General features: G+C 45.4%; 3 protein-coding genes, 3 long non-coding RNA genes and 1 pseudogene across 8 annotated transcripts in view; 6 read left to right on the top strand and 1 right to left on the bottom strand.

Moving 5' to 3' along the window:
- The first annotated feature begins 9,701 nt into the window (after positions 1-9,701).
- On the top strand, positions 9,702-287,891 carry LOC126516509 (endoplasmic reticulum transmembrane helix translocase). 2 transcript variants are annotated; one of them, XM_050166639.3, is made up of 25 exons: positions 9,702-10,031; positions 14,415-14,504; positions 23,545-23,735; positions 34,126-34,354; positions 58,705-58,774; positions 86,383-86,489; positions 113,326-113,455; positions 128,630-128,812; positions 133,243-133,380; positions 143,655-143,775; positions 146,801-146,955; positions 157,359-157,534; positions 159,876-159,986; positions 169,767-169,892; positions 185,640-185,751; positions 197,818-197,921; positions 216,681-216,773; positions 227,031-227,127; positions 229,334-229,542; positions 240,422-240,539; positions 248,570-248,766; positions 258,991-259,133; positions 264,617-264,728; positions 275,850-275,993; positions 287,734-287,891. In XM_050166639.3, the coding sequence occupies exons 1-25, from the start codon at positions 9,768-9,770 to the stop codon at positions 287,839-287,841; spliced, it is 3,528 nt and encodes a 1,175-aa protein (XP_050022596.2). In that variant the 5' UTR covers positions 9,702-9,767; the 3' UTR covers positions 287,842-287,891. The 2 variants fall into 2 exon arrangements, with proteins under 2 accessions (XP_050022596.2, XP_054919917.2); XM_055063942.2 differs by lacking the exon at positions 9,702-10,031 and adding an exon at positions 10,065-10,157.
- A 60,067-nt stretch (positions 287,892-347,958) lies between these two features.
- Positions 347,959-352,616, top strand: LOC140215404 (uncharacterized). 2 transcript variants are annotated; one of them, XR_011892358.1, is made up of 4 exons: positions 347,959-348,059; positions 350,303-350,445; positions 351,413-351,481; positions 352,536-352,616. It is a non-coding gene; the product is annotated as an uncharacterized lncRNA (long non-coding RNA). The 2 variants fall into 2 exon arrangements; XR_011892357.1 differs by having other exon boundaries at positions 350,303-351,481.
- Positions 352,617-386,035: 33,419 nt separating this feature from the next.
- The window catches only part of LOC126516510 (cytochrome P450 4V2-like), a 236,330-nt gene continuing 45,649 nt past the window's right edge, over positions 386,036-576,716 (top strand). Inside the window, exons 1-6 of the mRNA XM_050166640.3 lie at positions 386,036-386,346; positions 453,023-453,135; positions 491,944-492,029; positions 524,744-524,934; positions 566,946-567,015; positions 571,184-571,310. Of these exons, the coding sequence (XP_050022597.2) occupies positions 386,037-386,346; positions 453,023-453,135; positions 491,944-492,029; positions 524,744-524,934; positions 566,946-567,015; positions 571,184-571,310 (897 nt within the window). The 5' untranslated portion in view covers position 386,036. The remainder of the gene's footprint in view (positions 386,347-453,022; positions 453,136-491,943; positions 492,030-524,743; positions 524,935-566,945; positions 567,016-571,183; positions 571,311-576,716) is intronic.
- LOC129381206 (uncharacterized) lies at positions 422,497-424,316 on the top strand. Its single transcript, XR_011892087.1, has 3 exons — positions 422,497-422,509; positions 422,666-422,743; positions 423,727-424,316. It is a non-coding gene; the product is annotated as an uncharacterized lncRNA (long non-coding RNA).
- On the top strand, positions 425,482-431,393 carry LOC140215164 (uncharacterized). Its single transcript, XR_011892088.1, has 3 exons — positions 425,482-425,726; positions 430,715-430,752; positions 431,352-431,393. It is a non-coding gene; the product is annotated as an uncharacterized lncRNA (long non-coding RNA).
- Positions 436,983-442,183, top strand: LOC126524035 (uncharacterized). The gene is made up of 5 exons (XM_072285862.1): positions 436,983-437,763; positions 439,022-439,242; positions 439,312-439,471; positions 439,825-439,921; positions 440,292-442,183. Exons 2-5 carry the CDS (start codon positions 439,024-439,026, stop codon positions 440,317-440,319), a joined length of 504 nt encoding a protein of 167 aa, XP_072141963.1. The 5' UTR covers positions 436,983-437,763; positions 439,022-439,023; the 3' UTR covers positions 440,320-442,183.
- On the bottom strand, positions 471,015-479,371 carry LOC140215511 (uncharacterized; annotated as a pseudogene).

Raw genomic sequence — 576,716 nt, forward strand, 5'->3', positions numbered from 1 at the left:
ACATGCTTGCTCAACTATAGCATGTAAATGACCTCCATATCTTTGTTTAGAAACTGGATCATCTGCGCAATGATCACAGTTATCGTGCACCATAATCATTCAACGATTCTCCACTTATATCAGTCTTCCTCCTTATAGACTGCAAGAACTGTTTTCCCTTACAGTATTTGAGCAAAACACATGTACTATTCGACAACTTGAAATAGTGAATTCTGGAATCGAATACGAATTGAATAGCAAAGACTATTTGATTCATATTCAAAATTTTGAATATTCGCACACTCCTATTGTTAAATTGTAAGATTGGTTTGTAATCGAAATATATGTGGCACATTTTCTGTTACAAAAATGTGGGTTAGCCCCCGCATGCACCTAATTTCACAGCCAGTCAGCCATCACTTAATTTCCTTGCGTTGCTGCTATTCACTCTGTCCTTTATACATTGCCACATTTGCACTGATAATACTTGCTACTGGACAGGACAATTTGATGTGCAGCATGACCTATAATATCCTATATATTAACGAGGAATATATGTTACTAGAAATTATCAGTTATCATATATAATATGCAAAACTGTTAACTGATAATCTATAAGAGTACCAAAATGGGTGCTAGAGGAAAGGAGGGCAGTAATGTGCAGCAGAGGACTGGGAGGTGTAATTCGATATAGCATAATTCACTGGCATAGAATGGAGTTAGCTAATGCAAGGCAAGGATATGACTGAAGCTTTCCATCGTGCAGCAGACATAAATTGGTTAATGAAGTTAATGATGGCCATTTATGCACTTAACAAAACATGGGAGCTTGCGCATAACAATTAAATGTACCCAGCAGCTTATATTGGATTCAGATTGTACTTAGGCACAGAGGATGGCCTGTCTGTCATGCCAGATGGTGTCCTGCTTATCTCCCCTCACAGCCACTAGTTGTGGATGGTGGTGGCAACTGATACAACCAATGCATACAATAATGTGGAACATAATCTAGGTAATTTTTGAAACATGGAAGACTTTGTCTACCACAGCAGGTAACAAAAGTGGTACTCACATTTTTGTGTCTGAGAAGAATTACTATGCATGTAAACTGTTTTCATATTGGATCCTAGCTGTACTTCAAACCACGGTGTGCCACGTGGCTCTGTTCTGGCCCCCTTGCTGTTCATCATTCGTCCTGCATGGAGGCTACAAGACATCACAAGCATTGAGTTCTTGATCTATGCTGATGACATGACGATTTGATCAACGTATGGGAATCATGATATGCAATGTAAACAGCTGCTAAGTGCTCTTGATGTACTCACTGAATATGCATAGACTGTTGGTCCCCAACTATCTGTTGGAAAGTCCTGCTACATTCATGTTACTAACAAGTATAAGGAAAAGTAAGGTCAGTCTTTGAAACTGACTTTGAGCTAGGAATATAGCCGTCAGTCATGCTAAAAATGAACGAACTACCTCTCCTTAGCCTTGGAATACATCTTTCGGGTTAAGGCTCAAACTAGCCTAAGCCAGCCTTCAAGTCATCGACCTTGACTTTGGACTTGGTATTGTCCAAGGTATTGTCCAAGGTATTGTCCAAGGGCATAGCGAGAGGGTCACGCGATAGGGTCGACACATAGTGGTTGTACTGCCGTGTTCGCTGCTGCAGTGCCTTTTCCATTGATATGGCTTCCGCGAGAAACTCTACAACGGTCTTTGGTGGGTTGCGTATTAGGCCACCGAATAACTCTTGCTTGACATCGCGCATCAAGTTCCTTAGCTTCTTTTCTTCCGGCATGGACGGATCCGCACGTCGGAAAAGTCGGCACATATCTTCGACAAACATTGCGACGCTTTCGTTCGGCCTTTGTACTCTTGCCTGAATTGCAGATTCAGCTCGCTCCTTGCCATGGAGGCTGGCGTATGTGCCGATTAGCTGCCGTCGGAATTCGTCACATGTGGATAGGGCCGCCTCACGGTTCTCAAACCATGTCCGTGCATAGTCCTCGAGGGCAAAGTAGGCGTTGCGTAGCTTGCGCTCTGGAGTCCAGCCGTTGTATTCTGCGACACGCTCAAAGTGATCGAGCCGGTCCTCTACAACCTCGAAGGTGTCCCCATGGAAGGACGTGGGGATTCGCGGCTGGTTGAGAACGACATCGGTCGGCGCGGTCGAGGAAGAAGATGGAACCGACGTACTCTTCCTTCTGACTTGGTTGGGTAGCGGCTCGTGCTCAAGTGGCAGTCCTTGAGGTCGGCGGCTTGTCCGTGCGTGCAAAGGAGTCAGCTCGACCGGACTTCGTACTAGGCTTGTAGACGGTGTTCGATCTGGGAGTGGTAGCATATACCCCGCACCTCTACCAGAATAATGTAACGTAGATTGGAGACGGAGTGTTACAAAATAGACGTTTCTCTTTAATGGCGGGCCAGAAGAAGAGCGTGCAGCTTACGCACTTCGTCTTTCATGGCGCCGACCTTTGCGCGCGCCGTCCTGCGGTGCGGGAGCCCCACATCTTTGTGTCAGTATACAGAACTCAACCAAGTGCTGGTGGAGCTCGCATTGAAGTGACACACCAACTTGCAAGTTTGGAATTTGACTATGTATCACCTATCAAGCACAGTTTCGTCGACCAAGTGCTCAGCAGTGGGCTATACTTCATTTCACCATCCGAGAAGTGAAGGCAACAATGGTACTGAATCATGCCTTATCTCAATCCAAATGCTTAAATTGCATGCCCAGCTTAACACAATTATGAAACTTGTCATTCTGTGCAAGCATGCAAGACAGCTACGATAACAGATCTCTCTATTAGTTGCAGCTCTCTCTTCTCATTTATACAGAGATCTTCCCATGAACATGACATTTTCTGACGTCTTGCTGTATGGCACCGTACTTATATTAGCACTAATAAAAGAATAATGTTTAGGAGAAGTAATTATGCAGCTATTTCTTACATGAGATATTAGGATCCCTAGAGGACACTGTGCAATTTACCCAGACTGAATTTCAGGGCAACAGAGGATGGATTGCCATTATCATCCCATTTACAGCATTAAAAATTATTTTTCCTTTATATGCATATACCTGTTCATTTGAGACAAAATAAAGGCTCATTGGAAAACTGTGAGACACTAATTATGCACGCTGTGAGATCCTGCCACACTAACTCATCTAGAAAAATTGGCGAAGGTTCCAGACAGCATCGAAGAGAAGAAAAATTGAGACCTGGAAACTATGGGCAGGCTGTTGTGTACTTTTGTGCTCTCATTTATTACTATGAGGATATTCTAGGTTCATTGTGATGTCTTTGTGATGAGAAAAGTAAGAAGTTAGGCAAGGATGTCAGCTGCTATGACATGTGCTTTATTAGAAAGTATAGGCAGCATTAGTACCTGTGTGGGTAAACTACCATGTTCCCTGAGCAGTGAAGCCATTTTAGCTTACAAAAGCTGCCTTGAGCCTACTTCTTTTGCTTCAATTGTTGGCAAAAAGTGTCTTGCTCTCTTAAAACAATTTTCACAGGAAAGTGCTGCAAACTTATAAGATGAACATAATATCTAAGGCGTGTAAAGCTTTATTTCGATAGCTAGTAAAGCCTTGGCCATCACTAACATCTATGCAGTGTACTGATATGGCAGCCCCACGCTTACACATTTAGACATCTTTTGCAGCTGAGCATGCAGGAATGCAGACAATTTTTTCTTTCTTTGAAAATCTTGGTCACAAACCTGTCTCGTACTGATGTTTAAATTGTATCAGCGCCCATCGTCTCCATGCCGACTGCTTAATTTGCTACAATTTTCGAAAGTTGCTATATCTACCATTTTTTATCAACTAAACCAATCCGTGGAGCCTTTTGAGATTTGGTGGACTGTGAGACCTTAACCTATTCAACAACTGTGCGCAATATTGTTGCTGTATCACAAATTATAATTTTTACAATTCACCTCAAATGTGAAGTTTTGATGAAAATGAACGCGATATAAATATCAAAATAAAAAAAATTATCGTAATTTTTTCTCAAGATCTCATAAACAGCTGTTCACAGGTACTTGAAAAATAATATTAAAAACGTTGCATTAGTTTGTTTGTAATGACAATATAGGTGGTAGAAATGACACCTTCGCCAGGATGCAGCAAGGTACTAAGAAAAAGGGACATCGGGGTAAAAAGAACGTGCATAAGGCTCTGACTTGCCTAAACTTGACCATGATTGCGACAGAAAGGCAGTTTCGACCTTATGGTTAATACATATACATAAAAGTGTGTTTAGTACGATACTCATTCGCTTTAATGGAAATAAAGAAGCGTCAACATAATACTTACATGGCTCTTTTATTTAACAGCATGTGTGTGCAGCTTACGGCTTAGATCATTTGTTCCTTCTGTTAACGAAGATTTCTATTTCTTTGAGTGCTACAGATTAACGGTTAACTCTCTGTGAATGTGCACAAGTAACAGAATGTACGGCAGGTGAATGAATACAAAATTGGCCGTTTCAAAACCGCTGAAAGCGAAAAGAAAACGCTTCCTCTACTCCGCCACATCCAAACGTTAATCGATTCCCTTAGTAAGATGGCGGCGGAAGACGTGAAAGCACTTTCGTCGCTCTAGAAGGAATCGTTATTTTTCAGATGTTCCTTGACCAAAGTGACAATTATGTTTCATTTATATTTTTATAAATTACATACTACTCAACGTAGATTAACGGTTAACTCTCTGTGAATGTGCACAAGTAACAGAATGTACGGCAGGTGAATGCCTCTAAGAATGTCGCACTGATCATTATATTACCTAAGATGGGGTGGTGGGAGTGGCGGTGGTGCTAATTAGGGCAGTGTTAGCCGGCACATAGTTCCAGCTGCCAGACGCCTAGAACTGCCGAAACTACCTTTCTGTAGCAATCATGGTCAAGTTTAGGCAAGTCGGAGCCTTATGCATATTCTTTTCACTTTGATGTCCCTTTTTCTTAGCACCTTGCTGCATTCTGGCAAAGCTCTCATTTCTACCACCTATGTTTTCATTATAAACTAAATAATGCAACATGTTTTTATATTCTTTTTCAAGTGCCTGTGAACAGCTGTTTACAAGATATTGAGAAAGATTTGTTTGTTTTCTTTATTTTTATTTTTAATTAGCATTCATTTTCGTCAAAACATCACATTTGAGGCTCACAGTTAAGGTCCCACTGTCCACCAAATTTCAAAAGGCTACACGGATTGGTTTAGTTGATAAATCTTAAATATAGCAACTTTTGAAAATTGTATCAAATTAAGCAGTTATTCTAAAACACTTCCGTTTCGCATGGAAGCCTCAAACAGTGCTAGCTGACCCTTGTTTACATCTATGTTTACAGACAAAAATATATTCTTTGTAGCTGTAATATAATGTATTTCACATTGTTGTGAATTTGTGAGAATGCCTTGTGCCTCCTCCAGACTGAAAATTTTGCAATTTTTTTCCTCCTAAAATATTCATTTGGCAAAGAAGCCACATTCACTTTCCTGCATGCCGAGTGATATGCACATAAATTATCTATAAAATATTCAATGGAATCTAAAATATAAATTTTTTTTACCCGTGTTGATCCGTCGTGGAATCACCCTGGCACTGCTTAATCTGAAAACTAAGACATCAGCTCCATGTGCCAGGTGGCATGTGTAGTGCCTGAGCACTGAAGGGAAACTCAGGGCTGCCTTTATTATCACCCAAAATCTCTTGCATATCCTTCCAGTAAACTACTCAAACCTTAGGTTATCTTCACATACTTTTCCATAGCTTTCGACAGACGACAATATTCCTTCTCCTTTACAGCATGGTTTCAGGAAAGGCCTTTCGGCTATCACACAACCAGCCACGGAACTTCACAGCTTTGAAAAATTGCTAATAAGTCGGGGTTGTTATGTCTGATGTTTAATAGTACAAGGGCCTGGAATGACTAAAGAATGCCATGAATGTTACATGATACATTCAAAAATTAAAATTGGATTGCTGTAAATAATAAATATTGGCTGTATACAGGCTTAAAATTACTAGCTGTATACACCCTCCCCAGGTGCATATATACTGTTAAAATTACAAGCCTATAAGTGATGTTTGTCTTTGCTAAAATGCGTGAGGAGATGAGAAGATAAAGCATTTCAACTGGTGTGGTCTTTTACCATGCACTCTGGGCCTTTCCATAGCCCTTGCGCACAATGGTTCGGAAGCTGGCACTCCATGTGCACTGTAGCATTGCAGCTTAAGCCTTCAACTGGAGGCAATGCTATGATTTAAGACTTTGAAGACACTGTATATATCCAGCATATCTACATCGCTGAAAAAAGTACCTGGCAGTTTTGTTATTGAAAAGTAGATTGTTGCCAAGGAAAAGGGCTGTACTGAAAGGTACACAGGTGCACATTATATCGCACTTCCTGTCACAGCCTATGCAAGGCTGACAGTATTTGTCAAATAAATAAATAAAAATATAATGTCTGTAATGAAATACTAAATTGTTGTTATGCTGTTTTATGGATAGACCTGTTTTATAGACGTTTTATGGCTAGACTACCTGTTCTCCATAAAGACACGAACAGGTGGACCCCCCAAACTTGTTGCATGTTGATGGCTCCCTGCTCATCAGAAGGTAAGAATGTGTACATGCCACCCATTTTTAATCTCCATATTCCAAATTCCAGCCACCTTGCTTGTCTTTCAATTGGGATCAGGCTGCACTAAGCGTAAAAAGGTAAAAACAAAAAAGGAAAATCTGGCTGCCAAACAAAATCTGGTTGCCAAGTGTGTATGCTGCTAACTAGACTTGGTATACCTGATACAGTTACCTTGTGACGAGTTGTAACACGAGAGTGCAGAAGCACCACCATCCATGCATTCACTTCGTCTCGACTGACTGTCTTACCATTTGGCCAGTCACTGTCACTCATGTAGATGTAACCCCATGCTCAATCACGCAGTTATGCTTTCCCATCATTGTAACAAATTAATGAGTGAAATAATTGAAACATTTTGTATCAACAGATTACAAGACAAATGTCTTAGCCAGGCTTATTTTGCGACCTTCGTGACCAAGAAATGCGATTATCTAGATGTATGTGCTAGAGTGAAATGAATTATTGTTACATTTTTATTTTTGTCCCTCTTTTGATATTTACACATGTCTACTCTGCCCTTCTCTGTCATTGTGTTGTTATCACGTGGCTTTGTGAATCTACTTTTGTGATTTATTTTTCTTGTTGTGTATACTGTTGCTTCGGGATATATATATATAAGAAAGTAAAGACTTTGCACTGTATTCACAAGAAATTTATTTGTTTAAGGAAAATGCTAATATATATATATATATATATATATATATATATATATATATATATATATATATATATATATATATATATATATATATATGTATATATATATATATATATTAGCATTTTCCTTAAACAAATAAATTTCTTGTGAATACAGTGCCAAGTCTTTACTTTCTTCACCTCTCTTTAGTCTGTGTTGCATCGTGCTGCCAAGGCATCGCTATGAATCTGCACCAACTTGCCCACCTTTCAGTTATTCTGCACTATGTGTAATTCATTACTGACCTTTATGTATTCCATGTATCTTGCAAATAGCTTCTGAACATTTTACGCAAGAAAAGCTTTAGGTCCATGAATGAAACGTGAGCTCCACTTTCAGGGCCTCTATATGTGATGGATGCTATTTCCTAATCCGCGAGCCTAGATGGATCCTGGGCAGCCTCTACAGGGGGGCCCTCATAAATATATGCAGAAGAGAAGTGGGAGCTCATTACACACTATGAGCGCTAAAATGCCAGCATTCTCAGGAGAAGCCTGGGCCCTCAGGACTCGGAATCTGCCGGTGCTGCAAGCTCATTTCATTCTAAGCCACGGCGAGCAGGCACCATATATGCACTGCAGGTACTTGTGTAACTAGCTTAGCACCACGTTTTTGTGGTTTTTATATGTTTTCATTACTTTCACTGCGCTAAGGCAGTCAATGTGTGGTAATACAGCTTTATGAATGCTTGTGCCTATTATATATTTTATGACGAAAATAACTGTTAGTGCTTTGCTTGTAAGGATGCTTGTTTGCAGATTAACAGAATCACATGCATTAAAAGAGGGTCCCAGTGCTGCAAACAATACTCTTGCTTGTGGTTTTGAGACGTCATTGATGAATTCTGAACATGTATACTTATATTTCAGTTCTAGGTATTGCAGGTACGTGTTTATATATACACACCTAGCACATGCTTGGAAGTTTAAGGAATGAGGTGTCGCACTCTTTGCATTGCCACAGTTGAGGTAATCTTAATAATGTGCATCATTATAGGAAACAGGTTCGAAATGTGAAGCTTTCACCCTCCTCAGGTGCATTCTTTCCCTGCCCTCATAATGTATTCCCTTAATTGATAATTGACCAATGGCAAAGCATGGGTTTGCTTCTGTTTTAGCCTTCCAAGCCCAACAAGTAAGGCCCACGACTGGGTCACCTTTCATTATGCATAGTCTTGAATACATTTTCAAGATATTCGGGACCGGCCCAGTTTACTATTACTCTTTCAAGGATCCGCTCATTTTACTGGACGATGCGCACGAGGACGCGGCTAATCCCGGGAACGCAGGAAAACAAAGCTTCTGTTTATAATACTGAGCACAACGGTGGTGGCCGCATCGGTTTCTCTGCGATCTGAGTCAGTAATATTTGCGCAGCTACGATGACATTAAGACGCACGGCGCTGCAGCAAATGGGGTGTCAAAACTGGTTCACTGGTTGCTTCGATCTCGAAAACGAATCGCAGTGACAGACTTTTGTATGGTGGACAACTAGCAAAGAACTCGTGTGGGCCCAACTTTTTGACGAAACATTCGAGTGACAGTGCGAAGACTGCAGTTTCACGTATCCGTCACACTGTATATAAATCCATATTGCGGCGTTCGGAGATGGCTGTAAACACAGCGTGTGGCGACGTAAATGTGGGCATGTGCTGTACGCTTGCAGCGCTTGTCTGCTGCACACACGCTCGCCATGTGATGGCGCCCAGAGAGGAAACGGGGAAGAAGCGTGCGTGTGCTTGCGGCACATTCCCTCGCGGGCTCTCGGCTGACGCACGGGGGATGCTGCGCGCGAGACGCTAAAAAAATGGCTTTCTATCTCTGCAGGTTCCTGATAGATCGTATATTTTTCTGCTTGTAATATTGAACGCTGACTATTATTATAGAGAAACCCATGACAGTATAGTTCAAACTATTTTGCGATGATGTCTTCAATCAAAATGTGTACATTAATTAACGCATAAGACGACTTTCTTTCATATAGTTGCAAGTTCAACGCATTGTTTAGTAAGATTTGATATATTTCAATTGTCTTTAGTTTAATTTATTAAAGTGACGTCACTTTCGTGCGTCGCAGGAGTCGATTCTGTGTAGTCGTCTGAGGTGTTACTCGTCGCACGAGACGCTGTCTAGGACTTTACACAGTATAATAGCAAGAGATTGGTGGCGCAACCCACCGCTCCGTTCCAAAGCGGCCGCTTATAACATCTACCCATCCATCCGTGCACCCAGCGCCGGCCTTCTGAAAAATCCCTAAACGATTCTGTCCTTAGGTACCTAGGAGCTGATCACGTGAGGGATTTTTAGGCGCACGCCTCTTGTAGTACCTAGGAGGATGTTCCGGGGCACTGTTGTTATTACGCTTCCGGGCAAGGAAGGGGAAATATCGGTCGTCGTCTCGCCAGTTGTGCGGTTTCGCGGTGGTCGCCGTTGCCAATATGGCGCCGCCGGCAACGAGTGTCGATGAGCTGGTGCAACATATTTCGTTACACACGCGAAAACCTTTCCTCTTGGATGGCTGCGTGAGCCCGTTCTTGACTTTATACGCAGCGTGGCTGTACCTGTGGACGTGCGTGTATGGTGTGTCTGAGTACTATGAAGCTGGACTAATCGCGCTCGCCTGCCTAGGCGTCGTGCACATACTGACGTGCTTGTTTTGTCACTGGTCGGTGCACGTTCGCTGCCTTCTGTCCTGCAGCAGGGTAAGCTGCTTATGTGCCCGGTGATGCGCACCCGCTACTACTGGTACTTCCTCAGGCGTTTTCGACGGCTGGCATGCGAGCAATCTGTTGCGGCATCGCACATCTGACACGCTTCTCGTTATCATGGTAACCGATGGAGTTAAAACGAGCCGCATTGACCGGCCCCTTTTAACTGATTACAATCCTATGGAGAAATAGTTGGCCGTTGTTGACGGCAGTGGTTAACCTTTTCCCCGTCTCGCCATTTGGCCAGTGTGTGTAACGGGACTTTTTATAAGCTCGAGAGGACGTTTGCCGAGATCGTGTAACATATAGGTTTTAAGATGACGTCGACACGGCATGACTGCGCTCGCACCTGTTGAGGGCGACTGTCGCCTGAAGCCGTAGTAGTCGCTTAGAGCTGCACTGTACTCGAAGCGCCAGTGGGTCTCGGAATGCAACGCATAACGCGCATACCGCGACCCATTGCCGTCCAGTAAGGCGCTAGGGCAGCCCTAGGGAGCCACGTGAGTCGGGCGACCATTGTTCGCCTATTTGATTGCTCACATTCTGCAAATGTCTTGCGATTAGGGAAAACAACTTAAAGACTGTCCGTCATTGGATAGCAAGACGTCCAACGTTGCCGTCTTATGAATAATAACGCTACACATGTTGCATAACCTATGGTTATGATGAAATGGCCGTTGGGGTTTAGCAGACGTGTGACTACAGTATATGAATGAAAACCGTGGGATAGCCTATACTTCTTTGGCAGCACACCCTGCGGGAGAACACGGGCGTGGGCTATAAGTTTAGCGTGACTGCCCTTTTCTAGATAGTATGGAGGAGGCTTTCCTGGGGCATTCCTTCCTGTAACACTCGCAGAAGCAGTTGTATGGACACTGTGGGACTTATATTGCTGGGGTCTCGATTATAACGGTCACCTGCATGAATGCTGCTTGGCAAATGCAGCATTTATATTCCTGTTACAGAACTCAAGTGAGCCAACAAAAAGTTTTTTTTTCCATTATTGTCTCCCCGCACCCTGGCGAACTTTCCGAATATCGGGATCACCAGGTTGGCAGGTATGCATCTGACATGTACTTTGACAATTCGGTCATTCCAACGACGCAGGCGGCACCACATGGCCCTCCTCTGAAGCAGTCACCCAGTAATAGAAATCTGTGCTACAGTTCGGCAGTTCGGTCTGCAGTATGCATGGACGCGCTGATGAGGAAAAAAGGGAATAGTAATTGCATGTGCAGTGTGCCGCAGTGCTCAAACCATGCCGTAGTGAGTGTTCACTGCTAAAGTATCTTTGAAATGTACTTCAAGACAGGCGTAACTACCTGAGGCACAGGAACCAGTTGCGAAGCCCGTACTACATTTGCATGACACTGAATCACCTACAGAGGTGATCTTGCTTGTCTACAGTGATCGAGCCGAGCTCTGCGCAAGGAAGAAACAAATTTTAAGGGAGGTAACGAGTTACGAAGAAACAGCTCCAAACGCAAGTGGAAAAACTTGAAACCCATTCAGGCACAAGCACATTTGCTCTGCAGTACGCTGCTCGAGGCTCTAGACGAGCCTGTTCACCCCTGTACGTTAAGAGTTTTGTAAATTATTGTACTATACAGCCTTTTTTTTTAGCTTACATTTCAAAATGCACTAAAGTTTGTGTCTTACTGCACAGGATTAATTTGTTAAAAACAGGAGCACTTGAAAAACAACGAACGTCTGTTACCGGTATGCGCTTGTGTTTACTAAGTGTTTGCAAAAACACAAATATATGGCTTCATGCCCGTGAGAATTTTCAAAGCTAGTAATGACATGCTGACTGTTACAGAGCCTGTACCTTCACGTACTGCGGCGTTAACGCAGTGCAGCGGGCCCTTGATTGCACTTGTCTGTAGGCAGAGCAATTTGACGCTGACCTTGGTGTCCCTAATGGAATAGTAAGCTGTTGGGCTAGTTGGTTTGACATGATTTTTGCAAAGGGGAGTGCAGAAACGCCGTGGAAAAAGGAGACGTGGACAGCAAAGACGCTCACTTGCAACTAAGTATATATTCAGAGACAAAACGATTTCACGCAACATAAAAATTATCGGGGAAAAACATGACGTTGACCTCGTCTTCACAGCTCCTCGCAAGCTTTCTCGGTTGTGCGCCCTTGCAAAATGGCCATAAGAAGAACAAGACCTGTGAAAAGAAACACGAAACCGCTCACTTCCTGTGCTACCAAAGTGGTATACAAGATACCACTCGACTGTGGGATAGTTTACATTGGGCAGATGGGGTGCTGTCTAAATGACAGGCTAAGAGAACATTCTTCATTTTTAAAGGCCCTGAGCAACTCCGCGTACCTTCCTGCACACTGCAAGGGTTGTGGCTGTAAGCCCCTTTTCGATAAAACCGAGATTATAGGCAGGTCTAAGGGCAGACTCGAAAGGGAAATTCTCTAGACAGGTCAGATTCATGCTCATGCTAACCTTTATATTAGTGCCCCGTCAGTGCATCTGATGGATAAGGAATTTCCGTTCCTTGCCCTTGGCTGAATTTTCTATGCCACCTCCTCTGTCACGTTCCCCCTGAAGGTTTTTTTGACTTCTGTCAGGCCACTTGCACGTGCCGTTGCTATCACCTACACTATAGCTGTTATTATTGATGTAGTGATGCTTGCTCCGTTGCTGGCGAATTTTATATATATAAAGAATGTAAACATTTTTTTTACAATTGTCAATGACAGTGCATGTGCAGTAACGTTCCTGGTGGTTTGTCTTTGAAAATATATTTAATCGCAAGTGCGCGTCTTTCCTGTCCACGACTCCTTTTTCTGAAATGCTTCTGTGCTGCCCTTAGAAAAAATCATCTCTAATGGACTTGATGCCGCAGCATAAGATGTGACCGGCGTTGAACGTAGCTTCGCTTTCATTTACACACCTTTGTGTCTCTTTAATGAAAGAGAAAGTATGGTTTGCAGTGAAACTAGGCGGCCTGACGTGCTTTGCTGCTCGAAATGCACATGCTTGAGAGATCGCCATATCACCGTCTCGGCAGTCATTTTGACCTACCGTCGCACTGCCTATAGTCGCTAGGATGACCGAATACATGATATGTCTGATGGATTACTGTGCAATTCTAAAATTAACAAATTCGTACTGTCATGTTCGTGTGCTTTGAAGGGGCCCCATGAGGCAAATTATGCATGCTGTTTTTATTGCACTTTTGCTTGCTTACTATAGGACTTGACCATGCTTCAATGGCAGTGAGAATGGCAAGATCAGAGCACTAAATTTTTTAATGTGCTTCAGATATGCCTGCACTGCCTGCGGAGTCCTAGATGAACGATTTTTGGCAGCAGATGCGAGGTAGAAGGCGCACGACACACAGGTCTCATGCTGTTCGCTTTGATCGCTTGGACATGAAGATAGTGCACATGTTTTAATGCTGTGCATGTAATCACAACTGTAAACAGAAGTGGGTTTTAGGCTTTTTAGAGAGGTCTCGGCTGTATGCGAAATAAATGTAAAATGTTTAGAACTGTTTGCAATGGTTTATATAAAGGTTTATGGTTTATATAAATGGTTTATATAAAGTTCATTTCACCTCTCATTGCATAAGGCTTTATGGCAAATCATTCTTACAAATGTACATATGGGATAGTGCAGAGCGCCTCACATTTTTGCAGGATATTGCATTCCAATTCTATTTAATAAGAGGAACTCATTAGAGCGCTTTGACTTGTGCATAAACATATTGCACTTTACTGAATAATGGTACACCAGACAGACATTCACAGTAGCACTGGTGGCGCTGTTTTGACACTGACAATAACCACTATAATTACAAGGAACACGTTCTACCTATTTGTCCTGGTGTAAAGGCGGCGGCAGCAACAATCATTAGCGTATACTAGTTACCCTTCCACGAGATCAATGACACACAAATTGTTCAGGCATGGTGGTTTAAGAAAGCATTACAAAATGTAACTACCAGCACTTTGCTAATGTGTGACTGGTGGTGATTGTAACCATAGTAATGACATTTGCCTTTGAGTTGTGGGAAGGCCATAATGGGGCAACAGCTTCTGCTAAGTGAACTAGCAAGTAACATTGATTGGAAGCAGCTTAAGTCCTCGGAGTCAGTGAAATGCAAAACGCCTCAATTTTTCGTGTGCTTTTGATTTGAAGCTGCACAACTTTGGTTTGCCGCATCAATTTTCATAGTTTTTTTTCACCCTCTGTACAAAGAACCTGTTTTTGTGTGCAATACTTGACCAATAAATGTCATTGCAAGGCCCCATTGATAAGTTCTGGATGCAAAAAACTGTACTTACTATTATTTCTGAAAAACTTTGAATCTTTGCTTTCTTTTGTTCTCTTGCATGTCTTCCTGGCACTGTAGGAAACAAACCCAACGAAGGCAGTGCTTGCAAAAGTCGTGCCCACACCCAACAATGGCTCAGCTGAGCTGGTCTACCTTCATGTGGACACGGTACGAATTGTTTGCTTAGTGTTGACTTTGAACAAGTGCATATCTTCAGAGAATGGGGTGTAAAGTGATGCATCTGTCTCTTGATGCTGGGGTTGTCATTTTGCTAACAGGTGTGGCAAAAGTACCTATGCAACTTTTACAACGAAGCTGTGTACCTCTACCGTGCAAGGAAATTTTCGAGTCGTTGGCGTGGTAAGCAAAAAACTCCTCCCACGTGGGTCGATCCCGGAGATGGTGCAATGCCGGGCCGACCCACGGCGGAGGTACAGCTCGCCATTAAGGAGCCCACATACGCAGCATCGCTGGTCATCCATCTTCACAGAGTGGAAGGGCATTGAGTTTTTTTTATGTTTAGATGTTGCCTGTAAAACTGTTTGTGTAATGTAAATGGTTGGAACCAATGACAGTGTGGCTCAACAGACACATTCTGCAGTCCTGCCTGTGCATTTTTTTTTCATATTCACTTTGTTTCGACATCAGAGGAGACAACACAGTAGTGATGCTGTGGGGTGAAAGCAAAAAGCCATTAAGGCTTTAAGAAGGCTTTCATCCCATTCAACACACAGCAACAGGGGCATTCATGAAATCATGAGTCATACAAATTCAAACATGTCAGTGAGTTTCATATCGAGTGCATTTTAAACACATTTCATGGTACACAGAAAAGAAGAAAACAAGAAGGATGTTTGTAGAAAAGAACAATATTATGGATTTATTGTGAAACATTGTTTAGCTTTGGCTGTACATAGCTCATCATTTGGCTATCATTGTTGGTACATGAGTAAGGGATTTTTCAAGCACCAGTGGCTTCCGTGTTGTATGGGCAGGTGTATGGTGTTAAAGTGATAGCTCAATCAGAAAAGAATCGGGATTTTTTTCGGCAAGTATGATATCGCATCAGTAAAACAGAATTATCAATTTCAGCCATTGGTTGTAAATTAAGGGAATCGAAAAGGGGTTTAGTGTGTACATTGCATGGAACACCTGTAATGATAAGCACAGCTTTTTTTTGTTTATATTTTAGTTAAATTATTTTCTATTGTGGTTCCCCATACCAGATAAGTGTAGATAAAAAGAGATAAGGAGTTTAATTCTTTGCGGCATGAGAAAATGCGATAAGACACCTACGGTACGAGAAAGTTTAGTGTGAACATTTAACCTGGTTGTTCTACAGCATGTTCTTGTGAAAAATTACCCCCAAGGTTTTCACAAGAGGTTCAATTTTAATATCTTGTGAGCCGATCGTTATGAGCAGATTGCCATTCATAGGCTTACCTTTGGGACGAAAGAGTACAAGGTTTGTTTTGGGGGTGTTTTAATTAACAAATTGTTTATGCTCCATGCATTCAGTAACAATAGCAACGAGCACAGTTCACAGACACCACCACCGAAAAAATGGCAGGAGGGCCCGATGTATTTCCTGCAAACTGCACCAGATGTTTTGTGAGCATTGGCCCCCGAGGGACTGCCTTGTCATGGCTCAGATGATAAGGACATCAAACAGGGAGAAGGAATCATACAATGTAGGGTTGGCAAGTGTCCAGTGGAGAAAGCCAGTACGACCAACCCTCTCAGTGCCAAGAGACTCCAGTCTGTACGTGAGTTATTGTTAGTCCTTCCCTGTGTGACCATCTACAAGGAAGGCTGCCTGGTCAATACGGCTATATTGGGAACGGTTAAGGCCTACAACAGAACAAAAACCATGACAAAATCAAAACTGCCTTTATGTTTATGACAGTGCGACAGAAGATAAAAGAGAAGAACAAGCAAACAAACTGTCAGACATTGTAAAAAGAAAGTTTGGTTTATATATTGTCATGCATGAGAAAAACAAGTCGGGACATTTGGATGTCCCGACTGGGTCAAGACAAGAAGTCGGGACTCGGCAGATTTGTGGCACCGTCCTGGTAGAGCCAATGTATAACAGCATCTTCAGCATGTGAATATTGCATTAATAAGCTTCACAAACTCTGTGGCACAGATGGTTGTTGTTGCTGCCATTGTACAGAGTAGAGTGCCTGTTCACAGCATCCCGACAGAACAAAGGCTGCAAATCTACAGACAATAAACAGCAGATTGCAGACTCCTGACTCACTGAGTCTCGGGTCGCGCAGAAGATCCGATATGACAGCCGACATCGGGAAGTTCAATTTTCACCTGGCTCCGTTGTCTTCCAATGGACACAATGTCACCCTGTCGGCTTGTCTGGAAAGCTGCTGCCGTGCTACACAGGGCCCTACACGATATTACGTCAGCTTGGCGATGTGAACTGCGAGGTTGCTCTGCTGGACTCGCATGTCCCCGCAGACGTTGTGCATGTGTCTCGGCTGAAGCCTTGCTTTGCCGCGAGTTCACCTCTCTTATAGTTAGCTCCAAGACGGTGCCTTTACAGGCGGGGTTTACGTTATGGCACAGCCAAGAGTGGCGCCAGTCAGAAGACTATTTGACGTGTAGAGGTGGAATCGCTCTCAACAGCCATCTTGTTTATGCGTCGTCGTCTCTCGTGTAAGTATTGTAAATGCATCTCTATATGTGACTTCTGCAATGTAACAATATTAAATGTTCACATAATTTGTAGTATTTTTCAACAAATTTGGTATTTTTGGCCCTCCACCGTAGCACTTTTTGAATTCTGAGGTTGGCAGGTCTGAAAATTAATAGCTTGATCACATGGCATGAGGATCTACACACAACAGCTCCTCCATGCATGTGGACAACTAGTCTATTTCTCCATTTTTTTTTTCAATTTTTGTTTCAGGTAAAATCTAGTTAACTTCATTTGCAGGTTTAACCCTGGCTGTTCATTGCCTTCACTTAGATTGCCAATTAATCTCATGCAGTTCTAAATTCTAAACACTTTCATTTTCTTGTCGTTGCTGAGGATGTAGCAGTAAGTCAACTACAATATTTACGGAACATGAGGTCTGTGAAGAAGCTGAATGTCTGTGAAGCCTTATAACGCAGCCTAGTATTCACATTTGCAGCCTCTACTGGTATATGCGAACAACAATGTGATGTTTCCTTTTAATGACTACAGTTACAGCCTGCTCGGAAATTGCATGTTTTCCGAGATCCCATGGTCCATATACTTTTGTAGCTGACTGTACATATACGAAGTATACATTTTCTCAAAGAGCGATAGCAATAAAATGTTGAAACATTTGATATATACTGCCACCTGCACCTAAGTTTAAGTTCTGCCTAATTTTTTATCTTATCCTTCCTGGTTTAAGTTTGGAAATAATGAAAGTAGATGTCTACCAGGATAGACATAGGTTTGGCGAGGGTATGGCAGTTTTGTAGGTAGTCCACGCCCATTTTTTCAGGATCACACCTTATTTGGTATACAGTCGAACCTCGATAATTCGAACTCGGGGCCCGAAAACTTGTTCTAATTAAAAGAAGTTCGAAATAAAGGACGCTAATTGAATGGAGGATTTACCTGCAGTGGCACATGTGCACTGAGATAACACATGAGTGGGAAGTTCTACAAGATTTACTCACACATAGGTATTTACAAATTGCAGTCAATATCCGATTTTTCGGACTCCATAGCTGCTGCGAAAACGTCCCGAGAAATTTGGCGGTCCGAAAAAAATGAATGCGTGCCTTTTAACACGATAGCGTTAAGGAGCTCGTGTCGCAGAAAAGCCGGTGTCGGCGGCGTTGGCCGTGAGTGATAAATCCCAGAATGCAGTTCATAAATAAAAAACAACTTGCAAGATGGGCTGGGTGGGAATCGAACCAGGGTCTCCGGAGTGTGAGACTAAGACGCTACCACTCAGCCACGAGTTCGATGGTTCAAAGTAGGACAAAAGTGCCTCTAGTGAATGCGGTGTTGCCTTAGAAAGGTGCCGTTAAAAGTTATACTGCGGTGTATATCGGTAATGATGAGCATGTAAATTGCAGAAGTCGCAGTTACATGAGTAGCAAAGTACGTTTCCGCTACATTTCTTCTGCGCTCTGCGCACACGCAGAGCCATCTTGCGGCAAACACAGAAGACCCCCTCCTCACAATGTACGGCGCTGCCCCGACAGGTGGCATGCCACTCGCGCACTCGACGCAGCTCCTCTTTCTGCTCACAGCGCGATTCCTAGGTGCAGCGTTCAATGTGGGACGCCTCTGATGTGATCGCTGCGCCGTAGTGCGTCTGGTGGGAAAGCGTTCCCTGCGATATGTGCCATGCTGCTGGCGAGGAGCCATGCGTCTGTGTGGTGCTCCCAAGAGAGATAGAGGATGATTCCACCGAGGCGTCAGCCCTATGATCGCGTCCGCCTTCGTGGCACGTCACGGCCCGGCTGTCCGTGCCGATTACGACGTTTGGCTCGCGTAGATCGTTTCTCCCTCCAAGACGCCGAGTTCTTTGGTTCATTCCGCTTGCTGAGGCACACGTTTCATCAATGTGTGACTCAAGAGCATGCCGAGCGAATGAGTGGGCGGTGCGAACGGGGTGCGATAACGCTATCGCGTTCCACTCTTGAAAGCGAAACTTAAGCGTCCTCCAATTTTTTCTACCCCCAAAGGCTCAAATTGCCGCAAGCACATCCGAAATAGCTCTAAAGGCCTACCAGTATGCTTAATAGGCATATTGGTGTTCGTACTGTGATAGGAGACGGCGGGTGCATGCATGTATAATTAAAGGGCCCCTGAAACGGTTCGGACAAATTTTGTAGACGCGTAGGGTACAGCTTAAGTAGAACATTCGCACCACAGTTTAAGTGAAGCGTTACGTATTAATGGAGCTACAAGCGATTAGAAGTTACCCTCCTCCCTAGCCATGCTTTTCCTCCTCAACTCGTTCGCCGAGCGAGCGGTGCTAAGCTCCGCCTTCAATGGCTTGCGTCATGATGCGACGTCACATCGTCCACTTCCGGTTGTTTTGGAGCTCGCCCCCGCCCGCGCGAGACCTCGCCGCTAGCCGCTTGGCCGTCGACCCCAAGCGAGAGCTATCGAAGCAGCGTGCGTTGCGAGCATTCTGTCGTAGCGCCGAACGTGTCTTGTATTCCGGTAACCACAGGCAAGCTGGTCATTTCGGCAAATGACTTTAGGCATAAACTCAAGCTGATGAAGGAACTTTAGCGTAGACGTACGTGAGCGGCCTGATTGGTCTGCACGGTCCATACACTTGTTGGCGCGGCGCTTAACCAGCCAAACAAAGCGCTAATATTGCTCTAACCAAGTGTAAAACATTTCAAACATTTATAAAAAACAACGTGTTGATGATTACGCCCCTGTGAAAAATACACACCAGCAGCAAAGAAAAATACATTTCGTTGCTGCTACTGTGTATGGTTGAGCTCTGTGCCACCAGGTGGCTGCACCGTGCAGACCATTCACATTTGCCCTTCTCATCTCATGGCTCATCCCGTTACGGCACAGTCAAGCGGCCAGACTCTGTCCCCTTGCGCTTGCGTTTGCCCTAATACCGGACTCGCGAAACGCCATTGCGTTAGTAATCTTCCGGTGTAAAGTGACAGCCACAAATGCGTAAATCCTGGCGCCGATCGGATAGCGGCAGTCCGATACGCAGCAGCCAGTTCGCTCGTACGCTGCCTTGCAGAGGGACACGATGTCGCAGCTTGACATATTGCCAGTCGCTACGTTTGCAGTCCACAAGGCAACAAAGTCGAACCATAGTGCTCGCGAAAAGACTAAGACCGACTCTGACCGCGGAGCTCTCGTCAAAAAGGAGTACGTTGTAACACAAGCAGACGACACTTGCTGTGTGCCGGAAGTGCTTAAGTGTACTGAAATATTGTTCTTGTGCATTCACTTTATGTTACTTTCTTTTCATAAAAACAAATTAACTAACATTCCAACTATTACGAAGATCATTTATTTACCATAAAGTTGGAAAAATTATCGATCACGCGCCTTGGTCAGCCAATCGGATAGCTCGCCCCAATGACATCGTATGGGTGATTTCGGTCATATGGGTAGGGGTGGCTTAAAATTCCGCCGAGCAGTGCGCTGCGATCGGCAGCGATGTGCATTTTTAAAACCTTATGATAAATTACCCGCTTTACGCGGGGCACTTAGATGTGTCAATTAATGATCAGAAGGACCTACTCTAACGACTCAGTATGTTTTTAGAAAATTGTCAAAAGCGTTTCAGGGTCCCTTTAAAGGAAACGCCATGTCCTGTGACAATCAACCCTTCCATCTTTTGGTATGCTTCACCACGTTACACTTCTATATTAGGGCGAAGCTGACTTTCGAGAACCATTATTATGCAACGTGCCATACTCTGCGCTCTGAAGCCATTGGCGAGTATTATAAAGACGGAATCGGTGCCACTGCTAACAGTGGCGAATTGTTTCAATGAAAAATGCGGCACCGAACAGCAAGAAGCTTGCTAACGAATGTCGAAATAGCTAGGACTAGCGTTGTCGCGATGCGGCTACAGCTACCAACAGGTCGGCTGGTCGGAGGCGCCGCCGCATGATCTGGCGCACTGCTGAGGGCATTGTTGGAGCGCAGTATGTTTTGAATGAACGGTTGCAAATGCTTGTGTGTTCGAATTACCGGGCATTTTCACCCGTTGGAATACACATAACTTTGACGGGACCACAGCATCAGTTTGAATAAACCAAAAGTTCGAATTTAGCATGTTCAAATTAACGAGATACGACTGTATTTATAATCGAATTTCAGCACTCAATCCAAACGATATTGAAACCGAGCATGTCTAGAGCACAAAAAAGGCAGCCCCGTTGCGATATCGGACAGAGACGCCCCTTGACGAAAAGTCAGCGACTGAGCATCACGTCCAGTTGCGACAGATGCCGATGTTTTGCCTGAAAGGTGATGGTTTGGGCTAGTTGGTTTTCCAGTTTAGATTGTGTGGAACAGCGTGACGCAGGGACAAGGGATGCAAGAAAAAAACGAGAACGAGCACTTGACAAGGATCTTGCCTGAAAAGCGTCTGCCACAACATGCTATCGTTCAGACTTTGTCACACATTTCATCACAAGGCGTTTCTATCTCAAGTAACAATGGGGCTGCCTTTTCTTCTCTCAGTTCTGATATTGCCTAAATTGATTGTTGATGATGAATACTTCAAATGAGGTTAAAGATGGAGGTGCAGTGAAATGCCTCCAACTGCCCCCAATTTTCTCATAAAGAATCAGTTTTTGTTTTTTTGCCTTGCCTTACAACTCCACTGTAAAAATGCCAGCTGTATAAGCCTGTAAAAGTATGTCTACTCACTAAATTAACAAGCATAGTGTCACACGCACAGGCAAACATCAAGCTCGATTACTGCAGACACTTTATTATTATATTTTTAACAATGCTACTAATCTCACAGAAGATTATAGCTGGGAGGACACATACATGAGTACAGTGTAAAGGAGACATAGGATGGGTATGTGAAACACACTTCAATACAGTGTTACAGTAATTATGCATCAAGTCAATGGTAACAAATATAAAGAACGTAAGTATATCAGACATAGTATCAAAAGTAAGCAAAAGCAAACTAAGTCAACAGAAAGGTAGCACAATTTTTGAGATGCAAGTGTGCAATCGGAATACAGAGAAACATAATACAATTAAAAAACGTAGAAGATAAGATGTAAAATTAGTGATTAACAGCTGTGCACATAATACTTCCTCTACCAACCCTAGAAAATTTTCTAAAGTCGGAGTGCTTGTGACTGAACGGTCCAGTTGGCTCCACTCTCTGATTGCACAATTAAAATAGGAGTATTTGAAGCAGTTTAAGTTGTGACTGTGTTCAACAAGGGTATGAGGATGTTTATGACATATAGGTCTTGTACGTGATAAAGAGATAACTTTAGATGTGTCAGTGTTTATTTCGCCATGGATTAATTGATACAAAAACTTCAGTCAGGCTAGTTTAGCTCGATATTGTAATTTGTAAGCTTAGCATACCAGCTTGCTTTAGTAGACCAGTTAGTGAGTCTGTTAGCTTGTATTTATTAAAGATAAACCTTAATGCCTTTCTCTGCACTTCCTCCAGTCTGTCAATAAATTTGTAAGTGAAAGGAAACGAAACAATGTTAGCGGATTCAAACATTGGTTGAACAATCGTGCGATAAGCCAACAGCTTTGTGGCAGGTGGCGTCTGGCGAAGGAGTCTTCTCAGGGAAAAAAAGTTGCTTTGGTGCAGTCGATGTATTGTTTTCAATGTGCGCATTCAATCACAGATCATGGGATAACGTTAAATCCACGCACGCAGGCAAACCCGTGTCACACACAAGCAGGCCAACATGAACATATCTCACTCGATGACTGCGGACAGTTGCTGTCAAAATGCTGGCATGAGGAAGTGCCGTAGCAGCAGCAAAGGAATTGACCTTCATGCCGCCTCTTGCTTCAACACGAACAAAGCGGCAAGAACATGGCGCACACGAACCTAACAGTCCTCAGCGTGCCTAGACTTCGACTCTGTACCTACCGTGTGGCCGTGCTGTGCCATGCCAACGGTTGGCAACGGTTGCCATGTGCAGCCTTTGCCAAAGTATAATTGCTATTGCAATAAAAATAAACTGGATTTAATATTAAACATGTCTCTTGAGTTCTAATTATTTCTAGTTCCTCTTGACAGAGATCTCCACGCGGGGAAGAGTGGCTGCCTGCCAGTTCATATAAACTACTTGCAAGTAATGTTCTCTGGAATTTTGGTACATGATGTAACCATTTTTGAAGGAGCTGTGATGCAACATATTTGTGATATTTTTATTTGCTCCTTCAGATATATGTCGACCCATGGTATGGGGTGAACTTTTTGAATCAATACTAATTGTCTTTTAATGTGATGTTTCATATATTAATTGCCTCAGTGCCTTAATCTTCACCACCTAAACTGCGCTTGGTCCCTCGTAGCAGTTCCTTGAAAATGGGCCCTCCTGATATAACGCCATTCCCTTGAATGCCAGGAATATGCACTGTCTCGATCACCACCTAGGTCAAGACAATCTAATTGATTTGCATCCCAGCATTTTCCAGGCTTTCCTTCTAGGTAGTGCTGTATGAAACTGGCCTGTTGATGCTAAGTGTGTCTTTCTGTTGCAGGTGCCAGGTGAAGAGGAACCGTCCGTGTGGTTTCTCTTCCAGAAGACCAAGTACCTGTACAGCTTTGAGCGCAAGGCCTTTCGTGGGATCGAGTTCCCCACAGAGATGCCCCTGCGGAACTACCAGGAGTGCAAGGGCTACGTGGATGATGCCGACCTGGCAGCGGCTGAACGCCAATACGGCAAGAATGAGTGCGGCCTTTGCGACTGTTACTTGTGCATTTGCAGTGCATGTGATTCCTTGAATAAGCATGTTAGCTCCAAACACGGGACAAGCAGAAACTGCTTCCTCCCTGTCTATGCTGTGTCCCACGATTTCTTGGCAGTGCAGCCAAGGCATGGTGTTCAAAGCTGCACTTTAACATTGTTGCTATGGCAATCTCCGTGGTACTGTGTGGTTCTTGCCGTATATACGTGAGTAATACCCCTGTCACACGGGAAGATTAAAGGGATACAGAATAAAAATCGAAGAATATAGAGGAAGCCCCACAATTGCATTCCTAAGACACGATTGCTACAGTATATAGTCATTAGTCGGGTTACTTTTGAGCGGATGGCTTTATTTTTGACTCTCTATGAGCGGCCACCGCGTCACTCGCAAAGCGCTCCCGACAACAAGCCGGCGGATCTGACGTCACACCTACCCTCAGCAGCCGCGGAGCGAGCTGGCCGGCTGCGCAGTTTTGTTTTCCTCGCGCTGCGCAGTGCAAAATGCAAAGTTCTGGTGAGAGCGATAGCATGATCGGAACTTTGCGACTTGGATGAGCGGCCAACTGAACAACCACGAACGATAAAGGCGTATGCCTACGATCCGTCCGCGTCGTCAAGCGAAATTGACGACGACCCACCGCAGCAGTCCCCCTCCGCGGTGCCAAGAGAGTCTGGACCAGCAAAGTGGTGTTTACACTGTGCATTCCATGTACACGCGTTCGCCTCGAGAGATCAGAGGCGGCATCATAGGTGGAAACCAGATATAAACATGAAAGCCACCAATGCACAATACAGGTGCCGTGAGTACACACTGTACAAAAAAAAAACATAGAAATCGTTGAAGATATTGACGCGTGTAGACCTCCCTGTACAGTAAACCCTCGTTAACTCGAAGTTGTAAAATCCGGGAAAAATTTCGAGATAAGCAGAGTTTCGAGTTAAGCAAAATGCCGAAAATTTCATTGACCGGGTCACTTAAAGAGCCAGTGATAACCAGCACTGCTAACAAGCGCTCCACAGCACGAGGGGAGCTTTTGCAATAAACGCAGAATTTCCAGGAAAAACTGAATTTTATTGTTTTTGAAAGAACTTGGTGATGCTTGCCTGCTTGGCGTTGGCATTCGGCGCGAGAAAAGCGTCCTCGAGCTGCTGAACGCACCGCATGAGCCGTTGCTCGCCGCCGCTGCATTCAACTTTGTTGCGGAGCAAACGTAGCAAGTTCCTTGTTTCTGCAGTTGTCGGCACTTCTCTAGGTGGTTCTTCGTCAGCGTGATCACCGTCGTTCACTGCCATTTGAACAATGTCGGCGTCGGACAACATTCCGGTAATGGGCACGTCAGACTCGTAGAGCGCGTACTCTTCAAATCCGATTTCGCCGTCTTCGGCATCGCTGGCGCAGCCGGCAGCTTTGCGGACTTCGTCGCAAAGTTCATCGCAATCACTGAACTCGTCAGTGTCTGGCTCGAGCGATTTCTCGGCGCGCGAAAATCCTGCGTGCGCGAAGCAATTGGCAATCGTCAATGGACGTACTTGTCGCCAGGCTTCGGCGATCAGGTGGACTGCACCCAGCAAATCTATTTCGTACTTCTTACCACTGTCGTATGAGCACAAAATGCGGTGCAGGAGACTCTTCCGATAGAACTTGCGAGCAACCTCAATGACTCCTTGGTCCATCGGCTGGAGCACGGACGTCATATTAGCAGGCAGGAACTCCAGCGTGACTGCCTCGAAGTTGTTGATTTTTCCGTGGCCGGGGCAGTTGTCCACAACGAACAACACTTTCCGGCCGTCCCTTGCCATTTTGCGGTCAAGAGCACGCACATACTCTTCAAAGAGCGCTGCAGTCATCCAGGCCGTTTTATTGGCGCGGTAAGTCGCATCTCTCGGGAGCCGTGCATTTCGGAAGCACCTTGGATTGAGCGACTTACCGATAACAAGCAGCGGCAGTTTTTCATCGCCGGTGGAGTTGGCTCCGAAAAGTATCGTCATTCGGTCTTTGCGCTGCTTAGCGCCTGAGCACGCTTCTCCCTTCGGCATGTATGTGCGGCTAGGCAGCATCTTATAGAACAGTGCTGCTTCGTCGAGGTTGAAAATGTCCTTGTCCGCATAAGCCTTTTGCAGCTCAGCGAGGCGGTGGTTGCGCCAGGTGTCTGCAGCCCCTTCATCAACAGTACCGCTTTCGCCGTGGATAGGCTTCGAGGCCACGTTATTTATTTTTTTAAATCGTTCAAACCAGCCATTACTGCAACTGAAGTCTGTGTGGCCCATCTGCAACGCCAGAGCGTCTGCCTTCTCCATCATCATTTGGGTTGTCACGGGAAGGTTGGCTGCCCTGACATTCCGGAGCCACAGCATGAGTGCTGCTTCGACTTCTGGGAATTTCGAGGCCCGAATCCGCTTCCGCTCGCTGGAAAAACTTTGCTCGAAGCCATCGAAGACCTTCTGCCGATTTTTTAAAACTGTCGAAAGCGTCGACAAGGGGATGCCGAATTCTTTGGCGATGCTTGTTTTCGATCTTCCCGCCTTCTCCACTTCCTTGATTAACGTGACTTTTTTCTCCAGCATCAGAGACTTACACTGCTTGGGGCGGGACATCGTCGTCGTCCGTTGACCACACACCACACTCACAACAAAAAAAAATTGCAGTCAACGCGTCGTGCGCACAGCGCGACGAAACAAAGAACAGAATCGCACACGCATAATAATGTCCGCATGTGCGAAATGCGGTGGCGCGACTACCCGATAAAACCCATGAGCCCCTGCGCGCAAGCGGTGCACACCACGTGACTGCTTCCAAGGTTACTTGACGTGGTTGACGGAAAACGGCTGCATCCGCGGGAATTTTGTATTCGCCCTTCGATCGTGACCGCGTTCGGCACTTTAATAGGAACCAAGCGCTCGCTCGGAGCCTGTATCACCTTTTGGTAACGGCCTTTGCCTTCAGCCGTCCCGGTCGAAATTTCGAGATATCTGTATTACGCCCGAAAAATGCTTCGAGATAAACGGGTGCGAATACATAACACCTATGGGTGGGGAAGGCGCGGCGTGGAAAACTTTCGACTTAACCGATATTTCGACATATGCGAGTTCGTGTTAACGAGGGTTTACTGTACCTACGCCATCGGAGCAGGTGTGGCCGGCGGCGTGAGCATAACAGTCGGCTGCCGACTCTCGCGCGGCAGGTGCTTGATGCGCGCAAGTAGCTGTTTTGAGAATAGATGCGATGAAGCAACGGGTGAGGATTGAATCCAGGCATGTGCAGTGACTGAAATGCACCTCTGTGAGCAGGGAACCTTTTGTTATTCACGGAGTGAACGAGTACATGCGCAGCGGTTTCAGCGTGCCGTTGTTTCATCGCAGCCGAGCACTCCTTCCCTTGGTGCACACGAGATGGCGCCACCAATCTCATGTCGGCGAATTTTTTTTCGTCAGCCGTCGCTTCAGACGATGCGGATTTCGATTCATTCTGGCAGAATTGGCCAAACATCTGGCTCAGAACGTCGTACAAACGACAAATTATGGTCAAACGGCACCTGTGCGCAAAACTACAGCGTGAACAAGTACGCGAGAAAAAGACTACCGCTGCCTGCCGTTTTCACATGTGCACAGCAGACCCTCGGCATTTTGCGGCGTTGACACGGCTGCTCCACACATCAAACCACAAATCCACGAGATGAAAGACGAGGTTTTCGAACAGCTCACACGAGGAAGCGGTACGAATAGGATGGTCGAACAACGAAAGCGCGTTGCTACAAACGTCAACTGGCCCCTTCGCGCGCTCAGTGTGGACGATCGCTCGCAATGGGCCTCGAGGTGGGTAAGCGTGACGTGATATCCGGTTTTGCCAGAGCTTTCGGAGGAGGCCGGTAGGTGCTGTGATTTGAGAAATATTCACTAAAATAATTACTTTTCGCTCACTTCTCCTCAGAAAGAGTATTGTTTTGGTCACTCTCGGTGCGACAGCTATCACTGGAGACAGAAATCTCGGCGACAAATTTTTTATTCACTATCCCTTTAAATGTCATTCAAATCGATTCGCGTAAATCCCACTTATCGGGATTTACATGGGAAATTTTAATGTCAATCGAATGGAATCACATTTGCCATCGAATGAGTTAGGGGAACTTATTCGCATTCGATTTCGAACCGAATGTATACTCTTGACCCCACATCAACGTTACTAGACTAGCTTCAGTTTTGAAACTCGGCGCCGTTGCGCGGAACCGCTACCCGCCCGCGCGTTCGTGGCGCTGCAGTCGCAACCGGCTTCACTTCCTCACTGGCCGGCTACACGGGCGGGCTGGACTAAGTACGCGGTTGTGACGACCCCTAATATGGGGGCAAAGGTTCGTGTTCTCAATGTTTTAATGGTTCTCTTAGGCGGAGCCTCCGAGAACCCAATTGAGGACAAAGCCGTTGGTTTGAACACACACACAAATACTTTTAATCAAAAAAATAAAAAAGGCATAACGCAAATAGAACGAAACGGAAAGCATGCATAAAATAAACATTCAAGAAAACATTGCGGTAAGGAGCACACTTAGGGCTTTAACAAGGGTGCGAGTCCGGGCTTGCCACGAGGGCGGGGACGCGTCGCAGTCTCGACGCGGCAACGCGGCGATGAGCTGGCAGAAGGAGTGGCGCCGGTCTCACCAAAGGTCGTGGCGTAGGTTGACCGACCGGGCGCCGGGAGCGCGCCAGCTCTGGCGAGGCGAGGTAACGCTGGCGGCTGGGTGGACGGCGGCGGCGTTCTGGCCGGGCAGAGAGCTCGGGCCCGTAGCCCGACTGCTCCCCTCTCGCCCACGGCGCGGAAGCTCGAACGCCGGCCTCGGGCAGCAGGCGGCACGGCAGACGGGGGTGGCGTTCTGGCCGGGCAGCCGTCGTAGAACTCGGGCCCGAAGCCCGACTGTTCTCGTCCTGCCCACTGGCACGAAAGCTCACAGGCCTCGAGGAGCTGACGGCACGCTCAGGTAGACGGGCGACGCACAGGAACAGGTTGGCAGGAGGCCCCGGGCGGGTGAAGTCCTGGTGGGCTCGGGTCCGGAACCCGACGGCCCGTCTTCAACGCCCGCTCCGGTGGTTGACCTCCTCCTGCCGTCGCTTCCTGGGACTCTCCTGGCGTCTCCCCGGCATCTCCCTGCTTGTCCTCTTGCGTGTCGCCCCCGTTCTGCCAGCGCACCACGCTTTTCTTGTGGTATGGCCGATTTGGCATTTACTGATTGGCTGCCCGACGCCCCGTGGTCTTTTCTAATTGGTTGCTTTTTTCTTTTTGTTGTCTTTCCTGCGCCGCGCGTTCACGTGCCGGGCGCTCTTCGGCGTCGTTTTCCTCCTTCCAGCTCGGCGCGCGTGCACTCAGCGTCGTCTGCTCTCGGCTGTCCCGATCACGGCACTATGTCGCGCACCACACATCACAGCGGTGCAGCGTTGGTGTATTGTGTGGTTCGTTGTTGACGGCGAATTTCAGCAAGCATGTCATCCATGGAACTGTAGCCTTCGCCGAGTTTCTTAAGAATATCAGCAGACGATGCCGACGTGCTGCGTACCTGGCTGCATAGGCCACTATCGGAACGATGTCGACAGTTCGGCGCACCACTTTTTCTGTGCTCCCAGCAATGCGACTCTTCGCTCAGCGTGAAACGGAGCGATTCCTCGTGCCGACCGGGAACTCTCTGCGAAATCAACGGCACGCGTTCGTCGTCATCTTCCACAGCTGGCTGCGTGGCCGTTCATCTTTCCAGCGTAGAATTTCACTTCACTTCTGTCGTCGTAATGGGGAGGTCGCGTTTACGGGGGTATGAGCCATTGCTTAAGGGAGTATGAGCCACTCACGGTCTTATGTAACGGAAAGATTTCATTTTGAAGAAATTTAATTTCGAAGAATCACAAGCGGCAAATCGCAGGCGAAGGCTGCTAACCACGCCGCCGAGCAAACTCGAGACATCGAACGCAAGCGACAACTGCGGACTGCGGGCATACCGTCAGTGATGTCGGGCTCTCCGTCGCAGCCGATTGTGTGTGTAACCTCATAACTGAGAAATACTTTAATGAACCCTCGGGATTAACCCAGTGATAAACACAGGGGCCGCACGTTTCAGCTTCGCTGATTAATTATCTTCACGGAATGAAAAATCCGACTTCTTTCTTTCTTTTCTTTTTTTTTGTGGCTTGTGTGTAGAAAGACCAACCTCATCTTTCTTTTTGTAGCGCTTCTTTGGCATGGTGAGAAGCTTCGGTGGGGATAAACATATCCTCCAATCACGCACTTTGGCCAGATATTCAGGCTCGTGAGCCTAAACTGAGCGAAACGCTAAGACGACAGGAAGAAACACACAACATTTAGAAACGCAGCTTCTGCGCTTCGCTGTATGCGTTTCTTCCTTTCGTGCAGTTTACCCTTCTTTCGGTATTAACGAACTGGCGCGATCAATCTTATTGCTGTAGGTGGATACCGCTTTCTCGTGGTATCACTAATTCGGACAAGGGAGCTCGCCAGCGAGCGTGAAACACGAGCAAACTGCCCGTCCGCACAAGCTCAAGGCTGTGACGAGGCGTCTGCAGTAGAGCTCGATGGAACAGCGCTGCCATCTGGCGGCTGTCACAGAAGTGGCGACAGCGGCTGTAAGCACGCGGGCGGGGAGTTTTACAACTGAAGCTAGTCTAGTAACGTTGACCCCACATGGACAACAGCGACACGCGACACGAAAAAATAATGCATGCATCAGCAAAGTCACAAGATATTTTTTTAGACTTATAAAAAGGAATAATTATTTTTGCCACGATGATATTTTCATCACGGACTGTGCTCAAGCGCTATTACTCTTCGCATCAGGAGTCTGTTGCGGTGGTCGGCCATCTTGGATGTGTTGATTGAAGTGCTTTTAGTTGTGAATAATTGGCCTCGAAATGTTTTCGTCCATCTTAAAGTGGAGTGGAGCGAAAATAGTAGAAGGGTGTTCGTTGGCTCTGGGATTGGCGACAGCACACACAGACTGTAAACCAATGTTTTCAAGTTCCTGGTGAACGATGGCTTGTACGAGGGGAACTGAAATTGTGGTGGCATCAGGGCTACGCGAACAGAAAGCTGCGGGCACCATCGCATCCAGTTCAAGTCTAACGATTCGCACCACGTCCTCTGATGGCGATGCATGCTGCTGTGTGGGTTGACCTTCACACGTGGACGTTGCGGCAATAGTGGGAAGTCTGGCGAATGGTTGCAAGATGCGTCGGGTTTTGGCCTGCTTGAATTGTTGGCACTCTTTAATGGTTGCGTCAATTGTAGAGCAGCTCTTGCACGAGCAGATTAAACGCGTCGTCAGCAATGCCCTTAAGCAAGTGCCCGACCTTCTCCGCTTCTGCCATATCGTGATTGACTTTACAACAAAGTGCCAGCACGTCCTGGATGTACGAGACATAGGACTCCGTGGGGGATTGGGCACGGGAGGCCATTTCCTACTTTGTGGCAATTTTACGGCCGGCTGGTTTGCCAAACAACTCTGTCAATTTCTCTTTGCATTATTCCCAGCTGGTTAGCTCCTCTTCGTGGTTTTCGTACCACACCTTTGCCGTGCCTCTTAGGTAGAATAACAGGTTAGCTAGCATAAGCGTAGGGTCCCATCTGTTGATTCCACTCACGCGTTCGTGCATGGCCACCCACTCTTCAACGTCGGCGCCATTGGTCCCGCAGAAAGTTCTAGGATCCTTGGGTTGTACAACGACAACCGACGGTGACAGCGATGTAGCTGGTGATGATGATGTTGAAGGCGGCAACGACGTTGATCCCGCCTGCTCACCGTCATTCATGGTGCGGATGGTGATGCGGCATCCACTGCGGAGTGCCATTTCCAGCCGTGGTACCCCGCCCCTTCGCCAATATGTTACGGGGATTTTGCGAGTATATAAAAACTGTATTTACAATATAGTATATACAGGATGAGTCAGAATAGTAAGATGGCTGACCACCAACAACACACAGCAGCCAGCATCTCCTATCTTCTTCTTCCTTTCTCTTCTTTCATCATTCCGTAACAATATCTTGGTAGGAAGCCTTTCAGTGGTCAACATACTGTTATTAACAATTTGAAATTTGCACCACACAAAGCTGCTCATTGTGTTTGAGTTTTGTGCCATGCGGAAGGAATGCCGTGACATGCAGCATTAAGAATGTTTGATGATTTGCTAGATAGCACAAGATATGGGACATTTGAAATTAGTAGCTGTATGGCAGCACCATTGAAAGTGTGTGCATGTCATGAAATGTCTGGCTACTTTTTCATATGAAAAAAAAAAAAAAGGTTACCCGCTGTGGTCGCTTAGTGGCTTTGGCGTTGCGCTGCTTAGAATGAGGTCGTGGGAACAAATCCAGGCCGAATTTTGATAGGGATGAAATGCGAAAACACCGGTGTACTTTAATTTAATTTTAAAAAATTGTTCTGTATATACCTAGTGAAGAAGCTTTGCTTTTTTGAGGCACAATTTCATTTCGTACATCTGTTGGATAGGGAGCAAAACTTAACTTGGATCATTATGTTCATTATTTCATTATAGCCTGGTTTGTCACAGTGAGGTTCAACTGTATACACTAGGCTTTTGTAAATTCAGCACCGTTTCATTCAACTCTGTTTAATTCAATTTTTCTATTAATTCGAACCCTACCGAAGGTCCCAACCAGCACTTATGCATTTATATGGGTGCAAACTTTCGTTATTTCAATTACAAAATTGGCCTTCGCCAGATAATTCAAGCTTGACCAGTCAGCACGCATATGCCTGACCCCTATGGTGACCCCAATAGCAATCCCTTTAGTGGCAGCGTCTTGTCTCGACAGGTATAGGAGAAAGTGAATGCGTTGCACAGACATCAAAATGATCTCCGGTCGAACACTAGTATTTTCGGCTTGTCCTTGAAAGAATTTCAAGCAGTAACCTAGCTCACAATGCCTGATTACGGTATTTCCCGATTTAAAGGCATGCCTTTTTTGTCAAGAAAATTTGCAATCAGATACGAAAGCAGAATTGCCTTTGCAGCTTTTGTTTTACCGCATAACACAAGTGTGCGGCGGCGAAGCTGACTTTAGGAAATCGGTTGCCAGTGTGCCATTACCATTGTACAACACACATTAGACTGCAAATTCCAAATACAGCGCAAAAAATATGCACACATATAAAAAAGACACGAAAGATGTGGTCAAGCGCTTTCGTGTCTTCTTTATGTGTATGTGTATTTTTTTCGCTGTATTTGGAATTTACAACGTTTGACCAACTAGCCCAACAGACTGAAACATATTAGACCCTTGCACAATTTATTTTGCTCAGAAAATCTGTTGTGTATCAGATTTATACTTTGTTTATGAGCTTTAATGTCATTTAGTCTCTGTGTCGACTGATAAATAGGCGTGTTTTTCTGAGAGGAAACTTTAGTTTGAAGTAGCGCTTGTCCTGTCTGGCTTTCCTTGTGTCCTAGCTTTTTGCTCTTTAAGTCAAGTATGAATTGTTACAGACTCGCCCAAGTTTCAGTTCTTGTAGTAATTTCTGCGTTAGCTTTGGGCACATAAAAAATGGGTGCGTGATTGATTCAGGGGCGTGTTCGTATCGCGCAAATACCATCAAATGAATCAGTGGTGTGTTTTGCCATTTTTTGTGCATCGTGTTTAATTCGAACCACCGGATAATGCCATAAATTTTGTTGGTCCTGTCACGGTCGAATTAACGCAGGTGGACTGTGTACTACTAACATAGAAATAAGTCGAGTCATATTGGTGAACCAAGGAGCAAAAGTGATGGGCAACTTCGATCGCTGTCATTCTCACACACTGTTCCAAGTCAGACATTTTTAACGGTGCACACTAGCCCTTTCCCTACCATAGGGTTTAAAATGGCCGTTTTTCGGCAGGTTATACTAGATTTTTTTTCGAAAGAAACGATTGCACTCGGAATTTTATGGAATAGATGAAAACAAAGCAGAATTAATTCAGTTTTCAGACATAAACTTTTATTAACGAGATGTATGTAACAAAAAATATAGATTTCCAATCACAAGATTGTGGAGCAAAATTGACAAAATTTTGATGCACTTGTGTCTAAAAAGATACGCTAAAAATTTTACATAGCAGAGTGTGGCTGTAGGCCAGTTGGTTATTCATAAATTTAAAAACATTTTAAGATTTTAGAAAAATTTTAGAAACATTTTCTCCTTTTTTTTGTGTGGTAAGGCCTGTCTATTCTTCTGAAAGCACATTTTTCCAGTCTAGCCTAACTCAATTGCCCCACAATAAAAATGTTTTAGTGCCTGTGTTGCATTGGGACCGCCATCAATCATTGAACCTTTGGTGATGATGTCTATTGAGAAACAATGTTGTTCTTTGCATGTCTCACAGCTTGGAGCTGGAGGTGCCAGAGTTTGGTGCCCTGTTCAAGGAGCGTGCCACGGCGCCCTTCTTTGTGTTCCAAGTGTTCTGCGTGGCACTGTGGTGCCTGGATGAGTTCTGGTACTACAGTGTGTTCACCCTGTTCATGCTGGTTGCATTTGAGTGCACCCTAGTGCAGCAGCAACTGCGCAACCTTTCCCTAATCCGCAAGATGGGCAACAAGCCATACATGATCCAGGTATGCTTAACACTTTGGCTGTTCAAAGCTTGGTGCAATGCATGTTTAATCCTTTAAGTGCCACGGTTAAAATTTGTTTGGCAAGAAGTGCCGAGGACGAGTCTATCTCTTTCTAAGTTGCGGTAACAGGCCGGGCTCATCCATTTGGCGGTCTTCCCTTTTTAGCCGCTAAGGCGCACTATGGACTGCGCTTGTTCGGCAGAGATCTTAAAGATGGTGACTGCCATTTGCATGTTGCTGCGACCTCAGGTGTGCACGTTCTTCAGAAGCAGGTCTTGCTTGTCTGACGATGCAGCACTTAGTCGACTTTATCCCATCTACAGCAGGCAAATAATGTCCAAGAGGGCTGTGCATTGTCCGGTGTGAGGGTCGAAGCAACACTGGCAATAAATTAAAAGTGAAAAATTGGCGAACTGGTATGGAAGCATGGCTAAATTCAAAGCGCAAACTACTGGGACACAAGGTAAGGCACAAGAATAGACACGGCGCTCACAGGGAAGGCGGACACGACGTCAGGCAATGAGAGAAAGCTGGGTGAGGTTTCTCTCCGGCATTAATTCATACACGCACCGACCAAGGGACTACCTTGGTCGGTGAGTGCGAACACTTCGAACATATGTCAAGCTCCACACATTACACAAAATCATTCCTCAAATATAAACAATTAGCTGAACTTAAGGCGCTAGATCGTAATTGCTGTCCGGATGAACCATATAACCGTCCTTTTAATATTGCCGAGCTTAAACCTGCATTGAGCACATGTAGGAGCTCTGCACCGAGAGCTGATAGAATCGTGCATGACATGATTAAGAACTTACACGAAGACACACAAATGACACTTCTGGCACTTTTCAACTCTATCTGGGCTGCCGGAAACCTCCCATCTTCATGGAGGGATGCTATTGTTATTCCTGTCTTGAAGCGGGGTAAAGACCCTTCTTTGGTGGCAAGTTATCGCCTGATAGCTCTTACAAGTTGCCTGTGTAAACTATTCTAAAAAATGATTAATTGTCGACTCATACATTTCCTTGAACTAAACAAGATGCTTGATCCCTATCAGTGGCTTCAGAGAAGGGCGGTCCACGACTGATCATCTTGTGCGCATTGAAGAAGCTATCCGTGATGCATTTGTGCATAAACGGTTCTTATCGATATTCCTCTATATAGAGAAGGCGTATGATATAATGTGGCGATACGGGACCTTGCGAGACTTGTTCGAAATGGGCATTCGTGGAAATATGTTCAACATGCTAGAAAGCTATTTGGCCAAACGTACCTTCCGTGTGAAAATCGGTAATGTATTGTCGCGGCCTTTTATACATGAAACTGGTGCACCCCAAGGAGGTGTGCGTAGCTGCACGCTCTTTAGCGTGAAGATGAACACGCTTCGGCCTTCATTACCGCCAGCCATTTCTTATTCTGTTTACATAAATGACATACAAATAGGTTTCAAATCCTGCAACCTTGCAGTGTGTGAGAGGCAAGTACAACAGGGATTGAACAAAGTGTCCAAATGGGCAGACAAAAATGGATTTAAAGTGAACCCCAACAAAACTTCTTGCGTGCTTTTCATAAGAAACGAAGGGCTCATTGCGGATCCCAATATCGAAATGTATGGTCAACAAATCTCTGTGAACAAAGAGCACAAGTTCTAAGGCATCATACTTGACTCTAAACTAACTTTTCTTCCACACATAAAGTATCTCAAGGTTAAATGCTTAAAAACAATGAACTTGCTGAAAATTTTATCCCACACTACATGGGGCAGCGATAGGAAGTGTTCAGTGAATCATTAAAGAGCCTGATTCGATCACAATTGGACTATAGTGCCGTGATCTACCATTCTGTCGCCCCGAGCGTGCTAAAAATGCTAGATCTTGTCCACCATCTAGGGATCCGACTAGCCACTGGCGCTTTCAGAACAAGTCCTATTGAAAGTTTATATGTAGAATCAAATGAATGGTCACTCCATCTGCAGAGAACATACATCAGCCAAACATATTTTCTAAAAGTTCAATCTAATCCTCAACATCCGTGTTTTAATACCATTAACGATATTACATATGTTACACTCTTTCGTAATCGTCCCTCTGTAAGACAGCCCTTTTCACTGCGTGTGAGGGGGCTTAGCGTTGAAATGGATGTCCCACTCCTCAACCATCGCTTAATGCCTCCAGCTAAGCTGCTACCTCCTTGGGAGTGGCAGCTGATACAATGTGATATAGCTTTCCTTCAAGTTACAAAGCACGCTCCAGAGATTGAAATCCAAATGCATTTCCTGGAACTCCAGTACAAGCACTCCTGCATGGAGTTCTACACAGACGCATCGAAGTCACACGACGGAGCTGCCTATGCAACCGTTGGTCCATCTTTCTCGGAATCCGGTGTATTGCACCCTGAAACATGTATCTTTACGGCTGAGGCCTACGCACTATTGTCGGCTGTGAAGCATATAAGGAAATCAAAACTCCAAAAATCGGTTATATATATTGACTCCCGAAGTGTTGTGAAGGCCTTGATGTCATTCTGTAAGCACGAAAATCCAGTAATTAATCAACTCTATTCTGTCCTGTGTAAGGCATATATATCTAACCAGCATGTGATTATATGCTGGGTGCCTGGCCATAGGGGCATCGAGGGTAACGTTCTAGCGGACCAGATGGCCTCAATTCCATCGCTTGCTGTTAATCCTACCGCTCCAGTCCCTGTCACTGACCTGAAGACCTTCTTACGAAGGAAACTGCGAAACTACTGGCAACGCTTCTGGGACTTGGAAACAAATGATAAGCTGCACGTAATAAAGCCACAATTAGGTTTTTGGCCTTCTGCAACAAAATCATGCGGAACAGATGTCCTATTTTGTCGTCTTAGGATAGGACACACATTTGGCACCCATAACTTTTTACTCACTGGAAACGAGCCTCCAACCTGTGGTAGATGCGGGGAGAGGCTGACCATCCTCCACGTCCTCCTGGAGTGTTGGGAAGCTGAACCTGAGAGAAAGAAACATTTTCCTTTAGCATACCGGCAGCACGTCCCCCTTCATCCTGTAATGTTACTTGGCCCAGAACCACTCTTTGACACCAACGCAGTCCTAGGTTTCCTGAAGGATGTTGTGTTACATGTTATTATCCCCCATTCATTCGTAGCGCCTCCTCCCTTCAGAGGATACCGCTGTGATGTTTCGTATAGCACATACCTCTAGGCCTTTGTGTTTCAAGGGCTCTGGCGAGGCAGCAGTGCTCTAGGCAAGTTTAGCATTTCACATATTTTGTATATTGCATCATTTCCCAATGCGTTTTTGTGTTCATAGTACACATCAATAATCATTGCCATAATTTTATTACGCACAGATTTTATGCAATTTGCACCAACATATTTAGGCCCCTTTACAGCCACGTCACATTAACTTCACAGCACCCATCAGTCCACTGCGAACTCGTTAATACTAGCATGGCGCTCTTTGGCCATACCTGGCCCTTGCACCATTAAACATCAAACATTCATTCAAAAGACATGGCGCTACTTGCAGCTGAAAGTTTATTGGAAAGGTTATAGACTTTATAAACCCGACATGACCTACATCATCAAAGGTCATCAAACAACATAAAAAGAGCAGGTAAAACAACCACAACTATTAATCTGTGTTAGCACACCAAAAACTGCTACGTCTTAAGTCGCATCAAGAAAAGATATTTCAGTGTCATGAAGCACTATAGAAGCATGACTGACAAACCCTGTCCCCTTTTTCTTTATGTCGTGGGCCTCTACAATTCCTCTTGTTCTTTGTGCTTATACAGGACTGTTGTATTTCCAACCTGGGGTGTGCATTTACCTTGTGAATTGCAAGATGTATGTGCGCAGTCGCTTTTGTGGAATTCGAATGCTCCTTCCGCCTAGTGTTAAAATATCGGCCAGTTTGTCCCACATATGTTTTTCGACTTGAGAAAGGCACATAATACACCATTGAATTTGAGCATGAAACAAAATTGTTTGCATTATTAAGGGGGGACGCGGTTTTCGCATTGTGAAAAATTGCCAAAAAAAACAATTTTTTGAAAATCACATTTTCAGTTTCTATAACCCTTTTTCTATCCGATACCCAAATATCATTACTGTAAACCACTTAGAAGTGCTAAAAAAAATCGTTTTATAAGCCAAGGCGGCGAAAAATCTCGTGGAAATCAAGAAAGAACAGCGTTTTTCAAGCCACAATATCTCCGTAATGGCGTGACCGAGCGCCGCCGTCTTGGTCTTGTTGGAAAGCGCATTTCTCCGTCTTCGAATTTGCCACTTTAGCTATCTCCTCCATACAGAAACAAGTGCACAAAAAGCAAATTATTGAAGGTCGTGCCAGAGTCTGCGATTGGCCGCGCCCGCCACACGGCTCCAGCGCGGTTCGCCATTGGTCCGGCGCTCGCGTTGTCTGCTCAGCTCTTTGCACCTCGCGAATCTGGATGTCTCCGGTCACCGTAATCTCATTGTGTCAAAACGGGCGCAACGCGGACATTGCAGTAGCGTGGCCGATCCCTATGCTTGTGGACGTTTCAGACTCTTGGCTAAGCATTCGGAGCATCGGCGAAGCAGACTTCGCGACCAAGATTCACGTGCAAAATCCTCGGACATGCGGCTAAGCCTTTCAGCGCTCGGTGTTTCGGAATTCGTGATAAGCACATCGCACACACAATCCTAGGACACGCGGCTAAGCATTTCGCGCATAGGGAGTCTCCGACTTGGTGATCACGCACATCGCGCACGGAATTCTCGGACCCTCACCTAAGCATTTTGTGCATCGGTGTCTCCGACTGCGCGATAAGTACATTGAGTGTCGACTCCGCGAGCCCGCGTCTAGGCATTTTGCGCGGCGACACCTCGGACTGCGCGAATAAGCGCATTGAGCGTCGACTCCTCGTGCCCGCGACTAGGCATTTCGCGCATCGGCACCTCGGACTGCGCGGCTAGGTACTTCACGCGTCGGCACCTCAAACTACGTGACTAAGCACATCGCGCGTCGACTCCTTGTATCTGCGGCTAGGCATTTCATACATTGGCACCTAGAACCCGCAACCAAGCATATTGCGCGTTCACTCTATTATCATATTGACACAATAGCTTGTAACAATATCTATCATACCACCCCTTCATAAAGAGAACCTCATCATGAGCTCTGTTCACTAAGCCACTTTGGCTGGCACAGACACCTGGCTGCAGAAGTGATCGAGGCATCATACAAAAGTACAATTCCGGTAAGCACCTAGCAGCTGCAAATCTATCACTGGCTCTCTGATCCCAAGTTCTACAGCCATTGTCAAGTAAAGATTACTTGGGAGTCTGCTGATACTCGGAGCCTTCATTCAGTAACATGGTCAATTCTACCAAAAGAACAAAAAGAAAACATGCCTCACTGATTGTATGGAGATTGTTATCATTCGGGCAGCTTGTGGGTACAGGCTGCCTGAATGTACACTGAAACTATATTCATGCCCACACAGAGTTCTGCACCTCACTTGGTTTGAAACCTAGGCGCCGGGCTCTTTGTAGAGCAGCAGCAGCAGCAAGGAATGCCCTATAAAAAGAAAAGGGGGGTAAAGCACACCAGACCAGAGGCCACATGTACAAGAAGCTCCACATCACAAAACACCCCAAAGACTACAAATTTGGTGCCTTTTAGAGAAATGAAGAGAAGGTGAAAATTTCAAAGCCGTTTTCTCAAAACTGTTTTTCTGCCTTGCTGCTCAGTTTCTGGAGCTGATTTCTTTGTTACCATTTAACATATTGTTACGTGTAGCTGAAGCTGAATGCTATTTACAATTTATTTACAAGGAAGCTAATGGAGGCCAAAATGGCAACGCTATATCAAGCCGGCACACACGTTGTCTTCTTTCTCCTCAGTGCAGCCACACTGTGGCGCTGTTCTGTAGCATCACCCCCGGCTGTAGAAGCACAGTCCCGGGGCTTAATCTACACATCCGCGGTGAAAGGTGTGTGGTATGGCTTTAGTCTCGCCACGTGAACGATGTCACTTGCAGCTGATGATGACGCTGAGAGGTCGACGGGGATGATTTCATACGTGACATCGGTCACTTGTCGCACCACGTGGTAAGGGCCAGTGTAGCGCGACAGCAGCTTTTCGGAAAGGCCCACACGTCGAATGGGTGACCAGAGAAGCACCAGAGAACCCGGAGAAAAGTGCACGTCGCGATGGTGGCCATCATAGAGGCGTCTCTGATGCTCCTGTGAAGCCTTGAGACGGGTGCGGGCGAGCTGGTGCGCGTGGTCGGCGTGTGCGATCGTGTTGCGGGCGTATTCAGTGGCTGAACGTGTGGCCGAGGGCAGCAAAGTGTCCAAGGGCAACGCGGGCTCTCGGCCATATAGGAGATATAATGGTGAATAGCCGGTGGTGTCGTGACGCGATGAATTATACGCGAACGTCACATATGGTAAGTGAAGATCCCAGTCGTGGTGATCGGTCGCAACATACTTCGAAAGCATGTCGGTGATGGTCCGGTTGAGGCGCTCCGCGAGGCCGTTTGTCTGTGGGTGGTAGGACGTACTGAACTTGTGCTTTGTCGAGCAGAAGCGGAGGATGTCCTCGACGACTGCCGCGAGAGAAAGCTGCGGCCACGGTCAGTGAGTAATTGGCGCGGAGCACCGTGCACTAAAATGATGTCATACAGAAGAAAGTCAGCAACGTCAGTAGCACAACTTGTCGGGAGGGCTCTGGTGATTGCGTACCGCGTAGCATAAGCAGTAGCAACGGCGACCCATTTATTTCCGGAGCCCGAGAGAGGAAATGGTCCTAGAAGGTCTAGACCAACACGGAAAAAGGGTTCGGGTGGGATATCGATTGGCTGGAGGCATCCAGCTGGAGGTGTGGAGGGCTTCTTCCGGCACTGACAGGGCTCACAAGCGGCAACGTAGCACCGCACGGATCGGGTGAGACCTGGCCAAAAGAATCGACGGCGTACACGGTCATATGTGCGAGAGACGCCCAAGTGTCCAGCCAAGGGAGTGTCGTGAAGTTGCTGGAGCACAGTCAAACGCAGGTGCGATGGAATGACGAGCAGAAGGTCAAGGCCGTGTGGATCAAAATTTCGGCGGTATAATGCCCCCTCAAGGAGAAACATCCGGAGAGAGGCGTCACCAGGAGTTGACTCCAGACGGTCGATGAGGGCTCGTAATGAAGGATCGCGGCGTTGCTCGTTGCCGATTTGAAGCAACTGGGACACAGAGAAAACGCAAGCGATGGCTTTCGCATCAGCCGGTTCATCGACGGGGTAGCGGGACAAACAATCGGCATCCAGGTGCAAGCGTCCCGTCTTATATACCACGGTGAAGGTATGTTCTTGCAGGCGTAATGCCCAGCGAGCGAGTGGTCCCGTTGGGTCCTTGAGCGAGGATAGCCAGCAGAGAGCGCGGTGATCAGTGATGACACAGAAGGGGCGTCCGTACAAGTATGGACGAAACTTCGCAACAGCCCACACAAGAGCGAGGCGCTCGCGCTCTGTGATTGAATAATTGCGCTCGGCGGGTGATAGAAGTCTGCTGGCGTAGGCTATAACGCGATCATGTCCGCGCTGGTGTTGTGCTAACACTGCTCCTATGCCGTGACGAATGGCATCAGTTCGAACTTCCGTTGAGGAAGACGGGTCAAAGTGGGCCAAAATTGGAGGCGTAGTAAGGAGAGTAGTCAGCTGCGAAAAAGATGCGGCATGGTCAGGACCCCAAGAAAAAGGGGCGTCTTTCTTCAAGAGGTTGGTAAAGGGACGTGCGATGGTCGCAAAATCCTTCACAAAGCGTCGGAAATGAGAGCAAAGCCCTACGAAACTACGAATGTCCTTAGTAGACTTCGGAACAGGAAAATTCGTAACGGTGCGAATTTTGTCCGGATCAGGTCGCACGCCTCTGGCATGTACGAGGTGTCCAAGGATGGCGATTTGGCGGCGAGCGAAGTGACATTTTGATGAGTTCAAGTGGAGACCAGCGCGGCGGAACACGTTAAGAATCGCTGAAAGACGACCTAGATGCGTGTCGAATGTGGGTGAATAAACGATGACGTCGTCCAGATAGCACAAACAGGTGGACCACTTGAACCCCTGAAGCAAAGAGTCCATCATTTGTTCGAAGGTGGCGGGCGCGTTACAGAGACCGAAAGGCATCACCTTGAACTGATAAAGGCCATCAGGGGTAACAAATGCAGTCTTCTCTCGGTCCATGTCGTCGACGGATATCTGTCAGTAGCCGGACCGCAAGTCGGTAGAAGAAAAATTGGTGGCACCGTACAGGCAGTCTAGAGCGTCATCAATACGTGGCAAAGGGTACACGTCCTTTTTTGTGATTTTCTTCAGGTGGCGATAATCTACGCAAAAGCGCCACATTCCATCCTTCTTTTTGACAAGTACGACGGGAGACGCCCAGGGACTACAGGAAGGCTCCATAATGTCCTTTGCAAGCATCTTTTTGACTTCCTCTTGGATAACAGCTCGTTCCGACACAGAAACACGATATGGACGTCGGTGAATAGGGTTCGCATCGCCAGTATTTATGCGATGGGTCACGACGGACGTTTGACCTAAGAGTCGATTGTCAAAGTAAAAAATGTCGCGATAACCTTCAAGAACACAGCAAAGAGCTTCAGCTTGAGCAGGTGTAAGGTCAGAGGAAACCATCTCCTCAATGTCGACGTCGGTACCGTGCGATGACGTCACGGTATGGGCTGAGCTGTAACGATCTTCCACTGTGAATGGCTCGACCTCATCATCCTGCATGGCGCTAATTATAGCCAAGGAGATCCCCTGAGGCAGAACTTGCGCGGTTAGCGCAAAATTGACAAGTGGAAGGCAGGTGCGGTTGCCAGTAATTTTAGCACAGTGTGCGGCACGGTAACACCATGTGTAAGCATAACGGCCGGAATTGGTGTGGCCACGTAATTGTCGTCAGGTACAGCTGGTGAGGACAACAAGTCGACGTGTGTCGCAGAGTGAGGCAGTAGGCGAATAAAATCCATGCAGCTCAAATGGCGTGGAGGCGGGTCCACAGGGTCGGCAAGAAGAGGCAAGTCAAGGCAAAGTGAGCTGGCCGAACAGTCAATGAGGGCAGAATGATTGGCAAGAAAATCCAGACCGAGAATGATTTCGTGAGGGCAGTGCTCGATGACAGTGAAGAGAACGACAGTGTGTCGCTCAGCAATGGTGATTCGGGCAGAGCACATGCCAACAATAGCGACAGTCCCTCCGTCGGCGACTTGTACAACTCGGTTCGGGGCGGGTGTCAGAACTTTCTTGAGCCGACGGCGAAGAGCAGCACTCATAATGGACACGGACGCCCCGGTGTCAATCAATGCGCACACAGGAACATTGTCGACGAGAACGTCCAAAAGATTCTTGTTCGTGAGTAAGGTGAAGCGAGGATTTCGTGCCAATATCGTCATTGCAGCTTCGCCTCCAGAAGCTGCACTGTCTAGTTTTCCGGTCAGGGGTGCGCCAAGTAGGTCGGAGAAGGAGCACGGCGTGACAGGGGCGAGCGAGATTGGCGGCGGGAGGGAGAAGGCGAGCGGGAGTAGCGGGGTCTTGTCAAAGATGTCGCAGGGTCAGATGATAGAGCGGGCATAGCAGGAGCGAAGGAAAAGGACGCGCTAGAGGGGTGAGGGTGGCAATCAGGAGAACAGTGCGCCGGAGAAGTCCAGCGGCTGCGGCAGTGGCGAGCGACATGTCCAATGCGTCAGCAGTTAAAACAGATCGGCTTGTCGTCCACGGTTCGTCATTCGGAGGGGTTGCGATGTCCATAAAAGGAGTGAGAAGAGCGGGGTGGGGACGAGCATGGAGAAAGAGGTTCTGAGTGTACGCAACGAATGGATTGCAGGCCGACGTTGGACAACTCTTCACGGACGACGGCCTGGATCAAGGAGATTGTCACCGGAGAATGATCAGGTAACGGGAATGAAGGGGCCGCCGGTTGTGCCGCTTCGACCTCACGACGAATGATGCGGGTCAGGTTATCACATCGCGACGGCTGGTGAAAGAGGTCGTCACAGGATGACGTAGCGGCTGTGTTGGGAAGTCACGTGATGTGCTGGGATACCCGGCGGCTTTTAGCATGCTCGAGACAGCGGCACTCCTTGAGGATGGTATCGATGCTGGTGACGTTCGTAAACACAAGTAAATTGAAGGCGTCATCAAGAATGCCTTTGAGGAATGTGATTAACCTTATCATCCTCAGACATGTTCGGTTCAGCCTTGGCACAAAGGGCCAAGACGTCGATAATGTACGACACGTGGGACTCGGTCAACGTCTGTACACGTGTGGCAAGGGCTTTCTTGGCATTGACTTGTCGACCAAATGGATTGCCAAAAAGGTCGCGGAGCTTGTCTTTGAAGAGATCCCAGCTCGAGATCTCCTCTTCGTGAGTCTGGAACCACGCCAGTGGAGCTCCGTCGAGGTAGAAAAGAATGTTGGCAAGCATAATAGTCGGATCCCACCTGTGACTGGTGCTGACACATTCATATAAGCGTAGCCAGTCGTCAACATCAGGACTGCCGACTCCGTTGAAAACACCAGGATCCTGAGGTGGGGAAACGGCGACGTAGGTCGGGTCTGCAGGCGGAGACGCTTGCGTAGATGAAGTGCCGCCAGCAGGAGCCAAAGTTGCATTATCGCCGTTGCCACCACTGCGAAGCTTCATGACGGGTACAGGGAACGTCCACCTCCACCAAATTAATGTTACGTGTTGCTGAAGCTGAATGCTATTTACAATTTATTTACAAGGAAGCTAACGGAGGCCAAAATGGCGACTCTATATCAAGCCGGCACACTCGTCGTCTTCTTTCTCCTCAGGCAGCCACACTGTGGCGGCTGTTCCGTAGCAATATTTTGACTCCGTTTTTTTTGTCACGTTCTTTGAGCTACAGTGCAGGTCGTGACATTCTCACTTTCTTATCTTGACCCTTTGTAAGTTTACAATATGGCTATTCGTCTACCCCGAAAGTGTGCTTGATGTGAAGGTAACATAAAATATGGCACTCCAAAAAATTAGTGTTGCGAAAAAAAAAAAAAAAAAATGCAAGAATGTCATGACCTTCAGTCTGCATTTAGCTATGCAGTCAGTACTTAAGAAGCCTTCTATCACATTTTTTAAATTCCCCAGGCTCTCCAGAAAGTTAGAGGGAGAAAAATTCTGCTCAATAATATTGAATAAAATGTTCTCAAGATATCGGTCTGAAACTTTTATGGAAGCATCAGGGAGACATTCTAAACATTTGTGCCAATTTTTATCAAAATCCATGAAGAAATAAGGAATTTGATTTTCAAAGCCACGTCCATCCTTAACACTGCAACCGGACATTGCTTGCATCTGCAGTGTAGCTGCTGAATCTTTCGCTATGCCTGCGCACGGCTGAACAAATGGTAGCGAGCTTGTTCTTTTCCGAGAAAACGACATTTGCGTCATAGTGACATGCTATCTTCTTCAACCTATGCAACAGGCAGTGGACAGTTGCAGTAGCACTGTGTCCTGTCTTTTTTTGTGCCTTACCTAGTGTCCCAGCAGTTCGTGCTCTGAATTTAGCCAGACTGGCAATAAAATCCGCAAAGTCGCTTACTTATGGGGTGTAGTGCCGGACTTTGCCTTGTACCGTATTTTGAGATCTAAGTACGAAAGCAGCATTCTAATCCTCCACAGTTACTTTTCGAGAACTATGACTTTTTGCATTTGAAAGTCTTTCTCAACCAATGCTTGCTCTAAAATGTACCTGTAGCATCGAGCATTTGTGACAAGTGAACCACCATCAACTCTCCGACATTTCTAGTCCACGTACCGTATGTTACTGTGCATAACTCACACCCCCAATACACCGATCTCTATGGTGCATGTGCGCACATTGCGGAAGTGCCGCCACATTACATCTAGTCCTTGGGAGGTATTTTAACACGGCTGGAAGGCCCTGCGCATTGTTCATCTGCTTTGCCTTTTCGCCATGTAAAGCTTCCTGGAAGCAGTGGGGGACAGTTCATAAGGGTGCATATTCAGCAGTTGAAAAGTGTTTACCTGGTGGCTCAACCATGCAGGCCGCTCGTGTTTATGGACCCACTCACCCACTATTCCGCCTGATTTTCTTGCGTGCAGGGGAATACCAGATGCGTTAAAACTGTCATGGAAAGGGTGGGCGGCCGTTTTGCTTTCTCTCTCTCTGGACGCGTACTGAGCATGATTGCAGGTGATGCAGACGCGAAGCAGCTCATCTTGTGGCGCACTGCGCCAACTCGTGAAGCTCTCTGTGGCCTTCACAATCGGCGTGCGGGCATGACGTGCTGCGCAATAATGGCAGCAGATACGAACGCATGTAGGCAAACTTTTCGCCCCGTATCGGCATCGTTCGTTTAGGGGAACTTAGCAACACAAATGTTGAGCTCAGTCTGCGTGGAAAACGGTGTCCAGAATGCAAAATTTTGATTGTTGAATCCGACAATCGGTCATGACGTATTGTTATATACGTGTTTTTTTTTTGCTGATAGCATAATGCGTAAGTTTATACTCTTAAGGGAGGGGGACATGGGTGTTAAAAAATGAAAATCGCAAAAAAGGAAAAGATTTTTGGGAACTACTTGTTTCGGCATTTGTAATGCCTAATCTACACCATATGAAAACGATTTGCCAAAAAACTTCTTAAGTGTCAGAAAAAAATTTTGTCGGTGCGGACGGCGAGGAACGACCCTAAAATCGCGCTGAAACACCAGAGTTCACAGAGCTGTTTCTTGTCTTTCCCACCGCTGAGCGCTGCAATCTTGGCAACGCTCGAAAGCTCAAAGTTCCGCTGTTCAGTTCCCTGCACCCTCGCCGACGATGGACGCATACAAAAAGCACGAACTTAAAACAATCAGGGGCCGGTCTGACGAAGCTCGCGATGCACGCAGCCCTCCTATTGGCTCAGTGCACCAGCGTACTGAGTGGTGCCTTTTGAGTGGCTGTGGCTATGGCAACTAGGCCTAGCAGACGAGTTCATCTGTTAGGCCTGGCAGTGGGTCACTTTGAAAACTGCTGATATGCCGTTTCTTTGTTCATCGTATTGCAAACATATGCGACAAATTGACCCTCTCTAAAGAAAGAAAACAGTTTTAAACCAAACACACGTCCACGAAAAGCGAAGTACAAGCAGTCTCTGCTTCCTACGGCAAGTAAGAGGAGGCAGTCATCCCAAGGTTCAGACAAGCCGACAAGATTGCGCCAGAGATAAGTCACTGCGTTGCGTAATCTCGTATTGCATTGGCAATAACGCAGCAGTGAAGCTAACCATTGCGTTTTGTCACCGGGTGTAGGTCTACTTTGGAGACTGCAGACGATGTGCCGATGCCTATCGTGCTTCTCGCGTGTACGCGGGTTCGTGTTGGTGCATTCCAAATTCTGTTACGAGCCTATACATGTGCCTAATGTCTACATCAGTGGAATAATTTTGTGTTTTTGAATATATTGTAATTACTATTTCCCAGTTTTGAAGCTTGAAATTAATATTTTCCCCAGTTTTTTTTTTTTCTCTTAAGTATAGCCTTTTTAAAGTCTCAAATGTTAAGATCAGCATTGTGTCCTTTCTATTCATTCGTGTCATTTTTTTTCTTAATACAGGCTAGTCAGAGAGTGAACAAAAACTATGATATAGTATTTTAGGACACCGAAATATTTTGAAATCCTGTTGAAAGTAGAAATCGCTAACAAGAATTCGCATTTGTAGAGCTGCAAGTTTAGAATATCATAACTTTGACTAAAGTACAGATACAAGCATCCAAGTGCTAGCTCGCACTATATGAACATGCAGGACCACACCTGCTTAATTTCAGCTATGTTGTTGCAGTACATTTTTTGCAAATTACATCTGAAATTTTTAACACAAGAATTGTAACTACATTTCTTTTTTTCGTTGACCTCAGCAAAAATCGAATTGCATATTTATAAGCAGCACACAAGATTGGATGTGTCCTGAAAGTTTCATGTCTCTAGAGCGAGTATCAAAAATGGTTGTTCTGGATGCCATGTCCCCTCTTATTTAATGCTGTTTGTTTTTTGGACTTTTCTCAAAACACAAATTTCGGGCTCCATGTGATATTCAGGCCTCGATATCTCGACACCAAGAACAGATAGAAATAATTTTTTTTTGCAGAATGGAGCCTTATGTATACTCTCTGAAGTATAGCAAGCAATTTTTTTTGTTTTCACTTTGGAAATTATTTTGCTACAATTTCTGCCACATGGTTGCCATATTTTGTGGGCTTGTATTCAATGGGCTGTAAAATATCTGTGAAGCATCAGATATAAAATGTGCTTACTGTCCATCATTCCTTACACTTTATGCTACCTAAACATGTCTTACGAATAATTTTTTATTCTGCCATTAATTTTCCATTCTGGTTGTAAACAGTGGAAGTGAGATGATATTTATTGTAGGAACTAATTGACCTACAACAAAACTAATTACGTATTTGAAATCTGCACAAAAATCGTAATAAGATTGGACAGTCAATAATATTGATCAAAAAGATGAACATTACCGCATTTACTCGCATAATCATACTTTTTTGTAAAAAAATTGATGCAAATTCAGGGGTGCGATCATTACGCGGGCTAAGTTTTCCGGGGAAAAAATTTTGCACACCGAACACACAAAAAGGCAAGTTCTGGGTCAGAATTCTTACGGTAGCTATCTTAAACATAAGCAAACATAAAAGTTGAGTAAGGCTTACCTCTGTAATAAATGCACACGTTATGTAGGTACTACATGAATTGCGCATTGCCCTTTTATTTTCTTTTTCTAATTGTATAAAGGGTGCCTCACTTTATTCCGAGTATGAATCTTCACAGTCATCGCTGCAAGCTTCATTGTCAGAACCGGCAGTGTCGTCGCTGGGGGCATCTTCACAGTCCCACAGAAAGTCGTCTTCTGTCCCGACCAGCGCGTTGGATATGCCGGTCTTCTTAAAACTCTTTGCCACTATCTCGTCAGAGATACCACTCCACGCTTCGATGATCCAGGAGCAAAGCACCTCCATGGACAGTCTTCGGATTTTGCCACTCAGCGTCAAATCATGTTTGCCACTCTGCACACAGTTTTCAAATATTGTCCTTGAACGGTTTGTTCAGTGACATGTCAAGAGGCTGTAGCAGCGACGTCAGGTCCCCAGGGATGACTGCAGTGTCCATGCATAGCTCCTTAAGCTCAGCTCGAACGTTATCGACAAGATGGCCTTGGAAACTGCCCAACATAAGAAGGGAGGGAAGCAGAAGCGCTCCTGGTCTTCGTCCCCAAACAGTCTTGATCCAATCGACCATGAGTTCTGCCGTCATCCACCCTTTTACTTGAGCGCGGATGTGGATGCCACGGGGAAAGTTTCCCTTCAGAATAGTCTTCGGTTTCAGTATGACGTATGGTGGAAGCCTTCGCCCTTCTGCTGTCAGTGCAAGCATTACGGTGCTTCACAGCTTCTCAGCACCAGATGTCTTCGCGAAGACACTCCGAGCACCTATCTCGTTGACTGTTGTGTTTCGGGGCATGTCGAAGGTCGACGAAGTTTGGTCGGCGTTCCCTATTTGCGACAAGAGGAAGCCATTCTTCTTGTGGATCCTCGCGATGAAGCGATGAAAGTCTATCACTTTGTCTTCATACGCGGATGGGAGCCGCTGGCACAATGACGTCCGCTGCCTCAGTGACAGTCCATTTCGTCGCATGAAGCAAGTTGTCCAACTGGAGCTAGTGCGGAAGTCCTTTGTGATCATTCCCAGCTTCCTGGCAATCGCACACGCCTGTGTCTGTATCATTTCCAGTGATACTGCACAACCATCTTTTTGCAGGTCCTTCACGTATTTAATTAATTAAATTATGGGGTTTTACATGCCAAAACCACTTTCTGATTATGAGGCACGCTGTAGTGGAGGACTCCGGAAATTTCGACCACCTGGGGTTCTTTAACGTGCACCTAAATCTAAGTACACGGGTGTTTTCGCATTTCGCCCCCATGGTAATGCGGCCTCCGTGGCCGGGATTCGATCCTGCAACCTCGTGCTCAGCAGCCTAACACCATAGCCACTGAGCAACCACGGTGGGTCATTCTCTTTCCATGAAAACAGTTTCTTAAATGGACTACTTGCTTAGTTTAAGGACTGCCTCCTCAACGTGAGGGAACTTGCCTGTTTTGGGTTCGTGGAAAGCCCAGCGCATCCTATCAGTAGCCATCAGCTGCTCGCGCTGATTTTTCCAGTACCGTATTCGGATTTAATGGATGCCGAAATGCCTACGGCAGCACGGTTGCCGTGCTCCAGTGCATAGTCAACAGCCTTAAGCTTAAACGTGGCCGTAAAAGTCGCATACTGTTCCTTGGTGAAACGGCAACAACACAGACAAACAATCGCAAAGCACACTGCCGCCTTGAAAAGTGGCGAAAACGCGGTGTCCGGGGAAACAGGTCGAAACGCACTTGCTGCGGGATGTGAATATGTCAACCAACAGGCGGCTGCTGCTGTAACAGTGCGGGACATCAAAAAAAGAAGGCCGGCTGACGGAGCTAGCCGAATACGATTTCTTTTTTTCGTGAATACACTACGTTCATTGAAACAGCTGCTTCCGTATCAGTAATGAATAAGATTGTTCAATTGGCAACCATGCTAAAGCGAACAAATAATAAACCCAAGGCAAGTTTAGTTGTAGATCTTTTTTTCATTCATGAAGTACAGAAAATGATGGAGGGAATGAAATGGGGCATCTGCTTAAGAATCTGCTTGGTGCTTGGAGTCTGCTTGGCAAGTTTTGAAGAGTTGTTTTCGCAGCATTCGACAGATGGTAAGCATGATCATCAACTAGGCTTTGCAAATGACATATCGCTGTGGCAAATTCAAGGGTGCGATCATTCTGCAAGTGCGATCATTATGCGAGTAAAGGCGGTACTTCAATAGCAGTGTCTTCCCTTAAGTCGACTGCACTGTAGCAGTAAAGCTTTGTCAATTTGTTAAATGATCCTAAAGTACGCAAGAATGCTCTTAAAAGTGACCACTTGAATATGTGATGTATAGGAATGTTGGATTTATATGCCTGCTCTGACCATGTGAAGCAGTGGTTATGCTTTCTTCTAAACAGTTCTTTTGCTACAGAAAGCATAGAAATGCAAGTCAACTAAATCATTCCTTCAGTAATACACGAGCCCAAAGTTGCTATATCCACTCTGTTGGAGTAGTTGCGATTTGTTTATGCTGCCGAGTAGGCTTGTGCGAATATTCGATATTCGATATAAATAGTGGAACGAATAATGCGCTATTCGATATTTGCTTCAATTCGAATTTTGTTATTAGGAAATTTCGAAGTATTCGGCTCGAACCAATAGCCACACGCGGCAGGGAGAAGGCATTTTCGGAAGTTTCGGTTTTGGATTCAGTAATACTTTTCCCAATCCAATCCAAACCAAGCAAGGAAAACAGAACTATACTCGGAACAAAAGTGTACAAAAACGCATCTCGTCGGCGTGGTGGTGTAGTCGCTTGCGTTTAATGGGCGACTCTCTCTGCCGCGGCGGCATTTGATCAATCCCAGCTGCCTTGGACCACTCTAGAGAGCATCATGGGGGACTTGCATGTGGCCAGCAATTCGATTTGGAATTTTTTTTTAAAGATTCCACCGGGAGCCGAAGCTCGATGTCTTAAATGCAATCATAGCAACACATTTAAGGAGACACCCACACTTGCACAAGGACTACCAAGAGAAGCGGGACGCACGCGAAAGGCCATTCAAGCTGAAAGGGGCAAGCAAGGCAAGGGGTCAACAGCCATCGATAGCCGACAGTTTCAAGCGGAAAATGAAAGCTTTGGCCCCAAAAGCCTAACAGATGACAAAAATGATAGCTCGCTTCGTAGCTCATGGTATGCACCCCTACAACATTGTCGAAGAACCGGGTTTCCTCGACATGATGTTCGCTATGCCGGATTATTCCGTGTCGTCTCGGACAACATTCTCGAGAGCCATTATTTCAGACCTCTATGCATCAAGCAAAGAGAAGGTGAAAAAGACTCTCGGGGACATTTTTGCAAGCGGAGTGGAGTCGCTTTTAATCACAACTGATGGTTGGACATGGCGGGCAAATGAAAGCTACGTTTGTGTAACTTGTCACGTCGTGGACAGTGACTTCGTGCAACACGTGCATGCATTGGCTTGCACTGAGAAGACACTCTCACACTGGAGAAAACCTGGAGCTATTTATCGCAGGTGTCGTCGAGGGGTGGGAACTTCCAGCCCACGATACTGTGCCGATCTTAGTCGTTACAGATAATGGAAGGAACTTTACTTCTGAAGTAGCGTGGTCGTCCTGGAGTGGTGTGCAGTGTTTTGGACACACCATTCAGTTGTGTGTCAGTGATGCCAAAAGAGAAGTGTTTGGGTTTTTGCATCTCTGTGCTAAGGCCAGAGCAATTGTGGCTAGATGCCGAGGCCCGAGGACGGCTTCAGGAAATTCAGAGAAACATGCAGCTGGACCCTCTCGAAGTTATACAAGACGTCCCGACGCGATGGAACAGTGAGCATGCCATGATGACCAGGCTCGTGAAGCTCTGTACAGTCATCACTGTAGAACTTTCAGAATCTGACGCAGTTCCAAACTTGGAACGCAAGTGAGTGGAAGCTTATGAATGCAGCAGTGCAAGTCTTGAAGCCACTAAGTAAAACGGAAAGGGGCAGACAGCTCTCAGCTTGGGGCAGCGAGGCACCTCTCTTGCAGAGGTGTCCGCCAATAGACATTTCAGAAGCATCTAGAGGAGACCTTGAGGGAGCCAGAGGCCCAGTGCTTGGAGAAGTTTTATGCTGATTCTGATGCTGCAGTGATGACAGGCTATAAGGAGATGGACCCGAGCTTTTGTAAAGGTATTACCATGGTGTACAATGGCACATGGGGGTGCAGGCGTAGATACACATCAGAGTAGCATCAGTCATTGAGTACCATGCAGGCCTCATATTAGATGCCGTAGTTCTATCCAACCACTGCCTTGGATGCCAGACAGGACCTAATGCTGGAGATGCAGCATATGACAACTGGTACCAGCATCACATCTGCCAGAATGCAGACACAAAATCTGTAAGTAAGGAGGTGGAAGCAAGCCTGGCTCTTTTCAAGCGATCTATATCCAAGCGCAACCTGCTTTGCACTGCCCTTGTGTCTGATGGGGACAGCCATACCTTCTCTGCGCTCACAGAAGAGAATGTACAGTGAAACCTCGTTAAACCGTAGTTGATCGGAGCTCGGAAAAAGTATGTACTAAACGGTAGTACTATCCGAAATAGCATGAGATACACCAATTACCTGTCAGAAATGGAACTCGGAGAGAGTGCGATGAAAGGGAAAAAGAACATGCAGTATATTCACTTCATACACCAAAAGTGTTATTTTCGTTTGATGCCGCGGTGGCCTAGCAGCGACGACAGCGGCCTCAAACCTACTGAAGCTGCCAGGCAGCTTTTCAGCCAGCCCTCCTCTTCTCGGCAAACACTCGCATGGCAGATTTCTCGTTGGCGTTACGTATTTTCCGTGCACGCACGCGGTAGCGTTGCAGAAGTCGCGGGGTGCCTTTTTTATTGCTGGGTGCTGTTCTCGGCACGACGATTGCATTCATGAGGCTGACGTAATGCGCAGCTTCTGCCACTGTCGGGCCTGAATCGCCCGTGCTGTCGCCTTCCGTGCCATCCTCATCACTGTCGCTAGTTGACACTTCGGCAACAACAGAGGCAATGATGACAAAGAGTGCAACCTCTTAGCCGACATCTCTATGCAGTCACAGCAGTACTGCCGAGCAACTTCTTCGCTTTCCAAATGCCACACACCGTAGTCAACAGTAGATCCATGTCGCAATCAAGCTTCGGCGTGACGCCACAACGCTCTCTGTTTCCATCCAGGCATTTACATTTGAGCACGATGGGCAAGCACCTAAACAAGTACACAGCTGGGTGTAAATGGAAGGTGGTCGAGTTTGCTCTCGAACATGGGAAGCGTGCAGCCGGCAGAAAATTTGACGTGGATGAGAAGTGCATTCGACAGGGGTGTAGTCAGAAAGAAGCTTTGAAAAACACAAGCAGCAAAAAGCGTGCTTTCCGTGACAAGCCATGCAAGTTTCCTGAATTGGAAGAATAGCTACTCTGCTATGTGATGGATCTGCAAACAATGGCTACGCGTTGACAAGGGACATGTGCATAAAGGCTCAAACCATGGCATGTGCAAAAACCATACCGTGCGAGGATTTCAAAGCTAGTGCCAGCTGGGTGTGAAGATTTTTGAAGAGGAAGGGCCGCTGCTATCGGCAAAGAACTACGCTCTGCCAGTGGCTTACGGACGACTACATTGACAAGGTGCTTAGCTTTCAGAAGCATGTTATCGGCCTGCGCCCTGAACACAATTGTATGTTGTCCTAAATCGGGAATGCTGACCAGACCCCTGTGTGGTTTGACTGTCCTGAAAACTATACAGGCGACATTAAAGGTAAGAAGACCATCGCCATGCGTACAACTAGCGCTGAGTGCCAACGCTGCAGAGTGATGCTTTGCATTCAGTGATGCTTTGCATTACTGTGGATGGGGGGAAGCTACCCCCCTAAGTAGTATTGAAAAGGAAAAGAATTCCCAATAAAGTTTCCCCAAGGTGTAGTTAGAGTCCAAGAGAAGGGCTGGATAAACGATGACCTCATGCTCGACTGGGTAAAAACTGTTTGGCAGAACCGCCCAGGCGTCTTGTTGACCAAACAGTCGCTTTTGGTCTTGAACACCTTCCGTGGTCACTTGACAGATAAGGTCAAGGAACAGCTGTGCTGTGTTGTCACAGACATGGCTGGTATTCTGGGCGGCCTCACAGGCATGCTGCAACCACTGGACGTCAGCGTGAATCGGCCTTTTAAGGCTGAATTCTGCAGGCACTACACTTAACGGATGGCAAGTGGCGGCCACAAGCAGACGCCGACCGGACGGCTCAAGAGGGACTGTACTTGGTTAGATCCTGTCCGTGTCGAGCTTGGTGACGACGGACATCGTATAGCGAACTTTTAAGTTCACCGGGATCTCGAAAAGCTTGGGTGATGCCAAAGATGACTTCTTGTGGGACGAGTGCCTACCGCAACACAGAACGAACTCGGAGTCTGAGGAGTTGACAACAATTGAGTGTTCTGGCGACTGTGTCACGTCATATACTGCAATAAATTTTCTTTGTTCGCCGATTGGTATGTAGCTTTTACTCAAAAAAGAACATTTTTTTACATGTCATATGTATGGGCTGCACCCTCAAAATTGGCTCTCATATTTAAAAAAAAGAAAGTGTGGCCCTAACATGCGTTTATACGGTAATAGCATTCAAGAAGATAGGTAGACAAGAAGACAGACCATCCCGCATTTGTCATAAGTCTATAGATAATTTCTTCTAAGTACATGGAATATGGCGTGACCAGCTGCGACACCCCCTCCGCCATTTTTAATCTTCTCCATGTAATTGCAGTCCCTTCTGAAGTCTCAAGTGTTAGAAAACAGACTAACTTGAACAAAAAGCATTTAATGCATTCTTGTCCGCACCTACAGTGCAGTCCACTTATAACGATATCAAGTAGAACGAAAAATTTGATCATTGCTATATCTGGACTGCTGTAAAAAAAAGAAAAAGAAAAAAAAAACTGCCGAACATACTTTTGTAGCTCCGAAACCAAATTTGCCACTTACGGTAAAGAATTAACATTGTAGAACAAAGGCTGTGAAAAGATGCTTATTTCTACCTCTAAACAGTGTGTCAAGCGGTAGGCATGCTGAAATAGTAAGAAATCTGCACTTGCTTTAGCGGAAGTTTCAGCTTCACAACCATGGTGTACATTGCGTCCAGCGGCTGCACGAACAGTGGCGGCTATAATTGCTATCGACGACAGTGCACTTAGCATGAACATTGGTGTCTGCGTCAAAGACGGGCCACTGTCAATCTCGTTGCTTCCGTCGCACAACGCCGCCGTCTGTCGCAACAACGATCGCCCTGTCGGAGATTCTTCGCTGAACGAGGCAGCGCTATCTGCACTCAGAAACTCCTCCATCGAAGCACCACCTATTTTATCGCCAGTAGCGATGTGCTCGCAGAGTTCGGCAATGTCAGCGGTTGCCACCGTGTTTTCACACATGGGGGTTTCGCCGTAGCGCACAAAGCCCACCGTTTCCATTCATTGGCACAGTCACTGCTTCATGAACACCCCGGGGTGCTCACAGTTTTCAGAATCGTCTATATCATCGACTGTGCGAGTCTTGCAAAATTTGCAGCTTTATCCCACGCAACACTGCTTTGAGCTTTGTCGACGCACCGACCGCTGCTTCTATGGCGCATTCCACACTCCCTGAGGAAGAGAGGGAGATTGTAGAAAGGGAGCGCAGACATGATTTTCTTCTCATTTTTTTTTCTCTCTCTGGACGCTCGCCGGCGATGTGGACGAAAGCAGTTGGCGCCATCTTGTGGCACGCCATATAACATATAATAACATATTTTTATATATGCTTTTTTTCTTATAGCCCTAATGCATAAATTGATACTCTGAAGTCGACTCATTGTTATAATCAATATATTGTTATATGCGGTATTGTTATAAGTAGACTGCGCTTTATTCCCATCGATAGCAGACTATCGATGTTATTTGCTGCTTTCTGAGCTCTCTTGGATAATTAGCGCCATTTATTGAGTTATTTAGAAACTATTTAGTCAGTTTTAATTTTATTTTTCAGTTGCGCACAGATATTTAAAGCTTCTCTGGAGAGGGGGCGGGGTCGGCACGATGATCGCTCATAGTTTCCAAGATGGCGTCAGCGTTGCTAGATCTTGGCAGCGGGTAGAGTTGGATAGCCAGGCGGCCTCGGACCTTGCATGTGCTCAGCAGTGCCAGGCTGGTTGCCTAGAAGTCCCCAGTGATGTCCGTGGCTGCTGGCCGCCTGTCCCCGGCCTATGTTTTCTGCCTGTTCACCTACACCTCTTTTTGGGCCCATGTTCCACACACGTGGTCCAATGCTAACACAAAGTGCCGTCGAAGCACCACGAAGCCCTCCTTGATTGGACCATTCTATGTATGCAGGCACGTGGCCCAATCACGATGCACTGTACTCATCGTCGCTTCCCTCATTAGACAATGTATGCACACGTGTGGCCCAATCGCGAAAGTGCACATGGACGCTTCATTGTCATCCTCCTTGTGATGCTGTTCTCTTCTTTGTTCCGTGTCCACACACTGTAGTCTCGACATTTTCTTTTTTCACTCTACAATAATCAACACTTAATTATCGAATCATTTGAGCAACCATGTACGTCGACTTTGTCTTCTTTAGCGTTGACACTTGGTTGACACTGTCCTTTTCTCATGGAAAAACCTTAGCAGAAGATTTGTGCAAGGCAACTTCTGTGCAGGTCTTGTGGAAGGGAATTGCACAGAACCATCTCTTGTGGGAACTTTTTTTTTAAGAATGCACAAAATTAGACTTGTCTGAAACAAGCAGTGTGGTCAAGTGGCTTAAAGGGACACTAAAGGCAAACACTAAGTCGACATGGACTATTTAAGTACCTTTCCAGAAACCTCGCAATGCTTGTTTCATGCCAAGAAAAGACATAGTTTAAGAGAAAATTGTATCTGAAGGGTCCGAATACCTCTTTCGAAATTGAAATCTCCCGCCACACATAGAGGAGGGGTGACGTTACATGTGCCATCACTGCCCTTTTGCTGTCGTCGGTGAGTAAAACGGAGCCCGACAGATGGTGGCACCGAGCCAAGACAGAGCGGTGGATTCGCCACTGCAACTGCTTTTTGGTCAAGTGGCGTAGACCGTTCGGGCATCCTGTGACATCACATGGAAGTTCAATTCTCTGCTTCTTGCAGTTTTCGCATGCCAGGAAAACCAGCGCAGAGTCGATCGAAAACAAGACCTTTTGACCGCCTGCGTCATTGTCAACATTGAGTTTTTTTCTAAACATGAAATGGAACTGGACAAGTAGCATTTTATTTCATATTATAATACAATACGAGGATGTTTTTGCTACGAGTAGTTGAGTACTAGTGACAGAACTTAACTGAGGAGTGCTTTTGGCATCGGGCAAGTGCTTGAATGTCCCGGGGGAGTCTCTAATCATGTCCTGCTTTTACCTCAATTTCTCGATTATTAAGGCTCTGTTTGTTATAATATTGATGCCTTAGAGATTCTGAAGCACTAATCTGTCACTTGAGCTTGACTTAGTATTTGCCTTTAGTGTCCCTTTAAGTTTCTGCATCTATGTTAGGGGCAAGGAAGGGGCTTTCTTGAGCATTGTGATGAATGCCATGTAGGTGACCATCAATTTACTTTTGCCAGGTCTACAGAAACAGGAAGTGGAGGCCTATTCTAAGCTGCGATCTGATTCCTGGTGACATTGTGTCTATAGGTGAGTCTCTAAACCAAATTCCACGTTGTTGCATACTCAATGTTTTCACTGTAACTTTGTTTTGAGTGGTGCATAGCAATGGCCGACTGTGGCATGCTCTTGTGGCTGCTTCACTTGTGTGGTGTGGCATTGAGCTGGGCCTAGTGCCATGTTACAGAGCCACATGCACCATATGGGGCGTTAATAGGGACAACACGTTTTCTGGCCAGGCACTGGCTTATTTGCTCTTGCACAGAGGTGGCATTTTGCAGTGCGTACAGTTAGATACCACAGCCTTACTGGGCCGTCTAAATCGCCATGTGTACATTTTCCAGGAATGGAATGGTGGTGCCATCTGACAGTCAACAATGACAGATGGCGTCACCGTTTCCCATTCCTGAGGAAAAAAATCTACATTTCCCATCTTGGCTTATTGCAGATGACCCTGATCAAACGTTCTGATCAAACGTAAATGTTCTTTGTTGTCGAAACTTGAGTGTGTTTATTTGCATATGAGAACAACCTCAGCATTGTCGTGCATTTATTCCATTTTTAACTTTCTCATGGATTGAGCTGCATATTGTATTTAATATTAATATTTGCGGAGTTAAATGTGCAAGAGATGACTTGTTACTTGTTTATGCTGCTACGGTTGCATGCAATACAAATACAGCTGTCTGCTCATTTTGTAGGTATTGATTGTTCAAAAGAGCAATGAATTGGGCTGTTTGGTGGCTGGTAATAGTTTCTTCTTGCACTTGCAAATGACGACGACAACAGTTGGTGTGCAAGCTCACAACTGGTTTATTTGTGTCTTGGGACATGTCACATAAAGGTTAAGAATAGACAAAGGGAATGGGAAAGGCTGAAAGAACATGGAAAAGAGCAAAGGAAAAAAACCCAAGGAAACCAAGATAAACCACGACTACCGATGCTTCCGTGAGCCAGTTATACATAATACAGATAAGCGTGGATCATCCTGTAGGAATGCGACTTCTGCTTGCGTGAACTGTAATGAGGGCGTGCTGATACATTTGTCTTTTTCTTTTTTTTTTTCGATAATGAAAAGTGCTTCTTTGATCTCCCGGATACCCTTGTTACCACCACATGCAAGTAACTCATTTTCACGGAAAACCGATGCGCATAAACATCGTTTGCAGTGTTTATTTATTTATTTATCAATACTGTTGGCCAAAGGCCATTACAGGGCAGTTGCAAGACAAACGAAATAAGATAGTAGTGCTGCCGCAGTCTAGAAGAGACCAAATGAGGCGTATACACGAGAAAAGGCACAATACAAAGCAAGAAGCAAAAGACAAATTACATCATGGTGACATCAAATGTACCACAGCCGATGGATTAAACATGTATTACAACCAGAAACATGGTTTTTTTAAAGTTTTTAATTAAAGTAGTAGCTGTGTACTTCTAGCCGAGGTAAAAAAAATTTGTTAGTGTGGTTTCAAATTTATTTACACTGTCTACTGTTAGTCATTCATGTGGCAGCGCGTTCCATTCCTCTTTGTTCTGGGGAAAAACGAGTACTTACTGTATTTACTCGAATCTAGGCCGGTCCCAATTCTAAGCCGACCCCCAATGTCCGAAGCCAGAAAAAATAAGAAAACTTACCTCGAATGTAGGCCGAACGAAAAAGTGAGGACAGCGTTCACAAAATGAAAACAGTATTTAGTTAATGCGAACATGCCGAGCTCACTCTACGTTATCATCGCTGCTAGCCACACGCGGACTTACGGATGCGCGCAAGCTCGCGTCCGCAAGTGCAGACAGTGTGGCATGGCTCGCACGCATCAAAATGTGGTGCGATCTCGATGAACAACTCCTCTCTGTTATCGCGCGCTTATTTTCCTGATCGTTGTGCAACCTCGTAGCCGACATCTCTATGTGGTCACAGCAGTACTGCTGAGCAACTTCTATGCTTTCCAAATGCCACACACCGTAGTCAACAGTAGACCCATGTCGCATGCCAGCACCGACTTCTTCGTGTCACATTCGATAGCACGAACGATGTCTAATTTTTCTTCTATGCTGAGCACCTGGTGTCTTTTTTTATCCGAGTTTCGGCATGACACGAGTTCTCGCTTGCATGACGCCACAACGCCACAATGCCATAGAATAAAGAACCAACTGACAACGCTCTCTGGCACGGCGCCCAAATCATCTTGATGTTGACATAGCTTCACATGCAAATACACAGGGTGCTTGGAGGCCGTTGTGGGGATCTCTAAAGCTTGTTATGCCGGGCCACCCGATGGAGACGATGCACCGCCGTGTTTGCGTGACGAAAAGAGGAAACACTACGTGTTAACCGATACGTATGCAATAAGCTGGTACGGTTTATGCGGATACAAAACACATTATGTTCAATGGCCGCTGAGTCGGGGATTTGACTTTACTACTTTTAAAACGAAACTACTGTTTAAGCGGGTACGGTTTAACAAGGTTTTACTGTATTTGAAAAAGACGATCGGCCTAGATTTGAATAAGTACGGTATGTACATCTATTCATGCTGAAATGGGTTGAATTTGCTCTTGGTGGCTGTTTCTTACTGTTCGAGACTGGCGCTGTTTTATGTACTGCTGCGTGTTAAGGTTAAACCAGTTATGGCGAATCGGATAAAGAAATTTTAGTCTAGCTATCCTTTCGCATTCTGAAAGTGGAGGTAGGTAAAGCTTCCTGAGCATTTAGTTATGGAGTCGGTTGAACAATATTTTGACAAGATGAACCTTGCCGCTCTTGTTTGATTTTTTTCAATTATATCTACCAGCATTTTTATAAAACTGTTCTCACATGACACTCGCATACTCTAATGTGGGACGAACAAGCGTTAAATATGCAGCTAATGTAGTTTATTGAGGAACAAGTTTTAACTTTCGCCTCAAGTACCATAGATTTTTTCCAGCTGATGAGATTGTGTTGTTTGTTTGTTTTTGTTTTTCAGTTGATGTCACTTGATATGGTAATTTCAAGGTACTTAATGTGATTTTCAAGGCTTATGACCTTACCATCTACCTCATAATCAAAGGAGTGTATATTTTTAATCTTGGTGGTTACCTTTATATACATAGTCTCGCTGTAGTTTTTCATTTTCCACTTATTGCTCCAGTCACTAATAAATTTGATGGGGAATTTAAGGCGATCTGGTCGTTGCGGCTGGCTACTGTGGTACACATTAGCCAGTTGTCTGCAAAAAGTAGAATTTTGATAACGGGGCTAGGTAATCTTGTCTGCAATGTCATTTATATAACTGAGAAAAAGGACAGGGCCTAGCACCGATCCCTGAGGGACTCCTGAAGTTACAGGTAACAGTCCGGATTTCCTGCCATTCACTTCTACAAACTGTGTTCTTACTAAATATGATTGAATCCATTTGGTAATATTAATGCTAATGCCTAGACTAAGCAGTTTATCAAGGAGTTCTGGGTGTGGAACGCAGTCGAACGCTTTTGAGAAATCTAGGCAGACAGCATCTGACCTTTCTCATTAAGTAAGCTTGAAAAATCATATATGGTTTTGATAAGTTGGGTAACCATTGACAATTTTTGCCTAAAACCATGTTGGTTAGGAAGATATTAGCATTTTCGAAGTAATTGAACAAGCTTTTTGGAATAACATGCTCCATAATCTTGCAGCATGTGGAGGTAATTGAAATAGGCCTATAATTTTCAATGCTGTGTCTGTTGCTGGATTTATAGATAAGGACAACTCAGGCAGTCAGCCAATCAGATGGCAATTTGTGCTGCTCTAAAGACGCCTTCAAAATGATACACAGATACTTAGATACCTATTCTGCATATTGTTCTAAAATTTCATTTGGGATACCATCTGGACCAGCTGTTTTTTTTTTTTTTGTGTCTATGTTAAGGAGTAGTGCAAATATTCCCTCCTCTGGGAAAACGATGTCTGGCATAAGCAACATATCCTCGGTGCGATTCTCGTTGAGGTCAGTGGAAGATAGCTCCGGTGGAGTGAACTCAGCATGAAAATATTCATTATATTTTTCAGCCATTTGTGCAGTTATTAATTATATTGCCATCAATACAGACATTGTATTTGTTCGTGCAACAGGGCAAGGTGACGCCAAAAACGTTGTGAATCTCATGAAATTGGGCAATGTCTGCGAGTAAAAGGTGGGCGGGTGTTCCTTTGCCATCACGAGCATATGCTTAAGGGTTTGGGAAAGCTGCGGTATCTCTATTTTGTTCCTCACTTTATTCCTACTTCTGCTTCTTATTCTTTGTTTAAACTGAATTATATTGCAGTTAAGCCAAGGATTACGCTTTTTTACTCCCTTGATTCGTTTTGGCACAAACATTTCCAGACAGTAGTTCACTGTATTCTTAAATTTATTCCACAGGATGTTGACGTCGGTCGCCCCATCGAACGAGTACAATGACATTTCAAGACAGTCCAAGATGCTAACATCGCCGGCGTTACTATAATCTCTTATACAGATAGTTGATCTCTTTGAATTCTTCGTCAGGAGGGCTTTTTTTACATAAAGCAAAACCAGTTTATGATCACAAAGAAAGACTACAATCTGGTACATTGCTTGAAATGAGCACAAGATCAAGTAAGGATTCCGAAATGTGTGTAACTCTAGTGCTTTCAGGAACTATTTGCGTTGGGTCATAACTGAAAGTGAAGTTTAACAAAGCTTCACAATGTGCAACATCTGTTGTGCCCACTGCAATTTATTCCCGGTAAATTGAAATCTCCTGCAATAATGACACGGGTGTATGAGAGGAATATTGTTGCACATATAAGCTTGAAGGCATTATAAATATGAAAGAGGAGCATCTGGAGGTCGATAGACAGCTGCAATAATAAAAGGAACGCCTGAAAACGCTGTTCTGCACTAAATGCTTTCAATATTAGGGCAGTCATCCAAAACGATCAGCTCAATGTCTTCTTTACAAACAACTGCTATGCCTCCACCATGCGTTTCGCAGTCCTTGCGGATCATGATATAACCCTAGAGGATTAATTCACTTTTATTTCGAGGCATAGCCAAGTTGCTGTGACAACGAGATCTGGCTTGTACTGCAAAAGAAGGTGTTCAATTTCGACAATCTTATTTGCCAGGCTACAAACGTTGATATTGATCAAATTGAAATCCCTGGGTTTGTTCTCCCTTTGTCACTCTGGTGTACGTGAACCTGACCCTCCCTTACCCACCTTCGTTCGGCACTTTTTTTCTTTGTCCCAGATAAACGTGTCATTATCGATCAAAATCTTATCACGCACGAGGCGAACCTTCATTCCATTGTCTTTTTCAGCTTTCACACTTCCCCAACGATTTTTATGCTTTCGTAATGTCACCTCAAAAAAATCATCTGCAACCGCGGCACTGCTGCCCTGGTACTACTGTGTGCAGCAAGATGGTCTGCTCTCTGCAATTGTTGGCATGCATATCGATGTTCGTGGAGACGTTCATTGATACAGTGTCCTGTCTGACCGTTGTATTGTTTGCAGCAAGATAGAGGGATCCGATACACAACCTTTTCAGTCTTTGTGCTTTACATACCTTCTCCACCCCATCATAGTTGGCTGCTTCGCATAATTCCTTAAGCTTCTGTGGCGCAGAAAACAGAGCACTAGCATTTCGCACCAAATTAAAAACATGGTGCCACTGTTTGTGGGTTGCATTACGAGTCCACGAACTGAGCACACTGTGGCTCGCTGAAGATAACCGTGTTAGGCGCATTGTAGGCTCCAAAATCGGAAATAGTGATGTCTACGTGAACATCCAAAATTAAATTTGAACTGCGCTGCATGGTGACATTCAGTAGGCAGAGCCTTGTGGGCATGCCTCGCTCCACTGTAGCCTTCGCAGTGCAAGGCATTGAAGAAGGAGTAGGAGCACTGCGAACGGAATCTTTTATGGCCAATAACTCGGCTTCTGCAGAACGCATTGAAGTATTTTTTGCAGCAAGGTATTTCTGAAATAATCAATTTTAACTTCAACTTCATTTCTTGATTTCGATAAAAAGTGGTTCAGGGCCCCTTTAAATGACAGATACAGTATTTTGTGACAGTTGCTCATTTCAACTCTTGGTATGCTTCACAGCAATATTTTGCATATACTTCATTGCATAACACAGCTTTATTGCAGGGAAGCTGACTAATGAGAACTGGTGATTATGTAGTGCAAATAAGACCCTTGTAGGCTTTCATATACAGTGGAACCCCGATTATATGACTTTCTAGGGACCGCGAAAAAGCATCGTAAAATGCGGGCGTCGTAAAATCCGAACATAAATTATGCCTAAAAATACAACTTATTTCGCGCGGCGCATTTACGAGAAACTTCAATGTAAACTACTAACATACTCTGCAGGGCTTGGAAACCCAAATTACCAAAAAAGTAAATGCGATAAGAATTAATGCTGCAGTACAGGTACCAATCATGCTTTATTCAAACAGACCTTTATGGCACTCCACTGCCCACTGCCGCGATTCCTGCCAGCCGGCGCGAACATTAAAAAAAGTCGGTAAGTTTCTTTTGGACCTTGTTTGGTCCGTGAACCAAGAGCTTTCGCTCGAGTTGGGCAACATCCAAAAGGAGGCCTTCTGCGGCATCGCGTGAACAGATGAAGTTCCGGATGCCATCTATGTGCCGTAGCACCTCGGCAAACGTGGTAGGCACAGGCACAGCATCTGTAGCGTCGTCATTGTCCTCGTCCGATGTCGCAGCGGTGTCAGTACTAGGCAAAGCCTCCTCAATGGTGTCATCCAGCGACACCTCGCCGCAGATCGCAACGTTGTCGTTGGCCTCCACGTACTCGGCGAAGGCCGTGGTGAGGTTTAAACCCTCGAAATCGTCGTCGGCGAAGCATGCATCGGCCTCGAGCGGCATCGAGGTTGTTTCATCCCCAGCAGAGGAGGCAGTCTCTCGCTTAAAGCCACAGTGCTTGAACGAGTTAGCGATTGTGCTTCGCAACACTGTGTTCTACGAACTGGCAATAAAATGCATGGCGTCGAGCACAGTGATCTTTTTTCTGACTCGCTGCGCTCCATAGCTGCCAACCGACGCTGCACTAACTGCTTCCGGTACCCTTGCTTGACGCACTTAATGATGTCGGCATCCAGCGGCTGCAGCCGGCTTGTGCAGTTGGGCGGAACAAAAACAACCTTTATGTTCCTCAGGCTGGATGTATCAGGTGGGTGGCACTGTGCGTTGTCCACGAAGAGCAATATATTCCTCGCCTTAGCACCCATTTTGTTATCCAGCCGGAAAAAAATTGCTGAAGAGCGAAGACGTCATCCACGCCTTCTTGTTGAAGTTGTAGCTGCACGGCAGCGTCTTCAATTTCTTAAAGCACCGTGGCTTTGCAAGCTTTCCAACAACGAGCACGGGTAGCCTCTTAGAACCGTCCTCATTAGCACAGAATAGTGCCTTCACACGCTCTTTACTACGCTTGCCATCATGACAGCTGTCACCCTTAAACGCAAGGGTTTGTTCGGGCTGCATATGGTAAAAAATACCGCTCTCATTGGCGTTGAATACGTCGCAGGGCTTGTATGCAGCAATCATCTCCGGCAGCGACTCCATCCACTCGTTCACTGTCGAAATGTCCACGGAAGTGCTTTCTCCAAAGGAGCTGCTGCACACAATCCTGTTTCGTTATTTAAATCAATCCAGTCACCCGTTCGATGCCCAGACGCAATGCCACAAGGTCCGCCTTTTCTTTTAGAATGGCGCCGTCAATGTTGATCGCAGAGCTCAATGCTTGATGCAGCTACTTGACGAGAACTTTTTCTAACTTCTCATGCGGTCCTTCTTTTGCCGCTTTCCGCTTGAGCCGGAACTTGTTGGCATTCTGCAATATCAACGCTTTGTTTGCCAGGATCGTCTTAAGCGAAGATTCGGGTATCTTAAGGTCCCGGGCAATGCTGGCTTTTGTGGCTCCATGCCGCTTTTCCACTTCCTCAATAATATTCAGCTTATCGCCGAGTGACAGAACTATCCACTTTCGGGACATTGTGCGTTGCGTTGCTCCCCACAACTCAAAACCTCCGCTGAACGCTGGTCGCTAGGATTACGACGAAGAACACGTGCGATAAACCTAGGCCTCGTCGCGCTACCTAGTCGGCGATCTGCTGCTGGGAAACTGGAAGGAGAGAAACGCTTCCCCAATGCGACGAGAGGTGACACCGCCGAGAAGAGAGGGAGAAAGTGATTGTGGAGAAGAAAAGGCGCTACTATTTCAGCACAGCGGGCATCGCGGGCGGCGGCTGGTAGGGGGGAGAGAAACGCTTCCCCAACGCAATGAGAGGCGACGCCACCGAGAAGAGAGGGAGAAAGTGATTGTGGAGAAGAAAAGGCTCTATTTCAGCACAGCGAGCGTGGCGGGCGGCTACTGGTGGGGGAGAGAGAAATGAACGATGAGACAAGGCAGGGAAGAAAGCTGCGCCGGAGCGAACCGGTCTAGCAGTGTCAAGCGCTCTGCATTCAGAGAGACGAAGCGAGGAAAGAGACCTGCAGCACTTTTCTTTCGTCCGCCGTTCCGTCCCGCGCTTCGCGAGGGTCGTCGTATAACGCGGGTCAGGCGTAAAATTGCATCGTATAACCAGGGTTTTTAATGCATTGCTTCTATGGGGACTTCGCCGGGACTGCGCTAATCCGTCGTAAAACCCGGGTCGTCGCAAAACCGGGGGACGTATAACCGGGGTTCCACTGTAAATGTAGTCCTGCGCTCGGTGGGCTTGAACCAGTGTACATGGTTCCCGGTAAGTTTTAACCAATGCGCTCTTATTCAGGTGCTTCACCAACTGGTCTGTGCAGCGCCTTGTTTGTGCAACTTCTGCCGTTTGTTGCAGTGCATGGGTCGCTTGTCACAACAAACCGGTTGCTTGTTGGAATGAATCAGACACTTGTTGCAACATGCAAGAGCGAAATTCCCTCTGCACCATATAATTTGTAACTGCTGCGTTCAAACAAAACGTAATATCTGGGAACATTGCAGAATGGCGACATATCAAATGAGAACATAATACATGTGGGTCAACAGGATTGAGGTCGGGACCGCCAAAACGAGACGTAGCAGCTCGGAAAACACAACAGCGAGGAACGTATCTGAGGGGTTCCACTGTACTACATATCAAACAGCAGGACCTCGTTCATACATTTTTGAAAAAATTTACTAACTCGGAAAATGCACAACCCAAAGTCACTAAAAAATTTGGCAGACCCAAATGTAACTGACATCTACGTAATGCGAAGTGTTTAGTGGATCCTTGCAGCATGAGAACGTTGACGCATGCCATACTGGTAAAGCCCAAGCTTGAGAAGTGCATTGTCATTTTTGCGGCTTCTGCAAACTTATGTTTGCGCTTCTCAAATTCGGCCTGGATTAGCAGCACATTTGGGGGGGGGGGGGGGGGGCATTTTGGTGAAAATTGCGAGAATCATTGGTGCACGAGACGCTGATGGGAGGGGTGTGGCCTGGGCAGCGTATGACACGCTTTGTTGTTTTCCTATTATTCCCAAGCTGAAGATGTAGCTCGGGGCTCCTGTCTGAATACATGGGAAACGAGGAGAACATTTTTAATGCTGCACCAAATTAGATGAGGCTTGTTGCATTTAATAGAAGAAATTTTAAATCTAGTGACTGTTGGTAGCGAAATTTTAATTCAGGCCGTCAATTCTTTAGTAAGAATTGTTTAAAATTGAAAATTTTCAGAAGATGAAACTATTAAGCTTACAGCATTATTACTTGGCAATGAAAAATGGTATTACGATTCTGTAAATTGCATCTAGTAGTATATTTAAAGTGTACAAAATTGACGTATTATACATGGCTCTCAATATGTCACTAATATGTCAGTCGCACTTTTGCAAAACCCTTGTAAACAATGTAACAAGCTTACGTAATATATAAATTGATATCTGTTCTTGGTTCAGAGCTGCGAATTTGTAAATGTCTTACTGCTATTTTTTCAAACTTACCAATTTTTGAAAATTCGTTTAAGAACTTCACACCTTAAATCAAAGTTCCACATCCAACAGTCACTAGAATCTAACTTTTTCTCTCAAATGCAACACATTTCATTAAAATTGACCCAGTAGTTATCTTAGAAAAGTGTTTCTGCGTTTTACATGTATTTCAGTAAGTGCCATTGCAGTTGGGCCTCAGCTAAGGCTAAGGCGACGGGAATCCAAAATGAAATTGAGCTGGTGGGCGATGTCGAAGACGTTGCCACCAAAGTGAAACCTGGCACTCGCTTCGAACCGCCTACAACGGGGAGTGGCTGCTGATTTGGGTTAACGCCTGTTGCGAGTGTGAAGTGTGCTTTTAACGACAGCATGCCACAGATGCTGTGAAACAGATATGTGAATATGCTTATTGCAATACAGTTAGCGGCGATAGCTGTAAATGCAACATGCAGCAACCTGAGAGGATATTTGCCGGTACTGGAATAGGAAACTGAGTGCGTGGTGGCATTTTCACATGAGACGGGCAGGCGAGTTCTGCGGGGAAGCGGGCGTTGTGGGCACCTACTGCTCTTGATCGCATGTGCCTCTGGCCTTTTCTTGTTCGCATGAGGCCTAGACAATTGGATGTTGTGATATCACATGATTGCAGTTTCACAATGTACTAAATGTTGGTTCCAAAATATTGTGTTTTCAGGAAACAAATTAACCGGTAAAAAAGAAGCATAACTGCATTGGGTCATGTTTTCTGTTCTCTATTGCGAACATTGGCACTGGGAAATCATATGAAATGGGATCTTATCAATGAGGCTCGATATGATTTTAACAATCACTCACCTGAATGGCCCATGTTATTTCTTTGATGAGAGTTTGTACTAAAGATGGAATGTACATGAACTTTGTAATCATTCATGTTATTCTCTGCCAAAGTAAAACATTAGAATTTGTATTTTGCTATAATTTTTTTTATTCAACAAGAAAGCAGGTAATGTTTCTAGGTTATCACAGGCATAGCTGCACCTGTTTTCTCTCTTCAGTAAAAACTTTATCTGAAGTCACAAAATCTCTGGTCAGAACTGAGCTTGTTCTTTAGCACAGCAGCTGGTGCTCCAGGATGCCTCCCGGAAGTATGTCACAATACCGACAACTTTGGGGCTCTTCCAGTACACGCGCTTACCGTTTGGCGTGGCCTTAGCCCCAGCCATATTTCGGAGGGAGATGGGCAACCTCTTCAGGGGCATGAGGCACGTTACGGTGTACTTGGATGACATCCTGGTTACTGGCAGTGACGACAGGGACCACCTGCAAAACCTGAACAACGTCCTGGCACGGTTGCAGGACGCTGGCCTCAAGCTCAAGCTGGAAAAGTGCATTTTCCTAGCCCCTAGTGTTGAGTACTTTGGACATGTCACTTCCCAGGCTGGCCTAGCCCCCGCTCCCCGCAAAGTTGATGCTATGCTCAAGGCGCCTAAGCCCCAGAACAAGAAGGAGCTTCAGAGCTACCTCGGCCTCATCAACTTCTACAGGAGTTTTCTGCCAAACCTGTCGGAGCATCTACAGCCGCTCCATCTTCTGCTTCGAGATGGTCGGCCATGGGTCTGGAAGAAGGAGCAGGACCGGGCCTTCCAGCGCAGCAAGGAGCTAATCACCAAGGCTCCAGTGCTGGTATACTTCGATCATGCCAAGCCTGTCTTCCTGACCATAGATGCGTCGTCGTACAGCGTGGGAGCCGTCCTGGCACACGGGACAGGGATGGCCAGGAATGCCCTGTGTTGTTTGCTTCTCGTCAACTTCATGCTGCAGGGCAACGCCACAGCCAGCTGGAAAGGAAGGCCTGGCCCTCACGTTCGGTGTCTAACGCTTCCACGGTACCTGTGGGGCCAGAAGTTCGAGGCGGTCACGGACCACAAGCCTCTGTTGGGGCAGGTGGGGCCTGACAAGGCAGTTCCCATGCAGGCATCACCTTGAGTGGTTCGGTGGGCCTTGAGGCTGGCAGCTTACAGTTACCAGCTGGTTTACCATCCGGGAAAGTACCTGTGACCTGCTGATGCCCTGAGCTGCCTGCTCCTGCCTGAGGTGCCTGATGCCCTTCCAGAATCTGTGAAAGTGTTCATGCTGGAGCATGTGTACCCAGAGGTACTCTCCAGATCTGCGGTATCGCAAGCGGACCAGCTGGGACTCAATCCTGTCTCAGGTGGTCGAGGCGGTGTCCCGTGGGGTTGAATTGATTCAGCAGGCCTATCGCCACAAGGCCGCTGAGCTTACCTTGCAGCAGGGCTGCCTACTGTGGGGTTCCGGGGTAATGATCCCATAAAGTCTCCGCTCCAGGGTCCTGCAGTTGCTGCAAGCGGGTCATCCTGGCGTGGAAAAGACCAAGATGGTGGCCCGGTCCCATGTTTGGTGGCCTTGCCTGGACCAGGACATCGCTCACATGTTGCAGAGCTACCAAATCTGCCAGGATCATCAGCAGGCCTCATGTCATGTGGAATCACCCCCTGGCCGTTCCCACAGAGACCCTGGTCGGCCCCTGCATGTGGATTTTGGGGTGCCCTTCAAGAGCCATTACTTTCTGGTAGTGATGGACGCCTTTTCGAAGTGGGTGGAGGTTCTACCTGTCACCACTCCATCCGCAGGCGTGACCATTGCAGCGCTACGACAGGTCTTCGCTGCCCAGGGGTTGCCGGACGTCATTGTGTCCGACAATGGTCCTGCTTTTGCCAGCACAGAATACCTGGCCTGGCTGACGAAGAACGGAATACGCCGGATGATGGTTCCGCTGTACCACCCTGCTTCAAATGGTGCAGTCGAGTGGGTGGTGCAAATCATCAAAGACAAGTTCAAGAAGAGCCAGACTGGGGATTTCCGGACTCAGATTGCCTGGATACTGTTTCAGTATTGGACCACGCCCCATGATGTCACTGGCCGTGCCCCCTGTGAGCTCCTGCTGGATCGGATGGTCAAGACACCCTTGGACATCTTGCATCCGGACCTTCGATCCAGCGTTCCTGAAGCAACTGAAGCAGAAGCTGGCTGCTGACCGAGGGTGCCGTCCCGGGCCTTTGCCGCAGTCGGGAGCTCCAGTTTTCGCCAGGAACTTCCGTTCTGGCCCACCCTGGTCCACCGGACAAGTCTCCTGCCAGCACCTCATCGCTGCTCGTCCGCATGCCAGACAGGGCCACATGGCAAAGACGCGCCGACCATGTTAGGCCTCGCCTCAGGACCTGGCCAGCACCCTCGACTGCCACTTCAGAGTTCCAGCCCGCAGGAGGACTAGCGGCAACACCAGTCACTTCCAGTGGAGCACCGCCCACCTCGGAGGTGGCAAGTGTTGCCAGTGGAGCAACGCCCGTTAGGCCGGTGTCGAGCCCGGCACTACTCAGAAGGCCGACCACTGCGGACCCTCCGGATGGAGCGAGGCTGGCTCAGGCAGCACCCGGCGTTGCCACGCCCGGCCCGTCAACACCAGTGCCCAGGCGGAGTACTCGACGGTGAACGCCACCGGACCGTTACTCACCTGGCTAGCAGGCACCGCCAACTTGGCTAGGACGGAGGCAGAGCCTTATGCTCTGAATTCAGATGTTTGTTTCTTTTAATTAACAAACAAACTGGGGGTAAGGAGGTGTGACAAGCATGTGATGCCCCCTCGGGCATAATCTTCGTTGGCCCGCCAGGCTCGGTCGCCTGCCAGGCTCACTAGGCAACATTAGTCACCGCACCGCAATAAACACCGACGAGCAAAGCTGCTCGTTATTTAGTACACCACAGTGTCAAAATTCATCCAGAGTCCACCACTACGGCAGGCCTCATAACCCGATTGTGATTTTGCCTTGTGCAGCCCCATAATCCAATTCAAGTTTAATACTTCTGCCACGATGCGATGTGCCATGTGAGGCAATAATAATGCTCAGGCCTCTCGGAGGTTATGAAATGTGGCGCACAACAACACCTCAAGCAAACAGCTCTCCGTGTGTGTTCTGTGTACTATGCAGACAAACAGCAGTGGTGCACGCAAGGTAACATTTAACATCAACTCAGCACTCTCGTGTTAGACTAAACGTTGAAGAAATTAAACTTTTGCCATCAAAATCATCGCTAATTATCGTCAATCAAAGCAACCAGCACAGAAAGCTTTGCTTACATTTATTCCCACAGTGCGTGGGATCTGCATAATTTTTTTGTAATGTTAATCATGTGCTATAATTCTGTGCCTGTCGTGCCCCAGATCAACACACAGTAACTAAGCCGCGAATGGAATAGTGTATAACGCTTTCTTTATCCAAAGTGGTAATAACAGACTTAATTTGTACATGCATCCAACACTTTTACTTAATTATACTGCTAATTTATTTGTGTTAATTCCAGGACAGGGAAAACACGGGTAAGGTGGGAGATGTAAATTCAAGACGATGAGCAAACCAAGAACAAGGTAAAAGCGGGAGCCAACATTTTGACAAGTGGACTTGTCTTTTTCAAGGCTTTTCTTGAAAAGGACAAGTCCACTAGTCGAGATGTTGGCTCCCGCTTTTACCTTATTCTCGTTTTACTCATCAATTCCAGGACAGGACTTTCTGGAACTGTGCGCCAAAAAATTTCTGAATCTTAACTTGCTGTAGTGTCTGGCCCTGAAATTAAGCTTATATTCTGTGGCTTATTGATAGGTGCAAATAATGTGTATTTAGTTTTACTTGCATGTAACCACAACTGGTTTATTTTAAGCCAATAAGACAGCTTTTTTTGATACACTTAGATCTTGTTACAACGAAGTCAGAATGACACAGAATTTTTTTCGTTATAACCATTAGTTCGGTATAGCCACTGACTAATTATTATATGGCCAATCATTGTATGCGAGGGTGTACTCACTACAGGCAAGTCATCGCGGAGGTATTGGCTCCCGTCGCAGCAGAGAACTGATTTTATTGCGCTCGACGCTAGCCGCATAGCGTTTCATGTAGATGGCGCAAAAAAATCTGTGATGCTTTGTGGCCTTCTCAGCCGCAGCTGTTATCTTGAGACCATCTTCGCCGTCTTTGTGCCCGCCGAAGTAGCGGCACAGCAGGTCCACCGCATCGAGCACTTGGGAGGATGTCGGTATGTTTGCACACGGCGGAGTCTTGTCTTCCTCGACACATTCGTCATCACTTCCTTCGTGTGCCCGGGCAGCGCCATGCACAAATTCATTGTCTAACTCCTCTGTTGCCACAATGTCGACATCCACGCTTACGTAATCGCAGAAGGTTTCTTCTTAACTCGCTACGACAGCGTCATTGAGTACCTTCCATGACGCTAGTACAGCTTCTTCTGATGTGGCGGTATCATCAGGTGCGGCTACTGGTTCAGTTGACTTGTCGGTGCTCGCTTTCGCTCGCTTTCACTTATTACTCGCTTTCGATATCCAGCCTTGAAAGTCATTATCACGCCTTGATGTAGCGGCTGTATGAGTGACATGCAATTCAGGGGCAAGAACCGAAGTTCAATGTTCTCAAGCGCCACAGTTGTGTGGTTGGCAGCGCAGTTATCTAAGAAAAGGCACATCTTATGATTTTGCCTCTAACTTTTCGTCTCACTCATGCGGCCATCCAGGAAAAACTTTTCTCGTCATCCAGGCCTTCCTGTTAGATATGTACTGCAGTTGAAGTTTCCTCTTTAGAGTATCGTGGAGATGCGCTTTTCCCTATCAGCAAAGGTGGAAGCTTCTCAGACCTGTCCATGTTCATTCAAAGCAACACTGTGACACAGACCTTGCTGTGTTTCCCGCCATGACAAAGCTCGCCTTTTAATGATAGGGTCCTTTGCGGCGAAATTTGGTAGAAGAGAGCTGCCTCATCAGCATTGAATGCATGTTTCTCTTCATACTTCTGTAGGAGGGATCCAACGTTGGCTTTCACCCACGACGTTGCCATTTCTTCGGCGACGGACTGAGACTCGCCAGTGACGACCCTGCCAACGATATTGCATCGCTCCTTAAATCGATGTAGCCAGCCATCGCTTGCTACAAAGATGTCACAGCCCATAATGCAAGCGGTCTCTGGCTTTTTGCTGGAGTAGTGCCTCACTCACGGGGCAAATTGGCAGCCCTTGCATCCTAAAACCTCTTGAACAGCGCCTCTTCCACTGCTTCAAAGGCAGGAGACTGCAGCTTCTGCGTACCCATTACACCGCGTGCAACAGTGCCAGTGATGACTTCCTTGCTGCTGAAAATTGTAGAATGCACTCGGCGCGATGCTGAAGTCCTTGGCCACTTGCGTTTTCTTTGTCCCTGATGCAACAGCTCTGATTATGGCTGCCTTTTGATCCAGTGCGATAAGTTTCTGTTTTCGTTTCGAGCAGCTGCTGCCGTCATTAATTTTTTTTGTCGTGGGTAACCGGCAACACGGTGTAAAAAGCAAACTGACCGACCTACGCCCGCTTATAAAACAAAGCAAACAGGTTTGCACAGTACGCTAATAGAAGTTAGACTTGGCCAGCTTGGCTTGGCTAGCTTGGTCAGCTTGGCTTCGCTTGGGGCGTTGCCAATGCAGGGCAGCTGCGGGAAATTTAAACTGCCACATTGGAGGCCCGCAAAGCGCCGCTCATTTTAACAAATTCGTATGTTGTGTGCCGGGCGTGTAATTGTCATTTCCGATCGAAAATTTTTCATTGCATCCCTTGATCAGTATAAAACTTTCTTGTTAAAACAAAATTTTACACATGTGGGTTTCTATGGGGACTTTCAAGGGGAATTAAAATTCTTTTGTTATATCCATTATTTCATTATAAACCGTTCATTATAACAAGATTTAAGTTTGTCTTTACACTCACTTAGGTCAGAAATTGAAGCATCAGCCAGTGGTGGAACAGCCGCACCAATTGCACGAAACTGCGCCGAGAATGGCCTTGTGCGTCATCCTATGCCGAAATGGCATTTTAATGGAAAATTGCGCCAAGCTTGTGCCAAAGCGTGCTTTAGAGTGGAACTCTCCTTTCGTCGATGCTTCGCAGCTAGCAAAACTGAAATCAAAACCAACAGCATGCTATCATCATCATCATAGAAAAAAGTGGATATCTGTTCATAGTTTCTCACTATGTAGTGAGGAACTCTATGGGCCTATTTGAGTCATCCGGTTTGTTATTCATGCATTTTTCTCTGCCGGACGAACAATGTAGTCACTCTACTGTCTTGCTGGCACTTTCTCTGTTCATCGAACCCGCGTGGTACTGCAGAGTTTTCCGAAAAAGGATGTCGCATTCTAGGATTAAATGTAAGCTTTATCAATGTGTATGGGTGATAGTGGGGTTTGGAAAAGAGCATAGTATTAGCAAATTGTATTAGTGAATAATATTAGTGAATGAGGTCAAATGTGGTGCATGGCGAGAGCCGTCACTTCAATGGGTTCCGCCATGTTTGTTGACGTAAAACTTTTGCATTGAGTTTGGGTCGCTGCGCTATTTCTATAGAGTAGTGTCTTTGATGAAAAAACAAAACCCTATTTGCGTATCCCGCATGTGCAGTAATGCTGATGCTATTTTTTGGTGGCCACAAATCTCAGTGGCCTCTATTCGACAACTCCCTTATGGGCATAGCATGACATGAGCATATTGCATGATGTCGTGTTCAGTGCAGATGCGCGTACTCTATCGGTCTTGCGGTGAGCCTTTGCCCACAAGCCTTGACTGTCACACTGTGTTGCATCCTGGGTTAATAAACACACATTTGTTGATAATCTGTTGCGGGTGCCTTCTCTGTGAAGTATCTAGGAACCCGGCTGTACAGAGCTCGTTTGGCACTGCAACTTTGAGCTGAACAAGTGGCGCCGCTTGTGACGTGGCGTGCTACTAATCAGTCGTTGCTGAGCGCTAGTGTGTGTGGGTGAAAGCATGGCACCTCGAAAGAACAATGCAGAGTCGCGATCGAAAATGAATGGAACTGTGTACTGTTGCATGTACGGTTGGCACAACTACAGAAACACTGCCCGTAAGCTCCCAAAGATAAAATTTGATGGATTTCTTGGGAGGTCTTAAACGAGTCGTGTGACAGGAGAGGTAAACAAAGGCACCTTCATTTATTTAGCTTTTTTTTTTGCTATCATTGGAAATCGTTGCCTCCAGCATTGGACGCAACGATGGCCGCAGCCAGGTGCACGAGAGGTCTGTGCAGGACGTGTGCTCAGACTTCTTGACAAGCACAGCCAGGGCCGTGGCGTACTGGCATCATCCTCGGCATCTAGCCCTACATGTGCAGCTTGCTCCCACAATGTGCCTTGGGTGTGAAGACAACTGTGTACTAAAAAATGAAAGAATGAGAGCGAGGGAACGAAATAATAATTGTTTTGCTTGCCTTAAGCCGCACGTCATAGTCAACGCTTTTCATTTGCACGGCACATCGGCCAACAACGTCAGAGGTGTCCGCTGCACTCATATCTTCTGTAATGTCGTAAACATGGCTGCTGGCGTAAAGATCATTGTTGCAGTGCAGACTGCTTCCTTTGAAATACTGTTCCACATTTTCAATTCTGCAAAATCCGCATAGTAAAATGTGCTGCAGGTTTCGCACGGCCATTTCTCCTGTAGATCGGTGTTGAACGCGACACAAGCGGGGAGAGCGCCTGCAACAAGCGATGGCATGATTGTAGAATGGTTGCTACTGGCTGCGCTGGTTTTTCTAGCGCAGCAACGCTTCCATACCAGCTCTCCAGCCCTGCAACGCCCTTAGTACGTCGCGGTGTGTAGGAGTGTTGCGTCCTTTCCTGGCCACGCTTGCAAGGTACGCCTCGTGCAAAGCCGTCTCCACAACATATTAACTATATCAGTTAAAATTTTCCTGGTATGTGGTATGCATACATGTGTTAGAGCCTGCACCATAAACGCTTGCTACTGCACCAAATCGGCTTTTTGCTTGTACCAGGACCTGTGCCAAAAGGTGAAATGGCTGTTCCACCATTGATTTAAAAAAAAAGTATCATCGGCATGCGTAATTAATTTAGAATAATCCAGAATGAGACATGGGTCATTTGTGTAAATTAGGAATAACAGTGGACCAAGTGTAGATCCTTGTGGGACACCTTTGTTAACCTTAGCATGCGAGGATGCCCCCTGATTAATATCTACATGTTGGTAACGGTCTGTCAAGTAATATTGTGGTAACCTATTGACAATGCCACAGAGGGCGTAGTTAAGTTTTTCTAGAAGGACGCCGTGATGCACGGTATTGAACGCTTTGCAGAAATCTGCAAACAGTTCGACCATGTATAGTTTTACCTCAGAATTATTTAGTATGTCATTTTTTATATTTAGTAATCCAGGCTCGGCAGATTTGCCTTTTTGAATATCAAACTGGGCCTCACTTACGATATTGTACTTATTGAAAGAATTTTGTAATCTGATTTTAATAGCGCTTTCAAACACTTCTGATGGAATCGGAAGTGCAGTCGAACCCGGTTGTATCGAACTTGCAAAAAAAGAAGCCTCTCAATTCGATATAGGGCATGATTCGATATAAGCATGCAAAAGAATTGGATGTCATAAAAAAAACACCATTTATAAAGGTACCTTGTTGATGAAACACTTGAAATAGTTCTGTATATTCTTCTGCTTGAGCAACTTCGCAGCTTGCGACAGAACGCTGCACTCATTGTCTAAAGAGTCTTCACATTCATGCAGAAGCGCCGGACTAGTGCGAGTGCACCAATCACCTCGGAGGGTGTAGGCAAAAGGTTCTGCGTGACACTGCAATGTTGCAGCGTGCAGATTTGCTGCATAGGGAGATTAATGCCTCAAAAAAAGCTTCATGTTCTTGCTTCAACCCCAGCAGCAAAGCAGAAGCTGGATTTCCTCACTCGCGCTGACGTCGTCGTGGCCGCACCAGTCGACGCCGAGGCAGGCTTTGCTATCATCAGTTTGGACTCCGTGAACGCACTGATGCTGTTTGTCAAGTGCAAGTGTATGGCGGTATACTCATGGATAACTTTCTGTGGCTATGAAGGGAAAGCTACATAGGTAAAGTGCACACAAGTGAGCACTTCTGAAAAGAGTCCCGTGTTTTCATCCACGTTAGTTTAGGCTGGGGAAGAGAAAACATAAACACCTTATTAGTAACAGTCAAATAAGGGGAAACACACCACTGATTCTATAAGTTTACTTATTTTGCGGCTTTTCCCTTCTGTGTCTGGACAAATGTGAAACAGTTGCACGTGGAAGCTGCGTCGAGTCAGCACCCATTCGGAGCAACCAAGAGCACTGTCAAAGGCTGGCGGACTACTTGGTGCGGTAACACATGTGCAGAAGCTCCACCCCCATAGCTTTCCCTTCATAGCCACAGAAAGTTGTCCAGGAGTATAGTGCCACAGTAAGCAAAAGCAAATGAGAATATGGCCTCGTCATAAAGATTGTTATCACATGTGCGTGCTGCGGTGATGCCACATAGGCGTAGAGCTCGCCTCATGTGAACGGCAATCAGAACAGAAGAGCAACCCGTTCGTTGTGAACGTTCTTGCCGCGCACATGATGCAAGCCACCAGGAATCTGCGAATGGTGCTAAACGATGTTTTTGCCACATTTGGGTGGCCATGGTCAGAGCAACTACATTCCTGGTGGCTAAAAGCCACCAGGAATGTAGTTTTACTGCAAAATATTGCAAAAATTTTCTGCACTTTTGATTGATTAAAAGTGAACATATTTCTTTTTTCTCCCTTTCTCAAAACACCGATTTTTTACTTCTTGCTGATTTGTGGCAGTGATATCTTTGCCTTCAAGACAGGTAGAGCCATAACTCTTGTTCTTTCTCGTAGCTGAGTGTGCAAAGCATGCAATGGTAGGAACAGATCTTGGAATTTATGCTTGGAATTCTGCTTTAGATCAGACAGTAGGGCACCCACATTTGGAACAGTGAAGATTGAATTTATATAGAATTAGTAATATTTGTTATATCAAAAAAGTGTTCCTACCATTGTGTTCCTTATGTTTTCTAGTACCTAGGCATGTGCCAATATGAATTTTTTAAGCGCGGTTATTTTTCTATTGTTTCTGCAAATAATGAACTTTGAATTTCATTTATCTTCAGAACGAAATGGCCTATTGGAAAAACAATTACATATTTGAAATCAGCAGAAAAGTCTTCACAAGACTGGAAAGTCATTAATATTCATGAAAAAAGTGATGAATAGCAGTTTGCCCCCCTTAAAGGGCCCCACACCAGGTCTGGCCATTTTGAGTTGACAAGTGCAGAGCATACATTGCGGGATAACGATCGTGTCTGCAAAGTATTACATCGCTAAGTGCCATGGAAAGGTCTGAAATTTCATACTGAACGACGTTTTTCCTTCTTGTGGCCACCGCGCTCCAAGCCGGAGGATGACGTACACATGCTAGTGTGCCTACGTACACGTGTTCGCACTGTGACGTCGTTCGTGGTGACACGTGACTTCAAGAATTATTCAAGGGTGCATCTGTTATTTGTGTAATATGTACTTGAATAGATGACTTAAAGCTTAGAGAATAAAACACACAAACCGAATGTCTGCATATTTTTGTTTTATTTTGCACCGCAGCAAGAGACATGTACTTCTGTTTCGTCTCCGTGTTCCCATGTCGTGCAGTCGCACACGCAGACACCAAAATGATGTCATTTTTAATTGTTTTTCAGCGCGGGATCAAGCTCTGTGATCCACTTGTGTCTGCCTTAGTATTCGTGTAGCACTGACTTATCACGCTAGTCAGGTGTCCTTGTGCACAGCGTGCAAAATCGTGTGCTGCACGAAGCGAGACAATCGCAACAGCTCGCGTGCAATGCCGTCGGCGGAAGTGCGCTGCACTGCAAACATGACATGTGCATCATGCATTCCTATGAGCTCCGGTAGGGGAGAACGCATGGAAGGAATTTAGCTTGCGGAGGCTAGACGGGGCAAGTGGAGAGAGTGTCTGTGTTTGCGGTGAAGCTCACCTCCTGAAATCGGGTTCACTGCACTGAAATATTTCTATCTCGGCTATTAAAGGGAACCTGAAACACTTTTAGAAAAAAATGAGTTTTCTGCGGCATTCTACAGTTTTGAGTCCCCTGAACACGAATATCTGGTTCAAAAAGGGCGGAAACAAATGCAAGCGGCTGTTTTTCCAAGAAAACGCGCACCAGCGCCTCAGGGCATCGCGCGAACGCCGCTGTTGCCCGTGATTGGTCGGGGCCGCTGTGACGTCTTTCGCGGCAGTCTCCAGTCGGCGCCGCCGTTTCAGAGCGTAGCACGCTGTTCTGTTCTGGCTTCATAGCTGAGTTGTAAGCATTATGGAACGTTCTCGCTGTCTCGGACAGCTTGTATTTTCGCCGTACATGTTCGAACCGACAGCCGATACTGAAAACGATGGAGGCAACGGCGGCAGCGGCGGCAACGACGATGTAGAGTGTGCCAACAGCGAGAGCGATGTGTGCACCTTCTCGCGCATTGGAAATCTTAGCTGGTACTTATGTTTTTTTTTTTTCCATGTAGCTGCAGGTTCCAATTCTGGGAGAAAAAATGCGCTAGAGTGTCACTGGGAACTTGCTGCTGGAAGAATGCCGAAGCACTAACTTCTCATTAGATTGTAAACACGGGTGCAATTCCGCGATGACAAGCACCTTGCCGCTGCTTGTCTAAAGTAGTCCCGTGGTTTTTTTAGTGTTGATACACGATTGCGAACATAAGTGCCGCGTTTCAAAGCGCGCACATGCAGTGCTGCGGGGTACATTCATGGAAGTTGCTTATCATACAAATCCAGAGATGGAGGTATTGTATGTGCAATATTCATACTATGGTTCGACGACTTTGCGATTGTGGCTCGATCAAGAATCGGTATGCGTGCTCCATGCTAGTGTTGACATAAAGATATTAGGCAGTTTTAGCTCCGCCATGTGGTAAACACGATAACTGCAACCGTACGTCGAATGTCACTAGGCAAGCCTATACTCCATTTCATACCTCAGGTGCAACGCTGTGGAAGCTACGCATGAAGTCCGGTCACCAAAATTTATTACTGCGCGCGTTTCCGTCTATGCTTCGCAGCGTGCCAGCGGCGTTTGTTCGCGCGAGCATGCTGCATGCTGACAGGCTGCAATTAAAAAACACTGAAAAGAAAATTGATTTAAAAGAACGTGTTAGCAGCCATATAAGTACACGGATTGTTTCTATGGGTAAATTCTTTCTTTTTTTCATTCAGAACTGAGCTTATATATGGAAAATTTTCTCAAAAATTGGGTCAAGCAACACCGAACTTTTTCTAAGTGCGAACGCAGCCACTGCAAGAAGTATCTCAAGCCTCCACAGCATTGCACCTGATGTATGAAACGGAGTATAGCAACGCTAGCAACAACGCGTTTCCGCATTTGTCGTAAGGCTATCCGGCTACGCTAAAACTGTGTTACCAGATGTTAATGGCTGCGAATGTTCACATTTCTCGAGTGCATCAATGTGGGTCTAATCAGGCTTTCATTAAACTAGGTGCACCTGCATGTGCTGCGTATTGATGGAAGATGAAGAGCACAGCACAGTTGATTTCATCGGCACGAACTTATCTCTTCTCACCGCACAGACCCACTGCACTGCAAGCTTCTTGTCCTTCGGGAACCTGTGAAACACCACATCGTCTCGCCCGCCTGTGTTCGCGCAGCCGAATGCTGCACAGAACGAGGGCATGTTGGGCGCCCTTGGCTGTAGGCACTCACGCAGCACAGAAGGAAAGATCAGTTTACGAAAATCAAAAAAGAAAACAAACGTGAGCGGCGGCGGCAGATCTCTCATAGCGTCGTTCAGTAAAGCGCAGGACGGAAAGAGGCATGCCAGCACATGCCAGCACGCCGGTCCGGCAGCTCGGTCCCCGCCAGTGACGTCACTCTCGCCGGTTCTCTCCTCTGGCAACCACTTCACCCGGCGCTCCGGGAAGAGACGGGGGCGTGTTCGCGGGGGTGATTAAGAAAGCGATTTCCGCCCCTTATATTAATAAAACGAAGAAAAAAATTACGGAGCCGTAAATTATTAGGTCTGTTCTTCCCAATCCCAGCAATTCATGGAAATTGAAAACCGTTTCAGCTTCCCTTTAATGAGCCGATTAAAAAAATTTTTGCGGCAGAACGCTTCCTAGAGCACACGTAACAACTTCCAGCATACAACCGAAGTTTGCTGTCTGGCCCGATGAGGGTCCCTTTAAGCAATAAAAAATAAAAAAAAAAAGACAAAGAAAAGAACATGTGCACGGGTGCAACAGCGCATTGACCAGCTTTTTCTGGCTGCTTGCGGAATAAACACTTATTTTCTGGCAGATTCGATATTTCCAGCTCACTTTCAGGTGTCTCTGCCACTTCCAATACAACGAGTTCGGCACATGCATGGTCGCACTGTACCATGCATGATATTGAGTATGGCAGTCAAAGGGCCATCTTTGTTGTTCATACTCCATTTTGTTCCAAGCAATTTTACGGTCCCCTTGGAGTTTGAATTAACAACTGCAGTTGTGATATTGAGCTTGATGTGCACAAGTGCACACTCAGCGCCTCAGAGGTGCACACAAAGCACTCACTCTTTCATTACCGCTAGAAATGTGCTCATTTTCGGGGTTGTTGAACATTTTATTTAAATTAGTAATAGTCACAGCATATACTGCGATACATAAAATTGTAGCCTGATCACTGGTGTTCTGAATGGATATACAGCAGTAATTCCTCAGACAGTTTTCGAGAATTCTTATGTGACACTTCAAAGCACCACCTCAAAGAACATGAATAAAAGTAATAATTAGCTATATTTAGTATAAGTACTTAGAGTCCAAAAAAATCTGAGTATACAAATTATGCATCAGGCTGCAAAAAAATTGTTATGCAGATTTGTTGGTGTGAATACTAGCCATAGTAATGCTCATGCTAGCAGGAAAGCAGTAGCTTTGCAAATGTGAAAATGGGTAAGATTCTGTTGTATGGGAACATTCATTTTTACTCATTGTAACAGGCACCTGGTTCCTTTCTTACTGCATTCTTTAGGCTCACAAAGCAATAGCTGTCAGGTCTGGGAAGCATGCAGAAGCCTCCTCATGCTTGGTAATTGCGTTCTATGAGCTTTTCTGTGCAAGCAAGGTGGTCTAGTGTGCTTTCAACTGGCGCTGGAGCCGCCAGATGCTTTTGTTCCTGTACTGTAATGTGGAGTGTTGCACAATATTGTACAGTAATGAATAAGGGCACTTGCACAGGCGGTGGTCAAAACGTAAGAGATTACATATTGACTAGTCAAGCTAGTGAATAGCCACTGGTTAAGCTTAAATCAAAGGTCGGTCTGAAAGCTACTGCCTGCTCTGGGGTGAGTGAAAACCCCATACGATGGGAAAGACTGTTCGTAATAATTTGTACATACGCTGTTCAAACAATGTTCATGGATAAAAGCAACCCACAGCGGGAAAAATAAAGTTTCATTGATATTTGCCGAACACAATTATCAAAACAACACACACTCGTGAGCATCTACAGTTGTTGGAGACATCGTTAAAACAGCCTAAACATTGGCTCAGATAGTTAACCAACCCGACAGAAGCTTCTACGTTTTCACTGCGGTGGCAATTTAAAGATACCGTATGCACTAATGTAAGGGCTGCACTTTTTTTTTTTTCTAGAATCTTGGCTGGGCGTAGCCCTTACACTGATCAGGCTGATGATGGCCCACTAAAGGTTCATACTGTTTCTGCAACTGTAGCAGTGGGTAAGAGAGGCACAAATGACATAACGCTGCAGTAAACAGCCTCAAATGCTGGCCCATTGTCCCTGACCAGCGCTGATCCAAACAGGGCTCCTTTTTCTAGAGGTGCACTTCCTTCCCGCTCTCCTCCCTTTCACGTGGGCTAGAATGAGCCATGATCTTCGGCTCCCCTTGCATGCTTTCACTCACACATACAGCATAGGGCGCTTGGCGACGATGTTATCGCCCTTTAGACGGAACATTACATTGATGCCAACGGCGGAAATGTGCCTGGAGTGTCCATATAATTGCTATCGCAATAAAAGTAATAACTGCGTTGAGAAACGGCTTATATTAAAATCAGCTGCATGCACACTTGATGCCGCATTTAGGTCGTCAGCCAGGAATTGTCTTCCTCTGGCGGTGTCAATCAGTGTGCCTTCTACTTCACCAGCTGTCCGATGCCAGGCTGATCAAAGCACCGCCGCATTTTCTCTTATTGCTGTCTATCACTTCAAACCATTCTTTCCGCAATGCTGCTTTGGGATTGAGTGCAACTGGCGGCAGAGACATGCTGGACATCTCAAACCTCCTCGGCTACTTCGTAGGTCTTCTACTGCGAGGCTCAATCAGACCTAGCTGAGTTGCAACAGTGCTTGTGTGGTTCTACAACTCCTGAAACGTGGTTTCAGACCTCAGGTGGGACATTGCCTCGTCTCTGCAGCTTCTTTCACACCTGCAGCATGAAACATTGTGCGTTGGCAGACCCTTGCTAGTTCCTCGCATGGACTAAACAGAGCTTTGGAGATATTTATTTCCAGCAACGTTTAAAGCTTTCCCAGGAGTGCTTGGTATCCCTTCATAACAGCTTTGCTGTTGTCTGTGATCGAGCCTGTTCCTGGCAAGATCTTGTTTAATGTTCCTTTATCCCTGGCATAGTATTCAGTGAACCTTTTCATCGACTTTACCCTGACTGTCCACCTTGTCGGGCACAGTGGCAGGAGGCTATATGGCATTGACTCTGACTCATCTGGTGGATGGATCCCTTACTGAGGGAAGAACAGTAGACGAATAAACACATTTCCACTTTGATTCAAGAATGAATTTGGTAAGATCTCTTAGGATACTCTATGCGTAGCCAATTTTGTTGCAGCTATTACTATTTCCTGCAATACAAGATCTAGGCCATGATTACTAGAATGTATATACAGAGACCCCGGCTCAGAATTACTTCGCATTGGCCATGAATGTTGTAAAAATCAAGGCCTAGGCTCAATATCATATTTTTGATGACATGTACAGCGTGTCAGCCCTGCTATCTGGTACGTTGTACTGGCCGAAGGGCCGCATGTTTTTGTTTTACTTCGCACCGCAGCAAGAGAGATGTACTTCCGTTTTGTCTGCTTGTTCCCACATCGTGCAGTCGTGCGTGCTGATACTGAAAAGATGTAATTTTCTGCCGTCTTCCAGCGCAGGATCATGCTCTGTGATCCGCTTGTGTCTGCCTCAGTATTCGTGTAGTACTGACTTACACTACTAGTCAGGTGTCCTTGTGCACAGCGTGCAAAATCGTGGGCTGCGCGAAACGAGACAATCGCAACAGCTCGCACGCGATGCTGTCAGTGGAAGTGTGCCATGCTGCAATAAAGCGAGGAGAAAAAAAAAAGGCTGGGTCCATGACGTACGCGTCACGCGATCATCGAGCTCAGGTAGGGGAGACTGCAGGGGAGGAATTTAGCTTGCAGAGGCTAGATGGGGGCAAGGGGAGATGTCTGTGTTTGCGGTGAAGCTCGCCTTCTGAAATCAGGTTCACAGCACTAAAATATTTCTATCTCGGCTATTAATGAGGCAATGTGAAAAATTTTTGCGGCAGAACGCTCCCTAGAGGACACCTAACAACTTCCAGCGTAAAACCGAAGTTTGCTGTATGGCCTGGTGAGCGGCCCTTTAAGGAGTGAATTCTTTGTCCTTTTTGAACAGTTGGAGCAATTATCAATTTTGTTTAATGGTGCAGGCCGGTCCCAAAATGAGAACCTTGTCCCATGCGACATGCTGCTTCTGCGTGGGCCATGCATTGTGGATGAGTCCATGCTTACCGGAGAGTCAGTGCCACAGATGAAGGTGAGTATGTTGCACCATATTACAGCATCAGATGTGATAAAAACTTGCGGTAAAGAAAGTTTTATTTTGGTAGATATAACTTACTCTCTATACATATCATTGCATGCAAGGTTCATAGTGGTTGAATAATAAACTGCCATTTTCAAGGCCTTGAGAGGCCTTGCTTGAATACAGTCAACGACCGATTTTCTGGACGCCCGATTTTTCGGGCATGATCAATAATTCAGACGCCTTCGCAGCAATGCCACAGTACCCCATAGAGTCAGTGTATAAAAACGTCTGAAATTTCGGATGTAAAAACCCTTTGCTGTCGGATTTTCCTGACTTTTTGCCATGACTGCAGGTCCAAAACGGCATTGATCGGAGCTACCACCGCCGCCATTTTGATGATCTCGCTGCCTCGAACAGGCGCTCTCGCATGCAGATCCGCTGCAGCCATAGCCATCACCGCGGCAATGCTAAGCCTAGCTAATTTGACATTCACTACCAAGCTTCCTGCTGTTTGGTACCGTGTTTTTCATTAAAACAATTCGCCGCAGTTAGCAGTGACTTCGGAGCTCTGAAAGTGCGACAGGTTGCATAATGTCGACTCCCTAAAGTCAGCTTTGCCTCAATACAGCAGTGTTACGCGGTGAAGCATATGCGAAATATTGCCAGGAAGCGTACCAAGAGTGCGAAGAATCAATTGTCACGGGACACAATATGTATTCCTTAATTATACACGCATGCACCCGCCATCTCCTGTCACAGTGGGCATCGATACACCTAATAAGGGTAGTGGTAGGCCTTCTGACCTATTTTGGACGTGCCTGTGGCGATTTGAGCCATTGAGGGCAGTAAAAGGCATGCTTTAGTTATTTCGGACGTTTTTGCGGCCCCTAGGGTGTCTGAAAAATTGGATGTTGACTGTATACTTGAATTTTACATTCAGCTAAGCTTAATAGACTTTGTTTATCTAAAAACAAGGTTTATGAAAGACGATAGTCAAGCCAGTACAATCTGGTCGGCACCTTGTGTTTGGGAGCCATCTACTTTGTATTAGCTGGTAATGTTTTGTGCATGAAAGAGTAAACAAGCATCCATGCTTAATTAATAAATGTTTGCTCATTTATGATGGTGTTTTGTTTTCACTATCTCGGGTGTCATGGTGCTTTAACTCTTGAACATGCTTTGTCAGTTTCTTGGAAGTCCTTAAGAACACGTTACTGCAGATGTGGGTACACACGTTTAAAAACAATATTTTATGGGGCCTTCATTCACATTCAATAAACAATCATATATACATTATACAGTATACATTCATGCAATACAATACAATTCATATACAATATACAATACAATTAATATACAATATACATTCATATATATAAAAAAAACAATATTTTTATGGGCCCTTCAACACATTCTGCGCTTTGTTTACACAGTGCACCTAATTTAGGTGCCTTTTTAGATTAATTAGAAGCTACAATAATGAAAATGCATTTTTAGTACTTTTATCCCTCTTAATGCTTTTGTTACTGTGCCTATAGAATTCAGTCAGATTGACAATTTTTCTGCATATTGTTTAACATTTCCGTTTTAATCCTTTGCTAACAATGCCCCGCACTATCTGAAATGACGACTGAACTTTGACTATTAGTCTTATTTGACAATTTTTGGCTGATTGGGCAGTCTGGAAATATAAAACTTGGACTAGTTTATCGTTAAAACTAGCCTCCAGTGCTCCTGGCACTTCTTCAATAAAGTGACAAAATTTGAGCTTTGGGCCACTCGGCAACATACTGTATATACTCTTGTAGGGGCTGCACCCCCACTCTGGAGGGCAAAATATTGTAAAGAAATTTGAAACGACCTGCTGAAAAGAGAAGTTAGGTCCGTTGCTGCTAGATGACGCTAGCTGTTTTTCCGTTGATGCCGCTCAGGCCGGTGCCACCAGGCCATTATTTCATTATGTGGTGTGTTATCTTGGCTGCGTTGATAGTGTTTCGGGTCAGATCGGTGGCATTTCGCCTCTAGAAAAGGGAGCCCTATTTGGGCCAGCGCTGGTCAGGGACAATGAGCCGGCATCTGAGGTCATTTACTGCAGTGTTGTGTCATTTGCACTCTTACCCTTTGCTACAGTTAAAGAAATAGTATGAACCTTTAGTGGGCCATCATCAGCCCGATTCATGTAAGGGCTGCAACCAGCCAAGATTCTAGAAAAAAAACGTTCAGCCTTTACATCAGTGTACAGTCGAACCCCATTGATATGTTTTTCACTGGACCAGGAAGAAAAAAATGTACCAGCTGGGAAAACACAACAGGGAAGAAAGCTCAGTGCAGTGCAGCTTTGACTTGAAACAACTTATTTCCGCAAAGTGAGCTTAGGAATGAAAAAAAATCAAGAATGGATGATTGCCGTTTTTTTCGCTTGCTGGAAAGCACCACGCGTTTCTCAATAGCCTGAAAGGCCGCATTGCTGTCAGCGCCGCTTTGAGGTGTGATGTACATGCGGAGGAGGTCCAGAGCTGTGACAGCTTCTCCAAAGCTTGGGTCTGCCAACTCCCCGGAATCTTGTGGCTCGTCATCATTATCGCATTCAGGCGCTTCACTCGCGACTGAATTCGCAACGATCTCGGCAATGCTTTTGCAGTCCGACGTCACGACGGCAGCATTCACGGTGACGTAGTCGTCGTATGTGACTCCTGTGGCATCCATGGCATTCATAGCCTCAGTTAGCTTTTGATCACAAGAGGCTGCTTCTGACTCGTCATGTTCCATGGCAGTTTCCACTTTCCCATCCATGCGGAAGCCACACCTTGCGAAGCAGTGCTGTACAGTTGACGGGCTCACTGCCGTCCATGCTGAAGTGACGTAGTGCATAGCATCAAGTGTAGAAATGGTCGTAGGCTGCTGTCTGAAATCAGTATGCACGAGACAGTGCTTCACGATACACTTCCTATAGAAATGCTTCAAGTTCTTTATGACGCGGGCATCTGACAGTTGCAAGTGGCTTGTAGTACACGGAGGGAAAAACACAAGCTTGACGTTCCGAAGAAATGGCGGGTCTCTCGAGTGGACAGCCCAATTGTTCAGAAGAACACTTCTGCACTGGGAACTCATCTTGTTATCAAACTACCGAAGAAATTCTCCTAACAAATAACAAGTCATCCATGCACCACTGTTGCTTCTGTAGCCACATTGCAGTAGGCGAATGTTCTTCAAGCACCGTGGGTTCTGATATTTGCCGATCACCCATGGCTTTAGCTTGTCAAAGCCATCCATGTTACAGCTGCATTTTGCCTCCGTGGCACGCTTTGCCCTTCAGGCTTAATGAGTTTGGTGGCTGCACCCAAAAGAAGAGGCCCGTTTTGTCGGCATTATAAATGTCACGAGGCTCATATCCTTCAATTATAGCAGATAGTGTGGCCTTCCAATCACTGGCTGTTTCCAAGTTGACACTTACTGCTTCTCCGCTTACCATATTATAAGCGATACCATGCCTCTTCTGGAAACAGTCGATCCAGCCATTTGACGCCGCAGAGTCAGTGATGCCCACTCTGTTAGCCATCTCCATCGCCTTTTCTTGTCAAATGCTGTCGTCGAAGTAAACACCGGCAGTGCAAGCTTGTTTAAACCAGGTAAGAAGAGCCTCATCGAGTTCCCGTCCTTGGTGCCATGAGCCTGCTTAGCTTTTGGGCTGAAGAATGCGGCATTCTCTTCTATCTTGGCACACTTCGGGACAATGCTGTTAAGTGTTGAGGGTGGCAGTTCAAGGTCTTTGATAATGTCGACCCTTTTCCGCTCTGGCTGCTTGTCGACTACGTTTAGTACGTCCAGCTTTTCCTCAAGGGAATGTGCCTTCCGCTTGTGCGACGCCATCATGGCACGACTAAGATCGCAGTTGGCGTGCGATGTCAGCACCCTGAACCATAACCTCCTAGGTAACTTCTGTGCCTGCCGGATGATCGGTGAACCAATGAGAAGTGGCCGCCGTTGAGACTATGGTGGTGGTGCCACTTACGTAGGGTGGTCTCGAGCACACTTTTACTTTTTTGGTGCTCACTACTGACAAAAAAAAAAAAAAAAAAGCATATGCATCACTAAAGGGCAGCAGCATACTTCTACTTGCCAAATTAGCGTAGCTATAGCGAAACAATAAAAAGCAGCTGCTGTTGGAACTTCTGCTGGGGGGTACCACTTACCTTGAGGTCTCCGGCGAGATCACTTTGCTTGGGCGCGCTGTTTTAACTGCCCACAACTGCCACTCAAAACCATTATTATCTGAAGAGTCCAAACATCTTTGGTCGTCTGCTGCCGCTACTCTGTGGCAATGCCGTACCATTATTGCCTAGTGCCTGGTGAGGGTTGTCGCTACCCTTAATATGCTCACTCTCACCCTATCAAAGTGGCGCCTCCATAGATGATGGCTGTGTTGTGGTCATCCGGCAAGCACAGAAGTTATCTAGGACGCTGTGCCTGAACCCGCCCGGGCAACGTGGCCATGTTGCCACGCATTGCCTGGGTGGGTTTGGAGTACCACGTGTAATGTATGATGCAGGAACATTTTCACAGCTACAACATAACAGCGGCGATTTTAATACATGAGATTGTATGCGAGCTGCGCCGGGACTGGGCAAAAACGATGTAGCAGCTGGGAAAACGCACCATCGAGGAATGTAAGAGCAGGGTTCTACTGTATACAGTATTTTGAACTTGCAGCTGCTTTGAAGACACTGAAGCGTCTTTCTGATCCAATGTTTAGGCTGTTTTAACGATGTCTCCAACAACTGTAGATGCTCATGAGTGTGTTTTGTTTTGATAGTTGTGTTCGGCAAATATCAATGAAACTTTATTTTTCCCGCTGTGGGTTGCTTTTATCCATGAACATTGTTTGAACAGCGTATGTACAAATTATTACGAACAGTCTTTCCCATCGTATGGGGTTTTCACTCACCCCATAGCAGGCAGTAGCTTTCAGACCAATCTTTGATTTAAAGGGAAGCTGAAGAGTCTGTCGAATTCAATAAGACGCTCATATACGGATGCGGGAACCTTATAAACCACGTAGGTAAAATTTGGGTTTTTTTTTTCAATTAGGAGCGACGTAATCGTCGGTTGAAATTGCGCTGTAGCTCCGCCCCCCGTTGAATGCCGCGCGCTGCTGCTGACGCTGACGATGCGAGCGGAGACCGGAAACCGCAGTGTTGTGACGTCAACGCTAGTGTTTCGTTCCTTCGCAGCGTCCGCGACCATGCCTGACCGCGCTTGTTTCTGCGTGCGTGCCATCGTAATCTGCTTCGATCGACCCTGCATTCCTTTGTTGGTGCGTCTGCATGAATGCAGAGTGGTAGTCAACGTACGTGGTAGTCAACGTGAGTGGTAATCAACTTGAGTGGTAGTCAACGTGGTAGTCAACAGATGAAGGTCACTACACGTACTGCATGAACCGGGAAGCTTTTCATGCGTTTAAACCGTCTTTGTAGATTGCCGACAGCTTTGGACAGCGCACAAATGCCGACGATCGCATCCCCGCTTACGTTCCACGAGGAGGCATGCAGGAACACAACACTACAGTTGTTTGACCGGAAACGAGCTCACTAGATCGGCGAACGATCGGCGAGATCACTAGATCGCTTTGCAAAAAACATACTCACCAAGAGCATTTCCAACACGAGGAGATCCCAAGACTTTGCTTTCGTTCGCGTCGAAAGCACTGCTCGCACCAGCATCGTTTGCTTCTTCGAGAGGCCGGCTCTTCGCAATCGGCTCGTGCATGTAGGGAGTAACGCCGAACTCCTCAGAAAAACGCAGTCTCTCTAAATTTTCCATTACCGTCTCAGAAAAACAGCACCAAACTACCTGGCACCGCGCTTCATGTGTAGCGGCAGCGGTCGGTTACTAGAGTTGACGTCACGAGGCGCCCGACCAATCGCAGGCGGAAACGAGACGCGCGAGCTGGGTGTGTCCGCTGCTGCACTTTTCGTCGAAATAAAATATATTTGCGCTTTCTTTCGCTCAATTTCGATACGATATTCGAATTCGGAGGGTTGAAAACCATTATGTACAGATGTTCACTCATTTTTTCTGGAAAACCTTTCAGCTTCCCTTTAAGCTTAACCATTGGCTATTCACTAGCTTGAGTAGTCAATATGTAATCTCTTACGTTTTGACCACCGCCTGTGCAAGTGCCCTTATTCATTACTGTACAATATTGTGCAACACTCCACATTACAGTACAGGAACAGAACAAAGCATGTGGCGGCTCCAGCGCCAGTTGAAAGCACACTAGACCACCTTGCTTGCACAGAAAAGCTCATAGAACGCAATTACAAAGCATGAGGAGGCTTCTGCATGCTTCCCAGACGTGACAGCTATTGCTTTGCGAGCCTTAAGAATGTAGTCAGAAAGGAACCAGGTGCAGTGATGTGATAGCTGTGCCAATTGCGCCAAAGTGTGCCAAAAGGCAAATCCTGCTACATCCTGCTACATGTTTGCTATTCTGCGCCAAAGCTACGCCAAACGCGTATTTTCACATTCCGAAAGCGAAACTAATATATCAAGGTCGAAACATCCATGCGCCCCACAATTGCGAGCGTCATCAATCCTCACGTCGTCAAATGGTAATCCTCAAATGTATGGCCAAGGACATCAGGGAGTTAGCTATGAAATGGGAGATAATCATCCTAGGGGACATGAATGCACATTTGGAATACTTTGACGGGCCACAGATGCAACAGGGCAGATGTTAGTTGATTTTTGTGAGGCTCATGATTTTGTAATAGGTAATACTGAAATTAAATGCGACGGGAAGATAACATGGGAAAGAAATAACACCCACTCGACAATCGACTACTGCCTAATGTCCCACAAGCTGTATGAACGGTTGGGATGTATGGAAAATTGATGAGGAAGGTACAAAAAGCCTGGGGAGTGATCACAAACGAATCAAAATCAGTTTTGGAAGGACAGTACCACTGGTAGAAACTAAAGAAAGGGAAGGTATGAGCAAATTGAATGACAGGCAGCTACAAGAAGTGGCGAAAAACATTGAAAGCATGGTATCCAAGAAAGCGCAAAGGGCATGGACATACGACGAGTTAATAGGTATTTTTAAACGAGAGCTAGAGAAGGGACAGATTAGGAAACTAGGAAGTAAGCAGGGAAAACATAAACCGAAAAGCTAGTGGGACCGAGAAGTTAAGGAGGCCATAGAGCAACGCAAAGATGCGTGCAGAAAACACAGAGCAGCAAAGAAAAGGTGAGCCACACCAGAAGAGGTGAAGACAAAATGGGAGGATTACCTTGCAATGAAAAGAGAAGCATTGGCATTAATTCAAGCCAAGATAGCAAAAGTTGGGGTACAGTGGTTGTTAGAGATACGAAAAAAAGACAGAAATGCCTCTAAAAAATTTTGGGAACACATAAGGCAACAGAGTAAGAAGACAGAGGTGGTTCAGCACTCACTGACCACACCAGAAGGAACAAGGGTAGAGGGAGAGGAAGCTCAGGAATATATTAGGTTAACAATAGAGGCAGCATTTGCAGAGCCAGTGGGTAGCGAAATAGAGAACAATGACAACAGCAGGACAGAATTAGAGGAGGAGAACAGAGGGATGACAAGTAAGGAATGGGACAGAATTGAACACAAGGTCCCCGTGGGAACAGCGACAGGACCTGATGACATACCTATGAAATTGATAAGCATATTAGACCAGAAAAGTAAATTAAAATTACGAAAACTTATTGAACAAATAGTAGTAGGGGGAGATGTTCCACAGGACTGGAAATCAAGCAGAATGATATTAGTTTACAAAGGTAAGGGAAGCAAGGAGAACATTAAATCCTACAGGCCAATAACTGTCACATCAGTCATATACAGAGTAGCAATGCAGATTGTGAAAATGAGAATGGAGGAATGGGCAGAATGTGAAGAGATTTGGGAGAACTGCAGAATGGATTTCGAAGGAACAGAAGGCTAGATGATAATTTATTTGTTATAACACAGTGCATAGAGATAGCGGCAGCCAGGCAGAAACCGCTATGGCTGGCTTTTTTTAGACATTAGAGGAGCCTATGATAATGTAAACCGAGAAAAGTTATGGAGCCAGTTGAGGGAATGTGGTCTAGATAGAAAGGTGATTGGGTTCCTACAACAAATTTATACAGATAATGAGGCAGAGATAACATGGGAGGGGGAAACTACAAAGCCAGCTAAAATAAGAAGAGGTCTCAGGCAGGGCTGTCCATTGTCGCCCCTGCTTTTTATGATTTACATGAGCCAAATGGAAAAGAGACTAGAACAGAGCACAATAGGAACCGACATAAGCTATATGCTGGAAGGGCAGAAGGTAGCTCAAGTACTAGCCGGACTGATATATGCAGATGATATTGTACTGCTTGCTGACACCCGAGTAGGGCTACAGGAACTAATGAGCATATGTGGAGAGGAGGGAGAAAAATTGGGACTGCAATTCAGTAGAGAGAAGTCTGGGATAATAGTATACAATGAAGAAAAGGGGGAACCATTGGAAATACAAAGCACTAAGATTGATCATGTTGAAAAATACAAGTATTTGGGCATATGGCTAAATGAGGGCAGAAAGTACTTGGAAGAACATGAAAAAATTATGATTGAAAAAGTGAAAAGGAACTCAGCTGTAATGAAACACAAGGCACTATGGAACATTAATAGGTACGAGGTGGTTAGGGGCGTATGGAAAGGGGTTATGGTACCTGGCCTCACATTCGGAAATTCAGTAGTGTGCATGAAATCGGAAGTTCAGGCATGCATGGAAACAAGACAGAGAAATGTAGGCAGGTTGGCCTTAGGAGCACACAGGAACACCCCTAATGAGGGAGTGCAGGGGGACATGGGATGGACGTCATTCGAACGTAGAGGCAATAAGTAAGCTAAGATATGAACAGAGACTCCCAGCACTGGAGGAAAAAAGGTGGGCAGGAAAAGTGTACAAATATCTATACATGAAAAGTTTGAACATAAAGTGGACACTCAGAACGAGGAAGCTGAGGAATAGATACCTACAGCGGAGGGTGGGGGTCCAACATGGTTCTAGTGTGGGAAAAAAGGTGAAGGAGACGGAAAGAAAAATGTGAGAAGAAAGAATGCTCGGAAAGCCAGCGCTATCTATGTATAGGTCCCAAAAACGGGAGATTAAGAGAAAGCTCTTATTTGATAACTCGCGGGGCAGCTCACTATTATTCGAAGCTAGGACGGGGGTTTTGAGAACGAAAACATACAGGGCTAAATTTGAAGACGTGGACCTTTTGTGCACAGCTTGCGGAGCCGAAATGGAGACCACAGAGCATATAGTGCTGAGATGCACAGACCTTCGCCCGACTCTGGCAGAGGGAACAGTGGCAGATATGGAAGGGGCATTAGGTTTTCCTGGGGAACGAGGGCAAATAGACGAGAAAAGAGTGGCAGTAACGAAGGGGAGCCTAGAGGATTGGTGGAGGAAGTCAAGGGAGAGATAATACTCTAAATCGGGGAGATAATGTTTTCTATACTTTTTTAGATAGTTATTTTAGGGGGAGGAGGGGAGTGAAAACTAGTTTAAGGAGAAAGGGGTATGAAGAAAGGAAAAAAAAAATAGGAGGGGGAGCAAAAGGCTAGGTGGCGCCAGCCGCCGCCCATTAGAAAGGGTGTAGCCGCCATCCATCCATCTGACATCGATCTTCGTCGCCATTGCGCACTTCGCGCATAAAGCAAAGAAAACGTGAGCGCGTGTGTCGGGCAAGTCGAACTACCGGACAATGACATGCTTGGAATGCTGTAGCACAACTCATCATTGAAATGGCGCCTTCGAATCTTAAAGGTGAGTTCACAGAATTTTCTTAATAAAGCGTTATGAAAAAACACTGCACTGGTATAGTGATGCCTTATGGCGATGCCAGTTTGCCATTGTTGCATTGAGTAGATGTTAGCCCTCCTGTCAAGTCAGTTCAATTGTTATTTAATATTTGGTTTCATCCTTGATAAGGACGAAACCAACTACAATCGCAAATATCTATTTGGCGTTATATTTCGTTGACCTATTGCAGAGGCTCAGTGTCTGTGCCTTTTGTGAGAGAGAGAGAACAACTTTATTGAAAATGCCTGCAGAATCGGTTAAGCTCCCTCCACGCACGGAGGACAAGCTTTTACCGCCTTTTGTATTGCATTTTCACGTAGGTGGCCGGCTGGCGGCATCGCGTCACATTGTAGTTTGCTGGCACGCGGCGTTATCTGCTTGGTCGTGCTTATCATTTGGCATGATCTAACGTTAGAAATCAGTACTCTGGACCCTTTGCTAACTTTCGATTTGTGTTTGCATAGCGGCGATACTAGCAGGTGTGTTTTACGATCTTATTTTCTCGTGCGGTACACTAATACCGGTGTCAAACGGGTACCTTTGATCGCAGCCAGGGCCAACCTGGATTGGGCTCGATCCGGATCAGGTGTAGCTGCACGGTCTCTCTTGATCGCAATCAGGCCCGATCGGGATCAGGACAACCGCAATCTGGCTCCGAGATCGCGATTTGGTTGACGTGTGCGCCATGTGACCTCCGGATTAGTTTGGACCGTGTAGCAGCGACCACTGCTGATCGCAATCAAATGTGCCCATGGGACTCCGGTATACGACCGGGCTGCTTCCCGATAGTGTCATTTGTTCGGTCTGTTTGCTTCGACGCTTCGTTTCGTTGCTGGTCTGTTCAATATACATTTGAGCTGCAGTGAAAAATGTGATACAATCGCTTCTAAAACATTTTTGGGGAGTTGTTTTGCCTGGAGTCTCTAAAACTGATTCTTCTAGCATGCCAAATGCATGTATGTGCCGCGATACTAAACTAAAAACTTTGTTGTTCCTCAGGTCATTCCACCAAGTTCAACATCGACATCCTCAGCCAAAAGGATGAAAATGGTGACACCATGTCATCTTGGTGTCGCCAAGGCATTGATGGTAGTGGATTCTGCATTGTTTGCAATCACACCATTAAATGTGCACAGCACGGTGTTGCAGCGATAAAGCGACACGCTACAAGCAAGCGGCACATTGAGGCCACGAAGAACCATTGTGATTCTGCAGGTGTACTGAAAACGCCGAAGACCTGTCAGACACATTTGGACTTCTCGCAGAGTTCAGCGACACTCTCAGGTGACCGCATGGTTCGTGCAGAGACTCTCTTCATTCTGGGGATTACTGTCAAAGAAGTTCCCTTCTCCTGGGTGGATACAGCGACGTCTCTGTTTCCGAGGATGTTCCCCGATTCCGAAATTGCTAAACAGTTTTCCTGCAAACGACCTAAAGCCTCCTACAATGGTGTCTGATGGTCTTGGACCCTACTTTAGAAAACTTGTAATTGATGAACTAAACAGACCAAATGTTTTCTACCCAATTGCAATTGATTGTACGCCATTGCCGGAGCAACGTTGCCAGCAACTAGACGTGATGGTGAGGTACTTTTCATGCATTACTAAACATGTGGTTGTGGAACATCTTCAGTCTTTCAGGTTAGGCTCAGCTACGGCTGATATCCTTCTCAGTGAAACAAGGAAGGCAACACAGGATCTTCCACAGAACAACTTCATTTGTTTCTTTAGTGATGGGCCTAATGTAATGAAAGCTGTGAAAAAGAAACTGAAGGAACTGCACCCAAACCTCATAGATGTAGGCGAATGCTGCCTCCACAAAGTTCATAATGCATTCAGCCTTGGCATAGATGCTTTTGGTTCAGAAGTTGAGGCAGCAGTCGTGGATGTATATAACTTTTTCAAAAGTGCTGTACAAAGTGCTTCGATTAAGGCCCAGCAAGAAGTGCTTCAATTGCCAAGCAATGTTTTATTATGTCACTTGAGCTCCAGGTGGCTTACGTTAGGGCCTGCAGTAGATCACCTCATTGAGCAGTTTCCAGCGATCAGAAGCGTTGTCATGTCTGATTCAGCTTGTCGTTTGGGAGGACAACTGCATCAACGCCTGAGGAAAGCGTTTTCAGACGGAACATTTTATGCAAAGCTGCTGTTCATGAAGAATGCTACAGATATATTTACCGATTTTTTGTGTCTGTTTCAAAAGAGCGATCCTTTGGCTCATCTGCTTTATAGTGAAATGGTGGCTTTAATTTTTAAGCTGTGTGGACGTTTTATGACTAAAGAGTCCTATAGCTCTAAGAAGGGCACAGAGCTGCCACTACTGCAGGCCGGGTCTCCTGCCAACTGGAAAGCTAAAGTGGAGATTGGAGGGGACACTGAGCGGGAAATATCATCTTGGGAAGCAGCGGACAAAAGAGCATTTAGGCTGGGTGCCAGAAAGTTTTATATCAAGTGCATAGAGTACCTCATGTCACGACTGCCATTCGGTTATTGCTGAAGAGTCTACGCTTCCTGAAGCCAGAGTCCAGGGAAACGGAATCCTCACGCAGTGATCTCAGACAACTAGCTTCGGGGCTTCCACAAGTTATACAGCCGCGCGACATTTCTGCTTTGATGGACGAATACAACCTCCTCCAGCTGCGGCACATTGAATCAGATGCATCCATCTCTGTTGAAAAGCACTGGCAGACCATTTTTGATGAAAAGAAGCCTGATAATGGAGCCAAGTACCCGCTGTTGAGCAAGATTGTCAAAGCGTTGCTCTGCATTCCACACGGAAATGCAGATGTGAAAAGGGGGTTTAGTGTGAACCGCCATCAACTTAATGAAAGGTCTAGATTCACTATTCAGACCGTAAATGGCATAAGAAACATTGTTTCATATGCCAAACACTTTGGTAGTGATCCATCTAGCTTTGATGTTATGCCTGATGTCGTCAAAGCAGTGCGAGGGGCAAGCAAAAGGTACAGAGAACGTTTGGCAGCTGAAGAAGAGCAGGCTGCCAAACGGCAGCGTGCCAATGTTCCCAAGATGATGCCGAGTGATGCTGACAAAAACCTCCAGCTGGAAGTAGAAACAGCAAAGAAAATGTTGGTGAATGCAGAGCTCCTCATCAACAACGGCATAAAGACGAAAAATTTTGGTGATATTGAAAGTGGACAGGCCTTGCTTGCTGAAGGGAAAACAAGGCTTTCAGCTGCTCTTGACAAAATGTTGCCTAAGGCAGCCAACTAGACAGTATTTTGCAGTTAAAGAGTAAATGATGTTGCTTACACAAAAAGGCACAGAACAAGTCCACTGCTTTTTGATAGGCCAAGAAGCCGAGAAATTTTGCTGTCGTTACATGTACATAATTATTATTCAGTTCATATGTGTTTAGAACCGTTGATGGTGTTTTTTCATTGTTTTTCTGTAAGCTTGTGATCTGCATTTTAGTCATTTTTGTTTTTTCATCGTTTTTCTGTAAGCTTGTCATGTGCATTCTAGCCATTTTTAAATAAAAGTTCCAGTGACTTGCTTGTTGTCCATTTATAACTGCTGTCCTATAGGGGCTTGGTGGCTATAACACAGCACTGATCTATACTTGGTCACACAACAAATTAAATGAAGCTGAAATTCTAAAACTAGTTATTTGGGCCTACATATGATGTTGCACAGTTGCCTCTAATTTATTTAAATTATGGGGTCTTAAGTGCCAAAACCACGATCTAATTATGAGGCACACCGTAGTGGGGGACTCCGGAATAATTTGGACCACCTGGGGTTCCTTAATGTGCACCTAAATCTAAGTATACATGGGTGTTTTTGCATTTTGCATGCCCGCATTGAAATGCACCCAACACCCTTTTTATGGCACAAAAGGTTTTGTTCCCAAAGGCTTCCTCCGTATTTGACTATTTTACTTCTCGCGAAGTCAAGTTTTAACGCGAGAGCATTAAGGAGCTCGTGTCACAGAAAAGCCGGTGTCGTCAGCGTCAGCGGCGTTGGCCGTGAGCGATAAATCCCAGAAGGCACTTCATAAATAAAAAACATCTTGCAAGATGGGCTGGTGGGAATCGAACCAGGGTCTCCGGAGTGTGAGACGGAGACGCTACCACTCAGCCACGAGTTCGTTCCTTCAAAACGGGACAAAATCGCCTCTAGTGAATGCGATGTTGCCTTAGAAACGTGCCGTAGAAAGTTATACTGCAGTGTATATCGGTAATTATGACTATGTAACTTGCAGAAGTCTCAGTTTCACGAGTAGCGAAGTACGTTTCCGCTACATTTCATCTGCGCTCTGCGCACAAGCAGAGCCATCTTGCGGCAAACACAGAAGACCCCCTCCTCGCAATGTACGGTGCTGCCCCGACACGTGGCGCGCCACTCGCCCCATGATCGCGTCCGCCTTCATGGCGCGTCGGGGCCCGGCTATCTGTGCCGATCGCGACGTTTGGCTGCCGTGGGGCGTTTGAGTAGGCAGTGCGAACGGGGTGCGATAACGCTATCGCGTTCCACTCTTGAAGGCGAAGCTTAAGCGTCCTCCAATTTTTCCACTTGGCAATGAGCCTTGAGCTGCTCCAAAAGCCTGTTTCTCTGCTCCAAAATGCCCTTTTAGCTGCTCCAAAAAGCTGCTCCAAAACAGCTTCAGCCAATCGCATCACTGCAGGTGCCTGTTACAATGAGAAAAAGTGAATGTTCCCGTACAACAGAATCTTACCCATTTTTACATTTGAAAGCTATTGCTTTCCTGCATGGCATGAGCATTACTATGGCTAGTATTCACACCAATAAATCTGCATAACAATTTTCTTGCAGCCTGATGCATAATTTGTATACTCAAATTTTTTTGGACTCTCAGTACTTATACTAAAAATAGCTAATTATTACTTTTATTCATGTTCTTTGAGGTGGTGCTTTGAAGTGTCACATAAGAATTCTCGAAAACTGTCTGAGGAATTACTGCTGTACATCCATTCAGAACACCAGTGATCAGGCTACAATTTTATGTATCGCATTATATGCTGTGACTACTACTAATTTAAATAAAATGTTCAAACATTACAACCTCGAAAATGAGCTCATTTCTAGCGGTAATGAAAGAGTGAGTGCTTTGTGTGTACCTTTGAGGTGCTGAGTGTGCACTTGTGCACATCAAGCTCAGTTGTGAGTTTTAACTGTTGCATGTGTCGTAACTACAGTTGCGACACATGCAACAGTTGTTTGACGAAACAACAAACACTCTAGACGGAGCATTGCTCTGAGAACATTTTTTTACAAAAGCTACTTTCAACTGTCCGCATGGTTGTTGCTGTGTCAGAGCAGAAAGATCAACCTGCGGTCGCCGAGCTTGCCGACCGGCTGGTAGCGATCACCCCACCCACATCACTGGCTGCCCTGCAAGCCAATGCGTGATGAGATTTCAAGACCCACCAAGACACCGTCAGCTTTTCGCACAAGCTGAAGGGTGCAAACATTAAAGGGACCCTGAAACGATTTTGACGATTTTCTACAAACATACTGAGTCGTTAGAGTAGGTCCTTCTGATCATTAATTGGTGCATCTAAGTGCTCTGCATAAAGCGTGTAATTTATTATAAGGTTTTAAAACGTACATCGCTGCCGATTGCAGCACACTGCTCGGCGGGATTTTCAGCCGCCCCTACCCATACGACGTAAATCACCCAATTGATGTCATGTGGGTGAGCTCTCCGATTGACTGCCAGGGCACATCATCAATAATTTTTCCACCTTTATGGTGGACAAATGATGTTCGTAATAGTTGGAATGTTAGTTAATTTGTTACTATAAAAAGAAAGTAACAGAAAGAGAATGCACAAGAACAATTTCTCACTACACTTAAGCACTTCAGGCACACAGCAAGCGTCGTCTGCTTGTGTAACAACGTGCTCCATTTTGACAAGAGCTTCGCGGTCAGAGTCAGTTTCAGTCTTTTCGCAAGCGCTATGATTAGACTTTGTTGCGTTGTGGACTGCAAACATAGCGACTGGCAATATGTCAAGCTGCGACGTGTCCCTTTGCAAGGCAGCAGATGAGCGGACTGGCTGCAGTGCATCAGACTGCCGCTATCTGATTGGCGCCATGATTTGCGTGTTTGTGGCCATCACTTTACACCAGAAGATTACTAACGCAATAGCGTTTCGCGGTATTAGGGTAAACGCAAGCACAAGGGAACAGGGCCTGGTCGTTTGACTGTGTCGTTCACGGGATGAGCAGAAGTGCCAGTGTGAATGGTCTGCACGGTGCAGCCACCTGGTGGCACAGAGCTAAACCACACACAGTAGCAGTAACAAAATGTATTCTTCTTTGCTGCTGGTGTAAATGTTTCACAGGAGTGTAATCGTTAAGATATTGTTTTTGTAAATGTTTAAAATGTTTTACACTTGGTTAGAGCAATATTAGCTCTTTGTTTGGCTGGTTAAGCTCTGCGTCAATGGGTGGCGGGACCGTGCTGACCGATCAGGCTGCTCACGTATGTCTATGCTAAAGTTCCTTCATCAGCTGGAGTTTATGCCTTCACTGTTACGTCGAAACGTTCCGCTAGTTTGTGATTACCGGAATACCAGACACGTTCGGCGCTGCGACAGAATGCTTGCAACGCATGCTGCTTTGATGGCTCTCGCTTGGGGTCGTCTGCCAAGCAGCCATAGAAGCAGCTGGCGGAGAGTTTGGAGAGGCTTTGCGCACTCGCTCATAGAGAACGGAAATCGACGACATGACGTGCCATCATAACGCAGAGCCAGTGAAGGCGGACCTTAGCCCCGACCACTCGGCGAACGAGTTGAGGCGAAAATGCATGACTATGGAGGAGGGTAACTTGTAATCGTTCGTAGCTCTCTTAATATGAGACGTTTGACACTAATTCTGGTGCGAATGATTGATTTTAGCTGTACCCTACATGTCTACAAAAGTTTTCTGAACCATTTCAGGGGCCCTTTAAGTGAGCCAAACACGTTGTTATCACAACCTCAGCATCAGAATATATGCTCATATCATAGGCGGTTCAGAAATGCTGCTCACACTTTGGAGACGGCCGCGGCAAGCACTGAGGGCGACCTGCGCTCCTACGTGTCCTTCAAGTCGTCCCTCGGTATTCTTTATTACCTACTGCAACAATGCAGTTCATTTCTTAGTTGACAAAGGTGCCGAGATGAGCAGGATACCGGAGTCACAAACCGAAAGAAAGTACCCTAAGGCATCACCACTGGAAGCCGTCAATAATAAAGCTATACCAAAATATAGACATTGTTCACTCATGCTGAACTTCGGTTTCAGTAGAACCATTAACTGGGCGTTCATAACTGCTGATGTCAAGTTCGCCATATTAGGCGCAGACTTTCTGCAATACTTCAGTCTGTTGGTCGACATCCGTAACATGCAGCTTCAGGATCCTGTTTGTCGTGGAGCGGTACAAGACAAGCTGTGTTGGCACCGTATTCTCAGCCCGACCTTGCTCAGTCCATCCGGAGAACCGTACTTCACTGCCATAATACAAGAGTTCCCTGAGCTGACGTGACAGCCACAGGCATTCGCCAAAGTGAAACACAGGGTTCAGCATCACATAGAAAGTGATCCCACCGGTCTATGTGCGACCAAGGCGCCTTTCACCCGAGTAGCTGTTTCTAACACGACAGGTGTTTGCCCACATGATGGAACTCGGGATAGTACGTCCTTCGTCCAGCCCATATGCGTCACCTTTTCACATGGTCCCTAAATCAACAAACGGTGATTGGCGCCCTTGTGGGGATTACTGAGCACTGAACCGAGTGACCGTATAGGACCGTTACCCAGGGCAGCATGTTCACAACATGACCTCCTGCCTGCATAGTGCTAACATATTCTCAAAAATAGATCTGGTATGAGCATATCGTCAGGTACCCATAGCACCAGAGGATGTTCCCAAGACCGCAATAACAACACCATTTGGAATGTTCTAACTTCGTGTGCCTTTCGGCTTATGGAACGCAGGTCAAACTTTTCAACTGTTCATGGATGGTGTGGTTCGAGGTCTTGACTTTTTTAAGGCATACCTGGATGACCTACTGATTGCTAGCCTCACTCCCAAAAAGCATGAGATGCATCTACGCTGCATGCTGCAGCGACTGACAAAAGCACGAGATTGTTATTAATGTGGCAAAGTGCATGCTTGTGGTACCGTCGCTATAATTTCAGCAGGACAAAGTTGAAGCTCTACGATGGTTTCCACAGCTGAAAAACATCTGCCAGCTTCGAGAGTTCCTGGGACTTGTAAACTTCTACTATAGGTTTCTCCTGAAATGCACCAACATTCTTCACCCTCTCCACAGTCTACTTCCGGCATCAGGAACTAATGCAAGTGCCATTCATTGGAAGGACCCAGCCATGCAAGCATTCCAGCAGAATAAAGAGGCTCTCGCAAATGCCGCTCTGCTCGCATACCCACAGGAGAGTGTTCCTCAATGCGTAATGGTGGATGCATCTGATGCAGCTATTGGAGCCATATTGCAGCAGAAGTTGAGCGGAATGTGGTGATCAAGTTCCTTCTTCTCCAGAAAATTGAGCCCGTTCGAACGACGGTACAGCACCTTTGGTAGGGAACTCCTGACCATATACACTGCTATACGACATTTCCGCCTATATGTATAAGGGCGAGAAGTCTTTGTACTCACAGACCACAAGCCGCTGACCTACGCATTAAGTGCTATAAACTTAGATACTGGTGCACACGTGGCACAGGAGCTCCGCCAGATGTCTTACTTTGCAGACAGATATACACCATGTCAGCGGGGTGGACAATGCTGCTGCAGACGCCCTTTCGCACAACCCAGTGAATGCCGTCAGTCTGCTGAGCAGCATTGACTTCACTACACTGACGGCTCAACGTAGTGACAGTGAGTTGAATCATCTACTGAAGTTTGCAACCACCGCCTTGAAGCTGCAATGGGCGACTGAACCCACAGGATCCGTATGCTGTGACATGTCCAGAGGCAGAGCCAGACCAGTCGGGCCCACCAATCTTCGCCGCAACATATATGACTTGCTGCACAGCCTGTTGCATCCAGGGATTTGAGCCATTCAACAGCTGTGCACAGCGAGGTTCGTGTGGCCGGGAATAAACTGGGATGCCCGATACTGCATGTTGACATTGTGGGACCATTGCCTGCTTGTCAGGGGGGGGGGGGGGCAAAGCTATTCGCTAACTTGCATTGATCGCTTCACGCGGTGGCCGAAGGCCGTCCCCATTCCAGACATGACTACTGATACTATTGCCCATGCTTTTATCTATCACTGGGTAGCCCGGTTCGGAGTACCATCAATAGTGACTGTGGATCGTGGAACATAATTAGAATCTGTCGTATTCACAAACATCACACGGCTCCTCGGAACCTCTAGCATCAGAACAACTGCCTACCATCCCATCAGCAACAGTATAGTGGAAAAGTTCCATCGGCAGCTGAAGACTAGCCTGACGGCAACTGCGAGCCACAGTTGGGTGGGGGCACTGCCTTTTTTTCTGTTGGGAATCCGCCTCTTTCATGTTCCTGTGCTGCCCTCTGACGCACGCCACTGGAAATGTTTTGGAAGGGTGCCGGTTATTTCGCCGGTTGATTAGTATACCTGTGCCCATTTTGAGTGTGTGTCGGTTGTGTGTTTCGTAGATCGCGAATAATTATTAATGGTTTCTCCGGGGCAGCTTGTCGACTATAGTGAGTGAACTGGTCTGAGTACGCTGTTGTGGTAACAGCGTGGCCGAGAACGGCACGCCGAGTTTCGTCGGCCGATGTGGCTGCCTTAAAGTTCGCTGTCGCTGATGTCTGCGATTGCACATCGCTTTTTGTATTCATTTTACACATTCACTAAACGTTTCGCATATTGAAGAAGCCTTCGACCGCAGCCTTCCACGTGGGATTTGCCAAAGCGGTGAATTTGTTTACATCTACATCTACAGCTTCAGATCGCTCTTAGCTCTTCGAATATTGTAGAAATGGCACATCGCTAATGTGAAATAATCTCAAAAGTGTAGCAAAACGTACATATCTGCGCATCTGAGCTGCGTTGTTCCTCTCCGAGACGATTCAATATGAGCGGCCGAGTGACTTAAACTGCAACTGTGATTCAGACACATTACAGGCTGTTACTACTGATTCTCGCGTTTGTTTAACTTCATCATACTTACAGTTTGCGCATGCCATAAAGTATTATTAGAGAAAACTGTGCTAGGCATATGCTCCCACTTATAGGCCGTGTAGTTCACTCGCAAAAACACGGATGCCATTGCTGACACCGTTGGTAATGAGCAAGTTTATGCTGCTGTACCGAATGATTATTCTCTTCTTTCCTGTTTGACGCAGAGGTAAACAGTGCTTCTCTGGAATTAAGCAATGTGTCAGCATAACAACAGACAAAAACCCACCATCAATGAGAATGCAACTGGCAGCGTTCGGGAACGGTGACCAAAGTACAAGATGTTGGCACAACGCTGTGTCGCCGCTTGCCACTTGTTGTGTATGTGCCGTGCGAAGCGAACAGTAGTTATCAAATCTCTATAGGGTCACAACTGAACTATAAGAGCGATTTCCTTCGTCCTGATCGGTTATTTTTTTAAAGTTCAGGTGCATCGGTAGCGGGTGCACGAGCACGACGGGGTCAGGCGTAACCCAACCTTCGCTAAACTGGGTTAACATTGACTCAAACTTCACGTGTACGGCTTGAGAGGACTGAAGATCGTGCATTTCAACTTCGAAGGCATGTCGACGCATTTTGACCACAAATAATTATATTTACAAGTGAATGAGCTGCAGCTATCGCGTTGTTGGTTCAACGGCTGATCTCGTAGGGTTCGGTCAAGCTATCATGGTCGGCACACTGATATTGTCGGTGCCGTTGACAAGAAAACCCGTCGTGCTATATGACAACTCGCACCCGTCGGTTGCATCGTTCCTGGCCTATTATGATCAGATGGTCTCAGTGACACAGTGCTGAATCGTCGATGTCAGCGTCTTGTCGGTCTCTTATCGACCCAGTGTTACCACGCCTTAAACGAGTACATGAAGTCAGGCACGCCCTGCCACCACCAGCAACAGTGGGCCGACGCTGCAAAAAGACTGCGTCAGCAACATGTTTTTGAAGTGTCACCCAAGTGTAACGCAGGGGTTTATTGATAAATTTGACAGCCGTCAATGCAAGGTGGCAACTATGTGGTTCATAGTGCAGTCTGGACGAAGCGCGGGCCCTTTTCTGTTTTAAAATGGAGTTGCAGCCTTACACTATGCACGTGTTTGGCACCGCACCGACGTTGAGCTACCAGTAGAGTTTCAACGCGGTACACAGCACAAGTGTTCGTTGCAGTGAACGTCCGTGCGCTTTTTTCCGGGGTGGTTTCCACCGATATCATGCCGTGCAACCGCGCACGTCCCTTTCAAAACGTTTTGCGACTAATCCTCTAGGGCAGGGCGCATGCGCTGGCGTGCCATGAAAAAGGCGGATTAGGACGGCTCTGAAAGCAGTGGGATGCTGCTTGGCGGAACTGGTATACAGAACAACACTTTGCCTTTCAGGGGAGTTTTTTGCTGACCGTAAAGATGCAAATGTCTAGGCAAACAGCGACTGTGGCGATGCATAACAACGCTTTAGGGGTAGTGCCAAGAGCGCACGCGCGTGGAACAATCTGAGTTATCTTTGAGGGGATCGCAGCTGTTAAAAGTTCAGTTGTTGTTTGGGACGTGTGATGCTGACTAGCCCTGCTCTGCCAAGAAGCACGTTCCAACATCGGCAAGATGCTTTACATGTCATGGTGCGTGGCACAGATGACGTTTAAAGAAAGCCACTGTCTTGTTAGCTGCTGAGATGATGTTAGTCACATGTGCATTTCACAACAGATCATTATATGATGTAACACTAAGGAATTTGTGAGTACGTACAGATTCAAGGTGTGTGTCAGCGATGGTGTGTGTGAAGCAAAATGGGTTAATGCAGCGACTGAAGGACATAACTTTGCATTCAGTAGGTTCAAGGTCATTAGCCAGTCCTCGTACCAATTCTGGATGCGGTCGAGGTCTTGGTTAAAGACAATATGGTCTGATAAGTTAGTAATGGTCTTGTAAGCCACACAATTGTCGGCGACATGCGAATATTGAAAGATACATGCACGGGCATGTCATTTACATGTACGGTCGAGTCCGACTACATCGAACCAGTTTACATAGAATTATCCAGTATATCAAACAATTTCTGAACACGATATAGTTACAATGAAAATATATAGCAAAAATTACACTTCCATCGAACAGAAATAGCAGTTACACCTGATATATTGAACGTCAAGCAGCGCAAAAGTGCTCCCAGAAATTGGCTTTTTCTCACGCCGGCGGGGAAACTCGCTGACACACTCCAAAAGTAATTTAGCCCGGCAGCGCAGCTCTTTCCACCCGCTTCACTGTGACGACACCGCATCAGGAGAGCAGTCGACACCCCCGTGCAGAAATTGATCCTGGCCCGCCCGGAGCGCTTGCTTAGAGAACCAATCAGAGGCTCTTGGGCTCTCTTTAGGCCCGTTCACACTACTAAAAAAATTCGGCGAACGAAGCGGATTCGCTCGCCGGAAAAAAGAGAGCGTGTTCTCATATGTTGACGCGCGCATCGGCGGATCCACCGCCGCTTCTCGTTTTTCCGCGACGACAGCGAGATCTCGAGGCAGTTTCTTTTTTGGTTTCGTGACTTCGCGAACGAGACGAGAGTTCAGGTGAGTGCCTTTCGTTCGTGGGCTTTTGTTGCGCCTGCTTGTATTGTGCCGTTGCTGGGCTTCCAGCTGCGAGATACTGAGCACAGCACGATTGCGAGCTTTTAAGAAGACCAGGAAATGTCGGAAGAAGCAGAAATTGTCACGATTCTCCTCTGCAACTCAATGATGGCTATGCTTCAAGAGCTGCGACGGGCTGAGCAACCAAGATCGCGGCGGCGACGGTGGTGGGTGCACCCGTCCTTGCTGGAGCGGGATAGGTTGGGACAGGCTGGACAGGTTGTCAAGTAGAATGAAGCCAATTGATGGACTGTTCGCTTTAAATCACGCTCTTTCGAGCCGTTCAGCATAGCACCTCCGATAATTTTTAACGGCTATTTACTGTGCTCTGCTGCAATACTCATCCGCCGTTATTTCTACACAACCGCCGTTGCCCGCGGCAATAATTGCCGGGCATCGGCTGTCGCCGCAGATCATGAATCGTTAGAAACACTTTACGCTCACCGTTGTAGCGCAGAAAAGTTTCTATTGTAACACTGCGCTACTATCGCGGTGCCATCAGTGTCGCGAGTGCATGCCTGCGCAGCCATTCGAACGGCGCACGAGCTCAGCATGCACGTCAAAAACGCAACTTCCGGCGGCGGCGAAAGCGGAAAAAATGGGTCCTGGACCGATTGCCTTCACTGCGCCGCTTTCCGCCCTCCTCATCGTCAAAAGCGGCGGAATCCGCTTCGCTCGCCGGATATTTCGTGTAGTGTGAACGGGCCTTTTGGGCAAGTGCAAGTCGTTTCGCTGCTTTTCTCGTTCATTGTGTTTGTGCCTTGTGTGCCTTTTCCTGCAGTGTTGCCGTGATGGCTAGCTCGAAGCGGCAGAATTTGCCTTTCACCGTGAAGCTTGAAATCATAAATTAAGTCGAATGCGGTGAGAAGTCGGATGTTGCTACAACGTACAATATTCTGAGGAACACTCAGCATGATCTTGAAGAACAAGGGGGAGATTAGGACCAAAGCGAACAAAAGACCTGGTGCCCGTGGAGCCCAACGTATATAAGTGGCCGTGTACAAGTTGTTCGGTCGCGCAACATCCTCGTGTCCGGCCCCATGATCTACCAAAAAGCCAAGCACATGGCTTTCCTCCTTGGCCGGGAGGATTTTTGAGCTGGCTCCGGTTGGCTGCAGCGGTTTAAAGGGACATAAAGGCAAATATTAAGTCAGGCTGAAGTGATAGAATAGTGCTCGAAAATCTCTAAGGCGTTGATGAAACACAGGCATCTGCAGAGCAAAAAATAATAAAGTAATGCACAGAAACCCTGGGAGTAGTGATTGAACCATCTCAAATAGAGCGTGCACACCGCCTCGGGAAGTACCATGAAGATAAATGCAGGCTTATCATTGTGAAATTCATGCTTTTCTAGGACAAACAGCACATTTTGGAAAAGGGGCAAAAATTGAAGTGCACTGCTTACGCTGTATGTGAAAATGTTTCATTTAAAACTCGGGTAGCTGGAAAACACCTGCTTGAGTATGCCAAGTCTTAGACTGCCACTTATAAACTAAATGTGGACAAACTGCGCATGGGTGATATTACCTACGTGTTTGATGCGGCATCAGGGACAGTGATTCGATCGTCACGATAGCTCAATTCTAAGCGGCAGCTGGTACAAACAAAAATTCTAACGCTGCACACAGTAAACGTGCACCATTACGATTATGTTTTTCATGCACTAACATCCGTAGTAAACTGCCAAAATGTGTTGAACTCTGCTCATACCTTGATAATTGTGATTTCGACATATTAGCACTCACAGAAACGTGGCTAAACCCTGATATTACTGACCCTGAAGTCCTGCCCAATGCTAACGACTATGTCATCTACCGCAGAGATAGAGAACACAAAAGAGGAGGCGGTGTCCTAATAACCGTCAGAAAACGTATAGCTTCCCATCTTGTTGACATACCCTGTGATTTAGAAATAATCTGGATCTGCATTAAGTCATCTTCAGCTATTTCATTAGAAGTTGTTCGTTACAGACCTCCAGAAAACTCTGATGTCTTCATCTCTCATTTGCACGATAACCTCAGTGCCATTAGGGCCAAATTTCCAAAAGCTATAATATTTTTGATGAGCGGCTTCAACTATCTGGATATTGACTGGTCGAACCTCACATATAGCTCTTGCTGCTCCAAAGAAATAATCGATCTAACTTTGGATTTCTTGTTCACGCAGTTAGTAAACCAACCAACCCGTGGAACTTGTTCTTGACCTTGTTGTGACATCAAGCCCCGAGACCTTAAGCACCATTTTTACTAGCGAGGCATTCACTGAACATCAGCTCCTTAATCTTACAGTCAACATCCCATCACATACATGGCACCTTGCATCCAAGCTTATCTTCAACTATAAAAGAGCTGATTGGAATGCCATTAACATTGGTCTTCAGGAATTTTCCTCTTCATTCATTCCTACTTTCTCTTCCCGAACGGTGAGTGAAAACTGGACCTCGTTTAAAGTAAAGCTTCTGGAACTAATACATGATAACATACCTCAAATTTCATTTCGGGTGAACATATCTAAGCCATAGTACCATAGGTAACTACACTCACTAAAGAATAAAAAGAAATGTTTGTTCAAAGCAGTGCTAAAATCGAGCTCCCACTCGTTCAAATTGAAGAAAAAAATGCTGTGAAAAACAATACTGCCGCGCCATACGTAAAGCAAAGCATCAGTTTTTATCGCATGACCTTCAATCACTTATAACAACCCGAAAAAATTCTGGTGCACAATCTCCCCACATAATCCGCAGGCCCGTATAGATCTAGAAGATGACGGCGGAAATTTAGTTTCTGACGAAAAAAGTGCTACTATTTTAAATAATTATTCACTTCAGTGTTCACTTCAGGGCTAAACTCTTTTGTTTAGGTGTACTTTAACACAATTATTTCTTTAAAACAATCAGTCAATATAGACGTGCCCGACGTCGAGATGGCTCTTGTCTCACCCGCGCGTTCATCTCGCCCACTGAGCTGACCCGCAATGCATGGCGCGGTGAAAAATGGTGCCCATGCTGCTTCACTGACGGTTGCAGACAGCTGTTCAAAGCAGCGCGTGTGTTGGGGATTGTTCTGCGCATGCTCCGAAGAGAGCAGCCGACGGCGCGCGCTGAAGTATAGAGGGGACGGCATTTCAGCTAGCTCACTGCAAGTGGCCTAGCGTGACGGTTCGCAGGCGACACACACCGAAAACATAGGACTATAAATGCGCCTTTGCTCCGCGAAGAGAGAAGTGGTTCGCGTGGCAAGGTTAGTGCTATTTTCTGCAGCCCTTGTGGGAACACGGCTCAGCGCTAAAAGGGAGGTGAAAACGGGAGAAAAGGAGGTAGGAGAGGAGAAGTGCCATCGACGCTCACCACAGGAACTAGAGCTGCGCTCTAAAATGTGCTCGCGAAATGCACCAAAACCTTCTGCGACGTTGGTCTCCATTCTACTCTGGTAGCTGCACCAGCTGCACGCTGCTGAGTTGTACATATAGGTGGCGTCGACACACGTATCCCAGCGATGCTTTCCTTTTAGTAATAGCCACGAATCTCAAAGGCTATGCTTTTTGATACTGCATGCACTGATAAACTTAACGGCTGCCATGTTTTAGACATTACCTGGTGCCACTTCTCGGCAGAACACCTCGTAGAGAAAGTGTGTAGCCTCCAATATGCAACATGAAAAAAGAAGGAAAAAAAAAAAAAAAAGAAACACTGAGCACCGTGCCCGCGTTTTTATATTGAAGGTCTTGAGAGAGGGAGAGAATAGACCTGCAACAGAGGTGTTGGGCTGTGCCTGGCCAGGCGCAAATGCGTCTCTCCCTCTAGTCAGGCCTAAACAAAGGGCCGCAGATGGAAAGAGCAAAGCTGCGCGGTCCGCGTGGTGACACTTGCATCACCAATGTGCTCCTGTGCCCTAGCACTCTTGCCATCCATGATGTCGTGAAGTTGGAATTATCGGTGGCTGTGCAGATTTTAGTGTAAATTAGCTGGACGCGTTACATACTGCTTTCTATATATTGTTGGACGGACCGCGGTGGCTACTTAGAATTATCTAAAATTACGAATTAACGAGTTGTGAATTAACGAGCTTTTATTGTAGTGGACTCTCTTTAGTTTTTTAATAATTTAAATTGGGAAACATTTTGAAGCAGCTGGCTATGTTCCGAGTGCATGCCTTTACCTGGAAGTGTGTGTGCATTGAGTTCCGTGTGCCCTTGTATGTGTTGTAGGAGCCCGTGGAGGAGCTGGATCCGGAACAGCTGCTGGACATGGAGGTGGACGGCCGGCTGCACGTGCTCTTTGGAGGCACCAAGGTGCTTCAGCACACCCCCCCTGCCAAGGCCAGCACAGGACTCAGGCGTGAGTTCACTTGATCGCAACAATTACTGTTTTGCATAAGGGTGGTTTCATCCTTTTTCAAAAAATTTTAAAGAAAGTGATTGATTCCAGATTTGTAAATCACCTCTCAAAGTTGTGGCGGTCTACTAGTACCAACCACCCCTGTTTTTTTTACCTTAGCCAGCCACAGGGCAGTGTCAGCTGTCATCTCTCGTAGTCTAGCGGGCTGCTGTGTGCACGCTCAGGCTGCAAAAGGTCAGCCAAGGAGCACTACACGCGCAAGGAAATTCAGTATTGCTCTAAACTAGCGGGGACAGGTTATTTGTCTCCGGCGGCACCCAGCGCTGCACAAATGCCCAGTCCCGGGCCAGTGCAAGAATCAAAGGGCTCCCACACTAAAGGCGAAAATACAGAAAGGGCGCCGCTAGCATGTTGCCGCAAAAGGATGGCTCCCTGCCACACGACACTAGGAAAAGTCCCTGTGGCTATGCTGCTGGTCCTCAATAAAACTAATGGGCCCACTTGCAAGAGCTCGGGCAATCTCCGTCGGCTTGGGCCTTCAATAAGTGTGGCTCGGCGCAGTATGACCATGCGGGAGCACTAGGCACTGTGCTCTTCGGCTTAGTGTTCGGAAAAGAGTCAACACAAGGTATGCACTCGCCATAGGTGCAAAGGCACTCTAGACAAGCTCAAGTCTGAGAGCCTAACAAAGGGGGCTGGCGGACGAGAGGGAAATTGTGTACGTACCCAGTGCTGTCCTGGACAGATCTCCCATGCGCTCGCTTTGCCGACTGTGGTGGCAGCGGTCGGCAGCGTGAGCACCACTGCCGCAAACCGGTCTGTGGCAAAGGCCACTCCGACAACCGTCGCAAGTGAAAAGGGCGAGGGACGACAGGACAGGTGAATGCACGCACAAAGGTGCCGAGGCATACCTTAGTCCTCCTCTCCTTAATCACCCCACTACCACACTGTCGAAGCAGCCGGTAGTCGCTTATGCGCCAAAGACAATTGAGCCTTTCATGCACTGACCACTGCTAGCACCGCTTTCTGACACACATGCTAAAGAAACTCATGCATTACACACAAAAAGCATAAGGATAGTAGCAACTTAAGAAATAACATGCTCTATAGTTTGAGAAAATGTCACCATGAAATGGGGGGACAATAGAAACAAGTCTGCTGCACAACGAGAGGCATTATCCAGGGGGCGGAGAGATAAAGACGCATAAAGTTCTGTGGCTAGGGTTTTAGTCGAAGACGAGTTGCCAGGGAAGGCTTGATTGCAGGCCACTTAATACAGAAACGGGCTCACCTTAGGTACATGGGAGTTGTTGGCGAACCCGACGAGTGCTGCTTTCGTGGTGGTTTGGTGGTCCCGGCTGGAGCAGGTAAGACACTGCCAGGTCAGCTGGCCGTAGCCAGGATTGAATGAATAGCCAAATCAATGGCTGCAAGGCTTTGCTCAGTGATGACAGAGAACTTCCATATCTTTTCTGGTCGCGAAACTGCCGCCTCAGTTTCATATAGAGCCAACGCCCGCTGCTAGAAGCATAACTGTGCATCAGAGGGCGTGCAAATGTCGCAACCATCGTGGTTGTCTGTGGGGCAGCCTCAGTATTTTAGCTTTCTAAATTTCCGTAACCGCTGCTTTACTTTTATGTAACTACTTTTAACATTCCATATGCATCAATAACTGCCTGAGCGCGTCTTCTGCCATGAAATGAGTGCTTGGGGGGAAAAAAAATAAAAATAAAACCTTTCAAAACATGCAGCTTGCCATGGCCTGTCACTAATATATATATATATATATACACATTCTGGGGTTTTACTTGCTAAAACTACAATGTAATGATGAGGCTCGCCGTAGTCGGGGACTCCGGATTAATTTTGACCACGTGGGGTCCGTTAACGTGCATCTAAATCTGAATAAACGGGTGTTTTTGCTTTTTGCCGCCATTGAAATGCAGCTGCCGGAGCCGGGCGGTCTCGGTCGAGGTTTCTTTCTCAGCACCGTTGATCTGAATGCTTTAAGGGGTTCGGCTTTTTAATATTTGCCTGAAGTTAAACACCACACATTCGCAACAAAGCGCCAGTGGTGCCGCTTGTAAACAGAGGCAAACATCTGGGCTGTTGCACCCCCACTCACCCTTAAGTAAGCGCCAACTCTTGGTTGTGCATAGTGCCAGGTTGTCCACCGAGCACAGCTGTTCACTTGTTCACAAACGTGAGCAGTATCTTATCAGGAGATCAAAACAATGAAATCGTTATTGCAAAGGCTGCTTCCATAATGATGACTTCGTTTAATGACAAAGAAAAGGAAACTGAGTTGCTCCGTGCGCTTAAGATTTCTCAGCAAAGCGACGCCATTTCTGAACAAGATTTAGGTAGGATAAATGTAAGACAAACCTCACAATCAAATGTTTTCAGTGCGGCTTTTAGTATAACATTAAGGCGAATGGGAAGTGTTAGGACCTGTACAGTTGAAGCTGCATTATAATTAGGCAATTGTTTTGCAAGCAGTCGTTAAGAAGCGTCAGTAAGCCCAGCACTTATTCACGTTGCTTGTGGTTTTAACGTAGAAAGTATGAGACTAGGTAATTTGGTTCTTAATGCCCAACTATTTGCAAGAGGTTAGAATATTCTAATCACCGGTCCTGATATTTTTGTCATGGTTGAAAAATGAAAAAAAGAAAAAGAAACTTAAATACTTGTATTTATATTTATAACTTATATAAGCCGCCCCCCCATGTATAGGCCGCACCCCCCACTTTTGGACGCAAAAGTATGAAGAAAAAAAAAAAAAGCGCCAAAAATTCACTTAGTCCCCCAAAGTGCTACAAGATCGTGTCAGCTAGTTTTTCCCACTCACTGCATACCATTATCGTCATTGTTGCACATCGAACCTATAACAGACAGAGTGAAGGCTCGGCTAGCCGACTGCCGAATGGACTTGGCCATGATTCGTGGTGGCTTGACATGCGTGCTGCAACCCCGCTCGACGTTTGTGTAAACCGGCTATTCAAAGGTGAATTTCGGCGGTGCTACACCGAGTGGATGGCCGCGGGCAACCACGAAACGGCTTCAACAGGACGACTGAAGCGAGCGTCTTTTCAACAAGTGTGCAGTTGGATTCTGGACGCATGGTGTTCCGTGCCAGTGGATACCATCACAAACAGCTTTAGAGTCACGGTGACATTTTAGTCACAGATTGTTCGTCCGACTGGTGAGAGTGCCGATGAGCTGTGCTCGTTTGAGAGTGATCAGCTTGAAAGCGGCGATAAATAGTGAAATAAAGTGGTGATATCTGTCACCAGTTTTTTAATTATCTGACAGTAGTTGCAGTGGCACTACAGTGTGTTAACAACCCTTCGCTGCACAATTTTTTGTTTCCTCAAAATATTATTCAAGGAGTTGTAGGGAAGCATAAAAGTAGCTGCACTGCCTTGGAAACCAACTTTAGCGAATTTCTGTGGTTTGAATTTGCAGAAAAATGATATGTTGCATATTTGCAACAACGTGCAAATAAAGAAGAAGTTGAAAATGAAAGATAGGGCTTTGTGCGATTCATACTCAGATGTTTATTTGCACGTGACGATCATTGGTGCACTTATGTTTTAGTGCGGAACAAAAAGAAGCAATTGATTTTGTTTGTACAGCACAGGTGGTTCCCACACTTCGTGTAGTACGTCATGCAGATCCCCGTGCAGCCAGGAAACAATGCAGTGTTTTCGTGTTATTGTCAAAATTAACAACATAGAAGCACAGATGTAAGGTTTGGCCCTTGACGACAGTACACGGCAGTGTGCGGATGCACCGCATCCTTTTGAAAAAGAAAAGGAAATTGGACCAGAAAACATCTTGTGCACATATTGAATCGAAACGGACTTACACTCTTGGTTATCGTCACTCCTGGAACGGTCGCTGCCTTCACTGTCAGGAGGAATTGCTCGGCCATAAAAGTGTTTGGGAGACATTTCACTTTTCCGAAGAAAGTAAACCATGTACACGTTGTTGCATTTGCGCAACACAGCAACGTTCCGTCGCCAGGAACAAACTATTCCGAGAAAACAATGTTTTTTGTATCTACAGAGTCAGGAGGATTTGGAGCTTAGCATAAGAATTTTTTTCTGTGCGCTTTGTATTATGGAGAAATACATTTACAATTGGCAACCTACAATCTATCACTGCTCGCGGGCGCGTGCAGCTTCCGCCACGTTTGTTTTGCTAGAAGATGCGAAGAATGAGCACAGATGGCAGCACAGGCGCCGTTCTTTAGACGAATGTTGCGGAAATGCAACAGTGTGTACAGGCAGCTCCAAACGGACTTTGCTTCTGTTTTTAACGCCGTTCATTGGAATGTTGCGTAAATGCAACAAGGTGCAGTAAAGGGTTAATGTGTAGCTATAGGCCTGATTCATGTATAACCTGCACCTGAGAAAATTTGATGAAAAAAAGTGCGGTTTATACACGGGCATATACAGTACAGTTTTATAATTCAATGAGAAAAAGAAATGAAACGTGTTGCTGTAGAAACATCATACAAGTGCAATCATTTATTTGTTATGTAAAATAAGTGACATACAGACAATACGAAGGGGCATCCAGTCACGAATGCTCCACTATTCACAATGCAAGAAGTTTGTTAAAAGCGTGGTACTGACATAAGAAGCATAAAGAAACAAGATAAAAACTTGGGAGATATGCATTGGGGTGCAGCAAACACCAGCAGACTAATGGCAATAAATACAGAATGTATAATCGATTGTTTCTAATCTCAAGAAAGCATAAAGCATAAGCATTTCATAACGTAAGCAAATAAACTCTTAAATAAACACACGTAGCCATACCACCAATACCTCAGATTTTCTTACTCAGACAATTTCTAAAAAATAAAAAATCGGCACTCTCCAATCACACGTGATGACTCATGTGATCGTCTGCATCGTGTTCGAACTGTTGATGAGCGGGACTGAGGTTTGGGCTTTATGAGATGCGCTGCAAGGCCTTCAAAAATCTTTGTGATGGTGTTAGGCTTCAGCTTTGGCTTTTTGCGCTCCAGGGATATGGCGCCGCAGTTTATATTGAAATTGTAGGCAGTGATGATGTCCGAGGTGTCGGAAGTATTTCGAGCACAAAAGCTTATATTTGCATTTAAAGTTAAAACCACTACTTTCCTGCCACGGTACGGCCCACTTCCATTTCTAGCGCTGCTCTTTGTCACTCAGTAAACCAAACCATGACACCTTTTTGGTCATTCCCTTATAGCCAGAACGGCACCCAGGCATGCAACACACATTTGGCATCGTCGTCCCACCCCACCACTTCATCTAAACAGTCCAGAACTCAAAAAATAGTGCAGCACATGCACAGAACACACCATATCAATCAGCTCATCACGCACCGTGCAAGCGTTTCGGTGCACTAACGGTGCCCTCCAGGCACAGTGGCACCGCGTCGCGGTAGCTTTGAGCAGCATATGAACCTTTCTAACGGCATGACGGCGGAGTTTTGTGACCAGAAAACATGGAAGGAATCTGGCAGTGGCGACTGCAGAGAGCTAAGCTCTCGGTCTGATGTCGGAGGGTCAGTGACCCCGTCCACCTTCACTGTCTACGGCGATCCGATGAAGCAGTCAGTGCAGCTTCTTTTGGTTGCTTGAATGAGCAAGAGACCCCCCCCCCCACACACACACACACTCCTCGAGGTATTCGCCATGGCTGCGCAATGTTAGCACAGTCTGCAAGAATGCTGACTGCCATTTACAATACGCCGTGCGATGGAAGGCGTAAAGCATCTTTTGCTTCCGTCCACCTACTAGTAAAAGGACCATTGTCCTATCGCGAAACTTAAGCATTGCCCGTTGTCGTCGAAGAAAAACAAAAACAAAGAACAAATGATGAAGAAAAACAAAACAAAAGTGTTCAGTCTACTTAAAAGTGAGGGGAAAAAAGAAAATGTAATGAATTTAACTATACAGAACTGCATGCGAAAATTAAACTCACTTCCAAATGTTAAAACATAATTACACTCAGCATGCGCACTCAAGCAAAAAGGGAAAAACATGCACACTGCTTACATTATAATGCCTTATTATTTATGCAGGTGCTGAATAAATAAATAAATAAATAAATAAATAAATAAATAAAATACAGAAACAAGACTAGTGAAAAGCTAGGCCAGGGCCGGCTCCTTTTCGTGCACTGACCGTAGAAGCTATACCTCGTGCCAACTTTCTGCGGCAGCATGGCCAAGGCTACGTGGGCGGAGCCTATGCACGTGTGTTACTACCCCATGTAGTCTGACCGTTTCGCTTGGGGTTTCGGTTTTGATTTCACCGGCTCATTCCGCAAAAGCGCGTTGTTCATAACGTTGCCATCTGAGTATGTGGTGAGTATGTCTGATCCATGTGAAAGTAGCATCATCAAACGTAATAACATTTATCCATTTATCGAAAGGATATTGTGGTGAAACACAACGACGACGACAGTGACTACCTGTGCGGCGCGTTGTTTACGAAAGAGAGCACGAGGTGGAGGTGCCAGGGAAAGAAAAGGAAAAGAGGAGGTGGCAGTCTCGAGCGCAGCGGACACAGGCAAAAGAAGGCTGGTTCGACACGGCATTTGAGGAGCCGGGGTGCGAGAGGGCTACCCAGGTGACCCTCTGGGCGGCCTCCTGACCGTTCACGCTCCTGCGGATGCCGGTGTCCAGTGTGGCTACCACCTGCCCGTAACTGTTCCCAGCCAGTACTGTTCCTGGTTGACTTGATCTGTCGTCGTCCTAAACGTTCAGGCCGCCACTACCGCTCCCCCAGCACTTCGGCAAGTCGACAGGCTACGTCCTGATCAGCGATCAAATCGTCCCGTCACGGGCGCGACCTGCTGAAGACGACGAGGACTTGAGCACGAGCAAGGACTTGTAGTATAGGGACAGCCCGAATGTGTAACATGTATTTTAGTTAACTTGTGACATGTGCCTCATTCTGTTTATATAGTGTAAGATATAGTACTTGGCCATAGTATATGTTATCTACCAACCAAAACGTCCACGGCTCCATCCTTCGCCACACCGCACGTCAACAAACATGACGGTCTGCAGTCTCTACACTACATTTCTGTCGTCCGCGCGACAGGACGAAACACTCCTTAAGACCTTTTGAGAGTCTCACCTTGTTTATGTACAGTGGTTGACGATGGATGCCGAAAAGCTGATAGGCCTTGGTAAAGAGTTGGGACTGACAGGAAAGGTACTCCAGCAGTGGCTAGAGAAAGAGTGGGAGAGAAAAAGTGAGAGATTTGCACTAGAGCATGAAGCTGCTAAGGAGGATCATGACAGAGAGTTAGAGCGGCAAGGCGGAAAACGCCAGTTGCTTGAGTTACGGCTACGCGTGCAAGAATCACAACAACCTAGTCAAGCAGTCGCTGCTAAACCAAGGGATCGCTACGCGAGCAGTTAAAGGTTTTTGGAGTCCGCACAAGCTAATACCAGCTTTCAGTGAATCCCGGGACGAGCTTGACACTTATATTGTGTCAAAAAACTTGCAGTATTTATTCACTTTGCGTGACAAAAGTGTTATTTTCGTTTGGTGCCGCGGTGGCCTAGTACAGCAGTCTGAAACTTACTGAAGCTGTGAGCCAGCATTTCAGCGAGTCACCTCGGTAAACACTCGCATGGCAGATTTCTTGTTGGCGTTGCATATTCTCTGTGCACCGGCGTGATAGCATTGCAGAAGTTGCGGGGCGCCTTTTTCATTGCGGGGTGTTGTTCTCGTCGCGACGATTGCATTCATGAGGCTGACTTAACGCGCAGCTTCTGCCACTGTTGGGCCTGAATCGCCCATGCTGTCGCTTTCCGTGTCGTCCTCATCACTGTCGCTAGGCGACACTTCGGCAACAACAGAGGCAACGGTGGCGAAAAGTCGAACCTCGTAGCTGACATCTCTTCGCGGTCGCAGCAGCGCTTCCGAGCAACTTCTTCGCATACCAAATGCCATACATCGTAGTCAACAGTAGATCTCTGTCGCGTGCCAGCGCCGACTTCTTCATGTCACGTTCGATAGCACGAATGATGTCTAATTTTTCTCCTATGCTAAGCACCTGCCGTCATTTTTATCCGAGCTTTGGCAATGACGCGAGTCCTTGCTTGCACGACGGCAAAACGCTCTCTGGCATGGCGCCGGAATGATGTTGATGTGGCTTCTACTACGCACAGGGCGCTTGGAAGCCGTTGTTCCGATCTCTGAGGCTTGTTGTTCTACTGGGTCACCTGATGGAGACAACGCACCGCCGTGTTTGCGCGATGAAAAGGGGAAACACTACGTTTTAACCGATGCGTACGCAATAAGCTGGTACGGTTTATGTGGATACAAAACACATTATGTTCAATGGCCGCTGAGTTGGGGATTTGACTTTACTACTTTTAAAACAAACCTACTGTTTAAGCGGGTACGGTTTAACAAGGTTTTACTGTATACAGTGGAACCCCGTTCATACGTTTTTCACCGGACCGAGGAAAAAAAACGTAACAGCCGGGAAAACGCAACAGTGAGGAAAGCTCCGAAAATGAATGAAAAAAGTGCAGCTTCAACTATAGACAATTTATTTGCACAGAGTGCGCTTAGAACTTAAAAAAAAGTCTAGAATGGTGGCTTGCCGTTTCTTTCGCTCGCTAGAAATCACCACACGTTTCTCAATAGCCTGGAAGGCGGCATTGCTGTCAGCGTCGCTGCGAGGTGCGACGTACCTGCGGAGGAGGTCCAGAGCCGCGACGGCTTCTCCAAAGCTAGGATTTGGCAACTCCCCGGCATCATGCGGCTCGTGCTCCTCATCATCACCGCACCACGGCAATGGCAACGGACGAAGGAATATCCGCTGGAAATGTTGCCCTCTTTGGCGTAATCATGCTAACGTGCTAATGATTGTTTAGTATTGCTGCGGAGCGCGCGCGTCCGAGCAGCCCGGTTGCGCGCAGCTCGGCGTGGTTTCGCGAGAAATGTAAACAAGAGAGGAGAGCTGGCCCGATAGGCGGAGCAACGCCATGAGCACCGCCAACTTCCGGCTTCCCTTTAGCTGCACAAAGAGTGACGTCAGGGCCTCTCCCGAGTTTCCTTCCTCCGTGAGTCGACCCGTCCAACAAACCATGCGGTGACCGTAATCACAGTGATGATAGTGAGAGCATTTTTCACGAATGGCCACCTAGTGGCGGGCTCTCGAACTGGCGTGCGGCTTTTTGCAGCCAGTTCCATAGCCAAGCCCGGCCAAGCCCGGTCAAAACTCGTCAAAAGTCAAAATGGTGGTTGGAGCGCGTTGCCTACTTTAGCCCAGGCGGGTTTGGGTTGCGACGCATCATGCGGGAACGTTTTCACAGCTACTACGTAACAGCGGGGTTCCTTATACATTGGATCCTATGGAAGCTATGCCGGGACCGGATGAAAACGACGTAGCAGCCGGGAAAACGCAGCAGCGCGGAACGTAACAGCGGGGTTCTACTGTATATATACAGACATATATGCGGGGACGACATATTCTACATCATTTTATTCACGACGATAGACATGCCAACACATTCCATTGCTGTTTACACCAGCAGGTACAGGAAAGCTCCAACAAACGATGCATAATTTCTCTTTCCATCAGACCGCGTTGTTACATTAGATGGGACAAAGAGCTAATTCCTGCATGGAGAAAGGTGTAGAAGAAATCATGCAAGGTTTTTGATGTACAGTTCCAGGAAGGTGGCATAATCAAGCCATATGTTACACGTCACATGTCGCAAGCGGTGAGGTTGTCAGAAGTGGTCGCAGTGCAAAGGCATGCGTAAAGAAATGCACACTTCTTTGTTCATTGCCAAGTGTTCCTGTCAGCTTTTGCTTCCACTGCAAAAGTCGAAGGTATCCAACATAAAGGGAACTTGCGCATGAGCAAGTACTACCATCACGTTGCAGCTCGTCCAGAAAATCTTTGCAAGAGTCGCCTCTTTTTTTGGACATACGCATTGGTGGGAGAAAAAAAAAGGGTCAAAATGAGTGCTGCACTCTGGGTTCCCTGAAATTTGAGATCGGTGAATTGGAGATATATTCCATTTTGTAACACGCATGCACTTTTCACACGATTGATATACGGGTGAACCCACTTATAACAGTATTCAAGTGCCACGAAAATTCCATTGTTATAACTGGGTTGCATGAAAAAATATCAAAATGAGGGATGGAGAACTGTTGTGAGAAAACTGTTTCGACAGGAAGGCCACTGCCCCTCCCCACCACCTTCCTCCATCCGGCTGCTGATTGTGTTGACTCATTCAACTGTTTAACTCTGCTTCCTGTGTGCTATGATTACGTGTAACAAGCCGCTGCTTTCGGCGTTCAAGAATGGCACTGTTATAACTGCAAAGCAGGGCCACGGGCGGCAAGTGACATGCAAGCTCCACCGAGGCATCCTTTGGTGGCTTCAAAAGGGGCGTTTTAAAAAATCCAAGAAGGTTGCCGTGGCAGCCTTTCAGCTTGAGAAATTAATAAGAAATGCTGGGGCAAGATTGCCGCAAGCATCGCCACATTTTTCTCACTGCCTTGCACCAGAAAACCCATATCCATCAGCTTTGCTTGCTTTACGCGAAGCTTGCCGACATCCTTCTCCAAGGCATCCAGGTGCTCCACATAGTGCAGTGGAAGGTCCCTCACAGAAACGAAGTCCTGGGGAACTGAATGATCTGCAAGGACAATGTTGAGGCAGCCTGCCCTACCGCGTCATCGCTGCCGTTGTCATTGTCGCCATCGTTATCCAATGTAAGCAGGTTCGCAACGATCGCCTTATCGGTTAGAAGCATTTCGTTTCCAAATCAGTGGCTCTGTGCTTTCTTTTCATTGACAACATTGTGCATTGCTGATGATCAGCAATGCACTCTTCCGTTTTGGTGGTGAGTCAAACGAGGCTGAGAAACCACGGTCAGGAACGACTTTGACGCAACCAACAAAGACAAGCATGAGCTGCTTAATCCGTTGGCAGAACTGCGCAGCATGAGGGACCAACGAGCAATCTGGGAGGAGCGCCCAGTGCTGTCAGCGAGGTTTACACAGTCCATTTCAGTTTCGGAGGGTGCTGTGACATAAAGCTATGGGCGCAGCCCATTCATGTTTGGAGGGGTGGAAGGGCAACGGGAGAGAGGCGCATGAGGCTGGTGATGCGGAGAGGGCTGGAAAACACTGTGTGCAGTGGCATGCAGCCGCTCGAATTTCTTTTCCTTTCTTTCTTTTAAGGATTTCACATTACGTTACCTTTCGGCACCGACTTCCAGTAGCCAGACTTCGTTATAACCGATTATGCGGCACAGGGGCATTGTATAAGCGGCTTTTCACCATAGAAAACATACGGAAGTTGATGGTGCTGCAGCTTCTCATTGTTATAACAAATATGTATATTGTCAAAACTGCTATAGTTATAAGTGGGTTTGACTGATTCCACTATATTGTAAGGGTGCGAGAATAGTAGATTTCAAATTAAATATTGAATGGAATCAAGAAGAAAAAGTCGAATATCGGATTGAATATTGAATATCGGAAAATTTTTCATAAAATTGAATGCAGTGCAATTTTTGGGCAAGAAAATAGAATGCTGCACATGCTCGGGAGTCTCCTTGCATTGCATAACAAGAATGAATCAATCAATCAGTCATTTTATTTTCGTCTTTTGTATACACGACAGAACGAAAAAGGTGGCAAGAGAAAAAGCTGCTTTGTCGCAGCTTCACTGAGCTCCTGCCATCCGTACATAGGCAACCTTATAGCAAAATACATAGGCAAGAAATAAGCATACAAAGAAGTATTTTTCTTCTTTTACAGTTTCAGAAATACACAGAATATGTATGCAACATCCACAAACTAATGGTCTCACAGAGCGTCTGAATCGCACCCTAACAGACATGCTTGCAAAGTATGTCTCGTCTGACCATGCTGATTGGGACCTTGCCCTACCCTATGTGACTTTTGCGTATAATTCTTCGCATCACGACACTGCCGGTTATTCCCCGTTCTTTTCGTTGTTCAGCCAAGAACCCACATTGCCACTGGACACATCCCTTCCATATGCCGCAGCAGAGACCAGCGAGTATGCACTTGATGCCACCACCAGGGCAGCCCAAGCACGCGAAATTGCCCGCGCTCGCCTCCTGACCTCGCAAGAGAAGCAATGGCGTTTGTATGATCACCAACACAGAGACGTCCACTTTTCGCCTGGATCTCTGGTACTCCTGTGGTCCCCGACTTGTCACCTTGGCCTGTCAGAAAAACTCCTGTCACAGTACACAAGCCCATATCGAGTGCGGCGTGCCGTGACTCCAGTTACGTACGAAATCGCCCTAGTCAGTACCAGCACCTCATCTGCCCTGAATTCCACTAACGTTGTGCATGTCGCACGCCTCAAACCATATTGCTCTCCTGTTATCACCTATATTTAGACGCACCGGCACGATGCTTCCACCACCGGGGATAATGATACATGTACATGCATAAGCGTGTTTCTTGTGGCCGATGCACGCGGGCGCCTCGACGAAGATGACGAACGCTCTCTGGCTCTCGAGCTGTCGGCTGAACTGGCCAGTGCTGCATTATCCTTCGTAAATACTTTGTAAATAATTTCCAGTTCTTAATCTTTCGTATGCGTAACAATATGAAACATTTAAGCAATAAATGCAAACAATACAAAAAGGAACTGCATCAAGACACGTATTAGCTAAGTACCGTAAGCACTAATCCAACATTTTAGCATAATACCATAAGTACTAATCAAACATCTTAGCATAACTAGATCAAGTGGATCCATTTTAGGGTACAAAGTTTTTCTTTAGGCTATACAGAGATCGAACATTTCTTTCTTCATTAGTGTTAGTATATCTATATCTCTTGCATAGCATGCGTTTAAGTGGCATGTGTGTTGAACCCTTTCTGTACCATAATGTGTGCGAGAGAAGGAAATTTCAAATGGCGGTTGGTACCTAAAGGGATACAACGCTATGGTTTCCTTTAAACTTGCTAGGTCTAAACACTTTTCAAGTTTGCCAAGTTGAGTGTTTTTATACATTGTTAGTAATTTATGGGCGTAAATTTTGTCTGATTTTATGATTTTATGCTTACGAAAAAGTAGATCCGTATGTTCTGGAAATGGGGCGCTGTCAATAGACTGTAGTGCTTTTTTCAGTATTAATGTAAGTTTATTTAGGTGTATAAGTTTGGTGTTTCCCCATACTGACGTGCAGTAATAAAAGTGGGAATTCAACAAAGCACAGAGTCTTTTTAACATTAGCTGGAAGAATGTGGTGACAACTACATAGCACATCGGCAGCTTTACTTAGTAGGTTTATTTGGGCTCATTCCAAGATGTGCTCCATAAAAACGACTCCAAGTAATTTTACTGATCTTTTAATGGTGATTTGGTTAGGACCTATGTTCATGCACCCAGTTGCTGTTTCCATAGATCCCTGTGGACAAAACAGGACACACTTTGTTTTAGATTCATTTAGGTTAAACCTATTTCTTTTGCACTATAAATATAGTTGCCGACAAAAGGCCGTAGCTTTAGGTACTTTTTCTTTCATATTTACACCATCTATAAGGACTGAGCAATCGTCTGCATACATAAGGTACTGGCATTGATCAATAATTTGTACGATATTGTTTATGTAGAAAAGGAAAATATTGGGCCCAATATGCTTCCCTGAGGAACTCCGGATTCAATGGATGTCAGCCTGGATTTATCTTTAATTCGACATATTGTAGGCAGGAGTTTAAATAGCTTTTAATTAGTTGCAAAGCCATTCCTCTAAAACCATAGCATTCTAATTTATCGAGTAGTATTAAATAGTTGACTTGATCGAATGCCTTGCTGAAGTCTAAGAATATACCTAATTTCATGTTCTTATTTTCGAAGTTCTGCAGAATAGCTTTCTTTTGAACGAGGAGTGCAGTTTCAGTACTTCATATTTTTCTGAAACCATGTTGACCATCAGTAAGCAGGTTGTGCTTTTAGATAAATTTTCTTTGCGAGCGTTAATCACCATTTCTAGTCCTGTTGAAAAAATAGGCAGTACAGATACAGGTAGATAATTGCCCAACTTGTTTTTATTGCCATTCTTATAAATCTGTTACTTTTGCTATTTGCATTCTACACGAAAAAACACCTGACGTGAGGGACAAATTGTATATGTAAATTGATATCAGCACAAGTAAATAAATCACATACCTAATTGGCTTAATTGGAAGATCATCAGTGTCTTGTCTGCAGCTGTTTCTTAGTCCCTGAAAAATGCAAATTATTTTGTTCACACTCATTGCGTGAAAAAATACTTATTGTGGTATTCTTGAAATATTATTTTTGTTTCTGCACAGTATGTACTAGTACTGATTGCTGATTCCGGCGGAAAGGTCGTTGAAACAATTGCAAGGTCTGTTCCTGTCACTGCCGAATCTCCAATTGTCAGGTTATCAACTGTTGCTTTACTTCTTTTGCCATTCAAAAGTTAGTTAAGGTTCTTCCATAAGATGTCACTGTTTCAAAAACAATTTTTGTCGAACATATGGTTGTAATAATTCTCTTAGGCTTTCTTTAGAATTTTATTAAGCTTATTTCGAAACATTTTATAGTCTTTAAATTGTTCAATCCTTCGGGATGAAAGAAAAGTATCAAAAAGTTTTTTGTTTTGTTTGATTAGCTTCATGTGGTCGCACGTTATCCATGGTTTGCGCCGCTTTTTTTGCTTGTGATGCATGTGTAAAGGAAAAGAACATGTGTAATGCTTTTTTAGAATGCTCAAGAAGGCACTATTGCTCTTGTTGCTATCCCCTGCTGCGTATATTTGGTTCCAGTCAACCTGGGCAATTTTTCGCCTAAATATGTCTAATGTATGTGGCGATATTTTACAATATGTTGTCTTCGGCCATACATGGGTCTGCAACTCTTTGTGTCGCTTAAGTGTGCAGAAAATTGGCAAGTGATCAATAATGTCACAGTTTACAACAGCAGATGCGATTTTTTCACTAACAAAATTAGTAATGAAAAGGTATAGTAGAGATGCTGTTAATTTAGTTACATGCATTGGAGTGACCATTCTGTAATATCCGCCCATCATGTAGGACTGTAGTGGTGTGTCTCCATGATATATCAAACTCCCCAGTGGTTTGAAGTCACGATGGTGTTTGTACATTTCCAGCCTCGGACAATGGTTGTGTGGCATACGTGCTGAAGACGAGCTTTGGCACGGCCCAGGGCAAGCTGCTGCGCACCATCTTGTTTGGAGTCAAGCGGGTGACAGCCAACAACCTCGAGACCTTTGCTTTCATCCTGTTCTTGCTTCTGTTCGCTGTTGCTGCCGCCTCCTATGTCTGGATCAAAGGTGCTTTTTATTTTATTTTACTTTTATTGTGATAGCAACTATATGGGCCCCCCAGGTGCATTTCAGCCGCTGCTGTCGCCATGATGTACCGTATAAAGTACGTGTGTGATAACATTGTGGCCGTGCGCAGTATGCTGTGGGTGCGAGTGAGAGGGTGAGCCAAGGATGGTGGTCCGAGCTTGCTTGTGCAAGGGCGGAAGGCGGAGAGGAAGTACACGTCTTGCATCATGTGCAAGGCACCTGAGGGGCGTTCTACTCTGGCGGCGGCTCCATGTGGCGTTGCTGAGTGCGGCTACATGGGTGCTTTCTTGAAACTTCATAAAGCAATCTTCATGTGCAAGAAAAATCTATCGGTGCCTCTACTTATGTGCATAAAATATAGAATGTCATTGTCACGAAATTTTGATATAACGAAGACAATTGCCAATGTTAGCTTTCGTCATACAGTTGACTCATTACAACGGACTTTGATAATCTGACAAAAAAAACATCCGTTTTATCTGATGTCTGTAATATCCGAGACGCTTTACTTCCGAAACTTTCATCACGATGTCTAACAACTTCATTGCAAAGAGTGAGCGAGGAACGTCCAAAGTAAACAACAAACAGAAAAAGTTGCAGTTCCGCTAGAAAGGTGAAGCATCGATTGTGATAGCAAAGTAAGCAAGATAAGCGCAGCAGCAGCAACGAGCGAATTGACCTTTGTACTGTGTGTCGCTTCAACGTGAACTAAACGTCGAAAGCACAGCATATATGAAGCTACCTACACTGGGGGGTGCACTTTGTGCACATCGCAGATCGCTTTGAAGATGAGGCCCGCCGGGCATGCACTTTGTCCACATTGCAGATCGCTTTCAAGATATGGCGGCCACGCCATTAGCAGCAGCCACCGGAGTAGAACCCCCTTTTCCCCTCGCCTCCCCCTTGTGCCTCGCGTGCGAAAAACAGCGTGCTTCCGCCCCGCTTTTCTCCCTCTCTCGAGCGCAAGATATTGAACCCTTGCAAGTCAGTTGCCAGCTCATTTTGACGTGGCAAAAGTCCTTTTTATATGCCCAATTTGGACAAAAATTGCTGCTAATTTCGTCCACTGTAGCCGATAGTTCGTTGTAGCACGGTCCGTTAAAAGTGAACTTCGTTGCATTAATAAAATAGGCAGACCAAACTAAGGTTGAAATATGGTCCGTTACATTCAAAAGTCTGTTCTACGTGGGTCCATTGTAACGAGCGTAGTCTAAATTGATGTTTGACTGTCATACCTACTTGAAATTTCAGGATAGTTGATTCTGTAGCTGTGTTTTGCATTCGCTCGTCCCACAGCGTAATTCACGTCACGAAGTTCAGATATCACGCGTACCACCTTGAATCTACAATGCTGTCACCTTAGGCTACCATATAATCTCGAGTAACGGCTGCACTGTTGTATTGGCTGCACCCCCTACTTGGCAGCCCAAAACTTGGAGAGAAAAAAATAAAAAAAATAAATTCCAACCCAGAAGGAATTGTGTTCGGTGCTCTGATGCTGTGCATGCATCAGTGAATCTATGCAAACAGCAGATGTGCAGTGAAAGCTGCACATCTCATCGCTGTGAAAATGCGTGGAAAACTTGTGTTCATTCAAATATGCGTCAGCCGATAGAGGGCTTTCTGTATGCGTGTAGCAGCAGTAACGAATCACATTGCTAGTTTTTTCATTTTTCATTCATCTCTTTTTCTTTACTTCTGCACTGCAAAATGCAGTGTTATAGCTATTTGATGTTGAGATCGCTCCTCTTTACAATGGTATGAAAATGGTGGCATTGCGTCAACGGAAAGTAGTGCGCTCGACGGTGGGAATGCAACTCCCGAGGCTCTATTTCCTACCTGATTTTTGTCAACAGCACACCAGAAAACTGTGATTTTCTTAACTTCTATGTGACCTTTCTTTCTAAGATTTCCCCACACCTGAGGACCATTAAAAAAAAGAAAGAAAGAAAAAAGAAAAGCTGATTTTTCATTTGTCTACTGCCGCCCACCTGGGGGAGAACATTGCTGGTGTATAGGGGAAAATTGTCTAATAAAGAAAGCCACTTGAAGTGTTGGTATCTTAAATGTCAAGAAAGCATTTTATTCTATCATACACGAAATATTGTATTTACTCGTGTAACGCTCACAATACGACACGACGCGAGCTTGTGCACCTCCGCAAGTGTGCGAGGCTAGCTGCGATAATGCCGTAGAGTGAGCTCAGCATGTTCATATTAAATAAATGCTGTTTGCATTTTGTGAACGCTGTCCTCACTTTCTTGTATGGCCTACATTTTATGAAAGTTCTTTTATTTTTTCTGGCTTCGGACATTCGGGGGTCAGCTTAGAATCGGGGCCAGCCTAGATTCGAGTAAATATGGTATAAAACAAAAATATAGTTGTCCTCCTTCACGTCCGATGGTGCAGGGTATCCATGAGCGGCATGCAAGGTCTTGAAAGCGGCATTTCAAAACATTGATACCGGGCAGCCATTTTTGCTTTCCACTTTGACAATCGCAAAAACTTCGGAGCATGTTCAAAAACCACTGCCTGGCAAAAAAAAAAGCGAACTGCTTAGGAAGCAAAAATATAGTTCTCCTTTTTCACGTCTGATAACTCAGTGTTTCCATGAGCGGTACGAAAGGTCTTGAAAGCGGCTTTTCAAACCATCAATAGTGCGCTAACAATGGGCGCAGTAGGGAAAGAGTTTAGCAGTGTTCTGTAAATTTAATTTGGAGCTTTTAGGCTTCATGTCCACATGCGAGCTTCTACCGTTCCTACCAATAACCACACACAAAACTTGGTAGGCATTCGCAGTAGTTGCCATGGCTGATCACCAGAGAAACCTTACTCCACTTCACATTCGCTGCTTTCAGTGGCCCATACTCACGATCGCATGTTCAAAATCTATGTCATCTTTTATGTGTGGATGAACATATAGAGAGATAGCTTCTAGCAACAGCATGGCACCAGGCATTCCGTGGGCAACCAGCATGTCTCAGCAGGTGACTAAAATTGTGGTTTGGTACCAAGTCAACGAAACGCATTGCAGTGACTGTACGGCACTTTGAAAGCAGTGGAACCACCTCGACCATGAAAGTGGGGCCACAGGAAATGCTCGAATGGTGGCAACCTGGTTCAAGGTTGCCATGTTTTCGACATTGCGGGCTCACGGATCAGGCCAAGAAATTGAACAATTCGCTGTATGGCACTGGAAATTTCAGTCGCCATTCTACACTACTGCTGTGCAGTTTATGGCAGCACCGGGGAAATTTAAAACAATCGACCAGATCTGAAAATTTAGTTGGCAACTTACCGTAGTTACCTGATTGTAGGCTGGCCCCAATTTTAAGCTGACTCTGGAAAGTCGGAAGCCAGAGAAAAAAAAGAAAATCTTCCCTCGAACGTAGGTCGAACCAAAAAGCAAGGACAGTGTTCACAAAGTAAAAACAGCATTTATTGAATAATGAACATGCCGAGCTCATTCTACGTCATTGTTGCTGCTAGCCTCATTTCTATCTTCCTTATCGCTGTCATCTTCAAATAGTGCACTATCTTCAAACAGTAAATGCTATCCTCGTTGCGGTGCACGCAAAAAAACATCTCCCATTGCCCCCTCCAACGACGGACATCTTTTCTCATCGATGCCGAAGTCATGCCCGGCTTGAATGCTTGACGATGCTTCTACGGCTAGCACAACTTTTCGTTTGAAAATGGCACTGTAGTGGCATCGCCTGTTTGGTGCCATTATGATAATGCCCCACTGCACACCGATACCATAGAATAAAGAACCAGCTCTGATACGACACAGGTCAAAATGGTGACGTCGCTCGTGTACTTCAGTTGCCTTCTGGCATGGTTAGTAGAGGCTGCGATTCTCACTTGTCTAGATGGCGCTAGCTATGCATCATATTTATCAATTTCATATAAAAACTGGTGCATTTCTTAAAAACATCGAATCTAAGCTGATCCTGGAGTTTGGTACGTGATTATTTGAAAGAAAAAAAAAAAAAAACCTATTGACCTAGGTTCGAATAAATATGTTACTTTCCTCTGTATTTTTTTTTCTGTGTTACTTTGCCTGCTTCATGCACAGACCACGGATCCTGGGACACTAACTTTTCAGAATTTGTAAATTTAAACAGATGCGAAAATTCCGGTCATATACTTCGGTTCTCGTATAGGCACGACTGCTTGTTCTCAATGTTTTGCACGTGTGCAGCCTTTGAAAAATGTTTTGATTATAGTGAGGATATTTGCGACTTGCGCTATAAACGGGCTATGCTGTATATGTGCATGAGCATAGTTGAGAGTTCTGTGCACTCCTGCTGTCCTTGTTTCTTTGTGAGCAGTGCAAGAGCTACAAGATCTCTACCATGCCAGCCATGTGAACTGATTGGTGGCATGCCTTCCTTCTCGCTGTGCAGGCACTGAGGACCCCACACGCAACCGCTACAAGCTGTTCCTGGAGTGTGCACTGATCCTAACTTCTGTGGTGCCGCCTGAGCTGCCCATTGAGCTCTCCCTGGCTGTGCACACCTCATTGCTTGCATTGACACGACTCGGTCAGTGTCCTTCATTAATTCAATGGGGCAGGCACAATGGTCGCAGGCTAGCAACGGTTCAGAACTAGAAACACGACCAGAAAGAGTTGAAAAAAAGAATTCATTGGGTGAGCCCAGGAAGCCAAGTAACACTTGTCAGATCAAATCCCACTGCTCAAGCATCTATTTATGTGTGTGTTGTGCATGCGACAGCTTTCAGCTATTCTCAAATAGATAGGAGAACATACTGCATTGTTTGCATTGCGCTTACAATATGATTAGACAGGCCTGTCTCACCATGTAATTGGCACAGCCTTCATCAAGTTTATGATACAACAAGCGCATCTTGCACAAGCACAGTAACATGATAACAGTGATAATCCCGTCGAGACATCAGTAGCAAACACGTAAAATTATTCACATCCTTATGCTTAACTCTTTGAGTGTCACATTTTCTTGTGAAATGTGTTCCCTCATGGCTACATTTTTTATTATAGATATTCTTCAGATAACCATAAAAAATTTTAATGTGTGCAGTGTTATGCAAGGTTTATTGCTGAATACAGGGATAAGCTAGCATAACTAATTGTTTACAAATCTAATAAAATAGTCAAATTTAATAAACTGGCTGAAAAACACTGCTGCTTGCATACGCAGTTTGCAAGCAAAGCAAGTGGGTTACTGCTAGGTTTACCAACTGTCCTGAATTCAGCTGGCAGTCTTCTGAGTAAATGTCTCGACTTCCGACGTGGCCCAGTCGGAGATGGCCAAATGTCCCTACTTTTGCTTTTTTTTTCCTATGGTGAGTAACAATATATAAACCAGCTTTGTTTCTTATAATGCTTGACAGCTCGTTTGCACATTCTTCTCTTTTGCCTTGTCTTGCATTGTCATTAATATAAAGGCGGTCTTGTTTTTTGTCATGGTTTTAGTTCTGCTGTATGCCCTAAGCGTTGACAATGGCTCTCTCTTTGTATTGGTAGCTGTATTAGCCAGGCACCTTCCTTGTAACCCCACAGGGGCATCTGCATCAGCAGGCGTTTGGTGTGTTGCGACACCACTACCCGATCACGCAAGGGTTGGCTCCTCCCGCATGTAGTCATGCGTGGCTTAGCCGTGTCCGGGGAAAGGGGGATCCTGGGGGTTGAGCCAATGCTGGGTGTTTGGACCTCTATGGGCCCCCGGCAGAGGCAATACGTCCCTTTGGCCTCTGCTTCACATAGATGGCACCTCCAGACTAACACACCTGGAGAAAAACGGCAGTCACCTTTTTCTGTCCTCCTTCCTAATCTTTGCCTTTCTCTCTCTCAATCTTTCCTGTCTTCTACTCACTTCTTCTCACTTCTACATTTCCAGGTGGCAAGGGTTAACCTGGTGTAGTTATCCAACCTTGGGCATTTTATATTAGTAGTGGTAGTAGCTATGTACAGCAGGCGTCTTAGTTGCTTTCAGGCTTTGTAGCGTCCTCTTGTTGGGCTCTGTGGTGGGTGGCTAGCATAGCTACTGAAATGATAGTTATTTTTATGGCTTTCTCATCTTTATGGCTTTCCCAGCTCGCTGATCACCCTCTTTCCAAGAGAGGATGCACTGATGACTCCCTGAAACCTTTTGGCCAGACCAGAGAAATGTACCCGAAGTACCATGTCCTAAAGCTGCAAGAACTCTATCACCATTTGTTGTTGCAAAGTCTCTTACTGAGAAACTGGGTCGCAGTTACAGGGTCACGAGAATGGCCAGCGGTGATCTGTTGCTCGAAGTCAGTGACAAGAATCAGTTTGAGAAACTGTCCGGACTTTGTGAAATTGAAATTGGCAAAATCTTCGTCTCGATGAACTGAACTGTTTTCTGAACAGTACACGTGGAATCGTATCTGAGCAAGCTCTCCCAGACTTGAGTGAAACAGAGTTGCTTGAGGGCTGGAAGGAACAGCACGTGATGAATTTCCAAATAACGATCATGTGGGATGACAAAGAGATCGCCACAGAAGACCTAGTTTTGACCTTCTGCACAAGCACTTTACCGGAATATATTGAGACAGGCTATCTGAAAATCCAACTTATACCCTACATTCTGAACCTGCGCCACTGCTTTAAGGGGGGATGGGGCAATGAAACCTTTTTTTTTTATTTATGGGAATATATTGGTGAAATTTTGCATGCAGGTGTTATTTGTTATGCTATCATAACTGAAATTAGTTTTGTGCTATCTATTATAATTTTCGAGTTACAACAATTGACAGCCTTTAATGGTCATCCCCAAATTAATTAATAACACATAAGTTGACCAGGATTTTTGCATCCGCGTCTTTACAAAGGCCCATTCTGTGCAATAAAGCTATTGGTTTATTTTTTAAATGCCGAAATGAGCATAAAAATATTTTTTTAACTTTCCTATGCATATTGTCTTAATAACAACTTTTGCAAAAAACCCATTATAAAGTTTTTTTATGAGGCGCAGTTAAAAATGGACAGCTTTATTGCACTCGTCAATGTTTCAGGATCTAAGTGCAAAAGACAGTGATTTTGTCTTCATTCGTTGTGAAATGGCACTGGTATAACTGAAAGCAACTGCACAAAAATGAAAGCTGAGAAAACAGTGCTCAAAGTTTTATTTGTTGTAAACATTTAAATCTTTACTTTGAGTACCTAAAACCCGCCTGGGACGTAGTCTTTTGCGTGCGAGGACACATTTTCTTTACGTGTTGATATAGTTTTTCGCTTTCTTGCAGCAGTTTTGTGCACCTTAGTTGCCTTTTTGATCATCGTGCATCTATCAGTCGTGCAGAGGTAGATGACAGGACATTCAAAATGTCTGCTCTTGTCTCTCATTGCGCAGCCTCTTTTTTTAGTGAGAGTTGGAGCTGAAATCCGCAGTTGAATATTTGAAGCAGAAAACTTCTGCTTCGCCAGTGTCGTGTTGCCGTCACGACCACACGCGGACGCACTGTCACCATTGCTCGCAGACGTGTTTTCAGCATTGCTCAATGACACGCGCTCACCATCGCTCGCGGACGCGCCGTCATCATCGCTCGCAGACATGCCGTCACCATAGCCCACGGTCGCGTTGTCAGCACCGCGCACGGCCGCGCTTTCCCGGTCACCTACATGCGCCGGTCGTGCCTCGTCAACAAGCTCGGCGGCATCTGCTTCTACGAGTATTCTCCCTCTTTTCCACGCCTTTTGTGGTCTTCCGTACACGTGGGCCGTTCGGAACTTGATTCCTTTGGGGCTCATCACAGAAAACGTGCATGAGCTGCCACAATGGTCAATCACGTTGATCGGAATGCACAGCTCGCTGCTGCGCAAATGCACGTGAAAGAGGTTCGCCACCAATTCAAATCTACAACAGCCAATAGGAGCGTGCCCTGTGCTCCACGTGACTACTGCGCCCAATCGCAATGCCGCATTTGCCTTTTTTTTTTCGCCTGCATTTGCTGGTTCATTTCTTGGTGGAGAAATACGTCGCTCCGGCTATCTTGAGTTCCAATCTCCTCATTACGATGATGCCAAAATGGAGGCTGTGTCAACAGATAGCCAGGCAATCCGCGATTGGATGGGGCCTTCTGAAGCCAGATTTTTTCAAAATTTTTGATGACAGCTCTCTAGCAAAGTGCTGTTTTCTCCATTTCTACCATGTATTTTGTTATAATATTTCACCACATGGTAACCCGCCGTGGTTGCTCAGTGGCTATGGTGTTAGGCTGCTGAGCACGAGGTCGCGGGATCAAATCCCGGCCACGGCGGCCGCATTTCGATGGGGGCGAAATGCGAAAACACCCGCGTACTTAGATGTAGGTGCACGTTAAAGAACCCCAGGTGGTCAAAATTTCCGGAGTCCTCCACTACGGCGTGCCTCATAATCAGAAAGTGGTTCTGGCACGTAAAACCCCATAATTTAATTTTTCACCACATGGTAAATAAATGTCCATGGATCGCGAAAAAAAATAAATCTGAAAATAAAAATGTTGACAATTTAACCACTTCAATTGCCCCGTCCCCCCTTATGTGCCAGTGATTTGGTCACAGCTCTCGGAGCTGCCGGGGCTGCACCACACGTGCAAAGTGCGCGTCGCACGACCATCCTGCCGACCATCCGACAATTGTACTGAGACACACAACTGTGCAAACTGTGACGATGATCGCCCTGCATACTCCCGGTCATGTCCTTCTTGGAAGAGGCAAAAGGAAATAATTACGCTAATGATCAAGGAGAAAATTTCCTTTCAGGAAGCACGAAAGCATATTTCCTTCCTCCATACTGCAGGCGCGTAGGAGGGGTGACACGACAGCAGACTTCGGCATTGGCCTGGCCCACAAAGAGCGTGGCCGCAGCAATGCACCCCCCCCCCCCCCCTCCCCCGGCAACAGCAGCCAGTGCTGCTGCGCCGTCGTCTCTGAAGGAGGGCCTTCCGACCTCTGGGTTGGTGGCCTCCAAGGCCATCATTGATGGAGAAGTGATTACTTCCCCATTGTCCTAAATCTTGCAAAGCAAGATGAATGCTCTACACACGTTCCATCAGTATCTATTCCCCAAACAAATGGGTTGCCTTCGAAACGACGTATTTCATGGTGGAATGAGGAGGTAAGGAAGCCTGGAAAAAGCAAAACAAGGCTTGGAATCTCCTTCACAACTGCCTAACCATAGACAACCTAATTAACTCTGATATCCCTGCTGAAATATGGATCCATTTCCGTGTAGGTGGTTTTCACAGCAGAAGCAGGTTCTGCATAGAGCTTGTCTGTGCACTGTGTCTGCGGTTCCCTGAATTTCTTCAGGTGCATCTGAAAAGTCTTATGATGCAGGCCACGATGGGACACGTTCATCGCTGCCCAAAAGTCATTGAGGGCTGTTTGTCCTTTCCCTATCTGTTTTGTTGCCATAATGGCTCTTATATTCATGTCAAAGGCCATTGAGTCATCCTGATGGGCAGAACTCCACGAGCTTGCAACTACTCCACAATTTAAACATAGCAGCTCAAGCTTTGTTGCAAGTCCAAGTTGGGTGCCTCCTTGAACCTTCATCCCAGTCGCAAAGCACCGCTGGCATGGAGTCTCAGATAGCAGGTCGCCTAGGGCATCCATTTGCACAAGGAGAAATTTTTTGCCTTCACTTGTAGCGGTGGCAGCTTCGGGATCGCGCTCCATTGCTTGAAATTTTCGCTCCGTCGCTGACATAGCGGCAAGTCCTCGTTGCACAGCAGCGAATTTTTTATCCGCAGCCTCTTTCTCTCACACGTCAGGAAACGTGTTTTCAAGTGCACAGTGGACGACGTGATCGCACTGTCTGAGGCAGATGAAAGAGGATGTGGAAGCCGCTGTTGATGAGCACTAGACACCAGGCGCACTCGTCACGACAAATTCTTGCGCTGGTGTAGCAGGAGTCACGTTGCTAGAAGCGTCGACGCAACTATGCTCTTGCGTAGACGAAGCATAAGCTGCCCCACTGCAACCATCGGTGCGATCATCGTCGGTGCACGGAGCTTCGCCATGCGGGCGAGCTTCATAGAACGCTTCCTTGCACCGAACACGTCTAGCGTCTTGAGTTTCTTTGGGCACATCGGGGCCGACTGCACAACAATCGGCAAGCTAAGCGCAACAGCGGTCTCGTAAAGACAGTTGAAACTTGGAGAATATGCGAACGGCTGCAAAGATAGATGATGGCAAGCAGAACACACAAAGGGCGGTGGCGATGTAGGAGCCGAAGCAGATGATGGCTGGACGCACTATGCAGGAGACCACTACATCATCGCACGCAGCAGCCAATGGAAGTCGCGGGCTCCCCAGTGTCCTTGTGGAGCGCGCGCTTCGCCCCATCTCAGCTTCGCTTCTCTGCCGCGGCAAACTTGAAAGCTCTCGCGAGCCCTCCAATCATGAGCGATTTACGCCTCTCCCGCGCTGTCGCCGCCGCCACGAGAGGCGGGGAAAAAAAAGCACAAGAATGCACGAACAAAACAACACCGAAATGGCGGCGTTCAGGGGAGCAGTGGAGAAATGGCGTTCGCGCCAAGTAGGGGTATTTTGAGTACTCGTTCGTGTTCGAGAGCTGCCGCGGCTCGTTATAAACTTTATTTGAAATAGTTTCACGATGAATTAGACGTTGATATTTACAGAAATAGTAGTTTATAAGACATACTGCCCAAATATGTGGTTTTCCAAAAATAAACTTTTTCGCGATTTTTCGGTTTTCAAAGGCCGCGTCCCCCCTTAAATAAATTAAGTGGGCAGACAAGGATGGTTTTAAACTAAACCCTCAAAAAAAGTATGTGTGTCCGGCTCTCTAACAAAAGAGGTATACTCCCGGACCCCGTAGTAGATCTCAATGGAGGACGGCTGTCTGTGAGCAGTGCACACAATTTCAGGGATCCTTTTAGACAGCAAGTTAAGTTTTGTCCCACACATGAAGAATCTTAAGGCAAAATGCCTCAGGACTTATGAACTTGCTGAAACTCATGTCACGCACATCGTGGTGAACCAACAGGAAATGCCTAATAAGCTTGTAAAACAGTCGAATATTATCACGCCGTAACTACGAGCCATAGTCTATAATTATACTAAGCATAGTTCTTTGAAAAGGTTAGATCCTATTCACCACTTAGGCATCCGCCTTGCTACAGGTGCCTTCAGGACTTGTCCTGTGTACACTTGTACGTTAAATCTAACGAATGGTCTTTATACTTCCAAAGAACATATTTAAGCTTTTCCTATGCCTTGAAGGTAAAATCAGCTTTAGACCATCCATGTCATTCAATTATTTATGACCTGCACACGGCCAGGCTGTTTGGCAACCACGCAGCCACTAGGCCTCCTCTGTTTCTCTGGTTGGAAGCACTGTCCGAAGAAACAGGCGTCCCTCTTCTAGAGAATGTCTTAATGGCTCCTACTCGGCTTCCACCGCATTGACAGTGGCAGACCATCCACTGTGACATCTCTTTCTTAGAAATATCAGAATGGGCACCTGAGGCACATATACATTCGCGTTTTCTTGAACTTCTGGAGAAGTTTTCCTGTGCTGAATTGTACATAGATGCTTCTAAGTTTCTTCGTTCTGTTGCTTACACAGCTCTAGGACCAACATCTTTAATATCTGGTACATTGAATTCACGTACATGTATTTTTACAGCAGAAGGATATGCAATACGCAAACGAATCTCACTAGGGCTCAGGCATGTACTGAGGATTTTTTTTCGAGGGGGGGGGACCCAACCCAAGGTAACTTTTCTATGCAAGTGAGGGGGGTGGGGGGGTACCTTTACTAGTACAAATGTGAATAATGCCCACCATCCACCATTCGCCATAAAAACGCGTAAACCCAGAAAAGAGAAATGAAATAAGGCGTATTTTACAGGTACGCCTGTGCGATACAACTGTCCTTTACTTGGTAAACAAAGAGCCACGTCAAATGCACTCGTGCCGGAAGAACACTGACAAGAACAAGTAAAGAAGCTAAAGTGTAAAATAAAGATTACTTTAGTAGAATAGAACTTAAAAAAACACCGGTTGGCAACAAAGGCACATTGACCGCGTGGCATTGTGTTACTCTGCCAGCCAGTCACAGAAACAGATAAAATCGTCATCATGCGGCCTTTTCAAAATGGCGTCATACTTGATACCTCCGGAGCGTCTGCATTCTTGAAGAGTCTTTTTATCGGCGGAAGCAATGAGGTGTGCAACAGACATGGACTAAATGTATGGAGTCTGAGCATTCCACTCTTCAAAAGTCTGCGGTGCAGTTCATTTCACTGCTGAACCTATTTTACTCGTGAAACTTCACTGCCAACTGAAGTGAAACTTCACAACAAATGGTTGTAGCGAAGCAAGCATGTTATTTCACTTCAATAAAGAATTAGGCATTCGCCATTGCACTATAACAGGTGAGGGAAAAGATAAAATTACGTGCTAGTAATATTATTTTTGTAGTTACCGCCTTATTTCGGTAACAGAAAAAGCTTGAAGTACGAATTGTTTGCAGCCTCGTGGAGGAACAGTGGCTGGTGGTTATGAGGGCGTGGGCGGGGCTTCACTGCAGACTTAAGTTGTATCAGACTGTAGTAGCGTTTTTTGAATTAGCTCTGGAAGATTTATACAGAAATATATATTTGCGGAACAATCACAGTTCTTTTGGATCCCTTGTTTACTGCTCTAACAAGTTAAGCACCACAACCAACTCGTATTGTTATTTGGGAAGTTACGTAATGATGCGTGGCTGCCAGTCACGTACAACCGTGTATGGTGCAGGAAGCTGCGATTCTACACGTACTGCGCCCACCGTGGAAGGTTAGAAAAACACCTACATAAGCACAGCAGAGAAGTGGCTACGTTAGGCGGCTCGAATGATACCTGTATAGAAGCGTCATTCAGAACACACGGAATTGTCCTCCACTTCCGGCGGCGTTTTCTCTACTTCCTTATTAAATAAAAAGATGTTGATCCACAAATATTTTCATAAACAACGGTTAAATTTAATTTTCGCTTTTCCTTCCTGTTTGGCTGTTGCCTTGGCTCTCTCCCTTAGTACATTGCTTAATTTCTCAAATCTTGTTTCTTAATTCTTGGTTCTTAATCTTAATTTCTCAAATCTTTCTTGTTTCCAGTGGGCAATTTTGCACGAAAAGAGCTGTACAATTAGGGAAAAACCAAAGGAGTTAACGGGTGACAGTCATATTGCCTATGAGTTTAAGGGTTGTTGCAGGGTTTGATGATGGACGCTGTGTCGCATTATTTTATTTTCCACCTTAGCTAACCCATATCACGGGTATAATGTTCCGAGGATCTGTCAGCATCGCGGCGAGCCGTCACTCGAGGAAATAATGAAACAAGATGAAAAGTTAAACGCAACTGGCATTTTCTCTGGCCGCAACTCGTTCCACATGCATACAGACCAGCTGACCCCGAACTGAATCCCTTCCCTGGTCACTGGATCAGTCTAAATGAAAAAGGTTGAACTAACGAAGCAACAACAATGTGCGTGACCGTTGAATAGACGGTGACAACTAAAAGCATCTCAAGTTAATCGCGCGGGCACCGCATTGATGAGGAAACTGGCCTTCACGTCCCAGGAGACGCCAATAACTACAACCATCCAAAAGGAGTGAAAAAGGCAGCAAAATTTTGACCGCCGAATAGCTGTCAAGTCTCAACATTGATTTGGTGGCGTTTAGGAATGTGTGTGAGAAGTGTTGGCGTGGGCGGCAGGGAGAGGGTATGCGTCTTAATTTCGGGGGGCCCTGGCCCCACCTTGGGTCCATGCCTGCTAGGGCTATTGTGTTCACGAACTCATTGAGTGTAGTCCGAGTCCATTAAACAGCTCAGCTTATACTGGTAAGCAAGTCATCATCCTATGCTGGGTACCTAGCCACATTGGCATAAAAGACAATGAAGCTGCTGGTGAGAACGCTCTCTCAGTAGCCCTTACCGACAGCAACACAAGCATACCCATTCCAGTCACAGATCTTAAACCATACTTTCGTCATAAGCTTGAGAACCACTGGCAGAAACAGTGGGATACTCGAGTATCCAATAAATTGCACATTATCAAACCCAAATTGGGGCATTGGATATTGGAGAAAATATCACAATACAAGGAAGTGCTCCTTTGTTGGTTAAGAATGGGTCATACCTTCTGCACCCACTCTTACCTACTGACTGGAAGTGATCCTCCTACATGTCGAAGGTGTGGTGACAGCCTTACAGTTCTCCATGTCCTTGTCCAGTGCAGGGAAGTAAAAACTGAGTGTTTCTTCATAGTCACAAACTGCTTTTTAATCTGAGAACAGTTTTTAGCTTTTTAGGTGAAGTTAGCATCTTAGAAATAGTTTGGCCAGGTCATGTGTAGCACAGCCTCGCCTTTGAGGCTGTAGCTGCAGTGGCATCAGTTTTTACAGCACCGGCCTCTCAGCCCTTTACTTCAAGAGCCCTGTGGAGGCAGTAGGGCTTATATTGATATCGTTATACCACTTCTTCGTAGCAAAACCTTTATACAGTCTTTATCATGAGACGTGATCGTTATTTTGATGCTTATATATTTTGCACGGTGTATAGCTACTCGTTCTTAGGGCTCTTTACAGTCACATTACATCTCCATTTTCGACTCAGTTTAATGCATAGAAAATTCATACCATATGTCATGACGCTCTTTAGCCATAGCTGGCCCTTGCGCCATTAAACACCACACATCAGCTTCCTTGTTGTAAATCGCAGTCTGGTAGGGCTAATAAAAATTCTGAGCAAGCTGCACATAGTGACTCTTGGCACTGCTAGCCACCCTTCCTGCTGATTGTACCAGAACAATGTTTGCAGGGGTTTACTGCACGGAGCCCTTCCGGATCCCGTTTGCTGGCAAGGTTGAGATCTGCTGCTTTGACAAGACTGGGACACTCACCTCGGACAGTCTCGTTGTTGAGGGCATTGCAGGGCTCAAGTGAGTTGCTTGATTTCTTGTTTCTTTTGTGTCACGGCACTATTGAACCTGCCGAGACAAAGCACGACTATTGTGAGCTCTCCTTCAGTTCCTAAGCCAAAGTTTTGCCCATTCTATGAAGCATTGTACAAGCCATAGTATCTGTAAATGTTCACACAAAAAGACCAAATTGGGGCTTGATAGTGTAAATGGGGCCTCCAAACTTCAGTAAAGATGAATATTAACGTAAGCTGTTATGTATACAGTAGAACCTCGAGAACTTGCCATTATGTACGTTTTCCCGGCACCAACGTTCACAGTCTGGAACACAAGAAATGACCCAATAGAGTTACGCTAATTTTTTATCAGTTCATATGTTCCTGGAAAACATAATTTTTCGGCACTAAGTTCAGTATGTCACCAAACTGCAATCCTATGATACGTTTCCCGGCTGCTATATCCCATGTAAACAAGAAAATGCGTGAGGCATGCGTGATTGAGAACAGTGTATGGCTGCCCGCTGCAGTAGCTTCACCGCAATACTCGTCCGCCCATCTCATGCGAAAATGGAGGCGTGCACTCAGTTTCTCATTTCGGTGCAAGCAGATCACCTCCTGGGTGATTGCATGCTGCATTCACAGCTATTGCTGCCAAACCAATATATTGCGGTAACCGTCTTTACCTATCTGTTTTACAGCGCATAACGTGTAGTACCATTGATAGCATACTGCACGCTTTTAGTAGGTGTTCACTGCTGCAGGCGGCGCGATGTCGGCATCATGTGTCTCTTCGGCAGCATCTGGCATCTGGCGTCGCCAACCAGCTTGATTTCGTTTCAGTTTCCCGTCACCCTCCTAAAAAAACAACCAATAGGAAAACAACAAAACACGTCTCTGACCGCCGGAGCACCACCAGCTCGAGGCACATCGGCGTCGTCTCGTGTTTTGTGCCGCAATGATTCATGTGATACTTTGCATTATGTAGATGTCAACAATAGTTGAGTCTGTCAAATATTTTTCGTTACTTTGGATCATACGTTTTCCTAGTTAGTATGTTTTTACTCACGTTTTTCTTTTGTTTTCAAAACTTATGAATGAGGCTATACTATAATACATTTCTGCCATAGCAAAATCTTAAGAGCCTCGATAAGGCAGGAACAGTGCAGGCATTGATGCCATCTTCAAGTTACTGCATTCTGGTGTCATAGATTTTGACAGTTCTTTTAGCGCGATAGTGTTTAGCAGCTCGTGTCGCAGAAAATTCGGCGTCAGCGTTCAGCATCCGGCGTCGGACGTTGTTTCAGCAAAATGATTTTCCAACCACACGTACCAAGGCTGTTAATGTAACTCAAGGAATTTACTGAACTAATTGAATTTCTCAAGCTAAAATACGTGGAAAAAATCCTAAACTACGACTTACACACAACCTACCGACATGATAGCTCTCGGATTGTAATTTGAATATACGAGAAAACAATTCTGTTATGCGAAAACTCAACCAAACCCCTTTGCCAGCATTATTACAATGCACAGATCGGACACGGCATCCGCCATTTGCGCACGCTAACGCTTAAATACCTCGGAGTCCACGGAGCAGCATGTCCAGTTCCTTGAAACACTTTCAGATGCCGCTCGCCTCCGCCGCATCGCGGCCACTGCAAGAGGCTGCGTTTCGACCAGAAAGCCTGCCTTCGTGCATAGCGTTCACCACGAGCGTTTCCCGCTAAACATTATGGTTACATACGCTGCAGTTGCCGGGAAGTGTGAGAACCAGTGAGGGATCTTTGATTGCTATCGCATTCCACTTCTATAGGCGAAGCTTAAGCATCCTCCAAATTTTTGCTACATCTAAATTACCTAAAGGCCCTGCACTAGAATGGCCTAAATGTGGGAAAACGCTTTGGTATCTGTGATGTTACACTGACATACAGTTCTTGAACAAATCAAAAAACCTTTTTGTGCTTCAGTAATGTTTTTCTGCCAAATGAAGTACAGTAAAGCCTCGTTAATTCGGATTTCACGGGACTGAAAAAAATTTTCAAATCAACTGAATGCAGAATTATCGAGGGTATCAAAAAAAGCAAGCGAATGCACACTGCGTCAACATGCTTTTATTTATTAAATGAAGCAGCAATTCCTGTTTTCTATTTTGCGCAATATCAGTGAGGAAGCCGCAATTCTCGTTATCTAGTGACTGATTAGCGCTTGTAGTGGAGTAGGCCTCGTAACTTCCTTCCCAGCACGGCCGCGCCGCACTTCTTCCTGAGACAGGCTTTTTCATTATTGTGCGCACATTGAGATTATTTTTTCGGCAGTTAGCTGGTCGCTAACAGATTGTCCATGACGATGTAGCCGGTGCTCTTCATCCTCGACAGGTTTGCACTGAGTCAAAACGAAACTAGTGTTTGCTGCAAATTCTGCGGACGAAACCGTGGATAAAATCTCGGCTGCTATCGACGGAATCATGGATGGCTACCTTGCAGTTCTGAAGACGCACAGCCGAAGTGTGCACCGAGTCAAAGCGAAACTACCATTTACTATCACTACAACGGTGGACAAAATTGCAGTCGCTATCGGTGCGGTCATGGATGGCGACTACGCAGTTATGAAGGCATATGGCCGATGCGGTGTTAACAGCAGGGGTACACGCAAGAATAAAGGCTTGAAAGGCACATACAGGGACAATGCGTTCTGGCGTTGCCGTCATTCACGTGCGATTTCCGCTGATGACTATGGCGATGCAGACTCTGCAGCTTCATTTCAGTTGGACGCTAGCTCCTTTTTTGGTCATTTGCATCACACATTTCCGGTGCTCCGCAGTCGCTGAGCTTTCAGAGTTGTCCGAAATAATCGATGTGCGGCCAAATGAATGCAAATTAGCAAGAATTTGTATTAAACAATGCATACGCCTGCTCCAGGACCAGAGGACGAGTCCGAATTATCGGATTTTCTGAATTAATGCGGTTTTACTGTAGAGTGTCTTTCTTTTTTTTTTATATCAGATGTAGCATGCCTTCAAGCATCAAGGCTTTCATGTCGTGGTGCAGGGGGTTTCCCGAGATCTGTGCTGTCACGGAGGCACCTGCTGAGAGCATCCAGGTATTGGCCTCGTGTCAGTCCCTGGCCCAGCTGGATGATGGCCTGGTGGGCGACCCCTTGGAGAAGGCTACGCTCACTGCCATTGAGTGGAACCTCACAAAGGGTGGGTAGGGCTGTGCCAATACACACAAACCTCGTTATAACGAAACAGAATATAATGAAACAATGGATGTAACAAAGTAAATGAAATCCCCATTGAAATTTTCATAGAGATCCATGCATTTAAAGCCTTGTTTTAAGGAAGTGAAATTCCCCTGCCAATCAATATAACGAGCAATCGTATTTACTCGAATCTAGTCCGGCCCCAGTTCATCCAAAGCCGGGGGGGGGGGGGACTAAAAAACAAACAAACTCTTGCCTTGAAGGTAGGCCAAACCAAAAATGCGAGAACAGTGTTCACAAAATGAAAACAGCATTTATTGAATATGAACATGCCAAGCTCATTCTACGCCTCTATCTTCCTTATCATTGTCATCTCCTTGTTGTGGCCGGCACACGCAAAAAACGTCTCCTGTTGCCCTCTCCAACGACAGACATTTTTGTCATCAATGCCGAAATCCTGCCCGGCTTGAACATTTGACGATGCCTCTGTGGCTAGCACAACTTTTCATTTGAAAGCGGCAGCAAAGTGGCATCGCCTGTTCGGTGGCATTACGATAATGCCACGCTGCATGCTGGTACGACACAGGTCAAAATGGCAGCGTCGCTCGTGTACTACACTTAGCTACTGGCGCAGCGAGTAGCGGCTGCAATACTGACTTTTCTAGATGGGGGCGTGCTGGCTATGCATCATATTTATCGATTTCAATTAAAAACTGGCGCGTTTTGAAAAATTTTTGAATCTAAGCCGACCCTAGAGTTTGGTATATGATTATTTGAAAAAAAAAAAAAACTATCGGTCTAGATTCTATTAAATACGACAGGTTCATCTCCGAAGCCAAAAAGTATGTGACCATTGTGCTTCAAGTACATCGATTTTTTTTCGGGGTTCTGCACTCATTCGCCGCGGCGATTCGAAACTTTTGTGTCCCTGCGTCGAATACAGATTCGAGCAACACTGGTCTTTCTCACCGCTGTGTGTAGCTGCGTACCTGTGCACAAGCAACGACTATCACACTTCTCTGCCGACCCGTCTCCAGTGCTTGCCTGGCTGCATGAGCCACACCACACTGCGTGGCTAGGCAGGGTAATGCGAAAGGTTAGTGCATTTATATCTACTGCGCGGTGCGCCGTGCAGGCAGCTGGGCGTGGCCTCCAAGATCTCCCTGGCGCGATCTCGGAAATCACGCCCTGGCCGTGTATTCACTTCTGTCTCTCCCTGTGGTGCAACGCACAGTCTGGCAGCTGAGCGTGCCCTCCGAGATTGCATTGGCACTGGTCTCGGGGGCCACGAGCCATAGTTTGCTTGCTTCCTCGATCCCACGGTGGAGCACTCCGTTGAATGCCACGTGCTGCACGACCGCGACAAGTCAAGTGGAAGGTGGACGTGAAAGACCATCATAATTGAATAGTTGGCAGCTCTCTAAAGGCTGTCGCGTCAGGTGCTAAGTCACGTGTTGCACACGCCAAAGATTATTTATTTTTTTTATTCAAATTTCATCACATGCGTGGCCGTGTAGTGGTTCCGCAGGCCACAATGCTGTCTTGTTATTTCCATGTTTACAGTGATGCACCCCACTGGGCATATATCTTGCTGTTAGTGACAACAATGGATATAGTAGTAATGAAGTAATGGACATAACCAAGTGATTTCGACTCTCCCTTCAACTTCGTTAAAATGAGGTTCGAGTGCACTGGAATTGAATGGCAAACATTCAAATGATTCGATTTGCGAATCACATATCTACTACAGTCGATCCTGGATACATCCGACGGCTCGCGGCTGGTACGTCCCTTCGTTCTCGGCCCTTTCCCTCCGCCCTCCGGCCCCATTGTCGGTGATTGCCAACACTACACAGATGCTGTTAGTTTCGAAAGTGGCTTTCAGCTTTCAGCACGTCTGAGTCCATTCCTGAACATGTGTAACTGTGCGAGCATGGAGGAAATGCGTTCAGCGTGTACCCACGAATGGCAAGCGATGTAACATGCGTGCCTCTGCCGCAATGGTAATTCTGCGAAGTGTGGACATGGCACGTGGTGTTGTTTTCTTTAATTCAAACAGTAATGTGAAGTTCATTCAAGTGAAGGTTGGGATCAGATTCATTTGGGCCACTCGTGGAATCCTAAAATTGTGTTTGCAGAAAGCCCTTGTCCACAAGAAGACAAATTTTGTGGTGCAGCATCACCAGTTTAGCATCGAATGCCCGGCGCCTATCAGTGAAAAGATGGAATGTGTTCCAGGCTTTCTTGTGCAATGCATATCGGACCAGGTGGCCTTTCGGGTTCTTGAAACAGAGTGACGATCTGTGGTCGTACAATGAAACCTCGTTACTACGAACACCAGATCAGCAAACTTTTGAGAAATCCCCTGCCGGCTTCTTGTGGTTTCAATGTAAAAATATCTCAATACTGCGAACTTCACAATACCGAACTTTTCAGAATAACGATCGTTATTCAGTTCCCGTGTCATGTTAACATCACCTCAGTACTACAAACTAATATTCAGAAATCTGGTGACTCTTGGATTTCCATGTATCCTACGACAGCCAAACAGTAGGCTTGCAGGTGACACTGCGCAGAAAGTGGACACCGCGGTGCACAGATTTGGAAAACCTGAGACGGCGCTCATTAAAAAAAAAATGCAGGAGATAATTTTTTTAATCTATTGTGGAGGTGACGACTCATCGGGTTTTGTGAGCGCATGCTCTGCACAGGCAAGTGTTGCTTAGTAACAGAGGCGCATATCTTCCTTCTTCTGCCCTTCTTTCTGCTCACACCTCTTTCAATCGAGCTTCTTTCTACAGCCATACCAGCTATGCGCGCAGCAAAATGTAACTTCTGTACTCGCGGGGATGCCACATGGTCGCACTTTGGACTTTCTGGACGGTGTCATCTATGCGCACTTGCTCTTTGGAATAATTCAGGTGTTCACCTCGAGTGAGGCAGTTGCGTAGTGACCACGGCAAGGAACGTGAAAAACAATCAAACAACAAGAAACATTGCGCTTCGGAGGCAACATGGAGCTTCTTTTTTGTCGGTAGTTTTTCAGCATCAGCATCTTCTTTGCGCATGTTACTCTTATTATATGGTGCTTTGGTGGTGTGTGGCGGCGGAATCTATGGAAAATAGCAATAGCACGGGCCGAGAGCCAACAGCAACGTTTTCATGGGTAGCTCAAACGGTGACTACTTATGAACTGGTGGGTTGAGAAGCAGAATGGTTAATTTTGGCGCTTTCACTGTAACGACCTTTCAGAATAACGAACGATTTTCAGCGGTCCCCTGTGATTTGTTATATCTAGACTTGACTGTATTATGTAATGATTCGCTTTGGAACTGTTTTGCTCTCCCTAACTCCGTTGGACGGTGCTTGGCTGTTTTCGTCCCTGGTGAGCTAGATTACAAATTTCGCTGTCGTCACACGGGCTGTCAATCATCTGCAAAGCAAACCTGTCATCTGCTTCGAGCGGAAATCGGAGAATTTGTTCACTTGAGGGTCGTGGGTGTTTGCGAGCATAGTCTCGATTGTTGCTAAGCAAACCGTGGCCGCCAGCTAGTCTAGCGCTGGCTTGCAAGACACAAATGGCAGCTCCTTTGGTTGTGCTGTTGGCGAGTGTTGGCGAAAGACAACAGCAATGATGCGCCAAGAGGCAATGAAGTGATGTGTTCGACATGAGCGAGGAAGAGTTCCGAAGATGTTTTAGGCCCTCGAAAGGTGTAGCGCATTGGCTTTGCAATGAGCTAGAAGAATAGCTCAGACCACAAAGATTTAGTGGTGTTGACACTGCAATGAAAGTGCTGTACGGGCTGAATTTTTTTTTTGTCATGGGGAGTTCTTAGCAGCGCATCTGTAATGAATAAACGATTGGGTTATCTTAACTGTCACCGAGTCCCATCATTACAGCCATCACCAGGGGCATTACGGTTTTGCAATGCTTCGCCAGGGTGCAGAAGAAAGCCGCAATATAGGAACACTTTCTTGACCATAATAAGAATAGTGATCTGAGTGAGTTGGTTTAGGTCCAGACGGTGTAAAGTTTTTGCAGCGCGAAGCATGGAAGTGCGGATAAAAGAACAAAAATGAGCGAAGGAAGAAGGATTGCAAGAGGACAACATGAGCACTGACTACCAACTGAATTTATTGATCACAAAACACACACTTATATATACACAAGGTGATATATTTATCAAACACAGCCTGAGAGACACTGGCGACACTGGCGTGCTTGCGTGCTTTGAGTGCTTGCTCGCTGCTCGAGGGCTGCCGCGGCTCATTATAAGCTTTATTTGAAATAGTTTCGCGATGAATTAGACATTTATATTTACAGAAATGCTAGTTTATAAGCCGTACTGCCCGAATATGTGGTTTTCCAAAAATTGATTTTTACAAGATTTTTCGGTTTTCTATGGCTGCGTCCCCCCTTAAGTGCTTCGTGCTGCAATAATTTTACACCATGTTTCTTGACCATGGCAAGATTTCCGAAATTGTGAGATGTGTGGACGGATCTCTCATTGCAATTGTCCATCCTAAGAAGCTTAGCTAGTGACAAAAAAAAATGCAGCCATCCTACTCTGTGAATGTGGGATACCAGCAGAGCTGTAAAAAGAACAAAGCACACCGCTGAGTGTAAAAGTTTACTTTTTTGGAGCTTTTCCCTTTCGCATCTGTAGAATATGCTGCGAACATGCACAATCGCTACTAATAGCCACTCAACCTGTCGAGGTGTTCAAATTGAAACATGCCAAGCTTCTCAAGACCCTGGTTTGCCCGCAAGAAATTCATAAAGGCGTTCTATGCCGTTTGTTGATGCATGTGTCTGTGGCGTAATGATTTCAATGTTGAGCTTCTGTGCAAGAAGCTTTGTGTTTGAATCCTGCTAGCAGAAGATTTTATTATGTTTATTTAATTATTTATTACACAGTATTTTGTTGAAAATGACAAATTTACAAAGTCGAGGATATGTTTAAAGCCAGAAGGATGAAGTTTAGGCAAATCCATGTACTATACCCATCATTAATCCCATGCTGGCTGAACCGGCCCCATTGCAGCTCCCGTAGACACTAGCACCAGAGTTCCCTCTAGTAATTATTGTGTGAAACTATGTATTCGGTGTTTTCTTAGCTTTTCGCTTGCTACGCCAGGCACATGCCTTACTGGTTTGCTTTGCCTCCTCACAGGCAGGGACATTGCATAATGTATGGGAGGTTAGACATATACAGCTCCACTGTAAAAAATAAAACAACATAGTATAAAATTATACCACCAGCAGCTGTACGCGTCGCAAGCTTACAGTTATTACTAGAACGAAACATGCAAGTATACAAACCAAAAACAAAGGTTACGATGCTAAGCAGACAAGGACAAATTGAGACACAAATGACATATACGGGCTCCATATACAGGCGTCCATATATGGCATTTGTGTCTCGCTTCATCCTCGTCTGCTTAGCGCCGTAACCTCTGTTTTTAAGTCATGAACTAACTAGCTCAGCAACAAGTTTTGTTAAATAGAAACCCCTTTTTTTTTTTATTGAATTATAGTCATGTCTTGCTACAACAAAATTGACGGTGCACGAGAAAAAATTTGTTGAAGCTGAAATTTCGTTGTGAAATTCACAAAAATATATCTAGCCTGAACCGGCAGACAACACAAACTTTTATTTCCAAAATTCAACTATTGTCGACCGCTTCCTTTCACTTCTCAGGAGCATCATGACGCAATTTTCACATTCGGTGAGTATTTGCATGGCGACGTTGTCATCATGCACAGCCACTCGGTTTCTCACAACATCGAATGCATCCACTACACGTGCTGTGGCCGGCGGAAGCTACAGGTCTGGCACTTCATCTGACTGCCCCTCGTCGCGGACACCTTTTATAATGTCCTCATCACTCAGTTTTTCATGGGCAATCACATTAGTGTCAGCTTCGATGAAATCTTCCAGCTCGACACAAGATGGCACTTTTGCGGTATCTTGAAGGGCCACCCAATTGCCTCTGCCAGCAAATGCACTGCTTAAACGCAGTTGGTGGCACGATCTTCACCAGAGTCGGCATCCTGGTCTCCAAGCTTGAAACCCACATGTGTGGAACAGTTGGCGGTGACTGGGCGTCCGGTTGCAGCCCATGCAGCAGCCATCATCTGCTATGTCATGTCCAACTTTGTGTCTTGACCGGTCTCCACGTTCAATAGGAGAGGCTGCATCATTCACTGGCGGTTGGCGCACTGCAGGCTTCTTAATATGCCTTGGTCGAGTGGTTGAATTATAGAAGTGCAGTTGGGCGAAAAGTACCTGAGCTCCACATTTGTGAGCTCTGTATCTGGAATATGATGGGCGGAGCAATTATCTAGCAACAAGGAAATGTGCCGGCCCTGCCTCCTCATGTTGCAGTCAATTGCAAGGACCCATTCCAATAAAATGGCCTGTGTCTTTCAAGGTCGGCTGTTGGCCACATATTTTATGGGAAGTGTGGTGAAATGGGCTTGTTGGTATATCTTGAATGGCAGCAGTTGAATGCTTAGTAAAGACGAGGACAAAAATGGAGACACAAACACACGGGCACCACTAAAAAAAAATGAAGTATAATATTTTGATAAAGCCGAATACAGGCGCCTACAAATAGATGTCACCGACCACATTGCTACCGGGGAGCAAGATGACAGGACAGAGCGTACAAACAAGAATGAAGTTTAGTTACACGTGGGCTAAAAATTCAGTTCTTTGTCGGACAGTGCTAAGGATGTCTTGCTGAAACAGGAACCACTGTAATAGTCAATCTGCTCACTCTTATTTATTAAACGGGTGATTTCACACTAGCTGCTTCCTATTATCTGTTTTATAAAAGAAGGGGACACACCCATAAACATGGCAATGAATAGCTTGAAAACCATCTGAAGGCATTTTGTTAGCATTGTAGTCATGCTCCTTAAGCTGTTCATTCACTCACCATCCCGTTTGCTGGACGTAACAATGGTTGCAGCGCAACGGAATGTAATAAACGACTCCAGATTTGCAATCAACTAACTTATTCTTGTGCATCTTTTTTGCAACTTTTCCTTACTTTCTTAGTCGGATTAGTTGTCCTACACAAACTACCCAGTTTGCTAGGGGCTGAGAACCCAACGTCTACATTGTCCTTTTTTCTTCAGATTGTGCGAAACTTGGTGGACACAGTCGCCGACCGATAAATCGGACACCAATAATCTGGACATGCTCGGTAATTTGGACAGCTTCGCGGCACCGCCAGTGGGCCCCGTAGATTTAATGTGTAAAGACGACTACTATCTCGGGACAGCCGCCAGCTCTACATTCGATTATCAGGACTCCGTGGCTCTAGCGTACGCCGACTCTGCTGCCATTATCTCCTCTGGCAACCTCGATGAGACATAAAGTATGGCCTCAGTGATACGAGATATCAAATATGGCCTCAAAGATGGTAATCCCTGAGGCCTTGCCTTGGTCGCAGCACTATGCCTCAGAGATTTAACTGCTAATGCCAATCTGGGAGGGTTTGCCTGAATTGTGAGGTCGCATCAACATCGCGATCATCCCATCCATTCCGGCACCGCCGCGCATGGCCCACTCTTGTTTGTTGAATTTGCCTTCCGGACAGCGTTCCACCATTGGGCCTCTTCGATTTTCCACTTCTGGCTACCCTCTGGTTTCCAAAGCCAGCCAGATTGCCTTTGTTTCCCTCGGGTTGCTCCGCCCACCGTGCCACGCACTTCTGCCGGGCATTTGTTTTACTCGGGCTGGACGGTTCTGGCTACCTGTGGGCTGCCAGGACCAGCCAGGATGATATTGGTCTGGCTGCTCTCTGGAAGTTCTCTGGCTAGCACACGACTAGAAGAAGCAATGAGTGCTCGCTGCCATCTTTGTGTGGAGTTGGCGGATTGCAACGCGGGCACTTGAGGACTTGAGCCAGCATGAAGGTGATCTCAGAAGGTGGTTCCTCACTGCTGCCACTGCGATGGTTGTCTGTACTTTTATCGCACAAATGTTATTCACAAACATCATAACTAGGCTATCCCGCTTGCGGAAGAAGGTATTCATTATCTGCATATTATTCCGTTCTGCAAACTCTACTAATAACTCTCCCCTGCTATTCCTAGAACCTATGCCATATTCCCCCACTGACTTGTCTCCAGCCTGCTTCTTGCCTACCCTGGCATTGAAGTCACCCGTCAGTATAGTGTATTTTGTTTTGACTTTACCCATCGTACCCATCGCCGATTCCACGTCTTCATAGAAGCTTTCGACTTCCTGTTCATCGTGACTGGATGTAGGGGCATAGACCTGTACGACCGTCGATTTGTACCTCTTATTAAGTTTCACAACAAGACCTGCCACCCTCTCGTTAATGCTATAGAATTCCTGTATGTTACCAGCTATATCCTTATTAATCAGGAATCCCACTCCTAGTTCTCGTCTCTCCGCTAAGCCCCGGTAGCACAGCACGTGCCCGCTTTTCAGCACTGTATATGCTTCTTTCATCCTCCTAACTTCACTGAGCCCTATTATGTCCCATTTACTGCCCGCTAATTCCTCCAATAGCACTTGCTAGACTCGCCTCACTAGATAACGTTCTAGCGTTAAACGTTGCCAGGTTCAGATTCCAAAGGCGACCTGTCTGGACCCAGAGATTCTTAGCACCCCCTGCTGCGTCCCAGGTCTGACCACCGCCTTGGTCAGTTGCTTCGCAGCTGCTGGGGACTGAGGGCCGGGGTTTGATTGTTGTAGTCATATAGGAAGTTGTGGCCAAGTACTGCACCAGGGTGGCCAATCCTGCTCTGGTGAGGGAGTGCATCACCGGTTCTGGTCACCGGGATCAGGCTGCACTCCAGGCCTGTTTATGCAATTTTATCAACATGCGAATTTTTTTTTAATCCGGTGGAAAATTGTGTGGCACCGGAATTCGAACCACAGTCCTCTTGCATGCGAGGCGGATGCTATACCTCTACGCCACCGCTGCAGTGGATCTACCAGCTCATCTTGCTCACCTTCCCTGGCCCCCATGCCGTGGAGGAGTCCAATTGGTTCATGGGAGTCCGACTGTTTAGTGGCAGTTTAGTGGTGACAAGGACACAGGGCACCTGAAGAATATCAGCCATGAGTGTCCCCAACATTCTTGTCTTGGGACATTTGTGTGCCTTGGCAACTGAGCTGACCTACGTGCTGTCCTTGCAGTTTCTCACAGGTGTTCAGTGTGCCACATTTGTTGGGTCGTCACTGACCATAGCTGGGCAGCTAACGCAGAGAGTGCTCTGTGCCTTAAAGGGCAGCATTGTACAGTTGAGTGCCTCTGCAATGAAAGAATAATTATGTCCCAGTGTTTTCGTCAGCTTTCCGACATGCCACCTTTACTACAAAGTGACCTGTATAACGTATGATTTTGGAAGCCCTAACTACTTCGTTAGAAAGGCATTTGACTGTATTTCGTTGGATGGTGTGTTACCCAATAAATGCAGCTACTGTCTTGGATGTCCCACTTCTCTGGGAGGGAGCGCATATGGGCAGCAAGAACCGTCTGGCCATTTGTCTTGGTGCGCGGTTGGTCTCTCTCCACTTGCTGTCATGTTGTGAAACCCGCCTTTGAGTGATTTACCAACACCATGCATGAAGATTTACAGTAATCCTACAGCGTGTACAGTCGAACACCTCTACAACGAAGTGCTCAGGGCCTCCGAGATCGGTTATTTATACAGGCCAGTTCGGTGTAATGTTAGTGCACCGCACAGCTCATATTAGAAACTGAACAGAATTATTTCTTCGTTATACAGGTCACTTCGTTATAAAGGCGTTCATTGTACAGGCAGTCAACTGTATTTGTTACACACCGATACTGGCGATGTACATTTGCTTTGTTATATCCATGTTTGTTTATAGAGATTGGACTGTACTTTCTTTCACATGATTAGGAGACCTTTTATACAACTTTTTCTTTAGTGGGGTGCTATGTTGGGCCAGTTTATGCATAGCTAGTAAAAGTAGGCACATACGGAAGAAAATAGGAGATGACAGAAAGGGTGCTAGGTGTCGTCTCCTTCCGTATGTTATTTTACATTGCGCCACATTAGCTTTATTCTTTTTTTCCTGTTTGGAAGCTCCCCATCTGCAAAAATGTCCTTAAAATGGCTAGAGTGCCAGGATAGGCCTAGCCAGCTTGAAGGTGATCTCAGAAGGTGGTTTCTCACTGCTGCCACTGCGGTGGTTGTCTGTAATTTTATTGCACAAAGGTTATTCACAAACATCATAACTAGGCATATTATGCAAGGGCCTGTGAAAGCTGTTGCTTGGGCTGGCGCAGTCCAGTATAGCAGTGGTGTGTACAAGTGTAAGTGATAACTGAAACCTACCTACAAGCTCGGTGTGCACCAACCAGCAGATTGTGATGCTCTATTTGCAGGGGACTGTGTGGTTCCCAGGCGGGGCCGTGCCCCTGGCCTGAAGATCTTCAGCCGCTTTCACTTCAGCAGTGCCCTCAAGCGCATGTCGGTGGTGGCAGGCTTTGCGGCCCCTGGGGCAATGGAGACCACCTACATTGTGGCTGTCAAGGGTGCTCCCGAGACCCTGAAGGGCATGGTGAGTGTGTGGGTGTCAAGCTCAACTTTTTGTTTCCTGCAACAGTCCCAAGTATTATACTGGATCTCTCTCTCTCTCTCTCTCTTGGAAGTCCAAAGTGTTTAAAGATTGCCTCTGGCAGCAGATAGCACAAGTCTAACGTGATCTGGATTACTCGATGAGGCAGCCATTACTTCTATGAGGAATCAAAATGCCAAATAAATAATTAACATCATTACCCTAACCTTTTATTTCATTATTTTACGACACATACATAAATCTACAAATTATAGCCGGTGAGTTCACAAGTCATATCAACTTGGAACGAACTCTTTGGACTGCACCAGTTTCAAGATATTAATTTTCAGAGTGTCCGATGAAATGCTGGTGCTCCAGTTACTTGTGTGCTTCAAAACATAAAACATCCTTTTCTTAAAGTAACTGGAACGCCAATGCATTTTGTCTAACACTTTGAAAATTTGAATGTCTCGAAACTGGTAGCAGCACTTGGCGCTGCTGGACCTTCTAAAAAGAAAAAAAAAAAGAATGGTATATTCAACAATGGGAACCATAAAACACAATCTGGCTACTAGATACCTGCTAAGTTCCTGACCTGAGAATTAGGGAGAAGCATAAGGAAACAAAAAGCTTCCAGTCAATTTAAGAACTCATGTGGTATCAGGCATTTACCGCAGACATTATATCATAGCATAATGAATAATACAAAGCAAGTAACACAGGATGGCATCGTGAGGTTTATCATGAAACCATGCTACAGTCGAACCCACTTATAACGATCTATCGATTATAATGACCACATTTCAGTGCATTTACGACTTTCCGATTCTGCCTATTGAAACTGCTTCCTGATTTAACTAACATTTTTATTGCGATAGCAATTATCGCCTGTGCTGTCGCTTTCCGTGTCGTCCTCATCACTGTCACTAGTCGACACTTTGGCAGCAGAGACAAGGATGGCGAAAAGTCTAACCTCGTAGCCGACATCTCTTCGCGGTTGCAGCAGCGCTGCCGAGCAACTTCTTCGCTTTCCAAATGCCACACACCGTAGTCAACAGTAGATCCATGTCGCATGCCAGCGCTGACTTCTTCGTGTTACGTTCTATAGCATGAACGATTTTTCTTCTATGCTGAGCACCCGGCGCCTTTTTTATCCGAGCTTTGGCATGACGCGAGTCCTTGATGGCACGACGCCACAACACTATGGCACCGTGCTGAAATGATGTTTATGTTGATGTGGCTTCACACGCAAACGCACAGGGCACTGGGAGTCCATTGTTCCGATCTCTGAGGCTTGTTGTTCTGCCGGGCCGCCCGATGGAGAAGACGCACCACCGTGTATGCGCGAGAAAAAGCGGGAACACTACGAGTTAACTGATACGTATGCAGTTAGCTGGTATGGTTTATGCAGATACAAAACACATTATGTTCAATGGCCGCTGAGTCGGGAATTTGACTTTACTACTTTTAAAACGAAACTGCTGTTTAAGCAGGTACGGTTTAATGAGGTTTTACTGTACTCTCAATTGTTGTTGCCAATTCTACCTGTTGTCGCTGAACCTGGTAATCAGATTGCATTTTCAATGCGAATAGTGTTGTACATTCTTGAAGGCACTTGAGCACCAGCAATTATGCTGGAACCTTCGATGAGTCATCTATAAATAGCCTGTGCGCTTGACCCGCAGATCAGATTTCAACGGTTGACGCATGTGCTCTCTACCATGGTTCTGTCCGAGTGTCACTTGTTTTTTCGGGCACTCCCGGTAAACAGTTAGTTTACGTCACTCGCTGTTGTGCCACATTCAGATTTGTTACCATCACTGCAACTTGACACTGTGGTGATTTTAGTGGGGCAAATGCATTCATTTTTTGGAAAAACGTTATGGGCACTGTTTTTTACTTTGGTGTCCATATGCAATCTTTCACATCACTGAGCAATCTTGACCATCTCAGACTGCAATGTTGTCATAATCAGCTATAATATTAATTGCCCAGTGCAGTACAAAATTATCTGCAAACAGTCTCACAGAAGAATATTATCATAAATATTAACATATTGTGAAAACGGGAGCACTAAAGTAGTATGTCATGGCAGCTAGAGAAGATCACTGAAAAGATGCTCACTTGCAACATTGCTTTACTGGAAAAGTGATTGCACCATGAGCATTGTTATGCATGTGCCGACAACATAAAGGTTAGAAAATGAGGGCATGAACTCCTGTGGCCGCAGTGTTGTACCAACTAGGCCAGCCATTTAGTACTAGTGATAGTGTACACAACTCACACCCAGAAGTTAACTTCCTAACTGTAGCATGAGCCTTGTGCCTCCTCCGCCTCTCTGCAGTTTGCCCACATTCCCGAGGACTATGACGAGGTGTACCTGCGCATGTCGCGTCGTGGTGCCCGTGTGCTGGCCATGGGACGCTGTGTGTTGGGACAGTTGAGTCACCAGCAGGTGAGGTGCTCACACCTTTTGCAGTAACTGGCCCTTAGTTTACTTCTTTCAAACAAAAAGCAGCTTGTGATGTTTGCAGTATTCTAAAGCCATAATTTTTCTTTGTGCACATTTAGTTATTTATTTATTTATTTATTTATTTATTTATGGCGATAACCTTAAGGGCCTAGCAGGCATTACATAGGGGGGGATTTCAGGTGAGTACATAAATCTCATTTATAAACAATGCAGATCCAAGACAAGAATACTGACAACAAAACAGGGAGGAAACAGCCAGTAATGTGAACCAGGTGTCCAGAATATCATGGCTAAAAAGAAAAAAGAACTAAAGTAAATTCAACCAAACACATTGACGATGAGTAAAGAACATTTTGTAAATAGCCATCAAAACACAGATGTTAAATATTACATTGGAAAGAATGCTGCAAAGATATCCTGTACAAAGACCATAAATAAAACGAAGACGGGCAGATACAAGTTAGCAATGTTTATCACTTTCTAAATAGCCCAGCAGTGCTGAGTGAAATAAGGATCTCATATCTTGATGTTAGACGGGAAGAAGTTCCACTCGTTTATATGCAATGCTAAAGGCGAATTTTGGTACTACTTCGTCTGAGTGAAAATTGGCATTGCTTTGTGTGCGTGATGGAGACGGGTTGAAGTATGAATGGCTGGAAAAATATGTGATTGTGCAAACGATTTGTTGCTGTGGTAAAGTGAGTGAAAGAACGATAGTCTAGTATGTTGCCTGCGCATGACAAGTGTAGCAAGGCTAAGTTCTGCTTTCAGTGATGAAACCTTTATGAAATGTAAATAGGATGGCGTGACAAACTGCACAGCTTTATCCTGTCCCATTTCGAGCATGTAAGTAAGACCTATCAGGTGAGCATGCCACATGATAGAAGCATATTCTTTAGAGAGCCGAATAAATAAATTGAAAGCATGCAGTCTTGTATCTTTTCTAGCAAAATGCAAGTGTTGTTTAAGGAGGCCGAGCTTCTTGAAAGCCTTATTAGTAATGTGCTCGACATGAGCAGCCCAGCTTAAATCAGAAGTACGACGCCCAGGTACTTAAATGATGTGACTTTTTTCTATTACTGTGTTATTTATTCTATAAGAGTTAGAGCATGCAGAAGAACTGTTAGTAATTATAAGTGCTTGGTTTTGTCTACATTAATTTCCATTTTCCAATTACTGCACCATTCCTTTAACCTTGACAGATCAGACTGTAGTTCTGTGATGTAGGCTATGCAAGTTATTTTCTTATAAATTACACAATTGTCTGCAAGAAGACGCATTGATGAACTTATGTTAGATGCTATGTCAGTAACGTAAACTAAAGAAAGAAGAGGGCCCTGCACGCTCCCTTGTGGCACCCCAGATGTTACTCAGGCCAGATTAGTAGATATGTAATGGCTAAGTTCAACTGACTAACACCGACTGTTTAGAGTTTCTTTAATCCATGCAGTAGTTATCTCATTGAGATGCAGATTACGTATTTTTAACATTAGTCAATCATGAAGAACATGGTCGAAAGCCTTTGAAAAGTCTATGAAAATGACATCGATGTAGACAGACGTATGTAGTGCAGTGTGCAGGTCTGTCACAAGTTTGAAGAGTTGTGACCGACATGATAATTATTCATGAAAACTATGCTGGGTGCTAAGAAGTAAATTGTTATGGCCAAGATGACCCGTCACCTGTGAGTATATGATGTGCTGTAGTACCTTACACGAAATGGACGTGAGTAAAATGGGCCTGTAGTTTTTAGGGTGGTGGCTGTTGCCAGATTTAAATATAGGTGCTATACATATAGTACAGATTTCCAGTCATCTGCTATGCAGCCAGAATCGAGGGATTGCTGGAAGATTGATGTGAGCAGGTTAGCTTAATGGTGGCAGGTTCATTTAAGTAATTTGGCGCTGATGCCATCGGGACCGGGACTGGTTTTGTGTGGAAGTCGATTGATAGGGCTGGCTATGCTATGTGCCATAATTAGGATTGATGGGAGAGGGTGTGAAATGGACTGCTGTGACAGCCACAGCAAATCATTTAGGAGAAGTTAGTTAGTGAATACTTCAGTAAAGTGTCTTAAATTTTTCGGCACAGTGTTCTACCTTAAAGTGCCGCCGTCTTCTCTCGTCAGTACCGGTATCAAGTGGATACTTTTAAGGTTCATACTATTCCAAAATTTTTTATGCTCCGTTTTCATAAAGTTACGGAGCAAATCATTAAAGTATTTGTCTTTAGCTTGTAGAATGACACTATTCATTAAAACAGTAATGTTTTTGTAGGCTGCCCAATCTTGAAGACAGTTTGAGCGATTTGCTTTCTTGTAAATCATTTTCTTCTTGTTCAGGGAACATTTCACTTCTCGGATGAACCATGGGTCACTTATTCTAGAGCTAATGTTACTGTTGGAATACAGGCAGTTTCAATTTCATTTAGTTGTCCTGAAACAAGCACCACTTTTGATCATTTGTACGGTTGTCAGAGTATTTGTAAAAATCGACTGCAAAAGTCGGTAGCATACTGTTTGCCTTTGTTATGTCGACATGTTTGTAGTTCAGCAGTTCATTTTAAATTTATTTGTTTGTAGGTGGAAGTGAGACCAAGCAATGGACAGCCCTATGATCGCTGATTTCTTCATGTACACGTGTGTTAGCAATTTCAGGGCTTTTAGTTAGGACTCGATCTAAAACTCGATCCTTCTGTGTAAGTCCATGTACAAACAAGTTGTGTTAACCTGTGGGAAAGGAGCAACTGAAGAAAGTGAATACATTGAGGCCGATTATTGTGATAATGGGTAAACACAATGGATCAGCTGATTTCTGGATAATTAAAATCACCACCTTAGAAGAAAATATATATAGGAAATTTCTGCATGACTTGGTCAATAGCGTCTCTAAGAACTGTGAACTCTGAATGGCTGTCCGGGAGTCTATAGCAAGTGCCAGTGACACAAGCAATGTGACCAACGTGACTTGAGTCCTACACTATTTCGAGAGGCGAGTCTACTGGGTTAGAAGAGGGGTGGTATAATTCTTTAATCACAATAACTCCACAAAAAATTTTTGTGCATGGACTCCGCTGTGCCATTTTGTCTGCCATGCTTTGGTTTGCTTTAGGAGGGCCGTGTTATCGTCCGCAGTGGTTGCAGGAAACAGTGGCTTCGTCTTGACTCGGTGCGCATGTTGGTTGTATGCCTTAATAGCTGCCTAGTTTCCATCCGTGGTCAGGTCGTTAACGGCTGTGATTTCATGCGCAGTGGTTGCAGCAAACAGTGGTTTCGTCTTAACTCGCTGCGCGCGTTGGTTGCGTGCCTTGAAAGCTGCCTAGTTTCCATCCATAGTCGTGTTGATAGTGGCTACGGTTTCGTGCGCAGTGGTTGCAGCAAACAGTGTTTACGCCTTAATTCGGTGCACGCATTGGTTACATGCCTTGAAAACTGCCTAGTTTTCATCCATGGCCGCATCAAAGTGCGTCTCGGACTGCCCAGGCCCCAACAGCTCAACACGCCTTGGCATCTTGTGCTGCAACTATTCTCGCTGAGTGGGCACAATAAAGCTTCCTGTCGAATTGCCCTGCCCGAAGAAGCTGCTGACCTAGGCCGAATCCAAGGAGTGTGAATGTTAAGCTTGCAGAAGCCATAAGAACGGCAATGCATGTCTCGGGCCACTCAAGCACCACCAGCTCAGCATCTCATGCTGCAATGATTCATGGGTGCTTCACTTTACATAGATGTCAACTACAGCTTAGTCTGCCAAACTTTTTAGTGGCTTCGGGTTGTACATTTTCCTGTTTAGTGTGTTTTTTCTCGTGTTTTTTTCCAGGATGTATGAACGAGGTTCAACTATATACACGTAATCATAACAAGGAAAAAAACACAAAGTGCAGAAACCCAGATAGGGGGCCTTCCTCCACTTCACATTGCACATGAACATAATTTTCTTGTTGCATAACACCATAGAGATATATTACTGATGCACCAGTCTCCTTGATAAAGTAGGCTTCTAACAATATTGCTATTGGGAGATGTGAAAATGGGTTTATCTACAATATTTACACAGTGGCAGCGAGTCGCTCCACAACAACAACGTTGGCGGGCCAGGGCACAGCTCGTCATCTTTCTCGTCTGCTATGCAATGTCTTAGTGGGTATGCGCCAGCCTTTGTAAAATGAAACGAAACGTCTTCTTCGTCTGCAGGATAAATGGCTCGTAACATTACCCTCCGGCGGTGAAAGCACCGACTAGGTGAAGTTGAAATACGACGGCACGGAAACGGTTCACTGCACACTGGGTTAAGCAGTGTCTGGGACATGATAGGGCTTCAGGTTTACGACGTGCACGATGTCGGTGCGGGGTTGAGCCAGTGGGAACGAAGACAGTGGAGTGATTTTGTATGCTACATCGGTTACTTGGCACCCACACTAGATATGGGCCGGTGTACGGGAGCAGCAGCGTTTCAGAAAGGCCGACACGGTGCACTGGGGACCAGAGGAGGACAAAGGACCCGGGGGAAAAGGGGGTACTTCTGTGATGGCTATCGTACTGAGATTGCTGGTGGACCTGGGACTTGCTGAAGTGAGCGTGGGCAACTTGACGTGCATGGTCAGCACAGGCAATGGCCTCTCGAGCATACTTGTTAGGAGGACACACGAAAGAAGGCACCAATGTGTCCATAGGCAACATAGGATTTCAGCTGAATAAGAGAAAGCAAGGCAGATAACCAGCGTTCTCATGTCTTGACATGTTATACGCAAATGTCACGAAAGGCAATGCAGTGTATAACCAGCATTCTCATGTCTTGACATGTTATACGCAAATATCACGAAAGGCAATGCAGTGTCCTAATCCTGGTGGTTGACGGACACATACTTTGCCAGCATGTCGGTAATTGTTCGGTTCAGTCGTTCTGTCAAGCCATTTGTCTGTGGATGGTACGCCGTTGTCAGTTTGTGTTGCGTCAAGCAAGACTGTAGAATATCTTCAATCACCTTCAAAAGAAACTGTCTGCTCCGGTCAGTTAAGAGTTGCCAAGGTGCCCCATGCTGGAGAATGATGTTGTGGAGTAAGGAGTCCACAACGTCGGTCACGCGGTGGTGGGAAGAACGTGGCTGATCACGAATCGCATCGCATAGTCTGTAGCAACGGCGACCCATCTGTTTACTGAGACAGACAGAGGAAACGGGCCAAGTAGGTTGAGGCTGACGCTATGAAATGGCTCATATCAAACGTCGAGAGGCTGAAGATGGCCAGCAGGCGGGAGTAGTGGCTTTTTCCGGTGCTGACAAAGGTCACAAGAGGCCACAGAACGACGCGCCGAACAGGACATGCTTGGCCGTTAGAACCGGTGGCATGCGTGATCGTATGTGCGTGAAACGCCGAGGTGCCCCATTGTTGGCGCATCATGAAGCTGGGCCAGAACAGTTGAGCAGAGGTGTGTCGGGATCACAAGTAAGAGGTAAGGGCCATCAGAAAGGAAACTGCAATGGTGTAAAATGTCATCGTGCAGCACAAAGAGGTAAAGAGAGGCATCAGAAGCCTGGGAGTTGAGACGGCCGATAATCTTGCGTAGGACCGGGTCACGGCATTGTTCAGCAGCAGTGTTAAAAGAGTTCAAAGATGGCAAGCACACAAGGACTAGTCGCTCGGTGCAGGTTCTGGTTGGTCGACAGGGCACTGGGAAAGGCAGTCAGCATCCCGATGCAAACGGCCAGACTTGTAGATGACTGTGTATGAGTACTTTTGAAGCCGTTAATGCCCAGCGTACAAGGCAACCCGCAGGATGTTTTAGCAAAGATAGCCCGCAGAGAGCGTGATGGTCAGTGATGAAGGTAAAAGGTTTGCCATACAAATAAGGGCGAAATTTTGCGATGGCCCATACAAGAGGGCTCTCTGTAATGAAATAATTTGCCCAGTGGCGGAAAGGAGGCAGCTGGAGTACGCAATAACACAGTCCTGACCTCGGGGACATTGAGCCGGAACAACGCTGATGCCATGGCCACTGGCGTCTGTATGTAGTTCCGTGGGAGCAGAATTGTCAGTGAGCTAACACAGGAGGCGTAGTGAGTAGTGCAATGAGCTGTGAAAAGGCAGACGCTTGGGCAGGACCCCATGTAAAAGGAACGTTTTTCTTTAGCAGGCATGTGAGAGGCCATGCTATTTCTGCAAAGTCTTTCACAAAGCGGCGAAAGTAAGAGCAGAAGCCAAAAATTGACTGGATGTCTTGCGAAGAACGGGTTGTTGGAAAGTTGGTAACAGCGTGTACTTTGGCATGGTGAGGTCGGATACCGACCACATCAACAAGATGGCCAAGTACGGTCATCTCTCAGCGGCCGAAACGGCATTTGGAGGAATTTAGTTGAGGTTGAAATAGCCGATAGTCGTTGGAGATGACTGGGGAATGTAGGCGAAAAAATGACTGTGTTGTCAAGGTAACATAAGCAAGTAGACCACTTGAACCCGCGGAGGGAGTCCATCATTCTTTCAAATGTTGCTGGGGCATTACACAACCCAAAGGGCATGACATTAAACTGGTAGAGCTCATCCGGTGTAATGAAGGTGGTCTTTTCACGATCCTGCTCGTCAATGGCAATTCGGTAATAGCTGGACTGAAGATCTACGGAAGAAAAGTACCGTATTTATGCGATTGTAAGTTGACCTATTTTTTTTTACTTTGAAAATTTAAAGTGGGGGGTTGACTTACAATCGAAACAAAAACATGGCACCGAAAAAAAAAAAACGAGACCAGCAAGATATCAGGGGAGCTACAATGTAGTTACAATTTTATGTTTGCTCTACGGCCCTACCCATAGCTTTCCGCCATCAAACACGTTTGTTTGCATTTTGGAACGGTTTTTCAACATTTTTGACAGTTTTACTGTGCACACAGCACTCATGGGGGGGGGGGGGGTCGATAGTTCATGGAAGTGCCGCTGTTCAATTTGCGGCAGCACCCTCAGAACAGCGGCACTTGCGGGGAGTATCGATAGTTAATGGAAGAGCAGACACTACTCACGTGTTTCTCTTTTCCTGTACTTCTTCGGCTTCATACGTTCGATTTGAGTGCCAGCCAGGTGCTACTTCCATGCTTCCTCAGTCGTCATGAGTGCTCCGAGTCCACTAAACATTCGGCGCTTATTCACAGCAGCGTTCAAGAGGGCTACCATCCTTTATGCTGAAGAAACAAATAACTGCACAGCGGGCCGCAAGTTTGATGTTTCTTGATGTGTGGTGCCAGAGGGGTGACTGCAGTGAAGCAAAGTTTTCACCTGGGACGGCAAGCAAAGAGGTTTCCGCAGGCTGAAGTCGGGACGCTTTCCAGAGCTGGAGGCCAAGCTTGCGGCATACGTCGCTGAAATGCTTGATCGGTCTCTGCCAGTGACGTTTGACATGGTCATGAGACTAGCCTGGATCTTTGCCTTTTAAGGACCTGGTCTGCTGTGAGTATGAGTGGCTGGCGGCAGAAGTCCATGAACTTACGCCAACTGGACATGTCAAAAGAGCCTCCCTGACGGCTGTCTATGGTTGAGTGCTGTCGGCGTGGACTTATGTATGTATGCAAATGCGGAATTTTGCTGGATGACGACGTGCTGTGGGACCGTAGCAGCAGTGACGATGGCAGCACTAGTGAGGACGATGGCACAAGTGAAGACGAGTTGTCCAGTGGCCATGCCAGCTACTAATAAATTTTCGTTATGGAATGCGCCCATGGGTATGCCCTTTTTTTTTCCTCTGTCGCACGGGATATGGGGGGGGGGGTCGACTTGCAATCGTGTAAGTATGGTACCTCATGCCATGGAGAGGATGGAGTGCATCGTCTATTTGTGGCAAAGGGTAGATGTCCTTTTTTGTAATCTTTTTCAGGTACCGATAGTCGATGTGGATCCGCCAGATGTTTTTTTTTTTTTTTTTTTTCTGACAAGCACCACAGGGGACGCCCAAGGACTTGCTGATGGTTCAGTGATGTCCTTGGTCAGCGTTTTCTCAACTTATGTTTGAATGGCACGGTGTTCGGAAGCAGACATTTGGTAAGGCACCTACAGATGGGTCTGGCATCCCCAGTATCAATGCGATGGGCTATGAGCAATATCTGGCCAAGGATGCGGTGAAGAAAAACCAAGAACGTCGTTGTAAGATGCTAATAAGCGGCAGAGATCTTCGGACTGAGAAGAGGAGAGGTCAGGGGCAACTACACTGTCAAAAGGGTCATCAAGCGTAGTACTTCTGTCCGTGCTTCCAGGTGACGACTGTGAAGCATCAATAGTCAGGGCCAGAGGGTTGTGTACGTCTAAAGGTGACATGCTGCCCAGCGTGATGCCTTCGGGAAGAAATTGTGGTGTGCGTCCAAAGTTAAGAATAGGTATACATGCCCGGTTCTCCGCAACAGTCACAACAGAGTGAGGGAGCACAACACACTGCGTCAAAAGAGCATCTAGAGAAGGCAAAATCACATATTCATCATCACAAACAGGTGGCTCTGAGGTCAACATGACATACATCGCGGTAGCTGGTCGCAGACGAACAAACTTGACGACACACAAACGAGGTGGCGACTCATTGAAGTTGGGTACAGAAGGGAGTTCCAGCTCTAGAAGGCCAGATGAGCAGTCAATGAAGGCAGAATGGGTGCTCAGGAAGTCATGGCCGAGGATGGCGTCATGGGGACACTGGTGTAGAACGACGAATAGTGCTGAGGTCCTGTGGGCAGTGAAGCTCAGACACGCAGGAAGCATGTCAACGACACAAGGAGTACCAGCATCGGCAACGCGAACGACAGGCAACGTGGCGGGCGTAAGAAACTGGCGGAGACGACGAGAAAGGCAAGCACTCATGACAGATAATTGCGCCCCAGTGTCTATTAGTGCCAAGACAGGCACGCCGTCAACTTCTACATCCAAAAGGTTTTATTGGGTAGCCAGGGTCAACGGAGGATTTCCGGGTCGGTTGGCCAACGCAGCATCACCTCTGGGAGCTGCGCTGGTCAGTTTTTCCGAAGATGGATGACAACGGCGAGTGATGGGGCAGCGGAGAGCGAGAACGCCGGTTCTGCGAGGATGGCGAGCGGTCGTAGCGTGGAGTCGGGGCAGGAACATCAGGGTGCAGTGGGTCATTGCGAGCACAAAATGAAGAGGAATGAAGATGAAGAAGTGTATGCCGGACGAGGTGAGATTGGCCGGCGATAGCGACAATAGCAGAAAATATGTCCTATCCCATTACAGTTGAAGCACATTTGCTTATCGTCCACGTGTTAACAATATTCTGGCCTTGACATTTCTGATATTTCCAAGTATATTTATGTCTCTTAGCTTTAGTTCACATTTGCAAGATGCACTGCGTGCTGGCAAATGAAAATATATGGGAATAGGAGAAATGTCATTTCCAGAGAATTGTTAGAAGCCTACTTTATCAAGTAAACTGGAGAGAGGTGCATCAATGATAACTCTGTGCTGTTATACGACAAGGAAAGGATGTTCATGTGTAATGCGATGTGGAGGTAGGTGCCCTATCTGGCTTCTATGCTTTGTTGTTTTTCATTGTTATGATTTTGTGTATATATTGGTGCTGACGAAGGAATAAAATTCAATTAGTAATAGTGCTCTGTTGTGTTCGTCTTTTTCTCAGTGTGGTGTCCATATTGCACACATGTTTACTTCTAATGGAACTACTGTATCACTGAATACTTTATCACTGTATCACCATAAAATGATGATTGTCTGACCAACTAGTGGTAGCTGTTGTGAACTGCTCGCACTTACTATTTTGCATTATTTCAGGTGCGAGATCTTACACGGGATACGGTCGAGCGGAACCTCGAATTTGTTGGATTTCTAGTGATTTCCTGCCCTCTGAAAAGCGACTCCCTCGCTGTCATCAAGGAGATCCAAGCCTCCAGCCATCATGTGAGCTACTCACCTGTTCTTAGTGAGACTGTAAATGTTTTCTTAGATGTCTCTAACTGTCATTACCATCTACAAGTATATGTTATGCTGCACAAAATGAAATACCCTTTAAGATCACCATAGAAATACATGTTGCCCCATTTTAACAAAGAAAAGCTTTCCAACCAGTGGATGTAACAAACCATTTTTCCTTAAGCAAATAAGTTACTAGCCTTTTCACACCATGCCTTCACTTGAAAGCAGTGTTGGATGCAACCATCTGCAGCGTTTCAATGTCCGGTGTCTACCGTTATCTGGCAAAATACCAATCCGTCTTTGTGATGTATGTGGCATGTCATTCGAACCATTGCCAATTTCAGGGTTCCTTACTGTGCGCCCAGGCCATGGGTGTGCTGGCTGTCGGCCCATTGCCTGAAGGTGCCTCTATGAGTGAATGATGAGACATGTGAATGATTGTTGTGTACACCCGGCGTCAAAATATTCTAGGGCACAAGATCTGAGAAAAAGCTGTATATCTCCGCAACCTCACAATGCAGCTTGGTATTTGCATTTTGGGCCTTGACTAGAATATGCTAAAAACATTGTTGTATGCAGTTTTACTGGCTACGGCTACAGGCTTCTCAGGAATTGAATGTTTTTGGATATCCTGTGGTCCGTAAACTTTTGTTGCCGGTTGCACACAGTGTTGCGTTAAAGGTGTCAAGTAATCAACATTTGTGCATTTGCATGCTTAGTGATTCAAAGGCACAAGGCACCGCAAGCCAACTGCAGTACTCAATGAATGCACATAAACCTTTTCTTTTTTTTTTTACCTTGGCAGAGTTCTACCCAGAAATTTCTAAGGAGTGGACATTTTGTGATCGAGGGGGGGAGGGGAGGGGGGGTACACAAGCAAAGTATGCTTTTCTTCAAAGGAGTCCTGAACCACTCTTTATCGAAGTCGAGAAATACATTCAATGTTAAAACGGACTATTTGAGGAATACTTGGTCGCAAAAAGTACTTCAATGCATTCAGCAGAAGCGCAGTTCACACTATGCCGACACTACACCGGTGCCGACATGAGACACCGCCGCCAGTGATTGGCCAACTAGTCAACAGACTGTGTAGCTGAGAGGAATTCTGTCACATTTGGCCAACAACGCCGCCAATGCGACTGACGACAGTGAGTTGTCGCAGTGTGACAGAATTTCGTGATGCCGACACCAACAAAACTAGTCTGCAGACTGTCATTTGGCCATTCTTTGTGAAGTCGGCCGCAGAGCGAAAACATTGCACCGACAACATGATTGCCACAGCAACTGTGCTTTTATATATGCCTAATAGGCTCAGCCCTTTCCAGAATCATCATTATCAGCTTATTTCATGTCCACTGCAGGACGAAGGCCTCTTCCCTGCGATCTCCAATTACCCCTGTCCTGCACCAACCGATTCCAAATAGCACCCGCAAATTTCCTAATTTCATCGCACCACCTAGTCTTCTGCCGTCCTCTACTGCGCTTTCCTTCTCTTGGTACCTATTCTGTCACCCTAATGGTCCAACGGTTATCTAATCTGCGCATTACATGACCTGCCCAGTGCCATTTCTTTCTCTTAATGTCAATTAGAATATTGTCAATACCCATTTGCTCTCTGATCCAAACCGCTTTCTTTCTGTCTCTGAAAGTTAGGCCTAGCATTCTTCGTTCTATCGCTCTTTGTGTGGTCCTTAACTTGTTCTCAAGCTTCTTTGCCAGTCTCCAAGTCTCTGCCCCATATGTCAGCACAGGTAAACTGCATTGATTGTATACCTTCCTTTTCAATGATAACGGTAAGCTTCCAGTCAGGAGCTCGCAATGTCTGCCGACGTCTGCCCTTTCCAACAGTCAGTGTTGAACTAGAGCCGGTGCTGATTCTGTTCAGTGGAGAACCTAGCTGGTGCCCATAACTGCAGGCCTGCACTAACGGCCAGGTCATGCTAGGTTGATATGACGCTGATTGTGGTCTCTCGAGTTCAGTGTAGTTCACTTCTAACTGTAGCGACATGAAGTGGACCGCTCTTGATTTCGTACAGTCCACATAAGAAGCATGAAGCGGCTGACACAGCACGGAAAGCAAGAACCTGCTTCCAAAATCGGCAGTGAGAGCCATTTGTGAAGCTCGGACACTCATATCAGCTTGCCTCTGCGTGATGCGAAGCTGATTGTAAGTGCAAATATGTATGTGTTGCTGCATTTTGTCAATATTTCAGGTTAGCGCTGCGTGGCTTCCACTGTGCTTGAAGCAAACCACTACCGGTGGCAAGTATAAACAAATGCATCTTGTGGTGCCTTCTATCAAACAAAATACAAGCAAGCATTCGTAATGTATGACCTCTGAGATCTGACAGTGCATATAACATCAAAAGCTATGTCCAGCATATATTGTGGTAGGCGGTGCGAAGAGGTAGCCGCCGTAACCACGGATTATTTAGGTCTGCCAGCCATGGTGCCGCAGAATCTCAGGGACAGCAGCTACTGCAACCGATCAGGTTGAATGCGCTAGCGTGTTCTATTCTCGCACTACATGCATGTGAGCCATCCTCTTCTTCACTGGCTCTGGAGGCGATAGCCGCACCGCTGCAGGGCCCCCTCCTCATGTGAAGAGCGATTGTAACGTGCAAAAGGCACACATATACAGGGTGCATTGTCTTGTGCGTTGAGGACGTCATCCTGCATTGTTGACGTCTGTGCGCCGAGTGCTGTGCAACTCTGCAAGCAGAGTTAAGGTGTATTGGCCGGTTCTTGGTACATGCTAAGAGTTCAGGATGTTGAGGTGAACATCGCTGAAGGCGGTGTCATTGAACGGCGTGCAGCGGGGGCAGTGGCATTGGTAGTGTAGTTTGTAGTGTCAGGTTCCCTAGTCTGAGAGAGATGTACCAGGCAGTGCTGGCAGCGTAAGTTCGGCAGCAAGGTGCAGCCAAAGTGATGCCGTAGTGCGAAGTCATCACCTGCCACAGCAGTAGTGCAGCCAGAAATTTATTTTGGGGTGGCGGGGGGTTCTCTGCCGACTACTACTCCTCCCCTTCCTTCACCCCCCCCCCTCTCTCTCTCTCTCTCTCTCTCTCTCTATATATATAATATAGGGCACTGCAGCGGTGGCGTAGAGGTAGAACACCCGCCTCGCGTGCAAGAGGTCCGTGGTTCGAATCCCGGTGCCGCGCAATTTTCCACCGGATTAAAAAAAAAAAAATCCGCGTCTTGCTAAAATTGCATAAACAGGCCTGGAGTGTGGCCTGATCCCGGTGACCAGAACCGGCAACGCACTCCCTCACCAGAGCAGGATTGGCCACCCTGGTGCAGTACTTGGCCACAACCTCCTATATGAATACAATCAAACCCCGGCCCTCAGTCCCCAGCAGCTGCGAAGCAACTCACCACGGCGGCGGTCAGACCTGCGACGCTGCAGAGGGTGCTAAGAATCCCTGGCTCCGGACAGGCCGCCATTGGAATATGAACCTGGCAACGTTTAATGCTAGAACGTTATCTAGTGAGGCGAGTCTAGCAGTGCTATTGGAGGAATTAGAGGGCAGTAAATGGGACATAATAAGGCTCAGTGAAGTTAGGAGGCCAAAAGAAGCATATACAGTGCTAAAAAGCGGGCACGTCCTGTGTTACCGGGGCTTAGCGGAGAGACGAGAACTAGGAGTCGGATTCCTGATTAATAAGAATATAGCTGGTAACATACAGGAATTCTATAGCATTAACGAGAGGGTGGCAGGTCTTGTTGTGAAACTTAATAAGAGGTACAAAATGAAGGTTGTACAGGTCTACGCCCCTACATCCAGTCATGATGACCAGGAAGTCGAAAGCTTCTATGAAGACGTGGAATCGGCGATGGGTAAAGTCAAAACAAAATACACTGTACTGATGGGCGTCCTCAATGTCAAGGTAGGCAAAAGCAGGCTGGAGACAAGTCAGTGGGGGAATATGACATAGGCTCTAGGAATAGCAGGGGCGAGTTATTAGTAAAGTTTCCAGAACAGAATAATATACGGATAATGAATACCTTCTTCCGCAAGCGGAATAGCCGAAAGTGGACGTGGAGGAGCCCGAACGGAGAGACTAGAAATGAAATAGACTTCATACTCTGCGCTAACCCTGGCATCATACAAGATGTGGACGTGCTTAGCAAGGTGCGCTGCAGTGACCATAGGATGGTAAGAACTCGAATTAGCCTAGACCTGAGGAAGGAACGGAAGAAACTGGTACATAAGAAGCCGATGAATGAGTTAGCGGTAAGAGGGAAAATAGAGGAATTCCAGATCAAGCTACAGAACAGGTATTCGGCTTTAAGTCAGGAAGAGGACCTTAGTGTTGAAGCAATGAATGACAATCTTGTGGGCATCATTAAGGAGTGTGCAATAGAAGTTGGTGGTAACTTCGTTAGACAGGATACCAGTAAGCTATCGCAGGAGACGAAAGATCTGATCACGAAATGCCAATGTATGAAAGCCTCTAACACTACAGCTAGAATAGAACTGGCGGAACTTTCGAAGTTAATCAACAAGCGTAAAGACAGCTGACATAAGGAAGTATAATATGGATAGAATTGGACATGCTCTCAGGAACGGAGGAAGCCTAAAAGCAGTAAAGAAGAAACTAGGAATTGGCAAGAATAAGATGTATGCGTTAAGAGACAAAGCCGGCAATATCATTACTAATATGGATGAGATGGTTCAAGTGGCTGAGGAGCTCTATAGAGATTTATACAGTACCAGTGGCTCCCACGACGATAGTGGAAGAGAGAATAGCCTAGAGGAATTCGAAATCTCGCAGGTAACGCCGGAAGAAGTAAAGAAAGCTTTGGGAGCTATCTAAAGGGGGAAGGCCACTGGGATCAGGTAACAGCAGATTTGTTGAAGGATGGTGGGCAGATTGTTCTAGAGAAACTGGCCACCCTGTATACGCAATGCCTCATGACCTCGAGCGTACCCGAATCTTGGAAGAACGCTAACATAATCCTAATCCATAAGAAAGAGGACGCCAAAGACTTGAAGAATTATAAACCAATCAGCTTACTGTCCGTTGCCTACAAAGTATTTACGAAGGTATCACAAACAATCAGGAACACCTTAGACTTCTGTCAACCAAAGGACCAGGCAGGATTCCGTAAAGGCTGCTCAACAATAGACCGTATTCACACTATCAATCAGGTAATAGAGAAATGTGCGGAATATAACCAACCCTTATATATAGCTTTCATTGATTACGAGAAAGCGTTTGATTTTGTCGAAACCTCAGCAGTCATGGAGGCATTACGGAATCAGGGTGTAGACGAGCCGTATGTAAAAATACTGAAAGATATCTATAGCGGTACCACAGCCACCATTGTCCTCCATACAGAAAGCAACAGAATCCCAATAAAGAAAGGCATCAGGCAGGGAGATACAATCTCTCCAATGCTATTCAGAGCATGTTTACAGGAGGTATTCAGAGACTTGGATTGGGAAGAATTGAGGTTAAAGTTAATGGAGAATACCTTAGTAACTTGCGATTCGCTGATGATATTGCCTTGCTTAGTAACTCAGGGGACCAACTGCAATGCATGCTCACTGATCTGGAGAGGCAAAGCAGAAGAGTGGGTCTAAAAATTAATCTGCAGAAAACTAAAGTAATGTTTAACAGTCTCGGAAGAGAACAGCAATTTACAATAGGTAGCGAGGCACTGGAATTGGTAAGGGAATACATCTACTTGGGGCAGGTAGTGACGGCGGATCCGAATCATGAGATGGAAATAATCAGAAGAATAAGAATGGGCTGGGGTGCGTTTGGCAGGCATTCTCAGATCATGAACAGCAGGTTGCCATTATCCCTCAAGAGAAAAGTGTATAATAGCTGTGTCTTACCAGTACTCACCTACGGGGCAGAAACCTGGAGGCATACGAAAAGGGTTCTACTTAAATTGAGGATGACGCAACGAGCTATGGAAAGAAGAATGATGGGTGTAACGTTAAGGGATAAGAAAAGAGCAGATTGGGTGAGGGAACAAACGCGAGTTAATGACATCTTAGTTGAAATCAAGAAAAAGAAATGGGCATGGGCAGGACATGAAATGAGGAGGGAAGATAACCGATAGTCATTAAGGGTTACGGACTGGATTCCAAGGGAAGGGAAGCGTAGCAGGGGGCGGCAGAAAGTTAGGTGGGCGGATGAGATTAAGAAGTTTGCAGGGACGACATGGCCACAATTAGTACATGACCGGGGTTGTTGGAGAAGTATGGGAGAGGCCTTTGCCCTGCAGTGGGCGTAACCAGGCTGATGGTGAAGATGATGATGATGATGATGATTGTGTGTGTGTGTGTGTGTGTGTGTGTGTATATATATATATATATATATATATATATATATATATATATATATAGAGAGAGAGAGAGAGAGAGAGACCATGTTTACTCGATTCTAATGTGCCCTCAATTGTAACTCGCACCTGTTTTCTGTGACAAAAAAAAGAAAACAGAAAAGAGTACAATACCGCGCACCTCATGCTTTCATATAGAACTACTATTTTCTCTCATTTGGAAAATATTTATTCCCAATACACTAAAGTTGCGATGAATAAAAACACAAATGGAAGCGGCACACCTTGCCGCTAAGATTTTCACTGCACCAGTACGAGTCGCATGGGGCAATAGATATCACTCGTCATCGCTGTCAGACAGCTCCTTATTACTATCAACAGACCAAAGCATTTCATCCTCGGTGCCGTCCATGGCATTCGAAATCCCGCACTTTTTAAAGGCCTTGTTGACCACGACAGACGGGATCGTGCACCATGCATCTTTCACCCATCCAGCGAAGTCCTGCAGCGAGGACTTCATTTTATTGGCGGGCGTGAATTCGTGGCAGCCACTGACGAGCCATTTAGTGTAGAGCGCCCAAATTCTATCTTCCACTGGCTTGTTCAAACAAACATTGAGCGGCTGGAGCTGCGATTTCATGCCGCTGGGTATCACAACAAGGTCGGTGTTGCATGCAGCCAGCTTGTCCTTGATGCACTGGTCAAGGTGGCGCCTGAACGCGTTGAGCACAAGCATCCCACGCAGACCCAAACTGCCACCGGGTCTCTTCCGCCAAACATTATCAATCCAGTCGGCGACCAACTCCGTGGTCATCCAACCTTTTTCATTGGCGCGCACAATCACGCCACTCGGAAATGGGAAAATGGGAAGACAGGCGGTAGACTAGGTTACACCAGTGCCTGGTTACCTGTACAACATGGAGGTATGCACATGGAGGAAGCTGCGGCAGCTAGGCGAGAAGCACGTACGAGGCGGCCATTTTTCGAATGCCGATGGTGATATGGTAACATGAATTTAGGGTCGTACTCGATTCTAATGTGCATGCAATTTTTGGGCCCGTCTTACCGGAAAAAAGGTGTGCCTTAGATTCAAGTAAATACGGTGTATATATATATATATATATATATATATATATATATATATATATTGTAAGGGACGAGATGGACGCAACACTTTTTTCTTGGGCAAGCTGTTCTATTTCTGCCTTGTCTTCTCTTCCCCATGCTGCAAGTTTCTGCCGTGCTTGCATTCACGCCACTTAATATCGATGCAACTTGTCTAGGAAGTGCCGTCAACGTTGGTGAGCTGTCCAGTGTGCAATCAGCTTCTCTGGCGGGCAGCACTGACTGTTTCACACTGGTCGCATGTCTCACTGATGATTGTCTCGTCGCAGATATGCACGTACGGTAGGAGATTCTATACAATGAACAGCTGCTCTGCTCAGATGTTACGTGCATCTGTTTAGTGTTGCCGCTGACTGATCAAGTCTCGCCAGTGTGCTCGAATACGCTGAGCTTGACAAAATACCCGCTGTGGTTGATTCGTCCTTATCCGAAGATGGAACAAGGGTCATCCGCTTTGAGACCAATATTTGCTTGCACATCTTGTTTATTGCGTGTCTCTTGCTATCTCTTGTGATGGTATCTTGCGATGGTCTCTTGGGTGTCTTGAGGCCTCTTGCAAGTTTTTCGTAAACAGGCCAGCCTTCAATGATGATACCCTTAGTCGTGTTGGTCTCCCTGGCTCCGTTCAGTGAGATAGTGCTAGGCGAGGCGTGAACATCTCCGTATTCGGCCAATGACTGCTGTAAATTCCAGAGATGTGGGTTCGACGGGACCCAAAGTATCTCCTTATTATCCATGGGCATATTGGTGTAGTCCGGGAGTGTTAGCGCTCCATCATCGGAATTTGACGGCCATTTGCCTGCAGTTTAGCGCTGTCCAAAGTTGAGGGTGGGGTACCAGGTGATGTGCGGTCAAAAGCAGCGACCTCGGAAAATGTTGACAGGCTTGCAATATCCATGGGAAAAGCCAGCCGGCACCTGTGATCTCGAACATCATTTCCGGCGGTCGTCATTCTGGGCTGAACAAAGCTTTCAGAAATCCTGAGCCAGGAGGCCGTCTGGAAGGAGGTCACAGCAGAAGCGGTACTTTGTCGGGTGTTTTCGACAAATCCGGATGGAGCCAATGGCACTGGTTTGTGATGCCGCCCCCTGGTGGGCCGACGTGGGAGCGGTGGTCGCCAGCGTTTCCCACCGTCTGGGGTGAAGCCAATGACGACAATCGGTGAGCCGGCCTCTGCGGCGGAGCAGCCTGCAGGCCTCTCGGTCGAGGTGTTACTGGGCATGACTGTTTTGTGAAGGTGGTGTATCTCATGAGCTCTGGTTGCTGAGCAGTGCTGGTTGGGCTTGTCGCAGGCATAAGGAAGCGGGTCAAAAGCAGCTATCAGAGCTGTGCTCCATTCAGGCCAGGACCGCTGCTTGACGCCTTCGTCCCATGCCTTGGCGGCACCGCAAAGTCGTTTTGCCGCAACCAGCTATCTTTTGTGGTCTGGCCAAGCATGACTATCACGCGTGGCATTGGTATTGCAAACCCAAAGGATGGCGTCATCTTGAATGCCGGAAGGTGGAAGTGGCAGCGCCTCATCTGCGCCAAGCTGCCTGTTCAGCTGCCCAAGGAAACAGCGCGGTGTCCACGGGCAATGCGTTTGTTGTCGTAGTCACGGCAGGCGGTTCTACCACCAAGGAAGCATCAAAGGCATACCTTGGTGTCTTGGAGGTCGAAGTAGTGCCTGGGAGGATATCCTTGCCAAGGGTAGTGTAAAATTGTAAGAAAAGAAGTGCGGCCGTTGCAAGTGTGTGTGCTATAAATGTAAGAAAAATAATGTGGGCTAATGAAATACTTCAGACATGGGCATAGCATAAAATGCAATAGTGTTGATATACAGTTAAACCTCAATATAATGAAGTTGGTAAAATCGGGCACTTTACTTCATTATATCGAAATATTGTTATACTGAAATTCAAGCTTTAAATGCAGACAAATGCAGTTGCCAACAAATTTTCCTTACACGGAAGGGGCTCTAAAAATTTCCAATCTATTGAGCAATCTGAAAAAATGACTTCCAATGACAAAGCAATTCCGTGTTGAATATTACAGTTGGCAGCCAGGGATAGTTTCATGCTGTGTCAACAATATCTTCACATCAGTGGTACAAAGTGAGCTCTGCAATGCTTGTGTCCAGTCCGAAGCTTATAGTCTCATCTGCAATAGAAAGACGTTATCAACGGACTGCTCTCCACAGTCAGAGACCACTGTAGAATCAAAACCTGTAATATGTCTTAAAAAAAAAAAACTTTGCTTTAAAATTGAAGCGAGGCAACGAGTGACAAGCTGTTGTTCACAGCCGCTATGTTCGTTTAAATTAGCAACATTGCATGCGCATTGTCATGTCCGAGAAACCGAGCATGATTTGGTATGGCGTCCAAAATTTCGGTAGCCATTATGTATCATTTCTAGTATTGGTTCTATGAGTAAAGATGTTGGAGTTTCGCCCAAAAGGCGAAGCATTGATAGCGACAGAAAAGTATTAGCCAACTACATGAATGTTCGCAGTTTTATTGGCCGTATAAATTGCAGCAAACATTTGTTTAACCAATTAAATTAACAAGCATGGTGTCGCATGCAGGCAGACATAAACAGACCTTACTCGATGCCCATGATGACCATCAACACTAGGTGGCACAGTGATAGTGTTATGTAGTGCGCAGGCAAAAAGAACCGAACACTTTGTCTGCCTCTCGCATCAACCAGTATATGAAACTCTAGAATGTGACCTCCAGCACTAGGCATTGTGGGAGATACGGGGTTCTCCTCCGTACTCTTGGGACAAAGGAACGACAACACAGTAGTGCAAACAGTCACAAGGGCATTTATTGCACCTTTCATAGATCAATGCCTGCTAGCCGAGTTGCTATCCCCAAAACATGCCGATGGGCGCGCGACAAATCTAGAAGGTCCGACTTACCGCGACCGCATTGCGAGCGAATATATTCGCCCCATGCTGGATCCCAACGCTTGGTCGTTCGCGTGTACAGTCACGCGAATGGTGGCACGTTCGAAGGCGGCCACGCGAGGCGGTCTCGCAGAAGCATGGGTCGGCGGCGCGCGGGACGTCCACGCTGTCCCCCGACCCGCCGGGAAAGACCCCGCGCCTTGTCCCTCGGCGCCCGAGTAACCCCGCCGCGGCACGACGGTCGCGCCATCTCTCGCACCGCGCCTGTACCACTCCGAGCGCCGCGGGCGCCAGGCCACGCGAGCCGTGCGGGAAAACAGCATATGAGGGGATGCGCTATGCGGGAAAAACATCAGGGGACGCGCGAAAGTCGCGCATCCCCACAGCATGTGGGAAGATAGTGCACCTGAATCCACCAGCCATCTCAGCTCGCCCAAGTGTTACACCCACTGTAGATTACTTCCAAGGTATGGTACATGGTCCACGTACGCGCTCAGCTACACTGACAGCCATGCGCAGCCACAGCCAGGCTATAAGAGAAGACAAACTCTCACCCCCACCCGCCCCAGCTCACACTTGATCGCATTACTGCATGTTACTTCCCTGCCCACCGTCCTCTGCTCACCCTCATCCACTTTACGTCACACCCACGGCACATGTCAGGATCTTATCGACATTATATGGAGCATGGCAGCGAGAAGGTCTTGTGTTTAGTAGTAGAGTTAGGCCTCGATATAATGAACTTCAGTCTAACGAAATTCTCGGTATAACGAAGCATTTAACTTTTCATAACCTCTTGTCCATAGAACACTATGTGTTTAGAACGTCAATACCGTAAAACCTCGTTAAACCGTACCCGCTTCAACAGTAGTTTCGTTTGAAAAGTAGTAAAATCAAATCCCCGGCTCAGTGGCCATTGAACATAATGTGTTTTGTATCCGCATAAACCATACCAGCTTATTGTGTACGTATCGGTTAACAAGTAGTGTTTCCACTTTTCGTCGTGCAAACACTGCAGTGCATCGTCTCCATCGGGCGGCCCCGCCGGAACAACAAGCCTCAGAGATCAGAACAATGGCTTCCAAGCGCTCTGTGCATTCGCGCGTGAAGCCACATCAACATCATTTTGCCAATGTGCCTGAGAGCGTTGTAGCGTCGTGCATGCGAGAACTCTCGTCATGCCGAAGCTCGGATAAAAGAGACACCGGATGCTCAGCATAGAAGAAAAATTAGACATTGTTTGTGCTATCGAACGTGACATGAAGAAGTCGGTGCTGGCACGCGACAGGGATCTGCTCTTGACTGCGGTGTGTGGCATTTGGAATGCGAAAAAGTTGCTTGGCAGAACTGCTGCGACCGCGAAGGGATGTCGGCTACGAGGTCCAACTTTTTGCCATCTTTGCCTCTGTGGCTGCCGAAGTGTCGGCTAGAAACAGGGATGAGGACGACACGGACAGCGACAGCAGGGGCAATTCAGGCCCGACAGTGGCAGTAGCTGCGCGTTACGTCAGCCTTATGAATGCAATCGTCGCAACGAGAACAGCAGCCTGCAGTGAAAAAGGTGCCCCGCGACTTCTGCAGCGCTACCGGGCGCGTGCACGAAGAATACGTAACGCCAACAAGGAATCTGCCTTGCGAGTGTTTGCTGAGAAGATGGGGCTGGCTGAGAAGCTGCCTCGCAGTTTCAGTAAGTTTGAGGCCGCTGTCGTAACTGCTAGGCTGCCGCGGCATCAAATGAAAATAACACTTTTGTCGCGCGAAGTGAATAAATACTGCATGTTTTTTTTTCGCCCTTTCTCTGAGTTCTGTTTTTGACAGGTAAGTGGTTGATCTCATGCTATTTCAGTTAAACATTACTACCGTTTAGTACTTACTTTTTACGAGCTCCGGCCAACTACGGTTTAATGAGGTTTCACTGTATAATGAAGTGTGCTTGTATGCGATTTCAATATAACAGAATTTCAATTCTGCCGCAAAGGAATGCCGAGACAATAAATGGAAACTTTCGTAGATGCAGATGGTGAAATGATTGAATTACAAGCGGCTCCTTGCAAACGCACCTCTCGCATTGCGCTCGCCGTGACAAGAGCGATCGCCAAAGTGGAGCTGCATCATGTTTCATGTAAAGTCCAAGTGCGGTAAGATCCTATTGTGCCTCACGCACTTTGTGCTTTAGGTACGAGAGAAAGTGTGCGAGGGTGTGACAAAGATGGTGGCTTCACGAGTGCCGCATTCCCATGCAAGCTAAGAGAAAGAGAGGGAGGGGAGTGAGCTCGTGGTGATGCAATCAAGCGTGCACGAAGGGCAGGGGGTAAGTTGGTGCATGTCGCGATTTCTCGCATGCATCTCGGCTGTAGCTGCACATGGCTGTAAGCACAGGTAAGCGCATACGCAGTCGCGCACCCTGCTGTAGAGGTAATGTGCCCCATGTGCAAACAGTGGGCATGCCGAAATTGTGTTGCATCATGTAAGCTGTCTTCCCACGTGTTTAATTGGAGGTTGCGTAATCTCGAGTTTCGTTGACATGTTGGAGCAAGAGGTAGACGAAGCATTCGGTCCCCACTGCCGGCACTTTTCATGATAGTCTCGTCCCAGTGCGAGCGACGCTATCAGCCGTGGGGGCTTCGCTTAATTCGTACTGTCGTGTGAAGATATCGTCAACGTGGCATGAACTGTACATTCATTGCCAACTCCCAGATTCATCAAAATGATTTAGTTTCCGATTCAAATTTACTTTTTTCGATTGCCCGCTATTTCGGAAAATTCTGCGACCCCTTTCTATGTAAGAAAAAATCGATCGGCGACTGTACTTATTTGCATAAAAGGTCGAATTTCGATATAATGAAGCAAATTGCCGATTTTACCTACTTCATTATATCGAGGTTTAACTGTAGCACCGCTACCCATGTTTCTCAGATGATGTTCTGCTTTGGGGACCACTCTCTGTCAGGTGGTATGCAGTTTGAGAGGTGCGTTCACAAGCAACTGCATTTAATTAAACCATTTGACCATCTGTGCCCGCAGCAGTTCCTATTTATTGACCCAGTATTCCTTCACAGCAGCAGTGAAATTTCGTTTTATTAAACTCTCGTGTAAACAATTAATTATATTGGTGTTCAAAATAAATGACTTAGAAGGGTTTGGGTGCGAGCTAATTGGTACGGGTCATTCATTTTAAACGGTGCCAAGAAAACACACGGACAAGGAAGAGCACAGGACCAGCGCTGACTGCCAACAACACCTCTATTGAAGCCCGCACAAGTATTTACCATTCGCAGTGGGCTGAAAGAGCGAAAGAAAGAAAGGGGCTGCGAGTCATCTTCGATCAACTCCTGTTGCGAATGTGTCAAACGTAAAACTGTACAAATGTACATAGTGTGCCGGTTATATATATATATAAAAGCTTAGGTAAGTGCAACGTAATAGCTATGGAGGCTGCGCATGTTCGATAGATGTCCATCATTGCTCAGCTCTACGCTTCTGTGCATTACAATTTCTCCCACTATTTCTGAACATGTTTCCTTTTTATTTTTTTTATTTAACTAATTGGTCTTTGTAATTGTTTGCCGTGCTTTCTCTGCGTCATTTAACGATGAAAGGATGTGAAAAAAAAAAAAGTGACCATTTATTTATGTATGTTCAACACACTCGTCTGAGAGCAGAACAGGGTTGCGATGCGGATACCGATCGCTCAATGGCTAAAATCTTTTTTACAGCTTGACTGGACTGAAGGCCTTCCAAACACATTAGTGTGAATAAGCTATCCTAGCAACGCAGTAAGATATACATTGCATTGCACGTCGGAGCTTCTTCCGGCAGCAAGAAGGGCTGGCGTTTCCTTCCGCGACACGAGCACTACTTGCAAGTGAGCATGCGAACTGGCTGAAGTGGTTGGTGCCACTGCTATAGTGAGCTAGAAGGCTCGAAGTGCAATGAACGGTACGGCTGCGCCGTATCACGCATGGTGCACCCAGGGGTGATAGCAGCCTGCGGCGATGCTGTCCCTGGGTAGGTTAACGTTGTGAACCCTTCGTCACAGTCACGATGCCTCTCCTTGCTGAATGAGGGGCGACGTGCCTCTTCCAGTAATTGCAGACTGGCGGTGGCTTTTGGGATGAAGTGGGGTCTTAGACAAGAGTCGAGGCATGCGGCCAAGGCTGTACAGACGATGCATGCCGCTACAGAGCTACTGTAGCAGGCAAAACTGACATTTTGTTTCATAACGCCCACCTTGGGTCAGTTTTTTGGTGCTCTTGGGGGTGCAAAGAAGGGAAGGGGGGTAGGGCAGGTGCAAATTTTTGGGGGGCGGCCGCCCCCCTGCCCATGCACCCCCCCCCCCCCCCCCCCACGGGCACTGCCTCTGCATATGGCTCTCGGAAAGCCAAACAAACAATCTCGATAGCAAAAGCAAGAGTATGATGGGACAGCCTAAATAACGCAAACTTTCTTCACAGCTGGCATTATTAACGACATTGTGCATGCAGATCATGTCCGAAAAACCAAGCCATACAACTTTTGCCGTCCAAAATAGTTGTAAACTTCTTTTGCTGTGATACACTGGTTCAATAAAGACAGTAGGGCTGACCCAAGATTCACATTCGTATTATCGAGCAGGTGCAAAAGTTACTTGGTGACTGAAGACCAATTCCTTGTCCTTGGCTTGTCTTAGCTGGGAGCTATGTTACGGCAATAAAACTTTCTCAGTTAACTGTTGATTAGTATACATGTTGTTTAATTTATATTTGTTTGTTCTTTTCTAATATTTTGAAAAGTTCGAATACTGAAATGCTTGCCCCAATTAATATTGATTGGCATAATATTCGATGGAATATTAAAAACTAAATAGAACATTTGCACAAGCCTGGTCTTTTATATGAATTATGGGAAATTTTTTCGGTAAAATGAGGTTTTAAATGCATTAGTTTATATGGGAATTTCAAGGGGAATTTCAGTTATCTTGATATCTCCATAAGTTTGTTATAATGTGTTTCGTTATAACTAGCTATCACTGTATTTAGCTAAAGATTGAAAGAGGCTGTTTTGGTCCACATTTAGCGCATGATGAAAATTGCAATGTTTAGGGTTAGCTGACAAACAAAATGCATTATTATGCTCAGACTATGTCTGAAACATTGAACAGAATGTCGCTCGTTGCTCGAAATTTTAATAGCAATATATGTTGGCTATGAATGCATAGCTGCTACTAAGAAAACCTAATAATCGAAGATGTTGAAGAAAAGTGAGCATTAAAATAATCAGTCTTTTTCAAATTGCAACCGCTGTCACGCAGTGGTTGCACAGGCCACAGTAATGCCCCAGCCTGTTAGTGGCATCTGTTCCGAAATTTTTTTGAAATTTTGTCTTTTCTGATATGGTTGTAGCATATTATAGCAGCTTGTGTGACCTCTGGCTGCAGGTGTGCATGATCACGGGTGATGCACCGCTCACCGCCTGCCACGTTGCTCAAGAGCTCAACTTCATCTCCTCTCAACGAGCAACACTCATCCTCACAGAGTCCGGAGACGAAAGTGCGTATTGCTGCTCATTTCATTGTTGTTGTCCATGAATTAACTGCATTTCTGTATGCTGACATGAGGCCCTGCTCCGAAGAATGTAGGGGTGCAAGCTTCTCTGCCAGCTGGGGGTGGTTGCGTGGCAGATTACAGCCAGTGACTTGATTTCTCTGGGCCTAGTTGCGGGAGTGGTGGTGTACCTGACCATGGACTGTCTCTTTCGTGGCATGCACGTTTTCACAAATCGTCCGAATGACTTGAACACTAGGTGGTGGGGTATGATGGCTTAGCCACAAATTGTTGTTAGCTGCCAAGAAACTTGTCAAGCACCTTGCCAATGTTTTTCTGGGCTAAAAAAGATAAGAAAGATGCTGAGTTTTCTTTGTTACAGCTGGAAAACATGGCAGATTACATGGTCAGCCAACTAGCCCCCCCTTAAGCTTTAGCCCTTTCAGTGTCAGGTTTTTTTCGATGGCGATGCACCCCCAACATTGGGTTTCTTTCTCAAATGTTACTGAACGAACACAACAGGTTATTTTTGGTTATGCAGGAGGGAAAAAGAATAACATGAATAGTGACAAATTGCAGCTACATAGGCAAAGTGACAGAGAACAAAGGCGTACACTAACCGGACGATGTTGCCTTTGCTTAGACCTTGCTGTCGGTTGGTGACTCTCTTGATGAGTCTAATGGCGTTGTCCGCCTTCTTGGTGAGACGGATGATCGTTTGATTGTTAGAATCATTGGCTTCAATAGTCATCTCGATCGTCATCAAATGCGCAGTTGCTGGCTGCCAGAGTAAAATGGCGCGCACCCTCCCCATGATGCCATGCATGCGACGGAAGACGGCGTGTTTCCTTCCCGCTTTCCTCCGTTGTGCACGGGAGATTGAGCCGCGATTGTCGGCTCCCCTCGCATGCTTTTGCTCATACCTACACCATGCGGCGCTCAGCGACGACGACGGCAAAAATGTACCTGGATCGTCCATATAATTATTATCGCAATAAAAGTAGGAGACACGGTCAGATTCGGCGTCCGACAACGCATCGGACACAATCCCACCCCACTGTGGGGGTTCCACTCTGTGCGGCTAGGGCTGAAGGCGAGCTCCGGATCTAGCCCCACGCAGTCTCTTCGTGGTACTCCCAACCCGTAGCGCGGGAATCGCGGCTACGCCGGGTTCGAACGAATAAGGCAACCAGCGGTGTCAACGGTTATAACGTTTATTGCTATTAGCAATAGCGAACACTCGCAGAGGGACGTCCTCTCAGTAATGGTAGTAAATAGGCTTGCCTCATTGTCTGGGTGGGTCAGACAAACGAGATCACTCACGGGATGCGGCAGGTGCTGTCGTCCAGGCGGACCAGGTGTCGGCGTCCCAAGAGAAGGAGTCTCCCCCGGTGGCGCACTTTTATGCCTTTTTCCCTTTTTGCGAGGGGAAGTCCTCCTCGCCCGCCGGATACGTTTCCCTTTCCCGTGAGCCGCGTGGGGGGAGAGGGGTACGCGCGTCACCAGAGCGACGGAGAAAGGGAGGGCGCGTAGTGCCTCTCTCCCTTGTCTACGCCGGCCCGACCCGTGCGCCACGTGCGAACGGGACGCCGCGGGTATGCGGGAGGAAATAGAGGCGGGTGCTCCCCACACCACCAAACGCCAAATCAGATGCTGAATCATACCCTGTGTCTCCTATTTCACGATAGCAAATTCAGGGTGCGATCATTATGCAAGAAAAAGAAAGAAAAAAACACACTTCTTGATTGGAAAAATGGGGCCTGTGTTCATGGCGCGAGTGCGTTCATTATGCGAGTAAATATGGTATGTTTGAAGCTCTCGCCCAGTGCGGTGAGCATGTCCCGAATCTCAGACTTGACCCTGGCCGGTTCCTGCTCGTTTGCAGCGATGGCCCGCTTTTTTGTGGTGGGTTTCTCCTGCTCACCTTTCTTTAGAATTCTGAAACCTTTGTCAATTATAATAGTATTAGCACTGTATGTGTGACGCTTGGAAAGCCAAAGTTATTGTGTGCACCCTGCTTTAGTCATGCGCGATACACACTTCAACAGTAAAAACATCCATCTATCAAAGAATAATTGCCACTAAAATGCTTTTTTAAAATTTGTTTGACTGTTTGTTGTGAGCATTTTTTTTTCAGTGCTATTTCCACCCTCTCAAACTTCTCATCACCTATTTAATTTCAAGACATTCAGTGGAATCCTCCGTTGCAAGTGTTGTACCATTTTCATGGTACAACACTTGCATTTAATAAATAATTGCTTCCTATAGCCATCGATAATTGGAACAGTCTTCCAGAAGCTGTCATTTTTTAGCGTTATCCAGCTAAATTTAGGGAGTCTTTAACAGCACTTTCTGTTTGATCATTTCTGTAAAGCACTGTTTGACTAATGTCTAGTACGCTCTCTCTCTTATGTTTGGTACTGCTGTTATACATGCGTACATTCTCAGGTAAAATTACCGTAATTTAGTTCTTTATTGTGCAGCCTTTGTACTTCATTGTCTGATTAACTGTCAATATGTTAAGTGTGGCTAATCATTGCTTTTGTTTGACATATCTTTCTGGTTTCTTTTTTCCCTCTCTTGCTCCTCCTCCTCCTTTATGTATTGGCAGCTTGTTTGCTTTAATTTCCCCAGTACTGCTGATGTTATACCCAATTTTAATTATATCAATTTTGTGTTTTGTTGTTCTCACCTCATACTTGTTTGGAAAATGGCTGCCATTCTGCTAATTACTGCATTCATTTTATATGTCTTTTTTTTTGTTATTTCTCACCCACCCACCCTTATGCAATGCCCTGTAAAGAGCCGGGTAAGATAGGTGATGATGATGATGATGACAATGTAGATAGATTATAAGAAGTTTCGAGATATAGCAAGTCAAGGAGCGGCATCAGGTTTTACTCCTATAAAGGCTGAGCATGGTTGGACCATAGTTGCATTTGAAAGAATGAAGCAAAATTCATAAAACTTGCACAGTGCACTTTCAGTGTGAAAAGGTCATTGGGTACCAAAATCAATAAAATCTGGCTGATAGATATTTTATGGGCCTTACAGGTTTAATCATGGCATTCTCAAATAGCTGAGAGAACTCATATTTAACCCTTTCGCTGTCGGACCTTTCTGGCCATGACGCCCCCCCAGTGTCGGCTTGGTTTCAGGGAACGAGCATAACAGGGAATGAACATAGCAACTTATTTTTGATTATGATTGGTATACAAACAACATAGTCACTGCAATATGCACATTTCAGTGTTCTGCAGCTGTTGTTAGTAAACATCATCATCATCATCAGCCTGACTATAACATCCGTTCAACATCCGAATCTGACGATGCGGAACTCCCCTCTTCCTCGCATGAGACTGTCCGAGTCCAAATCCGAGCTCGGCTCGTATTCTGAATCGGAATTGAGCCACCGCTCCAATGAGCAGACGAAGGTCCGTGCGCTCAGCCATCCGAAAGTAACCGCGCGCAGGGAGGATGCGCTTTCAGTCACCCGCACAACGGAGAGAAATGGGACGTTGCGTGATCAAGAAGACAGAGGGAGATGGAAAAAGGCTAAAACAAAGTTCGAAAGGCTTTACGTTTACTGCTGCAAGTCGGAAGCGAGGGTGTGGCGAGAGAGCGAAAGCAGCAATCGAGTCACTCTTTTCGGAGAGGCAACGGCGCGGCGCGTGCCTCTGAACTTGACGCGCCTTAGCAGACACACCAACAGAATAAAAATAAGAACCTTCAAACCCGCGGAGATGGCAGAACAACCCTTGAACCCATAACCACACGCACGCGACGTATGATACAGCGAACGCGGAGCCACCGCGCCACTCAGCAAAGAGAGAGGGGCGAGTGGCAGTCACACCGTACTCTTCAATACGTGACTAACACAGGTCAAGGCAAAAATACGAGCTTGTAGAAAGAGTCAACAGATGGAGGGGCCAGTTCAGGAGCGCCAGCTTTGCGCTCAGGCGCGAAATTTTGAACGCACGATAGAGAACGTACCGGTACGTCGGTGACACTGTGGGGGGGAAGCGCGAAGACGTACCGGTACGTCCGTGACAGCGAAAGGGTTAACTAGCACTAAGAGGTGTAGGAGTAGAACAAGAAGCACACAAAGCACAGTGGTAAGCTAAATATTTACTATGCTGAAACAAGTTCTTTGCCAAATAAGGACGCTCCTTTGTAGTGAGAGCCATAACTGTTTCAGCGTAGTAAAGATTCACTTGCTCTAGTGTCGTCCCAAGTGCGTCTAGTCTTGTCTGTTTTTAGAAGGTATGGGCAAATAGTGGATTTGAGGTTCGAAGCGAGTAGTGATTTGGTCGAATAATTTCAAATACTAGTGTTATATCACATACAAAGAAAAATGAGCATTTTTATCATGACCTGACTAATTTGCAATCTTTTTTAAAGAATTCTAACTCATGTAAGCACAGCATTTTATGAAACCGAAAACTATTAACAGTTGAATTTTTATTCAGAAGTCACATACTGCATTCACAAGTTTTCATGCAAAAATACCAGTAGCTCCACGTGGTCTGGGAGCATCGGTTCCTGCCAGCTGCTAACAACATTTCCTGCTGTAGAAAACAGCCTCTCACTCCTTGCCTGTGTGGCAGGAATCGACAGGTACTTTTGCATCATCTTGGCCAGCGCTGGGTACACCTGGCTACTGCCATGGCTCTTCCACCACTCCAGAGGGTTTTCTTACAGTGGAAGTGCAAGGGCATCCAAGTAGTCTGCCACTTGGCCAGGAACACTTTCTTGTGCATTGTTTTGCACTACGTTAGAGCTTAATGAAGAAAAAAAAAATTGGTAGGCGACTCTAACCTTTGACTTAGGTGTCTCTTAGTGGCACTCGCAACTCGACATTGGTGTTCTTTAGGTTTAGGCGAATGCAACGCACGAACAGAACTCAGAGGCAACTGTTTTCCATTAATTAGCCAGTTAAATATCATGCCACCTTCTTATGTGTAACGTCATTAGTGACGTCATTACTTCCACTTTCTACTCCTGGGTTTCCAGAAATTTGACCTTAGTTGTGCTCACGTGGCAGGTTTTGAAAGTCTGCGATTCTGTGCTTTGGTGTGCGGTAATCAGTGATCTCTAATTCATTCTGATTATTCCAGACACTTCAGTAACTCAAATTGTAACTAAACTTATGCTCTGATATCATATATATAATGAAACCCATGAATATTGTGCTGCAAAATTTTTTTTTTCTATCTTTTTTTTCTGATTTATGTTGAATTTCCTCCCCGGTCATCTCAGGAGGTGAACCAGAAGTGCTGCGCAAGAAACAAGAGTGTCACTCGATGCTCGTGCCGCTAAAAACACTCCACAGAGTTAAGTTAGCGGGAGGCTTCTCCATGTCTGGCCATGCAGATGTCCGGGCAGAATCGTTTTGGGCTGGCATGAGCTCATTTGCTGCAATTGCAAGTGTGTCTTTTGCCCATTTTTCTTGCCACTTCAGTTTAGCAAATGTCTTTGTAGTGAGGGTGTAAGATTTGGAGTCGGGCTTGTAGGATGATCGGAGGAACTTGGGCGAACAGGACTAGGCGAGCAGGATTTATTAGCAGTATTTACATTTGAACATGGGATACATTTACACAGTCTATGCATGACTCCCACATGGAGCACGCAAGACGAGCATAGAGCACACAGCTCATGAGTACATTTCGAGCACAGAGCACGACGACGAGCACACACTAGCAGCCGACAACAGCCGCTTATAACCACTCCGTTCGACGTCATCGTTCGATGTCACCGTAGAAAGTCCTTGTGGTCGCCTTTGTGAGAAGAGGGTAGGGGTTTTACACACACACATGCCGCACAGGTTTCGGTGCTCTCTCTGAAGGCCGACGACCTTTGCAGCGCAGTCGTCGTGGTATCCATTGTCTGGCGTTCCCGTAGTCACGTGATCACGGCCGAAGTCAGCCGGCGCCTCTAAATTCCAGAGCGGACCTCGCACAGCGGCCTCCACCGCTGCACATTGTCTGGTGTCTCGAAAAGCGCATGGTGAGGTTCCGCCAATTACCTCCCCTCGGGAACTCCCCTGAGCTGACCCCTCGCCACGTGGCTGCCGGCTATCCGCAGTTCTCTGAAGTGCGCCACCGCCGCAGGTAGATCGACACACGTGCAGCGGGCTGAAATAACTTGCACGTTACCACCCTGGCAGGCCATTCCTAACAACTCCTCCATGGCCCGGAAAATCTCGCCTGGCCAGTGCTGGCAACCGCTGGGCAGGAAGAGAATGGCTGGCGAACAAGACGATGGCTTTGCTCTCCGCAACCACTGCGCACTTGGAATGCCTTCAACCATCTCACAACAACTGGCACAGAAGAGTCGATCCCAGCAACACAATACCATTCAGCATGCAAACGCCTGGAATCAGCTGTTAACCCACCAGGCTTCTTATCAAAATTTCAATGCAAACCACTCAACTGGGAACCCCCAAATTTTGCTCCAAAGTTTCGTGCCGCCAAAGCGAGCGTTCACGTTCCCCTTGAGTTCGACCAAACCCGACCGTCGCGCTGCACAAGAGTAAAGGGTTACGCAGAATTAAATCGAAGGCTCTCAAATATCAATACCCAAACATAACTTAAGCAGCCTAGCTTCACGAACAGTCTGTTCTTACCCTATCACAGTGGCGTACTTATCTCATGTACGGTTGCCACTGAACCGTCTGGCCAACTCCACAGGTACGTAATCACAATCGCGCTAGCTTTGTGGTCTCTATTCAGAACGCGTACTTGCGCCGTACGTAAGCATTTCATCACGCTTACTCACATTTGTTCCTTTAGTTTATACAGGACAAGTACCTTAAACGAGCAACTAAACTTGCATAACTTACGCACTCCGCAGAACCCTTAAAAATATGCGTCTGCTAATAACTCATTCTACGCACGCGTACTAGAGAAGTCGGGATACGGCTGCCCTAAACACACACGAGCAACCCAGTCATAAACGATCTGCTTCCCTCCGTCCGCACAGGACACGCGCTAAAGGAACTATGAACACTTCTGAGTGCAAATCACTCACTGAAAATCTATGCGCTTAACCTTAGAAAATAAAAAAAACAAAAAAAAGAAGGTTAACTAATACACTCGCGCGTTACCATAGGCCTCTCACCGATAACCTTGACACTCAGGTTACTCACACACACACATAAAAAAAGAGCCTATCTACTCATTAATGAACATCTCGCGAGACTACAGGTTTACATAAAACACCTCTTTCAAACCTCGGAGCTTTTTAAACTAAAACATAAACAAAGCTCATACCTTACATTTTGAAAGAAACTCAATCGCAAATCGCGAAAATTTTCAAATGTTCAAAAATAAAACAAGAACACGTTTCACTTTCTACGGAAGCTCTCTTGGCCTCCCGTTTCAAACGCTTACAACTGACTCATACTTTTGAGCCGTACTCGAGGTGGTCGCGGTTCAAAAGCTACTCTGGCTACCGAGGAACAACAAAAGGGCTGACACACTGTCAGCTCCTTCGAGACGTTATAGTCTCCTGCCAAATTGCGTCCTGGCGCCACATTTTCATCACGAACTCGATTGACCACATCGCGACTCCTTATCACCTCGTCTCGTCTTGCCACCTTGCGCTCCTTCGCACTATACGCTTAACTTCAAAATAACAACGGATCGACAAGGAACATAACTGCCCCGTACCCTTTGTCCGCGTCCATGCAGCACATGCTTCTCGGTCTCTCTTTGACCGGTGGCTCAAACGTGTTTGATGCGTCAACATCATCAACGACGACCGCACCTTTCTTTTCCCCGTGCCCTGCCTTTTCGCGCCTGTCGCCGACTTTGGCTGCGCTACTTTATTTACCACTTTCTGATCTTTACGGCGCTTTCTCTTTGAACTCGCCTTCATGTCGCCTTCTGGCGCCTCATGCTGACCGGTACACATTTCGTCGGCCCGGATCGGTCTCTTACCCGCACAGTCTGAGTGATTAATAACTAAATCACCCCTCTCTTGGCTACCTAGACTGGCGGAGAGCTGCACCGATCCCTGAACAATGCAGTTGTCTTCTCTTGAGCTATGCAGCTCGCAATCCTGAGAACTGCCCTCAACTGCATCATCCAGCTCGCACTTCACTTCGGCACGCAGATCTGACTCGACATAGGTGCTCGTGTCTATCGGGTCAGCAGTACTCTGTACTTCGTTAACGACCTCGTTAACATTAGATGCGACGCACACATGCGGTGACTGTGCCAATTTGTTCGCCGCTGGCCTAGCTGTCTCTACAGTCCTCTGTTGGCACAGCACCTCGTTGCTCTCACTCTGGCCTTTAACAGCCTCTGTTGCCACTAAGGCATCGTTAGCTGCTAGCACTTCGAGTTCACCTATGAACGTGCTGCTACTCTCACAGGTACTACTACTTTCCTCGGCTTTCGAGCAAAATCTGCTATCTACTTCCTCTTATTTTCGCTGCGTCCAGCCTACAGATTTCTCAAGCCGCTGTTGCCTTTGTGCGTTTAACTACTGTAAATTTTGTATCTGTTTGTTCACTGCTGCCATTTCTTTTTCAAGCTTTTGCCATCTCTGCTCACGCTCTTGGCGTTCTTGCCTAATTGATTCCCGTTCCTGTCTTTTGCTTAGAAGTCGTTTACCCATTTGTTCGATGAATTTCAAATCATTGCCACTTTGCAAAATGGTCTTACCAATCTCTGATTCCATCAAGTCCTCCTCTACGTTTACCTCAATCTCTTCGCACAACCACAGCAGGTCAGCTCTCGTCAAACACATTAGGATCATGGTCGCTACTTTAAGCTTTGGCTCTGCTGTCACACAATACTTGCTGCGATACTCACGCAAATCAGAATACAAGTAAAAGGTCCCAGCGAATCAAATCAACAAACACAGAGAAAGTGAAGCCTGGTAAATCTTACAGCCAAAGCCAAACGCTTACCCACTGAAGCAGCACCATATCACCAGTCCTTCTCCGCTGTATCCAGTCAGTTGCAAGAGGTGGTCAATCCCAAGTCGCCTCCAACTTGACCAGGATACCAGTTGGTCACCATGTGCCAATGTCCGTCAGCTGCCGTTGCTGTCTCCCGAGTCGTAGACCGATCTACGAGCCGTAGGCCGATCTCACCGCTGCCAACCAGATGTAAGATTTAGAGTCGGGCTTGTAGGACGACCGGAGGAACTTGGGTGAACAGGACTGGGCGAGCAGGATATATTAGCAGTATTTACATTTGAACATGGGATGCATTTACACAGTCTATGCGTGACTCCCACATGGAGCACGCAAGACGAGCATAAAGCAAACGAGCACACAGCTCACGAGTACATTTCGAGCACAGAGCACGACGACGAGCACACACTAGCAGCCGACAACAGCCGCTTATAACCACTCCGTTCGATGTCACCGTAGAAAGTCCTCGTGGTCGCCTTTGTGAGAAGAGGGTAGGGGTTTTACACACACACATGCCGCACAGGTTTCGGTGCTTTCTCCGAGGGCCGACGCCCTTTGCAGCGCAGTCGTCGTGGTATCCATTGTCTGGCGTCCCCGTAGTCAGGTGGTCACGCCCGAACTCAGCCGGCGCCTCTAAATTCCAGAGCGGACCTCGCACAGCGGCCTCCGCCGCTGCACATTGTCTGGTGTCTCGAAAAGCGCATGGGGAGGTTCCGCCAATTACCTCCCCTCGATAACTCCCCTGAGCTGACCCCTCGCCGCGTGGCTGCCGGCTATCCGCAGTTCTCTGAAGTGCGCCACCACCACGGGTGGATCGACACACGTGCAGCGGGCTGAAATAACTTGCACGTTGCCACCCTGGCAGGCCATTTCTAACAAGGGTCAACTAGCATTGCATTTGCTGGTACATGTGCCATTTTAAAGCCAAGGAACATTGTTGCAAGACTGCGCTGAAGGCTTTTTGCAAATGATGCTGCTTCCTCACCTTCAGACATTCAGCACCACTTTCGTACAATGCATGAGCAGTATCATTTGGGAAAGTGTAGGATAGCAGTCTGCACACAGCTTGGTCGTTGCTTGGTCTAGGCACTGCAACACTTTTACAGCCGCAGCCATTAATTTCCATTCTTTGGAGCTTAAGTTGTGCACATCAGATTCATAAAGTTCTACTGAAATTGGGGCACGGTGTTTGGTGAGTCTCTCCATCGTGGCCATGTTCTCGTTGTTCCAGCATGTTGGGATGTCTTGAATCACTTTATGCTAGTTCACGTCCTTGTGGGTGTCCATAAGCCGAGCACGTCCATGCGGGCTTCTTTTGTATTGACCCACAATCAATCGAGACTTCGCACAAAGCTGGGGAAAACTTGCCACTACCCTTTTGCCGTCATTTATGCACAGCTGCAGGGTGTGGGGATGTGTGAAACAGAAGTCCAGACCAATGGGATTTGGCAGCAGCTTAACCAAAGTTTGTGATATTGTCAGTAATGACAAAAGTCGAGCTGTTGTTGGGTAGACCCCACTCTTCGGTCACGTCTCATAAAAACTAAACTATTTCTTCTGCAGTATCATCCTGACCAATGCCGCAAACCAATGCCACGTGGCATTGGTTTGCAGGCAAGGGTGTATGTGTTGCGTATGAAGTCATAATCCATTATGTGGGCCATCACACACACGTAGCTCTCACCTGCTCTCAGTGTCCACCCATCTGCTGTTAAAGAAGCACTCGGCACCACTGTTGTCAAACACGTCCCTAGCTTCTTCAGTTCATTTTTCATGGTCGCGTACAAATTCAGAATTACTGTTCGTGAAGAGGTCTTCTGCAATGGAATGATGTACTCCAGAATTGCAAAGTGCATCGTCTTGAATCTTGGTTCTTTGGCCACGCTGTATGGTCAGGCCGTGGGCAATGAATACCTGCATTCTTGGTCATTTCATGTTTTTATTGATGATGGCTGAAGTTTCGGCTTAAACAAACTGGCCACGGTCAGCTGCGGTGACAGCCCCTTTGATTCACCTTTCTTTTTTGGCAAACTGTAAAGTTGATGCAATTTTGAATATTTTTTGTACTTGCCTGGATGTCTCGTCAAGTGGGTGACGAGCATCGTTGTAGTACCAGTAGGCGTCTTCAAAACAACTCCACAGGTCTCGTACTGTGCTTTGCCTGCAGCAGGCATTTCCAGGAAGAAGTTCCATGTTGGATTTATGTACGCATGCTGCCGAGACATAGGCGCGGTCGACGCAGTCTTCACCTGCTGCGGCAGCAGTTTCTGAAAGCGAGATAAGCCAACATGTGGATAAGCATGACTGAAGGTCTGGGGGAAAAAAAGCAAGAAAAAATTGATGTCTATACCAATGCGAGGCCATGCACGCAATGAGCTATACAGTTGGCTTCTTATATGACTGATCAAAATCTGGCCCCTCGGTTCCCTTTCTTCTCGTTCATTACATAACGAGGGTCTTGAATCCGGCAGCGTTGATGCCTTCAGGTAACATGTGTGGGTTTATTGACCAGTCGCCTTCACCCAAAAAGTTCACATACATGTGATGCCTGGGCAGAAAGGGCATTCTGCATCCACCGCCAAGGTTTGTGAGTGGTGGCGCTGGCTAACACTCCCAGAGTTAGTTAGCCAGCGCCACCACTGGGCCTCCAGGGTTAATTTTGATAATTAGCTCAAGCAAAACGAAGGTTGCCCTGAATTAAAATTTTGCAGCTTTAGATGCCACAGTTCACTCTCGCATGACATTACAATGTGGTGCCAATAGCAGCAGGGTATTAGTGGAAGTCGGTACGCCATGTTTGCCAAGTCTGCTCGACCTGGTGTTCCCATGGCCTCTGCAATTGGGCGACTCACATTTTGATTGCGGAGGCCATGGCGTCACTTTTGTGGTCACAACAGCTTCTTCAAGGTGGCCGTTGGCGTGCCGTGTGCTCAGCATGTTGATACGTCGTTCACATAGTTACAGTCTCGCCTGTGGCTATGTGATAATCAGGCAATGATTGTACTAAAATGCAGTGCCCTAGTTTTTTTTCCAGTGCTCACAATATTGTGTGAATGTAAGTTGCGCATTACATTTTCAACCAATGATGATAGCCCATTGATTTCGCTTTTGCTTTCCCACCATAAGGAATGCTCTTTATGTCGCAGGATGGGAGTGGGTGAGCATTGACGAGGCTGAGCACATTCCCTTGGATGAATCGCTGAGTGACCACAGTCTTTGTGTCAGGTACAACCTCTGCATCACTGGTGAGGTAAGTGTCACTATGAAGAGCTTCTCCTAGAGTGCAGCTCTTAAGTTTCCATTCCTACGGCGAGCGTCGGTGGCCCTCGTAACTGAGCAAATGAGCACGGTGAAGGATGAAAGAGTGAATGTGGAGCGTGGATGTAAGACGGCGATAACAAGAAGAAAATTGGAAAAGGAGGGTATGGCGAAAACGTTAGAAGAAAAGCATAGTGCCACACAAGACAGGCTCTACGGGGATGATGGCTACGAGATGGTGCCAGAGTATCATGCATTGTCTGTTCACCGATGACGCTAATGATAAGGTATGCGGAGTGTGTCCTCCGATACCATATATGGAGACGAAGTGCTGCATGAGCGGAGGTCTGTCGCTGGTGGCTGCAGTGAATCGCACCCACATGTCACCCACTCGCTGCCTCTCATGATCTCCCAATTAGCGAGGCAGTCGCACCACACTTCGCTCCGTTTGCAACGTGCTACACGAGACAGGTTGTCCGCACCAGCCATATATAGCAAAATGAAAACACTATAGAGCTTCACTCAAGTTTCACATTAGGGAGTATCGTAATCATTGAATCTTTTGCTGGCTGAGTTCATAGTGGTCCTTTAAAAACCATGAATGCCATTTAAAGGCCTTTGAAAACAGCTGCATTTTGTAAAATGCTTTGAAATTCAACTTGAGTTTTGGCTAAGCTTATGAAATTTGTTTAAGCAAATGGCTGCAAGCTCGGTGCTATCTGAAAGTTGAGCCAGTCCCACCTGGTTTGCAGCTTTAAGTTTGTTTGTGGGCATTTGCTCTCAGTCTTTTTGATCATGCATGATTTTTTAAAATTTTGCTTCTTGTTGACAACAGCGTTGTGTTTTCAACCTAATAGAGTGTTGCTTTAATCCATAAAACACTCTCTTGGAGCATGCAAGTTCCTAAAAACTAAATTTTTTTTTTCGAAGGTTGCTGTGAATATTATGTGTAGAAAAAAAGTTAGCATCCTTATTTAACACTTACTTTGGTGCCTTATGGCTCCGGTTGACACGACCGAACTTTGTGTTCAGTGCCTTTGCATTTATAACTGCCACAAGTGAATGAAAGCCTTGTGTGTGTTGAGAATGTCATCATTATGCAGGTTGTCCGCTGGAAGCTGTTTCCTTGCAACAGTTAAACAGAGGCTGTGTTGAAATTCATAAGTAGTGAAGTATGAGAGCTTCTGTGGCAAGCGAACACATTTCTTGTTTGGCCAAATCATTTGTGATTTATAAGTAGCCCTCATTTGCAGTGTCGTGAGTTACCACTGAAATAGAGGTGCTCACAAGGCTTTGACGTTTTATACTCATATTAAATTTTACATGCAGTTTGGATTCCTACGTATTCAAACATACTACAGTTGACTTGCACTAATTTAACTTTAGTAGGACATTTATAATTGGTTCAGGTTACCTGAAAGTTGATTTGATAGGAGCCTAGAAACGAGGACAGCAGCGAGCGATGCACATCTCCATTTTTCATGCACTAAGGATGCTTGAGGTTGCAAGCACATTGCAATAGTGTTATTATCTAAAGCTGGCACGGTGAGCTTGATGCTCATATTTTCTTTTTGCAGGTTTAAATTTTTCGGTGGCTTATTTTGACAAAAAGACATACAAATGTAATTTTTTAGAAAACCTTAAAGTGGCAAAAGAATTTCCTTAAAATGCCAAGTGTCCATGTGACAGTTTATTTTTGAGTACATGGATAAACTAGCATAATACATTTTTTTACACATGTAATAAAATTCACACAACCATATTCATGTTTTATATACTGTATTTTTCAGTGTATAACTTGCGGTTCTTTTCGTCGGTGTGTCTTATACAGCAGTGCAACTTATATATGGCTTTCTCTTTCTTTTTCTGAAAAAGCAAAACAAAAAACGGCCGTCGAAATCGGATTGGGTGCTATGGCCTCCTGCTACAGGTTGTGTGCGCGCTATGGAGGTATCGGGTTCTTCTCGTGATCGAGTTGCCGAGCGCAGTGCGAGAAGGATGGAGGAGCACTCCAAAGTCGTTGCATCTGCAGATCGCTTTCAAGACATGACTTGTGCCGCTCCACAAACTACTCAATTAATTGCCACCACAGTACATCCCGTGCTGCCGCCTTCCCACTTTCCACCCTTGTACGCGATTCGGCTCACCATCGCAGGGACGATGTTATCACCCTTGGAACTTTATACGGTGTGTCGCAGTAATGACGACGGCAGAAATGCGCCTGGGATGTCCATATCATCGCTTGCATGTGACCTGCGTTCACGAAGGGCAACGTCACTGTATTTTCTTTTTTTAAATCACTTACCAAATGAACAGGTCCGTCTTATACACCGGTGTGACTTATATAAGCTTTTTTTTTTTTTCCGGAAAAACTGCTGTTTTGAGGTGTGTGTGACTTATACAAAGGTACGACTTATATACCAGAATATATGGTCGGTTTTACACAAATAGTATTTTGTAACATTTCATTTCACTTTCTATTTTGATCATGCGTCACGTCAAGGGTGTGAAACTAGCAAAGGCAGCTGTGTAGCAGCCTCATCACCAATAGCGAAGAACAATGGGAAATGAAGTAGTAGATCGTAAGAGCCACAGTGAAGCACAAGCAAGCTCACTGGTGCACACAAAGTAAAGGAGAAACTTGCATTAATCAAGTGTTAGATTGCTAGACTAGATGTATATTTTTCAATGCTGCTGCTCTTGTTGGAGAGCGTGGTAGGTCGGTGGTTACGAGGCAAATAATTCAAACAGTGAAGAAAGAAAGGAAAACATAATTAGTTACTCAATGTGAAAGGAAAAAAAAAAAATGATGAATGAAGCTAGGCAGAATTAACAAAAGTAAGAATGAAGCAAAACTTAATCATTTAACAAGGCTTTACAAAATAGTAAATGCATTAGTTAGCACAAGTAAATCGTCGCATAAAAGAAGAAAAACGCAGAGCTGGAAGCAATACGAACATTCAGGTAAAAAAGTGGCATAGTTTCACATAGCGGCATACGACATACGCACGAAAGAAGTGCTAGAGCGCACATGGCGACAGTGTGTGACCGCTCAATCTTCTGTGCATGCAGTGCAGTAACAGTGCAGTGTTCGTGTATGGCAAGGTTGTTTCCTTCTCTTATGACGAGGAACAAAAAATGCCTTATTATTACAGGGACACTCCATTAATGCGTACTTGTGATGCGTTGGTTGAGCCTGAGAAAATTACATTTGTTTTGAAGCATCCATGTTAATAGTTATTTTTTAGTGATTGAAACAATTCCAAGGCTGCATGTTTTGCTCTCGTGGACAGCGTTTCTAGCTCGTATTGAACCAGAAGGTTAATGGGTGAATCTGTGCGCTTAAATTCGTTCTGTATAAACCTGACTGCCTTTCTTTGTATTCCTTCTAATTTTGTTATGTTAGTCGTCGAATATGGAAACCAGACTGTGTTAGCATATTCGAGAACTGGTTTTATGAAATTTGTGTATTCTGGGAACCTTGTAGGCCTGGTTGAAAGAGCAAGGTTTCTTTTGAGCAATAGCGATTTTTGAAATGCAGCTGCAGTGACATTAGAAATATGGTTGCCTCATCTGAGATCATTTGTTAATGTAACTCCTAAATATTTCTGCTCACCTTTAGCTAGGGGTATGTCGTTAATCTTCTATGTGAACTTAGACGGTTTGATTTTTCTTGTTACTGTCATGGTTACAGATTTTTAAGGATTCATTGACATCTGCCTATCGGATAAGGTGTTGAGAGACGTATTAAGCATGATGTGATCAGTAGACAGTAAAACCTGGTTAACACGTTGGTGGGAAACATGGATCAGGTACGCGTTTAGCGATGTACTAATTAACCAACAGTGGCAGATAAGTGGCTATAACCGGCCAAAAAACAAAAAGTTAGTTCTCACTCGAACGCACAGTCAGACAAGCTTTATTTGCGAGCAGGCAGCCAAAAATCTGTTACATTCACTTGCTGCCATGGCGGTCTTGCAGCGATGACAGCTTCCTCAAACTCAGCAAGGTCATGAGCCAGTTTCTTCATCAGGCCCCACTTCTCTGTGAACATGGCGGTCAACACACTAGCCACGTCCCAGAAGAAAGGGCCATCACCTACTTCCACGTTATCATCGTGAATGAACTATTGGTGGGGTCTGCTGTCCATAAAAAGTCAGTGCGCCGCAATTTTACTATCTATGGTCTGCGTGCACATCATTTCTGTGATTCCGGGCTTGTATATGCCGAAAAGTAAAGTAAATGCTACGTACTAATTGTTTGGCATGCGGTAAGTGACTATGGCTTAAGCAGTCAGCCAATACATTAAGTTTAGTGGTGACAGGATCGGGGATTCATTGCGACTATATTTAAACCGGACTCACTTATTAAGCGGGTACATATTAATGAGGTGTTACTGTGGTTAGTGATTTACTCATATATAACACAGTTGTCGGCGAACAACTTAATATTGCAGTGAATATCAGCTTTGATGTCATTAATATACAGGGTTTTTTTTTTATAGGCAATAAAGATATCTTATGGAAATTTATGAGCGTAGCGAATGTGGCATTTTTGCGAACGAGTTCCTAAGTGAGGCGGGCATACCTTGCAGTGAATGATATGAGCTTCAGAAGACTAATTTTAAAGAATTCACTAATCTAATCAACCTTTTTATTAGCGCCTGGAGGCAGTTGGGTAAATGGCAGATTTAGAGGCAACGACATTTTTGTATGCACCCATATTTTAAATATCTGGAAAATTGCACGTAATTCAAGATATTCATTATGAAATTCCAAAGTTCACTTGAGGCATGATCGAGACTGAGCGAGTGCCACTGCACGTCGGGTGGCAACGTCCCATCAAGAAGTGTGGAGTTTGAATGATAGCATGCTGCGTCAAATCCTGGCCCGACGCACAGCGGCACGTGCCTCCCAGGCAAAGCGGGCCACGTCGGTAGCTGTCGCGGATGGCCGAGACATCGAGACGTTCGGTCTCCCTCGGGTTTGTTGTCACGGGGCGTCTGATATGATAGCCTTCTCTGCGCTCTTGCAGCTCTAGGTCTCGATATTGCCTGGCTTTACCGCTGAAATTCACTGTTAAATATCTCGAATTAGGTTGCCTTTCAAGATTTAGAAAAAAATGAGGGTGCAATAAGATGTGACTCCCTTAAAATTAATCATTTAAACAACTGCCACTCGGGCACTAATAAAAAGTGTAATGACTTTTTGTTAATTAGTCTTCTGAAGCTCGCATTGTTAGCTGCGAAGTATGTCCGCCTCGCCTAGGAACTCATCTGTAAAAACACCACGTTTGCTGCACTTATAACGTTTTCATTATTGTCTAAAAAAAAAATATGGCAGAGACATCAAAGACTGCTTACATGTGGGAATGTGAGAACAATATAGTCTTTTCTGAAGTGTACTTATTTTATACACTCGTGACGTGGCACCACCTCCTGCCCATTGGCTGCGCCGTTGCATGCCTAATGACGTACGCACTAAGCACACCTTTAGTCAGCCAGAACCGTGGAGCTGTCGTGCCATCGGGGAAGCGTGCTCGTCTCACACCCTGCAGGCCAGGGTTCGATTCCCATTCAGAACGCAATGTGCAGAATTTTGGTTTCAAAGCCGTTAATTTACTTTGTTTACAGGAACCTTCCTGAGAAGTTTGACATCAATCCGAGCATTTTTTTTAACTTGTTTTTAACCTTTGCGCTGTTGGCCATTTTTGGTACTATCGCTCGGTCATGCTGGCATTGGATTCTTGCATAATGGCACATGGTTTTACAATTAAACACCACCATCATACCTTGCTGGTGAAGCAGTGCACTGACACGGCGAATGATACTACAGTTCTATTGCATCATAAGGATCAGCTTACCAGGGAAATAATCAAAGCTTTTCACATTCACAAGAGGGGAGAGGGCTGTATCAGTCAGCCATCTATACGTCTAAGCCATGGTGAGGTTGCCTTTTTGGAAGAACACTAAAGGGAAAAGAAAATTGTGTAATAAAAAAAATGTTTGTTAGGGGTGCATGAAATAGGATAGGATTTCACACCATGATAGACAGGTGCCTATCTTTGACTCCCGAGTATGCATGGGCAAATAAATTTGAAAAATGCCTTTAATCTTGCCTTGATTATCTTTGACACCTGAGGGTACACAGGTATATAGATATGAAGTATATGTCTTGAAATAAAATAGTTGAGTGCAGCGAGTGTCGTGTATTCTTGTGTGTCTTCGCCGTGTCCGTGCGCTGCTTCACCAGCAAGGTATGATGATTAATCACCAACTAGCCCAACTTTCCACATTACTGAATTAAGCACCCTTTGCATTAGGAAAAGTAATGGCCTCGGTGTAGACCCCCTGGGTGATACTGCAATACTGTTGGATGGCATCTGCTCATAGACAACAAACTCAACTATTCGTTACAAAATTTTTTATCTAAGCAGAAACTGGCCCTCTTTCAATAATGTTGTCAACTTTAGCCAGTAATTTACCATGGCATACGCAGTCAAATGCCTTTGTTAGCACAACTAAAATCATGTCAGTTTGGCCACGGTTATTGATTGTGGAGGTGAGGTCGTGAAGTAGGTCTGCTGGCTGTGTTACTGTCGACAAACCACTATGGAAGCCATGTTGGTTCAGGGACAGAAAGTTAATGCGTTCTAGGAAAACCATTATATTCCAAAAGTCTACACACTCTGCTAGTTAGTGAAATGGGTCTATAGATTGAAATTCATGCAGTGTCGCCTGATTTGTGAATGGGTAATATTGTTGCTATTTTCCAGTGATTAGGTAACCAAGATTAAATAAGTGATTATGCCAAAGTATCTACCATACCATTCGGCATACCTTCTGAGAAATTCGTTAGGTATGTTATCAGGGTCGCTAGCTTTTTTAGGCTCAATATTAAGCAATAGATAAAGTATACGAGCTTCTGTAACGTCTAGGTCATCAGTGCTGGCTGATATTTTCATAATAACAGGAATAATATTATTGTCTGTAGTAAATACTGGTCGAAAGAAATAGTTATATACATTAGCCTTAGTTGCGTTTTCCTTGGGAGAAAGGTACCCGCCGTGGGCTGCTTAGTGGCTGTGGTGTTGCGCTGCTAAGCACAAGGTTGGGGGATCGAATCTCGGCAACAGCAGCCGCATTTGGATGGGGGTGAAGTGCGGAAACACTCATGTACTTAGGTTTAGGTGTACGCTAAAGAACCACTGGTGGTCTAAATGATTCCAGAATCCCCCATTAGGACGTGCCTCATAATCAAATCGTGGTTTTGGCAGTACGTAAAACCCCAGAATTTAATTCATTTTGGGGGAAACGTGTGACGCCATCGTCCCACTGGCGCGAAAGTGCCTTCAGTATATGCTAGGATAGTGCATTAGAAAGTTCTGTAAAGTGACATTAAAATAATGTTCTTTGGCACGTTTAGCTGTTTGCTTGAATTTCGCTATTCCATTTGTCAGTTTTGTTGATGTATTCTTCATTATGTTTCATTTTTATCGCCTTGTGCAGTATTTTCATTCAGTATTTTGCTTGGATAACTTTTCACATGATCCAGGGGTATTTTCTGGTGGCCGTTTGGTTTTTGTGGGGATATAGGGAGTGGTGCAGTGAAGGACAATAGATTTAAACTGAAGCCAAAGGGAATCTGTGTCAGCAGAGACATCCGAACTCATTTGCAGAAAAGACTGCAACTCTTAATCAAGGTGCGTTGGTATGTTATTATTGTCAGCATTTTTAAATTCCGATACTAATGTTACTGGAGAAGGAGTGGTGATTATGAAACCAAGTGGTAACATGCACACCGATGTGTCATGATCGGATATACATCAGTTTGTCTGTGATTTACATCTCACTGAAATAAAATGACAGCTGAAAAATATTAGGTCAAGAAGGCTTTGTGTAGGTCTGTGTGTGCACATTGGATGCGAAATGACCTGAGGAAGATTGAAGCTTAGCATCATATCAAAAAGTGAGTCCGAGGCTGAGTCTGGTCGCGCATACTATTCCAATCAATTTCTTTTATTGAAATAGTGTTATGCTCAGATTCTATCAATCCTTCGAAATCTTACAAAAACAGAGGCACACATGGCAATATCGGCAGTTTGAGAGTGCCCGCTTTACCCGCCGTGGTTGCTTAAGGGCTATGGGGTTGGGCTGCTAAGCACAAGGTCACACGATCAAATCCCGGCAACGGAAGCCGCATTTTGATAGGGGTGAAATGCTGAAACACCCATGTACTTAGATTTAGGTGCACGTTAAAGAACCCCTGGTGGTCCAAATTATTCCAGAGTTCCCCACTACGACGTGCCTCATAATCAAATCGTGGTTCTGGCACGTAAAACCTCATAATTTAATAGAGTGCCCACTCGTAAACAAAAGAACAGAAGAGCCATGCATGCAAGCATCTCATGGTAACGCTTTCAGTGATCAAAGACAAAATAGAGTTTGTACTCTGTCTCGCAACAAGTCAACAGCACAGCCAATGCTATAAGCCTCATTACTCTGTTAGTTCTGGGGCCATCATGCAGTGTTTGGCCATTTAGTTCCCAACCGATGCTTGTATGTACTTCAGATTTGTGCCAGAACACTTTAACAGCAAATTCTTAGTGAACATTCTGGGCTGTTTCCGAGATTGTTCTCAATTTCTCAACGTTTAGGATTAACCAAAGAGGCTGGAACATTCTCCAATGCCTCTTGGACCCCGGCAGTACAAAAACCATACAAAGACACAATCTACAGAAGGTTATACACAGCTACGACGGTACAGAAGAAGAGCTCTTTCGAGAGCTCCAAAATATGTACGTTGGAGTGCGGATAGAGAGCGACTCCCCAATTACCTAGGTAATATGAATCCTGATCTTGATACCCCTATTACGGAGGCAGAAGTCAGATATGAACTTACCAGGCTCAACCCGAAATCTGCACCAGGACCTGATGGGATAAGCAACAAAACCCTCAGGAACCTCGACGATGTATCCATGCGAGCTCTCACGGAATACGTGAATAACTGCTGGGAGCAAGGTGGCATTCCAAGTCAATGGAAATCAGCCCAAATCATTTTTATATTGAAGCCTGGAAAGAAACCACAACTGATGAACTTAAGGCCCATATCGCTAACATCCTGCGTCGGTAAACTCATGGAACATGTGGTTCTCACACGCTTCACGAGATACATGGATGATGGAGGACTTTAACCACATACCATGGTTGGATTTTGACCCAAGTTATTGATGCAGGATATTATGCTCAAACTAAAACATCAGATCATAGATGCGGGTGAGAAAACTCTAGACACCAAGGCAATACTAGGTCCTGATCTAGCTAAGGCCTTTGACACCATCACGCACAAGGTAATACTACAATATCTCCAAAAGCTGGATGTAGGACGTAAAACATACGTGTACATCAAAGACTTCTTGACGGATTGTACCGCAAAGACTTCAATTGGAGAATCCAAGTCGGAGACGCTCAAACTAGGTAATAGGGGTACCCCACAGGGTTCAGTCCTATCTCCCTTTCTATTCAATGTGGCAATGATCGTTCTTCCTGCAAAACTCTAAGAGATAAAGGACTCGGACAAAGCCTATACGCGGGCGACATCGCCCTTTGGGTAGCAGGTGGAAGCGATGGGCATGCGGAAGAGATCCTTCCTCATGCCCATCGCAGTGAACAGCAGCAGTGAACACGGTCGAAGACTACATCAGAGACAAGGGACTGAGATGCTCCTCACAAAAATCAGAACTTCTGCTTTATACACCCACATGCCGGTGTCGAAAAAGCATTAGCGAAAGGTCGGGCATTGTGGTCACAGTACAAGGCACCACGATACCGATAGTGGAGAGCCTGAGAATACTGGGACTCCGCATATCCGAAAACGGCCATAACGGAGAAACCATTAGACTACTTGACAATAGTGTTCAACAAACAATCAGACTAATAAAGCGGATATCCAACAGGCACTGTGGCATGAAAGAGCACAAGCTCATCGAATTAATAGAAACATTTGTAATCAGTCGTATTGTATATGTGGTCCCTTACCTCAAGCTCTACGCTGCGGAGAAAGCCAAGATAGAATGCGTTATTAGAAGGGCGTATAAGCAAGCGTTGGGACTTCCGGCAAATACGTAAAACGAGAAATTCTTGGCGCTCGGCGTGCCCAACACACTAGACGAACTTATTGAGGCCCAGAGAGTAGCGCAATATGAAAGGCTTACACAGAGTTTGATGGGAAGACACATCTTAGATGACGTCGTAATAACCTACGAAGCACAGCATGGAGTGCGGAGAAAGGAAAATTAGGGAACGTTTATCAATACCCCCAATCCCCAAAAACATGCACCCAGAGTTTCACCAAGATCGAAGAATCGCAAGAGCCAGAGCTCTCCACAAAAGATTCCATGGTGCCAGGGACGTGGTCTATGTGGACGCGGCGGAGTACGCAAATAGGCAGAGTATGTCGATAGTTGGTACGAATCTAGAGGGTGACTTTAGAGTTAGTGGCACGGTAAAAACAGGGAAGGCGGACATGGTGGAGGAGGCTGCCTTAGCACTGGCAGTAGCCTCCACGGAGGCTAACATCATAGTAAGTGACTCCAAGACAGCCGTCAAGAACTATGCAAAAGGAAGAATCTCACCGGAAGTGCTGAGAATTTTAAACAACTTTCGTGAAGATTGCCACAATCACATTATATGGGCACCCGCACACTCCTTCCTTCCCGGGAACGAAATAGCGCACAACCTGGCTCGAGAACTCACGGGCCAAACAGGTAACATGCAACAAATACTTGGAACGGAGAGGGACCGGATGACCAGCTTTAACGAGATCACCAAACACAATAAATTGGGAAGGGCCCATTTCCCCCCGGCACACTCCTCGCTGAGTAGACGGAAAGCGACGGCATGGCGCCTCGTACAAAAAGATACATATCCGAACCCAGTGGCCTACCACCGCTACTACCTGGACCTTTACACGGATAGATGTAGGTTCTGTAAAGGGAGGACCTACGACATATGGTTTAGGCTTGTCCTCGGACACCCACACAGAATAAAATAAACAAGACCAGAGGGCAGTGGGGGACCGCGTTGCTCAGCTGTGCACCGGAAGACCAACTCAAGGCAATCCAGCAGGCCGAAGATGTCGCCAGGGCCCAAGGGCTCGAGGTCGTCATCTAGGTAGAGAGGCCTAGGTCTCAAATCTGCTGCGCACAAATAAAGTTTATTCCTCCTCCTCCTCGGACTACTTGTTTACCACTTCAAGCAGTTTGTTGTGCCGCGTGCCATAAAACGCTCAGCACCTGACAAAGGTTTACACAAAAGACAGGCATTTCTGCACTGCATTGCAAGCAAAGCTACGGTGCCACTATCAGGCAAGGCTTTACGCACGCCAACAAAGTAGCAGATTGTGGAAGCATTTCTCTTGGCGGCCTCATGAAGTGCACCGAGGAGCACAGCCACGTGCTCGTGTGCTTTCGCTGAAAGTGGATGACTCTGTACATTGCCCCTGAGATGGTGCTGCGGGAGTGCACGGCAAGCTGTGGGCACTTACAGATCATAGAGGCAATAGATTACAAATGTTTGTTTGTACTTTGTATTTTTATAGATGGTGACACAACCTAAAGTTTTTGCACATTTGAAACTCGAAGCATGCAAACAGTACAGGACTACTGCTCAAGATACAGCAGCAGAAATGTTGGCTATTTTCTACAGCAACAGGGAAACACCATTCAGTTGACATTGAGCATGCGGTACTCACTGATTAGAAAATGTAAAAAATAGTAATAAAAGAAAATGCGCGAGAGGGCATATGTACAAAGAGCTAATGCGACTGATGGCTGAAGTGAACTGTAGCAGACGACAGTGCTATGAACACCCCAGCTACCCTAACTCCCCGGGAGTCCATCTTTACAGTACTTGCCACATGGGCCCGCTCTGCATACGCTCCTTCCAGCCATGAACGTGAACTTTAGTATAACCAGCAAATGGATACAGTCGAAACCCATGCTAATGAAATTCTCGTGACGATATACTTTTGGATCTCTCGACAACGAAATGTCGCTAAACTGCAATGCCACCTTAGCAAAATTTGCCGGAATGCTATCCCATATATTACCTATTTGCGCAAGGCTAGCAGACTTCAAAAAGTGCTCAAATGCCGTTGCTTTACACTTCAATTGCATAGTATACCAGCATGTTACATGTGTGTTTGCACCGCCAATATTGTTTACAAAAACAAGCAAGTGCTGGAAGTGATCGTGTGTGCCGGGAACACTTCATGGTCGCCATCTTGTTAGTCGATCGCCCATTACAAACGGCAGGACCACGTGTCTCTATCGACTAACGGTGTTTGTATACGTAGCGCAGTGCATACTCTTGCAGCTCAGTCAGAAAAGCGCAGCAAGAACAAAGAAATCCATGTCCCACCGAACATGGAGGGAACATGGTGCATGAGATGGCAGTTGCAGCATGGGCTGCCACGCATCGGGCCGTGATTAAGTGATGATGCGAGAATATGTGTCTCCTTGCTTCAAGAATGCTGGTTTCTCAACCACCTAACAGGCATTGCATGCGGATTTGGTGTTGCCAGACATACGCAAAGGGGTCATATGCTTGGTGGATTGATTTCGGGGATATGAAATACAATCACTTTCGTGCTCAGCACTGCACGCATCAGCATCTACGGGCGCTGGAGAAACGCAGTTGCTCTGCGTCCAGTGCCAAGTTATGCCAAATATTGCGAAAGTGGTCATTCCTCCGAAAGCCATTGGCCGAGAATACCGCTCCATGGCAATGCCGTTATTGCTGACCGACACATGGGGCGCACTTTGTGCTGTTGGCAATGTGGTTCTATTGCCAAAGTAGGCTGATAGAATTTTTCCAGTAAAGTTTCATTTCATGACACATTCATGTCTGATTTCGCAACAGCGAAATTCCCTCAAAAGTGAATTTTTCCCCTTTTCCCACCAATTTTATTATTGCGGGGTTCAACTGTGTTATAATAAAATGAATTCACAGTAACGGCATGTCATTATTCATTGGTCTCCAGTCGCTATAGCAGCATCAACCTAACCACCCCTGCCCTCTTCCTTCTTCGCTGCGCACCTGGTCACTCGGCTCCTCTTGGCAGGAACCCTCCTTCTCAGGCCTCACGTTAAAGCATAGGAAAAGAGATCAAGTGCAGAAGTCATGTTGACTACAAAATAAGTGCAAATAATTTAGACAAAGGCACATGGAACAGATTAGGACAAGTGCCACGTACTACCAACTGCTTATTTCTATCAACGCACTACCAATTTAAGTGCCTCCAAGCGCATGCATCGCACCACTTCTTCAAACTACAGTGGGAAAGAACTGTTGCTTGTGTCACATGCAATTCTTTGGGAAATCAAGCTCAGCCTAGTGCAAAACAGTAGACGCCTCGCTTATGCAGATAGTGGAATAGTGCATGATTTTCTTGAGGATTGTTGACTGGATGTGAAGGTATCCTTTCGGCTACCTTGCATTGAATAGAAAGAGAGTAGGTCAAGTTGGCTGTTGGCAAAGCAGTTTCATGATATGCTGCATATTTTCAAGAGCAGAGGACACTCCACGACGCAGGAACAGAGTGTTTTCGCACGACTGCACTTCTGATTGGCTGATACTCGCTGTAGCCTTCACTTTGCTGCCAGTACGTTATGAGCCAGCATATAGTTGTCCAGTACCTGAAAATAGCACACTTGAGAATGCTGAGTATGAAGTGTGCAAGTGCAGGCATGTGCATGCGGCAGTAAACTAGGCCAAGTGGAAATATATCTGCGTGGCTGCTATGCCTGATCACACCTATAGCAACCACGGATTTATTGTGGCTTTGCAAGGAGGTGATCGCAGCTACCAGTGCTCCATGTCCACTTCTAGTCGATCGGTCTGCACCTTTCTAGGCACACTCTTCATGCCGGGTGGTCGCGGGGAGGCACTTATGCTACCAGCTGCTACAGATTCATCTGCTCTGGTTGCGGCAAGCAGTTGTATCATTTGAATACAATGCGAGGCAACATGGTGTAAGCTTTACATTGCAATGTACAGTTGCCATTCAGCTCCTTGGTGACAAAATGAGCCGTGTGTGCGGCGGTCATGAAAAACATGTCTACTCAATGACGGGATGCATAGTGCACTGCTGCCAACCTGAAAGGTAGTGGGAAGGCCCTCAAGCACTTATTGGTACCGATATGTCAAGAATTGCAGCTTTTGCGCTGATTGTGTGAAAAATGGAATCAAGGGTTGCAGATATCTTCAGCAAAGTAAAGGCATGGTGATTGAGCAAATAAGCATTTGTTTATGGCTTTGTTAATATTTTAAAAGCAAGCGCAATATATGCAACATACTATGCAAAAATTATTCATAATGGGCAGTAATTTTGGCTCATGCCATTAGTTTCACAACTTGTTTCAGAACAGCAGCCTTGGCACATGACTCTCTGTAGATGTGTTGGAGGCCGCTTTCTTCACTTTTATGATTCAAAATGCCGTAACGTTTACTCAGTCACTACTCAGTCACATGATCGAAAAAGAAGAAAAGAACATGGTCGGAAGTTTGCCTGGCAAAAAAATGCGGCGGGAATTGTAGGTGCTCAAAATTGTGTGTATCCAATGTTTAGCTAATTTTAAGTAATTTATTTTGCATGAATATTGCCCCCCAAAAAATGCTGTGTCTTTGATATAGAGCATAATTTGCTGTACATGGGTTCATTAAAATCGGCTTTGATGGAATGTTCATACTTTGTATTGAGACATTCTTCTTCATTGGATCACGTCACCTGTGTCTTGAACAAATAATGAATATTCTCAATTTCTTCATGCAATCAGCATGTTCAATTTAAATCAACCGGTACGCAAACCAGCAAGAGGCTAATGTGCTTTATAAACATGTTTGCAAATAATCCAAAGGAAGCCCACACTGATAAGCTAGGATTAGATACTAACACAACTGTTGAATCTCAGAATTTTTAGTCAGTTGCTACTAGCAAGTTGTTATTAAAAAACACACGTCTGAAAGCATGTGTATAATCTCGGGAGTACTGCAAGAAGCAATTATAAGGCCTCTGCTCTTTCTGGTAAAGCAGCCAAGCCAGCTTGTGCAGCACTTCTTCGCCACCTTGTCTTCTTCGCGCTCAAGGCATTGTTGTTGCGTTCATGTGCAAGTGCCGCATAAGAATATGACTGCAATGAAATTTTGCCTCAAGGGTGAAGCACTGCTGCAAGGCTTAGCACTGCACTTCTCGACAGTGTGGGTTGGACTGGATGTGACACGCTATGTGGGTGCAACCCTTAAAAGCTTTAACACGACGCCATGCAGGGCCCGTAAAGATATTGCACGGGAGCCACTATGCTCCCTGTAAAGAGCCACACCTGTAAAATTACATCATTTTCGTGTCTTATCACCGATATTGCTTTGCACGTTTATTATGTAATAAGTCTGAGAAGGTTTCATAACGTTTGTTTGCATGCTGCCACTCTCGATATTCAGGGGAATAATTTAGTCAAGAGCGTAAGACCTGGCATTAGTGATTGAATAGTGCAGCGATATAACCCACATATATGGCGTCGATAAGCATATAGCGTACATATGCCTAACTATATGCAAAGTCTCAAGGTGAAGGCAAAAATTTGCTTGGAGTGTCCATGTAATTGCTATCAAAACAAGCTGGTTTCTGAAATGATTTACAGACTCACATCAACACCCTAGAATGTAACTAACTTACAAGCTGACATACTGCAACTGAGTAAGTGGTGGCACGTTGGCACATGGCGATTAATATAGCCAAAACAAAGCTTATCAAGTTTTCCTCATTGCCTGATACTCCTCTAATGCAGTAAACGCCACTATAGCGAGAATGCAAGCATTCAAATGCCTATATGAACAGTGGATCTAACTTGGAATGCACACATCGAATAACTTAGCAAATAAGGCATTTAAGAAACTAGGACTGCAGAATTGGAAGAATTTGCACCGAATTACATTTTCCCTAGATACTTAATCCCAACATGAGCATAAAGTGAAACCTATCTTTGCTTGAATGCTAAATGGAGTTGCCAGTGTACACTTAACGTTCGACTTTCCGGACGACCGATAATTCAGATGGCTTCGCGGCACTGCCACGTACCCCATAGAGTGAATATATAGGAACGTCTGAAATTTCGGGCGCAAGAACCCTTCGCCATCCGATTTTCCGTACTTTTTGCCGTGACGGAAGGTCCGAAACGGCATTAACCAAAGCCACCACCGCCGCCATTTTGATTACCTCGCCGCCTCGAACTGGCATTCTTGCACGCAGATCCGCTGGCAGCCGCAGCCACTAACGCCGCAACGCAAGGCCTAGCAGCTTTGACGTTCGCTATTAAGCTTCTTGCCGTTCTGTGCCATGTTTTTTCATTATAGAATTTGCCGCTGTCAGCAATGGCACCGACTCCGCCTTCGTGGTCTTTGCGATTGGCTTCAAAGCTCAAAAAGCACGGCGCATTGTGTTCGCCTGTTCTCGAAAGTCAGCTTCGCCTCAATACGGAGAGCGGGTGATTTGAACTGCGCTAGAGGTACGCGGACGCTTCAGAACGCATTTTCTCTTAAAATAAGTCTCTTCTTCGCATGAAACAAGCGTTTCGAGGTTTCTGGGATGGTATTTCAACAGTCCACATTAACTTAATATTTACCTTTAGTGTCCCTTTAAGGGCAGTGAAAGACATGCATTCATTTTTTCGAACTGCCCGATTTTTCGGATGTCTTCGCGGCCCCTAGGCAGTCCAAGTGGATGCTTAAAATGGTCTGTGGGGCGAACGTGCAGCGCAACGAGGACGTGAACGGGAAGGACCTACACATTGAGGAATGAACGGGAAAGGAAGCGTGCTTTGAAGGAGCTTGAGTTCAAAAAACAAAGTGTTCGCTGAAGCCAGGACGCAGGTGTCCCTCTATTCAAACTAAAATAAACTATTTAAAGCAGTGAAACGCAACACTGAGGCATTGTGCGCTGGCTGATAGTATGTCAGGGCACATCGTTCTCTTGGTAACAGCGCAAAGGGACACAGACAAGAGGAAGAAACACGACAACATGGGTGCCTGTGTTGTTGTGTTTCTTCCTTTTCTCCTTGTCCCTTTGTGCTGTTACCAAGAGTATGATGAATCCTAACAAAGTGCCCACCTTGCTATCTTGCTTCAGCATGTGTCAGGACAGTTGAGGTTGACTTACCAGCTGTTGAGAGAGAATCCCACTTGTGACAAAGTTTGTCCTTTGTCCTTTGTCCCTTGCTATTAGTTTGAAATAGCTCATGTTCGAAAATATTGGTTTCTGTATGCCTATCCATTTTATTCGTATTTGAGAATGTTAGACTTGATTTGCATTGGGTTTTACCATTTTTTTCTAAGATATTTTATTCGCTGTACGTTTTACTACCCCCTTCCTTCTGTTTTCTTTTTGAATAAAATACAGTACTCTTTAATATGCGAACTAGATTATTTTTTTTATTTTATTTTTTAACATGCTTACTAGAGAGTGAAAGCATTGGGCGACGTGGTGTCAGCCCGTCTTACATAAAACAAAGTTCTGTGTCACTCAGGGAATATTGCAAAGGCACCCAGGGAAAACGTGGAAAACTCGGGGAATTTTGAGATGTCAACTTGGTAGACACCCTGTATTCAGATAAAGCTGGATACTTGGGTGAAGAGATAAGAAAATAAACAATAGATATTTTTTCCATTGGCTTCCAAAGCTTCTGATGTTCAACATTTTCTTCAAGATTGGATTCTCATAGCTGATTATTGATACAATCTGTGCACAATTAAAAATTTGAAGGAGCCAACTTATGCGCGAATTTAAAATATACCAGGCAAGTAATAAAAACAGCGCTAAACGACAGGACGAGTGAAAGGACACAGACAACAGCACCGTTGTCTGTGTTCCTTCATTCGTCCTGTCGTTTAGCGCTGTTTTTATTGCTCGTAATCATCAACCAACCAGCCCAAATGCGTACTCTTCTGCAGTTTATACCAGGCAAGTTTTAAAGCTGATTTTTTTTATGTCAACAGGAGGTCTCCCTGGCAGTTTTTTCAAAACTCTGGGACTTCCTGCTGTAATACTATTACCATGTAACTCCAACATGACTGTTGCAATAAACTTGGTGTGAGAAAAAAAAAAGGATTCTCATAGTTGGCAGAAGGATGCCTGTTGCACAACTTTGACATTATCTTATAACTTTAATAACTGGCATTATTGTATACAATCTTCTTGTAATGTAGTCTCTATGTGAAAACTGTCAAGGATGTCATTAAAGGTATCCGCTATAATATTTGATTGCAGTGGCAGCACCTTCTCTAGGAGATTTTAGAGCAAAGAAAAATGTCTTGATGGAAATGTGTGCGGACGTCTCAGTTCTGGTCATTAAGCAGTAAATTATTGAGCAGATCAAAAGCGACCCCTACTTTGTTTTATCATCCCACTGCCTTTCCTGATCTGGAAGAGTAATTGATGAGGACCAAGGTACAAGCTAGGAAACAAGATGAATCACTTGTAACTGCTTGCTCGTTTCTGCCTAGTGTCGAAACCTGTTCATCTTTGTTCTGCAATACAAACCAACCAGCTCAACAAGGAGTTCCTGTAGAAAGTGCACAGGTCATGTCTCCTGTGCAAAATATGGTGCAACATTTTTCCCTGTTAGCTCTAGGTACAGCAGCATAGTCGTTGTGTGGCAGGGTATTGAGCCCCTTTTAAAAGGAGGACCCCAACTCTTCCAGGGCTTGGCCTACCTGACAGCAACAGCCAATAACTTCCTGAAGAGGATGCTGCCCCATGTCCGAGTGTTTGCACGTGTCGCCCCAAAACAAAAGGTATGCTCTTTGTCATGATTGCATTTCATGTCTGGATTGCAATGAACTGTTGGGACTTGTGTGCTGTTTTTCTTTTTTTGCCTGTCACATGCTTTGTCTTCTTTTCAATGGGGAGGAACTGCAGAAACACTTGTGTGCCATACTTTTGGAGGATAGTACAGTGGCTGGTATACATTAACCCTTTCAGGGTAAGTGACGTAAATATACGGCACCACGGACAAGTTTAAAATGGTCGATGCCGTATATTTACGGCACCGTCTTTACGTTCAGAAAGCGCAGCAATTTACAAATTTTTTCTTTCCTGGCATGTGCTGCCACTATGTGGGAATACACGTAATTTTTTTCTTGCGCCTCCCTCTCTCGGTTTTCATTGCATGGTTTGTTTTAGAGCTAGTTTGCTCTTGCACATCTATATACTACCGCTCGCGCATTGGCGCGCGCATAGGCAGCTGGCGCTTTGGGTTTTGTTCCGCGTGTGGTTTCGGCTTCTTGCGCTCGCAAAATTGATGGCTATCTCGTCACTAATCGCTCAAAGGGTGGTTGCCTGTTTCTTGCTCGTTTAGTGCTCACAGGGGTGAGCATATGAAGGATGCCGCCATGCGTGCGTTTCGTTTTCTTTTCTTTTTCTCGGGGGGGGGGGACTCGCAATATCCAATTTCCTCTGATTGGTGATAAGATGAAAGATTAGCAGAAGTTTGTCAGATGTTTTGCTTTTTTGATGGGCACACAACCGCATAGTTTTCGTGGGTGCGCCCACCGACGCAGTTCAATTAGGCTATGGACGTAAATATTAGTGTAAGAGCAAGAACATTTTATTTGAGACTTGCAACATATTCTCATGTGCACATTTTCTAAGCCTTGAACTCTAACAATGCATCAAATTTTTAATTCTTATAAGTTTTTTTCCGTTTTTTATTGTTGTTATTCATGAATAAAGAGTACATATATACCAACGCTAAATAATTTTTCTCGCTTTACGGTCACCTTAGAAATATTACGTTAATTTTTTTTCAAAATAGGTCTCTAAGAAGAATTGGCATCCGATATAAAAAAAAAAAAAATCGGCCCTGGGTGGTCGCATATGGCGAAAAAATCGACCCTGAAAGGGTTAATCCTTCCACTGTGGCGACCCTCAGAACAGTTTAGAGGCGTTTAATTAATGTAATTTTGGCTTTCTTCTTTTTCCCCACAGTTGTGCTGTTTTACATTTTGGTACAAGGTGCACTTTCAGTCTTTTTGTTATCTGCAGTGGCTGTAGCATTTTATGGCATGGTTGCAATAATGCAGTGGCATGGGCAGGGTATTCATGAAATGTAATGAAATAATTGAGTAGTCCTTAAAATAGTAATAAAGTTGACTACTTATTAATTGCTTTTTAACCAAAATTTAGTATACTACTAAATACAGTGCAGTCCACTTATAACGATATCGAGAAAGACGAAAAATTTGATCGTTATAACCGATGATCGCTATATCTGGACTGCAGTTACCAAAAAAAAAAAAAATTTTTAAACGCGTTTGCGCTCTTTACCTTTGCAGCTCTGAACTCGAATTCGCTACTTGCTCTAAAGAATAGATGATGTATACAGTAGGCCGTGAAAAACAAACTTTATTTCTAGCGCCAATGACCGTGTCAAGGATTAGGCACGCCGAAATAGTCCGAAATCTGCACTTGCTTTTGCGGCAGCTTCAGCTTCACAACCGCGGTGTGCATGGAGTCCAGCTGCTGCGCGAACACTGGCGGCAATCCTTTACCTTGCATAAAATCAATTAAGGAGTCGATCGACGACAGTGCACTTTGCGTGGACATCGTGGTCGGGGTCAAGGAGCCACTGTCGATCTCGTTGTCACTGTCGCTGATGCCGTCGCCACCGTCGCACAACTTTGCGTCTGTCGAGACAGCACATCTTCGGCGATCGCCTCGTCGATGACCTCATCGCAGAACGAGGCAGCACTGTCTGCAGTCAAAAACTCCTCCTTCGACACACCACCTGTGTCACCAGTAGGAACGAGCTCCCAGAGCTCGGTTATGTCAGCGACTTCCACCGGGTCGGTCTCAGCGGGTTGGGGAAGTTCGTCCTTACGCACATAGCCCGCCTTCTTGAAGCAATTGGTGATGAACCACTGGTAAAGCGCCTCTTCAACATCGGCGTACAAAGGGTCTCTAACCCCTTTTCCGCTGATCGGAATGGCCGCTGATAGCTCCTGCCTTCACAATCGCGGTGCTCCCGGTTTTCAAGATGGTTGATATCGTTAACTGGACGAGCTCATACTTCTTCACGAGGGCGCTCACCTTGAAGCCGCATCGAGAGTCCTGCAAAATATCCATCTTCGTGTCAAGCGACACAGCTTTGCGCTTTGTCGGCGCCATCTTCGAACTGGGTTAAACCGTTGGTTGCACGCTGCTTCGGTGGCGTCAGCCTGCTATCGCGAGAGAGACGCGGGACGGGCGCCACCGCGCCGCTTTGCTTGTCGCTTCTTTTTTTCTTTCTCTCTCTTTCGGAGCGACTGTGGCCGACGCGCATGAAGCAGCTAGCGCCATCTTGTGGCGCGCTGCGCCAACGTTGGCTGCGCCTACTCGTGCACGGGCGGGGCGAGACGCGCTGCGCGATAATGGCGGCAGATACGAACTTACGGAGGTAAACATCGCCTCGTCTCGACATCGTTCGTTTCAGGGAACTAAGCAACGCAAACGTTACGATTATTTGGCACGGAAAACGCCGTCCAGACTGCAAAATTTTGATCGTTATATCCGATATGCGGTGAATAACCTATCGTTATAAATGGTTTTTTTCCCCATAGACCTAATGCATAAAATGACACTCTCATGTCGACCCATCGTTATAACCGATATATCGTTATATGTGGTATCGTTATAAGTGGACTGCACTGTACTGAAAAAAGTTACTTGCCAATAATATTTATTCATCCATGTCAAATTTTCTTCTGCTTTCATTACCTGCCTTTCTGTACAGTTGCCGAATCATTTTTCATACCTGCTTGATTAGCCCCTAGAACTAATATATGATGGTAACTCAAATTTTGGACACAGCTCGGTGTACAGCTAAATTTTTCGGAATCATCTGCGTAGACACTCGGTACCAAACTGCAGCTTTGGCAGCCAACCAAGTGGTGTTGGTCGAGCCTAATCGGCAAGCCTGGTAGGCCGCAAGCTGTCACAGGACCCTCAATATGTTTGCACACATGTTGGCCGCCAGCTCACAAGCTGGACCAACTGCTGCGTGTGCGTAAAGCGTCATTTGCAGCCAGCAACTGCTGCAAACGGTTCGTGTGTACACCTGTTTCACGTGGTGTGATTTGTTTGCGATGTCACATTTCTGGTGGGCGCGCCCCCAACACTTTTGTACGTACGTTCACAGTGCTCAACTTCACTGTCGTATTGTGTGGCACCAACCAATAAAAATGTTGATGGCCACATACGTCATGCTGGCCTGCCAACTTAATTTTTAGTTTTGATGGACTAATTATTTGCAGCATTAAAATAGGGATGTGCAGATACCAAATAGTAGATTTTGAATCTAATCAAGACAAAAAATGCCGACTATCAGAAAATTTATCACAAAGTTTAATGCTTGCAAATCTTGGGCAAGAAAACATGGCACTGCACATGCTCGTGAGTCCCTAGCATTACATAACAAGAATGTAGCAAGCTATCAGTAACTCAGGTACATGGAAATTAAAATATACATACAGTACAGTTTACATTTATTAAATGGAACTCCATATTAGTATTCCAGCACTGATTAATTTCAGTTCTAGTATATGAAGGTCGGGAAAATGTTTTTTGTCAATAGAATTTCGACAAGAATGAGGTGTTACTTTCCCTCCGAAGCTAAAGAACTAGTGACGTTATGTTGTACTGAATACCAAATGAGGTTCTCAGTTAATAGTGGACCTGTTTTTATGGCAATCTTTTATTGCATAGAAAATTTTGCTTTTCAAGTTTTCTCCACAATACAGAAGTCCTTTTCCATCTTTATGGCAGGTGGATTATTGTAGGGTCAGTTCGTGCGACAGACGAAAGCGTGGACTGCACACTACGTGACTCAGTCGGCACCCCGTGTGTAGCCACCATTAGCCCTTTGCGGAATGACCACAGTCTGTGCCAACAGTAAAGTGCAGGTGCCTTTTCGTTGTAGGGTTAAGCATTATTTGCCATCTGTCAGGTTCTGTAATCGGAAAGGCCACATCTAATTCGTGCGAGGCACCCTCCCCCACCTCGTCCATCTACTGTCTGCACAAATGTGTGCAACCGAGCGGTCACTGTACTAGTCACATGACACTTCCGTGCCCATTGTGTAACTCGACAGCTAGTCTTGTGACCGGTTGCTCTAAGTTATAAAAAGAGACCGTTGTGTGTGTGTGAATGGCATCAGGAATGGGAGGTCGTCGTATGGTGTGGCACGAAGATGGTGGCTGTGAACCACTTTATTGACACCCCGTACACTCAATTTAGTTTTCAAGGCGGTTTGTAGGCTTTTGGGGTGTCGTGCAGCTGTTGAAAATAGTGCAGTCCACTTATAAGGATATATCGGTTATAACAATGAACAAACTTACTCAAGAAAGTAGATCCCAGCGCCGCCAATGACAGAAGTGGTCACTACGGTCCATGATAAATCCACGGTAACTTTTGACGAGTTTAGCATGTCAATCAGTCGAAGAAAGGCGCCATGCACAAATCAATGTATCAATGTAGGCATTAGGGCTATGAGAAAAAGAATGTTATTCACTGCATACCGGATATAATGATCAAAATTATGCCTTTCGGGCGGTATTTTTTATGCGGACTAATCGTGAAATTTGCATTGCTAAGTTCCCCTTTACTGAGACAGGCGAAAAGTGGCTACGCAAGTTTGTATCTGCCGCCATTACCGCACAGCATGTCCCGCCCACGAGCCGATTGCAAAAGCCACGAAGAGCATCGCAAGTTGGCGCAGCGTGGCCCAAGATGGCACCAGCTGCTTTGTGCCCGCTCGCCATGCAATAGGCTACATAAACATGCAGGGCAGCAGAAGAAAGGAAAAGTGGGCAGAGATTGAGGGAACAAATAGGGGTATATATGGTTACAGAAACACACTTAGAGACTCGGAAGAGCTGGCAGTAAATGAGAATTATGTTTGGCAAGGGTGCAACAGAACTAAATCGGAAACAAAGGGAGGGGGAGTCTGAATGCTTATCCATCGGGAAGCCAAATGGAAAATAGGTAATTGAATATGTCAACATCATCTTTGGTTATCCTGTATAATGAGTGAAAAGAAAACTTGGCTGGTGCGTGATGTATTTGTGGACTGGAAGTAATTTCAGGGAGAAGAATCAAGAGTTAGTGGAATCCCTAAATGCTGATATTAAGGGTTTCAGGAATGATGCCGAAATTATCCTATTAGGTGACACGAATGCCCACATAGAAGATATAGATGGCTATACTGACAACAACGGGAAGTCAGTGCTAGATCTTTGTGAATAACATAATCTTGTTATCGTGAATACAGGGCCTAAGTGTGACGGGCAGACCTCATGGGAAGTGGGAAACCTGCAATCGACCATTGATTACTGTCTGATGACAGAAGGAATTCATGATAAGCTGAGAGAAATGGTCATTGACGATGAAGGGTATAGCAGCATAGGGAGTGACCATACACGCATCATTTTGAAAATGGGATATGTAGTTGGGAAAGAGAGCAAGGAGTGGAAAATGGCCAGTCCAAATTTGAATTCTGAACAAATAACAAATATAGTCACAAGAGTCAAGAAAGAACTTGGCAAATGGCCAAGCAAAGAGTGGGAATATAGTGAGCTTCTTAGTGTAATAACGACAGAAATGTGGAGAGAGAAGCAACATTCTCGTTGGAAAGGAAAAAAGAAACTGAAAAGCTGGTGGAACAGGGAGATACGAGAAGTGATCGCCGAACGACAGAAAGCATCCTGAGAGCACAGGCAGTCAAAATATGTGCAGTTGCCGCAAGATGAAGTAGGCAGTAAATGGGAAATATACCGTGAGAAAAAAATCTATGGGTCAAATACTTGTTCAAGCAAAGATAAAAGGTGTAGCCGTTGTAGCAAAGGAGCATGCACTTGAGCAGGTGGTGGTGGTAAATCTTCCTTGTGTGATGATGACACCTATGTCCATTGGCTGCAAGATTGACGGGGTGTTCAGAGGAAGAAATACCATCCTGATAGCTTTCAGGTGTGGGATGTCACCATGCGCCGGGCAATTATCAACAACGAAGAGTACATTCCTGGCTGTGGCCGCGAACTTGCAGTCAAGCTGCCAAATGTAATCTTCAAATATTGCGTCTGTGACCCAGGCTTTGTTGTTGTGCTGGTAGGTAAGCTCATCTCTTGGCAGCAGCCGTGCATTTTTAAAGCAGTGAGGCTTCCCACTCTTTCCAACTACGAGTAGCGGCAGCTTGTGGTCACCGCACTTGTTCGCGCCGAACAGAACGGTAATTCTTTCCTTGCCCTGCTTTCGACCCTTGACCGCGGTGTCCTTCGCTGCAAACGTTTTTGTGGGCAGCATCTTGTAAAAAAGGCCTGCCTCGTCAAGGTTGTACACACCATCTTCACCGTACTTGCTAAGCAACGGAGCCAATGTGTGTTTCTTTCAGTCGTCGACGATGCTCTCGTATGCGCTGCCGCTCTCGCCACAGACGGCTACGAAGGTCAAATTATTGCGCTCTTTAAAACAGCTGAACCATCCATTGCTACACTTGAACTTTTTTTGCCCAAGTTGTAGAGCCAAGTCGTTGGCCTTCTCCTGCAGTATCGCCCCGTTAACAGGAAGGTGGGCTGCGTTTGCTTTCTGCAGCCAGTGAAGTAAAGCTAATTCCACATCTTGGTACATGGGAGCCCGTACTCGCGACCGCTTCGAAGAATAGGTCTTGCTGTAGGCCTCCAGTACCTTCGACTTGTTCAATATTGTGGACAACGTCAAAAGGGGCTACTGTGCCTTTCAGTCAACTCGGTCTTGGAACACGTGTTCTTGACCGCTTCTTGGATCAAGCCGAACTTCTGCTGCAGCGTTAAAGTCTTATACTTTGGCATCTTCGCTCACTGGCACTTCGGCACGTTCAGAAAAAAAAGAACACCACCACGTTAGCTGCAACACCCCTAACCGCCACACACAAAGAAATGGCGCATACTGGCATTGCGTGCACCCACGTCAGCGCAGGTGGAGAGAGAGAATGAGCAAACGGCAGCCAGTGGCAGTGGCATGGAACACGCGCTGACGCTGCGACTGCTGCTACTGCAAGCAGTGTGCGGAGTGGGGGACGAGAGCACCTGACAAAAACCGGTATGCCCTCTGCGTTGCAGTGAAGCACATCTCCTCTGCAGGTGCGCGTTTCAGCTGTGCGCGGTGCATACCGTGGACTGATTTTTGTGCTAGCAGTACTACGGGTCGGGCGCTTCGTCTATAAATAATCGCGATTGCTATGTGGCGTCACCTCGCGGCTCCGAATGACTATCGTTTCGTCGGGTTTGCGGTGAAATGGGGATAGGGAATTGCCGCATAGCACCCCAAATCTTGGATTAACTGGGTTGGCCTAGGCCACTGGTTCGTATTATCTGGTCATATTTACATTGGAAAATACAGGACTGCAGAAAACCTTCGTATTATCCGGGATTTCGAATTAACGAGATTTTACTGTATGCTGTTACTGTAGAAGCGCCAGTGGCATCAGAACACATGGCATGGGGAGTAGACACAAGCTGTTCTGTAATGATTGTGCACAAGTCGGTCTCAGAAGGGGAGGTGACGGTGCCCGAAGCACAGCAAGGGCATTGTGCGAGGAGTTCCTCATGTATGATGGTACGGATCAAAGTATGCAGGTCCGTAGCCCAAGGGAGACGACCGTCATACATATGTGTGTGAAAGTGAAGGGATTGCAGTCCCTCAAGGCACTGGCACATGGTGATAACATCTTGTGCGGTGATAGGGTTCTGTGTAGCCAGGGGGTTGAAGACAACAGTGTTGATTCCCTTGATGATGTGACGTATGCGGTCAACTTTGAACACCGTGGAGTTTACATGCCTGCACATGCCGAGGACATCTTCACTGCAAGACGTGTACGACTTCCTGCAAAATTGAACACGCTGGTCGAGCTTCTTTTTTGCGATTTCAGTGTGAATAGTAGGAACACCAAAAATAACACAAAGCTTCTTTGTGAAAGTGGTCCAGTCAGGGAAGTCATGGTTCAAGAACCAAGTTTTAGCAACATCGGGGAGGTAGGGAGGGAAGTTGCGGAATTTATAAGAATTGTCCTGCCTATTGTAGTTGCTGACTTGATGGTCGTGATGGACCTATGGTCGTTCTCGAGCCAGTCTTCGACGTCTTCACCTCGTAAACCAGTGAATACTTGGGGGTCATGCTGACGGCTGTTGATTGTATAGACACAGGAAGACTGGGCAGAGACGATGGCGTCAGTTGTACAGCGTGGGTCTTGACTGGACATTGCAGCAAACAGGGGGTGATAGTTGCAGCGGTAGTTGCAATGCAGCGCCAGTAGTTGCAACTGCAGCCATTGCGACAATGCCGGCCAGTGGTCCCACATAGGGGGCTGTGAAACTGAGTATGTCTAAGAACATTGGGTTAGATGACGGCTGTTGAATCGGTGTTAAGTTCACCCCCACGTATCCAACATGATCTGCATCCCTTTTATTCGTCCGCTGTTCACTCGTGCTTTCGCACATTCTAAATTATGTGCTTCTTTTGTTGCCATTCCCTCTATCCACCTCATGTTATTGTTTCCATCGGTCCTGTTGACCTGAACAAACCTTGTATCAACACAGGGGGCCTCAGGCAACACGGTGCTGTTCTGCCAACTGCGGCGTTAGTGCGCTGTGTATGCAAATACCCACATAGGTCAGGGAGCGCATGCATTAGGGCAGACGTACTCACAGAGACAAAGTATGCAACCATGCCAGCTTGAGCAGCCTATCCTCTTTTTGTGCAGTAACCCACTAAGAGATGCACTAGCTTGCGCGGCATCGAGCACGAGGGGCTCCACGTCGCACGGGACGTGCGGCACTGCGCAGGTCTCTACATTGAATATCCCAAATATTCGAAAAAGTGAATAATAGATGTTTCATTTGCAAATCGAATTATTTTAACTTTTACTATTATATACTATTTGGCAATATTTGAATATTCAGACACCCATAATTTAAAACTTCGCAAAAAGTTTCTTGTACGTTTCACTTTGTGCTTACTTAGTGGACTGAATAACCCTATGCGAGCAATAATTCAATCTTCGTGGTTGCCAATGTGATGTCCGCATCTGTGGATATCACAGCTTGAATGCATGCAGTGCAGAATTGCTCGATGTGAAGGAGGCATTACTGAATGTAACGGCATAAGCATGTAAGCTGGCATAAAATTTCATTGAATGAGAAGAACATGGAGAGCTCTGTTTTTGTTAGTTGCAACCATATGAAGAAACAGGCAATGAAGCTTTTTCATACGCTTTCATTTCCCTTACTATTTCTTTATTTCATTTAAGCATTTCCCCTTTGTTTTCTCTGGCTTCATTGTATGGTCGTGCCTAACAAAGCTCCACAGTTACATTGCACAGTACACAGCCCAAATTGGCAGCTTTGTGGAGCCTATGTTGCATGTGCAGAAGCTCCACTTGACGATGCACATCGAGCTGCACAATGGGAGAATGCAGAACACGGCTTTGGCATTGAATGTCACAAAATTTTATCTAGAGATTTCTTGCAATAAAGTGAAACACTGAGCAAAAGTCTGTGAACAACTTTTGCGCTGTTCTGGCATTAAAGAGTAAAATGATGTCATTGTTGAAATTCATTTTATTGAACTGCCTGATTTTTCTGACATTTTTGCAGTCCCTCTGGGTCTGCAAAATCAGTTAGCAACTTTACTGGGTAGCTAGCAAACACAAAAGATACCTCTGTGCTGTCTTCAGCTTCAGCAGCTCTTGGTTCACTTTTTAAGTGACGTGTTCATAAAAAATTTATCAGTGTTACCAAATTTCTCTCTTGGCAGCTGTAGGCTGACTAGTTTGCATAGTGGTTTGTCATATTACATGCTGCATATTGGCACTGTAGTCTCTGGTGCTTAGGGGAGCTCACAATCTGAGCTGCTGATTTTACTTTAACTAGAGACTGAAAAGTGTTGTCCTGGTTCCCTTTAACACGTGGGCTTCAGGAAGGAGCGTGGCAAGTGCAGTGGTAATAGGCCTTGCTTGCTACCACTCTGTTGTTTGCTTGGCATTTCAGGAGCAAGTGATAACAGCCCTCAAGAGCCTTGGTTTCGTTACCCTCATGTGTGGCGATGGGACCAATGATGTGGGTGCCTTGAAGCACGCCCACGTAGGTGAGTCCCTGCTAGCTTGTATGAAGAGCTATCACAAGTTTATTCATCTAGAAACATTGCCATTTGTGTAAGTTGCCAAGCCTGATGTTGTATACCATGAGTTCTGGGAGCCAGGCTGGACTTTGGTTGTTCTAAATGGTTGATGCAAGCTGAGTTCAGAAACCCACAGTCAGCTGTGCACAAGGAAATAATTAGGCATCTCTATTTAGCTTACTTTGGGGAATATTCCATTGTGAGAAGCTGTTTTATATGGCCATGCCTCATTCGTTTACTTTTTGGCAGTTTTTGTTTTCACCGTATTATTAATGCTACTGTCAAACCCCGCTATAGTGAACACAGATATTGCAAATTATCGAATTTAGTGTATTATATAACCTTTTTTTTAACCAAGAGTACCTTTGGGTTTCTTGTACGAAATGCATTACATTTGTTGTTTGATGCAATATGTGCAGGTGCAGCACTTGCTATATATATATAATATTTTTTTGACAATATATTTTTCATTTGTTATGTGTATTTATTCAATGGCATCAAACTATACCAAAACTTGCAGACAAATTTCCATGACAATGGAGGGAAAGCAGTAGGGGCGGACCATCTGCATGTGTCTTCCGGCAGCGCTTTTGGCTTCTTGGAGTACATACTGAATCAGGCGTAGCATTCATGTGTGATTGTTCTGTATTTACCCTAAAGGAGAAAATTAAGGTAGTAGAGTACCCGCCGTGGTTGCTCAGTGGCTATGGTGTTAGGCTGCTGAGCACGAAGTCGCGGGATTGAATCCCGGCCACGGCGGCCGCATTTCGATGGGGGCGAAATGCGAAAACACCCGTGTACTTAGATTTAGGTGCACGTTAAAGAACCCCATGTGGTCAGAATTTCCGGAATCCTCCACTACGGGGTGCCTCATAATCAGAAAGTGGTTTTGGCACGTAAAACCCCATAATTTAATTTTTAAGGTAGTAGAGTAAAGGTAGTACAAGCCTACACTCCAACATCCAGTCACGATGATGAGGAAGTAGATCAGTTTTATGAAGATGTTGAATTAGCGATGAGAAAAGTGCAAACTCAGTATACTGTAGTAATGGCGATGTCAATGCAAAAGTGGGGAAAAAGCAGGCTGGTGAACAAGCAATTGGCAACTGCGGCATCGATTCTAGGAACGCTAGAGGAGTGATGCTGGTAGAATTCGCAGAAAGGAATAAGCTTCAAATAATGAACACCTTTTTTCAGGAAGCGTAGCAACAGAAAGTGGACCTGGAAAGGCTCTAATCGTGAAACAAGTAATGAAATTGACTTCATACTTTCTGCTGATCCCAGCATAGTGCAGGATCATAGGTTAGTGAGGGCTAGGATTCACCTCAATTGGAAGACAGAAAGAGCAAAATTGGTCAAGAAGAAACGGGTCAACCTAGAAACAGTAAGGGTAAAAGCAGACAAATTCAGACTGGTACTTGCAAACAAATATGCAGCCTTAGAACAGAGAGATGATGATGTCATAGAGCTAATGAATGAAACCGTAGCTAGGCTGGCTTCAGAGGCAGCAATTAAAATGGGAGGCAAGGCACCAGGGCAACCAATAGGCAAGCTCTCCGAAGTTACAAAGGACCTAATAAAGAAACGACAAAGAATGAAAGTGTCCAACTCAAGAGATACAATAGAATTCACAGAACTGTCAAAACTGATCAACAAGGCAAAAATAAGTGATATTTGAAACTATAACATGTGAAAGACTGAAGAAGCCGTAAGAAATGGTCGCAACCTGAAATCAGTGAGATGTACAAACCAAGATGTATGCACTGAAAGATAAGCAGGGTAATATCATCAGCAATCTCAAAGATACAGTAAAAGAAGCACAAGAATTCTATACTGACCTGTACAATACCCAGAGGAGTCGGGATATCTCCATTAGAAACAGTAGGCATAGAGAAGAAAAGTCTAGCATTTGAGGAACACAGCTATGGTGCCAGCTCACACTAATGGTAAAACAAAGCATGCACTGCATTTTATTCTAACAGTGACGGGGTGTGCCACCATTTGACCGCATTCTGTTTGGTATGGGAAACACATGCTATGATTTATTCTGGCCAAAACAATTAATTGTACCCAAATGTGACCCTTGGCATGAATCAGCTGTGATTTAGATGGAAGGCTATGCAACATTCACGCATTATTGACTGGAGGTTCAGTGAGCTGTTGTGATGTGCAGGAGTGGCCCTCCTGGCCAATGCGCCGGTGCCTCAGGGCAAGCGTAAGAAAGAAGAGGCTGCCCAGGACCCGGCAGATGGCGTACCGGATGCAGTGAGCTCCCGCTTGGAGGCCATGGCTGCCCGCGGCCGCCCAGGGAAACGGCCCGATGGCAAGCCCAGTGCAGGGCCCCGGCCTGGATCTCGAGCTGACAAGATGGCAGATGCCCAGGTGTGTTGGCCTTGGTGTCTGGTTCACATGATAGAATGGTGACACTTGTGGCAAAAATTGCCACAAGTGCCGCCTGTTTTTTTGTGCTAGGATTCAGAGAAGTTGTTTGTGCACATCTGTCCATCTTTTGAAATCAGGGAGATAGGTGGTAACCTGCATTCTTGCTTCCGTCATGATGGTGGTGTTTATGTGGCCTATTCGACTACCATTAAGTGCATTAGACAGGAACAAAGAAGGGAAAGAACACGCACTTTTCCTGTCTGTGTTGCCTTCCTTTGGTCCCATCTATTGCGCTTCACCATAGTCAAATATGCATCACCAACTGGCTCAAAATTCTACTCTTCTAAAATGTATGTAGCTTGTCTCCTTTTTGTAAGTTTCCAGTTGGAATCACACTGATCATAGAACCAGGTTTTTTCTGCCGTTCACACTTTGTTTGCAACTCTTCTGTGCTCTATATTTGCCGTGTGACCACGCTCCTCTTTTAAATAGGGTGCTTCGATTTTCCACTTCTTACCCGTGGGCGGCCAGAACCAGCCAGAGCACCTTCGTTTTTCTCGGGTTGCTCCACCCACCACGCCATGCACTTCCATCGGGTGTTCGTTTTACTTTGGCTGGACGGTTCTGGCTGCCCGCGGGCTGCCAGAATCAGCCGGGACAATGTTGGTCAGGCTGCTCTCTGGAAGTTCTCTGACTAGCAGGCAACAAAATGAAATATTGAGCGCTCACCGCCATCTTCGTGGGGACTTGACGGATTGCACTGCGAGCTACCTTGCTCAGCCAACTGGCTACGGTCATCTTCGGATTTCCTTACTTCTAGCGTTATCTTCTTAGGTTCCAACGCACCGTTCCACATTGTGAGGCGGCGCAGTACGAATGACGATGAACCATATGAAGCTTTTTTTTTTGTGTGTGTATGTGTGTGAGTTAAGGAAGTCTAGCTCATTTTGAATCAAGTCCAACAATTCATGACAGCACAAAACTCGAAGTTCTTTCTGATCTTCCGTCAACACTTTCGGCACAAGCTTCGTGCAGACCTTGTGTCTTTGAAGATCCTGGGTCACTACCCCATGTACTGCAAATGTGGACATATGTAGGGTGTCAGCAATTTGCTGGATGCTCAATCGACGGTCAGAATGCAAAACTTCGCGCACACGATCCACGTTTTCATCTCTTCTGGTTGTTGTTGGGCGTCCAGAACAGAGTTCGTCGGTGACCTCCTCCCGGCCTTCCTTGAACACCTTGTGCCACCACATCGACTGTGACCTTGAAATGCAGTCGTCCTTGAAGGCCTCTTGAAGCATCTGGAATGTTTTGGTTGCATTCTCTCCAAGCTTCACACAAAACCTGATAGCGTATCGCTGTTCAAGGGAACGCTCCGTTGCGTCATGTTATCCGCTCGCACTGCCCGGAGTAAACTGGCAACCGGCTGTGTTTGCAGGACCACATTTCCCAACCGCTTCTACCGCGCTGCCATGGATAGTCACGTCATAATAAAATCATGTGCATTACTTTCATAATGGACCCCTGTGTGTTCTGATAGCTGCTCAAATAGAATAAATTTGTATGTTTTGTTCTTTTAGGTGTGGCTGGTTTCCTTTTAGACTGAAGTTTTCATCTTGCGAATTACGTCTGAAAGACAACTCAAATTTTTCACATCAGAAGAAGAGGTTATATAAGACTTTTTTGATGTCAGTGACGATGACTCTGCTTTAGAGCTTGACAGAGAAGATTAGCGATTAGAAGAAGTTGATCACAATGATGGTGCAGAAATTGACATAAAACACCCACAGAAGTTAGAATAAGTAAAAAAAATGAAAAAGTGAAGGTGTGCCAGTCAGAAAGCTTGCAATTTCTGCTCCCCAAAGCTATGTGTGCAGTCAAAGGGCCATTGACTGAAAGAAGAGGTACAACACTGAGCAATTCGCAGCTGATTCCATCGTGCAGCATGGAGCAATAAAGCATTCCACAGTGAAGACAACCGGATGTTCTTCATCATCATCATCAGCCTGGTTACGCCCACTGCGGGGAAAAGGCCTCTCCCATACTTCTCCAACTAACGCGGTCTTGTGCTTATTGTGGCCATGTTGTCCCTGCAAACTTCTTAATCTCATCCGCCCACCTAACTTTCTGCTGTCCCCTGCTACGCTTCCCTTCCCTTGGAATCCAGTTCGTAACCCTTAATGACCATCGGTTATCTTCCCTCCTCATTACATGTCCTGCCCATGCCCATTTCTTTTTCTTGATTTCAACTAAGATGTTATTTACTCGCATTTGTTCCCTCACCCAATCTGCTCTTTTTTTATCCCTTAACGTTACACCCATCATTCTTCTTTCCATAGCTCGTTTCGTCGTCAATTTAAGTAGAACCCTTTTCGTAAGCCTCCAGGTTTCTGCCCCGTACGTGAGTACTGGTAAGACACAGCTGTTATACACTTCTCTCTTGAGGGATAATGGCAACCTGCTGGTCATGATCTGAGAATGCCTGCCAAACGCACCCCAGCCCATTCTTATTCTTCTGATTATTTCAGTCTCACGATCCGGATCCGCGGTCACTACCTGCCCTAAGTAGATGTATTCCCTTACCACTTCCAGTGCCTCGCTACCTATCGTAAACTGCTGTTCTCTTCTGAGACTGTTAAACATTAGTTTTCTGCAGATTAATTTTTAGACCCACTCTTCTGCTTTGCCTCTCCAGGTGAGTGACCGTGCATTGCAATTGGTCCCTTGAGTTACTAAGCAAGGCAATATCATCAGCGAATCGCAAGTTACTAAGGTATTCTCCATTAACTCTTATCCCCAATTCTTCCCAATCCAGGTCTCTGAATACCTCCTGTAAACACACTGTGAATAGCATTGGAGAGATTGCATCTCCCTGCCTGACGCCTTTCTTTATTGGGATTTTGTTGCTTTCTTTATGGAGGACTACAGTGGCTGTGGAGCCGCTATAGATATCGTTCAGTATTTTTACATACGGCTCGTCTACACCCTGGTTCCATAATGCCTCCATGACTTGAGGTTTCGCCTGAATCAAACACTTTCTCGTAATCAATGAAAGCTATATATAAGGGTTGGTTATTTCCGCAGATTTCTATATCGCCTGATTGATAGTGTGAATATGGTCTATTTTGAGTAGCCTTTACGGAATCCTGCCTGATCCTTTGGTTGACAGAAGTCTAAGGTGTTCCTGATTCTATTTGCAATTACCTTAGTAAATACTTTGTAGGCAATGGACAGTAAACTGATTGGTCTATAATTTTGCAAGTTCTTATAACATGTTCTTATAACACTATGAATATGTCGGACAGCTTCTAGTGGAAATCACTGAAACACGGGAACGTTTTCATAACGTTGGCAGAAGAAACAAAGGACTTTCCAGGTGTCAACCTTCTGTGGAGATGTCACGTCCTTCCAACACATAAAAGACAACCTACAAAGTGGACTGAAGGTAAAAATTACTGGCTTTCCTGTAATCGAGAGTAGATGTAAGCATGAAATGGCAGACGGCAAAGAAGATTGGTTGGAGATGCTACTAGCTACAATCTTAAAAGGGGTGTCGTGCATCTTTGCAATGGTACACCCCACCACACCACACCTTACTGTGCACTGGTCCATATGGACACTGCCCAGCTAGAAGAAGAAAACCGGCTAAAGGAGGCACGACAGGCAGCGAAAGATGCCAGGGAGACCAAGCAAACTGCCCAGCTAGAAGAAGGAAAGCACCTAAAGGAGGTGCAACTAAACATCTCAGAAAATCTCGATTCTTGCTCCGTGATCTCGGCGCAAGAAGTCTCATGTTGGGCCGCCATTGAGCAAAGTGCTAGCTTCACGGAGCGTTCGCTTGCCAAGGCACGCTGCATGACTTAATGCTCTCTCCTATCTTTTTCCTTCCTCCACTAAGGCAAAGCAGCACATCAGACGCTTCCGCCACCATGCCGAATCTTGGCAAGCGTCGCACATCGAAGGCAAAGCAATACTTACAGATGCGTCCGGCTCGACGGCGCGCTGCATCTTGCTGAGCGTTGCACATTGAAGGCAAAGCAGTACTTCCAGATACATCCGGCACCACACAACATCTCGGTGAGTGTCGCACATCGAAGGCAAAACAGTGCTTCGAGACGTGTCCGGCACCACAGCATGCTGCATCTCGGGGCGCGTTGCACATCGAAGGCAAAGCAGTGCTTCCAGACGCATCTGGCACCACGCCACGCCGCATCTCAGCGAGCGTCGCACATCGAAGGCAAAGCAGTACTTCCAGATGCGTCCGGCACCACACCACATCTCGGTGAGCGTCGCACATTGAAGGCAAAGCAGTGCTTCGAGACGCGTCCGGCACCACGCCGCATCTCAGCGAGCGTCGCACATCGAAGGCAAAGCAGTACTTCCAGATGCGTCCGGCACCACACCACATCTCGGTGAGCGTCGCACATTGAAGGCAAAGCAGTGCTTCGAGACGCGTCCGGCACCACGCCGCATCTCAGCGAGCGTCGCACATCGAAGGCAAAGCAGTACTTCCAGATGCGTCCGGCACCACACCACATCTCGGTGAGCGTCGCAAATTGAAGTCAAAGCATTGCTTCCAGATGCATTCGATACCACACATCTCTGTGAGCGTCGCACATTGAAGGCAAAGCAGTGCTTTCAGACGCGTCTGGCACCACGCCACTCAGCAGCTCTGCGAATGCCGTAGATCCGCTGCAAATTCCATTTCCCAGAATTGAAGTGGGTTGTGTCCGGTATCTGCCTTTTGAACGTTGCTGTTGCAAATAACAAATAAAACTTCATCGTACTAGAAGTTACAGCTTGAGTGATACTGTGAACAAACATTAGGGAGAACTGAGAAGGAATGTTTTTTGTAACTTGTTAGGGAGTAACTAGCGTATGTAATGCGACCATGAACAAAGGGGGAGGGAGGGGATCCCGTTTTGTTCTCACAACTTGCCCGGATAATGGCTCTCGCTTTTGGCTCAAGGTCACTTGAAGATCGTTGACAATGTGAGCTAAAAGCATTTCATGCTTAAAAAATAAACTATTACCTTCGAGGGTTCTTTCAATTGCTGGACATTGGAGTAAACAATGCCTCCATTATGTACACCAAACATCTAGCTGCTGAGCCCACTAATCCTGCTCTGATGTCGCTGCAGTTATGCCAAGCAGTCACACGGTTTCTTATTGGAAATGAGAAACCTTGCGAATAAGAAATAAGCCGAGAGCAGACCACAAGTCTTCGACATATGTAGATGCACATAAGAACATATGCAAGGCAAGAAGCTACCGCACACCAAATTACAAAAGCTCCCGCTCGAAGGAGGTGTGCAAATTGTGCCATGTCAAAGCTTGAAATCCGCAGATTTACTTGCCACAACATTTGCGATGTTCAGTTGTGCTTCCTTACTTCAAGATATTGTTTCATGGAAATTCACGGTGGAAGTGGCCAAGAAGCCCACGTAAATGTTCAGTACCCTTAAGGTACATAGGGACACATATGTCCCAGAGAGTCACGTATAAGCTACAAGAAATAATTTTTTGAAAAGTGTTCCATAATTGTTTGGAAGGCCCAAATGAAGAAAAAAATTACAATACAGTGAAGCCTCATTAAACTGTAGTCGGCCGGAGCTCGGAAAAAGTATGTACTAAACGGTAGCACTGCTTAACCGAAATAGCATGAGATCACCCACTTACCTGTCAAAAACGTAACTTGGAGACAGTGCGATAAAAGGGGGAAAAAACATGCAGTATTTATTTATGTCGTGCGACAACCGTGTTATTTTAGCTTTATGCCGCGGCAGCCTAGCAGCGACGACAGTGGCCTCAAACTTGCTGAAGCTGTGAGTCAGCTTTTCAGCCAGCCCCCTCTTCTCGGCAAACACTCGCATGGCAGATTCCTCATTGGTGTTGCATATTCTCTGTGCACAGGCGCGGTAGCGTTGCAGAAGTCGCAGGGTACCTTTTCATTGCGGGGTGCTGTTCTCGTCGTGACGATTGCATTCATGAGGCTAACATAACATGCAGCTTCTGCCACTATCGGGCCTGAATCACCCGTGTTGTCGCTTTACATGTCGTCCTTATCACTGTCGCTAGGCGACACTTCGGCAACAACAGAGGCAACGATGGCGAAAAGTCTGACCTCGTAGCCGACATCTCTTCGTGGTCGCAGCAGCGCTGCCGAGCAACTTCTTCGCGTTCCAAATGCCATACACCATAGTCAACAGTAGACCCATGGCGCATGCCAGTGCCGACTTCTTCGTGTCACGTTCGATAGCACGAACGATGTCCAATTTTTCTTCTATGCTGAGCACCCGGCGTCTTTTTTATCCGAGCTTGGGTATGACATGAGTCCCTGCTTGCACGACGCCACAATGCTCTCTGGCACGGCGCCGAAATGATGTTGATGTGGCTTCACACGCAAACGCACAGAGTTCTTGGAGGCCGTTGTTCCGATCTCTGAGGCTTGTTGCTCTGCCGGGCCGCCCGATGGAGACAACGCACCGCCATGTTTGCGTGCCGAAAAGTGGAAAAACTATGTGTGAACTGACACGTACGCAAAAAGCTGGTACGGTTTATGCGGATACAAAACACATTATGTTCAACTGCCGCCGAGTCGGGGATTTGACTTTACTACTTTTAAAACGAAACTACTGTTTAAGCGGGTACGGTTTAACGAGGTTTTACTGTATATCGATAATTCCTTGGCTCATTCGCTTATGTACCTAAGGGGGTTAAATCACACTTTTCTTTCACACACAAGAAATCTTAACTGAGACAAGGTGCAAAAATATTGTTATCGAGTTGCAAAATGTTGCACTTTAAAATAGCGTGATATAGTGAACACAGCTTTATGCACGCTGCCCCTTTTATTCCACATCTATACCACCTCTCACGCGGAATTAAAGGGACTGACAACTGCCCAGAATGTGTAGTGAGACATTGATGGAAATGAAATGACCGTGACTTATATAGTAATGGAATCCAGCATGCTGTTCGCAATTTAAGTAGGTATTGCAATTTTAAATTGGCAAAGAATGTCCTAAAAACCAGTAAGTGGCGAGGCCTGGCGGTGAAGTCTTAGTACTTCGTATGTATTCTATGGGGTTACTGTACGTAAGTTGGCTGTTGTTAAGTATAACATAATCATTGCTTAAAATTGCAGTTGCTATATTATTAGACACTTGAGCTTTATTTTATGCTTCGGAAATGAAAAGCACATGCATGGCTACAGCAACTGGCTGAAGTGCACATCGTGTGTAATATGTTGTTTCATTTTCAAATCAATTGGTGTGTTTTTATGGTTAAATACCAAAGCAGTTGGACAGGAAACCATGAACAGGGTGTCTACCGACTGGGAAAACCGGGAATTCTCAGGGATTTTGAGTAGTCTGGAAAAACTCGGGGAAAACTCGGGGAATTTGTGCCTCTATCAGGGAATTAGCTGTAATTTTATTGAAAGGGTCGAAAGTCGCGGTAATGCTGGCTCGAGTACAGACAGGAATCGTAATGAATCGTCTTTGAAGCCCTGTCGTCGGCTGGAGGAGTTGCCAGTGTACAGTCAACGACCGACTTCCCGGATTCCCGATAATTTGGACGGCTTCACGGCACCGCCACCACATACCCCATAGAATAGAGTCAATGCATCAGAACGTCTGAAATTTTCGGACGCAAGAACTCTTCGCCGTCTGATTTTCCGGACGTTTCGCCATGACCGCAGATCGGAAACAGCATTAATCAAAGCCACCGCCAATGCCATTTGGTTACCTCGCTGCCTCGAACCGGCGCTCTCGCACGCAGATCCGCTGGCAGCCGTAGCCACTACAGCGGCAACGTTAGGCCTAACTGCTTCGACGTTCGCTATGAAGCTTTTTGCCATTGGGTGTTGTGTTTTTTATTGAAAGAACTCGCTGCTGTCAGCAAAGGCACGGACTCTTTGTGGTCCTCGTGATTGGCTTAGAAGCTTGGAAAGCACAGTGCGTTGCATAATGCCAGTTCCCGAAAGTCAGCTTCGCCTCGATACAGAAATCTTAATGAAGCATACGTAAAAGTATTGCAGTGAAGCAGAACAAGCGTGGGAAGGGCCTATTGCCACGGGACACAGTATGTATTCCTTAATTATAAACATGTGGACCCGGTATTTCCTGTCACAGTACGAGCACCGATATGCCTAATACGTGTACCTACAGGCCTTCAGAGCATTTTCGAATGTGCCTGTGGTGGTTTGAGCCCCTAAGGGCAGTAAATGACATGCATTTATTTTTTCCCACTGGCCGATTTTTTGGACTTTTTCGCGGCTCCTAGGGAGTTATAAAAATCGTACGTGGACTGTGCAACTGACCAAGAAGATGCTTCAAATTGTCCGTGGGGCGAACGAGTGGCGGAAAGAGGACAAGAACCGAAAGGACGTACGCATTTGGGAATGAACGGAAAAGGAAGCGTGCTGCCGCCGTTTTGAAAGAGTTTGAGCTCAAAAAACAGAGTGTTGGCTGATGCCAAGATCCAGGTGCCCCTCATCCAAACCAAAATAAACTCTTTAAAGCAGTGAAACACAGCACCAAGGCGTCGTACCTGGGCTGCGAGTTTGTCAGGACAGTTGAGGTTGACTTACGAGCTGTTGAGAGAGAATCTCAATTGTGATAAAGTTCGGGCTTCATACCACTGAGCTTGTTATCAGTTGATAGAAATAGTTCAAATTCAAAAATATTTGCTTCTGTAGCATCTCCTTTTTATTTGTATTTGAGAATGTCCAACTCCATTTGCAATTTTTTTCGAGGACATTTTATCTGCTGTGCATGTTTTAACCCCTCCCTTCTATTCTCTTTTTGAATAACATAAACACTACTCCTTAGTATTCAAACTGGATTTAATCGTTTTTAAATTTTTTTTTTCATATGCTTATTAGAGAGTGACAGCATAGGGTGATATGGTTTCAGGCCGTCTTGACATAAAACGTAGTTCTGCATCACTCGGGGAATTTGGAAATGTCAACTTGGTAGACACCCTGCATGAAAACACAGAGCTATTATCGCAAAAATGCTTTAACTCTTCGAAACACATGTATCGCAGTAACATCGACTTGATAAACAAAATAATACTTTCTCACACTAACGGCCGCACTTGTCTGCATCCCACTAATGCCGGCATATAATTGCTATTGCGCTCACCTATCACCGTTTTCAGCACGCTTCCAGTGAACATCTTCACTGCAGATAGAAAAATTTGGATAAAAAACTTTCCACGGCATTTTCCACATTAACACTTCGTGATTAGACACTATGACTGGTAAGCTTTCCGTTGTATTAAAATAAATATGTACCATGAAAATTAGTTGTTAGTCCCTTAAGGCAAACTGAATTTACTTGATCTTTGCCCGATAGTACGCCAAGAAGTCAAAGGCTTATTTGGGCGTTTTTTATTTCAGGCACTTTGGATTAAGGCTGAACTTTTTTTTTACTTGGTTGTTCTTAAGTGCTACACAATTTACAAAATAGCGTGTTCACCAATTTTTTGCCTTTGTTTGAGACTGGAAGGCAAATCAGAAAAAGAGGGCATGAAAAATAAGGTTTGTACCTATTCTTTTTTTCTTTAAATAAAATTTTCAACTTCTGTGAATTAGTTGAGGACCATCTCTTGATGAACTTCCTGCAAAAATGTGTTGCTGTACTCTAATAATAATACAGTAGAACCTCATTCATACATTTTGGGAAAAAAATGCCAGAAGAAACACACTAACCGGGAAAATGTAGGATCCGAAGTAACTAAAAAATTTGACAAACTTAGCTGTAGTCGACTACATAATTAATGCAAAGCGTTGCATGGATCGGTGCAGCACGAGGCATGAGACGCCGGCATGTGTCGAGCTGGTGGTGCTCCCACAGCCTGAGACGCGTTTTGTTGTTTTCCTATTGCGTAGTGTTCCGAGACAGCGACGGGAACTCGAAACGAAATCCAGCTGGTGGGCGACTGGATGCTGGATACTGTCAGAGTGAAATGTGGTGTCACATCGTGCTGCCTGCGGTAGAGAACGGCGGCATGTTTGGGTTATCGCCCACTAAAAGTCAGCAGTATACTTCCGACGGCACTGGGCCCCACGTGCTATAAACCACATAGGTGAAGATGCTTATCGCAATAGGGTTAGCGGCGATAGCTGCGAATGCGGTGTGCGACCACACTGGAGGAGATTTGCTAGTACCGAAATAAGAAACTGAGTGTGCACTGGCGTTTTCACTTGATACAGGTTGGCAAGTATTGCGAGGAAGCTGATGCAGTGGGTTGGTTAATTAATATTGACTAATTATTGTATGGAGCAGGATAAGAAATATAGTGTGACTTACTCTATACAATATTCAGCAACATGCATTTGGTTGCGTCACCTTAGAATGCATTGGCATATTTTTAAACTCTGGCTAAATTTAGCTGGGACACCCTGTATATGTGTGTGCTGTATGGCTTGTGTATGAGTTTGAGTATTTTGTAGTATATGTTGTTGCAATAACCAGAGCTAGTCTTGCATAGGGAGAACAGAGCATTTCGGTTGTAAGGCTGTAACACATTGTTGTCGTGATAGTAATTTAAATTTGAATGTCTTGCTATCGTAATTAAATGTGGCACACTGTCAACTCTCATTACAGTTCTAATTTTTATCTGTGAAAAAGTTTTTTGCTCGCTTAGTTTCTCCCTAAAGCCTTAATTTTTTTTCAAGAAGGTGCATCATTTGGGAGTCACACATTTGAAGTAAAAAAGCTTCGGTTACTTGATGCTCCAGATTTTTTTTTTATGCTTTTTGAAACTGTGCTGCTTGTGAGAGACAACATCATTGTGTATTTTGGGCTGTGCCACTTTAGCTTGTGCTTTAGCTTGATAATAGCAACACACACATCTCCCATTGCAGAGGCAGCTGCAGAAGCTGCTCAAGGACCTGGAGGAACAGGACCAGGCACAGGTGGTCAAGCTCGGTGATGCTAGTATTGCAGCACCTTTCACCTCCAAGCTGTCCTCCATCCAGTGCAGTGAGTCACCGAGCTTATTGGCCAGAAGAGTTGTCACACATTCATTGCATTGTAGAGCATTAAGTGCTAACTTTCTTAATGGAGTTTGAAAGGGATTTCACATAGCTTCACATTGAGGAGTATCAACACGAAGTTGAAGGGGGAGCTGAAATTGCTTCGTTATTAAGATCTTGATGAGGGCTAGTTGGTTCATATTTAGAACTGAGGTTGAACAGTGCGAATAAGTCAAGGACATGAGGAAACAAATATCACCAACAAGGGCTGACTGCCAACTGGAAATTTATTTGAAATTCTCCAGCTATTTTATACCTTTTCCAGCATAAGCATGCGTACAGCAGTCGCAAATACATCTGCAAAATCAGATACATTATAATCTTTCATTCAAAAAAGCTACCGTATTCACTCGCATAATGATCGCACTTCTTTGTCAAAAAATTTACGCAAATTCAGGGGTGCGATCATTACGTGGGTTAGATTTCCCGTGAAAAGAATTTTTTTTTTTTCATCCCACATTTGCTGTGGGATGACAACAGGTCAACAAACAGGCGGCTTTCGCTGTAACAGTGCGGGACACCAAAACAAAAATGGCGGCCGGCGGAGCAAGCCGAACATGATTCTTTTTCTTCTCGCAAGTACATTACATGCATTGAAACAGTTTCTTCCATATCAGTAATGAATAATATTGTTAATATTGGCAAGTTTGCGGCAATAACATAGCCATGTCCACTTTGAGGGGGCAGAAACGGAGATGGGCGCCCTTAGCTGCCAGTGACAAACACATGGCGGGTATGCTGCGGAAACTGTGGCATTTGTTTTCACTACTATCCTAATAAGGTACGTTTCCACTAAGGGTGGGCTAATATCTTAGCTGTGTTACAAGTGTAGACCTATGAATAAGGTACACTTCTGACGTATGAGTGTAAACGTGACTACTATTGTTGCTGCTCATGATTTATTGCATGCCCACGAGTGCAGAAGAGAAGAATCGAAAGGCGCCTTTTTGTTGTTGTTATTGACCACAACCATTATGAAGCCTACAAATAATAAAGGCAAGGCAAGTTTCGTTGTAGCTTTTTTTTCATGGAAATGCGGAAAGTGATGAAAGGAATGAAATGGGGCATCTGCTTAAGAATGCTTGGTGCACGTAGACTGCCTCGTATGTCTTGAAGAGTCGTTCGCATAGCATTTGACAGATGTCAAGCGCGATCATCATTAGCTAGACTTGGCACACAACATATCGCTGCGGCAAGTTCGGGGTGCGATCATTACACGGGAAAGAAAAAACAAACAAATTTTGACGACAAAATTTAGGGGTGCACTCATTGCTCGAGTGCGATCATTATGCAAGTAAATACGGTATTTATTTTACCGACAAGGCAAGAGAGGGAGCGCTTACACATTTACCTCCTTCCTTGCTAATGTAATAAGCCTCTATTATTTCCCTTTCCCTCTCACCTTTTCCTTTCCCAATAAAAATTTTTTTTTTTTCGAATGTGGGAGTGCAGGAACACTTGTTACAATGTCCTGCAAGATGACTCCCATAGCCATTCTTTAGGTTACTGCTGTGCTGATGAGCTCTGTCATTGAAACACTGTCCCGTTTGCCCTATGTAAGTTTTTTTTAATCTATCAGATGCCAATGAGCCTTTCATGCCTTTACCAAGTTGATGCGTGTTGGTGCCTCATGCCACAACGATTCGAGCCAATTGGGCATGTCAGAACTTCACACCAAAATGCCTCGCTCGAAGAAGCTGCTGATGCAAGCTGAATTTGAGGAGTGGCTACTGTAAGCTTGCCGAAGTCGCCAAATAACAACAGGTGTCTCGGGCCTCTTGTGCCCCACCAACTGGACGCGTGTTGGCATCTCATGCCACAATGATTCAAGCCAGGTGGGCATGTCAGAACCCTACGACAAAATGCCTCGTTTGAAGAAGCTGCTGACACAGGCCGAATTCTAGTCGCAAAAACATAAGCTTGAAAACGCTCTATAAATGACTGCACGCGTTTTGGGCTAGCTCGTGCCGCACCAGTGCGACATGCATCAGCATCTCATTCCGCAACAACTCTCTCTTGGTGGACATGTCAGGACTTCCTGCCATAATGGCCCGCTCGAAGCTGCTTACACAGACCCAAATTCAAGGAGCTCAACCTTAAACTTTTCTAAGCTGCCGAAACGACAATGTGCGTCTCAGGCCACATGTGTCCCATCAACTCTGCTCGCATGGGCATCTCGTGCCGCAACAATTAGCGCCATACTTTGCATTATGTAGATGTCAACTACAGTTGAGCCTGTAAAATTTGTTAGCGGCTCTACCGTACGTTTTCCCTGTTACTACATTCTATCTCGCATTCTTTTCCAAAACTTATCAACGAGGATCGATTGTGCAGTGCAGTCCAGTTTTAATGACATCAACAAAAACAAAAAATCCATTCGTTATAACCGATCATCACTATGTCTGGACTGCTGTAAGAAAAAGTTGCCGAACATACCTTTGTAGCTCCGAAACCAAATTTGCCACTTGCACTAAAAATAAACGTTGGAGAAAGTATGCTGTGAAAAATAAAATGTTTATTTATACATCTAAACAGCACGACAAGTTTTAGGTATGCTGAAATACCGTATTTACTCTAATCTAACACGCGCTTTTCTCCCGAGATTACGGTTCCAGAAATTGCGTGCTCGTTAAAATCAAGTACGACCCTAAATCTGTGTTACCATATCGCCATCGGCATTTCAACATGGCCACTTGGTACGTGCCTCGAGCTTAGCTTCCTCCATGTGGTGTAGTACGTGTGCTTTGGTTAGTCCACCGTCTGTCATCCCGTTTTCCGCGTTTGCTCTATCAGCATGGAAGTGCCAACTCCAAAGACACGCCGAGTGTTGATCACGATGCAGCAATTAAAAGTAGAGTGATCACGTGTGCAAAGACAGGCGGGAATCAGGCCTCATCACTGGCGTTTTCCCCAAACTTGCATGCGGGTCTGGCTCAAACAGGAGAGGTGTTCTACTCCGGTGGCTCCCGCGTAGGCATGACTGCAAGGCCTCTATCTTGAAAGCGATCTGCATTAGATACAGTACGTGCATCTAGGCGCACCATGCTGTGTTCTCGTCGCTTAGTTCCCATTGAAGCGAGAGGCCGCACAAAGGTAAATTCGCTTGCTCCTGCTACCGCACTTTCTCACTCCAGCTTTCTGATAAAAAGTTTCCGCAGTCATTGAGTGAAACATGTTTGTGTTTGCTTGTGCGCGCGTAACACCATGCTTGTTAATTTAGTTAGTAAAAGTTTATATGGCCAATAAAACTGCTATCCTTAATTTTCGTATAGCTGTCTACTAATTTTCTATCGTAATCGTTGCCTCGCCTTTGGGCAAAACTGCAGCTTTTTTATTTATCACAACTTTAGTACATTGGCAGTAAATCTGCTTTTTCCAAATGAGAGAATGTTATATTACTGTATGAAATAATGAGGTGCGTGGCACTCTAAAGGACTTTTCTTTTTTTTTAGATCACCGCATATGAGTGCGCATTGCAATTGAGGGCTTTTTTTTCCCAATTTTGGGTCACGGAAAACGGGTGCATGTTGCAATCTAGGGCGCGTTAGAATCGAGTAAATACGGTAGTCGGAAATCTTCACTTGCAAGAGTATTGCGGAAGTTTCAGGCTCACGTCTAGCAGTGTGCATCACATCCAGCTGCTGCACGAACACTGATGGGAATAATTTAACGTGCATGAAATCAATGAGCGACTCAGTCGATGACAGTTCACTTTGCGTGAACATTGGGGTCGGTGTCAAAAACCTGCCATTGTCAATCTCGTTGTCGATCTCGTTGTCGCTGTCGCTGCTCTCGTCGCCTCCGTTGCACAACGCTAGCATCTGTCACAACAACAATCGCGTTGTCGGAGGTCTCTTCACAGAACAAGGCAGCACTATCTGCACCCAGAAACGCCTCAATCGAAACACCACCTGTTTTAGTGTCATTACCGACTTCCACTGTGTTGGTTTCACTGTCATGGGAGGGTTTTACCCTGGCACACAGAGCCCACCTTTTCCATTGATAGGCATGGCCCTTGGTTGCAGCTGTCTTGATCACAGCACTCCTGTGCGTGCTCATACTATGAGTCTTGCAAAATTTCCAGCTTTGTCTCAAGCGACAGGACATTGTGCTTTGTCGGCGCCATCTTCTATCCCCTGCTTCACTGGCTTCGGGGTTGCTTCCACAGCGCATTGGCACGCTTGCTGAGGGAGAGAGACAGACAGACAAAGAACTTTACTAATGATCCTGAGGAACCGCGTTAGGGTACCTCCCTTTTCAGGGAGTCCCCGTAGTCATCGCAGGTTGCACCCACGTCGGGGTCGGAAGATCATGGTCCTCCGCCCTGTCGCAGGCCCTCTGGACAGCCCGTAGTTGCTCTGAGAGGTCGCCGCTCTTAAGGGCTGCCTCCCAGTCGGTTATAGTGGTTAGCGATGAGCCGCGTAATGCAGGGCATTGCCAGAGCATATGAGATAAGGAGCAGTACGCCTCCCCACAATCTGGACAGTGGGGTTCTACATTAGGCGCCAAGTGACTGAATCGGCCCCTGGAGGGGAATGACCCCGTTTGGAGCATGCGAAAGGCCGAGGATTGTGGTCTAGTAAGTTTAGGATGTGGTAGCGGAAAGGCCTGCCGAGCAAGTTGATAATGTGCCAAGATATCATGGAAGGTGAGAAGCGAATCCCTGTACAGTCCTAAGTCGCCGTCCATGAGTCCACCTGAACTGCTGCGGTGTGTAGGACCTCGCGCACAGTCATGGGCCAACTCATTGGCATTAACAACCTCAGAGTGCACACTGATTCCCATCTGGGCCGGGAACCATTTGATGATATGAAAACCAGCAGTCCCCTCGCTGCCGAGGATGGCCGCCGCCTCCTTTTAGATCGAGCCAGAGGCGAACGCTCAGGCTGCAGACCTGGAGTCTGTAAAGATATTGGGACATAGAGGGTCCTTCAGTGCTATAGCTATAGCAACCTGCTCGGCTACTGTTGCAGAAACCTTCCGCACGAATACTGAGTTAATGAGAGTGCCATTGGAGTCAACCGAAACTACGACATAGTGATCAGAGCGCTCCTACCGGGCAGTGTCAACGAAACATGCCAGATTCGGAGTGGCCGCAGCCACTTTTAACAGGGAATGAGCCCAGGCTACCTGATGCCCTACATTGTATTTAGAGTGAGAGATTGTAGAAAGGAGCAAAGGGTGGGAGCCGCTTCTCCTTTCACTTTTTTTTCTCCCTCCTCTCTGGATGCATACTGAGCACGAACGTGGGCCATGGGGATGCGAAGCAGCTAGTGCTATCTTGTGGCGCGTGGCGTCAACTCGCAATGCTCTCCATGGCTTTCGCAGTCAGCACGTGGGCGGGACGTGCTGTGAGGTAATGGCAGCAGATACAAATTTGCACAAAAAGCTTTTCCCCCATCTCGCCATCATTCATTTAAGGGAAATTGAGCAACGTAGATTTCACGATTATTCCTGAAGTTGTTTTTACTGCTGAAACTTTGAAACCTTGAATTAACGAAATTTGGTATTTTACAATGTTTTTCACTGCATGTACAACTCTGATATTGAGGTTTGATTGTTTTTGGTTTTTCGAATATTCAATATATCTGAGATGTACACCAGTGCAGTGCCACATCTTGCCTGCATCTCGGAGCCCCTCGTGCTCGATGTCACCTAAGAGAGTGTTTCACTTTGTTTTTTGTGCAAAAGGAGCGCATAGCACACTAGAGATAGTCCGCCCCCACTGGCACAGTAGCTAGCTCACTCACTGCTAGCACCCCCTGACGTTGGCCAGATGTAGGAATCGCACACATGGTGCTCCAAAGCAGCCCTTTGCAGAAGTTATTTACCCCTACAAGCGATCCTACAGCCAATCACTCATGAGCCACCCATTGGAATATATTTGTGACAAGCTTGCTTTCCACGACAGTCTGCGGCCTGTTATCACATCAGCTGGCAGCGAACTTTTGTCATGGCCACACCATTGGCCATTGCCTAGCCCATTAGGCCTAACCGAAGTAGCGTAGTCGGATTTCAGTGACTAAAGGTACGGTTACTGAATTACTGCAGATCTATTCACAGTGGTCACATGACCCTCAGAAAGCCCACAAACCGCCTTGCCAACGAAAGTGAGTGCACGGGATGACCAATCGTTGCATGTTCACGGCCGCAATCTTTGTAAAATATTTTACAGTGGCTCCTCGTTCCGAACGCTATTTGTAGGCGCACAACGGTCTGTTTTCATAGTTTCAAGCAACCCGTATTGGGCTAAAAAATATAGTGTGACAGCGCTCTAACCCCCGGCTGCAAACCCAATTAACAGGTGGCAGACGGACGTGGATGAAAAGAAGGGGAGGGGAGGCAGTCACGTGAACTTGCCGTGGGCCTTTTTGACATTGTTAGATGACAACTTTTTTATATTTTGACACAACTGAGTTGTGCGTCATTTACCCGTTTTATTGTGGATGTTGTATTTGTGTATTGTATTCTGTTCATCATTGCATTGTCGTTGAACTGTTGCGTTGTTTTTCATTTGTACTCTGGATGTATTTTGTATATTGCACTGCATGTCTACAGCCCATGTTTCATGCGGTCTCCCTACACTAATGCCCAGAAAGGCGCTGTAGGAAACTGTATAAATAAATTTGCTGTACCTTGGAATGGCAATGAACTATGACATCCTGCCACTTCTTTCCCGTCAGAAAACATAGCATTTGACTGTACCACAGAGGCTGATCGTGGCATGGAATAAACTGCGTGGTGGCACCAAAGTGTGTGAAACTTATAAAAAGTCTGTATGCACCGCCATTGCCTTCGTCCATTCCAGATAATCCACATTGTATTGTTATTATTCTTTGTTTTTGTTAAGTCTTGCCAGTCCATGCAGTCATGTTATTCATCATAGTAATGCTGTGAAGTAACTGGCTGAAAATGGTTCAAGTGAATAATAGATTTGTATGAAACTGGTAACCATGTGTCTGTCCTCTTCAGTGCATACTGTCACCTCCCCTCTTATGTAATAACCTGACAGGGGTACGTAAGGAAAAATAAATGATGAGGATGAATTATGGCAGGGCTCTTGTATGCAACTGGGTGTATGGCATGAAAGAAGAAAACACAGAGGGAAGCTAGTGTCATGTCATATGCAAAAAGAAAGTAATGACTTTAAAAAAGAGGGCCGAAGAGTGCTCGTCATAGTGCAGCTGTGAGCAACAAACGGGCTCTTGTGTAAGGACAGCCCAGCTGGGGATGCTTGTGAACACATTTCAGTGTCGTTTGCCAAGGTAACGCTGAGACAGCCTAGTTTCTTTAGTGCTCATAAATCAAACAGTTCAAATGTTACTATTTGTTTTGTATATCGCCTTCAGGGCACTGTGTATACATCACTCGTGGAATGAAACGCGACAGGGAGCATTTAGTAGAACCCTGCGAATGTGTAAAGTACTTGGGAATACCATGTCATGTCGCTAGGAATCTGGTCACCAAAAGTGACGTGGATTCCGATCTAAGCCAAAATTAGTTAGATGTGACACGAACTGCAGCCGGTGGAAACGAAAATATGCGCATTAGTTAGCCCTAAATTGATGCATTTCATTCCTTGAGCACTGTGCATGCCACAATAACCCCCTAGAAATCAGAATCACTAAAAAATTATGATGTTTAAATGTGTTGCATTACATACATCTTGAGACACTATGACTGGAACATTGCTGGAAAATTAATAAATAGGCACTATGTGTGTTGCAACATATAGATCTGGGTGTTTTTTTGCAGTATGTGGTCATGCAAAGGGTTTTCTACATTCGTGATTTTGCATCATGGTTATGTACATCAGGACTCGAATGGCTCGCTGTATTCTGAGTATGCTGCATGTAAAATAGTCAGTTACATTTCTTTGCCCAATGCATTTCCGAGGGCTAAGGCATGGAGTACATATCTGTGGACAAGAGCCCCTGAAAAAATGTGTAATCTATTGTGCTGCAATAAATGATGCAGTCTGCCACGTGATCAAGCAGGGCCGGTGCACACTAGTGACGACCCTGCAGATGTTCAAGATCCTAGCACTGAACGCCCTGGTGCTGGCATACAGCCAGAGTGTGCTCTACCTGGATGGCATCAAGTTCAGTGACACGCAAGCCACCCTGCAGGGCCTCCTCCTGGCTGGATGCTTCTTCTTCATCTCACGATCAAAGGTAGGGCTACGCCATGTCTTCTATATGCCATGACTCTGGCAGGCATCCAATTTTATGAAATGAAAAATGCAGCATGTCTCTAATTTCGACAATAAAAAAAAGCTGTAACTTGCCGAGTTGTACCTCGAGTGGTACCATACAGAATGGTAATTTGTACAGCTCCAACAGCTCTTTATTCCTATTGGCTATGGCATGTCGTCCTCTGAGCCATACTTTTCGCACTGCAATATTCAGGACAGGAGTGGCAATAAAACATGTCAACTCAGAGACATACTTTATCAGAACGAAAGGTCCCTCGTGTGTCCATGATCATGTTATACTCTTAAACGTTGATATAACGAACCTCGATTTAGCAATATTCCCCCCTCGATGTGACTATTTTCATTTCCCAATCTTAGTTCCACTGAAAACCAGGTACCTTTTTTTTTCGTGATTTTAAACAAGTAACTTTATGACACAGTTTCGATTTAACAAAGTTTTTGGCAAGTTCAAGCATGTACTTGGAGCCTGTATGGCTGGCTGGTAAATCTAGCCAAGTACTATAAAAATGTTGACCAAGGCAAATGTTATTTGCGAGCTCCCTTCCACATGAAAAGCTTGAGTGGCAAAAATGCTGTCGAAGCAGACGTGCTGGGACGCAGTATACATCTGGAAAACCGGGAATTCTCAGGGATTTTGAATAGTCTGAAAAAACTCAGGGAAAAGTCAGCAAATTTGTGCTTCTATCAGGGATAATTAGCTCTCATTTTGTTGATAGGGGATGAAAGTCTCCCTAATGCTGGCTTGAGTAAGAGAGAGGAGTTGTAACGAATTGTCTTTAACGCCGTGTCGTCGGTTGGAGGAGTTGCCAGCGTACAATCAACGACCGATTTTCCGGACGCCCGAATTTTAGGACATGCCCGATAATGCGGATGGCTTCGCGGCACCACCACGTACCCGATAGAGTCAATGTATAAAAGCGTCTGAAATTTCGGACACAAGAACCCTTCGGCGTCTGATTTTCCGGACTTTTTGCCATGATCGCAGGTCCGAAACGGCAATAATCAAAGCCACCACCGCTGTTTTGATTATCTTGCCGCCTCGAACCGGTGCTCTTGCACGCAAATCCGCTGGCAGCCATAGCCACCATCGCGGCAATGCGAGGCCTAGCTGCTTCGACATTCCCTATTAAGGTTCTTGCCATTAGGTGCCGTGTTTTTCATTGAAAGAATTCGCTGCTGTGAGCAATGGCACTGACTCCGCCTCTGTAATCCTCGCGATTGGCTTTGAAGCTTAAGAAAGTACGGCGTGTTACATCCCTAGTAAAATGAAGGTACACCGAAAAAATCCTTGGATCAATCGAGATATAATCCACCTCGTTAAAAAAGTAAAAAGATTGTGAAGGCAAAAGAAATTTGGCCCAGTATTCAACGAGCTAAAGCAAACACTCACTAAAAAAATTAGAGCAGGTAGGCAGTTTTATTGCTCCCACACGCTCACCCAATTTCTTAAGACTGACCCTGAAAAATTTTGGCAACATTTGAACTATAAGAAGAGGCAAGCTCTTGACCACCTAAAGATTGATGGTCAGATAATTCAAGATAAGCAACACCAGGCATCCAAATTTAATCATTACTTCCATTCTATCTTCTCTGAGTCTAATCAGTGCTCTCCGGTCATTGCTGAAGATGTGGAAAACGTAAATTCTGATTTTATAACATACGAGGGTATATTTTCTATGCTCTTAAATCTAAACACAAAAAAGACATGCGGTCCTGACGGCATTTCTAATGCTTTTCTTCATCGCTATGCCGAGTGGCTTTCACATTTTCTTCACGTAATTTTCCGCGCGTCCATATCTTGTGGTATCGTTCCAACAGACTGGCGGGTCGCTCGTGTTGTGCCTGTATTTAAGAAAGGCGACCCTACATTACTATCCAACTATCGCCCTATATCACTGACAGTTACATCTTGCAAGCTTTTAGAGCATATTATCTCAAATTACATGACGGAATTTCTTGAAAAACATTGTATTCTGTCCCCGTGCCAACGCGGCTTTCGTAAGGGGCTGTCTACCACTACTCAGCTTCTCTCTAGCGTCCACGCTTTTGCCTCCGTTCTTGGTAAAGCCGGCCAGGTTGATGTTATATTCCTCGATTTCAGCAAAGCCTTCAATAGGGTCTCTCATTTTGGTTTGATAACAAAACTAAGCAACTATGGGTTTCCACCTAACATTGTAAACTGGATCTGTGCATATTTGAGCATGCTCAGACAATTCGTCGATGTTGAGGGCCATTACTCTGGATGTCTCCCTGTAAATTCGGGAGTGCCGCAGGGAAGCGTGCTCGGACCACTACTTTTCCTAGTATATATTAATGACATAACAGCATGCATAGACGATAGTGTGAGTATTAAATTGTTCGCGGACAACTGCTTAGTTTACAAGAGATTAAAGATGCCAATGATCAAGTGATCCTGAATAAAAGTTTTACTGCGATTTCTGATGGGTGCGACACCTGGGAAATGAAACTTAATGAAGAAAAAACGGTTTTTATGCGCATTGCCAACAAAAAACACCCTCTAACATGTCAATACACTATTAATCAATCCGCGGTCTCTGAAACAGACTCCTTTAAATATTTGGGTGTAACCATCAACAATTGTCTAACCTGGTCGCAACACATTGATAATGTTTGTGCGTCTGCTCGACGTAAACTCGGCCTACTGAGACACAAGCTGAAACATTCTCCTCCATCCGTGAAACAATTGGCATTCAACACACTCGTAAGGTCACGATTAGAATATGCTTGCGTCGTCTGGGACCCATTCACGAAAAAAAATATTAGAAAACTGGAAAACATAAACAGGCTTGCCGTCCGCTAGGTATATAATTGTTATGGACGTTATAACTCCCCCTCTCAATTGATTAATGAAAATAATATTGCCACCCTAGAATCCCGAAGAAAGGTAGCACGCCTAACATTGCTTTTCTGCCTTTGGGAAAGGGAACTACAACTTGTTCATTCACCCTGTCTCCAGCCGCTACCAGCTAGAGCTACCAGAAATTATCACCCCGACAAGATAACCCCTATTTTCGCTCGTACAAATTGGTTTAAATATTCCTTCTTTCCTAGAACAATAAATGATTGGAACTCTCTGCCGACCGATGTATTCCTGTCCAATAACATATTGCATGCCATTGAAAAACTGCATTTCAAATAAACGTGTGACCGCATGAGTACTTTCATGCGTGTTAGCATGAAAAACAAAAACAAAAACAGCCTATGTAAACTGTGTAAAAACTGTGTAAACTGGTACTGTAAATATGTCTCTCCTTTCAATTCAATCCCTTGCATTGTATGCTTGTAGAATGTGTTTTTTATGTATTTATATCATCCTTCAATGTACCTCATATGATTCAATGTATTTCATATGCACTTATTTTCTTTTAACGTTTTAATTACATTACTGTATGAACGTATTCCCTCCTGCCTGGGTCACAAGTTGGCCTGCAGTATTCTGTAAATAAATAAATAAATAAAATGCCGGTTTTCGAAAGGCAGCTTCGCCTAAGCACAGCAATGTTACGCAGCGAAGCATACGTTAAGTGCTGCGGTGAAGCTTGACAAGCATGGGAAGGAGAAATTGGCACGGCACAGTACGTATTCTCTAATTATACATGCGTGCACCCACCTTCTCATGTCACAGTACGAGCACGGATATGCCTAATAAGTGTACTGGCAGGCCTTCAGAGCTTTTTCTGACATGCCTGTGGCGATTTGAGCCCTTAAGGACTGCCCGATTTTTTCGGAACTTCTGGTGGCCCCTAGGAAGTCGGAAAAATCGGACGTTGACTGTACAACTGACCAAGAACATGCTTCAAATGGTCCATGGGGTGAACGCATGGCAGAACGAGGACGAGAACAGAAAGGACCATTTCATTGAAGAATGATCGGGAAATTAACTGTGCTGCCTCTTCTTCGAAGGAGCTTGGGCTCAAAAAGCGAAGTGTTGGCTGACACCGAGATGCAGGCGACCCTCATCCAAACCAAAATAAACTCTGTAAAGCAGTGAAACGCAACACTGAGGCATTGTGCGTGGGCTGAGAGTATGTCGGCACAGTTGAGGTTGATTTTCCAGCTGCTGAGAGAGAATCTCACTTGTGACAAATTCGGGCCTAATACCAATGAGCTTGCTATCAGTTGATGGAAATAGCTCATTTTCAAAAATATTTACTTCTGTATGCATCTCTTTTTAGTCGTATTTGAAAATGTACGACTCAATTTGCCATGGGCTTTACCATATTTTTTTCGAATATATTTTATTCACTGGGCATTTTACTAACCCCCTCCCTTTTTTTTTTCTGTTTGGATAAAATAAACATTACTCCTCACTATTGTAACTAGATTAAGTCATTTTGTTTTTATTTTAACATGCTTACTAGAGAGTCACAGCATCGGGCGACATGATGTCAGCCCGTTTTGACATTAAACAAAGTTCTGTATCACTGTTGGAATTTTGCAAAGACATTCAGGGAAAACCTGGAAAACTCAGTGAATTTGAAGATAACTTGGTAGACACCCTGTATACAGGAAACACTTCTGCGGCATTTGTCACATTAGTAAACGACTCGTGGAAGCCGCAGGGTCCACGTCAGCGCTCGGAGAAACACGAGCGCTGACGCTTTCTTCAGTGCATGGGTTAATGCGTGAGAATGTGTTCAAGCACAGCGCTAGGAGCGGAGACGTGCCCTCTCGTCTGCCCTCTCGCCCTAGCACGTACGTCTCCTCCTCTGCTCTTGCTATCCATAGTTAGGCTGTATCTTGGAGGTAATTTGTGGCAAGGGCGAAGGGCGAGACGGTTGGCACTTTGATGTGCATTAGGTTCCTACGAGTATAGTATTAGCAGTCACGAAATGTCGCGTTTCCAAGACACAGTGCAAAGTTTTCACTTGTGTTGGGACACTGAGTGTTCATGGTCGTCAAGTGAGACCTGTTCAAGTTTGCCTGAGTACATGTGACACCGATGAAACCTTACTTCGTGTAGTTGTCTCGTGGCTTTCGTGATCAATGCTCTGCCTTTCTGACGAAGCTGTGGCATATTTCTTTTTTTCTTCTCAGGCTGAACACCTGTATCTTTTTACACTTTTGAATTTGCGTATGCCATCTGATGATGGCTATGGGCACTAAGCGCAGTCAGCCATGACATCCAAAATGTATGGTGCCATGCGACTCAACATATGCAAATGATGATGCATTGTCTCAGTGCGACCTGCACCGCATGCGCTGCCACTCATAACTGTACTACAGTTGAGCCCGCTTATAACGAACCCGAGCGTCATGCGGAATTCGTTCGTTCTATCCAGAAGTTCGTGGTATGTGGGCCACACACAAAAATTGACATCAATCAAAACAAAACTTTATTGAGAAAAAAAATCGGTGATCGTTGTCTGCCTCGTCAGAGCACACCCAATGACTGTGGTTTCAAGCTTGTTCAAAGCTGCGATGTGTTCGTCACCCAAGGCCTTAAAATACACAAGATTTCTAAGTGCCTCAATATGGCTCACTGCTGTGGTCGCGCTTACGGGTGCTGGCTCCGACGGATCGTTGTCATCGTCCGATGCTTCGGCGTCGCTTGATGCCCGCACTTCCCGGACGGCGGTCTCGTCGCAAAAAGACTCCGCAACTTCAGCAGCGTCGTCCACATCAACAAAATCTTGCCAATCAAGATCGCAGCCGGCCAGGTTAGCGTCAACAACGCGTCGCCACAAGTCGTCGTCAGGCTGGCTTTGTTCAGTGTCTTCAATGCCTGCTTCAGGTGCGTCAGCGAAGCCGGCCTTGCAAAAACAATTCCGGATGCAGTCGGGTGTCACTTCCATCCACGCCGCTTTGATCATTTCTATCGCCGAGTACAGCGAGACCTGCAGAGGCACATTGGCAGCAGGGCGATCAACTGCAATCAGCATCTGCTGCACAACACGGCGCCTGTAGGCCGCTTTAAACGACCGTATTACACCCATGTCCAGCGGTTGCGCTTTTGAAGTTACATTTGGCGGCAGAAAAAGCAACTCAACTGCCGTTAAGACAGCTTGGACATGGTAGGCGGTACAGTTGTCGAGAATCAGAAGAACTTTGCGCCCTTTCTTCGCCATGCTGCTGTCAAAGTCAATAAGCCATTCCGCGAACAACTCGCGTGTCATCCACGACTTCATGTTATGCCTGTAACGCACTGGTACATATGTGCGGAAGCAACGTGGCCTCTTTGATTTATCGATGACAAATGGCAAGCATCGATCGCTTCCATCCATGTTGGTGCACAAAAGCACAGTTATGCGAACTTTGCTGTGCTTGCCGCCAGCACATTTGTCACCCTTCATAGCATGCATTTTGCCAGGCAGCATTTGATAGAATAGCGCCGTTTCATCGGCGTTATACACATCCCTTTCAGCATAACTTGATACACGGGCCAAGTTTTTAGACATCCACGTGTTGATGTATTCGTCGCTTACCGATGCCGATTCGCCGTTGATGGTCTTGAAAATAATTCCGTGGCGGAGCTTGAAGCGATGGAGCCAGCCATTGACAGGAGAAAAATCTGGGAAGTCCATGAGGAACGCTAAGTCCTTTGCTTTGGACAACATCAGCGGCCCGCTGATGGGAACATTGCGTGCTCAAGTATCAAGGAACCACTTTAGAAGCGCGTCTTCAATGCCTGCATATGTGGCTTTCCGTAGGTGCTTCCTCGTCGCGGAGTCCGTGGCGGCACTCGTGTAGATTTTGTCCTTCTCTTTTAGTATCGTGGATATTGTCGATTTCGACAAACCATACTTTTTCACCAGTTTGTGGTTTTTTGCACCTTGGGAAAGGTCTTTCAAGATCAACAGTTTCGTGGCCAAGTCCAAAGCTTTTCGCTTCACTGTCGAAGTAGATGCCGGCGAATCTGCTATCTCGGATAGGCACGGGAGCACACCAGTAGGAAACAACGCCGACAACGCTAGCACAACCACAAGTAAGAAAAAGACAGTCCCGCAGTCGTGTGAGGTGTGAGGCGCGGCGTAAAGAGGGGGGGGGGAGAAAGAAGAGGGGGTACGAAAGCACGTGATCACGTGCTACGTTGTCAATTGGTGGAAAACTTCGCCGCTGCCCTGACGTCGACGATGGCGAGTGGGGTCCCGTGGCGAATGAGCTGTCAGTTTCGACTTGTGTGTTCACGTTGCTGATGCGTGCTGGGCCGGCATTTTTTTTTTCTCTCTCTCGTTATCGCGGCGATCCCCTCGCCGCATCGCCGCTCCTCCGTGCCTCCGGCGAGACGCCGCGGGAAAGCCAATTCTTGGAGCGTGCACAGCACAGGGTTGGCGGATCTCGCCACGTGGAAAGTGGTCCGCGAAACCACGGCGTTTCTGTAGCCGATCGGCTAGGCTCGCGGGCGTTCGTTGTAGCTGAGACCGAGCGCCATAGCCTAAACGTATATTTTGACGGTCACGCCGGACTTGTTCGTGATAAGCGAGCGTTCGTCTTAAGTGGGGCCGTTACAAGTGGGCTCGACTGTATTGTGGCCTGACCTTCTTGCGACTTGTTTAGAAGTGCTTACTTACAAGACACTGTTCACCAGGAATGTTCTGGGAATATGTGAATTCATTTTTTCTGCTGAAACTTTAAAACCTCAAATTAAAAAAAACATTTCACTGCAAGTACAACTTTGTAATATAGAGCGTCGACTGTATTCATCAGAGGTGCACCTGTTTGAGACAAAGGTGTAGCAATGTATATAGTCATCACTGTCACATCATATGTCTGTGTTGTGCGTGCACGAAAATTGTACTATGCTCTGTTTCTTGCTGCATTAAATCAGTTGGTAGTTGGCACTTTGTGTGTGTCCTTCCTTTCCTATGTCCCATCTAGCACCCCAAAACAATGTTAAGGTGTATTCCTGCAGTTTAAGGAATATTTTTGCATAAATCCAATCGAATTATTGACTTACATTGTTTCGACTCTGGCGGGACCGACAAAATTTATCGGATTATCCGGCAGGTTGAACTAAGAAAGATGTGGAAAAAACGTCGGAACACACCACTGATTATTATGGCAGCATTTTCCAGATTCTAACACTCCCCCGAATCAAATGGATGCCAACGTTTTATGTGTCCAAAGTAAAAATTAATGTTGAAATTATATGAAAGCCCCTAAACAAAGTAGACATATAATGGGCACCTGATTTCTTGGCAAGAAAAATGTGGAAGAGTTTAAGTATTGCACCATGGTGGCCGGTTTCCTAAAATCAGCTTTGCTGCACGGTTTTTAAAAGTCAGCTTCACCACACTACATCTGTGTTTTACAGTAAAGCATGTAAATGTCGAGAAGGCAGTTTGCAGGCATCTTGCAGAGAATTGTTGGCTCAATTTTATAAGAGAAACAAGTGCTCATTAGAATCAGGCAGATACTGTAATCAGACATTGTGAGCTATGGTTATTGTTGCTTGAAAAGTTTCCTAGGATAGGCCGGAAATAGGTGTTTCCGACGGGAGATTTTTACATGTGCTCAGCACATTCACTTTCCCCTAAGCTCCATCGAGACAGATGCTACCGCTAAAAGGGTGATTATTGGGGTCATCATAGGGGTCAGGCACTTTTAAGCTGACTGGTAAAGTTGGAATTATCTGGCAAAGACCAATTTTAGGATCAATATAAGGAATGTTTGGGCCCATAGAAATGCATGAGCACCGGCCGGGACCTTTGGTCAGGATCCAATTCTTGAGTTGAATTATAGAATTCTTGACTTTACTGTGGAAAAGCTAATCATGCCAAAGCATCTGATAGTTATGAGCAGTGCACCTCTGTTGCATACCATGTAAAGAACTTGGCTGTCTTTTTTGGCATCGCAAGCATTGCAAAATAATGTACACATTTAGTCTCTGCCTGTACATTTAATAGGTCACACTGGCAAGCATGGCTACTGTCCTTATCTGGTTTTTCTAATTTCTAATTAAGGCCACCATGTGCCATAGTATGGAGGTTGCTGCCTAGTCAGCTTTTCTGTCAGCCTATCGATGTGATGATTTTCTTTTACTATGGACTTGAAATTTAGCAGAAAATGTTTACATGCTCTGAATAATGAAATGGCATATTGTAGACGCAGTGTTAATGTTCTGTAAAAAATAATGGCTAGTTTGACTGTTTCTCCTTCTTATATGCATGCCTCTGATTGTATCTACTTCTAGATATGCATAATGCAGAAGGTGGTTTGTCCATGCAGTTCTATTATGGCAGTTTCAGGCGTGCATTTCCGTTTTCTTTGTTATAATTGAACGAGCACAAATGTTACAAATGTAAGACTTGTTATGAATTGCAAGATAGTTTTCTTTGTGTGGCCATCATATCTTCGATTTGGATACCCTTTGTGCACTGTTAGCTCACGGAGTGCAGAACTGTTGTGATGTGCATGACGCAACCTTTGCCCTCTCACTGTTTGTTGCGCACACACTCGCTTGACAGGAGGTGCAGCCAAAGTGCTGCAGACAAGCAGATGACTGCAGCCAGCTTGTGGCCTTGTGTCAACAGCATTCAGCAAAATGCTTTTGCTGTCCACAATGCCAGTGGCTCATTTTTAAGACAAGCAAACGCCTGCATTTATAAAGTAGCATGCAAGCAAAATTTTTTAGGTGTCACAATATGGTTATAACGAGCTTCTGTTAGACCTTTCTTCCTGCCTCTCGTTGTTGTCCATGCTGTCAGGGCTTGTGTCAAAAGGTGTTTTTCCTTTTTTTACACCACTGTAATCGGTCACGCTTCTGTTTCAGTAGCTGCAGACCAGTGAGCAGGCATGGCCATGTCCCAGCAAATACTGGCTGCCGCAGAGCCCGACCTTGTGTGTATGTGTGCAGTACAGTTAAAAGCAAAGCAGTGCTTGATCACATGGAGCAGTTTTCAAAGCAGCCCAAGAAACGCTGTGCCGACGAGAAAAGACACTGCAACCATAACGATGTGCCAAGCATATGATATTGCTTGCACTTTTCTGTTCATTTTGGACAGCACTGGTTTTGGCACTACACTCGGACTTTCTGAACAGTCGCTGCACTCTCACAGCATCGCAACAGAACCAGTTCAGCAGGTGCAGCCAGATCAAAGAGACTGCATGTTATATGCTGAGTCACGTTGAAAGCAAGCCACACCATATCCTAGCATTCGCAGTGCCCTTTCAGGTTGCTTGCAAACATCTCTAAAGCAGGCATTATCTTGTGTGTGTGCAGCCTCTGAAGGTCCTTTCCCACGAGCGTCCATTGCCCAACATCTTCAACGCGTACACCCTGCTGACGGTGCTGCTCCAGTTTGCAGTGCACTTTGCCAGCCTTGTCTACCTCGTCCAGGAGGCTACTGCACGGTCACCACCTCGGTGAGGGGCATAAGTTGAATCACATTTGCCGTGTGGATACAATTTATTTTGCTGATACTAGAACTGTGGTAACTTCTGAGCCATCGGTTATACATTTAGCTACAACACTTGGCACCCTCTAGTAGTCGTCTCCCAATTAATTGCACAGAAATTGCTTCTTCAAGTGATCAGATGGGTAACACCAAGTGTGGTTTAGGCGAGTTGGTTTAGCATGGTACAGTGTATACACAAGTTTTGGACATGTTTGGTGGAAGTAAGCTATAAAGATTTCAATTTAGCTCATTTAGCATACGAGGCTGTTGTCAATATAGTAAGCGGATAAAGAAAGGTTGGGTAAGAGATGGACGCCTAAGTACCCTAGCAAAAATTCAAATACAAGAAATTAATGGCTTATCAGGTTATAGACACTAATACAGTCTATCAGTGTATTAGTCTAATAGGTCCATTAGTGTGTTACTCTAATAGGCCTATTATTTATTTCATAATAGTACTACAGGCCAACAATTTTTGCTCATGCAGCAGGGGCTATACAAAGCAGGAAAAATACAATGTGGCACAAGAAATGGCTTTCAAGAGGTTGCAATGGATAACACAAGATGTGTGTGTGTGTGTGTGTGCGTGTGCGTGCGTGTGTGCGCGCGCGTGTGTACACACAACACTCATTCACTCAAACAAATACTGTTCTAGAGCTTTAGCAAAAACAGAGGACTTTCAAATGACCCCCAGAAGACAGTTCCAGTCGTAAATGGTCTGTGGGAAAAAACTATGCTTGAATGTTGCAGTTCTTGAAAGAATTGGTTTGAGCAAATGACTTCCTGTGTGGTGTGTTCTATATGATAGCTGCTTAAGTATTGTGCGATGCAGTCAGTTTATGTGTCAAAAGGTTATGAATGAACAACAAACAGAACATTTTCCTTTATACTTGAAGTAATGGGTTGTGATTGGTTTCCATTAGTGTTGTAGGTGAATCTAACCTCTTCTTGTTATAAATGAACCTAATCACTTTCCTTTGCACCATCTCGAGTGGGTAAATGTCCTTCTTTATGAACAGGTCCCATAAGCCCGATGCTTACCCTAATTTTCATCTAATAAATGTTATGTATGCAAGAAGTTTAAGATTACTTGGAGCACCTCTAATCGTTGGTCTCAGAAAGCACAGCTTGGAAAGTTATGAAGAACGAATGGCTGAAATATGGGCTGTCCATGTTAAAGCGTTTGTTAATGTAATCCCTAACTATTTATGATGTGTGACCTTCATAACAGAATGATGTTGTAGGCTGTAAGAGAAACAAGAAACCTGTTTTTTACGCGAAGTTCATAAGATGACAGTTTTATCTAGGTTAAGTTGCATGTAGTGCATTAGTCTTATAGGTCTATTTGTGTGTGTCTAATAGGTATATTGGTGTGAAAGAAAATGTTGCAGTGCACCAGATGCAGAACGAAAAACAGGTGTAATTGCTAAAATTGCTAGAAGTATTTATTAGCACAGCATGTATTTTTACAGATTCTTCTTTCCAGATCTTCGTCACGTCAGCAATCTTGATTGCCAGAGCTTTTAGTCCACTTCGACCACAGGACGTCCTTTTGAGGAAGTGGTTAAAAAAACCTGAGCAGAAATATACACACATAGAAACATTTAAAAGCAAGGGTGCTAGCTCTATCACTAAACGTTTAAGCTAGCAATACTTGCTTCTAAATTGGAATAATGTGGCTCTGCACTTACTACCTAAATAATGTTAGAAAAAAATGCAATATGCTAGCTCGAAATGTTCATCATAACGAAAAAGGACGCCACCTGACATGATAGAACAATTAGCACACAAAATCAACATACAATGTTCTGTGTGTTAAATCGAAACTGAAGGCAGATAAGGAGCAACTCTAGGCAGAAATCTTGCACAGCATTGTCTGAAACGGGCATGTCACTGCTGCAACGCACACAATAATTGGCCTGATGAGAGTGTGTCAAAGTATGTCAACCGTTGGGATAAAAAAAGAAAAAACACAACTTTATACTGTACCACATATCTATAGATGCCTAAATAAGTAGAATAATTACCTCCAAGTGGTAGAATCGGCGCTGCTGAAATCACTGCACATTGATGCATGCTGATAGATCCACATAGTTGGGAAGCACAGGGCTAAAAACAGCTGCCTTGCATTGCTTTGTTGCCACAGCATCCACAGATGGAACTATCCAAATATACTACAGCAAGAATAAGATGGCGTGGGCACTATTTATAAGGCGCATGTCCCTTAACCCTTTCAGGGTAGATTTTTTTTATTGCAGATTCCAATTATTCTAAGGGATCTACTTCGAAAAAAATTTACCGTAAGTTTTTTAGGGTGACCGTACAGTGAGAAAAAAATATCTTGCATTGGTATATATGTACTGATCATTCATAAATAACAACAATAAAAAAAGGAAATACACTTATAAGAATTAAAAATTTTATGCATTGTTTACACATAGTTCAAGGCCTAGAAAATGCGCACACAAGAATGTTTCGCAAGTCTCAAATGTTCCTGCTGAAACAACAGGCATTCGGAGCCGCAAGGCGACGCCACATAGCAATCACGATTATTTATAGACGAAGCCCCCGACCCGTAGCACTGTTAGCACAAAAATCAGTCCACGATACACCCCATGCACTGCCAAAACGCGCGCCTGCAAAGGAGATGTGCTCCACTGCAATGCAGCGGGCATGCCGGTTTTTGTCACGTGCTCTCGTCCCCCACTCCGCAAACTCCTCGCAGCAGTCGCAGCATCAGTGCGTGTTCCATACCGCTGCCACTGGCTGCCGTTCACCCATTCTCTCTCTGCGCCTGCGGCGACGTGTGCGTGCAACGCCGGTCTGCGCCGTTTCTTTGTGTGCGGTGTTAGGGGTGTTGCAGCTAGCATGGTGTTCTTTTCTTTTTTTTTCTGAACTGTGCAGAAGTGCCAGCGAGCGAAGATGCCAGTGTATAAGACTTAAGCACGAAGAGTTAAAGTGTAGCAATGGATGGTTCAGCCATTTTAAAGAGTGCAATAATTTGACCTTCGTAGCCATCTGTGGCGAGAGCGGCAGCGCAAACGAGAATGTCGTCGACGACTTGAAGAAACACATGTTGGCTCCGTTGCTTAGCAAGTACAGTGCAGACGATGTGTACAACCTTGACGAGGCAGCCCTTTTTTACAAGATGCTGCCCACAAAAACGTTATGAGCGAAGGACACCGCGGTCAAGGGTCGAAAGCAGGGCAAGGAAAGAATTACCGTTCTGTTCGGCGCGAACATGTGCGGTAAACACAAGCTGCCGCTACTCGTAGTTCGAAAGAGTGGGAAGCCTCACTGCTTTAAAAAATGCACGGCTGCCGCTAAGGGATGAGCCTATCTATCAGCACAACAAGAAAGCCTGGGTCAGAGGCGCAATATTTGAAGACTACATTCGGCAGCTTGACCGCAAGTTCGCAGCCACAGGAAGGAATGTACTCTTCGTTAGCGACGACGACGCTAACTAACCCTCCTGAGCACCTGCTCTCGGGGAAGTTATTGGATCGCTGAATGTTATCCGCAGTTTTGTTGAGTGCCACGGTGGAAATTCTCAAATGCTGCACGTAGTTGGCCAACTAGAAACATGACCCTTGGAGCCTCGAACAACAGGACGCGGCAAACCAGCATCTCTGATTACTTTAAGTAATCCAAGGATCGCTGAATAAAGGTGGCGCATTCCTGCAGTGAAATTTTTTGCCTGGGTTGCATTTTTTTGTGTGTTTGGTTAATTCGAAAACCCACTTAATTCGAAGATTTTTTGCGGTCCCGATGACTTTGAATTAACGAGGTTTTACCATACAGGGAATCCAGCACTCAGGGGGAGCCACAGACTGGCCGCATGCTAACTAAACACTGGCGACGTCTACGCTGAAATAATTATCAAACTGCACTTTTTGAAAATCCTGCGCTGATGACCGAATGCGCCGGCCAGTCGAGCATGTCATCACGTGTCGTGCAGTTTGGCCATGCTTTACTGTGATAATTCCATCATGCAGGCCTTGTTATAGTACATCTTTTTCTTAATTTTGCACTGTAAGCTGACACAGCTTATTTCATTCAGTAAAGGCCAAGTCACACTATAGACCACTATGACACCGATGCCAACATGACAGCAACAATCAGTCAACTAGTCAGCAGAAAGTGTCACTGAGAGATATTTTGTCATTCTAGGACAACAATGATGTGGTCCACAACATTCAGTTGACACAGTGTGACTGGCTTTCGTGCCAACAACACCAACAAAACTAGTCTGCCGACTGTTGTTCAGCCTGTCTTCATACGATCGGTCATTGAGAAAAAAATGTCAAACCGACAATGTGATTGCCGGAGCAACTGCACTTTCATATGTATTTCTTCATGTTCAAAGCAAGTCGGAGAAAGCTTTTCTAGTTGAAAAGCACGATCGTCGGCTCTTTCCAGCCGTCCACATTGAGTTTTAGCCGTTGACCTCATTCAGCAGAATTTAGGGCTAGCATAGCTGACAAATTTGCGCACCTACTATCGGCGCACCCTAACTAAAGAACAAGGAATTCAGTTGCTTGATTATTTGGGCTTTCCTGCGGTGTCGCCACCTACTTGTAGCACTAAAATAATGATAACCGAAATTTCGGACTCTGCATCACATTTCAGGCAAGAATTGCGTGTGCGATGCTGTAAGCACGACGGCCATCAACAAAGTTGCCTTCCTATTGACTAGCACAAAACTGCAACTTTGGTTGCTGACTCCCTACTAAACGGCACTGCTACTGCCTATAGCATCCTAAAGAGTGGCCGGTGACATGCAATGCGGGAAGCTCACCATCAATATGTTCGTACTCGTAGACCTTATCTGTGATGGAGTGTAAGATCACATGCACAGGCTAGACTGATGGCCTCAGGGGTGGAATTCGGAATCACGTGTGGTCCGCTCTGTGTCGGAAAAGTGTTCCGACTGCTAAACAAAAATATTAACTAGAAATGACATACTGGCCGCCTGTGTGTTGTATGGCTAGCGGCTTGGCTAGTTCGATCGCAGTCGGCAAGCCAATATGCTGATCCCGCGTGATAACACCAATCTCGCGGTTGTGCATTTGTGGCGATATGGAGTGCACGTATGTGGTACATTTATTGTTACTCGCGTGCATCATATCTTCACAGCAAGATGCCAATGGGCTATCAAAATCCACTGTAGACCTTATGCTGGCCCCCAGAGGCACCCAGTTATGTTTCTGTCGCATAGACTTGATTTCGACGGTTTTTGCTGATATCTGTGTCTATGTTGATAACGAATATCGGATATAACGAAGGTATTTTCAGGGCCGATGCAACTTCATTATTATGAAGTTCAACTGTAATTAAGAAAGAAAACAGCTGTGTGAGAGTATCTGCACAACTTAGCCTCTGCAGTGTCGTCATTGGAAATGATCTAGGTGGGAACATGGCAGAATCTGTGTCCTCTCTCCCCTCTTGCAGGCCTGAGAAATTTGCTGATAGGGACGACGAGTTCAAGCCATCCCTCCTCAACAGCACTGTGTACATCATATCCATGGCTCTGCAGGTGTCCACATTTGCCATCAACTATAGGGTGAGCATTGCCATGTCTTAGCAGTTGCTTAAGACACTATTGTTGTGAAGGTTGTTGCCAATTCATCAGGCCTGACTCATAAACACATTGCACAAATAATGCAGTACATTTCTGTGCATTTTAAGCATGCTCACTTTGACAACAGTCGAACCCAACTATATCGAACCAGTGTACATCGAATTATTCTATATATCGAACAATTTCTGGACATGGTATAGTTACAATGAGTATATATAGCAAAAATTACGCTTACGTCGAACAAGAACAGCAGTGACTCTTGATATATCGAACGATAAGCGGCGGAAAGTGCCCCCGGAAGTTGGCTTTCCCTCGTGGTGGCGGGAAAACCCGGTGGCGCGACTCCATCCAACCACTCTCCCTACTGTGACTATGCTGCCTCGGATGAGCTGTTGACATCCCCCTGCAAAAAATGATCCTGGCCCGCCCGCAGCACTTGCTCCGACAGCCAGTCAGAGGCTCTTGTGCCCTTGTCGTGCAAGATGGCGAAAGTGCGAGTTGTATCGCTGCCTTTCTGGTTCATTGTGTGTCGCATTGTGTCAGCGCATTGTGGGCCTTCTCTCGCAGTGTTGCCGTGCTGAAGCAGCAGAATTCACCTTTTGTCGTGAAGCTCAGAATCATAAATTGGGTCGAACGCGGTGAGAAGTCGGATGTCCCCGCAGCGTACAAGATTCCGAGGAGCACAATCTTGGAAGAATAAGGGGGAGATAAGGGCTAAAGCGGCCAAATTTACGACCCAGTGCCCATGGCTTCTGACGCGTACACACGGCCTTGTACAAGTGGTTCATCCAAAATTGCTTCATCCTTGCCGACTTTGCGTGCTCGGTGATGTCTGTAAATTCTAATGAATGTGACAAAGCCATTGCAGGTGTTGCCGAAGTTTGGAGCGAGCTGTCAGAATTTCTGGGAACTGTTGACAAATCAACGGTGGACGAGTTTGTGAGCGCAAATGGTGGTGCCACGACCATAGGAGAGCCTGAAAACGAAGACTACATTGTCGACATCGTACCGAGCGCAAGTGAAAGAGGGCACAATGAGGAAAGCAACAACGGTCCTTTGCCCACCTCCTCCGAAGTGATTGGTGCGCTCGCGCTAGTCCGGTGCTTCTGCGGGAATGTGTAAGGTTGCGGCCTCAGCTGCTCCGACTCCTTAGACAATGTGGAAAAGTGTGTGTGTCGCAGACAGCGAAATTGCTCAAGCAGAAGAAAATGCAAGACTATTTCATGCTAAACTACGCTAGTTTCATCAATAAAGTGATTTTTTAAATGGTATGTGCTTTTATGACATCCAATTATTTAGCAGGCTTATATAGAATTATGCTCCATATCGAACTGATAGGCGTTTTTTTGCCAGTGTGATATAGTAGCCGGGTTCGACTGTAGTATGCTGGAGCATTTTATTTTTTGCATCTCACATAAATTTTTATTTCTACAGTTAACGTTTTAATTTTGCCTCAAGTACTGGTGTGCACCTGGTGTGCCACCTCAGTACTGTATGAGTAGTCGTGTGAGGGCCATTTGGGTTTGCATCACTCTGCTATGACCTCCGTATATGTGACTTGTTCCACTGCACTCACGTGGGTGCAGCCATATTTGATCACACATGCCCATTGCTTGCCTCCTTCTGTGTACGATGGCAGTGCATGATGACGCTGTGCTTTCAGCGGCTGTCATCGGCAGTGAGTGAATGTCTATATGCGTGGTTCTTGGAGATTCGCACAAAAAACATTCCATTGGATGGCCCCATGCTAATGGCTAAGGCCCAGTGGTTTGCTGCAGCACTCGGCGAGGAAAACTTCAGCGACAGAACTGGTTTGCTGCAGAGGTTCAAGAACCACAAGCCACAAGATTGTGTGTAAAGCCATTTCTGGATAAAGATTGTTCAAAAGAGATGGCAAAACGTCCGTGCACAGCCGCTGAACAGGCATTTGACATGATTCGTCGTGTCTGCAGCAATATGGAAGGCACAGGGCTTTCGCACCTCGACAGTTTTGACAGTCTTGTGTGAGGCCCCAGACCCAGTCGGGTGCAAGGAAGCACCTTTTGTCTGGGAGCCTTTGGTTTCTTGTGTAAGGAAACTGAAAAAAAAAAAAAAAAAATGAATAAATGAAATTAAAAATGGAGATGAGTGCCTTCAGCTTCATTTCGCAGAAGAGGCAAACCAGGATCAGCAATATTTGTGCACATAAATAAAGTGTGCTTGCTTTTTTTTCCCAAGTTGCGTGCAGTAACGTAGCAGCCCTCGGACGCACCAGGGGGTAAGCTGCCATTTGCCTCAAGGACTATTATTTTGTATATCGAATTACCTATATATATCAAACTTCTTTTGTAATCCTCTTTAGATTCAGTATACAGTCAACGACCCATTTTCCGGATGCCTGATTTTTAGGACATTCCCAATAATTCGGATGCCTTTGCGGCACTGCCATGTACCCTATAGAGTCAATTTATAAGAACGCCTGAGATTTCGGACGCAAAATATCTTTGCTGTTTGATTTTCCGGATTTTTTGCCATAACTGCAGGCCCGAAACGGCATAATCAAAGCCGCCACCGCCGCCATTTTGATTATCTCGCCACCTGGCGCTCTCGCACGCAGATCCGCTCGTAGCCATAGCCAGCGCCACAGCAATGCCAGGCTTAGTTGCTTCGACGTTCGCTACCAAGCTGCTTGCTGTTCAGTGGTGTGTTTTTTGTTGAAACAATTCACCGCTGTTAGCAATAGCGCTGACTCTGCTTTTGTAATCCTCTCAAATGGATGCGAAGCTCAGAAAGCATGAAACGTTGCATAATGCCACTTCCCAAAAGTCAGTTTCACCTCATAAGGCTGTTTCACATGCAAGTGATTTTGGGCCAGAAACGTCGTGGTGGCCGTCACGTGAGCAAGCTTCCTTTCCCAAAACTTGTTTTCTGAGCGGCGCGTGCTGCTGGGAGCACGATAAAAACATTTAGAAAAATTTGCGAGCGTCAAGAGCGGCAACCAATGGTGGAGCACCATGAGCAGTGACATTAAGATCACATGACAGGGGCAGGCGGCGCGAGGAACTCCTTTGAAGCAGACAGTTCTAGCGGACAGCATTTGTAGCAGACGACGTCTGCTGCCAGTTTGCACCGGCTTGCGCTGTCTTCAACAAGCTGTCCATAACTCAAGTTGTGCAGTGTCCATAAACTGAAGGATTTTCGCAACAAAGATAAGAGGAGGATTCTTTGGGAAGAACTTACAGACTGAAGTGGAAGGTACTCGTCGTAAGGGACGCATACTTCCATAAAGTAAAAGTCGGCTTCGCTCAAATCGGCCTTGCCATTGGTGCCTCACAGGTGCTGCTTGTTTCCATGTGTCATTTTCGAGTTCCATTTTATGGAGCCAGATTGTCTGCACATACTGTTTTCTTCTTCTTCTTCTCATTTTTCCCCCGATCGTGACCCCATATGGGTCTGGATAGACAGGACGAAATAGCATTCCATACTTTTCGTTCGCAACTCATGTAGGTGCTGTTTTTTTTTTCTTTTTCACAAATTCGAGCTAGCATGTTCGTAGTTTTAATTGGTCCTGTTTCTTCAGTTAACCCTTTGAGGGTCGACTTTTTTTTGCCACATACGACCGCCCAGGGTCGATTTTTTTTTATTGCAGATTCCAATTCTTCTGAGGAATCTATTTAGAACAAAATTTACCGTAATTCTTCTAGGGTGTCCGTAAAGTGAGAAAAAAATATTTTGCATTGGTATATATGTACTGTTCATTCATAAATAACAACAATAAAAAAAGGAAATAAACTTATAAGAATTTAAAATTTGATGCATTGTTATGCGCAGTTCAAGGCTTAGAAAATGCGCACACGAGAATGTTTCGCAAGTCTCAGATGTTCCTGCACTTACACTAATATTTATGTCCATAGCGTAGTCGAAATGCATAGGTGAGCGCACAGAAGAAACCTTTGTGGTTGTGTGCCCATCAACAAAGCAAAACTTATGACAAACTTCCACTAATCTTCTTCTTATCGCCAGCCAGAGGCAATTAGTTCTCGCAAGTCTAAAAAAAAAAAGAAAAGGCAAAGTGCATGGTGGCATCCTTCCTATGCGCACCCCTGTGAGCACTAAACGAGCGAGAAACAGGTGGTCGCCCTTTGAGCGATTAGTAACAAGATAGCTATCATTTTTACGAGCACAAGAAGCCAAAACTGCCCACGGGACAAAACCAAAACCGCCGACAGCCCGCACACGCGCCAATGTGCGAGCAGTAGTATATAGACATGCCGGAGCAAACTAGCTCTAAAACAAACCATGCAACGAAAACCGAGAGAGGGAGTTGTGAGAAAAAAATTCCCTGTATTCCCACACAGTGGTAGCACATGCCAGGAAAGAAAAAGTGAGGAAATTGACGTGTGCTTTAGACGTACAGACGGCGCCATAAATTATGGACATTATCGCGGCGCCGTATATTTCCGTCATTGACCCTCAAAGGGTTAAACAGTCACATACTCCCCCCCCCCAGCTCTACAAGGGTCACTACTCGAATGCCCAGAGGCGAAAAGTGACGCGAGCTTCTTTGAAAGCCATCCATAGGCCTCTTGCACACGGATGGCCTGGATGGCGCCTTGCGAAATTCCAAAGCAAGAGCTGCTGGCAGACGTGCACGTGCTTCAAGTCCAAATCGCGGAAATACAAATCAACCCATTCCTTTGCTTCCATATGGCTAATTCTGTGTGCATGTACTTAGCAAGTCTTTTAAGCTGTCACGTATAAAGAGCTAAAAGAGAAAAATGTGAATAGAAATGTTGTAGTAGCAGTTCGACATACAGTATTTTTATTTTCTGCAAAGATTTACAAGCACGAAAGTGCAGCACAATCTTACTACACCGATGAAACCCACAGCTCAAGCACACCAACACATGGAAATGTGCAGAAAGGCGCAGCTCTTGGAGACCGCTGAAATGCACTGCTCACGTGCGCTTCCCGCAAGCAACACTGTGCATCACAGCAGCACGCATCGCGCCAGAACGGCACATGTGAAATAAAGCTGCGTCTGTATGTTGCGGTACCACTCAGTCGCCGCAACCTCTGCCACGCCGTTGCTTGCATGTGAAGCACATGTGATGTATTGCAGTGAAGCGTACCAAGGGTGGAAAGCTGCAATTGTCACGGCACACGGTATGTTTTCATCAATTATACATGCGTGCACTTGTCTCCTATCACAGTACGAGCACCGATACACTTAATAAGTGTACTGGCAGACCTTTAGAGTTCTTTCGGACGTGCCTGTGGCGATTATCACCCTTGGGGACAGTGAACGGCATGCATTAATTTTTTTAGGACGTTTTTGCAGCCCCTAGGGAGTCCGAAAAATCGAATGTTGACTCTACCTGGGTTTGGCAGTACTGTAATCCATGCTCACCAGCATGCTAAAATGTTCTTTTCTCATTTGCAGACTTTAAAAATATCTGTCAGTTTCTTAAAGCCTTTCTTTAAGCCACACAGCAAAAGCTGTCCTTCAAGTGCAACAACATCAGCAAGAAGATCACCTACTCCATTGTCGCCTACACAGATTAATCTCTGAATGTTGTCGCTGCTATGCAGCACATCCACAAACGTAGGCACAAGCATGGCAGCATCTGTGGCATCGTCCGAGGTGGCAGCCTGTAATGTCAGCATGATATGACCACCTGCATGAAACCAGAAGCTAGGGGTGTGCAAATACCGAATAGTAGATGTCGAATCAAATATTGAATCTAAAAAAAAAAAAAAAAAAAAAAGCCGAATATCCAGTATCGCATACAGTAAATTTAACACAAGCTCGTATGCTTCCAAATTTTGTGCAAGAAACACAGTGATGCACATGCTCAGGAGGCTAGTCACATTACTTAGCAAGACTCTTGCTAGCTTTCAGCAATTTAGGTACCTATGAATCGAGATGCATAGTATGGTCTGCTCTTTGTTAAAGGGAACGCCAAATTAGTATGCCTGCACTGATAACTCGGTTTGTAAACGAAGGTCTGGAAAATATTTTTTGTCAGTAGAATGTCTGTCAAATAGAATGAAGTGCTTTTTTCCTTCTGAAGCTGAAGAAACAGTGAAGTTGTCCTAAATAACAATGGGGTTCTCAGTTTAATAGTGGGCCATACTATGCTTAATAGCAATCTTCGATTTCTTAGAAAGCATTCCTTTCCAGTTTTATTCCAGAAAACACAAGATTTTTCCATCTTTATGGCAGGTGGTTTCTGTTGGTTATCGTCAACTTGTCATAAGGCCAATCTGCACGACAGACAAAAGCGGGGAATGCACATCACGTCACTCAGCACCACTCTGCATTGTCATCTGCGCTGCATGCATCGACTGCAGTCAGCGCCGACAATAAAGAGTTTTCGGATGGGGAGGCCCACAGCAAATTCTCACGGCTCCCCCCCCCCCCCCCCCCCCCTTTTCGTCTGCATCGATCTGCCATCTGTGTAAATGTGCCTGCGGCCAGGGGTCAGCGCACTGTCATATGATATTTTAAAGCCTACCATGAAAATCCAAAGCTAGTCTTGTGATGGATCAATCGAAGCTATGAAAAAATACCGTAGTGCTGCGCCTACAAACGGTGTTTGGAACGAGAGCCCACCATACAGTATTTCGCAAAGATGGCGGCCGCGAACGTGCAACAGTCATCCCGTGCACTTTCTTTCATTGGCAAGGCAGTTTGTCGGCTTTCTGAGGGTCGTGCGACCGCTGTGAATAAATCTGCATTGATTCAGTAACCATAGCTTAAGTCACCAACATGTAATGACGAATCTCCGATTAGGCCTAATGGGCCAGACAGTGTGGCCAATGGCGCGGCCGTAATGAAAATTTGCTTCTGGCCGATGTGATAATGATGTGATAACTGCAGCATAAAGCTTGTCGATATTATGTTCCAACAGGTGGCTCATCAGTGATTGGTCACGAAATCCATGCATATGGGTTAGATTGATGGCTGTTGAAGCAACGTTCGGGTCTGCGGTCAACCAGCCGGCAACTACCGTGAGCAACCGTGCCAAGTTCGTCTGTGTGCTAGCGTGTGGGTAGAGAGCACCAAACTGCGCGAATCTGCGTGCAGGAACACTGAGCTCGGGTAATTGATGCGATCAGCGTGCCTTTCAGTGGCTTATCAGACCGATCTTCGCACATGCTCTCATGCTTTCCATACATGCTGCTGTTGTAGTTCCCTGTGTACGCATCGCTTAATCATTTTGATCAAAATCGTCGACCTGGATGAGCCTTGTACAGTCGAACCCGACTATATCGAACCCGTTTACATCGAATTATTCTATATATCGAACAATTTCTGGTCACGGTATAGTTACAATGAGTATATATAGCAAAAATTACGCTTACATCGAACAAATATTGCAGTGACTCCCGATATATCGAACGTCAAGCGGCGGAAAGTGCCCCCAGAAGTTGGCTTTCCCACGCGGTAGCGGGGAAACCCGGCGGCGCGGCTCTATCCAACCGCTCTCCCTACCGTGACCGCGCTGCCTCGGGCTGTTCGGGCGAGCCGTCGACACTCCCCCTGTCGCGCATAGTGGAGTCTATTAGGCCACATCCTCCCTCTTTCTCTATCATCTTTTACTTCCCATTCCCTCTCCCCTGACGACGCTTTGCCGTGCTCCCTCACGGGTTGCAGAATCAAGCGTCCTTCCTTTCTTTAGATCACTATCTATCGACACTCCCCAGCAAAAAATGATCCTGGCCCGCCTCAGCGCTCGCTCAGACAGCCAATCAGAGGCTATTGTGCTGTCTTCGTGCAAGATGGCGAAAGTGCGAGTTGTTTGGCTGCTTTTCTGGTTTATCGTGTTTGCGCCTTGTGGGCCGTCTCCCGCAGTGTTGCCGTGATGAAGCGGCAGAATTCGCCTTTCGTAGTGGAGCTCGAAATCATAAATTGCGTCGAACGCGATGAGAAGTTGGATGTTCCCGCAGCGTGCAAGATTCCGCGGAGCACTCTCGGCACGATAAGGGCTAAAGTGGCCAGACTCGCAACCCGGTGCCCATGGCGCCCGACGCGTACGCACGGCCGCGTACGAGGGGTTCTTCATACGTTCCGGTTTCCGCGTGCTCGGTGATGACTGTAAATTTTAATGAATACGACGAAGCCGCTGCCGGTGTTGCCGAAGTTTGGAGCGAGCTGTCAAAATTTCCGGGACATCCGAATCAACGGTGGACGAGTTTGTGAGTGCAGATGATGGTGTCGCAACCACGGGAGAGCCCGGAAACGAAGACTACATCGCCGACATCGTACCGAGCACAAATGAAAGTAGGCACATTGAGGAAAGCAACTACTGTCCTTTGCCCAGATCCTCCGAAGTGATTGGTGCACTCGCATTAGTCCGGTGCTTCTGCGCGAATGCGGAAGGTTGCGGCCTCAGCTGCTCAGACTCCTTAGACAACGTGGGGAAGTGCGTGCGTCGCAGGCAGCGAAATTGCCCAAGCAGAAGAAAATGCAGGACTAATTTGTGCGAAACTACGCTAGTTTCTTCAATAAAGTGATTTTATAAATGGTATGTGCTTTTATGACATCCAATTATTTAGCAGGCTTATATCGAATTATGCTCTATATCGAACTGATAGGCGTTTTTTTGCGAGTTCGATATAGCCGGGTTTGACTGTACTGAGAGAGATTGTGCACCATGGGAACGCTACAGACGTCAAGGTATCCAACATGGCTGGGTCATTTACCAAAGGTACTGATATTCGAAAAATCGCTTATTTGAGAAATCAAATATTAGATATTCGATTCGGGAATTGAAATATTTGAACATTCTGTATTTGATTCGAAATCGAATATTCGATTATTCGCACATCCCTACTGGAAACCAGTCTCTAGAAAATACAAAACATACAGTCTCTAGAGGCAATACAGAATCGATCAGCCCGTTTCATTCTCACCAACTACCAAAGAACTGCGAGTGTCACTAACATGAAAGCTCTCCTTCACCTCCCGCTGTTATCAACCCATAGAAAACTATCTCGCATATGTCTTTTCCATAAAATATACTACCATAACACATATTTACGTTCTATCTTTGTCCAACCACCACCATACATTTCATCTCTCATAGACCACCGCCAAAAGGTAAACATTCCGCACTGCAACACCGTCGGCTTTTCATATTCATTTCTTCCCCAAACGAGCAAAGATTGGAATAACTTACCCGCATTACTTACAAGCATTATTGACACCAATAACTTTAAAAGCACACTTCAAAGCTTCATGTTATAAATTATTGTTGCGTTTGCTTGTTCTGTATAATAACTGTTTTTATGTCATTGTTTTACATTTTGGCTTGTATTTCTATATCGTATGTTCTTTCCTTTCTTTATTTGTTACGCCATGTATTTTTGCCACGCTTACAAGTTTCTGTTTACCATTCTTATTTTGTATACGATGTTTTTTGCCATGTTGTTTGCCTTCCTTCCTTATTTTGTGATTTGCCTCTGTATTTACTTATTTACTTACTTTGCCCCTCCCCTCTGCAATGTACAACCGTACCTTGAGGGTATGATAAATAAATAAAAATAAATAAACAACAAGCGCGTTTTGAGTCTTGTGTGCTCGTGCATAAAACTCTGAACTGCATGCATGGGCATGTGTATCTGATTCGATTAGCATACCTTCCAGTTGCTAATCAATGCAATCTTTGCACATGCTTACGCACTCTGCATATGCGCTAGGGCAGTATCCTTGGGTGATCACTTTTGCAAGGCTTGGCAATGGACGCGTCGAAGCATACGGTCGACAGCACTCTTGACCCTGTACGAAAATAGTGAACATGGTACAGAGCCAAAAGCGCCGTCGGCCGTATGCACGAACAGGAGCAGGCATTGCTGAGAGAAAACACATGAGACCGTAATGAAAGCAGGCAGTGATTGAATAGTGTGAGGAGGGGAAACCAGTGATGAGAGGGCAGACAAGGAAGGAGGAAACTCAACAACCAACACATGAGTCACATTTGTGCTGTCAGTAAGGCAGTACTGGATAGCCTCGAGCAAGGCTCACCGAAGAAGGCTGACAAAATTTTGACAGCAAACTTTGGTTTTCAGTGTATTCCCTGTCTACGTGCAATGACAAAAGTCTCGTGAAAGTGGCTACTGATTTCGTTATTGCAGGGTTCAACTCAATTATGTGTGATGCATTTACTGTGGCTTAACTACATATGGCCCTCACCCATATCTGCCCACAGTTTCTTCTCCATATGTGTTCCTGTACCATTTGCTTGAAAGTGACATAATGGCAGAGTGAACTTGGTGGACTGTAAGCAAGCTCTTAAAGGAACGCTAAAGTTAAGCTGTCTTAGTAAAGGAATGAGAATGAAAGAGCGGTACCAAGTTAATTTATCCACTAAAGACCTAGGGAGTTTTAAAAACCTGTGTTGTGCTAAAGTAGCTAGGCATAGGAAAATATGCATTACAGTCTGGGACAGTATGCTGGTGCACCAGCACTGAGATTCTAGTATCAAGGAAGAAAAGTTTGGCCTTCATTTTTCGCAGTGAAACAAATGAAATGAAAGTACTGGATTTAGTCGCCCTCAAATGTGCTTACGCCTTTGCACTCTGTTTTATGCACCTTGGCATGACAGCAGAACACCATAGGGCGGCATTTTTGCCTCCAGTCGTGGCTTAAGAAATTGTGTTGTGACCATCGCAAGAGCAATTTTCACAGCACCATTTTCAGACTTGTGCCTGCTTGCTTACTAGTAGCAGGTTTGACAGCCATAGACTTCGTTTTTCTTGTTTTCACCTGCAGCCAAATTTCTTTTACCTCTTCTGTTGGTGTTGAACAGATAGATGTTTCTTCTATCCTGCATCATCTGCAGATAGCTTTTCACAAGCCCTTTTGCCTAGCAGCTGACAATTTGAGTTGTATTTCCCAAATGTGAAATTGAATGAGCTGGTGCAGTGCTGAAGGTGGCATGGTTTCATAGTTTGAACAAAGCTTATCTTAAGGGTGAAAGGCGCAAATCACAATCACTGAACAAGAAGGTTTGGAACCTTTATCGGTTCTTTGTTCACAGTCTCGCAAACTATTTTTTGCACTGTTGTCCAATAAACTTTGACTTTGAAACTTTGACTTTGGTTCTGTTCATCTTGCAGGGCTACCCATTCATGGAGAGGCTGAGTGAGAACAAGCCACTTCTGTACAGCCTGCTCATATCGGGTGTTTCAGTCGTTGCACTCGTGGCTGGCCTGGCACCGGACGTGGCCAAGCAGTTTGAAATAGTCCAATTTCCTGGAGATGTGAGTGTCATTTTCTGGTGACCAGGATGCAGTCATTTTTTTTTTCCAAAGCCACTAAACATTTCCTTAATGAGTCCTTGTGCTAAGAGCCATTAACCTTTTGCGGTCCGTTGTCGGGCCCCTCCAGACAATGTAACACGGCCGCAGTGGTCTACTGTCGGCCACTGCCGAATGAGCTTCTTCCTGGTTGAATTGCCCACGTGTTTTCTCATTATGCATGATACGCCATATTATGAGAAGTAAGTAAAGATGGCGGTGCTTACGCAGTTATTCTAGTACTACGTAGAGTAGCTCTGTTTCTGTGCCGCTTGCAGCGAAGTATGACCGCCTTCTCCCTGAGTGCCTTCTATGGCGATAATTCCGAAGCTTTTTGCTAAAGCAAAGACGATTTCAGTGAGGAACAGAACTTTGTGCCTCCATCAGATAATGAAGATAGGGATTCTACAGAAGCCAGCGACAAAGAAGGCACCGATGCTGGAGATGGTGGCTCTGGTGTTCCTCTGCAAAATTGGCAAAAATAATCGAGGAGTGCACACAGAAGAATGCTTTGAGCATTTCCATACGCTGCTCAAGTATCACTGGAAGACTTGGGGATAAAAAGCAACTGCAAAAAGAAACATCCTATGAGTTTTTCTTGCGCAGTTGTTTTCTTTTGTGGTGCCCAAAGCTAGCGAAATAGTTTCATGTGATCAGTATCGTGTGATCTGTTACAATGCATCACAAAATGTCAGCAGCATTGCTACGTGCGTGCACCATTCAAGGGTAGTGAAGGGCATGAATACTGTAGATTAACTCATAACTTATTGGGTGAGGAACATTTACAGTAGAATCTTGTTCATACGATCGCATTATGTATGCTTTCCCAGCACCAACGTTTGCAATTGAGAACACAAAAACTGACCCAATTAAGCTACGCTTATTTTTTACTGGTTACCTGTTTACCGATATGTTCCCGGAAGACAAGATCTTTTGGCACCAACGTTCAATACATCACTGAACTGCAATGTATGATAAGTTTTCCGGGCACTAGATTCCATGTAAATAAATGCGCAAGACGTGCAATATCAGAGTCCTTCAATGCTTTTCTGGTCACGAAACTCCGCCTGCAGTTCTATACAGGGCAGAAGCCGCCACTAGGGTCGCTGCTGTTAGCGTGGGGGCATTCCGGGTCCATGCGCGCCGCACTCAGCTGAGACTGCTGTACTGGTTCGAGGCAATGGTTTATCTTTCATCAGACAGCTAACATTTAACTATCACTCATATTTTGCCTTACATACAGTGTGGTTATTGCATCTGCGTGCGAAAAAGTTCCTTTCGCTTACCTTTGCAAGGTAGCAAGGCTACGATGGTGGCAGTCGTGCCGACACAGCGATATTGAATGTACGTGTTGTTACAGCGCAGTTCCTTATCTCAGGCAGGGGAGCATGAGATTATTTATTTACGAATAGGTCATTTCCTTGGGCTTGTGACACCGTGCAAGCCTAAGAAACTCGCCAACTTGCAAATTTAAACCTCGCTACGAGACTTGAGGCAGCGCCGATTGCGCTAGCTATTTGCAATGAGACTGTCTACACGTTATTTAGCGTTATTTAGGGCAGGAGACTAGTATCAAGCGATGAAATTGTATAAAGCATTTATTATTCAGCAGCGCTCGTCCTTGTGTACTGGAACCAGCACAGCACAAACACAACCACTGCAGTTTCCAGTGCGAACCAGCGAACTGCAGCGAGAACCAGTGCCTGTACAGCACAAACCAGTGCACCCCAGCGTCATGGCCGTGGAACCAGCGTCTCGTCCAGTGTGACCCAGCTCTTATGCAGCGTTCTCACTGGTGTCCCAGTGATTCCCAGCGAGCGCCAACATCCCTAGTGTGATTCAGTCTAAAAAAATGGCTGTGGCTTAGCTAAGGTTAAGCCCAGGATGCGAAGTATACTAGCCTTTATTTTAGTTGTTGAACCACTGTTTAGCCTGGTGAACTGCTGTTGCTTGGCTATATTTGGTTCGGCTAGACGAAGAAACAACTCATGCTTTACTCTGCTTCGCCTTCAAGAGTGGAACGCGACAGCGTTCCCGTCGACCCGCCAAGGGGTGTAAGACAGTGGGCTACGGCGCAGCGACTACGCGCCGCGCATTGGACGCGGTGAGCGTCGAGCAACGCAGCGTTCGGCGCGGCAACGAAATGTGCGTTTGAGCAAGCGACGCACGCCTAAGCCTTAGAAACAGCTCGTTTCTAAGGCAACACCGCATTCACTAGAGGCGCTTTTGTACCGCTTTGAAGCATCATACTCGTGGCTCAGTGGTAGCGTCTCCGTCTCACACTCCGGAGACCCTGGTTCGATTCCCACCCAGCCCATCTTGCAAGAGTTGAGCCAAAGCCACCTAGAAACAAGCGCAGCTGCTTATATACCGCCGCGACGCCGCGAGCGACGGCGCGAGTTGGAGCCCCGTTTCTCCTCTGTCGTGACGTCACGGTGTCACGTGGTATGGCATGGGGTCAAAGGTCATTGAAGGCGACACCGCCGCGCCTGAGGAGCTGGGTTGAGCTCTAGTAATATGCTTCGCATAAAAGAAAAAAATGCGCTGGTTTTACATTGAAAGGCACTGGAAGACGCTGGTTTTTGCAATAGGGTGGTGATTAATGCGGAGCTGGATGGGTCCCAAATAGAGCAAGCATATTATAATTTTGATCTAACCAGAGTTGTGTACAATTTAATCTTTAAATTGGAGGGAACGGAGAAAAATTTACGCTGTAGAAATCCAAGCATGGGATTAGCGTTGGTAATCACATGTTCAACGTGTATATTCCAAGAGAGGTTGTGAGTTATATGCACGTCAAGATAGCGGTAACTAGTAACGGGGGTTAAAGCGGAGTTATTAAGGGTATAAGCAAAAATGTAGTTAACTTTATTGTGAGGAATTACTTTCATGACCTTACATTTTGAAGTATTTAGCTTTGTCGCACCAGTTAGAAATAGCGTCAATGTCGGATTGCAAAATAGGAACGTCCTGTTGGTTATTAATTACACGATAAAGCACACAATCATCAGCAAAGAGTTAAATGCTAGAGTTAATACCGACATGTAGGTCATTAATATAAATAAGAAATGGTAATGTGCCTAAAACCGATCTTTGTGCTACGCCTGAAGTAACAAGAACAATAGGAGAGTCAGTCATTAGCCTGAATGTACTGTAAGCTGTTAGTCAGAAAGCATTAAATCCAGTCTAGGATATTAGGATCTATATTAAGCTTGCTCATTTTTGGGAGGAGGAGTTTGTGTGATACAGTGTCGAAGGCTTTAGCATAATCTAAAAAGATGCATCAGTTATCAAATTTTTGTTAAAAGTTCCAGTAAGTTCGTTGGTAAAAGAGAGTAACTGCGTTTCACAAGAGAAGTGCTTCCTTAAGCCATGTTGACAAGGAGCAAAAAACATATTTGATTCAAGGAAACATACCAAGTTTGAATAAATTATGTGTTCGAGAAGTTTACAGGGTACGCTGGTTAATGATATTGGCCTGTAGTTTAGAGGAGAATGGATGTTACCTGACTTGTGAAGTGGAACCACTTTACCCACCTTCCAATCATCTGGGAAAATACTGTAAAGACTGCAAATAGAGTTCAGAAAGTATAATGGCACAATAAACTCTTGTATTTTTTAAGAACTTTGAATTTATGTTGTCAGTACCTGCAGGGCTAGACAACTTTAAGTTTTCTGTCAGATGGCACACCCCAGCTGAATCTACAGAAATGAAATCCATAGCAACAAAAGCAGAGTCCACTATTGTTGGCATAGAGAAGGCTGTTAAACCAGAAAAGCAAGAAACAAAAACATCGTTTAGCACATTGCAGCAGTCACCATTAGGAACAGCATCACCATTGCTGCCGAGCAAGTGAATCGTGTTAGATTTACTGCCATGAACTACATTCCAGAACTGCCGAGGGTTATCTTTAATAAGAGAGGGCAAGGTACAATTGTGGAACAGGTTTTTGCCTGCGCAGCGGCATTTTTGTACTCGTGATCAGCGCAGTTGTACGCGTGCCATTGTTCGGGAATCATTGCCACTTTCGCTTGGTGGAATAACCTTTTTTTCTTGTTTAACAAGCGCTTCAGATGGACGTTAAACCAAGGAGCTTTGGAAGCAGGAACAATGCATTTTTTAGGAATAAAGCGATCGATCAAGTAGGCAACTTTTTCTTTAAAGAGAGGGCAATTTTCTTGAACCGTGCGACTGTAAAAGCTCGGCATAAAGTCAGTGATGAATTCTGCAAGTTTGTTATTTATGGCAGAGAAATTCGCGTTTTATAACCTTTAATAAATTTGGCCTGCTTCTTGTAAGGCGTACAGGCCTGAATACTGCAGTTAATAAGGCAATGATCGCTTAGGCCAGGCAAATAAACTAGGGTTGAAGCGAGCTCTGGAGTTTTCGCAAGCAGCAAATCTAGTACATTAGCAGAATGAGATGAGCAATGGGTAGGCTGAAGGACCAGTTGCCTAAGGTTGAAATTGTGACAAATATTTAAAAACAACAAACATTCCATCGAGTCTGCCACGAGGCTTGACGGGTCAGTAGTCCAATTAATAGCAGGTAAATTAAAGTCCCCGAAAAGAAATAAAGGGCAGTTGGGAAATTGCACAGTTAGCTTATTTAGGACATCATGTAATTGGTTAGAAAACATGGTAGAAGACATTGGCGGTCTGTAACATATGCTGAAGATAAACTGTTTATGCCCTATAGATATACATACACTACTAAATTCTAAATTACTGTCAATCATAATAACATTGGAAACAATGGTATCCCGGACACTTATTAATACACCGCCACCTGGACGACCAATACGGTCGGAACAATAAAATTTGTACACCGATTCGCAATGCAGTATTTCTTGGTCGGCGATTGCTGAGGAAAGCCACGTTTCAGTCAGAGTACAACATCTGCGGAACATGTGCTGATTATCGATGATGGACCATCGCGTTTGTTACACAGACTACGTAAATTCGAATATAAAAGGAACAGCTGACTGGATGGGTGCGTTCGTGCTAGCTACGTCAATAGTGCACACGAGCTGCCGGCATTTGAGGCAGGGACGCAGGAAGCATTATCAATGTTAGCGGTGTTGCACAGCTCGCGAGTGTCAAGTTTGCACACACAGTCAGTAACATGGCAATACACATATGCAATTTTGTTAATATATAATTTGTTCCCGTGTAGCGAGAATAGCTGTCCAGAGTTTTTACCAAATTCAAGCAGCCTTCTCCGGAAGTCTTGAGTTGCCCTCGAAAAGTCTTCGCTAGCGGAAACCTTTGAAGACTGAAAATGTTATCTTTTAGCTTCGACGATGTAAACTTAACAATAATAGGTTGGCACTTATTTGAAACATGGGAGCCGAGCCTGTGGGCACGTTGTATTGCTTCATCTGATAGGTTAACGTCAAGCTTATGAGATATAATGTCTCTTATTATTTTTCACTCTGTGCCCATTTTTCGGAAGCACTGTCGGCAATCCCGTAGAAGATCAAATTATCTCGACGAGATCTGTCTTCCAACTCAAGTCGGGAATTAACCCTTTCGCTGTCACGGACGTACCGGTACGTCTTCGCGCTTCCCCCCCACAGTGTCCCTTTCGCTGTCACGGACGTACCAGTACGTCTTCGCGCTTCCCCCCCACAGTGTCACTGACGTATCGGTACGTTCTCTATCGTGCGTTCAAAATTTCGCGCCTGAGCGCAAAGCTGGCTCTCCTGGACTTGCCACGCCAACTGTTGACTCTTTCTACAAATTCGTAATTTCGCCCCGACCTGTGTTAATCCATGTATTGAAGAGTACGGTGCGACTGCCACTCGCCCCTCTCTCTTTGCTGAGTGGCGCGGTGGCTCCGCGTTCGCTGGATCATGCGTCGCGCACGTGTGGTTATGGGTTCAAGTGGTGTTCTGCCATCTCCGCTGGTTTGAAGGTTTTTACTTTTCTTCTGTTGGTGTGTCTGCTACAGCGTGTCAAGTTCAGGGGCACGCGCCGTTGCCTCTCCGAAAAGAGTGACTTGATTGCTGCTTTCGCTCTCTTACTGCCCCCTCACTTCCGACTTGCAGCAGTAAACGTAAAGCCCTTCAAACTTTGTTTTAGCCTTTTTCCATCTCCCTCTGTCTTCTTGATCACGCAACGTCCCATTTCTCTCCGTTGTGCGGGCGACTGAAAGCGCATCCTCCCTGCGCGCGGTTACTTTCGAATGGCTGAGCGCACGGGACCTTCGTCCGCTCATTGGAGCGGTGCCTCAATTTCGATTCAGAATACGAGCTGAGCTCGGATTCGGACTCGGACAGAGTCTCATGCGAGGAAGAGGGTTGCGCATCGTCAGATTCGGATGTTGAACGGATTTTATAGTCAGGCTGATGATGATGATGATGTTTACTAACAACAGCTGCAGAACACTGAAATGTGCATATTGCATTGACTATGTTATTTGTATACCAAGCATAATCAAAAATAAATTGCTATGTTCATTCCCTGTTATGCTCGTTCCCTGAAACCAAGCTGACACTGAGGGTGTGTCACGGCCAGAAAGGTCCGACAGCGAAAGGGTTAAGTGCAGCCATGTCACTTCTTACAGCCGTATTAACTATTTGCAGAAGGTCAGGGACATGCTGGCCTGAATTCAATGACTCTACCATCGACTCAACTGTGGCTAGCCTAGTAGAAAGATCGATTACTTTCTGTTCTAATAAAGTGTGATTGGTTTGAACTTGGTTTAGTGTCCGAAGAAGCTTCGCGTGACGAGAGTCAACTTTAGCAGAAAGGCTGGAAATAGCTGCTAGCACCTTCTCGTCCGGACCTGGGTTTAGTTCGACGTCCCCGGACAACACCAACCTAGGATATGAATGCACTCAGAAACATTTTCATGGATAACACTTGGGCCAGGGAACAGTAGCAGACATATATTACTGGAACGCTGTGAGTACAATGATGGGCGGTTACCAACCTGCACAATTAAGCAGAAAAAATTCACAACCGGTCTCATAGCTGCTGCTCCTTCTTGGCCACTGAAGGGTACAGACAACGGCCAGGTGTTTAAACCAGCAGCAAGTGCTGACGTCGACGATGGTACTGGCTGGTCCAAGAGGTGAAACAGCAGCTTCCAAACAGTTGCAGCTGGAGTAGAGGGCTCAACAGCGGGAACGGCGATAAAGTGGATCGTTGATGTAGTCCTATTCATTGGCACCGTAGAAGCAGCGCATGGCCATGCGCAGAAGAGGGGCGAAATCTGAACAATGAAGCAGAAATAATTCACAACCGGTCCCATAGCCGCCACCCCTTCCTGGCCACTCAACATCATGTTGTGCAATGCATCTTCATGTTTGCTCGTATGAGTACGTCGGCAGCACGCACATCAGCTAAGCGATGGATGCCGCACTTCAGACTTGCATTGAAAGGATTCCTAACATAACGCACTTCGACTATGATAGCGACACACCTCGAGAGAGTGCAACTCGGGAAGCAAACAACCTGTTTTTCAGATGCTGACGCTCGGGCCTTGGATCACATCACCCATAGATATCAATCAGAGCATGCCGTTCAGTGAGCCGCAAGAGTTCAGCGAGCGCACTCGTCGCGGCAGCCCACAGTGGCCGCTGTATCTATGCTATGCTGCAGATGGAGCTACATGCAACTGTAGTGGTAGTGCAGTCCACTCATAACGACACCACATTCAATGATATAACGGTTGTAGCGATGAGTAGAGATGAGTATCAACTTATGCATTAGGGCCATGAAGAAAACATATACGTATAAAAATATTTTATTCTCCACATATCGGATATGAGGATCAAAATTGTGCCTTCTGGGGCGCAATGGGAGATCATTGTTCGGAGTACGCTTTCAATTTCGCCAAGCACGATTGGCCTAGGCTACGGCAATGTCGCCAGCCGCGGGGCGCGGCCACATTTTTGGTAACGTCAAAAGGACCACATGCTCCTGTCAGTTATTTTGAAGCCGAGCACATTGTCTGCTAGGAGAGCAGAACGCAACGAAAGATGTGCAGTTCGAGCGGTCATGCGCCCATTATGAAACCAGCTTCACATGGCACATCTGGTAGATTGGATTGAATCCAAAGACAGGCTTTTGTAGAACTTTTGACCAGGTTGCAGAAGGTCTGTGGCAGTCTCCAGCTCAGATGGGCAGTATCCTTGTAACTTGTGACATAGTAGTAGTGTGCGAGCAATTTGCATTTGCAAATCCCCACAGCCAGTCTGCTTTTTTTTTTGTTTTCGTGGTCTGGCTCACCCATTCTGCAGCTCCATTGGATGCCATGTGAGAAGGTGGCACCAATACCACCATTTATTGCTCTTCGTGAATGCTTCATCCTGCTCACCTATGAATGAGGCTCCATTATTTTACACCACAATGTCTGGCAGCTCCTTGCTAGCAAACATCGCTTCTCAGTCAAGCTATAGTACCTTGTGTGAAAGGTGTCAAAACTCGAATCCACTTTGAGAAAGTATCCATTGCAATGATAAGATGTATATTCAGGTAAGGTCCGGTGTAGTCTACATGGAGTCTTGACCATGGCGTGACAGGCACTGGTTGTGCTACACGCTGCTGCACCTGGCAGATGCGGCATGCAACGTCACTACCCAGTGAAGGCCACCACACTTCTTGCCACTGCTGTCATCTTTGACACTCCTGGATGAAGCAGCTTTCACTTTGAAATTATGCTGGGACAATCACCCCATGGCATGCACTTTCCTTCCTCACCCAACTCTAGCCTGTGACCACTCCACAACACTTTTCTGACTCTTGACAGTGCTGGATTTCTTGCCTCTACAGCAGCATTGGACACAACAGAACATGAGGGCAAACCCCTTCAGGCATGAACACATCAGCTGGACAGTGAATTCTTCATTCTGCAGTTGCAGAGGGCTCAATCCATCAGCACGTGCAGTGCTGGGCCCCGGCCTATAACTGAGAGTGTAACGATGCCCTGAGAGGTTCAGAGCCTACCGTAGCACTCTTGGAGAGCAACATTCAGGAATGGGTGCATTTGCTTCCAGTAAGCCTGCCAACAGTTTGTGGTCTGTGACGGCTTCAGTATGTAGCCCCTGCAAATACGGCCGAGGCCTGGTGATATCACCTAGGACCTTCTTGTCCAGCTGGCTGCAATTTCTTTCAGCAGCAGCTAAAGGCAACAGGACATTTTTCTCCACAGGGAGCCTGCACCAGGAGTGAACCATGGCCATGCATCACAGATTAGGACCAATGGGTTCGATGAACCAAAATGTGCCAAGACAGTGTCAGAAGCTAGCAGTTCCTTGCATCTTTCAAATGCCAACTGTTCTTCATGTGTCCAGCATCAGGGGGAGTCAGTTATCACCAGCCTGTTAAATGTAGAACTGTGGGAAGGTTGGGCATAAACCTTCCACAGTTAACTTCTGTTAATTCTACCCAGACGTGACCAACAGAAATGATCGATTTACCCAGCGGATTAAGTGATACAGAATCCAGAAAGAGAAAAAAAAAGTCTGTACATACCACTGAATCATTTCACAGTATTCAGCTTACGCCAACACACTCCCAAATTAACTGTGCACCCACTTTTTGTGTGTCCAAAGTAGAAAACTAATGTAGAAATGCCATTAAAGCTCCTAAACAAAGTAGAAATCTAATGCACATCCGATTTTTTTAGCAAGAAAAATAGGCAAGGGTCTAATATGTGTTGCACAATGGCGGCCGGTTTCCTAAGGTCAGCTTCGCCGCACAATATTTTTAAAGTCATCTTTGCCGCAATGCGTGCATGTTATGCAATAAAGCACACAAACGTCCCAAAAGTGGTTTTTTGTTTCGTGTCCGATTGCACCGTGCAGGCAATTTACGGTCCAATTTCCCTGAAGAAAAAAAAAAAAGTGCACATTAGAATCGGGTAAATGCCATAATCAGACATTGTGAGCTACTGTTACTGCTTGAAAACCTTCCTAGGCTGGGCTGGCTGAAAATTGGTGTTTTCGACGGGTGATGATGCGTGTTCAACACATTCACTTCTCCTAAGCTGTGCCGAGACAAACGCTGCGACTAAAGGGGTCGCTTTTTGGGGCCACCATAGAGATTAGGTATGTGGTGGCTCGATCTTGCGCACCCTCGCACCTATAGCATACAGCGCAGGCCGCAATGTTATTGCTCTTGGACGTTATATGGAACCTAATGCCAATGCTGACAGCTGAAATGTGCCTGGAGTGTCCATATATTGTGTCACAATATTTATTGTTCTCAATTGTAACCATTGATGCTTAGAAATCATACTAAACGAGAAGATATCAACAATGTTCTACTGTATGTGGATTACAGTAGAACTTCTAATGTACCACAGAAAGAACAGCTCTTCAAGACGGGACAAAGGAGGAACCGCACACTGTCTGTGTCCAGTTTTGAAGTGCTGTTCTTTCTGTGTTAATGAACCAAATAGCCCGTCAGTCAGTCCTCGCAAGCTTATAATGTATGTTTTATACTAACTGGTTTAGATCGCAACTAGCCTTCAGCTAGGGAGCCAGATGCATATTTTAATAATTTTCTTTATAGTATATGACTTCATTTTTAAATAATGCTGTTTTGTTATTCTACTTCACCTGCTGGCTGCGAGTAGTAATGTTCTGAATCTGGATAGCCAAAATAAGGCAGATGCCAGGAAAGCATGCATAAAATCGCAAAATAAAATTGTTGTAATACATAAAAAGAAGTTGTTGAAAGTGTCAAATTTTTTTTAACAATGCCAAATATATCATTTTTCGTTCGTATTAAGTACCTGTGAAACGAACTTGATGAACTTGCAGCCACAATGTTGTCACTGTAGAATAATACAAGCTTTGGTGTAGAAAAATGCTTTTTTCTTTGTTCATGCTGAAATTTGGAATGTAAAACAATTACTTTTATTAGCCATCTTTTAACATCTCTGAGTGAAGATTTTTTATGCAGAGTAAGGTGTGTGCTTTGTCATAAAACAAGCTTGGGTAAGGCGTAATGTGTGGTTTTGTTCTCCATTCAAAAATTTTGAAAATGAAAAGTAGTTACTGTGCTTATGTGATCATGCCAAGGAGGATAATGCAATGCATGATAGCAAGCACACAGTAATTTGGTGTAATTTGATGAACATAGGACTCAGAGTGCCAGGTCATTGTGAATGGTTGATGTTCACAGTGACCTTCTAATACGGTTGCATTGGCTATGCTGTATGATTACAGTCATGGAGAAGTTTTGTTTGCTTATGTTTAATACTAACGTAACAAGAATAATGGCTGCAGTTGTGGCTCGGGTCACTGGTTTGATTTTCAGCCGCAGTGGCCAATTGAGGCAGAATGCTGAAAAAGTTGTGTACTGAGTTAAGGCTTGTTGGTTCGGATTCATAGTGAGTGAAAATCAGTGCGAAAGGAAGTCCTCGACCTGCAGTGCACGTATGTGTGTCGTCGTCATTTTGCACTGTTCACTATGCGTGCTGAGCATTGCACGCACATTAAAGAGCCTTGGGTGACAGCATCTGTCATAACCTATGTGTTTATTTGCAATGTTAAATTGCACAATTTACTTTGTGTGGGTGTTATTCCTTAACATAGGAAAAACACCCACACTCTGTTAGTACTGTAAAGAAGAATGCGGGAATGACTCTTCCATGGCTTGCATGTAATCTGCTCTGGCAATAAACTTGGCTAAGCGCCAAGGGTCTTTTTATTGAATGGCTGCCCACTCTTTTGTTGCTCTTTTCCAGATGCAGCGGATCATTCTGCAAGTGCTGGCCTTCGACCTTGTCTGCGCATTTGTTGTCGATCGCACCTGTCTTTTTATTTTTGGCCAGGCAAAGCTGCGCAACTCTTGAGCAATGCCAGGGCATAATAAACTGCGGTGTCATTCCTGCATAAGCCACAATGCTTTGTTTCCTTTCCAACAACTCCTTGGAAATGTGCTCTCTCCACTGTTTCTTACACCAGGTCACCTTGGTGTTTTCACGTAATTGCAGTCAGAAAGTTGGGGATTCAAGCACAAAGGTTTATTTTGCAACATGTTTCTTCCTGGAAGTTAAAGTGCATGCTTTCAGAAACTAAACTTGCTTCATATACTTACGCAGGCTGCAAAGGTGATCCACTGGGAACGAGCATTTGCAGTCTGGTATTTCTTTAGTTTATGCGTGGCTGAAATGTAACACATTTTTCTCAGACTTTTTCGTTCAAAGGTATGGTTATTGCACAATGTAAGTCTGACCCACCTATAACAAGTTCAAGTTTATTCATTTGTTGATTGCATAGCATAGAGTACAACAGTATTAATAGTACAGTAGTTCAAGAAAGTTCAGGAGTGCTGTTTCCTGGGCGAGTTGGAATTGAATACTGGCATGGGTTGTGCTTTCAAAGACAAGGCACACAGTTGAACAAACGGGAGTGCTTGAAACTTGCAAGCAGCATGCTTGAGAAAGAGCGGAATCCTGATGGCGTCCCTGCGAAACACATCCAGGAAAAAGTAGAAGCTGACAGTCATTCTATATACACATAATAAGGTCTTGCATAGCTGAAGAAAGTAGTGAGTCAGGTTGGCCTGACGATCGCATTTTCATTACCTGAATAGCTAAGCTACCTGTGTAAGCTCACTGAGCCTTTCAGTAAAAAGCTGAGAGGGTGCCAGAAAAAACACCAAAACCCTTTTGTGCCTGCGCAGAAGGAGGGGTCTACAGTGTATACCACTGACATGTGGTGGAAAATACATTGACCAGACAGGCCAGTGTGAAATGATCGCCTCAGAGAGCACAAACAAAATATTTCATGGTACAGAGAGGTGCACCTGACTACACCTAAATGTGGTTGCTCACCTCTACTTTCAAACCACAAGGTAAATGTATGCAGGAAGTTATAGAAGTGAAAGCCATAATCAGCGAAATCTGTCAGTAAATCGCGGATTGTGCTGTCAGATAAGGAAGTTTTCTTATTGAAATATTGCAACAAGAAGCGTCACATGGCTGTTTGATGATGTATATATATGTGAAGAACAAAATTTTCAATACATATCAGTTGCTAGAGCGCTCCCATTTGTTTATCGGTGTGCGTTACTGTGTCCTTGTCTTCGAAAGCAGTGGAATGTTCACAAATGTTAGGGGAATCATTTCACACAATGTGAATGTTGGAAAGTACAGCATATCCTGGCAGATGTCAGTTTACAATGAGCATACATTGTACAAAAACAAGCACCGAATAGAATTAAAAACAGCAAAATCATCGTCGGCCTATAATGCAAAATGAGAGCTAGGAGTTTTTAGAGCGCAACTCTTAGGTGGCCGTTCGTGCGTCGGTGTTGACTCGCGGCGTAACTGAGCGAAGGATAAAAGCGAACGCAGGAGATGAAAGACGCGAGGAGGAAAAGCGGAGAGGAGGGTGTAGCAGAACCATGAGGCAGAAAGCGGAGGAGTGTATGGCGACAACGTGATAAGCGTAGTGCGGCGACGATGGCCAGAGTAGGGCGTGGGAGGCCTGTCGTCGGCGGCTGCAGTGGATCCAACCATGCGCTGGTTCTCGCGATGTCCTGATGAGCAAGGCAGTCGAGCCGCACCTCGCTCGTTTGTAACGTGCTGCATGAGACAGATCGTCTCACGCGGCAAGGTCGACTGCATTCGTGACTGGCGACGAGGAAGCGGCAGGGCGTTCATCTCATCGGCGGCGCTCGGCCAGCAGCATGTATTTTCGCTGTCATCTGGCATGAGCCGACCTTGTTCATGGAACACACACTTGAGAGTAGCACGATACCACTGCGCAAGCGCTCCGTCACGGGGCTTTTTTCATATATCGCGGGCTTTCTTTGCAAGTGGGAAAAAGGGACTACGTGAGATGTATCGTTAAGGATACAACTCGATCGATGGTTACTGAAGGTGCTCTACAAATCTGCGTATCGTACTTGGGGTGCTGAGCCAATAATTAAAAAGTTAGGTAATTAAACATAATTAGTGAGTTATGAGGAAAACAAAAAAAATTCTGAGTTAATATAGGCTATTGCAAATAGCATGCGTTCGGTTCAATTCGCTTCCGATGCGCCTTTTATATTTAAATTTTTGGCTCAAGTTATGTGGGACACCCTGTATATAATGGCTTCCTAAACCTTTTCGGCGCCCGTGGTCCGACCGCAATAAAAGAACCCGTACCAATTACTCCGCATTCTGTTATGCGAGGAAGACAGAAACATGAATGGAATGTTGCACTGCTGATTTTTTTTTATATATATATATAAGAAGACTTACCCTAAATCTGAGTACAGGGTGCCGAATGGGGTACATATGTCTTATTTGTTCGAAGCGGCAAGCAGGAAGTTTTTTTCTAGGTATACTTTGTGGCGCCAAATACATTTCTGGAAAAGGGACAGAAGAAAGGGAGACAGTGAAGCGCCAAACTACCAACTGTTTAATGACAGCCTGAACAAACGTATAGAAGAAAATACAACTTCCGCTCATGCGCAGGGAGCCAAGGTGTGACAGAACAACGTGGTCATGATAACATACTTTGTATGAAGCACATTTCTGCGGAATATAATACGATAGATGTATCGCTGACACAATCAGACCCTTTCTTTTTAATATAAAACGCTTCCAACAACTCCCTTGCAGTTTGGTCCCTACTTCTGCCAAGAATCAATACTCGTTCAAAGCATGGTCTACAACGACAGGCTTTACAGTGCGCAGGAAGATGCGCGTTCTCACTCTTGCCGATGCTATTAGCGTGCTCCCTCAGTCTGTCATTAATGCAACGTCGCGTTTGTCCGACGTATGACTTGCCGCAATCTAGGGGTATCTCGTAGACCACCCCTTCAACGCAGTCCCTGAAATGTTTGGCGTGCTGCTTCTGGCAGCCCCGCGGCCCCTCGCGTGTGATCCGGGGGCACAATTGAGCTAACTTGTTGGGAGCGGAAAAGACAACCGGAATGCCATATCTGGTAGTAACCTTCTTGAGGTTATGGCTCACACGGTGCACATAAGGTACTACTGGCTTTACTCGCTCCCTTTCCTTCGAGTGCGTTTTCCCACTCGCAGCGGTAGTTTTCAGCTTCTGTAGGAGGGACTCGACCACGGCATTTAAGACAGACTGAGGGTAGCCTGCTTTTTGAAGTCTCTCAAGTTGATGGAAAAAACTCGCCTGCATTACATGCACACATGACTTGCGCAGAGCCGATTCCAGGCAAAGTAAGGCGATTCCACGCTTCACAGTCTTAGAGTGCGCTGAGTCATATTGTGGCAATTCTTTTTTACCTCGAGGGAGGTACGCACAGCAAACGTGATCACTCTTAAGAGGAAGCTTTAGCTCGGGCCCAACTCCGACGCGGCCTATTCAAATACATGTAAAACGCAAAAACGTTTTTATGAGATAACCCCTGGACCGATTTTGATGAAATTTGTTGCATTTGAAAGAGAAAGTTAAATTCTAGTGACTGTTGGAAGCGGAATTTCGATTTAGGGCTTGAATTTTCTTAAATCGATTTTCAAATATTTGACCGTTTGAAGAAAATGGAAGCACGAAGTTTACAAATTCATAGCTCTGCATCAAGAACTGATATCGCGGTTCTGTAAACGGCATCCATTAGATCATTCAAAGCGGACAAATTCAATATGTAATTTTACATCTTACGTGAATTTGTTACGTTGGTTACAACGGTTTTGCAAAAGTTGTATTTCCCTACGATTAAATTTTTGTTATATTCATGTGTAACATATCAATTTTGTCCGCTTTAGATGTACTATTAGATGCAATTCACAAAATTGTATTATCATTTTTAGTGGTTGAGTTACAGAGTTGTAAACTTGATAGTTTCGTTTTTTGAAAATTTTCAATTTTTCGCAATTTTTAATAAAAAATTCACAACCTAACTCAAAAATTCGAAATCAACAGTCACTAGATTTTAAGTTTTTCTTTTAAATGCAACAAACCTCGTCAAATTTGGTGCATTGGTTGCCGAGAAAAACGAATTCTCCTTTTACATGTATTTAGATAGGAGCACTCGAGCTAAAGCTTCCTCTTAAGTGTTAGGTTAAGGTCTAAAAACTGCAACGAACTGTCCTTCGGAAGCTGGTTAGTAAAAGTAAGTCCTTTTGCGTTTGCTCTAAAAACATCCAAAAGCTGCTCAACCATTTCATGGCATGGCAAGGGGCATCTATTGTCAATAACAACTAAAAAATCGTCAACGTATCTAAAAACTTTAAGAACATTAGGATGAGATGAAGTGAAAACACATTGTAGTGCGTGGTCAAAGTAGGATAAAAAGATGTCACATAAAATGGGTGCTACACGTGAACCAATGCAGATGCCCTCTTTCTGCAAAAATATGCCATGTTCAAAAGTTACAAAGGTGCGGTTGAGATAAGCTTCCAAGAGGGAAACAAAATTCGAAGCCGCCACTTTCGTCAATGCACTGTTTAACGGCTTTTAGAAGGGGAGTATGGTAGCGCGATTCAAAGACGGGACAAGAGAAGACACAAAGGGACACACACAGCGCTGTGTGTGTCCCTTTGTGTCTTCTCTTGTCCCTTCTTTGAATCGCGCTACCATACTCCCCTTGAAGATGCATTACCAACAAGCCCACATTGCAACCCTCGTGGCTTTTAGAAGTTCAGTATGCGGAACCGAGTAAAAAAGGTCATTTACATCAACGGAGAACACATAGCCTATTTCTTGGCTGTCACGGAAATATTCAAAAACTTCATCCGAGTTTCTAGTCAAGAAAGGGTCATTGAGTTGAAGAAGCCGCAGGGATTTTAACAAAAAACTGCTGACTTGATATTGCCACGTGTCCCGTTCACTAATAATCGTTCGAAACGGGACATCAACCTTATGGGTCTTGGCACTGAAGAAAGCTCGAAGAGAATCTTTTTTACTCTTTCTGATCTGTTTAACTAATCTTTCACAGCCAATTTCTTCACAGAACGAAGTCATGGTTTTCTTAACTTTGGTAAGCTGACTTTTACAGGCTTAAAATTCTTTTTGATTGCCTCTAATGCTTTTTCGTTAAAGGTTTTGCCTAGGAAGGGCTACAAAAGCGCCTTCCTTATCGGACTGCATTAGACAGAGTTCATTGTCTTTGAAAAAACACACCACACGTTGCAACATTCGCACCTGGCGACCAGTTCCGGCCTTGGGGGCAGCTCTCTGTAGGCTGTCTACACCATCTAGAAGGCAACGCTCGCGCTGTTCCTGGGGCGCTTTTCTTGCGACTTGCCGATTCCATGGCAGAAGCTCTTGTGCTGGAACCTGGAGCTCAAGTCCGTATTTCGGTCCCTTGTTAAGAAATGTTTTTAGACCTTAACCTAACACTTAAGAGTGATCACGTTTGCTGTGCGTACCTCCCTCGAGGTAAAAAAGAATTGCTACAATATGACTCAGCGCACTCTAAGACTGTGAAGCGTGGAATCGCCTTACTTTGCCTGGAATCGGCTCTGCGCAAGTCATGTGTGCATGTAATGCAGGCGAGTTTTTTCCATCAACTTGAGAGACTTCAAAAAGCAGGCTACCCTCAGTCTGTCTTAAATGCCGTGGTCGAGTCCCTCCTACAGAAGCTGAAAACTACCGCTGCGAGTGGGAAAACGCACTCGAAGGAAAGGGAGCGAGTAAAGCCAGAAGTAGTACCTTATGTGCACCGTGTGAGCCATAACCTCAAGAAGGTTACTACCAGATATGGCATTCCGGTTGTCTTTTCCGCTCCCAACAAGTTAGCTCAATTGTGCCCCCGGATCACACGCGAGGGGCCGCGGGGCTGCCAGAAGCAGCACGCCAAACATTTCAGGGACTGCGTTGAAGGGGTGGTCTACGAGATACCCTTAGATTGCGGCAAGTCATACGTCGGACAAACGGGACGTTGCATTAATGACAGACTGAGGAAGCACGCTAATAGCATCGGCAAGAGTGAGAACGCGCATCTTCCTGCGCACTGTAAAGCCTGTCGTTGTAGACCATGCTTTGAACGAGTATTGATTCTTGGCAGAAGTAGGGACCAAACTGCAAGGGAGTTGTTGGAAGCGTTTTATATTAAAAAGAAAGGGTCTGATTGTGTCAGCGATACATCTATCGTATTATATTCCGCAGAAATGTGCTTCATACAAAGTATGTTATCATGACCACGTTGTTCTGTCACACCTTGGCTCCCTGCGCATGAGCGGAAGTTGTATTTTCTTCTATACGTTTGTTCAGGCTGTGATTAAACAGTTGGTAGTTTGGCGCTTCACTGTCTCCCTTTCTTCTGTCCCTTTTCCAGAAATGTATTTTGCGCCACAAAGTATACCTAGAAAATCTAAGCACCAACTTGCCCAAGAAGAAGTCCTTTTGGAAGCAGGAAGTTTTCATGTTTTTCCGTCTCCGCGTTTCGCAAAACCTACTGATGGAAAACTATACGCGCAGAAATACACGCGAGAGATAGATGCTGTTTGAAGAACAAGAAAAAATTTGTTCTGCAAAGGGAACCGTACACTACACTCTAAGAACAGTTTACACCCTTTGGAGTGCCCCTTCTGCCATACACCAATAATCGTCATCTGCCTTGATGCGTTTCCTTTCTTTAACGCTGCGAGCGTGGTACTTTCCAGTAGCGAACAGCGTGCGCGTTATCAGCATGATAGCATTTCCTGTCGGCAATGCTATCATGCTGATAACGCGCGTGCCATTCGTTACTGGAAAGTACCGGGCTCGCAGCGTTAAAGAAAGGAAACGCATCAAGGCAGATGGCGATTATTGTTGTGTGGCAGAAGGGGCACTCCAAAGGGTGTAAACTGTTCTTAGAGTGTATCATACACTCCTAAGCAAAATTGCACCCTTTTGCCACACAACGATAATCGTCATCTGTCTTGTGCGCATTTCCTTTCTTTAACGCGGGGGGCCGAGGACTTCCCAGTAACAAACGGCATGCGCGTTATTTATTTATTTATTTATTTATTTATTTATGGTACCCTCAAGGCCCGAAGGCATTACAGAGGGGAGTGGGAAAACGGGAAATATAACAATAAAGTACGGAAAATAAACAATGCAGCGTGTTAGTAATTCCTAATTATACAATACTATATAATATCTTGCCCAATATTTGTAAGTACGACAGACAATGTAAACAAAGTAGCACCTTGATAATTCCTGTTAGTACAATGTTAACCAGTGTCGTCCTTAGTTGCTTGTAAGTATGGCAAGCAAATGAAATAACATGTTAATAATTCCTAATTATACAATGTTAGCTAATGCCTTACGAAACAGTTTGTTGTCGACAATAGATACAATTTCACAGGGAAGGTGGTTCCACTGCCGTGATGATCTGGGAAAAAAAATTGACTGAAAGTGTTAGTGTTGCCTGTTTGAAGTCCGACCTTATGGCGATGATCGATGCGGCTCGATAGGTAATGAGGCTGAGAAATGAAGTTACTGTGAAGGGAGGAATGGTAATAAAATTTGTGAAACAGTGTCAAACGTGCTATTGTTCTACGAGATGCAAGTGATGGAAGAGATAGATTGTCCTTCATTGATGTTACGCTAGCGGTACGGTTATAATTTGAAAATATGAATCGGACTGAGTTATTTTGGACAAGCTCGAGTGAAGAAATAAGGTTTTCATGGTATGGGTCCCACACAGCTGCAGCGTATTCTAATTTAGGACGTACTAATGACTGGTAAAGTAGTAATTTTAAGGATGGTGGTGCTTTGGAAAGCTTGTGGCGTAAGTAACCGAGCATGCTATTAGCTTTACTTATTATGTACTCAGTGTGAATTTTCCAGGTTAGTTTTGCTGTTACATGAACTCCTAAATATTTGTATGAGTTAACGGGTTCTAGAGGAATTTTATTTAGATAGTAAGTAGGAAGAGTACTGGTGTTCCTCTGCACGCACATAACTTTACATTTATTAATATTAAGTTCCATAAGCCGAGTGTTACACCAATCAATCACATAGTCCAAGTCAGACTGAAGAGCATTAGTGTCGTCGTTAGTAATTATTTCACGACATATCACGCAATCGTCAGCAAACAAGTGAATGTGAGGCCACGGCGGCCGCATTTCGATGGGGGCGAAATGCGAAAACACCCGTGTACTTTGATTTATGTGCACGTTAAAGAACCCCAGGTGGTCGAAATTTCCGGAGTCCCCCACTACGGCGAGCCTCAATCAGAAAGTGGTTTTGACACGTAAAACCCCATAATTTAAGTGAATGTGAGATGTCAATGAAGGTAGGTCATTAATATAAATCAGGAAAAGTAGGGGCCCTAGAACTGATCCCTGAGGCACATCAGAACGAACCTCAGTCAATGATGAATCATAATTATTCGCAGTAACAAATGCCACACTAATGGAGCGTTTCCGCTTCAGCAACCGGAGCTGCCGGGAAGGAGAGACTCTTGGGCAGTTCGTCGCTGCTCTAAAAGGGTTAGTGAGTGCCTGTGCCTTTGGGGACCAACTGGACTCGCAGCTCTGGGACCTGTTTAGTCTGCGGCATCAACAACCCTGCCATGCAGACGCGACTCCTGGAGCTTCCCGACCCCTCGCTGGACGACGCCGCGAAGGCAGCGCTGGCGATGGAAGCAGCGGCCAGGGATGCCGTCGAGATCGCATGTGCGACTGGCTCACCGTCTGCGGAAGCGGCGGCCAACAAGTTGGCGACAAAAGGCAGTACCTGCAGTCGCTGTGGTGGTGCCCACTCCCCCTCACAGTGCCAGTTCTCTCAAGCAGAATGCTTAACGTGCGGGAAAACTGGGTACCTGGCACGGGTACGCCAAGGGAGGAGGACGAAGAGCGGACAGCAGCAGCAGCCTGGTTCAAGCCCAGGTGCCACACAAGCCCGCGGCTAAAGTAGCCGTCGTAAGAGTACGCGGCGGAGACGTGAGGCAGTAGGCTCGAGTTCTTCCGCGCCCAGGCTCCACGTCGTGGCGGAGGACCCGCCGATTTTCGACGTGTGGCACACAGGCCTTGTTCCGTCGTCTGTGCCGCCGTACACGTTGGTCGTCGAAGTCTGCGGGCACCTCATTTCCATGGAGCTGGATATGGGCCAGCGTGTCGGTCATGGCCGGAAAACTTCAATCGTACCTTCCCCGGCGTGTCAGTTGAGGCTTCAGGCGTGATGTTGCGCAGCTACTCCGGGTAGCTCTCCCAGGTCCAGGGTTGGCTCCAGGTAAGCGTTCGATTTGGCAACAGGGAGGCAATCCTTCCCCTTTACATAACCAAGGGGTCGTCGCCGACGCTGCTGGGTCGAAACTGGATTCATGCACTGGGCGTTCGTCTGCCGAAGTACCAGGAAGCCAGCCTGCATGTGGTGAAAAACGTCCCCAGCCTCCTGACCGAGTTCAAGTCCCTGTTCCAGCCAGGGGTGGGTACATTCGCCGGCACGACGGCTGGCATCTATGTACCTAAGGAAGACCGGCCTCGTTTTTTCAAGCCTCGCCCACTGCTGTTCGCCCTGAAGGACGGGGTCACCCAAGAGCTGCAGCGATTACAGCGAGAGGGCATCCTGGTTCCCGTCAAGACGTCTGAATGGGCCGCTCCCATTGTACCAGCCCTCTAGCGAGACGGCAGTGTCAGGATCTGCGGAGATTTCAAGGTTACCATCAACCCCGTCGCTACCGTCGAGAAGTACCCGCTGCCCCGTATTGAAGATCTCTGGTCAACGTTGCCCGGGGACAGAAGTTCATCGAGCTCCACCTCAAGGATGCGTACCAGCAGCTGGTGCTCCAGGATGTCTCTTGGAAGTATGTCACAATATCGACCACTTTGGGGCTCTACCACTGCACGCGTTTACCGTTTGGCGTGGCTTCAGCCCCAGCCATTTTTCAGACGGAGGCGGACAACCTCTTCAGGGGCATGACGCACGTGGCGGTGTACTTGGACGACATCCTGGTTATTGGCAGCGACCACGGGGACCACCTGCAGAACCTGCGCAGCGTCCTGGCACGACTGCAGGACGCCGGTCTCAAGTTCAAGCTGGAAAAGTGCATTTTCCTGGCCCCCAGTGTTGAGTACCTGGGACCAGGGGCGTAGCCAGGGGGGGGGGGGGCTTATGGGGCTTCCGCCCCCCCCCCGAAATTTGTTCGTGCTATTCATGCGCCGCCGGCCAAAACAACCCTCGGCGCCGGAAATCATGCTCGATTTTGTCTAGAATGTCCTTCTCACGCTCGAAAAAACATTTTAGCGCGAACATTGCGAAACCGGGTCGGATTTCGCGGCAACGCCCATGCACCGGGAGTCACATATCGTAACGCAAGGACCTCCTTGCGAGCACAAAGTTCCAAAGGCGTGGCGGGCGGACTCGTCGTGGCATCTCGCTGAGGCCGCGGAATCGGGAGCGCTTGGATTTCAATTCTGACATTTTATGGGTATAAAGTTCTAATAAACATTTGCTGCCAAAGGTGCATTGATATTTCCAAAGTCGTGCTTTAGATTTTCAATTCTGGAACTTTGTGGGCTGAATGTTGTTATAAACATTTTACGCCAAATGTGCATTGACTTTTCTAAGGTCTTAGATCGGAACATACAACGAGACAAGCCAAATCTACACACTATCAGACAAGTTGACAAAACACGCAGCGAGATACGATGAGACAAAGCGTTGTGGTGGTTCATTTGTGCCGTCATATCGCATAAAAGAAATATCAATATTTTTTTTCACCTACGCCAAAGCATTCATGTTAAGACACTAAAGCCAGCCAGGGTGACTACGTTCTTATTTATTTTTCTACTTTGACTTTTATTCGTGAGGACACATTGAGCCTCTTAAATTTTTTTATTCTCGCTACCCTACCCGCGGGCTGCCAGAGCCAGCCAGAGCGCATGCGTTTTTCTTCTGTTGCCCCGAAAACACGGCGCGGCGTACTTCGGTGCGCGTGTGGTTTTCTCCGGCCGAGTGAATTTTCGCCTGGCAGAGTTTTGGACGCCTTCTGGCTAGCAGACGAGAAAAAGAAACAATGGTCGATCACCGCCATCATTGTGAAGACTTGACGGATTACACCGTGTTCGCTTGAGCGCAACCTCTCCGGAAAGTCTTGTCTCGCCGGTGTGAAATACCGAGCACTATGCGTGGTTCTCGGTGGACCAAGCATCTCACGTTTTCTTCGATATTCATTCGGTAGCCACATTAGGTTTCCAAATTAGGCATTGGATTGTGGCCAACATATTCTCCTTTGCGTTTTTCTTTTATTTCGGTGCCCCCACCCCACAAAAGGAAAAAGAAATACATTGTTGCAGCGCAGCGAATTGTCGCATGGTGACACTTTGTTACTTCTTTTGCGGAAAGTAATCGGCCACGGTACGCTTCAGTTGCCGGATACTATTATTACATTATTGTGATAGCAATTATATGAAGACTCCAGGCGCATTCCTGCTGTCGCCGTCGCCCTCATGTTTCGTATGAAGTCTCAGGGCAATAAGATCGTGACCGCGCACCGCATGCTGTATGTGCGAGTGAAAGAGTAGGGGGGGTGGAATGGGTGAGCCGACGATGGTGGCCCAGTCTTGCGTGCGCAAAGGAGAAAAGCGTGGATGGAATGGGGGCGGGATCTAGGATTCTGTGAATCTGTGATTGCGCTACATGTTTATTTGCCTTGTTTGACGCATTATATACAGATACTTTTTCTTAGATACGTATATTTAAATATCTTGTTGCGAGGCTTTGTGTATACGTGAACTTTCTTTCCAGTGACACTTTTTTGCCATTTATCAAGCATTTGTATATTCCATTGTATCTTCGCATTTCTAATGAACGGGGGCGAGTTAAATGAAAGTGAGCCTACCACCCTGCGCAATGGCTCGGTTCATTATCTGCGAGGCATGCGCGTAGCACACAGGCATCTTTCATTTACAAAAGTGACACGCAGATGTCAGGGTAAATGTTCTTTAATGCTCTCATACAGTGGATTGAACATGGTTGCGTGACGTAATGGACACTTCAGAAGTTAAGCAGCGGGGTGCCGTGAATGTTTTGACAGCTGAAGGTGTTTCCCAAAAGGAAATTATTCGCCATATGGCTGCCGTGTACGTTGAACATTTCATTTCATTGGCCACTGTGAAGCATTGGAGCAAACGGTTGAAAAAGGACGTGAAAGTTGCAAAGGCGATCGAAGACCGGGCCAAAGCTATCGTGCCCCCAACACAAGTGCCAAAGTTGATGAGCTGATGAGACAAGAACGGAGGATAAACATCGATGAACTGGCAGAGCGTGTGAACATCAGTCGCGGTTCGGTTCACACCATAATTCGTGAACATCTCGGTCATCGGCTCTTGTGTGCGCAATGGATGCCCAAGATCTTGAACCACCGCCAGAAGAAGGTTCTGCGCTGCCTTAACTCATCTGATCCGGTATCACAATGAGGGTGATGACTTCTTGTCTGCAATTGTGATCGGGGACGAACCATGGTGCCACTACTACGAGCCTGAAACACGACGGCAAAGCTTACAGTGGAAACATTCGAATTCACCGCCCCCAAAGAAAGCAAAGGCCGTCATTTTCGCCGGAAAGGTGTTGTTTGCTACTTGTTTTTGATCGTCAGGGGCCATTACTGATAGAATTTTCTAAAGCCGGAGAGACTATCAATCGTTTCCGATATTGTGAAACGCCAGATCGGTTGCGTGTCGCAATCAAGAACAAACGACGTGGAAAATTGACGAATGGGGCCATCTCGTTCCACGACCTGGCTATGGTGTTGGGCTGCTGAGCACGAGGTCGCGGAATCGAATCCCGACCACGGCGGCCGCATTTCGATGGGGGCGAAATGCGAAAACACCCGTTTACTTAGATTTAGGTGCACGTTAAAGAACCCAGGCGGTCGAATTTTCCGGAGTCCTCCGCCGTACATTTCGATGGGGGCGAAATGCGAGAAACACCCGTTTACTTAGATTTAGGTGCACGTCAAAGAACCCAGGCCGTCGAATTTTCTGGAGTCCTCCACTACGGCATGCCTCATAATCAGAAAGTGGTTTTGACACGTAAAACCCCATAACTTAATTTTAAATTTTTTCACAATGCCCGTCCCCACGTCGCTGATGTGGTTAATACAAAACTGGCAAAGTTCAAGTGGGAAACGCTGCAACATCCGCCCTACAGCTAAGACCTGTCGCCTTGCGACTTCCACCTTTTGGGGCAAATGAAAAAAAACAGCTTAAGGGAAACAGATTCGTATTGGACGATGACGGGAAAGAATCAGTTGCAGATTTGTTGAATCAGCAATCTAAGGAGTTTTATGAGGCGGGAATCACCCGACTCGTTAGTCAATGGTATAATTGTCTAAATGCTGATGGAGACTGCTTTTAAATTAAGTACCCATTTGTCATATATTTGCATTGGCTCACTTTCATTTGACTCGCCCTCGTATATTTTGCAGAACGGCTTTATATAGCGATACACGACCGGTGACAGCTGTCCGTGCGTAATACATTGGAATAAATGACAGCGTCATTGAGATTTTCCACTGGCCGTTGCATATGTACAAAAATGTAAACAAGGTTGTTAAATGACAAAGTTTAATTAACATATTTGCCCTCAACTTGTTCATTTATAGCCCTTACATTTTTAATATCAGTGGCATGCACTGCATTGCTGGCTTCGAACTGATATAGTTCTAAGGATCGTTTGATACTTTCTTTACTTATTAAACAGACAAAAACATGGTAGCATTGATATCAGTTATTTTGAGCACAATTTCTCGCACATACGAGTATATCTCTTTATTAACAAATACATATAATACTTGTTTGGACAGTGCGTAGCGTACAAGAATTCGTTTGCAGCATCTTTGGCAATGGCAATGCAGTTATTATTCATGTATTTGATCTCTGGACAAATTGTTTAAGACGAAGCTTTAGCTCGGGCCCAACTCCGACGCGGCCTATTCAAATAAATGTAAACGCAGAAACGCTCTTCTGAGATAACCCCTGGATAACATTTAATGGAATTTGTTGAATTTGAGAAAGTTAACTTCTAGTATGTGTTGGAAGCGGAAGTTCGATTTAGGGCCTGAATTTCGTTTAAAATATTTTGAAAAATTTGAAAGTGCGAAAAAAATAGAAGGGCGACGTTTACAAACTAAAAGCTCTTCATCAAAAACAGATATCGCGGTTCTTCAAACGGCATCTATTATAAGAGTCAAAGCGGACAAATTGGTTATGTCAATGGCCGTGTCTGCTGTGCCCGGGGCACAGCAGACGAAAGGTGCCCGAAATGTCTACGTTCACCCATGACGTCACGTCCGCTATAACCCATGATGTCACATCCGCTCATTTTCATGGCGGCCGTCTTACGGAGCCGGCTGCGCTGCGAAACGGTCCGTATTCCGTGCCCACTTCGAGCGTGAGTAATTCACCTTTCCACGCTATATGCATGTAATAAAGGATTGGGGCTGTGAGCAGTTTGATGCGTTACCATTAGGTACCTTGTGCGCATATTTTGCCTCTTGGCCGCGTCAAATTACAGCCGGCATGTGGAATGGGCCGTGGCATCTTATATGGAGCTGCTCATGTGAGTGGTATTGCCTCCGTCAGGATCGTCAGTGCGTGCACAGAACCATTCAGTAGTCTGGTTCAGGGGAGAATGCGCGAAAGAAAGAGGACGTAAGAAAACACTGGCATGACGAGCTGTTCCGTCAGATCGCGTTACATCGCGCTTTTTTTCTAAGACCATCTCGCTCGAGCGAGAGGATCGTAGAACAGCATTACTACTGCTTTTTTACAGCTTTGCTGCGGCTCATTTAATCCTCACCTGCATTCTTTTAATAATACAAATGACATCGCTGCGCGGAAGAGCTTCTCTTGAAGTTTCCAAACAAGAGCCAATGCCGCCGTGCTTGCTGCATACACGCTTGCCTTTCCTAACGCAGTTAAGACGCGGCACTAGCTCTGCTACTGCGTGATACAGGGTCACTGTGATAAGAAAATTAAAAAGAACAAACGAAATTAAGGCAGAAAATGTCAAACGTTGCCAAGCGTGATAAACGGACCTGCCTCGCTAGATGAGTTGAAGAAATCGGCGTCCTGAAGTCAGCTTCGCCGCAGTAGACTAGTGTTACGCGGTGAAGCATGTCAGAACTGAAGAGTGACTGCTTTCACCGACATAAATAATATGTGTTCCTTAATGATGTACGCGTGCACCTGCCGTCTCCTGTTACATTACGCGCGCCGAGGCGCCTAAGTGTACTGGCCGGCCTTCAGCGCTATTTCGGACGTGGCTGTGATCCTTTGAACCGTTGGTTTGTCGACCTCGTAAGCCAGTTAATGTTTACACGGCCATTTTTTTTTTCTGAGCTGTTGATTTCTTCCATAATAGCTACGTAATTTCGTAGTTTCCTGTTCAACTGCTTTGGTCATATGCGAGTCAAGGTGTTCTCTTTAGTCGAGCGCAGTTTTCGAAAGCGAAACGACGCTTTTGCATCAGCATATAGGGCCGTCGCCCATTTACAACACAGTCAATCAATGTAATTTTGTATGTCACTGGGAAACCGCCGAACGCAGGGAACTCACTCGCATGCGGGGAACTGCATAACTAGCCACGGGATTACCGTGCCTCTTGAAGCTGCTTTGCATCAAAGGCCAGGTACCCTTGCTATGATTCACTGCAACATATTTTGTATGTCTAACCGCTTAACATATTTGTATTGCGGTGAAGCTAACCTTACGGAACCGAATTTCGCAACGCTTTTTAGACTCCTGCATCTCTACCAGCCACTACCAAACGCTTGTCGGTACGTCTCTTGGCAAAGGTTCAGGTAAATCTCCTCTGTTGGGAGTTGGGGGGACTCACGTATATGAAAACGGCCAAGGAAAGCAGTTGCCCTGATGAAGGCGCGCTCCCCTGTCGAAACATTTGCACCAGCCTGTTCGACCACCGTTATCACCGCAACATATTTGTGTGTTGCGGTGAAGCATGCCGATATTGGGAAAGATTTACGTGAATCTGGAATGTATGGTTTCTGTCAGCGACTAACCTAATGTTCTACTCTCATCAAAGCAGATTTTCGTGGCAGGATGCATGATGTCTTGAGAACTTTTGTTGGCTAAAGCCATACATGCCAGGTTAGCTCTTGTCACAATAATACGCTTTACCGCAATACACAAGAGGCCCCGCTGCAGGACACGCCCGCTGTAGTTAGCCAAAACCTTATGTGATGGTTCACTGCAAAACACCTCCTGTATTGCGGTGAATCGTAATAAAGCACATTTGTCAGTTTAGAATGTAAAGACCCTTGCCCTTCGCTTTTGTAATAATATGACTCAGTTTAATGAGAACATGTATTCACTGCTAAAAACATCCACATTGAAATGGAGATATGAACACTGATGGCAGCCTGTGTGATGTTTTATACCTTTACTTTTTTGTGTACCTGTCACGCTGCCATTATTAAATTTTCCTGTACTTTGTTAGGTGCTGACGTACATAACATTACAGCCACTGTGTAATTAGTGTTGAAGGACCAGTGTGATGGCTTTACTCAAGAAAGGTTTGGGTTATGTTGTTGTGAAGGTTTTTTTTAGAGGTAGCTTTCTGAGAAGAAATCAGATGTCAGGAAATAGATCTCAATGGCACAGTAATCTTGGCTGCCTTTTGCTCAAACGTGCCCTAGACATAATTGAGTGATTTGCACTTGCAACTGGACAGCAGCCGTAGCTTGCTTGGGAGACCAGTGATATGGCATATTTTATCAAACTAGGTGACACATAGCATTACCAGTCCAAATAGAGACCTGTTTAAATGTTTGTCACCTTTAACACCTACATTTTCGACCATGAATTCAGAAAAATCTGTAGCACATTTATAACCTAGATTTTAAATGCTGTATAAGTTGGCTTCTTGTTCACTGCAGCTGTGCTCGGGTTCTGTCCAAACGGGAGAGCACTTCTGCACAGCTTATTAGGGAATATTCTTATTTACATACCTTCTTTTTATTTATCTCGCCTACAATCACAATCAAATGTTTATGGCACATGAATGTGCTGTGCGTGAATCTAACTTACAATGCCATGTTCAACAGCACAGTGCATGTAGCTTGTGTTGGTTCATTCAAGCTAAGCATTGCTACAGCCTTTAACTGTAGGTATCATGGTATGAGAGCAGAGAAATGAATATGCAAGGACAGTTGGGCACATTGAGACATCTTTGTTGTGTGTGAAAAGGTGACAGATACACAATATGGGGAGAACGCATGCACTTTCATATTTTCTCGCGCACAAAAAAAGCCGGAGGAATAAGGTTTCTTCACTGTGCCATAGAAACTATATGTTTGCTCTCAAAGGTAATTCTGATTCATTGGATATGCTCCTGTGCTGTGTTTATTTTCTTGAGTGTGCTTTAGTTTTTGCACGTTAATGTTTCAAACTCGTTTTTATTTTCACAGACTGAACATCCCACGTCTTGGTTTGACTTCCTGGTACAGGATACTTGCACTTAGCATGGAGTAATGAAGCAGAGCAGTGTACTTTTATTAAATGTGCAGATTTTAGCAGTATAACAGCAGTTCATTAAAAAAACATGTGTGCTGAAAATAAAGTGTTCTTACCCACATTCCTCGTTGTCTATTTATTTATTTATTAATACTGTCAACCCTCATAGAGGGTCATAACAGAGAGGACAATACAATTACATAAATCAAATATGGACAATGTCAATGCACGTAAAGTTGCTTAACACTTGTCAATTCACAGTTAATAAGATGTTCACTTGAATGCTGTTCAGCACACTTCTGACATTTATCAAAATACGTACAATGAATATCAAGTCGCACATATCACTTGGCACTTCAAAACTAAATCGAAAACTCCCATAAATATGCCTCAGCAGCATTTTCAAAGTCGGTGACATCCTTTAGGCTAACAATAGCGTTTGGCAATTGGTTGCACATTTCTATCGCATCCAGGAAAAATGAGTATCGATGTGTATCACTGTTGGTATGGTCCGGCTTTATGACGTAGTCGTGGTTAGTTCGCGGGTATCTTTTGCCTGGAGCATGTAGATATTTGAGCTTATCAATCTGAAGTTGATCCTGCATTATTTGATAAAGCACATTCAGCCTATATTTTTTCCTACGTACCTCAAGAAGATCGAAGTTGCAACGCTGTAACATAAGTGTGACTGATTCCTCCCTTCGGTATGTCGAACAAATAAAACGCGCCGCCAGACTCTGTATCCTTTCCAACTTCCTCTTAAGCGTCACTTGATGGGGACTCCAAACAACACTGAATATTCTAGTATCATCCTAATGAAGGCGGTGTATGCAATAAGTTTTACATTACGCGATGCACGTTCCAGTCTTTTTTTCTAAGAAAATATAACTTTTGATAGGCAGTCATGCAGACGTTATCTATATGTTGGTTCCATGTCAATTTTGCTCATATTCCTGTATTCTCTTCAGCAAAACCACTTATATGGGGAACTGATCATGATAAGTGCTCATGAGCATTTTAAAGAACAGCCTTGAACCCTACTCATGCACTGGTAAAATGTATAGATGCAGTGAAATTGAAACAGAAGGTAAAATAGCAAACATGATGCAGTATTTGTCAGACAATTATGTCAGCAATTTTTGCATAAAATGATTAACTTAGAGCATACTAGCACTACAAAGCACCCATCTTTCTTGTTAGGCATACATTACTACAAGGTCTTTAAGGTGGCCACAAGAGAGATGCTGGCTTTAATGAGGAACTATAGAGGTTAAAGGCAGCCATGAAAATGTATTAAGAAATTATGCAATGCATAGCATTTACTCAGTTCAGAGAGCTTCCAAAGTTGCCATAAGGCATTGATTGCTGTGGATGAGGGAACAGTTGTAGCCCTATTTGGAGCATGAGAAATGAACATTAAGATCGAAACATAAGTAACAACTCGTAGTGCAATTAAAAAATCTTGCTATACTTTTAAAAAGACAGTGAAATGAAATTAGTGACACAATTTCCTTGTCTTTTTACTTCATTTAGGTTCAATATACTTATTTTAGTAACACAAAAAAGCAGAGTGGTGAAGCACATAAGAAAAATGCTAGTCTGTTTTTATATTCTGCTTTCTCTAAATTCAAAGTTCAGTAAAGTTAACTTAGAAAGCTACGGTGAAGCCATTGCTTCAGCCTGTATGGTGCATAACAGCAGCAATCGCCAGCCTAACTGCTTTGGTTTACAGTGCCTTATTTGTATTGTATACCTTCTAACTGCTGAGCTACTGGAAGATTGATTAAGGTGACCAACATGCTGAACCAGTAGTTTACTGAGTAAAATACATGGAGAAGGGTGGAAAGATAGGACAGAGAACAGGGGATGTATTCTGTGTCCATCTAGTGGAAATGTCCATTTCATCCACTCCTGAAGTTCTGATTGGCTGGGCTGGCATATGCATGAGAAGGAGACATGCTCCCCCAGCTAATTTGCACTTCAGCAGAAGAGGATATGGACATGTCCACTAGATGAATACTTACAAAGCTATTTAATAAAGTACTTCTGTAACCAACATGCCTGCTATGCCATTCTTGCTTTCAATGTCTGTCTTAGTAAAAGTGTGAAAGAACCAGGTTTGGTGCATGAAAAGTTTTCCTGAGGGTGTGTGCCTTGAAGCCCGTAGTGGTAATCACAGGAAACGGGGGTGGATCCAGAGTAGCACCAAAGGGCAAGCCTTCATCGAAACAAATATGGAGGGAAGTGACTGCATGCTCAAACTTGTCAGCTCACAAGTTTGCCAAGACCAAGTGATATCAGAAGTTGATGAAGCCTACATGGTTAATGTATAACCGCTTAGGCCAAAATTATTTAGATACTTTTTATGAGGACTACATATTTACTGGAAATCTCAAAATAATTATGTTAGTGCAGAATACCTTCCACTAGTTGTAACGTCCTTGAAAGAATGAAAATGTTTGAGTTGTACTTGTGTGGTGCATGAAGTTACTTTAAAAAAAAAAACTCAGCAATGGAAACAAAATGCAAAGAGTAGTATTCGAAATAAATTGCCACCTCTTTAGGGCTAGATGAATTCAAATAATAATAATAAGCGAATGAAGATCGGGCATACAAGATAGATGTTTCGGCTCCCACTTGAAAGCCTTGTTCACAAAGATTGTGAACAAAGCTCCAGTTGAACTAGTTCTTATTTTTCATTTTTATGGTTGGCATCTAATTTTAAACTACCTACCGTGCCTCTTTTGACAAAACCAGACAGGCTGCCGTCAAACTCTTCACTACTTCAATGCAAATAATTGCAGGTTGGCAAATACATTTTTCTAATAGGAATAGTAGGTAACGAATAGTCAAACACTGATGCATACAGTTACAGCAGGCATATTTATCTTGGAATTCAGCACCATGCTTATATTGTCTAGTAAAAAAAGGACAGCTATCAAGGAAGATTAGGATTATTTTTAAGCAAAAGTAATTATACCTCATATACTTGAAGCAGATGTAGTGCTTCGGAAGAATCACGTCCAAACTGCACACACTAAAACATTAAGCTAGGATATTCAAAAAGACAAGTACATGTTTTGCTTGCCAAGTGACTTTTAGTGTGCTCAATTATGTAAAGTGTGCTATTATATGATTAATGTAATTTGCTAATGTAAAGAAAGAACAAGCCAGGATCTCTTGCTTCATATATATGCGCTGAATCAAGAAGGTAATTAAGGAAGAAGAACACCAGAAATAAACACGAATATTTGTGTGCTTTCTGGCATAAAATAATTCTCATGTAAGCCACATAACATGCTTTCCAAAGCATCCCCTACCTTAACTTACAGCTGCATCACATAAAGGCACTTTCTAAGAACACACATGCTTCATGATCATTCACTGTGTTAGTGACTCCCACTGAAGTAGACTGAGAACATATCTGGGCATTGCATTCAATGACTGATGTAAAGTGAAAAGGCTGCTGCTTGGAGGTATGAATGAACCAAGTGAATAAGAAATATAGGTTCTCAAACTTCTAGTAGTAAGTGTGGCAGCACTTAAGAAAAACATATTGCAACTAAAAATTCCAACACATGATGAAATAACTGAAATAGCTAGGGAGAGTTTAATAGACCAATAAACAGGAAACTGCAAACTCCCAACATTTCTGAATGCTTTTCTTCACATGTACTCACCTCATAAGTATGACTTCCCTTAATGCTCGAACCTCTGCCTTAATTTCATAATTCCCCATTCTCACTGCTTCACTCATGCTGATTGACATCTAGCACAAAGGTTGGCGAAAGTAGCTGAGCATGTGCATGTGTTGTGAGGCAAGCTGCCCACATCTGGTAGCCGCATGCCAATTTCTCAGAGTAGATGAAAGGGAAGCCTTGAGGGTAAGCCATAGAGAAGACCTTGGTTCAATGATAACTGAAAACACCAACATGGAAAATTTGGACTGCCCACAGAATCAGCAGAATTGACATAGCTTGGAAAAACTGAAAAGATGCATTATAATATTTATGTTACACAGGTTTCAGTCAAGTTGAAGATTTTCACTGTCTAATAAACTTATAAGACAATACATGACCAGCAATACTGTATGGAACCTAAACAATTTTAATAAAGTCACCTAGAAGTCAGGATGGAGAAGTGACTGAATTGAGGATGCTAAAATGGATGAGGTGGAGGCAGATTGTGAAGACAGGTCTTAAAAAATTAACATTCAACACACACTTAAGTTGGCAAAGATTGGACTCAATGTTCAAGAAGAAATTGACTAAGATAATTTATTGGTATACATACATGAGAGAGCAGCAACAATACAGCAGAGATAACTGTCATTCAAGAGGAAAGGACGTCAGTCTAAAAATTAACATTTGATCAGAAGAATGGTTATGCATGGGCTTAGGCTCATGTACAATTATGTATGGTACGCATGATGTCAGAGCTGCATAGCATAAGGAACTGTGGCCTTACATGCCTCGATTATGAAATGATGTGGGCCAAGAGTGGAACAAGGATAGCATCAAGAGGGGGCCTCCTCCAAAATGAGAACGGTAGGGAAATGGGACGAGAGAGATTTTCTGCGCAACAGATACAGAGTCACATGAGTCATAGTCATATGAGTCGTAGTCATAGAAACCTTGACCCAAGGAGCTGCACAACAAGGTATATAAATTCAAATCTCTATACAGTTAAACCTCAGTATAACGAAATTCTCGATATAACGAAGTATTTAACTTTTCATAACCTCTTCTCCATAGAACACCATGCATTTAGAGCATCAATATAAAGAAATTTCAATATAAAGAAATATCGCTTCTGCCGCAGAGGAGTGCCAATTGAGACAATCAATGGTAACTTCCGCGGACGCAGATAGTCAGACTGAATTACAAGCGGCTGCTTGCAAACGCACCTCTCAAACTGCGTGCAGCGCGACAAGAACAACAGCTTGGAGCCGCATCATGTTCCGTATAAATTAAGTCCAAGTGCGATCAGATCCTATCGCGCCCCGCGCACTTAATTGTGCTTTAGGTGCGAGTGAAAGTGTGCGAGGGTGAGACAAGAAAGATGGTGGCTTCATAAGTGCGGCTTCCCCACGCGAGCAATGGCAAAGTGGGGAAGGAAAGCGAGCTCGCGGTAACGTGATCAAGCGCGCGCGAGGGGGCGGAGTGGGGGGGGGGGGGTAAGTTGGCGCGCGTCTCGGCCATGACTGCGAGTGGCTGTAAGCGCGGCTGAGCGCATACGCATCCGCGCACCCTGCTCTAGAGGTAATCTGCTGCGTGTGGAAAGAGCGGGCATGCCAAGACGGGGTGGCATCATGTAAGCTGTTTTCCGGCACGTTTAGTATTGAAGGTTGCGCAATCTCGAGTTTTGATGACCCGTTGGAACGAGAAGCAGACGAAGCATTCGCTCCCAGCTGCCGGCGCTTTTAATGATAGCGTCGTCGCAGTGCGATCGGGCGACGCTTTGGGGGCGGAGTGCACGCGAAAGCATGGCGTCACTTAGTTCGTACCGCTGATGTGAAGATATCGCACGACCGGCTTTATTACTAAAGCCGGTCGTGAGATATCAGCGTGGCATGAAACCGTATCATTCATCGCGGACTCCTAAATTCGTCAAAATAAAATGTTTTCTCATTCAAACTTGCTTTTTTTTATTGCCCAATAATTCGGAAAATTGCATGGCCCCTTTCCGTGCAACAAAAATCGATCGGCGACTGTACTCATTTGCATAACAGATCAAATTTCAATACAAGGAAATTTCTATATAACGAAGCGAATTGCCGATTTTACCTATTTTGTTATATATCAAGGTTTGTATAACGAAATTTCCTGTTCTCTACACGGGGGTGGCAATGTGGGCTTGTTCGTTGATCATCATGGAACGGCATGTAGTGTAGCGCAGCAAAAACACGAACACAAGAAGAAATGAAACACAGACACAAGCGCCTAATTATGTCTGCGTTTTGCTTTTTCTTGTGTCCTTGTTTTCGTTGCATTACACTACATGACATTCAATACTTTCACTGTCACATTCATGAGCACTGAAAACCTAGAATCAACTAATATCTTGTCTGATTTGCCATAATTAAAAAGAAAAATGTGGGTATAGTAGGTCTAATTGAGTTCTGGTGATTTTAGTATCACTGACATATAGCTTTTAAGAATGTTTAATCGTTTCTTCCATTAAGGCAGAGTACATGCTCAACTGCTACAATAAGTGTGAACGTAGGCAAAAACGACATTTTTGGCTCTTGCATCAATTTTATGGCATGTTGCGTGATCTAATCAAGTGGTTTCAATTTGACGAAATTCTCGATTTAACATAATAAAACCTCACATCCCAATAAAATTTATTAACTAGACTTACTGTACTTTATAACCAAAGTACTGTATAACTATAAGCAGCTACAGCTGCCATGAGTGGCGAGCAGAATTTAAAAGAAATTGCTTTAGTCAAAACACGCCGAGCGCTGCTGCTAAAGTACGCGCCACATGCATTGGGCAACTGCGGGAACCACGGTACCACACGCAGTTATTCAAAGCAGCACATAAAAGTGCCGCGGACTCAAATTGGTTAGTAAATGCATTCGGAACCAGTCTTTCGATTACTCAATTAATATATCAGCCACACACTCGCATAGCGTCGTCATTATTCTGTAGTGATTATTTATGCGAAAGCGTCAAATGGCCCATTGAGCAAAAAAGCCGGCGTCTGTCGTCTCAGCGAAACAGCACCTCAAATCCCATTGGCTGCGACCACGTCACGAGCGCGCCTCTATGAAACAGAGCGGGTGAAAGGGTACACCTGCTGTCGCTATAGTGCACCAGGTGTTGCGTGTGGGGAGAGGGCGTCGCCGCGACGCCACGTCATCCTTGCTCTCGCAAGCCGCCGCCCGGTCCGTATCTCCCCCCTCCATTGGGCTTAGCTGCTGCGCGTGCCTGCCGGCCTTGGTGGCCACTGCTGTTTCCTGGTCTCTGGTCATGCAGCACGTCGGTGGCATGCAGTGTTGGCACCGCAGGCTGCTGCTGCTTGCTAGCTCGGGCCCAATGTAGCTCTAGGGTGCATCACTTGCAGCGTAACACTCGAAGGACTGCTCAGCGGCGTTCAATTGGGCATTAATGCTTTCGCAATCACAACTCAGATAAGACATGCTTAGCTGTGCTCATATGTTTTTCTTTAGTTGCCAAATGGATGCATCATTGTTCACCATTCACAGTCTTCAATCTGTCGTCATCATTGCATTGTCATTTCAAATTAGTTGTAATATCACGCCAGCGGATGCTGCCGCCTTCACACTGTATAGTAGATAGGCAGTCATTGCCATGCATGCACTTATCATCCCAAAGTCGTTATGCCTCAATCGTGATGACTCTAGAATTGTCATCCCATCGTCGATCATGCCATCGTTGTCACCGCATCAGCATCATACTGTTGTCGGCATTTGACAGACGCATTACACAGATTAGCATTACCTTTTCAGCTTCTAGAACAGAATGCACGCGGTGATCTACCGCAGTAATATTATGAGAGACACTTTGGCGGAACAATTGCTGGCCTCAATCGCCAAGCCTCCCTGTAACATCATTTATTTCAATCTCCATAATAATCCTAAATTGTGTCACAAAACTTCTACAACAAATGTCAACATGGTTGCCATAAGACCTTGTCTCTCATGAAAAACACAACTATATTGTCATGTTCACTAACTTGATCTCCTCCATTGAACTTAGTTCTTGCGTTGAATGGATGCTTTTAGCATTTTAAATTCTGCTACTTTGTGCCATTGCCTCCTTCTCCTGAATAAGCTAACTTAATATTGATTCACATGCAATTACTCAAATTCACTGAATGCTTTCTTCATGACTAAACACAATTTGTATGTTAACAACTCCAATTCACAAATCTGTCTTTTGTCACTTCTGGCATGCCACAATGCTGAGTGCTAAGGCCCTTGATTTTTCTCATTTTAGATCTCGCAAAGAACTTGACGTAGAAAACTAAACTTTCTGTTGATGACTGTGTGTTTTGTCGTGAAACAACCAAACTCTGGCAGGTCCGTTTCTGTTCAAACAGACTAAACAAATGGCCCACTGAGTAAAAAAGCCAGCGTCTGTTGTCTCAGCGAAATGGAACCTCAAATCCCATTGGTTGTGACCACATTGCGAGCGTGCCTCTACGGAGCAGAGCGGGTGAAAGGGTACATCTGCCGTCACTCTAGCATGCCAGGTGTTGCGTGAGGGGAGAGGGCGCCGCCGCAATGCCACGTCATCCTTGCTGCAAGCCGGCGCCCAGTCCTGCAACTGCAAGCCGGCGCCCAGTCCACATCCCCCCCCCCCCCCCCCCCCCACTGGGCTTAGCTGCTGCACGTGCTCAGTGGGGCAATGTCTCCACTAATGTCTCTCCGGAGTGCCATCACTAGTTAAAAACCTAACATCAGTACCCTAGCAAAAAAAAACTGATAGAAATTTCTACAAGTCTCTTAGGAATATGCATAGGTTGTACAGGTCCTTCTAAGAGTGATATATATTCCTACCTGACCCATAGAACTCTTTACCAGACTGGCAGGCAGCAGATAGATCTCACTGTGCTGCCTACAAGACCAAATAGCATGATGTATCAGACTTTTAAACCCAGATAGATATCATCATATGACATACAGGAATCTGATTGAGGCACTGATAAAGCATGTTAGAAATAGCACGCATGCCGATGCCCACACGCCTGAAGAGACGTTTTTAAAATGAACTGAATATACAACCCTGAATGCATTGCCTGCCACGTGAACAGATTAACAAACACAGTTGGGATATTAGAGTATCAAATAAAAATGAAGTGTGTAAACTGTGCAATTATCATAACTTTTTACAGCTTGTATGCAGATATATTATCCTAAACATGTTTCAACATAAATTAAAGCACACGTTTTCAAAGCACAGCAGCGTTACTTAGCCTGTGAAACTACATTGGGGAAGTTGCATGAGAAAAGTATCAGTCCATCTTTGCAGCAGGTGTGCTCCAGTTCTTTTAATACAAGATTACATTTACAAATTTTGCAAGACGGATGTGCAACATTTAATGCATATCCAAAACAGGACTACTGTCATCATCATCATCATCATTATATTTATGTCCACTGCAGGACGAAAGCCTCTACCTTCGATCTATAATTACCCCTGTCCTGCGCCAGCTGATTCCAACTAGCACCCGCAAATTTCCTAATTTTGGCGCACCACCTAGACTTCTGCCATCCTCTACTGCGCACTTCCCTTCTCTTGGTACCCATTCTGTCACCCTAATGGTCCAACTGTTATCTAATCTGCGCATTACATGACCTGCCCAGCGCCATTTTTTTCTCTTAATGTCTATTAGAATATCATCTATACCCGTTTGCTCTCTTGTCCAAATTGCTCTCTTTCTGTCTCCTAAAGTTATACTTAGCATTCTTCATTCCATCACTCTTTGCACGGTCCTTAACTTGTTCTCAAGCTTCTTTGTCAGTCTCCAAATCTCTGCGCCATATGTCAGCACCCGTAAAATGCACTGATTGTATACTTTCCTTTTCAATGATAATGGTAAGCTCCCAGTCAGGAGCTCACAATGTCTGCCGTATGCGATCCAGCCCATTTTTATTCTTCTGTGAATTTCCTTCTCATGGTCAGGGTTTCCTGTGATTAGTTGACCTGGGTAGATGTACACCTTCACAGACTCTAGAGGCTGACTAGCGATCTTGAACTCTTGTTCCTCTGCCGGGTTATCTATCATTATCTTTGTCTTCTGCATATTAATCTCACACTCTTACACTCGCCCTGTTAAGGTCCTCAATCATTTGTTGTAACTCGTCCGCAGTGTTGCTGAATAGAACAATGTCATCGGCAAACCGAATGTTGCTGAGGTGTTCGCCGTTGATCCCTACTCCTAAACCTTCCCAGTTTAATAGCTTGAATACTTCTTCCAAGCACGCAGTGAATAGCATTGCAGAGATTGTGTCTACTTGTCTGGCTCCTTTCTTCATAGGTATCTTCCTACTGTTGTAATAAAGTTTATTTACAAAAGCAAAACAAAGCACTTTCAAGACTGTGGATACTAACTGTAGCTCTAACATGTCAGGCTGAGTTTGTGAATGCCATAAATTAGACACTACCAACGTGATTTCATTAAAGCTACTTTCTGGGCTAGTTGGTGCATACTTGATTTGAAAATTATGACAACGCTAATGCATCCATCCACAAAGGAACAAGGACAAGACACAAGCAACATGACTACAAACATGACTAGGGTTTATTTTACACTCCATTATCTAAAGAATAAGCAAGCAACTTCAGCCACATTTAAACAAACACATAAGAGGAACAACACAGACTGAAGTACCAACTTCACCATGCCCATTTGTGCTCACAGATGCTGTATAGAACACCAGGTCTAATTGGCACATGCTTTTATAATATTACAACTTCATATGAAGCTATTTTCTCTAGACTATGCACTTTTGCATTCATCCCAAAAGTGTTGTGATATGTGACAGAACACAAGTGAGCTTGAGCAAAAAGAACAAACTGGCATGGCACACTTACAGGAAGCAAGGAAACAGGACAAGCATCGCTATTGGTACAAGATCTACAGCAATATATCAGAACATGACAATACAGCAATATTATTTAAGCAAAAGTGAGTACAGATCTGAGAACTTATTCAAGTAAGAACATGGATTTACCATTTTTAAAACCACACATTCATGAACAAAAACAGCTAAACATCAGTGAACATATTGCAAAATCAGAAGACACAATTCTTCACTGGGTGCTAGTTCAACCACCGCACGTCGAAATGTGTAAAAGTAGTTTAACCTGTGTAGCCTTCAGCACGTGACAGCAAAGAAGACTATCAGAACAGGCTTCATATATAGTGCTTGGAGTCTCTGATTCAAGCCGTAATACACTGTTAAAATAAAATTTCACAGTTTGCTTGTTTCATTCAGAAAAAAGATAGTGTCTTAGTCATGCCGCCACAGTTAACGGATAAACTTGCACCAGCTACATTGAGTCAAAGGAGAAAATAAAGTGAGGAAGACAGATGCACGGTGTGAAAATGATGCTGTTGTATCAAGTAGCATAACTGCTCACTTAACATTCAGCTGCTTTCCATGCCTCTGCATACAGAGTGAGAAGCTTTACCTCTTCACCATCTGCTAGTGAAGCACTGTTTGTTCACTGTGATCACCCACTCAAGGCAGTCACTTGGTTAAGTAGGGTCCTTCGCTACATGTAAGGACACCGACCTGAAACTGTGCATAAGTCCTGTAAAATATTGTCATGTTTTGGCTACTGCAACTGTTCATCAGCAGCTGCGTCACTACTGCCAACATGCAGACCATGCAATTCCCCAAGCACTTAATTAACAAGAGTACAATAATGAAGAGTGGCAAATTGGGCTAGCTGGTTCATTAGGAAAACAAGAAGCTATTGCAAGAAAAAATAAACACTCTAGAATTTTGATGGCTCTGGCTTGTTTAATATATTCAAACATCAAAAAGCTGATTATTACAGAACGCCATAAAGCGTGGTGCACTGTTACCAACTGTTGTTTTTTAAAGCTATAATCTGTTATAACCAGACATTCATGTACCATGGCTAAAGACATACTGTTCATCGTTGCCATGTCTTGAGCACGGGAATTAGTCTCTTTCATAAAGATTTCGTATTGTCCATTCAAAAATATTGTTGTCTATTTCTATAAACACATAAAGGCGCATAACTTCGCTGGGTGTTACGTAAACTAGTGGCTCCTCTCTCCTGACGCAGACTGAAAGGTGCTTTGCATGGAGAATTTCAACAGGAAATAGTTTCTTGCATTTCAGAATTATACAAGAATTCGCTCCAGTAAGAATTCTACAAATGAGAGAAAACGCACCTGAGAAGCTGAAAAATGCACTGTTTTTAGTCTTTATAGTTCAAGTGTACTGGAGAGAGTGGAATGTTTGTTGGTTGACGACCATTCGGTAATATTCAGTGACAATTGTTGAGTCACAGCCACGGTTGTGGACTACAGCCTGTTTTTCACTTTCATCCAAGTTCAGGCACAGCTTTCCAGTGCCTAACGAAACTGTCTGCTGATCAGCTCCCCTCTCCTGTGCACCAAAAAAACTCACTGCTTCTGGTGAAAGATTTAAACTAGCTTTAGCTGCCTGTAACTTACAAGCAAGTACATAACATTCCAATATTTGTAAAGGAACATCATTAGCTCCACTGACCAATTTCACAAGAAGTTCATTTCCGCCTTCAAATACAAATGAACAATGCGATCAATGAGGTCCTAGTTTAGGCGCACTTTTAGGAAGATGCAGGATTTGGTGTACATTGTATGCCATTGCACCCAATCCATACAAAGACTGTGCTCTCACAATAAACTCCGAGAGAAGATCAGATGATCTCATTATGGTCATCTGAAGTGACGGTGTCTAGTAGAAGTATATAGACACCCTCCACAAGCAAACTGGAATGTCTGACATACTTATCCGGCAAAAAGCTATGAAGGCATGGTAATGAATAATGAAGAACCCACCACTTCCATTCACTAGCTTTCCAGATTGGGAAGTCTGATAATCTTCGTGGTGTACGTGTGAACCAATTCGGTGGCTTGATTGCCAATAACCTCCTGTTTAAAGAGGCTAAACTTTGTCGTGAACCAATATAAACATCTTTTCTCTTTTAAACGTGATCACATTTTTATGCTTCTAAGCTGTTGTATGGTGTATATTTGTTCCAACAACCTTTCCTTTCTGAATCCTGGGCTTCATATTTGATTTATATGTATTGTCTTTTGTGATAATATAAATGCATTATTTCTGACTCATTTTTTGGGCAAATGAGGAAGCTTGCTTCTCCTTGAAGCACATTACACTATACAACACACATAGATACTGATAGACTATAGAACTGGCAAACTAATATGAATACACTATTACACTAATAAAAAGAATACACTAGTAGACTTGTACAAGCAGAATAGCACAGATACGTCCAGAATAGAACTAAAAGTAATTTTATCAGTGTATCAGTTGTATTGTTTCATAATGCAATAGAAAAAAACTGATATAATTTTTATTCGGTTGCCCTATCAGATTTTTTGCTAGTGATCTTTCAGTGTAAATGCATATCAACTTTTTGAGTAATGCTAATAACTGAACACATGGCTTTTTGTGCTGCAATTTTTCTTGGACTCCTGCTTCCCTTAAACTTATGCTGTATAATATGCTTGCAAGATCAAAAAACTGGAGTATGCTTCATCAATCCGGGATATACCTACAAAAAACACAACTCTCATATTTAGCTGAAGCCATACAAAACCAACCTGTAAATTTTATTGCAGCTGCTTATTCCCATACCGTAAGCTTATCAACAATTAAAGCTTGCCTTGATTGGCCAGGCTTGTCAACAAAAAAAATTACCCATTTATTTCACAAATTCTCAATTGAAACATATGTTATTACCTCCTTGTATCTCATTGAGAATGAACTACAACCTCAAGGTACAGGTGCCAACTTGCCAAACCAATCTTTACTATTCCTGCAAAAGGCAGCCTCAGAACACACACACGCACACACACGCACTCACATATATATCAATGAGCTACAAGGAGGTAATAAAAACATGTTTCAATTGAGAATTTGTGAAATAAACAGGTAAGTTTTCTTGTTGCCTAGCCAATCAAGGCAACCTTTAATTGTTGATATGCTTGCGGTATGGGAATAAGCAGCTACAATAAAATGTACAGGTTGGTTTTGTATGGCTTCAACTAAATATGAGAGTTGTGTTTTTTGTAGGTATATCCCGGATTGATGAAGCATACTCCAGTTTTGATCTTACAAGCATATTATACAGTATAAGTTTAAGGGAAGCAGGAGTCCAAGAAAACTTGCAACACAAAAAGCCATGTGTTCAGTTACTAGCATTACTCAAAAAGTTGATATGCATTTGCATTGGAAGATTATTAGTAATATGAATACCTATGTACAAGGTGCTTAATAAGAACAGAGTGTTTATATTTTGTAGGTAAATGTATTAAACAGACTAGTCATGATGTGAAAATCTCATTTTACTTTTACCACCCCACCTTACCACCATTCTACCTTTACACACACACACACGTACGCACGCACGCACACACACACACACACACACACACACACACACACACACACACACACACACACACACACACACACACACACACACACACACACACACACACACACACACACACACACACACACACACACACACACCATGGCACCCATTCCGTAACTCTAATGCTCCATACGATAGAAAATACACTAGAAAATTGGGCAAGTTGTTGAAGCTTCATGGCAGCTACTGTATGACAGATGCCGACAAAAGTAATAGAACGGGACAGGATACAGCACTATCAAATGAAGTTTATTGAAAGAAAACAACCAATATATAACACACATCACGTGCCCAACACCCGGCCCCCTAGCATATGCAGATACATACCAAAACAACCTTCACATCACCGAATGCACATGTTTTGACGGCAACACACATGTCACGGCTGATTAATCAATGTAAAAAAACAATTACTAAGGCACAATGCAACTCAGTGGCTTTACTTAAGATCTAACACGGCAACCTCGCTATCTTGCAGCGAGATGGATGGCTGGCTAACACTTAGTGAGCTTTTCTTTCTAATGTGATAAGCCTCCATTAATTCATGTGAGAGCTTTTCACACGTGTGTGAACAGCAGAATAGTACTTTCAAAAACTGGATGACGCCCAATGCTGCAACAATGCACAGAAAGGTGTGGATGCGCAAAAACCCTTAAAGAAACTATGGTATTTCCTTAGTCGAATGTTTAAGCACTTTCCAGTCTGACTGATATATATTTTGTAGGCTTCAAGAAAAAGGAATCGAATAAACAACATTTCGTGCGCAAGAGACAAACTGTATGCTATATTTCACTTTGCAGTCCTCCCTGCTCAGACACCTGTTGTGAAGAATGTGCTTGTTTATTGCTTCACATATTCCCTTCAGCTTATATTTAAATGAAAACCCAATCCTCTCCTGGAACTTAGAAGCCACCTTTTTCTGCCTGTGCGACAATTAATAGAGGGGATAATGGCAACTTTGTTCCGCTCTTGCTCCTTAAGCTTATTCCACCCTGGTTGCACCTTAAGTTCCTTAATTAACGTGTTTCAATATAAAAAAGCCACTGAAACTGAATAACCTGCCTCATTAAGCCTTGTCACCAGATTCCTTACACTTTCAAGGATAAGGTGAGGATAGCTCTTGGTTGGGGCATCTCTAATTGTGTGAGTGGCAATACTGTACTTAATAAGTTTTGAATGGCTAGACCTATAATCAAGAAGGGGCTTAGAAGTTCTCGACTGATATCCCCAGCATACGTGATCCCACATAAAAGTAAGCCTGATATAAGAAGTTGCAGCACATATTTTTTCTGGAACTTCTAAAGTGAAGTTGAAACCTTGCTATTGTTCTCTAAATAGCTTCAGTACTTCAATGACAGCTCTGCGAAAGTTATCATTTGCTCATGAAAAACAAATAACCATCCACGTATCTGAAAATTTTAAGAGCAAGTCCACTCAGGTTTTGATTATATTCTGGTCAACATAACTTAAAATATTACTGAGCACTGGTGCAACACCAGAACCTATGCAGATGCCAGCATTCTGGACACACATTTTACCTTCCCACTAGACCAAAATTGACCTTAAATAGAAATCAAGAAGCTCCAGAAAGTTTGCAACAAGAATTTTACACCTTTCAGCAAATTCCAGCTAACCTGTTTGATTGTGTATGCAGTCCTTAACAAACTGCAAGAGACGCACCTGCGGCAAAGAATTGTATAGAACTTCTGCATCTATACTAAAGCCTGCCCATTTTCCCAGATTATGCTCCTGCAGGAAGTGTACAACAGTCTGAGAGCTGGCAGCAAGGAATTGGTTGTTGATTCCCAGCCTGTCAAGGTGCGTCTGCAGAAATTCTGAAACATGAAGCCACGATTTATATTCTGACACAATGGTTCTGAAATGGATTCCCTAAGCTTGTGTGTTTTGCACTGAAGAAGGCGCATAAAAGAAGACCTTTTTCCACCTTAACATCATTTGAGACTGTTGTCAAACCAAACTGATTCAACTTCGTGACAGCTCAACATTTATGTCAGCTATATTGGTATAAATTTCATTAAAATTTATGTCAGTGGCTGACACACCCTCCTCCGAAAAAGTGCTTTCCAACATGACAACACAATGTCCTTTTTTGTCTCCAAGAAACCTCCAAGTTTCTGCCCCATACGACACAATTATATATATATATATATATATATATATATATATATATATATATATATATATATATATATATATGTACTTTGTATCCACCATCCAGGGCCAGGGATCAAGAGAAGCCAGACACCACTGACCAAGTTCTGACTAAAAGAATTAATTTTTGACCTTATACATCTTGTTTTTACTGTACATGTCTCTCACCTCCATCCAGGTTCCCAACATTTATATCTAAAAAGGGTCTGTCCTGAAAGTAATGTCAGTAAATTTATTGTGATGTGACTGTATGTCAGAGCGGTCTAACTGGTTGAAACTAGTAGTGACGGAATCCAGCTAAGCAGCGGTCCGTCACTCAGTGTGCTCCGAACATTGGAGAGTGTTGGACGGGCCTGTCCGTGAGAGCTGTTTTTTATTCTTGTGCAAGTGAAAATGCAGCGCTCATTAGAACAAAGATTTGCGATCAAGTTTTGTGTGAAACTTGGCAATACCGCTGCGGAAACTGTTACTATGCTCAAGACTGCTTATAAAGAACATGCCCTGTCAGATTGGCAAGTGTTTCGGTGGCACAAGGCCTTTTGGAAGGCCGGGAAGAAGGCGACGACAAGGACTGCGCTGGATGGCCATCCACGACCGCTACGACTGACAATGTGACACGAGCGAGGGAACTGTTGAACTCATACCAATGATTAAGTGTTCGTTTAATGGCCGACATGTTAAACGTTCCGAAATCTCAAGTTCATGAAATTGTTACAAACGATATCAGCATGCGGAAGGCGTGCACAAAAATGGTTCCAAAAGTGCTCACTGACAACGAAAAGTCACGCCGCGTGGAAACGTGCCAAGTAAATCTCAACATGTGCAAACGTGAGCGAAAATTTTTGGACAACGTCATTACAGAAGACGAGACTTGGGTATTTGAATATGACCTGGAGACCAAAAGGCAGTCATCTGAGTGGCACACACACTCATCCCCTCCCCAGAAGAAAGCCAGGATGAGCAAACCAAAGATCAAGATCATGCTCATCGTTTTTTTTTTACATCCACGGACTGGTTCATCATGAGTTTGAAGAACCTGGAACCACTGTGAACTCCAAATTTTATGTGGATGTCCTCGAAAGACTGAAACGCAGGGTTCAACACATCCGGCCGGACATTGCACACAACTGGAAGTTGCACCACGATAATGTGCTGGCCCACAGTGCCTTCATCGTCACCGACTACCTGGTTAAAGCAGGGGTGCCAACGATCCCCCAGCCCCCGTACAGCCCGGGCTTGGCTCCCCCCCGACTTTTTTCTGTTTCCATGCCTCAAAACACCCCTGAAAGGCAATCATTTTGGGACAGCGGACGTGATCAAAGCAGCTAGCACCACAGCATTAAAGGCCATTCTGGAGGAGGACTACCGCAACGCATTCGAGAGCTGCAAGTCTCGCTGGAGCCGATGTATTGACGCAAAAGGAGAGTATTTTGAAGATTTTAAAACTTTTTGTAACAACAAATTCAATAAATGATTTTTAATCACCTTACTGACACTACTCTCAGGACAGACCCTGTACATGCACTTTGAAGGTATGTATGTGGAAAGCATTTCAACCTATGCTTGCTTTTCTGGCATGGAATATAACGGCCTTTTGTCTCTAAACCACTTACTTTTAAACTATTCCATTTGGTTCATTTTTCTAACTTCTGCAGAGTTGCATTCACAACTTTCAGTTAACCGGCTCCGTTTTCATTCTTGCTTCCTAAAATATGCCCTCCTGTCATGCATAATTTGGAAGGCCTTCTGTTAGCAATGGGTATTGTATTTCAAGACTATCAGTGCAATGTTGCATGAAGAAACCTATTCTTGGAGTGAATTATTGTTCAGCTTGATATCATGATACTGCTGCATGGTTGTTATTTAACTCTGCAAGAGAATGGTCCTGCCATCCTACCAAGAGTGCATTTCATGGGTATTACTCTCTTTCTTTTGACATTAGTTTATGAGGCTCACAGATATGTATCCGTGTCGACAATAACACCTGACATCTAATTTTGTGCAACATGCACTACATGTAATCAGATAAAAGTTGCATGTTTTGTCTCTTGGACCAGTCTGCTCAGTGGTAGGAGGTCGAGACCACAAATGAGAATGGCTGGCCAAGATCTGTGGTGTATGTCCCGTGTTATGCATCTGACAAGATTTCATGGTGGCAAGAAGACATGTCAGACATGATGTGATCTTTCTAGTTATTGTGCACAGAGTTATCAGCATGATAATATCCTTAATGCTATAAAGAGTACCTCTAGCAAGCAGTCTATATGCTTATGCCTTTTTGTTGCTTATGGCAACAAAACCCAACATCCTTTGAAACATGCTCACTTGCTGTCTGATGCACAAAATGAAGAACGCTGCCTTCTCTAAATTTATTAGCAACAAGAAAGCCACTCTGGAAGCAATTATATACATACACAGCAACACACACTAAAACCTACAAATGGGAGAAAGAACACAAACTAGGCTAACAATAAAAGAAACCTGACACCCAACAAGTGTTACATGTTACTCAAGTACGCACATTCAACCTGAGTTAGAGAGATAGATGGTCGACTCCCGCACTCCTGTGCATGCATGTGGATATGTTAAGCCTCAGCTACTCTTTCTATATAACTATCCCCATGTTTGTGAAATCTGGTGTACAACCGCAAGAACAATGATGGCTTGACAGGTGGTTCACCTTTCAATGAGTTCTATAAGGAGGATGCATCAACTCTTCCAGCCAATGTACACATTACCACATGAAAGCAGCAGCTTATAAACAGCACAACACCATACAGCACAAATTATAATTTGCCACGTGTTATTAAACTTACATCATTAAAGTACATTAGAATTGGTGCTAAGGCTGGTGCACAATATATGCATATACTTTAAACAATCATAAATAATGCAGGAGCTTGGAATATGATTGACTATTCTCGGAACTGCTTTGATAATACAAAAGTCAAGGCTTTGTTTTTGGCATCACCCACTCCAATTCGTTTTCTTTTTTTTTTCAATTAAAGCATTGGCAAGGTTTGTGCCATGCGCTTCGACTGTGATTCTTCCTTGTTTGCGCACGGCCATAATCATAATACAAGAAAATCGCCCCAGTAACGCAGTGGTCCCTGCCTACTTTTTCATACACTTTACCGCAATACATTACGTATGCTTCACCGCATAACATGACTGTATTGCGGCAAAGCTGATTTTATGGAACTGACATTATGTAACGGATCTTTTGTCCTTCTGCTGCTCGCATGAGCATAAGCTCGAAAAGCCACAAAATACAGACTTGGTTGCTGCTGGTTGATTTCTAGCTAACATTTCGAGACGTCCACGTTGTTTACAAAAAATTCGGTGAAGTTTCTCGCGCTCGGACGCGCTTCAAAAGGCAGCGTGACCACCTATAATTAAGGCAGTCATAAGCGCCAACGAAATCCACACAAGGTACATCAACTTCCACAAAGCTACTGCGCAACGCCATCAACAACTGGCACAGGGGCCACCCAGGAGCTGGCAAACGCTGCGATGACATCCACACAAACCACGTCGCTTTCCACAAAGCTATTGGGCAACACGATCAGTCACAGGCACAGGTGAAGTCCCCAAAACACTACATGGGCAGAACTTCTACGGCCATACTCAATGACTTCGCCACAAGCTCTCACATTTAACGACATCAAACAGCTAAAATCACTTCTCCACAGCCACGGACACAAGCGAAGACCGCACCATACCGCACGGGCAGAACGGAAGCACCGATTCAGGGCTCTCGTCGCGTTCATCGCTTTAGCGCCACCTATTTAAAAATAATATACGGAGCCAAGCCAAACCATTATTTAGCGTCTATTTGGGTGAACCTAACGCTTTCGGGCCCTAAGCGTTCGAACGACCAGGGCACTATAACGCTTACCCCCCCTTTCCACTCCGTCGACCGGGTCGCAGGAACGGCGGCCTATGTCAATTTGTATCTTACGTGAATTACGTGGTGCACAAGGGCTCTGCAAAAGCCATATTTCGATAATGCTAAATTGTTTGAGATTCATTTGTAACATATCAATTTTGTGCGCTGTAGATGTACTATTAGATGCGATTCACAGAATTGTGATATTATTTTTCATTGTTGAGTTACAAAGTTTTAAACGTGATAGTTTCGGTTTCTGAAAATTTGAGATTTGGGCCAATTTTTAATACAAAAGTGACACTCTAAATGAAAAATTCCAAACCAGAAGACAGTAGAATTTATGTTTTTCTTTTAAAGGCAACAAACCTCATCAAATTTGGTGCAGTGGTTGCCGAGAAAAACTAATTCACCTTCTACATGTATTTAGATAGGAGCATCCGAGATAAAGCTTCCTCTTAAGGAGGAGGCCAAGCTGCAACGTGAGCCCACCGCGAACGAAATTTCTGGCTACGCCACTGCTTGGGACATGTCATTTCCCAGGCCGGCCTAGCCCCGGGCCCCCCGCAAAGTTGATGCTGTGCTCAAGGCGTCTAAGCCTCAGAACAAGAAGGAGCTTCAGAGCTACCTCGGCCTCATCAACTTCTACAGGAGTTTCCTGCCAAACCTGTCGGAGCATCTACAGCCGCTCCATCTGCTTCGAGATGGTCAGCGGTGGGTCTGGAAGAAGGAGCAGGACCGGGCCTTCCAGCGCAGCAAGGAGCTAATCATCAAGGCTCCAGTGCTGGTACACTTCGATCTGCCCGAGCCTGTCGTCCTGACCGTAGATGCGTCGCCGTACGGCGTGGGGACCGTCCTGGCGCACCGGGACAAGGATGGCCAGGAATGCCCCGTGTCGTTTGCTTCTCGTCGGCTTCATGCTACAGAGCAACGCTACAGGCAACTGGACAAGGAAGGCCTGGTCCTCATGTTCGGGGTCGAGTGCTTTCACCTGTACTTGTGGGGCCGGAAGTTTGAGGCGGACAAGGACCAGAAGCCGCTGTTGGGGCTGCTGGGGCCTGACAAGGCGGTTCCCGCGCAGGCGGTTCCCTCGCTGGGCCTTGAGGCTGGCAGCCTACAGTTACCAGCTGGTTTACCGTCCGGGAAAGGACCTGGGATCTGCTGAAGCCTTGAGCTGCCTTGCTTTACCGGAGGTGCCTGCTGCTGTTCCAGAACCTACTGAAGTGTTCATGCTGGAGCACGCGTACCTGGAGGTACTTTCCAGGTCTGCGGTATTGCAGGCGACCAGCCGGGACCCAGTCCTGTCTCAGGTAGTTAAGGCGGTGTCTCGTGGGGAGGAATTGGTTCAGCGGGCCTATAGCCACAAAGCCACCGAGGTGAGCCTGTATCAGGGCTGCCTACTGTGGGGTTCCAGGGTGGTGATCCCACAATATCTCCGGTCCAGGGTCCTGCAGTTGCTGCACGCAGATCACCCTGACGTGGAAAATACCAAGATGGTGGCCCGGTCCCACGTTTGGTGGCCTGGCCTGGACCAGGACATCGCTCACATGCTGCAGAGCTGCGAAGTCTGCCAGGAGCCTCAGTGGGCCTCACGTCATGTGGAAATCACCCCCTCGCCGTTCCCACAGAGACCCTGGTCCCGCCTGTATGGGGATTTTGGGGGCCCTTCAAGGGCCATGACTTCCTGGTGGTGGTGGCCGACTTTTCGAAGTGGGTGGAGGTTCCAACAGCAGGCGCGACCATTGCGGCGCTGTCACAGGTATTCGCCACCCAGGGGTTGCCGGACGTCATCGTGTCCAACAATGGTCCTGCTTTCGCCAGCACAGAGTACCTGGCCTGGCTGACGAAGAACAGAATCCGCCGTACCACCCTGCTTCAAATGGTGCAGCCGAGCGGGTGGTGCAGACCGTCAAGGACAAGCTAAAGATGAGCCAGTCTGAGGATTTCCGGACGCAGGTTGCCCGGGTACTCTTTCAGTACCTGACCACGTCCCACACTGTCACTGGCCCTGCCCGCTGTGAGCTCCTGATGGGTGGGATGGTCAAGACACCCTTGGACGTCTTGCATCCGGACCTCCGATCCACAGCGCTCCTGAAGCAGCTGAAGCAGAAGCTGGCTGCTGACCGAAGGTGCCGTCCCGGGCCTTTGCCGGAGTTGGGAGCTCCAGTCTTCGCCAAGAACTTCCGTCCTGGCCCACCCTGGTCCGCAGGACAGGTTGTATCTCCTGCCAGCGCTTCATCGTTGCTCGTCCGCATGCCGGACGGGGCCACGTGGCACCGACACGCCGACCATGTTAGGCCTCGCCTCGGGACCAGGCTAGCACCCACAACTACCGCTTCAGAAGTTCAGCCCACAGGAGGACCAGCGGCAACACCAGTCGCTTCCAGCGAAGCACCGCCCACCTCGGAGGCGACAAGCGTTGCCAGTGGTGCGGCACCCGTTGGGCCGGTGTCAAGTCCGGCACCACTTGCAAGGCTGGCCACTGCGGACCTTCCGGAAGGAGCGAGGCTGGCTCAGGCAGCACCGTGCGTTGCCACACCCGGCCCGTCAACACCGGTGCCCAGGTGGAATACTCGACGGCGGAGGCCGCCGGACCGTTACTTTCCTGGATAACAGGCACAGTCGACCCAGCTGGGACGGCGGCAGAGCCTTGTACTTTGAGCGTATACGTTTTTTTGGTTTTTGTTTTTGTATATTTAACAAACTGTGGGTAAGGGGTGTAACAAACATGTGACACCCCCTCGGACATAATCCTCGTTGGCCTGCCAGGCTCGGTGGCCAACATTGGTCACCGCACCAAATAAACACCGACGAGTACAGCTGCTCGGCGGTCAGTCAGAGTTCATCACCGCCACTCTGCGGAGCGTCTAACGGAGGGTGCCTCGAGCCCTCCCTCGTTCACGAATCCGGGCGGATGGTTACATCCATTACCATTACTATCACAACGCAGAAAAATATTCCGCCTTTGCCTGTTCCATAAGATATATATGACAAACCCATTCTTAAGAATAAATTGGTAACCCTTCCTTGTTAGTTTCAGCTCGCATCGACCATCGTCATAAGACTGGTATTCCTTCATGCCAGACCTATCATTTTTTCATTCATTCATTCCCAGTACGTCAGCAAGTTGGAATCGCCTTCCTCGATCTGTCGTCGATATATCTAATAATCCTAAGTGCAAAGCTGTTTAATAACCTGCTTTGTTCTGTGTGTAGTAGTTAAGAGAGCCAGTTTAAGGGCGGAGAAGAAGGCAGGAAAGGAAAGTCTCTGAAGCAAAATTACAGCGCCGTGGTTTTAAAGCGCACCCGTGGTAGAGAAACGGAAGGCGATATAAGCGTGCGTGGCCATGATACCCACACGACAAACTGCCTTAAAACATTTAGAGTTGAGGGAAAGCTTCGTTAGCAAACGATAGCACGGCAATCAGCACTCGAATATAATTATAACCCTAATAATAATTGTAAATATTCATCTCATCTATGGGATCTAATGCGCGCGCTGTTGCTTTATATCGCCTTCCGTTTCTCTACCACGGGTGCGCTTTAAAACCACGGCGCTGTAATTTTGCTTCAGAGACTTTCCTTTCCTTCCTTCTTCTCCGCCCTTAAACTGGCTCTCTTAACTACTACACACAGAACAAAGCAACAGCGCGCACATTAGAGACTAATTCCCGTGCTCAAGACATGGCAACGATGAACAGTATGTCTTTAGCCATGGTACATGAATGTCTGGTTATAACAGATTATAGCTTTAAAAAACAACAGTTGGTAACAGTGCACCACGCTTTATGGCGTTCTGTAATAATCAGCTTTTTGATGTTTGAATATATTAAACAAGCCAGAGCCATCAAAATTCTAGAGTGTTTATTTTTTCTTGCAATAGCTTCTTGTTTTCCTAATGAACCAGCTAGCCCAATTTGCCACTCTTCAATATTGTACTCTTGTTAATTAAGTGCTTGGGGAATTGCATGGTCTGCATGTTGGCAGTAGTGACGCAGCTGCTGATGAACAGTTGCAGTAGCCAAAACATGACAATATTTTACAGGACTTATGCACAGTTTCAGGTCGGTGTCCTTACATGTAGCGAAGGACCCTACTTAACCAAGTGACTGCCTTGAGTGGGTGATCACAGTGAACAAACAGTGCTTCACTAGCAGATGGTGAAGAGGTAAAGCTTCTCACTCTGTATGCAGAGGCATGGAAAGCAGCTGAATGTTAAGTGAGCAGTTATGCTACTTGATACAACAGCATCATTTTCACACCGTGCATCTGTCTTCCTCACTTTATTTTCTCCTTTGACTCAATGTAGCTGGTGCAAGTTTATCCGTTAACTGTGGCGGCATGACTAAGACACTATCTTTTTTCTGAATGAAACAAGCAAACTGTGAAATTTTATTTTAACAGTGTATTACGGTTTGAATCAGAGACTCCAAGCACTATATATGAAGCCTGTTCTGATAGTCTTCTTTGCTGTCACGTGCTGAAGGCTACACAGGTTAAACTACTTTTACACATTTCGACGTGCGGTGGTTGAACTAGCACCCAGTGAAGAATTGTGTCTTCTGATTTTGCAATATGTTCACTGATGTTTAGCTGTTTTTGTTCATGAATGTGTGGTTTTAAAAATGGTAAATCCATGTTCTTACTTGAATAAGTTCTCAGATCTGTACTCACTTTTGCTTAAATAATATTGCTGTATTGTCATGTTCTGATATATTGCTGTAGATCTTGTACCAATAGCGATGCTTGTCCTGTTTCCTTGCTTCCTGTAAGTGTGCCATGCCAGTTTGTTCTTTTTGCTCAAGCTCACTTGTGTTCTGTCACATATCACAACACTTTTGGGATGAATGCAAAAGTGCATAGTCTAGAGAAAATAGCTTCATATGAAGTTGTAATATTATAAAAGCATGTGCCAATTAGACCTGGTGTTCTATACAGCATCTGTGAGCACAAATGGGCATGGTGAAGTTGGTACTTCAGTCTGTGTTGTTCCTCTTATGTGTTTGTTTAAATGTGGCTGAAGTTGCTTGCTTATTCTTTAGATAATGGAGTGTAAAATAAACCCTAGTCATGTTTGTAGTCATGTTGCTTGTGTCTTGTCCTTGTTCCTTTGTGGATGGATGCATTAGCGTTGTCATAATTTTCAAATCAAGTATGCACCAACTAGCCCAGAAAGTAGCTTTAATGAAATCACGTTGGTAGTGTCTAATTTATGGCATTCACAAACTCAGCCTGACATGTTAGAGCTACAGTTAGTATCCACAGTCTTGAAAGTGCTTTGTTTTGCTTTTGTAAATAAACTTTATTACAACAGTAGGAAGATACCTATGAAGAAAGGAGCCAGACAAGTAGACACAATCTCTGCAATGCTATTCACTGCGTGCTTGGAAGAAGTATTCAAGCTATTAAACTGGGAAGGTTTAGGAGTAGGAATCAACGGCGAACACCTCAGCAACATTCGGTTTGCCGATGACATTGTTCTATTCAGCAACACTGCGGACGAGTTACAACAAATGATTGAGGACCTTAACAGGGCGAGTGTAAGAGTGTGAGATTAATATGCAGAAGACAAAGATAATGATAGATAACCCGGCAGAGGAACAAGAGTTCAAGATCGCTAGTCAGCCTCTAGAGTCTGTGAAGGTGTACATCTACCCAGGTCAACTAATCACAGGAAACCCTGACCATGAGAAGGAAATTCACAGAAGAATAAAAATGGGCTGGATCGCATACGGCAGACATTGTGAGCTCCTGACTGGGAGCTTACCATTATCATTGAAAAGGAAAGTATACAATCAGTGCATTTTACGGGTGCTGACATATGGCGCAGAGATTTGGAGACTGACAAAGAAGCTTGAGAACAAGTTAAGGACCGTGCAAAGAGTGATGGAATGAAGAATGCTAAGTATAACTTTAGGAGACAGAAAGAGAGCAATTTGGACAAGAGAGCAAACGGGTATAGATGATATTCTAATAGACATTAAGAGAAAAAAATGGCGCTGGGCAGGTCATGTAATGCGCAGATTAGATAACAGTTGGACCATTAGGGTGACAGAATGGGTACCAAGAGAAGGGAAGTGCGCAGTAGAGGATGGCAGAAGTCTAGGTGGTGCGCCAAAATTAGGAAATTTGCGGGTGCTAGTTGGAATCGGCTGGCGCAGGAGAGGGGTAATTATAGATCGAAGGTAGAGGCTTTCGTCCTGCAGTGGACATAAATATAATGATGATGATGATGATGACAGTAGTCCTGTTTTGGATATGCATTAAATGTTGCACATCCGTCTTGCAAAATTTGTAAATGTAATTTTGTATTAAAAGAACTGGAGCACACCTGCTGCAAAGATGGACTGATACTTTTCTCATGCAACTTCCCCAATGTAGTTTCACAGGCTAAGTAACGCTACTGTGCTTTGAAAACGTGTGCTTTAATTTATGTTGAAACATGTTTAGGATAATATATCTGCATACAAGCTGTAAAAAGTTATGGTAATTGCACAGTTTACACACTTCATTTTTATTTGATACTCTAATATCCCAACTGTGTTTGTTAATCTGTTCACGTGGCAGGCAATGCATTCAGGGTTGTATATTCAGTTCATTTTAAAAACGTCTCTTCAGGCGTGTGGGCATCGGCATGCGTGCTATTTCTAACATGCTTTATCAGTGCCTCAATCAGATTCCTGTATGTCATATGATGATATCTATCTGGGTTTAAAAGTCTGATACATCATGCTATTTGGTCTTGTAGGCAGCACAGTGAGATCTATCTGCTGCCTGCCAGTCTGGTAAAGAGTTCTATGGGTCAGGTAGGAATATATATCACTCTTAGAAGGACCTGTACAACCTATGCATATTCCTAAGAGACTTGTAGAAATTTCTATCAGTTTTTTTTTGCTAGGGTACTGATGTTAGGTTTTTAACTAGTGATGGCACTCCGGAGAGACATTAGTGGAGACATTGCCCCACTGAGCACGTGCAGCAGCTAAGCCCAGTGGGGGGGGGGGGGGGATGTGGACTGGGCGCCGGCTTGCAGTTGCAGGACTGGGCGCCGGCTTGCAGCAAGGATGACGTGGCATTGCGGCGGCGCCCTCTCCCCTCACGCAACACCTGGCATGCTAGAGTGACGGCAGATGTACCCTTTCACCCGCTCTGCTCCGTAGAGGCACGCTCGCAATGTGGTCACAACCAATGGGATTTGAGGTTCCATTTCGCTGAGACAACAGACGCTGGCTTTTTTACTCAGTGGGCCATTTGTTTAGTCTGTTTGAACAGAAACGGACCTGCCAGAGTTTGGTTGTTTCACGACAAAACACACAGTCATCAACAGAAAGTTTAGTTTTCTACGTCAAGTTCTTTGCGAGATCTAAAATGAGAAAAATCAAGGGCCTTAGCACTCAGCATTGTGGCATGCCAGAAGTGACAAAAGACAGATTTGTGAATTGGAGTTGTTAACATACAAATTGTGTTTAGTCATGAAGAAAGCATTCAGTGAATTTGAGTAATTGCATGTGAATCAATATTAAGTTAGCTTATTCAGGAGAAGGAGGCAATGGCACAAAGTAGCAGAATTTAAAATGCTAAAAGCATCCATTCAACGCAAGAACTAAGTTCAATGGAGGAGATCAAGTTAGTGAACATGACAATATAGTTGTGTTTTTCATGAGAGACAAGGTCTTATGGCAACCATGTTGACATTTGTTGTAGAAGTTTTGTGACACAATTTAGGATTATTATGGAGATTGAAATAAATGATGTTACAGGGAGGCTTGGCGATTGAGGCCAGCAATTGTTCCGCCAAAGTGTCTCTCATAATATTACTGCGGTAGATCACCGCGTGCATTCTGTTCTAGAAGCTGAAAAGGTAATGCTAATCTGTGTAATGCGTCTGTCAAATGCCGACAACAGTATGATGCTGATGCGGTGACAACGATGGCATGATCGACGATGGGATGACAATTCTAGAGTCATCACGATTGAGGCATAACGACTTTGGGATGATAAGTGCATGCATGGCAATGACTGCCTATCTACTATACAGTGTGAAGGCGGCAGCATCCGCTGGCGTGATATTACAACTAATTTGAAATGACAATGCAATGATGACGACAGATTGAAGACTGTGAATGGTGAACAATGATGCATCCATTTGGCAACTAAAGAAAAACATATGAGCACAGCTAAGCATGTCTTATCTGAGTTGTGATTGCGAAAGCATTAATGCCCAATTGAACGCCGCTGAGCAGTCCTTCGAGTGTTACGCTGCAAGTGATGCACCCTAGAGCTACATTGGGCCCGAGCTAGCAAGCAGCAGCAGCCTGCGGTGCCAACACTGCATGCCACCGACGTGCTGCATGACCAGAGACCAGGAAACAGCAGTGGCCACCAAGGCCGGCAGGCACGCGCAGCAGCTAAGCCCAATGGAGGGGGGAGATACGGACCGGGCGGCGGCTTGCGAGAGCAAGGATGACGTGGCGTCGCGGCGACGCCCTCTCCCCACACGCAACACCTGGTGCACTATAGCGACAGCAGGTGTACCCTTTCACCCGCTCTGTTTCATAGAGGCGCGCTCGTGACGTGGTCGCAGCCAATGGGATTTGAGGTGCTGTTTCGCTGAGACGACAGACGCCGGCTTTTTTGCTCAATGGGCCATTTGACGCTTTCGCATAAATAATCACTACAGAATAATGACGACGCTATGCGAGTGTGTGGCTGATATATTAATTGAGTAATCGAAAGACTGGTTCCGAATGCATTTACTAACCAATTTGAGTCCGCGGCACTTTTATGTGCTGCTTTGAATAACTGCGTGTGGTACCGTGGTTCCCGCAGTTGCCCAATGCATGTGGCGCGTACTTTAGCAGCAGCGCTCGGCGTGTTTTGACTAAAGCAATTTCTTTTAAATTCTGCTCGCCACTCATGGCAGCTGTAGCTGCTTATAGTTATACAGTACTTTGGTTATAAAGTACAGTAAGTCTAGTTAATAAATTTTATTGGGATGTGAGGTTTTATTATGTTAAATCGAGAATTTCGTCAAATTGAAACCACTTGATTAGATCACGCAACATGCCATAAAATTGATGCAAGAGCCAAAAATGTCGTTTTTGCCTACGTTCACACTTATTGTAGCAGTTGAGCATGTACTCTGCCTTAATGGAAGAAACGATTAAACATTCTTAAAAGCTATATGTCAGTGATACTAAAATCACCAGAACTCAATTAGACCTACTATACCCACATTTTTCTTTTTAATTATGGCAAATCAGACAAGATATTAGTTGATTCTAGGTTTTCAGTGCTCATGAATGTGACAGTGAAAGTATTGAATGTCATGTAGTGTAACGCAACGAAAACAAGGACACAAGAAAAAGCAAAACGCAGACATAATTAGGCGCTTGTGTCTGTGTTTCATTTCTTCTTGTGTTCGTGTTTTTGCTGCGCTACACTACATGCCGTTCCATGATGATCAACGAACAAGCCCACATTGCCACCCCCGTGTAGAGAACAGGAAATTTCGTTATACAAACCTTGATATATAACAAAGTAGGTAAAATCGGCAATTCGCTTCGTTATATAGAAATTTCCTTGTATTGAAATTTGATCTGTTATGCAAATGAGTACAGTCGCCGATCGATTTTTGTTGCACGGAAAGGGGCCATGCAATTTTCCGAATTATTGGGCAATAAAAAAAAGCAAGTTTGAATGAGAAAACATTTTATTTTGACGAATTTAGGAGTCCGCGATGAATGATACGGTTTCATGCCACGCTGATATCTCACGACCGGCTTTAGTAATAAAGCCGGTCGTGCGATATCTTCACATCAGCGGTACGAACTAAGTGACGCCATGCTTTCGCGTGCACTCCGCCCCCAAAGCGTCGCCCGATCGCACTGCGACGACGCTATCATTAAAAGCGCCGGCAGCTGGGAGCGAATGCTTCGTCTGCTTCTCGTTCCAACGTGTCATCAAAACTCGAGATTGCGCAACCTTCAATACTAAACGTGCCGGAAAACAGCTTACATGATGCCACCCCGTCTTGGCATGCCCGCTCTTTCCACACGCAGCAGATTACCTCTAGAGCAGGGTGCGCGGCTGCGTATGCGCTCAGCCGCGCTTACAGCCACTCGCAGTCATGGCCGAGACGCGCGCCAACTTACCCCGCCCCCCCCCCCCCACTCCGCCCCCTCGCGCGCGCTTGATCACGTTACCGCGAGCTCGCTTTCCTTCCCCACTTTGCCATTGCTCGCGTGTGGAAGCCGCACTTATGAAGCCACCATCTTTCTTGTCTCACCCTCGCACACTTTCACTCGCACCTAAAGCACAATTAAGTGCGCGGGGCGCGATAGGATCTGATCGCACTTGGACTTAATTTATACGGAACATGATGCGGCTCCAAGCTGTTGTTCTTGTCGCGCTGCACTTAGTTTGAGAGGTGCGTTTGCAAGCAGCCGCTTGTAATTCAGTCTGACTATCTGCGTCCGCGGAAGTTACCATTGATTGTCTCAATTGGCACTCCTCTGCGGCAGAAGCGATACTTCTTTATATTGAAATTGCACACAAACACACTTCTTTATATTGATGCTCTAAATGCATGGTGTTCTATGGAGAAGAGGTTATGAAAAGTTAAATACTTCGTTATATCGAGAATTTCGTTATACTGAGGTTTACCTGTATAGAGATTTGAATTTATATACCTTGTTGTGCAGCTCCTTGGGTCAAGGTTTCTATGACTACGACTCATATGACTATGACTCATGTGACTCTGTATCTGTTGCGCAGAAAATCTCTCTCGTCCCATTTCCCTACCGTTCTCAGGTCTTGTGCTACCGGGGCTTAGCAGAGAGACGAGAACTAGGAGTCGGATTCCTGATTAATAAGAACATAGCTGGTAACATACAGGAATTCTATAGCATTAACGAGAGGGTGGCATGTCTTGTTGTGAAACTTAATAAGAGGTACAAAATGAAGGTTGTACAGGTCTACGCCCCTACATCTAGTCATGATGACCAGGAAGTCGAAAGCTTTTATGAAGACGTAGAATCGGCGATGGGTAAAGTCAAAACAAAATACACTATACTGATGGGCGACTTCAATGCCAGGGTAGGCAAGAAGCAGGCTGGAGACAAGTCAGTGGGGGAATATGGCATAGGCTCTAGGAATAGCAGAGGAGAATTATTAGTAGAGTTTGCAGAACAGAATAATATGCGGATAATGAATACCTTTTTCCGCAAGCGGGTTAGTCGAAAGTGGACGTGGAGGAGCCCGAATGGTGAGACTAGAAATGAAATCGACTTCATACTCTGCGCGAACCCTGGCATCATTCAAGATGTAGACGTGCTCGGCAAGGTACGCTGCAGTGACCACAGGATGGTAAGAACTCGAATTAGCCTAGACTTGAGGAGGGAACGAAAGAAACTGGTACACAAGAAGCCAATCAATGAGTTAGCGGTAAGAGGGAAACTAGAGGAATTCCGGATCAAACTACAGAACAGGTATTCGGCTTTAACTCAGGAAGAGGACCTTAGTGTTGAAGCAATGAACGACAATCTCATGGGCATCATTAAGGAGTGCGCAATAGAAGTCGGTGGTAACGCCGTTAGACAGGAAACCAGTAAGCTATCGCAGGAGACGAAAGATCTGATCAAGAAACGCCAATGTATGAAAGCCTCTAATCCTACAGCTAGAATAGAACTGGCAGAACTTTCTAAGTTAATCCACAAGCGTAAGACAGCGGACATCAGGAACTATAATATGGATAGAATTGAACAGGCTCTCAGGAACGGAGGAAGCCTAAAAACAGTGAAGAAGAAACTAGGAATAGGCAAGAATCAGATGTGTGCGTTAAGAGACTAAGCCGGCAATATCGTTACTAATATGGATGAGACAGTTCAAGTGGCTGAGGAGTTCTATAGAGATTTATACAGTACCAGTGGCACCCACGACGATAGTGGAAGAGAGAATAGCCTAGAGGAATTCGAAATCCCACAGGTAACGCCAGAAGAAGTAAAGAAAGCCTTAGGAGCTATGCAAAGGGGGAAGGCAGCTGGGGAGGATCAGGTAATAGCAGATTTTTTGAAGGATGGTGGTCAGATTGTTCTAGAGAAACTGGCCACCCTGTGTACGCAATGCCTCATAACCTCGAGCGTACCGGAATCTTGGAAGAACGCTAACATAATCCTAATCCATAAGAAAGGGGACGCCAAAGACTTAAAAAATTATAGACCGATCAGCTTACTGTCCGTTGCCTACAAAGTATTTACTAAGGTAATCGCAAATAGAATCAGGAACACCTTAGACTTCTGTCAACCAAAGGACCAGGCAGGATTCCGTAAAGGATACTCAACAATAGACCATATTCACATTATCAATCAAGTGATAGAGAAATGTGCAGAATATAACCAACCCCTATATATAGCTTTCATTGATTACGAGAAAGCGTTTGATTCAGTCGCAACCTCAGCAGTCATGGAGGCATTACGGAATCAGGGTGTAGATGAGCCATATGTAAAAATACTGGAAGATATCTATAGCGGCTCCACAGCCACCGTATACCTCCAAAAAGAAATCAACAACATCCCTATAAAGAAAGGCGTCAGACAGGGAGATACGATATCTCCAATGCTTTTCACAGCATGTTTACAGGAGGTATTCAGAGGCCTGGAGTGGGAAGAATTGGGGATAAAAGTTGATGGAGAATACCTTAGCAACTTGCGATTCGCTGATGATATTGCCTTGCTTAGTAACTCAGGAGACCAATTGCAATGCATGCTCACTGACCTGGAGAGGCAAAGCAGAAGGGTGGGTCTGAAAATTAATCTGCAGAAAACTAAAGTATTGTTTAACAGTCTCGGAAGAGAACAGCAGTTTACGATAGGTAGCGAAGCACTGGAAGTGGTAAGGGAATACATCTACTTAGGGCAGGTAGTGACCACGGATCCGGATCATGAGACTGAAATAACCAGACCCGCCGTGGTTGCTCAGTGGCTATGGTGTTGGGCTGCTGAGCACGAGGTCGCGGGATCGAATCCCGGCCACGGCGGCCGCATTTCGATGGGGGCGAAATGCGAAAACACCCGTGTGCTTAGATTTAGGTGCACGTTAAAGAACCCCAGGTGGTCAAAATTTCCGGAGTCCTCCACTACGGCGTGCCTCATAATCAGAAAGTGGTTTTGGCACGTAAAACCCCAAATATTATTATTATTATTGAAATAACCAGAAGAATAAGAATGGGTTGGGGTGCGTTTGGCAGGCATTCTCAAATCATGAACAGCAGGTTGCCACTATCCCTCAAAAGGAAAGTGTACAACAGCTGTGTGTTACCAGTACTCACATATGGGGCAGAAACCTGGAGGCTTACGAAAAGGGTTCTGCTGAAATTGAGGACGACGCAACGAGCTATGGAAAGAAGAATGATGGGTGTAACGTTAAGGGATAAGAAAAGAGCAGATTGGGTGAGGCAACAAACGCGGGTAAACGACATCTTAGTTGAAATCAAGAAAAAGAAATGGGCATGGGCCGGACATGTAATGAGGAGGGAAGATAACCGATGGTCACTAAGAGTTACGGACTGGATTCCAAGGGAAGGGAAGCGTAGCAGGGGGCGGCAGAAAGTTAGGTGGGCGGATGACATTAAGACGTTTGCAGGGACAACATGGCCACAATTAGTACATGAGCGGGGTAGTTGGAGAAGTATGGGAGAGGCCTTTGCCCTGCAGTGGGCGTAACTAGGCTGATGATGATGATGATGATGAATGGCGAGAAGGCGCCGAATCAGAAATAACTATTTTTCTTTTTTCAGTCAAATCATGCATAATCAGTGTCTACACGTCATGTCAGATGGGGAGCTATCGCGGTTTTCGTGACGTCGCGTGACAGACAGGTGAAGTGGGGGTGGTTGAGAAAAGTTTTTGACCAATCGCGGAGGGCTGATTGCAGAATTGGAATAGAAAAGTTTGGAATAGTTTTACGTTATAGCGCCCAAGGTCTCTTTATGCTTTGTATGCTCAGTGGTTTTTTCTTTCCTTTTTTTCTCCATCTACTGTGATCTATTTATTAATCTTCTTTATTGCATTTATGTAACCTGTTTTCTTTTTAGTTTTATGTAAATTTACTGCTGTTATTTTTCGATTTCCACTTTATCGAATGTACCCACTCCCCTCTGTAGTGCCCTCGGGCGCTGAGGGTAATGAAATAAAAGAAATAAGTAACGAACTAATGGTTCTAGCAAGGTAATTCTAATTACCTTTAATATTGCCATGTAAACGTGCATCAGAATCAAACACAGTACGTATCCAGCTTTTCTGGACATTAGGGTTTAGTTCGCGGGAGTGCCACAACGTGGCGTAGTAACCTTAAACTTTTCAAACTTCCAGCGGTGACGTATGATGACGTCAACGAAAAAATAAAAGAAAGACTATCCTTGCGCATTCAACTTCACCGCAAAGCTTGTCCCGCCGGCGTTATCAGTGTACTTGACAAAGAGTTGCCGCCCGTAGGCTGGAAATTGCTTGTCATACTTAGAACGGTTAGTCGCGATGAGGCAAACGCAGCGGTGATTGATTCCGGGCTTTTCAGAGGCTTCACGAAAAGTAGCCACGGTATTTTTTTCTGTTTCTTCTTTTTGAATGCTGCGAAGTCAATGGGCTAGGATCATCGTCGGAAGTACTTCTCGGCAGCTTTAGCTCGGGCCTAACTCTGATGTCGCTTATTCAAATACATGTAAAACGCAGAAACACTTTTCTGAGATAACCACTGGGTCGATTTTAATGAAATTTGTTGCATTTGAAACAGGATGTTAGTTTCTAGTGAAAGTGTGGCACAGAATTTCGAATTAGTTCTGGATGTCGTAAGAGGGATTTTCAAAAATTGTTAAGCTTGAAAAAGATAGAAGCACGGAGCTTACAAATTCGCAGCTCTGCACCTAGAATAGATATCGCAGTTCTGTAAACCATATCCATGAGAGCATCCAAAGTGGACAAATTTGTTATGTCGATTTATATCTTATGTGAATTCGTTACATTGTTTACAAGGGTTTCGCTAAAGCTCTACTGACAAATTAGTGGTATTTTTGAGAGTCATGTATAATACATCGGTTTTGTCCGCTTTAGATGTACTTTAAAGGGACACTAAATGTTACTATGAAGTCAAGTTAAAGTGATAAAGCAATGCTTTCGAACGTCTAAGGCGTCAATATAATCGCGAACAAAGGTTTAGTAACCGAGAAATTGAGGTAAATGCATGACACGATTTTCCAGCGACATTCCGGTACTAGCCCGATGACGAAGGCACTCCTCATCATAATTTGTCACTAGTACTCAACTACTCGTATTAAAAGATCATTTCATTAGGTTATAATACGGGAGAAAATGCTACTTGTCTACTTCTGTTCGATTCTAAGAAAAACTAACATTTTGACGTTACCCTTCAGTAGTATGGGTGGTTGAAAGGTTTCGTTTTCGCTCGACTCTGCGCCGCGCGCGTTTTGGAGTTTCAATTGTTTCGTTATCGCGTCGTTCTGCGCTGGTTCTGCTGGCTCGCGAAACTTGCATTTGGAACAAGCAGTGAGAATGCCACGTCCATGTGATGTCGTGGGATGCGTGAACGGTCCGCGGAACTTGGCCAAGGGCAGTTGCAGCGGCGAATCCAACCTTACTTATCACTGTGTGCCAACGAGTGAACCTCTCCGTTCGAAGTGGTTAAGTGTCGCACCTCTGCCACAGCGCGTTGGCAAAGAGCCGAAAAATCGCATAGTGTGCTCGCTGCACTTTCTTCCAGAGGATTACGAGTTCAACGCCGACTTACTGAAGTCGTGTTGAGTGCCTTCCAAAGCAATGCTTTCCCGTAGCGCTGCTCCGTCGGTCTTGCCTGCATTCTCCGAAGCGCAAGAACAACTACAGGTCGAAGACGGAGCGGTGAGTGCGGCATTTGGTTTTCACGAAGGAAAAGCTACAAATGTTTGAATATGTACAGCCATGACATACAGTTGCCGTCGTAGTACGCAACGACGCCGGCAGCGCGAGCCCTCAGCAGCATGCAGGTCACGTTCATCAGTGCTTAAATCGCTGAAAACGAGCCCAACATCGCGAGCCAGTGTGTCGTTGTCAGGGTCGTCCATTGCAACGAGCGTCAAAGTTGGCGTGATAAAATAAAGAAGCAGCTGATCGTCACGCGCTTTCCCTTCCGCTAGCCACCCTAGTCCCGCTTTCGCGCTGCTGTCGACTCTGTCTTGGCTCTGTTTCTGGCCGCGCGTTTGCGTTTTGCGCAGAAGAGCCGTAGCGCCGTCTGCGGGCGCCGTTTTACTCACCGACGGCACAACGTCACTATGAGACCATGACGTCACCACTCGTCCAACGGAGGGCGGGCAATTTGAACTGCGCTAGAGGTACGCGGACGCTTCAGAACGCATTTTCTCTTAAAATAAGTCTCTTCTTCGCATGAAACAAGTTTTTCGAGGTTTCTGGGATGGTATTTCAAAGTCCACGTTGACTTAATATTAACCTTTATGTCCCTTTATTACTTTAAGGTGCAATTGACAAAATTGTGACATCCTTTTTGATTGCACAGTTGCAGATACTTTCGTTTTCTGAAAATATGCGATTTGTACTAATCTTTATTAAGAAATTGGCGACATAAATAAAAAATTCGCAACGAACAGTAACTATATTCTAAATTTTTACTTTAAATGCAACAAACTTCATCAAGTTTGCTGCTGTGGTTGCCAAAAAAAAAAAAAAAAACGATTTCTCAATTTTTATGCATTTAGATACGAGGTCCGAGCTAAAGCTTTCTCAGCGTCGCGCAGCATGTACGAGAGGGCCGTCGTGGACGGCTTTTGATTTTCACCTAACTGTTTCGTTAAGGTATCCTATTATTTTCCTAGCAACTTTGCTTACCGTACTGATGGCCTACCGCAGCAGCTGCAAATAGAGAAAAGATGTTTTTTTAGGTATTAACATGGACGCATGAACAAGTTGATTTTGCACCTTGGGGCAAAATGTGTGACACAATAATTGTGCGGACTGTTTCTTTGTCGTCGTCCATTAGCATGATATGGCTAAAGCTGCTCACAATGTCACGTTACATTTACTGGTCGCCGGGCCAGGTACACCTTTGGGCGTGACATATACAGTGCTTGCATTTAGTTGTGAAAAGACTGTCCTGTCACCGTTATTCACGCGCGTGAAAGATGACCACTATTTAAGATTATTGTGCAGTAATACATACAGGATTTGTCTGTTCTTCATATTGTCTACCATGTTGCCGTTCTGCCTTTATAATATAGCCGTAATGCAGACTAGCAGGTATCGAACGCCAAAAAGGCTGCCGACGCACTCAAAGGCCTCGCGCACAACTCCTCACACTTACTTCCATTCAAGAGTTGTGCGACTGTCGAGGACATCATTAAGGAATGTTGGCAGTTCGAGGAAAGCGACAGTCAACGCATGGGACAATTTGTTCGCATCGTCATTGCGTGAAAATCGGTGTGAGCCTTCAAAGAATGACACCGTCGAGTGCATTGTAATTAATGTGATGGAGTCCGCGTCCCAAATTTCATGCCTGTGTCTCGCCCTGTAAGGACTCACCCTGTAAGACTGAGGACACAGCATCTCGCTTATATGTGTAGTCACCCCATAGTTGCCAGGCGCTGGCGTCGGCCATAGGACCTACTGGACCCATGGAGGAACGAAACTCAGGAGAGGCCCTGACGTCACTCTTTGTGAAGCTAAAGTGAAGCCGGAAGTTGGCGCCTCTCGGGCCAGCTCTCCTCTCCTATTTAGGTTTCCCGCGAAACCACGCCGCGCTGCGCGCAACCGGGCTGCTCGGACGCGCGCGCTCCGCAGCAATACTAAACAAAATCATGTAATCGCGATGTCTCAATGCATTCCCGTTGCCGAAGTCATGATGAAAGAAGTTCATAATGAACTTCGCAAATCGGGCCGTGGGTCGAATCGGCTGCTTTTACCGGCTTTTATGAAAATAAACAAGCTTTATCGGACCAGCCAAATGAGCTATTCTCATCAACCGCGGGTACCGGCCGCTGCCCAGTTCTTGCGCGATTTTAAAAAAGGTCACCTTTATCGCTGCCTTCTACTTGCTTTTCTCTGCTTGGACTTCCTGGGGCTCTCAGACGGTCTTGCGAGCTAGACGTATGGCGATACGAAAAAAATGTACGCATTCTCACTGCACTGCAAGAACGCACTGGAGACACGTACGACACACTGACCCATTTGCGATCCATTTGGAGTTTATGAGCACAAACACATTCTCGTTTGAGGAATCGTCGTGATTTATTGAACAAAGTTCGGGTGGCCGCGCATCACTACGACAGCGCGCCGGCGAGGAGGCAAAATGTCATTTCTGACTCCGCGTTTGGATTCATTGACTGTGGCCTGAGGTGTTGTTACCATGGTAAGTGAAGCATCACGTAACCAAAGTTTTGCGATAGCCGGCGCACGGTGCAGAACAGTACGCGCGTAGAACCGGCATACGTTCCACCATGGAACAGCCGCTTGATGTGTTCGCAGGCGTACGTTCTGTGGAGCCTTGCCGACACTTGCAGCGCATCCACTAACCTTCACTTCCCTGCGCTTCTGACGAGCACAGATAAGATACGCCTGCCGTAGGGAGGATTCGTTCCTTAAGTCAAAGCAGCCGCTTCTTTCCCATCTTCCAGGATGAAGCGTCGGCTGGCAGGCGCACGATGCCGAGGGCAGCAAAATGCAAATATTCGGCGTAACGCTCTATCAGCACGTGTATTGAGGTACACCTGTGTTGGTGTGCATGAGCCTCGAACGCGCTCTGCTTAAAAGATTTCGTGCTGTCGCGAGTACTGCGAGGAACAAGCAACAGTTAAGCCACATGTGTTTTAATATGCACAACAGCAAGTTGCTACTGAACCCGAGCTATGTATTCATAACGTACGTCTACGTGCCGCAAATGCACCATATGCGCTGTCGAAAGCAGGAATCACTGACCTGCAAGGCGTTCATTGTACATATTCTGAAACGCATCGGTTTCGGCCTGCGATGACACGTTAGCATGATTCCGCCAAAGAGAGCAATATTTCCCGCGGATATTCCTTCGTCGGTTGCCATTGCCGTGGCGCGGTACATTGCGTACAGCGTTGCATGCGCGTTCATTTGACGAACTTTAGTTCCTCCTGTCCCACCTGGCCACAGCAACACCCGGGAGAGCACGGTCCAGATAACGCAGAGCAACAAAACGCGGAGACCAACGCAAACCTGCCTGCACGGCGCCTTTGCCACGCGGTACGAAACCTACGGAGCAACACGTGTGAGCGCACACAACCAAAACAAAGCTGCCATTGTGGCCCGAAAGGCGTGGCCGCTACGGCAAAGAAATAAAAAATCACCAAAAAAAGAAGAGAACCTACTACGTCATTTCCTCCACACTTTTCTTCTAGCGCGCGGAGGGGGTATAGGGCCTCTCCTCAGTTTCCTTCCTCCATGTACTGGACCTCTCTTCAACACTTACCGACATTCTCGCCTTATTTCGTACCATCGGGTTTCAGCAGAACTCTTTCAACATCCAATTTATTTGTCCCGAAATTGGGCCTCCCTGGCAACGTACGTTATTATTTTTTATCCTTCAATTATTTTTATGCTTAAGTTAGTGCTGTCCTGAGATTTCCATTGGTGTCACCTTTCCCAAGATGCCCGCATTTTTGTCGGCCTCTGTTCATATTTTGGGGAAATTTTGATGGACGTTGAAACCATAGCACTACCCGCTGACCATGCAGCTCGAAAAGTCTTTTCTTTTCCTGAGGTCGTCTGCATGCTTCTGTCTTCTTGCCGTTCCTCAACGTCCTGAATTCACTACCAATTGTAGCCCATTTTGACGACTATATTCCCACGGAAGTCGGCAATCACGCAAAGACCATTGGATTGAAGCCGTTTAAATCAAATGTACCGTGGACCCGACAGCTGCTTTTCCCCACTTCGAATATAACTATTCCATTAATGAACGCGATCGTTAAGCGTATAACTTCACAGTCTAGAAAATTATGTGGATCCCACGCATGTGGGAATCGATGTAAGCGAAGCTCTCTGTGCTGTTTGCTTTGATTGGCGATATTTAGCGGTGGTGGTGACCGAATATTTCATTTCTTCAGCGTTTGGTGCAATACGAGAGTATATGGTGAGTTGATGGTAAATGTTACCTTGCGTGTACCACTGCCGTTCGCCTGCGTAGTACACAGAACATACAGGGAGACGTGTTTGCTTGAGGCATTGTTGTGCGCCATTGGTTATAACCTGTGAGGAGGTTGAGCCTTGTCATTGCCTCACATGGTACATTGCATCGCGGCAGAAGTGTTGGCAGAATTATGGGGTTATAGAATTATGGGGCGCCCGAGTACTTAAGTCTAAATCTAAGTACTCGGGTGTTTTCCCATTTTGTCCCCATCGAATCGCAGTTGCCGTGGGCGGCATTAAATCCCGCGACCTCGTGCTAACGACGCTCTTTACGCAGTACTTTCGTCTTATGCGTGGTTGTGAACTGGAGTGAAGGGCAGGAGAGTAACACGCCTTCCCGAAATGAAACATTCGGAATAAACCTTTGTTGAACGGTTGGACAAATGTCAAGGGCCCACGATGCGAACCACCTTCAAGTCGGTTTATGCAGCTTGCAAAGTGGCAACTCACATGAAACGTTTTCAATCGGATAGGCTTTTAATTATCATAAGGATGATTTTTTTTAAATTTCCTTCCCTGCGATGAGGTGAAAGCCGACCAATAAGCATATTATTTTTTTTTTATTCTTAAGACCTCTGGTTAATACAAGGTTGCTTTCTTTTACAATCTCCTAAACTAATAAGTAAGTTGTGAATAATAACTTACTGTGTTAAATGTGTAGACGCACACGCAAAAAAAAAAATGTCCTAATTCATTTTCCTGTATTGACTCAATGAAAATGTAGCCCGCCTATACTGTCACGTTGTAGTGATGCCAAGAACAAGGCAGTTCCAAATGAGGGAGTCGCGAATCTAACTCATTATAGGGCGAGCTTGCACTGAAAAACAAATAACACTCAAAGCACAATGATGACTCCGCGCGAAGTAGTGCTTCCTCTGAATCTGTTCTACGGATCAAGGCATCGGTTCATCAGATTGGAATGCTCATACATTGCAGCCAAACTCGGGCGCTCATATGTGACCGAGAATGTACTTACGACAGTATTCGCTTCACGCGCGCAATCTGATTAGATAACGCTAGCTATTGAATTCCTGACAACATTCTGGGTATTAGAAATACATGCAGGCGCGTCTTGAGCTAACCGATATCATTGGAACAGCGGTTAGACATTAAAAGAAGCTCACCCAAAAATAAAAAGTAATAATGAGCAGTTGCTTTAAATATTAGCTGAAGCATAGTACTCGTGGTAGAAAGGGCCCCAAAGACTGCACAGCGGCGCCGACATGCCAAAAATTCAAGAGCTAAACACTGTCCGATTACTGGTATTCATCAAACCAACATTTCGTGGTTCAATGTAGCCGTGTATACACCAGGGGCCAGTTCCACCACGTGCACTGTGTCAGAGTTCATATTTCGCGTGACTGTACGTATGCCAGCATTAATTGCGACAAATTCACAGTATATTCTTCTTTACGTCTTAACATTAGACAGCCAAAATATACGCAACAAAACCTTCATCCTAGTACCTCAGCACTTTTCGTTCAAACGTGCGTGTCCGCACTGCTTCATATGTTAATAATTACTGAAAATGTATCCAATGCTTTCCCCCAGGCAGCTGTTTTTATTCCTGATGATGCCAGGAAACCGAGCCTGATACCACCAACGCTCAAAAATTTAATTGGGAGCGCGCACAATGTTCTCGCACACCTTGTGTGATGTTCCGTAGCGATGAGGTGCTTCTTGTACACTCTAAAAACTAGGAAGGGTATCGCAGGAGTGAAGCTGCCGGTTCACTCTTCAAAGCGTTGTTTTACTCTCGCAAAATGTCGAGGAGAGTGAAATGCATTGTTCACTCTGTCACCAAGGAGAGAGTGAAATGTGCTTTTCACTCTCCCCTTCAGAGAGAGGGAGTGAAAAGACTCTTGCGACAATAGAAAAGAGAGACTCTTGCGGCAACAGAAAACAAAACGTAGCGTAATCTTCTGCTTCAACTGTAGGTGGCTGGCCCCGAACATGGCAATGTATCATTCATGCACGCTGAGCAAAGAACACATCGTTTTGCTTCTAAGAGAACAGGCCGCCGCAGTTCAAAGGAACGCGTAGCGAGCGCTCTACTTTTTCACTCGGAGTGGCTCCACCGCGCGCGCGCGCGCTCAAGATCGCGGAACAACACAGCACCGGAGAGAGCTGATCCGTTCAGCGAGCAAAGGCCAGCCGAGGGAGATCGTGTGTCGGCCATCTCGCGTCGCCACGAAAACACGACAGTCGTTCGTCATGCCTTGGATATAACAACAAATCCTCCACGGTAAGTGAATTCTAACTTAGGTGCACATTCTCCGTATGTCATGCTATCGCCAGGAAGTCGTCGCTGCGCTTAGTCGACGCGATTGACAAAGGACTAGGCGTACGCGCCGTCTCTCGATGTCAATCGAAAAAGCCAGTCGTCGCGATAACTGCATGTGATTTTATCACTTTGCCGTTGTCTGTAAGAGCTTTAAAAATCGCAAACGCTGCCAGAACTATGGTATGTTCAATAAGACGCCAGGCGAGAGGACGCTTAAAATGGTTAGTTCACCAGCCCGTGATTCCGAGCCTATGCGGAGCGTGATTAGCGTGCGTTTTGTGTGTTTGAATTTATTCAGTTTGGCAGTCTACTGTGTACGGAACGCTGTTGAACTAAGGAATCACATAACAGAAGGCGTCATTTTCCTGGCAGCATGCTTTTTTTTTTATAAATAAACCGCGCGCTTGACGGTGTCTCGCGCAGGGGGAATCTGCGACCACTGAAGTTACGTGCAGCACCAGTGCTAGTTAGAAACTTTGCCGCAGGCATTCAGCTGCATGCTGCAAGAGGTCACTTGGGCGCGTTATCTTGAACTTACTGAAAACGCATGAGGAATCCATGTTTTATGCTGAAAAAAGTATAAACGCCATATAAGCGATCTTGCGCGCGGCAGCTACAAGCGACGCGACGGAGATGGCTGTCGCGTTCGCTCGTCGCCTACAAGTCGTACTCCGTGCGAGCGACGATTTTGAGCGACGCCTCCCCGGTGTTGCCGGCATGAGGGCTGCAGTCACGCGTGACGCGTGCTTTAGTAATTTACGTTGATGTATTTTACTATAAAAAGTAGCATAAAATATTTCCGGAGGTCTTGCAGTACGTTCTTATCCTTGCACGTATAAAAATTGAATCATTTGCTCGTTCCGCGCGACAATCGGTAGTATTTGAGCGATGTATGTGCATCCAGTTGCGGCTTCGCGCTATTGGCTAGTCGCTCATAGCACTTCTGGGTCATCTGTTCAACCGAGTCATCTGTTCAAGCGACGGCCCGTTTTGTCGCTCGAAGCCGTCGCCGTCGCGCACTAAATCGCTCTCACAGTGTTTATCCCTAAGACTGAACTGTTTTTGCTCATGTTGAAATGGTGTGATTATAGGACTGGTTTTGTCTCCTGTTGCGGTTTTCGTGCACGGTGCGAAACTGAAAGGATGCTTATGGTCTACGAACTCGGTGAATTGTCGAGCAGCTAGTTACGCATCGGCATCGAATATAACGGCTGCTGTGTGGAATTACAATTGCAGGGGCGCTTTGCATACGCTTATTGTTTTGGACATGCCTGTGCATTTGCTAATATGAGTTGGCGTGTCAGAGTTATGTCATATGAACAGCTAAATCAGCCTTCCTCTGGGGGTTACAAGCGTAATGTGTGCATTTTGCTATAGCATGGCAGATCAAGATGTGTTTATCGCTTGAATATTTTTAGTAGAGAAATAAAATATCAAAATAAAATGTTGCTTTAATTCCGTGTTACCAGTCTGTCGTACACAGAACAATAGGTTGGTGTAATAAACTAATAACTGCGGTTTAACTGCAACTTTTACATGCCTACAAGAATCTAAAATGCTAGATTTCAAACTGCAGCAGTAGTCGGGTCTGTCAAAAATGAACTCCACTGCGCACCTCATGCATGAAAATAAGTTCATGCCTTTTAGTAAGCTTAGATGCAGGCCGCAGTGAACTTGTTAGTATTGAAATGTGGGTAAGCTTGCCATAACAAGCCTTGTTGCCCTTTTTTATAGGCACATCCATATATCCATTGAGCTGAAGGACAATATTTTCATCCCTACTGAGCATCATGTTTGCAGCTATAATCCTCAAATTATGGCTTCAGCAGTGGCACAACCAGGGATGGTGCGGGGGGGGGGGGGCACTCTGGGCACGTGCTTAGGATGTGTCACAAGTGGTGTTTGCGATACACCAGGCTCATGACAGACCTATGACGTCTGAAAATGACCAATATTCTATTCATTAGCAGAAGTATTCTAACATTCATGAAAAACAAGGATGAACTGTGGTTTATTTGTTTTTTTGCTTAAATCTAAAAATTGAAGTTAGTTTAGCAGTTGACTGTTGCAGTCATTTGGATGTTTTGCATGCATTTCACTAGGAAGACTAAGAGCTAAGACTTTTTTATTGCCATGGCCTTGACTGTCTTGATGTTGTTTTGCACCATGCCCTTGTGTTGACTTTTGCATACGATATTTTTCAGGCACCCGCTTTATATAACGCAAGAAGGCAGCTGCAAGGACACGAGGATGTGAAAGAGCCAGTGCAGCGCGACTTCACGTAGTGCAGAGGAGCCAATGCCAAAAAATCAAAATACATTGGCATGTTATTTGGACAAGAAAACTAGTATGTGGGTATATTGGGTGTACCATTTGACCAAATGTCAACAAAATCAAGATACAGTATGTTACACGAAGATGAAAATTCTCACGTGCTCCAGGCAGTCATCTTAACATGGTATATTTATGTAATGTCTCTGATTGGAAAGTCAAATCAAGTATGCTCTCTGGAGACAAACACATAGCAGCAAGTGTGATTGAAAAGTTAAAAATGTGTTTTAAGAAAGCTGATTAGTTCTGAGAAGTGACTGCTTTTTGTCTTGCCTCTCAACAGATATTATCCATGTGATAAAAAAATAGTGGTACAATGAAATTGCATATTTGCTTAGCGACATGATACATACTTGCAATGACCACGGTGCCTGTGTTTACTATAAAAAGCAACAGCCCATGCTTGGTTAGGTTAGGCCCACTACAACATGCAGGCATGGGTGATTGGCGCTTTTTTTATTTCTGTGTCGTGAGGTTTATTCACGCGCGTATAGGTGCAGTGGCACGCAGTATGGCTAGTACAAAAAAGGGGGGGGGGGGCAGATATATGTAGCTCACTGTACACGACACAGGGCAAAGGAAATCCGTGTTCAGTAACTATGTTAAATGCCATGTACGTAAATTTTACAACGCTACTCGTTCGAAGCGCGCACAGGTGCATATTGAAGAAAAGTTTCCAGGGTAGATAATTTAGTTCGTAATTTACACTAATTTTGCTCTAACCACGAGACATAATAATTTGAATATACTGCACGGAAAAACCTAGAGCGAATTAAATTGTGTGTCAGCTTCCTGTGTATACATATAGTCTTTCCTATGCATTAGGTTTTTTGCGTAATGCATTAACAGTTGACAGCCTATCTTATGATGTGTACTCTGTTTACATTACAGTTGTTTATTAGTTTATTCGTTTGTTTTGCGACTGATGAAATGCCGGCATATATATATTTTCAACATTTGACATAACCCTGTATGTTTTGCAGGGACAACCCAGGACGTGCATTTCTCAGCACCCAGTCAACTGCCAAAAGTGACTCAAACACAGGCCACCAGTAAGTGGACATCAGTTGCAATTTCACATTATGCAGTTGGCGGCTGCCTTGTACGGAGGCTTTTTTTTTAATGAGATGGTGATGTCGTTCTAATGTACATTTTGACCACAAAGGTGCGATCATGTCTCACAGAGGCATATATGGTTGCTATTCTCTGCGAGGGACGTGTTCTCGTGTTCGTGAAGCATTTGTGTTTGGCAGTATTGTCGCCCAATGAGTCGGATATAAACACTAACTCGCCACTGCTGGCAAGTAGTTGCGAGAAACGCATTATGACGCTGTAAAGTTATTTCATTAATTCGAAGGAAAGTTTTGCAGCAGGAAAAAAGGTTGCTATTCCAGGTAAACATGTCTTTTTCTCACAGGTTATTTAGCGAAACTGTGGATGCATGAAATTCGTGACTTATGAATAGATTTTAATTTATTCTTTAGTAATGCTTCTAAAAGAGACTAGAAATAGCATGTGACTACCTCTGCAATCAGCAGACCATACATTTACAGTCATAAGTGGCAGTTCCATGCAGTCTGGCACTTTATATAACCTTTCCTTTCAGCAACATTGGAACTGGTGGCTGCGTTTTCAGAAGGAGAAGTGCACTTGACACTGTATATGAATGTGTGAATTCGGTTTTCTTTCTATGTGTCGGCTCACTGACAAACAGTGCAAAAATCTGTTGTACCATGAGCCTGACGACGCCTTCTGCTGCTAGAAATGCGGCACTTCGTATTTTATAGTACTGCATGACATTTAAATCAAAGCTACCACATAATATGATCAAGAAAACTAACCGCTGTTATAGCTGTTTTCCTCAAAGAACGCTTGTCCTTTATGGGCTGTGTTAATCTGAGCTCTCCACCGATGTTTCAGTAGTATTATCCCTTAGTGAGTGAGAGATTGGGGGCAATTAATCGTGTTAGTGTTTAAGTGGTGTCCTAATTATGTGCATTTGTTCCAACAAAGTTGTCTAGATTACTTTATTGTGTAGTGTAAAACTTATGAAACCATCAGCAACTACTGAGTTGCTAACACGCATATGGATTTGTCACTATACAGGTGGAACTTGGCTGTACCACTGCAGTGCTGCGGAAATTGCCTTCACCAGCGGCTTTGCAACAGCTGTTTCGCAGCATGTCGATATGTGTTAATTTATAATTATGTTGGGATGGGCTAGTATTATGGACCACTGCTACTCTGTATTGTGACAGATCCATATGATAAGGGATGTAATGGGCACACCGAAAACCTTTGAATTTTTTACTACGGTACATAAACAGGCTCTCCTTTTCGTCACTGGAGCAGGAGAGAAGGGCATGCAGGCACTCCTGAATGTACATATATTTCAAAACATGAGAGAGACATATACACACACATACACACACACACACACACACACACAATTAAACTAAAGGCAGGGACGTTCCATCTTTCATCTTGAATTGAATTGTGCAGCGCAAAAATACAACACAGACCACAGAGAAGCACACATGTTAACAGGTTTGATACACACGTTAGTTCAACAGATCTGATACTTCAAGTGTGCTATTTTACACAAGGGGGAAGGGAAAGGGGAGAAAATCTGAAAAAAAAGTGGAGTGGAAAAAAAGGAATCGTGCCAAAAAGCATGAGAAGCATCGCGCAGCCAGGATCACCAGCAGGACATCTAAAAAGCGCTCTGATAAAATTACATACAGGACAACCTTACGTATAGTTTGTTTCAATCAACTGAGATCACATGCAGCCATTACTGCAATCAAGTTGTTTCCTTATGTCATATGAGGGAATGATGTGGGCCCAAAAAACTGTTTAGAGCTGAAAGATTATGTTCCATTCTAGCCTCATTGCCTGCTTTTTTATCATATTGTTATCAGCTGCTTATGTTAGGGACAAAAAGTAAGAGTACGAACTGTTTCCCGATTCGCTATTCCACACAACATGTCTTTGTGACTATATGTACATGCAGATGATCCATAGTTGAAAAATATTCAGTACAGTAGAATCTCATTACAAGATGCACTTGGTGTAAGAGACATCTGAAAATGGTTTGGTTGGTTTTCCGATGTTTGCCACGTTAACAGTACTGTATACAAGAGACACCTTTGTTACTAAGGATGACTTTTTAAGTATTCACTACTTCGAAGGGACACAACCCAGACACATTCACTTTGTGCACCTTGTGTGCTCCGAAGGGCGTAAAGATCACACAATCCTTACACAAGTCAATCGCGCATGTCTCTTTTAGCATGAACCAGAAAAGGAGGGCAACGAGGACAGTGCAGGGCAGAAAGTGTCGGCAGTTGAAGCTGACGAGCGTCTAAGAGCACCTCAAAGGTACTGCGAGCAACAAGGCTTGCAAAGTGAAGTGTTTAAATTCCAGAAGTTGGGAAGGAAGCTAACACAATCTACAGTCACTAAAAAGCTGTGAATGTCTTCTTTAAAGGGCCCCTAAACCACCGAGGTTGAAATTTAGTTGCGGTGTTGCAGTTCTACACAATAAGGCAACGAACAGGTAGCCACGAGAATTTTTCGAAACGGTGCAGTAATAGTGGAGCTACGTGTGTTTGATTATCGAAAAGTAGTCCCCACTCATTTTACTCTTTCATCTGGTACACGCCATATGGACAGTATCGTGTTTTCGTCGCCTAGTACACCTCCAAATGTTACGGGACAGGCCATCACCAACGAGCTCTGTTGCTGCTGCGCTGGCCCGTCGTCCTGCGAGGGGTGGCGCTAATGACCTCGCCAATGCAATGGAACTGTATGGTGACTCGTGTTGAAGAGCCTCATAGGGAGACCCTTCTGTTGGCGTTTCTGTTCTTTGCCCCCATTGGCTGCCCACAATGGCATCGCGAGCAACGCGACGAGGAAGAAGGAGTGTGTGTATTTGCTTGCAGGCCTTGCCGGCAGTCGTACACTTTCGTTCGACCAATCGACAGCACCGGAAACTGGTGACATCATCAGAGACAGCCTGGTGACGTCAGGACAAACTGGGGGGTGCAGGATAGGTCCAGAGAGGCGCACAGGATCGTTTTCCTCATATTGTGGTGCTCCCGCAGTGCTACGCACTGTGGCGTTTGGCATCGCCGATTGTGACGGCATTCTGATTTCGATACGCGTGTTTACTTGAAATGTTCAAAAAATGTCGAAAAGTGGTTTAGGGGCCCTTTAAGCCACCCTGTGCAACTATTCCTTCAGATATATCTAAACATACTTTAGTGATGATGCATAATAAAGTGATCTAGTCTGGCTCCTCAGTGTTTTAAAATTTTTGGTTTCGAGAGACATGTTGCCCGTGCCTCTTGAGTGTCTCTTCTAATGAGGCTTTACTGTAATATACACACACAATTGTGTAACTTCTCCTGCAAGTATTATTCATTAAGCCCGGTCACTGATGTGCAAAGCTTGAGGTTAAGTCTTGATGACCGTACTTTTTAGAGCTATATTTATTAATTCAGGCTGTTCTTATTGGTTCTTCGATGCAGGAGACAATGCTTACAAAATTATTGGCCCTGATGACGAGAGCACTCAAGGGACAAGCGACATCTCTGTTGCAGAAGTGAGCCCGATACCACTTGAAGTTACCATGACAGATGACACGGCAGCAATAGATACAGAGACTGCCTGTCTACTGCAGCTGCAACAGTGTACGAGGCAAGCAGCAGCAGTGTCAGAAGGAACCACACCAGGCCTGATAGAGCAACATGTGTGCTATCACTGCGACTTTTTTTTGTAGTGCATACAACTCATTTGCTCAACATACAAAAGCTTTTCACGACTGTGAGCCAGTGTTCTTGTGCAGCAAGTGCAAGACTAAGTTAGGTGTTATAACACAGTACAAGCATCACTTTAATATATGCAAATGCAAACATATTACAGTTGTTGCCTCCCCAGCCAGCCCACATAGTGACAACAATGTGGAACACATGGTGGGACACACCTCTCCCCCATTACAAGATAGTAGAGACTGTCAGTGTTGTTGCTAGATTGACTGGTCTTTGTAGGCAACTAGAAGGACAACACAGGTGTCATAAGATTGTTGTTGATGTTGTTGTTGAAGAGGTAAAAAAGAAGTTTGATGCAGCTGAAGTGCCAACTGATATTGAGCAAATCAAAAGCAACCACCTGAGAAAGCAACACTATCAAAATTTGGGTATCTATCTGCCGCCAACTCTGGTAAGAATGGCATAGGACAGAAGTGTGATGAAAATCACACAGACACTGCTGTTGCATCACTGGCCACGGTGAGGAGCGACTTGTAGGGCAAGAGAGTCAACTGAAACTAACATTATGATATAGTGTCATGCTCCCATGTGACCACTTTTCAAGTTATTTTGCAAGATACAGCTCAACCTCCAGAAACGAGACTGCAACTTGTCTGTAAAAAAGCTTTCACAAAAAATTATTCATAACACTATTAACATAGCAGTATATTTTTTTTGTGTCGGTTCGAGGTTCCCGGCTGTCCATTAATGCAAAAATTGAGGAAAAAAAGAACATGTGTCGTAGTTACACCTTTTTAACAAGTACGAGGAGGACAGAACTTTTCTAGTCATGCATCTTCATCATACTATCAAGTTTTTAAATGCCTTTTATAATTATTATTACCAGTTATATCTGAGTGCATTGTATCCATGTAGCAGGTGTAAAATCAGGTCAGTTGGATCAGATGCCTTATCTGCAAGCGAGCCCTATATTCAAGAAATTTGAATTAAAATAGTTACGTTAGAGACGCAGTCTTTCAGCACTTTATTGCCTGTGGTTTAAGCATTGCTCAATACTTTTGTGGGTGGCAATTTCAACCGGCACAGCACTGCGCTTTGCCACAGTCACATTTGTCTTCAAAGCCGTGTTTACCATTTGTGTTGATCTGTTTGTGTATGCATAGAGCAAGTTTTTAATTTATATTTTTCTGCATTCTTGTGCTTGCACTAAGCTTGTATAAGGCAGTTACAAAATGTGCGTCACTATAACGAACTGTTCTGTTGAGCTTACACTTGCAAATAATCGTGTTCAGATGGCCGCACTTCTATGCGGGTGCACCGCTAGCTTTGTGTATGTTCTCATGTTTGTATAAAGCTTATATAAGCTAGTTAGAAAATGTATGTCACTAAGCATTGTGATATTCTTTAAAGAACTGCTTGGTTGGTTTTACACTTGTGAATTAGTATTGAGGCGGTGGTATTCCCATGTATGCCCACTGCTAGCTTTCTGTGTCCTCACGTGTTTGTATTAAGTTTCTACAAGGGAGTTACAGCATGTACGTCACTAAGCGCTGTGATATTTTTTAAAGAACTGCTTTGTTGGTTTTACACCTGTGAGTAATAGTACTCGGGTGGCACTAGTCATGTGTAGGTACACAGGGACCATTTGTATACATTATGCTCATGTAAAGCAGTTACAAAGTGTATGTCACTAATTACTGTGATATTTGTTGAATTGCTGTGATGGTTTTACACATGTGAATAATAGTGGTCAGGACACAGTACTTGCGGTGTATAGTTGAATTTATACACTGCCAAGACATGGGCTGTATACGTACCAAAAGAAATGTATGTCATTATATTGTTGTGATTATTACTGTTTGGATTTTATTAAACTGTAATAAAATTGTTTCTTGTATCTATTGAGGTATGGCAATTTGTCATGCAACCAAACTGAGGACCTGAACTTGTGCATACAAATAAACAGCTAATTTAAGAGTATACTGCTCATATTCTGCTAAACCAGTTTAACAAATCTTGTACTACAATGCTGGAAAAATGACAGAGCTGACTCGGATGTACAGAAAAAGTTCTGCACTGGCTGAAGGACTGCCCCACACTGGAGTTCGTAATGTTGCGTTTATTGGAGTAGAACAGAAAGTTCACGTCTATTGAAAATGCGACAGTCGGTGCAGAAACATAAGGCAGACGAGCGGATGTGGCACATTTTTTTCAGGGCCCTCCATGCCTACTACTGCATTTCTAGTCTTCCTGTGCTCTGCGTATAAGCCCCTGTTCAGCCAAGGTTTTTACTCCATGACAGTTGTTCTACTGGGTTCGTAGCAATATTGAAGAAAAAAATTCAATGGTTTTCAAGGACTTTCGAGGCCCCGACACAGTAACTTCAAGGACCTCGTGCAATGTGTGTCGTAGTTTGGACAGGCAATAACTTGTTCAAGAACACCGTTAACTTTAATGCAAACAAAAGAAAACAAAACAAATCGCATTTCAGTGATTTCAAACATTTGAAAGACTGCTAATTTGCCTTTCACCGCCCACCACTAAACGCACACAAGGAAGCATTTCAAGAAAGCGCTCAAAGTTTTTCTGCAATAGCACAATTAACTACTTGGACCTGCAACATTTGCAGTTTTTGAATACTGTTTGGTTTGACAGTGTATGTGATGTCATCTGTTGCCTCAGCTTTTTTCACCATCAAATAAGCAATAGTCATTTCTAATTTCTTTTTATTGTGTCTGTCGCTCTCAATTTACTCTTCACGGCTTCTCTTCGAATGCCTCGACTGTTGAGCTTCCTGCTTCTGCTCCTCCAAGCACATTTGTCGCCGGTTCCATGTGCATAAAACTGGTATCTGCAGCTCCTTTGTAATTTCAACTTTAAGGATGTCGCTTTCCTTCTATTACCTCCAGAGACAATTTTCTGTGACATGCGAAAGAGTGTCACAGAAGGGAAAAAAAGCGCTTGGCAATGTCTGCTAAGTCTAGCCAAGTGTACAAATTTAGGGACTTTCCAGTACTTCTAAAAATTCCAGGGTTTTCAATGCCTTGAAAATGGCATTTTAGAAATAAAGGATTTTCAAGGATCGCTACAAACCCTGGATTCTAGCACCTAAATAATTTTACAAGCTTATTTTGGCATGGAGTTAGGAAATTCATGCTTTCTAGCTAACGCTGCACTATCTCTGTACAGTGAAGCCACGAGAGCGCAACTATTTTGGAGTAAAGAAAAATACTGAAAGCTTTTAATACCACTCTTCTTTTTTTCTATGGAGCTTCGTATTGCCTAGTTAAGTTTACGAATGTGCCTGGTTTTGGCGGGCGTTTCTTCGACATTTTCTGGAAGAAGCAGATGTCTAGCCCCCGTATTCAGAAATGTATCTTAATACAAAGCTCATGCTTGACTTGATATAAACGACGCCTGGTGCGAACGTCCCCAAGACGCTCACTGCCTTTCTTTTGGTGCGTTCACGACTTGCGTCGTTTAGATCAAGTCAAGCATGGGCTTCAAGTTATGATGCATTTCTGCATATGGGGGTAAGCGTGCACAATTCCGGGCAACGCACTGTGCCATTGACACTGCGAGAAAACGGGGAAAACAGAGTTAACCACTTATGCTCCTAAACTTTCGCGTACCTGTGGTGTGCGTGTATCGTGGAAGAAGAAACAGCGCAAACACAAGGACGAAAAAAAGCATCAACCACACCAGCGCTTCGTGGTGTGGCATGTTTTTGCGTCGTCCTTGTGTTGCGCTGTTTCTTCTAAAATGCTCAACCAACTAGCCGGCAAGTCCATCCTGTGCATATATAAATTGAACACACGCATGAGTGTGGATGGTCTTCGAAGCTTTTAGAACGAGCACTGCCACAGGATACGAGCAGTGCACGCGTAACAAGTGGACACATTAGTCATATAAACATGCGTGCCAATGCATTTGACGCGGCTATCGGCATAAGCAGTCTCCAAATGCTGGAATGCATGCGCTTCAAAACGCTAACGATCCGCTGCTAATGCAGGACAACAGCTCACAGCGGACTGAACCAAACTCTAAACTAATGCACTTGAAAAGAACGCCTACACGGCAGCGTGAGGAACGTCGAAATGCCTGGTACTGGTGTCGCAGTTGCTCACCAGTATACGCGCGAATTAAATTCAGATACGTGGATGGTTGGCGCAATACTTTGTATCCGCGTATTTTGGAGAACATGGACTGGAGAAGCACTCGATCATGAGCTGAACGGCACATTTGTTATTTTCCTGCAGTGACGACAAGCCGTGAATAGTTCTCACGTTGTCGTCTACGTTGTCTTCCTTCGTTAGTCGTAGCAATGAATGGAAATGATGCAAACGCACACGTATTCCAGTACACAACAGCACAGCACACTGCAGAGAAACCCCACCCACCACAGCCGATTCATCAAATACGTTTGGTATATATGTAACCTCTAAAAGAACACGACTGGGCGTGGCGGCGCTGTGGTGTAATGGTTATGATGTGTGTTTAGAATTCTACAAACGCGAGTGTACGCGGGTTCGAATTCACGTGATGTATAGAGCATTGTGATTCTTGATAAGTATGTGACTTCCTTGACAATTGTATTCTAATTAGATTGTGTGACTCCTGATTGTGAAATTTGCGGAGATATACGCAGATTAAGTGTTAATTCGCTTTTTTTTCTCCTCAGTGGCGTTCGTGACGCATACGCATAGGCCGCTTCAGAGCAGTCACGCCTCACGGTAGGCAGCAAATAGCCAGGAAAAAATGACTTTAAAATCCTGCATAACTTTGCTCACGCCTATTCTGAAGGCCGCTTGGAATCGGGCCAGTGTCTCTGAGGAGCCGCCTAGGGAACAGTATATCAGCGGCCCTAATTTGATCTGATTTCCTGCCTGCATGCGTGACAGGACATGGCTAAGAGGGCATTGGGAAGAGTACTAGCACTCTGTTCTGAAGGAGTACAAGCACTCTATTTGGGGGAGTAGAAGTACTCGGTCTGGCTAATACTCTCCCCTGAGGGGAGAGTATTAGCACTCTGCGGAAGAGTACTAGCACTCCCTGTGGGAAGAGTATTATCACTCTGCGGAAGAGTACTAGCAATCCCTTGCGGTCGAGTAACAAAACTCTGTCAGGAGGAGTTGACCTACTCTCTCTCAAAGAGGGTCGATCTACTCTCGAAAAGAGAGTGAAATATGGGACAAGCAGCTACTCCCTCAAAGAGAGTGCCCGGCACTCCCTTAGTTTTTAGAGTGTATAATGTAGGAGAATCGGTTGTAAAGGCAGAAGTGCACGGTTGGGCATATGTGCTTAAGCTCATGAAGTTTATTTGCGCCAAGATAACCTGTCCAAGTTTTCATACTTGCTTTATAAGAAGCCTATGCGCCATCAATATTCCGGCTGCTTTTAACTGCACCAAACAAAACTATTAAACCAATAGAAATATTGGTGACATCATTTTATCATTCGAGTGTTCAGATTGGTAACCTCTAGGTACGGAGTGAGTTGGGAAATTGTGTGCGTCAATAACTAAGCTACGTTAATTAAATTTTCAATAATTGATCTAAGGTGGCTAAAGAAAATGAGTAGTTTGGAGCCCGTCCTCGAGATTATCTAGCTGAGCGAAAAAACTTTGATTAAACAAGCTTCTGCAGGAGCCATGCGAACAAAAGTTTTCCCATTAAACGCTCTTGGAAAGTGTAACTGACGCAGGAAAAGAACGTCTGGAAAGTCACGGAAAGAACAGCGCTTCAAGACTGGACTTGGTACCAAGGAGGAACCACACACACACTGCTCTAACAACTTGAAGTGCTGTTCTTTCTGTGATAATGAACCAACTAGCCCGTCAGTCAACCCCTGGGAACTTGTAAAGTCAACTTGACCGCACCTAACCTATTGTGATGTCACAAATAGTACACCCTAAAGAAAAGTTTACACCCTTTGGGCTGTATTTTGTCCCCAAACAACAATCGTCATCTGTCTTGGCCGCATTTCCTTCCTTTAACGCTGCGAGCCCGGTACTTCCTAGTCACGAACGGCTTGCGCCTTATCAGCTTGACGCAGCATTCTCGACAGGAAAGTAGCGAGCGCCAAGTTTTCAAGAGAGTAAACGCAAGCAAGGTACATGATTATTGCTTGGGGACAAAATAAGCCCCAAAGGGTGTAACCTTTTTTTTGAATGTATGACTCCGTGAGCATGTTCCTTGTGGTCAGTCCACTTTCCATTTCATTCACGCTGTTTTTTCAAAGGCAAACAGTTTAAAGCTTTAATGTTAATAGAGCAGCGAACTTGCACCGCCGAAAGCTTGCTTGAACGCAGAAGCCACGCATGACGCAATGATGGTGCAGATTTAGTGCGTCGCCGGCATCAAGACTATGCGCTGCCGCCGAGGGAAGGAAGATAACGAAAGTAAACAGTTCGCTAGGTGGCTCACGAAACCGTGCCGATGGTGACGGTGTCATCGTAGCGAAATCTGGGGCGGCGATATTAACGGCTCAGGCGTGTTTTTTTTTTGTTGATTTCACTAAATATGGGTTTAAATAACCTCTATGTCCCATTCATCGCCGAGAGTAGACGTAAGCGGGTAAATGCTCTCTCTCTCTCTCTCTCTCTCTCTCTATATATATATATATATATATATATATATATATATATATATATATATATATATATATATATATATATATAAACACACACACACGCACACGCACACAGCGAAAGAGAGAGACGACACAGCTTCGCCCGCATAGACGAGAACGGCACCGCCGAGAGGCGCTGTCTTGTCAGTGGCGATACAGGGCCAGGTAATATTTCGGGTAACAGAATATAAACACCTTGGTATATGAATAAACGAAAACAATATATATATGGAAACACAGGAAAAAACAATAACAGTGAAGGGGAAGAGAAATGGCAGCCATAATGAAGCACGGAGCGCTATGGGGATACAATAGGTACGAGGTGCTCCGAGGTATGTGGAAAGGTGTAATGGTTCCAGGACTTACTTTTGGAAATGCGGTTGTTTGCTTTAAATCAGGGGTACAATCAGGACTCGATGTGAACCAAAAGTCAGTGGGTCGCCTCGCATTGGGCGCTCGCCGGAAGACTACAAATGAAGCTGTGCAGGGTGATATGAGTCGGACTAGTTTTGAAGTGAGGGAAGCTCGTAGTAAAATTGAGTATGAAGAACGACTGCGGAATATGGAAGAAAGTAAATGGGCTGGGAGAGTGTTGAGGTATCTGTACAGGAAAAACATAGATTCACAGAGGAGGAAAAGAACTAGGAAGCTTACCAGCAAGTATGCGGCCTGTAGGGTGGGCAACACAGAAAGTCAGAGAGGCCAAAATAATCTCATGGGTGGCGGCAATGGAAAATAAACCTGCCATGACTAACTACTTCAGAGGGAAGAACGAAATCAGGAAAGAAACAATTTATGATAACTCAAAGGAAAGCTCATTACTTTTCGAAGCGAGATCGGGATGCCTTAGAACACGCACCTATAAAGCGAGATTTAAGAAGGAAGAAGAAGCATGTGCTTGCTGCGGTAAAGCTAGGGAAACTATGGAGAACAGCATCTCAAATTCACTAGTTATTACTTATGATGACCTATACCCAAAATAATGCAAAGCAGCTTCCCTCGCATATTTTTAACGGCTTACTCCATGATCACTTGAATCAACTCCACACTAACGTAATTAAAGCAACGGATGCTTCGCAGAGTGAGGAAAAGGCAGGAGTTGGAATTTTTCCATCATCATTGGACTGGTCTTCTTCTATTCGGCTTCCCGACTTCACTCCAATATACCTAGCGGAATTCCTAGCTGTTGTCCTAGTTTTACGAAAGCTACAATCTTCCAGGACAACCACAGTAATAATCACAGATTCTTTGTCGCTGCGCACCTCACTTACTGTTCCCGGCTAGTCACACATATTGAAAACTTTGTACTCACTGGCTCCAAGTCATTTGAGAAGTTTACGATTAATGTGGGTACCTGGGCACAAAGGCATATTTATGAATGAGGTGGCAGACAGCTTGGCCAAGGCTTCTATCAGCGGCCCGGTGCTTCCCCTTCTTCCAACGATGGGTTTTATCACGTCCGTCAGGTTCAGAAGATACATCCTTTTAACATTACAATCAAACCTTAAATCATCCTTGGAACTACACCACTTACAATTCCCTTGGAGCAGGAAATTTTGCAAAACAAGACAAACGGAAGTCACATTAACGAGACTACGTTGTCGAGTCCCATCTCTAAATTTTTACATGCACCGATCTGGTCTGGCAATATCCCCATTGTGCCATTTTTGCAACGCATTAGAGACGATTGAGCACTACTTACTGGAATGCCGGCGTTTCTCCTCCATGAGGAAAATGACATTATAAATTACAGTGCCACTGCTCGGCCTGCCATTGAACACTCCGGCACTGCTGTCTTTCGGAGCGTCTGTGCTTGGGCACTCATACAGGAATGTGTGCTTCGCCTTAGAAAAATTTATTATTGAATCAAACCGATTTCATTGATGACCGTATTACTCTTTTCATTCCTCCTCTATTGCCTCATTTATATATTATAGATAATTTTTTTTCTCCTCTTCATAGCATGACAGTCTACTGAACCGTTTTGATTTTTCCTCGCTTAAATTTATGTAACAAAATTATAGATTTTTACCTCCATTTTCTTAACACATAAGCAAAATCTGCCCGACTCTTGGCCAATCCCCGTGAGTGGGTAAGCGCCAAACTCATCCAGGACATCATCATCATCGTCATCAACTATGGAGCATGTTTTATTAGAATGTGGAGACGTCTACCCAGCGGTTGATTTAGGCAGCAGTGGCCTCCTTGAAGGCCTTGGGTTCAGCGAGAGCAGTGGAAAAGTAAACATTTCCGCAATAGCGATTAGTAAGAGGCGATTGGAGGATTGGTGGAAGTAGGGAAACGACAAAAACGGAGACGTACAAAAGCACAGTGCGCAATAGGGGATCAGAAAATTTGGTTGTGGGAGTTCATAGTGTTTTCTTTTTCTTTTTTTTGTTTAACCTAGGTAGGACATTAGGCAGTATAATAGCAAGACTTGGTGGTGCAACCCACCGCCCCGTTCCAAAGGGGACGCTCATAACATCCTTCCATCCATCCATGGATGGAAGGTAGGAGCGTCCCCTTTGAAACGGGGTGATGGCAGTTGCCACCATGCTCAGTTTTTTATTTTTGTTTTACTATGTTGTAAGTTATTAAAGTTCGCCATTTTCTTTAAATACGTATTCCTACACTTTTAACCTTATGCCACCTCTCTGCATTTGAGCCACCAATCTTCCAATCGCTTTTTGCTAATTTCCGCCGCATATTTATTTACATGACTATCGTTATCTCTAAACCCTAGGGCCTCAGGAAGCGTGACTGTACCCGCATCGACATCGGGATGGATACTATCACATTTTAGTATGAGGTGTTCCATTGTTTCTACAGATTTACCACACACAGTACATCTGTCTTTTTCGTTAAATTTCTTTCTATAGCTGCGCGTTCTAAGACATACTGACCTAGTTTTAAAGAGTAGGGCACTGCCTCTTGCTTTAATCATAAAACGCTTCCTTCCTGATCTGCTGTTTCCATTATCGATATAATTCAGCAATACGCTTCTTTTCCATTGAATTTATCCAATTTTTACCTTCCGCGTTTTTAACCTGTTGTTTAATGCTCTGTCTTTCTCCGTCCTCGTGTCTGGCATACTTACTGGTTAGCTTCCTAGTTCTTTTCCGCCATTGTGAGTCAATGCTCTTTCTGTATAGGTATTTAAATACCTTAGCTGCCCACCTGTTATCGTCCAATTTCCTCAGGTGTTTTTCGTATAGAATTTTACTCTGAGCTTCTCGTGCTTCGAGCGATGCCCAGCCCGTATCCCCTTGTTCTGCCTCGTTTGTGGTTTTCCCATGGGCACCTAGTGCTAATCTTTCAACAGCTCTCTGATTTACTTCTAGTCTCTGCTGAACTTCTGCCCTTAAGCACAGGACTGCATTCCCGAAAGTAAGCCCCGGCACCATTATTCCTTTCGAAATACCTCTCAATACTTCATACCTGTTGTACCTCCACAATGCCCTATGTTTCATTATCCTGGCATCTCTTCGCCCTTTTGCTATGAGAGACTGTTCGTGCTTTTCCGTGTACATCTGCCCTTTGTTTATCCATACCCCGAGATATTTGTATTCGGCCACTCGGGGTATTTCATGGCCTTGTATTGTAAGCTCCTGATCAGTTGTATCGTTAAAAAACATCTCACCGGACTTAGCTGCGCTAAACCTGAAACCTAGACTCTCTCCTTCGTCTCCACAATAATTAACCACAGTTTGTAAATCTTCCTGGCTATCTGCTAACAGTACAATATCGTCCGCATACATTAAACCCGGTAGTCGTTGCTCAAGAACCTTTCTGCCTAATCTGTACAACAGATTATACCCTAGATTGCTTTCTTGTAGCCTCCTTTACATACTTATCATATAAAGCATGAACAGCAGCGGTGATAGAGGACAACCTTGCCTTAATCCTTTGTGTACCTCAACAGTTGTCGTACTCTTAATTCCTTCCCATGTTATTTCAACATTATTTTCTCGATATATTTCCTGTAGGAAATCAATCACCTCATGACCGATACCTTCATCTTTTAATATGTTCCACAGGAGTTCCCTGTTCACGTTGTCGTATGCACCGCTTATTTCCAGGAAGGCTATGTCGCGCCGGCGTTAGAGCGCCGCACGCGGTGCAAATTTCACCAGCGGGTGTACATCTCTCGTTCACACTGCCTTGATTGCTTCTTGCACTGCGCGTGCTTGGGCACGTTTTGTACCGCGCGCGGTGGGTGCCTACGTGTATGTGCGTGGACGTTTTATTCCAAGGACGATGTACACGCATCTATTTGCATTTAAGAAGATCGGTACGTTTGATGATTATTTTCATGGCTGCAAAGCGGTGAAAGGGCAGCGTCTGCTTAGCCATGTAAGTGACACTGAGCAGGATATTGGAAACGACATCGTATGTACCGCCGAAAAAATCATCGGCACTGCTGCAGATAACCTATTCGGAGCCACGTGCGCCTCTCCGCGCATGCGTCGATGGTCCCTCTTTCCTTCTTTCTCTCTTTTCTCTTCTATATATATTTCCGAGCTGGAAATAAAGCGTCTTTTTGCTCTGCGAATCGGCCTGGATTTCATCGCGTAGCTGCCGGCCTTTGGCCGGTAGAACGTAATAGGCACATACAATGCATGTTAGCTAAAGTCATTTTTGCAGTTTCCCACAAAATGTTTGCTATAAATCCGTGTTGTCTCTGTTGGCGACAACGGACTTCCATCGACACTGTGCGGAAATAAACAAAATATATCGCGGCATAGCACAAATACGACATGCGCCCACAACTTTAAATAGTACGTCCCCTACAATATATAATAGAGGCAGCAATGTAGATAGCTTGGCCATTTTTTAACAGTGCTCAAGAGACGGAAGTACTAGTAATCATTCCTGCTTCAGCAATGCCGGCGCGACCAAGACGCGGGCGTGTATCGTCCAGTAACTCGATCTATGGATGCAGCGGTGATGCAGGAATGAACTCCGGTCATGTTCAATGCAGCGTGCACATATTCAATATTTCGGCACGCATGAACTCCGGCCACTGCTAGCGCATGCAACAGAAGTGGTTTCTATTCTTGGGCAGCGCACACACAAACCAAAAGAGAAAGAAGACAGGACAAGCGCTGGTCGAACAACTGAACGCTTTTATTCGAATAAAAGAATTATACAACCAGTAATCATGACATTCATGTGGATTACACATAAAAACCGTCATCCTCATGAGTGATCAACGAACGAGATCGCTTCGTTTGCCAGTTGTTTATTTCGTTCGGCGCACCGCAGTAATCCATTTCTGTCGTCTGCTTTTTTCGTACCATTTTCTTGTGGATTGGCAGAATTTCACAGGTGGCGTCAACGCTTTCGTATTTACATTGCTGTCGTGACAGTTAACAACACATTCATAATTTTCAGTCATCCGAAGAGCCGCAATCGCATACAAGAGACGTTTCTCGCACAGCGCGCGCGGGCGCGACCTTGAATGGAAACGGGTGCAAACGTACACCCGCGGCAGGGGAAATCGTTCCGCCAGGGGAGAAACGAGCGCTGGCGTCTAGGATGAAACTTGGCGTGCGGATGTCTATTCACATTTGCACAGGCCCACGCATGCATACACGCACAAAAAGTATGCGCGCACAAAAGTGCGTTGCTCACACGCGCATACACGCAATCGTGCGCACGCAGATTCAAATATGGAAACAAACGCGCTCACACGCAAATGCAAGTACACACGCACGCACGCTCAAGGTGTGCGCACCCATATAACTCCCTCTCCTTCCCTGTTGCCTTGCAAAAAACATGCGCGTGCAAACAGACTGAATGACACTCGCTCTGCAATTACGCTTCAAACTCCAGCTGCAATAAATTGCATTACGGTTTAAATTTGGCGCTTCTTCAAGTCAATGTGCCCTCTGTCGAGAAGATGCAAAACCATTTGCTCCTATTGTGTGACATAACTGCCCATTCCTGACCAAAACACTGCTTTAACGCGCCACCAATGTTCCGACGAAGTGCCATAAATGCATGTGCTAGAAGGGAGTACTCTCTAAGCGCAGTCAGTTGAAACTTGCTGATACTCGGTCGATATATTTAAACAAAATTTTCTAAAATTTTGCCCATTCAGTTACGCATTTGCATTGCCGTGAAGTTCCACAGAATGGTGAAGGTGCAATCATGATGCAATGACCAGAATTCCTGAATATGTCCATGCTATAAGGCACGATGGTTTTTTTGTAGTTTTTAACGTTGAAAGACATGTGCATGCTTGTTGTTATCTTGCCCAAGGAATTAAATCTGATAATAAAAGCGATGACTTAACAAATGAGCAACCTATTGCTACGTTTTAGGAAGTAAAAATAGATAATATATTTCAAGCACTCCTGAAAAAACCGAAACCAAATCTTGAGGTTTTTTTTTTGTGGCCACCTGGTGGGAGACTGTCGAACTTAGTCCTACGTGCCGTCGAAAAAAAAAAAAAAAGGAAGCCACGCAGGGCGGCATCGAACCACTGCCATCATGACGCGGAACGATAGGCGCGGGCGATTAAACGACTCGGCCGCCGCTTCCAGCGATTCCGAGAGTGCGATGCATCATACGATGCATTCGTGTCCAAAGTGAAACAAATATACATGTAGCATTTCCTTCCGTCCCTGTGGTCAAAAAAAACAGCTAGAAAGGAATAGGTAAATCAACAACTATACAAGTGCATTTAACACAAAGACAAATGATTCAATAACTTCTTAAAGACTCGCGACCCTGAAATGCTTTAAGAGTTTAAACAAGTTAGAAACAAGCTCAGCAGTGATCTCAAGAAAGCAAAATTGCATTATTACGCGCATCGATTTGAAGCCTCTATGAGTGATGGTCAGAGAACGTGGAACATATACATAACTTTCACGTGACGTCACCTCCGTCGTCTGCACCGACCGCCCGCCATTGCTCGGTACCACGTTTGGATCGCTTTCTCTTTGCCTGTGAAGTACAACGCGTCTGTGACAGGCGTGTACGACGGTTGAAGCGTGGCGGTGCTAAGAGGAAAGTGTTCGGAGTTTTGCCCTGCGTACTACGAAGGTCTTGTCGGCGCTACGCGGGCACGATACGAGACGAAGACCAAACTCTGCGACGGCGTGGACCCTTACACACTGAGAGTCGGCGCGGATGCGACTGCAGATGTGGAGCTGCTGCCAGCTACAACGCAGGTGGACATAATCAATTACCTGGTTTTGTCAACCAGCTACGTTACCTTGCAGCAGATGAAGGTGTATAAATCGCTGGATGCACACAACTACTTCACCAGCGGCTGGGTGCGGAACATTGCAGCAATGCGGCTCCAGTCGGAGCGCGTCATCGTACTCGGCGAGGTAAGGCAACAGCGAATGAAAACACATTTTTGTGCACGAGGAAGCGTAGACGACAGCGAAATATCTCGTTTTTATTCTACGATTCCATTCAGATGCAGCCGATTTGCCGCACTAGCTATTTCTGTTCAGTCTTTGTGCACAGAGCAGTTAAATGTAAACGTGGTGCAGCTTTTCTTAGGTGCCCAAGAGTAAAGTTCAGGTTGCACGTTTAGATGCCGCAACCGTTGTACGCGCCAATATAAAGCTTCGCGATAGGGTCATTAACCAAACAAAACTTTCGAAAACTAATTCTAAGCAACATTTTTTTTTTCAGGTCAGCCATTCTCAGCGGCTTCGGGAGCCAGACCTGAAAGTGTGGTGCTTAACAAACGCAGATGGCAGCATCATAACAGCGCACTGCACCTGCATGGCAGGTGCAGGGGAAGCATGCTCACACATTGGTGCTGTGCTATTTGCTGTAGAGACATCAGTGCGCTTAAGAGAAACGAGAACATGCACAGGAAGAAAAAATGCCTGGCTCCCAGCCAATTGCTCTGGCACACAGCCCAAGTACCTAAGAGACATAGATTTCTCGTCATCCAAGATGAGGAAGAGAAAAATGGACTCGATTCACCTGCAGCAAGGTGTTGAAATCACATCAACGTGCCTCCCACAAGCCCTGCCACTAGCTCCTACTGAAGAGTCAATACAACTGTTCCATTCACGTCTTGCTGATGCTGGAGCTACACCAGCTGTCTTCATGGTCCACCCAAGGTACAGCGCTATGTTTGGGAAACCAAGAATGCTAGAACCACGTGTTCTGCGTGATCTCTCATTTGCAGAAGCTCGGTCTGAGGACTTGGAAACACTGATTAAACGGGGTGAGGACTTCCTTAGTGAGCTTCACATCAGTCAAGAAATGGTGGACCACGTCGAAAGTGCCACAAGAGGACAGTCAAGTTGTCCAAAGTGGTTTGTGTACCGTGCTGGCAGAATCACTGCTTCTGTGACAAAAAGTGTATGCTCGACGAGCTTGAAAAAGCCTTCTATAAGTCTGTTGAAAAAAATATGTTATCCTGAGCAGCAGCAGTTCACCTGCACATCAACAACATGGGGATTGGAGCACGAGTGTGACGCAATCACGAGCTACATGTCTGAAATGAAGCGGCATCATAGTGACTTTGAACTCTTAAAGCCGGGAGTTTACTTGAGCACACAGTACCCATACCTTGCAGCGACACCAGATGCTTTTATCAGTTGCACATGCTGCGGCAAAGGCGTTGTTGAGGTTAAATGCCCGTACACACTGGCCAGGAGAGGAATACAAGAGGCGAGCAATGACCCAAATGTTTGTCTAGAGAATGTGAATGGAAAGCTGACATTGAAACGAACGCACCCATACTACTTTCAAGTGCAAACACAAATGGCGGTATGCGAGACAACATATTGCGATTTTGTTGTTTGGACCCCATTGTCAGTGTACATAGAAAGGGTGGCCAAGGACAATACCTTTTTGAGCTCCATGCTGTCCTCTACAAAGAAATTTTTTACACAAGTGATCATGCCAGAACTGCTTGCACAGTATTTCACCAGGAAAAGTACAGAAAGCAGCCAAAATAGCAAAGAGGAAGCCTCGTACTGTTTCTGCGGAGGGCCTGAATCTGGCAAAATGCTGGCATGCGAAGGCCAAAATTGCAAGTATGGCTGGTTTCACTATGTTTGTCTTGGTATTAAGAGGGCTCCAAAACAGAAACAGTGGTTTTGTGAGGACTGTGCCACTGGAAATAGCCAACAGAAAGCTACAAACCCCAACAGAGCTGCAGCACCATTCAGCTGCTTGTCAAACGTTGTCAAGACTACACCTGAAGCGGCCAGTACAGCGACAAGTGTAAACACAGGATAGCTTAGTGAAGTGAAGCCTTGTCGCCCGTTATGTATACAGCAACAAACATCAAGACTACACATTGTGAATTTTGCATGTACAGCTAGATCCACGTAAACAACTATTGCTAAATGAAGAATAGCTTTAAGTGTGTAAATGCACCAATATGAACTGGTATGCCATATTTATGTCCAATACCCATAATTTTAGCTTTCTCTTGCTGAAATTGAAAAAGTTTCAGAATAAGAAGTTATTTATAAACTTACTGTTTTTATTTACACAATACTGCAAGCTACCATTTTGCAGTCAGGACAGGAGTGGGTAATACTAAAACAATCAATATGGTATTGCAGAGAGTAAAAAGACCAATTGTACTCAAGAACGCAGTCAAAACTTATTTGGGGTGCGAAGGCACTTGCAACTAAGTGGACGAACAAGTACACACACATAAAGATCATTCAAACGACAAAATGTTCATTGATAAGCAAGCAGCAAAAGTGCACACTTTATTGTCAACGTACAGGAATCAGAAAATGGACTATGAAAAGAGAAGCTGTGTCACAAGTAAACTACAGGGAGAATATGCACATGTTGCGACCACACACTGCAGATCAGATTCAGCACATATCTACAAGCACATGTTTGTTTGAAGATGCATGTGTGTAGGCACACACCAAGTGCTTGAGTGAATACTTGTGCGAATGTAAAAGCACTTGTGAAAAGTTCATACTTGTAAAAGAATGCCTTGAGTAAAACTTTGCAAACTGCCTACTGTGCAACATGCAGTTGTTTACAATGCAATGGGAGAACAATGGAAGCAATCACTCAGTGAAATCACAAATGAAAATGCGCAATCAGCAAAGAATGGCAATGGGGGTCAGAAGACACGGATGGGAGCGAGACAACAAGGATGAGCGCTAACTTTCAACTGGGTATTTATTCCCAGAAAAACATGTATTTGTAGGTCCGCACACCGATACGGCCCAATCACCACACATGAAAACCAGCCGCTTCCAGGAACGCAAATTTGCTTGTCGTCAGAGCAACCGAAGGGGAACTGATGCAGGTATCAGCGGCCCTCGCAATCAATGCAGCTTCAACACACCTCATATAACTTCATCTACATTCCTATACAAAACAGAGCACTCTTAAACAAGGGTTTACACCCACAATCACCGCAATGCACAGACACATGACCATCCCTACATCGGTTCAATTTTTGGTTATGTTATTTTAACTTATCATTCAGGCATCTCTCCGACTGCCCAATGTAAACCTTCCCACACGATATGGCAAGGCGATGCACCACATTCTTTGTGCTATGACCCCCATTGCTGTATGTAACCAACTAGCCCAAGCCCATACAACCATACTTGTAAACAGCAAGAATGTCCGCAACGCTGTTCACGAGGGCAGTTTTGGATTTGCAGGAACTACCGATGTACAAAGGTTGATGAGGGCACAGCAAACTGTTACAATCTTATCAAGTGGTGTAAATGCGTGTCCTGCCTTGCTAGCCACGTAGTGAATTGGCTGGACTGCTTTCATTATCAAATATTTGTTCCGCACAAGCCCTATCACCCGTTCTACATGGCTGCGAACATTGGCCAGTTTTCTTGTGTTTTCTACATCCAACGCAGTAAGTTGTTTCTGGCCTCTAGTGAAAGCAGGGATATGGAGTTTAGCACAGTACAACCCTAAAGTGTCTGCAATGTCAAAACCTCTGTCAGCTAAAACAACATCCCCTTGTGACAAATATTTCAAAATGCCACAATGTTCGGTTATGTGCTTATCACTAGCTCTGCCTCCCCAACCTTCAGAAATGTATGTAATTACACCTTGTGGACAGATGCCAATTAAAAACTTGGCAGTGTTGCTGTTCTTATAGTTTGACCAAGTCTCGCTTCTTGGCTGCAAGGATGATGGTCTTTCAATTTTGATCTCAAAGCAGTCAATTATGACTGCCACTTTTGAGCCAAATGATTCAAAAAACGCTTGTGGCATTGTCCTTTGTATATCATTTCGTGACGGCCACACAATTTGTGACCTCATCCTTGAAAAGGCAGCATCTAGCCACTTCTCAAAAATTCTGCTGACGGTAGCACATGAAATGTGAAACCTGTAGGCAAGATCCTGGTGCGGAAAGTTGAACTTAAGTTTCATTAAGAAAATAATGAACTCTTGAAACTTTGGCAACCCATTTTGCGGCGTATGTTTTACAGCCGACTCGACCAGTTTGAATATAGCATGCAAGACCGAATAGTTTATCATTCCCGAGTAGAAGGCAACTTTGGCATCATCTTGACGCAGAGATTCTTCCGTAACTTCAAGCAATTCTTTTTGCTTTTTTAAGGTGCACAATTCAGAAGTAAGTCTCTTGTTGTCTGCCTTAAGTGCTTGGATGTTGTGCCCCGTTAAATCTGTCTGCACACCAATATCACCTGCAAAAGAAGAAAAAAATGTAAACCAAATTTCAAGTGATTCACAGTAGGCAGTATCACAAAATTTTGTTGCAAACTTACGTCTGCGTGGTTCTGAGTCCACAGTAGAAACTGGAAGCTCCATTCGACATTCTGCCTCATTTTCCGAGCTTGCACCGCTTTCGGGAAACTCGATACCCGCGGGAGACTGTTGCGCTGCTACGCTGGCTTCGACAGCATCCTTTTCTTTCTTTTTTTGGCTGCGCTTCTTCGATCGCTGGAACCTCGCTTCGTTGGTCAAAGGTCTTTCACTTCCGTAACCCAGATGCTGCATTGGTGCCCAGTCAGGGTTTGCCTCATCCATCAACTTGGAAGGCTTGCCTGCAAATATTTAGAGCCATCGCGAAGCCTCCCAATGTAATGATCGCATAGGGTGGCGAGACTTCGAGCTACCGACACGAAAGCACCCATGTTTTTAGACGGCACATCACGACGTTGCACAGGCAGCGTTTTAAGAATGAGCAGAAAAAGTGAGCAGCGTACGTAAACGGCACTCAAGAACTGCTGGCGTGCAGCGAAAAAAGCGAAATTCGTACGTAAACAGCAATCAGGAATTCCTGGCGTGCAGCGTACAGTAACAGAAGCGAGAGAAAGATCCGCGTACGTAAACAGTGGACGAGATCTATTGCGTGCGTGCATCGCAATCAGCGACATGGCTTGCCTATATCGGTGTGTAAATGCATGCGGGTGTGCCTTTTTCTTACCTGTGATGAAGTGGCGACCGCAGACACGGACGTTTTCAAGGTTCTTCAAGTCGCTCCTATTAATACGAGCAAGCCAGAGGCTCCTGCGCTTTTCGGAGAGAATCCTCGTTCTCTCACACAGCCGAGTTATTATTTTAGGCAAACTGTGTAATCCTACGCTCGAGCCAGTGCAGCTGGGCCTCTTAGCACTCTTGCTTCTTGTTCGGCAACCATATATTGCGCATATAGGCATTATTTCGAATAAAGCAAGGACTACGGAAAGACGCAAACACAGTCGTCCGTACGGCTGCCGGTTCGGTTGGTACTCGGCAATGGCGGACGCGGTCACGGAAGCTGCCGGAAGTGACGTGCGTGCAAGTTATGTATACCGCGAGCTAATAGGGTCATCTTTACCGAGTGTCGCACACGAAATTGTTGTAAATGGAGGTAAGTACTGGGGTAACGATGCAGCTAATTTATTTATTAATCATTTTGTTAATGTCGGTGCTTCAACTTCTATATCTGCTTTCTGCCCTGAACATAATATTGGAAGTTATATAAATCATCGCGTCAACGAGACTATATTTCTTACGCCTACATCTGTAAGTGAGATTTTTTTCTGTTTTAATTCTTTGAGTAACAAATCAGCTGCTGGCGAGGATGAGTATGAAGTCCAGCCTATTAAAGCAGTTGCTCGCATAATCTGTGGCCTGATGGTACACATTTGTAACAGTATATTATCCAGTGGAATTTTTCCTAAAAAAAAATAATGATAGCTCTTGTCGCTGTAACTTTAAGGGTGGTACACACAATGACCTGAATAATTATGGACCAATTTCGGTATTGTCGGTATTTTCCAAAGTGGCTGAACGTATTATATTGACACGTGCACGTGTTTATCTTTATCGAGCGATCACGGTTCACCGCCCAACAAATGTTATCGCAGAGCGCAGGACGCGCCCGCATGTATCGGAAGTTTCTGGAACGTTATCGATGGTTCCATTCGCAGTCTGTCACCGAGCCTTGTGTAATCTGATCGCATGTGTGCGCGACGCAAATAGTGCAGAACTTTGTAGAAGGCGCGCGGCTCCCAGCGATTACTCTGGAAAATTCGACCACTGATGTCTAAAAGCCGACGCTCTTGACCCGCTGAAGAGATTTTCGACGATCGCCGGTTGTGTTCGCCGCTATCGTTGTGCTTTAAGTGTAGCTTGTTTTTGTGGGCACAGGTTCAGCCAGTAAAAGCTAGTTTTGTCTTTCACAGTATTGCTACTGTGTTCTTTAACGTCACTACTATGTGACAATATATAAGCGTCTAAATAGTTTTTTTTTTGTGTGTGGACAAAGGCGTTATTGCGGATACGCAGTATGATTTTCAGAAGGATAAATCAACCGAAATGGCATTATTAAGAGTCAGAGACAGAATTATAAATAAAATCGACGAAAAAAAATTTTACCATTGGTATATTCCTAGACTTTCGCAAGGCTTTTGATAGCATAAAACATAACTGTCTAGAGAAACTCCAAGTATATGGCGTTCGAGGCATAGCATTAGAACTTACGCATAGCTAGCTTGAATCTCGATTTCACTATACTTCCTTGGAAGGGTACAGTTCTGAAAAGAGCATAATTAAATATGGGGTACCACAAGGCTCCATTTTAGGGCCGTTATTATTCATTATTTACATAAATGACATAACAAACGTTCCACTGACAGATGAAATCATACTGTACGCTGACGACACTAATGTCTTTTTTTCCGGAGTAGACCTTCACGGACTAGAAGTTACTGCAACTCATTGGTTACAAGAACTTAGCAAGTGGCTATATCTAAATAAGCTTGACTTAAACGCAAAAAAAAAACGAAGTTTACAGTATTTTACTCCAAGAATAAGCAAATAGATTACGACGTAAAGATTTTTTTATTGTGGATCGCAATTTGAACATGTCTCACGCCATGCGTTTCTGGGTGTTACATTTCATAAAAACCTAAGCTGGACAGAGCACATAAGGTACGCACTAAGGTTGCACGATCTGTTGGCTTGCTACAACAGATCCGATGCTTTGTGCCTGTCAGGCTTCTCAGACAACTGTACCTTTTGTTTGTGCACTCGCATCTTAGCTATTGCCTCTTTGTATGGTGAAGTGGTAATAAAACAGATAGAAAAATTGGCAGTACTGCAAGGGCGAGCTCTTCGGTTGCTTGACTCCTCAAAGCAATACATAGGATCTTCTATATTAATGATGTGCTACAACATTCCTAATATTAGAGACTCTTACAAAACAAAGATCCGCATACGGCTATTTAAAAATGTCTCCAGCAACACTGAACAATTTTCAAATCGCTACCTCAGTAGAGACACAGGACACGGCCTGCGTCACACTTCAGTAGTAATGAAGAAAACAAGGACAAAATATGGCACGCAAACTATCCAATATGAAACGATGTGTTTATGCAATAAGTACCCTAACATTGTTGACGAAGCTATAAATTTCAGAACAAGTCACAAATTTTAACATGCAATACAAAACATACTATTTTCTGATCACAGCATGTTTAAGGAATGTTAATGGAATTTTAAATTGTTTAACGTCAATAGTGACGTTATAAATGTTTTATTCTGAATGTATAACTTTTGTTAGTAACAGAATGTTCTTATTTTTTGCAGTGCAGTATTTATTTAGTTACTTGCTATTTTGCAAACGGTTGATACTTTGCAATGTGTTTAAAATTTTGCTGTAAATACTTTTGATGTTCTTTTTCTTATTAGTTGTATTTCGTTTTATTAGTAAACTGCTACTTCAGCTGCTCCAGCGTGGTAAAGGCCTTAGTTAGGAGGTTCTTGCCCTCCTTTTGCCTTACCTTGCGGGCAAACCTTTTATTGTTTTGCCCAAATAAATAAATAAATAAATAAATAAATAAATAAATAAATAAATAAATAAATAAATAAATAAATAAAGTACGCTCGGGTTTTCATAGATACCACGTGAACTTTCACGACTGTGTTTCAAAAATTGCTTTCGGGAACAGTGTTACGCCATATGTAAAGAGTCAAGATAGGCATCAACCGAAAGCAGAGTCTCCGGACTACATACGCTGTAGCGGCTTTTACGATAACAGCCGTAGCTTTATCACAGCGACCGTTTTTGTCTCGAAAATCGAGTGTGAATTTTCGTAGTTTCCATAGGCTTCCATTACTGAATCTTCAACGGCTCTGGGAACAAAATTCTAGCTTTCCACAGCATGATCACTGCATTTGGCTCTAGTGAATTGTCTTCTAGAACATGTCTGTCTCCTGCCTTTTTCAGCAATCGACCTGCAGCTTTTATTATTCGCGAAAAACCTGCTCGTTCCATTGAAAACGCGCTAGCTTCGTGCCGCGGCCACTTGGGGCGCTAGTTGGTACGAGTCCAGAATGAAGTAATATCGGGTCTAATCGCTCATACAAAAAAAAAAAAAAATTAAATTATGGGGTTTTACGTGCCAAAACCACTTTCTGATTATGAGGCACGCCGTAGTGGAGGACTCCGGAAATTTTGACCACCTGGAGTTCTTTAACGTGCACCTAAATCTAAGTACACGGGTGTTTTCGCATTTCGCCCCCATCGAAATGCGGCCGCCGTGGCCGGGATTCGATCCCGCGACCTCGTGCACAGCAGCCTAACACCATAGCCACAATCTCTCATACAAACAAGCGGGTACAGTAGTAGAGCAGCAGCTTCCAGGTTTATTTTATGCGGACGACATTGTGTTGCTAGCTAACAAGCAAAGTGATTTGCAACGTCTGGCTAATATCTGTGGACAGGAAGGCAACAATTTAGGTTTGAAATTTTGTGTTAGAAAATCAGGTGTTATGGTACTCAATGAAAACAGTGAACAGACAGTGGAGATAGAGGGCCAGGAAATGCCTCGGGTAACAGAACATACCTGGGTATATGGATAAACGAAGGCAATAGATATATGGAAACACAGTAAAAAACAATAACAGTGAAGGGGAAGAGAAATTCAGACATAATGAAGCACAAATCACTATGCGGATACAATAGGTATGAGGTCCTCCGAGGTATGTGGAAAGGTGTAATGGTTACAGGACTTACTTTTGGAAATGCGGTTGTTTGATTTAAATGGGGTACAATCAGGACTCGACGGGAACCAAAGGTCAGTGGGTCGCCTCGCACTGGGTGCTCACGGGAAGAATGAATGAAGCTACAAATGAAGCTGTGCAGGGTGATATGGGCTAGACTAGTTTTGAAGTGAGGGAAGCTCGCAGTAAAATTTAGTAAGAAGAACGGCTGAGGAATATGGAAGAAAGTAAATGGGCTGGGAGAGTGTTCAGGTATCTGTACAGGAAAAACAATGATTCACAGTGAAGGAAAAGAACTAGGAAGCTTACCAGCAAGTATGCGGCATGTAGGGTGGGCAATACAGCAACAAAGAAGGTCAAGCGGAAAGTCAGAGAGGCTGAAGTAATCTCATGGGTGGCGGCAAAGGAAAAGAAACCTGCCATTAGTAACTACTTAAGAGGAAAAAACGAAATCAGGAAAGAAACCATTTATGATAACTCAAAGGGAATCTCATTACATTTGGAAGCGATTGGGATGCCTTAGAACACGCACCTATAAAGCGAGATATAAGAAGGAAGAAGAAGCATGTGCTTGCTGCGGTAAAGCTAGGGAAACTATGGAGCATGTTTTATGAGAATGTGAAGACGTCTACCCAGCGGTCGATTTAGGCACCACTGGCCTCCTTGAAGCCCTTGGGTTGAGCGGGAGCAGTGGTAAAGTAAACATGTCCGCAATAGGCATTAGTAAGAGGCGATTGGAGGATTGGTGGAAGAAAAGTAGGGAAGCGACCAAAGACGGAGACGTACAAAAGCACAGTTCGCCATAGAGGATCAGAAAATTTGGGTGTTCTAGTTCATAGTGCTCTTTTTTCCTTTTTTATAGTTTAACCTAGGTAGGACATTAGGCAGTATAATAGCAAGAGCTTGGTGGGGCAACCCACCACCCCGTTCTAAAGGGGACGCTCATAACATCCATCCCCATCCATCCATCCAGAAGGATTGGTGGAAGAAAAGTATGGAAATGACAAAAAACGGAGACGTACAAAAGCACAGTTCGCAATAGGGGATCAGAAAATGTGGTTGTGGGAGTTCATCGTGTTTTTTTTATTGTTTAGCCTAGGTAGGACATTAGGCAGTATAATAGCAAGAGCTTGGTGGCGCAACCTACCGCCCCGTTCCAAAGGGGACGCCCATAGCATGCATGCATGCATGCATGCATGCATGCATGCATGCATCCATCCATCCATCCATCCATCCATCCATCCATCCATCCATCCATCCATCCATCCATCCATCCATCCATCCATCCATCCATCCATCCATCCATCCATCCATCCATCCATCCATCCATCCATCCATCCATCCATCCATCCATCCATCCATCCATCCATCCATCCATCCATCCATCCATCCATCCATCCATCCATCCATCCATCCATCCATCCATCCATCCATCCATCCATCCATCCATCCATCCATCCATCCATCCATCCATCCATCCATCCATCCATCCATCCATCCATCCATCCATCCATCCATCCATCCATCCATCCATCCATCCATCCATCCATCCATCCATCCATCCATCCATCCATCCATCCATCCATCCATCCATCCATCCATCCATCCATCCATCCATCCATCCATCCATCCATCCATCCATCCATCCATCCATCCATCCATCCATCCATCCATCCATCCATCCATCCATCCATCCATCCATCCATCCATCCATCCATCCATCCATCCATCCATCCATCCATCCATCCATCCATCCATCCATCCATCCATCCATCCATCCATCCATCCATCCATCCATCCATCCATCCATCCATCCATCCATCCATCCATCCATCCATCCATCCATCCATCCATCCATCCATCCATCCATCCATCCATCCATCCATCCATCCATCCATCCATCCATCCATCCATCCATCCATCCATCCATCCATCCATCCATCCATCCATCCATCCATCCATCCATCCATCCATCCATCCATCCATCCATCCATCCATCCATCCATCCATCCATCCATCCATCCATCCATCCATCCATCCATCCATCCATCCATCCATCCATCCATCCATCCATCCATCCATCCATCCATCCATCCATCCATCCATCCATCCATCCATCCATCCATCCATCCATCCATCCATCCATCCATCCATCCATCCATCCATCCATCCATCCATCCATCCATCCATCCATCCATCCATCCATCCATCCATCCATCCATCCATCCATCCATCCATCCATCCATCCATCCATCCATCCATCCATCCATCCATCCATCCATCCATCCATCCATCCATCCATCCATCCATCCATCCATCCATCCATCCATCCATCCATCCATCCATCCATCCATCCATCCATCCATCCATCCATCCATCCATCCATCCATCCATCCATCCATCCATCCATCCATCCATCCATCCATCCATCCATCCATCCATCCATCCATCCATCCATCCATCCATCCATCCATCCATCCATCCATCCATCCATCCATCCATCCATCCATCCATCCATCCATCCATCCATCCATCCATCCATCCATCCATCCATCCATCCATCCATCCATCCATCCATCCATCCATCCATCCATCCATCCATCCATCCATCCATCCATCCATCCATCCATCCATCCATCCATCCATCCATCCATCCATCCATCCATCCATCCATCCATCCATCCATCCATCCATCCATCCATCCATCCATCCATCCATCCATCCATCCATCCATCCATCCATCCATCCATCCATCCATCCATCCATCCATCCATCCATCCATCCATCCATCCATCCATCCATCCATCCATCCATCCATCCATCCATCCATCCATCCATCCATCCATCCATCCATCCATCCATCCATCCATCCATCCATCCATCCATCCATCCATCCATCCATCCATCCATCCATCCATCCATCCATCCATCCATCCATCCATCCATCCATCCATCCATCCATCCATCCATCCATCCATCCATCCATCCATCCATCCATCCATCCATCCATCCATCCATCCATCCATCCATCCATCCATCCATCCATCCATCCATCCATCCATCCATCCATCCATCCATCCATCCATCCATCCATCCATCCATCCATCCATCCATCCATCCATCCATCCATCCATCCATCCATCCATCCATCCATCCATCCATCCATCCATCCATCCATCCATCCATCCATCCATCCATCCGTTTCTTAAAATGGCCGAACAAAACACATTTTTCTAGAGTTCATGATGCACATCTGTCGCGCTGTAGTGACAGTGAAGCTAGAACACAACGACAACTGTGAATCCCGAAACTAACTCTATAGGGGAACATTTGCCCACAAAAAGTAAGTGAAACGCAATGCAACACGATAGCGGCTCAGCACACTCGGCGACCGTCAAAAAATTTGAGCTGCGGGTCAAGCGCGTAGACATACATGACTCGTAGAAGGTTCCAGCGTAATTGCTAGTGCCTGCGTGCCTTCCAGAAAATGGTACACAGTTCGCGTCGCGCATACAATCAGATGACATAAGTTTCGGCGACAACGGAGAGAACCATCGATAACAGAGAAATTGCGATACATGCAGGCGCGTCCGCCGCTGAGCGATAGCGTTTAATATTTGGTAGCCGATGAAAAGTGGTCACCGGAGAGAGTACACGTGTCAATGCCTCCTGTATATTAAAGAGCATCGTCCTGATGCTGCAGACAAACACAAAAGCGAAAAAAAAATATACAGATCCCACGCACGGTGGGAATCGATGTAAGCGAAGCTTTGTCTGCTGTTTGAGTTCATTGACGTTATTTGGCGGTGATACAGTGACGGCATACGACAGTCGTGACGGGATGTGAGATGTTACTTTGTCTGCTCCGCTTGTGTTTGTTGTTCTTTCTCCGCTCGACGCTTTATGCGAGCCTTCGTCTTGTCGGTGCTAAGTGCACGCTTCGGCGCCATTCTGGGTTCTAGCGTTGTAGCTCGCAAAACTGCCTCCTCCTCCTCTCTCTCCATTCTCTCGCTAACATTCTCCCCATCTCCTCCCTCTACTGTCGTTGCTGTTGCTGTTGTTTCTGCCTTTGATGATCGAAGCAGTGTTCCCCATGTTTTATCTTGCTTTGTTCGCCCCTGTTTGCAACAGCCATTCCATGAGGAGAGTAGTCTTGTGCATGAACTGTCGTTTCTTTGTAGAATGAACTTCTAGCCTGCGTCAGTAATAAACGTTGTAAGAAATACTACGCTGCTTCATTATCTTGGTAAATTGGCTAATAAAATATCGTGCTAAGCAGGTAGTTTGTTTAAACCTCTTGGTATCCTCCGACACAAATTTCCGTCGAGGGAGATGCGGGGGCAGTCGTGCTCCTTTATTAAGTTTAACATTACTGGGAAATGATCACTTACAAAGGATTTTCTTATGATACTGCATTGTAAATGGAGAAGAAGCGTGGCAGAGCCAAGCGATAAGTAGACAGAAGAATATAAACGATGTGGCATACTGTAATCAATGGGCTCCTTCTTAATAAATAAGCATGCACCTGATGTTGCCAGAAAGTTTTTCTTGAGTCGGCTTCTCGTGCAGTCGCGGGATCCTCTTGAGAGAGTGTTGTGAGCATAGAAGTCTCCAGCTGTTCTTCGTACTCATCTTTATAGCTCTGCTACTTGTCAAATATGTAGTGTAAGGTCCTGGACGGTGATAAATCGGGCTATACAATTATGTTTTTGTTGGTGGATATGTAGGTGGAACGTATATGGCGCAATTGGTAACTTGTTCAACTGGATTGCTAGTGTAGATACTGCGTTGAGCGGTGTCTGAAGTGGTCGATACTGCTAGGCAACAGACTCGCCCACAGTAATTTCCACCCACCAGGATAAGACCGTAGCATCGTCGTGGTCTTTTCGGGAGATGGCATACCTCTTCAGGAAATTAGAAAATTTAGAATTTAGATGCGTCTCCTGGCCACAGAACAACTTGGGCTCGTATTAAGATAGTAGCTCTGTTAAGTCGTCAAGATTACAAATAACTCGCTTGGTAAGGCAATACGTTATCTGCATAGCTATAGTTATAATGATAATGTGGATGATAAATGAAATAATAATATAATATGAATGACAATAGTTATAGCAATGTATTCTGGTGTCCGCAAGAAATTCAAATCACATTCAGGAATGTTCGCCTGGACTCATTATCTCTTGATTTTTTTTTTTTTCGTGCGAGAGCCTTTGGTTTCCAAAGGCGCCGGTGTTGTGTACGCTGCCTCCTGAGAGGCTCTGGAGGCTCTCTCCTAGGGCGCACTTTCACGTTCTCAGGCCGCAATGAACGAAGAAGAGCTCTGAAGATCATAGACTCAGCGGCCTTCTTGCCCCTCCAGTTCCAGTCCTTGTAGTCACGGTCGACATATGTTTTACTTGTCTTTGACTGTTACAATTATTTTAATTTCTTTCAGAATGTGCAGCACGACGAGTTTTCGGTGTGCTCCCTATCACATTTGACAGAGTGCAGTGTTCTGGAATGTTTCAGGTCGATGTTCATGGTCAGTATATTTAGCACAGGACTGTCTCATTTCGCTGTTTTGTGAACTGCGACCGAATTTTGGCATCTAATGCATTTATTTAGAGTACCTATAGCGCCCGTAGGGGTATTAGAGGAATAAAGGCGTCGAAGTACAGCAATACATATACATAACAACAAGCAGATTGACAGCAGTTCTTTCAAGCAATTCTGCTAGCAATAATAATATGCAACAAAATTTCGGAGAGAACTCATTGAAAATGACAGACAGAAAGACACAAGCGCCCCCGGTCAACGCAAACCAGGTTGGCTGAAAAAAAAAAAAAAAAGCTGAAGCCAGGAAGAAACTGTTGATGGAAAGCACTTACAAATCCTGGGAAGTTTACTTTGTTTTCGAATTGTTTGAGCGAGAAAAGTGCATTTACATAAGCTTATATGATTGCCTTGTAGATAGAACATCACCTATAGTTTAGGCAGCGGAACAAACACCATAAGTGACTGAGGCGTGAACAACGCGCTCAATTTCCAACAATTTATTTCCTATCAGAAAGCACTGCTATACATACATGTCACACCGAAGCACGGCAATCATGCGCAGAAGATAATCAAGTGACATCACGCAGCATTATTTTGTTAACGTGGAGGTAACTGCGCGCACCGTGTTTGTGAGAGCGACAGAGGGGGTACTGAGGCAAGCATATTTTGAACGTTTTTCCGCTTCGATTATCTCGCTGATCTTCGCTTATCTCGCAGCATCATCAACCAGTACTCGCTGACACAGAAGCAAGGTGTCACTTAGGTGCGGTTTACGCATAACTGTAGGCTCTGTGCCTCTTTGCGGAAGTATTTCTCGGTGTTTTCCTTGTTGGAAGTAGCCGCCATCGGCCTATATTATCGCACACGATCGCTGCATTTCAAGGGGCAACATATTTTTTGGGGCTTGTTCCGGACAGGGTTTGTCGGCTAGAGATAACTTCCTAATCGAACGAATAAGTTACTCACTGGCTTGATTAGTTGAAATGCTGTATTTAGTTAATTGTAACGGTTAAACAGTACTTTTCTAAGCCGTGCGAAATGGAACAAGCAGTGTTAAGATACACCAGCCACCTCTGCGTACCTGAATATTTATGTGAACGAATCAATATATTCGTTCTTTTAACATTTCATCTATATTTCTTTGACATGCCGGACCATTGTGAGCTAACTGTCAAAGATGACGCCCAAAAATCGTTCTTTGTTCTACGTTCTATGTCACACCTTTTCGTGTTCATCTCAGTGAGAGACTAAGTATGCACATCTCATCCTTTTCAGAAGGTAAACGCGTTCTTTCTTGCTAATGAAACCGAAAACAGTTTGATCGGGCAAGCATATACAATTAACTCACTACCGAGGAATTCAGTGCTCACTTATATGCATTTACAGGACGCGAAACTAATGAGCATTACTGATAGAGGCATAATGTGAAATACTTTCATGAAGTATGATGCGGAGGGAATTGACGTTACCTACTCCCGCTGTACTGCTCCCTCAGGTATTCCGTTTTCTTGCAGAGTGTTGTTAGAGAACACTACACCAATCCTAGATTGATACTTATTCGGGATACAGCATGCCTCATTTTGCTTGACGCGTTAATAGCTCTTGCAGACTGGCATGTCGCAAAGCTTTCTCAACGCAGAAAATAATCGTCATATATGTATAAAATCAGGGGGCTTGGTTGCTTCAAGAATGCGTGTGCTTCGAGCAAGAAGTCTGTAATGCTTTCAGTTTCGCTTAGGCTTGAATACAGTATAAGATTTGTTTGTATTCATAGGACACAGACGGGCAGCTGCTACAGGCGCTCAAGGACGTGCACGCAGGACACGTCTTGCAGGCAACGAATACCAATTGCCTTTTCACGGTGCTTTCAAAGAAAAGCCCGCGACTAACTAAGCGGTTAATGAACGGTGACACAGAGGAGGCCGAACAAGCCAATACGGAATCGCAACCACGCCGATTACATCCCCTAACTAAGCACCCCAGGAGCATTTAAATTTCTTACAGGAGAAAGTGCAGCTTTCTTTCTTGGCCCTGACGAATTATCGGAGACACGGAGGCAAACGTTGGGCACAAATGTGCAGTTTTCTTCATTCGGCGCAGACGCTGTGCGTGCAAAAACATTCAGCAATCGAGGAAAACAAGAGCCCCCACGTGGCACCTCGTATCGGCCGCGACGCATGAGCGAGTGCACACACATAAGCGGAGAGCCATTTGGCCCCCAATGCGCGTGCTTTTCCTCCTCGGGGCCTCGCGAGAAAGTCGCAAGAGCGGTGATAGTCGAAGGTTGCGGCGACACTCGGCCTTGCGGTCTTCACCGGCGATGCTGCTGCTGCTGCTGCTGCTGCTGCTGCTCGTAGCTGTCGCCAGCGCGTCGGCCGTGCTGCTGTTGGCAGCGCATGCGAGCCGACGCCGTACGTGGAAGTACGTGAAGCGCATGCCAGGCCCCAGCGAAGTGATCCCCATGCGCACGGTGCTCCAATTGCAGCTCACCGTGGCAGCGCTCAAGCGCCACGCGGTGCCTCCGAACGCCGGTGAGCAATGCACTTGATCAGTTCTGTACGACGTTTCATTGGCCACGGACGATAATTCGTCGTTCGCCCACGTTGGATGCAAGGACTGTCAATGAACAACATGTACTATGGCGCAATTAGTGAAATTCGAATGCGACGCAAGAAAGTGGAACACTGCTTAGGCATAGTTAATTCAGTTAGTAAATAAAATTACGTTAAATTATTAGGCCTGATTGACGTCATAAGCAGACGCTAAATTCGCCAAGACTAACTGCTTTCACTTAGTCGTTAAACTGTAGCTCTTGACTGACATAAATACATGGTAAATGAATGAAAATAAAAGTGGATGAAAAAACAAGTGGCCGTCTTCGCAATTCAGATACCGTGGCGCCGTTTCCCCATCCTCTTTTTGGGGTATTTATGTCTGTCTACTAGAACCACCCCTTACGGCCACGGCAGGGATGTAGAACATCCTATCTACCACAGGCGTCACGTAGTGCGTGAGTTTTTTGGCAGAAGGCAACTGGTTAAAATTGGTATTGGAAGTACATCTCTACATACATCTTTAATACATCTCTACATTGTTATTATTAACCGAGGGTACCGTTGCAGTCTTTGACTTTGGCACCCTCGTCTGTATATTGTCTCTTACCAATTCATTGTATTTAAGGAATAATAAACTGAAACCGAAATATTTTTAAATATAATGAGAAGTATTTTGCGCAAGTAAACGGCTCATCAATGGGAATTAAAATAGGTGCTAATTACTTGAAAATATTCATGGGCATACTGAAATCAGAGCTTCTTGAGAGCTGCGAGCTGAAACCAATGTACTGCAAACTAATCATCGATGATGTATTTCTAATCTAGTCCCACGGCGAAGAAGAGTTACTGAACTTCATTTCGCAGTTCAATGCAGTCCAGCCAAGTATCTCATTCTCCCAGCATATTCGGCTGCCGCAATCACTTTTCTGGATATGAGTATAAGTATGCACAACAGGCTTGTCACATCAGTTTACAGAAAATGAACCGGTAAGCACCAAACCAACATTTTCTTTGTAGCCACGTTAAACATTGTAAAGTGACAATCCTGTACAGCCAAGCACTTTGTTTCAAGCGGATAGGCACAAAAAAAAGAGGATTTTGCATCGAAGCGTGAACATCTTCGTGACGACTTACTACACCAACGCTATCATCCTGCTATCTTCCTGCTATCCCCTGCTATCAGCGACGCGATTAAAAAAAGTCGCAGTTTCGCCCGAAAGGCTAAGCATCGATTGCGATAGCAAATTAGTACACAGCTATGCGAAGTAAGGATATGTAATTTTATCGGCCCTATGAACTTGGAGACATTCGTTTACTAACTGAATTAACAAGCGCATGGTGTCAGCGCGCACAAGCAGACATGAACGCATCACCCTGGATGAGCGCGGACACTCGCTATCAGTACGTGCGGCGATACCGAAGATAGTGCAATGCGGTGCAGTTCGGTGCAGTTCGCCGAGGAAGCTATAGCTCTCGTGCTCCTATCTAAATACATGTAAAAGGAGAGTTCGTTTTTCTCGGCAACCACTGCACCAAGTTAGAGGAGGTTTGTTGCATGTAAAAAAAAAAAAACTTAAAATCCAGCGACTGTTAGTTTCGAATTTTTGATTTAGATCGTCAATTTTTTATTAAAAATTGGCAAGTATCGAAAATTTTCAGAAAACGAAACTATCAAGTTTACAACTCTGGCAATTCAGCAATGAAAAGCAATCTCACAGTTCTATGAATTGCATCAATAGTACATCTAAAGTGGACAAAATTGATATGTTACAAATGAATCTCGAAAAATGTAGTATTATGAAAATAGAGCTTTTGCAGAACCCTTGTACACAACGTAAAAAATTCACGTAAGATGTAAAATGACACGTCGAATTGTCCGCTTTCAATGATCTAATGGATGCCGTTTACAGAACCGCGATATCTGTTTTTGATGCAGAGCTCTTAATTCATAAACTTCGTGCTTCTATTTCTTTCAGACTTTCGAATTTGTGAAAACCTTTTTAACAAAATTCAGGCCCTAAATCGAAATTCTGGTTCGAAAGGTCGTTAGTATTTAACTTTATCTCTGAAATGGATTAAGTTTCAATAAGATCGGTCCAGGGGTTACCTCAGAGAAACGTTGTTACGTTTTACATGTATTTGAATAGGCCGCGTTGGAGTTAGTCCCCAGCTAAAGCTTCCTCTTAAGGGGCCCAAATGCACAGCTTCGCTGGTCATCCTTCTTTAGAGAGTGGAAGGGCACTGAGTTTTTGTTTAAAGATAGGCAGTGCATTGGGCAAAAAAGTCGACCGTCACATCAGCGTACGCTAACGAGGATGAAGGCGAAAGCCTGCGCGCTCACGAGGCATTAATTAAATTACTTGGAATTCTCATTGGAATGTGTTGTGAGAAGACATGTTTTTCGCCACAAGTTAAAACACACACAAAAGGAAGACACATAGAAGACAACACGGGCAGTGTTTTAACTTGCGGCAAAAAAACATGTCTTTTAGCAAGTACCAACTATACCAACAAGCAGTTCTGTAGCGGAATGTGTTGTTACTTCCTAGTACTCTTCTCCCACCGAACATCGTGGGTTCAAGTGCCGTAAGTAAATCTATCTTAATTAACTTCGCCTTAACACCAAAGGTCGTGAGTTCGGCCATGAATGGAGGCACCATCAATCTTGGTGCCATTGAATTTCGCTTAACTTTTCCTTAAGACCAAATGTCTTGGGTTCGACTCCCACAAAAGGTCGTGCTTTGCATTATCAATGGTGGCACCATTCATTATGATGCCATTGAATTTTGCTCCCACCAAAGGTCGAGGGTTCGATTCCCACCAAAGGTCGTAGGTTCGGCTCCCACCAGTGGTCGTTGGTTCAGCTCCGACTAAAGGCCGTGGGTTCGAGTGCCTTAATTACCTGTATATTAATCAACTGCTTAAACTTTACCTTAATTAACGCGATATGCCATGGGTTCGACTCCCAACAAAGGTAGAGGGTTCGAATGTCATCATTAACTTTATCTTAATTAACTGGCTTTAATGAACCCGGCCTTAATTAACACCATAGGACTCCCAACAAAGGTCGTGGGTAAGAGTGCCTTTTTTGCTCTCTTAATGAACTGTGCCCTAATAAACTTGGCCTTAATTAACAACGAAGGTCCAGGGTCCGACTCCTACGAAGGTCGGGGCTAGAGTGCCTTAATTAACGCTATCTTAATTAACGGTGCCTTAATTAACTTGGCCTTAACATCACATGCCGTGGGTTCGACTCCCACCAAAGCAGGTCCTCCTCTCGTGAAGTACGTACCCAGCTGGACTAAAACTGCGTCCGCTACTTACAGATTGTGCCGTATGCGTCAGCCTCAGCTTCTCGGTGTTTGATCAGTCACAGTGTGTAACCAATAATGGGGCCGAAATTTTTGTTTCTCTCATGGGAACATTAGTGATCTCGCCCATCACGCATTTACCTTGATCGTGCAATTTGGCCGTATGAGGTCCTTTGTCATTCGTCATGTGATATATGTATATATATATATATATATATATATCATCATCATCAGCCTAGTTACGCCCACTGCAGGGCAAAGGCCTCTCCCATACTTCTCCAACTACCCCGGTCATGTACTAATTGTGGCCAAGTTGTCCCTGCAAACGTCTTAATGTCATCCGCCCACCTAACTTTCTGCCGCCCCCTACTACGCTTTCCTTCCCTTGGAATTCAGTCCGTAACCCTTAATGACCATCGGTTATCTTCCCTCCTCATTACATGTCCGGCCCATGCCCATTTCTTTTTCTTGATTTCAACTAAGATGTCATTTACCCGCGTTTGTTCCCTCACCCAATCTGCTCTTTTCTTATCCCTTAACGTTGCACCTATCATTCTTCTTTCCATAGCTCGCTGCGTCGTCCTCAATTTCAGCAGAACCCTTTTCGTAAGCCTCCAGGTTTCTGCCCCGTAGGTGCGTACTGGTAAGACACAGCTGTTATACACTTTCCTCTTGAGGGATAGTGGCAACCTGCTGTTCATGATTTGAGAATGCCTGCCAAACGCACCCCAGCCCATTCTTATTCTTCTGGTTATTTCAGTCTCATGATCCGGATCCGTGGTCACTACCTGCCCAAAGTAAATGTATTCCCTTACCACTTCCAGTGCCTCGCTACCTATCGTAAACTGCTGTTCTCTTCCGAGACTGTTAAACATTACTTTAGTTTTCTGTAGATTAATTTTCAGACCCACCCTTCTGCTTTGCCTCTCCAGGTCAGTGAGCATGCATTGCAATTGGTCTCCTGAGTTACTAAGCAAGGCAATATCATCAGCGAATCGCAAGTTGCTAAGGTATTCTCCATCAACTTTTATCCCCAATTCTTCCCACTCCAGGTCTCTGAATACCTCCTGTAAACACGCTGTGAATAGCATTGGAGATATCGTATCTCCCTGTCTGACGCCTTTCTTTATTGGGATTTAGTTGCTTTTTTTGTGGAGGATTACGGTGGCTGTGGAACCGCTATAGATAGCTTCCAGTATCTTTACATATGGCTCATCTACACCCTGATTCCGTAGTGCCTCCATCACTGCAGAGGTTTCGACTGAATCAAATGCTTTTTCGTAATCAATGAAGGCTATATATAAGGGTTGGTTATATTCCGCACATTTCTCTATCACCTGATTGATAGTGTGAATATGGTCTATTGTTGAGTAGCCTTTACGGAATCCTGCCTGGTCCTTTGGTTGACAGAAGTCTAAGGTATTCCTGATTCTATTTGCGATTACCTTAGTAAATACTTTGTAGGCAACGGACAGTAAGCTGATCGGTCTATAATTTTTCAAGTCTCTGGCGTCCCCTTTATTATGGATGAGGATTATGTTAGCGTTCTTCCAAGATTCCGGTACGTTCGAGGTCATGAGGCATTGTGTATATAGGGCGGCCAACCTTTCTAGGACAGTGTTCCCACCATCCTTCAACAAATCTGCTGTTACCTGATCCTCCCCAGCTGCCTTCCCCCTTTGCATAGCTCCCAAGGCGTTCTTTACCTCTTCCGGTGTTACTTGTAGGATTTCAAGTTCCTCTAGACTATTCTCTCTCACTTTATCGTCGTGGGTGTTACTGGTACTGTATAAATCTCTATAAAACTCTTCAGCCACTTGAACTATCTATCCATTTATATATATATATATATACAACATAACAAGAAAAAAAAAAAAGAAAGACACTGACGTTTCGGTCGGGCGACTGGCCTTCGTCGGAGCTACAATTCGCTACGACGAAGGCCAATCCAGGGCGCTCTTTGGCCACATCTGGCCCTTGCGCCATTAAACATCAAATATTCATTCAAGGCCGATACTCTGGCAGAAACGTCAGTAGAAACACATGCCATAACGTTTGTCTTTTTTCCTTTTGGAACGTTTTACCTTCGGGTCTGGCGCTAAATCCTTCCTCTTATATATATATATATATATAAGGAGACATTGAACTATATATATATATATATATATATATATATATATATATATATATATATATATATATATATATATATAGGTCAATTCACAAGCATACAGCATAAAATAAACGCACAAGTAGAAAGAGACCGCCTTGCGTTGGCACTAAGATAATATATTAGTATCGAGATGGTTATAATGCAATCACTAAAGCGGTAACAAGAAAATGATTTAAAGAGCGGTTTTTTGTATAACTTATTTTTCCTTAGGCGGAAATAATGTTTGTTTTTGTGGGGAAAATTGAGAAGTTCATCTGTTTTCGACTCTTTGCACGTGTCACTTCAGTTATGCACGGAATGCCTTACCATGCAATGCATAACGTTCGCGTGTGCTCTAAGGGCGGACTTAGGCCCTTCATGAGCGGGCCCTAGTCCTGCCCGGGCCCGTGACTTCAAGCCCGAGTCCGACCCAGGCCTGCCGAAAAACGTTTGTGCGCCGGGCTGGGCCCGGGCTTACACTAGCCCAGGTCCGTGCAATACTATAATCAATCTATGATACCATGCCATAAAGGGCACCTTATATCTGGGTTCACCGCTGGCGTTTGCTGTAGATGATCCCCGTAAGCCCACCGCCACAAACCGTAGTAAAACAAACCGCAAAGCGCGGCGCGGACCATCTGGGCTTTCGTCTCGACGAGCTCATCGCCCACTGTGCCAACTGAGTAATGGGCGTCGATGGGTCACACAGATCGTCCACGCAAGTAGAATAAGCACGCAGCTGGCACTACTAACTGCCGCAGAGCGGAGAAAAGCACCGCCGCCACGTTATCAATCAGGCTTGACAGTTACGAGAGGCCTCAAACCCCCTTCTGCGGCGCGCTTTTTTTGAACCACCGCAGGCATTTTCCCCGCGCGCGCCAGGCGGATGGGTGTGAACAGGTTCACAACTTGAGGTTGCACCAATTAGTTAAACGGGTGGCCTCGAGTGACAAACGACCCGTCCCTCGTGCAGTGGTTACCAGCCCACTGCAGAATACAAGGCAACGTCCAGGCTGACCGTGCTGCCAATGCTGGACACCATACTTTAAGAGAAATGGTTCAGATACCTTTCTCGCGAAAAGACGCGGTGACACTGGTATCTGCACACGCTTGGCGTCTCCAGAGATCCATCTGGAAAGATGTCAGCTATCAGTACGGACCCCTATACAAAATAGATACATAGTGTGACTTTTACATGCCACGAGGCCTCAATAGACAAGAGCAAGCATGCCTTCGCCGCATTATATTCAACGTGGTCCACACAAACTACTTCACGTGTAAGATTAAGCTCACAGACTCGCCAATGTGCTCTGAATGTAACGTCCCTGAAGACCTGCAACATGTTGTGTGCGACTGCTGCCGCTACTCATCAGACTGAAGACGGCACCAAAGACGGCACTGTACCTTCAACGGGACTCGAGCTTGGCACTACAGCACATTCTCGGCCCATGGCAAAGCACCTACTGTGCGTTACACTCTTCGAAAGCGCTGCTGACGTTCGTGTGTGTGTGTGTGTGTGTGTGTGTGTGTGTGCGTGCGTGCGTGCGTGCGTGCGTGTGCGCGTGCGTGCGCGCGTGTGTGCGTGTGCGCGTGCGTGTGTGCGTGCGCGCGTGTGTGCGCGTGTGCGCGTGCGTGCGTGCGTGTGTGCGTGTGTGCGTGCGCGCTAAGTGTTTATCGATGTGTATTGGCGGCGAGGATTTACGGAGTTGCCATCTGTCGGAAGCGCCTCCCTTGCGTAGTATGAGGGATCACGCGGCGCGCTCCTCATAGGTTTCGCTTACGGCGCTCAATAAAAACACCACGCGGCAGCCCTCCTGGACATTTATGCAAGTACTCTCAAATCGAGGGAAGTTTTTCACTGTCGATATAATATTCTTGGTCCAACTGAAGGCACAGAATCGTCTACAGACGCTGTCTTTATCGAATACGTACAGTGAACGCCACTGCGCGCGGTCGCCGCGATGGAATCTTCCGAACCGGCTTCTTGCGCGAAAGGTAGGCAAACGCTGAGAGTAAACTATGTGAAATATGTTCTTATAGTGGGCTGTCTGTATAGCCAAATGGAGCATAACAGAATGAAGCCTCAATGCAGCGATCGCACGGGTTCGCAGCGATCGAATGCGCGTCTGCATGCATGTCCGTGCACAACGTTTTGCTTTCGCTGTGTGCGCGCTTTCGCACCGTGCCGTGAGGCTTAGGCCGCAGCATGTGAACATTTGACAGTACAGTAGCAACCATTGTTGCATGGACGCTATCAGAACTGTTCTAAAATAATTTCGGTATAGAGACTTCGACGACTACGGCGACTGTGATGTGCCGTCTCGACGACTGAACCTTTTTTTGTTTCTCTTCTAAATTCTTGGACGTTTCAGTATTACTTGTCAAGTTGCGTCGCACTGTATGCTTATCGGTCTTCTCAGCGTGCGATTTCCATCTGCTTCTTTTTCGTAATCCAGTGCATTCATTCATAACACAAGCATGATCACATGCCATGCCTTTCCGTTCCAGTGAACTTGCCAGTATCTAGCATCAAAAAGTTCATAGACCAAACCGTCATGACATTAGCCGGGCAGCGGGCACGGGCGAGCGTCTCGTTTGCGCTTTTTCTGCTGTATATACTCGCCGAACATCGTGCAGTCCCGGCGCCGTAGCAGAAATATTCCTAGCTTCTATGCTTGCTGCATACCCGAGTTGTAGCCGATGGCTGTCTGCCAGTTCTAAGTTTCGCCAGCCAATCTTCACACAGCTACTTGCCCTGCGGCTACGTGTGAATAAGGCTGACATCAGGCTCCGTTGCGTACGTCCGGCACTGCGGCACCGAGCAGTAGCCTACCATGGTGCACGCCTCCAAAGGCTGCACTACCTATTATAGTACTTTCAAATGTTGTCAAGGAGACTCCCAAGGCGGTAAAGCCTAACCACTTAATCCGAACCGCAGCGCAGGTGGGACTTTATTTCGTTTTCAACTCGCTTCGGCGCTTCCGAAGCAGCCGACGCGGCCGCTGTGTCCACTTGATCCTTCATGGCAGGTCACGCCGACGGTGGCGACAGCTTTTCCAGTGGTGGAGCTCGCCCCCATAGCCGCCATACCTCCGAGACTCACCCGCCGACGTAGATTGCTTTCAAAATAGGGTGCGCGCGGCCATGGAGTGCGCATCTGCTGCCGTAGTACAACATCGCCGTCTTTCCTCCCCTTCCCCCGGTGCAATGCGCGCGACGGAAGACGGCGCTCCCCCCCCCCCCCCCCCCCCTCCTCACTTGCCTCCCTTCCACGCGCGAGGTTAAGTCGCGATCGCCAGCGCCTCTCGGGCGCGGTCGCGCATGAAGCCTGTTTAGAGAGTACTAGGGAGCCGTATAACGTAAAACTATTCCAATATATTTTTATTCCAATCTCCTGACGTCAAATTTGCGTAACCGCCGACGCAAGCATTGGGCGGTCACCCGCAGGGTTGTCTGAACAAACCAATCAAATGCTCCCCTCGTTCATAGGAGGTTTTGTTTGCTTGAAAAACGAATAACATTGCCTGAGCGGCTTGTCTTATCTAGCATGCTCAAGTGGAGAGGGATTCGATGGGGCCGAGCCACTGCACTGAATATCGATAACCGGATGAAGAGGGTGGTACCGGCATCTGAGATTGGTCCGCTTTCTCTTACTTAGCTTGCGGTGGCTCATCGACAGTCGCGGCGGTATGCAACGGAAGCTTAAAAATGACGCTAAAACGAATCCTAAGCAAAGAAGAGTTGGCAGAACGAGGTCGTAAACGTGCCGAAAGTTTTTGAAAACGTTACACGGCCACGCAAAAAGTTTTATTACACGCAAATAAACCCATGCTCTTCGGTAGGGGCGAGTAGCAAATGCCGGAGCGATCGGCGGCAGCCATCTTTTGATCCTTTCGGAACGGGGCAGCCTGCGGCTATTCAGATGAAAATTCAGTTTTGTTCGGCATATTAATGCATCTTTAGCGCGTACGCGTCACTTTGACGCGGTAAGTTGTTGCGGTTCTGTGACATCCCGTGAGAGGCAGGTGAAGTGGTGCAGCCCGAAAACTTTTGACCAATAGCCGTGGGCTAAAGACAAAAACCATCGAATCAGAAATAACTATCTTTGTTTTGTTCGGTCAAATTATGCATAATCAGTGTGTACACGTCATGTCAGATGGGGAGCTATCGCTGTTATCTTGACGTCGCGTGACAGACAGGTGAAGTGGGGGTGGTTCAAAAAAGGTTTTGACCAATCGCGGTAGGTTGATTGCAGAATTTGAATAGAAAAGTTTGGAATAGTTTTACGTTATAGCGCCCCTGGTGAAAAGAACCTCGAAATCATATGGGGTGGACGAGCGGATACAACGGAAAATCGCAGATGCTGTACTTGTGCCCAAGGTATTGTACGGTATGAATTACCAGCAGCGCACAAAAAAATGCAACTTATCGAACACAGGTGTCAGATACTGACAGGTCTTTTCAACTTTACCGAGCTTGAAGACATTACGAGATAGATCAAACAAACACGCCCCTAGACCGAGCAAAGGTGCACCCTCCGGCACAAATTCTTTACCTCAAGAGCTCGGAACCTGGTTTCAGGACACTATGCCAGCTAACATATGCGCTGCATAGACAACTCCTCCCTTCAGAAACACAGCAGGCCCATAACGTGCAATATGGGGATAAACACTTAGGCTAGGAGACTGTTGCAACTACCACGCACACAGAGGAGGTTTCTAATCAAGAAAACACAAACATCAGGCACATGAAGTATACTGATGTGGCAATAACAGAGTAACAGTAGTATGGAAGCACATAAAATTAAATACCATACACGTGGGGACAATTTCAGGACATCGTACACCCAGAGAAGCTGAACTGAAAGCAATCAAAGAAGCACTTGAAATGCAAACTTGCATTGCAAGTGCCTGGATGGGTTCACCAGAAACTGTCAGGGCCTGCACATCACACAAGATTTTCAGAAAAATCGGGAGACTGACACGCCACGTGCAAGCACATGGCCAAGAAATTGAATTACAGGGCACATAGCCTATGCAGATGTTCCAGTACACAAGCAGGCTCATGAGCCCGGCATAAGAACTGAAAACTGGACGAGTTGGTGTGTATCCATTATAAACTATATGTTACAGGCAACGGCCAAGAACAAAGCGCTTTGTCTGTTAACTTCGTTCTGGTGCATTGTCATTATGTTGCGCTGTAGTTAATGAATTCGTGATGCTGCACAGGTCAAGAACGATACCCCCGCACAAGGCCCAGATTTCACATCCAAATCTATGCATACACACATAAATGATGCAAGGGCGCATAGCATGAAGCACTATCAACAGGATGACACCAGAGAGGAAAGAGGGCTAACTTCCAAATAAGGTTTATTGTGAAAACGAGGCGATTTATGCAGTTTACCATAAAGAATTCAACAAGAAAGACAGGTAAAAATTGGTGTTTGATGCAGCCAAACAGAAATAAGAACGTCACAGAAAGAAAATATGGATAAAAATCCGAGTGCAGGAAAAAAACAATCATTACAATTGCCAATCTTGCATGTCAGCACCTTTCAAGAAACACGTTTTTTTAAAACATAAAGTCTGACAGCTTGCTTATGCAACCACACTCTTCTAGTTCCATGCCATTGAAAAAAAAACTGAGTTTCTTGGAAGGTAGTCGCTTGCGCTGTTGGTTATTACAATTTTTTTTCTCTGGACTATGTATCTATTTGTATTTTCTCGCTTTCCTGTTTTTGATTGTTTGGTTCATCAACCATTGTTTTTTATTGGGCGTTTTTGGTGTACTACTTTCTGGTAATCTTTATAAATCATTGCATTTTCACAATAAAGCTTTTAATTAGAAACTAGCACACCCTTTTCTTACTGCTTTACACTATACGCTCTTGCAACATTGCCGAAATGAAAACATTTACAAGGTACACAGAAGCATCATGAGGGCCATTAAAGTGACTTGCTTCAGTCTAGAAAAACAAAGAATAGCCTGGCTGCAAACGACACCAGAGAGCGCATAGGACGAAGAAGAAAACCGAGATGACCTAACAACCGAAAGTTTAATGAACATGCCAAGTAAATGCTCGCTGACAAGCAATAAACCGAACATACACAAAAAGGAGAATCCTGTAGAAGGATGGATATTTGGGCGCGTTGGCACTGGTTGAACATCTTGAAGGGGCAGCGCAATATGACGAAGACAGAAGGCAGGAACACACAGGACACAGGTTGTGAGATCAGCGCTGTCCTGTGTGTTCCTGCCTTCTGTCTTCGTCATATTGCGCTGCCCCTTCAAGATCTTGAAGAAAAAGGAGAGCGAAAACTAATCTTTGCTTCCTGACAGGAAACACATCGATCTGTAACGGAGGCCATGCTGCCGCAAGATTCTCGCATCGTTTTAAGATCTACAGCTTCCATTATATCTCTAGGCAGCTGACCAGCAGATCTGCACAGAATGGTAGCTTTTTCTCTTTTTTTTTTGGTTTCCTTAGACAATAAATCAAAGGGTCCCAGACAAAGGGCGCTTCCTTGCACCTGACTGGGTTGGAGGCCCGTACAAACTGTGCACGGAGCAAACAGCGCGATACAAATCAGGTACATATTTCAGTTTATACTCACATGGAGAGAAAAAAATCAATAAAAACAAAGTGTAGATGTAAAGCAGCAAGCAGACAGTACACAGAATTGCTAACACTGACGTTATCGTCGTCTTATCTGGCTTACGCACGGGCACAACGGCACATGAGGAACAAAGAAAAATGAAGCCATAACATAGATCTGTCGCAAAAAAAGGAAAACAAAATACGTTTAAAACACAACACTCGATAAGCTTACAGAAGCATTGCTTAGGTCAAAGCACCCTTAAGAGCAGCTGGTGACGAGCGCCGTTCAAATAAGATCTTCATTCTCGTTAAAAACATTAGGGATTTTATATTTTAGAATTTGTTCATCATAATTTGTTCGCAGTTCTGGTACTCGCTATTTTATTGTCTAAGATCAAAACTTCGATTAATTACCATGAAAGATAGTTCAAAACTATTAAGGCCCTTCCACGTTACCGGCACGGCAACTCGCCGCACGCCGTTTGCCGTTCACGGACCGCCGTTCGACGGCGGTTTTGCAAGCGAACGGCAAGATTTCTTTGCCGCAGAGAAGACGGGACCGGGACCCATTTGTGCGGCAGCCGTACAGCGAAGTGGCAAATCAGCGACCGACTCTGGCACCGCCGGCAGGCTCTCACCGCGGCTGATCGCACGGCGGCGCCGATATCGTCGCTAGGCCTTCTCCTCTTCCCTTCAAAGCTAAAGCTGACGGCGCTTCGGAATGGATCACCGACGCTTACAAGCCGCAATATTTTCTTGCTGATGTTGTCGTTCTTCGGAATAATAATATAATAATAAGTCGGTAACCGCGCACTGCAGCCGAGCTCGACAAGTGCCTGAGCTCTCGTTTGTGTTTAACGTTTAATAGTGGATATCGTGTTCCATATAATTGAAAATTTGCGCATCACTTTACCTGGCGGAAATTATTTTGCTTGCGGTAGAAGTAAATATGTTTGCGACGCCGGTGGCGGAGGTGCGCATCGTCGCGGTCGTCGATTGGCCGGTCGTTCGTGCGGCGGGCGGTGCTCAGGCCGAACTGCCGTCTACTTTGGACACCTCTCGCGCGGCAGACGTCCTACGGCACCGGAGACCGGTTCGCCGTTACGGCATGTTTGCCGCTAGCGTGCACGTGCCTTTACGGTCTTTTTTAGTGGGACGAGCATCGAGTGACGTTCTTGTTTTTTGCGCAGCACTTCCGGTTCACCCTCTGAGACGACCGGGGTGAAATTCAAGATAAATGAAAACTAAACAAAGATAGTACAGCACATAACTCATGCATTTCATTATAGACATAATATCAGAACATAAGTTTAGGTTGAAGTTTAGTTACGGAAGTAACTGGAAAAATTACAATTAGAAATCACTGATTACCGCGCAACAAAGCACAAAATCGTAGACTTTATAGACCCGCCATGTGAGCACAACTTTGTCGAAACCCGCAAGTACAAAGCGAATGTAATGACGTTACCAGTGACGCCACACACAAGAAGGTGGCATGATATTTAACCGGCTAATTAATGGAAAACAGTTGCCTGGCGCCATGGAGGAAGGAAACTCAGGAGAAGCCCTGACGTCACTCTTTGTGAAGCTAAAGTGAAGCCGGAAGTTGGCGCCTCTCGGGCCAGCTCTCCTCTCCTGTTTAGGTTTCCCGCGAAACCACGCCGCGCTGCGCGCAACCGGGCTGCTCGGACGCGCGCGCTCCGCAGCAATACTACACAAAATCATGTAATCGCGATGTCTCAGTGCATTACCGTTTCCGAAGTCATGTTGAAAGAAGTTTACAATGAACTTCGCAAATTCGGCCGTGAGGTCGAATCAGCTGCTTTTACCGGATTTTATGAAAATAAACATGCTTTATCAGGCCAGCCAAATGAGCTATTCTCATCAACCGCGGGTACTGGCCGCTGCCCAGTTCTTGTGCGATTTTAAAAAAGGTCACCTTTATCGCTGACTTCTACTTGCTTTTCTCTGCTTGGACTTCCTGGGGCTCTCAGACGGTCTTGCGAGATAGACGTATGGCGATACGAAAAAAATGTACGCATTCTCACTGCACTGCAAGAACGCACTGTAGACACGTACGTACGACACAACGACCCATTTGCAATCCATTTGGAGTTTATGAGCACAAACACATTCTCGCTTGAGGAATCGTCGTGCGTTATTGAACAAAGTTCGGGTGGCCGCGCATCACTACGACAGCGCGCCGGCGAGGAGGCAAAAGGTCATTTCTGATTTCGCGCGTTTAAATTCATTGACTGCGGCCTTAGGTGCCTTCTTACCACGGTAAGTGAAGCATCACGTGACGAAAGGTTTGCGATAGCCGGCACAAGGTGCAGAACAGTACGCGCGTAGAACCGGCCGACGTGCGACCATGGAACAGCCGTTTGATGTGTTCGCAGGCGTACGTTCTGTGGAGCCTGGCCGACCCTTGCAGCGCATCCGCTAACCTTCACTTCCCTGCGCTTCTCGCGCGCACAGATAAGATACGCCTGCCGTAGGGAGCATTCGTTCCGTAAGTCAAAGCAGCCGGTTCTTTGCCGTCTTCCAGGATGAAGCGTCGGCTGGCAGGCGCACGGTGCCAAGGGCAGCAAAATGCAAATATTCGGCGTAACGCTCTATCAGCACGTGTATTGAGGTACATCTGTGCAGGTGTGCATGAACCTCGAACGCGCTCTGCTTGAGACTTCGTGCTGCCGCGGGCAGTGCGAGGAACAAGCAACAGTTAAGCCACATGTGTTTTAATATGCACAACAGCAAGTTGCTACTGAACACGAACTATGTATTCATAACGTACGTCTACGTGCCGCAAATGCACCATATGCGCTGTCGAAAGCAGGAATCACTGACCTGCAAGGCGTTCATTGTACAGATTCTGAAGCGCATCGGTTTCGGCCTGCGATGGCACGTTAGCATGATTCCGCCAAAGAGAGCAATATTCCCCGCGGATATTCCTTCGTCGGTTGCCATTGCCGTGGCGCGGTACATTGCGTACAGCGTTGACGAACTTTAGTTCCTCCTGTCCCACCTGGCCACAGCAACATCCGGGAGAGCACGGTCCAGATAACGCAGAGCAACAAAACACGGAGACCAACGCAAACCTGCCTGCACGGCGCCTTTGCCACGCGGTACGAAACCTACGGAGCAACACGTGTGGGCGCACAGAACCAAAACAAAGCCGCCATTGTGGCCCGAAAGGCGTGGCCGCTACGGCAAAGAAATAAAAAAATCACCCCAAAAAAAAGAAGAGAACCTACTACGTCATTTCCTCTACACTTTTCTTCTAGCGCGCGGAGGGGGTATAGGGCCTCTCCTTCGTCCATTCCTTCGTCCATTGCCGTGGCACGGTACATTGCGTACAGCATTGCATGCGCGTTCATTTCACGCACTTCAGTCCCTTCTGTCCCACCTGGCCACAGCAACATCTGGGAGAGCACGGTGGAGATAACGCAGAGCAACAAAACACGGAGAAGAACGCAAACCTGCCCGGTACGAAACCTACGGAGTAACACGTGTGAGCGCACAGAACCAAAACAAAGCCGCCTATGTGGCCCGAAAGGCGTGGCCGCTACGGCAAAGAAATAAAAAAAATGAGCAAAAAAGAGGAGAACCTACTACGTCATTTCCTCCACACTTTTCTCGTAGCGCACAGAGGGGGTAAGGCCTCTCCTCAGTTTCCTTTACAGTGCACTAGAAGATATTGGACTTCTAGTTCACTGTAGTTTCCTTCTTCCATGCCTGGCGCAGAAAAGCAGAGCGGATGTGACGTCATGCCCCCTGTCTTGCTTTTCCTCTTCCGGCGCGCACTGCTCGCTCGCTGGCTCGCTTGCTCGCAAAAACTACGTGCGTGCGCTCGTTACATGCTCTGAGGTCAGTACCGGAGAGAGCGCGTAATGCTGGCTTCGTGCGCCGGTCGCTAGGGGGCTACGCCCCTCCAGGTGGCGCGCGCGGTGCTTCCTCCTCGCCCTCCTTTGCTCCTCACTCGCATATCGTGCCAGGGCAAAAGATGTTTGCTTGCCTAACCTAAAGAACACCAACGCCGAGGTGCAAATGCCACTAAGAGACACGTAATTCAAAGATTAGGGTCGCCTACCATTTTTATTTCTGTATGCACGTAGGTCGCAAGCTTGCGCTTGTAAAGCTTGTCTACTACCAATATTCCGTGGCAGTCTCGGAAAGACTGCGTGCTTTCGTTATGTTTTAAGCCTTCTAGAGGTCTAATTGACATTTATTTGTGCGATAAAACTGTTTTCTACATTGGAAGCAGTAGTGGTACACCATATCAGGAGACAATAATAAATATGTGAATGAAACATTAAAAAGTAAAGAAGCGCTCTGAGTTTCCTGGGAATTATTGTTTTTATTTTCCATAGTACTCCTATTTCTCAGGATAGTTTTATTTCGAGGTAGTTAATATGTGAATTCCATGACAGGTTCTCATGAAAAAAACATCTAGTAATTTCATAGAATCCACATGCTCTATCACATCATTACGAAAATATAAGGAAATATTGTTAGCGATAGTATTCCGACTTCTAAAAAGGATGCACTTTGTTCTATTTGTATTCAACTCTAATTCATTTGCATCTAGCCATTGAGAGAGTTCGCGCAGCCAATTATTCGCATCTGTTTCTGGTATTGATAGATTAGTGCCAGAAGAAAAAAAAAGAAACGTTGGTGTCGTCGGCGTACAGGAGTGTGTCTTGTGTGTGTGGGATAGATGCTATATCATTTATGTACAGAAGGAAAAGCAGTGGTCCCAATATCGAACCCTGGTATGCACCCGTTAATATTGGCTATATGTTTTAGGAGGCTGAATCATATATCACACACTGTTTCTAATCTTTTAAGTAGCTTTCCATAAGTTCAAGGGCGCGTCCTTGTTTGCCGTATCTGGGAAGTTTATTTAGTAAGATATGATGTTTCACTGAATCAAAGGCTTTCCTTATACCGAGGAATATTCCAATTGTTAGCAATTTTTGTTCAATATTTTCTATAAGTGTTTCTTTTACATACAAAAGTGTTAATTCCGTTGATTTGTTCGTTTGGAATCGAAACTGGTATAATGAATGATATTAACTTGAATTTCACTACTCAGACGTGCAGTCAACAATATGTGACACGTTCGATAACTATCGAAAAAATACCTAGCACTGATATCGGGCGGCAATTGATGAAGCCATTCTTAGCGCCTCCTTTGAGAACAACACTTACCCGGGCTATTTTGAGCTCATCCGGAAGCCGCCCATCTTGAAGCACGCAATTGCACACATGAGGGAGCGGGAGAGCAATCAGGGAAGCAACCGCTTTAATTGGTTCAGCTTTAATCTCATCAAGACCTTCTGTACTACTATTGCTCAAGGAGTTAATATTGTGCATAATTTCCGCCTCATTCGTAGGCTCTACGAAAACGCTCTTGTATATGAACGTAATCTATGGGATCAGTTGCTCGTGCCGTGAGGTTCCTTAATTTACCGGAAGATAAGGAGTGATCATTAGACCTACCTGGCAGCTCAGTTGTAGAAAGGGTTACTCCATCAATAGCCAATTCTTCCGGTAACATATCAAGGCTGCATGTACCGCAAACCTCTTTGTAAGCTTTCCAGAATCTATGTTGATCAGTAATATTGTCAAGCTTGTGCAAGTTATAGAAATCTTTAGCCTGTCTGATTTTGGAGTTCATTTTATTTCGAAATTTCTTGCATTCTTTAAAATTTTCAGCATTCTTTGTTTTGAAGAACTCCTCGTATAACGTATTTCTTTATGTATGCTTTTATAACGTGCCAATGATATCCAAGGCTTTCTTGCATTTCTATGCTCTTTTTGCAAATGTGAGGCGGAAATGCGTGATCATAGGAATCGACCATTATTCTGTGAATGCGAGAGGAAGATGCTACATTACTGTCACTGATCACCTCAGGCAAGTCGATGTGCATCATCATATATTTAAACGTTTCTATTGTTGTTTCGTTAAGTTTTCCGGCGAGGCGCGCAGCGGCAAAATATGCAAAGTATAGGAGAATGGTGCTTACATCAATCAATAAAACGCCGGAATCAAGTTTTTCACTTGTATTAGAAAAGCAAGTCTGAATTTGTGTTTCAGTAGATGTTATAATCCCTGTGGTAGAGTTATTAAGGCTTTCAAATCCATATCGCAACAACGTGCTAAGGTATTCGGACTGAGCATGATCAACAGACAGTCAATGAATGTTTATGTCTCCAATAATCACTGCTTTGAACTCCGAGGTACATACAAAGATAAGAACATTTTCCACATGCTTTAGAAAACTCTGAATATTTCCGGAGGAAGGCCTGTATACAACTATGTCCACTACATCATTACGCATAACTGTGAACATTTCTCAGTCATAAGTAACCAAGGAGTGCTCGAGTAAAACGGAGTATTGCAAAGTACACTTCACATATACAGACACGTCGCCCCCTCGTCTATTTTGTCTACAGAGTCTGTGCTGATAACCTGGAAAGCAATACGCGTCGTTTTATGCAGAGTACCATGTCTCCGCGAAACATAAAATGTCAAATTTCAGTGCTCATGAATCAAGGTGCAATTCGAGCTGGTCACCCTTACTGCGCAAGCTGCACGCATTCAGGTGGGAAACAGACAATGAGCTGTGGGTCATCTTCTTAACATTTACATTGTCGTTCAATTCTTGAATGAGTCATTTCATTCATTTCATTTCATTTCATTTATTATTACCTTGAAGGCCCGAAGCCATTACACAAGGGGGGGGGGGGGCAATACAAACACGCGTAAGTTGTTTTCCCGTCATGATGTTCAACATACCTCAATTTTTTTCATAAAATTTACTATCACAACAATCATCTTCCTGAACAGTTCATTGAAGCGTAATGTATCCGTAATAGCAGTAGCTGCTACCGGCTGCAGCTGATTCCATTCGGAAGTGGTCGGAGGTAGAAATGCATGTGAATAGGTCACAGTTCTGCAACGAGGAACATCAACTTTTTAGGTGATCAATTCTAGCTGATATGAAAGGAGGTGTTTTAATGAACTGTTCAGGAAGATGATTGTTGTGATAGTAAATTTTATGAAAAAAAATGAGGTATGTTGAACATCATGACGGGAAAACAACTTACGCGTGTTTGTATTGCCCCCCCCCCCCCCCCTTGTGTAATGGCTTCGGGCCTTCAAGGTAATAATAAATGAAATGAAATGAAATGAATGGAATGACTCATTCAAGAATTGAACGACAATGTAAATGTTAAGAAGATGACCCACAGCTCATTGTCTGTTTCCCACCTGAATGCGTGCAGCTTGCGCAGTAAGGGTGACCAGCTCGAATTGCACCTTGATTCATGAGCACTGAAATTTGACATTTTATGTTTCGCGGAGACATGGTACTCTGCATAAAACGACGCGTATTGCTTTCCAGGTTATCAGCACAGACTCTGTAGACAAAATAGACGAGGGGGCGACGTGTCTGTATATGTGAAGTGTACTTTGCAATACTCCGTTTTACTCGAGCACTCCTTGGTTACTTATGACTGAGAAATGTTCACAGTTATGCGTAATGATGTAGTGGACATAGTTGTATACAGGCCTTCCTCCGGAAATATTCAGAGTTTTCTAAAGCATGTGGAAAATGTTCTTATCTTTGTATGTACCTCGGAGTTCAAAGCAGTGATTATTGGAGACATAAACATTCATTGACTGTCTGTTGATCATGCTCAGTCCGAATACCTTAGCACGTTGTTGCGATATGGATTTGAAAGCCTTAATAACTCTACCACAGGGATTATAACATCTACTGAAACACAAATTCAGACTTGCTTTTCTAATACAAGTGAAAAACTTGATTCCGGCGTTTTATTGATTGATGTAAGCACCATTCTCCTATACTTTGCATATTTTGCCGCTGCGCGGATCGCCGGAAAACTTAACGAAACAACAATAGAAACGTTTAAATATATGATGATGCACACCGACTTGCCTGAGGTGATCAGTGACAGTAATGTAGCATCTTCCTCTCGCATTCACAGAATAATGGTCGATTCCTATGATCACGCATTTCCGCCTCACATTTGCAAAAAGAGCATAGAAATGCAAGAAAGCCTTGGATATCATTGGCACGTTATAAAAGCATACATAAAGAAATACGTTATACGAGGAGTTCTTCAAAACAAAGAATGCTGAAAATTTTAAAGAATGCAAGAAATTTCGAAATAAAATGAACTCCAAAATCAGACAGGCTAAAGATTTCTATAACTTGCACAAGCTTGACAATATTACTGATCAACATAGATTCTGGAAAGCTTACAAAGAGGTTTGCGGTACATGCAGCCTTGATATGTTACCGGAAGAATTGGCTATTGATGGAGTAACCCTTTCTACAACTGAGCTGCCAGGTAGGTCTAATGATCACTCCTTATCTTCCGGTAAATTAAGGAACCTCACGGCACGAGCAACTGATCCCATAGATTACGTTCATATACAAGAGCGTTTTCGTAGAGCCTACGAATGAGGCGGAAATTATGCACAATATTAACTCCTTGAGCAATAGTAGTACAGAAGGTCTTGATGAGATTAAAGCTGAACCAATTAAAGCGGTTGCTTCCCTGATTGCTCTCCCGCTCCCTCATGTGTGCAATTGCGTGCTTCAAGATGGGCGGCTTCCGGATGAGCTCAAAATAGCCCGGGTAAGTGTTGTTCTCAAAGGAGGCGCTAAGAATGGCTTCATCAATTGCCGCCCGATATCAGTGCTAGGTATTTTTTCGATAGTTATCGAACGTGTCACATATTGTTGACTGCACGTCTGAGTAGTGAAATTCAAGTTAATATCATTCATTATACCAGTTTCGATTCCAAACGAACAAATCAACGGAATTAACACTTTTGTATGTAAAAGAAACACTTATAGAAAATATTGAACAAAATTGCTAACAATTGGAATATTCCTCGGTATAAGGAAAGCCTTTGATTCAGTGAAACATCATATCTTACTAAATAAACCTCCCAGATACGGCAAACAAGGACGCGCCCTTGAACTTATGGAAAGCTACTTAAAAGATTAGAAACAGTGTGTGATATATGATTCAGCCTCCTAAAACATATAGCCAATATTAACGGGTGCATACCAGGGTTCGATATTGGGACCACAGCTTTTCCTTCTGTACATAAATGATATAGCATCTATCCCACACACACAAGAAACACTCCTGTACGCCGACGACACCAACGTTTCTTTTTTTTTCTTCTGGCACTAATCTATCAATACCAGAAACAGATGCGAATAATTGGCTGCGCGAACTCTCTCAATGGCTAGATGCAAATGAATTAGAGTTGAATACAAATAGAACAAAGTGCATCCTTTTTAGAAGTCGGAATACTATCGCTAACAATATTTCCTTATATTTTCGTAATGATGTGATAGAGCATGTGGATTCTATGAAATTACTAGATGTTTTTTTCATGAGAACCTGTCATGGAATTCACATATTAACTACCTCGAAATAAAACTATCCTGAGAAATAGGAGTACTATGGAAAATAAAAACATTAATTCCCAGGAAACTCAGAGCGCTTCTTTACTTTTTAATGTTTCATTCACATATTTATTATTGTCTCCTGATATGGTGTACCACTACTGCTTCCAATGTAGAAAACAGTTTTATCGCACAAATAAATGTCAATTAGACCTCTAGAAGGCTTAAAACATAACGAAAGCACGCAGTCTTTCCGAGACTGCCACGGAATATTGTTAGTAGACAAGCTTTACAAGCGCAAGCTTGCGACCTACGTGCATACAGAAATAAAAATGGTAGGCGACCCTAATCTTTGAATTACGTGTCTCTTAGTGGCATTTGCACCTCGGCGTTGGTGTTCTTTAGGTTAAGCAAGCAAACATATTTTGCCCTGGCACGATATGCGAGTGAGGAGCAAAGGAGGGCGAGGAGGAAGCACCGCGCGCGCCACCTGGAGGGGCGTAGCCCCCTAGCGACCGGCGCACGAAGCCAGCATTACGCGCTCTCTCCGGTACTGACCTCAGAGCATGTAACGAGCGCACGCACGTAGTTTTTGCGAGCAAGCGAGCCAGCGAGCGAGCAGTGCGCGCCGGAAGAGGAAAAGCAAGACAGGGGCATGACGTCACATCCGCTCTGCTTTTCTGCGCCAGGCATGGAAGAAGGAAACTACAGTGAACTAGAAGTCCAATATCTTCTAGTGCACTGTAAAGGAAACTGAGGAGAGGCCTTACCCCCTCTGCGCGCTACGAGAAAAGTGTGGAGGAAATGACGTAGTAGGTTCTCCTCTTTTTTGCTCATTTTTTTTATTTCTTTGCCGTAGCGGCCACGCCTTTCGGGCCACATAGGCGGCTTTGTTTTGGTTCTGTGCGCTCACACGTGTGACTCCGTAGGTTTCGTACCGGGCAGGTTTGCGTTCTTCTCCGTGTTTTGTTGCTCTGCGTTATCTGCACCGTGCTCTCCCAGATGTTGCTGTGGCCAGGTGGGACAGGAGGGACTAAAGTGCGTGAAATGAACGCGCATGCAATGCTGTACGCAATGTACCGTGCCACGGCAATGGACGAAGGAATATCCGCGGGAAATATTGCTCCTTTGGAGGAATCATGCTAACGTGCCATCGCAGGCCGAAACCGATGCGCTTCAGAATCTGTACAATGAACGCCTTGCAGGTCAGTGATTCCTGCTTTCGACAGCGCATATGGTGCATTTGCGGCACGTAGACGTACGTTATGAATACATAGTTCGTGTTCAGTAGCAACTTGCTGTTGTGCATATTAAAACACATGTGGCTTAACTGTTGCTTGTTCCTCGCACTGCCCGCGGCAGCACGAAGTCTCAAGCAGAGCGCGTTCGAGGTTCATGCACACCTGCACAGGTGTACCTCAATACACGTGCTGATAGAGCGTTACGCCGAATATTTGCATTTTGCTGCCCTTGGCACCGTGCGCCTGCCAGCCGACGCTTCATCCTGGAAGACGGCAAAGAACCGGCTGCTTTGACTTACGGAACGAATGCTCCCTACGGCAGGCGTATCTTATCTGTGCGCGCGAGAAGCGCAGGGAAGTGAAGGTTAGCGGATGCGCTGCAAGGGTCGGCCAGGCTCCACAGAACGTACGCCTGCGAACACATCAAACGGCTGTTCCATGGTCGCACGTCGGCCGGTTCTACGCGCGTACTGTTCTGCACCTTGTGCCGGCTATCGCAAACCTTTCGTCACGTGATGCTTCACTTACCGTGGTAAGAAGGCACCTAAGGCCGCAGTCAATGAATTTAAACGCCCAGGTGAAAATTTCCTGCTGGGATCCAGCTGGTTTCAGCTGGGACCAACTGGTCTCAGCTGGAAACCAACTGGTCCCAGTTGCACACCAACTGGTCCTAGTTGGAAACCAACTGGGTAGCAACTGGACGCAGTTGGGATCCAACTGGAAATCTGACCAGTTCATCATCATCATCATTTATTGACCCTTAAAGGCCCCTGTTGTGGTATTACATAAGGGGGGAGCATACATAAGAAAAAGAAACGTACAAACAGTCATGGCTGAAGTAAGAAACAATAACAATAACATTCAGAAAGGGGGTAAAGAAGGTGTAATTAAATGAATGTCAAACACAAAAAGTAATAACCAATGCACTCAAAAAAGTGTGATGTAGTAAAAATAAGTCAAATCCATTAAGCATCAATACTCAGTAAGTTCGTTAGTATGTTTCGAAACTTGGTAGGGTTACGTTCGATTACTACGCGGTCCGGTAAACTATTCCATTCTGTAATAGCTACCGGCAAGAAAGAGCTGTTGAAGGATTTAGTAGAGCCGCGAAGACGTTGAATACTGAGGGTGTTTGAGAGACGGCGTGAAGTACGGTTGGGTGGCAAAAGAAGAGTGTCGCATAAATGCGGGAAATTGTAATAGAGCTTTTGAAAGAGGCATAAGCGTGAGATTTTTCGGCGATGTGCTAATGATTGGATGTGTAGGGATCATTTGATGTTTCTAACACTTAGCCGATAGTCGTACTGGGAAGTAATAAACCGAGCTGTGCGATTTTGGACGGCTTCCAGTAGCTCAACAAGGTACGCTTGATGGGGATTCCATATTGCCGACGCGAATTCCAGTTTAGTACTGATAAATGTTTCATATGCTAGTTGACGGATCACAGGGGGTGATGATCATAGTGACCGTCTTATGAATCCCATGGATTGATTAATGGCAGTAACCAGATTTTGGATATGTTCTGACCATGTAAGCTTGCTAGTGAAGGTAATACCAAGGTACATGTATGATTGAACCAGCTCAATAGGAAGGGAATGCAAAGAGTAAGAGTATGACATGAGAGAGTGTTTCCGCGATACGCGCATGAACTTACATTTCTTGACGTTTAGCTGCATGAGCCACGCTGTGCACCATTTTTAAATTGTAGTGAAGTCACACTGTAAAAGCAACTGATCATTGTATGAGTTTATGCGTTGGTACAGCACGCAGTCATCGGCAAAGAGCCGGATGGATGACGAAATACCAGAGGGCAGGTCATTAATGAAAATTAAAAACAAAAGTGGTCCAAGGACTGAACCTTGCGCTACTCCAGATAATACTTCGGTGACTGTAGAGTGACGGTGTCCAATCACTCTGTGATCGGCCAATTAGGAAGCACCTGATCCAAGACGTGATTAGAGGATGGAGACACAAGCTGTTCACTTTGATCATTAGTCGTTCGTGAGGTACGCGGTCAAAGGCTTTCGAAAAGTCTAGATAAATTACGTCTGTTTGAAAGAGAGAATCAAGGTTTAAATGGAGGTCAGTAGTGAATTCAAAGAGTTGAGTTTCACATGAGTGACCTGGTCGGAAGCCATACTGGTTACAGAAAAGGAAAGAATTAGCTTCAAGATGAAAGGCAACATGAGAATAGATTATGTGTTCAAGAAGTTTGTAGGCAATACAGGTGAGTGATATCGTGCGATAATTCGATGGATCAGTTCTGTCGCCACTTTTGAAAACCGGGACAACCTTGCTTAACTTCCAGTCGTTAGGAATGGTACTGGTAGTTATGGACTGCGTAAAGATGATTTGTAAAATTTTACTAGTAAGCACCTTAGTGCTTTTGACGACTTTAGCGGGAATGTTATACGGGCCGGGAGCACTGGAGACCTTGATGTTATCGATCAGGGCCAAAATGCCCTCAGATGTGACGTCAATTGATGGTATGCATGAAAAGTTGCAGTCAGGAAGGGTACTGTTACCTAGGGCGGGTTCTTGAGTGAAAACGGAAGAGAAATAAGAATTCATGACATCGGATCGACGATCAGTAGAGACAGGTGATCCATCAGGATATGACAAAGTTATATTGTGAGAAGCACTGCAGTTTGTAGGTAGAAGTTTTCGAAATTTCTGTGAGTTTTCACGAAGGACACTAAGAAGGTCGATATGAAAAATTTTCTTTTCTGATTGCCTTAACAAATTATTGTATTGGCGGAGGCACGCGAAATACTTTTCCCATTTGCAATCGCAGTCCGAGAGTTTAGCTGCTCGAAAAAGGCGCTTCTTTTTGTTTAGGAGCTTCCTAAGGGAGTTGGTGAACCATGGTTTATCGACATCGCCCCGAATGCAGACAAGTCGCACATATTTCTCGACAAGAGACAATATCTTCTGTTTATAAATTCGCCAATTGCTCTCTACACTTCGCGAGGAGGTGGACTGCTCAAAAGACACAAAAAAAGCATCTAATTTCCCATTTATTTTTGAGAAGTCTGCTTTGTTGTAATCGCAGATATATTTTGTTGAAGGCTGACTGGTTGGTACCAGAAAGGCCAGGTCAAATAACACCACCTTGTGATCACTTAGGCCATCAATACACAGTAATGATTGAACAGCATCGGGGTCGGAAACCAAAACTAAATCAACAATATTGGCACCGCGAGTCGGCGTAGACACCATTTGTGTGAAGTTAAATGTTAGAACAAGATCAAGAAATTCTTTAGATAGCTGAGAAAATGCCGTCATTTTATCCCAGTTAATGTCAGGAAGGTTAAAATCACCGCAGAAGATGAAGTTACTTTTGGGAAATGTAGCAAATAAATGAAAAAGCAAGTTGTGTAAGTCTTTCGTAAAATATTTATCGCAGTCGGGCGCACGGTAGCACGCGATAATAATATTTGTGCAAAAACGAAAAGACACTTTAACGCAAAGAATTTCTTGTTCGTTGTTGATTGGTATTGCGGAGGAAGACAGACCAGATTTAATCAGTAAGAGAACACCCCCCCCCCCCCCCCCCCTGCGACCAACCCTGTCAATTCTGAAGGCGTTGAACACGTCACTGGACAAAAGTTCTTGCGTGTCTATATCAGTAGTAAGCCATGACTCTGTAAATATTGCAATGTCGGCAAAACTGTCATCAATAACGGCTTCTATTAAGTCTTTTTTTAGGAAGATAGCTTCATACGTTTCCCAGAAGGAATGAAATACTGTCGTATACTGGGACTTTAGGTTGGTGTGAATGTGGCCATGTAGTGTGGCAGGATAACAGCGAGCGCGTTTGCGATGAACGCTACGACTTTACTTCTCCAACGGTATCAGTCAGGGAGTCGTAAATGAATAATTTGCAGTTCATTGCTAGCTTGTCAAAACGAATATTAAAGGAAGTGGACCGAGCCTCTTGCGCACGTGCAAAAAGTTTTTGGTGGGCTATTCTGACACGTGCCGAGTAATCTTCGCGAACGGCAAAGGAATTGAACTTTTATCCTTAAATCTTGCAAACTTTGCAATTATCGGACGGTTCTTTCCAACCTGGTAACGTCCTAGTCTATGCGCCCTTTCAATATCACTGCTGTTAATCGTAATGGCTAGCTTATCAGCACAAAATGAGACAACATGCTACTCTGATCGCGTCCAGCTCTCCCCATTCTCATCCGGAATTCCGAAAAATAGCAGATTTGACCGGCGCTGACGGTTTTCTGAGTCGTCGCACTTTCCGGCTAAGGCATATACTTCAGCAGTAAATTTGGCAATTTCAGCATTTGGGGAGGAGACTGATCTGAAGCGGCGTAATTGTTATTTTCAGCAAGTTTTTCTAAGGCATCAACACGACTTGAAAGACTGTTGACCAGGTGCTCAATATTGCTTTGGGCAACCCGGATCATTGTTACCTCAGATAACAAGGTAGTTTGCGATGCTTCAAGTCGCGACAAGGTATTAGAAATGGATTCAAGGGACGGTGCGGTGTTATGATCAGGACCGGGATTAAGTGCGACGTCCCCAGACAAAATTAGCGTAAAAGCCACGACAGCAGCACTTGCATACAAATAAACCAGTTTCAGCAAACGTCGACAAAAGTCGCGCATTCCAGGGGGGCACGATACCGCAAGCAAGAATAGGTTGCTGCTGCGAAATGAAGCAGCATAAGGTAAGTAACTAACCTGCGTCAATAAAGGGACAGTTATGGCAGGTGCCTGTGCGGTAGCGTGCCCCGACTGGCAGCGGAACGGATGCGGGTTTAATAGACCAGCGGCGTTGACCGCGAACAAGGTGGCTCCAGGTTGCAAGATGAGAGCATCAGTAATGGCAGGAATCGGCGACAACGTAGCAGCTCCTGTCCTTGTTCCGTTGAAAAGTTGGCCAAAAACTGTGAAGCGGCGATATGCTGTGCCCTCGATGCTTGCAAGGTTGGCGGGAAGGCTTGAAAAGACCAACACAAGGAAGGCCTGCGTCAAGAAAGGGACGGTCATGACAGGTGCCTGCGCGGTAGCGTGCCCCCAGTTGTACTGGGATCAACTGGTTCCAGTTGCGTTCCAACTGGAACCATCACCAGTTGTACTGGGATCAACTGGTTTCAGTTGCATTCCAACTGGAACCATCACCAGTTGTACTGGGATCAACTGATTCCAGTTGCGTTCCAACTGGAACTTTGACCAGTATCAGTAGCAACTGGTTCCAGTTAACATCCAACTGAAACATTGGCCAATTGTACCGGTAGGAGCTGGTTCCAGTTGGGATCCAAATGGAATGGTAATCAGTAGTTTAACTGAAAGCAAGTAACATGCAGTGCTTGCAAAGACAGGAGCAGCTAGTCTTACTTATACTGAGTAATTCAGTTTGGAAAGTGAACTTAAACCTATTTAGAAGAAACCGTGTGTGTGACTGGTCGTCATAAACACAGGTGGACTTATTGAAGCATGGCATGCCATCTGAGCTTTCAAATGGAAATCAATATTCATTGTAATAGAAGACACCAAAACTGGATGAAACTGCTTTACTTGTACGCCATGAAAAGACCACATATAAATCCAAGTGGGATACATGCACAAGCTGTACAGGCACACAAAATGCACTTGTTTACAAATAGTATGAGGCAAAATAAGTCGGACAGGAAAGCAACAGTGGAAAATTCTAACAAATGGTTTTTGTCCGATGCAAGATTTTTTGCATGATGCAAGCGTTGTGCCTGCACCCACAACTTCAGCAGATGCAGTGTTTATAATAGTTACGATCCGCTTACACGCGAGATTACAAGAGCAGAAACCATAGCATGATTTAGAATGACGTGCGAGCTTGCCGGCTGCACCTTTATTATGCAAGGAGTTGGTATCTCTTGGTCTGTCAGAAAGTGTTGTATGAGTAGTTTTCGTTTTGCACACTCTTTATAAAAGCAATTCACAGGTATCATGTAATAAACTGTTCTCCAGTTTTTTTCCCTATTTTTCCTTCACTTAGAGCTGCGTTAATGTCAAAAGAACATCATGGAACTTGCCTTGCCTAAACCACCATTCTTGAGATTGAACACTTCATAACTGAGGGAGTGTTTGTATTTTTATGCAGTTTTGTGTTTGTACCATCAGGTCCACATGATGTCAAAAAAGCCATCAAAATAAATCTTGCAACACTGCAAAACTTCTTAGGATTTCTCTTTATCACAGTCAGCAAAGATTCATTAGCCTTATAATGTCCAAACAAAGCGAGAACTTGGGCAGCTTTGTTTCTTGCCATAGAGAGTACATATGAGCAAAATAAAGTGTTATTTGAGCAACACCTGAGTTGTTATAGTAATTACTTAATTAATAACTGAAGTATCTACAAGTGAAAACTCACTCCAGTACATCAAAAATGCTAGGATAGGCTATTCATTAAGTTTGTAATGCTTAAATTTGAATATTGAAGTATCAAGTTAAGCATAGCAAACGTGATATGCTGGGCATTGCGAGGTTAAACTACTGATAATTAGCATCCCATAAATATTTCTTGAATGTGTCAGAGGCAATTTCATAGCTGACCAAGTCTTTGGTGCTCTTACGAATTTTGCACGATAAAAAAATTTTCTTTGACACTTATGTTACACACTATATATATTTTGTTCGAGGCATCATGAAGCTTATAGCAAGAAGTGGTAGACGGAGGTCAGTAGCATGTAGAAAAAACAAGTGATCAATGATTTATATGCAAAGCCTTTCGCACTACTTTTACAAAACAGGTTTTGGCCCTAAGGTCTGTATATATACATGGCAATGCCCCAGGGAGTATTTCTACAAGGCTCTTCTGGGGCAGATGGTGTGCCTTTAAGATATGTGCAGTCATGAGTGCTGGTGTTACTACAAATTTTTTGCAGACTGCAAAATACCTTAAGTTAGCTGATGTACCCTTAAAGGACACTATGTGCTCAATCTTTACAAACAAACCCGAAGAGGTTATGAGAGCCGTGGAATCTGTCTTGTGTGGCCTGCTGTACTGTTCACTGTGGAACACATACCCTCAAACTTCAACTCTTTCATGTTCAACAATAGAATCACTTACAATGTCACGAAGCTTAGATTTAACAAAGCCAAGGAGTGGTTCATGCAGTTCTCGTGGTTCGCCTAACTGCAGCACTGCGTTCTTGCACGCGGCTTTCTTAGCTTTTGACATGAATTTCTGTGTTTGCATGGTGGCCAATGCTTTCAGGTTTTTGCTGCTGTTGCTCATCAGCAAACGTTCAACAATATGCAATGAAACACATTTGGCTGATGTCACTAGCTCTTCCAGCTTACCAAGGTTTGTTTCAAATGCAAAGCATGAATGTGCCCAAAGTGGTCCCTGAAGTACTACATTCTTTGGCAAGCGCATGATTTGATGCATATTAAAAGTCATCTGCTTCTTGCTGTACAGAAACTGTGTGTCTACAACAAATCTCGCAAGGCAATGTGTGCTTTCCGTGACATCTCTTGAAGACACACAGTCCTTCAGCAAGAGGAAAATGCCTTTTACAAGAAGTGAGAAATGTTTCGTATATTCTGATGGCAAAATTCCTTGAAGGCATGGAAGTGCAAAATACAAAAGCCACTGTTGCCCCCCCCCCCCATTCTGTAGCTTTCCAATACTTTCTCAAAGCCAAAGAACGCTGAAGGCAAACAAAGCAGAGTGGCGGCTTTAGACTTTGGAGGCGGTTGTCCAGCAGTTCAAAAACCTGTGGTGCTCCAATATAATATGGCTCATTGACATCTGTTAGCCATAGATCAGTGAGCTGCCGAGTCACTCCAAGCAACACACAGTGCATATAATCAGGAGTAAATCCCCAAATTATATCGAAGTGTCTCAGGTTGATGAGAGGAGACGGCCCTTTGATACCACTGTTTGATGTCCCATGTGATGCAGCTTCAGCCATTTGTTGAAGTGTTAGGTCATGCGTTCATTCTTTGGCAATGTTGTCTGCTGGGTGCTTGATGGTTCCTACATGCATGTGCATAAAAGTATAAATTAACCATACCACACAACAGACTGCAGTACTTTTGACGCACTCAATCTTTTTGTTTTGGCTGTTTCCTGTTCTCGCCATCATTCTTCCCGACCAGACGATATTTCGTCAGATCCTCGACTTGACTTTTCACTGAAATTGAAAAGATTGCAAGATTTTAGTAAAAAATATAGGTACTTCAAAGATTAAGCTAAAACAAATTGGTGTTGAATACAATATGCTCTAGGTTTAGAGGACTGCAAAATTAAAAGATTACAAAATAAAATCTTCATGATATATTACACATCAAACTACAATGCATCACTATATGAGGTCTGTTTGATTTGCCTGCACCACCTGAGCCAGCCACGAGGTGCTGCACCCTGCCATTTGTTTCAGCGGTGTCGCAACGGCAGCCTCTGAACAATGCCAGAAAAAGATGCTGGGCTGATTCTCGATTTTTCTGCAACTTTCCTACTGACAGTACCACATTAGCACAGGCATGCAGATACAAAGCAGACAATGCAGCACATGGGCACAAGCCCCATTGAAACTGCTCGCATGCATCTGCTGTGCCTGTGCAATGTGGGGTGTGCTGTTTATGTCAGACATGTATACTAGGATGTTGTGTAAGTGTATTTGCATAGCCCACAATTCCACCGTTTGTGCCTATCTATTAGCAATACTATTTCGGATTAAACAACATAATGTCTGTAAATTGTCAGCGCAGGTAGTTTTATTGTGTACTTTTTGCCCTCTAAAGCCAAGCGATAAAATTACAGGGAAAAAGAATCATCCACGTTTGCCAGTGCAGGCATCACATGTTTATGTTCAACATTGTTTGTTCTTTTGTGGCGTAAAAATGCTTATTCGTTAACCATATGTGTACCATGTACATGTATACTCCTTCCTGCTGTATTTAAGACCAAACATCTCAGAAGTTGCCGTGTGCCTGTGGTTTAAGGCCTACCAAACTTGCACAGACACCGCACATTATGTAGACATACATAAGGCCTGCACTACATCTGCACCTCAGCATTCTGTTTTCAAGTGTAGCGTTTTGCTTGCATTGCTGCAATCCAGCCGCACCATTTATGACGGTCTCAAGCCTTGCTGTGGACGGGTTCACATTGGTGCCGGTGAATCAAATGAACCTACGAAATCACACCCAAGTTCCTTCAAAATGAATTTTGTTAAATTGAAGGTTGGGTTGATGGCATTACATTAAATTGAACGTTTGATAAAAGGTACTAATTTGAACAGTATCTTTGGCTTAAATGAAGTCTATACATATGCCACAGAGATAAGGATGTAAATTAAACAGATTCAAGTTTGCCACAACGCAAGAGCAGCATTAAAAAGCTGGATGAAGAGAGTGAAAAAAAAACAAAAAACGGATAGCCACAAAGATGGTCGCACCATCTACACTCTCCCCTGGGTGAAGACACCAGCTACAGCCATGGTAGCCATTAAACTGGACGCTGTTCTGGAGGAGCACTCTTGCGGTGCATCAGCAGTACAACTTAGACAGTATACCTGAAATGACAAAGTAATAGGTGAGATTAAAATACTGTTAAGTAGTTATCCCAGACATCTGCCTGAGCTCAATTACCTTGGAGTGAATGCTTTGCGACTCAGCCTTCCATGTGACTCCGGCCGTTTCAAGCTGATTCATCTGCTCCACGAATGACTTTACGAACAGAGTCATGTCAGCATGGGACAGTCCATACCATAAAGCTGGTATCAGAACATTCTTGCTACGCAGATGTGGTGGCAACTCCTTTACGGTAAGTTGAATAGGCCGAATTGAATACTTGGATGATTTGAAAATTGGTGCCCCATCTACACTGAGCAGTAGTGTTAGGTCGTGACGTGAAACCTTCGCCTTAATGTCTTTATACAACTGACCGTCAGTGAAATCAGTCATTTGGCTGTTATTTCTGTTGTGAGCAATGTCTTCAAGTTGGCTGGAAAAGGCAGTTGCCACAGATGTATCAGCAAGGAGAGAAGAGATTTGCTGTTGGAGTGGCAACGTCAAGAAAAAGTGGCTATCGAGGAGCATTTTGCGGCCACTTTACTTTTTATGACAGATTGAACAGCAGCCCTCAACGCTGTTTCTTTCTTGAAGTTTTCCTGGAGTTTCAGCTAGCCTCGTCAAGCATTCTGCACAGTAGAAGTGAAACCTCGCGGCTTCGACACCTGCACCAACATACTTCTTTAGAAGGTATTTGGTTGCAGGAACATCTTTCCTGTCCAGAACCTACGCGATCAGCTTCTGGAGAGCTTCGACGCCATTCCAGGGAAGCCCAAACTCTATAGCGAAATTCACTGATAAAACAGGCAAGTCTTGCGGCGTGAGGCTTTTGTGTGCGTCTTCATGGTCACCATCATCTTCTTCAGAAGCTGTTCCGGTAACGCTCGGGTCATCAGATCGGAAAAAGTGATCTGTTCTATTGGCAGTGTCACCAGACACGGCTGAACGTTCACTGATATCAGAAAACTGGGAAAACAGTTCAGCTTCATTTTGGCCCTCATCGCCTAATTCTGCTGCATGGCTGTTTGTATGAAGGGGCGTTGCGTCAGAGTCAGGCTGCTGTGGTGGCGTAGCAGTGGACAGCGATACAGCAGAGGCACTTTGTGCGCCTACCACGGGCGGGTCACGTGAACGAGTTCCCATCAAACGAAATCTGGTTGTCTGCGGGAGATCCACGACACTACTACTATCACCACAATCGAAATAGCGTTTCCTCCGCTTCATCTTCGACACGTAATGCTTTATACAGTGCAACACAACGTAACGAGTTTACAAACTGATTTACACACAGAAATACGGCGCAGAATGACTGCACTCGCTCAATTTAACACACTTATGGCACATGCCATCGAGCCTCAATGTTCTTCAGGGTGAACCACGATCGGATACACACCACAACAATCACCCCGACCACAGGGCTACAGTGTACTACAATACTTTTAGTTCACTGTACCAGGGCTCCACACGACAACCGACCACGACAGTCAACCCACACAGCATAGCGCCGATGACGATGGCGGTAATCTGTACAGTTAGCGGTGAATATCTACAATAAAACTCTAGCCATACAAGAAAAAAGAATAATAAACCAGACCACAAATAGATATCTATAATACACATTCATTATGAATATATACTATTACCCAGCCGTACTTATTCATTTATTTATTTCAGTATATCCTAAAGGCCTTCCGTTGAAGGGTATTACATACCCATTCGCTTAGCAAAAAATGTTTGCCCGCAGTTTTGTTTAGTGCCATTATATAAAATTAGCTTGTGTCAAACGTTGTGCGCGAATGTGTAAAATAGCGTGAAATTAAAGAAATAATAAGAAGTCACTGAACCGAATATGGCCTCGAAGTAATTTGGCCGGCGGATGTGATATGGACATCATCAGCATCATGGAAGCCGATGTGTCGCTTATTGCGTACTATTGCCATCGGCCTTTCCAATTTTTCTTTTGCCTGTCGTCGTCAGTGGTTAGTTGTGTGCTCTCGATCGTTTGTCTTTTGTTCGCTCGTCGTTTAGTTCATATATATCGCTCAGCTTTTGTCCCTCTTAATAGTCTCTTGCCTTCCGAATTTGTCTAGTATCCGCTGCCCTTTCTCTTTGGCTCATTTGTTGTTTTCTTTATTTTAATTACTATTAGTGTTAAGTCGATCATGTTCGCACTCGTACGCTTTATTCAGGAAGAGGACAACCGTCTACATATCGTGCACATCAGCGACATCAAGGAATTCGACCCAAATGACGAAACAAATTTTGACAATAGACTGCTATATTCTGTCATGTGGTGGAACGACGTCAACGAAGAAAACACAGGAACCTACAGTGAACAGATCTTGATGTTGGACCGTAGGTGGCTAACATTCTCGTTTATAAAGTTGTTTCTATTTCTCTACCACTTGTGAAAATTTTAAAGTCGCTCGCATCATTTGCATATCTGGAGACCGTGCTTTGCGAACAAAACCATTCCGGGACGCAAACAATTACTTACAAAATGTGACACGCATGTAGACAGCATGCAAGTTATTGTAGATTATTGTTTAATTAGCGCTGATTCATTTAACTGTGACGATCACCCTTGAAGCTGGAATGCAGGACCGGTAATAAACTTAAAAAAGCTACGCTATATCTCGAAAATACATCTGTAAATGAAGATATTCGAAAATACATGGCAGTAAAGCAGATATGCGCATGTGTGCAAGTAAAAATAGAAAAGTAACATTAAAACTGTGATAGACGGGAAGTTGATTGATGGAGTTATGGTAATATTATGCGGGAGTAATACATTCACTCATCTTGCTGGTTAAATAAATATTACATCACGGGACTTCGGCTGCTTTCACAAACTTCTTCAAAGCATACTCTTGGCTGCTAGGAGGTTGGGTGAAAATTTTTAGGAAACCAATAAACATAATGCCCTATTTTTTGTTTTTTTGTTAAAGGCGCACGAGAAGGCGTGGAAAAACGGCAAACGTCAAAGAGGGTGCACATTCCAAAGCTCTTGTGGACGATGACACAACTGAAGATGAAGAAGACAAAAAGAAAGAAAGAAAGGTAATGATATTTGACCAACTGTCACAGGAGTATAAGCCAAGTACATCAACAAAGTACAGCATGCATTGTTTGCACATTTCGTTTAGCCTAAATTAAAGTTATACTCCTGCATACACATGTATGAGCCGTTGCATGTAGTGCTGCTCCACCAATAGTTTTTCGAGGGAAGTGTGCATGCCTTCTTTTTTTATGTCTGTAGAGGCGAAAGCATCATCGTGCCGCTGCAAAAACAATGGCATACGAAAAAATTTTGCAATCAAATGTGAAGGCTGCATTAATCAGGAACGATTGCGTTCCAACCAGCTAAGTTGTACAAAGAAAGATAAGTGCAACATGAATTTAGTATATAGCTGATATGTCTTGTAAGGCTGACATTTATCTTGCCTGCAGGGCACGAAACGGACACGAACTCCGTCGAGTTCGTCATGTGAAAGCGACTCGCTTTGCTCTAGGAGCGAGTTGCTTCAACCAATAAAAGAAAAAAAATTGGAAGCAAAGAGCCCTCGATCTCCAGAACCAAAATCGAAAACTACTTGAGCAAACATTTTCATTGCAACGCTGCCTCCAGTCCCAGATATTTAACTGTAAGTGCCTCTAACTATGGTTTCATGCTGATGTTCAACTTTCCATTGCAAGGAATGCACACTTGACAATTACAAGTTTATAAAAGACATAAATCATGCGTTCTAATTATTGTTCTAGTGGAAACGAGGTTTAAATTCCTCCCATTTGGCGTGCCTGCAAGCCCTGCAGGCTCTGAAAGGGCCCAGATGCCACTTGAAGGGTATGACGAAAGACATGGTAAGCTGTGCGGGGCCTAAGCAATGTAGCCATTCAAAGAGACGTTTTTAGCTTTACATCGCTGCTGTTGGCTTATGTGCTTTTGAAGAAGCATGTTCATCTTTGATGAAAGCCGTGGGAGAAATATATATATCCTTTTGTTTATTCTTCGTGCAGATCTGCCAGAAAATCCACCAGCGCCGCGGTTTATTCCGCATGCTGAACCCACTGCATCACAGCCTGCCCAGACTGAAGGTAATTTTATACAGCATAAATTTGTACTACAAATGCTATTCATATGTCATAACCATTCGCATCATTCAAATGTGCATTCAGTGAAATGTTCATTGCATTTCTTCCTGTCAATTCCAGAGCTGTTATTGGAACACATTCGAGTACGATTGAGTGCTCCTTGTGGTTTAAGCCAGGGGTCCATTTTTTTGCAAAGGTTTAGATTGCATGACCTCCTTCCAACATATATATTGCCATTAAAGCATTGCGAATTTCAGAAAAGGGTAATGCTTTGAATCGCCGCAATCAGGTCCCTGTCGATGCCACGGTGCTTGTGTCATTGTCACAGTAAATGATATTGCTTTACATGTGGCTACATATGCTTATTCAGACTATGCTTCCATGACTGGTAGTGTGAACGAGCACTAAATTTATGGTAAATGGTTTACTTGAGACCGAGGCACACATATACACTGAGGATGCACATGTGCCTTCACAAATGCCATGGATATTGGGAAGACTTGCTTTGGTACATGAAAAAACGGGCAAAATATCGTAATGCACACCAGAACCAGTGGTATAAACTTTTTTTTTTTGTGGCAGAGGGAGGCACAAAGAGCACCTAAAAGTTGCAATCATTGCTTCTACAGCTATTATTATTGTTACTTTGACTTTGTCTAAGCGAAACTGAGGTTTGTAAAAAAAATAGTCTGCATCCACCCGTGCTAAATGCAACACTAGCCACTTATTACGTCCTTGTTGACATGATAACACTTGCTTAATACAACCTTCAGGCAATGGCCCATCTGGCTAACTTGCTAAACAACTGCTTTCTTGCGATTCACATAAGGCATTAAATAGCATTTCTTGCAAGCATACATATGTTCTATTTGGTTGTGGACTACTCTTGTGAATTGTTTCTGTTGTTTCTTACTTGCATGGAGGATTTGGCAGCAGTGACAGCATCGACTGTGCATCTGCTAAACGGTTCCTGCTTCACATTGCAGATTTGCCGCCTACGAAAGCCCGAAAACCGTATCAGCATCGCTGGCGAACCGGCCTACGATAAAGGTGACGAACGACTGAGCTGGGCAACTGCGCAAAGCCGGATCGTTCCTGTTCAAACAGCGCTGGACACCAGGACCTCGTGACCAACTTACAGCTTATAAAGACGGCAATGCTCCGGAGAGACATCATTTGGCAGCAGTGACAGCATCGACTGTGCATCTGCTAAACGGTTCCTGCTTCACATTGCAGATTTGCCGCCTACGAAAGCCCGAAAACCGTATCAGCATCGCTGGCGAACCGGCCTACGATAAAGGTGACGAACGACTGAGCTGGGCAACTGCGCAAAGCCGGATCGTTCCTGTTCAAACAGCGCTGGACACCAGGACCTCGTGACCAACTTACAGCTTATAAAGACGGCAATGCTCCGGAGAGACATCATTTGGCAGCAGTGACAGCATCGACTGTGCATCTGCTAAACGGTTCCTGCTTCACATTGCAGATTTGCCGCCTACGAAAGCCCGAAAACCGTATCAGCATCGCTGGCGAACCGGCCTACGATAAAGGTGACGAACGACTGAGCTGGGCAACTGCGCAAAGCCGGATTGTTCCTGTTCAAACAGCGCTGGACACCAGGACCTCGTGACCAACTTACAGCTTATAAAGACGGCAATGCTCCGGAGAGACATCATTTGGCAGCAGTGACAGCATCGACTGTGCATCTGCTAAACGCTTCCTGCTTCACATTGCAGATTTGCCGCCTACGAAAGCCCGAAAACCGTATCAGCATCGCTGGCGAACCGGCCTACGATAAAGGTGACGAACGACTGAGCTGGGCAACTGCGCAAAGCCGGATCGTTCCTGTTCAAACAGCGCTGGACACCAGGACCTCGTGACCAACTTACAGCTTATAAAGACGGCAATGCTCCGGAGAGACATCATTTGGCAGCAGTGACAGCATCGACTGTGCATCTGCTAAACGGTTCCTGCTTCACATTGCAGATTTGCCGCCTACGAAAGCCCGAAAACCGTATCAGCATCGCTGGCGAACCGGCCTACGATAAAGGTGACGAACGACTGAGCTGGGCAACTGCGCAAAGCCGGATCGTTCCTGTTCAAACAGCGCTGGACACCAGGACCTCGTGACCAACTTACAGCTTATAAAGACGGCAATGCTCCGGAGAGACATCATTTGGCAGCAGTGACAGCATCGACTGTGCATCTGCTAAACGGTTCCTGCTTCACATTGCAGATTTGCCGCCTACGAAAGCCCGAAAACCGTATCAGCATCGCTGGCGAACCGGCCTACGATAAAGGTGACGAACGACTGAGCTGGGCAACTGCGCAAAGCCGGATTGTTCCTGTTCAAACAGCGCTGGACACCAGGACCTCGTGACCAACTTACAGCTTATAAAGACGGCAATGCTCCGGAGAGACATCATTTGGCAGCAGTGACAGCATCGACTGTGCATCTGCTAAACGCTTCCTGCTTCACATTGCAGATTTGCCGCCTACGAAAGCCCGAAAACCGTATCAGCATCGCTGGCGAACCGGCCTACGATAAAGGTGACGAACGACTGAGCTGGGCAACTGCGCAAAGCCGGATCGTTCCTGTTCAAACAGCGCTGGACACCAGGACCTCGTGACCAACTTACAGCTTATAAAGACGGCAATGCTCCGGAGAGACATCATTTGGCAGCAGTGACAGCATCGACTGTGCATCTGCTAAACAGTTCCTGCTTCACATTGCAGATTTGCCGCCTACGAAAGCCCGAAAACCGTATCAGCATCGCTGGCGAACCGGCCTACGATAAAGGTGACGAACGACTGAGCTGGGCAACTGCGCAAAGCCGGATCGTTCCTGTTCAAACAGCGCTGGACACCAGGACCTCGTGACCAACTTACAGCTTATAAAGACGGCAATGCTCCGGAGAGACATCATTTGGCAGCAGTGACAGCATCGACTGTGCATCTGCTAAACGGTTCCTGCTTCACATTGCAGGTTAGCATTTTTTTCTTTTGCCACTTTAAACTCCTGAAGTTTTGCTGTCACTGCTGCCACAGTGTACCACAGTGTGTCTCTATAGTGTTTACCCGGTTGTGTTAAGGTTTGCAAGTGTGCCTAGTTAACTGTAGAAATGGCTTCTGGCAAGACTGACGCTCTGTCGGATATTGCTAAGGCCTTGGTTGAAAAGGCGCCAGCTAGCATTAAAGAAGTATCAAAGGTGCTCGTTGAGATGTCCTCTAAATTTGTTGACGCAATGGGTGACCTAAAAAAGGAGATGAACAAGATTGATGAGACGAATAACTCAGCGAAAGCTGAGCTCACTGCCATCAGACAATCAATCGGGTACATGAACGAAAACTTTGAAGATTACCGCAAAGAAATGAAAAGTCTTCGACTTGAGCTTACCGAAGTGAAAAACCAGGGCCTGGAATGCAAGAAAGAGAACCTAAGACTAAACAAAGAGCTTCAGGAAACGAAAAAGCAGCTTATTGAGTTAAAGCAGTACAGCAGGCGCAATAACCTGGAATTAAGAGGTATACCAAAGGCTGACAATGAAGACGTCCTCGGAACAATCGGAAAAGTCGCATCTTCCTTGTGCGTCCAGCTTTCTGATGGTGACATTGACGTAGCTCACCGCGTCCCATCGAAGAACAATACGCCTCCAAACGTAGTTGTGAAGTTCACATCCAGATCAGTTCGTGACAAACTGTTGAAGGCAGCCAAAAAGAAGCGACTGAATACAGCCATGCTGGGTTTTCAGAATAGCGATCCAGTGTACGTAAACGAACACTTGTGCCCCGAAAACAAGATCTTGCTGGGAAAAGCCATCCAACAAAAACGAGAGAAAGGATGGAAATTTGCATGGGTTTCTGAGGGGAAAATACTAATGCGGAAATCCGAGAACTCCAAAGTAGTGCATCTAACACGTGAAGAAGACTTAGTAGAAATAGTTTAAGTACTTTTATAACTTGCACACCCTATTCGTTAACAATGGCTTTTTCAATCAAAGAGATTGACAATCTTTGTCGAGCAAAATCTACATCAGTTTTTCATTGCAATATCCGTAGTATTAATAAAAACGTAGACTTGCTTTCTACTTTCCTGTCGCTACATGAACATTCGTTCAGTGTAATTGCAATAACTGAGACGTGGCTGCGGAAAAGTGAAACAATCAGGCTTCCAGGTTACAGAACAGAATCAAACGCGCGCGACTCACGTTCACGCGGGGGTGGCGTTGCATTGTTGGTAAAAAATATATCCTATAGTAAAGTTCTAGCGGCCACATATAGTTGCAATGACATTGAATCGCTTTTCATTCGGCTAGAGTGTGACGTCATCATTGGTGCAGTTTATCGGCCACCGAGCGGTAACCTCGCAGGATTTCTCGATAAGCTGGAAACAATTTTCTGCGCTGTGTCAAAGCAGCGAAATGAACCAGTGATGATAGTAGGCGACATGAACATAAACACATATGACATGCAAAACCGCGACTATAGCTATTTATTGCAATCTTACAACTATCGTAATTTAATTACGTCGCCGACGCGTATAACTAAGGCATCTTCGTCTTTAATTGACCACGCATTAACAAATCTAGACAAGGGGATTACCGGAGGCGTTTACCAAGAGCCAATCTCTGATCATCTACCTATCTTTGCCGCTTTAGATCATCCAACTAGTACCAAAGAAAAAAGAAACAGCATTGGAATGAAAATAGATTACAAGCTATTACGAGAAGAAATCCTTCGCATTAATTTCAGTGAAATTTTGAACGAGGATATCGACATTGAAATAAATAACCTAATTGCATATCTTAATATCGCCGTAGATAGGAGTAATCGCAAGGTCTCGAAGGGTCGACATGATACGCCCATGTGCCCTTGGATGACAGAGCACATACTTCAAACACTTAAGGCCAAAGAATACTGGCATGACAAATGGCGCCATAATAAAGATAATATATACTACTTACAACAATTCAAAGTACAGCGGAATAAATCTGTCGCTATGATTCGATCGCGCAAAAGGGCCTATTATGCTCACCTAATTACACAGACCGCTGGTAACACAAGAAAGCTGTGGGAAATTATAAACGAAATCACAGGAAAACAACGCAAGCTAACTCTGCTTCCCGAAACCACTGATAATGACGTTGTAGAGAATTTTAACACATACTTCGCATGTATCGGTCCATCCCTGGCTGAAAAGTTTAGTGAATCAGAAAATATATCTATCTTCCAGAGTCCCGTACCTAACACTTTCGTTATGTATACCATTGAACTTGAAGACGTGATGGCAACAGTCAATAAGATGTCAGCCTCTAAAGCCTCCGGACTAGATGGTATTTCTATTCGAATGATAAAAGAGAATATAGATATGTTAGGGCCAGTATTATGCCACTTGTTTAACCACTCCGTGAACTGTTCTAGATATCCGTCTCAGCTGAAGATAGCTAAGGTTGTCCCTATCTTCAAAGAGGGAGACCGAAATGACCCTTGCAATTACAGGCCGATATCCGTGCTCAGTACCATTAATACTATATTTGAAAAAATTCTAACGCATCGGTTCCACAAATTTGATAAGTACAAGGTTATGTGCCCACAGCAACATGGCTTTCGTCCGAATCATTCAACTTCGTCAGCAGTGTTAACGTTAACTCAAATGATTAATCAAGCTTTGCAAAATAATATACTTGTATGTGTCATATTCCTGGACCTAAAGAAAGCATTCGATACAGTTGATCACAACATACTCTTACATAAACTGCAACATTATGGCTTCCGCGGTAGCTCATTAGATCTTCTTACTGATTACCTTCATGAACGAGTACAAGTAGTAAGAATGAACAATATTGCATCATCGCCTAAGCATATGCGCACTGGAGTCCCTCAAGGATCCGTCCTGGGCCCCCTTTTATTTTCATTATACATTAACGACTTCCCACTTATTTTTGGTACAAGTGAAACCCTTATGTACGCCGACGACACTTGTATTGTAGTAACAGCCGATAACACTTGTGATCTTGAAACTAAAGCAAACGAAGAGTTGAAAAAAGCAAGTGAATGGTTCTCAATGAACAAACTTACGATTAACGTTAGTAAAACCAAGTATGTGGTATTTCGAACGCGTAACAATACCTTTCCTGCTAAATCATTAGATTTAGAAATAAACGATTTTCCATTAGACGAAGTCAATTCATTTCAATATCTTGGCGTGATTTTCGACAGCAATCTGCACTGGCAAGAACAAATAAGCGCAGTTTGTAAAAAGCTCGCATCAGGATGCTATGCGCTCTCACAAGCACGGCATAGTCTCGATACTAACACACTGCGTATCTTATATTTTGCACTCATCCATAGCCATATCACATATTGTAATGAATCATGGGGTACGACATACAAAACTTATCTTGAACCTGTACGCAAACTTCAAAAGCGCGCCCTGAGAATAATTACCCATTCAAGTTACGATAAACCAAGTCTGATTTTATTTAATAGAATGAATGTGTTGCCGTATGACAAGATACACGAATTAAAAATTGCCATGTGTGTCTTCAACATTGTTAAACACAACCTCCCTTTTCATATTTCTATATTTTACTCATCTTATCGTGCGACCAGAAATCAAACGTGCGGTAATTTTAATCTTCCTCCAACTAAAAATATTTACGGACAACGTTTGCTACAGTTTTCAGGGTCAAAAATTTGGAATAAACTACCAGCAGAAATAAAACAAGCAAATAATTTTTCATCTGTACTTAAGAAATACTTGCTTAGCCTCAATAATGCTTTTCAATGGTAACAATAATGATGTCCTTTCTTTTATTTAGTAACTCGCTGACACCTGCTGAACATATCTTAGTGTTTCGATTTTGTCTAGATTAATATTGTGTGTTCATAATAATGCAGAAACTTGCCTGCAATCCTCCTAACTAGTGTATTGTGATTACTTAGAAATATTTAATAGTATAAGATGCTTTTCACTGTTTCGCATTTCATTGTGTACGCTCGTGCAACTTAATGGTATGCGACAAACATGTGTATACACATGATGTATTTTATTTGCTTTGTACTTGCAATTGTTATTCATTTTTCATTGGACCCGACACTAGCCTGTGGCTATGGGTCCAACCAGTTCTGGTATTTCTGTGTATTCTATGTCTGCAAATAAAGAATTGAATTGAAATTGAAATTGAAAAAAGCTACCTTAATAGCGCAGTCTTCCAGCCTTTTCAAGTCAACATTATGGGCAGCACTGTTGCTGTTGTGCTGTTTTACTTGCGTAAAATCTTGCACAGTTTGAGAGGTCTGACAGAATGTGTTGTTAAAGTAGTTTTTTTTCAGTTTCAAGATGGTCAAAAACAATATGTAAGAAGAGTACTAGTCCACTACCAGATAGGACATACGTATTCTTCCAAAAAAAAAAAGGCTTTTAGTACTTTTTGTGGATTGCAAAGAAGCAGTTGTTTAGCGGATACCACAATTCTTTGGGAAGCTCTGTGCCAGCTAGTTGGGCCATTGCCTGAATGTTAAATTAAGAGAGCATTATAATGTCAGGACAGAATGCAGTGAGCAGCTTATGTTTCGTTGTAGCACATTTGGGTTCGAACCATACGTTCAAGGGATCTTAGCTTTGCAAAACACAGAGTAATAATAAGATTAGTAATTAGAAGCAGCGAAAATTGCAAAGTTAGCTTCACTCTGCCGCATCTTCTGTCAGAAAAGGAATTGTCATTTTTAATGGGCCATAGTCTGTGCTCTGACACTGACAGTTTTCTGGCACAAAAAGTCTTATCACTACCTGCGGCATTTAAAGGCATATGTGTTGTAAATAGATATATATGTGCCTCAGTGTCACTCATTGAATGGAAGCTTCTGTCTCACTCCTCTAGTTTCTAGCATTTAAAACCTGTTAGAATGCCATACCAACAAGGCCAGATATCAACCGTTGTCTGCTAAAAACGTTTCTTTTTCTGCTTACAGCAGAGAAGCCAAACTTTTCATATACGGAAGACGGCTTTGTAAGTGATATTTTGTTACTTAACCACTGCTTAGCAATTTGTCATAGAATAATAGCAGAAGTCTTTTGCTCATGTATAGCACAAACACTGCATTAGTTTTGTGCAACATAGTTCCATTGAAGCGTTTTACAAACGAGTCAACTAATTACAGCTCGCCCAGTCCTTTCATGTTTTTCTGTGCTCGTTGTTAGTGTGATGATTTCCTTGTGGTGTTATGTAAGCAAACAAGCGAAATTGTCACAGTCAGCTTGGTTGTGCCATAATATGTGTTTGTGGCAGAAGAAAGCTGTGACGTACTTGTGTAAGTACTGTAAGCCAACTTCAACAAGGTCAAGCAACATGTGAAAACTGAATGGAAATGTTTGGGAGGTAGCACTCTTTGGAGGTAGGAATGGCAGGAATTGTTTTTGTCTTTAATAAGCATGGTAAAAGAAAAAAAATGCACTAGCCTGCTCGTAGCAGCAGAACCTGTAGCCTCTATGTGACACTCTGTTAAGGTAATTTGGAGACTGCCCCTTTTCTATTTTCATGGGTTGTGTGTGTACATGTTACCTAAACTAGTCTGAAGGTCATTGATCGTTGCAGTTTTGTTTTTGCAGTCTCACTTGAAGGATGGCTTCTCTATTTCTGGAGCGCAAGCGGCTAAAATCTTTGCCAACAAGAAAGGGACGCTTGTGTGTAAGGATACTGTGCAGGCTCTGTGGAGTAACACGGTCCTTGCCACAAGGAGCGTCAGCGGGAATGTAGCCCCCAGGAAGAGGGTATTGGGCGAGCTGCCGAAACAGCAGTTAACCCCAAAGAAGGTGGATGTCGTAGTGGGTAAGCTGTCACAGAATATTAATGCCACCACTAAATATACAACTTTGGGTTTGAATGCTGCAGCGCACTCAACAGTAAACATTTGGGTAGGTTGCGGTTATACTGAAATGATGGAAGACAGCACAGTATCTCTTTCCATTGCTTTGAATTTCTTGTACTGCTTCTGCTTTACGTTGCTTGGTGACAGCCTAAGAACCTTGTGCAAGGCCCTGCTACAGAATGAGACAGCATTTTTTCTCTGTGCTTCCGTGCTTGAAAATGTAGTTCTCAAGATGTGCTGATAGTTTTCATCTATGGGAGTGTCTTGTGTTGTTATATTACTATAATTTGCAAACCAAGAAGTCACAGCAAATGATTTCAGAAAGCTAAGGTATACACTGTCACAGACAAATGAACACTGGAAGACTTGGCAACAGTCATAATTTTCAGACGAACATCTTTGATGTAATGATCATAAAATTTTAATTACATTGAAGTGCACAACTTCTGGAAATGCATAACCCAAGTGACCTTAAGTGGACTGAAGTGAGTTTAAACTGAACCATTCATAAAAGGACACCAGGGTCGTGTTTAGTCCTAGCTTTTGGCACATTAGAAAGTTTGTTTACAAGGCCAAAATGTTTTGTATTAAAAAAGCATGCCTTTATTATAGTGTCATGGGAACGAGCAAGTGTAATTGACTGAAGCACCTATACAAATTCTCCCTAAATTAAACAGTGGTACATTTGACACTTCATTTTTAGGTTATTGCTAGTGGAGATAATGTAATTTACACATACACAGATACATACACAATTTACACAGATAAGAGCATTTGTCATAATGACAATATTTTCTATATTGCACTTGCATCACTTTATCATTGTATGATTCTTGAAGTTCTTTTTTTGCTTATACCAGAAACATTATAATTCTTTTCAGCTACAATCCAGCACTTGGACCAGCAGAAGAACGTGGATGTGTCCGAAACATTGAAGAATTTGTCACGGTTCCTCACCAAAAAATACAGGACATTTCGAAGGCACTTCGAAAGGTGGAATCCAAATAAATAAAAAAGCTGAACTGCCTTTGTTGCGTGAAATCCATCAGCAGAAGACACCTTTGGTAGGCTTCTGCTGTGACCAATTGCAATGGGGACCAACTGGGACCAACTGGGACCAGTTGCAATGGGAACTGGAACCAGTTGCAACTGGGACTAACTGGGAATTGTTCCATAAACCAGTTGAACTGGGACCAGTTGCATCCCAGTTGCAAATTTTCACCTGGGCGCGCGAAATCAGAAATGACCTTTTGCCTCCTCGCCGCCGCGCTGTCGTAGTGATGCGCGGCCACCCGAACTTTGTTCAATAACGCACGACGATTCCTCAAGCGAGAATGTGTTTGTGCTCATAAACTCCAAATGGATTGCAAATGGGTCGTTGTGTCGTACGTACGTGTCTACAGTGCGTTCTTGCAGTGCAGTGAGAATGCGTACATTTTTTTCGTATCGCCATACGTCTATCTCGCAAGACCGTCTGAGAGCCCCAGGAAGTCCAAGCAGAGAAAAGCAAGTAGAAGTCAGCGATAAAGGTGACCTTTTTTAAAATCGCATAAGAACTGGGCAGCGGCCAGTACCCGCGGTTGATGAGAATAGCTCATTTGGCTGGCCTGATAAAGCATGTTTATTTTCATAAAATCCGGTAAAAGCAGCTGATTCGACCTCACGGCCGAATTTGCGAAGTTCATTGTAAACTTCTTTCAACATGACTTCGGAAACGGTAATGCACTGAGACATCGCGATTACATGATTTTGTGTAGTATTGCTGCGGAGCGCGCGCGTCCGAGCAGCCCGGTTGCGCGCAGCGCGGCGTGGTTTCGCGGGAAACCTAAACAGGAGAGGAGAGCTGGCCCGAGAGGCGCCAACTTCCGGCTTCACTTTAGCTTCACAAAGAGTGACGTCAGGGCTTCTCCTGAGTTTCCTTCCTCCATGGCGCCAGGCAACTGTTTTCCATTAATTAGCCGGTTAAATATCATGCCACCTTCTTGTGTGTGGCGTCACTGGTAACGTCATTACATTCGCTTTGTACTTGCGGGTTTCGACAAAGTTGTGCTCGCATGGCGGGTCTATAAAGTCTACGATTTTGTGCTTTGTTGCGCGGTAATCAGTGATTTCTAATTGTAATTTTTCCAGTTACTTCCGTAACTAAACTTCAACCTAAACTTATGTTCTGATATTATGTCTATAATGAAATGCATGAGTTATGTGCTGTACTATCTTTGTTTAGTTTTCATTTATCTTGAATTTCACCCCGGTCGTCTCAGAGGGTGAACCGGAAGTGCTGCGCAAAAAACAAGAACGTCACTCGATGCTCGTCCCACTAAAAAAGACCGTAAACCCTAGTAGCACAGTATGTTACTGCAACGTTGCAACAACATTGCCAATGTTGTATTATGTTGCGCTAACATTCTTCAACATTAGATAATGTTGCTGCAATGTTACCAAGCAACATGCTGATAACGTTGCTCTAAAGTGGTCTTTTTCACATTGCAGCAATATTGTCAAATGATGAATAAATGTTGAACCACCTACGATGACATTGCTATAACATTCATGCTATAGGCTAATTGTCTGCCCTCTCGGGCTATTTCTGAAGCCCAAATAGAAAAGCCGGTACCAGCTAGATCACTTCTCCTCACCATTACTACATTAATTTTTTTTTTTTTTTGCTTCGAGCGCAAGCTTGCATGTGGTGTGCATACAGCTGGCGAGCAGTGCAAGTGTACTTAACTATGTCACACTGATGTAAAAATATATACCTGTATCGAAAATATTTCTAAACAGCTGAAATATCTGTTTTTTTATTAAGCAGGCGGTCTAAATAAAAACTGCTGAAAAAATTGAGTTCTGGTTTCACTGACGCTCCGCAGTCTAATGGCCATGGAGATCATCACAAATCCAAATCGCGGTACAGCCGAGAGCCCATTTCCTTCTTCCATGCCTTCTTCCATGCGACAGCCAGCCCTGCGACGCGCGCTCATCTAAAAACGTGCCACTCAGCGGCAGTCGTGTCAAAGTCCGCGTTTTTTGTTGTTCTAGCATAGTTTTTTTTGCAGTCGCCGTGCCTGTGCTTTTTTTCTTGTAGCTTCTCTGCAATTCAACTGAAATGGCGCAGGCTTGCTCCGAGGATGACCTCAGTGGTAAGTGATTTCTACTCATTGTTGTGCTGTAACACGTGTTGGTTGGCACAAATTTAGCCATGCCCTTCGTGATGGTTTTAAGTGCTACATTCGTTGCATCATGAAGAGAGTGAAGCGTTCACTAAGTGAAGTGTCCATTCGGCAACGACGCCGAAGAATAGCAGAGGCTGTTCACGGCGAACTAGAAAATTGTTTGGCCGTTGTTGATAATGGTCGTGACAGCAGATTGTGCGCATCAGGAGCAGAGCAGGATCAATACGCCTTTTTGTCGCATAATGTCGTTTTATCCTCTTTATCAGTGCCAGGCGAGGACGCAGATGAAAGCCGCAGTTCCAACTTGTCAGATTTTGGCACCTCTAGCGGCATCTCTGACATAGGAAGTGCAACGTCAGACTTGTCGCGGATTTCTGACGATGACGAGTTGGTGGAGTGTGAAGATAGGATGACACCTGAGTCTGGTGCCGCTACTCAGTGTCTAGAGTACGACTTGCGTGTATGGGCTATTAATAGTAAATTGCCTGCTTCACACCTGAATTCCCTGCTTAAAGTGCTCAAGCCATACCATCCAGAGTTACCCTCGGATGCTAGAACATTGCTAAAGACGCAGAGGCATACTGATCTGGCAGTGATGACCGGTGGTCGTTACCACTATTTTGGAATTTCTCGTTCTTTGGAAGAACATGTTGCACATGTTCCTGCAGATTGTCGGACATTGTCACTCATTGTGAACGTAGACGGCCTTCCGCTCTCCCGCAGCTCGAGAAAGCAATTCTGGCCGATTCTCGTGCTTGTAAAGGAAAGTTCACACTCCTCTCCATTTGTTGCTGCTCTCTATGAGGGTGACAGCAAGCCTGGAGATGTGACCTTGTACTTAAGTGATTTTGTCTCCGAAATAAGGAAGCTGCTTGAGGAGGGCCTTATGTACAATGGCAAGGTCTATGCTGTGAAAATCCATGCATTTGTGTGTGATGCCCCAGCAAGGGCTTACATCAAATGCATTAAGGGCCATACAGCCTATTTTGGATGTGAAAGGTGCACTCAAAAGGGTGCATACTCTGCACTTGACAGGAAAATCATTTTTGATTCCCATGACAGTCCCTTGCGCACTGATGAAGATTTCAGGAGCTTTGCCCAAGAACATCACCACCATAGCGAGTCTCCGCTGCAGTGTTTTGGTGTTGGGATGGTCACACAGTTCCCACTAGACTATATGCACCTGGTTTGTTTGGGAGTAATGAAGAAACTACTCATTTGTTATTGGGCTTCTAAAAAGCCATCAGCTTCAAAAATGTCATCACAGTCAAAGCTTCATGTATCCACGATGCTTGCTAGTTTTAACTTGTATGTTCCAAGTGACATGAAGCGCAGGCCACGATCACTGCAATTTTTGGAGCAGTGGAAAGCGGTTGAGTTTAGGAACTTTCTACTGTACTATGGACCACTTGTCCTCCAAGGAAATTTGGAAAGAAAGTTTTACGACCATTTTATGAAGCTTAGTGCTGCTATTGCTATCCTTGCATGCCCAGATTACGCAGTGCACAACGTGGACTTGGCGGAGCACCTTCTTCAAGAGTTTGTAGCTGAGGCTGGCTCCCTATATGGAAAGGGGATCTATGTCTATAACGTGCACTCATTGTTGCATCTAGCTGACGATGCCAGAAGATTTGGCCCTCTTGATGACTTTTCAGCCTTCGTTTTTGAAAACTTCCTTTATAAACTTAAGACCCTAGTAAGGACGAAGGCTCGAGCTCTTCAGCAGGTTATCAAGCGCCTCAGTGAGAAACGCTTTCTTAGTAATGTTTCCACAGGTTCTCTCAATTCATACCCAAGACTGTCAGGAGAGCACTCTAATGGACCTGTGCCACCAGGGTTTCAAGGCAGACAGTACTCTTTGCTAGAGTTTGAAGGAACTGTGCTAAAGCTTGGCAGGCTGGATAATTGTGTCCAGCTTAAAGAAGGTCACATTGTATTAGTAACTAATATGTTGCAATCGGTGTCGGGGGCCAGCATCTGTGGGCACTATTTCACAACTTTGGCTGACTTGTATTCGCAACCATTGCCGTCTTCAGAGCTCCTGGTTTTTGCTGCTAAAGACCTTTCACAAGATCTTTCTGTGTGGCCTGTTGATGAAATTAGAAATAAATGCATGTGCTTGCCAAGCGGAGGAGATAATTATGCAGTATTTCCTCTATTGCACACATGCCATGGTTTGGTCCACTGAAATGAATGGACTAAATGAGACAAGTATAGCCTGTGCTGGTATACTTGCTAATTTAAACTGTTCATTTCATTGGACCTGCTCTTCTCAAGGTCATGAGATTGAATCCTTGCCACAGTGGCTACATTTTGATGGAGTGAAAATGTGTGTGATGTCAGTGCATGTTATAAAGAACACTGAGTGGTCAAAAATTAATTGGCAGCCTTCCGCTTTTGTGTTCTAAAAAATCCATGTGCAGCTTCGAAATGTTAAACCTCTCATTCCACCATATCATTACCTGCAGTACAAGTGTAGCAGTTGCATTGCTGAATAATAGGAAAGGCAATATTTTCGGGGATCACTGGTTGATTTCGTAAAATATAAAACTTGCCTATCAGGGTAGATAAGGCACATGAATTGATTCACAATGACGTGAGTTTAAAGGCGGGCGAGAGGCATATAGTGGAGGGCTGCTGATAAATTTTAACCACCAGTGGTTCTTTAATCTGCACTGACATCACTCGCCACATACATGTTTTTCACATTTCACCTTCATCAAACTGCACCCACCGTGGCTAGGATTCCATCGCATTAATTCAGTTTTCTTTGTTTTATAATTTCAGGGGGGAAGACATACAGCATCGTTCTTTTTGAAGATGAAGATGAAGTTTCCGTCGTGCCCACTTCGTGGATTTCAGAAAACACAGTTAGGTGGCCACCATTTAAGAGCACCGCAAAGATAACTACTGCCATCAAAGAGCAACAACCACCATCAAGCGACTGGACTAGCTACAGATGTCGAGTGTTGTGGACATGTGGTAAGCTTCTTGCCCAAGTTTCTAAAAACATGTTCAAGTTGGTAGCTTAAGTTCGTGTACTATCAGTAAGATCGGTAAATTTTTGGCAGTATTGTTATTTTCTGTATTTATTTCTGGCCGCCATACAGGGAAGGTGCAGGTTGCATGATCATGCGAATGTTTCTACATTAGGCACTTTATAGACAGTGTTGCTCTAACATTGCCTTACTGAATGTGTTTAATTTTGGTGATGCATCTGTTGGTGTCATATGCAGGTGCCTGCCGCATTTGTGAGCTTTACCGTAGTAGGATACAATTTTAAAAAGAAGTTGGTAACACTGGGCCATGGTTCACATTCTCTATATTACTCTGCTGGCCAATCAGCACAGTAAATGAGAGCAGCTTTTAGTGTTTTAATTTATCAAGCAAGCATGAGCATCAAAATTCTTGGTCTTATCATTTCGTCTGGTGATTAGCTTCTTGTTTAGGTCACAAAAGCTTTAACAGTTGACTACATTTTTTTGCAGTGGAATTCGGTGTGGGGGTCCCAAATGTGGGCGGAGCTTCACTGCACTTAGGTTGCATCCAACCATGGTGTTACAATTTAGCATGGAAAAGTTGGTCTGTTCAGTTGTAGCAGCCACATGATCACATATTGGTCATTGCCATAAGTTAATCTTATTTAATTTTATTCATTTACTTAAATATTCTACAGCTCCATGTGGAGCTATAGCAAAAGTGAGAGTGGAATGTAAATAGTAAGTCTTCAAAGTGCAATAGGTCTTTAATTTATTTCAGTGCGTTTACAAGCAAATATGTTCACTGTTATTGTAGATCCCCTAAATTTAGTCAATACTTTTTGGGAAAACGCACTTATGTTAACAGTAGAATATTTGCATATGTTTAATTCACCATTTTTAAGTCTGACTGTTGAATAATTTGTTTTATATCTGCATTTCTTATACCTTTCATTGCAGCACGAGTACTCTGGCTGTGTTAAGGATCCTGTGAAGTTACGTGTGCATGTTTCTGCATGGTGTTCTTGTATTGGAAATGCAAAGTGTTATTCATGCAACTTAAGTTAGGCCCTTTGCAGATTATTGGTTAAAGAAAGAAATGGCAGGAATCCTTTATTTAACTGTTACTACTATTTCTTAGGTGGATTGCTTTGCTTGTAGAAAGAATGAAGACATACTTAGGTTACTGCTTACATAAGATTAAAACCATTACAGTGAAATGTTTTAGCTTGGTCAAGTTACTTTTCTCTTCTTTGTTTTAGCCATGCTTGGAAAGTTGCTCAAGGAGGTGAAGGGAATAAGAGCTCAGGTAGATGGCCTGGAAAAATCCATCCAAAGGATAGAGCAAGCCATCACAGAAAATAAACAACCGTGTGCACAACCTGTCAGCAGTGCCATTCTTGAACTGCTTCCCCTGGCAACTCATCAGAGGCTGGAAGAATTGGAGTGGCAGCTTCATGATGAAAAAAACAGGACAGACCTCGTAAGTTAAATTTTTGCTCTGCAAGTACACATGCATGAAATTTTATGTGGATGTCTTTTTTTTTTCTAGATGGCCCATTTATCGCGAATCGGTGGCACATCAGTGCAAGATTCTGTACGCAAAATTATGCGGAGATGCATGTGTGACACGTTGGCCCAGGACTTTTCTCTGACTGGGAGAAAAGGAAAAAGGCCATTTATTGGGCTATACCTGCTCCAAGTCCTCACAGGTGCTATATTTATATATCTCTCATGTGTAGCATGCATACGCACATTCGCATTTCAGCATGCCATGATTTTTAGCTGTCAGTTAACAATGCATAGGCTTGAAGCACTGAATGCATTTCCTGTGTAAGGAACATAAGCAGTATATTTTTTTATACTGATAGCATGGGCTTTTCCTGGCATGCCATCACCCTGCTGGTTTTCTGCTTTGCCTATTATAGCGAAGGGTGATGAGGCCGTTGTTCAGCACAAGCCATGAGGCTTTCTCTTATCTTACTTTAACCCTCTTCTCCAAGCCAACCAATGTAGCCTTGTCTTTGATGATTCATTCTCTTTTTTTTTTTCATTTGTTTTTCAGAAACGCTGAAAAGCAATTTCGCACAGGCCACGGAGTCACAAATACATCTTTCGATTGCCGAATGGCTCCGTTATGCACCATCAAGACAGAAGAAACGGTAAGAGACAGTTCAGTACTTTAATGATTGGCAGTTATAGATCAGCAATTTAGAGGCGCCAACACTAAATATTTCCTAATAAATATGTGCATTTTATTGCATGCATTACTGGAGTTTAAATAACCTCTGGTTTTAAGTTGGGGGCAGACAAAATAGGAAGTGTTTTGTTAATTTGGAAGATATCTTAGTGCAAGTATATATGTTATTTTACTTTTCCTCATCCTTGATCCATATTTTTGAGCAGTGTCAGCAACCTGCACTTAATGTTGCACTTTTTGTTGTTAGAGGTTTTGCTATTGGAAGTGTGTCCACCAAGATGCTTATGATAGAAAATTTTTGGTTCTTTACATATTTATTTATTTTTTTGCAGGGATGCAGCTTCGCCTTTGATGTCATGAATCAGACCATCATCATGAGCAGCTGGAGGCCACCAGGGGACAAGGGGACAAGAAGTTTCTAGATGTGCTGAATTTTTGAGGCAAATGTTGACAGTACTTTAAATTTGTAGTTTTCCAGTGCAACGGCACATGGCCAAACAAGGGATGAAGGAGACTTGGAAGAAAACAGTGCAGCAACAGGGACAAGACAGAAGACTGTACAGGTGCTGACTAGCAACTGAAGGTTTATTGAAAAGGAAAACATAAAATATACTCCCTTTACAACCTAGAGCACGCATGGTCTACACCAACAACTCTGATAAGCTGTCAGCTTCAGTTTTGGTGGTCAGCTACAACAGTTCGCAGTGATGAACGAGGACGGATGGGGTCCGCAACACATGCGTAATCACCCCATCCGTCCTCGTTCATGACTGTTACCTGTTGTAGCTGACCACCATGACTGAAGTTGACAGCTTATCAGAGTTGTTGGTGTAGACCATGCGTGCTCTAGGTTGTAAAGGGAGTATATTTTATGTTTTCCTTTTCAATAAACCTTCAGTTGCTAGTCAGCACCTGTACAGTCTTCTGTCTTGTCCCTGTTGCTGCACTGTTTTCTTCAAGTATGTACAAATTCGCTTATCTCGCCGTTTTACTTAAGTTGGGAAGAAGGATAAAACATGGCGCTCACTGACAACTGGTTATTTAATGATGCAGACACTACTTAAATGCCCTCAGTCCAGCGCAGGCGCACACCGTACAAGGAAAAAGGAACATATCACAACTTTATCACAAAAAAAACGTTAAAGAAACACTATTTCTATGTTATATAATGCAACTGAAGTATTGCTCACATATTGTGAACCAGCATTTTTAATATAATGCGCCTCTGTCACTTCACATGTGGTTTGTGGTCTGCTTCTGCTAATGATTTTCACACTTGAAAATCTGTGTGCAGTCACTGCAGTGCTCGACAAATTTGGAACCTGCCTTCATTCTTTGTTCAAACTGTTCAAAACATTAGCTATGGTTTTTGTTCCTGAGTAGCCAAAATAGGCTGCATGTGTGCTGTTTTGTAGATTGTTGCAAGTTTCTTTGTAAAGTAATTAAATAATATAATCATATTTATAAAGTAATTAAATAATATAAATCATATTAGTGAAATGTAAGCTCACATGGCACATTTTTCAAGCTGTGCTAATGTGTTCATGTAATATTAAGTGTATTATATGTCTGCTTCCTTTTTCTAAGTTATATTTGTGAAACTAGCTGTATGCCAAGCTAAAGTGCAGTTATACAGCAGTCTGAAGCTTGATGCTAGTGTAGTTGATTCAGTTCTTGACAAATAAAATAGCGTTATCAGAAACAAATGATGGCTACTTGTGATGTGCACCCATATATATAAATCATTCTAATTGTCAGAATAACCACGTGCAGTGGTATCTTCAGGTTACGGCAGCTTGTAGCATCTAGATGATCAAGAGCACTAGTAGAGAGCTGATGAATATTACATAAAGAACTTGTTTAGAGTAAGCGGTCTGAAAAGTATGGAAAAACAATGTGTTGTGCTGTGCAGCCTTGTAAGTATTTGTATTCTATAGCACAGCACCGCATCACTGTGTAGCAAGGAGTAATGGTCAGTTGCTCATTCTTGCGACCTTAAACTGCCGTAACCGTTGTGGTATGAGGATACCATTGCAGACTGTTTAGCCTTTCACGAGATTATTTTATTGACCAGCAACCATTGATAGCTGAAATATTTCAGTGATTTAGAATGCGGTCTCAAAGTTTCTGAAATGTTATGACAGCATTGCGGCAATATTGCAGTGACATTGTCGTGGGAACGTTGCATGTGTGCAAATAAAAAGTTGTAGCAATGTTGCATTTATATTGTCTCCAGAAGTTGCTTTAACATTGACTGAAAGTTGATGTAACATTGGAGCAATATTGTCTCAACGTTGTCTTATGTATGTTGCGTTAACGTTGCAAAAAGAGGACGCTAGCCACGTTAAGGCAATGTTAGAAGCTAACGTTGTGGCCACACTGAGGCAACAAAGCGTGCTACTAGGGAAGGCACGTGCACGCTAGCGGCAAACATGCCGTAACGGCGAACCGGTCTCCGGTGCCGTAGGACGTCTGCCGCGCGAGAGGTGTCCAAAGTAGACGGCAGTTCGGCCTGAGCACCGCCCGCCGCACGAACGACCGGCCAATCGACGACCGCGACGATGCGCACCTCCGCCACCGGCGTCGCAAACATATTTACTTCTACCGCAAGCAAAATAATTTCCGCCAGGTAAAGTGATGCGCAAATTTTCAATTATATGGAACACGATATCCACTATTAAACGTTAAACACAAACGAGAGCTCAGGCACTTGTCGAGCTCGGCTGCAGTGCGCGGTTACCGACGGCAGACGACCGGATCAGCTGTGCTCGCATCGCAGCGGGCGGCGGCGCCGCTAATATTAGCGCATTTTCTTCTTTATGTATTATTATTCCGAAGAGCGACAACATCAGTAAGAAAATATTGCGGCTTGTAAGCGTCGGTGATCCATTCCGAAGCGCCGTCAGCTTTAGCTTTGAAGGGAAGAGGAGTAGGCCTAGCGACGATATCGGCGCCGCCGTGCGATCAGCCGCGGTGAGAACCTGCCGGCGGTGCCAGAGTCGGTCGCTGATTTGGCACTTCGCTGTACTGCTGCCGCACAAATGGGTCCCGGTCTCATCTTCTCTGCGGCAAAGAAATCTTGCCGTTCACTTGCAAAACCGCCGTCGAACGGCGGTCCGTGAACGGCAAACGGCGTGCGGCGAGTTGCCGTGCCGGTAACGTAGAAAGGCCTTAATAGTTGTGAACTATCTTTCATGGTAATTAGTCGAAGTTTTGATCTTAAACAATAAAATACCGAGTACCAGAACTGCGAACAAATTTTGATGAACAAATTCTAAAATATAAAATACCTAACCTTTTTAACGAGAATGAAGAACTTATTACAATAATTGAACGGCGCTCGTCACCAGCTGCTCTTAAAGGTGCCTTCACCGAAGCAGTGCTTCTGTAAGCTTATTGGGTGTTGTGTTTAAACGTACTTTGCTTTCCTTTTTTCGCGACAGATCTATGCTTTGGCTTCATTTTTCTTTGTTCCTCGTGTGCCGTTGTGCCCGTGTGTAGCCAGATAAGACGACGATAACGTCAGTGTTATCAATTCTGTGTACTGTCTGCTTGCTGCTTTACATCTACACTTTGTTTTTATTTCTTTCTCTCCATGTGAGTATAAACTGAAATATGTACCCGATTTGTATCGCGCTGTTTGCTCCGTGCACAGTTTGTACGGGCCTCCAACCCAGTCAGGTGCAAGGAAGCGCCCTTCGTCTGGGACCCTTTGATTTATTGTGTAAGGAAACAAAAAAAAAATAACGAGAAAAAGCTACCATTCTGTGCAGATCTGCTGGTCAGCTGCCTAGAGATATAATGGAAGCTGTAGATCTCAAAAAGATGGGAGATTCTTGCGGCAGCATGGCCTCCGTTACAGATCGATGTGTTTCCTGTCAGGAAGCAAAGATTAGTTTTCGCTTCTCCTTCTTGTTGAACATCTTGAAGGGGCAGCGCAATATGACGAAGACAGAAGGCAGGAACACACAGGACAGCGCTCACCTCACAACCTGTGTCCTGTGTGTTCCTGCCTTCTGTCTTCGTCATATTGCGCTGCCCCTTCAAGATGTTCAACCAGTGCCAACTCGCCCAAATATCGATCCTTCTACAGGATTCCCCTTTTTGTGTATGTTCGGTTTATTGCTTGTCAGCGAGCATTTACTTGGCATGTTCATTAAACTTTCGGTTGTTAGGTCATCTCGGTTTTCTTCTTCGTCCTATGCGCTCTCTGGTGTCGTTTGCAGCCAGGCTATTCTTTATTTTTCTAGACTGCAACAAGCCACTTTAATGGCCCTCATGATGCTCCTGTGTACCTTGTAAATGTTTTCATTTCGGCAATGTTGCAAGAGCGTATAGTGTAAAGCAGTAAGAAAAGAGTGTGCTAGTTTCTAATTAAAAGCTTTATTGTGAAAATGCAGTGATTTATAAAGATTACCAGAAATTAGTACACCAAAAACGCCCAATAAAAACCAATGCTTGATGAACCAAACAATCAAACACAGGAAAGCGAGAAAATACAAATAAGTACATAGTCCAAAGAAAAAAACTAATCACCAACAGCGCAAGCGACTACCTTCCAAGAAACTCAGTTTTTTTTTCAATGGCATGGAACTAGAAGAGTGTGGTTGCATAAGCAAGCTGTCAGACTTTATGGTTAAAAAAAAAGCGTGTTTCTTGAAAGGTGCTGACATGCACGGTTGGCAACTGTAATGATTGTTTTTTTCCTGCACTCGGATTTTTATCCATATTTTCTTTCTGTGACGTTCTTATTTCTGTTTGGCTGCATCAAACACCCATTTTTACCTGTCTTTCTTGCTGAATTCTTTATGGTAAACTGTATAAATCGCCTCGTTTTCACATTAAACCTTAGTTGGAAGTTAGCCCTCTTTCCTGTCTGGTGTCATCCTGTTGATAGTGCTTCATGCTATGCGCCCTTGCATCATTTATGTGTGTATGCGTAGATTTGGATGTGAAATCTGGGCCTTGTGCGGGGGTATCGTTCTTGACCTGTGCAGCGTCACGAATTCATTAACTACAGCACAACATAATGACAATGCACCAGAACGAAGTTAACACACAAAGCGCTTTGTTCTTGGCCGTTGCCTGTAACATATAGTTTATAATGGATACACACCAACTCGTCCAGTTTTCAGTTCTTATGTCGGGCTCACGAGCCTGCTTGTGTACTGGAACATCTGCATGGACTATGTGCCCTGTAATTCAATTTCTTGGCCATGTGCTTGCACGTGGCGTGTCAGTCTCCCGATTTTTCTGAAAATCTTGTGTGATGTGCAGGCCCTGACAGTTTCTGGTGAATCCATGCAGGCACTTGCAATGCAAGTTTGCATTGCAAGTGCTCCTTTGATTGTATTCAGTTCAGCTTCTCTGGGTGTACGATGTCCTGAAATTGTCCCCACGTGTATGGTATTTAATTTTATGTGCTTCCATACTACTGTTACGCTGTTATTGCCACATCAGTATACTTCATGTGCCTGATGTTTGTGTTTTTTTGATTAGAAACCTCCTCTGTGTGCGTGGTAGTTGCAACAGTCTCCTAGCCTAGGTGTTTATCCCCATATTGCACGTTATGGGCCTGCTGTGTTTCTGAAGGGAGGAGTTGTCTATGCAGCGCATATGTTAGCTGGCATAGCGTCCTGAAACCAGGTTCCGAGCTCTTGAGGTAAAGAATTTGTGCCGGAGGGTGCACCTTTGCTCGGTCTAGGGGCGTGTTTGTTTGATCTAACTCGTAATGTCTTCAAGCTCGGTAAAGTTGAAAAGACCTGTCAGTACCCGACACCTGTGTTCGATAAGTTGCATTGTTTTGTGCGCTGCTGGTAATTCATACCGTACAATACCTTGGGCACAAGTACAGCATCTGCGATTTTCCGTTGTATCCGCTCGTCCACCCCATAAGATTTCGAGGTTCTTTTCACCAGGGGCGCTATAACGTAAAACTATTCCAAACTTTTCTATTCAAATTCTGCAAAAAACCTACCGCGATTGGTCAAAACCTTTTTTGAACCACCCCCACTTCACCTGTCTGTCGCGCGACGGCACGATAACAGCGATAGCTCCCAATCTGGCATGACGTGTACACACTGATTATGCATAAGTTGACCGAACAAAACAAAGGTAGTTATTTCTGATTCGACGGTTTTTGTCTTTAGCCCACGGCTATGGGTCAAAAGTTTTCGGGCTGCACCACTTCACCTGCCTCTCACGGAATGTCACAGAACCGCAACAACTTACCGCGTCAAAGTGACGCGTACGCGGTTAAGATGCATTAATATGCCGAACAAAACTGAATTTTCATCTGAATAGCCGCAGGCTGCCCCGTTCCGAAAGGAACAAAAGATGGCTGCCGCCGATAGCTCCGGCATTTGCTACTCGCCCCTGCCGAAGAGCATGGGTTTATTTGCGTGTAATAAAACTTTTTGCGTGGCCGTGTAACGTTTTTGAGAACTTTCGGCACGTTTACGACCTCGTTCTGCCAACTCTTCTTTGCTGAGGATTCGTTTTAGCGTCATTTTTAAGCTTCCGTTGCATACCGCCGCGATTGTCGATGAGCCACCGCAAGCTAAGTAAGAGAAAGCGGACCAATCGCAGACGCCGGCACCACCCTCTTCATCCGGTTATCGATATTCAGTGCAGTGGCTCGGCCGCATCGAATCCCTCTCCACTTGAGCATGCTAGAGAAGACAAGCCGCTCAGGCAATGTTATTCGTTTTTCAAGCAAACAAAACCTCCTATGAACGAGGGGAGCATTTGATTGGTTTGTTCAGACAACCCTGCGGGTGACCGCCCAATGCTTGCGTCGGCGGTTACGCAAATTTGACGTCACGAGATTGGAATAAAAATATATTGGAATAGTTTTACGTTATACGGCCCCCTAGTACTCTCTAAACAGGCTTCATGCGCGACCGCGCCCGAGAGGCGCTGGCGATCGCGACTTAACCTCGCGCGTGGAAGGGAGGCAAGTGAGGAGGGGGGGCGCCGTCTTCCGTCGCGCGCATTGCACCGGGGGAAGGGGAGGAAAGGGGCGATGTTGTACTACGGCAGCAGATGCGCACTGCATGGCCGCGCGCACCCTATTTTGAAAGCATTCTACGTCGGCGGCAGAGTCTCGGAGGTATGGCGGCTATGGGGGCGAGCTCCACCACTGGAAAAGCTGTCGCCACCGTCGGCGTGACCTGCCATGAAGGATCACGGGGACACAGCGGCCGCGTCGGCTGCTTCGGAAGCGCCGAAGCGAGTTGAAAACGAAATAAACTCCCACCTGCGCTGCGGTTCGGATTAAGTGGTTAGGCTTTACCGCCTTGGGTGTCTCCTTGACAACATTTGAAAGTACTATAATAGGTAGTGCAGCCTTTGGAGGCGTGCACCATGGTAGGTTACTGCTCGGTGCCGCAGTGCCGGACGTACGCAACGGAGCCTGATGTCAGCCTTATTCACACGTAGCCGCAGGGCAAGTAGTTGTGTGAAGATTGGCTGGCGAAACTTAGAACTGGCAGACAGCCATCGGCTACAACTCGGGTATGCAGCAAGCATAGACGCGAGGAATATTTCTGCTACGGCGCCGGGACTGCACGATGTTCGGTGAGTATATACAGCAGAAAACGCGCAAACGAGACGCTCGCCCGCGCCCGCTGCCCGGCTAATGTCATGACGGTTTGGTCTATGAACTTTTTGATGCTAGATACTGGCAAGTTCACTGGAACGGAAAGGCATGGCATGTGATCATGCTTGTGTTATGAATGAATGCACTGGATTACGAAAAAGAAGCAGAGGGAAATCGCACGCTGAGAAGACCGATGAGCATACAGTGCGACGCAACTTGACAAGTAATACTGAAACGTCCAAGAATGTAGAAGAGAAACAAAAAAAAAGATTCCGTCGTCGCGACGCCACATCACAGTCGCCGTAGTCGTCGAAGTCTCTATACCGAAATTATTTTAGAACAGTTCTGATAGCGTCCATGCAACAATGGTTGCTACTGTACAGTCAAATGTTCACATGCTGCGGCCTAAACCTCACGGCACGGTGCGAAAGCGCGCTCACAGCGAAAGCAAAACGTTGTGCACGGACATGCATGCAGACGCGCATTCGATCGCTGCGAAACCGTGCGATCTCTGCATTGAGGCTTCATTCTGTTATGCTCCATTTGGCTATACAGACAGCCCACTATAAGAACATATTTCACATAGTTTACTCTCAGCGTTTGCCTACCTTTCGCGCAAGAAGCCGGTTCGGAAGATGCCATCGCGGCGACCGCGCGCAGTGGCGTTCACTGTACGTATTCGGTAAAGACATAGCGTCTGTAGACGATTCTGTGCCTTCAGTTTGCCCAAGAAATTATATCGACAGATGGCAACTCCGTAAATCCTCGCCGCCAATACACATCGATAAACACTTAGCAACGCGCACACGCACACACACACACACACACACACGCACACGCACACACACACACACAAGAACGTCAGCAGCGCTTTCGTAGAGCGTAACGCACAGTAGGTGCTTTGCCATGGGCCGAGAATGTGCTGTAGTGCCAAGCTCGAGTCCCGTTGAAGGTACAGTGCCGTCTTTGGTGCCGTCTTCAGTCTGACGAGTAGCGGCAGCGGTCGCACACAACATTTTGCAGGTCTTCAGGGACGTTACATTCAGAGCACATTGGCGAGTCTGTGAGCCTAATCTTACACGTGAAGTAGTTTGTGTAGACTACGTTGAATATAATACGGCGAAGGCATGCTTGCTCTTGTCTATTGAGGCCTCGCGGCATGTAAAAGTCACACTATGTATCTATTTTGTATAGGGGTCCGTACTGATAGCTGGTATCTTTCCAGAGGGATCTCTGAAGACGCCAAGCGTGTGCAGATACCAGTTTCACCGCGTCTTTTCGCGAGAAACGTATCTGAACCATTTCTTTCAAAGTATGGTGTCCAGCATTGGCAGCACGGTCAGCCTGGACGTTGCCTTGTATTCTGCAGTGGGCTGGTAACGACTGCACGAGGGACGGGTCGTTTGTCACTCGAGGCCGCCTGTTTAACTAATTGGTGCAACCTCAAGTTGTGAACCTTTTCACACCCGTCCGCCTGGCACGCGCGGGGAAAATGCCTGCGGTGGTTAAAAAAAAAAAGCGCACCGCAGAAGGAGGTCTGAGGCCTCTCGTAACTGTCAAGCCTGATTGATAACGTGGCGGCGGTGCTTTTCTCCGCTCTGCGGCAGTTAGTAGTGCCAGCTGCGTGCTCATTCTACTTGCGTGGACGATCTGTGTGACCCATCGACGCCCATTACTCAGTTGGCACAGTGGGCGATGAGCTCGTCGAGACGAAAGCCCAGATGGCCCGCGCCGCGCTTTTCGGTTTGTTTTACTACGGTTTGTGGCGGTGGGCTTACGGGGATCATCTACAGCAAACGCCAGCGGTGAACCCAGATATAAGGTGCCCTTTATGGCATGGTATCATAGATTGATTATATTATTGCACGGACCTGGGCTAGTGTAAGCCCGGGCCCAGCCCGGCGCACAAACGTTTTTCGGCAGGCCTGGGTCGGACTCGGGCAGGACTAAGGCCTGCTCATGAAGGGCCTAAGTCCGCCATCAGAGCACACGCGAACGTTATACATTGCATGGTAAGGCATTCCGTGCATAACTGTAGTGACACGTGCAAAGGGTCGAAAACAGATGAACTTCTCAATTTACCCCACAAAAACAAACATTATTTCTGCCTAAGGAAAAATAAGTTATACAAAAAACCGCTCTTTAAATCATTTTCTTGTTACCGCTTTAGTGATTGCACTATAACCAATCTCGATACTAATATATTATCTTAATGTCAACGCAAGGCGGTCTCTTTCTACTTGTGCGTTTATTTTATGCTGTATGCTTGTGAATTGAACTATATATATATATATATATATATATATATATATATATATATATATATATACACACAAGAGGAAGGATTTCGCGCCAGACCCGAAGGTAAAACGTTCTAAAAGGAAAAAAGACAAACGTTCTGGCATGTGTTGTTTCTACTGACGTTTCTGCCGGAGGATCGGCCTTGAATGGATATTTGATGTTTAATGGCGCAAGGGCCAGATGTGGCCAAAGAGCGCCATGCATCGGCCTTCGTCGTAGCGAATTGTAGCTCCGACGAAGGCCAGTCGCCCGACCGAAACGTCAGTGTCTTTCTTTTTTTTTCTTTTTATGTTGTGTATGTATATATATATATATATATATATATATATATATATATATATATATATATATATATATATACATATATCACATGACAAATGACAAAGGACCTCATACGGCCAAATTGTACGATCAAGGTAAATGCGGGATGGGCGAGATCACTGATGTTCCCATGAGAAAAACAAATTTCGGCCCTGTTATTGGTTACAAACGGTGACTGATCAAACACCGAGAAGCTGAGGCTAACGCATACGGCACAATCTGTAAGTAGCGGACGCAGTTTTAGTCCAGCTGGGTACGTACTTCACGAGAGGAGGACCTGCTTTGGTGGGAGTCGAACCCACGGCATGTGATGTTAAGGTCAAGTTAATTAAGGCACCGTTAATTAAGATAGCGTTAATTAAGGCACTCTAACCCCGACCTTCGTAGGAGTCGGACCCTGGACCTTCGTTGTTAATTAAGGCCAAGTTTATTAGGGCACAGTTCATTAAGAGAGCAAAAAAGGCACTCTTACCCACGACCTTTGTTGGGAGTCTTGTGGTGTTAATTAAGGCCGGGTTCATTAAAGCCAGTTAATTAAGATAAAGTTAATGATGACATTCGAATCCTCTACCTTTGTTGGGAGTCGAACCCATGGCATATCGCGTTAATTAAGGTAAGGTTTAAGCAGTTGATTAATATACAGTTAATTAAGGCACTCGAACCCACGGCCTCTAGTCGGAGCTGAACCAACGACCACTGGTGGGAGCCGAACCTACGACCTTTGGTGGGAATCGAACCCTCGACCTTTGGTGGGAGCAAAATTCAATGGCATCATAATGAATGGTGCCACCATTGATAATGCAAAGCACGACCATTTGTGGGAGTCGAACCCAAGACATTTGGTCTTAAGAAAAAGTTAAGCGAAATTCAATGGCACCAAGATTGATGTTGCCTCCATTCATGGGCGAACTCACGACCTTTGGTGTTAAGGCGAAGTTAATTAAGATAGATTTACTTACGGCACTTGAACCCACGATGTTCGGTGGGAGAAGAGTACTAGGAAGTAACAACACATTCCGCTACAGAACTGCTTGTTGGTATAGTTGGTACTTGCTAAAAGACATGTTTTTTTGCCGCAAGTTAAAACACTGCCCGTGTTGTCTTCTATGTGTCTGTTAATAAAGATAGTAAAAGAAGGTGAAATAAATGTGCCTTATGACTCTTCCCAATTCAAGCACATTTTGGGCTAGCAACTTTAGATGAATGGTTAACCTTTGATAACTGTTTTATTGACAGAAAGTTTCAAGCAACCCAACACATTTTGACTGGACTTGCTAACGTAAGCCCAACAATTCGCAACCAATGCATTTTGTATATAGCTGTCTAGTGACTGATTATGAGCAAGGTTGTGAGAAATTTAAGGAAACGCGTTGTGCTGTGCGGAAGAATTTCTTACAAATTCGTCTTTCTGTGGCAAGTAATATGCACAGCATATGGGGCAATGTCCAGAGCATAAGTTCTGATAGCATGCTCAGCAGGCTCAGACAATACAGACAAAGCAAGCCTTACATCGCAACGCATGTGGTTTTCAGCCCCTTTCGGATATAAGTTGTGATGTCATGAAACAAGTATCAGTCTGCGACGTTCCTTTTAGCGAAGCAATAGATGTTGAACGCTGCCTAGTGTGCAAATCGCAACATTGCTTCTGAATGTCATCTGAGTGTGCGTCTTTTCAAATACAGCCGCAGGTGTGTCAAAATAAGGGCATGTTCACTAACCATTTTTAACATTGATGAAGACAACTATTTTGCTATTTGAGGACGAAGGAGAATAAAATCAGTCCTGTCTTTGCAAGAAACAGTTTTTAAACATAATTATAGAAGCACGTAATCAATCCGAAGCATTTTTCATGAATTTTACAGAATGCCCACTTTTGTTAGCTCCAATAAAACATGTTGCAGCTACGGCTTTCAGACTACTTCGTGGCAGCTCGTGGGTCAATAGCGCTGACTTTAACTATTTGCTGCTGAGTATGACTGCTATGATGTGAACAAAAATGACGAAACTGAATGCAAAGTGATGAACCGGACATCCTTCATTGGTCCAACAGCTGCAAATGAAATAGTCGTAACGGCTTTTTTCCGACAGGTCATTTATAGAAAAGCACAAACGTATTTAGTTAGAGTTACACTCTTGCACATAAGATCGCCAATATAACTGTTATGACACTGTTAACACATAGGCACGTCATTAGGTTACTGTTCTTTTCACGAGATGGCTCATAGGACTTAGAAAAATTTTAGCCTAGTTGAACTCATTCGCGAAAAAACCTAGATCTCATGAAGCTTCTTTTATTCTGTCAGGACAGCAGGCAATTTACCGTGAATAATTCATAACGCTCACAACAAAAGCAAAAGGTTCAATGCATAAGAGGCGTTTTATTAAAAATGCAAGTGGAAAAACAGTGTTGTTTTATAAGTTTGATGGAGCATATCTCGAACCTAGTGCCATCCACATAATCCGACCCATGTGGATGCAGGTTGCGAACTCCCCCGCTGCAATTTTTTAACTCTTATGAAGGCCGTAAAGGCATATTTTTAAAATATGATTTGTCAAATTTGATTTAATTCGTCGATGACGCAAAACTATATGTTGTGCAAGCCTCTTCACGTAATCCAGCTGAAATATTCTTGTTGTTCTACCTGCCACAGACTATATTATTAGTCCGTATAGCCTAAGAAAAGAAACACCTAATATGTCCTGCTGGTATGCTTTGCTTGTTGTCCGATGTACCGTAAAAGTTTCCACTGCCTTTCCTATTAGTAAGATTCTCGAGCTGCTGCGGGTTTTTTAACCATAGAGTTGAAGGGCTCCTCTATATTGTATGCTCTTTCATTACAGTAATCATGCAGACACGTCTTGGCTTCTGCAAGCAGTTTGAAGAAAAAGGCATGTTCTGCTTCTACATTGGTTCAAGACCATGCGTCACAGTTTTCAAGGCAGAGCACATTGAGGTGAGTTGACCGAATTTCGAACGTTTGCTGCGCCTTTGTATTTCACGTTTACAAGTACTACACGTTCGGCTCCCGAAATAACAGGCGTATGGCAGAATTAACAAAAGGCGAACAAGCGAAGACTGCCTGCATTCCATGAGTCTTCGCCAGCGCCTTGACGGCCTTGTCAAAACTCTTGCCCCAGCCTTCAGTTACTCGCCCACTTTCATGTGTTCCTGCGACCGCATTGTCTTGCTCGCATTGGACATGTCAGGCTGTAGTATTTAAAAAAATAAAGATTTCCTCTTCAGAGTGTATGCCCCATGCACTGGCACTTTTGATTGCTTTAGAGAATAAGACACGCAAAATCTCATAGAAAATACTTAGGTCAATTGCACGCCACATGTAATTAGTGGCAATTAACCATGAAAGTACAATCTGACATCTCTCACACATAAAAAATTCTAGCGAAAGTCAACGAATTGTGGCACTGCCTATGCCAAATGTCACATTTTTATTGCCTTGGGAAACAAAAGTCTTTTTTTTTTCGCCAACCTTTCTGGACAAGCAAAACCAGAGAGCACGCATCACAGTTCACATCACTGCGTTTGAATCCGACAAATAGCCGCCCCATTGGTTCTATTGTTGTTCGGAACCTCCCTCGTCTTCTGAAATTTCTTTACTAGAACACTTCATTTTCCAATAAAACTTTGACATGTATTACAAGGCGTGCTATGGGCGCATCAATTTCGGTTTCGGTGGATATTGATAGCAGAACTTTGTGAGAAAAGTCTGTTCGCCTGCGACTACGAGCCGCCGTCTGACCACCTATACTGCACCAGAAGCCCTACTAGAGTGCGAAAATCGTACTTTTGGCCGAAACTCGCGACTTGTGTGAACTGTATGTCCAAGCCTGTCGTGAGTGCCAGCGCCGGAAGTCGCCAGCTGTGAAGCCTGCGGGATTACTTAAACCCACTGACCCTCCTCGAAGATCATTTCGCCAAGTCGGCATGGGTCTCTTGGGCCCGTTTCCTCGGTCATATTCGGGAAACAAGTGGATAACCATAGCCACAGAATATGCGCTATGCTGAAGCAAAGGCTCTGCATCGAGCCACTGCTACCGAGATTGCGCAATTTTGTTGTAGACAAGATTGCACTGCGACATGGCGCCCCATCGTGCGCCCAACGTGTGCCATTGTGCTCCATTACAGACTGAGGAACGGTATTTATGGTACGGCTCATTGAAGACGTTTTCCAATTAAGTTACACGACGCATTGAAAGACAACTGTTGTCACTCGCTGACAAATGGCCTGACCAAAAGGCTAACAAAACGATAACTGACATGCTGTCTATGTACGTAGAAGTACAGCCAAAACCTGGGATGAAGTACTTCAGTACGTAACGTTTGCGTCGAACACCACTACGCAGGAGACCACACGCTTCACGTTGTTCTACTTTGTTTACGTAGGCGGCGTGCGTTTGTGATACCTCTGAACGACACCTCCGAAAGCTTCGTAACCTCTCGCTCCCCCAACACCCCACACTTTTGTGTCCTTCTCTTTCTTTTTCTGCCGCCTTTCCCCTCTCCCGCTCTAGTCGCCTCGTCGTAGAAACCACGCCTAGAGACGTCAAACGACAGCGCTAATTTTCTTTTCAGTCTCTCCCTTTACAGACAGCCGCCATCGACAACGACTGCATGTGACGTCACTCTATTAACTCGTTAAACCTAACCTCCCGAGTATGACGAGGCCGACTTTGACGAAGATAGGTCGTTCTATGGAAACGTTGGCCAGCATTTCTGAGGCACCTTGTCCCTTTTTATATTCTTTGTACCATATAGCCACTTAATGAGCATTCTCCAGTTAAAGAGATGATCTGTTACACCTCAATATATCACAATACTGAAAAGTTCAATGAACACTCCTTCAATCTGATGCACACACGAGTCAAAGGTTTATTAGCATTAAACAAATCAGAAATAAGCTTAATTTCTTTGTTAGTTGTTCCGAAAGTATCTGCACAAATGAGAGAAGTGTTGTCTGGGTACATGGCAGGAATGAAGTTGTGTATTAATAAATATCCTTCACGTACACTGAAATTCAGATGGGTTACAACACTGGTTCTTGGGGAACTTGCGCAGTGACTTCAGAAAAATCTGAATCAATATCAAGAAGTCGCATTTTTTCGTGTCTATTGGTGAGATATCTTCGAAACAAATTCTAGACACACATCATGGAAGCCGTAACCTTTATTTTCCTAAGTACCATCTGATGATGAGCGGTATCGAAAGCTGTTTCTATGTCAATGAACGCAGCTAATACAATGGTATTATTGTTCAAATAGGTGTTTACAATACCTGAAACGTATGACCCAGCAGTGGCTGCTGACCCCTTGCTCTAAAACCACGCTGGCTAGGTGTTAGCACTAATTCATGTCGGTTAATTGAGTTTGCAAAAAGTTGATTCAGTTCGCGAAAAGTCAAAATAAGCCCTTCAAGCTGTCTGTGGACAAGCTTTGCATGAAAACAGAAAAAGATACACCTATGAACACTCCGCTAAAACGATCCTCTTATCTTCCAGATAGCTAGCTGAGACAACCTGCTCACGTGTTGAAGGAAAAACCCAGCCAAACCCGCCACTATATTCATTATCATTGTGTTTCACTTACATTCGTAGCCTGCTGCACATGTGCGAGCTGCTTTGCTCGTTCCTTGAAGATACCTGTTCTGATATACTTTTCGTAACTGAGACTTGGCTGCGCCCCGACATAACAAACTACGATTTCTTTTTGTGGTGGTAGCACTCTGTATAACGCACACAGACATGACCGCGCCGAAAAAATAGCAGGTGGCGTCTTGATGACTATCAAAAAGGCCGTTTCATCCTTTGTTGTTCATACCGATTGTAATCTGGTGAAGAATGTCTGCCTTGCACGTTCGTCCCCATCCGTTAGGACTGTGGTTGCTACCGCCCACCTGATCAGGACCCCATTTTCGTTCAACAGCTGCGCAACAGTATTGAAAGTTCTATCCAGCAATTTTTTTCCGAATAACATTTAAATTTTCGGTGAACTTTAGCAGCCGTATATCGATCGGTCCCAGCTGTCTTCTAGCACTCCAAGTTCGGCTGAGTTCGTGAACTTAGCATTATATTTGAGCCTATTTCATGCAGCGCCTCAGCCCACACGAGGATCGAATGTCCTCGATCCGTTATTGACTAATGTTCCCGAAACAGTTGACCTCATTTATTGTCTGGAAGGTTTCAGCGACCATAAGTTACTGCATTTACAGGTTAATATTGTGTTACCATTTGCAGACGTAACTATCAAATGAATCCGTGTATATAATAAGGCTAACTATGTTGATATGCATAAAATTACGCATTTGGGCTGGTTGGTTCATGATTATGAGCAGAAAACAGCGCTAAACAACAGGACGAAGAGAGGGACGCAGACAACAGCGCTGGCTAACAACCAAGTTGTGCTCTGTCCCCCTCTTCGTACTATTGCTTAGCGCTGTTTTCTGCTCGTATGTTGATATGAACGATAATCTAACTACGTTTTATAGTGATACATACCTACCCTTTTTTTTTCTGTCCTTCAGTTAATGAAAACTCGGCGCCCTTTAAAGGCGCTCTTATAGCGTTAGTAGATAAGCACGCTCGGCCAATTACGATAACTAATGATAAGTCTAAACGCTGGTTTAACAAGCACCTTCGTATTTTACGGAGCCAAAAAAATGCTGCATAAACGAGCTAAAAATTCGAGCTGTCCTTCCGCTTGGGCTTGTTACAAAGATTGCCTAAAGAATTACTGTGCCGAAATATTGTCGGCTAAAAACAAGTATTACATGATCTAGCCTCCCTTCTTAAGGTTGACCCGAAAAAGTTTTGCCGAACGATTGCTCCTGATCGTCTCACACACAACGTAACGCTCCTTAATGATGACCAGACAGTGATGCCGGATCAACAATCTGCGTTCGACTTAGCAGCTTTATAGCAGTATTCACCAATGAAGATCATTCCCGAGTGCCCGATATTTCTGATCTGTATTTTCGATTCACGGCGCCAATTAACATTACAGCAGAAGAGATAGCAAAACGCATCTCAAATCTCAAAGTATCATCTTCCACAGGCATAGATAACACAAATTCCAAGGTACTAAAAATACCTTGTCCATCTTCAGCCAAATCCTATGCATAATTTTCATGCAATCGTTATCATCAGGGCTGCTCCTGAATGACTAGACGGTTGGCAAAATAGCTCCTGTGTTCAAAAGTGGTAACAAGAATTCGTCGGAAAATTACCGCCCTATCTCACTAACTTCCTTGTGTTGCAAATCGCTCGAAAATATAAACCGTCTCGAGTCTAAGAACGTTTTTAATAATGACTTCAGAAAATCATTTTCGTGTGACACCCACCTATTTGAATTCACATCCTACTTGCATTTTAACATGAATAATGACCTTCACCTGGATTGTATTTTTCTAGATTACTCAAGAGCATTCGATCATGTCACCTGCTCTCGACTCATTTCAAATTTGTCTGCTCTTGAACTTGACTTAATTACAAACGCTATCTTGCCTTCGAAATTTCTTGGCATTTTGTAGGCAGTTAACAGTAGTACACTCTTCTTCTTTTTCTGATGTGACTTCTGGCGTTTCACAAGGTAGTGTTTTGGGTCATCTGCTTTTTCTAATTTACATTAATGACTTACCCTCTAAATGTCCTCCTGCATGTGACAATTTGCCGACGATTGCATTATATAAAGAGCTATTAAAATTCTTGTTGACCACACCTGCCCCCAAACTGATCTTAACCTAATCCATTCCTGGTGTTGTAATAATATAATGACCCTCAACTAGTCAAAGCGCAGAATAGTCTTATTTTTTTGCAAACAGTCAAATTCAAACTTTTCCTACTCAGTAAACAACTCTTCAGTGGCTCGGACGCCGTCATATAAGCACTTAGGCTTAAATCTTACGTCCAATGTTTCATGTAAAACCCATATCATTAGCATATGTGCTAAGGCATCAGAAACACTGGGCTATTTACGTCAAAATGATATCGCTAACATATCCATATCGACTAATCTGGTCATGTACGCTGACGATACGAATATATCTTTTTCATTCCACTCCTTGTCCCAAATGGAGGCTACGGCAAATGCATATCTAAGAAAGCTAGATAACTGGTTATTGACCAATAGGCTAAGCCTTAACTTATCAAAGACGGACTACATTATTTTTCATCCTATTAATACAGTAGACAGTACCACTCTGAAAATTTTCTACGAGCATACTGAGTTAAAAAGAGTTTCAAACCAGAAATTTCTTGGTGTTTGGTTCAACGAGAATCTTTCTTGGAATTTTCACCACCACCAAATTAATGTCTGATCTAAGTAAAACAGTCGGTTGTTTGTATAAGATATCTCATTTGTTGCCCCCCTGGTTAAAGATATCCTTTTATTACGCAATTTTGTACTCAAGGTTATCATACTGTAGCCTTGTTTGGGGAACTACGGCGTCCAGCAATTACCTTAAACTAATTTCAGTTCAGAAACGCTCTTTGCGTGCTATTGGGGGGCTTCATGGCAGACCTTCAGATTTACCTACGTCACCTTTATTTCAGAAACATGGTATCCTTAAAGTAAAAGAAGTATATAATTTCTGTCTACTTAAGTACATCCATCATCATAAATTGTTCTTTTCTTGTGCAGATAACTCCAGCAGCCGATATGCTTTTCGCACGAAACGTAAGCTTGTTCCAATCACACGCACCAATTATGGCAAGCAAACACTAAGCTACCAAATTCCCATGGTAATAAATCAATTTCCCTTTGAGACTGAATATTACCTTCCACAAAAACGTTTTAAATCTACAATTAAAAATACGTATTGAAACAAACGGAATGAGATATTTATTTAATCGACAGGCTTTGTATTTATTTTACTACCTTTCAATGTTTCTTCTTCAACGCACATGTTGTAAGCTTCGTGATATTGTTTCTGTGTTTTCGGACTGACATTCTTATGTTTGTAAAAAATTATGTATCTTTATACCGTCCATACGATAAGTTGTGTAAGCGATTTATCCTTTTCTAGTACAAATTTCATGCATGTTAACTTACTGCGTCATGCTTTTTACGACGCTTGAGAAATTCATTGTGAATTTGTTGTGAAGTGCTCGCGCACAATGCCAGCTGTTCTACGGGTGACTAAGACCTTGTCAGGCTCTTGCCTTTTGTCTTGGCTCCCTCTTTTTGTTGAAAAGAAAATAAACTTTCCCTTTCACTTTAACAAAAAAAGCAAAAAACCTACATCACTCACCTGCTAGCACACGCATATTAGCTTATGTAACCTTCGTCCGTCTGCAGCTTGAATTCGCCGCGTTAATCGGGTCACCTCATCACGATCACGTAATTTCAATGTTAGAAGCAGTACAAAACAGAGCCGCCATATTCATTTCATCCAACTGCAACCGGTGCTCTAGTGTCACTTGAATTAAAACAGACTTATTCCTTCAAACATATAGAGCCAAGCGGGGAGGCAGCGTGAGAGGGAGGGGGGGGGGGGCGGGACGGCGTCTTCGACCAAGTCTGTACTTTGTACGGCCGTATGCAGAGGGCTGCATATATGCAGAGGGCTCATACCTTTGTGCGCGCTGTGTGCTCGCCGCTCTTCGGTTGAAGCGGTAGACCGCATGAAGGTCACTTCGCTCGCTGCTGCTGCCGCGTTGCTCACACCAACGCTTTGACAGCGAATGTCCGCGCACATCGAGTGTGATGTGTTCATGTTTGCTCGTGCGCGCTGACACCATGCGCTTGTTAATTTAGTTAGGAAGCGAATGTTTCCACGCCCGATAAAACTACTATCCTTACTTCGCATAGCTGTGCACTACTTTGCTGTTGCAACCGATGCTTCGCCTTGCGAGCGAAACTGCGACTTCTTTTCATAAAGTTGTGTGTTAATTATTTGTATAGAATTTTTATGATCATTACTTATGGTCATTTGTTCCTGTTTATATGTTATGTAATTATGTTGAATTTCCTCCCCCATCACTCAATGTTCCTGTGGTGTGTTTAAAAATAATAGGTAAATAATAAATAAACATTTTTTATGACCCATTTTGCGATGACTGTCAAAAGCTATCGTAATGCTGGTCACAACAGATATTGGGTGGTGATATTAATGAATGCTGAGGTTCTCATTTTTCTGTATCGGAGAACTTTGGCGAATTTGAAGCTATCTGGGTAGTGTTGCAGCTGCCAACAGTTGTTGCGAAGACGGGATTTTGGCGACCTTCAATAGCATCTGAATGGAGCTCGAAAGGTTGACCATCGGAGAGGGTCCGGCAGGGAAGACGAGATGATGTAACAACAAATAACAGAAGTTTATACATCGTTACAGGTGAGCGGTGCACTCCAAGACAAAAGTACATAAACGTTCGGCGTGCGTGCTCCTGCACGCAAGGGCAGATATCTGTACGTGGCGTCTCACAGGCTTTCTTATACCCTACACCATCCGCGCAACATGATTCTCCCTTGCTTCCTGGTAGAGGGCCTCGTCAGCACACTGGTCCACCCACAAAAAAGAATACGGAGAAAAGTTACTCCCTGGCGTGTAGGGCTTGAACGTAGGTCACGTCGCGACAACACACTGGTGAACCCACACAGAGGAATTCGGAGAGAAACCACTCCCTGGCTAGAGGGGTGAACAGAGAACAGATGAGAGTAGGATTTGCACTGGCGCATAATCCCGTCGCACAAACCCGATGGACAAGTCTTTTCACGATTAGGTACGTAGTGTCTGAGGCATTTCGCATCCGTTCCATTCATTGCCGCACAAAGTGAACCATAGCAGAGTGCCCCGCCGGCGAAGGAGATCCCGATGGGCAGGCGACATGCGCTTGCCCGAGGGATGACGCAGGTCAGTGCTTGTAGTCGTCTTCGGTTATCACACAGCTCTCTGGAGCACGAAACATTACCGGCGTTTTCCCACGTCGCTCAACGTCTCGAACTGAGTCTAGATGCGTCAGAATGGTCTGCAACAGTTTCTAGTTCATAACATGCGTCAGGAGAACTACACCGAGACTCAGCCGCTCAGTCAATAAGCGCGAGAAAATTCTCCCTGAGCTCCGCCAGGCTTATTTTCTACTAAAAAGTGACAGTTTTACAGAACTTACAGCAGCACTAAATACATACATCAACTGGTTATACGCTTGACAAGACATGACTCGACCTAACTGCTTAAACTAAAATAAGACCCCTGAAATCCTATGTCAGGAAAAAAAAAAGCACGAGTTTTCGGAAACGTTTGAGGCTGATTCTCGATCCAGGAGCTTCGGCTCAAGCCCTCAACATTGCCATAGAGAGTCCCGTTTTTATAGCCTATCTCAAAACAATGTTGCTGTAAAGCGAGACTCCAGCACAGGAGACGGACCTTTTTGGAAGAAATTGCCCCGCAGGGGCGTCTGCGTCAGCAGGCGTTTGGTGTGTTGCGACACCACGTACCCGAGCACGCGATGGTTGGACCCTCCCGCGTGTAGCCGTGCGCGGCTTAGCCGTGTATGGGGAAAGGGGGATTCTGGGGGTTGAGCCGATACCGGGTGTTTGGACCTTTAAGGCCCCCCGGCGGAGGCAACACACCTCTTTGGCCTCTGCTTCACATAGACGGCACCCCCGGACTGACCCACCTGGTGGAAATCGGTAGTTGCTTTTTCCTGTCTCTCTCTCACTCCAATCTTCGTCTTTCTCTTACTTTCCACCTTTCCTGTCTTCTCCTGGCTTCCCTTTACTTCCAATTTTTCCAGGCAGCAAGGGTTAACCTTGTGCGAATAGCCAACCTAGGTTATTTCATATTTGGTTATAGTGATAACGTACAGCTGGCGTTTGCAGGACCTGATTTTACAGTTCCTGTAGCGTCCCCTTGTAGGGCTCCACGGTGGGTGGCTGGCGTTATTGCCGAAAACTACACATTCATCTATGGATAGTTCCTTCCCTCCACACCCTGATCGCCCTCAGAAAAGAGGGCGCACCGATAAGGTTTTGCAGTTTTTTGGTCAGCAAAAAGAATCCTTCCCGCGTTTCCATGTCATTCATTCTGAAAAACCAGATAAACCAGTACGAACAATCTCACCCTTCCTTGTTTCGAAGTCATTTACTGAAGTCTTTGGTCCAAGTTATAAGGCGTCGAGGATGGCAAGCGGTGATCTCCTCTTGGCGCTCCGCGATCAGATGCAGTATAAGAAATGGCCAAAACTAGTGTCATTTGGGGAAACCCAAGTAATTGCAACCCCGCACCGTACGATGAACCCACGCCGTGGTGTTGTCTCGGACGATGACTTGCTGGAGCTCACCGAGGCTGACGTCTTGGAGGTCTTCAGTGTCCAGAATGTTATCAATGTTAAAAGAATTAAGATTAGGCGCGACAGCAATGAAATCAAAACCAAACACCTGATACTCACATTCGGCTCGAGTATTCTGCCTGAGTCTGTAGAGGCCGGGTACATAAAGCTCCGTGTTAGGCCATATGTGCCAAATGCCCTCAGATGTTTCAAATGCCAACGTTTCGGCCACAACTCGCAGAGCTACCGAGGCCGCCAAACCTGTGCGAAATTCAGTGCCGATGGAAAGAAATCTGAAGCTTGCGAGAACTCTTTGCATTGTGTAAACTGTGATGGGGAGCACGCCGTGTACTCGCGGTCGTGCCCGTCTTGAAAAAAAAAAAACGAATTTGTCACGATCAAAGTGAAATAAAATATATCGTTCAAGGAGGAACGTAGGCGGGTGTCATACCTGCCTAAGAGCAGCTTTGCCGAAGTGGCGCGTCAGGGGGCAGCGCCACAACGGTCTCCGGCGGCTGTCCGACCCACACCCAGTGATGCGGCAGTGACCCCCCCCCCCCCCCCCCCCCCCCCCCGGTGGCTGCAGCTAGCGCTGCTACGCCAACCCAGTAGAAGGGGCCATCCACCTCCGGGCAGGTGGCCTCAAAGGCCTCGTCCAACGTGCCGAGACCTTCACGCCAAGCAAAGCACTCGGAAGAGCGCGTGTCCAGCACCTCGCAAGAGGCGATGGACACAACGACCAGCCAGACGGCGCCACCAGCGCCTAAGGAGCGGCGGGGCACTCTCCATTGCTCCAAAAGAGACAAAAGTCCCGTCACGGCGCCTCGAAAGGGCCCGTGAACTAATCTTAATCTCTTAAACACACAGCACCCAACACATTTATCAAAATGGAAACACAAATACTACAGTGGAATGTACGAGGACTACTACGTAACCTCGTTGACATTAGAGAACTAATACACAAACATAATCCCAAGTTGCTGTGTGTTCAAGAGACACATCTGAAACCCACACAGACGAACTTTTTACGTCAGTGCATAGTCGATCGTAAAGACCGCGACGAGGCTAACGCCTCCGGCTGTGTTGCCATAGTTGCGGATAAATCTGTAGTTTGTCAACAGATCGCCCTCCAGACATCCCTTCAGGCCGTGTCGGTTCGAGCAATCCTTTTTAACAAACTGGTGACTGTGTGCTCTTTATACATACCACCTAACTATCACCTGAAAAAAGACCGATTTCCATAACCTAATTAATCAACTTCCTGACCCCTACATACTTGTGGGTGATTTTAATGCCCAAAACACGATGTCGGCAGATTCGCGATGCAACGCGAGAGGTCTATTAATTGAAAATTTTCTTTTGACCTCTAGTGCCTGCCTGTTTAATAAGAAGGAGCCGACGTATTACAGTGTCCAACACAACACATATATTCAGCAATAGATCTAGCAATCGGTTCTTCTTCTCTTCTGCCTCACCTAGAATGGTCCGTGATCAATAAATTGTATGGAAGTGACCACTTCGCTGTAATTTTAAACGTGATAACTCTGCATGAGAACCCTCCGCATATTCCTCGATGGAAATTAGCATCGGCGAATTGGGAGCATTTTAAAGAAACATCTTATTTACCACCAGATTTTATAAATAATTTTACTATAGATGATGCCATTGCATATTTTACCGCTTTTATTATTGATTCAGCCGAAAAGTTTATCCTGCAGACGAATGGTGGTTCACTAAGAAGATGTGTTCCCTGGTGGAATGAAGACTGTAGAGAGGGGCGAAAGAGACAGACCAAGGCATGGGGCGTATTGCGCAGATCGCCTAATGCCGAAAATCTAATTCACTTTAAAGAAATATAGATCACAGGGAAGGCGGACACGACGTCAGGCAAAGAGAGAAATCTGGGTGAGGTTCCTCTCCGGCATTAATTCATACACGCAGGAAGCAAAAGTGTGGAATGGCTTGAGAAAGCTACAAGGGCAACAAATCCATCCGTTGCCTCTGGTGAACGACCAAGGGGATACCTTGCAAGACCAGGCAGACTCTTGGGGAACACTTTGAGCGTGTGTCGAGCTCAATACACTATTCTGAATCTTTCCTTAAATACAAAGAAATAGAAGAACTTAAGCCATTCGTACGTAAATGCAGACACGACGAAGCGTATAACCGGCCATTCAGTATTGCCGAGTTGAGAGCTGCCTTAATCTCATGCAAGAGCACTGCACCGGGACCTGACCGAGTCATGTATGACATGATCAAAAACTTGCACACTGACACGCAAGTTACACTATTCGCACTCTTCAGCACTATTTGGGCTGCCGGATACCTTCCACAGACATGGAAAGAAGCAATTGTGGTCCCTGTTTTGAAGCAGGGGAAAGACTCATCCCTGGCGGCAAGCTGTCGCCCAATAGCTCTTACAAGCTGCCTGTAAGCTTTTTGAAAAAATGATTAATCGAAGACTCATACATTTCCTTGAACTCAACAATATACTTGATCCCTATCCGTGTGGGTTCGGAGAAGGCCGGTCGACAACAGATCAACTTGTACGCATTGAAGGATATATTCGTGATGCATTTGTACATAAACAATTTTTCTTATCAATATTTCTTGACATGGAGAAGGCGCATGACACAACATGGCGTTACGGGATCTTGCGAGACTTGTCGGGAATGGGCATCTGTGGAAATATGCCGAAAATAATGGAAAGCTATTTGTTGAATCGTATCTTCCGCGTGAAAATCGGCAACGTATTGTCGCGACTTTTCACGCAAGAAACAGGTGTACCCCAGGGAGGCGTGCTCAATTGTACACTCTTTATCGTGAAGATGAACACGCTTCGTGCTTGATTACCACCTGCCATTCTTCTATCTACGTGGACGACATTCAAATCGGCTTCAAATACTGTATGCAAGAGACAGGTGCAGCAGGGCTTGGACAAGGTTTCCAAGTGGGCAGACAAAAACGGATTTAAAATCAACCCCCACAAAAGTTATTGTGTTCTTTTTACTAGAAAGAGAGGCCTGGTTTCAGATCATTGCGTACAACTGTGTGGACCTCAAATACCTATCAACAAAGAACACAAATTTCTAGGTATTATACTTGACTCCAAGCTTACTTTTATTCAGCACATTAAACATCTTAAAGAAAAATGTCTAAGGACAATGAACTTACTTAAAATTCTATCCCACACCACAAAGGGTAGCGACAGGAAGTGTCTGATGAATGTTCATAAGAGCCTAATTCGATCACGATTGGACTATGGTGCCGTCGTATATAACCCTGCCACTCCGAGCGCACTAAAGATTCTAGATCCTGTCCACCACCTTGGTATCCGCGTAGCCACTGGTGCTTTCAGGACAAGCCCTATTGAAAGCTCATACGCGGAATCAAATGAATGGTCACTCCATCTACAGAGAACTTACATAAGCCTTACATATTTCCTCAAAATACACTCCAATCATCAACATTCATGTTTTAACACTGTTAACGATACGACGTGTACTACACTTTTCCATAATCGTCCCTCTGTTAGACAGCCTTTCTCGCTTCGTGTGAGGGAGCTTAGTAATGAAATGCATGTCCCACTCCTCGAGCTTCGCCTAATGCATCCAACCTAGCTGTTACCACTTTGGGAGTGGCAGGTGATAGAAAGTGACATATCCTTTTTAGAAGTAGCCAAACATGCACCAGAGATCGAAATCTGAATGCATTTCCTAGAACTCCAGCACAAGCACTCCTGCACAGAGTTCTACACAGCGATGTTTCCGTATGACAGATGCTTCGAAGTCAAATGCCGGGGTGTCCTATGCTGCCGTCGGCCCATCCTTCTCAGAATTCGATGTATTGCACCCGGAAACAAGTATCTTTACGGCTGAGGCCTATGCATTAGTGTCTGCTGTGAAGCATGTAAGAAAAACAAAACTTCAAAAATCAGCGATATATACAGACTCCCTAAGCGTCGTGAATGCCTTGATGTCACTCTATACACACAAAAATCCAGTACTTAATGAACTCTATTCCGTCTTGTGTAAAGCGTACATATCTAACCAGCATATCATTACAGTCGTCAACCGTTTATTCGGACCTCACGGGGACTGCGGAAATGTCCGAATAAACAGGTGTCCGAAAAAGCAGATTAAGAAAAAAATATCTTTATTTCCACGCACTTATTCGGGCTCGGCAGTGGGCTTGAAGAAATCGTTGCACGCTGTTCCGTTTACGCGCAGTCAGACATGCCTGAATCTCGGAGAGGTTCGTACGGTCACTATAGGCGGCTGAAAGCACAGTCACTGCTTCTGCACGCTCCGCATGCGACGGCAGCGTAGCACATGGTGCGTCATCTTCCAACTCGGAGTCATCGTTTGGCGGTGCAGCAGAAACCTGACGAATGATCTCGCTATCATCGAGTTCTGCGCATGTCAGTACAGCAGTGTGAGCACCTGTGAAACTGTCAAATGAGACTGTGACCGGAACCACTGCGCAGGTCTCGGCAGAACACTTTCGGCGTCAGTAGGGTACACATCGGAGGCGACAAATCCCAGGCCTCCCGGCACCCGCTTGCTGGCATTCCCCAGCGCAGTCTGCGCGGGCACTGTCGGTGCCATTAGACACTTGACGCGATGTTTCCGTATGCCACGTTGCATCACCGCAACCTCGACACAGCACACAAAGCAAACATCACCACGCCGTCACGCCGATACCAGTCGCACAAACAAAAAAACGTGGCCTACTCGCAGCGTCGTGCATGAAGAAACAAACAAATCAGCTGCTGGATTGTCTTGACATCGCTTACTAAGCTGAGACCGGAACTGCTGTAGCCACGAACCAGGCAGAAACGATGATGATGAGCGGGAATTTGCAGTAGCGCTACTTCGTGGGGCAGCAAGGAGGCTCCGTTCAAAACAAAAATGGCGTTCAGCAAGTCGAACCATGCACCGGTCTGAGTCGGTGCATGGTGCTTTCGATCGAGTTGGCTCAAGGAGTGTCCGAAAAATCAGACGAGAGGTTGCAAGGTGTCCGAATTTTCTGCAGTTGTTATACATTATGGTCTATGGGGAGAATGACAGTGCAGCGAAGCAGACCGAATAATAAGCATGTCCGAATTTTTGGAATCCGAGAAATCAGTCGGCGACTGTATATGCTGGGTGCCTGGCCATAGGAGCATCGAGGGTAACGTTCTGGTGGACGAGATGGCCACGTCAATCGCATCGCAAGCTGTTAACCCTACCGCTGAGGTGCTTGTCACAGATCTGAGGCCTTTCTTGCAAAGGAGGCTGCGAGACCACTGGCAACATATGTGGGACGCGGAAACGGATAATAAGCTCCACCTGATAAAGCCAGGGTTAGGATTCTGGCCTTCTACTACAAAATCGCGACGAACGGATGTCCTATTCTGTCGTCTCAGAATAGGACACATATTTGGCACCCATAATTTTCTACTCACCGGAAGTGAGCCTCCAACCTGTGGTAGATGCGGGGAGAGGCTGGCCGTACTCCACGCCCTCCTGGAGTGTCGGGAAGTCAAATCTGAGAGAAAGAAACATTTTCCCTTAGCATACCGGCAGCATATTCCTCTTCATACTGCAATGTGTCTCGGTCCAGAACCGCTTTTCAATACAGACACAGTCCTAGGTTTCCTCAGAGATGTGGTCTAACAAGTTATTAGTCCCATACATTCGTAGCGCTTCCTCTCTTTAGAGGATGCCGCTGGGATAATCATACTGCAGAGCACATGCCTCCAGGCCCTTGTGTTTCAAGGGCTCTGGTGAGGCAGTTGTGCTGTAGCTAATTTTTGCATCTTACATGTTCTGTATATCATGTCATTCTTCCGCAATGCAGTGTAAGGCTCATAGTACTCATCATTAGACATCGCCATAATCTTATTGCACGTAGATTTTACGCACTTTACATCGACTATTTTTAGGCCCCTTTACAGCCACGTCACATCAACTTCACAGAGCTCATCATTCCACCGCGAAACCAATAACTGTCTTGGCTCTCTTTGGCCATACCTGGCCCTTGCGCCACTAAACAATATACATTCACTCATTCATTCGTTCATTCATTGTAAGAAATTATCTGCAATCATTTGAGAGGACAATGATCCGTTTCAACGACGAACCTTGAGCCCACAAGATAGCAAGACAATTTTTGAACAGCCCGCACGAGACATGCGCACTCTTTCTCAGTGGCGCTGTACGCCTGTTGTCGACTAGCGAGTCTCGGACGGGGTGTTCCTCCTCACTCTCCCCTTTTTGGCATAGTACGACGCCCATACCTTGCTCGCTGGCATAGCATTGAACCACAAATCTCCTCGTGTAGTCCGGCGATCTTATCATGGGCAGACTCGTCAGCGTGCTCTTCAGGGCATTGAAAGAGGATTCCTTTTTTTTCGTCCCAGAGGACAGTCTGTGACTCCGTTTTTCGAAGAGCATGAGTTAGAGCGCTAGCTAGTTCAGACTACCTAGGGATGTACCACTGACCCAGCGTCTTCGAAGAAAGATCGGATATCAGTCTTTGTGCGAAGCTGCGGGAAATCTCGTATCACAGCCACATTTAGCTCAAAGGGACGGTGACGGCCCTGTCCAATTACGTGACCGAGATAAATCACTACCGCTTGCGCCATTTGGCATTTTGGTGCCTCGACGGTTAAGCCTGCTTTGTGCAAGCGGGCCAACACTGCCATTAGACGTTGCATATGCTCCGACCAGGATGCAGAATATATCGCGACAACATCTAAGGCAAGGCGAACTCTTCCTGTCTTCGCAATAGTTTGTCCATAAGGCTTGAAAAACAGTGCGCTGCATTTTTCAAATCAAAGCTTAGGACCTTTGGGCGGAACGTCCTCAACGAAGATATGAAGGCAGAATATCTGCTAACCCGCTCTTTGAGCGGAGCCTGCCAGTAGCATCTAACTAGATCCAGGGGGGAAATGAATCGGGCGCTACTAACTTTCTCGATGCGCTCTTCGATGTTCGGTATATGTTGTATTTCCTCTCCCATCACTCAACGTTCCCATTGGAACCTGTGGTGTATATATAAATAAATAAATGAAGAAATAAAGAAATAAACATATTTTTATAAATCTGATCTTAAGTGATCGTCCTTAGCCTGCGGTAATGTACGCAAGGACGCGCATCCTTGCCTAGCACCTCAACTAAGATTAAAGGCGAGGTGTAATCGCTATCGCAATGCACGATCACACTATAGAGTCAACATTTTTTTCCACCTCCTCATTCATAATCTAATGTTGGCGCGGGGACATTCGATAAGCCTTTGAGCGTACCGGTTCCGAAGTGAGCTCGATGTCGTATGTAGAACCGATGTCCTTCCTGATATCTACAAGTAAGTCCTGAAACTCCTGCAGGATTTCCTCCGACTCCGTCATTGGTTCAGGCTCCAGCTGTGCTTTAGGGACTAGTTCCCTTATTAGTTCTTCCCTACGGCCTCTCCATTAGTGACTGACATGAGCCCCGGAAGCTCTATCGGAATCTCTTGGGGAATATTTACCCGTGCGACACCTTTCCCTATGTTGCTTCAGATGTTCCGCAGGCTGGGGTCCTTGTTTTGCTAGGACTTCAAGGCTGAACTGTCTATCTCTAAGAGCCGCTGTAGGCCTTGCGTCGTCGGCACTACAAACAAATATGACGACTACTCTTCCAAAAACTCGGCTGTTGCCACTACAGGGACCTCTGACTGGGCGGATCCAAACACCTGCGGTTCAAACACGGCGGCATTCTCGATCTCCGCTGTCTGAGTTTCCGAACAGCCATCCGGCTCAGTGCGGTTTCCGCGGCTACTTTGCAGATAACTCACGAGCTTTCGATCTCACTAGTGCCATCACGCTAGCCTACCCGAGCAGTGGCTCTTTTGCGCGCAGAGTCTGATACGACCTATTTGAGAACAGGTAAGGGTGCTGTGGAAGAAGCGTAGGCGATACGGCAGTTTCCACCGCAAGTGTGCCGAAAGGACCTTTAATAGATAACTTTGCGACTGGAAGACATGGACTGTGAGCTTCTACAGCGTGCCTAATCCAAGAGCACTCACGTGTGAGCATCTCAGGTTCCATATAAGAGCTGTGAACCGCGTTCATAGCAGCCGCGGAGTCGTGGAGTACGCGACATGGTTTCCCGTTTACTCAAGGTCGCGCATGAACGTTCCGAGCAGCTTCGTGTTTTCGTCATGGCAACCGGTCGATAAAAACACTACCTTTGCCTTGTTACATTGCGCAGCAATGTAAGAAGGCAAAGGTAATATCTTACCTTCAGGGGTCTCTTCCCACCTTGAAGTATTACATTTTGAGGTACCCCCAATCATAGTGTTTTGATTTCTATTTTTCAGCCTGGGCTTCGGCCTGCCGAGCCTGAAACTGGGATAGCCTTTTCGACCATCGCTGGCTTCGTGAGCCCGACGCCGTCACAAATTTTTCGGCTAGTTAAACGGCTCTGGCTACAGTGCTAACTTCTGACCTATCTAGAACCCAGTACCTAACGTTTTCAGGTAACCCGTTATAGGATTGTTCAAGTGCAAAGCACTTAACAACCTTCGCATCATCTTCATAGTTCCTTGAGCCATTGCTCCATGTTTGACATAGGCTTATACGGAAATGTTGTATAGGATTCATTCCTAGCCTTTTCCATTTGGCGGAACTTCCTTTGAAACGCTTCTGCTGACAGCCTATACTTCCTCAGCAAACTGGACTTTACCTTATCATAATCTTCTGCTTCCTCTCTTGCTTAGCGAGCGATGATGACCGTTGCCACGGCCGGTGTTGTGCCTGACAATCCCTCGGAACAAAGGATGCTTCAACGGCAGACATGCAGCTGTCACGGGTGCTGATCACGCCTCATCGTTCACTCAAGAGAACTCCCTCAACGTCAACTGAGTCTTACGGACAGGCAGTCAGGTTCCAGATCTTCGACTTCGCGCTTTATCGCTAACTTCAGACAACAACGTCGCCCCCTCCAGACTATCACGAAGAGGCCGCTGATTGATAACAGGGTGATTGTCGAGAACTGCCGGGGAAAGCATTGACGGCAGGCTCGCAGTTTGCCACGTAGTTGCCTCGTATTGTGCAACGTTGGAGACACATGGGACGTTGAGCAACGGGAGGTGGTGAACGATTCGGCGTTTGTGATTGGCCAGTGAATGTTAGCCACGTGGTTGCCTCGTATTGGGCAACGTTGGAGCAACATGGGGCATTGCGGAACGGGAGGTGGGGAATGATTCGGCGTTTGCGATTGTATAGTGAATTCCCTCGACGAGGAAAAGAGGGAAATGAAAGAGCGGCATGAAAAGCAGATACGGACGGCTGTGAGGAGAGGCTCGGAAATGCAAAGTGTGCTCCGAGAGTTGGAGCCGTGTTTGTAAAGCTGAGTCTTGTGCCTTTGAATATAAACCTTGTTCTCATTCTTTAAACGTCACTCGGAGCCTTTCTTTCTCCCGGCACCTGGCACGACACCATCCATGGAACCTACGTGGCCGCACGGACCCCCGACTTCACAGTCACACACAAAGTGGTGGCAGGTGGGATGGGTCGGCGTTGGCTACATCGGTGGGGTGAGTGCCACGTGATTGCTTCTCTTTTCGCCAGACTCATAAGCGCCGGCAGTCGGTCGGTAATGGTGTTTTGTTGTTAGTGAATTTGTCTCGTAGACCAAGAATTTAGTGTCTCGCGGGCTAAATTACTTGTGGGGAAGAAGAATAGGGTGCAGTGTGAGCATGGATAAGTTTGAAATCCAAAACTCCTCGAAAGTCATGAGCAGATGGACATTTCGGTTGGCTCTGCGAACGGCAAAAGGCAGCAATTAACGCTTTTGAAGAATGAGGAGATGAGTTGGGAGGAGGCCGGTGAGGCCAGGAAAATTACTTTGTAAGGAAGGAGTGCTGCGATATTCTTCAAACTACTGTTAATAGTGATAAGGACGGGCTAGCTAGTGCCTGATGTTTGCTCTTCATGTTGCCAGAACTCTCTCTAGTAGAAGAAAGCCGATGCTAGGAGAGTATGTTTGTGTTTTCTGGTGGGCACTGTTTTGGGGAAATTCACCTTCTTTAAACAGCGAATTTCAGTTTTAAGGAAGGGTGAATTTTGAAGGCAAACAAATTGCCTTGATATTTGCCAGAGTTTAGGACTCCGATAACAACCTGTAGCTGTTGAAGCCATATATGGGACAGCTTTCGGTGAACAGCCAAGTGTGTACGGAAGCGGCCATTTCGCCCAGCCTGCCAGAGCAAGCCAGCTATGGCTCATCGAATAGGTCGGAGCAAACGCTGACGGAACGAGGCGAATCCTTCTCCATTGTGGCAGCTTTCAGGGCAAAAACACGGGTGGAGACTCAGAGACTGATAGGCGTATGCTATATTGAGCAGTGGTCAGAGGACCATGGAGAGATTCCCGAGGCAGCTGCGCCCAGTGACGAGTCAAACGTGTTAGTAACCGAAAGCGAGGGGAACGCAGTAGAGAGCGGCGGTTTCCCCGCAGAAGAAACGGAGGGCCCGTTCAAGTATGTGCTGAGGCGGCAAGTTCAGCCAGCCTGCCAGGAAAGGTCACCTATGGCTGTTCGGATAGGTCAGAACAGATGGTGAAGAAAAGGCATAGGCCCAGGGGAAGAAAGGCGGACGCGGTCGAGGCGTCTAAAATCAAACATGCGAAGCGACAAGGCGACAGAGGCATATGCGCGAAGGTCAGGATCCAGCCGGAGACTGTGAAAAAGCGAAAGACGGCAAATCGCAAGCTTAGGCGTTTGCGCAGATCGGGGATCGGCGTGACGCACGTCGCGAAAAGGAGAGTTTCGCGAACATTCAAGCGTAGTAACCGCCACTTAACCGCATTGTGGACTTCTCGTTCTAAGCAGAGGGAGAAAGAGAAGTGTCTTGTAGGATCCTACAAGAGCCGGTCACTCACGGGGGCAAAGAAAGGCAACTGCCTACCACATAAGGGGACAGTGCGCGCGCGAGTTTGTGAATGTACCCTTCTCTCAGTACTTGGAGGCTGCTGTCCTAAAGTTGCAGCTACGAGGTGTGCCAGGCAAATTAGCCGCTTTTGCCTTCTTCGAGACTGCACCTTGCAGAAACACCGGAATGCGCGAGCACGTCAAGCGTTCGTTTGAGGCCCGAAAGGGTTCGTTTGAGGCCCGAAAGGGTTCGTTTGAGGCCTGAAAAGGAAGTCAGGAAGACGCGTTGCAAATGGTTTTGTTCTTTTGTATTCATGTTGTAGGATATTAGTTGTGCGCTCAATTTTTGAAAAGCGCACGGAGTACCAAAATTTTTTGTAGCTTGTTAGTATTTTCGATTCAGGTTAGATCCGCAATTTCAAATCGAAAGTTTACGTGAGGACACGTGTAGGACTGTAATGTAAGGCAAACAGGGTCAATGTTGCACACAATTAGGAAGGTCACGCGCAAGTTTCGCAAGTTGATGAGTTATGTTTTAGCGCTAGTTATAACGAGTCCTGTTTTATTTCGCAGGAGTGCCTTTTTAGGCACTTTTTGTGCCTATAAAGCTGAGCTTGCGTTTCTGAGCTTCCGTTTCTTCGAGGATATTAGATATTTTGAACGTTTAAGTCTGAGCAGCTTTTGTTAGACAGAGATTATCGTGGGTCGCTTCCGCTCGTGCTATGGCAATTTTTTTAGTTAGTTTGATTGCTTTCATGAAAACGAGACAGCTGAACGCTCGAGAAAGGAAAGTGTCAGTGTTTTTGTTTTCTTTGAAGCTTGAAGAAGACAAGTCAACTTGTCCAAACGTTGGCTCCTGCTTTCACCTTGTTCTCGTTTTGCTCATCGTTTTGTTTTCTTTAGTTACAGGGAGAGGTAGGCTGAAGAAAAAGAGCCTCAGTATAAATTTGATTGCGACTTGTTTTGGATAGTTCGCACGATATTTTTTGTAAGTTTTAAATATTTGTGATATTGTTGATTCATTCTAATCACACTGCGTCGTATTAGCACAACTTAAAAGTGCACGAGAAGAAAGGCGGAATAAGTCTGGCCTTCTGAACCAATTTAGGAACATGATAAGGGTTTAAGATGGTTTTTTCTTTTGTTGATTTCGAAATTTGGTATTATGTAATGATTATGTAGCTCTCTTGTGCCAAGTGTTACGGACTTGAATTAATCAAGGCCAATTCTCCCTTTGCATTTATGATCTGTGGAAGCTCTAATTCATGACTACTTAGCTTCATTACATAAATCCCGTTTGTGTACACCTGCGAAGACGCATAATTGGAAGTTTCTTGGCCCTTGTCTGGATCAACGTGAATCTTGTGTTTCAGGGTTTTCCTTTAGACAGGGGGTGGTGGGATTTTTAAATTTGTAGGTGCCGTCCAGAGCGCCCGCGGCGCGGCGGTCAGGCACGGCCTGCCCGTCCCGATGTCGGAGCGGCCCGAGGCACGCTCCTCACTCGTAAGGGGGTTCCGGAGTCGTTCCCCAGGACCTGAATAAAGTTCATTGCCTGCCTGCCTGCCTGTACGACTGTACAGGCAGGCAGGCAGGCAGGCAGGCAATGAGAGTGGCTCGCATGCGGCGCTTCCGGCATTGTGTGTGGCTGACAAAGGTTGTGCCTTCGAGCTTGTCAACTTGCATTTATGCAGTCCAGTCAGAACCCACCTATAAAGACACCTTTGCAAAGAAGATCTTCATTATCGGAACCTGCGGTCCCATGGCTTTGAGCAATGCAAGCATCAGCCCGGCGGAGCTGCATCGAACAACTCGACTTCCCGATGCACCATCTGGTGATTTCTCGGAGCTAAGGACGCTTCACCGGCAGACGTGCAACTGTCACGGGTGCTGATCATGCCTCATCGCTCACTCAAGGCAACTCAATTGGCGTCACTTGACTCTTGCGGACAAGCAGTCAGGTTCCACGTCTTCGGCTTCACACTTCATCACTCACTTCAAGAAAACAACGTCGCCCCCTCCTGATCATCACAAAGAGGTCACTGATTGATCAGAAGGTTATTGTCGAGAACTCCAGGGGAAAGCGTTGACGTAGGCTCACAGTTTGCAACGTGGTTGCCTCGTATGAGCAACGTTGGAGGCATATGAGACGTTGGGGAACGGGAGGTGGTGAACGTTTCGGTTTGTGAATGGCCAGCGAATTCCCTCGACGAGGGAAAGAGGGAACTAAACGACATAAAAATCGGATCCGGACGGCTGGTAGAAGAGAGGCTCGGAGATGCAAAGACTCTAGCATGTAGTGTGCTCCGAGAGTTGGAGCCGTGTTTGTAAAACTGACTCATCTGCCTTTGAATATAAACCTTGTTCTCACTCGGAACTTTTCTTTCTCACTGCACCTCGCACGGCGCCATCTATAGCACATTCGTAGCCACATTGACCCCCGAATCCACAACACCGGTAACAGTATGCGCAGACACTGTGGCCACGATTTACGGGAGAACCCTTGCTTCTCGCACGTCACCTCGAAAGTCACTAAGAACAAACCAATGTCCTCTCGAATTTTAAAAGGCCGCATTAGCTCTGTTATCTTTAACGATACGCGCTCAACGACAGGCCGCCATTGGAATCTGAACCTGGCAACGTTTAACGCTAGAACGGTATCTAGCGAGGCGAGTCTCGCAGTGCTATTGGAGGAATTAGAGGGCAGTAAATGGGATATAATAGAGCTCAGTGAAGTTAGGAGGACAAAAGAAGCATATGCAGTGCTAAAAAGCGGGCATGTTCTGTGCTACCGGGGCTTAGCGGAGAGACGAGAACTAGGAGTCGGATTCCTGGTTAATAAGCATATAGCCCGTAACATACAGGAATTCTATGGCATTAACGAGAGGGTGGCAGGTCTTGTTGTGAAACTTAATAAGAAGTACAAATTGAAGGTCGTACAGGTCTACGCCCCCACATCCAGTCATGATGACCAGGAAGTCAAGAGCTCCTATGAAGACGTGGAATCGGCGATGGCTAAAGTCAAAACAAAATACACTATACTGATGGGCGACTTCAATGCCAAGGTAGGCAAGAAGCAGGCTGGAGACAAGTCAGTGGGGGAATATGGCATAGGCACTAGGAATAGCAGGGGAGAGTTATTAGTAGACTTCGCAAAACAGGATAATATGCGGATAATGAATACCTTCTTCCGCAAGCGGGATAGCTGAAAGTGGACGTGGAGGAGCCCGAATGACGCGACTAGAAATGAAATAAAATAAAATTAAATTATGGGGTTTTACGTGCCAAAACCACTTTCTAATTATGAGGCACGCCGTAGTGGAGGACTCCGGATATTTCGACCACCTGGGGTTCTTTAACGTGCACCTAGATCTAAGTACACCGGTGTTTTCGCATTTCGCCCCCATCGAAATGCGGCCGCCGTGGCCGGGACTCGATCCCGCGACTTCGTGCTCAGCAGCCCAACACCATAGCCACTGAGCAACTACGTCGGGTCAGAAATGAAATAGACTTTATACTCTGCACCAACCCTGGCATCGTACAAGATGTGGACGTGCTCGGTAAGGTGCGCTGGAGTGACTATAGGATGGTAGGAACTCGATTTAGCCTAGAATTGAGGAGGGAACGGAAGAAGCTGGTACACAAAAAGCCGATCAATGAGTTAACAGTAAGAGGGAAAATAGAGGAATTCCGGATCAAGCTACACAACAGGTATTCGGCTTTAACTCAGGAAGAGGACCTTAGTGTTGAAACAATGAACAACAATCTTACGGGCATCATTAAGGCGTGTGCAATAGAAGTCGGTAGTAACTCCGTTAGACAGGATGCCAGTAAGCTATCGCTGGAGACGAAAGATCTGATCAAGAAACGCCAATGTATGAAAGCCTCTAACCCTACAGCTAGAATAGAACTGGCAGAACTTTCTAAGTTAATCAACAAGCGTAAGACAGCGGGCATAAGGAAGAATAATATGGGTAGAATTGAACATGCTCTCAGGAACGGAGGAAGCCTAAAAGCAGTGAAGAAGAAACTAGGAATTGGCAAGAATCAGATGTATGCGTTAAGTAACGAAGCCGGCAATATCATTCCTAATATGGATGAGATAGTTCAAGTGGCTGAGGAGTTCTATAGAGGTTTATACAGTACCAGTGGCACCCACGACGATAATGGAAGAGAGAATAGTCTAGAGGAATTTGAAATCCCACAAGTAACGCCGGAAGAAGTAAAGAAAGCCTTGGGAGCTATGCAAAGGGGGAAGGCAGCTGGGGAGGATCAGATAACAGCAGATTTGTTCTAGAAAAACTGGCCACCCTGTATACGGAATGTCTCATGACCTCGAGCGTACCGGAATCTTGGAAGAACGCTAACATAATCCTAATCCATAGGAAAGGGAACGCCAAAGACTTGAAAAATTATAGACCGATCAGCTTAGGGTCCTTTGCCTATAAAGTATTTACTAAGGTAATCGCAAATAGAATCAGGAACACCTTAGACTACTGTCAACCAAAGGACCAGGCAGGATTCCGTAAAGGCTACTCAACAATAGACCATATTCACACTATCAGTCAGGTGATAGAGAAATGTGCGGAATATAACCAACCGTTATATATAGCTGTCATTGATTATGATAAAGCGTTTGATTCAATCGAAACCTCAGCAGTCATGGAGGCATTACGGAATCAGGGTGTAGACGAGCCGTATGTAAAAATGCTGAAAGATATCTATAGCGGTTCCACAGCCACCGTAATCCTCCACAAAAAAAGCGACAAAATCCCAACAAAGAAAGGAGTCAGGCAGGGAGATACGATCTCTCCAATGCTATTCACAGCGTGTTTACAGGAGGTATTCAGAGACCTGGATTGGGAAGAATTGGGGATAAGCGTTAATGGAGAATACCTTAGTAACTTACGATTCGCTGATGATATTGCCTTGCTTAGTAACTCAGGGGACCAATTGCAATGCATGCTCACTCATCTGTAGAGGCAAAGCAGAAGGGTGGGTCTAAAAATTAATCTGCAGAAAACCAAAGTAATGTTTAACAGTCTCGGTAGAGAACAGCAGTTTACGATAGGTAGCGAGTGGTAAGGGATTACATCTACTTAGGGCAAGTAGTGACCGCGGATGCGGATCATGAGACTGAAATAATCAGAAGAATAAGAATGGGCTGGGGTGCGTTTGGCAGGCATTCTCATATCATGAACAGCAGGTTGCCATTATCCCTCAAGAGAAAAGTGTATAACTGTTGTGTCTTACCAGTACTCACGTACGGGGCAGAAACTTGGAGGCTTACGAAAAGGGTTCTACTTGAATTGAGGACGACACAACGAGCTATGGAAAGAAGAATGATAGGTGTAAAGTTAAGGGATAAGAAATGAGCAGATTGGGTTAGGGAACAAACGCGAGTTAATGACATCTTAATTGAAATCAAGTAAAAGAAATGGGCATGGGCAGGACATGTAATGAGGAGAGAAGATAACCAATGGACATTAAGGGTTACGGACTGGATTCCAAGGGAAGGGAAGCGTAGGAGGGGGCGGCAGAAAGTTAGGTGGCCGGATGAGATTAAGAAGTTTGCAGGGACGGCATGGCCACAATTAGTACATGACCGGTGTAGTTGGAGAAGTATGGGAGAGGCTTTTGCCCTTCAGTGGGCGTAACCAGGCTGATGATGATGATGATGCTCTCCTGCTGTGTTTCCTTCGCTCTTCTGCTCGAGAACGTTCCATTTCAATCTGGAGTCTCTTCCATTCAAGTGCGTGTTTGCTTTACTCCCGCTCGTTCTGTTCTTTACATTGCCGTTCTTCATGTTCCCGCTCTTTCTGTTCTTTACGCTCATCTGCCTGACGTTTTGAGGTCTCCCTCTCTTTAATGATCTCTAGGCATTTCGTAAGCTCATCATCCACAGCCTCCAGAGCAAGAAAAGCCTCAATCACTTGTCGTTTTCGGAGTGCGTCAATGACATTCAGGTGCAACTCCTTCGCTACTTCCAACAACTCCGGTTTGCGCAATGACTTCAAAGTCATGGCTGTTTTAAGTGCTGCTCTCTCTACTGTAGACAACTATCTTGCCGCAGCCAAAGTAGGTGGCAACAAAGCTTGAATTACCCGTTCTGTTCTAACCCTTCAACAAAAGCTGGCAAAACTGAACAGAGAAATTCACAAACTCACCACCTTGCAGCCAAGAATCCGGTGTAGACCATCGCAAACGTTGCATTAGGTTGCCACTTAGTAGATGAGACTCAGACCCATATCCCTCCCCTGCTTGCCAGCTGTTACGGCTGGCACCAGTGGTTACGGTGACGGGGTTTCGGTGACCTTCAGCAACGTCTACTTGGAGGTCCAACCGGTTGACCATCGGAGATGTTTGGGCAGGGAAAACGAGCTGATTTATTTATTTTATTTATTTTCAGTACTGCCACTCTCAGTTGAGTGCATAGCAGGTGGGCATTACGAAGACAATCATGTTTAAAACGAAAAAAAAAAACAGAAAAAAGGAATCGACAAGCAAATACCGAAGCACCTCCGCCAGGGTAGCATTAAAGAAATGAATGTTGTCTAAGCAGTTTTTCAAGCAAGAACATCAATACTGTAATAAAGTTTAACAGTGCACAATCAACCACATTATGGAAAAAAATGTATTCGATAAAAAATCAAAGAAAGGAAGCTTCTATACAGAGCATTTAAGGCAAAAATCACTCACAAATTCAAATTAACATGTCGAAAACATGCATGCTGCGCGCACGAAATGAAGCACAACCACAAGGAAGGTTTGCAACCAGTTTGCCAAGCAAAGAGAATCAACGCCGTATCAATCATGCGCAATGTGCAAACGCCACGAAGTAGTATTGAAAATAAAAAAGCGAAGCACAACCAGACACAGGATTGCAATATGTTACAAAAATGGGAATGGAATAAAGAAGCAAGCGATAGTACAAGAACAAAGTTATGTGCGATAGCATAAGCAATCTCTTACACCAAGACAACCGGTACACATTTCGTCTGCCATCACCAGCAAATATTAGGAAAGGAAATACATTGTATAAGTGCAGGAATCTAAGGAAACGGAACTAGCGTTCAAATGAGAGAGTGTGCAAGGCAATGGCGATGGTTCTAGAGGTTAGATGTATGTTCTAACTTTGCAGTGAAAGCGGACACTGCTTCGGCGCCCGTGACATCTGGGTTTAACTGATTCCATTTGCGTATCGTAAGTGGAAAAAATGATTGCCCAAACGTGTCACTGTTGAAAGAGTATTCAATTAATGTGTATTTATGCTTATGACGAGTAGGGCAGGCCTGTGAAAATGCGGCATACTTAGACGCATCTATATTATAGATGTCATGCAGCGGTTGGTACAAAAAATTGAGACGTGCCTGTTTTGCCCTTGTGGATAGTGTCCTAATGCCAGAAGAAGCCAGAAGGTTAGTGGGAAAGTCCGTGCATTTATACTTCTTATACACAAATTTTATGGCTTTGCGCTGTACTGACTCCAATTTTGTTATACTAGTTAGGGAATGAGGGAACCAAACTGTGTTAGCATATTCTAACATTGGTCTTACGAATGTACTGTATGCTAGTTGCTTTGCGGACGCGAGTGCCATTCTTAAACATCTTTTTACATAGAACAACTTGCGTAGTGCGGCTGCCGTAATGTTGGCGACGTGTGTGTCCCATCTCAGGTCAGACGTCAACGTAACGCCTAAATACTTGTGTTGTTCCACATTCGCTAGTGGTTTACCATGAATAGTGTAAGCAAATTGGGACGGGTTTTGTTTACGTGTTACTGCAACGGTTACAGATTTTTTTTTTTACATTAATGGACATTTGCCATTTAGCGAACCAGTCTACTTACTTATCAAGTGATGCATTGAGTTTAGATGGTCTGTGATGCTGTGAATTTCCTGATAAATAATGCAGTCATCCGCGAAGAGCTTGATACTACAGTCAATGTTTTCTGTAATGTCAGTTATAAAGATTAGAAATAATAGTTGTCCCAGGACGGAAGCTTAAGGAACTCCTGAAGTTACAGTGACTGTTTCTGATTTAACACCTTCAAAAAGCACGAGCTGTGAGCGGTTTGTTAAAAAAAATCTTTTATCCATGAAAGAACGGATCCCTCTCCGATTACATTACTTAGTTTCGCGAATAATTTATTGTGACATACGTAATCAAAGGCCTTTGATAAATCAAGCAAAATCATGTCCATTTGGCCGCGATTATTGATGTTAGGTGCGAGGTCATGAACTACCTCGGTTAGCTGGGAAATAGCGGACAAACCGCTACGAATTCCTTGCTGATTAGGGGACAAGAAATTTAGTTTATCAAAAAGCTGGTTATGTGTTTTAGCATATTGTGTTCGAATAACTTACACGAAGTGGTAGTAAGAGATATCGGATGGCAATTTGGTACTGAAGACTTATCTACAGATTTGTGAATGGGTATTATTTTTACAATTTTCCAGTCGTCTGGTAGTTGAGAAAAAGTAACTGATTTGCGGAAAATTAGCTCCAGATACTTGTTGCACTATTCCGCATATTTTCTAAGGAACTCGTTTGGAATATCGCCTGAGCCACTGGATTTTTTAGGATCGAAGTTAAGCAGTAGGTTGAGCATTCCTGCATCTGTGACTTCAAGGCAATCGATGCTTGATGAACCAAAGGATAAAATGGGAGGCATCATACCGCTGTCTGTGGTGAAAACTGAGCGGAAAAAATTGTTGTATGCATTAGCTTTTTTCTCTTTCCTCTGGACCCACGTGCGACGCCGTGAAATTATTAGTGCCAAGGTGTTTCCAAAACCTGTTAGGATTGCTTTTAATAAAACTAGGAAGGGTGACGCTGAAGTAGTAATGTTTGGCATTTCTTGCTTTCTGTCTGAATTCTGCTTTCGCGCTGTGTAGTTTGTGCCGAATGGAAGGCTCACAGTTTTTGTTTTTCACCACCCTGCGCAGCCTTTTTATTCTCCGCTTTGCCTGAATCACTTCACATGTTATCCAAGGATTGTTCACTGTTGATTTCCTCAGTTTCGTTGGTATGAAGTTAGTAATACAGTGGATAACAGCAGATTTGAACCTGAGCCAAAGTCGATTAGTATCACTGGCTGCGTCGGAAGCTAGCTCTGAAAACAATTCAAACTGATGTGGGAGATAGGTGAGCACACTGTTATCGTCTGTCCTTTTGAAATCGATTACAGTTGATCCACGATGTTGATGTGCAAAGCTAAAGTCGAGCGGCAGCTAACAGATAGGTATGCTATGGTCAGGTATGCCTTCAACTACATGAGTTCGAACTTGGTCCATTGGAAAGTGCTGACTAATAAGTATCAAGTGAAGTAAATTTTTAGTTGCGTTATGTGTGCGCGTGGGAGATGATACGATTTGATGAAGGTTAAAGTTCAACATTAGGTCTATCAGTGCGTCCGCGGCAACCGATGTGTGGTTAAGTGTAGTCCAATCAATGTCTGGAATGTTAGCCTCCCATTAGGAGGACACGAGAGCTGCGTATGTGATATTGCATGAAGTCTTGAATTGTGGTGATGCACTCGTAACCTGATGACGGCCTTCGGTACATGCATCCAATAAATATGGGGGTGCCATCACAAAGAAGCCGGCAGAAAACGACCTCGGTGTCTGTCACAACGGGAAGGCATACATATGAAGGGCATTTTTTAATGATTAAAGCGACGCCACCACTACGGGAAGGTCGTTATTCGCGAATAATGACATAATTGGAAGGAACAAGCTCATCATCAAATATTTTGGGAGAAAGCCATGTTTCCGTAACCCTTACTATATCATGATCATGTTCCAGTAGGAGACTTTCCAGAGCTTCTATTTTGTTCAGAACGCTCCTCGCGTAAACATTTAAAATGGTTAGGGCTTTAATTTTACGTGTTGATGAGTTTGGCGAGTTTGCGAACTTAGTTGTACCTCGTCCTTTTTTTGGAGAGGGACTTTGTCGTTGTTTTCATCGTCCCAGAAGAAGGCTCGATTGTTAATGAACAGTTTATCAAATGCTAACGATACTTTATCGTTCTTCTCGCGGTTTTCTTTGGAGTTATTCCACAGCTTCCTTCTAATGTCTGATTCTGGGTGAAAAATCTTCTCCGATTGAGAAGTAGATCTTTTTCAGTTTATAGCGTTACTTTAAGTATGGCGGATTCCTGCCTGAAATCTAGCAGTTTGAAAATTACTGTCCTATTCTTGTTCCCTTCTGCTCTTCCTTGACAATGTCCGCGTTTGAACTGGATTTTAGTCGAGAGTGTCCTGAACAAGTTTTGTTCACTGTCTGTTCAATAATTTCACTCGTCTCTCCGTCAATTTCTGGCAGGCCATAAAGACTTAAATTCGACCGCCTACTCCGATTTTCTAGGTCGTCGACTTTCCTTTCCAAGCTTTCATATGCGCGCTTCATGTTGACAATTTTCTCTTGAGACAAGCCAACTCTCTCTTCGATTCTTGTTAAAAAAATATTTGGGGTTTTACGTGCCAAAACCACTTTCTGGTTATGAGGCCCGCCGTAGTGGAGGACTCCGGAAATTTCGACCACCTGGGGTTCTTTAACGTGCACCTAAATCTAAGTACACGGGTGTTTTCGCATTTCGCCCCCATCGAAATGCGGCCGCCGAGGCCGTGATTCGATCCCGCGACCTCGTGCTCAGCAGCCTAACACCATATTCGATTCTTGTTAAGGCATCTAGTTATTTATCTATGTCAGCAAGCCGCTTTTCCTTGATGAGTTTAATATCCACAGCAATTTCCTTTAACAAGCTTGCCATTTTGTCTAGGGTAGGTCCTGGATTCGTTTCGATGTCGACACACTGGAGCATTAATTTCCGCAGGAGCAGTTTGACGTTACATAGGACACCTAAGCACCGTGGACGCGGCAGCACAAGCAAGAAAGGGTTGTCCCAGCGCATACATTTGCCGTATTGTTTCCTCACCTGCACAAGGAAGACGAACGGATTGTTAGACGTCCGGCATGCCCGAAGTGCTGCCGTGCCCCAGAAGCGTCGAGTATGTTGATCGTCCTTTTGTAGGCGAGCCGTGGGATGGTGCTGGGTGCTGATCATGCGCTGACAGAACCAGGCGGGATAATGGCAAATGATGAGGCAACAGCTCCGGTAAAGTGCGGGACGGAATCACTGGCACATGGTAGAACCTCACGCGGTCAAACTGCGCAGTGGGGCTCTACCCGAACCGCAAGGTGCCTCCATTGATGGCGGGAAGCAGTCCGAGGAAAAACTGCACAAGAAAGACGAACGGATTGTTAGACGTGCGCTTGCCTGAAGTGTACAAATAACAGAAGTTTAATACAGTGTTACGGGTGAGCTCCAAGCAGAAGTACAGAAACGTTCGGCGTGCGTGCTCCTGCACGCAAGGACAGAGAAGATTTGTACGTGACGTTTTGCTGGCCCTTCTTATACTCAACACAATCCGGGCAACCACATTCTCTTTTGCTCCTTGGTAGAGGGCCTTTCAACACACTGGTCCACCCACGCAGAGGAATACATAGATAAATTCAGTGCCCTTCCACTCCATGAAGAACGATGACCAGCGAAGCTATGAATCATCATCATCATCATCATCATCAGCCTGGTTACGCCCACTGCAGGGCAAAGGCCTCTCCCATACTTCTCCAACAACCCCGGTCATGTACTAATTGTGGCCATGTCGTCCCTGCAAACTTCTTAATCTCATCCACCCACCTAACTTTCTGCCGCCCCCTGCTACGCTTCCCTTCCCTTGGAATCCAGTCCGTAACCCTTAATGACCATCGGATATCTTCCCTCCTCATTATATGTCCTGCCCATGCCCATTCTTTTTCTTGATTTCAACTAAGATGTCATTAACTCGCGTTTCTTCCCTCACCCAATATGTTCTTTTCTTTTCCCTTAACGTTACACCCATCATTCTTCTTTCCATAGCTCGTTGCGACGTCCTCAATTTAAGTAGAACCCTTTTCGTAAGCCTCCAGGTTTCTGCCGCGTATGTGAGTACTGGTAAGACACAGCTATTATACACTTTTCTCTTGCGGGATAATGGCAACCTGCTGTTCATGATCTGAGAATGCCTGCCAAACGCACCCCAGCCCATTCTTATTCTTCTGATTATTTCCATCTCATGATCCGGATCCGCCGTCACTACCTTCCCTAAGTAGATGTATTCTCTTACCACTTCCAGTGCCTCGCTACCTATTGTAAATTGCTGTTCTCTTCCGAGACTGTTAAACATTACTTTAGTTTTCTGCAGATTTATTTTTAGACCCACTCTTCTGCTTTGCCTCTCCAGGTCAGTGAGCATGCATTGCAATTGGTCCCCTGAGTTACTAAGCAAGGCAATATCATCAGCGAATCGCAAGTTACTAAGGTATTCTCCATTAATTGTTATCCCCAATTCTTCCCAATCCAGGTCTCTGAATACCTCCTGTAAACACGCTGTGAATAGCATTGGCGAGATCGTATCTCCCTGCCTGACGCCTTTCTTTATTGGGATTTTGTTGCTTTTTTTATGGAGGACTACGGTGGCTGTGGAGCCGCTATAGATATCTTTCAGTATTTTTACAGACGGCTCGTCTGCACCCTGATTCCGTAATGCTTCCATGACTGCTGAGGTTTCGACTGAATCAAACGCTTTCTCGTAATCAATGAAAGCAATATATAAGGGTTCGTTATATTCCGCACATTTCTCTATCACCTGATTCATAGTGTGAATATGGTCTATTGTTGAGTAGCCTTTACAGAAGCTATGAATGTGGGACCCTTATGGCGAACCGCACCTCCGCCGTGGGTCCGCCCGGCATTGCACTATCTTCGTGATCGCCCCACGTATGGGGAGTGCTTAAAGCCTGCTTCACCTACTCCGCGGATCGACGCGGTATTGCACAATCTTCGGCATCGGCCCACGTATGGGAATCGAGTGATTAACGGCTGATTCAACTCCACCGCGGGTCGGCCCGGCATTACACTATGTTCGGGATTGGCCCACGCATGGGGAGCGCTTAACGCCTGCTTCACCTCCACCGTGGGTCCGTCCGTGATCAGCCCACGTATGAAAAATTGTTGGCCTATGTCCATGGAAAAGAGATCCGCCTGAACCAAGTCACTAACAGCTTCGCTGTAAAAACCACTCCCTGGCATAAAGGGATTGAGCGTAGGTCGCGTAGTGTCAACACACTGGTCAAGTAACTTAGCGCAATAAAAACCGCAGACACAAGAACAGTGGACAAAGACAAGCGCTACTCACAACTGTGTAATTGAAGGAAAGAATAGTTCATACATATTTTCTTGTCACGCATGCGCCTACCCAGCCATAGGACCAGGCACATGTATATCAAAGGCGGTTGCGCAAGAAGTCAAATTCAGCATCAAGTAATGAGATGGAAGGCTCACTTATACACCCAGTTCAGTTCATCTTGATAAAGAAGGCCTCCAGTGCAAGTCCAGAAGAGGCGTTGCCGCTCCTGCCCAGAACGGTCGTCTCAGAAAATCGAGCGCCACACCCACACGCAGTAACATGAGCCACCATATGTGCGCCCTTATCCTGCTTTCCAACACTAAATTTAAAACCTAAATTGTTGCCTTCCTGTCCACAGATATTAGCCAGACGTTGCAAATCACTTTGCTTCTTAGCTAGCATCACAATGTCATCCGCATAAAATAAACCTGGGAGCTGCTGCTCAACTACTGTACCCGCCTGTTTGTATGAGAGATTAAACCCGATATTACTTCCTTCTAGTGCCCTCTCCATCCTCACCATGTACATCATAAACAGCAGCGGGGATAAAGGGCACCCCTGTCTCAGTTCCTTGTTGACAGGAACTTTCTCCTCGCTTCTCATCCCTTCCCATTCAACGCAAACGGTATTTTCTAGGTAAATCTCTCTCAAAAGCTGTAGACAATTGTCACCTAAGCCTTCCCCTTTCAGAATATCCCACAAAATTTTGCCGTCTACGTTGTCATAGGCTCCTGTAATGTCTAAAAAGTCCACATATAACGGTCTGCTTTCTACTTTTGATATTTCAATACACTGAGTAAGAACAAATAAGTTATCATCTAAACGCCTACCTATTCTGAAGCCATTCTGAAGTTCTCCCAAAATGCCATTATTCTCTGCCTAAGTTTGAAGCTTTGATTTGATTGCCTGCATTGCTAGCCTGTATATTACCGATGTAATGGTCAACGCTCTGTACGAGTGAATTCTATCTTTCGCCCCCTTGCCTTTATAAATTAAGTTCATTCTACTTTGTCGCCAACTGCCTGGTATTCGTCTATCTTTTAAAGTTTGTTCCACTGCTTTCACCAGAGCTTTCTTACTTTTTGGTCCTAGTTCATTATTCAGCCTAACGGGAACCTCGTCTAGGCCTGTGGCTGTGCGCTTCGGAATTTTCTCTTCCGCTTCCTTCCAGTTGAAATTTGTCAGCACGAGCTCCTTTTCCACTTGGATTTCTTTCATGCTCTTTTTTTTCTTCAAATACAACCTCGTCATTACCTTGGAAAGATTCGGCTGTTATTTTTCGAATGTAATTTTTTGTCGCTTCTCCTTCCAGTCTGTTTTCATCTTCGTCTAGGATATGTTGTTGTATTGTTGTTAACTTCCTGCCTAATAATTTTATGTGGTTCCAAAATATTCTAGGTGCGGCTTTCTTTTTCTCACGTGTTTCTGACAACCAACGTTCACTTTCACCTTTTAATTTTGCTTGCACCAGTATTTGAACCATAGACTTTTTCTCCCGGTATATTTCCCATTTACTGGTTACTTCGTCCTGCGGCAACTGCGCCTTCTTTGCCTTCCTGTGCTCTCGAGATGCTTTCTGTCGTTCTGCGATCGCTTCTCGTATCTCCCTGTTCCACCAGCTTTTCAGTTTCCTTGTTCCTTTCCAACGAACATGTTGTTTCTCTTTCCGTATTTCTGTCGTTATTACACTTAGGTGCTCACCATATTCCCACTCTTTACTTGGCCATTTGCCAATTTCTCCTTCGACTCTGGTCACTACATTTGCTATTTATTCAGCCTTCAGATTTGGACTGCCCATTTTGCGCTCCTTGCTCTCTTTCCCAACTACATATTCCATTTTTAAAATGATGCGTTTATGGTCACTCCCTATGCTGCTATACCCTTCCTCATCAATGACCTTTTCTCTCAACTTATCATGAATTCCTTCTGTCATCAGACAGTAATCAATGGTCGATTGCCGGTTTTTCCACTTCCCACGTGATCTGCCCTTCACACTTAGGCCCTGTATTCACGATAACAAGGTTATGTTGCTCACAAAGGTCTAGCATTGACTTCCCGTTGTTGTCGCTATAGCCATCTAAATCCTGTATGTGGGCATTCATGTCACCTAATAGGATAATTTGAGCACCATTCCCGAAACCCTTAATATCAGCGCTTATGCACTCCACTAACTCTTTATTCTTCTCTGTGCAATTATTTCCGGTCTACATATACGTAACGCCCAGCCAAGTTTTTTCCCGCTCATTGTACCTGATAAGCAAAGATGCTCTTGACATTTTGAATTTACTCTTTTCCATTTGGTTCCCTGATGGATGAGCATTCTGACTCCCCCTCCCTTTCTTTTTGACTTAGTTCTGTTGCACCCTTCCCAAACATAATTCTCAATAACTGGCGGCTCTTCTGAGTCGCTAAGGTGTGTTTCTGTAACCGCATACACGCCTATTTGTTCTATATTTAACTGCTCCTCAATCTCTGCCCACTTTTCGTTTCTTCTGCCGCCCTGCATGTTTATGTAGCCTATTGCATGTCGAGCTTTCTTTCTTGCTTTCCTTCTTTTCTTGCTATCGACGGGATGCTCTTCTGAGGTTCCCCTAGAGGACCTTCTTCATTACTATCTACTCTGGCCTCCTGAGCGCCCGCGGGCCCCCTAAAAAAGCAACAGCGCGACCACCAATTCGCCAGCCCACTTCTTGTACCAGCCTGTTATTGAAGTGGATCCCGTCTCGTTTAAAACCACCACACCTTCTCACTTCCCTGTTTACTTCGACCACCTCGAAGCCTTTCTGTCGGCTCATTTTCCATATTGCCTCATTAGCAGCCATTACGGCTCTTTGTACGTGACTGTCACATACAGGCACCTCCGGCACCGTGCACACCACGATCTGCACCTGAGGGGATAGCTCGCGCAAGTCGTCCACCCCCTTCGCCAAGCGCTGGGCTAGTCCTGTCCCTTTCCTGTTCAGGACGTCATTTAGCCCACGTGCTACTATGACAAGGTTGCGCACGTGGGCATTTTCTGCGAGCTTTTCTTTTGTTCGCTCCATGACAGAACCCAGTGTCCGCCCTGGAAATGTCCCTACCACCACTCATTTATCGCCTTTCACCCTCTCCACAATTGCTTTTGAGCAACTAGCTATGTTTGAGTCGCCGGCGATTATCATCCTTTCACTCTCTCCTACCTCTCCCTGCTTCCCTTTTTCCTTTTCCGCGTGATTCGAACTCGACGAGGTGCATTGTCCCCTGGGCTCCTGCTTTTTCCGACGGCGGCCTCGAGGTAGCTGCCGCTTTTTTCAGCTAACCCTTCATAACGCTGCCCGAATGCTACGTACCGTGGTGACACTCCGTCGCCGGTCGCGTCGGAGGTCTGCGTTCCATTGTCGCGCGCATTCTCGTTCACAATGGTGGCCCTGTTCAGCTTTTCCTCGGCTGCTTCAAGTCTCTTTTCAACTACCTTCCGTGCATGACGCTCCCTGTCCAGCTCATTCTTGAGCTCTTGCACCTGTTTGACAAGCTCTTCCTTGAAAGCCTCCACTTTCTGCAGTCTAGTATCGACATCACATTGTGTGCCGGTTGTTCGATGCCCTCTCCATTCTCGTCCGTATCCTCATCTGCCGCACACTGCCTGCTTTACCGGCTTTCTCGCCATGTATTGCACGGCTCTTTGCAAATACTATAATACTATAATAATGCTACTACTGATGTAAATACTACAATACTATACCACTATATCAATGCAGAGCACTTGCTTTTAGTAAGAACCGATACGCACAGGATCCAAATCCTCAAAATGTCGCAAAAGAACCCTCAGCACCGTTTCAAAAGCAATCATTGCCGCGGAGACCGAAGGTATGACACGCTCTCGCACGCACTCAACCACGCGGCCACGCTCTCACTTTTCTGCCAAAAACACGCACAGTAAAACCACCTAATAGCTATTAATATTGCCACCTCCAAGCTACCATTTAAGGACTACAAACACTCAACGTCCCAACCGGCTGCGCGTGTTGAAGCACGTGGCGCGACAAGACGCTCTAACAATCCTGCAAAACCAAATGTGCACGAAACACACCCGCGCACCCGAAATACGAGAGACAAAAAAAAAAGAAAAAAAGAAAAACCACGCATTGCAATTTAAAGGCAAAAAATAAACAGAAGAAAGCTCAAAGCATGCACAATAACTTATAATTTCGTTGCCGCCACGGAGCCCCGAAAAGCACGTCCATTCGACACAAAATCCGCGTCCATTCGCCAAAACTACGCTGCGAAATCCTCCGATGAAATCCGATGAAAAGTTTAAGCCAAGTGGTGGAACTCGCGCGAACTAAACTCTCGTCTCCAGAAAAGCTGGATATGGTAGGTGAAGCTTCGCGGAACTAAAGTTTTGTGATAGCTGGTGCACGGTGCCGAACAGGACGCGCGTAGACCCGTTCTACGTGCGACCAGGGAACAGCCGTTCGATGTGTTCGCAGGCGTACGTTCTGTGGAGCCTTGCGCACTCTTGCAGCGCATCCGCTAACGTTCACTTCCCTGCGTTTCTCGGGTGCACAAATGAGATACACCTGCGGCCGCTTCTTTCACGCCTGTTCAGTTTTCCTTCCTCCATGGTTGGCAAAGACAGATTCCCTTTGAAAATGTTCAAAAGTAACTACGCTGAAGCAGCTACCGCGGCCAGATATTTAACCCCGAAGGCCGACGAGCTCTCCGGCCAGATGTCTAGCCAAAAGCATTGACAATCGAACAATTAGCTCAGCGGCATAATGATGATGCATAAGCGCTCTCGCTTTCAAGTACCGAGGTGACGCGACAGTATCAAGGCGTGTTTAGTTCGATTCTATTTTCTTTAGCTGTTCATCATGGCATACGCCACTGCGAGGAACTTGAATTTTTGAGTTTGATACGCCACGTTATGGCGGAAAAACAAAATTGCACGTAGTTTCCTTAATTCCTTGGTATGGTTGTGTTCTGATGAAATTATGTATTTATTTTTTTGTGGTGCATATATGCTCTTCGTTTGCTTTGCTTTTCTTTTTTTTTGTAGTTGTGCTCATTTTTCTTGACAGGAGGTCCCGCCAAAGGTAATTAAACCTTAAGTCTGTATAGGCGCAACTATGTACTATTCCTAATATGTGCAATAAATGTAAGTCTGATGTTTGAACGTCATGTTTGAAACTGCCGTTCACGATGCCTATAGAGCCACAAGAATATTCGCAGGCACACCAAAAAACATTTTCCTCGTAACATCCACAGTGCTACAATTAAATCTGGTGTGGTAGACAAGCTGAAGCGCACTTGGAAAGACCACGCGTTTATTTAGGGCGTCTTAAATAAACAAGTTGTGATCATTTCTGCCGTTTCACCTTGCAGGCGGTTCTGAACAATCACGCCACGCAGTCCAAAGCCTCTACCTATTGGCTACTTCACTCGTGGCTGGGAACCGGACTCCTAACAAGGTATTCGTACTCTCCTTTCGCAAGTGGCTAATATGACGATGGTGAAGTGTCTCAAAACCTAATGTGCGGTTCCCCACACGCAGGGTATTTCAGAACATGCACTCTAAATACCTCGAAAATATATAAGACATCATAATAAAGGATTTCATCAGGATTGCATTTATGACACAGGTACATATTGCAATACATCTCGAGGCAGTAATTATTACGGGAAAATAGCGCGGAAAAAGCGAGACAAGAAAGAATGACAGGGCAAGTGCTGTCTCGTATTTCTCCACTGTTTTCCTGCAAGGAAGTTATACTAGCAACCCTACGTCACTCATGGGCGTATGCTAAGGTCGTGTCAGAGACAATAGGGAGTTTTGGCTTGTCCGGTACTCCGACTGACGCAGGTGGACGGGTCCTTTTACCGGAGGGGCGTAGGCGTAAACGCGAGCGGCCGGATCGGCGCTCAGCCCACTTGGTAGCGCAGAGCAGAACCAGACAAACACAGAGCTAATATTGCAGTAACCAAGCGTATTTTTTTTCTCGTTGCTGGTCCAAATTCTTGCAGAGGCGTAATTGGGTCATGATTCGCCTCTGCCGAAAATTTACATCAGCAGTCAAGTAGAATATACTTGGTTGATGCAATGTTAGCTCTATGCTTGTGTGGTTCAGCTATGCCCCACCAGGTGACAGCACCTGTTAAGCGGCTCAAGCTTACGCTTCCTGCCCATCCGCTAAGACGTCCAGACCGTCTGCGTATGCCGGAATGCCGGACAAGATAAAGCACTCTATTCACACGAAGGAAAAATGCCTCACTTCGCAACGGGAACTGCGCCTCACATGACCACAATATCACGCACTTTTAGTGCCAAGGCGCTGATGTCGAAATCTTCTGGGGATGGGAGACGTTTTGCTACACCGGTACGAAACATCCCAAGGCTCTAGGTGCAGGAGACAGCGGGGATCACCGGGGGGGGGGGGGGGGGGGGGGGAGAGATCTTGCCGACTGGTCTAACATGACATCAGCCTCACAGGTAGTATAGAGGTGGCATCGACATCGCCGCTGCCTTAGCGGTCTTGTTCACTTCGCATCCATGGTTTTTAGTGCACGAAAATGTCAAGCTCAGCGATGAAGCAACTGCTTTTCATATCACCCACGACACTGGAAAAGCACGCCCATGCCCCCGCTTGTGCTCGTTGTGGGGAGCGTAAGTCGTTAAAACTGTCTGCCAACATTGAGATCCCGCACAGTCCGCGTGAGCGGGGAAGCAGCGCAAAGCCGCGTGATGGCCCATGATGTCATAATGGCTCCCTCATGTGAAGAGCGTTGATACACTCTCAAGCAGTTCAGTTTGTTTTCTTGGTGAAATTCACTGTACTTAGTTATCCATTAGAACCACCAAAATTTTTGTGTTTGAAAACGGATATGACCTACTTGAAAGACTGTTGCGAAGTTTTGCATTTGTATCGATCGTGTGGCTGTTTTGGTTAAAAACGTAAGTACTCGAAGTTGCATATTTATTTGTTTAAATACTATGTCGGATTGTTTTGGAATGTACGTATTTGTGATAAAGACAAGTGCGATAAAATTCTTTATTCGTCACTTCATCACTATCTTAATAAATTTCAAATGAATTATCGAAGCATCCTGTATATCAACCAATGACGCGTATTTACGTTTTGGTCACACCAACGTCGAATAAACGTTGATGCGACCTATTCGTAACATGAAGTCGATCTTTTGCGGACGCAACACATTCATATCGAAACTTCTCACTGCATACATCTCAAATAGCACACATTAACCAACACTTGCAAAGTGCCTTCAATGCATTATAGCAACTCAACCTGATTACTATTGCAAGAAACGCTTACTTCGGCGTGGATACCAAGTCGCCAAGTTATTGGTGCATTGAAAACAGAAGCAGGCTGGTAGTTCAGAAGGGAGCGATGTGGTGAAAGGGCCTAGGGTTCCCATCTTCCGGATACACTCGGATAAGCAACCATGCTCAACATAAACCCGACAAGAAGGGAAAAAATTAGCATCCACCCAAATTGTAGCCCGAAGCTACAAAGGAAACCCATATGGCTTTCTCAGAAAGAAAGCCTCACAGTTGAAAAATTCGTCCTGGTCCAGGACAAATTTTTCTTCAACTGCGAGGATTTCTTTCTGAGAGACCCGTATGGATTTGCTTTGTAGCTTTGTGCTACAATTCCGGTGGACGCTAATTTTCCCTTTCAGGTACTTTCCTCCACCTTGCGGGCGTCCGCAGAACTGATTTGCCATATACCCAACATCTTTCTAAACCGGAGCAATCGCTTAGCTGTGGTTCGAGAGAGTTATCATGTATCCTGCGCCACCACCACAAAATTATGCGGAGGTCAAGCTCAAGGGGCAGCCAGACGGCGAGTTTTATTGCGATAGCAATCATACAGACACTCCGGGCGCATATCTGCCGTCGGCGTCGCTGTCGTCGCGGGCGACGCCGTGAGGTTCCGTATAAGTTCAAGGGTGATAAAATCTGCAAGCAAACGCAGCCATCAAAAGTTCCAACTTCTCAATATACTGTCGGGCACCACACCGCCAAACAGTAATTACTACGTCTAAAGCAATGTGCACCTTTGAGGTAACTAACCTGTATTAACAGCCAGCTTGAGTTTGGCATCTTCGGTGCGATGTCGTGCCCAAAGTGGGAGCCAGCCAGCTGTCCTTAATATCCTGCGTCGGCCGACATGAACGGACTTGATGTTATCCCAGGTTGCTAGGTGGACTAGTTGGGTTAAATTGCAACTGGAGGGTGATGATCTGGAGTGCGCAATCATCGATGTGATTCGGCAGGCGACAACAGCAGGTCCGCAGGCGGTTGTCGATCCGGGCCAATACGCACGGACGATAGCATCAGCGTTAACGTAGCTGTAAAAACAGCCAGCGTGAGTTCGCCATCTTAGGTGCGATGTCGTGCCCGAAGTGGGAGCTAGCCAGCTGTTCTTTATATCCTGCGTCGGTCGACATTATAGTGTACTAGATTAGGGGTAGGTGGGCCGTGGAAAGGCTCCGCGGTGAAGCAGTTTTCCCAGAAACGTACAGGTGGCGCTGCTACACCTTTCACCTGGGCCCTTCATGCACGCATACGCGTCAGATGTCTCCTTGCCCGGCTGGAAAAACGCGTTTCAATTCGCTCCACCGCGTTCTCTTATATACAGAAGAGAGATAAAGAGGGGAAAGAAACCGAGTTACTTCGTTTTCTTTTCTTGTTCTTTTTTTCTTGCGAGGACAAAAGCTCAAAAACTTTGGTACTTGCGAGTCCAAGCACGTGCCGGTGGCGCGACTGGCTTATCGGAACCTGAACTGGGAAGAAAACATTCAGCGTACACACAGGCCTAGTTCTACAGAGAGCGCTTTATTTACACACAAAGAAACGGGCTCCAATCCATGCTGTAAAAGTGGTTGGACAGCGAAGCTGTAAACGACAACTATGACGATTACCCTTTGCTACGTAGTTTGAAATTATTCACGTGGCGACATTCATGCGCACTTAATTATTACGTTTCGACGGCCTGCGACTTTGCTTGCGTCGCTACTTCTTGCACCTGCAAGGGGTGAGCCAGAGATAAGAGAAATTCGCCGCGCCTCGTACGCATGCTGCTCTTCAGGAGTCTTCGTTATACGTGCTTGTCGCAACACAAATCATTTACTAGACGGATTCCCCTTGCACGTACGAAAACGTAGTTACATCACTCCCTGCTTCGTTTGCAACCATGGAGGAAGGAAACTGAGGAGAGGCCCTACCCCCTCCGCGAGCGCGTGCGTCTATTTGTCGTACAAAAATCCCTCACGTGACCTGATCCTAGGTGCCTAGGGACAGCATCGTTTAGGGATTTTTGAGAAGGCGCGATGCTGGCGCCGAGCGACGCCGTGGCGTTTTCGTCCTCGGCGTGATGGTTCTCTGGGCCGCGCGTTGTTCAACATTGCTCATGTAATCGTGCGTGCGTTGCTTGTGTTTTGGTTGTAGGTACTGTGTTACTTGGTGGAAAGCCGTAAGTAGTGGCGGTGCGGCAATGCGGCTTTGGCCTCGATGAGCTCTGGCACTACAGAATCTGCGTTGTGTGACCCGTGCTTTCTTGAGAACCCGGCGGTGGTGACGATTGAAATATCGAAGTGGCCTAGCGCCTCGGCGGCGAAGTTCTGCGAACCGCGATGTGGCGTCGCCGTGTCCGACTTTGCTTAACGGACATCGAGGGATGTGCTGCTCGCTGCAAGTCATGTAAATGCAACTGCGTCGACCGCCCACTGTTCAGCGCTGAATGTGTGTTTGGTGTGCTGTGCTTGAAACGAGTGGTGCAGCCGTGCAGCGGGGGTGGCGGAGGAGCAGAGTGGCTTAGGGGCTCCGTTTGCGCTTTCACAGATCTGTGCTCCCGTCTTGGTCTCATTAGTGGCTGTCGCGGGATTGTGGTGTGCTAGCTCCTTGCCTAGTATGAAGTTTACGACACTAACACACAGCATGTTCACGTTTTTCCGCGCTATATGTCATTTCCATGACGACCGAGTTGAAAACGAGACATATAATGTTCTTTGCGTTTGTGTGTTGTAAATTACTTTCTATTGTGGAAGTTCTGGGAGTCTTATTACGCAAGGAGTGCGAACGTAAACATAAACACATATGTGTGTAAAATTTTGAATTACCCATAATACCCTTTACGACTGATAAGTGGGCTACACGGCCTGTGTGAATCAGCTACCGTATGTTGCGACGCTCTTTCGTGTGGCAGAATAATGCATGGTGCGCGTTTATTTCTGTACTGTTGTAAACACCATTTGTTTATTCACTCGATACAAATGTACGGCTTCTTCGCCGCAGTACAGCTTAGTTACGCGGTGAAGCATACTAGAAGTAGGAGGGGGCCGCTATCAGCCAGCATAGTATGTCCACTTAGGTGACACGAGAGGCGGCGGGTGCGCGAGTGTATAATTTAAGAACTCTTATTATGTCCAGTGACAGTGGAGATCATTAACTGTAGCACCAAAGTAGTGCACCACTACCAGAACAAAGGCATGTAGTATGCCCATCTCAATTCTTGTGCTTATGCCAGTCTTATTTTTTACAGCAATAGCTGCTATGGGCTAACTCCCCTGGTTGTTCTGATGTCTACTGGTGTTGTCGCTGGAATTCCCGAATTTCTTGCTAGAATATTTCAAATAAAGTTCTCATTGTGCTGCGAGGATTCAAACATACGATCAAAAGAGTGGCAGCCCACAATTCTACATTTCAGCCACTCTGCTGAAGGTACAGTCGTGGTGAATACTGATCCCGGAGAGCGTGATCTAGTCAACAGGTGCCTAGATTGGCTAACACCTGCTCAATGTCTGCATACTGTATATAGTGCTGGCATCCACACCTTCAAGTTCTTACACATCACCTTCCCACTTGTGAAGGTAGTCCTATGTTAAGTTTTCTTCTTCCATGTGATGACAATGATTGGGTGCATCTGCTTCATTAATCTTCTTCTAGTGCTTGGCTTCTCAGATTTACTGGATGGAGCTGTTGATGTCTTGTTTTCCTCAAGCAAAGCGCGAGACATAGCAATGCATAGCCCAAATATAGATTTGAGAAAACCAAAACGAATTCAGCAGTAAGAAGCTAAAGGGTTGTTTTGGTGTAGATCTGTGGCTAAGTCCGGATATGAAAGAGGAGGAAGAAAAGCCGAGTCTTTCCACTTCAACACTGAGGCACAACTCCCACAAATAAATAGGACTCTTACTTATTTTACTTTTTTAAGGAGATTACCGACTTGCATTGGCAAGTGTTCACTTCAGCAAACACTGCATGAAGTAAGCTTCCTGTGCATATTTCACCAGCTACTGCATCATTGTTTCACATTATGAGTGAAACTGCAATTTTTTTTATGCCACAACTTGCCCAATTTTGTGTTTTGCAGTGGGATGTTAGCAGTGCTAATAAGGCACCTCAATACTCCATGAATAGTAATACAGAGAAAAAAAAAGTAACAAAGCAGTGGCTTTTTGTGCGTAGACTATGCATACACCTGGTGCTCTTATGGTCATTTTTTCCCTATCCGCTCAGCCATTCTAAACAAGAAAAGTTTATACACAGACCACAACCAAACCACAGGTATCGTTGGTAAGCAAAGTATATTTATTCGGTGACATTTTCTGCAGCCCCGCTATTGAGCTTTCCTTCCTTCCTTTTCAGCTGTGCAGGTTCATTAAGTGATGATACAGTTTGACAATTTTAATCATTGAAAGACTTAGCGAAACCTTTTTCAGGTTTTTTTTTTTGTTTTCAGACTGCACATTGCATTTTAAGGCGTGTTTTCTGTGTTTGTTACTTTTTCTTAGTGGGTAGGGCAAGTCAACATTTTTTACACCATTTCAAGTATGTGATGCCATAGACTGTTCTTAGATGAAGTCTTCCCTTTCATTCTGTACAATATGATGTCGTTTTTTTTGTGTGTCCAAGGCCGTTTGACAGCGTGATTGTAGCATTCTGCTAAGTTTTGCCTCTGTCACCCAAGCTTGAAAGATTGCTACCCACTGGTGGTGGCATGACACATGTCATGTTTCTTTTTCAATAAAAGGAAGTCTGTCACTTATCCTGTGCACTGGTTGCCTTTTGTCTCTTTGAATTGCAATTTGTTGCCTATATTTGCTCTTTTGTTGCATTTCAGATTAGGAATGGCCATCATAATTGACATTTAATATATTTATATTTTTTATATATTGATTGATTGATATATTGATTTAATATTTGATATTGCACACAATGTGGATGATATGTAATTGCAATATATGGCCGCCATAAATATAATAGAAGTTAATATTTCAAGAATAGTGCCTTTGCATGGTGGTGCAGCCATGAATTGTGGCTATAAGGTACCAGCGCTGCAGATAGCACTACTTGTGCAGAATATAGTGCAGCTCTACTACTTTCAAACATCATTGTTTTTATCTGCATTTGTATAGCTCCAGTTTCTGTGAACAACACACATCTGGTGGAAGGGTGGCTTGCACCTGCAGTTGGGTCCAATGAATAGCCAAATTTCTGCCCGTTTTCATGTTATTAGCATATTAGTAAAGGCAGTCATTTTTATAGTAGCCTGTTTTTCCAGTGTAGAAGCCGCTGCAGGGTGTCAGGATCTCGTACACATCTTCAGCTTTGCAGGGGACACAGCATTTGGCACATAGTTTGTCACAGGCCATGTATTCGGGGCAAGTTGAGTTCACTCACTAGCAAAGGGAGAACCAAGCTTGTCGGATATGAAGTAAACCGCCTGTATACTCAGTGGCCTTCATTTCGTGTGACATATGTGGTTATAGCGAACCTTGTTTTAAGCACTTCTTGTCCAGCAGCGGTCGTTTGCTTTTGAAACACCCAGGATAGCTTTCAGCAAGCTGGACAGGAATAACACTGAAAAACCAGCAGATGTTAATTGTCGCACTTATCATGCGAAGCTTCATGCAGTATGATGAGGGCGTAAATAAATGAGGGTGTTCCTCAAGGCCTTGTAGCACATGTTACGAGTTTGGAGCAACATGATGTATAGCACTTTTTTGATCGCATGCTATGGGTTTAAGAGGTGTGGCCATGGTTGAAGTGCAGTGCAAGGTCAAGAAAACAGATATCTATGAGCAGCACCCTGGTAAGGAGACTCTGGGAAAACTAGTGGGAAGCCTGTTGAACATCTGGTTGACCCACTTGCTGGCTCCATCAGCCAAAGCATGATAAAGAGAAGGAAGTCATCAACACATCAGAAGGTTTTTACATATAAACACTGTGCTAAGGTCATAACATGCCAACAAGTCTTAGTGCGCAGGCTATGCACGACCAACTACATATGCCTTCTGTTCGGACATTGCTCATTGTAACTAACAAGGATGGAGTGGACAAAAAAAACAGCAGCTCCATTAATTTAGTTTCACTGGTATCGACAGTGTTTTGTAAGCGTACATTGCCATACTCCCCAATGCCTTCTTGGGTGACATCAGCAAAGACCAGCTTGAGGCAAGGGGTAATAGACGTCCTTACAAGCTAAAAATGCATGAATGCATGGAGAGCACATTGTGTCCAAAAAGTAGGCACTTCACAGGGGCACTGGAGAAGGAACAGGTTATTAACAGTGGGCAAAGACAAGCTACTAAACACCCAACACTGTTGCCATGTAACGACCTCTGAAACAATCCCTCTTAAAGAGGAAATAATCCTTGTGTATCCATAAAGAGGGCAGATGGGCAAAGCCCCTTCAGTAGTGCTGCCAGCATCAAAAGCCTATTTTGCACATCCTGAATGCTTCCTTCTTAAGACTTTGCTGGGTGCAAGCATTCTACTGTCCAAAAGCTGTCATTGAGAGCAGTGTTGGTTTGGTGGCAATAAAGTTCAGAAGCAATTGCAACAAACCTCCCTTCCTAGTTGGCCTGGATGCTCAAGGTGCTTATGAAGCAGCACCATGAGGGAAGCAAGGTGAATGGATGCCTCCAAGCCCTTGTTCGTTTATCACATTGTTCTGTTGGTAACAACCATGAGACTTGAAACCAACAAGCTCAAGCTCAGCACTCGCATGGTTACTGCGGAGGATTCATAAAAAGCACAAAAACAGAAAACTCAAGGGAAAGGATAAAGCACCATTTAACACTTAGTATTGCTACAGCCCACCTTTTTTTTTCCCAGCCCAGCCTTTTATTTTTTCTGGTCGTGTTACATCCTTTTACTATATATAGGCATGAACTTAGGTGATGTTCCCAATCAGTGTCCAATATTTATATACACTATGTGCTGGTTCAATGATGTTCGAAACACTGCAATGGAAGCTTCAAGTAGAAAAGGTGCCTGGAAGAAAAAAAAAAGCTATGCTGCAACCATCTTGGCAACATCTTATCCCCTTAATAAAAATTGTGCTTTCATATCAACTTGAGCCCTCCAGTTTAGAGTAAAGTACCAGTGCACTTATGAACAATGAATCAATTCTCAAAAGCAGGGGCAAGAATCCGCATTGTGCTCCTGCATTGAAGGTGAATAACACGTACCATAATGGCGAATGTGCTTTAGTAAGCTTCATTGCAATATTAATTTGTAATGTACAAAGAATTGTCAATGAAGCTTACCACGAGCACAGATGCACTTGCAAATTATGTCACAATCGAAAGTAATGAGCACAGTGTAAACCTATGTGCCCTTTCCACTCTTAGTATGCTTTACTGCACGATGCTTATTTACACCCCTGTATTGCGGTGTAGCAAGCTACAAAAGAAACTTTGCATAATTAGGCTTTTTACGATTATCTTTCTCGCAATACACTATTATTTCGCGGTGAAGCCTAAGCAATGTACTGCGGTGAAGCATACTAAAAGTGAAAAGGGGCCACTGTAACTGGACATAATAAGAGTTCTTTAATCATACACTCGCGAACCCGCCGCCTCTCAGGTCGCCTAAGTGGACATACTATGCTGGCTGATAGTGGCCCCCTCCCACTTTTAGTATGCTTCACCGCGTAACTAAAACGTACTGCGGCGAAGAAGCCGTACATTTGTATTGAGTGAATAAACAAATGGTTTTTACAACAGCACAGAAATAAACGCGCACCATGCATCAGTCTACCACACGGAAGAGCGTCGCAACATACGGTAGCTGATTCACACAGGCCGTGTAGCCCACTATCAGTCGTAAAGGGTATTATGGGTAATTCAAAATTTTACACACGTATGTGTTTATGTTTACGTTCGCACTCCTTGCGTAATAAGACTCCCAGAACTTCCACAATAGAAAGTAATTTACAACACACAAACGCAAAGAACACTATATGTCTCGTTTTCAACTCGGTCATCATGCAAATGACATATAGCGCGGAAAAACGTGAACGTGCTGTGTGTTAGCGTCGTAAACTTCATACTAGGCAAGGAGCTAGCACACCACAATCCCGCGACAGCCGCTAATGAGACCAAGACGGGAGCACATGTCTGTGAACGCGCAAACCCTAAGCCACACACATCGCAAACCCAAATACACATTCAGCGCTGAACAGTGGGCGGTCGACGCAGTTGCATTTACATGACTTGCAGCGAGCAGCACATGCCTCGATGTCCGTTAAGCAAAGTCGGACACGGCGACGCCACTTCGCGGTTCGCAGAACTTCGCTGCCGAGGCGCTAGGCCACTTCGATATTTCAATTGTCACCACCGCCGGGTTCTCAAGAAAGCACGGGTCACACAACGCAGATTCTGTAGTGCCAGAGCTCATCGAGGCCAAAGCCGCATTGCCGCACCGCCACTACTCACGGCTTTCCGCCAAGTAACACAGAACCTACAACCAACACACAAGCAACGCACGCACGATTACATGAGCAATGTTGAACAACGCGCGGTCCAGAGAACCATCACGCCGAGGACGAAAACGCCACGGCGTCGCTCGGCGCCAGCATCGCGCCTTCTCAAAAATCCCTAAACGATGCTGTCCCTAGGCACCTAGGATCAGGTCACGTGAGGGATTTTTGTACGACAAATAGACGCACGCCCGCGCGCTAGGAGAAAAGTGTGGAGGAAATGACGTAGAAGTTTCTCCTTTGTTTTGCTGTTTTTTTTATTTATTTGTTACAGCGGCCACGCCTTTCGGGCCACAACGGCGGCTTTGTTATTGTTCTGTGCGCTCACGCGTGTTGCTCCGTAGGTTTCGTACCGTGGCAAAGGCGCCGTGCGGGCCGGTTTGCGTTTGTCTCCGTGTTTTGTTGCGCTGCGTTATCTGGACCGTGCTCTCCCGGATGTTGCTGTGGCCATGTGGGACAGGAAGAACTAAAGTTCGTAAAATGAACGCGCATGCAGTGCTGTACGCAATGTACCGCGCCACGGCAATGGCTACGGACGAAGTAATATCCGCGGGAAATTTTGCCATCTTTGGCGGGATCATGCTAACGTGCTAACGATTGTTTAGTATTGCTGCGGAGCGCGCGGGTCCAAGCAGCACGGTTGCGCGCAGCGCGGCGTGGTTTCGCGAGAAATGTAAACAAGAGAGGAGAGCTGGCCCGATAGGCGGAGCAACGCCATGAGCAACGCCAACTTCCGGCTTCACTTTAGCTTCACAAAAAGTGACGTCAGGGCCTCTCCTGACTTTCTTTCCTCCGTGTTTGCAACAGACAAGCTGTCGTCGCCGCGGCAGCTAGCCCGACGATAATCTTTACCGGGAAACGTATGCGGGGAGCGCTACGTGCTTCGCATTGCATGTAGGCGTAGTAGTGTCTTATCACCAATTATGCACGTGGTTCGGATGCTTGTCTTAAGCTTGTTCTTCATTAAAACGTACGCTAATCTGTAGGTTGTATGCGTGATTTTAGAGAACGTATGCACGGTTCGGTTCACTTTGGTGAGTGCTTGTAGCCTCTGCCTGGAGGTACGAGCCATAGATGATGATAGTTTTCTGTCGACTTTAAGCCACAAAGAAATCCCGAGATGCTAGCGATAGACAGTTTCGCTGAAAAACAGGACGAAAAGAGTCATGCAGAACCTGTTTCGCTTCTTCCATGATGTACGAGAGTGGTTCCTACATTAACGTACGGCAAACAGACGTCCGGCAGACAACGCCGCCTTGTGTACTTCCGGAGTCCATGAAGACAGTCTTTTCGATCATGACAGCGTGAGACTGGCTGTTAAAAGAGGCGTGAACATAAGCAGCGCCACCATAGTTGATGAAATTTGTGATCAGCCCACTGCTCTGTCGATTGATACACATTCCATAAGTCAAACGGCATTTACTGCACATACATTGCCAGCTCATCCGTTTGAAGCTCATCAACTTGCAAGCAAGGTTTCTTAGACGAGCCACACACTGTAGGTTCTGTGCACACCTTCTTATTTGGAGGTCTTTCGCGTACTGGCACCTTCTACAGGTACTTGGGAACATTCCGCAGAATGGTCGGTACTGCGTCCGATCAAAGCGAGGGCTGTCCACGTGGTATGCGCACTGCCTTTCCATTAATTACGTGAACATAGTCTCGAAATACGTACTTTTCTGCGAACTGTAACTCATACACAGCTCCAGGGACTTATCAGCACGGTGAATGTTCCGATTCCAAACACAGCGCCTTTCGCCGTCCTCGGGGATAACAAACAACTTCGGCGCGTTCTTCACGCCGCTATACCCACTTCTGCAACCGGGAGTGAAGCAGTAGTTCTTCCGACGAGGCTTCGTCATGTCCCCTCATCGGTCGGAGAAAAAACTGCACACGAAATAACAAATGCGCGCAGAAAACACAGAACAGCACAAGTGGCACGGTGGGTCCAGGGGGAATGTCCCAAAGCGCCGGCTCGCGGCTGCAAAGATTTTTCGGGTTTTCTGCTTCCCGCGCGCGCATTGCCCGCGCCTCCCACTCGGCTGCCCTCGGCCCATTACCCATACTCTAGTACATTATACCGCCATGAACGAACTTGATGCAATCCCAGGTTGCCTAGTCGACCCGTTCGGTTCATCTCGAACTGGCAGAGGGGGGGGGGGGGGGGGGTTATGGGCTGGTGTGCGGAATTGTCGATGCGGGATGGCAGGCGGCAACAGCAGTTTGAAAGTTTGAAAGTTTATTTAACATAATGAACGTTTACAATTGCAAAGTACACTCTTTTGGGACCCAACAAATTTGTTAAAGGGTCCCTACCGATTATTATCAGGGAAAAAACACTTCTATGGCAGCTGTGTTATTTTTACTGCAAAATCACACAAAACCTAATCAGTTGAATAAGTAAAACAAGAAAATACAGTAGTAGGAAACATTTCACAAATGAGATACATTTTTCTAACAATTTTTTTTTGTTACGTCATCGAAAACATCGGCACAGGAAAAAAAAAAAAAGAAAAGTGAGGGCATGTGTAAGCATGCGCAGTGTTACGCATTGTTAATAAGTGAGAGTTTTAATCGTTTAAGAAATGTATGCAATGTTCTTAGAGTGGTTAGGTCACTATCAAACTTATTCCAAACTGAGGTACCTGTAAACTGTAGTGTAAAGCGACCGTAATTAGTATTTACCTTAGGCAATAAAAAACGACAGCGAGATGTGTTTCCAACATTGCGAAGTGAGGGATGGAGCGAGTCTGTTGTCAAGGCCAGTTTTTCATGAACTATTTGATGCATGACGGAGGCGATGTTGTATGTTGTCAAATCGTAAATGTTGAGAATGTTAAGGGTTTTAAATAAATCTTCACTCTTAATATGCATACTGTTGGGTGCTATAATGTGAAGAGCTCTTTTTTGAAGTGTAAACACTGGTGACAGATGAGTTTTGTATGTGCAACCCCAGCTCGCTAAGCAGTCATTAATGTGAGAGTGAACAAATGCGTAGTAAAGATTTATAAGTATCTGGGGAGGGAAATAGTTGCGACATTTCGATAGCACATGCAAGCCATATGAAGCCTTTTGAACTACGGAACGCACATGAAGGCGGAATTTTAAATGGTTATCGATAATAACACCAAGAAATTTTGTCTCACTAGATTGTTTTATCGGATGGTTATTGTAAACGACATCTGAATGAATAGCCGTTTTCCTTTTTTCAGAGTGAAATAAGATAAAAACTGTCTTAGTTGGGTTAAGGTGAAGGGCATTCATTGTACACCAACGGTGCAAAATTTGTAATTCAGAGTTAAGTTTATTAATTAGGTTGCATTCTTCATAATCTGCTATAATAAGGTTAGTATCGTCTGCATAGAGTACAGGGGTAGCACACACAAGCTGCGAAGGCAGGTCATTTATATAGAGTAAAAAAAATAAAGGTCCAAGTACGGATCCCTGGGGAACGCCAAGGTTAATAACGGTGCTGTTGGACTGAAAATCACCTAGTTGAACAATTTGTCGTCGATTTTCTAAGTAACTGCGAATTAACGTCAAAGGTATTCCATTAATTCCGTAACGAAGCAATTTATCGCTGAATATAAAATTATTGAGGGAATCGAAAGCTTTCGCAAAATCTATGAACAATCCCGCGACCAGATAACCACTGTCTATTGATTTTCTAATTAAGTCTGTAAATGTTGAGACTGCAGTTTGTGTGGAAAGGCCGTTTCTAAAACCAAATTGGTGCCGAGAAAGAATGTTGTGCTTGTGCAGGTAGTCATTAAGGCGCCTCGCGAATATTTTTTCGGGTATTTTGCTGAAGAACGGTAGCACTGAAATTGGACGGTACTTTTCTATTCTATGCTTGTCCTTTGACTTATACAGTGGCAGCACCTTGGCAATTTTCATCCGTTCTGGAAACACACCCGTGACGAATATAGTATTGACGATATGCGCGAGAAGTGGTGACACGATATCAGTTACAAGTTTAACGACATGCGCCGAAACATTGTCAATTCCAGAGGCTGTGTTTCGCAAATTAGAAATAACTGAAGCCACCTCAAGCTCATCTGTAGGGTAAAGGTAAAAAGAAGTATTTGTACGTGGAATGTACGTTGCATCAAAATCCTTACCAGTTGAGTTAATGTTGGATGAAAAATAGGCACTGAAAGCATTACAGATACCTTCCGGTGTAGTGTACACAACATCATTGTATATTATTTTTTCTGGGGGATGTGGTTTTATGTCCCGCCCTAGAAACTGGTTGAGAAGGGACCAGTCTTTTTTCGAATCCTTCCCGTTCTGTTCAATGCGATTGCTAAAATAAGCTTTCTTTGCTGCATAAACTGTTCTATTAAGAGTTTGCGAATACGCAGAGTATCTTTCCTTCAAGGAAGTGTTATAAGGTTGTCTTTTTAATTTCCGATACATGTTATATTTCGTTTTAATAGAACGCAAGAGCGCGCCCGTTACCCAAGGATCTCGCGGGATTGCATGTCTATTGCGCACACAGTAAGTGGTGGAGGCGGTGGCGATCGCCTCAGTAAACATGTCTACAAACATGTCGTAACTATTGTTAGAATTTTTCGAAGAGTATACACGTGACCAATCAATTGCGCGTATATTATTTGCAAATACGTCAGCGTTAAATAATGTCCGCGTAAAACACTTCTTGCCTGAGTTCAGGCAGTTTGACATTACAAAAAGCACAGGGTAGTGATCAGTAATACTAACATCTAAAACTTCCGCATATTTGCAAACAGGAGTGTTAGACAACACGTGGTCTATAAGTGCACTACTGTGTTCTGTTACACGCGTTGGTTTGTCTACAAGCAATGAGTAACCCTAGCGTCTAGGGTTAGGGTTACTCATTGCTTGTAGACAAACCAACGCGTGTAACAGACGCTAGAGTTATACTATATCCGCACAACCTTGAGCTATCGGAAAGCGCGTTTTCCCCTCTTGGCCGGCGGGGACGGGAGGCTTTGTTCCGGCCGCAGAGCCCTCCACGTCTCAGTAAGGTGCCTGGTGTTGGTCTCGTGCGGACGATGCCCTCTCGGTGAGCGCATATTTCCCCTCATCTTTTAAGAGGTTCAATACTTACAAGCATTTGTCTCGCAAACCATATTTATTTCAAGGGAATTTTCCACGTCTCAATAATTTCTCTCGTCGCATTCGAGTGCTGATTGCCGTGTTATAGTTTGTTAACGAAGCTTTCCCTCAAGTCTAAATATTTTAAGGCAGTTTTCCTAGTCTCTAAAACCGCTCGAGTTCGCTCTTCTCCTCGGGCAGCCATTTTTCCAAGAAAGTATGCCTTACAACCCCTATCGCGGACAACATCAGTCCCTTTCCACGTAAGTGTGAGGCTCGGAGCAGGAGCTGTGGCGCTTGAAAATAGCCTGCGGCCTGACGAACCAACCGACTGAGCTATCTTTCCGGGCAACATCCAAGGGTCACGAGTTCAAATCACCTGTTATGTTCCTTTTTCCCCCCTTTTTCTTTCTTTTTAATGTCTTTTCCGTTATTTTATCACTGTACGGGAACCCTCCTAAAATAAAAAAAGAAAGATATATATATTCAATTATGTATGGTCACACATGTGCAGGTCATAAATACCAGGTTCTCTAGCCGAGTGCCATCCGTGCGGTATAACCGAGCTCAAATTGGTCCACCTTGACTGATCAAATAGGGCACCACTGTATGTTAAATGAGGCGTACAACTCCTGCGGGACCCGCCGTGGTTACTCAGTGGCTATGGTGTTAGACTGCTGAGCACGAGGTCGCGGGATCGGATCCCGGCCACGGCGGCCGCATTTCGATGGGGGCAAAATGCGAAAACACCTGTGTACTTAGATTTAGGTGCACGTTAAAGAACCCCAGGTGGTCGAAATTTCCGGAGTCCTCCACTACGGCGTGCCTCATAATCATAAAGTGGTTTGGTCACGTAAAATCCCATAATTTAATATTTAATTTAACTCCTGCGGGGACGGTAGAGTATCCGCCTCCCGTGCAAGAGTACCGTGATTGAAATCCCGGGCCGCACAATTCTCCACCGCAAAATACCAGAAAAAAAACCGTGTGTTGAGAAAATTGCACAAACAGGCGTGGAGTGCGGCCTGATCCCGGTGACCAGAACCGGTAACGCACTCTTTCACCAGAGCAGGATTGGCTACCCTGGTGCAGTACTTGGCCACAACCTCCTATATGAACACAACAATCAAACCCCGGCCCCCAGTCCCCAGCAGCTGCGAAGCAACTGACCACGGCGGCGGTCAGACCTGCGACGCTGCAGAGGGTGCTAAGAATCCCTGGCTCCGGACAGGCCGCCATTGGAATATGAACCTGGCAACATTTAACGCTAGAACGTTATCTAGTGAGGCGAGTCTAGCAGAGCTATTGGAGGAATTAGAGGGCAGTAAATGGGATTTAATAGGGCTCAGTGAAGTTAGGAGCCCAAAAGAAGCATATAGAGTGCTAAAAAGCGGGCACGTCCTGTGCTACCGAGGCTTAGCAGAGAGACGAGAACTAGGAGTTGGATTCCTGATTAATAAGAACATAGCTGGTAACATACAGGAATTCTATAGCATTAACGAGAGGGTGGCATGTCTTGTTGTGAAACTTAATAAGAGGTACAAAATGAAGGTTGTACAGGTCTACGCCCCTACATCTAGTCATGATGACCAGGAAGTCGAAAGCTTCTATGAAGACGTGGAATCGGCGATGGGTAAAGTCAAACCAAAATACAGTATACTGATGGGCGATTTCAATGCCAGGGTAGGCAAGAAGCAGGCCGGAGACAAGTCAGTGGGGGAATATGGCATAGGCTCTAGGAATAGCAGAGGAGAGTTATTAGTAGAGTTTGCAGAAAAGAATAATATGCGGATAATGAATACCTTTTCCCGCAAGCGGGTTAGCCGAAAGTGGACGTGGAGGAGCCCGAATGGTGAGACTAGAAATGAAATCGACTTCATACTCTGCGCGAACCCTGGCATCATACAAGATGTAGACGTGCTCGGCAAGGTGCGCTGCAGTGACCATAGGATGGTAAGAACTCGAATTAGCCTTGACTTGAGGAGGGAACGGAAGAAACTGGTACATAAGAAGCCAATCAATGAGTTAGCGGTAAGAGAGAGACTAGAGGAATTCCGGATCAAGCTACAGAACAGGTATTCGGCTTTAACCCAGGAAGAGGACCATAGTGTTGAAGCAATGAACGACAATCTTATGGGCATCATTAAGGAGTGCGCAATAGAAGTCGGTGGTAACGCCGTTAAACAGGAAACCAGTAAGCTATCGCAGCAGACGAAAGATCTGATCAAGAAACGCCAATGTGTGAAAGCCTCTAACCCTACAGCTAGAATAGAACTGGCAGAACTTTCGAAGTTAATCAACAAGCGTAAGACAGCGGACATAAGGAACTATAACATGGATAGAATTGAACAGGCTCTCAGGAACGGAGGAAGCCTAAAAGCAGTAAAGAAGAAACTAGGAATAGGCAAGAATCAGATGTGTGCGTTAAGAGACAAAGCCGGCAATATCGTTACTAATATGGATGAGATAGTTCAAGTGGCTGAAGAGTTTTATAGAGATTTATATAGTACGAGTAACACCCACGACGATAAGGTGAGAGAGAATAGTCTAGAGGAACTTGAAATCCTACAAGTAACACCGGAAGAGGTAAAGAACGCCTTGGGAGCTATGCAAAGGGGGAAGGCCGCTGGGGAGGATCAGGTAACAGCAGATTTGTTGAAGGGTGGTGGGAACACTGTCCTAGAAAGATTGGCCGCCCTATATACACAATGCCTCATGACCTCGAACGTACCGGAATCTTGGAAGAACGCTAACATAATCCTAATCCATAAGAAAGGGGACGCCAAAGACTTGAAAAATTATAGACCGATCAGCTTACTGTCCGTTGCCTACAAAGTATTTACTAAGGTAATCGCATATAGAATCCGGAATACCTTAGACTTCTGTCAACCAAAGGACCAGGCAGGATTCCGTAAAGGCTACTCAACAATTGACCATATTCACACTATCAATCAGGTGATAGAGAAATGTGCGGAATATAACCAACCCTTATATATAGCCTTCATTGATTACGAAAAAGCATTTGATTCAGTCGAAACCTCAGCAGTCATGAAGGCACTACGGAATCAGGGTGTAGATGAGCCATATGTAAGTATACTGGAAGGTATCTATAGCGGTTCCACAGCCACCGTAATCCTCCACAAAAAAAGCAACAAAATCCCTATAAAGAAAGGCGTCAGACAGGGAGATACGATATCTCCAATGCTATTCACAGCATGTTTACAGGAGGTATTCAGAGACCTGGAGTGGGAAGAATTGGGGAGAAAAGTTGATGGAGAAGACCTTAGCATTTTGCGATTCGCTGATGATATTGCCTTGCTTAGTAACTCAGGAGACCAATTGCAATGCATGCTCACTGACCTGGAGAGGCAAAGCAGAAGGGTGGGTCTGAAAATTAATCTACAGAAAACTAAAGTAATGTTTAACAGTCTCGGAAGGGAACAGCAGTTTACGATAGGTAGCGAGGCACTGGAAGTGGTAAGGGAATACATCTACTTAGGGCAGGTAGTGACCACGGATCCGGATCATGAGACTGAAATAACCAGAAGAATAAGAATGGGCTGGGGTGCGTTTGGCAGCCATTCTCAAATCATGAACAGCAGGTTGCCACTATCCCTCAAGAGGAAAGTGTATAACAGCTCTGTCTTACCAGTACTCACCTACGGGGCAGAAACCTGGAGGCTTACGAAAAGGGTTCTGCTGAAATTGAGGACGACGCAACGAGCTATGGAAAGAAGAATGATAGGTGTAACGTTAAGGGATAAGAAAAGAGCAGATTGGGTGAGGGAACAAACGCGGGTAAATGACATCTTAGTTGAAATCAAGAAAAGAAATGGGCATGGGCCGGACATGTAATTAGGAGGGAAGATAACCGATGGTCATTAAGGGTTACGGACTGGATTCCAAGGGAAGGGAAGTGTAGTAGGGGGCGGCAGAAAGTTAGGTGGGCGGATGACATTAAGACGTTTGCAGGGACAACATGGCCACAGTTAGTACATGACCGGGGTAGTTGGAGAAGTATGGGAGAGGCCTTTGCCCTGCAGTGGGCGTAACTAGGCTGATGATGATGACGATGATGAATGAGTAACCATAACTAGTAAAACAAGACACATATTCATAACAAGAAGAAGAATCAATGTCACTTACATCAATATTAACATCACCCATTATTACCACACGAGCAGTAGAACTCAAGAACGCATTAAATATACAGTCAAGGTCATCGCAAAAGCCGTGATAAGATGCAGACGGCGACCTATATATAACGCCCACAATAAGGTTCTGTGACGGCTGTAAATGACTTATCCACTTCAATCCACACTGATTCACAATGAGGTGTTTTAAATTCAGTATCGTGTCGTCTCCTGTACGTAATGCTATCGTCTATGTACAAGGCAGCACCACCATGGGCGATGCCAGATTGGTTGTAGGTTGCGCGGCAGTTCGCTTCTAGCTTGTAACCCGGTTTATTGTGAAGTCCGACTTCATTTTCCGTCAACCATGTCTCTGATATGCCAATAAAGGAGAACTTCTTGCTAAATAGGCTAATAAAATTACGGATTTGTTCCTGGTTTTTCCGTAAACTGCGCGCATTGAAGTGTGCACCTAGCAGCACGTTTTCAGAAACTGTCTTTTCGTCTACTGACATGTACGCCATGATGTCTGTGATTTGCTAGCTAGCTGATACGACTAAGATCAGCCTCACAAGTAACACGTACAACAGGGCTATCAGTTGCTTTCCGTGCTTTGATTTGACCTTGATCTGTCCAAACAAACATCCACTTCTTTTCCATTTTTCGCTTCAGTGCCTCAGCCAACAATTTCTTGTTTTCACGTGTGAGATGCTCATTTACGTAGATTGCCTGTTTTCTTACGGAAGAAAAGGCCAGCGCATCCGTGGAAAGCCGCGCTTTTTTCGCTCGCTGATAAAATTCATTTCGGACTTTCCTTGAAGCAAAACGAACGATTATGTTTTTTTCAGTGGTATTGTGCGCAAGAGATACGCGATGGCAAACATCGATGTCTTTGGTATCAATGGGGTAACTAATTTGCTCTCCTATCTTCTGGACTAGTAATTCACGGTTCTCATTTCGTGTCATAGGTATACCCTTGATTTCGATGTTGCCCCTTGAATATTGCTCCAGGGACATCACACGGCTTAACAGCTCTTCATTTTGTCGCTTCAGATTCTCGTTACTTTCGCGCAAGGTTGCGTTTTCCTTCACTATTTCATCACATTTGCTGAGAAGAGATTCAAAGTTGGAATTCATAAGCTTCATGCTTTCTTCCATGCCTGTGACGTGGTTTGGTAATTGCGCAAGACGGTCCAGACGTATAGTTATGTCATCCAGTCTGGAGGTAAATGCATTCATACTCTTACTATTGGAGCTACCTGTCTGTGCGGTAGGACCCTGAATTTCATTCTTGTCTGTCGTGGTGTTCGCAGCTGCTGAGCTACCCCTTAACCTTGCTGAGCAGCATGTCGGACACTTCCACGTCCTTCGAGCAGCTTCATTCTTTCCTTTAAAGAATGTTTCATTTGTACCAGAACATTTTCCTGCGTGATAAATGTAATCGCATTCGGAACAAGTAATCCCATTACAGTCATTGCCGATTGTCTTCTTGCATGAAAGGCAAACATCACGCGTCATGGTAATTGTTCTCTGCAAATGGAAAAGATTGACCCTTTCTGGCAGCAGCGACGGCAGGAAGGACTACCGGAAAAGTTCTGAAATGTACAACTAACCTGTAAATACACGACGAAGCAGTTAGAACACGTCCAGTCTGCTCCACCGCCGCTGCCAGAATAATGTGGACGAAGGCGCAGCTGGGCGCAGTCAGTGCCTCGAAGGATAGTAGAGTGGTGTCGCTGCACTCGCTTGAATGGGGCGTCAATGGAAGATAGTGACGTATTATGGCCAGGTTCATCTGCACCCAAGAAGGACAGCGTAGATCATTCTTGCTTGTGTTCTGCGCAGAAGCTGTAAATACACGACGAAGCAGTTAGAACACGTCCAGCCTGCTCCACCGCCGCTGCCAGAATAATGTGGACGAAGGCGCAGCTGGGCGCAGTCAGTGCCTCGAAGGATAGTAGAGTGGTGTCGCTGCACTCGCTTGAATGGAGCGTCAATGGAAGATAGTGACGTATTATGGCCGGTTCATCTGCACCCAACAAGGACAGCGTAGATCATTCTTGCTTGTGTTCTGCGCAGAAGCTGTAAATACACGACGAAGCAGTTAGAACACGTCCAGTCTGCTCCCCCGCCGCTGCCAGAATCGGCATAGAGTTTCTCACTATAACACCTAGAAGGAAATCTGGCGCCATCGTCTGTGGGAGTTTCCTAAGGGACGCTGTGCCGTCATGGGAATGACGGTATATGTGTCTGCGAGGCTTGTGTTGGCTGATGTTGTAAGAGGCTTCGTACAAAATGTGGAAATGGCTACGTAAATAACGCGTTCTTAGAGTAAAATCTTCATGAAATGCTGCCATTCACGCATATTACATCTTTCAGTGAAGTTTACTTACCTACAAGGCATAACCGAACAAAGAAAAGCACGACAAACTTCCAAAGCGAGCACGAATCTTGTCGTCGGTCCTCCAACTTTAGCTGCCCGCTGATACTTTTTACGTTTCATATAATTGTACATGCAATAACAAGTTCTCATAGTTAAACGAAACAATTTTTCGTGTAATATTGAAGCTAGAACAGCTTTTTACGTGCTATCTTAGTAGAAAATTAATCATTGTGACAGACTTGCCTGGCTTTCCGAGAACGATGCCAATCCGAAGTCACAATATACCGGCATTCCCATGCACACCATAGCGCAGTAGCGCCAGATTTCAATCTAGATAATGTAGTGAGAAACTCTATGCAGCTCGGCATGCACAAGGTAATAGACTACGTTAAGGTGAACTCTCCGCAGGCGGAGTATATCGCGGACGCATCCGTGCCTTGGCTTGCCGCCAGATGGCGGCAGCGCCTACGCGGGTGACGCTCTGCGTGAACAGAGGTGCTCGAGCCCTCCGACTTCGCAACTTAAGTATGTAACGTGTTTTCGTCGGTGCTTTTTCATTGTATGTATAGCCTTGTGTTTACCAGATTGATCGAAAAACTTTACTGAGCTGTAAAAATGCAGCTGTGCCCCCCGGAGTGCGCTGTTGAAGTGCTAGTCCAGGGGCCCAGGAGCTGTGGCTGTCCGCTGCGCTCTAATACGCAGCGACCATCCAAAAACACCGAGGGTGGCGATCCTGTTGGCTCAGCTGGATAGATCAGCTGCTAGGAAGTGCGAGTGAGTAAAAGGAAGCCTTTAGCGAGATCTGCTCCGAGCGTTCGCCCCTGTCGATCTTAAAACATGGGCACACGGGCGTTTCTTGCAAGATATGTGTTGCGCCGAAAGGCAGCGTGGTGACGTTTGCGGCACTGGCTTGATAAATATGGACCGCCAGGCAGCACAGGAGTGTGAGTGTCCGGTAGATGGGTCACAGCACGCAGCGACCGTCTAAAAGTACAGCGGGTGGCGATACTGTTTACTCAGCTGGTTAAATCAGCTGCTAGGAAGTGCGAGTGAGTAAAACAAAGCCGTTAGCGCGATTTGCTCCGAGCGTTCGCCCCTGTCGATCTTAAAACATGGACACACGGGCGTTTCTTGCAAGAGGATATGTGTTGCGCCGGGAGGCTGCGTGGTGACGTTTGCGGCAGTGGCTTGAAAAACGTGGACCGCCAGGCAGCACAGGAGTGTCCGGTAGATGGGTCACCGCAAGCAGCGACCGTCTAAATGTGCAGCGGGTGGCGATCCTGGCGTCTCAGCTGGATAGATCAGTTGCTAGGAACTCCGAGTGAGTAAAAGCAAGCCTTTCGCCCGATCTGCTCCGAGCGTTCGCCCCTGTCGATCTTAAAACATGGGCACACGGGCGTTTCTTGCAAGATGATATGTGTTGCGCCGAAAGGCAGCGTGGTGACGTTTGCGGCACTGGCTTGATAAATATATACCGCCAGGCAGCACAGGAGTGTCCGGTAGATGGGTCACAGCACGCAGCGACCGTCTAAAAGTACAGCGGGTGGCGATACTGTTTACTCAGCTGGTTAAATCAGCTGCTAGGAAGTGCGAGTGAGTAAAACAAAGCCTTTAGCGCGATCTGCTCCGAGCGTTCGCCCCTGTCCATCTTAAAACATGGGCACACGGGCGTTTCTTGCAAGATATGTGTTGCGCCGAAAGGCAGCGTGGTGACGTTTGCGGCACTGGCTTGATAAATATGGACCGCCAGGCAGCACAGGAGTGTGAGTGTCCGGTAGATGGGTCACAGCACGCAGCGACCGTCTAAAAGTACAGCGGGTGGCGATACTGTTTACTCAGCTGGTTAAATCAGCTGCTAGGAAGTGCGAGTGAGTAAAACAAAGCCGTTAGCGCGATTTGCTCCGAGCGTTCGCCCCTGTCGATCTTAAAACATGGACACACGGGCGTTTCTCGCAAGAGGATATGTGTTGCGCCGGGAGGCTGCGTGGTGACGTTTGCGGCAGTGGCTTGAAAAACGTGGACCGCCAGGCAGCACAAGAGTGTCCGGTAGATGGGTCACCGCAAGCAGCGACCGTCTAAATGTGCAGCGGGTGGCGATCCTGGCGTCTCAGCTGGATAGATCAGTTGCTAGGAACTCCGAGTGAGTAAAAGCAAGCCTTTCGCCCGATCTGCTCCGAGCGTTCGCCCCTGTCGATCTTAAAACATGGGCACACGGGCGTTTCTTGCAAGATGATATGTGTTGCGCCGAAAGGCAGCGTGGTGACGTTTGCGGCACTGGCTTGATAAATATATACCGCCAGGCAGCACAGGAGTGTCCGGTAGATGGGTCACAGCACGCAGCGACCGTCTAAAAGTACAGCGGGTGGCGATACTGTTTACTCAGCTGGTTAAATCAGCTGCTAGGAAGTGCGAGTGAGTAAAACAAAGCCTTTAGCGCGATCTGCTCCGAGCGTTCGCCCCTGTCCATCTTAAAACATGGGCACACGGGCGTTTCTTGCAAGATATGTGTTGCGCCGAAAGGCAGCGTGGTGACGTTTGCGGCACTGGCTTGATAAATATGGACCGCCAGGCAGCACAGGAGTGTGTGTGTCCGGTAGATGGGTCACAGCACGCAGCGACCGTCTAAAAGTACAGCGGGTGGCGATACTGTTTACTCAGCTGGTTAAATCAGCTGCTAGGAAGTGCGAGTGAGTAAAACAAAGCCGTTAGCGCGATTTGCTCCGAGCGTTCGCCCCTGTCGATCTTAAAACATGGACACACGGGCGTTTCTTGCAAGAGGATATGTGTTGCGCCGGGAGGCTGCGTGGTGACGTTTGCGGCAGTGGCTTGAAAAACGTGGACCGCCAGGCAGCACAGGAGTGTCCGGTAGATGGGTCACCGCAAGCAGCGACCGTCTAAATGTGCAGCGGGTGGCGATCCTGGCGTCTCAGCTGGATAGATCAGTTGCTAGGAACTCCGAGTGAGTAAAAGCAAGCCTTTCGCCCGATCTGCTCCGAGCGTTCGCCCCTGTCGATCTTAAAACATGGGCACACGGGCGTTTCTTGCAAGATGATATGTGTTGCGCCGAAAGGCAGCGTGGTGACGTTTGCGGCACTGGCTTGATAAATATATACCGCCAGGCAGCACAGGAGTGTCCGGTAGATGGGTCACAGCACGCAGCGACCGTCTAAAAGTACAGCGGGTGGCGATACTGTTTACTCAGCTGGTTAAATCAGCTGCTAGGAAGTGCGAGTGAGTAAAACAAAGCCTTTAGCGCGATCTGCTCCGAGCGTTCGTCCCTGTCGATCTTAAAACATGGACACACAGGCGTTTCTTGCAAGATGATATGTGTTGCGCCGAGAGGCTGCGTGGTGACGTTTGCGGCAGTGCCTTGAAAAACATGGACCGCCAGGCAGCACAGGAGTGTCCGGTAGATGGGTCACCGCAAGCAGCGACCGTCTAAATGTGCAGCGGGTGGCGATCCTGGCGTCTCAGCTGGATAGATCAGTTGCTAGGAACTGCGAGTGAGTAAAAGCAAGCCTTTCGGCCGATCTGCTCCGAGCGTTCGCCCCTGTCGATCTTGAAACATGGACACACAGGCGTTTCTTGCAAGATGATATGTGTTGCGCCGGGAGGCTGCGTGGTGACGTTTGCGGCAGTGGCTTGAAAAATATGGACTCTCAGGCAGCACAAGAGTGTCCGGTAGATGGGTCACCGCAAGCAGGGAACTTAAGGGAACTTAAGGGAATAAAAGAGAAGCAGGACGCCACAGACGTTGAGGTGAAATGCCTTAAGGACAGAGTCGCCACTCTCGAGTCCACCCTTAGCCTACGTGAAACCCTTGGGACAGACACTCCTGACAGCATCCAGCCATTTTCGCGCCAGTTAAAAACCATAACTTCAAGGTGCGAGGACGCCGAAAACAGACTACGTAGATCAAATTTACTTTTTTTGGCATCAGCGATGAGTCCGGTGAAGAGTGGACGACTTCAGAGCAAAAAGTAATCAAACTCTGCGCTGAAAGGCTGGAGCTTACTTTATCAAGCGACCAGTTTGAACGAGTGCACAGAATTGGTCGATTCGCTCATGACAAATGCAGGCCAATAATCGCTAAGCTTGTCACATTTAAAGACAAAAAGAACATTTTGGCTTCTGCAAGGAAGCTAAAAGGCTCCCGCTTATCTGTCCGCGAGGATTTCGCGCCAAGCACTCGCTTAGCAAGAAAAAAACTGCTAGAATATGCAAGAGCACAGGACAAGCCGTGCAAACGTTCACTTGACAAGATGCGCATTAACAACAAGGAATACATGTACGATGTTGATAGAGACACCGTCGTATTATGTAGCAGATAGCTAAAGAAACGTACGGGTGCACAGGTCCCTAAACTGCCCCCTTATACTGACTCATCTCGCTTGCTCACAATATCGTACACTAACATACGCAGCATACTAAATAAACGCGATATATTTTGTTCCTTTGTAGAAGATAGCAATCCCGACATTTTAGCTGTAACAGAAACATGGCTGCACGAAGATGTTTCAGATAGCGAAATTTTTATAGAAAGTGACATATTCAGCATTTATCGGCATGACCGCAATGATAAAAAGGGCGGTGGTGTCTTGCTTGCAATAAATAAAAGGATATCTTCTTATGAAGTTGACACCTCGTCATCACTTGAGATTATCTGGGCTGCCTGTCAAACCATTTGTGGAAACATATTAGTTGGTGTCTGTTACCGCCCCCCTGAATTGTCCCTTCCATTTGTTGATAAACTACGCGAAAGCATTGTTACTGCCATGCGGAAATGTTCAACTAGTTATGTTTATCTGCTTGGCGATTTCAATTTTCCCCAAATCAATTGGCCATGCTTGTCATCGTCGTGCAAGCACGCAACCGATTTCATTGAATTAACCTTGGACTTAAATCTTTCACAGGTAATTGATCAACCCACCCGTGACAACAACCTTTTAGATTTGGCACTAACTACCGCACCTGAAACCGTGTGTCCTTTGCTAATTTCTGATGGTTTTAGTGATCATAAGCTGCTTCAGCTGACGCTCCGAATACCCATGTTATTTACTGGGTTTCAATATAAAAAAAATTCGGGATTACAACAAAGCTAACTACGTTTCCATCAACACTGAACTTCAGTTATTTCTGAGTGATTCATTCTTGCCCTCTTTTCCCCAACGAAAACTGGGTACTTTACAAAGACAAATTACTCGCTCTTGCAGACAAATATATTCCGTACGTTTCGGCAGCGAACGACAAGTCTAAACCATGGTTCAATAAAAAACTTCGAACACTACGTAATAAAAAAAAAACGTCTGTACCGCAATGCTATAAATCGTGCAAGCGAGTCCTCGTGGAGCAAGTACAAAAGTTTCCTTAGTGAGTACACTTTAGCCTTACGCACTTCTAAAGACAAGTACTTCGCTCACGACTTACCTTCTCTCCTGAAGACTAATCCGCGAAAATTTTGGCAAACGTTAACACCCGGTCACACTTCTGATATTTCTCTGCTAGACGACAAACAACAACCTCTTTCTGACGGGGAATGTTCATCACTATTTAATGCATATTTTTCTTCTGTTTTTACAAGGAAAGACCATTCCGATATTCCAGTGGTTCCGGATTACGATTACCCATTTATGGAACCCATAAATATTTCAACTGAAGGCATTGTTAGCCTCATTAACGGACTTAAAACCACATCTGCCTGTGGTATTGACAATATTAACACTAAGCTATTAAAAAACACAGTATCTACTTCAAGTATCATTCTGTATCATATCTTCAAGCCGTCCTTGTCATCTGGTGTCTTGCCAGTTGACTGGAAGATTGCGAAGGTTGTCCCCATTTTTAAATCTGGAGATAGACATAGGCCTGAAAACTATCGCCCAATATCGCTAACATCTGTGTCATGCAAACTATTTGAACACATAATCGCCTCGCACATTTACACGCACCTAGAAAAAAATAACTTTTTTTTTCAGAAACAGCATGGCTTCAGGAAAGGTCTATCTTGTGAAACACAGTTACTAGAGTTTACCACCGATCTACACAGCAGTATGAACAACAGTCAACAAATAGACGCCATTTTCCTGGACTTTTCAAAAGCATTTGATCGCGTTGCCCATTGCCGGCTCATTTCTAAAATATCTCATCTAGGTATCGACTCACTAACCCTTTCTTGGCTTAGAAACTTTTTATCGCTTCGTCGCCAATTTACCGTTGTTAACGATTGTCCTTCTCCTATCACTGAGGTCACCTCTGGTGTACCACAGGGGAGTGTGTTGGGGCCTCTGCTTTTCCTAATATTTATTAACGACCTACCTTCAAACATTTCCTCCTGCGTACGACTGTTCGCCGACGACTGCGTTGTTTACCGACCAATTAATTCCACTAACGACCATACCGCCTTGCAGCATGACCTTCACATTATTACCGACTGGTGTAATACTTGGAAAATGTCTCTTAACCCTTCCAAATGTAATATTATATCGTTCTCACGCAAGCGCACTAGCTCCATATTCACATACATCATAAATAACACGAATCTGTCACGTACCACTACCTACAAATACCTTGGTGTAAACCTGACTAGTAACCTTTCTTGGTCTCCGCATATCACTACAATTTGCGCAACCGCATCTAAAACCCTTGGCTTTCTGAGGCGCAACTTGCAAAATTCATCTGCTGACGTGCGTAAATTAGCATACCTGACATTCGTACGCCCGCAATTAGAATTCGCATCCGCTGTGTGGTCACCACACCAAGAATACTTAATAACCATGCTGGAACGCATCCAGAACAGAACTGCCCGTTATATAACTCGGAATTTTGATCGAAAGTAAAGTATAACGCAGATCAAGCTCGATATTTCTTTACAGCCCCTAGACATCCGCCGCAAGATTGCTTTGCTCTGTCTATTACACAAATATGTTCATTCCGATAAACCATTCATATTACCCCTCGAAACCCCCGTCCGTACGTCCTCAAGATTACATAATCATTTTAGCTTCAAGCGCATTTTCGGTAAAACCACTGCTTTCAATTTATCTGCTGTACCTCGTGCCATATCCCACTGGAATGGCCTTCCCGATGATATCGTCACGATAACTGATCGTAAAATATTTCGTGAACGCCTGTGCGTGCTTTTTACATAATCTCCTTTCTTTTATATATCTGCTATGCTTGATCATGCTATGCTTTGTTTTGTTTTTTTAGTTCAGCCACTGTACAGTTGTCTTAGGTTTATTTTTGAGTTGTTTCCATTGTACTTAACAGTCCTTTGTTACATTGCCCCCCTTACTCAATGCCCGACAGGGCCTGTAAGATGTTTTCTAAATAAAAAATAAAAATAAAACTGTACAGCGGGTGGCGATCCTGTTGGCTCAGCGGGATGGGCTAGCTGCTGGGAAGTGCGATTGAGCAAAAATAATGCCTTATCGCAATCTGCTCCGAGCGGCCGCCGCTGCCGGTGTGATAATATAAAATCAGTTTAAACTTTTAAATGAAGTTTACACATCGCAAGTCATTAGCTCCGGAGATGGCATTGGCCAACATTAGACCTTGTACCACAACACCCCATACATCATCATGGTCATGCTCACTGATTTTACTTTCTGCGCCTTCCTGTGTGGTGAACCAGCGCTTCTGTCGTGTTTATCTTGTGATCGCGATTGGCAGTCATGGATTCCTATTGTCTCACTGAGGCGTACACCATTGCGACAATCAGGAGGAAGCTTTGAGCACATCTTGAGAGCTATATAGGATCTTCGCAGTACTACATTATGTGTCTAGCAATATTTGTTGTCGGGAGAGTTGGGGCTTTCACGCCATGTAGAACGTAAATGACAGTTGACAGAGACGGAAAATGACAGAGACAGAGAAACACACGCGTTACAGACACGGATGCACCCGAACAGAGACATAAATTGCCCAAACACACAAATTACCACTGTAGAGCTCAAACGACAAAGGACAGTACAAGATGACAAACAAGCGCGAACTCGCAACTATTTACCTTTCCTGCTTTGTGTCAAGCTCACATCATGCATCCGTGATTTCGATTGTTATAAAGGCACTGTGTTTTGAAATGAACGCCTCTTTGAAACGCTGTGCCTTGAAAAATTGCGAGACAGCGCTTCTATTTGGCATCTTCCACTGTCCTTTTCCGTTAGCGCAGTTCATTTAGTGTTAAACGCGGAGCAACGTGCCCAGCTAGCAAATGTAAAACACCTAAGAACAGAAACGCTGGTTGTCTATGGCGAAACCAACCACCTCTTCCCAGGGACAATGATCGGCTTTCGATTCAAACTTCGCAGCTAAGACATACTGTGGCAGGTACAAAATGATATCATTAATCCAGTGCCTATACGCGCAACTCGAACACTGTTAACATTAGACATACACAAAGCGTTTGACAATGTCTCGCATCGAGCCATTCTAGAAAACGTATCCAACATGAACGTAGGTAAAAGAACGTATACCTATAATACCACAGTCCTCAAGGGGCGTACTGCCACCGTAAACATAGGAGGTATTGAAAGCAAAACCATAGAGCTCGGCACTAGAAGTACACCACAGGGAGCAGTACTTTCTCCTTTCCTCTTTAATACCATCATGGGCGGCTTATCCCGACAGCTCAAAGAGGTTCCCCACATCAGGCACGCCATCTACGCCGATGACGTAACGATCTGGACGGGCACAGGGTCGGATGGAGAAATTTCGGAATCACTGCAGGCAGCCGCTGACGCAGTGCAGAAACACGCTCGCAACAATGGCCTCAGCTGTTCGCCGAAAAAATCAGAACTGCTTATACTCCGGACCAAAAATGCCGCGAATCCGGCTGCCAATATGCCCGCACACATTCAGGTGCAGGTAGCTGGTCAACCGGTCCCACCCGTATATAAAATCTGAGTGTTAGGATTCTGGATCCAGCAAAACACGCACAACCAAGAAGCTGCAGCACGACTCCAAACTACGGCTGGGCAATTACAGAACCTTCTCAGGAGGGTCTCCAACCGATGGCATGGAGTTACGGAGAAAGATGCCTGGAGACTAATCCAGGCTTTTTTTCTGACCCGAGTGGCGTATGTCTGCCCTTAATTGCATCTCAGGAAAAGAGACTTGGAACGGATTAACGGTCTAATCCAAACGTTATTCAAACAGGCTCTTGCGCTACCAAAATGGACTAATACGAAGGCACTCTTGAGTCTAGGGGCGCATAACAGCGTTGAGGAAATCATAGAGGCCCACAAATGGGCTTAAACAGTTCGATTATCCGGCACACACGCGGGACAGCGGATCCTGGACACCTTGGGTATCGTCCAGCGTTAGACATCCCGCAACAACACCGGATACCTAACACTATCCGGACCAAGATCATTATCCCCCCGTTTCTGAAAAACATGAGAACTGAAAACAGAGGTAGACGCAAAGCTAGGGTGGTGGCACTCTGGCAATGCTACAAAAACCAACCCGCCATTTACGTGGATACTGCTCGCACCAGTGATGTTCGACACACCATAGCCGTCACTACTGGTGACGGACACACGATCATCTGTGCGACGGTAAACACATCTTCTATTGTGGAGGCGGAAGAGGCCGCCATCGCCATGGGCACCTCCATCCCGGGCACCAAGATTATTATATCCAACTCGAAAACAGCTATTCGTAACTACACCTCGGGTTTCATTTCCCCTCGAGCATTCAGGATTATCAACAAAGAACTCAATCAATTGAAGTTGGCGTTGGTACCAGCTCATGCGGACAACCCTGGTAATGAGGCCGCCCACCTAGCCGCCCGGGCAGCAATTAACCGAGAGGTGGGCTTGCCCGACGGGGTTGACCGACATGAAGGTATCCACACCTTTAACGATATGACAGTTTATTAACGCGAATCGAGGCGAATATATCCATCCCCGCACGAGACACTGACAAGAATACAGGCCACTAACCTCAGGAGAGTACAGACTAGGTCTGTACTTAGTCCAAAAAGACTAGCTGTAGTGACGGGTGGTGAATATCCACCAAACTGCAAACATTGTAACTGCCCCCTTGCGGACTAAGATCACATCTTGTGGGTAGGCCAAAAGAACCCTCCCGCGAGAGAACTCTTTAGGCGAGCTCTTTCACAGGAAGAGTGGGAGATGAAGACGAAAACTTACAACCCGGAAGACCAGATACGGTTGGCGGAATGGGCTGATAGGGTCGCGGCGAAGCAGACGCCCCGCTAGCCCACACCGCTGGGAAAGAAAACTCCACTCAACCTTGATAATAAAAGCTTTCTCTCTCTCTCTCTCTCTCTCTGGGTGTCCGTAACTTGTATAGAATATTCTCACCCTTACTATTCATGATACCATAAAAACTTGCCTGCTGTGAGCGTACTCACCTCAACTTAACGTGCTGGCTCTCGACATAGCGTTTCGCGCAACTGCCGCGAATTTTGCATTAACAAGTAGACCGCACTAACATTGAAGCTTTTAATCACTGTAATTCACAGAGCAATTCACGCAGGGCTCTCTGTGTAGGGCGCAAAACTTTAATTCTTCAGTTATCGTTGCTCAAGTTCTGTCAATTGCGAAAACGTCACACCATTCATCATTTATACGTATTTTCATCGAGTATCGCGATTTTATTATACCAAGTAGCCACTGAAAAACCTTTCTCTTCCCGATGATGTCTTCTTGCATGGCGCCGGAAACGGTAATAATTATTTCTGATGCGGTGGGGATTTCTCACTGTGTGGTACAGCAATGTACTGTAAAAACTTTGCAGCGAAAATTTAAAAAAAAAATTTACATCTCTCTCTGCAGTTCTGGAGACAAGTGGAAGAGCCGGAGGCGCATGCTGACGCCAGCTTTCCACTTCAAGATTCTCGAGGATTTTGTGGGGCCCATGAATGCCATGGCGAGGCTGACAGCTGCTAAGATTGAAGAACAGCTCAGCAAGCCTTGGATAGACGTGGTGCCCTTGGCAGCTTCGTGCACCTTGAACGTCTTGCTTGGTATGAACTCCACACTTCTGTAAATATCTCTTTCAGCTTTTGAATCAATCTTCCTGTAAGGCTGCGGTCGCTATTATGGTAGCATCATTTTAAATTTCATTGCGATATGAATTATAAGGACAATCCAGGCGCATTTTTGCCATCGTCGCCACCATCGGTGTCGAGGTGGGCCGATGGCTTGTGGCTTTGCGTGTGCTGTGTTCTCGCCGCTCAGTTTACGTTGAGGCTAGAGACAGCACGAACACTTCGCTCGCTGCTGCGGCCACCCTTCTTCACGCCAGCGAGGAATCACAGCGAGTTTCCGCGATCATTAAGTATGAAGTGTTAATGTTATTCCTTTGCGCGCTGGCACCATGCTTGTTAATTTAGTTTGTAAGCGAATGTTTACAAGCGTATAAAGCTACTCTCCTTGATTCGTATGACTTTCTACTAAGTTGCTGTCGAAATCATTGTTTTGCCTTTCGGGTGAAACTGCGACTTTTTTACACAGCAGTAAGAACCCTTTCTCAGATTCAGCAGTAAAAGTTGATGCTACTCCCTCTTGCGAACACGCAATACAAGATAATTAAGCTGAGGGGTATAACGTCCCGAAACTGCACACTGAGTAACGAGAAATGCCGTAGTGGAGGGCTGTGGTTTAACTTTGACAGGCTGGAATTATTTAACCTAGAACACAATACGCGAGTCTTGTTTGCGTTGCGCATCCATTGGAGTGCGGCCGTAGTAGCAATGCCGAAGCAGGAAGCATTACTTGACCGGCGTTTTTGTGCTTCACATCGATCGAAATGTGGTCGCCACGGCCGCAATTTGATACCGCGACCTCGTGCTTAGAAATGCCACACCAGAGTGACTAAGCAACCACGGCGGGTGATTATGCAACGAAATGCTTCGCATTCAAAAAGGCTTAAAAGCATGAAAACGAAAGAAAGCTACACTACTACCCAACACCATGTAGCAGCGCGACTATCGCCTCCAAGGCAGGCGAAGAAGGCTCACGTGCAGGTAACATGCGAATAGAACACGCCTGTGCGCTCGACTTATGCGGCCGCGGTGTCGGGCGCTCCCGTGCTTCTGCTGCACCATGGCTAGCCGGCCTATATAAACCATGGCTATAGTGGCTCTTCGCGCAGCCTTCCCACAAATTAGTGACACCGAACGACCGAGCCCAGCTATGCCAACGTCAGCGCACCGACTCTACCAAGGCGAGTAACGTGGTCTCACGCAGTCCGGCAGACGTCCCGCGGTTGTAGGGTGTCCGGGAATTCTACATCGACATGCTGGCATCTGGTTCATCCAGCTGGAGAGCCACTTCTTTCTCAACAAAGTTCCAGGCTCCAGCTGGATTGCAGGCTCCGGTTGTCATCTCCAGGCCCCGACGTCTATGCGGACTTGCAAGCAGCCCTCCTTGCTCACTACGTCACCTGGAGCGCGCACAAACAACAGGTCTCGCCGTTTGAACAGTTGCGTCATTTGGCGTCTTATCGCTCCTCATCGTCTGCGCCCACCGTCGTCAACACGCGCGGCTATGGTCAGCACAACGGCACAACTACCGCCTGATTTGGAGGCGATAGTCGCGCCGCTACGGGGCCCTCCCTCCCAGTGCGAAGCGCGATTGAAATATAGTCAAATTGTCAAGTCGCGGTAAAGGAGTCCAGCTAAAGTGTGCAGATGGTGTCGTCATTGGTGGTGCCGAGTTCACGCAATCTGGGAGAGATGTACAGGCAGCACCGGCAGCGTAGGTTGTTAACGAGGCACCTCGACAGTGATGCCATAGTGCGAAATCACGACCTGCCGCGGCTTCTAGTAGATGTCGGGGCCTCTAGAAGACGGGACTCCATAAGAAGACCGTCCGGCAGCTCCGGACTTGAGTGGAGGTAGCGCAAGTGTTGGTCACTCACGATGTAGACGTGGAAGTAAAACTTCGGTAGGCTATGCATCTGCGAAAGGTGTGAGCACAGAACATCGGAAGGCTCGCCTATTGCTGCTTTGGAGGCGCTAGTCACGTCGCTACAACCTTAGCAACAAATTGTACGAAAAAAACAAATCAAAATCTTATCGCTTTGGCGCACTGCCACTGCTGCGCTGAGAAGTTTGTCTCCTGAGAAGGCACACTTGCATCGTTCAGCATCACTATAAGACATACGTGGGACGTATTGGAAGTGATATGCGGCCTATCGTACCGCCGGTCAGCTGTTGCAATGCGTGCTTCATCCAATGATGGCCATTCAATCTTAGATAGTCTGTAATGCATGTAATTCGCGCAGATGTCTTGTGAGCGGCATTCGAAGATGCGCAACACAACTTCCTTCGTTTTCACTAGTGTCACATGCTGCATGATTGAAGGTTTTAGTGCGCAAAATACGAGGACGAGAAGTAGACATGATACACACGAGTGCGCACTTACAATAGTTTATGTCAATGTACGGAATCACACATATATATATATATATATATATATATATATATATATATATATATATATATATATATATATATATATATATATATATAGCGACCATATAGGATGTGGCAATATATATATATATATATATATATATATATATATATATATATATATATATATATATATATATATATATATGGTTACCGTAGAGCAAGGGGGATGGTCATGCAATGCCAACAGGCAGCGGCCAGCTCCTCGCGCACGCCTCTACTTTCTCTTCCTTCGGCTGTGTAGTGCAGCGTGACACCTTCTCCAGGGGCAGAAGAAGCTCTCTGAGCGAGTTGTATGTAGCCCGATGGTGGTAAAGTTTGAGTTGGGCAATGTGCACGACTTGCGTTTTACGTGACCTCCGGTTGTGCGAAGTCACTCTTGCGATGAAGTATGCCACGTCACTCAAGCGTTTCAGTATGACGTTAGGGCCGGTGTATCGTGACAGAAATTTTGTGTACATTCCCTTTTTCCGTAACGATGTCCAAAGCGAAACAAAGTCCCCAGGAGCAAGTGTGACGAGCATATGTCGAGCGTCATAACGAGCCCTGTCACGATATTGAGAGGAGAGAGTCCGGAGGCGGGCCAGTCGACGGGCTTCTTCCGCAAGACATAAAGTCTGGCCTATGGAAGAGACATCATGTGGAGACCAGGGAAGGATGGTGTCGATAAAGCTTTGGGGGTTACGCGCATACAGAAGAAAGAAATGCGCATAACCTTTGACTTCATGCTTTGCAGTATTGTAAGCGTACGTAACAAATGCTAAAATAGAATTTTTGTGATTTGTGGAGACATACATGGCAGGCATGTTGGTCAGGGTACGATTCGTGCACTCAGTCAGACCGTTTGTTTGCGGGTGGTAAGGGGTCGAGTGCCGGTAATCACATCTACAAAGACGTAGTAGTTTTTCATCAACGTCCGCAGTAAAGTGCCGTCCACGATCACTAATCACAACGCGTGGAGCACCGTGACGGAGAATCACGGAGTACAGCAGGAAAGATGAAACAGCTGCTGCAGCCGAAGCAAGTGCCGCCGTCTCAGTATACCGGGTCAAATAGTCCACACACACAATAATCTAGCGACGTCCGGTAGTAGACTTGGGGAAGAGACCCAGCAAATCGGCACCAACTTTTTAAATGGTAAGGTCGCGGCTTAACTGGCTGCAGAGCACCCGCAGAAGGCGTCGTTAACTGCTTATGTCGTTGGCAAATTGCGTAGCCGGAAAAGTACTGCTTCGCAGTCTTCCAGAGCTTGGGCCTATAGAAACGGTGACGCAGTGGACCATCCGAGCAAAGCCAAGGTAGCCTCACTTGATGTCATCGTGCATGGCCTGAAGGATCATAGGTCTCAGTGTTTGGGGGAACCACGAGGAGAAGTGGAGCGCCGTCAGCAGAATAATTCGTCCTATACAATAAACCGTCCACACTAGTGTAAGGTGAGCCCCGTGCTGGTGTCCGAGTGGCGTCAAGAATAGGTCTTATAGAAGGGTCATGCTTTTGCTAACGCTTGAAGATGGTCGCATCAGGAAACTGTTCAGAGATGGTAAGGAGGTATTCATCTAAGTCATCGTCTGTATCTCGCATGCTTGCTGACGGAAGGCGAGGTAAACAGTCGGCATCGGTGTGACAGCGACTACTCTTGTATGTGATGGAAAAGTCGTATTATAGAAGCCGTAATGTCCACCGAGCTAATCAGCTAGATGGATTGCGTAGTTCAACCTACCAACAAAGAGAATGGTGGTCTGTCACTATCGTGAAGTGGCGGCCGTACAAGTATGGTCGAAACTTGTGGGCAGCGAAGACTACCGCGAGCCATTCCAATTCGGTCAAGGTATAATTCCGCTCAGCCATGGTAAGGGCACGGTTTGCGTAGGCGATGAATTATTGGTGTCCACTATATATATGTACGAGTACTGCTCCGACGCCCAGACCACTAGCATCGGTGTGAAGCTCAATTGGGGCCTCAGGATCAAAGTGGTGCAAAAGTGGAGCTGAGGTGAGCAGAAATTTTAGTTGACGGAATGCATACTCACACTTAAACGGCTGCAAGCTTCTTCGGGTCTGTGCGGATGCCTTCTTTGTCGACGAGGAAACCCAAAACCTGTGTTTGACGCTGGTAAAAATGGCACTTTTTGGAGTTTAATAGCAGTACAGCTTGCCCTATGCAGTCAAGGACAACTTCCAGTCGTTGGTCGTGCTTGTGAAATGTCTTGCCGTAAATGACAACGTCGTCCAGGTAACACATGCATATTTTCCTTCGAAATCCGCACAGAATCGTGTCCATAAATCGTCCGAATGTTGCCGGAGCATTACACAAACCACAAGACGTTACATTAAACTCGAAGAGTCCATCCGGCGTTATGAAGGCAGTCTTCTCCTTGTCTGAGGGGTGCATAGGTATCTGTCAGTACCCTGAGCGCAGATCGACGGAGGAGAAGTACGAGGCAGAATGTAAACAGTCAATGGCGTCATCTATACGCGGGAGAGGATACACATCCTTCTTTGTCACTGCGTTTAGGCACCTGTAGTCGACGCAGAATCGCCACGAGTCATCTTTCTTTTTGACCAATATAACTGGAGCCGCCCATAGACTATTGGACTGCTGGATGACGCTTTTCTGTAGCATGTCTGTAACTTGTTCGGCGACCACTTTGCGCTCGGCTGACGAAACGCGGTACGTCTTCTGTCGTATTGGCGACGCTGTTCTAGTATTGATGCGGTGGTGTGCGCGGGAGTGTGGTGGTCAATGTAGACGCTCTTGTGCAAAATCAAACACTGAAGCATAGCGGGCAAGGAGCTCTTGGAGCGCTAGTCGGTGGGAAGATGGAAGCGATTTATCAATCGTGCTCTAACTTTTCAAGAGTGGTCGCTCAGCGACGAGCTTGCACTTGTGGAAGTAGCAACTGCACGAATGCTCACAACACCATCTTCTCAAAGCGTGCTACTTTCAGTCCTGAAGGCAAAATAACTGACTCGGAGGACACATTCACCGTCCACACGTGAGCACAACCTTCTACAACTTCGATAAGTGAGCTAGGGACAAGTACATTCTTCTTTAGAGTGTTGACGTATTTGGGTTCGATTTATCCACAGCGAAAACCAACACGGGCGCGCGACGAAGTCACTGGGATGAACATTGCCGTCTGCGCAGGCACACGTACATCAGTGGACACGGAAAATACTTCTTGACAATCGGATGGAACGTCGTCGAGCGTTGGTGGTCTGAGATCGCCGCGGAGTGAAATTTCACCATCCCTGCAGTCTAATGTTGCTTCACACTCCCGTAAATTTCAATACCAAGAATTACGTCATGCGCGGCCCGTGCGAGTACAGTAAATTCCGTTCAAGATGCCTATCCACCAACGGTTATGACAACTGAACACACTCCCACAAAACGTAACAGTCCACCGCCAACTCCGCGAAATCTGGGGTGCGATCTTGTACGCGTTCCAAAATAGAACGGAGGCGGTTCGTTCTTTACGTCACGAAATAGGCGGTATGTTCCGTTCCTTTCGTCCGATAGCAGACGACACGGAATGACTGACAGCAGATATCACGTCACAATTGACGTCATGGCGTTCGCCACGGTTCAAATTGACGAATCGTATTTGGCTCGGTGGAACGAACCGCCTCCGTTCTATTTTGGAACGCGTACAAGATCGCACCCCTGGTATTTCCTTCCCAAGCAAACATCACTTTCGGTCCTAGGAGATTCTTGAAAGAAAGAAACATCGCAGGCACAGGAGCACCAGTATCTACCAAAGCCACAGTATTAACGCCGTCGACACAAACACACACTTTGTTCTTTAACATAACCATAGGCGGAGGCGTTTGAACAAGTGACCGTCCCGCGACCTCACCTCCATCGGTCGCACCAGCTAGTTTCCCAGCTGGGGCGGCGTGGGCGAGCGGCGACGCGGAGATGTCGATCAACGTGTACGGGTCGGCGGTGGAGTCAGGCTGCGACCAAACACTGGGGAGTCATTCCTTGGCGTGTACTCTCGTGGTAACTGACGAAAAGGCACAAATGGTTGCCAGGATGCAGCTTCTTGCAGGCGGGGTGAATATGCGCGATCTCGCGGAGTACGCTGTGGGTGACGGCTGCAATACCTGGCGATGTGTCCCTGAGCCCCGCAGCTGTAGCAAACAGGCGGCCTGCGATTTTAGCACAGACCTCCAAGGCGTGTTCGGGAGACGCACGTTGCGGCTCTCTGTCACGTCGACGTTCAAAACACGTAGGCTGTGGCCGGACTATTGTGCTCTGGGCATGAGTGTTGTCGTAAACGGGATGGTCGCTGTAGGGAGGTCTTGGCCAGGTCATTCGCTTTGCGTGAGAATGTGCATGCTTCTCGATGAGGTGTCCAGTAGCCAGCTTGCCTTGGGCGACTGCTTTCTTCAGCGGTTTCCTCACGAACGTGGCCTCCGTCCGAACCACTCATGTCAGCGTCTCCCGGTGGTAGCCCGGCCAACCGTGTGCTGCGTCGAAGGGGTAGTATAGCTCGGTCGTCCAGTGTGATCTACCCCGCACGTCCACCAAGATTGTTAAAGATAAGATAGGTTTATTTACAAGATGACAGATGGTTAGCGTAGAGTAAGGGACAGGACAGTCATGCAAGACCAACAGGCAATGGCCAGCTCCTTGCGCATACCTCTACTTTCTCTTCCTTCGGCTGTGTCGTGCCGCGTGACAATACAGACAGTTTTGCCACGCACATATCACCTAACGGGTCTATCATTTCCGCCTTAATTAATTCGCGCGTCAATTGACTGCTATGCTACTTCTGCTGGGGATAACCTCGTGCGTTAATTTGTAATGCACATGGGGTTTTCCTTTGCTTTGCTTTGTTCTTGTTCTGCACTGTTTCCACTACCGCTTATATTTTCTATCGTTCATCAAGAAACCCTCCCCGCATTTCTTCCACAATATCGCGATGTTCCCGGAGGTGCTCATTAAGACACATTCCGCTTTGATCAACATAGCTTTTCCCACAAGTCAATGATAAGTTCTAGACGATTGTACAATCAACGAACGTGGACCGGTGTTTCTCTTCGCCACGCTACCTCCTTGGGGCTTGAGGCTTTGTCCATCTGTAGAAAGTTTGCTACTTATCGGGTGCGGAAAAAACTACTGTAATATTCGCCCGTTGTCCCATATTTTTAGTCGGTGCAATAAGCCGTGAATGTACAGAATAACTGCAACTTTGTTCTTTTTTGCAGATGACCGGAAAACATCAGTTTGTTTTGAAGACTTACGCTTTAGCAAGCCTTCTGCGACACTAACTAGGGCGTGCGTAGTGTATCCCGCCGATCTAAGACGAAGGATCTGTTCTTTGAAGGTATCTGTCATCAAGTGTGGCCAAGATTTTTCCAAAGCGTTACACAAGCGAAACTTAGCTATCCCCTCCTAAGTAATTTGTAGTGCGCCAACTCATATGGAAGTATCGGCTTATTGGTACACGGCTCATATTCCAGTGGATATGTTTATCATAAAATAACAGCCTCATGTCTAGAAAACATATGCTTTCATCAGACGGCACGTCATGCATTAATTCCTAAGGCGATAATCTTTCACGTACGCAGGATAGTGTGTTTCTAGCTAGTGATCCAACAGTCACAGGTGCGATCAATGAACATTAGGAAATCATTAACATGCCTTATGGCTTTTCTAACCATGAAATCTGAGGCGCAACTGCTGGGGCCTCTGCCTATTTCATCTAAACATACATCACTAAGAATAGAATACATGAGCCTATACAATTTCCCTGCTTCCCTATAAATGGTTGCCTGCTCCACTGAATAAATGTAGACCGAAAGTAGAAACTATGAAGTTGTAAGAACCACTACTCGGCCTCCCAATCGCATTCATGAAGGCAACAGTTCCTAACCTGTCAACACAATTCTGAACACAGGGAAGGAGACCTGATTGTAGTAATGGACAGAACGGATTCTTAATGCCTATTTAAAACGCCCGAGGTTCTAATGTGGTATCAGGTCTACGCACGCTGCGCGTTAATTTCTTTGGCCTTGCAGAAGGCTACACAGGAAGATGGGCAGTTCAGCGATTGACATCTCGGGTATCTTCGCTGGCTGCGACGTCTGTACAAATCAAGAATCGGGCAATCTCGCTGTTTTCTGAGGCTCTTTCTTCTCTGTCGTAATCGCTCGTCACTCTCCGGCTTTCATTAGGCGCACTATGTTGCTCATTGAACGCCCTGTTTCTAATGAGGTCGATTCTGCGACGAACCTGTAGTTGCTCTGGAACTCTGTATGAGTGGTCCACCTTGGTGTACTGTGCTGGAAACTCGTCCAGAGATCACGTGGCGCCGTGGTACATGCACAGGCTGCACGAGCTGGAACGAGGCTGACTTGGTTCGACTTTCCACTCCCGGTGGTAGAAGGTCGACTACTGTTGCGACGTTCTGAGTGTCGAGACAAGTTTTGTCGGGAACAGAGTAGAAAACTTCAAGTACGGCGTCGTGTAGCCAAAGGTGGGCGAGTGCCTTGGTGGCTTGGCAAGTGACCACTGTCCTCAAGGTGACAGTGATGCCTATTGCACGAAGCCGCCACAACTTTGGGTCGACAACTTCGCATTCGCCTTGCCTCTTCTCTTAGCACGCAAATAGGGTAGACAGGCTGGTGTTCGAAGCAGGTAAACTATCGGCTGGTCTTCATGGGTAGACGCTTTACATCATGTAACTAAAGACAGTCTCTACTGCGCAGAGGTCCCTGCCTAGGCGTTCTGTTTTTCTATAGTAGGATACAACTCAAGTCTGCAGTAAAGTCCCGCCCACGCCCTCATAACCGCCAGCCACTGCTTCTCCGCGAGGCTGTAAATAGTTCAGACTTCAAACTTTCCCTGCATATAAGACGGTAACCACAAAATAAAATTATAAGCGCCTAATTTTGTACGTTTTCACTCGTCCATTATATTGGAACGGTGAAAGCCTAATTCTTTAATGAACTGAACTAAAACGCATGCTTCGCTGCAACTAGTTATTGTCAAGTTTCACTTCAGTTGGCAGTGAAGTTTCATGAGGTAAACGGGGTCAGCAGTGAAATGAACTGTGCCGACGACTTTTGAAGAGTGAAAAGTTCAGACTTCATACACTTTGTCCGCGTATCTTGCACACCTCATCGCTTCCGCCGATGAAAAGACTCTTCAAGAACAGCAGATGCCCCGGAGGTATAAAGTACGACGCTATTTTGAAATGGCGCATCACGGTGACTTTGCTTGCTTCTGTGATTGGCTGTTGGAGTAACAATCCCGCGCGGTCCGTGTGCCTTGGTTGCCAACTGATGTTTTAGAGCGCAGCTCTTTGGCGTCCGTTCCTGGGTTTCGCGTCGTCGTCGGCGTTGTCGTCGGCCTCGTAACCAGCTCCGCCCCCCTTTCATCCCCCCAGCGCTAGCAGCGACCGACTGATACCGCTGCATGCCGCTGACGCCGCTAGAGAGTCAAGATAACGTGACTGCATAGAACACCGTCGCCGCCATGCAGAAAGAGGAGGAAAGGGTCCCCCCCCCCCCTGTTCTTGTGTGGCGGATAGGGTGCTCTTCAGTTGCCGACGCGCCGGTTATTTCACGTAGGCCCCGGCACGTCGACGAATACGTGACCACCTTCCCACGGCTAGACCTGGTTCTTAGCGCTGCGGAAGCGAGGGTATCATATTGTTTGTGTCGGCATCGGCGGCGTTGTCCCTGAAACCAACTCCGCAGCTGGGGTTGACTCACTATCGGCGTCAGCGGCATCAGTCAGTCGCTGCTATCTCTTCCCTCCTCCCTTTATCGTGTTGTCCGCTTGCTGCGCGCGCTTCTGCCCCCATCGTTTGCCGCTGGGTGTACACGCCGCCCCCCTCCCCCCTCTTCCTGCGAGTCTCCGGTTGTCAAAGCGCCGGCTCGAACTTAATTCCTTTCTTCGCTCCTCCTCCAATGCAACCCCTGTGCGGTGGCAATCAGAGAGCCAGATCGGTGGCGGCGGATCTGTATATGTGCACCGCCCGAGCCGAAATTGCCGCTGCCGTTCGCCCTGTGCGGTGGCAATCAGAGAGCCAGATCGGTGGCGGCGGATCTGTATATGTGCACCGCCCGAGCCGAAATTGCCGCTGCCGTTCGCCACTGCGAAATTATCTGCCAGTTCTTTCTGAGCCATGAGCGAGACGACCGATGGAAGTCCTCCGTCTGCTGCTGCTGCTGCTGCTGCTAAACGAGCTGCCAGAGCAGAGGCCCAGCGCCGTCGCCGTCAGAATCCAGAGGTGCGTGCCGCCGAAGCAGAAGCTTACCGTCGCCGCCGTCGAGATGATCCAGGAGTACGCGTCGCCGAAGCAGAGGCTAAGCGCCGCAACTTCCTGCAACTCGCATTAACCGTCCATCGATCCACACCGATGTTAGTAGTGGGGGACTTTAATGTTGACATAAAGACAAACAGCAATTTCCTAACACTTATGCGGGAGAACATCCCGTTCCTCTCGCTTGTAACGCGTCCCACGGCTGTGACAACCTCGCGAGGCACTTGTATAGATCTCGTCTTTGAGAATCAAGCATTGGTGTACCAAGTCGAACATATATCAGTCTATTTCTCCGACCACAAAGCTTCCTTCATGACTGTCAAGAACTGTTAGTGGAGTCTTTGTTAAAGGAATACGTGTGAAAAATAAAAAAAAAAATTCTGTGATAGCGCATACATGTGTTGCTCGATTTCTTTGCCTCAATCTATCGAAAAGGTGAAACAGCTTATTTGCTGCGCTCAAATTTCGCATTAGGAAGTAACGTAATCGTCGGTAATTTTTGTAAAGTTGTATCCTAAAATAGTGACTATGCGACAATAGTAGTCAGATCTTACCAGAACACAAATTGTCGGTTTTGGCCGATCGCGCCGTCGTTACTCATCCGCGACAAGCGTCTCGCGTTTTCAGAACTATGAGAGCAGATCTCGTCCAATGGCTGGATTCTCCACGGTCCAGAGTTGAGCTACCTCCAACGCGTCTACCGTGATATCGTGGGAGTGAAAACGATCGTGGAGTTTGAGCCTGATACTTCAACATTTGCAATGGTGGGAACACTTAGACGCTGCAAACTGTTAACACAGAGAGGTCTTCTGCCCCCAGGGAAGGAAGGTTGAATTTTTTCACAGGTCACGTCGAATGAACGTTCTCTGGCTGCCGGTGTCAAGCAGCAATAGAACTAACATGGAAGTGGGCTTTCCAGACACCTACACGGTGGCTGTTTGCATCAGGACCGCTGCCAACTTTGTGCTGCAAGGAGGAGCACTTGTCACTGGTGACTGGTCACTTTTCGTAGTCTCATGGTGCACTCGTGTATCACTACTCTCGGGAGACAGGCTCTTGCGGTCTCGTTTCCATGTGGAACTAGATGCTGAAAGCTGACATCTGGAGTAGTATTTTCACTTTAGTCGTGCTGCGTTGCGCTACTTCTGTGCGGCGTGTGCCTCTCCGCTGCATTAAAAACAACAGTTCGTCTCAGTCCGTTGGCTGACAATGTGACGTGGCAGACCGATATAGCATGAACACTGTGCTCGCACAGCACACAGCAGTGATGATCGCTCGATACAGATCCTGCGGCGAGCGCTAATGATGACGGTACCTGCAGTGGTACAGACGGCGTGCATCGCCCATGTCTGTGGGGGTGTTTTGCAGCAAGGTCTTTGCATGAGAGACATGTCGCTCTTCTCATGACTAGCACATGCAGGAGCTTCATTACCTTTCGCAGTTGCTACTTTCGCCACCTCGAAATAGGACTGTCGTTTGCCTAGGCTTCATTTATGTGCTGACGGTATAGAATGGCGATATCTTCGAGGAACAAGCGTATCAGGATACAATAATTTATGACCGCGTATTCTGACGCTGGCACCAAGAGGCCGTCGAGGCTGTTTGTAGGAAAGAGCACATCTTCGTGTTCTCGCAGCTGTGATACCTGAGGAGAGCGGTCGGCGGGCGCGATGTCAAGCAAACTGTCAATGTGGTCATCAACGAGGACTGTACGGTGGCCTAACCTCTCTCGGAACATATTCACTGCTTCTGCGCAGTTTGCTTCCACCACAGACACGGGCGATGCCAACCGTCTCAACCGCCGCGCCAGGTTGGTCGGAGTTGAGCAATTTCCAAGCAAACATTTTTGTGCATACCCGTTTGCGGCTACATTATATAGATATAAAATAATAAATTGCGAATGTATCGAAGCATCATAAAATACAAATTGAAAGTATAGTATTGGATACAATAAACGCGGTCGTATCTCGTATCTGTATCTCAAATACTTGCTGCCCGATTACCTTGTATCTTATCAGGATGCAATTGCAAAGTATACTTGCCCAGCCCTGTACGTAGCACTACAACCTCTGCCGCTTGTCGGAGTTACCACGGGGCACAGACAGCAAATTACGGTGTAGGGCACAATCAGTACGTGGAGCTTCGAATGCCCCGACGTCTTATTGAAAGAATGCTTTCGTAACTATTCAAAATACGACTGCCATTTGAGAAAACACCTTTCCCAGTGAGCTACTGTCCGTTTCGACGCTGATAGCATCGGTAATCTTTGATAAGCAGTAGTAGGCACATGTATGTTTAATATTCACAAAGGGCAGCTTCACTAGAAGGGGGACAAACACGCGGCGTTGATCATGAAGGTACTTTTGTGCACTTTAAGCAAAGAGAACTACCTGGGCTTATAATCATAGAGGAACATGTGTATCTGCAGCGCAATTTCGTGCTTTGGAAGTGCAGTTGTTGCAGAATTCCTACGCATGAGGAGGTACAGTAGCGACAACTGAGGCACGGCACGGGAAAAAAAGGAGGCCGAGATTGCAGAAGTGCGGTATTTTGGCCCGAATACTAGAAGAATTTGTCTGGTGCGATGAAATATGCGCACTCGAGGGGTGATAAAGCTTCCGCTATAAGGGGTGCTCTAAATAAAAGTTATGGAACAACTCTAGTGTGGCGATGTGACGATGATGTGCTAGAGTGGAAAAGGTACTTTTAAGAGCGACACGCTGCGAGTAAGTCTAAGTAAATCTGATGAATAAGCCGAATCACACGATTCCGTGCTACTTCAAGCGCATTTATATTTGATGCATGCTCCAGTAGTGCTCCAGATGCGTGTTCGAGATGACAGTGGGTTATTCATGTTTTGGCCTGGTGAGTAATTTTTGCGCCAGCCACTTTAGTGATTGAGCCGCATGACCTAACTGATGTCTTAGATAACCTATTGTTTTTTGTTTCTTCGCTAAAGCTACTACGTAGTCGACATGCGCGCTCTAGGCGAAATGATGTGACTAGGTTACTGTTAATTATATCATAAGAAGCCAACAAACACTGACACCAAGGACTACATAGTAGAAATTACTTGCGCTTAATAAATGAAATAAAGAAACGACAAATAATTGGAAATGAAAGTGGATGCAAAAACAACTTGCCGCAGGCGGGGATCGTTCCCCACCTGCGGTGTTTTTTCATCCACTTTCATTTCCAATAATTTACCGTCTTTTTTTTTTATTTATTAAGCGCAAGTAATTTCTACTATGTAGTCCTTGGTGTCAGTGTTTCTTGGCTTCTTATGATATGACTAATAAAAATCGGGCCCTTCGGTTAACCCCCTTTCTTCTCGTTTAGGTGACTCTTAAGTATTTTTTAATTTCCACTGCTTCCCCGTTCATGTTACCGTCTGTTTAAGGGAAAGAGAGAGGTGGTTGCAATGACGCGATAAAGATGTTGATTTACATTTGCTGGGGTTAGGTGTCATGAGCTAGTGGCCACACCATTCTTGTGCAGCATTAAGATAATTTTCGAGAGCCTGTTCGGGACAATAATTAGTTAATTGTGCCATAAATGACGCAGTTAACTGCGAACATATGAATCTTGCAGGACCAATATAAAGATATAGATAATACCTTTATGTATATTAGGAACAACATGGCTCCAGTACTGACCCTTGGTGGACACAGCACACTACTAGGAGGAGTTAGAGACATGCTAATTGACAAATTCTGACTGATTGTTCAGGATTGCTTACATTCTGTTAAAAACATGAGGATTGCTATTCACATCTGAAAATTTCATTAGGAGGCGGTGGAGAGACACTTTATCAAGCGTTTTCGCGAAATCTAAGACAGCATCATTCTCATCTTTACAGTCCAACATAAAAATTGTCATTAAAGGTAGCCAATTGAGTTTCATAGGCAAGACCGTTGCGAAAACCGTGATGAGAAAAATAAATCAGTCGAATTAAAAGAGTTCATGACTTGCGAATAAATGCAATATGCCATGATTTTACATCAAATTCTTGTTAAAGAGATCCAGCGATATTTCAGCGGTTAGTGTTTATTACCTCCTTTATAGATGGGAACGATCTCTCGCACATTCATCACGTATGTGTGGCCTGAAAAAAGGGTACATATAACACAGGTAAGCAGCAGAAATGTGCTTAGTATTTAGTAAAGCTCGTAGTTTATTTCAATAAAGCCAGGAGTACTTGATTTGAGAAATACAACAGCGCTAACACATGCAACCACAAACTAACAAGGACGAGACAAAAGCGCATACTGTTAAATAAATTTTATTGACACAAGACGGACACCTTATACAATGCGAAAGGCAAACGTGAAATTGAAGGGGGCGATACAATCGGGAAAAATGACACCGCGCATCGATTAACGTACGTGCAGGCAGTCAACAGAAACAGGAAAAGAAAAACGAAAAAAAAAGGCAAGGCATACTAAAAGAGAACCAATTCAGTATTCGCACCCGTTTAAAAATCCAAGCTCTGCATCAAAAAGCGATACTGAGGGGGTGCTTACGCACTTGCTGCAATATTTCTTTATGTGGGACGCTTCCAGACTGACGCGCGCCGTCTAGTCGGTACTCTTATGGAGAATCTGCCTCTCCCAACCGAGCCTCGCATCCTTTGCATTTAGTTAACTGCGCAACCAAATGTGCGTACTCGTATTTTAGATCACTTAAATTTCAGGCATGGTCCCCCAAGCGGTCATTGATGCACCGGCCGGTTTGGCCGACATAAAGCCTTCCGCACTTCAAGGGAATAGCATTGACCAATCCTGTGGAACATTTGAGGAATGGCTTGTCATGTTTTACCTGACAACCTCTCTTTTTTAGAGTTGCAAGTGCATGGGCACAACTGTGCCAGTTTGTTGGGTGCCGAAAAATCTACGGACACCCCATGCCTCTTGGCCACCTTCAAGTTGTGCGAAGTGTGCAGGTATGGCACAACCAAAAAATTGTCTGTCTTCCGACGGCCATCTTCTTTTCTTCGTGTTCCTAGTTTCAGCTCTTCAAGGAGGGTCTCCGAGACAGTGATCAAGACCCACAAGGGGAACCCCGCCACCAAAAGTCGGCTGGTCTGATTCTCAAAACTTTTCTGCGTTAGGTGCGGGCACGATTTTTCAAGAGACGATTCCAAACAGTGCGACGCTAAAGCTCTTTTGACAGTTTTGGAATGCGCCGTATCATATGGCAACAAATCCTTTTTTGCTCGAGGGAAGTAGCCCCAGCGAACGTGGCTTTCCAAAAAGGTTAGTCTCAGGTCTAAAAACTGCAAAACAGCTGCGCTGGGTAGTTCATGGGTAAAATTTACCCCAAGTACATGTTCGTCAATTGCGTTTAAAACTTAACCTACTGTATAGACGTAAGTGAAGGCCGTCTGCTTTTCTAAATGCAATAAAATTCATCAACGTACCTAAAAACCTTTGAAACGAACCCCGGATAAATGACGTATCTAAAAGTTTATCTACTTTTGCTAAAAATACGTCACAAAGAATTGGGGCCACGCAGGACCCACTGCAGATACCGTTGCGCTGCAAAAAAAAAAAAAAAAAAAAAAAAAAAGCTGGTTGTCAAAAACAATAAAAGTAGATCTCATGTAAAACTGCAATAAAGAGATAAAATTATCTGCTGACAAGCTTGTTGAATTCTGGAAAGACACGTCGCCGTTGCTTTTATGCATTTCTTAACAGCCAACGAAAGCTGATCTTGAGACACAGAATAAAACAAGTCTTGTACATCTACAGAGAAAGCAAAGCCAATGTTATCTGTGCTCTCAAGTAACAACGCGACAACGGTAGATTTCTTTGTAAGGAAGGGATCATCCAAAGCAAGCGTTTTGAGAAGAGCTTTTGCAAAAACCGACTAGAGACTAGAGGCCACGAACCTTCTTCACGAACGATAGTACGTAATGGACTTTCTGGCTTGTGGGCCTTGGCTGTAAAAAATTGCGTTTAGGCTACTACTTCTGGTTTTAGCAAGTTTTCAAGCTTTAATTCCTTACAAAAGTCAATAAACTTGGTCTTGACCCTAACATCACTTTTCTTAACAGGCACAAAATTCTTATTGATCGCCGTTTGCGCTTTTTGATTGTAGATTCCCTTTCGTAGGACAACAGACCGAGTCTCTTTCTCTGCTTGAACAAGCGTAAGGTCATTTCGTTTGAACAAAGAAACCACACAATTTAATATTCTTTTGTGGCTCTGCGCATCAAAAACATTTGGTGAGCATTTCTGCAGACAGTCTAGACCCTCAAGAAGGCAGCGGTCGCGGTCCTTTTCCTTTCTTACTTTCATGGCCATTTTCCTGTTCGCTGCAATCAGCTCATGTACTGGGACACGAGGCCCCAACCCATATTCCGGGCCCTTCTGCAGGATACATATTACGTTCTCAGGCAGGAAAAAATTTCCCAGGGTGGTTACGCTTCTTTTTTTACTCTCTTATGTCATCTCCCTGTCCCCTAAACAAGACAGCAACAGGTTCAAAAAGCGCCTCCAATGGTACTCCATAAGATGAGTAGCTGTTTTCATCAGTGACGCTAGCTTCCTTGCGGCGATCCATCTGGGGTGGTCAGCGTAACAAACCAATCGAAGCCAATCTTGAAAAAGACGAACTTGTCGCCCCAGTTCTGACCGCATGAATCTGCACAGTGTTTTAACGTGTTTCCACGATGGTTTTGCAGGGCCAAATAGAGCACTTACTTCATCCGCGACGAGGCCCTTCAGGATAGAGAAGGCGTAGCGTTTTGCCCGGCATGTAGCGTCCGCGACGTGGGTCAGTCAAAGGTCAGTGATACGAGAAGAGGGAAGAACACAGAATGAAGGGCCCACTGAACGAGAAAGGCACTTTATTAAAGCTTCTTTCCTGGCAAGTTGGTGCATGCTTGATTTGACAAATACGAGAGCACTAACACACGCAACCACAAAGGAACAGAGGAGACACAAGTGCTGACTGTCAACAAAATTTTATTGATGGAAGACGGACACATTATATAAGGCGAAAGGCAGAGGTGAAATGAAAGGGAGCGATACAATCGGGAAAAATGACACCGCGCATCGATGAACGTAGGCGCAGGCAATCAACAGAAACAGAAAAAGAAAAACAGAAAATTTCAGTGCCCTTCCACTCTGTGAAGAACGATGATCAGTGAAGATGTGTATGTGGGCCCCTTAATGGCGAACTGCACCTCCGCCGCGAGTCCGCCCGGAATTACACTATCTTCAGGATCGGCCCACGTATGGGGAGTACTTAACGCCTACTTCACCTCCGCCGCGCGTGGGCCCGGCATTGCACTATCTTCGGAATCGGCCCACGTATGGCGAGTGCTTAACGCCCGCTGCCTCCGCCGCGGGTCGGCCCGGCATTGTAGTATTTTCGCGATCGACCCACGTATGGGGTGTTAACGCCTGCTTCACCGCTGCCGCGGGTCGGCCCGGTATTGCACTATCTTCGGGATCGGTCCACGTATGGGAAGTGCTTAACGCCTGCTACCTCCGCCGCGGGTAGGCCCGGCATTGCACAATCTCCGGGATCGGCCCACGTATCGGGCAAAAATCGTGCGCGCACCTAGTGCAGAAAAGTTTTGAGAATCAGGCCAGCCGATCTTTGGCGGCGGGGCTCCCCTTGTCGGTCTTGAGAAACGGCATCGTCCGTTTCTGTAGCCGAGAGTTACTTCTTGGTGCGGAGCTGAGTGCGGCAGGTTAAAGGAAAATGAAACGGAATTGTTTTACATATTTACAGAACTGGCTTCAGATGTGGGCGCGCACTCCATGTCGGAGCACTTCCCATGTCTGATCACTGCACAGTCAAAGGTAAAACGGGCGTCGACCAAAAACATGAACGCAAAAAAAAGAGCACTTCATACCAGACGAGTTTTCGTCAAAGTGTTGATCGCTACACGTCTGAGCACATGTCAGCACACACCTCACTTCACCAAAGGTGTCCACGTTTTAAGCAGTTATTGTTTTTTTTCTAGTTTCCTACAAAAGGGAATTGGATGATCTTGTTGCGGCTAATCCGAGGGATTGCGGCTAATTGGTGTGGCACTGGCCTCTGATGTTTAACGTTATGAACCCGCCCACTGAGCAATGACGAGACAATCTGGGGTCCCTGCTGTTTCCATGATGGTGATGATTTAACGGCATCCCCTTTGAAACGGGCCTGCTTGATTTAATCAGGTATGCTACAGATGTTTTTTATCTAGCATTTTGTATGCATCTATTTATTCTTTTTTTCCTTCAAGTGTACATTGTACCGCTAGCTATGACTGTAAAGTATCCGGACGTATCAATGTCTTCCCTGCAGTTTTCCACGAATACTCTAAAGGTATCTTGCTTATCTCGACTGCTGACCGGTTGACACTTCGGTCCACTTTAAAGGGACGCTAAAGCGAAACAATAAATCAGTTTACCCTAATGAAGCATTATTCGAGAACCCTGCAGGCAGTGATTTCAAAAAAATAGTTTGATTATTAGATGAGAAAATGAAGGTCCAAGTATCAGTATTTGAATTTCGCGCCGAAACCCCAGCGCCGGTACGTCACGTGATGTCAGGGATTCCAACGTATGTTTTCGCATTTGGGCCGCGTTGGCTGAATAAAGGTTCCCGAAACTTGCCATGTTTAATATTTGGTTCGTTTAGAATACAATGTAGTCAGTCTATGCCACTACATATAATTAGTAGGCCCTAGAAGATGCCATCAAAATCCAAGACGTCACAGCCCCCAGGTGCGGGAACTTAAGCAAGCGTCGCCACCCGTATTTCGTTCTTGCGCTTTTTCTGGCTTACCAAACGTGTTATCGTTGTAAGAATGGTGTTTTTGGTGTTGTAGAATGGTAATTTACTGATGCAGAAGAAATCATTTTTCACTTTAGTGTCCCTTTAAACCCAAGCGCTTCTGGAAGGTGTAGCTTACCTAGGGTTCTCACTGGGTGAATCCATTCGCATTCCATTAGGATTGGCTGAGTGATCTCCGGATTTTCGATGCAGCATACACATTCCCCATCTGGTTCCAAATATTTGCTCCGGTATGTTTTTGTCCTTAGGCAACCGGATCGAGCCTCAAATGACAAGGCAATGCCCTCTGTGTTATCGTACAGATTTTCCCTTCTAATTGCTTTCTTCTCATTCGTGTAAATCTGCATGGTCCTTTTTGTTTCCATTCTTTGCATCCAATTAACTGTCTCTGTTTGTGTCAGTTTCTTTCTGATGACTCCTGGTTATATATTTACCGTTTCAAATACTCTATACTTGGTTGCCAAATTTCTTGACCTTTTCCTCCATTCTGTGCTCATGCTTATCGAGTACAGATACTTGTGCGCTTTAGCTGCCCACTTATTTTCATCCATGTATTTTCTTTCTTTCTTCCTTTCTTTCTTTCTTTCTTTCTTTCTTTTTTCTGAAGAAGAGTCTTTCTTCAAAACCTATTTTGCTCTGTGCTTCTCTGACTTCAAAAGAGGCCAAACTCGTATCACCCTGCCCTGCCTCATTTGTGATTTAACCGCGGGATGCCAAAGCCAACCGGCCTACCACTCTTTGATTAACTTCTAACCCCGACAAGATACCCGATCGTAAGCATAAAATGGCATTTGCGAGCATTAGCGCTGGTACCATTACTACTTCTTTCCAGATCCCACGCACCACCTGATACTTATTCTGGCCCCGCAGTGCTCTGTGTTTTGTTATTGCAGCATTCCGCTTCCCCTTTATTTTCAGATTCTTTGGTGGGTGAGTGAGTAAGTCTTTCCTTCGTTTATGTATACGCCGACGTACTTATATTGCTTGACTATAGGTATGAGTTGCTGTTGAACTGACACTATGGAACTACTCGTCTCTTCGTTAAAGATCATAATTCCCGAATTCCTTTGCTCAGCTTGAGGCGTAAGATTGTCACTGCATTGCCAAATATAGTCGCAAGTGTATGTAAATCTCGTTTATTGTCCGCTAGTAGCTCTATGTCGTCCGCATACATCTGTCGAGGGAGCTTCTGTTGCAGTATTTGTCCATTACGCATGTAGGATAAATCAAGCCATAATTTGCTGTTTTCCAGTCGTATTTCTCTGCCCTTAACATGAATATGAACAGTGGAGATAGAGGTCATCCTTGCTTCTGCCCTTGCTGAATTCCAACTACTTCATTACCTTTTCGACTTTCCCATACAACTTGTACTCGGTTGTCTCGATATATATCTCTCAGCAGCTCCACAAAATCGTCCTCTATGCCTTCGTGCTTAAGAATATCCCATAACAATTCCCTGTCTACGTTGTAATAGGCTCCTTTAATATCTAGGAATGCTATTGATAAAGGTCTATTCTGAGCTACTGAAATGGCTATGCGCTGAGTTTATTAGTACAAACATATTATCCTCACAGTTTTTGACAGTTTTCATAAAAAAGCGCTGAAGACAAGACGAAGGAACACATACGACAGGACTGCCGCTTCCTCTAAGCTTCTGGCTGGCCTAAACCCATTTTGAAGTTCCACCAGTACATCATTTTTCTCTACCCTATTCCACAGTTCCAATTTTAGGGCTTGCATTGTCATTCTACATATAACCGACGTTAGTGTAACTGGCCTGCACGAGCTTGTCTAATCCTTATCACCTTTGCCTTTGTAGATGAGATTCATCTTGCTTTCAGGCAATCCCACCGGAATTTCCTTCGTTCTAATCACTCGCTCTATGGCGTTAGTCAACAGTTCCTTGCTTTTTGGACCAAGGTTTTTGATTAGCTGTATTGGGATTTCATCGGGTCCTGCTGCCGTGTTATTTAGGACATTTTCTTCTGCTTTTTTCCGAATAAAAGCTTTCTATGCTAAACTTTAATGTCTCATGCTTTTCTGTTGTTGCTGGATCTGTTTGAGTCTGTACTGCGCTTTCTTTCATGCCGAAGTCATCCCTAAGAACGTCTGTGCTGTACCTCAGTGCATCGTCTCCTTCGTAGAAGTTACCGTCGTCGTCCCTTATAGCGGTTTGAAAAATCGTAGTTGGGGCTCCAAGTGCTCTTACGTGGTTCCAGAATCTTTTTGGTGCTCCTTTGTCTTTCTTGCAAATCTTATGTACCCAACATTCACTTGTACATTTAATTTTCTCTTGCACGTGCTCACTCACCATCCTTTTTCCTTTCTCGGTATTTGTTCCACCTGAGGAGCCCCTCTTCTGCGTGTAATCCCAACTTTTTGGCTTCTCGATGATCCCTAGATGCCTGCTTACGCTCGTCTATAGCTTGCTTTATTTCCTTGTTCCACCACTTACGTGGTTTCCTCTTTCCAATCCAAGTTTTTTTTCCTGTCTTATTTACTTTTGCATAACGTCTACCAGTCCTTTACATTTCCTGAATGTTGTAGGAAACGCCTACATTTTCTTCTTTATGTTTTTTTTTGCAATCCCTTTTATTCGCTTTTCATTAATTTTTAGAAATTACGATGCTACTGGTTCGTGTTTCTCGTTAGTATCTCTTCCAAAGTTCTAAGTTAAATGTTTATGATCGCTACCCAGTGTTATGATTGGGGGTTCAATCCCATCGCTCGTGATCCGTTGTCAAGATTGGAGACGGGCATGAATTAGAAGGTAGCTGGCCCATGCCGTCGTCCAACTTATCCACTCTGAGGACGTTGATGAAGGGAAGGACTGCTTCTCATCGAGAACGAGGAATATGGGTTTATATACAGTATTTATATCAGTCTAAGATGACTGTTTGAGAAAGTACATCAGTCTAACATGACTGCTTGAGAGAAAGTGTCCTGAGCAGCCGCACAACAGCGGTTTTTAAACACTCGGTCCTCCCCCAACACCCAGGTGACGAAAACGGCCGTCCAAGCACCGTAGGTGAGTTGACCAGGCACCGTAGGGGAGACGAGGCACCGTAGGGGAGACGACCCGGCACCGTAGGGGCATTTATTCCCCGAGCTCCAGCGCGCCCGCCGGCCGCCCATTGTCTGGCGTCTTGGTCGGCGCGTGGAAAGGGGTGTCAGTAGACGTTCCCGCGGCTCAGTAACAATAGTTGGTCCGCCTAGCCCGTTTAGTTATAATGGCGACTTCGTCAAACTCGGCTCCAGCGACGGAGAGTCGAGGACGCACGTATTGTTGTTCACACACAATCGACTTAGTCACGCCGTGGCTAGAGGTGTGCGGCGACGCTCCAGGAAAGTTTCCGCCGCAGTCGCAACTGGCCGGCAAAACTTGCACGGCATTGGGCCGTTCTTAACAGCGCCTCCATGGCCCGGAAACTCTCGACTGTCCAGCGCTGTCAACCGCTGGGCAGGAAGAGAATGGCTGGTGGCCAGGGGGTGATGCCTTGGCTCGCAGTGACCACGTGTGTAATGATGTCACTGCCCAAAACATCCAACAAGGACAGGCAACTGCAAAATTAACTCCACAACATGGCTGTGCGCCGAGATGACGTACCTTGGCTCTCACTTTACACCCGCTAGGCTTCAAAGAAAACATAAGTGCAGAAACAAAAAAATGCTGCATTTCGCTATGCCAATTTTCGAAGCAATTTCGTGCTGACAAATTCAGCAATCATGGAGAGAATCCCGCTAAATGAGAGGGGATCTTCTTGGCTTAACAAAATTAACACTAGTAACCCTAAAATTAAGGCGGGACCCTCAAACGCAGAATTCAAATTAGTCTGCTCAAACCATCCGCATTGCTATGCAACTTTCCCTTCTTATCTCTAACGGAGAAATTGTACTCTTGGAGAGTGAGACTCCATCGGAGCAAGCAGCCAGTATTGTGTGACATTTGATTGAGCCACGTCAGAGGACAGTGGTCGGTCTCGAAGATGAACTTCGCTCCGTACAAGTTACACAACAACATCTGGGCGGCCCAAACTAAACAACCGCATTCCTTCTCTGAAGCGCTGTAGGCTTCCTCTCTTACATTTAGTTTACGGCTGGCATAGAAAATAGGATGCTCCTCGTTAACGTCGCCGACCTGACTAGGTACCACGCCCATACTTCTGTCGCTTGCGTCGCATTGAACTATGAATTCCTTTGTGTAGCCTGGCGTTCGAAGCACAGGACGAGAAACCAATAGCGTTTTCAAACTTTGGAAAGCGTTCTCGTTGTCCTTATCCCAGTGTAGGCTACTTGGTGCTCCCTTTCGGAGGGCGTCCGTGAATGGACTTGCCATTTGCGAGTAATTCGGAATGTACCGTTGATAGTACCCCACAAGTACCAAAAATGAACGAAGGTGTGTTTTCGTGCGCGGCTGAGAAAATTGTCCAATCGTAGCTATTTTCAGCTCGGCCGGCCGTCTCGCGCCTTGGCTGACAACATGGCCCAGATAAGTAACCCGTGAACAACCAAATCTACACTTTTCCGCTTTCATCGTTAAGCCGGCTTACCTCGACCGTGAGAACGCCTGTTTGAGGTGCGATACGTGTTGTTCCCAGCTGTCCGAAAAAATTGCTACATGATCCAGATATGGCAAGGCAAACTCCTGCAAGTCTTTTAGGACAATATCCATTAACTTAGAGAAGCTAAACGCGGCGTTCATCAGCCCGAAGCTGAGTGCGAGAGGGCGAAAAGTGCCTACAGGTGAGATGAATGCGGCATAGCGGCTGGCACTTTCTGAAAGGGGAACTTGCCAGTACCCCCGCACGAGATATATAGTTAAAATGTATTTAGCAGCGCTAACTTTTTCAATTCGTTCCTCAATGTTGGGTATCGGGTACAGCTGATCCCTAGTGATGGCATCTAAATTCCTGTAGTCAACACACGGACGAGGGTCCTTGTTAGGGGTTTTTACCAGTATTAGCGGTGACGTGTAGTCACTCTCAGCGGGCTCAATAACTCCCAACTCTAGCATATGCTGTATCTCTGCCTCCATAATTTCTCTCTGTCTTGCACACACCCTGTAAGGCTTTGATCTTACGGGTTCGGTCGATGTAAGCTCTATTTCATGCATTATTAGTTCGGTTCTACCCGGCCGATCACTGAATCTGTCGAGATATTCCCCTAACACCCCCTTTAGCTCATTTAGCTGCTCGGGTCTAAGAGCGTGCGAACTTGCCGAATGTTTTACTACTTCTTCTAGGCCGATTTCAGCGTTGGATGTCGCCTTCTACTCCTTAAACTTGGTACTAGTGTCATCCTGCTCTTTGATGGTACAGTTAACGACTGCGCTCCGCTCTACATACGGCTTCATCAATTGCAGTGATATATGCTCGCCTCCTTCCTGCGACCGGGCATTTTCAGAGCATACTTAGTATCTGAAAGTTTGTGCAACACTTTAACGGGCCCGTCCCAGTGAACTTCAAGCTTGTTCTTTCTTGAAGGTTTAAAGATCATTACCTGGTCTCCGGCGTTAAACGTACGAAGCCTCGCGTTCCTGTCGTAATAGAATTTGGCGTTCTTTTCAGCTACTCCCATGTTCTTTTCGACTAGTTCTTGGGTTGCGCTTAACCGTTCCAGCAGAGTTAGCACGTATTCAACCACTGTTGGACTCTCCCCTTTTCCCTCCCACATCTCTTTTAACATTCTCAGTGGAGAACGGAGTGTCCTACCATACGCTAGTTCTGCTGGCGAGCACCCTGTCGCTTCATGTGGAACCGTTCGCAAAGCAAACAAAGTTGCCGGCAGACAGTTCTCCCAGTCTTCCTTGTGCTCGTAACAGAGCGCACGCAAAACTCGCTTAAGCACTGAATGCCACCTCTCTACACTGTTTGACTGAGGGTGATAGACAGAACTGTGTATTAACTTTACCCCGCACTTTTTCAAAAATGTGGAAGTCAGTGCGCTAGTGAATACTGACTCTTGATCTGCCTGAATTTCGGCTGGAAACCCAACTCGTGCAAACACTGTCAAAAGCGCGTCTACTACTTCGGTGGAGCTGAGCTCTTTCAGAGGGATTGCTTCTGGAAACTTTGTAGTCGGACACAGCATGGTAAACAAGTACCTGTAACCCGATTTTGTTTTTGGAAGAGGCCCTACCGTGTCTATTACAAGTCGTCTGAAAGGCTCTGTTATTAAGGGCACTATCTTCAGTGGAGCTTTCCATGTCTCACCTGGTTTACCAGAGAGCGGGCAGGCGTCGCATGATCTTACGAAGTTTTCTACGTCTTTGAAAGAGCCAGGCCAGTAGTATTCCATAAGCAATCTTTTCTTTGATTTTTTTATGCCTAGGTGGCCGGACCACCCATTTCCATGACAGAGACCCAAAAGGTCCTCCCTATACTTAGTAGGTACGACTAACTGATCTAAAATCCTACCCTTTCGATCTCTGTAGGGCCGATACAACAATCCTCCTCTCTCATGTATCGTCACGTTGCGCCTAGCAATGCCTTCTTTGGCTGTGTGATGAAATTTAGCTAAGCTCTCATCATTCTTTTGCTCGGCTGCCAATGACTCTCTATCCACACGTAAGAGCTTATCAAAGTTCTTTGAGGCCGGTGAGAATAACGACCCTGTCTCGCTTGTGAGTGCGTCAGCTTGCTCTTCCTGCAGGCTTGAACTTGGACACTCTAGTGATACGCTCTCAATGAGGTGGTCAGCTGGCAGGCTCTTCTCGACTGATTTTTTATCCCTCGAGCCTAGCTCGGATTCGGGTATGGAAGTTATCCCCTTTTCTGCTTCCGCTGGAGCAGCTTGTGCATTTTCAGCTGAAAGCAACGCGATTTTACGGGCTTGGCCTCCCGCGTCAATGCCTGAACTATGCCCTCTCCCAGTTTAAGCCCTTTGTCACGCAGTAACTGATCCGAACGATTCGAAAAGATGTAAGGGTACTGCAGTGACAAAAATTTGGAAACTGCAGCCTCAGTCTCTAGCTCCCCGAATGGTCCGCTGATTTTGACTTTGGCCATGGGCAGACACACGCTGTGTTCTTCTACAACCTGTTTGATCCATGCTACTTCTCCGGTGAAGTCATCTACCGTCACGTAAGACGGATGGACAATGTCCATCGTAGCGGGAATGTCTTTTAGCACTCGCCATGGTTTGCCATTAACTCGCAGGTCGTGAAGATAGGGGCTTAAAAGTTCCATATTGTCGTCTTTTTCCTCTACGTAGGAAAAAACTACGCTAGGCTTCCCGCAGTTTACAGCTATATGTCCCAGTTTGTGGCATTTATAACAGCAGATCGGCCTAAAAGTTTCGAATTTTCTTTTCTGTTCCTTTTGTGCGGTTTCCCCGTTAAGTTTCTCCTCGCTCTTTTCTGCGGGCTTTTCCTCCACGCCTACAGGCTTCGATCGTCTAGTCTGCGAACCCCTTTTGAATGGAAATGGTTTCCTCGGTCCATTTCGACCGTGCCAATTTCCGTCCTCGGCGTTCAACTTTCTACGGGTTGCGTACTCTTCGGCTAATTCAGCCGCCCTTTCCACAGTGTTTACATTCCCTCTGTCTTGCACCTACAGTTTCACAGCTTGGGGGATGGTTTTGTAAAACGGCTCTAGACACATGCATTCAATGATCATGTCTCTGCTGTCGTACGCTTCCGCGCTTTTCGGCCACTCGACTAGGTTGGCCTTTAAGCCGTATGCAAACTCCGAATACCCCTCGCTATCTTTCTTGCCTGTGCTCCTAAACTTTTGCCGAAAAGCTGCGGCTGAAAGGCGGTATTTCTTCAGGAGACTAGCCTTAACTTTTGCATAATCATATGCACCCTGTGCACTCAGTCTGGCGATTCCTTCCGCCGCCTCACACGGCAACATAGACAGGAACCGCTGTGGCCATGTACTCGGGCCGAAGTTCATCTTCTCGCAAGTCCTTTCAAAATTGCTTAGGAACAAGCCTACGTCGTTCCCGAGCTCAAATGGCTTTGATAGCCTGTCCATGCGGTATAATTCTGCCTCACTTCATCGTCCCAGAGCCCCTTCACTTCCTTGAGACAACTCCAAACGTTTGCTTTGAAGTTCCAGTTGCATTTTTCTTAACTCGCGATCTTTATCGCGTTCCTCCCTTTCTTTTCTCTCTCGTTCTCCTCTCTTTTTCAGAAGTTCATACCCCATTTCAATTTCTTCCTCACTGGCCTGTTCGAGAATTAGCTGCAATAATTCCGATTTTAGCATTTCCTTGCGTACATCTAGGCCCAGTTCCTCACCAACAATCAACAACTCGTCTCTCAGCAGTGTCCTTAACTCCATGATTGCTGCTTTACTGCCTTGATCCTGCTCGCTAAATCTAGCTAGGAAAACACAACCTAGCTAACACTCAACAATCTAGCTTCCCTACTGTTCTAAACAGAACAACCACAAAATGAAGGCTAGAGAGTCAAAGCAAGAACCAAGCACTCACCGCAGACACAGCACCACGTCGCAAAGTCCATCTCACCGCTGTCAGCCAGTTGTTATGATTGGGGGTTCAATCCCATCGCTCGTGATTCGTTGTCAAGATTGGAGTCGGGCACGAATTAGAAGGTAGCTGGCCCATGCCGTCGTCCAATTTATCGACGCTGCGGACGTTGATGAAGGGAAAGACTGCTTCTCATCGAGAACGAGGAATATGGGTTCATTTACATTATCTATATCAGTCTAACATGACTGTTTGAGAAAGTACATCAGTCTAACATGACTGCTTGAGAGGGAGTGTTCTGAGCAGCCGCACAACAGCAGTTTATAAACACTCGGTCCTCCCCCGATACCCAGGTGACGGAAACGGCCGTCCAAGCACCGCAGGTGAGTTGACCAGGCACCGTAGGGGAGACAAGGCACCGTAGGGGATACGAGGCACCGTAGGGGAGACGACCCGGAACCGTAGGGGCATTTATTCCCCGACCTCCAGCGCGCCCGCCGGCCGCCCATTGTCTGGCGTCTTGGTCGGCGCGTGGAAAGGGGCGTCAGTAGACGTTCCCGCGGCTCAGTAACAATAGTTGGTCCGCCTAGCCCGTTTAGTTATAATGGCGACTTCGTCAAACTCGGCTCCAGCGACGGAGAGTCGAGGACGCACGTATTGTTGTTCACACACAATCGACTAAGTCACGCCGTGGCTAGAGGTGTGCGGCGACGCTCCAGGAAAGTTTCCGCCGCAGTCGCAACTGGCCGGCAAAACTTGCACTGCAGCTGGCCGTTCTTAACACCAGGCAATCTTTTCCGTGTTCAGCTATTATCATTTGGTCTAGTCGCTCGTAGACCTTTACTGAGATTAAGGTGTAATCGATACATGACTGCCTGTTTCCCCACTGCCACGTTACCGGTCCATGACATTTATTGTCCCTGCTAACTACTATAAGGTTCTGTTCATCACACAGATCCAGCACTAGATAACAGTTGTAATAAGTATATCTGTTTAAATCCTTGTGCGCGTTCATATCTCCCACTAATATCACGTGGCCTGATTTTTTGAACTCATTATTATTGCTTCTAATAATCATCATCATCAGCCTGGCTACGCCCACTGCAGGGCAAAGGCCTCTCCCATACCTCTCCAACTACCCCAGTCATGTGCTAATTGTGGCCATGTTGTCCCCACAAACTTCTTAATCTCATCTGCCTACCTAACTTTCTGCCGCCGCCTGCTACGCTTCTCTTCTCTTGGAATCCAGTCCGTAATCCCTTAATGACCATTGGTTATCTTCCCTCCTCATTACATGCCCGACCCAATCTGCTCTCTTCTTATCCCCCCTTAACGTTACATACATCATTATTCTTTCCATAGCTCGTTGTGTCGTCCTTAAATTAATTAGAACGCTTTTCGTAAGCCTCCAGGTTTCTGCCCCATAGGTGAGTACTGGTAAGACACAGCTGTTATACACTTTCCTCTTGAGAGATAAAGAGAACCTGCTGTTCATTATCTCAGAATGCCTGCCAAATGCTTCTAATGCAATGAATCAATTCCTTATTTTTTTTTCTGCTATCACTACCTGTCCATAGGTAAGCTACTCCCAGCCACGTCTTTTTGCCTTACCATATGCAGCTAATCCACAAATGCTCCTTACATATCTCTTTTACCCTTTGCCACTTCAGACCTCGCCTTATTATCATGCCTACGCCTCCGCCTATCCTCGACCCAGTCATTCTGTTGCACCTTACCCACACAAAATCGTCAAAAACAGGCGGCTGCTCCAAATCGCGTAGATGCGTTTCGGTCAACGCGTACACGCTTCGTCAGTCAGCTGCGTTTGAAATTCTAGCCATTTTTCCTGTTTGCAACTACCCTGAATGTTTATGTAACAAATTTTACTTTCTCTGTTCTTATCCTTTGTGCGTCTTTTGCTAACTCCTTCTGGTCGAATTCTGCCCTTTACTGGCGTGTCGCTACAATAAATACTTAATCTTCCTTCTGGACTGTCTGGGGCTCGCCTAAAAAAGCTACAGACTGCGCCGTGAATTGATGTCCAACCGGTGCTGCTACACTTTCTCTGAAATGTATCCCGGAAGTCGTCGACGCTGGCTCATGACGGTCACTGGCTCCGTGACGGCCAGCTTGTCAGGGTCATGGGACTGGCCTTCACGGTCGTTACCGCTTCTACGGAGTGCGGCGGCTATTGTCACGTCGAAGGGAGCGTCTTTCTTTGCCATTGTCAAGTATTGGTGATAATGTATTCGCACTCTCCGAACCATAGGGGATGGGGCGACAACAAACCCACTCCGCGAGCACTTATGGAAGGTTCAACTGCTTACCAGCGATAACGTCTACGCCTGATCGTCCGTAGATCACAGACATGAGAATGGAGGCAACTTAAATACACACGCTCAATTTAGGAAAATAAAATCATGCCAGTGACGGGATCAAAAAAAAAAAAAGAATAACCAAAGTAGAAGCAGAGGGTGCGAAGCTTCGGCTAAGACGTGCGGGTGTGTGTACACACTACAGAGTGTGTACACACTACACACTCTGATGCGAAGCGCGACACAATGTCCACCACGTGGAAATTTACAACACTCGCAGAATAATAAAAAAATACGCGGCGCAAATAAAAAATACGCGCGACAATAAACGTGGCACACACTACACTAACAGAATATTCAAAAATCAACACGCGATGAATAATTAAATGAAAGAAAAAATGTGATTTTAAAGAAAGAGTCCGGCGGAAAGTAATGAGAGCAGGTTGGAACACGAGGCTTATCTGTGGTGTGCTCGCCGAGATCCCGATCTGAAGAAGCGTCGGGCTGCCCGCACCTCGCTGCCGAAGATCTTGACGGACTTGCACCGTCTGTCGATCTACCTGCGAAGACTTCGGTCTGGGGGTTTCAGCCTTCCGACCACATCTTCAGCTTTATCTCGGTGCACGATCACGCCGCTCCGTCTTCCAAACTACTTTCCCCGCTTGCCGAGGCCACCTCGTCCCTTGCCACGCTCTCGCGACCCACGTGACCAGCCGGTCCGCCGAGCTCAGGAAGCGGTTCTGCGGCTGCGGCGGCAATGGCGGCCATCTCGAGATAGACGCGGGCACGCATTTTGTCGGACCACTCCGACGACAAGAATGTTATCCTAATAACATTTCAAAAATCAACACACAGTCGTGCACGCGCACCTGAAGGAGACCTCGCTCCCCACGCTCTTGAAGGTCACACGCACAATCGCGTCGTCATGGGGGTCACGGTTTGTGGAAGGTCTCGCCCGAATCACTTGGCCACGCACATCGCCTACTCATCCTAAGCCAGTCAGCACACTCCACAGCACAATTAAAATGCCAGATAAAACAAAAGGACTTAAAATCAACTGCTCAAAATCAATGTGATGATGTATTGTTTCCCTTGGGCCGTGTGAGCACTGGCGCAAATCACCGCAGAGCCGGTACGCCTACTCGACACGCAACACGTATCACACTTACAAAGGAAAACATACACAAAAAACAAAGAGGTCGGTAAATTAAAGGGTAGAAAAATCAAACGAATAACAATTGCAATCAAACATAAAAAAGTAACAGGGCAGGGTCAACAAAACTAAACTATCAATTCTGTGCCGGTTGTCCTTCTCAATACCCGCTTCTCTTCAATCGTACTCGCTGAGGTCGCATTCCTTCGATCCCCTAGCACTCCCGACGCGAAGGTGGCGAGACAAAATATCCGCTCCGCAGCGGCATGCCATATCGTGCCTCGGCTGTCTGCTTCTGGCTCGGTGATTGTCCGATACCCAATCATGCACAGCGCATGGCCACCTGGGTGCTCCGAATGGGGTGGCTCAGTGGCAACTGCCGCAAATAAGCTGAAGTACCTGACCACGTCCTTCTTCACAGCGACGAGCGATGCCCCGCGACCGCCAAGCTCTGTCGACGCCTCCGTGACCTCTGTGTCGTTTTGCGCGGCCTATTCCTCACTCTCTGGAGTCCGCCAGCGGTTCGTACCTCATGCCTCCGCGATGTGTGGTAATTCGCCAGGCTCCACCGCGCCACACACTTCGCCGCCTCTCTCGGCTTGCGATGTCGGAATAATTTGCCGGCGCGGCGGCTGACGTTTTTCGTGGCCAGCCTCTGACCATCGTCACCCAACACACCGCCTGATTTCTGGAGCCCCGGACTCTCGTTCGCTTCGAACGCCGCGGCACCCAATGGCTGAGGCTCGAGCAACGATTGGTGCTGTACATTAGCCTGAGCAAGGCTCGCTTTAGAGATATGAGGTTCTACAGCGTCGGTGGTCGGAGCCCTACAGGCCCTCTGAGTCGTTCTCAACACGTTCTATCTTCGCGCGCAACAGTGCAATCTCCCTGTCCACCTCGAGGACGCTCCGGGAAGCCCGTGCCCAATCGCCCCCGTCAGTCTCGCGTTGTGGAGCTTTCCCGCGCCTTCGCTCTTTCTCCTGTTTGATGCGCTCGTCGTTTTCGCGCTGTCATAGCTCTTGTGCTATCCTGCGCTCCTAACGAACCGCCTCTTCTTCGGAGCGTATCTCGCGCAAAAACTCCCGGAGCTGTGAGAAACACTTTAGTAGGGTTCCCAATTTAATTTCCTTTGGATTTTATTTAAATTTTGAAATCAGTGCTCATGCTGTTTATTTCTTTCTTGACATCACGTTTTTGAGCATCCATTATAAAGTCAGATTCATTGGGTATGTTTGTAAAATGTAATCTCGAATGAAACTTGTGACTATATGCTCAGCAGCACTATTTACATGCTTGTGTTGATGTGCACACTGAAGTTTGGTCTGCATGTTCTGCTCTATGATTTGTAGTTTTTAATGTTGCGCTCCTTCAATCTGCGTCAAGCTTATTGAGGCCACTGTAGCAAATTTACATCAGCATTCTCATGTATACTGTATTTGTGCCCTGTCTTTCAAGGCATCATTCGAAAGAGAAAGGGACTACAAACGACCTTAACATATTGTTACGGGGATGTTAGGAGTATATAGAGACTATATCTACAATAGATATGCAGGATGAGTCAGCGCAGACAAGATGGCTGACCGCCAACAACCTGCAGAAGCTAGCGTCTCGCGATCATCTTCTTCCTCTCTTCGTTCGTCCTGCCGTAACAGGACCCCCGGGTGGTGAAGCGCCGTCTCGGCGCATGGTAGGCGAAGAACTGCGAGCGAAGTATGGCTTCAGCCGTGAAACGTGCACGACGTCAACAGGTGGCGGACTTGAGGATGGATCAAACTGTAACGGCGCGACCTCGTAATTGACGTCGTTAACTTGACGTAGGAATTGATAATGCCCTGTGTAGCGAGAGAGAAGCTTCTGGGACAGGCCGAACCGACGACATGGTGACCAAAGCAGCACCCAAGCACCTGCGGGGAGCTGAACACTCTTTTTGCAGATGCTGCGAGGCTCATAAGCGAGATCGGGCGATTTGACGCGCCATGTGAGCGGGATCGATGACTTCGCGAGTGTACTCAGTGGCAACGCGGGGCACAGAAGGTAGGATGGTGTCAAAAGGCAATGTGGCATCGCGACCATACAAAAGATAAAAGGGTGCGGTGTCATGTCTAGACGAGTTATACGCGAATGTCACGTAGGCCAGCGTGGCGTCCCAGTCGCGGTGATCGTTGGAAACGTACATGGACAGCATCTGTGTGAGTGTTCGGTTGAGACGTTCCGTCAGTCCGTTCGTTTGTGGGTGGTAGGCGGTGGACAGCTTGTGCTTAGTGGCACGAGAGTGGAGGAGGTCGTCCACAGCTCTAGACAAGAACAAGCGGCCGCGGTCTGTATGTAACTGTCGAGGTGCACCGTGCTGGAGAATGACGTCGTGAAGGAGAAAATGTGCCACGTCTGTTGCGCTACTAGTCGGCAACGCCTATGTTATCTCGTAGCGTGTCGCGTAATCAGTAGCGACAGCGATCCTCTTATACGCCCTAGTCGTCGTCGGAAAAGGGCCAAGCAAGTCAAGGCCTACAAGAAAGAACAATTCAGAGGGAACTTCAATTGGATGAAGTCGTCCGACAGGTGGCAGGGGAGGTTTCTTCCGGCTCTGACACAATTCGAAAGTTGCGACATAACGACGCACAGGGCGGTGGAGACCCGGCCAGAAGAGCCGGCGTCGTACGCGGGCGTATGTGCGCAAAACTCCAAGGTGTCCCGCCGTCGGTGCATCGTGAATTTTTTCGAGAACGACGGATCGCAGATGACGAGGAAGCACAAGGAGCAACTCAGGGCCGTCAGGGTTGATATTGCGGCGGTAGAGGATGCCGTCATGCAGCACAAACATGCGGCACGTGCCGCCGGCGCTGCCAGATTGCACTCCGGCGATGATGGACTGTAAGGATGCGTCGCGTTGTTGTTCAGCGCGCATCTCGGTCATGTCAGTCAAAGCCATCACGCAGGTCACCGGATCATGGGCAACAGGCCTGATCAGGGGTATCCACGGGGTGACGCGAGAGACAGTCAGCGTCCTTGTGCAGACGTCCAGGCTTATAGTTGAAAACAAATGAAAATTCCTGGAGCCGCAAAGCCCCAGCGACCAAGCCGTCCTGTGCGGTCCCGTAGGGAAGACAGCCAGCAGAGGGCGTGGTGGGTTGTAACGACCGAAAACGTGTGGCCGTACAAATATGGCCGGAACTTGGCGATAGCCCAAACTAAAGCCAAGCACACCCGCTCGGTGATGGAGTAATTTCTCACGGCAGGTGACAACAGGCGGCTTGCGTAAGCTATTACGCACTCGGTACCATTTTGCTGTTGGGCGAGAACAGCGCCGATACCGTGGCCGCTTGCGTCAGTGTGGACTTCGGTCGGTACAGATGGATCAAAGTGAGAAAGTATGGGAGGGGTGGTCAGAAACCCGATGAGAGCGGCGAACGCGTGAGCCTGCTCTGGGCCCCATGAGAATGGCGTGTTCTTTAGAAAATCTGTCAAAGGCCGAGCAACGTCGGCGAAGTTTTTGACGAAACGGCGAAAGCAAGAACACAGACCAACGAAGCAGCGCACGTCCGAAGCAGAACGTGGCACAGGGAAACTGCGTACGGCGCGAACTTTTTCCGGATCTGGTTGGACACCGGATGCATCGACGAGGTGTCCCAACATTGCAATCTGACGGCGCCCGAATTGACACTTCGTGGAGTTAAGTTGAAGGCCGGCTTTTCAGTAGATCGCAAGAATTGCAGCGAGTCGGGTAAGGTGGCTGTCGAACGTGGGAGAAAGAATAATAACGTCGTCAAGGTAACAAAGACAGGTGGTCCATTTGTAGCCTTGCAGAAGCGAGTCCATCATACGTTCAAATGTCACAGGAGCATTGCATAGGCCAAAGGGCATGACTTTGAACTGATATAAGCCATCCGGCGTGATGAAGACCGTCTTCTCGCGGCCCATTTCATCAACTGAAATCTGCCCGTAGCCGGATCGAAGATCGATGGACGAGAAGTATTTAGCTCCGTGCAAGCAGTCCAAGGCGTCATCGATGCGTGGTAGTGGCTAGACGTCTTTTCGCTTGATCTTGTTTAGGTGGCGATAATCGACGCAAAAACGCCAGGTACCATCTTTCTTTTTCCCAGGGACGACAGGCGAAGCCGAAGGGCTGGCTGATGACTCGATGACCCCTTTGCGGAGCATTTTGTCCTCTGACTGGATGACTCGACGTTCAGCATGCGATACATAACAGGGACGCCGACAAATAGGATTCGTATCTCCAGTGTTTATACGGTGGTGAAAGATAGATGTTTGGCTTAAGCCCTGTCGCCGAAATCAAAGATGTCACTGCACGATTCAAGCAGGTGACGTATGTCCGTGGCCTGTGCAGAGGTGAGGTCAGATGCAATCATTTTCGCGAAGTAATCTGTTAAGGATCCAGAGCTGTGAGCTGCAATTGGCGCTAATAAGCCACTCTCGGCATTCAGACTCTCAATGTCAAATTCGGAACCACTAGAAACGCTGGCCGAGAACATGCCGGCCGAAATCACTTGAGGGCACAGGCTGAAATTCAGAAGCGGTAGAACGACGTCGTTGTTAGTAACCGTGACCAACGGATGCGGAACAGCTTGCTCAGTGGCTATGGTGTTGGGCTGCTGAGCACGAGGTCGCGGGATCGAATCCCGGCCACGGTGGCCGCATTTCGATGGGGGCGAAATGCGAAAACACCCGTTTACTTAGATTTAGGTGCACGTTAAAGAACCCCTGGCGGTCGAAATTTCCGGAGCCCTCCACTACGGCGTGCCTCATAATCAGAAAGTGGTTTTGGCACGTAAAACCCCATAATTTTTTTTATGCGGAACAGCAACGTTCTGATTCAAAAGCACGTCGATGATGGGGCGAATCACATTTTCACCGTCAGGAACCTGTGGCTGGGTGGTCAAAGTGACGTAAGTAACGGCCTCGGGTAACAGACGCACATCGTCAAGCGAGCACAAGTGCGGGGGGGGGGGGGGGGGGGGTGCTCGGAGCATCGGCGAGTTGAGGCAGTTCCAACTGAAGAACGCCGGTCGTGCAGTCGATGAAAGCAGAATGAGTGGATAAAAAGTCCAATCGAAGGATAACGTCGTGAGGCCAGTTGTCGATCACAGCAAAGAGAACAGAAATAGGGCGGCCGGCTACAATTAAACGCGCAGTACACATTCCAAGAACAACCAGCACGCCGCCGTCGGTCACACGAAGCACTCGCGTAGCTGCTTGGGTGAGGACCTTCTTTAGGCGTCTACGTAGGCTAGCACTCATCACAGATACGTGGGCTCCAGTGTCGGCGAGTGCTTGGACAGTACGCCGTCTATTTTAACGTCTGATACACTTCTCCTTGTGTGCACAAACAGAGGATTTGCTGCGGTAGTAGGCAATGTAGCACCACCTCCAAGGGCTGCATTTCTTCGTTTTCCAAAAGGGTGCGGCCAAATGCCACAGGGTACGAAAGGCGACATGGCTGCAGCGAACGGGAAGATAGGCGACGTATTTGCAGTGAACAAGACTGGTGTCCGCGTGGTGACGGCGAGCGGCTGTACAGCGTGTTCCTATCAGACTTGTCAGCTCTATTAAACTCGGCTGTGGGCAAAACATTGCGGGCATTTCCATCAAAATGGCTCAGGTTGGTCGGCGTGCGAGGTATTGAGGGCCACGAGTTGCGGCAGTATCGGGCGACATGACCAATGCCGCGACACGTGAAACATACAGGCTGGTCGTCCGGAGTTCTCCACTCAGTCGGGTTGCGATAACGGGGAGAGAAGTGTCGGGGTGGAGCGAAAATAGTAGAAGGGCCTTCTTTATCTCTGGGATTGGCGACAGCACAGACAGAATGTAATCCTATGTTTTCAAGTTCCTGGCGAACGATGGCTTGTACTAGGGGAACCGAAAAAAGTGGTAGCATCAGGGCTACGCAAACAGAAAGCTGCGGGCGCCATCGCATCCAGTTCACGTCGAACGTTTCGCACCACGTCCTCTGATGGCGGCGCATGCTGCTGTGTGGGTTGATCTTCACACGTCGATGTTGCGGCAGTGTTGGGAAGTCTGGCGAATGGTTGCAAGACGCGTCGGCTTTTTGCCTGCTCGAATTATCGGCACTCTTTAATGATGGCATCAACTGTGGAACAGCTTTTGCACATGAGCAGAATAAAGGCGTCGTCAGCAATGCCCTTAAGCACGTGCCCGACCTTTTCAGATTCTGTCATGTCGCGATCGGCTTTACGACAAAGTGCCAGCACGTCCTGGATGTACGAGACATAGGACTCCGTGGGGGATTGGGAACGGGAGGCCAGTTCCTGCTTTGCGGCAATCTTACGGCTGGCTGGTTTGCGAAACAACTCTGTCAACTTCTTTTTGAATTGGTCCCAGCTGGTGAGCTCCTCTTCGTGGTTTTCCTACCACATCTTTGCCGTGCCTCGTAGGTAGAACAACAGGTTGGCTAGCATAAGCGTAGGGTCCCGTCTGTTGATTCCACTCACGCGTTCGTGCATAGCCACCCACTCTTCAACATCGGTGCCATTGGTCCCGTAGAAAGTTCCAGGATCCTTGGGTTGCACAACCACAACCGAAGGCGACTGTGACGTAGGTGGTGACGGTGACGTTGATCCCGCGTGCTCACCGTCATTCATGGTGCGGACGGTGATGCGACGTCCACTGCGGAGTTCCGTTTCCAGCCATGGCACTCCGCACCTCCCACCAATATGTTACGGGGATGTTAGGAGTATATAAAGACGGTATTTACAATATATATACAGGATGAGTCAGCGTAGACAAGATGGCTGACCGCCAAGAACCCGCAGCAGCCAGCGTCTCACGATCTTCTTCTTCCTGTCTTCGTTCATGCTTCCGTAACAATATTCTAAATATACAAATGCGTGGTGTGTTGTATACCGTTACAATAGTTTTTGTGGTGACCCTCCTATTTACCTGTATTCTCATCTCATCCTTGTTTCTTTTTGCACCATGATTGCGTATGCTTGCTTCAACTGGTTGGAAAGTTGTAAAGTCAAGAACTAATTAACTAATGTGTTTGGAATTTATTTATTTAGCAATACTGTAAGCCTTTGCAGGCTCATAGAGGAGTGGGTCACAAGTAAAACAAACAAAAGCGTACGGGCCAAAACAAGAGAAAGCAATGAAAGGCGATAATTATTATAATGTAAACAAATAGGATACAAGCAGAACGAGCAGATCAAAGAAAACAATGCCAGGCAGATAATACAGGCAAGGGGAACAACTGCTTAAAGTGCAGCCGTGGTGGTGAACAATCAACACATAGTTATGCATTACAAGGTTGTGGCAGAGCACTAAACAATTGCAAGCAGACCTTCCCCTAGAAAAGTGCACGTATTTTGGTTTCAATTTGTTCTATAGAGTCAACATGCGCAAGTTCTTCTGGCAAATTGTTCCAGGTTTAAATTGCAGAAGCACAAAATGAATATTTAGATGTGTTGCAGCACGCAGAAAAATGTCTTACGCACTTATTATGATTTGTTCTTTCCGAATGTTGGGAGGGTGGCCTGATGTATTTTGTTTTCTCTACGTTTATGCGCCCGTGATAAAGAAGGAAGAGAAACTTCATGGCAGCGATACGCCGTCCTGATATTACAGTCGGGACGTTGGCTTGTTCGCGTAAAGCAGTGACGCTGTCATACGGTGAGTATCTGCAATAAATAAAACGGAGTGCCATGCGCTGTATTCTATCTAGTTTATCAATGAGGTAAGACTGGTGCGGGGACCATACAATACTGGCATGCTCAAGTATTGGCTGAAGGAGGGTTTTATACGCAGTTAATTTGACATGGGATGGTGCTGTAGCCACTTTCCGTTGCAAGAAATTGAGTTGCCTGAATGCCTTCACACATGGGTTATCAATTTGAATGTCCCATTTGAGCGAGCTCGAGAATGTCACACCCGAATATTTTACAATACCTGACCTTATTATTCATATGCCTTTTATATTGTAAGTGAATATGTCAAGTACCTTTTTATGCATAAAAGTGATGTATGCTGTTTAACTGATGTTGAATTTCATTCCCCACCTTTCAGACCGTTTTGCAATGCTGTTTAGTGAGGTGATTAGTTTAATTTGATCATTCAGGAACCAAACAGTTGCGTGGACAACACAATCATCTGCGAAAAGATGTATTGTTACGTTAGGTTCAACACATGATGGGATGTCGTTGATGTACACAAGAAAGAGCAATGGCCCCAGCGTGGACCCCTGTGGTACACCAGAAAAAACCTCAAGACTCAGCATTGTTTACCAATACATATTGCGATCTGACTGGGAGATAAGACGCTAACCACGCAACAGTGTTAGATGCAGTGCCAAATTAGTTAAAGTTTTTACTCAGTTCACACTGAGGTACGCAATGGAAGGTTTTGGAGAAATCTACGAATATAACATGTCCTTGAAGTCAGGAATTGATTATCTCTGCGAAGTCATGAGAAATTTCCAATAGCTGTGTTATCGTGGAAAGGCCCTTCCTGAAACCATGCTGTTTAGGGTATATCAGGTTATTGCTTTCTAAGTAAGTAATAATTGATTTGTTAATAATGTGCTCCATTAGTTTGCAGAAGCAGCTTGTTAGACAAATCGGTCGGTATGTCACTATGTGCAACCAATTGCCATCTTTGTGAATAGGGATTAATTTTGCAACGAGCCAGTCTGAAGGTAATGCAGCTGCTTGAAGCGACACCGTAAAAATCCTGTGTAAGAGCAGGGCTAGTTCGCCAGCATATCGTTCTAGAAACGCATTGGAAATGTTATCGGGACAGGGCGTTTTTTTTGTACCTATGTTCAAGAGCAGGTTCAGTATAGCTGGCTCAGTTATAACGACAGCGGGCATCACTGAATCAGATGCAAACGAAACGTCACTTGAATTTTTTTTTACATAGTGTGGTATAGTGCGAAGCACGGAGAAGGGACGGAAGAAAAACGAGGACAAGCGCTTTTCTTACGCCCCTTGTCCCTGCTTCGCGCTGTACCACACTATCTAAAATGGAAAACCAACTAGCCCAAACCATCACCCTTCTAAGTCACTTGAATGGGAAGAGCGTGTGAACACAGATTGGAAATGGGCATTCAAAGCGTTAGCAATAGCGTATGCATCATGTGTGAGAGATCCCGCGATTTCAATTTGCACTAGTTGGTTTTCAGGTTTTGATAGATAGCGCCAGAATTTTTTCGGCTGATTGTGCATAAAGTTTGTCAGAGTATTGGAGAAAAAGTTATCTCGTCCTTTTTTAATACTAACTTTAACGCACCTGATAGATGCGCAATTGCCAATGGATTTTGTTTTTTCCTGCGCATCCTTTGCAATTTTCTTTTCGAGTGGATGATACTGCGGGGTGACCCAGGGTGTTTTTCTATGTGTTCGTTTACGTATTGTCGGAATAAAATATTCTCCACAATGTTTTACGGCACCTTTAAATTTTGCACACAGACAACATGTGAAGGCAGCAATGTGAAATCCTCAAACACAGTTTCGCAATAGTCTATGATGCTGTCATCATCTGCTCTTCTATAATCTTTAAAATCAATGTAATGATAGTTTTTATGACCCGCCTGTGGTGCTAGCTCAAGAAAGGTCAGTCAAATCATTTTATGATCAGAAATGCCATCTTCTATGCTAATTTCTGGTTTGAGACTGTTCGAGACAAATTCCAGGTCCAGCATTGACGAGGCGTCTCCCTGCTGTCTTGTTGGGTGGTTAACTAGCTGCGATAACGAAAAGCAAAACATTATTTTGACCAGTGGGTCACAGCTTTCTTTATCCCTTGTTCAAAACCTCAGATCACAGTCTATTCCTGCAGCATTGAAATCGCCGGTTAATATCAGCTTAGTTCTGGCATTTACCTTGGTGTGAAGGAAATCGTGCAATTGCATCATGCATTCGACAGGAGCGTTGGGACGCCTGTACACACCACCTACCAGAACCAACATACCGCACACGTTAACGGTACACCAGACACTTTCATGACAATTCTAACCTGGGCTAAAGGAACTTTTAATTGGGCTGCAATGTTAACAAGAAACATTACAACTAGAATTTTAATTGGAAGAGCAATGTTCCAACAGGTCTACTCCGATAGGACATGTACAACCAATTGGACATACAAGCATTCCAGTTGGGAGACCAATGGGAAATCACTGTTCGAATGAGTCCCAGATTAGAATATGTGCAACCAGTTGGACTAACAAACATTCTAACTAGAAGACCAAATAGAAAATGGTTGACCAGTTGGAATGACCAACTAGAACTGCGAAGTCAAATTGGCTTTCCAATTCAAGTGGACCATTTCAGTTAATTTCCAATTCATTCCCGTTAGGCCCAATTGCTATCAACTTGTATGGCCACTTGGACGAATTCACTTTTTTTTTGAATGGGTGGAAATGAAATATTTTGTCTGCATATCTGCCGTGGTTCGCTGCGATTAAATAGAAATTGTTCCTGCACTGGCCACTTGTTGAAACGCCGGGCTGATGCTTCCCTACTTCGCTCACTGTCGCTTGATGCAAATCACCACATTCAAGTGCACCTTTTTTCAATGGTGTAATCGTAATGTTAAAAACTCTTTCAGAAACTATAATGGGCTTCTCGAACCCTATGCAAGACTCGGGATGCCGAAACTATGTCCAGAATGTGACATCGTATGTATTATTCTTCGCTTTGTTTTACATAACTTGGCACACTGTTAGATAATTTTCGCTCACTTTGCATGCCATGTTATGGTCCACCGGATCGTCGCATAGACAAGAAGGCGAAATGTGTCTGCGGCACACATTAGCTTTCTTGGGGAAATCAGTAAGAAGAAAAGTGGCCTTCGACATACCACATATTTAAAAGTGAAAGATAAGCAGGATAACATTCTCAGCCATTTTGAAGACATGAAACGTCACCATTGAAATTCTTTGCTAAACAATACACTACCGAGAGCATCCGCGTAAATACAATTGGAGGTACTCAGGAACAGGAAACATACATGGCGTTTTACGTAAGTTGTGCCAAGGATTAAAAAAAAAGGTGTTTAGCCGCACCTGAACAAAACCAACGTCGTATGGTCTGCCGCCATGTGGCACTCCTCAGAGTATTTTTTTATATTCCACTTATTAGTTAATTAACTATGTCAATTATGCAAAACTTTTATCACTTTACGGCCAAGAGCGTTTTGTTGTGTTGTAGAGAAGGTTCAGAAACGACGGATCCAATTTTTGTGGCAATGTACAGTCGCGGACAGAATATTATGGACCATGAAATCTAAGAAAAAGCTGAATATCTCCGCAACTTCACAACGCAATCTGGTATTTGCATTTTGGACCTCGACTAGAATATGCTAACAACGTTCTCGTGGGCAGTTTTACTGGTTACTGCTACAGGCTGCTCGGGAATTGAACGTTTTCGGAGATGCCGTGGTCCATTTTATTCTGTCCGCGACTGTACATGCTGTGTGGCGATCATTTTCCGCGTCTAAAGAAAACCCACGAAATAGGAAATAAAACCACGTGACTGCGCTCGTGCGCTCTCGTATTGCAGCACCCTCAACCGTGCGTCAAGCCCATCGCTTATCAGGGACGACGGCGCTTCCATTCCGTGTGCCACTTCCAAAGATGCTGACGCACTGGGAAGCCGATGCCTATAGAGCCGCGGCCGCTCACTTCGCTACGGTCCGCGCGCACGGTTTTTTCACACGAACCGCGATTGACGGCGCTGCAATACGACAGCGCATGAGCGCAGTCACGTGGTTTATTTATTAAAGCGAAGCTTTCTATACATCTTCCTTCCACTTTCCCATTGCTGCTGCTGCTGCTGTGGGCTGCTGCTTTCCCGCACACCGCCTAGGGGGGTGGTTGAGAGCGTTTATATAGATGACAAGCGCGAGTAAAAGAGGAAAGCCGACGGGAGAAACTCGTTTTCACCCAACCGCGTCGAATGTGCACAATTCCCTCTGGAGCTCCCTGGCTGTCGCCACTTTAGCCGCTTGACAGCTGTAATTATCCGTGACTCCCCTCAGAAGCATTGCAAAAACTGCAGCGCTTCCCTTTCTACTAACGTACGAGGCCAGAAGGGACGCAGATAGAACTCTAGAGAGTAGACCAGGAGAAGAAGGAGAGGGAGGAGAAGAGGCAGCTCCCATATAAGAGAGGGGGGAGGTGACGTGAGAAGGCAAGCAAACCCCACTGCTATACGACAGTGGTTGCGAGGAAACAGGATAAGCTTAAGTTCCAAGGTACGGTACAGTACGTTGCTGCTATTTCTGAAAAATAAACGCCATGCAAATATGTGAAGCGGGCAACTTACGCAAGGCGTCAAGAAGCAGAGCCGCATTAATTAATGTGCTCCGCAGAGTCCAGGAGACACTACGGAAGCGGCCGACCGTCAAATCAACACTTCTATGCTCGCCGCGTTAGCTTTGCGGCTATGGTATTGCTAGAGGTCATGTATTTAATCCCAATCGCGGCAGTCGCATGTCGACGGGGGCGAAATAGAAAACGCACGTGCGTTTATATTTTGGGACACGTTAAAGAACATCACGGTGTCAAAATAAATCCGGAGTCCGCCACTACGGTTTGCCTCATAATCAGAGTGTGGTTTTGGAATGTACAGCCCCATAATCCAATTCCAGTTCATTACTTCTGCCACAATGCGATGTGCCATGTGAGGAAAGGACAACGCTCAACCCTCTCAGAGGTTATAAAATATGGCGCACGACAACGCCTCGAGCAAAGACTTCTCCCATGTGTTCTGTGTACTGCGCAGACCAACAGCAGTGGTGCACGCAAGGTAACGTTTAACATCAACTAACCACTCTCGTGTTAGCCTAAACGTTGAAGGAATTAAGCTTTAGCCGTCAACATAACCGCTAGTAAAGCATCCAGCACGGAAAGCTTCGCTTACATCGATTCCGACAGTGCGTGGGATCTGCATAATTTTTTATTTCGCGGGATTTCTTTAAACGCCGGAAAAGATCACCACGCAGCATCTACGATGCCAAAAAAAATAGGATCGGTCGTTTCTGAACGCCATCTACAGCTCAACAAAACGTACTTGGTCCTAAAGTAAATAATACAAATTTTGGAGGAATCATCTTAGTAAATAACTTACTAAGCAGAATATCAAAAATACTCTAAGGAGCGCCACATGACGGCATGCCATACGCCGTTGGTTTCATTCAGCTGCGGCTAACCATCTTTCTTCAAATCCATGGCACAAGTTACGTGAAACACCCTGTATGTTCCACGTGTTTCGAGAGATAAGGTTACAGGGTCTTTGTGAGACATGTCCCGAGGAAAAGTGGCAGAAGAGAATTGAATGATAGTAGAGTACATGAAAGCTGGAGGGGGATATTCTAATAGAAAAGTTGGCGACATTTTATTCGCCATACCTAATGTTTTCAAGTGTACAAGAAACCTGGATGAAAGGCGTCATTTCAATTGCAGAAGGTAAAAAAGATCAAATATAGGCACACTACCTTGTTTTCATTATGGTACAGCATATTCACCGTGTTAATTTTCAATACAATCAGGGTAACACTTGACTGAAAACAACTCACTGTACAGAATGGCTTTAAAAAAGATCTTTAACAATAAATGACATCCGCATTTTTAATCAGGTAATTCAAAAACCTCTCGAGTATAACCAAACTCTCTATATGCCCTTCATATATTACGATGAGGTGTTTAATTCAGTAGGGATACCATAAGTCATAGAGGCATTGCGCAGTCGGTAGTGCAGAGAACCCCCATTGATAGTTTAGCAAATGCCTACAAACATTTCGCAGGTACGGTATGTTTTCCCAAGAAAAGCGAAAAAAATCCCGATCAAGCAAAGGGTCGTGCAAGAAGAGACAATCTCTCACATTCCATTCACTGCACGCCTAAAGCATTCAAACTGTTCAACTGGAAATTAGGACTAGCTATTTGAATCAACAGGCAATGCCTCACCAACTTGTGCTTTGCATATGGCATTGTCCAGAAGATGACTTGCTACAAATGATTGATGACTCTAGATGAGAAAGTGTAAGAGTAGTTTTGATGGTTGATATGCATAATGCAAAGGTAATGGCTAATATACTGGAAAGAGAACGAGAATTCATGATTGATGGTCAGCCTCTAGAATTTGTAAGAGTACGTGTATCTTTTTGGGAGATGGAACCCTGAAAGTGAGAATTTCCAGAAGAATAAAAATATGGTGAGCGCATAATTGAATCACGACAGGCAGCTTACCGTTATCCTTGAATAGAAAACTGTAGTCATTATGCACTCTAATGGCGCTTGAATATTAGGTTGGAACTTGGAGATTATTAAAAATGCTTGAGAAGAACTTAAAGACGATGGTTTGAGCGGTGGGACGAACTTTAGGCCCAACGTTAAGAGACAGGAAGACAGCGGTGTGGATTGAAGAGCAAACGGGCATGACCAATATTGTAAATAAAATTAAAAGAAATAAAATGCAGTTGGGGCGAGTATGTCGGTTAGATGGTCCTAAGGAGCTTCGGAATGGGTGCCAAGGGAAGAGAAGCGCAGTTGGGGATGGCAAAAAATTAGGTGCTGTGTTGAAATTAGCAGACACGCAGGAATAAGATAAGGTTAGATGGTGCAAGACAAAGCTTTTGGAGATCGCTAGGAGTCGCCTTTGTCCTGCAGTCGAAACAAAATAGGCCACCGCTGACAAGCGAGAATCTTCTGCAACACGCATAGAGCTGTAGGAATATAAGCACATTCCGTCGCTCACGCAGTTCTGTTAACGGAATACTGTGATTTAAGTGCTGTTGTTCTAAAGCCTGTCACATAATCACATGCAGCCTTTTCTGTGTTTCAGGGTAGCAGAAAAAGTTGTGAGCCGTTCACAGGCTCCCTGGCTTTTCTTTGATTACTTGTATTATAAAACGGAAGAAGGAAGAGAATATCACAAGCACATATCAGAAATTCACGATTTCACGAAAAGGGTAAGCGAGAAACTGGCCAAGAAGGACAACGACCAGAATTGCAATTTACGCTTTCATGGAAGCTTCGTATTCACGCTGGCCTTGTAATTGCTGCCGTTGGTGCTGGAGCTTTTCGAGAAATTGCATGCTAAACAGTTTTCGAAACTAGTAAAATCCTGGGGCCGTGTTTTGTATCGATTCGCGTCATCTTAAATTCGTCTTATTATTGATTGCAGTGACTATCCCAGAATAACAGCTGCTGTGTGGCGTGTAAAGAAAGAACTAAAATAATTTAAAGTGAATTATGGTTCATTGCATAACAACACGTGTTTAAATGGCAATACATAGTCGATAATACCACTTCCGCATTATTTGACAACCAAAGGTGCTCACGACAATGAATTGCCAATAGCATAGCAATTAATGCAGAAAGTTCGGCTACTTGGTGTTGATGCATTTATTGTGACATAGTTACTAGCGCTAACAGGACTAACGAAAAAAACAAGCTTGGGACAGGACAGAGCGCTAGACTTCAACTGACAAGCTTTATTCACAGAAAACATGCAAGAAACCACCGTATGGTCAAATAAATTCGAAGGTGGACGCATAAACGGATTTGCCACGTAGGAGAAAACCACATGTGCAACGAAGCCGTTAGGCGCCCACTGCAAGCTATTACAAAACATTGATCATGCTCTTCTCAGTTAAACCGTGTCTTTATCAATGAGTACCAGCGATGGAGAGCTCACACATGCACCAGCAGCTTTTGAAATGCAATATGCCTCAAATATTTCGCTATCTAACTGCCTGGCGAACCGCCTGAGCAGTTGCGTGCTGTGAAAACATGGGGCGCACTTGCGTGCACATCTACGGCAGTGGTCAGCCAAGTGGCCAGCGCCTGCCAGAGCGTTTACAGCATTCCGGTGCACCCTAAGCCGGTCATTTAGGCACCGGCCTGTTTGTCCAATATAGCACTCTCCCCAGGCAAGTGGAATTTTGTACGCCACACCCACATTGCAGTAAACAAAGCGGGTGACATGGTCTTTAGTGCATGTACCTAGACACCTGGCGCTGTTTACCAGACCGCACATTCTTGCGAGCTTGAGTGGCGCTGAAAAAACAACACCCACACCTCACTTGTTCGCCGCATTTTTTTAGGTGGTGCGACACCCCGTGTACGTATGGCACGGCCACAGGGCGCCCCCAGGGACGGGTGTTATTGCACCGAGTGGCTGCAGGGTCAGCTTTTTACCTCTTTAATGAGGCGCTCAGTGGCTGACACCATGGTGTCATCGGGATACCCGGCCCTACGTAAACGGCTCGCTTTTTGGCGAATGCCACAGGAAACCTGGTGCACACAAGATTTAACCAGAGCAGCTTTCAGGCAGTTCGTAGCTATACCTCTTTTTACTAACTTGCAGTGGGCCGAACGGTAGTGAAGCGAGGGTTTCTTGCTCCTAGGAAAGTGGATCCAACAAATGGAACAATCATTTATAGTGATACAGATATCCAGGAATTGTAGACGACCATCTACTGGCCACTCATGTGTGAACCTAAGACCCACTCCATACTTTTCAAGGACACCCAGAATGCTTTTAGCAACATAGCCACTACCCGCAGGCTCACACTTTCAAGTACAACAAAAATGTAATTGACATACTTAAAAATCTTAGCTACAAAAGTATTGTGAAGTAATGATAAAATACGATTGTCAACACAGATAAACAGAAATAACATAAAAAAGGCGCTGCGTGCGATTCGATGCAAGCACCATCTTTTTGGACAAAAGTGTCCTGGCCAAAACCAACAAGGGTATGAGAGAGATAAAACTTTAGCATCTCAACAAAATTTTCAACAGAAAGGCCAGTGGCATTTTGACATTCAACGGGACCAAACTCTTCGATATGCTCCCTGACGGAAATTAAAAGCTCAGCCTGGAGAGGGAGGAAAATACTCTTTCACGTCGATAGAGAACGCGAACAACGCGAACGTGGCAAGCTATGTGATATGGATTAGCTGATGCCACACGAAATTAGCGACCCATTTCTTCAAGCTGGTAGCTTCGAGGTGGCACCTGTTGTTATGCATGGGCAAATGGCGGCACTATCGAATGCGGGTTTTTGTGTTCCTTTTGAAACCGTTGGGTTCTCTATTGTTACGTTTCGCCTACAACGCGCGGTAATGCCGGCGCGGATGCAACGGACGCCGGGGCTTTGTTCAAAGCGGCGGACATTTTGGCCCGTCCGACGCCGCCGCGACGCCTACCCGCCAAGCGTGTCCAGGCGTGTTTCAGTGCCACGTGTCTTCGTGTGTGCGTGTGTGTGTGTGTGCCCTCGCTTGTCAAAGCGCGGCAGCCGGGGAGCGGAGTTCCCCGAATGAGGAGCCTGGAGGTCTCTCGGCTCAACCGTTCGCGCCGTCGTGTGGGCGGTTGGCGATGCGTCACTACACTCGGTTCAGCAGGTCTCTCGGCCCGACAGTTCGCGCCGTCGTGGGCTCCTGCTGCGCCGTCCCGTGACCTTCATCCCGTGACCTTCCCTCCTTCCCTTTTGGACCGCGACGCCGGGAGTATAAGAGCAGCTGCCCCCGGACGCCAGGAGAGGCTCCGATTTGTACTGTTGAGTTACGTGCTCTCCCGTCTCTCCACTTCGGTCGACCTGACCGGCCGCTCTTTTGCTATGTTAGAATAAACAAGTTGTTCTGTTACCAGTCTTCTCTTGCTTTGCCGGGACCTTCAGATGCTTCCAGTGCCCCAGGCCGCCAGGCCAACGCTACCCTTGGGGCTTGCGACCCATTGGCAATAACGGGCGTCAGCACCGAGACCCCAACAACTCGTGCCAGCGGTACGATTCCAACATCTGGTTGCCAGCGGTGAGATCGCGACAACGGAGGCCAGCAGCGAAGAGATGCGGTTGACTGTATGCTGAGCAGCACAACGACCATCCGGGAGCAGCGCAACGAGCCCTGTGTGATGACTGGTTGCCTGCAGCGGAACGACTGCGCTGAAGTCTTGGCTGCGAGGTTTGGTGAGTGCGGGACTTTCTTCTTCTGAGTTTTGCCAGGCTTTTGTTAGTGTTAGAAACAGAGCTGGTAATTGTGGTTGTCGTTGCTACCGGGTTAGTTTGCGGCAGGACAATAGTAGGCAGTAGAGAAAGCAGCATTCAGAGCAGCCATGGATTTGAAGTCGTTGCGCAAACCGAAATTGCTGGAGCTTGCAAGAGAGTTGGGTCTGGATGTCTCAGACAAACTCAGAAAACCAGAACTGCTAAGGGCTATTCTTGAGTTAGAAGCTGAGGATGACGAGCTGTCGGAATGCCTTGAGACCATTGAGGAGAGGGAGCGTGAACTTAAAGAACAGAAAGAGAAAGACGAGCGTGAACTTAAAGAACAGAAAGAGAAAGATGAGCGTGAACGAAAAGAACAGAAAGAAAAAGAAGAGCGTGAACACGCTTTGGAAATGAAGCGTCTCGAGTTAGAGATGGAACGCGCTCGTAATGGAAGTCAGGCACACGGTGCAGGAGAACGAGTATTGTTCAAAATGACTGACCTGATGCGGCCGTTTAAGCTTGGAGAGGACATTGGTTTGTTCCTGGTTAACTTTGAGCGAACGTGCGAGAAGCAGGGGTTCTCTCGGGAAACGTGGCCACAGCGCTTGCTCACTTTGCTACCCGGCGAGGCGGCCGACGTAGTCGCTCGCTTGGAGAGAGAGGAGGCAGAGGATTTCGACAAAGTGAAATCGAGTCTGCTAAAAAAGTACCGGCTGTCAGCGGAGGCGTTCCGTCGGAAGTTTCGGGAAAACGAGAAAGGCAGAAGTGAGTCATATACAGAGTTTGCGTACAGGCTTATGTCAAACATGCAGGAGTGGCTCAAAGAAGAGAAAGCGTTTGGTGACCACGAGAAAGTTCTGCAGTGTTTCGGGCTAGAACAGTTTTATAGTCGGTTACCTGAGAACGTGCGGTACTGGGTCTTGGATAGGCCAGACGTTAGTACGGTGGCTAGAGCCGCTGAGTTAGCCGAGGAGTTTGTGACGCGTCGGGCTCGTGGAGCTAAGGACGGTCAAAAGGGTGAATTTGGCTCTAAGTTTGAGAGGCCGAAGTTCACGCCCATGAGAAAGCGGTTCGAGACGAGGCAAGCGCGCGTGTGTTATACGTGCCAGAAGCCGGGTCACTTTTCGGCGCAGTGTCCGACCGAACGTGAGGAGACGGCGGCAGCCGAAGCCGAACGCGGAAAGCGGTTCGAGATGAGGCAAGTGCCCGTGTGTTATACGTGCCAGAAGCCGGGTCACTTTTCGGCGCAGTGTCCAGAAACAAAACCAAAAGTCGTGTTTTTGTCTATATGCAGCACTGACGAGAACATGAAGCTTCTCGAGCCTTACATGCGAGACCTCCTCGTGAACGGGAAAGAGTGCCGAGTGCTTCGCGATTCCGCAGCTACAATGGATGTAGTTCACCCCTCTTACGTAGAACCCGATATGTTCACGGGCGAGTGCGCATGGATCAAGCAAGCAGTGGAAGCTCATAGCGTGTGTCTGCCGGTAGCAAAAGTGCTTATTGAAGGACCTTTCGGAGCACTTGAGACGGAGGCCGCAGTGTCATCTATGCTGCCCCCCCAGTACCCGTACCTATTTTCGAACAGGTCCGATCACCTCCTGCGCGAGAAGGGGCTTTTGTTTGGTGAGGCTAGCGTTCAGGCCTTAACCAGATCGAAGGTTCGGGAGCTCGCTGCAAAGGCGGTAGTTGCGGGGCCGACGTTGTTGAACGATGAAAAAGGGTCAGAGGCGCAGCAAGCTGGTATTCAGAGCACGCCCGAACGGGATAAAATTGAGCCTGTAGCGTTAAAGGCACCAGATACTGGAGAGGAAATTCCCGATGCGGGAAAGTTAGAAGAGCTTCCGGTCGAGCTTCCGGGACTAGGCTCAGTGACAAACAGGAAAGACACCGATCAAGTCATTAGTGACTTAATAAGTAAAGCATCGCTGTCGCCTGAGCAGAAAACAGAACTACACCAGCTCTTACAAGAGTTTCAAGGTCTGTTCTCTGAGAGGCCTGGTAGGACTTCTGTCCTTACTCATGACATAGAACTTACCTCCCCAGAGCCAGTACGATCCAAGGCGTACCGGGTGTCACCCCGCCAGAGCGATATTATGGAGGCTGAGGTAAAGAAAATGCTACAGCTCGGTGTTATTGAAGCGGGTGAGAGTGATTATACCTCCCCTTTGATTTTGGTTGAGGTACCGGGCAAGGAACCTCGTCCTTGCGTCGACTACCGCAGGCTTAATTCCATCACTAAGGATCAAATTTCTCCGATCCCTAACATCGAGGAGCGCCTTGCGAGAGTGAGTAGCGCTCAGTTTATTTCCACCCTAGATCTTGTCAGGGGTTATTGGCAGGTTCCACTTACAGAAGAGGCTAGTAGGTATGCGGCGTTCAT

Source organism: Dermacentor andersoni, chromosome 1 (assembly GCF_023375885.2).
Source record: "Dermacentor andersoni chromosome 1, qqDerAnde1_hic_scaffold, whole genome shotgun sequence".
Classification (NCBI taxonomy): Eukaryota; Metazoa; Arthropoda; class Arachnida; order Ixodida; family Ixodidae; genus Dermacentor; species Dermacentor andersoni.

Excerpts from the sequence above, each read along its gene's own strand:
- LOC126516509 (XM_050166639.3), top strand. The coding sequence starts at position 9,768 with ATGGCGCCGCCGGCAACGAGTGTCGATGAGCTGGTGCAACATATTTCG. Across the intron at positions 216,774-227,030 it reads GTGTCGCCCCAAAACAAAAG|GAGCAAGTGATAACAGCCCT; the intron begins GTATGCTCTTTG and ends TTGGCATTTCAG. Across the intron at positions 227,128-229,333 it reads CTTGAAGCACGCCCACGTAG|GAGTGGCCCTCCTGGCCAAT; the intron begins GTGAGTCCCTGC and ends TGTGATGTGCAG.
- LOC126524035 (XM_072285862.1), top strand. The coding sequence starts at position 439,024 with ATGCTTGGAAAGTTGCTCAAGGAGGTGAAGGGAATAAGAGCTCAGGTA. Across the intron at positions 439,472-439,824 it reads CCTGCTCCAAGTCCTCACAG|AAACGCTGAAAAGCAATTTC; the intron begins GTGCTATATTTA and ends TTTGTTTTTCAG. Across the intron at positions 439,922-440,291 it reads CCATCAAGACAGAAGAAACG|GGATGCAGCTTCGCCTTTGA; the intron begins GTAAGAGACAGT and ends ATTTTTTTGCAG.